This window comes from Engystomops pustulosus, chromosome 8 (assembly GCF_040894005.1).
Source record: "Engystomops pustulosus chromosome 8, aEngPut4.maternal, whole genome shotgun sequence".
Classification (NCBI taxonomy): Eukaryota; Metazoa; Chordata; class Amphibia; order Anura; family Leptodactylidae; genus Engystomops; species Engystomops pustulosus.
Genome location: NC_092418.1, coordinates 51,765,305 through 52,342,020, shown reverse-complemented (window position 1 = coordinate 52,342,020; position 576,716 = coordinate 51,765,305). Strand labels below are relative to the sequence as shown.

The window sequence follows — 576,716 nt, the reverse complement described above, 5'->3', positions numbered from 1 at the left end:
CTGTGTGACTGCTTATTTTCTGCGTAACAAATTACACTTCAAAATGGTGGTATTTAGTATTCCGTGCCGTGTACTGGGAAGCGGGAAAAAAAATTCCAAATGCAGTGAAATTGGTAAAAAAACGCATTTGTGCCGTATTCTTGTGGGCTTGCATTTTACGGATTTCACTGTACGCCCCAAATGACAGGTCTACTTTATTCTTTGAGTCGGTACGATTACGGGGATACCAAATTTATATAGGCTTTATAATGTTTTAATACATTTAAAAAAATTAACCTCCTGTACAAAAAACTTTTTTATACTTTGTTGTATGGAGCTTTGAGTGGTGCAGTTTTTTGCGTATTTTAATGACGTTTACAATGTTAGCATTTTTAGGACTGTACGACCTTTTGATCACTTTTTATAGAATTTTTTATTTTAAAATGGCAAAAAAATGCCATTTTCGACTTTGGGCGCGATTTTCTGTTATGGGGTTAAACGCAGTGAAAAAACTTTATCATATTTTGATAGATCGGGCATTTTCGGACACAGCGATACCTGATGTGTTTATGATTTTTACTATTTATATTTATATCAGTTCTAGGGAAAGGGGGGTGATTCGAATTTTTAGGTTTTTTTTGTTATCATTTTTTTTTTTTACTATTTTTCAGACTCCCTAGGGTACTTTAACCCTAGGGTGTCTGTACGATCCTATCATATACTGCCATACTACAGTATGGCAGTATATGGGGATTTTACTACTCATACATTACAATGTGCTGATAGCACATTGTAATGAATGGGTTAAGCCATAGTAGCTACGGCTCTTTGAGAGACCCGACGCTACCATGGCGAAGGATCGCCGCTCTCCGATGACGTCTCGATCGCCGGTGTTACCGGTATGCCTTTGCTGCAAAGACTTACCGGCTATGGAGAGGGCTAGGCCCGCGAGCCTTCTCCATGCACCGGGACCCGGCATGTGACGTACTATTACGTCACATGTCCGTAAGGGGTTAATGAAAACATGTAATCTATTATAATAAAAAATCTTTATTTATATAGCTCTCACGACTGTTACCGTATTAACCTGTTGATGCTCAGCGTCCGATATACCGGACGCTGAGAGCGGTGACTTGGTGCTCAGCGTCCGATATATTTGACGCTGAGCCGAATCGGCTCAGATGATTGCTTGTTCGTGTCCCATGGTGGAAGTAGTCAAAAAAGTTAAAAAAAAAGTTTTTCTATAAAAAATAAAGTAATAAATCACTAAAAATGCCCATAAGACCCATAACATATAAAGATACATATAATGCTAAAAAAATCTAACTCCTAACACAAACCGCACATATATAGTATCACCGCGTCCGTAACAACCCGTAGAATAAAACCAATTATTGAACCCACACGTTGAACGCCGTTAAAAACCTGCCAAAAATTATATTATTTTATATATTATTTTATATATTATTTTTACCAATTGAATCCCACAAAAAATGCAATATAAAGTGTTTAAAAAAACATATATACATATATATCCAGAATGATACTGGTGAAAAATACAACATCTCCTGCAAAAAAACAAGCCATCAACCAGCTCCGTACCCAAAAAAGGAAAAATGTTATGCCACTTGGAAGAGGGCAATGCAAAAATGATTTTTCCCACATTTAGGGTTTTATTTAGCAAATTTAGTAAAACGTAAGAAAATATATTCATGTATGGTATCCCCGTAATTGTATCGACCCATAGAACAAAAATAATCTGATTATTAGGTGCACATAGTTTGAGGGGTGCACATTTGAAAATGGGTTGATACATAGGGGGTTTTTGATGCTAAATATGTAAAATTTCATTCAAAACAGGATTTATCCCCAAAATAGTCAATTCTGAAAATACAGAAAATCGCTATTCGATTTGTAAGTCGCGTGACATCAAAATCAATTATCCAGACATGATAATGATTTTGAATTTCAACCATGGCAAATTTACCACTAAAATGAAGTACCACATGTGGGGGAAAAAAACAATCTCTGAATCTTGGAATCTGAATCTCTGAATTTCGGAACAGAGTAACAGAGTTCAAAAGTTATAACCATATAAAGCGACGTAAGTCAGAATCCAAAAAATCGGACTGAGCCTTAAGCTTTAAACTGGCTACGTCCTTAAGGAGTTAATGTGATATAACAGCTTGTGCACCTGTGCGTGCATCACAATACTATGACAGATTTCTATCCACTGATAATACACAATGAAACTACCTATAGAATAACCGCAAGCAGAGATTTAGAAAGCAGTCAAGAATTGATAAAGTACAGTACAAAAGTTTGGACACCCCTCATTCAAAGAGTTTTCTGTACTTTCATGACTAAAAAATTGTAGATTCTAGGTTCTTCAAAGTAGCCACCTGATTACACCTTTGATAACTGCTTTGCACGCTCTTGGCATTCTGTGGATGAGCCTCAAGGGGTAGTCACCACAACGTGTTTTCACATCACAGTTGTGCCCTGTCAGATTTAAAAAGTGTGATTTCTTTCCGTATAAATGGGGTTGGGATCATCATTTGTGTTGTGCAGTAGTCAGGTGGATACACCATTTGTATGATGGCAAAATAAAAGCAGCTAAGTAAAGAAAAACGAGTGGCTATTAGAGATGAGCGAACATACTCGTCCGAGCATTAGCGTACTCGAAACTGCTCGTTGCTCGGACGAGTATTTCGCCAGCTCGAGAAAATGGCATCTCCCGCCGTTTTGCTTTTTGGCGGCCAGAAAGAGCCAATCACAAGCCAGGAGACTCTGCACTCCACCCAGCATGACGTGGTACCCTTACACGTCGATAGCAGTGGTTGGCTGGCCAGATCAGGTGACCCTGGAATAGACCAGCCCCTGCCCACGCTGCTCGCGTCATTCTCTTCTTCTTTTATTTTCCTTTTTTTTGGTTTGCTTGTGGCTGGGCTTGCTGCTATTAGTAGTGCAGCTAGTACCATATTGTGAGTAATTTGCAGGGAGACTTGTGTTTAGCTCTTAGTGACACACACATCCACCTCAAACACCGAAGTTGGAAAATTTATTAGGGGTTTGATTTGAATTAGGCAGAGTCTGCTGATTTATTTATTTTTTACGTTTATTTCTCTTATAACTCAAAGTAATCTGGCACAGCACAAAATCCAGTTGTGTGCTGTCAGTGTAGGTTAGAAACTAGCCATAGCAATAGGATAGCATCGTTTTGTTTAAAAAAAAAAAACTCAAAAAAAAAAAATTTGAAGTTTACACTTTAATTTTGAAAATGTTTAACCCGAGGGCTAGGGGTAGAGGGCGTGGACGTGGGCGGGGTGAGACACCACCTGCTGATGAGGGAGCAGGGGAACGCCGCAGAGCTACACTCCCTAGGTTCATCATGTCTCAAGTTACTGGGACTCGTGGTAGAGCACTGTTGAGGCCAGAACAGTACGAAGAGGTGATGTCGTGGATTGCGGACAATGCTTCTAGCCATTTGTCCACCAGTCAGTCTTCCACGCAGTCCACCCATGTCACTGAAATCAGCACTCCTCCAGCTCCTCCACCTCAGCCTCCTTCCCCCCAGTCTGCCCCCTCCCAGCAAAATTTGGCATTTGAACCGGCATACTCTGAGGAACTGTTTTCTGGACCCTTCCCACAGTCACAAACCACTTGTCCGGTTGCTGCTGAGCAATTTTCCGATGCCCAGGTTTTCCACCGGTCGCAGTCTGTGGGTGATGATGACATTATTGACGTAGTGGAAGAAGGGTGTAAAGAGGTGTCGGACGATGAGAAGACACGGTTGTCAGACAGTGGTGAAGTTGTCAGGGCAGGAAGTCCGAGGGGGGAGCAGACTGAGGGATCGGAGGATGATGAGGTGACAGACCCAAGCTGGGTTGATAGGCTACGACTAAGGACTAGGTATAGTCCGAAACGCGTCAGATCCCTTTTCTATTATGAGACGTCTCTATTGTTTTTAATTCCTTTTTGATTAATAAAGTGGAAATTTTATGATTCAACACAAAAAATATTTTTCTTTGCCTGGACGCTGGACAAATACCCTTTTCCTTGGATCCATGCATGCTGCCCCTGCTGTTTCCTGCCCATTTCCGTGGTGTTTCCATCCTTTTCTGAGGTTCCCAGGTGTTTGGCCAAGCTTCCCTGTGCTCATCTCTAGTGGCTATCATTAAGGTCAGTCAGTCCAAAAATTGTGAAAACTTTGAAAGTGTCCGTAAGTGCAGTTGCAAAAACCATCAAGCACTACAAAATAACTCGCATTAAAAAAAAAATTGCCTCCCTTTTTTCCGGATACTGCAACACAATTTTTTACTACAAAATAACTGGCTCACATGAGAAGACCAAGAGTCACATCAGCTGCAGAGGAAAAGTTCATCCGAGTCACCAGCCTCAGAAATACGCAGGTTAACAGCTGCTCAGATTAGAGCCCAGGTCAATGCCACATAGAGTTCTAGCAGCAGACACAGCTCTACAACAACAGTTAAGAGGAGACGGTGCAGCAGCCCTTCATGGTACAATAGTTGCAAGGAAACCACTGATAGACAGGCAACAAGCAGAAGAGACTCGTTTAGGCTAAAGAACACAAGGAATGGACATTAGACTAGTAGAATTCTGTGTTTTGGCCCAAGTATGAGTTCCAATTACTGTGTCTTTGTGCAACGCAGAAAAAGGTGAACAAATGGACTCTACATGCTTGGTTCTCACCATGAAACATGGAGGAGGTGTGATGGAGTGTGGGTGATTTACTGGTGACACTGTTGAGGCTTTATTCAAAATTTAAGGTATACTGAACGAGCATGGTTACCACAGCATCCTGCAGTGGCATGCTATTCCATGTGGTTTGCGTTTAGTTGGACAATCATTTATTTTTCAACAGAACAATGATCCAAAACACACCTCCAGGACCAAGAAGGAGAGTGATGGGGTGCTACACCAGATGACCTGGCTCCACAGTAACCAGACCTGAACCCGATGGAGATGGTTTGTGGTGAGCCGGACCGTAGAGTTAAACCAAAAGGCCAGCAAGTTCTAGGCATCTCTGGGAACTCCTTCAAGACTGTTGGAAGACCATATTTGGTGACTACCTATCGCCCCCCGTAGTTTATCTTCTTTCTTTAGCAATGCCGCGACTCCGTGTCCCTGTGCGTTGCTGTCGCACGCACCATGATGTCAGCAAGTGGCCAACAGGGACACGGGGCTGGAATACTCAGCTTAGTATATAATATATATACAGGCGGTCCCCTACTTAAGAACACCTGACTTAGATATGACCCCTAGCTACAAACGGGCCTCTGGATGTGTGCAATTTACTGTACTTTAGCCCTAGGCTACAATAAACAGCTATAACAGTTATCACAAGCGTCTGTAATGAAGCTTTGGTGTTAATCCTGGTTCTAATGACAATTTGGCTGGGGGTTACAATGATAAAGTATACAGTTCCGACTTACATACAAATTCAACTTAAGAACAAACCTACATTCCTTATCTTGTATGTAACCCGGGGACTGCCTGTACTAATATATACAATAATTGAGATTTGCTGCATTAAAAGGCAATTTCAGATCTCATTATACAAAACAGCTTAAGAATGATCCATTTAATGGAGGAGGAGCGCGGTACGTGCGGCGTGCTGCGGAATTTACATTTACTATTTAAATTTTTAAATTGTAAGAAATAAATTTATCGCTCTGTTTGAGCTAACTCCATCGGATCCGTTAGGATTTTCTGAGCGCCGATACTCCTGTCTTCCTTTGGGTTTTGCACATCTGGAGTGAGAGAAACCCAGGTAAGAGAGCCTTCACATGGTACTCTAAGTCACACGAGGAAATAAGACAGGGAATGAGCTAATAGAGGGGATAACATTTGGAGCTAGGGGTTTGTCAGATCATTCTCCTGTTTACTTTTGCACTAAAAAGGGCAAAATTGTCAGGTATTGGGGCACATTTACTTACCCGGTCCAGTCGCGATCCAGCGGCGCGTTCTCTGCACTGGATTCGGGTCCGGCCGGGATTTAATAAGGTAGTTCCTCCACCGTCCACCAGGTGGCGCTGCTGCGCTGAAAAGCATTTTAACGCGCCGGAATTCACCGAGGCCGTCTGAGTGAAGGTAAGCGGGTCCCGAGCGACACATTTTCGTTTCTTAAATGCGGCGGTTTTTCCGAATACGTTGGGTTTTCGTTCGGCCACGCCCCCCGATTTCCGTCGCGCGCATGCCGGCGCCGATGCGCCACAATCCGATCGCGTGCGCCAAAATCCCGGCGCAATTCAGGTACAATCGGCGCAAATCGGAAATATTCGGGTAACACGTCGGGAAAACGCGAATCGGGCGCTTAGTAAATGACCCCCATTGTCTTTTAAGAGATCAAGCCATTTTGGTTTGACCTGGTAAAGAACAAGGCGGACATAAAGGGAGAAATCCAATTCTTTATTGATGGAAATATGGAGGAGATGGACATTCGGGTGGTGTGGGATGCACTAAAGGCGTACCTGAGAGGAGTAATAAGAGATCAGATCATCTATGGGAAAAAGGAGAAGAGAGTGTTATACCAACGCCTGAAGGAGAAGGTAACAAATCTGGAGGGTCAATTTGTGGTAAACCCAAATGAGGAGAATAGGCGGGTTTGGGTAGAAGTACAGGAGGAACTAAGGAGATACGGTTTGGAAAAAGCCACTCTAGAGAGTAAATATCAGGCAAATAGATCAATACTGGGTCAGTATACATCTATGGAAAAATTGGCAAATTTATTAAAAAATAGCAATGATAAGAATAAAATAACTGCAGTCAGGAATAGACACGGCCAGATAGTGACTGGACAGGATGAGATAAGAGAGGAGTTTCGGCATCATTTTGAAAAACTATATCAGACGGAAAAAATAGTGGGAGAAGAAAAGATGAAGGAGGTGTTGGCTGCAGTGCCCATTATTCGGTTATCCCCAGAAGAGAAGGACTATTTGGAGAGCTCTTTGAGTTTGGTAGAACTAGCAGAATCTCTAAGAAATTTGCCCAAAGGAAAAGCGGTGGACTCGGATGGTATCCCACTGGAGGTAATGCTACAATATGAGGAAATACTGCTCCCGGTTTTGTTGAAAGTTTACAATCACTCACTGTCTGAAGGTTTGTTGCCCCAGTCTCTTAGCCCTTCCAGGACCTGGCCCTTTTTTGTTTTTACATTTTCATTTTTCACTCCCCATGATCAAAAAAACATAACTTTTTTATTTTTCCATGTACAGAGCTGTGTGACAACTTGTTTTCTTCGTAACAAATTAAACTTCATAGTGATGGTATTTATTATTCCATGCCGTGTACTGGGAAGCGGGAAAAAAATTCCAAATGCAGTGAAATTGGTAAAAAAACGCATTTGTGCCGTTTTCTTGTGGGCTTGGATCTTACGGATTTCACTGTGCGCCCCAAATGACATGTCTACTTTATTCTTTGGGTCGGTGCGGGGATACCAAATTTATATAGGTTTTATAATGTTTTCATACATTTAAAAAAATTAAAACCTCCTGTACAAAATTTTTTTGGGGGATTTTGCCATCTTCTGGCGCTAATAACTTTTTTATACTTTGGTGTACAGAGCTGTGGGTGGTGTCGTTTTTTGCGGATTTTGATGACGTTTACAATGTTATCAATTTTAGGACTGTTCGACCTTGTGATCACTTTTTATAGAATTTTTTTTTAAATTAATGGCAAAAAAGTGCCATTTTCGACTTTGGGCGCGATTTTCCGTTACGGGATTAGACGCAGTGAAAAAATTTTATCATATTTTGATAGATCGGGCATTTTCGGACGCGGCGATACCTAATGTGTTTATGATTTTTACTGTTTATTTATATTTATATCAGTTCTAGGGAAAGTGGAGTGATTTGAGTTTTTAGGGTTTTTTATCATAATTTTTTTTTAACTTTTTTTTATTTTTATTTTTACTATTTTTCAGACTCCCTAGGGTACTTTAACCCTAGGTTGTCTGTACGATCCTATCATAAACTGCCATACTACAGTATGGCAGTATATGGGAATTTTACTCCTCATACATTACAATGTGCTGATAGTCTTCCTGAGACCCGAGGCTACCATGGCGACGGATCGCCACTCCTCGATGACGTCACGCGTGAGCCCCCTCCATGCACCCGCGGCCGACCCGTGACGTGCTATTACATCACGGGTCGTGAAAGGGTTAGGGAGGCGATTATTAATTTGATTCTAAAAGAGGGGAAATGTTCGTACCGGCCGATCTCCCTACTGAACACCGATTACAAATTATTAGCTAGTTCTGGCAACTAGATTGCAAAGAGTGGTAAGATCTGTGGTTCATAGGGACCAGTCGGGTTTTATGCCGGGGAGATCGGTCAGATACAATATTATGCGTATGTGGGGCTATCTACTGTCCCCCTGTGAGGCTATGGGGACTAGGGCGGTGGTCTCCCTTGACGCGGTCAAGGCTTTTGACCGCGTCGAGTGGGACTACATTTGGACGGTTTTAGAAAAGATGGGATTTGGACCCCAATTTGTTAGATTGGTGAAGCTACTTTATAATAAAGCCTCGGCCAGGATCAGTATAAATGGAAGAGCCTCTGCAGGTTGGCAGCTTTATATAGGAACCAGACAGGGGTGCCCCCTGTCACCGTTATTATTTGCAGTAGCTCTGGAGCCATTGGCATGTAGTATTAGAGTGTCTGAGAGTATAAAAGGATTTGTCTGGGGACAGAGGGAGATAAAACTTCTACTTTATGCCGACGATATGCTGTTGTTCCTGGACAAATCAGAACAGGGGATAAAGGCAGTAATTGAGATGATTGAAAAGATCGGCAGATTCTCGGGCATAAAAATAAACTGGGGAAAGTCCTCTTACCTGCCAATGGATGGAGATTAGAGATGAGCGAGCACTAAAATGCTCGGGTACTCGTTATTCGAGACGAACTTTTCCCGATGCTCGAGTGCTCGTTTCGAGTAACGAGCCCCATTGAAGTCAATGGGAGACTCGAGCATTTTTCAAGGGGACCAAGGCTCTGCACAGGGAAGCTTGGCCAAACACCTGGGAACCTCAGAAAAGGATGGAAACACCACGGAAATGGACAGGAAACAGCAGGGGCAGCATGCATGGATGCCTCTGAGGCTGCTTAAATGCACCATTATGCCAAAATTATGGGCAACAGCATGGCCATGACAGAGTGACAGAAGGAAGCTAGATAGCATCTAAAACATCCAATAATTGACCCTGACACTATAGGGGACGGCATGCAGAGGCAGCGGCAGCAGCGGAAGGCTAGAGAGTGGCATGGCGACATACCCTAAATGGACTCAGGCTTCAAACCAATGGGTAGCAGAGAGGAACCAAAGGAGGTGAGCAAGAAGCGCTCAAATAATATCGGTACATGATAAAAGTTTGCCAGTATATTTTGTGGATTACACAGCAGGGTGGCGACAAAGTTCATAGTATCATAGTATCATAGTATATAAGGCTGGAAGGAGACGCAAGTCCATCAAGTCCAACCTTCAAGAATTAAATAAATGTTTTATCCCCATAACCCGTGATATTTTTTCTCTCCAGAAAGTCATCCAGGCCTCTCTTGAACATGTACATAGAGTCGGCCATAACAACCTCCTGCGGCAGAGAGTTCCATAGTCTCACTGCTCTTACAGTAAAGAACCTTTGTCTATGGTGATGGTAAAATCGCCTCTCCTCTAGGCGTAGAGGATGCCCCCTTGTCCTGGTCACAGGCCGAGGTATAAAAAGATCTTTGGAGAGATCCTTGTACTGTCCGTTCAGGTATTTGTACATTGTAATGAGGTCTCCCCTCAGTCGTCTTTTTTCTAAACTGAATAATCCTAAATTTTGTAATCTGTCAGTGTATTCTAATCCCCCCATTCCCCTAATAATCCTGGTTGCTCTCCTTTGCACCCGTTCCAGCTCTATTATATCCTTTTTATACACTGGTGCCCAAAACTGTACACAATATTCCATGTGTGGTCTGACCAGGGATTTGTATAAGGGCAAAACTATGTCTTTATCATGAGAATCTATTCCTCTCTTGATACATCCCATTATTTTATTTGCTTTAGCAGCAGCCGCCTGGCTCTGGTCACTAAAATTAAGTTTACCATCCACCAATACGCCCAAGTCCTTTTCAGCTTCAGTTTTACTAAGTAATTGACCGTTTAGAACATAATTATACTTTTTGTTTCCATGGCCCAAGTGCATAACTTTACATTTATCTACATTAAACCTCATCAACCATTTCTCTGCCCATCCCTCAAGCTTCCACAAATCCTTCTGTAATGCTAAACTATCGACCTCAGTATTTATTACTTTACACAGCTTAGTATCATCTGCAAATATTGAAACTTGACTGTGTAAACCCACTACAAGGTCATTAATAAAAATATTAAAAAGAAGTGGCCCCAATACTGACCCCTGTGGCACTCCACTGGTAACATCAACCCAATCTGAGAATGTGCCATTAATGACCACCCTCTGTTTTCTATCACTAAGCCAATTACTTACCCAGATACACAGATTTTCTCCTATTCCCAGCAGTCTCATTTTATATACCAACCTTTTATGTGGCACGGTGTCAAATGCCTTTGAAAAGTCCAGATATACAACATCCACAGCGTCCCCCAGATCCAGTCTTGAACTTACCTCCTCGTAGAAACCAATCAGATTAGTCTGACAGGACCGATCTCTCATAAACCCATGCTGACGCTGGGTTATAAGGTTGTGCACAGTGAGATACTCCAGGATAGCATCTCTAATAAACCCCTCAAATATTTTCCCCACCACAGCAGTTAGACTTACGGGTCTGTAGTTTCCAGGATCGCTATTTGATCCTTTTTTGTATATTGGTACCACATTTGCTATGCGCCAGTCCTGTGGAACATAACCAGTCCTCAGTGAATCTTCAAATATTAAAAATAACGGTCTGTCTATCACGGTACATAATTCATGCAGAACCCGGGGGTGTATGCCATCTGGCCCCGGTGATTTATCTATCTTAGTGGTTGCGAGGCGGCGCCGTACCTCTTCCTGGGTTAAACTGTTGACATTATAAAAAGAATTAACATTATTCCTCATTGTGTCTTCCACCAGGGGATTTTCCTGGGTAAAGACAGTTGAGAAGGCGACATTCAGTAGATTGGCCCTTTCCTCATCTCCTTCCACCATGACCCCCATGTTATTTCTAAGGGGACCCACACTCTCTGTTTTTAGTTTCTTATCATTTATATACTTGAAAAATAATTTGGGATTATTTTTGCTCTCCCTGGCAATATTTCTCTCAGTCTCTATTTTTGCGGCCTTTATCTGCTTTTTACAGGATTTATTTTTCTCTCTATAATCCTGTAATGCCTCATCACTACCTTCACGTTTTAGCACCTTAAATGCTTTATCTTTCTCGCTTATTGCTTTCCTTACAAGACTAGTTAGCCACATAGGGTTTTTCTTGTTCCTTTTATGCTTTTTCCCATAAGGTATGTGTTTCTCACAGGACTTTTTCAGAATATATGAGAAAAAGTCCCATTTTTGGGTGGGGCTTTTGTCCTTGAGAGCATTATCCCAGTCTATGCCTTTAAGGTCTTCCCTTAGTTGCTGAAAATTTGCCCTCCTGAAGTTTAGAGTGTTGGTTGCCCCTTCACTAACGCTCTTAGTAAAGCGTAATACAAAATCAATGATATTATGATCACTATTCCCCAGGTTCCCCCCAACCTGTAGTTTTGATATCCTATCAGGTCTGTTGGTAAGGATAAGGTCCAGCAGTGCCCCCCCTCTTGTTGGCTCCAGGACTAGTTGCGACAGGTAATTGTCTTTTGTTGTTGACAAGAACCTGCTACCTTTGAAGGACCTGCAGGTTTCTGCCCCCCAGTCAATATCTGGGTAATTGAAGTCCCCCATGATAAGTACTTCACCATGCTTTGAAGCCGCATCCATTTCACTTATCAGCATTTCCTCTGCTGCCTCCATTATATTTGGAGCCTTATAACAAACCCCTAGTAATATTTTATTATTCTTTTTCCCTCCCCTTATCTCCACCCATAGGGACTCCACATTTGCGTTACTGATGTCATCTCGCAGGACGGGCTTGAGGCAAGAATTCACATATAAACAAACCCCTCCCCCTTTTTTATTTATCCGATCCTTTCTAAAAAGACTATAACCATCTATAGTAACAGCCCAGTCATAGCTACTGTCCAGCCATGTCTCGCTGATACCCACTATATCATATTTCCGTTCCAACATCAAGAGTTCCAGTTCCTCCATTTTGTTTGTGAGGCTTCTGGCATTTGTGTACATACACTTTATATGGTTTTCCCTGTCCGTATTCCTTTTGTCCTTATTCCCCAATCTCATTCCAGCCCCCCTTCCTCCCCCATGGACTATGACCCTTCCCAGCTCTCTATGTACACCGTCTATTTGCCCTGCACAAGTGTAATTGCCCTCCCCCCAGGTCTCTAGTTTAAACACTCCTCCAACCTTCTAGCAATTTTTTCCCCTAAAACAGCGGCCCCCTCCCCATTGAGGTGCAGCCCATCCCTACTGTAGAGCTTGTAGCCGACAGAAAAGTCATCCCAGTTCTCCATGAACCCAAACCCCTCCTTCCTACACCAACTTTTGAGCCACTTATTTACCTCCTTGATCTCCCGCTGCCTTTCTGGTGTGGCACGTGGTACAGGCAGTATTTCGGAGAAAATTACCTTTGAGGTCCTTGCCCTGAGCTTATGGCCTAAATCTCTGAAATCATTTTTAAGGACCTTCCACCTACCTGTTACTTTGTCATTAGTGCCAATGTGGACCATGACCGCTGGTTCCTCACCAGCCCCTCCCAGTAATCCGTCAACCCGATCCGCAACATGCCGAACCCGAGCACCCGGCAAACAACACACTGTTCGGTATGCACGGTCTTTGTGACAGATTGCCCTGTGTGTTCCCCTAATAATGGAATCTCCCACTACCAGCACCTGTCTGACTTTGCCTTTGCTCCCATTACCCTTCTTACTGGAGCAGACATTCCCCTGGTTGCTAGCGGCCACGTCTTTCTGCAGCATTGCTACCCCAGAGCTGATATCCCCCTCATCCGCCAGCCTGGCAAACTTATTGGGGTGCACCAGATCAGGACTAGACTCTCTACAACTCTTCCCTCTACCCCGCCTTCTACATGTTACCCAACTAGCTGCCCCCTCACTCTGCACCTCCATACTTCCCTCCCCACAACCATCTTCCCCAGAGAGTTTGTGCTCCAGGAGCAGCAAACTTCGTTCCATATTATCAATTGCCCGCAGCCTTGAAACTTGCTCATTTAGATCCACAATCTGGGCTTCCAGATGAGCAATTTTCACACACCCCACACAGCAGTATTCCCCCTCGAACGGCTGTTCAAGGAAAGCATACATGGCACAGGATGTACACCGTGTAGCAAGTTAACATGGAAGCCATGAAAACAATCCAAAATTCTGCCTGACACAGCTCGTTTGATAAGGGGACCATGTATGGAGGCAGTGAACTAGTAGTAGATTAAAGGTGCTGCAGTTAAAACTATGTTAGTTGTTTCTTGGCATGGAGCTGGCGCTCCGCTGCCAGGCGAGCTTTCGCCAATCCAAGCCCCTGTCTCTAGGCTACTCCCCAAACAGCACTTCTAAGAACCTTTTGTATAAGATCAAGTGTAGTAGCGTTCTTATAAGTTTAGGATATGGCGGGTGAGGGGAATGTAAACAGATGCGCAAGAAGCGCTGAAATAATATCCGTAAATGGTAAAAGTTTGCCAGTATATTTTGTGGATTACACAGCAGGGTGGCGACAAAGTTAACAAGTTTGTTGTGGAAGCCATGAAAACAACCCAAAATTCTGCCTGACACAGCACGTTTGATAAGGCGGGCATGTATGGAGGCAGTGAACTAGTAGTAGATTAAAGGTGCTGCAGTTAAAACTATGTTAGTTGGTTCTTGGCATGGAGCTGGCGCTCCGCTGCCAGGCGAGCTTTCGCCAATCCAAGCCCCTGTCTCTAGGCTACTCCCCAAACAGCACTTCTAAGAACCTTTTGTATAAGATCAAGTGTAGTAGCGTTCTTATAAGTTTGGGATATGGCGGGTGAGGGGAATGTAAACAGATGCGCAAGAAGCGCTGAAATAATATCCGTAAATGGTAAAAGTTTGCCAGTGTATTTTGTGGATAACACAGCAGGGTGGCGACAAAGTTAACAACTTTGATGTGGAATCCATGAAAACAACCCAAATTTCGGCCTGACAAACCTCGTTTGATAAAGGGACGATGTATGGAGGCAGCTATATGGACGACTTTTGGAGGTAGCTATGGAGACAACGTGTGGAGGCTGCTATGGAGACAATTCAATTTGGATAGTGCCTGTATGTGGCAGTCCAAAAAATTTTTCAAACCAGAGGAGCAGGTAGGTGGCCCTCCAGAAAAATGGAATAGATTGAGTGCCTGTATGTGGCAGTCCAAAAAAGTTTTTAAACCAGAGGAGCAGGTAGGTGGCCCTCCAGAAAAATGGAATAGATTGAGTGCCTGTATGTGGCAGTCCAAAAAAGTTTTTAAACCAGAGGAGCAGGTAGGTGGCCCTCCAGAAAAATGGAATAGATTGAGTGCCTGTATGTGGCAGTCCAAAAAAGTTTTTAAACCAGAGGAGCAGGTAGGTGGCCCTCCAGAAAAATGGAATAGATTGAGTGCCTGTATGTGGCAGTCCAAAAAATTTTTCAAACCAGAGGAGCAGGTAGGTGGAGCTCCAGAAAAATTGAATAGATTGAGTGCCTGTATGTGGCACTCCCAAAAATTGTTTAAAACAGAGGACCGGGTCGGTGGCCCTCCAGAAAAATTAAATGCATAAAGTACTATAGGTAGAGCCAGTGGGCCCTGTCAAAAAATAGCCAGTTTCCTCTGCTTTACTGTACAAAGAGCAGGAGAAGGAGGAAAATGAGGAGGAGGAGGAGGAGTGGATAAATTATTCAGGTTGAGCTTCCTTCACCTGCTGGAGATTGGAAATTAGGAGAAATCCATGCTTTATTCATCTTGATAAGCGTCAGCCTGTCAGCGCTGTCAGTCGACAGGCGTGTACGCTTATCGGTGATGATGCCACCAGCTGCACTGAAAACCCGCTCGGACAAGACGCTAGCGGCAGGGCAGGCAAGAACCTCCAAGGCGTACAGCGCCAGTTCGTGCCACATGTCCAGCTTTGAAACCCAGTAGTTGTAGGGAGCTGTGTGATCATTTAGGACGATGGTATGGTCAGCTATGTACTCCCTCACCATCTTTCTGTAAAGATCAGCCCTACTCTGCCGAGACTGGGGACAGGTGACAGTGTCTTGCTGGGGTGACATAAAGCTGGCAAAAGCCTTGTAAAGCGTACCCTTGCCAGTGCTGGACAAGCTGCCTGCTCGCCTACTCTCCCTCGCTACTTGTCCCGCAGAACTACGCACTCTGCCGCTAGCGCTGTCAGAAGGGAAATACTGTTTCAGCTTGTGCACCAGGGCCTGCTGGTATTCATGCATTCTCACACTCCTTTCCTCTCCAGGGATGAGAGTGGAAAGATTTTGCTTGTACCGTGGGTCCAGGAGAGTGAACACCCAGTAATCGGTGCTGGAATAAATTCTTTGAACGCGAGGGTCACGGGATAGGCAGCCTAGCATGAAATCTGCCATATGCGCCAGAGTACCAACGCGTAAGAATTCGCTCCCCTCACTGGCCTGACTGTCCATTTCCTCCTCCTCCAACTCCTCCAATTCCTCTTCTTCTGCCCATACACGCTCAACAGTGAAGGACTCAACAATGGTCCCCTCTTGTGTCTCGCCAACATTCTCCTCCTCTTCCTCCTCATCCTCCTCCACCTCCACCTCCTCCGATATGCGCTGAGAAACAGACCTAAGGGTGCTTTGGCTATCAACAAGGGAATCTTCTTCCCCCGTCTCTTGTGAGGAGCGCAAAGCTTCCGACTTCATGCTGACCAGAGAGTTTTTCAACAGGCCAAGCAGCGGGATGGTGAGGCTGATGATGGCGGCATCGCCACTGACCATCTGTGTTGACTCCTCAAAGTTACTCAGCACCTGACAGATATCAGACATCCACGTCCACTCCTCATTGTAGACTTGAGGAAGCTGACTGACCTGACTACCAGTTCTGGTGGAAGTTGACATCTGGCAGTCTACAATCGCTCGGCGCTGCTGGTAAACTCTGGATAACATGGTCAGTGTTGAATTCCACCTCGTGGGCACGTCGCACAACAGTCGGTGAGCGGGCAGTTGGAGGCGGCGCTGCGCTGCCCTGAGAGTGGCAGCATCTGTGCTGGACTTCCTGCATAGTAGGCCTCAAACACCTGGACCGAGGTAGGCCCCGCAATCCTCGGCGTCGGCAGTATATGACCAGCCGCAGGGTCACACTCGGTCCCAGCCTCCACCAAGTTAACCCAATGTGCCGTCAGAGATATATAGTGGCCCTGCCCGGCAGCACTCTTCCACGTGTCGGTGGTCAGGTGGACCTTGTCAGAAACGGCGTTGGTCAGGGCACGGATTATGTTGTCTGACACGTGCTGGTGCAGGGCTGGGACGGCACATCGGGAAAAGTAGTGGCGGCTGGGGACCGAATACCGAGGGGCGGCCGCCGCCATGAGGCTGCGAAAGGCCTCGGTCTCTACTAGCCTATAGGGCAGCATCTCCAGGCTTAGCAATCTGGAGATGTGCACATTAAGGGCTTGGGCGTGCGGGTGGGTTGCACTATATTTGCGTTTCCGCTCCAGCGTCTGGGGTATGGAGAGCTGAACGCTGGTGGATGCTGTGGAGGATCGTGGAGGCGACGATGGGGTTTTTGTGGCAGGGTCCTGGGCAGGGGGCTGACTATCAGCTGACACAGGGGAAGGAGCAGTGGTGTGCACGGCCGGAGGTGAACGCGCTTGTTGCCACTGAGTGGGGTGTTTAGCATTCATATGCCTGCGCATACTGGTGGTAGTTAAGCTAGTAGTGGTGGAACCCCTGCTGATCCTGGTTTGGCAAATGTGGCACACCACAGTCCGTCGGTCATCCGGTGTTTCCTTAAAGAACCTCCAGACTTCTGAAAATCTAGCCCTCACCGCAGGAGCCCTCGCCACGGGAGCTTCACTAGTTGACACATTTGGCGCTGTTGCACCAGCTCTGGCCCTGCCTCTCCGTCTGGCCCCACCACTGCCTCTTCCAACCTGTTCTGGTCGAGGACTCTCCTCCGTCTCAGAAGCACTGTGTTCACCCGGCCTCTCAACCCAGCTTGGGTCTGTCACCTCATCATCCTCCGATCCCTCAGTCTGCTCCCCCCTCGGACTTCCTGCCCTGACAACAACTTCCCCACTGTCTGACAACCGTGTCTCCTCATCGTCGGACACCTCTTTACACACTTCTTCCAGTACGTCAACAAGGTCATCATCACCCACAGACTGCGACTGGTGGAAAACCTGGGCATCGGAAAATTGCTCATCAGCAACCGGACAAGTGGTTTGTGACTGTGGGAAGGGTCCAGAAAACAGTTCCTCAGAGTATGCCGGTTCAAATGGCAAATTTTGCTGGGAGGGGGCAGACTGGGGGGGAGGAGGCTGAGGTGCAGGAGCTGGAGGAGTGCCGATTTCGGTGACATGGGTGGACTGCGTGGAAGACTGACTGGTGGACAAATTGCTCGAAGCATTGTCGGCAATCCACGACATCACCTGTTCGCACTGTTCTGGCCTCAACAGTGCTCTACCACGAGTCCCAGTAACTTCAGACATGAACCTAGGGAGTGTAGCTCTGCGGCGTTCCCCTGCTCCCTCATAAGCAGGTGGTGTCTCACCCCGCCCAGGACCACGGCCTCTGACCCCTGCAGTAGTTGGACGCCCACGTCCCCGCCCTCGTCCTCTACCCCTAGCCCTCGGGTTAAACATTTTGAAAATGAGAGTTATAACTTGAATTTTTTTTTTAACTTTTTTTTTTTGTTTTGTTTTTTTTTTGTGTTTTTTAGTTTTTAAAACCAAACGATGCTATCCTATTGCTATGGCTATTTTATAGCCAAGTATGAAAGCACACTGCTATGCCAGATGAGATGACGCTGAGTTATGAAAAAAATAAACGTAAAATAAAAAAGGAAATGGCAGACTGTGCCTAATTGAAATACAACCCCGGGCCCTAATAAATTTTCCCACTTCGGTCTTTGCGATGGATATGTGCGTCACTAAGCGCAAAACACAGTGGTCGCAAGTCTGACTCCAAATTGCTCACAATTTGCTAGTAGATGCACTGCAACAACTACAGCCACCAGCAGATCAACCAGAAATCAAATATATATAACGCTACTGTAGGCGTAATTAAGCCGTTTGTATTCTCCTATGGCTATTTTCTAGCCAAGTATTACAGCACACTACTATGCCAGATGAGATGACGCTGAGTTATGAAAAAAATAAACGTAAAATAAAAAAGGAAATGGCAGACTGTGCCTAATTGAAATACAACCCCGGGCCCTAATAAATTTTCCCACTTCGGTCTTTGCGATGGATATGTGCGTCACTAAGCGCAAAACACAGTGGTCGCAAGTCTGACTCCAAATTGCTCACAATTTGCTAGTAGATGCACTGCAACAACTACAGCCACCAGCAGATCAACCAGAAATCAAATATATATAACGCTACTGTAGGCGTAATTAAGCCGTTTGTATTCTCCTATGGCTATTTTCTAGCCAAGTATTACAGCACACTACTATGCCAGATGAGATGACGCTGAGTTATGAAAAAAATAAACGTAAAATAAAAAAGGAAATGGCAGACTGTGCCTAATTGAAATACAACCCCGGGCCCTAATAAATTTTCCCACTTCGGTCTTTGCGATGGATATGTGCGTCACTAAAACACAGTGGTCGCAAGTCTGACTCCAAATTGCTCACAATTTACTAGTAGATGCACTGCAACAACTACAGCCACCAGCAGATCAACCAGAAATCAAATATATATAACGCTACTGTAGGCGTAATTAAGCCGTTTGTATTCTCCTATGGCTATTTTCTAGCCAAGTATTACAGCACACTACTATGCAAGATGAGATGACACTGAGTTATTAAAACAATAAACGTAAAATAAAAAGAAACTGGCAGACTGTGCCTAATTCTACTCAAACCCCTAATAAATTTTCCCACTTTGGTGTTTGAGGTGGATATGTGTGTCACTAAGAGCTAAACACAACGGTAGCAAGTCCCCCTGCAAATTCCTCACAATATGGTACTAGCTGCAAATAAAAAAAAAAAAAAAATTATAACGTTATTGTAGCCCTAAGAAGGGCTGTTGGGTTCTTTTAGAATCACTCCTGCCTAACAGTAAGCTAATAGAACACCCTAACGCTTTCCCTGACCAGCAGCAGCTCTCTCCCTAGCGGCATCCAGACAGAGAATGATCCGAGCAGCGCGGGCAGCGGCTAGTCTATCCCAGGGTCACCTGATCTGGCCAGCCAACCACTGCTATCGACGTGTAAGGGTACCACGTCATGCTGGGTGGAGTGCAGAGTCTCCTGGCTTGTGATTGGCTCTGTTCCAAAAAGCAAAACGACGGGAGCTGCCATTTTCTCGAGCGGGCGAAATACTCGTCCGAGCAACGAGCAGTTACGAGTACGCTAATGCTCGATCGAGCATCAAGCTCGGACGAGTATGTTCGCTCATCTCTAATGGAGATCCGTCTGTATACCCATCAGATAAATTGATGACGGTAGAGAAGATGCGATATCTGGGGATTGTTGTTAGTAAAGAACCCAGAGAGTATATAGAGTTAAATGTGAAGCCCCTTATACAAAAGGTCAGGGGGAAAATGGAAGTTTGGAAAAGAATGAACCTGTCACTGGCCGCAAGGATAGTAGTTTTCAAGATGATGCTGTTACCCCAGATCTTGTTCGTCTTTCAGAACAGCTCAGTAATTTTTCAAAAAAGATTTTTTTTTTTATTCTAGACTCTATGTTAAGGGATTTTATATGGAACGGGAAAAGGGAACGTATAAAATTAGAAAAAATGTACTCACAGGTAGAGAAGGGAAGATTAGCCATCCCAGATTTTTTTTGTTATTTTTTAGCTTCACAGTGGCAGAACATCTTTGACACAGATAGAGAGATGGTGAATTATATAATAGGGAAAAAACACAAGTGTTTGACAGTGTATGATATTTGGAGTTTATTGGAAACAGGGTTTTTTTCAAAAATAGAATATAAAGCACAATTCCCCATGCTTGCTTTGATACAATGGGTTTGGGAAAGGATTAAAAATAAATTAGGCTTAATTTAGGATCTCACCAATATGGGGATTTAATAAATGGGCTTTGGCCCCATCTGGTCACTCAAGGCCCCTACAGGGCAAATGAATTTTCTTTATCCAACAGGTATTGGAACTAGAGAATCTAAAATCTTATGAAGAACTGTCGGCCGATTTCCATCTCAGTATGAGTGACTGGTTTTTTTATGCTCAGCTCAGGTACGCCATGTGCATCCGTCAAAGGGAGGAGGATTTTAAGGAACAGGTCCATCCATTAGAGGCATATTTTACTCCACAGGTAGATAAAAGAGCTATGACCTCTAGGGTTTATGGGACTTTACAAAAAAGCAATGAGTTTCCTCCTGTTAAGGAATGTTTCGAAAAATGGAGAAAGGATGTGCCAGATCTAAAGATGGAGGAGTGGGCAGACTCATTGCATATGATCAAAAAAACACTAAAAATATGTCATACATTGTAACTCAATTATTTATAATACAGAGGGTACATTATACACCTAAGCATCTAAATTATTTTTGGAAAAAAAATGAGGAAAAATGTCCTAGATGTGATTTGCTGGATGCGGACTTGATTCATATGCTCTGGAGATGCCCAAAACTCCATCGCTACTGGAGGGAGGTTGTGGACAAACTGCAACTGATATTTGACTCGAATATTCCGTTAAGTGTACAGGTGTGTATTCTAGGTACAAGAATGGGTATAGGGGGGAACTGTAAAAAATATTATCTATATACTGAAAGGTCTCTTAACAGCAAGGAAATTAATTCTCTACCATTGGAAAGATAGTGAGCCACCTAAGACGATGGAATGGGAAGCTAGGTTTGACCTTGTGTGTCATGCAGACAGACAGGAGGCACTAGAAAAAGGTTACACAGCAGAAAGGGTTTGGGAAGTGTGGTTAAATAGGATGCATCAGAAATAACTAAGGATATAGGTCCCTGGCAATATGGAATATTCAATCTGTCTAGTCACTGAAGCTCACCTAAGGTTGCCGTCAACCGCTGGGGGAGGGGGGGGGGGAGGGTAGGGTTATATATTACAAATTTACATCTTTTTAATGTGATAATATCTGTCTTGTTATGTGTCATTTATGCGGCGCTTTTGCTGATTTGAGAATTAATGACACTGTATTGTTGTTTGTATAAATAAATTTATAATAAAAAAAGAATGATCCATTTATTGTCTAACAAGAAATATTATATATGCTGCACCTTTCAAGGCACACAGGTGCTTTTATCAGGGAAGGTGACAAATGAAATACTCAGCAAAAAGCATAACATTTGAGAGACATTAGATAATTAGTAGATGTGGTGATACATCATTAACACCTTTCCGACCGAGGACGAACTATATCGTCCTCGCGCGGCAAGGGGTGTATGGAGAGAGCTCACGAGCTGAGCTCTCTCCATACACAGCGGGTAACGGCTGTATAAAACAGCCAACACCCGCCTGTCACTGCCGTGGTCGGTGCTGGCACCGATCGCGGCAGTTAACCTGTTATGTGCCGCGGTCGAACCCGACCGCGGCACATAACATACTGTTTTATGGGCGCTGCCATCTTGGATGGACGATCACCGCCCCCTGTGTCATCGGAGGGCGGCGATCGGTTGCTATGGCAGCCTAGAGTCTCATTGAAACTCGTAGGCTTGCCATGTGCAATGATTTATAGTAGCCAGCAGAGGGCAGGCTATTAAAAATCATTGTAAAATTGCTATATACAGGCGGTCCCCTACTTAAGAACACTCGACTTACATACGACCCATAGTTACAAACGGACCTCTGGATATTGGTAATTTATTGTACTTTAGTCCTAGGCTACAATGATCATCTCTAACAGTTATCACAGGTGTCTGCAATGAAGCTTTAGTGTTAATATTGATTCTTATGACAACCCAACATTTTTAAAATCCAATTGTCACAGAGACCAAAAACGTTCTGGCTGGGATTACAATGATAAAATATACAGTTCCGACTTACATACAAACTCAACTTAAGAACAAACCTACAGACCCTATCTTGTATGTAACCCGGGGACTGCCTGTATTGCAATACAGTAGTATTGCAGTATATAGTATTAAAGCAATCGGACCCTGCAGGGTTAAATTACCCTGGAGGATCTTAAATAATGGTAAAAAATTTTTTTAAAAAAATATGAAAAAATTGTAAAAAAAAGTAAAAGTTTAAATCACCCCCCTTTCCCTAGAACTGATATAAATATAAATAAACTGTAAAAATCATAAACACTTTAGGTATCATCGCGTCCCAAAATGTCTGATCTATCAAAATATATTAGCGAATTTTTCCGGCGTTTAACCCCGTAACGGAAATTGGTGCCCAAAGTCAAAAATGCCACTTTTTTGCCATTTTGAAAAATATAAAAAATTCTATAAAAAGTGATCAAAAGGCCATACAGTCCTCAAAATGATAGCATTAAAAACGTCATCAAAAGTCGCAAAAAATGACACCACCAACAGCTCCATGCACTGAAGTATGAAAAAGTTATTAGTGCCAGAACATGGCAAAATGAAGAATTTTTTTTTTGTACAGAAGGTTTTAATTTTTTTAAATGTATGAAAACATTATAAAACCTGTACAAATTTGGTATTCTCGTGATCATACCGAACCAAAGAATAAAATAGACATGTGATTTGGGGCGCTCAGTGTAAGCTGTAAAATCCAAGCCCACAAGAAAACGCTGCAAATGTGTTTTTTCATCATTTTCACTTCATTCTGAATTTTTTTCCCGCTTCCTAGTACACGGCATGGAATAATAAATACCATCACTATGAAGTGCAATTTGTTACGCAGAAAACAAGCCCAAACAGAGCTTTTTACATGGAGAAATAAAAAAGTTACAGATTTTTGAAGGTGGGGAGTGAAAAATTAAAATGCAAAAACGAAAAAGGGCCACGTACCTAAGGGGTTACAGGGGTTGTTCACTTTCAGCAAATAAATTATATTGTTTGTGAAAGGAAAAGTTATATAATTTTTCAATATACAGTACAGAGCAAAAGTTTGGATAGGCCTTCTCATTCAAAGAGATTTCTCTATTTTCATGACCATAAAAATTCACTCTAGTAAAGCACATGACCATAATAGTGGTTGGGGTTTAAACTGCTTCAGGTTAGAAGGTCAGCTGGAATCTTATGACAGGGACATATATACAAGTCCTCTTTCAATTGTTCTTTAGTCTTCCAACTCTGAGGCCCCTTCTACACTAGCGAGTGTGATGCGATGAACTCGCATCACACTCGCAACGCAAGCTGCCGGGAACGCACGGCCCGAACCCTGCACCGCGGGAGTGAACTGACATGCTGAGTTCACTCCCGCGGTGCAGGGTTCGGGCCGTGCGTTCCCGGCAGCTTGCGTTGCGAGTGTGATGCAAGTTCATCGCATCACACTCGCTAGTGTAGAAGGGGCCTGAAGCGTCCTTAATTGACAATTTACTGGATCTCTAGGCAGAAATGTCTAAAACTACAACAGACGTTAGTTTCTGGAAAAAAGATAAGCATAAAAATCAACCATGGGGCCTAAGCAGCATAAAGATTATGGTCCCACCATCAATTTTTGAGTTTTACATAGGGGTTTCCTTTATGAAGGAGAATAGCGGATACCAGCAGTAAATGGAAGATCTGGAAGGTTCCCCTCCATCAGGCCTCATTTATTAACAGCTGTAAAAATAATGTAAGCTGGTCATGCTAACATTACTGTGACTTCAAGTCTATGGAAAATGGTGGTAAGCGGGCTTCCATTTATCGCTAGTCTGTTGGTCTTCTTAAGTGGCTAAATGCAGACAGCTGTATGAAGGTAGCTTGAGCTCTTCAGCCTCATTTACATAATTTTATCAACTTAATTCCTACATAATAAAAATTGGTTGGAAAAGATGAAAAAGGCTGCCATCCACCCTAGAGGTAGGGAGTAAGTATGTAAGGACAGTCTACCATCAGATTCCTTTTAATAGCATATGCGTTTTTATTAACTGGAATAGTACATGAACAGCTGGTGTCCTAAACAGAGGCAGCAATTAGAGATGGGCAAACTTTTCAAAAATTTGCTTTGCCTAGTTCACCGAATTCTCCATCAAAATTTGTTTCAAATCGAATCATGGCGAATCACATTAAAAAACAGGTAATTCTTGGCTGCAGAGAGCCTGTAGGGTGTACATTGTTCTATGCTCAAATATGAATAGGGAGTATGCTTTGGTCTTCAAACAATGCTGTGTTTTAGTATGACACACACATGACAGCCGCCGCTCTTAGAATCGCTTCACTCAATTCCATGGGGACTTACAGGGGCCAACTTGACCAAATAAGTGAAGCGGGAACGCAGCCTGACAAGGTAACGTCTGTGCCAGCTCGAAAGGACTGAACTAAGGGCCAAGATCCCATTATAACATCAGTGCACTCTTTTTACACTGACATCAGATAATTCAATAGATTACGACAGAACCTGTTCAGTTAAATGCTGGTACATGTAGAAACCCCCCCTCCATCAGTATTCCTAAAGCCAAAAACAAACAGGAAGTGATCTAAAATGGAGATGACCAGTAAAAGGGATATTTGCATATCCTCTGTGTTCTGTATCCACTCCTGCTTTTGGCTATCAATCCTGAAGCTTTTCATTCCTTCTGACAGATGAAATGAAGGGGAAAACCAAACATAGTGGCAACGTTATAGAGGGGTGGAGGGTGAAAACAGCATTATGGAAATCACAGGGTGTCCCAGGTAGACAGTGGTCAGTTGGCAGCAGCATGAGTAGGCTGCAGAGTGGCACAATGATAAATTCTGGTGGTGACAGCAACATGGTAGGCCACAGTGTGGCACAATGACAGAACGCGGAGGTGACGTCAGCAACATGAGATCAGAGAGTGGCACAATGACAACTTCTGGAGGTGGCAGAAACATGGTAGGCCACAGTGTGGCACAATGACAGAGTGTGGATATGGCGGCAGCAGCAGGTCAGAGAGTGGCACAATAATAGTGTGTGTAGGTCGGCGGCAGCAGTAGCAGCAGCATGAGGCCAGAGAGTGGCACAATGACAAATTTTGGTAGTGGCAGCAACATTGTAGGCCACAGTGTGGCACAATGACAAAGTGTGGATATGGTGGCAGCAGCAGGTCAGAGAGTGGCACAATCACAGTGTGTGTAGGTGAGCGGCAGCAGTAGCAGCAGCATGAGGCCAGAGAGTGCACAATGACAAATTCTGGTCGTGGCAGCAACATCATAGGCCACAGTGTGGAGTGTTGAGGAGCCAGCAGCAGGAGGTCAGAAAGTGGCACAATGACAGAGTGTGCTGACACCAAAAACTGATACCCTGGACTTTGAGAAAAAATAACTCCATCAATTATGTTAATTTGACATGGATTTCTTGATCAACTTTAGCACAAAAAAGAATTGAAATTTGGGGAATACAGAACCCAAAAAACTGACACCCTGGACTTTGAGCAAAAATCACTCCATCAGCTACTGAGTACAAGTAGCTAGATGCTAGAGACAGCACAAGCAGTGTGAAATGATGTCATATGGCCGTCTGCTTTTATAGGGCTTTGACATCACATAAGACTGCCGGTTGCTGATTGGCTTACATGTCTGCACATGTGATCAAGCATGTTCCTTTCTTCTTCCCAGAGTTCTCTGCCCCATATAACACATTGTGCTTGCGGACATTTTGCTAATAAAGGGGAAAAAAATTAGTTCCCACAAATCACCGTAAACTTCTGATTCATGCCGAGCCAAAGTTTTCCTGAAATTCCAAACTAATTACACTTCTTTAGAATCGTTGTCTTTTTGAACATTTTTTTGCTTTTTTATAATTTTTTTATATTATAATCATTACATTCAGCTTATCTGGTTCCCTGGTTCCACTACCCCTGAATCCTGACAGCAACACCCGGCCATGGATCCTGCCAAGGTTCTGCTACAAGAAGTGGGCAATCTCACCACCATTGTGGCCCAGCAGTCCCTGCAGATTGCCGTACAGGGTCAGCAACTTAACCAGCTGACCGCCATTATGCAGCAGTTACTGGCCTTACAGCAGCAGCAGCTTCGGTTCCTGCGGCACCTCCGGCTACAGCAGCCTCAACATCTTCTGCAGAACCCCAAGTGCAATTATCAATGCCCTCCAAGTATGACAGAGATACCAAGTTGTGCAGGGGCCTTATAACACAGTGCTTTCTCGGGGCCGTAGTCTTGGCATGAGAGCAGACTAAACGTGCTTACCTGAGCTGATCCGCAATGGGCGACATAAAGCGGCAGCCTACCAGACACCCCTCTGAGCCCATCGGCCATCCCATGTCGAAGGGGAAAGCACAGAAGGTAGCATAAAACCACCTACTGAACTTGGATCTAGCTTAAATCTTACATAGTACCGAATTTTGCATATATATACCCAAGTCATTTTTCAGCAGCTCACCCCCTCTGATAGTTTGGCAGAAACCACTCAAGTAACTTGTTGTTACGTCAACAGGGGTGAAGGGATCATAGACATGCACAGTCACTGCTTTCTCGTGAATAGAGATCTTACCCTTAAGCCGCTCATCATGGGATTTGAAGCAAAGGACATCAACCTTTGGTAAGCATCCAAACAGATTCCCTCCTAATAGAAGGTTACGTCGTGCCTTCCTTGGTTCCGGTAAGAATTTAAGCTGTGTATATGCTCTCATATAATGTCTCTCACCAGATAATGGTAGTCATTCCTTGCAGAATCATCAGGATTAACTTTCAGACTGATTGTATTTCTTCTTCCTTCCATATCTTCTCCAGATAAAGACCGCTGCCAACCACACAGGTCACAGAAAAAGGATTCCTTCGCTCAAGGAAAAGGCCTCCGGGAATGTCCTTCCAGATGACGCCAGAGATGATCTTCATGGCTGAACATATCGCCTTCCACCGGTCATAATTCCACCCCTGGAAGTCTGGGGCACCTGCACCAGGGAGAGGCTCTGCCAGTAACTGAGGGAGAGAGACTCTGTTCCAACACATCTGCAGACACGGAAGTAGATCTTTGTTCGATGCCGAAGGGAGTTGATCCTCCCAGGTTGAACATTTTGCCTTCCACCGGTCATAATTCCACACCTGGAAGTCTGGGGCACCTTCACCAGGGCGAGGCTCTGTTCCAACACATCTGCAGACACAGGAGTGGAGCTTTATTCCACGCCAAAAGGAGTTGAACCTCCCAGGCTGTACATATCCCCTTCCACCGGTCATGATTCCACCACTGGAAGCCTGGGGCATTTGCACCAGGGAGAGGCTCTGCCAGTAACTGAGGGAGAGAGACTCTGTTCCAACACATCTGCAGACACGGGAGTGGAGCTTTGTTCCATGCCAAAGGGAGTTGATCCTCCCCGGCTGAACATATCGCCTTCCACCAGTCATAATTCCACACCTGGAAGTCTGGGGCACCTTCACCAGGGTGAGGCTCTGTTCCAACACATCTGCAGACACGGGAGTTGATCCTCCCAGGCAGAACATATTGCCTTCCACCGGTCATGATTCCACCACTGGAAGCCTGGTGCATTTGCACCAGGGAGAGGCTCTGCCAGTAACTGAGGGAGAGAGAGACTGTTCCAACACATCTGCAGACACAGGAGTGGAGCTTTGTTCCATGCCGAAGGGAGTTGATCCTCCCAGGCTAAATATTTTGCTTTCCAACGGTCATAATTTGCACACCTGGAAGTCTGGAGCACCTCCATCAGGGCGAGGCTCTCTTCCAACACATCTGCATTGAGTACTTCCCCCTGTGTGAGATTACGGTAGGCAGATAGAGGGGGAAGTGCTGAGCGAGCAGGGGAGGGAGAGGCTTGCGCCTGCACAGTGTAACAACCTGTGAATACAGAGCATGGAGAGCACTGGTAAAAGCCCCACAGCCCTTCTTGCTCTTTAGTATCATTTTTAAAGTTGATTTTAGAAGGAATGAGGCAATGGATATTTATTTATACATTGATGAGAAATGATCTTCAACCAGGTTATTGTTTTTTAATAACATCTAATTGAAGAATATATATATATATATATATATATATATATATATATATATATATATATATATATATATATATATATATATATATATTATATATATGTATACACTCACCGGCCACTTTATTAGGTACAGCATGCTAGTAACGGGTTGGACCCCCTTTTGCCTTCAGAACTGCCTCAATTCTTCGTGGCATAGATACAAAAAGGTGCTGGAAGCATTCCTCAGAGATTTTGGTCCATATTGACATGATGGCATCACACAGTTGCCCGCAGATTTGTCGGCTGCACATCCATGATGCGAATCTCCCGTTCCACCACATCCCAAAGATGCTCTATTGGATTGAGATCTGGTGACTGTGGAGGCCATTTGAGTACAGTGACCTCATTGTCATGTTCAAGAAACCAGTCTGAGATGATTCCAGCTTTATGACATGGCGCATTATCCTGCTGAAAGTAGCCATCAGATGTTAAATAAATTGCTCACCTGGAAGCCCAGATTCTGGATCTAAATGAGCAAGTTTCAAGGCTGCGGGCAATTGATAATATGGAACGAAGTTTGCTGCTCCTGGAGCACAAACTCTCTGGGGAAGATGGGTGTGCGGAGGGTAGTATGGAGGTGCAGAGTGAGGGGGCAGCTAGTTGGGTAACATGTAGAAGGCGGGGTAGAGGGAAGAGTTGTAGGGAGTCTAGTCCTGATCTGGTGCACCCCAATAAGTTTGCCAGGCTGGCAGATGAGGGGGATATCAGCTCTGCGGTAGGAATGCTGCAGAAAGACGTGGCTGCTAGCAACCAGGGGAATGTCTGCTCCAGTAAGAAGGGTAATGGGAGCACAGGCAAGGTCAGACAGGTGCTGGTAGTGGGAGATTCGATTATTAGGGGAACAATCTGTCACAAAGACCGTGCATACCGAACAGTGTGTTGTTTGCCGATTGCGTGGGTTCAGCATGTTGCGAATCGGGTTGACGGATTACTGGGAGGGGCTGGTGAGGAACCAGCGGTCATGGTCCACATTGGCACTAATGACAAAGTAACAGGTAGGTGGAAGGTCCTTAAAAATGATTTCAGAGATTTAGGCCATAAGCTCAGGGCAAGGACCTCAAAGGTAATTTTCTCCGAAATACTGCCTGTACCACGTGCCACACCAGAAAGGCAGCGGGAGATCAAGGAGGTAAATAAGTGGCTCAAAAGTTGGTGTAGGAAGGAGGGTTTGGGGTTCATGGAGAACTGGACTGACTTTTCTGTCGGCTACAGGCTCTACAGTAGGGATGGGCTGCACCTCAATGGGGAGGGGGCCGCTGTTTTAGGGGAAAAAATGGCTAGAAGGTTGGAGGAGTGTTTAAACTAGAGACCTGGGGGGAGGGCAACTACACTTGTGCAGGGCAAATAGACAGTGTACATAGAGAGCTGGGAAGAGTCATAGTCCATGGGGGAGGAAGGGGGGCTGGAATGAGATTGGGGAATAAGGACAAAAGGAATACGGACAGGGAAAACCATATAAAGTGTATGTACACAAATGCCAGAAGCCTCACAAACAAAATGGAGGAACTGGAACTCTTGATGTTGGAGCAGAAATATGATATAGTGGGTATCAGCGAGACATGGCTGGACAGTAGCTATGACTGGGCTGTTACTATAGATGGTTATAGTCTTTTTAGAAAGGATCGTATAAATAAAAAAGGGGGAGGGGTTTGTTTATATGTGAATTCTTGCCTCAAGCCCCTCCTGAGAGATGACATCAGTAACGCAAATGTGAAGTCCCTATGGGTGGAGATAAGAGGAGGGAAAAAGAATAATAAAATATTACTAGGGGTTTGTTATAAGGCTCCAAATATAATGGAGGCAGCAGAGGAAATGCTGATAAGTGAAATGGATGCGGCTTCAAAGCAAGGTGAAGTACTTATCATGGGAGACTTCAATTACCCATATATATCGACTGGGGGGCAGAAACCTGCAGGTCCTTCAAAGGCAGCAGGTTCTTGTCAACAACAAAAGACAATTACCTGTCGCAACTAGTCCTGGAGCCAACAAGAGGGGGGGCACTGCTGGACCTTATCCTTACCAACAGACCTGATAGGGTATCAAAACTACAGGTTGCGGGGAACCTGGGGAATAGTGATCATAATATCATTGATTTTGTATTACGCTTTACTAAGAGCGTTAGTGAAGGGGCAACCAACACTCTAAACTTCAGGAGGGCAAATTTTCAGCAACTAAGGGAAGACCTTAAAGGCATAGACTGGGATAATGTTCTCAAAGACAAAAGCCCCCCCAAAAATGGGACTTTTTCTCATATATTCTGAAAAAGTCCTGTGAGAAACACATACCTTATGGGAAAAAGCATAAAAGGAACAAGAAAAACCCTATGTGGCTAACTAGTCTTGTAAGGAAAGCAATAAGCGAGAAAGATAAAGCGTTTAAGGTGCTAAAACGTGAGGGTAGCGATGAGGCATTACAGGATTATAGAGAGAAAAATAAATCCTGTAAAAAGCAGATAAAGGCCGCAAAAATAGAGACTGAGAGAAATATTGCCAGGGAGAGCAAAAATAATCCCAAATTATTTTTCAAGTATATAAATGATAAGAAACTAAAAACAGAGAGCGTGGGTCCCCTTAGAAATAACATGGGGGTCATGGTGGAAGGAGATGAGGAAAGGGCCAATCTACTGAATGTCACCTTATCAACTGTCTTTACCTAGGAAAATTCCCTGGTGGAAGACACAATGAGGAATAATGTTAATTCTTTTTATAATGTCAACAGTTTCACCCAGGAAGAGGTACGGCGCCGCCTCGCAACCACTAAGGTAGATAAATCACCTGGGCCAGATGGCATACACCCCCGGGTTCTGCATGAATTATGTACGGTGATAGACAAACCGTTATTTTTAATATTTGAAGATTCACTGAGGACTGGTTATGTTCCACAGGAATGGCGCATAGCAAATGTGGTACCAATATACAAAAAAGGATCAAATAGCGATCCTGGAAACTACAGACCCATGAGTCTAACTGCTGTGGTGGGGAAAATATTTGAGGGGTTTATTAGAGATGCTATCCTGGAGTATCTCACTGTGCACAACCTTATAACCCAGCGTCAGCATGGGTTTATGAGAGATCGGTCCTGTCAGACTAATCTGATTGGTTTCTACGAGGAGGTAAGTTCAAGACTGGATCTGGGGGACGCTGTGGATGTTGTATATCTGGACCCTTCAAAGGCATTTGACACCGTGCCACATAAAAGGTTGGTATATAAAATGAGACTGCTGGGAATAGGAGAAAATCTGTGTATTTGGGTAAGTAATTGGCTTAGTGATAGAAAACAGAGGGTGGTCATTAATGGCACATTCTCAGATTGGGTTGATGTTACCAGTGGAGTACCACAGGGGTCAGTATTGGGGCCACTTCTTTTTAATATTTTTATTAATGACCTTGTAGTGGGTTTACACAGTCAAGTTTCAATATTTGCAGATGATACTAAGCTGTGTAAAGTAATAAATACTGAGGTCGATAGTTTAGCATTACAGAGGGATTTGTGGAAGCTTGAGGAGTGGGCAGAGAAATGGTTGATGAGGTTTAATGTAGATAAATGTAAAGTTATGCACTTGGGCCATGGAAACAAAAAGTATAATTATGTTCTAAACGGTCAATTACTTAGTAAAACTGAAGCTGAAAAGGACTTGGGGGTATTGGTGGATGGTAAACTTAATTTTAGTGACCAGAGCCAGGCGGCTGCTGCTAAAGCAAATAAAATAATGGGATGTATCAAGAGAGGAATAGATTCTCATGATAAAGACATAGTTTTGCCCTTATACAAATCCCTGGTCAGACCACACATGGAATATTGTGTACAGTTTTGGGCACCAGTATATAAAAAGGACATAGTAGAGCTGGAACGGGTGCAGAGGAGAGCAACCAGGATTATTAGGGGAATGGGGGAACTAGAATACACTGACAGATTAAAACATTTGGGATTATTCAGTTTAGAAAAAAGACGACTGAGGGGAGACCTCATTACAATGTACAAATACCTGAACGGACAGTACAAGGATCTCTCCAAAGATCTTTTTATACCTCGGCTTGTGACCAGGACAAGGGGGCATCCTCTACGCCTAAAGGAGAGGCGATTTTACCATCACCATAGACAAAGGTTCTTTACTGTAAGAGCAGTGAGACTGTGGAACTCTCTGCCGCAGGAGGTTGTTATGGCGGACTCTATGTACATGTTCAAGAAAGGCCTGGATGCCTTTCTGGAGAGAAAAAATATCACGGGTTATGGGGATAAAACATTTATTTAATTCTTAAAGGTTGGACTTGATATACTATGATACTATGATACTATGTTGGGTACATTGTGATCATAAAGGGATGGACATGGTCAGCAACAATACTCCGGTAGGCGGTGGCGTTGCAACGATGCTCAATTGGTGCCAAGGGGCCCAAAGAGTGCCAAGAAAATATTCCCTACACCATGATACCACCACCACCAGCCTGAACCGTTGATACAAGGCAGGATGGATCCATGCTTTCATGTTGTTGACGCCAAATTCTGATCCTACCATCCGAATGTCGCAGCAGAAATCGAGACTCATCAGACCAGGCAACGTTTTTCCAATCTTCTACTGTCCAATTTCTATGAGCTTGTGCAAATTCATAGTATCATAGTATCATAGTATATAAGGCTGGAAGGAGACGCAAGTCCATCAAGTCCAACCTTCAAGAATTAAATAAATGTTTTTTTCCCCATAACCCGTGATATTTTTTCTCTCCAGAAAGTCATCCAGGCCTCTCTTGAACATGTACATAGAGTCCGCCATAACAACCTCCTGCGGCAGAGAGTTCCATAGTCTCACTGCTCTTACAGTAAAGAACCTTTGTCTATGGTGATGGTAAAATCGCCTCTCCTTTAGGCGTAGAGGATGCCCCCTTGTCCTGGTCACAAGCCGAGGTATAAAAAGATCTTTGGAGAGATCCTTGTACTGTCCGTTCAGGTATTTGTACATTGTAATGAGGTCTCCCCTCAGTCGTCTTTTTTCTAAACTGAATAATCCCAAATGTTTTAATCTGTCAGTGTATTCTAGTTCCCCCATTCCCCTAATAATCCTGGTTGCTCTCCTCTGCACCCGTTCCAGCTCTACTATATCCTTTTTATATACTGGTGCCCAAAACTGTACACAATATTCCATGTGTGGTCTGACCAGGGATTTGTATAAGGGCAAAACTATGTCTTTATCATGAGAATCTATTCCTCTCTTGATACATCCCATTATTTTATTTGCTTTAGCAGCAGCCGCCTGGCTCTGGTCACTAAAACTAAGTTTACCATCCACCAATACGCCCAAGTCCTTTTCAGCTTCAGTTTTACTAAGTAATTGACCGTTTAGAACATAATTATACTTTTTGTTTCCATGGCCCAAGTGCATAACTTTACATTTATCTACATTAAACCTCATCAACCATTTCTCTGCCCATCCCTCAAGCTTCCACAAATCCCTCTGTAATGCTAAACTATCGACCTCAGTATTTATTACTTTACACAGCTTAGTATCATCTGCAAATATTGAAACTTGACTGTGTAAACCCACTACAAGGTCATTAATAAAAATATTAAAAAGAAGTGGCCCCAATACTGACCCCTGTGGCACTCCACTGGTAACATCAACCCAATCTGAGAATGTGCCATTAATGACCACCCTCTGTTTTCTATCACTAAGCCAATTACTTACCCAGATACACAGATTTTCTCCTATTCCCAGCAGTCTCATTTTATATACCAACCTTTTATGTGGCACGGTGTCAAATGCCTTTGAAAAGTCCAGATATACAATTGTAGCCTCAGTTTCCTGTTCTTAGCTGAAAGGAGTGGCACCCGGTGTGGTCTTCTGCTGCTGTAGCCCATCTGCCTCAAAGTTGTACGTACTGTGTGTTCAGAGATGCTCTTCTGCCTACCTTGGTTGTAACGGGTGGCGATTTAAGTCACTGTTGCCTTTCTATCAGCTCGAACCAGTCTGCCCATTCTCCTCTGACCTTTGGCATCAACAAGGAATTTCCGCCCACAGAACTGCTGCTCACTGGATGTTTTTTCTTTTTCGGACCATTCTCTGTAAACCCTAGAGATGGTTGTGCGTGAAAATCCCAGTAGATCAGCAGTTTCTGAAATACTCAGACCAGCCCTTCTGGCACCAACAACCATGCCATGTTCAAAGGCACTCAAATCACCTTTCTTCCCCATACTGATGCTCGGTTTGAACTGCAGGAGATTGTCTTGACCATGTCTACATGCCTAAATGCACTGAGTTGCCGCCATGTGATTGGCTGATTAGAAATTAAGTGTTAACGAGCAGTTGGACAGGTGTACCTAATAAAGTGGCCGGTGAGTGTATATGTATGTATATATATATATATATATATATATATATATATATATATATATATATATATATACGCTAGTAACGGGTTGGACCCCCTTTTGCCTTCAGAACTGCCTCAATTCTTCGTGCCATAGATTCAACAAGGTGCTGGAAGCATTCCTCAGAGATTTTGGTCCATATTGACATGATGGCATCACACAGTTGCCCCAGATTTGTCAGCTGCACATCCATGATGCAAATCTCCTGTTTCACCACATCCCAAAGATGCTCTATTGGATTGAGATCTGGTGACTGTGGAGGCCATTTGAGTACAGTGAACTCATTGTCATGTTCAAGAAACCAGTCTGAGATGATTCCAGCTTTATGACATGGCGCATTATCCTGCTGAAAGTAGCCATCAGATGTTGGGTACATTGTGGTCATAAAGGGATGGACATGGTCAGCAACAATACTCAGGTAGGTTGTGGTGTTGCAACGATGCTCAATTGGTACCTAGGGGCCCAAAGAGTGCCAAGAAAATATTCCCCACACCATGACACCACCACCACCAGCCTGAACCGTTGATACAAGGCAGGATGGATCCATGCTTTCATGTTGTTGATGCCAAATTCTGACCCTACCATCCGAATGTCGCAGCAGAAATCGAGACTCATCAGACCAGGCAACGTTTTTCCAATCTTCTACTGTCCAATTTCGATGAGCTTGTGCAAATTGAAGCCTCAGTTTCCTGTTCTTAGCTGAAAGGTGTGGCACCCGGTGTGGTCTTCTGCTGCTGTAGCCCATCTGCCTCAAAGTTCGACGTACTGTGCGTTCAGAGATGCTCTTCTGCCTACCTTGGTTGTAACGGGTGGCAATTTGAGTCACTGTTGCCTTTCTATCAGCTCGAACCAGTCTGCCCATTCTCCTCTGACCTCTGGCACCAACAAGGCATTTCCGCCCACAGAACTGCCACTCACTGGATGTTTTTTCTTTTTCGGACCATTCTCTGTAAACCCTAGAGATGGTTGTGCGGGAAAATCCCAGTAGATCAGCAGTTTCTGAAAGACTCAGACCAGCCCTTCTGGCACCAACAACCATGCCACGTTCAAAGGCACTCAAATCATATCTTCCCCATACTGATGCTCGGTTTGAACTGCAGGAGATTGTCTTGACCATGTCTACATGCCTAAATGCACTGAGTTGCCGCTATGTGATTGGCTGATTAGAAATTAAGTGTTAAGGAGCAGTTGGACAGGTGTACCTAATAAAGTGGCCGGTGAGTGTATATGGCAAATTAATCAAACTGAATGCCCAGACAAGAATACCCCTTTAACTACTACTACTACATCACGTGGTTAATTTATCAGACTTGCTGTAGATAATTACATACCACGTTATGTAGATATATGGAATCTTTGTCTACTTGCAGTGTGTTCTTTTAATGTCACAGTTCAAATAAAAATAGTTAGAGATTCTCCAGTACTTGAAATTAAAATGAGAGCACACTTCTTTATATGTACCAGCAGTGCATTCTGGATCAGTTTCAATTTCCACAGGTAAGAAGGGCTTGCAATTGCAGTTTCTCTGTTGGGATAACTTACTTGGGCTACAATGAGCCTTAAAGGAAACTTACCATTTCAAATGGTAGATGTAAGCTGTGAGTAACGAGTAAGTACCGAGCACCAGCTCAGGGTGAGCTGGTGCCGGAGCTTACTTTCGTCAGTGTTATTAACCGCTGTATCACGGTTTTAACACTTTTTAAAGTTTATAGCAGAAGCTGCTTTGACGCTGTGTGCGCGCGCAACGTCTCCGGCACCTTCTATGTAGGCGCACGCGTTTTTATAGTAAAACTGACTTTTTCCGAAAAAAATTTAGATCAAAGTTTACCCTTCTGCATTCAGAGCAGTGACCCTCTATGCAGAGCTATGTGGATGAGGGTGATTATTTTGATCCCTTCCCGCCAATGCCTTTTTTCGTTTTTGCGTTTTCATTTTTCACTCTCCACCTTCCACATTCCCTGTGTCCCTGGAGCAGGGTCTGCAGCCTCACTTAATTTCCCTCGCTCCAGCGCCGATAATAGGAGCTGGCCAGCCACCTGCCTTGATAAATTGCCAGCCCCTTTCTGTATCCCCTGCCGGATCTTTGTGCCTGGTGCCTCTGAGAATGCTTCCCTTGTGGCAAACCTGCGATTATTGTGATTTCCCGTTATGACCTCGATTCCTGTTCCTGACTCCGATTCTCTACCATCTGCCCTGACCTTCTGCCTTGCTCCCAACTCTGATCCTGTGCCGCATGTCCTGACCTCCTATCTGACCATGACTCTGTCTCTTACTTACTATTCTCTACCTCCCCTTGGCCACAACCCCAAGCAAAGTGGTGCCAGTGGAGCAAGTTCAACCCACTTTGCGATAAGTTTTAGCATATATTCAAACATTTTCCCTATTAAATGTACAAAGTTAGTGTAATCTAACTGTCACGGTGGGCTGTGACGTATGCTTGATATGTGTCACTATATGGGGTTGTGTAGTGTGTTACATTTGTATTATTTTATAATCATTCATATGTAATCATTTATATTCTCTGGAATGTTCTACTCACCTGCAGAAGTCTTTGTGACCCCACAGCTCCAGTGGGGTGGATTTGGACATGGGGCTATTGTTTGGTAATAAATCCCCACTACTAGGTGTAGCAGAGAAGGTGGGGGTGGAGTTGGGTGTGGGGCTATTGTTTGTAACTGGTTAGAGGCAGTTGTTGATGAACCTCTGTCTGGAGAGCAAGCTGCGGCGCTCTGCCTGAGGACATGGCTGATATATAACTTGTTGTTTTACTGGAATAAACCCGGAAGAAATACAGCTCAGTGCTGGTCTTCTCTGATCACGAGGGCCGTTCGAGACACTAACAGTTTTAACTTTGCACTTATTGCAGGGGTGCACCTAGCCTTTCTGCTGCCTGAGGCGAACTATAGAAAAACGCCCCCCCCCCCCCTCTATACATGTAAAATATCAAGGAGTGTCAGGACCAGACCCAATAATTTAGGTTAAATGTGAAAATAAAGCACCCCAAAATACATAGAGCGTGCCCCCATATACCATATAATACATACAGCGTGCCCCCATATACCATATAATACATACAGTGTGCCCCTATATACCATATAATACATACAGCGTGCCCCCATATACCATATAATACATACAGTGTGCCGCCATATACCATATAATACATACAGCGTGCCCCCATATACCATATAATACATACAGTGTGCCCCCATATACCATATAATACATACAGGGTGCCGCCATATACCATATAATCCATACAGTGTGCCTCCATATACCATATAATACATACAGCGTGCCCCCATATACCATATAATACATACAGTGTGCCCCCATATACCATATAATACATACAGGGTGCCGCCATATACCATATAATACATACAGCATGCCGCCATATACCATATAATACATACAGCGTGCCCCCATATACCATATAATACATACAGCGTGCCCCATATACCATATAATACATACAGTGTGCCGCCATATACCATATAATACATACAGTGTGCCGCCATATACCATATAATACATACAGCGTGCCCCCATATACCATATAATACATACAGCGTGCCCCATATACCATATAATACATACAGTGTGCCCCCATATACCATATAATACATACAGTGTGCCCCCATATACCATATAATACATACAGGGTGCCGCCATATACCATATAATCCATACAGCGTGCCCCCATATACCATATAATACATACAGCGTGCCCCCATATACCATATAATACATACAGCGTGCCCCCATATACCATATAATACATACAGTGTGCCCCCATATACCATATAATACATACAGGGTGCCGCCATATACCATATAATCCATACAGTGTGCCTCCATATACCATATAATACATACAGCGTGCCCCCATATACCATATAATACATACAGCGTGCCCCATATACCATATAATACATACAGTGTGCCGCCATATACCATATAATACATACAGCGTGCCCCCATATACCATATAATACATACAGTGTGCCCCTATATACCATATAATACATACAGTGTGCCCCCATATACCATATAATACATACAGCGTGCCTCCATATACCATATAATACATACAGCGTGCCTCCATATACCATATAATACATACAGCGTGCCCCCATATACCATATAATACATACAGCGTGCCCCCATATACCATATAATACATACAGCGTGCCCCCATATACCATATAATACATACAGCGTGCCCCCATATACCATATAATACATACAGCGTGCCCCCATATACCATATAATACATACAGTGTGCCCCCATATACCATATAATACATACAGTGTGCCCCCATATACCATATAATACATACAGTGTGCCTCCATATACCATATAATACATACAGCATGCCGCCATATACCATATAATACATACAGCGTGCCCCCATATACCATATAATACATACAGCGTGCAGCCATATACCATATAATACATACAGCGTGCCACCATATACCATATAATACATACAGCGTGCCCCCATATACCATATAATACATACAGTGTGCCCCTATATACCATATAATACATACAGTGTGCCCCCATATACCATATAATACATACAGTGTGCCCCCATATACCATATAATACATACAGTGTGCCGCCATATACCATATAATACATACAGCGTGCCCCCATATACCATATAATACATACAGTGTGCCCCTATATACCATATAATACATACAGTGTGCCCCCATATACCATATAATACATACAGCGTGCCTCCATATACCATATAATACATACAGCGTGCCCCCATATACCATATAATACATACAGCGTGCCCCCATATACCATATAATACATACAGCGTGCCCCCATATACCATATAATACATACAGCGTGCCCCCATATACCATATAATACATACAGCGTGCCCCCATATACCATATAATACATACAGCGTGCCCCCATATACCATATAATACATACAGTGTGCCCCTATATACCATATAATACATACAGCGTGCCCCCATATACCATATAATACATACAGTGTGCCCCTATATACCATATAATACATACAGTGTGCCCCCATATACCATATAATACATACAGCATGCCGCCATATACCATATAATACATACAGCGTGCCCCTATATACCATATAATACATACAGTGTGCCCCCATATACCATATAATACATACAGCGTGCCCCCATATACCATATAATACATACAGCGTGCCCCCATATACCATATAATACATACAGCGTGCAGCCATATACCATATAATACATACAGCGTGCCACCATATACCATATAATACATACAGCGTGCCCCCATATACCATATAATACATACAGCATACCTCCCAACCGTCCCGTTTTGGGCGGGACAGTCCCGTTTTTTAACCCTTGTCCCGCCTGCACGGACCGTTAAGTGAAAGTCCCGGTTTTTTTGCGGTTTCACGGATTTTTCCGTTTTGTCCCGCCCCCGAGTCCCGCCCCCGAGTCCCGCCCCCGTCCTGCTCAGGATACAGAGAAGCCAGGGGGCGGGGTACAGCGTCCTCCTCCTCTCCAGCTCCCGGGCTGTCTGCTGCAGAGCCGGCACCTCCCCCATCCCCTCCCCTGGGAGGCAGAGCCCTCCCTGTCCTCAGGCTGCCACTTGCAGGCACATGGATGGATGGATGGATGGAGCAGTGCAGAGTGTCATATTCTCTGCACTGCCCCTGCACAGCAGCCCCAGGGGATCATCCTCCGTGCAGGCAGGAACTCTCCAGCACTGCTACATCAATGGCTCCCTGCCCCCACCTCCTCCTGCTCCTCACTGAAGTTCGTCTGATGAAGCAGAGCCGAGTGTGTGCAGCTGCTGCAGTGTGATAACAGGTACTCTACAGTGACTGCAGGCAGCAGCTAAAGGGTTAAACACTTTCCTCCATAGACCCCCTGCCCCCATCCCTAACCCCCCCAGTGCCCTTCTATTCTGCTTTTATTGTACCATATACTTAATCCCTTAACCCCTTAAGGACGCAGGGTTTTTCTCTCATTTCTCGCTCTCCAACTTCAAAAATCCATAACTTTTTCATTTTTCCGTGTACAGAGCTGTGTGAGGGCTTATTTTGTGCGTAACAAATTTTACTTTCCCGTAATGTTATTTATTTTAACATGCCGTGTACTGCGAAGCTGCAAAAAATTCCAAATGTGGAAAAAATTTTTTAAAAAACCGCACATGTCACGTTCTTGTGGGCTCAGTTTTTTCGACTTTGACTGTGCACTCAAAATAACACCTCAGCTTTATTCTTTGGTTTGGTGCGATCGCGGTGATACCGGATTTATAGGTTTTATTGTGTTTTAATACATTTTCAAAAATTAAACGCATGTGTGCAAAAAAAAAAAAAAAAAAATTTTTGCCATCTTCTGACGCTAATAACTTTTTCATATTTCGGTGCACGGAGCTGGGGGTGGGGTCATTTTTGGCGAAATGAGCCGACGTTTTCATTGCTACCATTTTGAGGTCTGTGCGACATTTTGATCATTTTTAATTTCATTTTTTATGTGATGTAAAAAGGTGTAAAAGTCGCATTTCGGACATTTGGGCGCCATTTCCCGCCTCGGAGGTCACCGCCGCCCGTAACCGTTTTTATATTTTGATAGATCGGGCATTTTGGGACGCGGCGATACCTAATATGTCTGTGATCTTTACTGTTTATTATGTTTTATATCCGTTCTAGGGAAAGGGAGGTGATTAGAATTTTTAATATTTTATAAATTTTTTTTATTTTTAAAACCTGTTTTTTCTTTTTTTTCCACTATTTCTTAGACCATCTACGGTACATTAACCCTAGATGGTCAGATCGCTCCTACCATATACTGCAATACTTCTGGCTCATTGTAACGAACCTGCAGAAGCCATGTAGCCTCGTGTCAAAAGAAGACCCGAGGCTACCACGGCAAACGATCGCCGCCCCCGATGACGTTCGGGGGCACAGCGATCGTAAAAAAGACTTTGCCGGCGACAATGACCGACTGCGGTTATTAGCGGTGGGGGTTTTCTGCAACATGCAAAACCCCCCACCTTGTATGAAGAAGACTCAGCCCGTGAGCCCTCTTCATACACTCCTTATACTCTCTGCGTCGTAGAGCTACGGCGCAGAGCGTTAAGGGGTTAAAGGGGTTTTCCCACAAATACAAGTTAGGCCCTATCCATAGGACAGGGCTTAACCTGCTGATGTGTGGGGGTTTCAGTGATGTGACCCCCATAGATCATGAAAACAAGGGGTCTGTTGGGGTCCACATAAGGTCCATGTCATCGCTCTATGACAGTAATGGAGCAGAATGGTCATACACGGCCGCCTGCTCCATTACTCTGACGGAACAATTTTTGCGTTTCCATATTTCACTCCCCACTTTCAAAAATCAATAACTTTTTTATTTTTCCACGTACAGAGCTGTGTGCGGCCTGTTTCTGCGTAACAAATTATACTTCCTAGTGACAGTATTAAATATTCCAGGCCCTGTACTGGGAAGCGGGAAGGAAAATATCAAATGTGTTTTTTATGGCTTTCACTGCGCGCTCAATAGGACTCCTCCCCTTTACTGCGCTCCATAGGACCCCTCCCCTTTACTGCGCTCCATAGGACCCCTCCCCTTTACTGCGCTCCATAGGACCCCTCCCCTTTACTGCGCTCCATAGGACCCCTCCCCTTTACTGCGCTCCATAGGACCCCTCCCCTTTACTGCGACAACGAGCATGTCCCCCCCCTAGACAACGAGGATTTCCCCCCCTAGACAACGAGCATTTCCCCCTGCTAGACAACGAGCATGTCTCCCCCTGACCCCTAGACAACGAGCATGTCCCCCCCCAAGACAACGAGCATGCCCCCCCCCTAGACAACGAGCATGTCCCCCCCCCCAGACAACGAGCATTCCCCCCCCTAGACAACGAGCATGTCTCCCCCCGACTCCTAGACAACGAGCATGTCCCCCCCCTAGACAACTAGCATTCCCCCCCCCCCTAGACAACGAGCATGTCTACCCCTGACCCCTAGACAACGAGCATGCCCCCCCCCTAGACAACTAGCATTCCCCCCCCCCCCCTAGACAACGAGCATGTCTACCCCTGACCCCTAGACAACGAGCATGTCCTCCCCTGTGGCTGCGTGCCCTTTTTTGTGTGTTTGTGTTATTTTTGTCTTCCAGGACCGTGCCTGCTGTGGACTGCTTCGGATTCGAAGGATTACGTCTATGACCGACATTTCTAACAAATAAAATGGTCAACGAGGGTGTGTCTGCGTCTTTTGTTCAATAAAATTTTCTGAAAACGGTGTGATTATTTATTTTTTTGCGACACTCTTCATAGTTTGCCGTAGTAGTGGTGCCGGCTAGGTGACGGTGCTCATTACTAAGGGCTGGCCTTAGTGTTTGCCTTAATTTTTTTGGCAAATTTACACTAACGCCCATACCATTACCCCGGTACCCACCGCCACCAGGGGTGCCGGGAAGAGCCGGGTACAAACCAGTACCTGACCGTCTATAGATGGTCAGGTGTTGGGGCGGCTGCAGGCTGTTATTGTTGCGCTGGGATAGCCCCCTAACAGTGGCCTATCCCAGCTCAGTAATAGCAGGCTTCTGCTGCTTTTTTGTATCTGGCTGATTTGAACAATAGGGGGCACCCCATGCCGTTTTTCCCCCCCATTTTTTTGTAAAAATGGGGGAAACAGCCTGGGAGCCCCCTTTAAAGGGGGGACCCCACGCATATTTTTGTCAAAAATTTGAAGAAAAAACGGCATGGGGTGCCCCTATTTTTCAAATCAGCCTGATACAAAAAAGCAGCAGCAGCCTGCCATTACTGAGCTGGGATAGGCCACTGTTAGGGGGCTATTCCAGCGCAACAATAACAGCCTGCAGCCGCCCCACTACCTGACCATCTATAGACGGTCAGGTACTGGTTTGTACCCGGCTCTTCCCGGCACCCCTGGTGGCGGTGGGTACCGGGGTAATGGTATGGGCGTTAGTGTGAATTTGCCAAAAAAATTAAGGCAAACACTAAGGCCAGCCCTTAGTAATGAGCACCGTCATCTAGCCGGCACCACTACTACGGCAAACTATGAAGAGTGTCGCAAAAAAATAAATAATCACACCGTTTTCAGAAAATTTTATTGAACAAAAAACGCAGACACACCCTCGTTAACCATTTTATTTGTTAGAAATGTCGGTCATCGATGTAATCCTTCGAATCGGAAGCAGTCCACAGCAGGCACGGTCCTGGAAGACAAAAATAACACAAACACACAAAAAAGGGCACGCAGCCACAGGGGGGGACAGGCTCGTTGTCTAGGTGGGGGACATGCTCGTTGTCTAGGGGGGGGGACATGCTCGTTGTCTAGGGGGGGACATGGTCGTTGTCTAGGTGGGGGTACATTCTCGTTGTCTAGGTGGGGGTACATGCTCGTTGTCTAGGGGGGGGTACATGCTCGTTGTCTAGGGGGGGGCATGCTCGTTGTCTAGGGGACATGCTCGTTGTCTAGGGGGGGCATGCTTGTTGTCTAGGGGGGGCATGCTCGTTGTCTGGGGGGGACATGCTCGTTGTCTAGGGGGGGGCATGCTCGTTGTCTGGGGGCGGACATGCCCGTTGTCTGGGGGGGACATGCTCGTTGTCTGGGGGGGACATGCTCGTTGTCTAGGGGGGGGCATGCTCGTTGTCTGGGGGCGGACATGCCCGTTGTCTGGGGGGGACATGCTCGTTGTCTAGGGGGGGACATGCTCGTTGTCTAGGGGAGGACATGCTCGTTGTCTGGGGGGGGCATGCTCGTTGTCTAGGGGAGGACATGCTCGTTGTCTAGGAGGGCATGCTCGTTGTCTAGGGGGAGTGGAATATGCCCCCCAATTATATACATAAATATACATTGGTGCCAGTGGATGCGTTGAAGGTATGAGCAGTGGCGTGGCCAGGGGGTGTGGTTAGGGGGCGTGGCTAGGGTGTGGCTTCTGTGGGTAAAAAAATCGCCGCGGCGCGCTTCGCGCGCCGCCATTTTGTCCCTCTTTCTCCTCCACAAAAGTTGGGAGGTATGCATACAGCGTGCCCCCATATACCATATAATACATATAGTGTACCGCCATATACCATATAATACATACAGTGTGCCCCCATATACCATATAATACATATAGTGTACCGCCATATAGTATATTTTACATGTTGGCACGCTGAATGTACACACACACATACAGATTATATATATATATAAACAGTATATACAGCAAATATACAGACATACATATATACATATATACGCATACAAATACACACAGACACATTTATACATACACACACATATACATACATACATACATAGAAGTTACCTTCACTGTTTTCTTCTTTTCTCTTGTCCATTGTCCTCTGGTGGGGGGGGGGGGTGTTGGCGGGGATGTCGGAGCGGGTAGGGGGGGGGGGGTTCTTTGAGGCAGTGACGGACCGAGGGGGGTGCGAAAACTGAGCATGAGGGCGGAATCGCAGCGGTGGGGACCAGCGCGGACATTGGGCTGAGGCGGGGAGTGGTAGCCTTGCCGGGCCGGTGGATGAGATAGGCGGGCTGCGGGGTGGGGGTGGGGGGGTGGGGGGTTTGCGCATTGCTGGAGTAAGTGTCAGCAGGCGCGCAGGGGGAAGTGTAGAGCGGCGCGCAGGGGGAAGTGTAGAGCGGCGCGCAGGGGGAAGTTTCTGTGGGCGCGCAGGTACATGTGCCGGCCGCGCGCGTTGTTGAATGGATGGGCGGGCTGTGGGGGGAAGTGTCGGCCCGCGCGCAGGTACAGGTGCCGGCCGCGGGCGGGCGGGTGGATGGATGTGATGGGCGGCGGAATGTGGGTGGGTCGGAGAGATGTACCGGCCGGAACACATGCCGGCGTGCGGGAGCCCAACGCCGCCCCCTAGTGTAGCAGGGAGCGCGCCGCCTGAGGCGAGAATCTCAACTCGCCTCATGGCAGGTGCGCCCCTGACTTATTGAGCCCAACAACTGCAATGTGGTTTCTGCTCTGGGTGGCCATGTTCTACTATAAACCGAGGCAAACTGTAATGCACAAAAGGCACAATTTCAACTCATGCTTAAATTCTAAATAATCAAAGTGCCCATGAGAAGGCATCATGAAATAAAAAAGAATCCCTCATTGAGGGTAAATGCCACCTATTTGTGAAAATTGAGGAATTAAACCACAAAGTAAACTAGAAAGTTGAGAACTCAACAAAAAAATTTGGTTTCTATTTTAAAACATAAGCAGTTAAGCACATCCAGTCAATCATGGAGTAATTGCTATTGTAGTATTATTAGATCAGCTAACCATTCAAGTGAATGAAGTTTCCTTTCTTCATACATCCCCGCCCTGCCAAGTACTTATAAAGAATTTATGTTGTAATATTCTGTGACAGTCTGTACGTGGTTCAAAAAAGGGTGTGATCCCTGCAGAGTAAAAACAACTTTTTCTATACAGTTATCATAGATGAAAATAATGTAGAAAGCTTATATTATGTAATATTATTACATTTATATAGCAATTTTTATATAAGCTGTGGACGTAGAATTACAGTCATATATATTATATATACAATGATCAAAAAATAAAAGAATAACTGTTATAGCTGTTTATTGTAGCCTAGGGCTAAAGTACAGTAAATTACCAATTACCAGAGAGCCGTTTGTACCTAGGGGTCGGCTGTAAGTCGGTTGTTCTTAAGTAGGGCACCGCCTGTAACACATCCTAGATATGAATGAATTAAATATTATCATTAAATACTTTGTTTTGTACATGGTTGAATATCCTGACAACAAAATCATATAAAAATTATCAATGGAAATCAAATATATTAACCAATGGAGGCCTGGATAAGTGTAGCTTATCCAGTATGGCACATCAATGCGAGCTGGGGCAGGAAGGTTTGTGCAACATCCCCAATCGGGGCTAAGTCTTTTCTTGGTGCCTGGAAGCAGCCAGGGTCCAGAATATTGGAGTGCCTGGCGGTTGCTGCCTAGGCAAGCTGATGTCACGGTGCTTGGTATGGGGACTGGAGGGCTGTCCTACAGTCTGGCAGGTCACCAGCAGGTGGTGCATGCAAGAAAGATGAAGGGAGAGGCAGATGTACTGAATCTCCCTGAGGCAACCAGTTTTGTGTCTGTAGCATCAGTCCCTGGGTAATGGATACAATGACTGTATTACCCTAAAAGTGAGTTGATCTGACTCCTCTGAAGGGATCCTACAGGTAGAGGGCCTTATTTGCAAGCACTCCCTTGCCTATATGTCGGCAGGGGTGTTGCATGCCCCCTAGGTAATTGAAAGGGGTTACCAACGCTGACCAGCGGCAGATGGCTTCCAGATGGTCCATGCACAAGACAGCATGTAGGGGTATGGATAGCAAAGGTGGCACTTACTAGAAAGTATTGGCTATGTGCAGTGCCGGGGACAAACCGCCCATGGTTCTGGAGACAGGCACCGGGGTTGGTGTCGGACTGGGTATACAAAAATACAAAGAATGTAATACAGTTAGTAGCTAACATCCTTTAACCTACTGTTGTGAGGGAAAGGTGTTGTGTCATGTCCTGTAATCCACGCCTTGCACCAAGGCCTGACAATTTGTTCGCAAACACTTTGTCCTTGGTGACAATATAATAAACCTTAAAGGTATATGTAGTGGATACAATACATTTTACCTGCCTGCCTACCTGACAGTCTTACCCTGGGTGTATGGCATCTAGGTGCTTCTAGGTCAGTGGTGGCGAACCTATGGCACGGGTGCCAGAGGCGGCACTCAGAGCCCTTTTTGTGGGCACTCGGGCCATCAGCACACCAGACAGGACTCAAAGAATCTTCCACCAGTTCCAAGCAACTTAAAGGATGCTGCTTTCAGTCATATATTAAAGTGATACTGACTTTGCTACTTGGGAATGTAGGCAGAAGAATGAGTAGACAAGGCCGAATTATCTTTGGAGGATCTTCTGCTGGCCCCACGATTCTCAGAGTACAGAGGGACACTGGAAAAAAGCTAAAATGTTGCAAATTTTCCATCTTGTCCTGAGGAGGCCAATATGATGTAATGTTGTTGAGGAACACCTCGCAATAAATAAGGGAGGTTTCGGGTTGGAGTCTGGGCGCTCAGCAGCTAAAAGGTTCGCCATCACTGTTCTAGGTGAACACCCCTGATCCTCTAAGGACCTGCAGTTTACAGAGACCACACTATGACTGAGCTCAGGTTCTAGGTGTAAGCCTGCGGTCAGGATTTACATACAAAGGACGGTCCGACACAGCCTTGACTACAATCCTGCAAAGCCTATGAAAAGTGTTATATTCAAACTTACTGGTATGACAGTTGTGCAAACATGAGAAACTCACATTGGCTTTGACAGCCTAATGGGTAAATGACTTTAAACATTACAAACGTTACTTAGAATGGCTACTCAGGGTAGCAAGGCGACAAAATGCAAAATGTCCATTTCCTCATTGATACCATCCGGGGCACGCATGTTCAGTTCGTCTGAGTAATTCGGGAGTTACATCTCCCCCCCGAATGTTTGTGGGCACCAAATCCAACCCCACAACTTTGAGGCCCCCAGTTTTTCCTGCATGAAAATTGCGGAAATGTGCCGCTACTGTTGAGAGTGCCTTACCTTGGCAAAAATGTGATCCCGCGTTGGAGATGCTGGAAAGGTGCTGCTGTATCCGTTTTCTAAGTTCCTGCGTGGTTTGCCCCACGTAGATCTTCCGACATGGGCATAAGAGGGCGTAGATGACATTCCTAGTTCTACAGTTCACGTAATTCCGCAAGGTATGGATCTGTGAAGAAATAGGGTGTACAAATTTTCGAGTAGCCGGCATCATGGGGCAAACCGAACAATTCCCACATGCAAAAGAACCTGTAAGTCTGATACCTCGTCCCAAGGGGAGAGTTGGTCGAATGAAGTGGCTATTGGACAGGTTGTCCTTAAGATTTTTGGCCCGTCTCGCTATGAGTGTCGGCTTCTCTGAGATCAGGGATCGTATGCGGGGCTCTGCTCGAAGAATGTTCCAATTTTTAGACAAAATTGTCCGAATGTTAGACCACTGGTTATTATAAGTGGTAACCACCCCTAGACGAAATTCGGTTGTGTTTTTCTTTTTGGTCAGTAGGTCTCCCCTGTCAGCATCTCGGGCTCAAAGATAAGCCTTGGAGATGGTCTTCTTGGGGTAACCCCTGTTCAGAAATCTTCCAGTTAGTTCTTGTGCATTTCTTTGGAAGTCACTTTGTAAGGAGCAGTTTCTTTTAACACGTATAAATTGTCCCACTGGTATGCCAGTTTTCAGATGATGTGGGTTATGGTGGAGTATGCTATTTGTTGAGGTCTTCTTACGGAACAAATCTGTAGTCAGTCCACCGTTACTTTTTGTTATTTTCAGATCCAAAAAGTTGACTGTCACCTGCGAGAAATGGGCGGTTAGTATTATGTTCCAGGGGTTGGTATTCAATTCAGAAATGAATGCCTGACAAAGATCTAAAGGTCCTTCCCATAACAACAAAATCTGTGCCAACTCCTAACATGTCTTTGGAATTTGTCGGATGGGTACACGTGCTCGCCCTCCCACCACCCCAAAAAGAGGTTGGCATAGGAGGGCGTGCACCGTGCACCCATCGCCGTCCCGGACACTTGTTTGTAAAATTTATGATCGAAGATGAAGTAATTGTGTCTCAGTATGAATTCCAATAGATCAAGGACAAAGGAGTCATGTCTTCGGTCCCCTGTACTGGTCTTATCCAAAAAGTAGGCCACTGCTGATATCCCATCACTATGTGCTATATTAGTATACAGGGACTCAACATCTAGTGTTACCAACCACGTACTCACCGACGTCTGCGTGTGTTGGATTTTCTGGATGAGATCTGTAGAGTCCCGTATATACGAAGGTAGTGCCAACACCAGGGTCTGTAAAAAGAAATCGACGTAACTACATGCTCCCTCGCAAAGGCCCCCTATTCCAGACATGATAGGTCATCCCGGTGGACGTGTCAAGGATTTGTGGACCTTCGGGAGCATGTAGAAAGTAGGTGTTTTAGGATGTAGAGGCATCAAAAAGTCGTATTCTTTTTTAGAGATGATGCCATATTGGAAGGCAGAATCAAGGAGGCGTTTTAGTTTACTCTGGAAAACTGTAGTGGGATTCGAGGGTAATGTCTGGTAGTACTGGGCATTCATCAATTGTCGGTCAGCTTCCATCAGATATAGATCAATGGGCCAAAGTACAATATTCCCTCCCTTGTCCGCCTCCTTGATTAGAAACTCTGAGTTGGACTTCAATGATCTTATGGCAAGCCTTTCTTCTCTGGTCAGATTTTCTCCACTATGATGATTAGTCGAAAGTGAGTTGATATCTTGGGACATACTGCTATAAAATAGCTGTATAGCAGGTATTAGTGTCAAATTGGGAGTGGCCTGGGATGGTAGGCGTAAGGGGCAAGTTCGCCTACCTGTATTCGCCGGTGCCTCGTTTTCTCTTAGGAGATCCAATAAGTCTCGAAAAGTCTGGCGGTCGGTTTCTGGTACTTCGTCCAATAGAGATGGTTGTTGATAGAGCACCTTAAAAGCCAGCTGTCGGCAAAACAAGAAAACATCTTTGATTAAATCAAATTTGTTCAATTGGTGCATGGGCGAAAAAGTTAATCCCTTACTTAAAACTTTTTGTTCAGCAGAAGAAAGTGTGTAATTTGAAAGATTGATGATCTGTAAGTCGTTTGTATTGGGGAGGTTGTTTTCTGTAGGATTGATTGTTAGTTCTTGTTCCTCCGTTTGTCCCGTTTGTATGAGGGGTACGGTCCCCCATAACGGCGGGTTCTTTTCCTTTGATTTATTGGATCTCTGTTTGCCCCTTCGGATCTTGTGTCTCCTTCGCTTGAGTCTGTAGCTAAAAAATCCTCGCTGGAGGACTGTTCAGTCAATTTATCAGTGGTAGTCACCCTGCTAGTGGTGAATCTACGATTCCCCTTGTGTGTCCATTTAAAGGCCCTATCCTTCTCAAAATCCAATTTGTCCCTGCGCATCCTATTTTTTTTTCCTTGGAGAGTATCCTTCTCCATCCTCTCTATCATCTCCTCCAGTTGGGCTTGGAACGGCAGTACTAACGTTGTTTTGTCAAATGTATTCAGCCTGTTCTCTAGTTCTTTAATTTTGTCCCTAGTGCGTGCCAGTGCCACTTTATCATGGGTAATTAGCAGATGTATTAATATACTGGAGCACTGTAACAGACCCTTTTCCCACATGATCTTAAATTCCTCATCCGGTTCCCAGGATGGGAAAATTTGTACCCTGAGGCCACGAGGGACTATATTGAGCTGTAAATATTCCTCCAAGCTCCTGATGTTCCAATAAATTCTAGTTTGAGTCTTATGTTCCTCCATAAGTTTGGAAACTGATTTAAAGTCACCATCCACAGGTGTCTCAGTATTAGGATCAAGGTCAAAGACTGACCCTCCCTGGCTGGACCACAGAGACTTGAGGTATTTCAAATCCATAATAAATAGTATTTGTGTGCCAGTGGCACTAACAGGCGTGCAATAATAGGTCCAAAGAAAAAGGCTCACATGGACAGGGAGAGCCCCTAACAACAATTGGCAAACACAAACAGTGACCTAGCACAACCTAATCAAATGTAGCTATTGCCGACACACTAATAACCAATTGATACATATGCCAAGAAAAAAGCCAGTGTGTCATCAGGCAAAGTATAATACAATAATGAAAAAATCTTTATTAATCTTAGGTTACATACAAGACATACAAGGAAGGCTCAAAGTTAAAATCACTTAAAACGTACCAAGTACATATAAGATGCAATGTTGGATACACATGTTAGTATAAACCAACCACACCCCCTCACACATAGGATAAAGTACTACTGAAGTAATCTGTAAACATCTGACTGTGTGTGCTAGTTAAGCCGAAGTATAAAGAATGAAGTCAAGGTGCCTATAACAAAGAAGTCAGTAAATCTAGCTTAAATACATTACGCTACACACTGTACCACAGTGTTCCGGTCAGGAAGTAAAGGGTCAATCTGTTTAGTAGCGAAGTTGTGGTGGAGGGTGAGATGAGCCTTAAGGGTTTGTAATTCAGACAAACCCTCCAAGGCTTGAGAGCATAGTGTGGCTTGATGAGGGACAAAGAGAGCTCATGGGAACAAGTTGCATTGGGGCGATTAATCAGGACGGAAGGCCACCAGTGTTAGGGAGTCCTCTTGTGCCGGTGTTTGTGTAAGGGGGAGGACTGGAGAATGGATGGTAGGTATGGGAGATGTTGAGGCAGAGGATCTGCTCTGCCAGGGATCCCCCATCTGGCCAAGTAGTATTCTGTGAGTGGGAGGGGTAGTAGTCCTCAGACACGAACATTTTTCGCACACAGGGTGGTCAACCGGTGTTGGAGTTCCTCTCCTGCTGGTGTCAGCATATGCTCTTGGAGATGGCTGTGGCTTCACTAGTTGTGGGTCCCCTATGAGGCCCAGGGAAGGGGCTCCAGTTCGACCAGGCAAGCTCCCAGTGGATATCGGGGCATTGCCAGCCTGAAACCACCCTCCAGGTGGGCAGAAGATGTTGGAGGTGCAGTCACCGGATGGGCCATGCCAGGCTCAAATCCTCCCCCAGGGGCCAATCGCTGGTCGGCACATCCAGATTCTGCCTTTGTGAGCTCAGAGGCTCAGGAGTATATGCACCACTCCAGAGTGCTACACCGGTCACCGCGACCGCGTGGGGATAGGGCCCTGACAGCTGGAGCCAGTGGAGCAGGTGAAGCCAAGGGACTCATACCTGGATCCTCTACAGGGAGTCTGGGCTCCTCGTGCACCACTGGTGTCAGTGTCGGCCTCGGGTTTGGCCTGTGGACAGGCTGGCTCCGTCTATCCCCTTTAGCTCCTCCGTGGCTGCGCTTTGCATCGCAGGTGGTGCGGCTCCCGCACAGAGCCGTGAATTCATCGGGGGATGGGGAAGCATCAGGGAGGCCACATCCTTCGGTACAGCAGACGCGATCTGTGACTAGGTCGTCTGCAGGGCTCCTCTCTGTCTGTGTGTCACAAGGTTGACAGTGTATCTCGGCTGTCACCTGGATTCTTTTTGCCGAGGGTCCGGGTGGTGCAATGTTTTTACTGTTTTAAAATGATAATATGTCTATTCTTAAAAAGAAACTACTCCAACATGAAGTTTAATGGATTACTAGATTAGACACCTTATATCCACAGGGTCTCAATGAGTAATGCAATTTTAATGTTTTTCTGTAAAAACTTTTCTAAAAATGTTCATTTGCTGTTTAAATGGTTGGTAGTAGACCAGGCTATGAGATAGGTTTAGGAAGAAATAAATGTATTAGTAGGTTAGAGGTACATAGGTGAAAGGTATTTAAAGAGTATCCTAGCCGGCACCATGCATGTCTGGGGAAGGAGGAGCCTGCTCCAAAACGTCATACAGAATGGGCGTTTGTTCTCTCTGTGACACCCTTGAAAGCTTAGCGTGGATTATGTTTTACATATGGACTATGGCATATTCATCCGAAGTATTTGTGCCTTTTATGTCTTTGAAATATTTATATACAAAAATGAAAGATTACGATTTGGATGTTCCTTTTTCTGAATTAATCACAAAGAGATAGCAAGGAGTGAGAGCCTTGTGGAATAGACCAGTATTCACACTAAGTGCTACTGTGGAGCAGTTTTGTAGATATTTTTGAATTTTTAGAATGTGCCATAAACTGAGGCTGTTAGTTCCTCTATGAGCATTATGTCACTGACCTGTGAGAGCCAGAGCAGACACAGAGGGAGAATGCATTAGACGGCACAGAAGTGAAATACATGAACGTGCAGCCATTATAAGGAAACAAAGAAGGGAAGGTTTGTACACTTGGAAGGAAATCTTGCTGTGCTGAATGAGGAAAAGGAATACGTCATGAGGCAAAGTGTAATCAACAATCTGCCTAATAGCGGATCATACAGCATCCCAGAAGGATGTCAGCTTTGGGCAGGACCAAAAGATGTGGAGGAACTTACCCTCCCCAGTTCACACCTCCAACAAATCGGGTCGGCTTCAGGGAATATAGAATGGAGCTGGATTGGGATCTGATACCACCTTGACAGCAATTTATAATTACTTTCCTGAAAGCAGGAACTGATATACGATTTGTGAGCTAAGGAGAAGATTCGCTCCCTTTCCTCTGGTGTGAACGTCACCTGGAGGTCAAGTTCCCACTGCAAGTTGAACCGAGGAGGGGGTTAATTCTCTGGGCTTTGTATAACCTTCTAAATAATGGAGATGCTGTGTTGTAGAGGTGCAGAGTCTGAGCATAACGATTCGAATGAGGAAGGGTTCGTCAAAAGAATCAGGAGGTGGTAGAGTTTGCAGGAATGTCCACACCGCAAAGGAGCTCCAGGGGCTCAAAGCCGAGACCCCGAGTCTGACATGTTGGGGAGAAATCTCCAGGAAGTTCCTGATTGGAAATGAGATACATTGTATATGCCTGCTGTCCTCCAGTTACAAAAGATGGGTTCTTCTAGACAGTGCAGAAAGTTAGGATGTCCCAGCATAGGGGACATGGCCGAGTCAGAGGAAAGGAGAGAACCCTTCACAGCATCTGAGTGGCAGATCTTCAGGATGGGCCATATGGTCGGGTGGTTATGCAGTCCTAGTGTTAAGGATTTGTCAAGCCAAGGGGAGACGGACAGAGGCACATGAGAAAAGTGCTGTTCGAGTGGCACCCAGGGCTTATTTTTAGAGTGGCAGAACCAATTTACCACCTTCATGAAATGAGTTGCTCTATAGGAGGATCTGATGTCAGAAAAGGTGTCCCTGTCTTTGGATCTATAGATGACCTCCCTTTATAATATTGCCGGGTCACCTACCCAAATGAACAAGTGTTGTATTGCTTGTATTGCACAGAAAAAAGGTGATGAAAGAGAAATGAGAAGCGCATGAAAAAGAAAAAGCATAAGAGGGCGGACGTTCATTTTGAAGATTGTACAATGACTTAGCCATGTATAGGTGTCTCTGCCCCAGGAGTGAGGTACGAAAAGGTAGCCCCCCTCCAACATATTTCACCACATATTGTGTCGTCCTCAGGGGTACTGGGGCTATAATGCAGCACACCAAAAGGAACGGAGTCTTTTATAAACTTCAACTCTGACGTGGTAAGTAGGGGACCGATTCCAGCATCCAACCACTGAGTTGGAGTCTCGATCTTATTATCCAATCAATGAGTGAGAAGATCCGTTAGGTCATCATTGGGGTCGCAGGCTGAGCGTGTCAATTTTTCATAGTGCCAATTTATGTTAGCTCAATGTGCATGACGGAGGACTTTGATAAAAATGGTCCATCGTGCATAATAGTTTGCTTAGGCTCCACTTTTTTTCACAAAGTTGAGGTAGTTCGCATGGCTATGGACTTCATCACTGGTAAGTTTCAAAGGTTTCATAAGGTTCATGCACATGACGGCGGACTTAGTCTGTATATCACATCCATTATTTCCATCGCACATGGCAGGAGTCTTAGACTTGTTCCCTTAGATTAAGAATATGTATGACATTGGTCTTCATTGATATTGATATAGTGCACATATTTAATATTAAAAACGTTGTTAAGATTACATGGAAAAAATTGGACACCTGTCCAACTGCTCGTTAACACTTAATTTCTAATCAGCCAATCACATGGCGGCAACTCAGTGCATTTAGGCATGTAGACATGGTCAAGACAATCTCCTGCAGTTCAAACCGAGCATCAGTATGTGGAAGAAAGGTGATTTGAGTGCCTTTGAACGTGGCATGGTTGTTGGTGCCAGAAGGGCTGGTCTGAGTATTTCAGAAACTGCTGATCTACTGGGATTTTCACGCACAACCATCTCTAGGGTTTACAGAGAATGGTCTGAAAAAGAAAAAACATCCAGTGAGCGGCAGTTCTGTGGGCGGAAATGCCTTGTTGGCGCCAGAGGTCAGAGGAGAATGGGCAGACTGGTTCGAGCTGATAGAAAGGCAACAGTGACTCAAATTGCCACCCGTTACAACCAAGGTAGGCAGAAGAGCATCTGTGAACGCACAGTACGTCGAACTTTGAGGCAGATGGGCTACAGCAGCAGAAGACCACACCGGGTGCCACTCCTTTCAGCTAAGAACAGGAAACTGAGGCTACAATTTGCATAAGTTTATTGAAATTGGACAGTAGAAGATTGGAAAAATGTTGCCTGGTCTGATGAGTCTCGATTTCTGCTGCGACATTCGGATGGTAGGGTCAGAATTTGGCGTCAACAACATGAAAGCATGGATCCATCCTGCCTTGTATCAACGGTTCAGGCTGGTGGTGGTGGTGTCATGGTGTGGGGAATATTTTCTTGGCACTCTTTGGGCCCCTTGGCACCAATTGAGCATCGTTGCAACGCCACAGCCTACCTGAGTATTGTTGCTGACCATGTCCATCCCTTTATGACCACAATGTACCCAACATCTGATGGCTACTTTCAGCAGGATAATGCGCCATGTCATAAAGCTGGAATCATCTCAGACTGGTTTCTTGAACATGACAACGAGTTCACTGTACTCAAATGGCCTCCACAGTCACCAGATCTCAATCCAATAGAGCATCTTTGGGATGTGGTGGAATGGGAGATTCGCATCATGGATGTGCAGCCAACAAATCTGCGGCAACTGTGTGATGCCATCATGTCAATATGGACCAAAATCTCTGAGGAATGCTTCCAGCACCTTGTTGAATCTATGCCACAAAGAATTGAGGCAGTTCTGAAGGCAAAAGGGGGTCCACCCGTTACTAGCATGGTGTACCTAATAAAGTGGCCGGTGAGTGTAAATACAATGCTAGGACCAGTACATAGATAAAAAAAATAAATGGATAAAAATGAACATGATCTAAAAACATGCATGATGAATAAATATAGTAAAGATATAGAACAAGAAAATCTGGATACAAATAAATATATAATATGGGTAAATGGTACCCAAATATCTTTTTAGAATGTACTATTGGACCTGATGAAGGGAACAGTCCTTTCCCAAAAGCGTAGTCCACTTTGCATATGAACTCTAAATAAAATATTGTGTCCTCCAAGCAGCGCATTGCAGACCCCCTTTTTTTCATTTCTCCAGTGAACTCACCAAGCCGTCACCTGCCAGTTTCGGATACTAGGTCTCATGCAGCAGCACTGTGAAGGCATGCCGCCCTAGCTTTATTCTAATAATTTATTAATCAATTATTCTTCCATATTCATATGTAGAAGACCCTATCCATCTATTCTGATATTTATATCCAAAAAGCAGATATGTTCATGTTGTATTTCTGACGTGAAGTGCATTCCAATCATATTGTCATTTAGACAACTGACAAATACTTTGAAGATGTCTCTGTCACCCTCCCACAGGATCAGGACATCATTGATGTACCTTCCCCAGTAAAATACATGTTTTGTGAACTGTGCTATGTCTTCTGAAAAAACTATAGTAGATTCCCACCACCCTAGAAAAATATTTACGTATGTGGCTGCACAGATGGTCCACACAGCAGTGCCATTCACCTGATGGTAAAAAAGGCACTGCCGAAGAGGAAATAATTGTGAGTTAGAAGAAATTGAAGTAGTGAAACCAAAAAAGTGTTATGTTTTCTGTACTGTAATTATTTTTTGTGCTCAAAAAATAAGTTACTGCTTTCAGTCCCAGTAACTGCTGTATATTGCTATACAGGACCTCTACATCTAAGCTTGCCAGATAGGTGTCCCATGTCACCATTATGTAATTTAGTGATAACATAATTTTTATCTCATAGGTATGATGGCAACGAAGTAACAAATGGGCGTAGCAATTTGTCAATATATTAGCTTATTCTTTGAGTGAGGCTGTCCGTTCCCGAGACAATCAGTCTCCCGGGGATGAGTTTAGTCTGTTTATGCACTTTTGGTAAATCATAGATTGCTGGTATCATTTGCTTTTTGGTAAATAAGTACTTAAACTTGTCTTTCGAGATCATACTCTCCTCCAGAGCCCCCATTAGTAGCGCCGATAGATCCTGTACAAACCTAATGGTTGGATCTCTCTCCAATAGTTTGCAGGTGTTTCTTTTGGCCAATAGGCGCTTGGCCATATTGACAAAGTTGTCTCTGTCCATCATCACCGTGTTCCCACTGTTATACTAGGGTTTAAACACTACCTCATCCAGGGCTACCAGTTCATCCAATGCTTTCCTTTCCTCACTGTTTAGATTGGAGGCTATCAGTTTTTTATTTGGTTTTATTTTTTCAAGTTCCCCCGATACCATTTTGATAAAAACTTTGATGATTAACTACTGTGAGAACAGAGGTGCACTTTTGCATTTTGGCTTTAAATTAGGTAATGGTGGAGCAACGTCGGTAGGTTTTACTTGGTTTTCCTGCACCAATTCTGAAAGGAGTTGTTCCAACCCCTCATTGTTTACAGTTGGTTCTGTCCCTAAATGTGTATGGTGTTTATGTAATGCTACCTTTCGGGCATCTTTTATCCAAGAAAACCTATTGAAACTAGGTACTGGGATAAACGGTAGAATAGTGAGGATCTCCTCACTCATGGATTGGATTGTAAGATCGAGCCTCCAACCCTGTGGTTGGATGCTGGAATCTGGCCCCCACTTACCACGTCAGAGTAGAAGTTTATAAAAGGCACCGCTCCGTTTGGCGTGCTGCATTATAGCCCCAGTACCCGTGAGGACGCCACGATATGTGGTGAAACATGTGGGGGGGAGGGGCTACTGTGTTAATGTTTTTAGATCAGCAGTGTTGACAATTTGCTCTATTAGAGAATAAGAAGAATTGTTGTGAATTTAGTGAGTGGTGGAATAAAAATCTATAAGCTAGAATATTGTGTGTAGTAGTCCTACTCCCTCAAAACGCCGAGGGTGGACGAGAGGGAGAATATTAAATTACTTGTTTCACATACGCAACATCATTGTGGAGACCAGGATCATTAGGGAGAGCAGTGTACCCTTTGATGAACTTGTGAAATCGATTAATTGGGTAGATGTGAAATGATTTCACACATGGAATAAATACTAGTACCACACACAATCACACTCTAATACTCGGTAGCTATACCTTACTCGATCCTTGACATGGAATAGAGGCAAAAAAAAAGTGTGTCTATGCTTATAGTGACCATTTTGTTCAAATTGTGAATTAGGAAAGATATAAATCTCTCTCCTGTGATTAGGGAAATAGAGACGAGACATCTAGTGACCACTAGACATCACAATGATAATATTATGATAGCACCAAGTATATATGTAAAAAAATAATCACTGACTATATTATTTAAGACTACCCCTCTCTGTAATCTAGAAGATGCAACCAAAAGATATCCATCTTTTACATGTACTAATAAAAGTTATATTTTAGGGACAAATGGTTATAGATGTCCTAATTGGACAATGTTCTTTTCTCTCATCAAACCATAATGCAGAACTTAAACCAGTTCATTTTTATTTAAGAATCCAAACATAAAATTCAAATCCAGTGGTAACACGTTTCAGGATTAACCCTTCATCAGACCATAACTGAAGATAGATAATAATAAAAAGTACAACTGTGTAAATATATGAAAATACAAATAAAAATGATATTAATAAAAGAAAATAAAACAAAATAAAACAAAATAAAAGTACCAAAATACATAAACACAAAAATACAAGTAAAAAGTAGGGACCATGATAGTGAGGAAACATGATGTAATGATATCTACCATATTTCTAAAATAGCCACCACATTTAGTTAATATAAATAGTCATGTTGTTGGAATATGTATATTTACAGTATCCACCACATTTGATTGATACAAATAATCTGATCATTACGCTATGGCAGAAAATAGCAGATTGTTGGAAATGAACATCATCACTCAACCATATATAGCTAATCCATTACTAAATAAATAAATTAGAATAGATAAATAAATAAATCGATACAAATATAAATAAAGATAGTGTTTCGGGTGCTCCTGCGACCCACATCTCAGGTCACAGGCGTACGCTTGCCCCTCTCTGTGGCGGCATCCCGGCCTTGCTTACCTCTCTACGCTCCTGCTCCTGTCCCGGTGTCCTAGCACGCACGTCCCCACTCCCTAGGGTGCAAGTGTGAGGGCACTCACAAATTTAACGGGCGCTGGCCACTTCCTAGTATTGTTGAAAACCCGGCTTCTCCCAGCATCCCCCGCCGGATCTTTGCGCTCAATGCCTCAGAGAAAGCTATTTCCTGTGACTTATATATATCTTTCGTAATTCACAATTTGATAAAAATGGTCACTATAAGCACAGACACACTTTTTTTTTGCCTCTATTCCATCTCTGGTGAAAGCCAGGTGCCACTAAGATTCCGGTCCCAGGTGTCAGTTTGTGTCATCATCTGCGGTGGTCCAGGAGTCCACTACCCCAGAAGCCTGACATATAGATTTCCAATCGGGATAATAATTAGATGTCGTCACTAGAATATGGAACTATATGGAACCGTATGGAACCATGGAGAGGGCTCACGAACCGCATGCAAAGCAAAGACTTACAAAGATTGAGGGTGTTATCCGCCAGCTGTCTCATTTTAACCCATTCATTAGAATGTGCGATTTGCACATTTTAATGAATGAGGTGGAAAATCCCAATGTACTGCCATACTGCAGTATGGCAGTATATGGTAGGAACAATCAGACAACACAGGGTTAAAGTACCCTGTGGAGTCTGAAAAATAGTAAAAATTTCTAAAAAGTAAAAAAAATAAAATAAAAAACATAAAATATAAATAAACAGTGAAAATCATAAACACATTATGTATTGCTGTGTCCAAAAATTCCTGATCTATCGAGAACGGTTTTTCACTACGTTTAACTCCTCAATTAAAAATAGCATCCAAAATCGAAAATGGCACTTTTTTGCCATTTTGAAAAATATTAAAAATTCTATAAAAAGTGATCAAAAGGTTGTGCAGTCTTACAAATGGTAGCTTTTAAAACACCATCAAAAGTCACACAAAATGACACCACCCACAGCTCCATACACAGAAGCATGAAAAAGTTATTAATGGCAGAAGATATTTTTTGTACAGGTGGTATTAACTTTTGTAAATGTATGAAAACATTATAAAACCTATACAAATATTCGTATCCCCATGATTGTACCGACCCAAAGAATTAAGTAGACATGTCATTTAGGGCTCACAGTGAAAACCGAATAATCCAAGCCCGCAAATGCGTTTTTACACCATTTTTACTGCAATTGGAAATTTTTCCCCGTTTTCCAGTACACAGCATGGAATATTCAATACCATTACTATGAAGTGCAATTTGTTATGCAGAAAACAAGCCATCACAGAGCTCTCAACGTGTAAAAAGTAAAAAGATTTTTCAAGATTTTTCAAGGTGGGGAGTGAAAAATGGAAATGAAAAAACAAAAAAGGGCCAGGTCGTTAAAGGACACCTGTCATCAGGTCTCTGCCACTAGTCCTGTCACCTCTACCTGTTGGAGCAGCTCACAACGATCCATCACAGCCTTTATCTAGTTATTGCATACATGAATCATTGTAAAATCATCTTTTCTTTATTATGTAAATGAGGCTGGTCACATGGTCAGAGGCAGTGATGTCACTCCTGTTCCCCCTCCCCTCTCCTCCCCCTGCTCAGGTCTGTGTGTAATGTATAGCAAAGCATTGCTGGTGTCTGTGCTGCATCTGCTGACATGCTCTCCCTCCTAATACACAGAGACACAGATATCATCTACACAAGTACCTGACATGTTCTGCTATACACATGTGTGAGACACAGACATCAGCTACACAAGTACCTGACATGTTCTGCTATAACATGGCTGCCTGGAGCTGTTGTATATCTCCCATACACACACAGGCTGCAGGGGGCGTGGCCAGAGGCACACCATTGTACAGCCTCACATCATTATACAGGCTGTCAGTCATGCACTGGGGGTGTGGCTGTACCTCCCACTCATGAATAAGCTGGACTGCATGAATATGATAATGACTCATTGGACATTTCACAGGTCATTTGCATACCTCATTACTTAGGTTTACAGGCATGTAGAGGGACAATGAAGGGATAGAGGCAATGCTTTCTAATGGCAGTTTATGAAAATCTATTTAGATTAGGGGGGTTATTTTGCATGACGGGTTCTCTTTAAGGGGTTATATTAATGGGAGACTCAATATTAATGTTTAGTGGATACATAATAAATTATATTTATAACATGAGGAAGGAGAGAGGGCCAAGTGTAGAGGTCTGGTACTTACATTGGAGAGCAGGAAGGGACAGGCGCCGGCACCGCACAGTAGGACAGGGAGAGCGGCGTCTGCGCACAAGCATTTTCTAAGGCACGATACTCAAAGATCCGGCGGGGCATGAAGGAAGAGGCTGGCAAATTATTAGATTGCCAGATGGCCAGCACCAATTAGTGGACACTGGCCCTTTAAATCTTTAGAACTAAGAGCGTGCCCTAGGAGGTGGGGACATGGGCGCCGGGTCACAGGAGACAGCGCTGGAACATGGACAGGTGAGTGAGCCTGCCCAAAGCAGATTGTTACATGTACCTGTACAGAACCAGGTGAAGCGCTCAGACAGAGCAAGTTGTTGTGCCGCTTTATACACATAAAGAATTTTGAATTGTGGCAATAAAAAACCCTATTACTCTAATTTTCAAATTCCTTGAGTTCATGTGTCCTGAGATGTAAAACCCAAATTGGAGAAGTGCTGTGCTTCACTTAAGTTTATGATTGGAAGTTGTTGGTGTGACCAGGGGGAGGGGGAGCCTTTTCCTACACCACCTCCCCCCAGCCTCAGCTTAATTGGCCTAACTGAGCTAGGCTGTGTACAATCCCACAGGTTGTGTCCGTACTTCAATGGAACACTGCAGACAGATCGACTCAAGGCATCCCCCCCCCCCACACACACACAAACTCTATACAGACAAAGGGCCATAAACTCCAAAGTTGAATAGGGACAGTTATGAAGTTATGGTCCATCTCCCCAGAAGAATAAATACATTTATGGTTTGGGGATATTCTGGTGATCAAGGAGGTGAGATTTGCGGGGCTCAGGCACCTACAAGCAGAGTAGGATCTTAAGGTGTGGGTTCCATTAGCCAACACACACATGGGTAAAAAACTTGCTGAACTGCTGTAACTTGTAGTGCTACCTTGTAGTTTGTACTCTGTGTTATGGTATATATCCCAACTGTATGGATTGTTTACTGCCTTGACCAGTTTACAGGCGGGGAATCATGCTGCATACAAGACCCTCATGGCTGCTGCAAAAAGGTGAGAGCGGGCAGAGGCTGCAGAACGGAGGGAGCAAGCCCAGCTGCAGATGATCCAGCTACGACGTTCTGCTCCTGCTAGTCCAGTTATGCTGGAGAACCTGAGGACTGAGGACTTTCCCCTTCTGGATAAAGGTACTGACTTGGACACCTTTTTGCTAGATTTTGAAAAATCTTGTCAACAGCACCATGTGCCTGCAGACCAATGGGTTTAGTACCTTACCCCTCGTCTCAGAGGGAAGGCCCTGGAGATATTTGGCTATTTGTCTAGTGAGACCACCCTGACCTATGAGGACATCAAACAGGCTCTGGTACTTCAGTACAACTTGACCCCTTAGACCTACTGGAAGAAGCTCGAGAGTTTGCAGCGGGGGTCTGCTGACAGCTGGACTAACCACACAAGGGCTCTTCTCCGAGCAGTGGACCAGTGGACCTCAGAACTGGGACTTTCCAGATTCCAGCAGCTGAAGGAGCAAATCGCCATCGAGCAGTTTTTTGTGGAATTGCCCAGAGGAATTACAGCAGCACCTTTGTAACCTGAAACCCAAAGAGGCTTTGGAAACAGCTGGCCTGGCAGACGAGTACAGCAACAATCGGACTCTGGAAGCCAGGAGACCTGCAGGTTGGACAGGGAGTAAGACGAACATCATCCCTGTTACCCCTACCCTTGCAACCAAGGAGGCAGCTGCACATGCTACCCTCTCCACATCAGTGGGTGAAAACCATCTGTGTCATTTTTGCAGACAGCCAGGACACTTCAAGGCCATGTGTTCACAGCGCCAGAGAGGCTCAGGACCGTCCATGACACCATCTCGTGTTTTTTTTGTGGGTGGGGGTGGTGGGAGGTCCCATGATAATTTGCAGCTCGTCACCATAGGCCAGGCCATGGGACTGAGAAACTCTGGGGCTGGGTTAACCCTTGTACATCTTGAACTGGTGTCCCCACAGGATTTGATACCCGGGAAAACCCTTACTGTTTCTGGAATTAGAGGAACAGAAACGACACTGCCTATTGCCAAGGTGTATTTGGACTGGGGTGCGGGCATGAGTGTGCGTGTCACCTGACCTTCCTGTGAGTGTTCTGCTGCGAATGGACTTGGGCCAACTAGTGTCACAGTATGTGACCCCAGAATCATCAGGGACTGATCGCTCAGAGAGCAATATCAAGCCTGCCGCTGTAGCTGACGCTGTGATTGATCGTTATGACGTTGATATTGTCAACCGGCAGAAGACGTGGGTTTTTTTTCTATTCTGACCATGTCGAGTCAGGGGGTTCAGGTAAGAGGGCCTGCAGGTGAGGAAGGGAAGGGTCTTCCCAGCAAGGACCCCCTGCAGGGCCCATTACCAGCTGGACTGTCTCAAGACACAGAAGACAGGGGATAGTGTGCCCTGAGCTTGCTCTAACATCTGTCCCTTCCTATAGCCCCCCCCACGCTAAACCGTGGGTAGACTACTTGAAGACTCAGAATACACTAGATAAGTACGGGAAGGAAACAACACTTAAAAATCACTTTAAATCACTTCCTGCGCCTCTCAGAACCCATGCGTTCTGGGAGTGTCTATAAAAGGATAACTAAGTGACCATACGTACCCTTTAGGGGTCCGGAACATTGCGGTTTCCTTCACAGTTGGCATTTAGCTTCATGCACCATCTATAACCCATCACCTTGCAATTATATACCAAGACATGAATGGGGAAGAACTGGAGTCACTGATGCAAACAGAACCCAAGGTGGAGAGAGAGGTCTCATCTTGATGAGCAGTCCTTCTACTACTCTAAATGAGCAAACCTACTACTACCCTAAATTAGCAAACATAGTAGCAAGATTAATTTTTCCTCAAGTCCATGGATAACCTTATAAAACTGAACGTGTCTACAGAGACATATCTATATGCTTACTGAAAAACCTCTATCCAATAATTGATACCAATTTTCAGCCATGAGAATTTGTCTATCTATTTGTACATATCTACAAGATTAGAATATACCATTAAACAATATACCATTAAAAGTGTAGGCAGTAAACAAAAAAAAATGTCAGATGTTAAGAAGTGTAAAAACCAATTTGAATAAAGAGGAAATATTTTATTCTGTAAACAAAAGATTATAAAAAGTGAAAAAAACATTGTTTATAACAGTAATAAAAGTAAAGATTTTAAAACTAAAAATATGCCTACATTTTGTGCAAATACATATACGGGCACATTTACTTACCCTTCCCGTTGACGCCGCCAATCCGGAATGTCCCACGAGGATTCGGAGCTGCCGTGATTTACTAAGATCTTGTGTCCAGTTTCCTGCATGTGTTGCTTCCCCACCTAGGTCCACCGGAGTTCACCATATTCTGCCCGATGCATGGAAGTGCTGATCTTGCGACACAATTTTGAAAGCTAAATTTCACGGTTTGTCTGAATCAGTCGGGTTGTCCGACAGCCAAGGCCCCGTTTTGTCGCATGATTGCGTGCGCCAAAAAAAAGAGAGAACATACAGTTGTAAAAAAACAGGTGAGGATACACTGGGGCTCATTTACTAAGGGTCCGAATGCCACACTTTTGTCGGGTTTCCCGAAAATTTCTACTTTGCGCCGAATTGCCCTGGGATTTTGGCGCACGCAAAAGAATTTTTGCGCATCGGCGCCGGCTTGCATGCGACAGAAATCGGGGGGCCGGCCGTCAGACAACCCGACGGATTCGGACAAACCGCGGAATTTAAAAAAGGATTTGTGTCACAAGATCAAGCACTCGCATGCACCAGGAATAAGTGGGTGAACTCCGGCGGACCTCGGGGCAGAAGCAACGGATGCAGGAACTTGGACGCACAGTGTTAGTGAATCGCGCCCCAATATGCACTGCACACGTTCACGGACACAATACTAACGTGCCATAAAACTCGGGCAGACACTTTCTAAATACATGTGTAAACAGTTTGCACATGCTTTTCAGTGCAAAGTCAGAAAGAAAACTGGCACAAAAACTTTAATAAGTGTGATCCATAATAAGGTTTTAGCTACAATAAACTGCCACCAGAGGCGTCGCTGAGTCAAAAGATCAGGGGCCTGTGCCCTGGATCTTTTGACTGGAGCCCCAAATGTCTCCGGGTCAGCAGGACACTTGCCCCGCTGTTCGGGAACATTTCCTGACCCTCATCACAATCTGCGCCCTCGGGATGCAAATAGTGATCAGTCAGCTCTATTTATCACTACGCATAGCAGGAGTGACTGACGCAACCACACAGTTTCTCTTGTACCAAGTAGCTCCTGGCGGGAGCAGGAGGTGCTAGGTGATGACATTACCGTGCCTCAGTCCTCCAGTACACATCAAGAAGACAGAGGCAAACATGACTGTTTTTTTTTCTTCTTTTAATTATGCAGTGGAAGATTTAGGGGACATTGCGGGATACTGTAAGACCATTATTGAGGGCTGCAGGGAAAATTACTGGAGGCTGTTGGAGACATAATTTAGTGAGGCTGTGAAGACATTACTGGTTGAGCTGTGGGGGGCATTATGAGGCTGTGGTGGACATAACTTACTGTGGGGTACACTACATGCTGTAGGTATTATTAGGTGAGGGGCTTCTTCAGGTGGATGTGATTAGGTGGAGAATTATTTAGTGTGGCCACATTGAGTGGGAATTAGTGGGGGGCCACAGGTGTTAAGTTTGGATTGCATTTTTACTTGTTAGGCCACACTTGTTAGGGAACATTATTAGGTGCGTCGAACCATGAGGGAGGTGTAATGTTAAAGGCGATTTTCCACAAAACAAGTTAGGCCCTACAGGATAGGGCCTAATTTGCTGGTTGATGGTGGTCTCAGTGATAAGAATCACACAGATCATGAGAATGAGGTTTCCGGAGCAAGGCTCATGTCCGTGCACCTCTATTCATCTGTTTGAGTTAAGTATGGGGTCATATACTGTGGTAGGGCAGTGATTATCAGGTTTGTTATAAAGTGTGGGGGTCAGAATGAGGACCATGTACTGTGTGTAAACCAGTGTACATTGTGTGTATATATAATAGTAAAGGATTAGGTTCAGGATTGTTGTCTCCTGGTGTAGGAGGGCAAAATTCACCAGCACACAAACAATTCACAGTCCACACTGTGCAATTCGATTACAACTAACCTCTGACAGTTTTATTTGGCAGTGATACAAAATAAACAAAACATCAAAATAAAGCCTATGCCTCTCTGGCACTAACTAGAAACAGAGGTTCCCTACCTCACCAGGTGCTGCCCTACAGACAGGTGCCCCAAAACTCACTGTATTTCAGATCACTGCCACAACTCCACCGCCCTTTGGCATGGCCTGTCTCTTCTGCAGGGTGTCTAATTAAACTCAGACAAACCCAACTTTCCCAGGTCTGTCTTCTATTCGTTTTTCTTTTAGGCAAAATATAAATTTCAAGATGGTAGTTACTCTCCACACATCTACTGTTCTGCTGGACACACTTCTCATTGTAAGAAGGTTTTAACAGTCTAGGAAAACTATGCTTTATCACCTGAAGATTATCACTTTTCTTTTTACATCTTGTAGACCGAGAGGATTTTGAACTTCTATCTTGAAAATTGGATTGCAGACTTCTCTATGGTTTCCCCAAACCATTTTTCCTCTCTTTGTAGTTCACATTAATTTTCAATTTCTTCTTCATGAGCGGTGCACACACTGGATCCATTCTCCATGATGGCTCTTTGGTTGACAGGACATTTAGTTTAGGCCGTGTTTCCATCCCCCCACTTTTAACTTGAAGTGCCTGGTAATTCTCTGTCAGAGGTTATGTGTGACCCAACAGATTCTTCGCTTCTGATATACATTTAATGGCCATATTCTCATCATACAAATGAAGCTCACCTTCAAGTAACAGGTACCTGCAGAAACTGGAGATTTTCTAGATCAGTCCATTGTTCCTAAATATTTGGAACAATATTCGGCACCTCACCCACTTCACAAACACCTTCTGGTGACCATAGTAGGTGTTTCAAGATGATGTTGCTTCCTCATATCGCTTTGTAAACCATCGCACAAGTCACCCACATCTGTCCGACTCTGAATAACACAGCTGTCTTCTCACCATCTACTTGTAGTGATTTGTATTTAATCCTCTCAATACTGAGAGTTTGGGGTGTACACTTGCCCCTGTACCTGGGCCATGCACTGGGTTACCAGCAACAGTGCTTTGATATTTCCAACAGCTTACCTCTAGGTTTATTCAAAGGAAGTTTGGAGTCGGTGGCTGTTCATGTTTACTCACATACTACTGTTGTCTCCACTTTTGGCTCACTCTAGTGCTTCCATTCTATCCATACACAAATTCAGACTTCATGTGATCTTGCATCATTTGAGGTTTATAGACACAATCACACTGGTCAGTTTTCAGCCTGGTTACATTTTTGGGAAACGTTTGGTACAGCACAATTGTTTTACACTCATGGAAGCAAACACCACATTTTCGGTGCTTCCAGTCTTGTCCTTTAAACTTACATACGTGAACATCTTATTCACTTTTCTTTGTAACAAATGTTTACATCAAAGGATAAACAGATATCAATCTTCACCCCATGCTTCTGCAATATGTGTTTTTTCACAACATCTTTTTTTGAAAAACACATGAGAAATACAGCATTCATATAGCTTTTTACCTAAACCAGTTATCATATGACCTAAATTTTTGTGGACCGCTCTTCTGACATTGTTCACACTTGTATTCTTTGAACAAGCCTCCTCATAAGCCTCAGGTATAGCAGATGTCTGGTCTCCAGCAGTCTTTTCTTACTTGAGACTCCTAAATCAGAGACTGACATGAGCTATACATACATCCTACAGATTCTTCGAGAGGAAGTCATTTAGAGAAACATATGTCAGTAGGCAAAAATATATTATCGGTCTGTTCATAGACTTCATCACTAGAGATGAGTGAACTTCGAGCATTAGCGTACAACTGCTCGTTGCTCGGACGAATACTTTGCCCGCTCGATAAAATGGCATCTCCCGCCGTTGTGATTTTTGGCGGCCAGAAACAATAAACACAAAAAAAAATTTTAAGTTTACACTTTAATATGGAAACCCGAGGGCTAGGGGTAGAGGACGAGGGCGTGGACGTGGGCGTCCAACTACAGCAGGGGTCAGAGGCCATGGTCCTGGGCGGGGAGAGACACCACCTGCTGATGAGGGAGCAGGGGAATGCCGCAGAGCTACACTCCCCAGGTTCATCATGTCTCAAGTTACTGGGACTCGTGGTAGAGCACTGTTGAGGCCAGAACAGTGCGAAGAGGTGATGATGTGGATTGCGGACAATGCTTCTAGCCATTTGTCCACCAGTCAGTCTTCCACGCAGTCCACCCATGTCACCGAAATCAGCACTCCTCCAGCTCCTCCACTTCAGCCTCGTTCCCCCCAGTCTGCCCCCTCCCATACTCTGAGGAACTGTTTTCTGGACCCTTCCCACAGTCACAAACCACTTGCTGCTGAGCTATTTTCCGATGCCCAGGTTTTCCACCGGTCGCAGTCTGTGGGTGATGATGACATTATTGACGTAGTGGAAGAAGTGTGTAAAGAGGTGTCGGACGATGAGGAGACATGGTTGTCAGACAGTGGTGAAGTTGTTGTCAGGGCAGGAAGTCCGAGGGGGGAGCAGACTGAGGGATCGGAGGATGATGAGGTGACAGACCCAAGCTGGGTTGATAGGCCGGGTGAACACAGTGTTTCTGAGACGGAGGCGAGTCCTATAGCAGAACAGGTTGGAAGAGGCAGTGGTGGGGCCAGACGGAGAGGCAGGGCCAGAGCTGGTGCATCAGCGCCAAATGTTTCACATAGTCAAGCTCCCGTGGCTCGGGCTAGATTTTCAGAAGTCTGGAGGTTCCTTAAAGAAACACTGGATGACCGACGGACTGTGGTGTGCAACCTGTGCCAAACCAGGATCAGCAGGGGTTCCACCACTACTAGCTTAACTACCACCAGTATGCGCAGGCATATGAATGCTAAACACCCCACTCAATGGCACCAAGCCCGTTCACCTCCGGCCGGGCACACCACTGCTCCTTCCCCTGTGTCATCTGCTAGTCAGCCCCCTGCCCAGGACCCCTGCCCAAACACCTCCCGTGCGAAAACCCCATCTTCGCCTCCACGATCCTCCACAGCATCCACCAGTGTTCAGCTCTTCATACCCCAGACGCTGGAGCGCAAAAGGAAGTATAGTGCAACCCACCCACACGCCCAAGCCCTCAACGTCCACATCTCCAAACTGCTTAGCCTGGAGATGTTGCCCTATAGGCTGGTAGAGACCGAGGCCTTTCGAAACCTCATGGCGGCGGCCGCCCCTCAGTATTCGGTCCCCAGCCGCCACTACTTTCCCCGATGTGACGTCCCAGCCCTGCACAAGCACAGAGTCAGAGAACATCATCCGTGCCCTGACCAACGCCGTTTCTGACAAGGTCCACCTGACCACGGACACGGGGACGAGTGCTGCTGGGCAGGGCCACTATATATCGCTGACGGCACATTGGGTTATCTTGGTGGAGGCTGGGACCGAGTCTGACCCTGGGGCTGGTCATATACTGCCTATGCCGAGGATTGCGGGGCCTACCTTGGTCCAGGTCTCAAAGGCCTACTATGCCTCCTCCTCCTCCCACCCCTCCTCCACCTCCTCCTCTGAATTACCATCCATGGGCATGGTGCCATCAGTCGGTAGCTCTAGGCACAGCAGCAGTGCCATCGCTAAGCAACAGCAGGCGGTGCTCAAACTGCTGAGCCTAGGCGATAAAAGGCACACCGCCCAAGAGCTATCACGGCGCAGACTGATCTGTGGCTGGCACCGCTGAACCTGAAGCAAGGCATGGTTGTGTGTGACAACGGCCGTAACCTGGTGGCGGCTCTGCAACTCTGCAGACTGACACATGTGCCATGCCTGGCCCATGTGTTAAATCTCATAGTTCAGCGTTTCCTCAAGACATACCCCAATCTGTCTGATTTGCTCACGAAGGTGCACCGCATCTGTGCGCATTTCAGGAAGTCCAGCACAGATGCTGCCACTCTCAGGGCAGCGCAGCGCCGCCTCCAACTGCCGCTCACCGACTGTTGTGCGACGTGCCCACGAGATGGAATTCAACATTAACCATGTTATGCAGAGTTTACCAGCAGCGCAGAGCAATTGCAGACTGCCAGATGTCAACTTCCACCAGAACTGGTAGTCAGGTCAGTCAGCTTCCTCAAGTCTACAATGAGGAGTGGACGTGGATGTCTGATATCTGTCAGGTGCTGAGTAACTTTGAGGAGTCAACACAGATGGTCAGTGGCGATGCCGCCATCATCAGCCTCCCCATCCCGCTGCTTGGCCTGTTGAAAAACTCTCTGGTCAGCATGAAGTCGGAAGCTTTGCGCTCGTCACAAGAGACGGGGGAAGAAGATTCCCTTGTTGATAGCCAAAGCACCCTTAGGTCTGTTTCTCAGCGCATATCAGAGGAGGTGGAGGAGGATGAGGAGGAAGAGGAGGAGAATGTTGGCGAGACAGAAGAGGGGACCATTGTTCAGTCCTTCACTGTTCAGCGTGTATGGGCAGAAGAAGAGGAGTTGGAGGAGGAGGAAATGGAGAGTCAGGCCAGTGAGGGGAGTGAATTCTTGCGCGTATGGCAGATTTCATGCTAGGCTGCCTATCCCGTGACCCTCGCGTTCAAAGAATTTATTCCAGCACCGATTACTGGGTATTCACTCTCTTGGACCCACGGTACAAGCAAAATCTTTCCACTCTCATCCCTGGAGAGGAAAGGAGTGTGAGAATGCATGAATACCGGCAGGCCCTGGTGCACAAGCTGAAACAGTATTTCCCTTCTGACAGCGCTAGCGGCAGAGGGCGTACTTCTGCGGGACAAGTAGCGAGGGGGAGTAGGCGAGCAGGCAGCTTGTCCAGCACTGGCAGGGGTACGCTTTACAAGGCCTTTGCCAGTTTTATGTCACCCCAGCAAGACACTGTCACCTGTCCCCAGTCTCGGCAGAGTAGGGCTGATCTTTACAGAAAGATGGTGAGGGAGTACGTAGATGACCATACCATCGTCCTAAATGATCACACAGCTCCCTACAACTACTGGGTTTCAAAGCTGGACATGTGGCACGAACTGGCGCTGTACGCCTTGGAGATTCTTGCCTGCCCTGCCGCTAGCGTGTTGTCCGAGCGGGTTTTTAGTGCAGCTGGTGGCATCATCACCGATAAACGTACACGCCTGTCGACTGACAGCGCTGACAGGCTGACACTTATGAATAAAGCCTGGATTTCTCCGGATTTTCATTCTCCACCAGGTGAAAGAAGCTCAACCTGAATAATGTATGCACTTCTCCTCCTCATTGTCCTCCTTCTCCTTCTCTTTGTACACTAAAACAGAGGAAACTGGCTATTTTTTGCCAGGGCCAACTGGCTCTAGCTATAGTACTCTATGTATTTAATTTTTCTGGAGGGCCACCTACCCGGTCCTCTGTTTTAAACAATTTTTGGGAAAGCCACATACAGGCACTCAATCTATTAAATTTTTCTGGAGGACCACCTACCTGCTCCTCTAGTTTGAAAACATACATATACACATACAGGCACTATCCAAATTAAAATGTCTCCATAGCAGCCTCCACAGCGTCGTCTTTTTAGCCGTCTCCACACGTTGTCTCCTTATCAAACGAACTGTGTCAGGCAGAATTTTGGGTTGTTTTCATGGCTTCCACATCAAACTTGTTAACTTTGTCGCCACCCTGTTGTGTAATCCACAAAATATACTGGCAAACTTTTATCATTTACCGATATTTCAGCGCTTCTTGCACATCTGTTTACATTCCCCTCACCCGCCATAACCCAAAATTATAAGAACACTACTACACTTGATCTTATACAAAAGGTTCTTAGAAGTGCTGTTTGGGGAGTAGCCTAGAGACAGGGGCTTGGATAGGCGAAAGCTCGCCTGGCAGCGGAGCGCCAGCTCCATCCCAAGATCCAACTAACATAGTTTTAACTGCAGCACCTTTAATCTACTACTAGTTCACTGCCTCCATACATCGTCCCCTTATCAAACTAGCTGTGTCAGGCAGAATTTTCCGGTGTTTCACCAGATACATAGTGGAACTTGGCCCATCTGTCGCCGCCATGCTGGAGACCTGAAGTTGCAATCATAGCAGCGCAATATGGATGCCCCATACTGTCGCTCTTAATCATGGAACCATTTCCGTAAAATAAATTAAAAATAGAACCACTATGCTATTCCATTATTCCTAGGTGAAATATTCAAACGACCCGGCCTGCTTTGAAAAAATTATAAATTTTCAAAGTAAACGCTTCTGGCCCCCAGGCCCATTTTGGGTGAGGAGGAGCCGAGAGATAGGGGCTTGGACAGGCGAAAGCTCGCCTGGCAGTGGACCGCCAGCTCCATCCCAAGATTAGGCAGCCTCAGAGGCATCCATGCATGCTGCCCCTGCTGTTTCTTGTCCATTTTGCCTCCACGATCCTTCACAACGTCCACCAATGTCTCCATGCGCAACTTTCAACTCTCTATACCCCAGACGCTGGAGCACGAGAGGATATGCAGCACATCATCCCCTTATCAAACGAGCTGTGTCAGGCAGAATTTTCAGGTGTTTCACCAGATACATAGTGGAACTCGGCCCATCTGTCGCCGCCATGCTGGAGACCTGAAGTTGCAATCATAGCAGCGCAATATGAATGCCCCATACTGTTGCTCTTAATCATTGAAGTCGTCTCCATGGCTGCCTCCACATGTCGTCCCCTTATCAAAAGAGCTGTGTCAGGCTCATTTTTCGGGTGTTTCACCAGATACGTTATGGAACTTGGTCACTATGTCCCCACCATGCTGTGTTATTGACTAAATATACCGTCAACCTTTTGTTCACATAGGAAATCATTTCAGCGCTTCTTGCTCACCTCCTTTGGTGAAGCCTGAGTCCATTTAGGGTATGTCGCCATGACACTCTCTAGCCTGCCACTGCTGCCGCTGCCTCTGCATGCCGTCCCCTATAGTGTCAGGGTCAATTATTGCATGTTTTAGATGCTATCTAGCCTCATTCGGTCACTCTGTCATGGCCATGCATAATTTTGGCATAATGGTACGATTTAGCAGCCTCAGAGGCATCCATGCATGCTGCCCCTGCTGTTTCCTGTCCATTTCCGTGGTGTTTCCATCCTTTTCTGAGGTTCCCAGGTGTTTGGCCAAGCTTCCCTGTGCAGAGCCTTGGTCCCCTTGAAAAATGCTCGAGTCTCCCATTGACTTCAATGGGGCTCGTTATTCGAGACGAGCACTCGAGCATCGGGAAAAGTTCGTCTCGAATAACGAGTACCCGAGCATTTTAGTGCTCGCTCATCTCTATTCATCACCATTAGCAACCTAGTCTACAATCTTTGTACTTGCAACCACCTGATTAGGGCTAAGTATACATTCAGGCCGCTCAGTGTCATCAGCGCTCTCTTTACTCCAAGCTGGATGGGAACCATGGTCAATATCAGTAACGTTTGTATCACAGGAAATTGTCCGAGCAACATTCCTATCTGGGTTGCACATAGTTAGACCATACACATACACCTCAATTACAACCTTTAGGGGCAAACTTGAGCTAATCCCCTATCACATGTAACTGCACTTGTAGCAGCCTGTCCACACTCTGCATTTACCTGAATTGGCAGTATGATACAATCATCACAGGATATTCACAAAACATTACATTACAGTGTCAATTTCAGTACAAGTTATTGCATGTGATTCATTGTTATCACACAGTCCATTAGACTCTACAAGTCCCAGCTGTACAGTGTCAACCCATCTTGCTCGCAGTTTAGACTGTCAAAGAGGGAGACTCCACCCACCATCATCTCAGGGAGTGTTGTTTGCAACTTCTCTTTTAGACTGTTGTGCAGAACATTGTGCAGGAGGCGTTTCCCAGAAAAAGAACCTTTCACCATCACTTGCACATACAACTGCCAGAAAAGAGGAAAGTCTATGCCTCTCATCCGTCCCATATTACTGTTCCCACAAATTACTATTACCCCCTCTCCTCCATTGTCCGTTTTCCCTTCTCCCCACAAACACACGTTTAAGACTGATATTAGTAGGAGGTAGTCAGTGTAGAGTAGTAGTCGTGCAAAGGTAGAATAGTAGTCGTGTGGAGGAGTAGTCTTGTGGAGGATTAGTAGTCGTATGGAAGAGGAACAATAGTTGTGTGGAGGAGCCGTAGTCATGGGAAAAGTAGAAGTCGTGTGGAGGAGGAGTAGTAGGCATGTGGAAGAGTAGTGGTTGTGTGGAGGAGGAAGTGTAGTTGTGTGGAGGAGGATTAGCAATTGTGTGGAAGTGTAGTAGTCCTGTGGAGGAGGAGTAGTAATCGTGTAGAGGAGGAGTAGTAGTTGTGCGGAGGAGGAGTAGTCCTGTGGAGGAGGAGTAGTTGTCATGTGGAGGAGTAGTCGTGTGGAGGGGGAGTAGTAGTCGTGCGGAGTAGGAGTAGTAGTCGTGCAGGGAGGAGTAGTTAGTAGTTGCGGAGGAGGAGTAGTTGGCATGTGGAGGAGTAGTAGTTGTAGGAGTAGTTCTCTAAAGATCATGGGACCATAAAGTATATACTGAAGAAACATTGGCACATACTACACAATGATCAAAATTTGAAATCTATTTTCCCCAAAACACCTAGAATTACATTCAGATGAGCTCCAACAATAGAAAACATGATAGCAAACATGATAGCACCTAGTCGCCTAAAAAGACAAAAAAAAGAAACAGATAATGGAGGAGGAAAGAGCAAAGGCAGTTCAAAATGTAAATACCCAAAGTACCTAGGCTGTTCACAACCACTAGAGAATATACATCACAATGTACTGAAGATATGTTTGAAATCAAATATAATCTGAACTGCCATAGAAATTATTCGATCTCTGTAATTGCGGCAAGTAATATGTTGGGCAAACAGTTCAAAGCCTACATAACAGAAAGAACCAACACAGATTTCATATAAAACATGAAAAAAGAAATCATGGATTATCCAGGCACTGCACAGTACATCATACACCAAACAACAGAAAAATTAAGGTTATCCCAATAGATCATGTGAACAATAGTCTCCAGAAAACATTTGAAGTCCTGAAGAAAAGAGAAATCTACCTGATATTTAAACTTTGTACTCTAAACCTAAACAAACTAAATGAGGTAACAGAAACTATACTATAACTATCATTCCTAAAACAACGTCCATAAAATAAAACATGAGCCAAAAATTACGTGAGAAAAACATCATAAGGTAACCCCCAGTAATACACTTAGAAGCCTATAAAATAAAGGCTGAGTACAAGCCTCCTTATAAGCCTCAAAGTGTCAAAGTAAACAGAAGAATCTTCCGTTAATTTGATATATGGATTTTGTACAGATGCATTACAGAGCCAGAGATTTCCACCCTTAAATTTGTATTAAAAAAGTTGACTTTAATGTACAGCTTTCTATTGCCAATTGTAACTTTAAGAGTGGAGATCTCAGATTCTATTAAGCCTCCATACACAATCCATGTATCATATTGAAGGGGAAACTCTTCTGTTTAATATGACACCAGAATTTTGGTTCAAAGGTTCAGGAGATTGATACGGGGACCCTCTCCAGCCAGCCAGCTGTAAGCAGAATATAGAAGGAGCTACAGGAAACACTTTCACTTTTCATGCAATGCTGCAATAGCTGCTAGCCGCTCAGCATCAACTTCAGCATCAGAACGGCTCCTGCAGTGTCTACTGCTACCCCGGCTAGCCTTCCTGCCGCTGAACCCAGACTACGACTGTCAATTCCTGACAAATATAATGGGGACACCAAGCTGTGCAGAGGCTTTATTACCCACTGCTCCCTGCACATTGAACTTATGCCATCTCAATTTGTCACGGAGTGATCCAAGGTGGCATTTATCATCAGTCTCCTCTCCGCGAAGGCCCTGGCCTGGGCTACTGCTCTTTGCGACAAAGACGACCTGGCTACTCATGCAGCATTTCTGGCAGAATTCCGGTCCGTGTTTGAAGAACCTGCTCGATCCTTCTCTTCTGAGACTGTGCTGCTGAATCTTCATCAGAGGAACTCTTCCATGGGAGAATATGATTTCCAGTTCCGGACCCTGGCCTAGGAGCTCTCCTGGAACGATGCAGCCCTGTCCGCAACCTCCTCAAGTCAAGGACGCATCGCCTGCTCGCGAGCTGCCCTCCACCCTGAGTGGTCTCATCACCTTGGCTGCTCGGATCTACATGCGGTTTAAACAGCGTACCAGGGCGGTATGTCATGAGCAACCCCAAGTCAGTCCACCTCGCTTGGCTCCTGCTTTCCAAAGGCCGCTCCAGCCTCCGGCCGTACCATCTGCAGAGAAGCCTATGCAGATGAACAGAGCTTGGCTGTCTTCCCAGGAACGATCTAGGCGGCTTCAGGAGAACCTCCGTCTCTACTGTGTCAGCCCGGAGCACTTCCTTCGGACCTGTCCACTCCGTCATCAGCGTCCGGGAAATGCACGGACCTAGGGTTGTTGGAAGGAGCGTCCTTAGGTGAGAACAAAGTTTCTCTACGTCTGAGCATACCTGTCCTACTCAGCTCCGGGATGGGTGATCCGTTTCCAGCCTCTGCCTACCTGGATTCCGGCTCGGCAGGAAACTTTGTGGATGTTGCCTTGGTCTCTCAGTACCATCTTTCTGTGGTTCATCTCGAGAAGCCGCTGGTCATCTAGTTAGTCACTGAGCAGATTCTCCAGGATCCTGGAGTGCCTACAAGTAGGGGTCTCCCACAAGGAGAGACTTTCCATTTAAGTGTTAACCCAATGCACGTCTTCAGTTCTTCTGGGCCTTCCGTGGTTTCAGCGCCATGCACTGAACTGGCAGATGGATAAAGTTCTCCACTGGGGACCGGAGTGTCTGTCACGTTGTCTGGAGCCACCTTGTCCCATCTCAGCCGTTTCACTTCCAGAGTCTTCAAAGTCTCTGCCGGGTCTCCCTGCTCCATATGCAGCCTTTGCAGATGTTTTTTTTAGAAAAGCAAGCAGAGACTCTGCCGCCACACCGACCCTATGACTGTCCCATAGTCTTGGTGCCAGGTGCAACTCCTCCACAGGGTCGAGTGTACCCCCTCTCTGTTCGTGAAACCGCGGCCATGTCAGCCTATTTAAAGGAGAACCTGCAGAAGGGCTTTATATGCAAGTCTTTGTCTCCTGCTGGAGCAGGAATCTTCTTTGTGGCCAAGAAGGATGGTTCTCTCCCGCCATGCATTGTTTACCGCGGCCTCAATAAGGTCACGGATAAAAAACGCTACCCACTTTCCCTAATCACTGAACTGTTTGATCGTCTTCATGGTGCCAAAGTTTTCACCAAGTTGGACTTGCAAGGGGCAAGTCCAGGGCACGTGCGCGACACCTTCTGTTAATTTAAAGGGCCAGCGCGCCGTTAATTGGCGCTGGCCAATTTCAGGAAAATTACTTAAGCCTGCCTCTTTCTGCCGGATCTATGTGCCTACGCCTTAGAGAAAGCTCCCCTGCGATACTCCTGCGTTCCTGTGTGTTACCGTGTATCCTGCATTCCTACTCCCGTGTGGTCCTGCTCTTGAGTTCCTGTGTCCTGCGTTCCTGTGTCCTGTGTGCCTGACCATCTGCCGTGATGTTGCATCTCTGCCGCCTGCCCTGACTCTGTGCCTGTACCTGACCACGAGACTGTCTTTCACTAAGGTACCTCGACCTCAGCTGCCACCGCAGGCTAGTCGCACCTGTGGAAGACCTGGTGGTAGCCTGCCACAGCAAGTCCATCCCGCTTTGCGGAGGGCTCTGATGAAGACCAGGTGCCACTTAGATTACGGTCCCAGGTGTTGGCTAGTACCACCTCCTGCGGTGGTCCAGAGGATCCACTGATCCCGAACCCTGAGTGTGGAGGTGGTGGCAGAAGCAGCAGCTCCAAAAATGCCTGGTCTATCAAAATATAATAACAGTTTATCACTGTGTTTAACCCCATAATGGCAAAGTCAAAAATGGCACTTTTTTCCCATTTTAAAAAATATAAAAATTTGATAAGTGATCAAAAGGTTGTACAGTCCCAAAAATGATAGCATTGGAAACATCATCAAAAGTCAAAAAAGACACCACCCACAGCTCTGTATACCAAAGTAATTAGCGCCAGGCGATGGCAAAATCTAAAAAAAAATTTTGCACAGGAGGTTTTCATTTTTGGAAATATATGAAAACATATGAAAATTTATGAAAACATTATAAAACTCCTCTGAACCACCGTGGACCATGACACAAGCCAACAGAAGCCGCTGCAAAGGGTGTGTCGGGTCTAGTGAGAACAGGAGCCGTGGCAAAGGCGGACTTTAACTTTGAGAAGGCTTCTTCAGCTGCCAAAGGCCAGAGGCGTGGATTAGTGCTCTTCTTGGTGAGTACCACAATGGGAGACACTAGAGTAGTAGAAATGTAGGATAAACTGCCAATAATAGTTTCCGAAGCCTAGGAACCTCTGGATGGCACGCAGACCTTCAGGACGAGGACACTGCAGAACTGCCGACAGTTAGGCTGGATCCATCTGGAGACCTATGTCGGAGATTATATAGCTTAGGAAGGCTTCGTTGGTGGAACTGACACTTCTCGAGCTAGGCGGCCAAGTACGTGAGACTGGTGGGTCTCAAGGTCTAGGGAGAAGACCAAAATGTCGTCTAGGTAGACCACGACACACGTATACAGCAAATCTCGGAAGATGTAATTGACAAATTCCTGGGAGACAGCTGGAGCATTACAAAGTCCAAAAAGTACCCATCTCGGGTGTTAAATGCTGTCTTTCATTTGTCACCCTCGCAGATCTGGATGAGGTTGTAGGTCCAGCGTGGAGAAAATCTTGGAACCGCGCAGGCAGTCAAAGAGCTCTGTGATCAACGGCAGAGGGTAGCGGTTCTAAACCGCGATCCTATGAAGTCTGCTATATATCAATGCAGCAGCCGGACAGGAGGATTTACGTATAAACCCTCTCTGCAGATTCTCTTTGATATCTCACGACATGGATGCAGTCCAGGAATCAAAAGGGCAGTTGGGGGGACGGTGGCAAAGTCTCTGTCTGCTTTTTGGAGAACACGTCAGCGAAATCCCGGTAACACATTGGTAGGCCTTCCAAGGGCTTGGGAGACACAGAGGAGGCCAAGATAGGTACCGGTAGAGGCGTCCCCATACAGCGGGCACACTGAAACCCAATGAAGAACTACCCCGTCCTCCAGTTGAGGACAAGTGCATGGAACTTCAGCCATGGAAGGCACAACAGGAGGAACGAGGTATGGCAGCACGAAGGACAGTCTCTCCACCGACTTGAATGAAAATTGGCTCAGTGCAGTACCGGATAATCTGAGGGGTATAGCAAAGAAACTTCTGGATATAGTTAACACAGATAATAGGGAAAGTTGATTTTAGTAAGATAAGAAGTGACCACTGTGGAGAGAGACTGTATGAAATGCGAGGGGAGTACAGGTAGTGGGGCAAGCAGACGAGATGAGCCTAGACACCTCTTCCTCGGTTATAATTTGAGAACTTTTTTTCATGGGCAAACTACTCTAAAGAACATCTATAAACTGGGATGTAAGAAAACTTTATAGATGTTCTTTAGAGTAGTTTGCCCATGAAAAAAAGTTCTCAAATTATAACCGAGAAAGAGGTGTCTAGGCTCATCTCATCTGCTTGCTACCACTACCTGCACAAGTGACCCCCATCCCCTCGCATTTCATATAGTCTCTCTCCACAGTGGTCACTTCTTATCTTACAAAAATCTTCAACCTCTCTCTCACTTCAGGTTTCTTTGCATCTTCCTTCAAGCATGCTGTTGTCCACCCATTACTACAGAAGGCTTCCCTGGATCCATCCAGTGCTGCTCACTACTGACCAGTCTCTAATCTCCCTTTCATCTCCAAACTCCCTCCTTGACCCCCTAGAATCTGGTTTACGCTCTATGCATTCCACCGAAACTGCTCTTTCTAAAGTCTCCACCGATCTTCTCAATGCTAAATACAAAGGGCACTATTCTCTCCTCGTTCTAATGGATCTCTCCATTAGAGAGCGTGAGATTAGATCAGCGTTCGATACTGTAGACCACCAGCTTCTCCACAGGAAGCTTCGCTACATTGGCCTGAAAGACACTGCACTCTAATGGTTTTCTTCCTATCTCTCTGACCCCACCTTCAGTGTCTCCTTTTCTGGATCTTTCTCTTCTCCTCTTCCTTTCACTGTGAGGGTTCCTCAGGGCTCAGTCCTAGGTTCGCTTCTCTTTTCCCTCTATACTGCCCCCATTGGACAAACCATCAGTAGATTTGGTTTTCAGTATCATCATTATGGTGATGATACCCAGCTATATACTTCTGCATTTGAACAATATAATTAAGAGAGATCTGGAGGGCACTATCCTTCACGTGGACAAGTCGGAGGCCAGGATTCACGGTATAGGTCAATGTAGTGGTGCTCAGTCAGCAAACACGATAGTCCATAGTAGAAATTGAGAGAATAGTAACAGCACTCACCGACTTGATCAAGAAGTGAAATTGTCCATTATTGCAAGTGAGAACCATCTAAAGGGGGAGCAAACCTTGGCAACGGGGCCGTTTCACGCTCAGTAGCGCTTTCTCAAACTAATGGCACCACCCACAATTTATACAATGTATACTTTGTCTTGCAACATTTCAAAGTCATAACATCCAATAAAAACATAACAATGTACAGAGAGTTGGAAAACAATTAGTATGTGCTAACATAATGTAATGCAGTACAAGGAACCCAAAGTATATATGCAGTGAACATTATAAATCCCACAAAGGAAATTCATAAAATGCATCCACATTATCATCCTGTGACTATGTCCTAAGCAAAAAAGAAGGGAGCGTGGGTAAAGAGGGAAGGAGGCTTATTAGGGTTTGTGACAATAAACACAGCTGTATGAATTACATCAATATATTGATAATAGTTGTGACTATATAGGCAACATATACAGATGGGAAGCATAGATATAGTAACCTAGAGGAATATACATATTGTTGTAGACTAAGATAGAGATCTAAAATGGTAAGACAACATAGATAAAGTGTGCCAGATCTAGAGGAATACCCCAAGCTCTTTCTGATCATTTAGTCCCAAAGGTCCCAATGCTCCAAATTTTATGATATATTTGCTCTCTCGCTGTAAGATAAGTTGGGAACGGTCTATTCCTGCAGTGGAGCAGTTAACCCTCTCAATACAGCAGAATTTAAACACCCCAGGACTGCCATTCCCCTTTGTAATGGAACTTTGATGCTCCCTAAAATGGGTAAACATTTTCCTGATCGTTTTGCCGATATAGAAAATCCTGCATGGGTAATATATCACGTAGACCACGTAAAGCACCTAACGGCATGTCTAACTCCCCCCAAAAAACCTTCAATTGGCCATTCAGGGTGCAGTAGTTAAAATGACCACACCTATGGTTTCCAATAGGGGCACATCCGTGAAGCCAAGTAGCGCCCATGGGTGAAAACTTACTGTGTACCAGCCTGTCCTTAATGGTTGCACTTCTCCTAAAGGTGATTAAAGGCCTATTAGGTGTAATAATTCATAGGTCCGGGTTATAAAATGTGCCAATTTTTATCACGTTCTCACAGGAGCTGTAATTGAAAGAGAAAGCAAATCTACTACTTTTATTTTCGGCCCTATCTCCCCCTTTTCTTCTGCTCTTGTTTGTTAGCAATTCTTTACGTGGTATACTCCTGGCTTTCCCCCGTGCAGCATCCAATAAATTCAACGAGTAGCCTTGTTCTATCAGTCTATTTTTTAATTCATTAGTCATTATTCATTGTATCAAAAACTGATTCTCGTCACTATTGATCCTCCTCAAACGTAAAAACTGGCTGTAGGGATAGCTACTTTTTGTATGTTGTGGGTGGCAGCTACTAGAGTGCAGGATGGAATTGGTAGCTGTAGGCTTATGGAAGGCTTTGGTAGATAGGTTACTAGCACATCCAAAATCTCCAGGCTTTTTTTTTGCCGAAATCCACTGTGAACCACTTGTCCATGTCATTAGTGGTATTTAGATACTGCACAAACACTATGAAGTCGGGCTGAGAGTCCTCCCAAACCATAAAGACATCATCCACATATCGATGGTATGTCTTCACATTCGATGCGTACGCAGTGGCATAACAACCACCATAGCAGATGTAGCAGCTGCTACGGGGCCCAGACGCATGGGGGGCCAGTGATGGACAGGCAGGAACTCTAGTATAGGGAGCTGAGCTCGGTACCGACATCCGAATTATAATTTGTTATGGATGTGTCCCCCGGGCCCATCCCACTACCTCCACTGCCATGCATGCAGCATATGAGGTGGGCAGAGAGGTAGTGGGACGGGCTCGGGGGACACATCATTAACAAATTATAATTCGGATGTCCGTCCCAGGTTCGGGAGCAGTCCCACTACCGCTGCTGCAGAACCTGGTGCCTGCCCTGCCCACCGGACATCTGGCACGCCCAGCTCCCTACCGGTCCGTACCGCCCTCCACACATGCGGCTCTCCACCGGCCCGCCCGCTCGCCTCTTCTGTGGCCTTCCTGCCTTCATGCTTCACCCGAGAACCGCCCACCTCACCCGCGGTCCGCCCACCTCATCTGCTCGTGACCCCGCCACCGCGTCCCGACCCCACGTTCCAGCTGCGACGCGATGATCGTGGGTAAGTATGAGTAATACATATGTAAACTGTAAATTCATGTAAATGTGTTTGTGTGTATGTACGTTGTATATGTATGTGTATATTGCATATACTGATTGGATGTGTGTGTATATATATATATATATATATATATATATATATATATATATATATATATATACACACTATATATCTGTGTGTATGTTGTATGTACTGGATGTGTTCTATATACTGGATGTGTGTGTGAATATTTGTTTGTAAGTGCTGTATATACTGGATGTGTGTGTTTATATGCTGTTTATGTGTATGTATGTTGTATATACTGGATGTGTGTGTATATACGCTGTATATCTGTGTGTATGTGTTGCATATACTGGATGTGTGTGTATATACGCTGTATATCTGTGTGTATGTGTTGCATATACTGGATGTGTGTGTATATACGCTGTATATCTGTGTGTATGTGTTGTATATACTGGATGTGTGTGTATATACGCTGTATATCTGTGTGTATGTGTTGTATATACTGGATGTGTGTGTATATGCTGTATATCTGTGTGTATGTGTTGTATATACTGGATGTGTGTGTATATGATGTATATCTGTGTGTATGTGTTGTATATACTGGATGTGTGTGTGTATGTGTGTGTATATACGCTGTATATCTGTGTGTATGTGTTGTATATACTGGATACGTGTGTATATATGTGTGTATGTGTTGTATATATACTGGTTGTGTGTATATGCTGGATATCTGTGTGTATGTGCTGTATATACTGGATGTGTGTGTATATATGTAAATTTGATGTCTATATACTATATGTGTGTATAAATGTATGAATGTGTAAACGTGTGTAAAAATGATTTTGCTTGTGTAAATGTGTGTGTATAAATATGTATGGGGAAGAGAAGGGGGCCCCAATCAAAGATCTGCTATGGGGCCCGGCCTCTGCTTGTTACGCCCCTGTGCGTACGGGTTGTCCAAAGATAAAAAGATAAAATATAACGACTTTGAGAACGTGATACGTTCTGATGTGAGAACGTGATATATTGGGATATCCAGAAAAATTGTCACATTTTAGACCTATCAATAATTACATCCAATAGAACTTTGGCCACCTTTAGGAGAAGTGCAACCATTAAGGACAGGCTGGTACACAGTAGGTTTTCACCCATAGGTGCTACTTGGCTTCCTGGATGTGCTCCTATTCGCAACCATAGGTGTGGTCATTGTAACTACTGCACCCTGAATGGCCAATTGAAGGTTATTATTTTTGGGGGAGTTCGACATGCCGTTAGGTCCTTTATGACTTGCCATTCCGATTTCGTGGTCTACGTGATATATTGCCCATGCTGGAGGTTCTATTTTGGCAAAACGATCAGGAACATGGTTAACGTATTACAAAGGGGAATGGCAAACCCCGCATTGTGGAGCATGTACACAAGGAGCATGGAGGCGAACCTGGGGTGTTGAAATTCTCCAGTATTGAGAGGATTAACTGCCCGACTGCAGGAGGAGACCGTTCCCAACTGCGAGAGAGCAAATATATCATAAAATTTGGAGCATTGGGACCTTTGGGACTAAATGATCGGAACGAGCTTGAGGTATTCCTCTAGATCTGGCCCGCTTTATTTATGTTATCTTACCGTTTTAGATCTCTATCTTAGTCTACAACAATATGGATATTCCTCTAGTCTATTAAATCTATGCTGAAAGGTGAGGAAGTATTCCAGCACTCGCAAAATCTTCTAAAATCATAGCATTTTATTCTTCACATTTAAAATGTACAGCCATGGCTTGTGTGACCACCAGTAAACGATCTACTTTTTTCGGACTAAATTATTCAGTCCTTAGTCATGATCATAACTAGGACTGAATAAGGACTGAATAATTTAGTCCGAAACGCGTAAATCGTGTACCGGTGGTCACACAAGCCATGGCTGTATGTTTTTAAATGTGAAGAATAAAATGCTATTTTGCGAGTTCTGGAATACTTCCTCACCTATATATGTTCCGGTCAGCCGACAGGACTGCCTAATTCCCTGCACCGGGGGCTGTATGAGAAACTGTGATTCCCTACAGGCTGCAAACAACAACATGAGTGAGCGGATATTTCCCTTTCTTTTTCTTTTTTCTGTTTTTATATCAAGTCTACTAAATCTATGCTTCCTGTCTGTATATGTTGCCTATATAGTCCCGACTATTAGCAATATATTGACATTATTCATACCGCTATGTTTATTGTCATATGCCCCCCCTTCCCTTCTTTATTGTTTAGAACATAGTGACAGGATGATAATTTGGATGCATTTTATGTATTTCCTATGTGGGATTTATAATGTTCATTGCATATATACTTCGGGCTCCTTGCACTGCATTATGTGGCTGCATGAGCCATATGTGTGTCCTTTTGTTTGTTTTTAATTTTGGGATCGGACCCCACGTCCCTATTGAGAACCATGTGTGAGGCATAGGCTTTTCAATGCACAACCAGGCTTTGCTTGATGAAAATAATCCAAAGGAGTTTATTTTGAAAAGTCCATATATAACATAATAGGTTCAATAAACACCAGGCTCTTGTAGTTCCACAGACCAGCAGAAGGCAAAACACAAATCTCTACAATCATAATCCCCCAGATTGCTGGTCACTGACACCTTTTATACAATTGCAATTCTCTGCAGCTTCCCCTATGAAACACCAGAGCTGCTGCTGGCCTGCCTCTTATAAGGTCAGAGCAGACCCACCATGCTGCAGGTAAGTAGAACATAACATATATTACATAGTTTTACATTGTAACAGCACATTCCCTGGTTTTGGTACATGGCTCCCAGGTGGTGATACTAGACAGAAGAGAATAGAGCATTAGGTGGCCGGCCTAATGAGAGAAGTAGAATAAGAAGTCATTCACACTCATTCACACAGAAGTTTACCAAACCAGGAAACTAATGTACCACAACCAGAGTTACAGAAAACCATTTTTCAATACTATAAAAAAAACATATGTCTTCTTCACATACCTCCCTCCTCAAGAGGAAGCTTGTCCTTCCTCAGACATCTTCACTTCAGCACCAAACCTTGATAAATGATTTGCATTTTGGTGCCTCTTCCCTGATCGATGTTCTATCTTAAACTTAAACGGCTGCAATGCTAAATACCACCTTGTTATTCTAGCATTTTTGTCTTTCATTGTGTGGATCCAGGTAGGCGGATGATCAGTTACTAAAGTAGACTCTCTCCCTAGTAAATAATAGCATAATTCTTCCAAAGCCCATTTAATCACTAGCCCTTCTTTCTCAATAGTTGAGTACCTTTGTTCTCGTGGAAAGAGTTTCCTACTTAAATAGAGAATCGGGTGCTCCTCACCATTAATCTCTTGGCTTAGGACTGCACCAAGTCCAACCTCTGATGCATCTGTCTATACAGTGATTGGTTTGGAAAAGTCTGGGCTCTGCAAGACTGGCTCTTTACACAAAATTTCCTTTATTTGCGTAAAAGCCCGGTCACACTCATCTGTCCACACCACTGCCTCTCTCTTGTTCTTTTTGGTCAAATCCATTAAGGGAGCAACTATGGAAGCAAATTCGGGGATAAACCGTGTATATAATAACCGGTACTGTGGTACTTCGGCAAGACCTATAAAGGATCTGACTTCTTTTTTTGTGGTTGGTACACTAGCTGATTGAATGGCTTGGACTTTTGAGATTTCGGCCTGTACCTTCCCATTACCAACAATAAATCCAAGGTAATTTGTTTCCTGAAATCCCAAAGAATATTTACGTGGATTAATTGTAAAGCCTGCATTCTTAATTTCAGCTGTGAGGTCCTAAAGCTGTATGCAAATGACCTGTGAAATGTCCAATGAAGCATTAGCATATTCAAGCTGTCCACTCTATTCATGAGTGGGAGGCACAGCCACACCCCCAGTGCTTGACTGACAGCCTGTATAATGATGTGAGGCTGTATAATGATGTACTTCCTGGTGCTGGTGGCCACTCCCCCTGCAGCCTGTGCATGTGTGTGTGTTTAGGAGAGATACAGCAGCTCCAGGCAGCCATGTTACAGCAGAACATGTCAGATTCATGTGTAGCTGTCTGTGTCTCTCACATGTGTATTAGGAGGATGCAGCGTGTCAGCAGATGCAGCACTCACACTAGCCATGCTTTACTATACATTACACACAGACATGAGCAGGGGGAGGAGAGGGGAGGGGTAACAGGGGTGACATCACTGCCTCTGACCATGTGACCAGCCTCATTTACAGGATAAAAAATAGATGATTTTACAATGATTAATGTATGAAATAACTAGATAAAGACTGGGATGGGATCCTTGTGAGCTGCTCCAACAGGAAGAGGTGACAGGACAAGTGACACAGACCTGATGACAGGTGTCCTTTAATGTCCCATCTTTTTTCTCAACCATCACTACAGATGAAGACCAAGGATTTTTGAATGGTTCAATAACTCCTAGTTTTAGCATTTCCTGCACTTCATTTGCTGCCTTGTACTTAAATTTTTCTGGTAGCCTGTAAGGCTTCTGTCTGACTGGAGCATGGTCCCCAGTGTTTATTTCATGATGAACAAAGGACACATAGCCATGCTTACTTCCAAACGCATGTGAACTCGACCTAATAAGGTTTCTCAAGCCACATTGTTGCTCCTTAGATAACTCTGGATTCAAAGTTACCTTTGACCAATCTGCACAATTTTTAAACCAATCATATACCTTTTCAGACATATTCTGTGAAGACTCTGTAACAATGTTACAAGCAGCGTTAGCTTCTGGATCATTCTCTGGTTCTAGCCACTGTTTCAGTAAGTTGACATGGTAAACCTTACTTCTGTGTTTTTTATCTGGGTTTCCATTTCAAAATCAACTGGACATGTCTGTCTGATAACTCTGTATGGCCCTTGCCATCGTGCCAACAACTTATTTTCACTGCTAGGAAGCAATAGAAGAACCTTATCACAAACCCTAATTGACTTATTTCTGGAATGTTGATCATACCATTTCTTTTGATAGCTTTTGGCTTTGTGTACATTATCATGGGCTACATTCATCAATTGTTGCAGCCTCTCTCTCGTTTGTAAAACATATTCAATAACATTTTTCTGATAACCAGGGTTACCTTCCCAAACCTCTTTGATAACATCCAAGAGTCCCCTTTGTCGTCTCCCATATAACAATTCAAATGGGCTAAACCCAGTGGACTCTTGTGGTACTTCACGAGGTTTTGTTATACCGCTCAGTCAGCCCATCTGTCTGTGGATGGTAAGGAGTAGTTCTGAGAAGCTGAATACCAAGAAGTTGATATACTTCAGACACCAAAGAAATGGTAAAATTACTACCCTGATCAGTCAGAATACACTTAGGTAAACCAACCCTGCTAAAGACATTCAGAATTTCTTCAGCAACCCTCTTAGCAGTTACTGTACACATAGGAATGGTTTCAGGGTACTTGGTACTGTAATCTACAATGGTAAGAATAAAGCGGTTACCTTTGGAACTCTTCTCTAATGGACCAATAATATCCATGCCAACTGTATTAAATGGTTCATCAACTACTGGCAATGGTATAATCTGTGCTTTAGGAGGGACAGAAGCAATGTATTGGCATACAGGGCACTTACGACAATAATCAGATATTGCATCATAAACACCAGGCCAATAAAATCGATAAAGTACCCTGGACAATGTCTTCTTATAACCCATGTGACCAGCAAAAGGAACGTTATTGTGCCAGGTTCAAAATACGTGATCTGAATCTTTCTGGCACAACCAACCAACATAACATATTACATAGTTTTACATTGTAACAGCACATTCCTTGGTTTTGGTACACAGCTCCCAGGTGGTAATACTAGACAGAAGAGAATAGAGCATTAGGTGGCCGGCCTAATGAGAGAAGTAGAATAAGAAGTCATTCACACTCATTCACACAGAATTTACCAAACCAGGAAACTAATGTACCACAACCAGAGCTACATAAAAACAGTTTTCAATACTATAAAAAAAACATATGTTTTTTTCACACTAGGCATGCTTTGTGAGAACTGGGCATGCTTGGTCCTCCCAGAACGATTTTAAATACTGACCTGTTTGCACATACTAATTGTTTTCCATCTCAGTATCAGTATTCAATGTCAGTATCAAACAGCATAGCCTAGCGGTACACAATCTTCTTTGTGGGGGGGGGGAGGTTAGAAACACCACATCCCCTAATGGCAAGTAGCATCAGCTTAAACCACATGTGCCATATTGGGAGTGATCCAGACATCGACTTTCGCCAGCGGCAAGATTGAAGCATGTATCCGCAGGTAAGCTGAACTACACTTGATATATAATTTTGCCCTCCATTGATTGGCAGTTTAAAGGGTGTGCAAAGTGAAGGACGGGTTATCAAACCAATTACTTTTAACCAAATGAACCAGTCAGGTCCCGACTGTTATAGGGGAGGTCCCGTTTGTGGGATTATAAATCATGCTGGGGCATGTGGTTCAAAGTAAACTGAATGAAGCACTGTGAGTGTGAAATGGCTGTTGTTTCACTTGTCCTATCATAACTTCCTGTCATCCCTCCATTGAGGATTTTATTGCTATCATAAAGTGAGCACCAATAAAAAATAAGAATAACCTGGATGGGGGTGCCAGTCTACTATTTTTTTTCTTTCACATTTTTGCATAATATGTATGTAATGGGGCACATCCTTTATTCTTTAATGTGGCAGTTTCCACTGTTGTCACCAGACAAGCCTTTGATGGTGATAATGGCGTTAGTGTGTGGGCAGGTATGTCTAGTCAATAAAAAAACTCAAATGAAGTGGCAGGTACTTTCTCCAGACATGAATCCTATTAAAAACCTATGGGATCAGTTGACTCACAGAATTTTATCAAATTTTTAGCTTATGGTTTCATGTTTTTGAAATGGTTCAATTTGCAACTTCGTAAAAATAATAATTTTTGCACAAACACTGGAGAATATTTTTTTTATTACTAAACCTGTTCATGTATAAAACAAACTAAATACATCATACATCAGACGAGTTTAAAACTGTCTGTTAACATTTTTGATTGTAGCCCAGTATTCATACAAAAAAAGTCAAGTAAAATAACATCACAAGTCTACAAAACTACTATTTACTAAAGCTACATCACTCGTTAAAACTACTTAATGAACTGTCTGGATGACTCACAACACGCAAAAATAAGCAGGCAAACTTGCAGCAAATTGAATTACAATAAGATATTATAAATACTTAAAGGACATCTAATAAAGGTAATGTTTGCCAACAGTTTACTATGCGCAACTTGATATCTGAAAATGATGTTTGCCACCATGTATAACAGGATCAAGCAAGGTCAATGAATTGAGAAAAGAAAAAAAAACAATTGAGCATATTTTTAATAACGCAGCATGCCAAACCATTATGTCAACTAGTGAATGCTTTTGCTGGTTACATACTAGATCACTACACTAGATGATTTGTCCTTAAAAGCTGATGTTCACAATATCATCCATATTCACGGTGTGGTGTTCACCTTTCTTGTCAGTCTTGTTTGTGTATTGTAAACTTCAGGTTATAGCTGGGCCAGCCCAGCTCGTAACGCCTAACCTTTACCTAAGAACACCTGCTCTCAGGAGGATTCTGTGAGAGGAACCATCTTTACATTTGTGTCAATTCCAACAGCTTACAAAGAAGGGACAGTTGGAACTTTATTGTTTAAACAGTTAAAATGGCCTAACTTGCTGTACTCTCTTCTTCTAGAAAGAGCCAGAGCCAAAGATTTGCGCACTCAATATTAAAGATTCTGCAGATTTTTGGTTTAATATTTATTAATCCCAAAGATTCTGACACCATGAAGCTGCGGTAATTTGGGAATTAGTACACTAAGAAGGGAAGCTGTATTAATTAAGAAATGCGTTGGATCATACTTTGTGTAGAAACTTGTCAGGAAGTACCTATTAAAAGAAAAGAAACAAAAATGTCTTTAATGTGAATTACATCAAACTGTATTGATATTATATATGCCTCCACTGTTATCCAAGTTTTTTTTAGTGCAACTACCCAGCACGTTATGATTTAAAGAAAGTACTTAAAGTGGTTATCGAGAGGTTAAACAAACCAGTGCCACACCTGACCTTGGATAGTGCTGCTATTGCAGCTCAGATGTATAGTAGTGAATGGAGCTTAGTTACAACACTTCCCATGGTCAGGAGAGGAGATGTTTTTGGATGAAAGCAGCCACTGCATAACCCCTTTAAGACTTATATATCAATCATCTTACCTGGAGAGCCAGGTAGGTTGATATATAAGTTTGCTGATTATATAGGCACCAACATGAAAATATTGACTACTAAGGATTAGTAAAAGGATTTTTTTTAACACTAAAACACATTTCTAATCTCTATAGTCTGTCAAGTGGAGGTTATGACCTTTATAAATAAGGGACAGAAAACATGACCCTCTAGCATAATACCAACAGTTTAAAGGGAACCTCTCATGAGGATTTAAGACCAAAAACTGCCACCAATCCATAATCCAAGATGGAGACATAATCATAATATATTCCATATTCTTAGAGAATAAGAACTTTGAAAACATTAATAGAATGACCAGTAAGTAGTCACCGTAGCGGAAAGGGAGTCATGCTTGAGTGTATCTTTCTGGTTAAATTGAGATCCCATAGTCCTGATACATCATCACATCTGGGTTGCAGGTGCTGAAGACAGGTTATGTTTATGTACTTTTCTTCTGATGACTCCCTAGGTCATTCCTATAATGCGTTCAACATTCTTTCTCTGCATAGCAGTGAGTCCCCCAAAATATAGAAGGGTGTCATTGGGATCATGTCACTGTGCTGCATAACACTTAAATTACAGCTTGTACCCCTAATTCCTCAAGAAAGGTTTCCTTTAAGGGTTACCGACAGAATAAAATGTCAGGATATTAATTTTAAACTTCTGGCCCTATTCACTGTTCTTATGGAGGGAAATTTATCAATACATGTGCAGAGGAATTCTGGTCATTTTCAAATTTTAGTGTGATGTTTTATGTTGCGTGCTTTTTAGAAAGTGAATTTGTCTTAGAATGTATAAAAATGTTGCAAATGCACACTAGCTTCATACCTGCCATCTCAAATGAGTTAATTCTAATGCAACTATTTTTGCAATATCTTGACAATATTTGCAGTTTTCTTGGCAACCTTAAAAGGCAAAGCCTTTCTAAGTGTTTATTTTATATTTTCAAGGGTTAGGGCTAGTGGAGTTAGGGTTAGGGGTTAGTGAAAAATCAAAAAGAACCACAATACAGAAAACAAACAGTGTAGTAAAGCTTATTGTGTCAAACAATAAGTGACACAAAAAAGGCACTTGAGGCATTGAAATATGATGCAGAGATTATTATAGTGAGGACTGGCAACCAATTTATGATATCACAGACCAGAACACTGCAAGCACAGACACCATCCACAACTGCAACTTTCATACACTACCCCCTCCCAGCAACCCCAACGATTACAGTGATACTTCATTTATATAGTTTTTCATTTATTTTTACAATTTTACTGGAAAAGAACTAATATACAGGAAATCTCATTTGTTTTTGCATCGCCATCTTTTTGGAGACGTAACTTTAATATTTTTTGATTGACAGAGCTAGTTTAGGGCTCATTTTTTACATGTTGAGTTGTCCTTTTCAGTGGTACCATTTTTGTGAAGAGCTTTTATGAAAAATGTACATTTTTGGCGATCACGGGTGTTAAAGGCGGGTGTCGGCTATAATATACAACCGCAGCTTCTGGCGCCGGCTCCGTTCAGGGGCTTGACGTAATTGTACTGCAAAATTCAGGAACGCACGTCCCGCCACGCAGTACTATTACGTCAAATGTCGGTAAGGGGTTAAACTAGTCCCAGACTGCCCACTGACAAAAGACGTCTTTAGGCACTTTCTTCTGCTGGGCCTAAGAAGTAGGCAACATCAGCGCTTGCACAGCGCTGATGTTGCCTACTTCTTAGGCCCAGCAGAAGAAAGTGCCTAAAGACGTAGCACAGCCAGCACTGCCACCGGCTCTTTAGACCCAGCAGTCATGGGACCCCTGGGTCCATAGGGGTTAATCAGTGCTGCTGGGTCTGATCAGACCCAGTCCAGCTCTGATGAAACATCTCACATTTGTGAGGGTTGTTTCCCTCTGTAACTGTTACAGGTCAAAGAATTACAGGTTCTAGTTTCCCACAGCAGCAGATCAGAGCTCCGCTTTCATTTTCCCACAGAGGTCTACAAAATTAAAGCTGAGCTCTGAACAGTTCTGCTCTCAGAACTGAAAAATCTCCCTCATAGTGTGAAGGCTGAATAGCACCATGAATTATATAACTTTTCATTATACAAAGCATACAAATTATTCACTGAAAGTGAACAGCTTTTACTTTAGCAGCGGCTCCAGCAGTCACCTCCCCCACATGTAGCACAGGCCTCCGTGCACAGACAATCTGCTTTCTACACTGTGGCCCACATTTACTAAGGGCCGCTAGTTTTCTGTCAGACTTTGCCTGTACTTTTCAGTACAAACTTCTTGCACAGGTATCTAAGTGTCTGAGACACATTTCTGGCACACGCAACACTTTATGTCGCACCCTGCATACACAGGCAAACACACTTTTAGTGCAGATTACTACTTAGTACTACTGTTAGTAAATGTGAAACTGTGTGTGCAAATGGTCAGTGCCCCCCTACTAATATTATTGTGCAGCCTTGTCTTCCTCACCTCCCTATCCCCCACACTATACCATGCAGGGGCCACTGTGGAGGCAATAAGCTGTGTAGGAACCAATAAGAGGCGTTATCCTGGATGGGGGACTCTTTGGGATATTTAAATCATGACTGAATTGAGTTTTTCTTTTTTAAGAAAATGCTTGTTTACAAAAATGTGATCCATAATGTATACCAAGTACTTTTATTACATACAGATATAACTTACAGAATAATTGGAGAGATTGTGAAGAATTTTCTTGATGCAGTGAACTGCACTCCATAATCTAGCTGTTCCCAATGTGTTAGATGCCGTGCTTTTCCCTGGTCTGGTGTTTCAAACGGTGTGCCTTTTACTGCATGTAAAAAGACATACATTCCCTGAAATAAAAAATAACCTTGTAATGCTTATCCATTTAACGGAATAAATAAATATAAAATTTCAGTGTGTATAGCAGATGAACAAGACTGAATATATTATATAAGCTTTTTTTAATGGTATGGTAAGATATCTTGGTCTTCTTCGGGGAATCTTTAAGAACTGATGCTGGAACCTAGGAGTAGTTGTGTATCTCGGGTAAATCTTTTCACTGGAAGAAATTGCCAGGGTAGCGAAAGCTTTAAGTTTCTTTAAAAAAATTAGCAAATGTAAAGTGAGAGGCCAGAATGACACAAATCTTCAATGAAGGAATTAAATAGCAAGAATAATCCCGATATATAAGGCACCTCTACCAGAGGGCAGAGAACACACATTCACCACATACACAACACAAACATAAGAAAGCCCTTCATCCTCTGCATTCGAAACAGTCTTGGCAGTCAACCATACATTCCAAATCAAAGTGAATCTATCCAGGGTGCCTCTGGCAGCATAAATTAGTTTATAAAAAGGAATCTGCATATATATCAACAAGATCCATTTACCAAGTGTGGGAAGCTTAGGAGGCTCCCAATTTAGTAAAATCCCTCTTCTACTGTAGAACATTAATAAACAAAAAAGAGCACTCACAAATTTGGCCTATAGAACACAGGCCGAGAAGACACAACTGAAGGAAGGAGACCTCAGGAAGGCCCAGATGCTCATTAATTTAGGAATGAATATCCATCAATAGTGCAGAATGGATAGGCATTCCCAAACCATGTGGAAAAAGGTACCCGTACCCCCAACATCTTGTAAATTGATCAGAGGAAAGTTTGTGCATCTGATGCAAATGCAAAGTTGTCATATATATTCGGTGTAGCCATTTGACCAGTATCAGCTGGTCCCGAGCACTGACAACCGTCGACTACCAGTTATGTGTAATTTCTTTAAGGTGACGGTCCTCTAGCTCAGTAAATATCCCTCTGCCAGATAAAAAAGCTTCTCTCAGAGGTTGAAGGTAGAGTGTCCATTAACTGTTTATAGAAGGAGGATGTAGGTTTTGTGAGATTTTAAGTCCTGGCAAAGGCTTTAAAGGACTGTGCTCAATCTTCAGGCCCATCCCTCTAAACTGCACCCCCAGAGCGTGATGTAATTACCTACAGAAGGCGTGGGAGCCAGCGAAATCTCTTGACTAAGAGTCCTTAAGAGTTCCATTCTGATACAATTGGTATTTAACTCCTTTACGTGTCCAAAAAAGAACCTTAGAAATAAAGCACATAAAGTCCCGCCCACCAACACAAGATCACCTGTGTATGGTCTCCTAGTGTTGGTGCACTAGAAGGGATCCTACTCCGTTCATAAAATAAAGTAATTCTAGGCTCTCTTTAAGTGAAAAATTGCTTGTTTATTTGTGTGGCCAGAAAATCTTGTAATGTTTTGGCAAAATTCTTTGCCTTTGTCAAACTCTAAGAAAATACATGCAGTGTGAGTGTATTTGGAAAAAATGTATACAATATATACATGGCAAAGGATAGATAGAATTGATGTCAATAGAAAGATGATAAGCAACATTGGGGATCACAAATCATGCCCATATGATAAAGCTTGAGAGGCCTGGGAGATGTGTTATTAATAACATAGTATACATATAACAGCTAGGTATCATCATGGTCGGCTAATGTGTGAACAAGAGTTAGGGAAATACATTGAACAAGTTATGTTGAAAACAGTCTGCTACCGACAACATACATTGTGTAAGTGCAAGGATAAGCTTACCAAGGGCCGCTGAAGAGAAAAAGAGGAAAGCTGGATCTTTAATTCGTTATGTTATTTACAAAAAAAGGTCTGAACAACCTCACAGAGAACCATTGGTTAAAATTAAAATAAAACATCACTTTTATTAATTATTTTAAAAAAAACAGTGCTTCTTATCATGTAACATGTGGGAGGACATTTTTTTCTACGCACACTTAAAAATTATGTAGTCTGTCATGGGATTGTTCGTTTTTGAAGTTGTATGCAATAGATAGCATTTTAGCAGTGAAATAGTTGATTCTATGAGTGTGTGGCACATTAAATGTTAACAACGTCTACTTTCTACCAGTGGATGCAACTGTATATTATCCCAAGAATGCTCAACTAAGTACTCACATACACACAAATTTCAACGGCTATGCTATCTATTTGTGTCCGATTGGAGCATTTTCCCCTTAAATCATTTTATACTAGCTTGCATACACTGACTGCCAGTAGTAAAGCGTCCATACCTTATGTCAAACCGCCCACTTCCTGAAAGTGACAGGTACCACGCCCCCTTTGATTCAGAAGTACATGCCCATTTTGATCTAGTCCTATTTCTCTCCCTTTTTTATGGGGTTCTGTAAGGTGAGGGTGCAGGGTTGTTGTAATGTGTGGGTACCTGGAGGCTGTGCAGAGTGAACCCCATTTTATGTGAACTGTAGCAGATTCATATTATATTGGATGTCACACATAGTTTAACTTTAATTGTATATTTATTTAATGCAGTGTTCTTGTTAGGATCAGTGGATCCTCTGGACCACCGCGGGAGATGTAACTAGCCAACACCCGGAACCGGAGCCTAGCGGCACCTGGTTTTCACCAGAGCCCGCCGCAAAGCGGGTTGGACTTGCTGCGGCAGGATACCACTAGGTCGTTCCCAGGTGTGACTAGCCCACGGTGGCAGCCGAGGTCGAGGTACCTTAGCGGATGACAATCTCGTAGACAGGTCCAGGCACAGGCATAGAGGTGATTGGCACGAAGTCGACCCAGAACTTGTCGTACGTGTGCCTGGTGGGACTCAAGGTCTGGAGAGTACACCAAGATGTCATCGAGGTAGACCACGACACAAGTATAAAGAAGGTCCCGAAAAATGTCGTTCACAAACTCCTGAAAAACAGCAGGGGCAATACACAGTCCAAAGGGCATTACTAGATACTCAAAGTGCCCGTCACGGGTGTTAAACGCCGTCTTCCACTCATCACCTTTGCGGATCCGGATGAGATTGTAAGCACCACGGAGGTCCAGCTTGGAGAACACCTTGGAACCACGTAGGCGATCAAAGAGTTCTGTAATCAACGGCAGGGGGTAACGGTTTTTTACCGTGATCTTATTCAGCCCACGATAGTCTATACAGGGACGTAGGGAACCGTCCTTCTTGGTAACAAAGAAGAAACCTGCGCCAGCCGGAGAGGAGGACTTGCGTATAAAACCCCTCTGCAGATTCTCCTTGATGTAGTCGGACATGGCTAGAGACTCAGGTACAGAAAGAGGATAGACACTACCTCTGGGAGGAGTGGCGCCAGGAAGAAGATCCACAGGGCAATCATAGGGACGATGTGGTGGTAGAATCTCCGCCTGCTTCTTGGAGAAAACATCCGAAAAGTCCCGATAACAAGCTGGCAGACCCTCCAGAGACTTGGGAGCCAGAGTCGAAGTCCTCACAGGTAGCGGACGGGGAATCTGCATACAACGTGAAGCACAGTTCGGTCCCCAACGGAGGATATGCCCGGAGGACCAGTCCAGTACAGGGGCATGAAGCTGCAACCAGGGAAGACCCAGCAGTAGAGCAGATGTACTGTGGGGCAGCACAAAAAAAGAAAGTCTCTCTTGATGTAGGGCACCAACTTGCAGAAGCAGGGGCTCTGTGCGAAACCAGATGGGCACAGAGAGAATCTGACCATTGACCGAGGCAATAGACAATGGCTTCTCGAGACGAACCACCGGGAAGTGATGCCGAGAGACCAAGGCTGCATCCACGAAGTTCGCTGTAGAGCCCGAGTCCAGGAAGGCAGTAACCTGGATCTGGGTACCGGTGCCAACGCTGAGGAGCACGGGAAGAGTCAGACGTGGAGAAGCTGTACTTACACCTATGGACGCTTCTCCCAAGAAGCCTAGGTGCTGGCGTTTCCCGGACGTTGAGGACGGACAGGACAGGAACCGATGAAGTGCTCTGGGCTGGCACAGTACAGACAGAGGTTCTCCTGTCGGCGTCTTGAACGCTCTTGTAGAGTGAGCCGGGTTCGGTCAACCTGAATGGGTTCCACAGCAGAAGATTCAGGCGGGACCTGGAGCGGCCTTTGGAAGACTGGCACCAGGCGAGGAATGCGTCTAACACGGCCTTGGTGATACTCGGAGCGTAGTTCCTCAGCTCGCTCCTTAAACCAAACATCAATTCGAGTGGCCAAGGTGATGAGGTCACTCAGAGTAGATGGAAGATCCCGAGCTGCCAGTGCGTCCTTGACCTGCGCAGAGAGCCCTTTCTTAAATGTAGCGATGAGGGCTGCATCGTTCCACGCAAGGTCAGAAGCCAGGGTGCGGAATTGAACTGCGTACACTCCCACCGATGAGTTGCCCTGACGCAAGTTCAACAATGCAGACTCCGCAGAGGAGGCTCGGGCTGGTTCCTCGAAGACTGACCGGAACTCTGACAGAAACGCAGTGAGGCTAGACACAACCGGGTCATCTCTGTCCCAAAGCGGAGTAGCCCAGGCCAGGGCTTTCCCGGAAAGAAGGCTGAGGACAAATGCCACCTTGGACCGCTCTGTGGCAAATTGCGACGGCATGAGTTCTATGTGCAAGGAGCACTGGGTTATGAAGCCCCTGCACATCTTTGGATCTCCATCATACTTGCCGGGCAAAGAGAGGCGTAGCCTGGGTTCAGCAGCAGGAAGATAAGCCGGGTTAGCAGGGGTCGCAGCGGCCGCTTCAGGAGACTGTTGCTGATGTTGGGTAGCAAGTAGTTGTTGTAGCATGGCGGTGACTTGCTCTAGCTGATTCCGCTGTGCTGCAATCTGCCGGGACTGGTGGATCACGATTGTGGCGAGATCAGGCTGACTGGGAGAAGGAGCCTCGGCGGGATCCATCGCCGGATCTTACTGTTAGGATCAGTGGATCTTCTGGACCACCGCGGGAGATGTAACTAGCCAACACCCGGAACCGGAGCCTAGCAGCACCTGGTTTTCACCAGAGCCCGCCGCAAAGCGAGTTGGACTTGCTGCGGCAGGATACCACTAGGTCGTGACTAGCCCACGGTGGCAGCCGAGGTCGAGGTACCTTAGCGGATGACAAACTTGTAGTCGGGTCCAGGCACAGGGTCAGGGCAGGCGGCAGAGATGCAACGTCAGGTTCAAGTCCGGGGTCAGCAACAGGAGGTCCAGGCAGGTGGGAACGGGAACACAGGCACACAGCAACAGGGAGGAACACAGGTAACACGGCAACACAGGACTCAGGAACGGGAACACACATTAATACACTGGAACGCAGGAATACAGGAATACGCAGGAATACAGGAATACACAGGAACACAGCAATACTCGCTAGGAAGCTTTCTCTAAGGCTAACAGGCACAAAGATCCGGCAGGGAATAATGGGAAACAAAGGGTTATATACAAAACAGGAAATGACCAATACTAATCACCTGTGCGCTGGCCCTTTAAATTTTGAGACAGTGCGAGACCTAGTCCCGACGGGAGCGGGAGCCAGGAGAGGTGAGTGCAGCGGAGCGGGACCGGGGCAGCGGAGGGAGGCACGGGTGCACCCGCGATCCGCGATATGGATCGCAGGGGTGCCCGCAACGGAGGCAAGGGTGCACCCGCGATCCGTGGTATGGATCGCGGTGGTGCGCGTGACAGTTCTTAATTGAAGTAGAAATTGAAACCCCCTTTGATTCTGTCCTATTTCCCTTTCTCCCTTTTTATGGGGTGCCCTGTATGTAGTGTGTGGCATTGTATGGCATGTGTAATGTGTGGGTGCAGTGTGAAACCCCCCCCCCCCCCCTTTTATCCAATAGGATGTAATGTGTGGATGCCTGGAGGCTGTGCAGAGTGAAACCCTTTTTATCTAATGCAGTGTTCTTAACTGAAGTATAAATTGAATTCAAGTATAAATTTAAATGAAATTGTGTGTGATCTCGGTTTATATTATCTAGGTTGTAATTAGAGATGAGCGAACACACTCGTCCGAGCTTGATGCTCATTCAAGCATTAGCGTACTTGTAACTGCTCGTTGCTCGGACGAATACTTCGCCAGCTCGAGAAAATAGCATCTCCCGCCGTTGTGATTTTTGGCGGCCAGAAACAGAGCCAATCACAAGCCAGGAGATTCTGCACTCCGCCCAGCATGACGTGGTACCCTTACACGTCAATAGCAGTGGTTGGCTGGCCTGATCAGGTGACCCTGGAATAGACTAGCCCCTGCCCGCGCTGCTGGCATCATTCTCTGTCTGGATGCCGTTAGGGAGAGAGCTGCTGCAGGGATAGCGTTAGGCTGTTATATTAGCTTACTGTTAGGAAGGAGTGAGTCTACAAGAACCCAACAGCCCTTGTTAGGGCTAGAATAGCGTTATATATATATATATTTTTTTTTTTTTTGCTTGTGGCTGGGCTTGCTGGTACTAGTAGTGCAGCTAGTACCATATTGTGAGGAATTTGCAGGGAGACTTGGGAACGTTCTATTTAGCTCTTAGAGACACACATATCCATCTCAAACACCTAAGTGGGACAATTTATTAGGGGTTTGATTGAATTAGGCACAGTCTGACGATTTTTTTTTTTTTTTCAAAACTTTAAGTGACTTAAAATCCAGTTCTTGTGTGCTGTTAGAAACTAGGCATACAAGAACCCAACCGACAGTCTGACGATTTTTTTTTTTACTTTTATTTTTTTTTTTATAACTCAAAGTCATCAGGCACAGCACAAAATCCAGTTGTGTGCTGTCAGTGTAGGTTAAAAACTAGCCATAGCAATAGGATAGCATCGTTTTGTAAAAAAAAAAAAAACACACACAAAAAACACAAATAAAAACAAAAAAAAAATCCCCAAAATTTTAAAGTTTACACTTTAATTTTGGGAATGTTGAACCCGAGGGCTAGGGGTAGAGGACGAGGGCGTGGACGTGGGCGACCAACTACTGCAGGGGTCAGAGGCCATGGTCCTGGGCAGGGTGAGACACCACCTGCTGATGAGGGAGCAGGGGAACGCCGCAGAGCTACACTCCCTAGGTTCATGTCTCAAGTTACTGGGACTCGTGGTAGAGCACAGTTGAGGCCAGAACAATGCGAACAGGTGATATCGTGGATTGCGGACAATGCTTCTAGCCATTTGTCCACTAGTAAGTCTTCCACGCAGTCCACCCATGTCACCGAAATCAGCACTCCTCCAGCTCCTCCACCTCAGCCTCCTTCCCCCCAATCTGCCCCCTCCCAGGAAAATTTGGCATTTGAACCGGCATACTCTGAGGAACTGTTTTCTGGACCCTTCCCAGAGTCACAAACCACTTGTCCGGTTGCTGCTGAGCTCTTTTCCGATGCCCAGGTTTTCCACCGGTCGCAGTCTGTGGGTGATGATGACATTGTTGATGTTGTGGAAGAAGTGTGTAAAGAGGTGTCGGATGATGAGGAGACACGGTTGTCAGACAGTGGTGAAGTTGTTGTCAGGGCAGGAAGTCCGAGGGGGGAGCAGATTGAGGGATCGGAGGATGATGAGGTGACAGACCCAAGCTGGGTTGATAGGCCGGGTGAACACAGTGCTTCTGAGACGGAGGCGAGTCCTCGACGAGAACAGGTTGGAAGAGGCAGTGAAGGGCCAGAGCTGGTGCATCAGCGCCAAATGTTTCACGTAGTCAAGCTCCCGTGGCGAGGGCTAGATTTTCGGAAGTCTGGAGGTTCTTTAAAGAAACACCAGATGACCGAAGGACTGTGGTGTGCAACCTGTGCCACACCAAGATCAGCAGGGGTTCCACCACTACTAGCTTAACTACCACCAGTGTGCGCAGGCATATGAATGCTAAACACCCCACTCAATGGCACCAAGCCCGTTCACCTCCGGCCGGGCACACCACTGCTCCTTCTCCTGTGTCATCTGCTAGTCAGCCCCCTGGCCAGGACCCTGGCCCAAACACCTCCCATGCGAAAACCACACCTTCGCCTCCACGATCCTCCACAGCATCCACCAATGTCACCATGCGCAGCATTCAGCTCTCCATACCCCAGACGCTGGAGCGAAAAAGGAAGTATAGTGCAACCCACCCACACGCCCAAGCCCTCAACGTCCACATCTCCAGATTACTTAGCCTGGAGATGCTGCCCTATAGGCTGGTAGAGACCGAGGCCTTTCGCAACCTCATGGCGGCGGCCACCCCTCAGTATTCGGTCCCCAGCCGCCACTACTTTCCCCGATGTGCCGTCCCAGCCCTGCACAAGCACGTGTCAGAGAACATCATCCATGCCCTGACTAACGCCGTTTCTGACAAGGTCCACCTGACCACGGACACGTGGACGAGTGCTGCCGGGCAGGGCCACTATATATCGCTGACGGCACATTGGGTTAACTTGGTGGAGGCTGGGGCCGAGTCCGACCCTGGGGCTGGTCATATACTGCCGACGCCGAGGATTGCGGGGCCTACCTCGGTCATGATCTTTCAGGCCTACTATGCCTCCTCCTCCCACCCCTCCTCCACCTCCTCCTCTGAATTACCATCCGTGTGCATGGCACCATCAGTCGGTAGCTCTAGGCACAGCAGTAGTGCCATCGCTAAGCGACAGCAGGCGGTGCTCAAACTGCTGAGCCTAGGCGATAAAAGGCACACCGCCCAAGAGCTATTACAGGGCATCATGGCGCAGACTGCTCTGTGGCTGGCACCGCTGAACCTGAAGCCAGGCATGGTTGTGTGTGACAATGGCCGTAACCTGGTGGCGGCTCTGCAACTCGGCAGACTGACACATGTGCCATGCCTGGCCCATGTGTTAAATCTCATAGTTCAGCGTTTCCTCAAGACATACCCCAATCTGTCTGATTTGCTCACGAAGGTGCGCCACATCTGTGCGCATTTCAGGAAGTCCAGCACAGATGCTGCCACTCTCAGGGCAGCGCAGCGCCGCCTCCAACTGCCCGCTCACCGATTGTTGTGCGACGTGCCCACGAGGTGTAATTCAACATTAACCATGTTATCCAGAGTTTACCAGCAGCGCAGAGCTATTGTAGACTTGCAGATGTCAACTTCCGCCAGAACTGGTAGTCAGGTCAGTCAGCTTCCTCAAGTCTACAATGAGGAGTGGACGTGGATGTCTGATATCTGTCAGGTGCAGAGTAACTTTGAGGAGTCAACACAGATGGTCAGTGGCGAAGCCGCCATCATCAGCCTCACCATCCCGCTACTTGGCCTGTTGAAAAACTCTCTGGTCAGCATGAAGTCGGAAGCTTTGCGCTCGTCACAAGAGACGTGGGAAGAAGATTCCCTTGTTGATTGCCAAAGCACCCTCAGGTCTGTTTCTCAGCGCATATCGGAGGTGGTGGAGGAGGATGAGGAGAATGTTGGCGAGACAGAAGAGGGGAGCATTGTTCAGTCCTTCACTGTTCAGCGTGTATGGGCAGAAGAAGAGGAGTTGGAGGAAATGGAGAGTCAGGCCAGTGAGGGGAGTGAATTCTTGCGCGTTGGTACTCTGGCGCATATGGCAGATTTCATGCTAGGCTGCCTATCCCGTAACCCTCGCGTTCAAAGAATTTATTCCAGCACGGATTACTGGGTATTCACTCTCCTGGACCCAAGGTACAAGCAAAATCTTTCCACTCTCATCCCTGGAGAGGAAAGGAGTGTGAGAATGCATGAATACCAGCAGGCCCTGGTGCACAAGCTGAAACAGTATTTCCCTTCTGACAGCGCTAGCGGCAGAGGGCGTACTTGTGCGGGACAAGTAGTGAGGGAGAGTAGGCGAGCAGGCAGCTTGTCCAGCACTGTAGAGGTACGCTTTACAAGGCCTTTGCCAGATTTATGTCACCCCAGCAAGACACTGTCACCTGTCCCCAGTCCCGGCAGAGTAGGGCTGATCTTTACAGAAAGATGGTGTGGGAGTACATAGCTGACCATACCATCATCCTAAATGATCACACAGCTCCCTACAACTACTGGGTTTCAAAGCTGGACATGTGGCACGAACTGGCGCTGTACGCCTCGGAGGTTCTTGCCTGCCCTGCCACTAGCGTGTTGTCTGAGCGGGTTTTCAGTGAAGCTGGTGGCATCATCACTGGAAAGCGTACACGCTTGTTGACTGACAGCGCTGACAGGCTGACGCTTATCAAGATGAATAAAGCCTGGATTTCTCAGGATTTCCATTCTCCACCAGGTGAAGGAAGCTCAACCTGAATAATTTATGCACTCCTCCTCCTCATTTTCCTCTTTCCTTTTTGTACCCTAAAGCAGAGGAAACTGGCTATTTTTTGCCAGGGCCAACTGGCTCTAGCTATAGTACTCTATGTACTATGTACACGTCGTCTTTTTAGCTGCCTCCACACGTTGTCTCCATTGCTACCTCCACACGTCATCTCCATAGCTGCCTCCAAATTTCGTCCATATAGCTGCCTCCATACATCGTCCCCTTATCAAACGAGCTGTGTCAGGCAGAATTTTGGGTTGTTTGCATGGCTTCCACATCAAACTTGTTAACTTTGTCGCCACCCTGCTGTGTTATCCACAAAACATACTAGCAAACTTTTATCATTTACCGATATTATTTCAGCGCTTCTTGCGCATCTGTTTACATTCCCCTCACCCGCCATAACCCAAACTTATAAGAACACTACTACACTTGATCTTACACAAAAGGTTCTTAGAAGTGCTGTTTGGGGAGGAGCCGAGAGACAGGGATTTGGACAGGCGAAAGCTCGTCTGGCAGCGGAGCACCAGCTCCATCCCAAGATTAGGCAGCCTCAGAGGCATCCATGCATACTGCCCCTGCTGTTTCCTGTCCATTTTGCTTCCACGATCCTCCACAGCGTCCACCAATGTCTCCATGCACAACTTTCAACTCTCTATACCCCAGACGCTGGAGCACGAGAGGATATACAGCACATCATCCCCTTATCAAACGAGCTGTGTCAGGCAGATTTTTCAGGTGTTTCACCAGATACATAATGGAACTCGGCCCATCTGTCGCCGCCATGCTGGAGACCTGAAGTTTCAATCATAGAAGCAATATGGATGCCCCATACTGTCGCTCTTAATCATGGAAGTCGTCTCCATGGCTGCCTCCACGTGTCGTTCCCTTATCAAACGAGCTGTGTCAGGCTCATTTTTCGGGTGTTTCACCAGATACGTTATGGAACTTGGTCACTATGTCGCCACCATGCTGTGTTATAGACTAAATATACCGTCAACCTTTTGTTGACATAGGAAATCATTTCAGCGCTTCTTGCTCACCTCCTTTGGTTCCTCTCTGCCACTCATTGGTTTGAAGCCTGAGTCCATTTAGTGTATGTCGCCATGACTCTCTAGCCTGCCGCTGCCGATGCCTCTGCATACCATCCCCTATAGTGTCAGGGTCAATTATTGGATGTTTTAGATGCTATCTAGCCTCATTCGGTCACTCTGTCATGGCCATGCTGTTGCCCATAATTTTGGAATAATGGTGCGATAAAGCAGCCTCAGAGGCATCCATGCATACTGCCCCTGCTGTTTCCTGTCCATTTCCGTGGTGTTTCGATCATTTTCTGAGGTTTCCAGGTGTTTGGCCAAGCTTCCCTGTGCAGACCCTTGGTCCCCTTGAAAAATGCTCGAGTCTCCCATTGACTTCAATGGGGCTCGTTATTCGAGACGAGCACTCGAGCATCTGGAAAAGTTCGTCTTGAATAACGAGCACCCGAGCATTTTAGTGCTCGCTCATCTCTAGTTGTAACACATAGTTTAATATGACTTTAATTGTGCGTGTATAACATTTATACTGGCGGTCCCCTACTTAAGAACACTCGACTTACATACGACCCCTAGTTACAAACGGAACTCTGGATATTGGTAATTTATTGTGCTTTAGTCCTAGGCCACAATGATCAGCTGGAACAGTTATCACTGGTGTCTGTAATGAAGCTTTATTGTTAATCCTGATTCTTATGACAACCCAACATTTTTAAAATACAATTGTTACAGAGACCAAAAAAGTTCTGGCTGGGATTACAATGATAAAATATACAGTTCCGACTTACATACAAATTCAACTTAAGAACAAACCTACAGACCCTATCTTTTATGTAACCCGGAGACTGCCTGTATATAATGTTTAATCATAGATAAAATGACAAAAATGAAACAGAAGCCTCAAAGTTTAAAATGTATAAATTCAGACAATTGCATTAATCTGATACAAAAACAATATCCCAGATAAAAAATAAATATTACTATGTTGTAACACAGAGTTTAATATAACTTTAATACAGAGTTTAATTATTGAGCAATATACAGCAAAGAATAATACAATTTTGTATGTATTCTGTAGAAGGTTTGGACAAGAGCCTGTGAGAGGCTCAATAAGTTTAGAATCTAAGGATCGCTTTGTCCTTATATTCTGTTTTCAGCTGATAAGATCATTAGCACACTGCCCCTACATTAATTACACTGACTACCCCGCAATATGATGCACCAGCAGAGAAAAAACAGATGTTATGTGAATGTTAAGTGATAAGATCTGTCAGGAAGTGCCTGACAGGATATACTTTTCACACAAAAAAAACAGAAGTTTAAATACACTTAGCCAATATGCTACATCAGCATGTATAAAACTAGTAGGAACAATTGCATTACAGAGTTAGCCACGCAGTTTGTAATAGGGGAGCCCCTTTTCTTTGGGAGTAAACTTCCCTGTGTTATCCCCGTTGGGGTTGATGAAATAGACAGGCCACTGCGTATAGGAGTGAATGATCCGGATGGTTCAATCAGTGCCTTTTTACTTCTTCCAGATTCTCTCGTGTAGTTGAATTATCCGCAACTGTAGATAGTTCAGCCATGGCCTGCAGAAATATGTTTTTTTTTTTGTTTTTTTAGCAGGCTATGACTGAGTCGTATTGCGTATCAGATCTCTCAAAATGCTGTACCCTGCATATCTGGAAAGGGCATCAATTACAGTTAAAATATATTTCAGACATCATTTTCTTACACCAAGTCCACTGACTGTGATACAAAACTTTAATAGGTTGTGGGAGATTTGGCCCAGTAGAGTCTGAGGTAGCGGGGTTTTGTGATGCAGTTCAAGACACCGACACCAAGGTACAGTCCAAAACAGGTCTCGCCTGCGTTTATTGCAGCAGCAAAATAAAACAGCCTTTACATTCAGGCATTAAACAAACAAAAATCCTACCCGTCAGGGTGCTAACTAAACAAAGTTTCTCTAACTCACCACTAGTACATAAAATAAGGCGCTGCTCCAGGCACAGAGGTCAGGGCTGTGTGCTCTCCAGCCTCCTTTCAGAGAGACAACGCTCTCAGCTCTGCTCAGCAGCTTTATGCAGACTGATTAGGCTGCTCCCAATACATGTGTCCAAGGTGCTGGACAACACAACCTCAGCATTAGGGCCTTGCATAGTATGAAAACCTAGGGGAAACATACCGCCCATCCACAGTTAACCCCTTCAGTGTCTTACATACCCTCCCCCTCTGTTTGACCCTGTGGGCGCAAACACTTTTGGCCATCAGACAGTGGGTACGAGATAAGGCATCTGCATTCCCATGCTGCTTTCCTGTTCGATGTTCTACCGTGAACTTGACATTTTGTAACATTAGGAACCACCTTGTGACCCTGGCGTTCCTCTCTTTAGCCTGACTCATCTAGGTGAGGGGAGAGTGATCAGTTACTAGTGTAAACTGTCGCCCTATCAAGTAATATCTCAGGGATTCCAGGGCCCATTTGATCGCTAAGCACTCCCTCTCAACTATACTATAGTTTTGCTCAGGGGGTGTGAGCTTGCGGCTCAGGAATGTCATGGGATGTTCCTCACCCTTCACTACTTGGGACAGGACAGCCCCTAAGCCCACATCAGAAGCGTCAGTCTGTACAATAAAGGTTTTGGTGAAGTTAGGGGTGATCAGTACCGGTCCCTCGCACAAAACCATCTTAAGTCGCTGAAACGCCCCCTCAGCCTCTTCACTCCTCTTTACCATTACCCGCTACCCTTGGTCAGGTCAGTCAGGGGTGCCGCTATTGTCGCAAAATCGGGAATAAATCTGCGATAATAGCCCACTATGCCTAGGAAGGCCCTCACTTGCTTCTTGCTCACAAGTCGTGGCCACTGCTGTATCGCCTCCACTTTATTTACTTGGGGTTTGATGACACCTCGTCCAATACGGTACCCCAGGTAACGAGCCTCTTCCAGACTAAGTGCACATTTTTGGGGGTTCTCTGTCAACCCTGCTGCCCTCAAGGAGTCTACCACTGCTTGTACCTTGGCTAGAGGACTCACCCAATCGTTACTATAGACTATGATGTCATCCAGGTAGGCCGAAGCATATCTCCGGTGAGGTTTTAGCACGAGATCCATTAACCTCTGGAATGTGGCGGGAGCCCCATGTAGCCAAAGGGGAGTACCACATACTGAAATAACCCATCAGGAGTAACAAAAGCTGTCTTCTCTTTAGCCCTGTCAGTAAGGGGTACCTGCCAATACCCTTTCGTCAGGTCAAGGGTGGAGAAGAATCTAGCCTGTCCAAGTCGTTCTATCAACTCGTCAACTCTGGGCATAGGGTAAGAATCAAATTTGTATACCTCCTTCAACTTCCTAAAGTCATTGCAGAACCGTAGGGAACCATCAGGCTTGGGAATCAACACAATAGGACTCGACCACTTTTAGACTCCTCGATAACCCCCAGGTCTAACATCTGCCTGACTTCTTCGGATATGGCTTGCCGGCACGCTTCAGGGACCCGGTAGGGTTTTTGGTGTACTCGGATGTGGGGTTCGGTTATGATGTCATGCTTGATGACTGAAGTACGACCCGGTAACTTAGAGAACACATCAATGTTTCGGAGCACAAATTCCTTCGCTTCCTGAATCTGGGCCCTGGAGAGGGACTCCGAGATCCGTACTTCAGGCACCTTGGCATTGGGTACACCTACCTCAGGTGTCACCTTCTTGAGGACAGACGCTTTTTCTACTCCCACGGCTATCAGGGACTCGCTTTCCCTCCATGGCTTTAGGAGGTTCACGTGGTATATCTGTTTGGGTTTCCTCCTCCCCGGCTGATATACCTTGTAGTTAACCTCCCCCACTTTCTCCATGACCTCATATGTGTTAGGATCAGTGGATCCTCTGGACCACCGCGGGAGATGTAACTAGCCAACACCCGGAACCGGAGCCCAGCGGCACCTGGTATTCACCAGAGCCTGCCGCAAAGCGGGTTGGACTTGCTGCGGCAGGATACCACTAGGTTGTTCCCAGGTGTGACTAGCCCACGGTGGCAGCCGAGGTCGCGGTACCTTAGCGGATGACAATCTCGTAGACAGGTCCAGGCACAGGGTCAGGGCAGGCGGCAGAGATGCAACGTCAGGTCCAAGTCCGGGGTCAGCAACGGGAGGTCCAGGCAGGTGGGAACGGGAACACAGGCACACAGAACACAGCAACACGGAGGAACTCAGGTAACACAGGACTCAGGAGCGGGAACACACAGGAACGCAGGAATACACGGGAACGCAGGAATACTCGCTTGGAAGCTTTCTCTAAGGCTATGAGGCACAAAGATCCGGCAAGGAACACAGGAAGAGGCAGATTCTTAAAGGTGAGGTGTTCAGCCAGTGCACCAATTAGCGGTGCGCTGGCCCTTTAAATTTTCGGCAGGAGCCGCGCGCGCGCCCTAGGAGGTGGGGACGCGCGCGCACGGCAGTCCGAGGAAGTGCAGGAGCAGGGAGAGGTAAGAGACACCGGGCAGCAGCGGGGGCACATGAAGGAGCACCCGTGACAGTACCCCCCCCCCTTCGGCCTCCCTCTCTTCTTGGGCCTGATGAAACGTTGGAGCAGGCTCTTGTCCAGGATGTTATCCTCTGGCTCCCAGGATCTCTCCTCAGGACCAAATCCTTTCCAGTCTACCAGAAACAACCATCTACCTCTCACAGTCTTAGTATCCAGGATCTCTTTCACCTCGAAGACATCGGTGGAATCAGCTTGTGGTACCGGAGGAGGAGTAATTTGTCAGTTGAAGTGGTTGAAGATGACTGGCTTAAGGAGAGAAACGTGGAAAGAATTAGGAATGCGCATGCTGGGAGGCAGACGCAACTTGTAAGCCACCGGGTTGATGGGGCCGAGAATTTCAAAATGGACCCAAGAACCGAGGTCCCAATTTATAGCTCGGGATCTTCAGCCGAACATACTTGGCGGACAGCCAAACCTTGTCACCAGGAGCTAAAACAGGGAATGGTCGGCGTCTTTTGTCTGCTTGACGCTTGGTCTGGGCTGTAGCTCGGAGCAATGAGGTGTGGACTTGCTCCCAGATGGCTTTCAGATCACGTACCAGGTCCTCCACAGCAGGAACATCTGCAGACGTAGGTAACGGAAGAGGAGGCCGAGGATGCAGTCCATAGTTAATAAAAAAGGGAGCAGAACCGGCAGAAGTGGAGTCCAGGGAATTGTAAGAGAACTCCGCCCATGGTAGAAGAGATGCCCAGTCGTCCTGACGGGCAGAGACGAAATGGTGGAGATAGCAACCTAAAGTCTGATTCACCCTCTCCACTTGGCCGTTGGACTGTGGGTGATAGGCAGAAGAGAAGTCACCTGCAACTGGTTGCACAAAGATCTCCAGAATTTGGACACAAACTGAACTCCTCGATCCGAGACGATGTGCTGAGGGAGACCATGAAGCCGGTAAATATGCTGGAAGAAGAGGCTGGCGAGACGTGGAGCAGAAGGCAAACCTGGTAGAGGGACAAAGTGAGACATCTTCGAAAAGCGGTCAGTCACCACCCAGATAACGGTGTTGCCAGAAGATGGCGGTAGATCCGTAACAAAGTCCATAGCCACATGAGACCATGGGCTGGTAGGCACAGGTAACGGCAACAGAAGACCAGCAGGTTTAAGTCGTGAAGGCTTGTTGCGGGCACAAGAGGCACAGGAACCCACAAAATCCCGAACGTCCTTGACCAAATCAGGCCACCAGTAGAATCGGGAAATTAAGGCCACAGAGCGCTGCACCCCAGGGTGCCCAGCCACACGAGAAGAATGTCCCCAGGTCAGAATCCTCTTTCGGAGACCAGGTCGCACATAAGTCTTGCCGGGAGGCAGCTGCCGGAGGTCCACCGGCGCGGCAAGCACAAGTCTCTCTGGAGGAACAATATGCCTCGGAGCAGAGTCCTCCCCCATAACATCAGAAGCACGGGACAAGGCGTCAGCCTTGATGTTTTTCTCTGCAGGGCGAAAATGGATTCAGAAGTCAAAGCGAGAAAAGAAGAGGGACCACCGGGCTTGACGTGGATTCAAACGCTGAGCCGTCTGAAGGTACTGAAAGTTTTTGTGGTCTGTGAAAATGCTGACTGGAAATCGGGCTCCCTCCAGCAGATGACGCCACTCTTCCAAAGCCAGCTTGATGGCTAGAAGCTCCCGATCTCCAATGGAATAATTTCTCTCCGTGGAGGAGAAGGTTTTGGAGAAGAAACCACAAGTGAGTGTTCGTCCCCTGGGACCCTTCTGGGTAAGGACTGCCCCAGCACCCACGGAGGAGCCATCAACCTCCACCAGGAACAGCTTTTCAGTATCCGGTCGGGTAAGGACTGAAGCGGAGGAAAAAGCAGTTTTTAATTTTGTGAAGGCTTCTTCTGCTGCTGGTGGCCAGACACGAGGATTAGCACCCTTTTTCGTAAGCGCCACCATCGGCGCGACCAAAGATGAGAAGTGTGGGATAAATTGCCTATAATAGTTTACAAAGCCCAGAAATCATTGTATAGCTCGCAGTCCCACTGGGCGTGGCCACTGAAGAACCGCAGATAACTTGGCAGGATCCATCTGCAAACCCCTATCAGAAATTATGTAGCCGAGGAATGGAAGGCTCCTCTGATGAAAGTGGCACTTCTCCAGCTTGGCATAGAGGTGGTTTGTCCTGAGGCGGCTGAGAACCTCCCGTACATGAGACTGGTGGGACTCCAGATTGGCAGAATACACAAGGATGTCGTCCAGGTACACCACGACACAACTGTACAATAAGTCCCGGAAAATATCATTTACAAACTCCTGGAAAACGGCTGGCGCATTACAAAGTCCGAAGGGCATGACTAGATATTCAAAATGCCCATCACGGGTGTTAAAGGCGGTCTTCCACTCGTCACCCTTCCTGATGCTGATGAGGTTGTAGGCCCCACGAAGATCCAATTTGGAAAAAATTCTTGCACCCCGCAGACGATCAAATAGCTCCGTGATAAGCGGCAGAGGATAGCGGTTCTTAACGGTGACCTTGTTAAGACCGCGATAGTCTATACAGGGGCGGAGAGAGCCATCCTTTTTTGTGACAAAAAAGAAACCAGCGCAGCGCACCTCTTTGCAGATTTTCCTTAACATATTCCGACATAGCGGCAGTCTCAGGAACAGAGAGCGGATACACCCGACCCCGTGGTGGAGAAGATCCAGGCAGCAGATCAATGGGGCAATCATAGGGACGATGTGGAGGAGGGATCTCGGCTTATTTTTTAGAAAACAATTCTGCAAAGTCCCGGTACGGAGCTGGAAGTCCCTCCAGAGGCTTGGGAGACAAGGTAGCAGTCCTGACAGGAAGCGGATGTGGAACCGTCATGCAGCGTGAGGGGCAATACGGACCCCAACGGAGAATCTCCCCAGAAGACCAGTCCAGAACGGGGGCATGATGCTGCAACCAGGGGAGACCCAGCAGGAGAGTGGAAGTGCATTGTGGCAGCACAAAAAAGGAGAGTCTCTCTTTATGCAATGCACCAACTTGAAGGAGCAGGGGTTCAGTGCGAAACCAGATAGGCACGGAGAGAATCTGGCCACTGACTGAGGCAATGGACAAGGGCTTCTCAAGACGAACCACCGGGAAGTGATGCAGGGCGACCAGTGCAGCATCTACAAAGTTCACTGTGGAGCCCGAATCCAGGAAAGCGGAAACCTGGACCGGAGTACCGGTGCCAATGCTGAGGAGTACAGGGAGAATCAAGCGTGGAGAAGCTTTATTCACACCTAGGGACGCTTCTCCTGAGAAGCCTAGGTGCTGGCGTTTCCCGGGCGTTGGGGACGTACAGGGCAAGTCCCGACGAAGTGCTGTGGGCTGGCACAATACATGCACAAGTTCTCCTGACGTCGTCTGGAACGCTCTTGTAGAGTGAGCCGGGATCGGTCAACCTGCATGGGTTCCTCAACAGAAGATTCAGGCGGGACCTGGAGTGGCCTTTGGAAGACTGGCGCCAGGCGAGGAATGCGTCTAGCACGGCCTTGGGGATACTCGGAGCGTAGTTCCTCAGCTCGCTCCTTAAACCGAACATCAATTCGAGTGGCCAAGGTGATGAGGTCACTCAGAGTAGATGGAAGATCCCGAGCTGCCAGTGCGTCCTTGACCTGCGCAGAGAGCCCTTTCTTAAATGTAGCGATGAGGGCTGCATCGTTCCAAGCAAGTTCAGAAGCCAGGGTGCGGAATTGAACTGCGTACTCTCCCACCGATGAGTTGCCCTGACGCAAGTTCAACAATGCAGACTCCGCAGAGGAGGCTCGTGCTGGTTCCTCGAAGACTGACCGGAACTCTGACAGAAACGCAGTGAGGCTAGACACAACCGGGTCATCTCTGTCCCAAAGCGGAGTAGCCCAGGCCAGGGCTTTCCCGGAAAGAAGGCTGAGGACAAATGCCACCTTGGACCGCTCTGTGGCAAATTGCGACGGCATGAGGTCTATGTGCAAGGAGCACTGGGTTATGAAGCCCCTGCACATCTTGGGATCTCCATCATACTTGCCGGGCAAAGAGAGGCGTAGCCTGGGTTCAGCAGCAGGAAGATAAGCCGGGGTAGCAGGGGTCGCAGCGGCCGCTTCAGGAGACTGTTGCTGATGTTGGGTAGCAAGTAGTTGTTGTAGCATGGCGGTGACTTGCTCTAGCTGATTCCGCTGTGCTGCAATCTGCCGGGACTGGTGGATCACGATGGTGGCGAGATCAGGCTGACTGGGAGAAGGAGCCTCGGCGGGATCCATGGCCGGATCTTACTGTTAGGATCAGTGGATCCTCTGGACCACCGCGGGAGATGTAACTAGCCAACACCCGGAACCGGAGCCCAGCGGCACCTGGTATTCACCAGAGCCTGCCGCAAAGCGGGTTGGACTTACTGCGGCAGGATACCACTAGGTCGTTCCCAGGTGTGACTAGCCCACGGTGGCAGCCGAGGTCGAGGTACCTTAGCGGATGACAATCTCGTAGACAGGTCCAGGCACAGGGTCAGGGCAGGCGGCAGAGATGCAACGTCAGGTCCAAGTCCGAGGTCAGCAACGGGAGGTCCAGGCAGGTGGGAACGGGAACACAGGCACACGGAACACAGCAACACGGAGGAACTCAGGTAACACAGGACTCAGGAGCGGGAACACACAGGAATACACAGGAACGCAGGAATACACGGGATACGCAGGAATACTCGCTTGGAAGCTTTCTCTAAGGCTATGAGGCACAAAGATCCGGCAAGGAACACAGGAAGAGGCAGATTCTTAAAGGTGAGGTGTTCAGCCAGTGCACCAATTAGCGGTGCGCTGGCCCTTTAAATTTTCGGCCGGCCCCGCGCGCACGCCCTAGGAGGCGGGGACGCGCGCGCACGGCAGTCCGAGGAAGTGCAGGAGCCGGGAGAGGTAAGAGACACCGGGCAGCAGCGGGGGCACATGAAGGAGCACGGATGTGCCCGGGATCCGTGACAGGGATCGCGGGAGCACCCGTGGCAATATGGACCTTGCCATTCCGCCAAGAACTTACTCTCAACAGTGGGCACCAGAACTAACACTCTGTCACCTGGGTTAAAGGTCCTGTGTATGGCTGATCTATCGTAGACCCTACACTGGGCCTCTTGTGCCCTTGCCATGTGCTCCTTTACAAGGGGCATTACTGCCGCTATGCGGTCCTGCATAAGGGAGACGTGTTCAATCACATTACGGTGGGGGGTCCTTTCCTGTTCCCAGGTCTCGTTAGCTACATCCAAAAGCCCATGTGGGGAACGGCCATATAACAGCTCAAAGGGTGAGAAACCCGTGGAGGACTGGGGAACTTCACGTATGGCAAACATCAGATAAGGCAACATACAGTCCCAGTCCTTCCCATCTTTGCTGACCACCCTCTTTAGCATCCCCTTTAAGGTCTTGTTAAACCTCTCGACCAGGTCATCTGTCTGAGGATGATATACAGAGGTGCGGAGCTGTTTAACCTGCAGTAATTTACACATCTCCTTCATTACTCTAGACATGAACGGGGTCCCCTGGTCAGTCAATATTTCCTTGGGGAGGCCTGTGCGGGAGAATACCTGGAACAGCTCCCTAGCAATGTTTTTGGAGGAGGTGTTCCTTAACGGAATTTCCTCTGGATACCGCGTAGCGTAGTCCAGGATAACCAGGATGTACTGATGCTCCCTTGTGGACTTGACTATGGGGCCAACCAAATCCATTGCAATCCGTTCAAACGGCACCTCTATGATTGGTAACGGGACCAGAGGACTCCTGAAGTGGGACACTGGGGCAGTAAGTTGACGCTCAGTGCAGGAGCTACAATACCCGTTTACCTCCTCCCACACCCTGGGCCAGAAAAATCTCTGCAGGATCCTCTCTCGGGTCTTCTCAGCACCTAAGTGCCCTCCCAGCACATGTTTATGTGCCAAATTTAGCACCAGCCTACGGTGAGATTGGGGTACTACAAGTTGCTCAACCTCCTCACCCCATATCTGGTCAACCCTGTACAACAGTTCCCCAACAATCACCATTCGGGGATATATTTTGTCAGCCCCTGGTATTTGGAGTACCCAATTTATCACTTTAACATTCTCCCGTGCTTTAAATAAGGTAGGGTCCTGTAGCTGTGCAGCCCCAAAATTTACACGGGAAATCTCAAGGTCCGGCATGTCGGGCACCTCCTTGTGACCCTCGACCTCACCAGCTAGGACCTCTAGGGGAGAGAATTCTTCACCTGGGGTCACCCCTACTGCTGGAGTGGGTACATTGGCATCAAAGGGTTCAGGGGCCAAGGCCGAACCTATCTGATGTCCATCATCTGCAATGGCACCTGAGGTGGGTCTTCTTCTCCAGAGGTCCCAAAACAGCGGTAAGTCTCTGCCGATAATAGCCTCATGAAACAGGGTCCCCACCACCCCCACTTCATGGGTAATAGTACCACAAGGTGTATGTAGGTTGATGATGGCAGTGGGATATTCGCGAGTGTCCCCATGTATACACAACACTCCCACTTTACGGCCACTGTATAGTCCAGGATCAACCAAAGTTCCCCGCACCAGGGTGACCAGACTCCCTGAGTCTAGCAAGGCTTCCACCGTGTGACCCCCGATTGTGACCATACACACTTGGGGTTCTGCATACGGCTGCCAGAACCGGCCGGGCAAACAGTGACACTCGCCGGGTCTGGTTGCAGTCCATTGGCTCCACTGACAGGGGACAGTTGGCAGCAATATGGCCCATTTCATGGCATCGCCAGCACTGGATATGGCTATGACCTCTGTCACGAGCCTCATTGGGTTTCTGTGTATATGAGCCCCCAATGAACCCCCTCCCAACCTGACCTGTCTCCCCTTTTCTGCAGTAGCAGTCTTACCAGATGGTTTGGTGACCCTGTCACTGGCACTGCTTCAGGCGGGAGAGATAAGTAGGTAGAAGATCCTCCGTGGCCCGATATCTCTCTACTAGGCACACGAGTTCCCCAGCATTGGTTGGACCGGCCTGTCCAACCCATCGCTGGAGCCGAGAGGGCAGAGAACGGATGAACTTGTCAAGAACAACTCTCTCGACCATTTGTGCTGGGGTGCAGTCCTCTGGTTGTAGCCACTTCCGGACAAGATGGATCAGGTCATGCATTTGGGAGCGCGGGGGTAGTTTTTCTGAGTACGCCCACTGGTGGACCCGGGTGGAACGAACTTGTATGGTGACCCCAAGACGAGCCAGAATCTCCGCCTTTAGCTGGGGGTACTCACGGGCCTCCGTTTCACTCAGGTCGTAGTAGACCTTCTGCGATTCACCTGTCAGGAACGGTGCCAGGACATCTGCCCACTGCTCAGCTGGTAACTCCTCTCGCTCAGCTACTCGCTCGAACACAGTGAGATACGCCTCCACGTCGTCGGTCGCCGTCATCTTTTGTAAGGCCTTCTGCACTGCAGCCCGTGCGGAATGCCGGACAACCGGGTACCCTTGCAAACCAGTATGGGACCCCTCAGTCAGTGGCGTACCGATCGCGGTCGCAGGGGTCGCGACTGAGACCGGGCCCGTTGCCAGTCAGAGGCCTGCACCTGACCCCTGCGCTGCGCTGATAACTCGGTGCAGCACAGCGGGCAGATGTTTTAAATTGAGAGAGCCGCGGGTCTTCCCGTTACAGCGCATGGACTGTTCTGCATCTGGTACGTGCACTGGGTCAGGGGGGCCCGAAGCTGTCACAATTCAAAATTTGAACGGGCCCCCGATCCGCCCACCATCCCACCCACCTCATCGGCCATCCCCGCACATCGCATCGATCAATGCCGACACAGGCTTAAATGACGCGCCTGCCTGCGCCGGGTCTGCTGAGGTCTATGACCCGGCACCTGACCTGGCAGACGCATCATCAGCCGTCGCCAGCGCCGATCTTTAGAAGAGAGAGCGCGAAGAGGAGCGGAATAACCAGGTAAGAGTTTTATTTTGCTTAAATATATGGGGCCCTATTTCTATTTGGGTGGGGGGAGGCATAGGTGAAAGTTAGGAAATGGCTATTTGGGGGGATAATACCTATGGGGGACATTAATCATGGCTACTGCTGGGGGTGGGGACATTGATTATAGCTACTGCTGGGGTGGACATTGATTATGGCTACAGGTTGGGGGGCATTAATCATGGCTACTGTTGAGGGGGGGGCATTAATCATGGCTACTGTTGAGGGGGGGGGCATTAATTATGGCTACTGGTGAGGGGTGGCATTAATTATGGCTACTGGTGAGGGGGGAGGACATTAATTATGGCTACTGGTGAGGGGGGGACGACATTAATTATAGCTACTGGTGAGGGGGGGACAATAATTATGGCTACTGGTGAGGGGAGACAATAATTATGGCTACTGGTGAGGGGAGACAATAATTATGGCTACTGGTTGGGGGGGCATTAATTATGGCTACTGGTGAGGGGGGGACATTAATTATGGCTACTGGTGAGGAGGGGACATTAATTATGGCTACTGGTGAGGGGGGACATTAATTATGGCTACTGGTGGATGGTGTTCAATGTTTTTATGCATACGGGGGGGGGCCCTGACGGGAATTTTGCCCTGGGGCCCAGAGGACTCTAGTTACGCCAGTGCCCTCAGTAGTCGTCGCTCGCGGTGCTGCCATAATGCCAGAAAACTTTTCCATCATCAGCTGGAACATGGCTCGGGATTCTTCCCGAGCATGGCTTGCTGCAGCTGCCGATTAGCCTGGGACTCTTCCTGCTGCTGGCGGGACCTCTCCTCCTGCTGCTGGAGCATGGCCTGCTGCTGCTGCCGATTAGCTCTGGCCTCCTCTTGCAGGTATTTAATAAAGTTCTCCATCTTGGCTTTATCCTGCAATTTGCCTGCTGCTTTCATCCAGGCCATGCAATGTTGCAGGATGTAGCGAGCCTTTCAGGTGTGTGTCTTTTGAACTGCCCGCATCCGAAGCACCATATGTGGGAGATTTGGCCCAGTAGAGTCTGAGGTAGCGGGGTTTTGTGATGCAGTTCAAGACAGTGACACCAAGGTACAGTCCAAAACAGGTCTCGCCTGCGTTTATTGCAGCAGCAAAATAAAACAGCCTTTACATTCAGGCATTAAACAAACAAAAATCCTACCCGTCAGGGTGCTAACTAAACAAAGTTTCTCTAACTCACCACTAGTACATAAAATAAGTCACTGCTCCAGGCAGAGAGGTCAGGGCTGTGTGCTCTCCAGCCTCCTTTCAGAGAGACAACGCTCTCAGCTCTGCTCAGCATCTTTATGCAGACTGATTAGGCTGCTCCCATCACCTGTGTCTAAGGTGCTGGACAACACAAACTCAGCACTCAGGCCTTGCATAGTATGAAAACCTAGGGGAAACATACCGCCCATTCACAGTTAACCCCTTCAGTGTCTCACAAGGTATATTCAAATATTTCTCAAATTCTTCAACAAAATCACTAGGATGGGTGCCCTATCTTTTAAAAAGAAATGTTTTGCCGTAGTTTAACTCGTAGTCATATGTAGTAGTAAATTATGTATGTCCCACCCCCCCCCCCCCCCAGCTAACTTTTTATACTCAGCAAGTAGCTCTTGATAATTTTTTTTCTGTAGGGCAGATTTGTCCTCTATTTCATTGCAAGGCAATGTCCTAAGATCCAGCTGTAAATACCTATTCATACAAGATTTTATTGATTGCGTATATGTCAGAAAAGAATATGAAGGCTGTCAAACGGCTTACACATTTATACATTTCTACAGAGCCACTGAGTTTTTCTGTAGATAATTTTTGCAAACCCAAACATTGTTTGGGTCTATAAAGTGTGGCTTACCATCAGTATCTTTGTAAGCTTTATTTTCATCTGCTTCAGGGATTGCAGGTAATGATGGCAATCTTTTAGAGTTTTCTGTTGTTTCATCACATCTTTTGCGGCAGGTTCAGCCTTGCTAAGTTGCATATTTTCTTTAAAGTCCAGTTTTAGGTTTCAATTTCCTGGATCGCACTGAAAATATAGTTATAGACACGTTTAATGATCATAGATACTATTACATTAGCTATACATTTTCACATCTAAAAAGTTTTATGTATCTATAATACTTTTTCTACCTGTGCCGCTCTACTTTTTTTTTTCTTGACATCAGAAGTATGGGTGTCATCTATTACAACAACCTTTCTTTCAATACGAAAAAAATGTATATTTAATAATAGTTTTGTGCATAATTATTAAAATATAACTGCTAAATTATATAAGCACTAACTAGAGATGAGCGAACATAGTCGTCCGAACTTGATGCTCGTTCCAGCATTAGCGTACTCGCAACTGCTCGTTGCTCGGACAAATAATTCGCCAGCTCGAGAAAATGGCATCTCCCGCCATGTTTTGATTTTTGGCGCCCAGAAACAGAGCCAATCACAAGCCAGGTGACTCTGCAGTAGACCCAGCATCACGTGGTACACTTACAGGTGGATAGCAGTGGTTGGCTGGCCTGATCAGGTGACCCTGGAATATACTAGTCACTGCCCAGCTGGTGTTCTATTAGATTAGTGTTAGGCAGCAGTGTTTCTACAAGAACCCAACAGCCCTTGTTAGGCCTACAATAGCGTTATTTTTTTTTCTTAATTTGCTTGTGGCTGGGCTTGCTGGCACTAGTAGTGCAGCTACTACCATATTGTGACGAATATGCAGGGAGACTTGCGAACGTTATTTTTGGCTCTTAGTGACACACATATCCATTTCAAACAGCTAAGTGGGACAATTTATTGGGGATTTGATTGAATTAGGCACAGTCTGACGTTTTTTGTTTTTTTTTGCAAAAGTGAAAGTGAAAGTCACAGCACAAAATCCTTTTGTGTGCTGTCAGTGGTGCAAGTGCAATTTCATCTATCTTAGTCTGCCTGCTACTGTTTGGCAAGCTAGTCTCCAGAAATCCCAATCCACATGTCACCCAAGTGAGCACTCCTCCAGCTCCTCCACCTCAACCTCCTTCCCCTCAGTCTGCCCCCTCCCAGGAAAATTTGGAATTTGATCCGGCATAGGATTTTTTATAATTGGTTTGAAGCCTGAGTCCATTTGGGGTACGTCGCCATGCCACTCTCTAGCCTGCCGCTGTTGCCGCTGCCTCCGCTTGGCGTCCCCTATAGTGTCAGGGTCATTTATTGGGCGTTTTAGATGCTATCTCGCCTCACTCGGTCACTCTGTCATGTTGCCCATAATTTTGGCATAATGGTGTGATTAGGCAGCCTCTGAGGCATCCATGCATGCTGCCCCTACTGTTTCCTGTCCATTTCCGTGGTGTTTCCATCATTATCTGAGATTTCCAGGTTTTTGGCCAAGCTTCCCTGTGCAGAGCCTTGGTCCCCTTGAAAAATGCTCGAGTCTCCCATTGTTTTCAATGGGGTTCGTTATTTGAGACGAGCACTTGAGTATCGGAAAAAGTTTGACTTGAATAACGAGCACTCGAAAATTTTAGTGCTCGCTCATCTCTAGCACTAACCATTAATGAGCCTCTCCATAGCAAAATCTAAATTCGCTTTTGCGGCTGACTGTTCATAATTCACTGGCACAAAACACCCTTGAGCCGGTGGCTGATCACAATGTAACAACACCATAAATGTGTCACCAATTTCTGCATTCAAAAATTCCACTTAAACAAGGACATACCCAGCAATCAATTATAGAAAATATCAAAGGCGACTTGATGGGAAAAAGTTAAAATTATATAAATAAATAAAGATTCTGTTTACCTAATTGAGTATCTGTGATATTATCAGATAGGGACAATGCAATATTATCCTGATTCTCCATCTAAAAATAACTTTACATTAAAAATATACACAGGCACAATTCACACTGTATTATAACAAATAATAAAAAATGTAACTACAACTTACTTTTTTGATGTATTCTGTAGGATGTCTTGACAAGTTATGTCTAAATAAGCTTAGGGATGCTTAGAAAGGATACCTCTGCTTTGAGTGTGTGGCCTTATATCCTGTTTTTTCAGCTGATAAGAGGTCGGGGGTTGGAGTGAAGCGTCTGTTAATAACATGTCAGTAATTGCATGTCAGAAGCATTATTTGATATAATCATAAACTATACTGAATTATATGTAACAGGGATATACAACCATATAGCAGGTGATTTATTGCTTTCACTGGAAATATGTTGAACATGTGCTATGACAATACAAAAATATGGCGCTACTTCACACAACGCAATACATTTAGGTATGTAGATATTTTACTGGTATACAGATCATAAATATATTCAATATTAAAGGACACCTGTCATCAGGTCTGTGTCACTAGTCCTGTCACTACTACCTGTTGGAGCAGCTCACAAGGATCCCATCCCAGCCTTTATCTAGTTATTTCATACATTAATCATTGTAAAATCATCTATTTTTTATCATGTAAATGAGGCTGGTCACATGGTCAGAGGCAGTGATGTCACCCCTGTTACCCCTCCCCTCTCCTCCCCCTGCTCAGGTCTGTGTGTAATGTATAGTAAAGCATGGCTAGTGTGTGTATGTCATCTGCTGACATGCTGCATCCTCCTAATACACAGGTGAGAGACACAGACATCAGCTACACATGAATCTGACATGTTCTGCTGTAACATGGCTGCCTGGAGCTGCTGTATCTCTCCTAAACACACACACATGCACACAAAGGCTGCAGGGGGCGTGGCCACCAGCACCAGGAAGCACATCATTATACAGGCTGTCAGTCATGCACTGGGGGTGTGGCTGTGCCTCCCATTAATGAATAGAGTGGACAGCTTGAATATGCTAATGCTTCATTGGACATTTCACAGGTCATTTGCATACAGCTTTAGGACCTCATTGCTTAGGTTTACAGGCATGTAGAGGGACAATGAAGGGATAGAGGCAATTCTCTCTAATGGCGGTTTATGAAAATATATTTAGTTTAGGGGGGTTATTTTGCATGACGGGTTCTCTTTAAATTGATTCTCATGTGAGTGGATATATTGGTAAGTCTTCATTATTTATATCAGGTACTTATTGATGTTTAGTAATTAATTATATAATGTTACTACACATATTATATATTGTTAAAATACAAATAGTGAAATTAAAATAAGTAAGCAAATAACTAACACCAAAGTGACATTCAGGATCAAGAACAGGGACATTAAGGCATAGATATTTCTAGTGATAATGCAACATTGTTTCGTTTCTCATTCCTGGAGGTAATTTAGTATTTAGCTGCATTATCCAGTAGGCATTGCGATCGAATATAAGACTCCTCAAATCTTCACCTCTTTAAGGTAAGGAAATATTACTGGAAATGAATTGTAATGCATGAAGTATGTAATATAATAGATGGGCTAGATACAGTGGATGCTGACAATACAAGCTGAAAAAGCAGTATAACTCTACTATTCTCACCACGTAGAGCCAATATGATATAAATCTCTAACAACTTTATACTGCATGCTAGGGAAACTGCCAACTGTCTCCATGTCTAGTCATTGTGAGCCATGATGATAAGGAATTATTGGCTTTAGAAAAAGTTAGAAAATTAAGAACAAGATCATAGGAATGAACAAACACCTTCTGTGTCTACTGTGTGCACAGTTTGTCTTAGGGCATTCAGACTTTGAGTATTTACAGTGAATAACTGTGCTAAATCTAGTTTGAAATCAGTCTGGAAAATGATCTCATTCTACCTTCACAAGTAGAAAAAGATCAAATGTGAACCTCTGAATTCTGCCATGGATTCTTAAATAAAAATGTATATCTGCTGTGAAATCCTTAACATGTGTCCTTAGACTCACAGCCATGTCTAAAATATCTAACTAATACAGATGAGCGAACACACTCGTCCAAGCTTGATGCTCATTTGAGCATTAGCGTACTCACAACTGCTCGAATATTTCGGCAGCTCGAGAAAATGGCATCTCCCGCCGTTTTGATTTTTCGCGGCCAGAAACAGAGCCGATCACAAGCCAGGAGACTCTGCACTCCACCCAGCATGACGTGGTACACTTACACGTCGATAGCAGTGGTTAGCTGGCCTGATCAGGTGACCCTGGAATAGACTAGCCCCTGCCCGCGCTGCTCGTATCATTCTCTGTCTGGATGCCGTTAGGGAGAGAGCTGCTGCTGCCGCAGGGATAGCGTTAGGGTGTTATATTAGCTTACTGTTAGGCAGGAGTGAGTCTACAAGAACCCAACAGCCCTAGGGCTAGAATATTTTTTTTTTCTTTGCTTGTGGCTGGGCTTGCTGGCATTAGTAGTGCAGCTAGTACCATATTGTGACGAATTTGCAGGGAGACTTGCGAACGTTCTGTTTAGTTCTTAGTGACACGCATATCCATCTCAAACACCTAAATGGGACAATTTATTAGGGGTTTGATTGAATAAGGCACAGTCTGCTTTTTCTTTTCTTTTTTTTTTCAAAACTAAAAGTCATCAGGCACAGCACAAAATCCTGTTGTGTGCTGTCAGTGTAGGTTAGAAACTAGCCATAGCAATAGCATAGCATAGTTTTGTTAAAAAAACAAAAACACAAAAAAAATTTACAGTTTACACTTTAATTTTGAAAATGTTGAACCCGAAGGCTAGGGGTAGGGGTAGAAGACGAGGGCGTGGGCGTCCAACTACTGCAGGGGTCAGAGGCCGTGGTCCTGGGCGGGGTGAGACACTACCTACTGATGTGGGAGCAGGGGAAGGCTGCAGAGCTACACTCCCTAGGTTCATGTCTCAAGTTACTGGGACTCGTGGTAAAGCACTGTTGAGGCCAGAACAGTGCGAACAGGTGATGTTTTGGATTGCGGACAATGCTTCTAGCCATTTGTCCACCAGTCAGTCGTCCACGCAGTCCACCCATGTCAGCACTCCTCCAGCTCCTTCACCTAAGCCTCCTTCCCCTCAGTCTGCCCCCTCCCAGGAAAATTTGGCATTTGAACCGGCATACTCTGTGGAACTGTTTTCTGGACCCTTCCCAGAGTCACAAACCACTTGTCCGGTTGCTGCTGAGCTCTTTTCCGATGCCCAGATTTTCCACCGGTCGCAGTCTGTGGGTGATGATGACATTGTTGACGTAGTGGAAGAAGTGTGTAAAGAGGTGTCGGACGACGATGGTTGTCAGACAGTGGTGAAGTTGTTGTCAGGGCAGGAAGTCCGAGGGGGGAGCAGACTGAGGGATCGGAGGATGATGAGGTGACAGACCCAAGCTGGGTTGATAGGCCGGGTGAACACAGTGCTTCTGAGACGGAGGCGAGTCCTCGATGAGAACAGGTTGGAAGCGGCAGTGGTGGGGCAAGACTGAGAGGCAGGGCCAGAGCTGGCGCCAAATGTTTCACGTAGTGAAGCTCCCGTGGCGAGGGCTAGATTTCCGTCTGGAGTCTGGAGGTTCTTTAAAGAAACAAAGCAACCTGTGCCACACCAGGATTAGCAGGGGTTCCACAACTACCAGCTTAACCACCACCAGTATGCGCAGGCATATGAATGCTAAACACCCCACTCAACGGAACCAAGGCCGTTCACCTCCGGCCGGGCACACCACTGCTCTTTCCCCTGTGTCATCTGCTGCCTCTGCTAGTCAGCCCCCTGCCCAGGACCCCGGCCCAAACACCTCCCGTGCGAAAACCACACCTTCGCCTCCACGATCCTCCACAGCATCCACCAATGTCTCCATGCGCAGCGTTCAGCTCTCCATACCCCAGACGCTGGAGCGCAAGAGGAAGTACAGTGCAACCCACCCACACGGCCAAGCCCTCAACGTCCACATCTCCAAATTATTTGGCCTGGAGATGCTGCCCTATAGGCTAATAGAGACCGAGGCCTTTCACAACTCCATGGCGGCAGCCGCCCCTCGGTATTCACTCCCCAGCCGCCACTACTTTTCCCGATGTGCCGTCCCAGCCCTGCACCAGCACGTGTCAGACAACATCATCAGTGCCCTGACCAACGCAGTTTCTGACAAGGTCCACCTGACCACGGAAACGTGGACGAGTGCTGCCGGGCAGGGCCACTATATATATCGCTTACGGCACATTGGGTTAACTTGGTGGAGGCTGGGACTGAGTCTGGTAGTCAGGTCAGTCAGCTTCCTCAAGTCTACAATGAGGAGTGGATGTGGATGTCTGATATCTGTCAGGTGCTGAGTAACTTTGAGGAGTCAACGCAGATGGTCAGTGGCGATGCTGCCATCATCAGCCTCACCATCCCGCTGCTTGGCCTGTTGAAAATCTCTCTGGTCAGCATGAAGTCGGAAGCTTTGCGCTCGTCACAAGAGACGGGGGAAGAAGATTCCCTTGTTGATAGCCAAAGCACCCTCAGGTCTGTTTCTCAGCGCATATCGGAGGAGGTGGAGGAGGATGAGGAGGAAGAGGAGGAGAATGTTGGCGAGACAGAAGAGGGGAGCATTGCTCAGTCCTTCACTGTTCAGCGTGTATGGGCAGAAGAAGAGGAGTTGGAGGAGGAGGAAATGGACTGTCAGGCCAGTGAGGGGAGTGAATTCTTTCTAGGCTGCCTATCCCGTGACCCTCGCGTTCAAAGAATTTATTCCAGCACGGATTACTGGATATTCACTCTCCTGGACCCACGGTACAAGCAAAATCTTTCCACTCTCATCCCTGGAGAGGAAAGGAGTGTGAGAATGCATGAATACCAGCAGGCCCTGGTGCACAAGCTGAAACAGTATTTTCCTTCTGACAGCACTAGCGGCAGAGGGCGTACTTGTGCGGGACAAGTAGCGAGGGAGAGTAGGCGAGCAGGCACTTGTCCAGCACTGGCAGGGGTACGCTTTACAAGGCCTTTGCCAGATTTATGTCACCCCAGCAAGACACTGTCACCTGTCCCCAGTTGCGGCAGAGTAGAGCTGATGTTCACCATCACAGAAAGATGGTGACGGAGTACGTAGCTGACCATACCATCGTCCTAAATGATCACACAGCTCCCTACTACTACTGGGTTTCAAAGCTGGACATGTGGCACGAACTGCCGCTGTACGCCATGGAGGTTCTTGCCTGCCCTGCCACTAGCGTGTTGTCTGAGCGGGTTTTCAGTGCAGCTGGTGGCATCATCACCGATAAGCGTACAGGCCTGTCGACTGACAGCGCTGACAGGCTGACGCTTATCAAGATGAATAATGCCTGGATTTCTCAGGATTTCCATTCTCCACCAGATGACAGAAGCTCAACCTGAATAATGTATGCACTCCTCCTACTCATTTTCCTCTTTCCTATTTGTACCCTAAAGCAGAGGAAACTGGCTATTTTTTGCCAGGGCCGACTGGCTCTAGCTATAGTACTCTATTTATTTAATTTTTCTGGAGGACCACCTACCTGCTCCTCTGGTTTGAAAACTTTTTTGGACTGCCACATACAGGCACTATCCAAATTTAATTGTCTCCATAGCAGCCTCCACACGTAGTCTTTATAGCTGCCTCCACTGCTACCTCCACACGTCATCTCCATAGCTGCCTCCCCAAGTGGTCCATTTAGCTGCCTCCATACATCGTCCCCTTAGCAAACGAGCTGTGTCAGGCAGAATTTTGGGTTGTTTTCATGGCTTCCACATCAAACTTGTTAACTTTATCGCCACCCTGCTGTGTTATCCACAAAATATACTGGCAAACTTTTATCATTTACCGATAATATTTCAGCGCTTCTTGCGCATCTGTTTACATTCCACTCATCCGCCATAACCAAGCCAATTACTTATAAGAACAGTACTACACTTGATCTTATACAAAAGGTTCTTAAAAGTGCTGTTTGTAGCCCCCGCCTGCTTTGAAAATTATAATTTTTTCAAAGTAAACGCTTCTGGCCCCCAGGCCCATTTTGGGTTGGGAGGAGCCGAGAGGCAGGGGCTTGGACAGGAGAAAGCTCGCCTGGCAGCGGACCGCCAGCTCCATCCCAAGATCCAACTAACATAGTTTTAACTGCAGCACCTTTATCTACTACTACTTTAATGCCTCCATACATCTTCCCCTTATCAAACGAGCTGTGTCAGGCAGAATTTTCGGGTGTTTCACCAGATACATAATGGAACTCGGCCCATCTGTCGCCGCCATGCTGGAGACCTGAAGTTGCAATCATAGCAGCGTAATATACTGTCGCTCTTAATCATGGAACCATTTCCGAAAAAAACAATTAAAAATAGAACTGCTATGCTATTCCATTATTCCTAGATGCAATATTCAAACGACCCCGCCTGCTTTGAACATTATAATTTTTTTTTAAAGTAAATGCTTCTGGCCCCCAGGCCCATTTTGGGTGGGGAGGAGCCGAGAGACAGGGCCTCAGAGGCATCCATGCATACTGCCCCTGCTGTTTCCTGTCCATTTTGCATCCACGATCCTCCACAGTGTCCACCAAAGTCTCCATGCGCAACTTTCAACTGTCTATACCCCAGATGCTGGAGTGCGAGAGGAAATACAGCACATCATCCCCTTATCAAACAAGCTGTGTCAAGCAGAATTTTGGGGTGTTTCACCAGATACATAATGGAACTTTGCCCATCTCTCGCCGCCATGCTGGAGACCTGAAGTTTCAATCATAGCAGTGCAATATGGATGCCCCATACTGTCACTCTTAATCATGGAAGTCGTCTCCATGGCTGCCTCCACATGTCGTCCCCTTATCAAACAAGCTGTGTCAGGCTAATTTTTTGCTCATTTTTTTTTGTTATCAACTAAATATACCGTCAACCTTTTCTTCACATAGGAAATCATTTCAGCGCTTCTTGCTCACCTCCTTTGGTTCCTCTCTGCCGCCTTAACCAGGCAAAATACTGATACATACAGTGCTACACGTTATCCTCGCCAAAAGGAATTTTTTAAATTGGTTTGAAGTTTGAGTCCATTTGGGGTATGTCGCCATGCCACTCTCTAGCCTGCCGCTGCCTCTGCATGCCGTCCCCTATAGTGTCAGGGTCAATTATTGGATGTTTTAGATGCGATCTAGCCTCATTCGGTCACTCTGTCAGACCATGCTGTTGCCCATAATTTTGGCATAATGGTGCGATTAAGCAGCCTCCGAGGCATCCATGCATGCTGCCCCTGCTGTTTCCTGTCCATTTCCGTGGTGTTTCCATCATTTTCTGAGGTTTCCAGGTGTTTGGCCAAACTTCCCTGTGCAGACCCTTGGTCCCCTTGAAAAATGCTTGAGTCTCCCATTGACTTCAATGGGGTTCGTTATTCGAGACGAGCATCGGGCATCGAGCATCGGGAAAAGTTTGTCTCGAATAACGAGCACCCAAGCTTTTTAGTGCTCGCTCATCTCTAGTAACTAACTAAATTATGAAATGTTCTCTGCCACTTTAGTGACACAAAGTGTGAATAATGGCGGGTTAGACAGAGCATTGTTCAGCTGGGATATAATCCTCAGCCAGCGTATGACCTCACATTCCAGAATTTCATGCTACTAAGATGGTACAACAGTCTCAGGAAACCCCTGGATAAAATGTACAACTTTAATGTTACACTCCTTCATGGGCGACAACCTTCCCTGGATTAAGTAATGTTTCCAAAGAATGGCCTTTCTTTGCTTATAGAATGCCTTGTATGTAAGGGAAAAGCATAGCAAGAGACATTTCATGTAGACAATCATAAAGCAACCTGGGAACCTAAAATGTTCTAAATGCGATTGAGACAATGGTTTTCAACCAAATACGATAAATTTATTGATTTCCAAAATTTGGAAATTCGATTTCAATCATAATCATAAAAGTATGGAAATCTAAATAAATTATTGGCAGACCTCAGAGGCCCATTAGCACACTGTACCCATATTAATTACTCTAAGGCAAAACAGAAGTTAGGAAATGGCGGAGTGATAAGATAAAGGAAGATCTGTCAGGAAGTACCTGTCAGGAAATACAATTTTACACATCCACACAGTAATGCTGAAGTGATAAGGGAAAATTAGAAAACACTACCTTTACACAACCCCAAGAGCACACTAGAATCATGGAAACATGATTACAATCTTGTATAAGGTACTGTATGGGGCTTTATTGTCTAGGATTGTTGTGACAGATTCTCTTTAACCCCTACAGGACTCAGCCTCTTTTGGCCTTAAGGATGCAGCACCATTTTTCAAATCTGCCCTGTGTCACTATAAGTGGTTATAGCTTTGCAACGCTATGAGATATCCAATCTTTTGCGTTTAGTTATGCAAAAAAAACAAAATTTGGCATAAATTTGGAAATATTCTTTATTTTCAACGTTCTAAATTCTCTACTTGTGATGCAGATAGTTATAGCATCCAAATAAATTCATAACTTACATTTCCCAAATGCCTGCTTTATGTTGGCATGGTTTTTTAAGATTCCACATATTTTACTAGAATGTTATGAGGCTCAGAATTTAGGTATAATTTTTCACATTTTTTGTAAAATCACCAAAACCTGTATTTAGATGGACCTGCTCAAATTCTAATTGACACTGAGAGGCCTAAATAATAGCGAGACTCGTAAATTACCCCATTATGGAAACTGCACCCCTCATCGTATGCAAAACCACTTTTAAGAAGTTTGTTAACCCTTTAGGTGTTTTATAGGGGTTAAAAAAAATTGTAATATTTTTTCACAATACACTCATTTTGGGTGGAAAATTAAACATTTACAATGGATTAAATGAAAAAAGGCTCCACAAAGTTTGATACCCAATTTCTTCCAAGTACACTGATACCCTATATGTGGTGGTAACCTGCTGTATGGGCGCACGTCCGGGCATAGAAGAGAAGGTGGCGCATTACAGATCAGATTTGCTATGTCACATTGTACAGCTAATTGGTGAGATTTTATTAACTCTTTGTTGGTGGAGGAAATGAAAATCATCAATTTTTAGGAAAATTTTTATGGGTTTTTTTTGGTCGTTAACCATACCATAAAAATAGTATATTGTTTTTATTCTATGGGTCGCCACGATTACGAAAAGACCTCATTTATAAAGATTTTTTATTTTTTCCCATTTTTACTGAATAAAAAGTAATTTGGCAAAAATGTTGTTAATTTTAGCATCACCGTCTTTCATATGCATAACTTTTTTATTTTTCGCCTCACCAATCTGTTTAACGGCTTATCTGTTTAAGGATTGTTCTTTTTAGAAAAAGTGCATAACATTTTTTAAATCACTTTTTAGAGCATTTTTTTTATAGGGTATTAATTGAAAATGATCTTTTTTTGGAGCTTTTGTGGTTTTTTCTTACGGGGTTCACTTTGCGGTTCTAATAATGATTCTGTTTTATTATGCAGATTGTTACGGACGCAGGGATACCAAATATGTGGGGGGTTTGTGTATTTTATTCAATTGTACTGAATAAAAACTAATTTGGAGAAAATCTTGTTCATTTTAGCATCACCATCTTTCATATGCATAAATTTTTTATTTTTCGGCGGACAAATCTGGTTAAGGGCTTATTTTTTGCGAGAAGAGTTGCTCTTTTGAGCGGACTTATTTTAGAGTGCATTTTAGAGTGCATAACATTTTTTAAATAACGTTTTAGAGCATTTTTTATAGGGTATTAATTAAAAATTATCTTTTTTCAGAACGTTTTTGCGTTTTTTTCCTCCGGCGTTTACTGTGCGGGTCCAGTAACGATTCTGTTTTATTATACAGATTGTTATGGACACGGCAATACCAAATATGCAAGGTGTTTTTGTGTTTTTTATACTTTATTAAGTGTTTTTATGGGAAAGGGACATTTTAGGGGCTTATATTTTAATGTATTTGTTTTTTATTTATTCTAATGTGTAGTGTTCAGTGTTTTTCCCTTTTTTTACTTGAACTTGAACCAGCGATGCTCTGAATACACTGCTCTACAATACTATTTTATTGTAGAGCAGTGTAATCTGTCTGGCATGCTCGCTTCCGGGTCATACTGCCATGGAGACCGGGCAGCTCCGGGGCACATGCCAGTCCTCGGAGCTGCCCAGAAGTTGATCGGATCCCCCCGGTAAGCAGCACGGGGGATGCGATCCTTAGCGCAAACAGCCTTGACCGTGGCGTGTAAGTGGTTAACAACCGCGATCGGAGTCGTCTCCGTGCTAGCGCAGGCTGTCAGTTGTGATAGACAGCTGACAACCGCTGCCTCTGGTGCCGGCTCAGTTTGTGAGCCGGTGCCAGAAGCAGGGCATTATAGCACGTCCCCGTGCGCTTAGCATGTAGCCCCGGGGACGTACTATAACGTACTGGTGCGCCTAGGGGTTAAGCAAAGACAAATCACCTGTTTCACAAAGTCTTATATCATATGAAATCTAAATAATATCTAGTTTAGATAAAAATGTATATGCCTCATACCAATATTTACATATATGTGGTATCTTCAGGTCACATAGATCTACTGAATTTTCAGCACTTTTTATAAAGAGGACAAATGTTTTTAAATTAAATTTTTTCATACAAGAAGCAATATTATTGATGTGAAAACATAGAGTTATTTAATTTCTGCCAATAATTTGTTTAGATTTTCATACTTTTATGATAAAGTTTTGGAAATTAATGAATTTATTGTATTTGGTTGAAAACAATTGTGTCAATTGCAATTTTCAGTTCTAATAACCCCTGAACATTTAGGTTCCCAGGTTGCTTCATGATTGTCTACATGAAATGTCTCTTGCTATGCTTTTCCCTTAAATACAAGGCACTCTATAAGCAAAGAAAGGCCATTCTTTGGGAACCTTACTTAATCCAGGGAAGGTTGTCGCCCATGAAGGAGTTTAACATTAAAGTTGTACATTTTATCCAGGGGTTTCCTGCTCCTGCGTAGTACAGAGACTGTTGTACCGTCTTAGCCCGCCATTATTCACACTTTGTGTCACTAAAGTGGCATAGAACATTTCATATTTTAGTTAGATTAGACATGGCTGGGAGTCTAAGGACACCTGTTAAGGATTTCACAGAAGATATACATTTTTATTTAAAAATCCATGGCAGAATTAAGAGGTTCACATTTGATCTTTTTCTACTTGTGAATGAAACTTCAGAAACCCTCTTTATATTTGAGGGAGGTAGAATAAGATCATTTTCCAGATTGATTTCAACCTAGATTTAGCACAGATATTCATTGCAAATACTCAACGTTTGAATGCCCTAAGACAAACCGTGCACACAGTAGACACAGAAGGTGTTTGTTCATTCCTATGATCTTGTTCTTAATTTTCTAACCTTTTCTAAAGCCAATAATTCCTTCTCATTATGGCCCATGTTGAGATGTGGGGTCTTATGGCCATTAAAAAAAAAGAAATCTTTACTCAGGCTTCAGGTCCAAAGAAAAGGCTTGCATTTATTTGCACAAAAATAAAATGAACAGAACAAAAATGCAGATAATCCAGGGGTCAGGTTGCAGCTACCTTGGAACAAGCATCTCCCCTGTGGTCAGATCAGACACTTTGACCTAGAGATCATCCATGTACACACAGGCATCATTAACCCCTACGGGACTCAGCCTCTTTTGGCCTTAAGGACGCGGCCCCATTCTTCAAATCTGCCCTGTGTCACTATAAGTGGTTATAGCTTTGGAACGCTAGGAGATATTCAGGGGATTTTGAGATTGTTTTCTCGTGACACATTGTACTTCAAATAAAGTTTAAAAATTTGGATGACATTTTTTGCGTTTAGTTATGAAAAAAACTAAATTTGGAAACATTTTTTATTTTCAACATTCTAAATTCTCTACTTATGATGCAGATAGTCATAGCTCCCAAATAAATTCATAACTTACATTTCCCAAATGTCTGCTTTATGTTGGCATGGTTTTTTAAGATTCCACATATTTTACTAGAATGTTATGAGGCTCAGAATTTAGGTATCATTTTCACATTTTTTGTAAAATCACCAAAACCTGTATTTAGATGGACCTGCTCAACTTCTACTTGACACTGAGAGGCCACTGAGAAAAACCACTTTTAAGAAGTTTGTTAATCCTTTACGTGTTTTTTAGGGGTTAAAACAAAATGGAGGTGCAGTCTGCAAATTGTAATATTTTTTCACAATACACCCATTTTGGGTGGAAAATTAAACATGGATTAAATGAATAAAGGCTCCACAAAGTTTGTTACCCAATTTCTCCCGAGTACACGGATACCCCATATGTGGTGGTAACCTGTTGTTTGGGCGCACGGCCGGGCATAGAAGGGAAGGAGGCGCCATCCAGATCAGATTTGCTATGTCACATTGTACAGGCTATAATTTTTTTCTTTTTTTTAATGTGGACCTATAGGGGCTTATTTCTTTTGCCACATGAGATGCACTTTTCTGGTACATAATTTGGGGGAATCTATAGGCTAATTGGTGAGATTTTATTAACTCTTTGTTGGTGGAGGAAATGAAAATCATCACTTTTCAGGAAGATTTTTATGGGGTTTTTTTTGGCCGTTTACCATACCATAAAAATAGCATATTATTTTTATTCTATGGGTCACCACGATTACAAAAAGACCTCATTTATATAGATTTTTAATTTTTTCCCCATTTTTACTGAATAAAAAGTAATTTGGCAAAAATGTTGTTAATTTTAGCATCACCGTCTTTCATATGCATAACTTTTTTATATTTCGCCTCACAAATCTGTTTAATGGTTTATTTTTTGCGAGAAGGATTGTTCTTTTTAGTGGTCTTACTTTAGAGTGCATAACATTTTTTAGATCACTTTTTAGAGCATTTTTATAGGGTATTAATTGAAAATGATCTTTTTTCTGGAGCTTTTTTTTTTTTTTACGGGGTTCACTTTGCGGATCTAATAACGATTCTGTTTTATTATGCAGATTGTTACGGACGCAGGGATACCAAATATGTGGGGGTTTTGTGTATTTTATTCAATTGTACTAAATAAAAACCAATTTGGAGAAAATCTTGTTCATTTTAGCATCACCATCTTTTCATATGCATAACTTTTTTATTTTTCGGCTGACAAATCTGGTTAGGGGCTTATTTTTTGCAAGAAGAGTTGTTCTTCTTTAGTGGGCTTATTTTGGAGTGCATAACATTTTTTAAATTACTTTTTAGAGCATTTTTTTATAGGGTATTAATTAAAAATGATCTTTTTTCGCAACGTTTTTGCGCTTTTTTTCTACGGCGTTTACCGTGCGGGTCCAGTAACGATTCTGTTTTATTATACAGATTGTTACGGACGCGGCAATATGAAATATGCGGGGGGGTTTTGTGTTTTTTATACTTTATTAAGTGTTTTTATAGGAAAGTGACATTTTAGGGGCTTATATTTTAATGCATTTATTTTTTTATTTATTCTAATATATTAACTTTAGTGTTTTTTACTTTTTTTAATTATACATACTTGAACTTGAAGCAGTGATACTCTGATCACTGGTTCAAGTTCAATACACTGCTCTACAATACTATTTTATTGTAGAGCAGTGTAAACTGTCTGAGCAAGTTTGCGCATGCTCAGACAGTTTGCAGTCAGACCCGGAAGGGGTCTGACTGCCAGGGAGACCGGGCAGCTCCGGGGCACATGCCAGTCCTCGGAGCTGCCCAGAAGTGGATCGGATCCCCCGGTAAGCGGCAAGGGGGATCCGATCCACAGCGCAAACGCCGCATGCATGACCGCGGCGTGTAAGGGGTTAACACCCACGATCAGAGCCGGCTCCGATCGCGGGTGTTAGCGCAGGCTGTCAGCTGTACTAGACAGCTGACAGCCGCTGCTTCTCGTACCGGCTCCGTCCGTGAGCCGGTGCCAGAAGCAGGACGTTATAGAACGTCCCCGTGCGCTAAGTATCTAGCCCTGGGGACGTACTATAACGTCCTGGTGCGCCTAGGGGTTAAATACCCAACTATTTCCCTTGAGTCTTAAAGGGATACACCTCAGGGTTGCACCTTTAACAACAAACATCACAAGATACATTTCTTAAATAAATAATATATAAAACATCACAATACAATATAATACACAATATAAATATAAAGGGGAGTTTACAATATACACAAAGTATCCAAAGTAAGAAATACAAACACATATCTCATGGCTTCAGCTCTGCATCACCTGGCAGTAATCAGGTGCAGCTATTTAACCCCAGCTCACCCTCTGCTCAGGTTTTGCACACACACAAGTAAGATCAGGTAATGCTGAGGGGTGACTACTGAACTGGTTTGTTTATTGAAACAATAGTGGACAGAGACAAAGGTTTGCTGGCCAGCAGGAAGAGAAAAAGAATAAAAGATACAAACACAAAGACAGACAAACAGTTCACCATTCACCCCTCAACAGCCCACAATGACTAGACATGGAGGCAGCCGGCAGTTTACCTAGCATGCAGTATATTCTGCATTACTGAATTGGAACAAGGCTAAATTAAAAGTTGTTAGAGATTAATATCATGTTGGCTCTACTTGGTGAAATAGTAGAGTGATACTGCTTTTGCAGCTCAAATTGTCAGCATCCACTGTATCTAGTCCATCTATTATATTGCATACTTCATGAATTACATTTCATTTCCAGTAATATTTCCATACCTTAAAGAGGTGAAGATATGAGGAGTTTTATATTCGATCGCAATGCCTACTGGATAATGCAGCTAAATACCAAATTCCCTCCAGGAATGGGAAACGAAACAATGTTGCATTATCATTAGAAATATCCATGCCTTAATGTCCCTGTTCTTGTTCCTGAATGTCACTTTGGTGTTGGTTATTTGCTTACTTGTTTTAAATTCACTATTTGTATTTGTTATAACATTTTAACAATATATAATATGTGTAGTAACATTATATAATTAATTACTAAACATCAATATGCGCCTGTGATTTGTTTTGTTTTTTTTATCACATAATGAAGACTTTCTCATATGAGTGGATATATTGGTATCGATTTAATATTGAATATATTTATGATCTCTATACCATATCCGGTAAAATATCTACATACCTAAATGTATTGCGTTGTGTGAAGTAGCGCCATATTTTTGTATGGTCTTAGCACATGTTCAACATATTTCCAGTGAAAGCAATAAATCACCTGCTATATGGATATCACTGTTACACCTTCTATACAAGGCTTTATATAATATGATATAATTCAGTATAGTATAGGATTATATCAAATAATGCCTCTAACATGCAATTACTGACATGTTATTAACAGACGCTTCAATCCAACCCCCGACCTCTGCTGAAAAAACAGGATATAAAGCCACACACTCAAAGCAGAGGTATCCTTTCTAAGCATCCTAAGTAGAGATGGGAAAATTGATTCTAAAGATTCTAACTTCGGTTAGAATTATAGGAAAAATTTAAATCGTCACGAAACCGAAGTTTATGCTGATTCGTGGGAACGAAGTTGTTTTTTTCCCCTCTTTTTTCAGCTAAATGGGCGCAAGAACAACGTGTTACATGGGGCAGAGAACTTTGGGAAGGAGAAAGGAACACCCCCGATGACATCTGCAGACCTGTAAGCCAATCAGCAGGAAAATGTGATGTCACACAGCCCTATAAAACCCAGCCATTTTACATCTCGGCACTTCACACTTCATGTGCTGCCTGTAGCGTCTAGTTGCTGCTACTGTTCTGTGTAGCGATTCTTGCTGCAATCCCTGGTTGTTCTTTAAGGGGGATCTGAATACCCCAAATAGCAGTTCTATTTAGTGACAAAATCGAATAGCAACAAATTAACAAATTATTATGTCAAACAGAAAGGTGACGCAGGCAGAGGTGGCAGGACAGTAAGGGGACGTCGCAGCAGGGGTGACTCTGTGAGGCCAGAACTGCCGTTGTCATCTAGTGGCAGTGTGTTGATCAACAACCCAAAGGTTGTTGAATGGTTGACTAGGTCATCTAATTCCTCAAATATAACATCTGACAACCCCATCCAGGGTTCCTCAGATACAACAATTAGTTGGCATGGCCCAGGAGCAGGTCAGAGGTCCTCACCTGTCCTCAACCAGCCTCTGTCCTGTTCCTTTCCGCAGCCAGAGAGCTGCTAGGTGGTCTGGGCTCAGCGCCACTATTCAGCAAGGACGAAGTGTTTGAGGACAGTCAGCAGCTGCTTGGCAGGGAAGAGGTGGGGCAGACTTTTGCGGATTCCTGCAGCAGGCAGGCTGTGCAAACTGACACCGGTGAGGAGAGTAGCAGTGACCGGGAAACACAAATTGACAATAATGTAGCTGATCGCACTTGGGAGCTGCGTATAGCAGGGGATTCACCATCATCAGGCGAAGTGTGTCAGCTTGCAGGTCAGGCAACAGAGCAGACAGCAAGTTGCTACTGTGGCAGTCAGTCACAGGGTGGCAGTAGTGTAAGAACTGGAGCCAAATGTCCGCAGGGTACAAATCCCAACTCGCAGGTCCAAGTAAGCAGTGGCACAGGGGTTCAGCGAGGCAGCAGCGGTAGTAGTCCCTCACTGCAAAATTACGACCTCGGCGTTGTAGCAATTTTTTGTAAAGACACCAGAGGAGCCGAGCCTGGGTATATGTCGTATCTGCGGGAAGAAAGTGAAGCATGGCCAGGGAGCTAACCTTGGCACCACGGCCCAGCGCCAACACATGCAGCGTCACCATCCAATGGCTTGGGAGAAACAGGTGTCAGATGTGGTCCATCCTGCAGGCGAAGCAACAGCAGCAGCAGCACCTAGTGGGACACATGCTGTTTAAGCAAGTCAAGGCTCCAGCACCTCTGCCGAAGGGAGCTGTTTGTCTTTGACATCATCTCCAGATCCAGATGCTCCTGCTCCTCGCTATGCATGGCGCCAGAGTTGTTGAGCAAGGCGATTACAAAGAGACAACTCTATGCATCCAGCCATCCTAAGGTGCAGAAGCTGACCATGCTCTTGTCGAAGTTGTTGGTACTGCAGTCTCTCCCTTTCCAAGTCGTGGACTCTGTACCCTTCAGAGAACTAATGGCTTGTGCCAAACCGAGGTGGAGAGTTCCAAGCTGCAATTTTTTTTCCCAAAAGGCACTGCCAGCCATTATGTACAACAGAAGGTGGGCCAGTCCTTGAGCTCATCAGTTTCTTCCAAGGTACACGGCAGCGCGGACATGTGGAGCTGTAACTATGGTCCGGGCCAGTACATGTCCTTTACAGCCCACTGGGTTAATGTGCTTCCCTCCCAGCTACACCAACAACTTCCACAAGAGACGGTGCTTTCTCCTCCACGTTGTCAAACTGCTGCTCCTGCACCAGTGTCGGCCGCCTCCTCCTCCTTCTCCACCACCACCTCAGCCTCCACAAGTGCTGTAGGACACAGCTGTGTCACATAGTTCTACACCTGGTTTGCCTGGGCGAACAAAGTAACACAGGGGAGGAACTGCTCCGTGTCATGCAACAAGAAATCAATGTGTGGAGTTATCTACGACAACTAAAAATCAAAACCATGGTGACAGACAATGGAAGGAACATGGTGTCCGCGCTGCACCAAGGAGGGATGGTCCATGGCGCACGTGTTCAATCTGGTAGTCAACAAGTTCCTGAAGTCTTCCACCCATCTGCAAGATATTCTAAAAATGGCCAGAACACTTCACTTCCAGAGCACTTCAGCCATTCTTCCAAAGCCAAGCACACCCTCCTCGAGTTGCAGCGTCAGAACGGCCTACCCCAACATATGCGATGTTTCCACCCATTGGAATTCTAGGTCACGTTATTTGTCAGTCGCCAGGTCTGCGGGATGAATAACATCATTCCACTGCTTCATTTCCTGGAACTCATGCTGCAAAATCTGTCTGCTCAGGGCCCTGGAGAAGTGGAGACTAAATCTCATGGCCACATGAGTCCGGTGGGGGCTGAACTGGGGGAGGATGAGGAGGAGGACATTGGAGCACAGGCAGAGTCTGGTGAAATCAGTGGTTTTTCCACTCAGGTGAGTGGAAGTGAAAGAGAAGAGGATCAGGTGCATCCGGAGGAGGTAGAAGATGAGGCAGATGACCCAGAAGCACCGTGGCAGTATACTGTGGAGATGGAGGCCGGGAATCCCTCTGAGTCACTTGCGCAGATGGCCCGCAGCATGCTACTTTGCCTAACTATTGACAGCCGAATAGTCAACATCGGACATAGGGATGACTTTTTGCTCTCCACCCTCTTGGACCCTTGCTACCGGGCAAAAATGGGTGACTTTTTTCCAGCTGCTGAGAGGGAGAAACAACTGGCATACTATGGAGAAATACTGTGCACAGAGTTGGCCACTGCCTATGTGCGACAATGGCCATCCTTTGTGAGGTCTGACCGAGGGATTCCTGGCAGTCATCGCTCGTGTACTACTGCCATGTCTGCTGTGGGGAGCTGGAGGGGGGGGGGGGGTGTCAGTGTAAAAAGAGTGTACTTTTTAAGGTTACAGTGGGGTCTTGGCCCTCAGCTCGGTCCTTTCGAGCTGGCACAGACGTTACCTTGTCAGGCTGCGTTCCCGCTTCGCTTATTTGGTGCAGTTGGCCTATGTAAGTGCACATGGAAGTGAAGAGTGAAGCGATTCTAAGAGCGGTGGCTGTCATGTGTGTGTCATACTAAAACACAGCATTGTTTGAAGACCAAACCATGCTCCCTATGCATATTTAAGCATGGCACAACCTTCTACAACATCATACAGGCTCTATGCAGCCAGGAAATACCTGTTTTTTAACGTGATTCGTCCTGATTAGATTCGGACCGAATTAGCCCATCTCTAATCCTAAACTTATTTAAACTCTTGTCTTTAGATAACTTGTCAAGACCTCCTACAGAATACATCCAAAAAGTAAGTTGTAGTTAAATTTTTTATTACTTGTTATATTACAGTGTAAATTGTGCCTGTGTATATTTTTAATGTAAAGTTATTATTTTTAGATGGAGAATCAGGTTAATATTGCATTGTCCCTATCCGATAATAACACAGATACTCAATTAGGTAAAGAGAATTGTTATTTATTTATTTCATTTTTACGTCAAGTCGCCTTTGATATTTTCTATAATTGATTGCTGGGTATCTCCTTGTTTAAGTGGAATTTCTGAATACCGAAATTGGTGACGCATTTATGGTGTCATTACATTGTGATCAGCCACCGGCTCAAGAGTGTTTTGTGCCAGTGAATTATGAACAGTCAGCCGCAGAAGCCAATTTAGATTCTGCTATGGAGCGGCTCATTAATGGTTAGTGCTTATATAATTTAGCAGTTATATTTTGATCATTGTGCGCAAAACTTATTAAATATACAAATTTTTTTTTGTGTAGAAAGAAAGGTTGTTGTAATAGATGACACCCATACTTCTGATGACAAGAAGAAAAAAAGCAGAACGGCGCAGGTAGAAAAAGTAAAATAGATACATAAAACTTTTTTGGATGCGAAAATGTATAGTAAATGTAATAGTATCTATGATCATTAAACGTGTCTATAACTATATTTTCAGTGCGATCCAGGAAATTGAAAACTGAAACTGGACTTTAAAGAAAATATGCAACTTAGCAAGGCTGAACCTGCCGCAAAAGATGTGAAGAAACGACAGAAAACTCTAAAAGATTGCCATCATTACCTGCAATCCCTGAAGCAGATGAAAATAAAGCTTACAAAGATACTGATGGTAAGCCACACTTTATAGACCCAAACGATGTTTGGGGTTGCAAAAATAAACAAACACATCTCACATACACAGATAGATCAGTTATCTACAGAAAAACTACGGCGCTCTTTAGAAATGTATAAATGTGTAAGCCGTTTGACAGCCTTCATATACGCTTCTGACAGAATACGCAATTAATAAAATCTTGTATGAATAGGTATTTACAGCTGGATCCTAGGACATTCCCTTGCAATGAAGAACAAATCAGCCCTACAGAAAAAATTGTCAAGAGCTACTTGCTGAGCATAAAAAGTTAGCTTGGGGGGGGGGGGGGGGGACATAATTTATTACTATGTATGACTCATAGGTGTCTGAACAGAGTTAACCGGTTAAGGACCGGGCCATTTCCCGTTTTTTCATTTCCATTTTTCACTCCCCACCTTCAAAAATCTATAACTTTTTTATTTTTACACGTACAAAGCTGTGTGACAGCTCATTTTTTGCGTAACAAATTGCACTTCATAGTGATTGCATTAAATATTCCATGCCATGTACTGGGAAGCGGGAAAAAAATTCCAAATGCAGTGAAAATGGTGAAAAAACGCATTTGTGTCGTATTCTTGTGGGCTTGGATATTACGGCTTTCACTGAGCGCCACAAATGATGCATCTAATTTATTCTTTGGGTCGGTATGATCACAGGGATACCAAATTTGTATAGGTTTTATAATGTTTTCATACATTTACAAAAATTAAAACCTCATGAACAAAAAAATTTTTTTTATTTTGCCATCTTCTTGTGCTTATAACTTTTCCATACTTCGTTGTATGCAGTTGAGGGTGGTGTCATCTTTTGTGATTTTTGATGATGTTTTCAATGATATTATTTTTAGGACTGTATGACCTTTTGATCACTTTTTATAGAATTTTTAATTTTTTTTTAAATGGCAAAAAAGTGCCAGTTTTGACTTTGGACGCGATTTTCCGTTACGGGGTTAAACGCATTGAAAAACCATTATCATATTTTGATAGATCGGGCATTTTCGGACGCGGCGATACCTAATGTGTTTATGATTTTTACTGTTTATTTATATTTATATCAGTTCTAGGGAAAGGGGGGTGATTTGAATTTTTAGGTTTTTTTATTATATATTTTTTTTTTTAACTTTTTTTTTATTTTAATTTTTACCATTTTTCAGACTCCCTAGGGTACTTTAACCCTAGGTTGTCTGATCGATCTTACCATATACTTCCATACTACAGTATGGCAGTATATGGGGATTTTACTCCTCATACATTACAATGTGCTGATAGCACATTGTAATGAATGGGTTAACCCGAAGTAGCTTCGGGTCTTCGTGAGACCCGAAGCTACCATGGCGACGGATCGCTGCTCCCCGATGACGTCACGGGGAGCGGTGATCCTCGGGAAGATGGCGGCGCCCATGCGCCGCCGTCTGTTTGAAGCCGCTGGCAGCTTTGCCGGCGGCAATCAGCAAGAAAACACCCGCGATCGGTGCCGGCACCGATCGCGGGTGTTACCGGTAAGCCTTTGCTGCAATATGCAGCAGAGACTTACCGGCTATGGAGAGGGCTCGGCCCGCGAGCCCTCTCCATGCATCGGAACGCGACCGCCGCCGTGAATACACGGCGGGCGGTCGCAAACCGGTTAAACTACGGCAAAACATTTCTTTTTAGATATGGCACCCATCCTAGCTATTTTGTTGAAGAATTTGAGAAATATTTGAATATACCTATTAAAATTTTGTATCACAGTCAGTGGACTTGGTGTAAGAAAATTATGTCCTGTAATATATTTTAACTGTAATTGATGTCCTTTCCAGATATGCATGCTACAGCATTTTTAGAGATCTGATACGCAATACGACTCAGTCACAGCCTGCTAAAAAACAAAAAAAAAAACATATTTCTGCAGGCCATGGCTGAACTAAATATCCCCTCTACAGTTGCAGGTAATTCAACTACACAAGAGAATCTGGAAGAAATAAAAAGGCACTGATTGAACCATCCGGATCATTCACTCCTATACGCAGTGGTCTGTCTATTTCATCAACCCCAACGGGGATAACACAGGGAAGTTTACTCCCAAAGAAAAGGGGCTCCCAATAAAACATTAAACTTTGAGGCTTCTGTTTCATTTGTGTCATTTTATCTATGATTAAACATTATATATAAATGGTATAAACGCCTGCCCTGACCCCGAGCCTGGACCTGTCTACGAGACTGTCTTCTGCTAAGGTACCTCGACCTCGGCTGCCACTGCTGGTCGCGCCTGGGAACGACCTGGTGGTATCCTGCGGCAGCAAGTCCAACCCGCTTTGCGGCGGGCTCTGGTGAAAACCAGGTGCCACTTGGATTCCGGTCCCAGGTGTCGGCTAATTCCATCTCCCGCGGTGGTCCAGAGGATCCACTGATCCTGACATATGTGAACACACTACATATGTCACTACATGTCCTCCATGGAGGCTGCTGTGATTTCATGAGTTCACATACATGGTGTACAGTTTGCAGGTCCTTCAGCCTTCTAATAATAGCAATGATGTCACTCTGGTCACATGCCATGAATGTATGTAAATAGAGCTTTAAATGCCTGTACTTGATTATTAGGGGTTGGTCCCAAAGTACAAGGAGGCAGGGCAGTTATTTAAAGAGACACAGAGCTGTTAGTCACAATAATGGGGCATGGTTGACTTCCAGCCTGAGACAGAGAAGAGTCAAAAACACCAGACATGAGTCAGAAAAGCTAATTTTCATATCAGCAAAACATCTGTGATTAAGGTACAGTGCCCCACTGACAGCTAATTTTAGGTGATATGGGGAGGACTATGAAGAATACATGGATCATTTAGTTCGTGGATGCCCGGGATCTATTATGTTAAAGCTCATGAATTATAAACTGGACTGATGTGATCATATTTCTATTAACATCAATTCAATGTACCGTTTACTTTGTATTATGTATATTGTTTTATAAATACACTCACACTGTATATATTTTGTTGTAGTTTGACAAAGGCGAAGAATTTTGCCGAAATGTTACAAGATTTTCTGGCCGCACAAATAAACAAGCAATTTTTCACTTAAAAAGTGGCTAGAATTACTTTATGCACCTACACAAGATGGTACCTTTACTGAAAATTTACTTTCTTAGCCCTGGTACTCACTGAAATCACTGCCCCCATCTATACTTTACTCATTAAATTATTAATGAGAATGCAAATAGGCGCCTGTCTACAGAAATCCCTCAACAATTTGGTACCCCAGTTTACACAATACCAGTTAGCTATAGGATTACTTAATAATTTGTGCATTTAATTTCTTTAACCCTTAAGGATGTGTAACATATAAGTACAGCACACGTCAGCTGCGTTTGTATGGAGAGGGCTCATGTGCTGGGTGTGTGTTACATCAAACACCCACCGGTAACACCCACGATCGGTGCTCTCTGCCGGAAAAGCATTTGAAAGCCAGTGCTGCTATATTGGTTTAGATTATCACTCCCCTTGACATCATTTTGATTTGTTACCATGACTGCCTCGGGTCATACAAAGATCAAGGCTGTCAGATTTTAGCCTATTACAATGTGCAATTTGGTAAATCCCTATATATCAATCATACAATCAATCAGACAACTCAAAGGGATCTGAAAAATAGTTGAAAATAAATTAAAATCACTCAAACTGATACAAATATAAATAAACAGTAAAAATCATAAACTTGTTAAGTATTGCCTAAAATGTCCTATCAATCAAAATAATAAGAACGGTTATTCCTGTTGTTTAACCATATAATGAAAAATTAAAAAAAATTGCATTTTTTTTACCCTTTTGCAACATATAAAAAAGGTAATAAAAAGTGATCAAAAAGGCCCTATTGTTCACAGCGGTTAGTAACAGAATAAGTTTACTGATGTTGTTTGAAAGGATAGAGGCAACCAGGACAGACACCTTACCTCTATTTGAAGGCATTTGGAACCCACAGATCACAGCACAAGGTTCACCAACCCTTGAGAGGGCACATAAAAGACGTAAAATCCAAGCCCACAAAAAAAAAAAATGCATTTTTACCAATTCCACTGCGTTTGGAATTTTCTTTCCGCTTCCCAGAACACAGAATATTAAATACTGTCACTATTAATTGAAATTTGTTATGCAGAAAACAAGCCCTCGCAAAACTTTTCATAGAAAAACAAAGTTAGACATTTCATAAGACTTCATAAATTTTAAGGGTTTAATGTGCAGACATAAACATACAATCAGAGTAACAAGGAATATACACACAAATACATACATAAACAGTTATAAATAAAAAGGGAATAAGATGAAAAACCTTACTACAGAAATAGCAGACTAGGTAGTGTTATGGTTTTAAAGTGTGGTTCTGTGGTGACCGGTTTCCTTTAAGAAGCTTGTCTTCATGGGAATATCCCTTCAAAGGGAACCTATCATGGTTGATTTGGGACACTATACCACCCAGAGGTTGTTATGGTTGTTATTTCCCAAATTATAAAAAACATTTATACTTACCTGTGTCTGGAGCTCCCTGCTCGTTAAAGCTAGAAGAGCCAGTGAATGTGTTTATTTCCAACACACAATATACAGATCGATTTGTGACCGTAAGTGCTTTATAGTCCCAAATCGACTTGAAATGGATTCAACATAATCAAATGGATACTCAAAAGGATGCTTCTACTCAATACTGAGGAAAGGGTCTGGATACTTATGACCATGTGATATTTCAGTTCTTCTTGTTTAATAAAGTAGCAAAAATATCTACATTTTTTATCGTTCAAGATGGAATGCAGAGTGTGCATACAGAGTGTGCATACAGAGTGTGCATACAGAGTGTGCATACAGAGTGTGCATACAGAGTGTCCCTTAACGCCGAAGCCACTTTTCACCTTCCTGACACGGTCCATTTTTCCTAATCTGCCCTTTGTCACTATAAGTGGTTTAACTTTGGAACGCTTTAACATACAAGTGATTTTGAAATAGTTTTCTTGTGACACTTTGTACTTCATGTTAGTTGAAAAAATTTTGGTGGTATGTTTTGCATTTATTTATGAGAAAATCAGATATCTGGTGAAAATTTGGAAAAATTCTTGATTTTCGAACTTCAAAATGTTCTACTTTTTCCATACATAGTCATAACCGCAAAAATACTTAAGAACTAACATTCACTAAATGTCTTCTTTATGTGGACATGGTTTTTTTTGCATACTCTTATTTTTGTAGGACGTTATGGGGCTTTGAACATTTTCATAAAAAACGCAAAATCCTGCTATTGAGGGACCTGCTCCCGTTTCAAGTCACTTTGAGAGACCTAAATATAAGTAAAACCCCATAAATTACCCCATTATAGAAACTACACTCTTTAACGTACGTAAAACAACTTTTCTGAAGTTTGTTAACCCTTTAATTGTTTTACAGGGATTAAAACAATATCGGATGCAATTTTGAAAGTAAAATATTTTTGGCTAAATGAATGTTTTTTTCAAAAAACGTACAAATTCTCAGTGAATAAAATACCAAAACGCTCCACAAAATTTGATACCCAATCCCTCCCGCGCATAACAATATATGTGGTGGTAACCTGCTGTATGGGCACACGCCAGGGCATCGAAGGGAAGCTGCGCCATTCAGAGCTGATTATGCATTGTGACTTTTTATTGGCTATAAAATCATAATTTTTTTTGGCAATTTGGACATATAAGGGCTTTTTTGCGACATGAGATGCACTTTACAAATATTTCATTTTAGTGGGTCAATAGCTTATTGATGAGATTTTATTAACTCTTGTATTTTTTGGGGATCGTACACCGTAAACTGAAAATACTATTTTATCTTTATTCTATAGATCACTACGATTACAGTGATACCTCATTCATATAGATTTTCATATATTTTTACAATTTTACTGGAAAAAACTAATATAGAGGAAATCTCATTTGTTTTTGCATCACCACTTTTTTGGAGACGTAACTTTAATATTTTTACCACAGCCAACCACAGCCAAGGAAATTATGTTCTTAAGGGGGAGGTTCTGTGAATTCTGTAGAGACTTATATCAATCCCAGTTGAATATCCTGGGGGGTGCTGTGGAGGATGCGGATCGAGAGGATCTGCAAGGGCAAATTACAAGCTAGCTAATAATAAGGCATTGGGATCTGATGGATTGCCAGCTCAACTGTACAAATTGCATAAGGAGAGACTGCTCCCACTTTGCTCAAGGTGTTTCAGGAGATGTTGCTCTCCGGATGCCTTTGGTCAATGAGAGAGGTGGTGATAGTTATGCTACTAAAAACAGGGAAGTCTGTGAAGGACCCAAGTTTTCAACCAATTTCCATTCTGACAGGTTCTGACAAGGAGACCACTCACGGTCATTTCTAGGTTAATACATGAGGACCAGTCCAGGTTTATGCCGGATAGGTCAACAACTGTCAATATTCTATGTCTGTATCTGAACATACAGGGGGGCCTCTCCAGGGCTCCTTCTCCTGCTGTTGTCTCACTCGACGCTGCCAAGGCATTTGACAGCATTGGGTGGTAATATCTTTGGGCAGTTATGAGTAAAAATGGGGTTTGGGCCAACTTTCATGACTTGGATGACTCTTCTTTCACAGCATTGCGTTAGGATTAGAGTGAATGGGGGATTGATGGAGGTGTCTGTGTTGGGGTGGGCTGTCCCCTGTCTCCCCTCCTCTCTGCGATTGCTATAGAGTCCAAGTCTGGTGCCCTTCAGGCTATTCTATAGAGTACAGGGGTTATTTTGAGAACTGATATGGAAGAGGGAGCCCCCTACAGTGGGCCAAAACTGAGGGGGGACTAGCAATACTGAATCCATAGGTATATTTTCTGGAAGCCCAACGCAGGAGTTCAGGGGATGTGCACAGGTGGTTCCTAGCAGGCGCATAGTAATGGGAATGACGGGTATGCAGCCCCCTATAGTGGCAATTGAGGCGGGAATCAGGCCGATGCCCGACTTTGAATCTGATATCTAAAGTGTGGTCCAAAATGAAAGGAATGCTGGGTGTGGAGGGTCACAGTGTATACTTCCCTATCTGGCGTAATCCAAAGCTCTCCAAAAAGTTCCGGTTTGAGGGCTTTTCACATTTGGAGTACAGAAGAATACATTTTCTGGCCCAGTTGTTGGATGGAGAGAACTTTAAAGCGTAAATGTAAAGTTACTGGCAAAAAATAATTTTTGCACAGCTGAGAGAGCCTCTGAGAACAATTCCTGTATCATGCTGCTGGCTTCTTTCTATCCTGAGATATACTAATAGATGAGGCTATATGTAATATCCTCTCAGCTTCTCCTAAAGTAGGTGGGACTTCATGGTGGTGACATGACATCAGCTATGGGCAGTGATGCCAATAGCATTCAGGGCATTCACGTGAACAAACAGCTCAGCTAATCAAAATACAGAATCAGTGTAAGGCTACATTCACACTGACATATGGGGGACGTATATACGGCCGATATACGTCCCCCATAGACGGCAATGGGCGCACGGCGCCCTACGACATGTCCTATCTTTGTCCGTAGTATGGCGCCGTGCGCCATAACTTCCTATGGAGAGGGGCGGGGTGAGCTGCGCTCACCTCCTCCTCCTCTCCCCGTGCACGGCCGTTGCCTGCTACGGTACGGTATGGGCGGGCAACGGCAGTGTGAGTGTAGCCTTACTGCTTGTACAGAGATCCAGTGCAAGAGCAAGGCAGGGGAGACACAGAGCACTGGAGCTCTTGATCATACAGTAATTTACTACATCACAAAGAAAAAGATATATTAACCCATTCATGATCTTCTGATGCAATGCCTTTCTATGGCAGCGCATCAGAAGAAGATTGTGGGACATTGGATCTCGCAGGTGTCGGGCTGTGATATCACAGCCTAGACCCGGCACTAAAACCCAGGATCGGAAAAACTCAGATCGCGGGTGTTTAACCTCTTACACGCCACGGTCAAGTAAGACCGCTGCGTGCAAGTATGTCCCCGTGGATCGGACCACCATGGGGTCCGGTGAGTTACTTACACTGTACACTGCAATACAAGTGTATTGCAGTGTAAGGGCTTGAACATGCCTTCGGATGAATGCTTGTTCAAGCCCAAGTCTGGAATATGTAAAAAAATGTAAAAAAAAAGGTTAAATCATTTTATAATAATAATTAAATAAATACAATAAAAGTCCCATAATTTCCCCAGTTACAAATACAAATAAAGTATACAGTATAAAACACAAAAACACTAAAAAAAACTTACATGGTATCTTTTGGTATCACCACATCCGTATTAATCTGTACAATAAATCTAAATCAATATTGAACCTGCTCGGTGAACGACGTAAAAAAAATAAAGCTGGAAAAACTTCCCGTAATATACAATTTTTCATCAAACACCATCAGAAAAAAGTGAACAAAAAAAAGTTACAACTATTTTCGCAAAAAATAAGCCCTCAACCATGGCCCTGAAAAGTTGTTGATAGTAAAAAATACTGCAATTTATTCCAATATTGGTTTTGCTCAGTAAAATTGAGCAAAGTTAGGAAAAACTATATAAATGAGGTATCACCGTAATCGTAGTGAACCAGAGAATAAAACACAAAATATTATTTTTACATAACGGAAAGCGGGTGGGGGGTGGTTGGTGAGTGCTTAAAATCCGAAATAAAAATTGATGATTTTGTTTGTGCCCTCCTTGAAATAGTTAATAAAGTCTCATGAATAAGCTGTAGACCCCCGAAAATAAGACAGTTTCTTATATTAATTTTTGCTCCTAAAGGTCTTATTTTAAGGGGATGTCTTATTTTGTGATGTACAAGAATTGAAATTTATTGTTGGACAAAAAAACTAACTCTTTATTTCCATGTACAACAATATATGGTACATTTGCATATCCCAGTATTTTAAGACAGTTATATCATCACCTTCGGGAACCTCATCATAACTCTCCAAAACCTAAAGCTCATGCTGAATTTGTTGTGATTCCATTTCTTTTAGAATCATTTGCCAAAATCAATAAAGCAATAGCACTTTTATTGTCTTGGTAGCCTACTCTTAATGCATTTACAACATCTTGCAGTATCTAAATGATCTACCAATCCTAATGTGTGGTGTGTGGGGAGCTGTAGTAATGGCTGCGACTAGGTCTTATTTTTAGGGGAGGCCTTATATTCATAAGTGTGAAAAAAAATTGTACTAGGTCTTATTTTTGGGGGGATGTCTTATTTTTAGGGAAACAGGGTAATAAGCCCTCATATGTTTGCATTACTAAAAAAATATATATTTATAGCTTGTACAATGTGATAATACAAATCTGCTGTGCATAGCGCTGCCTTCATTCTATGCCCGGCCATGCACCCATACAGAAGTTTACCACCACATGTGGGGCATCAGTACACTCGGGAGAAATCGGGCATCAAACGTTACAGAGCATTTCATTTTGAAACAGTTTTGGCCTAAATGAATGTATTTTCACAAAACATTCTAAAGTTCGCAGGTCCATATTGTTTTAACCCGTGTGAAACACTTAAAGGGTTAATAGACTTAATAGACGTTGTTTTATATATGTTGAGGGGTTTAGTTTCAATAGTGGGGTAATTTATGGGGTTTTACTATTATTTAGGCCTCTCAAAGTCACTTGAAAGCTGAGTTGTCACTCAAAATGTGAGTTTTGGCGATTTTCATGAAAATGAGAAAAATCGCACCTAAAATTCTGCGCCTCATAACATCCTAGAAAAATGAGAGGACGCATAAAATATCATCTCAACATAAAGCAGACATTCGTAAATGTTAATTATCAATCTTTTTGGGTAGTTTTACTTCCTGTCTAGAAATCAAAAAATTTCAAACTTTGAAAATGAAGAATTTTTACAATTGAAACACAAAATCTATCACTTATCATCATCAGCTGGATATGTTAAAGCGTTCCGAAGTTATAACCAATTATCAAGACACATGTCAGATTTGAAAAATCGAGTCTGGTCATTAAGCTAAAAACTATTCACATGTCGCAGTAACACATGCGTTTTCAAAGCAACCCTAATAGGAGAAAACGCACTTGAAGAATAGTTACCATATCTAATAGAAGCAGATAAACGTCATGTTAATCCCTGCGGAAATCTGGTTTTCAATGCGAAGATCCAGAATGTTTCCCTACTAAGCAGTTTGCGTTTGTGATCTACTCCACGGTTTCGAAACTTTTTCTATAATACAGAGTGAAAATGAATTTGTGTCTCTCTGATGTATTTCTTTAAAGTGTTTGGGGTCAGACAGTAGGTGTTCTCCTTTAGGAGACAATGCCAATTAAGGCCACCTTAAAGGCGTGTGGAGACTTAAAGCCATAGATGCTCCACTAGGGAATTTTGGGAAGAATGCAAATAAGTTTTCCAAGGTGTTAAATGGAAAACAATACCTCCTTTTGCTACCTTGACATCAAGTATGACCTACAAGAAGTCTTAAAGCATGATGTGTTTGGACACTCCAGAAATATTAACCGCAGACATTTTGTAGCTTAAGGCTCAGTACCATTTTTTGTATTCTGACTTGCATTGCCTTATATGGTTATAACTTTTGAACACTGTTACTTATCAAAGCAATTCTGAGATAATTTTTTCCTCACAGGTTGTACTTCACTTTAGTGGCAAATTTTGGCAGATAACTTTTTTTTTTTTTATAAATAAACCCAAAACTTAAAAACTTAAAAATTTTGTATTTTCAAAACTCTAAATCATCGTATTTTCAGGGAGATAGATTTACCATCTAAATAAGTTGCCAAAGAAAAATTTCCCATATGCCTGCTTTACATTTCATAATTTTTGAAATGTCTGGATCATTTATTTTGACGCCAAGCGGCTTACAAATCGAATATCAGTTTTCTGTATTTTCAGAATTGACTATTTTGGGGATAATTTCTGTGTTTTTTTAAAATCAAAATGGAGGTGAAATTTAGAATGGTCAAATTTTGTCGTTTATACGATCATTTAGCCCTAAAATGTACACATTTTTAAATGATAAAAAGAGGAAATCCATCTTAAAATTTGTTATGCAATTTCTCCCGAGTACAGAGAGGCCTTTACTTGGTTTATTGGCGCACAGCGAGGCACAGATGGGAAGGAGTGCCCTGCAGCTGCCAGGATTTTTGTTTCCTCATTGGCCCCTTTTGTAAGCTATAAAATTGTAGCTTTTTTGTTATTGAGGCCATGTGACTGCATTTTTTTGCGGGATGACATGCATTTTGGGGTTGGTATCACCTATTGTTGAAAATTTATGAACTGCCACTGGCCATTTACCAGAAATCTATTTAAACCTGCCTCTCCCTCCACATCCTACCAGATCTTCGTGCCTTGTGCCTTAGAGAAAGCTTTGTCTGATGCCCTGCGCTGTTATTGTGATTACCAGTTGTGACCGCGGTTCCGTTCCTGACTACGATTCTTCGCTACCTGCCTTGACTGCCTGCTAGGCTGTGCTGCCCGTTGTGACCTCCCTCCTGTTCCCAACTACGAAATTGCTTGCCGTTCCTGTACCTCGACCTTGGCTGCCACCGCGGACAAGTCACGCCTGTGGAAAGACCTAGTGGTACCACGGCTGCAACAAGACCATCCTGCTTTGTGGCGGGCTCTGGTGAAGACCAGGTGCAACTTAGACTGCGGTCCCAGGTGTTGGCTTGTGTCATTGTCCGTGGTGGTTCAGAGGATCCACGACCTCCGATCCTGACTTTTTGCATCGCCGTCTTCCAAATGGTATTCCATTTTTACTTTTTTGGCTACAGAGCTGCTTGATGGCTTGTTTTTTTTTATGTTGTACTTTACAACAGTACCATTCTGGAGTACATATGTTTCTTTGATCATTTTTTTATTGCATTCTTTGGATGATGAAATAGGTTAATATCATAATTTTTGTTGCGTTTTTAAAGGGTTTTTTTTTCTACGGTGTTCATCAAGCTGGTTAAATAATGATCTTTTTTAATTCTACAGGTCGTTAAGTACATGGTGATACCATAAATGTTGGGTTTGTCTTATGGTTTAGAATTTTTGCGTCCTATGTCTCTTTATATGTTTATGGGGCGTATGGGCATTTTAATTATTTTTTTTTTAATTTATTTTTAATAAAGAATTTTTTTTACACTTATTACTAGTTCCACCATGGGACATGAACAATCATCTAATTGCATGTTCGTGATAATATTCTGCAATACTGATGTATTGCAGGGTATTGGCTTTGCCAACCTATGCACATGCTTATTTACGAATGGTCCACGGTTGCACTTTCGTCAGACTTCAGGTTTTGCACAGCTGTGACAGGTATTTAACATGCTTTCATGCGACAGAAGTCGGGGAGGGGGGGGTTGCCGTCGGACGATCCGCCTGATTTGCACTGAGCGCAGGATTTAACTTTCAAATTGTGTCGCAACATCAAGCACTTACATGCACCAGGAAGAAGGTGAACTCCGGCTGACCTGGCGCTAAGTGAATCTTAGCAGAGTGCATTCTTGTCGGACAATGCTTTTTCGGTGAACTCCTCTGGACGGGTAAGTAAATGTGCCTCTGTGCCTTTTAGATGACGTCACAGACGCCATCTTACAGGCACTGCCTGCAGACATCTGTGGGGTGCTTGATCGGTGCCCCCCAAAGACGGTTGATCGTGGGGCAGAGACCCATCAGGCGAGATAAATGTTGTGGTGCGACTGCGTGGGATGTCAGCTAATGGCTACAGCTGACATCCAGTGTATCCCGATGCCAGCTCGCTTCCGATCTCGAACTGAGCCGGCAACAGCTCTGCATCCGATATATAGGACGCTGAGAGCAAAGTCACTGCACTTATTGTCCAATATATCGGACGCAGACTGTTAAGCGGTTAAAGGGTTAGTAGTGTAAACAAGAGATGAGCGAACATACTCATCCGTGTATATTTCGCCAGCTCGAGAAAATGGCATCTCCCGCCGTTTAGATTTTTGGCGGCCAAAAACATAGCCAATCACAAGCCAGGAGACTCTGCACTCCACCCAGCATCACGTGGTACACTTACATGTCGATAGCAGTGGTTGGCTGGCCTGATCAGGTGACCCTGAAATAGACTAAACCCTGCCCGCATCATTCTCTGTCTGGATGCCGATAGGGAGAGAGCTGCTGCTGCTGCAGGGATAGCGTTAGCTTAACTCCTGCCTAACAGTAAGCTAATATAACAATATGTGATTTCTTCAGATCGTTTTGTTAAAAAAAAAAAAAAAAAAACGCACAAAAAAAAATGTACAGTTTACACTAATTTTGAAAATGTTGAACCCGAGGGCTAGGGGTAGGGGTAGAGGACGAGGGCGTCGAAATACTACAGGGGTCAGAGGCCGTGGTCCTGGGCGGGGTGAGACACCACCTGCTGATGAGGGAGCAGGGGAACGCCGCAGAGATACACTCCCTAGGTTCATGTCTAAAGTTACTGGGACTCGTGGTAGAGCACTGTTGAGGCCAGAACAGTGTGAACACGTGATGTCGTGGATTGCGGACAATGCTTCTAGCCATTTGTCCACCAGTCAGTCTTCCACGCAGTCCACCCATGTCACCGAAATCAGCACTCCTCCAGCTCCTCCACCTCAGCCTCCTTCCCCCCAGTCTGCCCCCTCCCAGGAAAATTTGGCATTTGTACCGGCATACTCTGAGGAACTGTTTTCTGGACCCTTCCCAGAGTCACAAACCACTTGTCCGTTTGCTGCTGGTGGATAAATGGCTAGAAGCATTGTCCGCAATCCATGGCATCACCTGTTCACACTGTTCTGGCCTCAACAGTGCTCTACCACGAGTCCCAGTAACTTGAGACATGAACCTTCCCGATGCCCAGGTTTTCCACCGGTCACAGTCTGTGGGTGATGATGACATTGTTGACGTAGTGCAAGAGAACCTGGAGCGAGTGGTGGACCGGCGCCGGTATCACTCGTGAGGCATGGATGTGCCAGAAGGTTTTTTCTTTATTGAATGATACACAGCTACGCGTTTCGGCTCCGTACCGGAGCCTTCGTCAGGCTTATCATAAAATTACATGACCAAACAATGCAGTGATACATATACTTATACACACCCGGAAATGACGAGGATTACCGGAGGTTAAAGGTCGAACGGGTTCCGTTCGTAAGTACAACAATCATAAAAAAGAACTATAAAAAAAAGGTTATATATCGTAAAACATAACAAATATGGATTAAAACAATGTCAGTTGCATAGAACATCAAAAATGTAAACATAATAAGGTCTATTTATAGCAGCTGATGTCCGACAAGAGAATTGTTTGAACTGTGTCCTGTGATGGATTGTGCTATGAAAAAGAATGTAATGACTTACAAGCATAATCAGAAGAATGAATGGAAGATTAAATAAATATATAATAAAATGTTTAAAATTAAAATTAAAAGATTGAATAGACCTTGGATGAAAGCAAAGACCTGCGGATCGTGATGTCACGACGAGGTAGCTACGGATCGCGAGTAGGATCAAAAAGGATGGACTGTCAGAGTTGATGCCAGAGGTGAGTCCGTATTTCGAGAGAGTATGATAAAGAAGATGCGGCTGAGGATGACGGAAGTGTAATGGTAGGATATGATCCGAGGATAATGTGGATTGGGCTTTTAGATGGATTCTATGACTTCGTTCAAACCGTTCGGACATAAGGTGTTTAATTTATATATCCAATAGGATTCTCTGCGATTTAGCATTTTGACGCGGTCTGGTATAATCTCAGATATTCGTTCTATGGGCGTCACACGGACACAGTTGAAGTTGCTCTCATGTTTGAGGAAAAGATGTTTTGAGAGACTTTGTTTAAGGAAACCAATTCTTGTTTTGTGTCGGTGTCCATTGAGCCTCATTTTGAGTGATTGTACTGTGCGACCGACATATTGCTGGCCGCAAGAGCAATCTATCAGATATACTACAAAGTCTGATGAACAGGAAAGAGTGTTCTTGATTTTGAAGGTCTCTCCAGTACTTTTAGATGTAAAAGTGCTGGTACCATCATTGATGCTCTCACAGTATAGACATAGTCTGTGCCCACATTTTTTGACCCCACTTGTGTCTTTAAGTTTTGTGCTTGTGGTCGTGTTGGATCTCAGACGGCTGGGGGCTAGCAGGTTTTTGATAGTTGTGGCTTTTCGAAAAGTGATCACTGGTTGTCTTGGGAGTATCCCACAGAGAAGAGGATCCTTTCTTAAGATGTCCCAGTTTTTACAGAGTATGGATCTGATTTTATTGTTGCCCCTGTCATATGTGGTAATAAAGTTAAAGGGGCGGTTGGATTCACCTTTAGTTTCTTTTATTTTCTTGTTAGTTGACAAACAATCATTTTGAGTTTTTTCGGCATATTTATGATATGCTCTTTCAATTAAATCTCGGGGGTATTTCTTTTCCCGGAATCTTCTCTTTAGAAGAAGAGGTTCAGGGGATGCAGAGGAGGGAGAAAACAAAACAAAAAAAGACAAAAGATTAAGAATATCAGAACCAGTAAAGTCCATACACTAATGGAAACTAATGAGACAGTCAAAATATTCAACCTCTCGAGCCATTGTCTTTCTCACGATGAAGGACTACTGCTCTCTAGAGGTTTGAATTTTTGCCCCAACAAGACGACCGACGATTTCCAATTATTTATTGATCTCAATGCTTTTGTCAAAAAATTGACACAACAAAGGTTTTTTCTAAATCTTAAAGCCAAGAAAACCCCAGCCATCAGCGACTCTGAAGCTGATCCATACACACACCAGAATGTTTGCAGAAAGTCAACGTTCAACCCCATTTCACAGAGAGGCCACTTTATTGAGACTTTCTTCTCACTAGTGGCCAGTGAATTCAAGAACATTAAATCCTTCCAGGGACCAGGCAATAACCTAACCAAAGGAGAACTCGACGCCCTGAAGAATCTCAGTTCTAATCCTGAGATAATAATAAGAGCAGCGGACAAAGGAGGAGGGATAGTCATCCAAGATCGTAATGACTACCTAACCGAAGCCTCAAACATACTGGGTGACCGCTCCTACTACAAACTTTTAAAAAAAGACCCCACTGTGTCCTTCCAAAACACATACAATCTATTTATCAAAGAAGCATTCGAAAAAAGAATGATAAATAAAAAAGAGAAAGGTTTCCTTATAAGCCCACACCCACCATTGCCAATTTTTTATCATCTCCCAAAGATACATAAGGACCTAAAAAAACCTCCAGGCCGTCCAATCATTTCTGGTATAGGTTCCTTAACGTGCAACTTATCACATTATATTGATCTCTATCTTCAACCGCTGGTTACGCTACTCCCTTCTTACCTCAAAGACTCCAGCAGCCTAATTACAGATCTCGACAATTTCGAATGGGAGACCGACTATCTGTTTTTAACACTGGACATTTCTTCATTATATTCCAACATCCCCCATGAACGGGGCTTGGAAGCAGTGCACTGGCATCTAACGCAATACACCACTTTACCTGACCCACAAATCGAATTTCTCACTCAAGGAATGGAATTCGTACTTAAACATAATTTCTTTGGGTTCCAAGGACAGATCTACCATCAGATCCGGGGAACGGCTATGGGGACTCGAGCCGCCCCCAGCTATGCCACTCTGTTCATGGGGCGGTTCGAGTCCCTATTCATCTATAATTCACCCCTCTGGCAGAAGAGCATCGTGTATTTTAAAAGATACATCGATGATTTGTTTTTCATCTGGCATGGCAATGAACATGAAGCCAAGGAATTTGTGGAAATGCTCAATAATAACGATTGGGGCATCAAGTTCACCATGAACCTTGACAGAAAAGCGATCATCTTCCTGGATCTCGAAATAACGAACACTGGGAGAAAAATCATCACTACTACACATTTTAAGACTGTCGATAGTAATAGCTTTTTGGAATATGGGAGTGCACATTATCCTAAATGGTTGAAAAATGTACCATTTAGCCAGTTTCATAGAATCAGGAAAAACTGTACACACAAAGAAGATTACACTAAACAAGCATTGATTCTAAAGAGAAGATTCCGGGAAAAGAAATACCCCCGAGATTTAATTGAAAGAGCATATCATAAATATGCCGAAAAAACTCAAAATGATTGTTTGTCAACTAACAAGAAAATAAAAGAAACTAAAGGTGAATCCAACCGCCCCTTTAACTTTATTACCACATATGACAGGGGCAACAATAAAATCAGATCCATACTCTGTAAAAACTGGGACATCTTAAGAAAGGATCCTCTTCTCTGTGGGATACTCCCAAGACAACCAGTGATCACTTTTCGAAAAGCCACAACTATCAAAAACCTGCTAGCCCCCAGCCGTCTGAGATCCAACACGACCACAAGCACAAAACTTAAAGACACAAGTGGGGTCAAAAAATGTGGGCACAGACTATGTCTATACTGTGAGAGCATCAATGATGGTACCAGCACTTTTACATCTAAAAGTACTGGAGAGACCTTCAAAATCAAGAACACTCTTTCCTGTTCATCAGACTTTGTAGTATATCTGATAGATTGCTCTTGCGGCCAGCAATATGTCGGTCGCACAGTACAATCACTCAAAATGAGGCTCAATGGACACCGACACAAAACAAGAATTGGTTTCCTTAAACAAAGTCTTTAAAAACATCTTTTCCTCAAACATGAGAGCAACTTCAACTGTGTCCGTGTGACGCCCATAGAACGAATATCTGAGATTATACCAGACCGCGTCAAAATGCTAAATCGCAGAGAATCCTATTGGATATATAAATTAAACACCTTATGTCCGAACGGTTTGAACGAAGTCATAGAATCCATCTAAAAGCCCAATCCACATTATCCTCTGATCATATCCTACCATTACACTTCCGTCATCCTCAGCCGCATCTTCTTTATCATACTCTCTCGAAATACGGACTCACCTCTGGCATCAACTCTGACAGTCCATCCTTTTTGATCCTACTCGCGATCCGTCGTGACATCACGATCCGCAGGTCTTTGCTTTCATCCAAGGTCTATTCAATCTTTTAATTTTAATTTTAAACATTTTATTATATATTTATTTAATCTTCCATTCATTCTTCTGATTATGCTTGTAAGTCATTACATTCTTTTTCATAGCACAATCCATCACAGGACACAGTTCAAACAATTCTCTTGTCGGACATCAGCTGCTATAAATAGACCTTATTATGTTTACATTTTTGATGTTCTATGCAACTGACATTGTTTTAATCCATATTTGTTATGTTTTACGATATATAACCTTTTTTTTATAGTTCTTTTTTATGATTGTTGTACTTACGAACGGAACCCGTTCGACCTTTAACCTCCGGTAATCCTCGTCATTTCCGGGTGTGTATAAGTATATGTATCACTGCATTGTTTGGTCATGTAATTTTATGATAAGCCTGACGAAGGCTCCGGTACGGAGCCGAAACGCGTAGCTGTGTATCATTCAATAAAGAAAAAACCTTCTGGCACATCCATGCCTCACGAGTGATAACGGCGCCGGTCCACCACTCGCTCCAGGTTCTCTTGCAAGCCGCTCCCACGACACCGCACCTCTGGTCCTCGGATGTACGTGAGCATCTTCGACTGCCTGCCATACTCGTATTCATCTGATAAGCGCAATATCACATACCCCAGGTGAGAGTCTCCCCACCATCACCTGCCAACCTATCTTATACCATCCCCAACAATATCACACGAGGTGTGCGCTCTCTCTCTTTTTTGTGCTATCCTATCCTTTTTGGGGGTTTTTGAGTGGCCACTCTACCCCCCCTCCCAGGTCCTTCTGTTCATTGTTGACGTAGTGGAAGAAGTGTGTAAAGAGGTGTCGGATGATGAGGAGACACGGTTGTCAGACAGTGGTGAAGTTGTTGTCAGGGCAGGAAGTCCGAGGGGGGAGCAGATTGAGGGATCGGAGGATGATGAGGTGACAGACCCAAGCTGGGTTGATAGGCCAGGTGAACACTGTGCTTCTGAGACGGAGGCGAGTCCTCGACGAGAACAGGTTGGAAGAGGCAGTGGTGGGGCCAGACGGAGAGGCAGGGCCAGAGCTGGTGCATCAGTGCCAAATGTTTCACGTAGTGAAGCTCCCGTGGCGAGGGCTAGATTTTCGGAAGTCTGGAGGTTCTTTAAAGAAACACCGGATGACCGACAGACTGTGGTGTGCAAGCTGTGCCACACCAAGATCAGCAGGGGTTCCACCACTACTAGCTTAACCACCACCAGTATGCGCAGGCATATGAATGCTAAACACCCCACTCAATGGAACCGAGGTCGTTCACCTCCGGCCGGGCACACCACTGCTCCTTCCCATGTGTCATTTGCTGCCTCTGCTAATCAGCCCCCTGCCCAGGACCCCGACCCAAACACCTCCCGTGCGAAAACCACACCTTCGCCTCCACGATCCTCCACAGCATCCACCAATGTCTCCATGCGCAGCCTTTCGCAACATCATGGTGGCGGCCACCCCTCGGTATTCAGTCCCCAGCCACCACTACTTTTCCCGTTGTGCCGTCCCAGGCCTGCACCAGCGCGTGTCAGACAACATCATCCGTGCCCTGACCAACGCCGTTTCCGACAAGGTCCACCTGACCACGGATACGTGGACGAGTGCTGCCGGGCAGGGCCACTATATATCGCTGATGGCACATTGGGTTAACTTGGTGGATGCTGGGACTGAGTCTGACCCTAGGGTTGGTCATATACTGCCGACGCCGAGGATTGCAGGGCCTACCTCGGTCCAGGTCTCTCAGGCCTACTATGCCTCCTCCTCCTCCCACCCCTCCTCCTCCACCTCCTCCTCCGAATTACCATCCGTGGGCATGGCGCCATCAGTCGGTAGCTCTAGGCACAGCAGCAGTGCCGTCGCTAAGCGACAGCAGGCGGTGCTCAAACTGCTGAGCCTAGGCCATAAAAGGCACACCGCCCAAGAGCTATTACAGGGCATCACGACGCAGACTGATCTGTGGCTGGCACCGCTGAACCCGAAGCCAGACATGGCTGTTTGTGACAACGGCCATAACCTGGTGGCGGCTCTGCAACTCTGCAGACTGACACATGTGCCATGCCTGGCCCATGTGTTAAATCTCATAGTTCAGCGGTTCCTCAAGACATACCCCAATCTGTCTGATTTGCTCAGTCCTTCACTGTTCAGCGTGTATGGGCAGAAGAAGAGGAGTTGGAGGAGGAGGAAATGGAGAGTCAGGCCAGTGGGGGGAGTGAATTCTTGAGCGGTGGGACTCCGGCGCATATGGTAGATTTCATGCTAGGCTGCCTATCCCATGACCCTCGAGTTCAAAGAATTTATTCCAGTACCGATTACTGGGTATTCACTCTCCTGGACCCACGGTACAAGCAAAATCTTTCCACTCTCATCCATGGAGAGGAAAGGAGTGTGAGAATGCATGAATACCAGCAGGCCCTGGTGCACAAGCTGAAACAGTATTTCCCTTCTGACAGCGCTAGCGGCAGAGGGCGTACTTCTGCGGGACAAGTAGCGAGGGAGAGTAGGCGAGCAGGCAGCTTGTCCAGCACTGGCAGGGGTACGCTTTACAAGGCCTTTGCCAGTTTTATGTCACCCCAGCAAGACACTGTCACCTGTCCCCAGTCTCGGCAGAGTAGGGCTGATCTTTACAGAACGATGGTGAGGGAGTACGTAGCTGACCATACCATCGTCCTAAATGATCACACAGCTCCCTACAACTACTGGGTTTCAAAGCTGGACATGTGGCACGAACTGGCGCTGTACACCTTGGAGGTTCTTGCCTGCCCTGCCGCTAGCGTGTTGTCTGAGCGGGTTTTCAGTGCAGCTGGTGGCATCATCACCGATAAGCGTACACGCCTGTCCACTGACAGCGCTGACAGGCTGGCGCTTATCAAGATGAATAAAGCCTGGATCTCTCAGGATTTCCATTCTCCACAAGGTGAAAGAAGCTCAACCTGAATAACCGCCGTAACCAAGCCAATTACTTATGAGAACAGTACTACACAGAACAGTACTACACTTGATCTTATATAAAAGGTTCTTAGAAGCAGCCCCTGCCTGCTTTGAAAATTATAATTTTTTCAAAGTAAACGCTTCTGGCCCCCAGGCCCACTTTGGGTGGGGAGGAGCCGAGAGGCAGGGGCTTGGACAGGAGAAAGCTCGCCTAGCATCGGACAGCCAGCTCCATCCCAAGATCCAACTAACATAGCACCTTTACTCTACTACTACTTTACAGCCTCCAAACATCGTCCCCTTATCAAACGAGCTGTGTCAGGCAGAATTTTCGGGTGTTTCACCAGATACATAATGGAACTCAGCCCATCTGTCGCCGCCATGCTGGAGACCTGAAGTTGCAATCATAGCAGCGCAATATGGATGCCCCATACTGTCGCTCTTAATCATGGAAGTCTTCTCCATGGCTGCCTCCACATGTCGTCCCCTTATCAAACGAGCGGTGTCAGGCTCATTTTTCGGGTGTTTCACCAGATACGTTATCGCCACCATGTCGCCACCATGCTGTGTTATCGACTAAATATACCGTCAACCATTTGTTCACATAGGAAATCATTTCAGCGCTTCTTGCTCACCTCCTTTGGTTCCTCTCTGCCGCCTTAACCAGGCAAAATACTGATACATACAGTGCTACACGTTATCCTCGCCAAAAGGAATTTTTTAAATTGGTTTGAAGCCTGAGTCCATTTGGGGTATGTCGCCATGCCACTCTCTAGCCTGTCGCTGCCTCTGCATGCCGTCTTCTATAGTGTCAGCATCTAAAACATCCAATAATTGACCCTATCTAGCCTCATTCGGTCACTCTGTCATGGCCATGCTGTTGCCCATAATTTTGGCATAATGGTGCGATTAAGCAGCCTCAGAGGCATCCATGCATGCTGCCCCTGCTGTTTCCTGTCCATTTCCGTGGTTTTTCCATCCTTTTCTGAGGTTCCCAGGTGTTTGGCCAAGCTTCCCTGTGCAGACTCTTGGTCCCCTTGAAAAATGCTCGAGTCTCCCATTGACTTCAATGGGGCTCGTTATTCGAGACGAGCACTCAAGCATCGGGAAAAGTTCGTCTCGAATAACGAGCACCCGAGCATTTTAGTGCTCGCTCATCTCTAGAGCAAACTATATATCGTGTTTTACAGGTGTACATGTGCGTTTTTTTTCCTATTAGGGTTGTTTTTTTAAATTAACTCCTTAAGGACAAAGGGGTTTTTCGCTTATTTCTCACTCACCACCTTCAAAAATCCATAACTTTTTCAGTTTTCTGTGTACAGAGCTGTGTAAGGGCTTATTTTGTGCGTAACAAATGTAGCTTTTCAGTGATATTATTTATATTTCCATGCCATGTACTGGGAAGCAGAAAAAAAAATCTAAATGTGGAAAAATTTTATAAAAACGCATGTGCGTCACATTCTTGTGGGCTCAGGTTTTTACGACCTTCACTGTGCGCTCCATATATACCCATGTTTTATTCTCTGGTTCGGTACAATCACGGTGATGCCAAATTTATACAGGTCTCATTGCGGATTAAAACATTTTCAAAAATTAAACGAATGTGTACAAAAAAGAAAAAAAAAATGTTGCCATCTTCTGATGCTAGTAACTTTTTCATACTTTGGTGTACAGAGCTGTGGGTGGTGTAATTTTTTGCAAAAGGAGCCAACATTTTCAATGCTACCATTTTGAGGACTTTGGGACATTTTTTTTTTTTTTACAATTGAATATTACATTTATTTCTATATTTCCAAATCTCTTTATTTTTTTTTTTAATCATTCTTTATTGAACAATTGTAATATTAACATAAAACAGATTAGCATCACTTGCAATCGAGGGACACGCAGGTCCAGACAATATAAAGTATTAGTTAAGTACAATATATATAATGGCATAAATATATATAGATGTATACGTATATTAGGGTACAGACCTCAATAACTATCAGTTTGCCAAAACATCATAGGCGTACTGAGGTCGATAGTGAATCATATATATATGTAACAAATTATTAAAATTAACACTTCCCAAGAATGTTAGATACATTACTAGCAGATGATTGAGCTAATATGAAGCACAAAGTACAAAAAGAAGAGGGAGGGAGGGGTGAGGGGTAAGAAACCAGTCATCAACTAGAGCAATCCAGATATAAATGGGATGAAGGAGCATTTTTACATAAAAGTATTAAACTCAGGTGATTGTCTAAAAGTGAGCCAGGGGCCCCAAATGGTTGTGTTGTCGGTACTGATATTATGCTTGGCAGCAGTTAATTCTTCCATCCGATGCAGCACGGTTATCTCACCAAACCAATCTGAAACTTGTGGGACTCTGGTAGTCTTCCACAGCCTGGGGATGAGGGACCTCGCAGCAATTAGCATGAATCCCATTAATGATTTTTTGGCTTTGGTGATTGAAGTAGGTATAATTAAGAGAAGCAGGATCGAGGGGTCGTCCTCCAGCTGGTGACCCGTCAACTTATTAATAAGCTTACGCACCTGTGACCAGAAGGGGCGGAGCAACCAGCATCCCCACCACACATGGGTCATGGTGCCAGGGGCTTGATGACATCTCCAACAGAGATCTGAACAGGTCGGATAGATGGACCTTAATTTAGTGGGCACCCAGTACCAGCGTGACAAAATTTTGTAATTAGTCTCATGGGCTTTGCAGGAAATTGACAATTTATGACATAGTTCGAACGCTTTTGCCCATTCATCTTGTGAAAAGGACTTGTCTAGTTCCCTTTCCCATGCCCTGACGTATGGGATCTCCACCTTGCCCCAGTTGTCCAGCAACAACCCATATACTTGTGAGATTGTGTGCGAAATTGCACCTTTATTGATACACAATAACTCAAAGGGCGTTAATTCTCTGTGTAAATTTGTCCTCGATTTAATGGCACGATAGAAGTGCGCTAATTGGTTGTATTCCCACTGGGAGCGGGGGGTTCGAAGATCATTAGTGAGCAGCTCCTCGTACGGAGTGAGAGAACCGTTTTTGGTGACTGACTGAAATCGAAGGGGGCTCTGATCGCGTATAGCTCCTAAGAAATCCCCAGACATTCCCGGCGGAAACTCTGGATTGTCAGATATGGGTGTTAAGGGGCCATCAGTGGTGAATAGGCGTGTGGGACCCGAGGAACGTTTCATTGTTCTCATCACTTGGGCGGCAATAAGTGGAAGCTCATGTAGTGAGTGTGGTGACGCCTGATATCTGCTAGACCAAGGGAGTGTTGTGAGGGGAATTTTAATCAACTTTTCCTCTAAACGGACCCAAAGCTTATGTTCCCTATTGTGGAACCAATCCAGTATTCTTGCTAGGGATGAGGCAAGAAAATAGCCCCTAAAGTCTGGCAGCCCTAAACCTCCCTGCTGCTTCCTACATATCAAGGTTGCTCTAGCTATACGGGGATGGGAAGAAGCCCAAAGAAAGCGGTTGAGGATACTGGTGAGTTTATTAAAAAATGCTTTTGGGATGGACAGTGGAATAGTCTGAAATAGATAAAGAAGTCTGGGAAGAACTGTCATTTTAATACAGCCCACCCTACCCATCCATGAAATTTTTTTATTGGTCCATTTGGCGAGGTCCGTTTTGAGCGATTCCAAAATTGATCCATAATTAAGTGAGTAGGTTTGGGCCAGATCTGATGGTATTCGAATCCCCAAGTAGGTTATCGCCTCTTTTTTCCAGGTGAATGTGTATTGACTACTTAGGGTCTGCATGGTCACTGGGTCAGTTCCTACTCCCATTGCAACACACTTTGAGAGATTAATTTTGTGGTTGCTAAAAAAACCAAACAAGGTCAGCGTTTTTCATTACTGCCGGAAGGGAGGATAAGGGGTCCGTGAGGTAGAGTAAAACATCATCCGCAAAAGCGGAGCATTTGTGCATGGTCCCCCCAATTCTCAATCCTTGTATGGACGGGTTGTTCCGAATTGCTATAAGCAGGTGTTCAATTACCAATGCATATAGTAGTGGGGAAAGCGGGCATCCCTGTCTTGTGCCATTGTTTATTATGAAAGGATCGGACAGAGAGCCATTCACTCTAATTTGAGCTCTAGGGGAATCGTATAAAGATTTAATGCGTGCCATCATCAATGTGCCTAGACCAATCTGCCTCAGTGTCGCCTCAAGGAATCCCCAGTCCACCCTATCAAATGCCTTTTCGGCGTCAAGTGAAAGCGCCAAAAATGGTGCTGAAGATCGTTTTGCATGATGGATCAGAGAGAATGTCTTAAGGGTGTTGTCCCTAGCCTCTCTAGAGGGTATAAACCCTACCTGATCGAGGTGGACTAGGGAACCCACAAAGCGAGACAATCGGGCAGCAATCATTTTGGCGTAAATTTTAGCATCGGAGTTAATTAGCGAAATTGGCCTGTAACTAGGGCACAGCTGGGGGTCTTTTCCCTCTTTTGGAATCACCGTAATATGAGCATGCAAAAAAGAGGGAGGAAGAGGCGTCTTAGGGTCGATAGAGTTGAAAACCTTTAGTAATGCAGGGGATAGTTCAGTAAGTAGGGATTTATAGAAGATAGCCGTAAACCCGTCGGGGCCAGGGCTTTTACCTGAAGGCAGTGATTTCACCACGCATTGAAGCTCCTCTGGAGAGAATGGGGTCTCCAGCTGCTCTATTCCTAGGTCAGGAATGGTAGGCAAAGCTGTGTCCCTTATGTATTGCTCGAGTGTCTGCATAGATCTAGGTGGAGGGAAAGCGGTAGAGGGGGGGGGGGAGGTTGTACAGGGAGTGGTAATATGACGTGAAAGCCTCCGCTATGTCTTCAGTTGTATGCACCTTATTCCCCACTTGATTTCTAATTGAAGGTATGTAGGTAGAGGCCTGTCTATCCCTTAATGCCCTAGCTAAGAGTCTGCCCGGTTTGTTTCCCCATTCATAGAAAGAACGGGAGCATAAGAGCCTCAGTTTTTGTTGTTTCGCTTCTAAGAGGGAATTAAGCTCATGTCGTATTGAGATAAGCTGTCGCAGTGTGGACTCTTGTAAGGATTGTTTGTGTTGGGCCTCGAGGCGTTGTAGGGTAGCGAAAAGGGAAGCGATTTTAAACCCTGATTCTCTCTTGAGCCTAGACCCATGCTTAATGAGTATGCCCCTTAGGTTGGTTTTTAGCATCTCCCATTTTATAGCTTCCGAGGTGCTATCAGTTAGATGATTAGAGCAAAACTCTGATGTGTATTTTTTCAGCTCCTCTATGCATAGGGAATCGTTTAGTAAAGATTCATTTAGTCTCCAATTGAATGTGCGTTTTTTAGTCGGAGACAGAGATAAGGTGCAAAAAATAGGGGCATGGTCTGATAGTAGAATAGACCCAATATCCGTCTGCATTGCTGTAGACAAGAGACCATGCTGGAGGAGGACATAATCAATCCTACTATATGAATTATGGACTTGCGAAAAGAAGGAGTAGTCGCGTGCATCAGGATGTTGAATTCTCCAAGCATCACACAATTGCAGGGAGTGTAAGCTTTTCCTAAGCCTATTAATCCTACTGTACGGGATGGAAGACCTGCCTGTGGAAGAATCCAATAGGGGATTAAGTACCATATTAAAATCCCCACACAGGACCATGGAGCCCCTTGCAAATGTACACAAATGGTCTAATGCTTTTATCAAGAAATTAGTTTGGCCTGTGTTGGGTGCGTAGACGTTGGCAATTGTAAAGACAGAACCTTGAATGTCGCATTTCAAAAACACATACCTAGCGTCCTGATCTATCACACTATCCAGTATTTTACATTGGATGTTCTTATGTATAAAAATAGAAACCCCTTTAGATTTCCCATTAGGATTAGTGCTATGAAGGCAGGTGGGGTAGTACTTATTGTTGATATTTGGCACATGTCCTGTCTTGAAGTGGGACTCCTGTATACAGAGTATGTGGGCTCTGCGTTTATGAAATGAGTACAATACCTGCGACCTCTTTTCAGGGGAATTGAGGCCTTTCGCATTGAAGGAGACTATATTTAGTACAGACATGACCTTAGCAAGAGGATATGAGCTCTAGTAAGTAATGAAAGGGACTCTTACAGGGGATTGGGAATGGGGAAGGGAGAGTAGAACAGCCGATCCCACAACAATATAGGGGATCGGGGCTACACTAAGTAACAAGGTTGCAATTAAGCAAACAAAGAACTGTGATGTCTTATCGCAGTTCCACCTATTGGGGGGAGTTTAGGCAAAACCACGAATGGCAAAACAAATTACTCTTATTCCAGGATCAGAGAGGTATGATCCGGGCCATGTAAATGCCAAATTACAAACAGCAGAGTATATCTAAACGGGACTCATGTATTGCATTGAATGTGAAGATCATGGTCCTATCTATAACACTCATGCCCACTACCCTACCAACCCAGCAGTTGCGTAAACAGAGCCATATGGGCCCTCATAACCCTGCCTGAGCTGCGGGCAACGGGAACGAGTGCAGAGACAAGAATACAACACTTAAAGTCAGAAGATCAACAACACAATTTCAAAAACAAAGTAAGGGCGACACATACGTAGCTCTATGTGAACTTCTCCCCTCAGTCTTCTTGGGACTGTTCCTCAGTAGGATTTCCTCGGTATCTCTGTCTCTGAGGCCGCGATGTGGCAATGAACGGAGAAGCTTCCACATTCCACTGTGAATGCCTTTTCTGTGGCGGTTGGTTCTCTAGTGACGGGGCATTCCAATCTGGGAGACGTAAATCAGGCAAATCCAATGCCTGCAAAAATGACTTGAGCTCTTCATGTTGGGCTAGAGACACCGTTTTTGTCCCCGAGCGCGCATGAAGTGCAAACGGGAATCCCCATCTGTACGGTATATTTCTATCTTGCAGTAGGGACAACAGTGGGCGAAGAGTAGCTCTTTGGCGAAGTGTCCTCCTGGACAAGTCGGGGAAGAGTGTGATCGTAGCGCCGTCAAAATCAAAGTCTCCTTTTATCCTTGCTTTTTGTAGGATCTGTTCCTTGATGGTGAAATGATGTATTCTGCAGATAATATCTCTTGGGCGAGATGGATCAGAACTCTTTGCTCGTAACGCTCTATGGGCTCTGTCCATTTCAATAGGCGTGTCAACCGGACGATTTAGTAGAGTATTAAATATTCCCGTTAGTGTCGGGATTATATCTTGAGATTGTGTGGCCTCCGGCAAGCCCCTGACGCGTATGTTGTTACGCCTGTTTCTGTTCTCCAGATCGTCCATCTGTAACATAAGCTGGCGTTGCTGAGATATAGTAGTTGTCATTTGTTCCCGCATGTCTGTAAGCGAGGAGGAGACCTCAGCCTTAAATGTTTCCAGCTCATCCACTCTCTCTTGCAAATCCGAGATCTCATCCTGCACTTTCTGCAGGTCATGGCGCCATGCACCTTTAAGGTCAGCGGCAAGCACATCCATATCCCTTTTAGAGGGGAGAAGGGCCAGTAGAGCCTGCAGCTCAGGGTGACCCTTTAGAGTATGAGCAGCAACCTCAGGTGGAGGTAGATCTGAATGAAGAGGAATATCTTCAGCTAAGGCAGTGGAATCTGATGGCAGGGAGCTAGTCCCCTGTGTGGAGACCTTGGCAGGGGTTTGTGTGATAGAAGCTGCATCCCTAGTTGTATCAGGAGATGGAGAAGCAGGGGGGTTGAATAAAGACCTTTTAGATGGTGGGCTACCTCTGGAGGTATTCTGTGCCCCCTTCCTGGTGGAGTTAGGCAAGGGACTAGCATGTGGGGCATCCTGTGCCCTGTCCCTTACCTTCTGCGGAGGTGCCATGTGTGCTGCAGTAGCAGGTGGTCTTTGAGACCCAGTGGAGCCAGCAGAAGACAGCGGAGCCCGGGATGTTGCAGGTGTCGGGGATGGTAGCAGACCGCTCCGTGTGAGCGCTGGTAGCTGTGCCCGATGATCAGGGCAATCGGCGCGTGAGCGGCGTCCTCCGGTGCCTCTTGCAGCAGGTGTCCGCGGAGTCACTGCCGGCACAGCCGCGACACGCTCCGCGCGGCAAGATGGCGGCGCCCGGGGTCTGAGGTGGCGGGAAGCGCTGCCGGAGGAAGGTGATCGCTGCTGCAGGGGCTGGAAATAGTTGAAAATCGGGGTAGCCGGAGCTAACCCCTCTCGCTGGACTTTAGAGGGCCTCCGGTGACCAGATCTCCCCATGAAAGGCTAGAGGCTAGTCCCTAAAGCTGGGCCCGGAGCGGAGCTCTCCTTAGACGCGTCCGGCCAGTTGCATGGTTAGCCACGCCCCCGACTTTGGGACATTTTGATCACTTTTTATACATTTTTATATGTCATGTAAAATGGTGAAAAGTCACGCTTCAGACATTTGGACGCCATTTTCTGTTATGGGCTCATGGCAATAACAGTTTTTATATTTTGATAGATCGGGAATTTTGGGATGCAGCGATATCTAATGTGTTTGTTATTTTTACTGTTTATTACGTTTTATATCAGTTCTTGGGAAAGGGGGGGTGATTTGAATTTTTAATACTTTATACATTTTTTACAAATTTTCCCTTTTTCTTAGACCATCTAGGGTACTTTAACCCTAGATGGTCAGATCGTTCCTACCATGTACTGCAATGCTACTGTATTGCAGTATATGGTGTTTTGCATAGGATTCATTACAATGATCCACTGGCTCATTGTAACAAATCTTGGGAAACCATGCAGCCTCGGGTCTGACGAAGACCCGAGACTGACATGGCAACCTATCGCTGCCCCCAATGACGTTCGGGGTAGCGACGATCTCAATAAAGATTGCGGCGCCCATGCGGCCGGTGTCTCTTCTAGCGGCAGACAAGAGGTTAACACTCACGATCGGTGCAAGCACCGACTGTGGTTGTTAGCGATGGGTCTTTGCTGCAATATGCAGCAAAGCCCATCTCTATATGAAGAGGGCTCAGCCGTTGAGCCCTCTTCATACACCCTTCAAAGCTCTGCAGCGGATATATCCGTCGCAAAGCGTAAGGGGCTAGGCTAGTATTTCTTTACGTAGAGCTAGAAATTAAAGTGTGAATATAAAGGTTGTAGGGGTTCAGCTCAAATGTGGGGGTCGGCAATGACAAAGCTCTCATGAAAAGCAGGATTCAAGATGAAAACTGTGCATTTATTCCAAAACAACAGCAGTATCAAACAAAACATCAAACAAAATCCTTGCCTGTCTGGCACTATCTAAACACTTGGCGGCCCTCACTAACCACTGGAGGGCTTCTCCCTGCCAGCATGGAAAATATATTCAGTAACCCTGTGTCACTCACAGCCAGTCCTCCAGGTAGAGAGCCCCTTCTGACTGCTCCACACTCTTCTTTAAGGGATTGCACACCTGGTGCATTGTTAGACCCATTAGAATCTGGAAGCTTTGGGCTAGAGCAGTGATCGCACTTCTGTCTCCACTCCAGCAATTAGAGTCCAGTACCAGGTCTTCCAAGATACAAACACATGGAAAACAGCTTCCAGTGTGACCCAATGTACATTTGGTTGTTGTAATACACATAAACACTCATTTTCTTTACAATTCAATAGTGACCTTGTTACAAGGTATATTTAGAAATACTTTACTAGTACTGCCATCTGCTGGCTACTAGAGATCATTACACATGGCAAGCCTGCAATGCTCAATTTAATTTAATGTGTAATTTAATACTTAAAATGTAATAATTAAACGCAATTTAATACAAAGTAATTTAGATACATTAGAAATACTAAAGTGTAAATATATCACCCTCTCCAAAACAGCTTGTGTGGTTGATCCGCCAGGATTGGTGGAACGCATGGGGCAGGGAGTTTAAAGACTGGCCGGTAGCAAAGCATACCAAGCCATGAGTATGATGTTTTATCAAAACGAAGAAGAAAAATAAAGCTGGAGGATTTTTATTTTTATCATCCTGTTTTTTAAGCTGGAGTTCCTTTTTCATTCCTCTTGACTGCCTGCAACACCTCATCTGCCTCTCGTGCTAGTGAAACAGCATCCATTGAAAATAGGTCAGCTAACCTTCAGTAGTATGGTGCACAGGGAGGTGATCTGTGTTTGCAAGTAAGCTGTGGGGGGGCTATGTTTACTTGTGGGATATGGGGTAGAGTGGTGATCTATGTTTGCCGCTGGGGTGGGGGGGTTACGGGAGAGATGTTCTTCGGCTGTCAATAAGGGGGGGGGGGGGGGTGTTCTGTGTTTGCTTGTGTGGGGATGATTTACATGGGTGTGCCTGTGGGTCGTAACTGGTAGCTAGTGTTATAGTAATTACAGTTAGTTTTTTTTTAATTAAAATTTTTTTCAATAAACTTGTGCTAGAAGGAGGAAGGTCTAATACTAACCCCTGTTACCGTCACAGACACAGAGCAAGCCCGCTGCAGGACACCACCTCCTCCCAACTGGTATAGAGAGCAGTCGAATTGTTACTAAATCACGACTCGTATGTCTGAAATGTGGCCCACAATCTGCTAACCCTCCTTTTTAATTTTTTTTTCTTTGGAAGGTTTAATTGAGAATTCCAGCTCAATAAAAATAAACATGAATTTCCCTAAAATAATGTGTAAACTTGAAATATTGTATTGTAAATTTTTAAGGGTTGACCAGGAATAACTATTGCTGCCTATCCTTTTAATATGAATGGATTCTACAATAATTGTTACATGTAAATTTTGACTATGGTAATTTATGGTTATAAACCTGCTTTTATTAAAATGTTTATACATCCAACTTAAAAGTTTCATAGTTTTTTTGTTGTTTTTTTTAAACACAGGACACATTTACATTCACACAGCTCAGATACTGAGCACACGGGATATATACAAATGGATCCATTGATTACGTCTTGTATACCACAACTTCCTGTGGGCGTGTAGCCTAACACAGTGCCTATGATGGGACTCTGAGCATTTCAATGGTATATATTATGCAAGAAGTCCCTGCACTCTTGTAAAATTTGTAATCACGGTTGTACTTTACCATTGTTACTGAGGAAACAAGCTATAAAGCTTGAAGTCCAGCCACTGAATGGTTTGGGATTCGCAATCTGAACATATCTAGCTGATTTAAGCTTTAAAAGGGGTTGTCCAGCTATAATGATTTATTATTTTTTTTTTTTTAAATGTGGCGGGGGGGTTTAAATAAAAATTAAGAACATAAACTTACTTCTCCTGGCACCACCTTGCACTATGTTGATTACATTTGGTTGAATAGTCCAATATACAGTATTTCATATCATTGTCTCTGTTTTGGACTAGCTGGATCTTCTGGCAGCTTATATTTTCAAATGTCCAGAATAAAGATACTATCATCAGAATGTGAGCCCATACAGCATATTTCACCTTTGAGCTAGCTAAAATATATGGATTGCAGAAAGCACTTCTTAGAAATGCTAAGACAGAGAGGGCAGGACCTACCCGGAGCCCATACATTCTAAGGAGTTCTTATAGTGAAAATACTAGAATGCATGGGCAGGAGGCAGGACCTACACGGAGCCCATACATTCTAGGGTAAACCATTAGCAAATTGTACCCATGCACATATCTGACCACAAAAAAAAAATCACAGCATGCCTGCATAGGCTTCTACTTCTCCCCATGCAGACTGCGGTGACAAATATATATATATTTTAATTTTTTTACATCAATGCAAAAAAAAAAAAAAAAAAAAAAAAGGGGTCAGAACAGGTTGGACCCCTTTATTCTGAAAATGGGGCATCGGTGACTGGAGACCAAGAGAAGGCGGAGATACTTAATAGGTTTTTTAGCTCCGTTTATACAATAGAAGAGAGAACTTCTGACTTGGGTGGTGCCAGTGCGGGTCATGCACCCTGTAATATAGTAGACTGGCTGATGTAGACATGATCCAATCTAAGCTCAATAAAATCAATGTGTACAAAGCTCCTGGACCACATTGGTTACACCCCAGAGTTCGTAAAGAACTCAGTTCTGTTATTGCTGTACCACTGTCTAAAATCTTCACAATATATTCTTCTTGTCCATGTTATTTGCGCAGTCAAGGAGGCGGGACAGCTTTCCGAGCCACTCAAACTCTGCCCACCTGCTCATGGCTGCTCTTGCTTGAACCCAGGAATCAAAACACTGCCCCCAGCTCTACGTCACTACACTCAGTTTCAAACTTCCACACATGCGCAGTCCGCCTGTTAGTCTGGAATCTGCGTGCACGTCCACGGCTGGGCCTACAGGTGCACCACGCATGCGTCTGTAATGTGCATTGGGGTTGGTGAGCCATCCATGCACTGGCACATGTGCTGTGCACCTGTAGGGCCAGCTGCGGACGTGCATGCCGATATCAGACTATGTTGCTGGCTGTGCATGCGGGGAAGTTTTAAGTGTAGTGACGTAGAGCTTGGGGGCAGTGTTTTGATTTGTGGGTTCAAGCGAGAGCAGCTGTGAGGAGGCAGGCAGAGCTTGAGTGGCTCAGAAATCTGTCCCGCCTCCTTGACTGCACATAACAGGTCCTTTAGCAAACTGTATGCTAAGTGTATGTGTGTGTATATGTGTGTGTATATATATACACACATATATACACACACACATACACACGGCCCCCTTCTTAAGGACACCCGACTTACAGACAACCCATAGTTAAAGACGGACCCCTCTGCCCCCTGTGACCACTGGTGAAGCTCTCTGGATGCTTTCATTTACTCCCAGACTGCAATGATCAGCTGTAAAGTGTCTATAATGAAGCTTTATTGATCATCCTTGCTCCAACTACAGCAAAAAATTTTGAAACTCACTTTTGAATTGTCACTGGGGCAAAAAAAAAAAAAAATTGTCTGGATCTACAATTATAAAATATACATTTTCGACTTACATACAAATTCGACTTAAGAACAAACTTATGGGCCCTATCTAGTATGTAACCCGGGGACTGTGTGTATATATATGTGTTTTGGACACGTGTGAATAAACTAGTTCACTTTTTTTCTTATTCAAGTCTCGGTGTGCTGCCATTTTTTTTTCTTATCTATACGTGGATGGACCGTGGTCTAGGTCCTGGGATGTGCAAATAATCCCCCTTTCCCTAGAATTAATATTTAACTAAAACAATAAAATGTCAGATATCACCACGTCCCAAAAGTCCCAATCCATTTAATGTAAAAATGGTTATTCTCAGTGGTGAACCCCCTTAATGGAAAATGGCCAAAACGCTACGTAATTTTGCAACTCATAAAAATTTTAATTAAAAGCGGTCAAAAGGTCTTACAGTCTCACAAATGATATCACTGTAAATAGTATCACATCCTGCAAAAAGTGACACCTTACACAGATACATACACCAAAAGTATAAAAAAGTTATTAGTGTCAGAATATGGTATAATATATATATATATATATATATATATATATATATATATATATATATATATATATATTCAAAAGGTTTTAAAGTAAACCCACCATTTGATTTGACGCATTATGAAGCAAAGATACCTTGAGAATGGTGTTGCTACACGGATGCAGGATCATATCTTGGTTAATCCCTGAGCTGAGTGGTTTTGCTAAAAAAACAATTATACCATTCAGGACCGTGGAAAAGCTGGTACAGACTGGCTTACACATTACACAGGAGCTTGGAATTTCAAATGGCTGCTAAGTAAAGCATGACTAGTCAAGCACTAATCAACATGAACTGGATTACTCAAACATCAGCTGTCTGGCAGGAAGAGTACTGCAGGAGATGATAATACAATCAGAGAGAAACTCTGCTGAGAGAAGTGGAAAAGCAAGGGCTGGCGCAGTCACAGAAGCCACAAAGCTTCATTACCATAATGCAGTGATGGTGAACCTTTTAGCGGCCAAGTGCCCAAAAAGACACCCCAAACCCCCCTTTATTTATTGCGAGGTGCCAACCATAAATTAAAGCAGTAACTTACTGCTCCCTGTTCTTCAACAATCATATTGGCCTCCTGAGGACAGCAACACAGTAGAAAGATAGAAAATTTATATTATTTTAGCTTCTTTCCAGTGTCCCTCTGTAGACCTGTAGGGGCCAGCATGAGGTCCGCCAAAGATAATTCGGCCCTGTCTATTCATTTTCCCTCTTCCTACAGTCCCAAGTAGCGAAGTAAGTATCAAAACATGACTGAAAGCAGCATCTTTTAAGTTGCTTGGAACTGCAGGAAAATTCTTTGAGTCCTGTCTGGTGTGCTGGGGCGATGGTCCAGGTGCCCACAGAAAGGGCTCTGAGTGCCACCTCTGGCACCCGTGCCATAGGTTCGCCACCACTACCATAATGTTATATCTGTTTTATCAGCAAAACCACTCAGCACATGGATTAACCAAGATATGATCCTGCATCAGTGTAGCTACAGCATCCCCAAGGTATGTTTGCTTCATACTGCATCAAATCAAATGGTAGGTTTCCTTTAAACTTCCAACAGAAATCTATCTACTAAGATTCTAGGCTGCATTCACACAGTGTGCTCGCCTGGATGAAGGGGTCTATGGGGTTTATGATTTTTATTGTTTATTTTTATTTTATATCAGTTATATGAACTTTGAGGGGCAGATTTATCAAGGCTTGCATTCCTGAAAACAAGCATACATGTCATGATTTAGTTGAAATTCCTAGGAATTGTGATTTCTCTGCCCTTTTTACCAGTTGTGCAGGGAGGTGACGAGCCATGCAGTGGGCCAGTGTGGTGCATTCCTGCCCCGCACCAGAGCACTACCTATAAACTGCACCCACATTGTCACAAGCCAAGGTGTAAATCTTCACCTGGTCAAATCTGACGTAGCAGTGTCCCATTGGCAGAGCACAATGCAGATGCCTTCCTGGATTTATCAGGAGGCCGAGATTGGTGCCAGCATCATGGGTGTTAATGTTAGGTGTTTGCCCCAATATGCTGTATGTAGATTGTTTGGCCCTCTCCATACACCCTTGGCAAGGGGTTAGTAAATGACTTATAGCCACTATATATATTAATTGTTTGCACACAGTTCATTGGAAATCAGCTGCTGCACAGTCCACCAATGCCAGACTCTATTTATACACTTCTATTTGCATGGTTTGAGACAAACAGTGCACCGCCAGCCTTTTTACACTAAGAAAGACCAACAGTGCACCGGCAACCTACTAACAGAGAGCTGACAGAGATGGGCAGCACATTTTATAGGAAACACACTGCAAAGTTCTACAGTACAACTCAATGTGACATACAAAAGCTTATTATGCTTTTTAAATAAAGGGGCACATTGACTTACCTGTCCAGAGGAGTTCCCGAAAGTGCACAAGTGCATTGTGTGACAACAATGCACTCTGCCGCGATTCCCTAAGATCATGCACCCGATTACCCTGCATCAGTCGCTTCCCCGCACAGGTCCGTAGGAGTTCACCATCTTTTTCCCAGTGTATTCAAGTGCATTGGTTGCAGCACAATTTTAATCTTAAATTCCGCACTCAGTCCAAATCAGTCGGATCGCTTGAAAGCCGGCGCCGCTGAGCCAAAATCCGATCGTGTGCGACACAATCCCCTTCTAAATACCTGTCCCAGCAGCGCAAATCCCGAATATCAGGAACAATCCAACAGAAATGCGAACCGGGGACCCTTAGTAAATAAGCCCCAATGTGTCTAAATTGATCACTTTATATGTGCAAACATTTGCACACACATAGGGTGCATATTGTAACACAAAAATTCCACTTTAAAAACTAGAGCTTTAGTTTGTTACATAGGAATAATGGGTGATAACACCCCGCACCGGACCACTCCCGGCCAGCAGCACCCTCCACTCGGCCGGCCGCGCCCCACCCCCTTTCCTGCCCCACTGGCGTGAAGGTGACGGTATAGGGCAAGTAATCACAAGTGCAGACAAGGCGCAAAAGCCCTGATAAATATGGCCCAATATATACATTACTGGGATCACAACTGTTATATACATTGAACCAAGTTATAAGATTTCTATTGGTATCAGATGTGTGCAAATGATTAACATATACAGTGGCTAAGTAATTTACTAATTATTGCCTTTAGATAAGAAGTCTGTAAAAATTGTTATGCCATGTAAAGTGGATGCAAAAATATCACTGTTTAAAAAAAAGAGCGAAACCAAACTGCAAAAATGAACCTGGACATTCAGGCACCAATGACCATTCACCGTTCACGAGGGTGGTTAAAACCTTTGGATACATCAGTAAAAAGGTCAATTAAAAAGTTAATTAGTAAGAAAAGCTGTCTGACGACTAAAAACCTTAATTGAGAAGAGAATATTGACACTGTACACAAGACTGCATTAAGAACTTACCAAGTTGTGAATGACATTTGTCAAAGTCCAAGCTACAGGAACACTAAAGAAGGGAATGCTTAAGAGGACGATATGTAGCATTCCAACTCCCAAGGCATATGTCAGCCACATTCCACGACTGTTCATTACTCTCGTATTTGGGTTGACTTCACTGTGTGCTACTCCCACATTCATTTTTGTCCTGTGAAACAGGAAGTAATTACTTTTTATATCCTTGTCATAATATACAAACACAATGTCCTCATTTTAATTCATAAGAAACTCTGACACTGCATGGAAAGTATCCCCTACCGCCACACACCAAAAAAAAAAAGTGCATAGGATGGCAAGGCACGCATAGCAGGCTGGGACGAAAGGTAGGTATTCGCCTAGTGTGCCACCTATGCTCTGACTTGGGGAATGCTTTGACTTGATTTGTGGAAAAAAAAAAAATAAATCATTGCCCGATCCGTGATGCCCCCCCCCCCCCCCATACTTTCAGACTTGTCAGTGCTGCATGTTTTACCAACAGGAGGGCTGAGGCAGTTGCATGATGATATTATGATTCTGAGTGCTATGACAGCCTGCTCTGGCATCCTGCCTCCATTGCATGTCATTTAGTATAAATCAATGTGCTACAGTTGGTAAAATATAAAAGCAAAAGAAAATTGCTGCAGAGGGGGCAGGAGGCGAGGCCAGGGCTGGGCAGTTGTCAATGGACCCATGTCCATGGAAGGAAAACTAGTGTAGGACACAAGAATCGCTAATGGCAGTGCTGGCTGAGGAGCTGCTGCTATCAAAAGTCAAAAGCCACTTACTCAGCCAAACCAGTTCCCTACGCTCTACTTAAGAGGTCCAACCAGGTAGAAGCAGTGCTGTTTACAGTTGGGAATCTGTGCCTTCCTGAATAGATATACTGGTTTGGTTTTAATTCTGCATCAGGTCATAAGGCTTCATGTAAGTCATGCTCAATGTCAAGGGAGCTACCTTACAAGGTTGCTTAAAGAGGGATGGTTTTCCTTATCTGGAAAACGTATTTGCATATTTTCCAAGAGCTGTTTTCTTGTTCTTGTCGTCCATAAACCCCTCAAGACTGCCATATGGCTATATCCGTCCTATTTGCACATGCCCGTGCAGAGAGGACGTCTATAAACCTCTTAACAGTGACCAATTTAAAATGGCCATAGAATTGTGTTTCTATGTGAAGGGTTCAGGAGATAAAGAGGTTTGAATAAGCCCCCTCCAGCCTGTCAGCTGAAAGCAAAACATGCACCCTCTGCATCTGTAGCTCACCCTTGGAAAGGGTGCTGTACATATTTGTAACAAATTTTGGTAAAAGTTAATCCTTATTCGAAAATCTTTAATAGCTTTTCACATTTGTAGTCAATTATTGGTATGTTTTATATCAAGTTAAAATCTTACATGTCATAAAAAAAGTAAACATTGTTATGATATGTAAAGATTTTTCAGAGATATCTTCATTTAAAGAGAACCTGTCATCAGGGACCTCAGAAGACAGGTTGCAGAAGCTCATCACACCTGCAGTGCAAAAATGCCTCTCTGCCCTTTATAAGAATTTGCATTACAATATAATTGTGTGTTATAACTTATAACCTGGGGTTGGCCTTTGGTTTGGATGCATTTCAAAAAGCAACATGTGACTGGTCTTTTTTTTTTTCCACTGTAAAACTTTGTAAACTTTTATCCTTTATTTCTCTGTCTAAATCTTCTTTTTTTAGTATTCGTATTAGTATTCCTCTTAGCACTTAACATTTCTCCATAGGAGATATTATTATTGACATGTTTCAGATGACTGGATGTGGCCAACAGAATGGAGTTACCAGCAATTTCTTTCCTGTACAGGATGGTAATAATTCTATCGTATTTCCCTCGTAATTTAACATCCAGAAATACTATTTCCAACCCCCCAAACATATGTGTAAACTTAAAGTTCATATGATTGGGGAATCTTCAAATACATTTGATTCGGTTTTTAAATGGGTTGGAGGGTGAAAAAACAAAAAGTTTCTCCCACTGTGTCAGGTAAATATTTGCAAGTGAGGGGGAAAATTTAGCGCCCATTGGGGCCCCCCTCACTTGCAAATAGTATGTGCCATCGAAAATAAAGAAATAGTTGTTTAACCCCTTAACGCTCTGCGCCGTAGCTGTACTGCGCTGAGTCCCGCGAATAGCGCTCAGCGCAGTACAGCTACTGCGCAGAGACGATGCCGATTTAGCGCTGCATAGCAGCCGAACCGGCATCGTTAGCCGCAGGATTTCAACGGTAATCTACCGTTGACATCCCCGGCTAACACCCGCGGTCGGAGTGGGCTCCGATCGCGGGCGTTTAACCCGTTAAATGCCGCAGTCAACGCGACCGCGGGATTTAACATGCCTTCCGGGGGTCTACCCCACGATCGCGTCGGTGCCTTTAAGATGGCGTCTGCATAGGCTGGCACTGCTAATACCCTGCAATACATGAGTATTGCAGAGTATTATAATGAACAAGCAATCAGATGATTGCTTGTTCATATCCCATGGTGGATCAAGTAAAAAATGTAAAAAAAAATGTTTTTCAATAAAAAATAACTTTATAAAATCACTAAAAATGCCCATAAGCCCCAAAACATATAAAGAGACATATAACGCTCAAAAAAGTCTAAATCATAACACAAACCTCACATATATAGTATCACCGCGTCCGTAACAATCCATAGAATAAAACTAAATAACTATTGAACCCATATGATGAACGCTGTAAAAAAAAAAAACGTTAAAAACCCGCCAAAAATTATGATTTTTACCTATTATATCCCACTAAAAATGCAATAAAAAGTGATCAAGAAAACATATGTACTCCAGAATGATAATGTTGCAAAGAACAACATGTCCCGCAAAAAACAAGCCATCAACCAGCTCTGTAGCCAAAAACGTAACAATGTTATGCCACTTGGAAGACGGCGATGCAAAAATGATAGATTTTTCCCCACATTAGGGTTTTATTTGGCAAATTTAGTAAAACATAAGAAAAAATATTCATGTCTGGTATCCCCGTAATCGTACCGACCCATAGAATAAAGATAACAGGACTATTAGGATATACGGTGAACACGAAAAAAAAAAAAAAAAGTAAAAAATCCAGTACAGAATTGATGCTTTTCTACTCATGACCTCAAAAAAGTTCCTAAATTTTCAACAATAGGTGATACCAACCCCAAAATGGTAACACTGGAAAAAGCATCTCATCGCGCAAAAAAAATGCCGTCACATGGCCCAAATAACGGAAAAGCAAAAATTTTATAGCCTTCAAAAGGGGGCAACGAGAAAACTAAAATCCTGGCAGCTGCAGGGTGCTCCTTCCCTTCTGCGCCTCGCTGTGCCCCCATAACACAAGTAATGTCCACATGTGGGGGGGGGGGGTCGCTGCACTCCGGAGAAATTGAAGAACAAATTTTATGGTGGGTTTTCTCGTTTTATCTTTCGGAAATGTGTAAATTTTAGGGCTAAATGAACGTATAACCGACAAAATTTGACCATTCTAAATTTCACCGCCATTTTGATTCAATTACTATGAAGATCTCAAGGGGTTAATAATCTTTGTAAATGCTGTTTATGATTTTCTAAAAGTTCATCATTTTTTTCCTTTTTTTGTAAATAAACGCAAAACTTATCAGCCAAAATTTGCCACTAAAATGAAGTACAACATGTGGGGAAAAAAACAGTCGCAGAATCGCTTTGATAAATAAAAGTGTTCAAAAGTTATAACCATATAAAGAGACGCAGGTCAGAATCCAAAAAATGGGACTGAGCCTTAAGCTGTAAAATGGCTGTGTCCTTAAGGGGTTAAAAGAACTTGACTTACTGTTATGATACATTCTTTTAATTCTGGGCTATAGGTACTATACATGTTAAGATGTCTTCCTAGAAACGGTATGCCCATATCGTGTGGGATGGATGGATATAATGCTATAACATCACAAGTGGCTAGGCTATAGTTTTTATTCCTCTCAACTTTTTCCATAATTTGTAATAAATGCTTTATGTCCCTTAAGTAGCTAGGGGTAATGCGCATCCAGCCATTTGACCAGACGTACCCCCAAGCTTCCTATACCTGCCATGATAGGGCACATGGGGGGAGGGAAAATGTTTTTATGCACTTTTGGTAATGAGTGGAATATAGGTGTTGTAGGGTGTTCCACATATAGATATTCCTGCATCCTATCACTCAACATTCCCATGTAAAGTCCTTCCTTGAGGAGTTTATTTTGTACAGATATACATTCATTTAGCCAAAATGAAACATTCAGTAATAGTTAGTTATCAAATTATTTCGGAGTTATGACTACCTGTAATAAAAGTAGAACATTTTGAATTTCAAAAGTGGAGAATTTTTCCAAATTTTAATCAAATGTCCATTTTTTACATAAATAAACGCAAACCATACCATCCAAATAACCGATAACCACATAAAGTGACAAATCCAAAATGTGCCATGTCAAGAAAGTACAAAATGGCCATGTGATTTAGGGTATACACAGGATCAGCATACTAAAGCCGGTGAAAGGAAATATGAAACTTTAGATCACCATACCACAAGACTTAACACACAACACCCACCCACCACACAAACAAACTTTCTCTCTCCTTCTCCAACCCGCCCACCCAGCAGAATGTATTTTTCAGAAGCTTTCCACACTTTAAAACAGGAGGATAATGTTCTTGTTATCATGACCACCATGCAGGCGTAGTCTCTCCAGCACAGGAGGACCATATCAAAGGGCCAACTACTACGGGATTATTGGAACTCAATACTTGCCACTCAAAATCAAATGATGAAAAGAGCTTTATTGTTATTCTCTCCCAGATTTAGATTTTTAAAGGTAATACATTTTTTAAAGTAGTAAAAAACAAACAAACAGTCTGTATCCTAGGGGACGCTGGGGGATCTCTGCTGGAAGTGCGTCAATGGAATGCATATCCTGGAACATAAAGGTAAATATGGTGAAATAAGAAAATACCGTATATACTGGCATATAAGCAGAGTTTTTCAGCACAAAAAACTCAGCTTATACTAGAGTCTATAAAAAAAATAGACACTGTGTACTCTGGGTACTCTTTGCGATGCCAGCAGTGAAAAACGACGACAATGTCGGCAAGCGGCTGACATCATTGTGTGTGCTGACCATGCGCGGGTACCCGAAGACAGAGCTGGAGCACCCGCAGCAAGAAGGACCTGCAGGTGACGTCAGAAAGGCGAGTACAGTGTTGATTATTTTTTAAAGGCTTCCCATACTCGGAGCAGGGGCTGGCCAGCTATATATAGGGGGGAGGGGCTGGCATTCTATATACTTGGGGGGATGGGCTGGCTATATACTGCGGGGGCAGGGGCTGAAAGGCTATATACTGGGGGGGCAGGGGCTTAGGTACCTAAGCTTATACTTGGGTCAGCTTATTCTCGAGTACATACGGTATGTAGAAAAGAAGAGATGAGTAATAAAAGAGTAATAGACGAGAAGTTGGTTGGAAATGGAAAATCTAAGATGTTAGTAATAAATGTGGTGTAAATGAAGCTATGGTACATGCAAGTGATGTGTATATGACAAATCTGTGTCAGTGATGTAGCGTCTTCACAGATGGGAATAATGGGGGTCATTTACTAAGGGCCCGATTTGCGGTTTCCCAACGTGTTACCTGAATATTTCCGATTTGCGCCGATTTTCCCTGTATTGCCCCGGGATTTTGGCGCACGCGATTGGATTGTGGCGCATTGGCGCTGACATGCACGCGACGGAAATCGGGGGCCGTGGCCGAACTAAAACCCAATGGATTCGGAAAAACCGCCGCATTTAAAAGAAAAAAAAAAAAGAAGTGTCACTGGACTCGCGCTTACCTTCACCCACGATGGATCGGTGAACTCCAGTGCGTTCCGATGCTCTTCAGCGCAGCAGCGACACCTGGTGGACGTCGGAGGAACTACCTTAGTGAATCCCGGCCGGACCCGAATCCACCGCAGAGAACGCGCCGCTGGATCGCGAATGGACCGGGTAAGTAAATCTGCTCCATTGTATAATATGAGTGATGGACAAATGTAAAGTGTATGTGAGCAAAAAGGATAGCAATGATAAAATGATTGTAATGGTACAAATGAACTTCGTGATGTGACGTATGTAGTAGGGATGCCATTTGTGATATTGGCATAGTAATGATATCATAGTAATGATGTGGGTGCTATGATTGACAGCTGTAGATGATATGGTTGGGTTGTGTGGTCAAAAAGGAATAATAATTTTTATTTATATAGCATCATCATATTCTGCACTTTACAAATCATAGGGGACATACACAAATAACTAACAGTCATATGGAACAATAGGAGTGAGGGCCCGGCTTGTAAGAGCTTACAGACTATGAGGGTGAAGAGAGTGACACAAAAGGTAAAGGGCTTGTATAAAGGTCCAACCGTTCTTTATAAGGGAACAGAATAAACAATATGCTGCTGCTGCTTGAATCAGCCATCAACTGCCATCTAATGTACAAAGTTCAGAGAAGTCTGTAGCTTGATATCTGCTGCTTGCTGAATAGATGGGAGAAGTACCCAGGATGGGTTAGTAAATAGAAAACTGAAATTTCATGCAGTTTGTCATCCACAGTTAATTCCTATACTTCTTTTCCCTGAGTGTATGCTCCGGTGGTAGGTGATGGTGGAGGTGCTGTGTACCCACATGGCTGGATTAAAGGAGGGGCTCCTGGGGCTCTAGCCCTGGGGCCCCCACCACTTTCACTTTTAAAGGGGCCCCCACCAGTTTCAGCCGGGTTGCTGACTTTCTTTGTGTGCGATGCGCAGCAGCTGGTCGCTGCCTGCATTGCACATAAGGGTCTAGGATGTCAGCTGTGTCAGTGAGATACAGCTGCCATTTCTGGCGGAGTTCACCAGTGCACTGTTTTGGCGGCAGCAGGTTGTGATAAGACGCCGGCGGCGAGTGATGACGTCACCCTGTCGGTATCCGATCACTGCATGCTGCTGCCAAAACATTGAATCTGCGATCTCCCCCAGCAATGGCAGCTGTGTCTTCAATGGCCGGCAGCTGCCTGAAGAGCAAGGAAGAGCCTGCAGCGTCGTGGGATCACTGGAAGGGAAGGTGAGGTAAGTATGAAGTTTATTATTTTGTGGCCATTTTCTACAGGGGACTAGCGGCTGTATACTACAGGGGGCTGGTGGCTGTATACTACAGGGGGCTGCAGGCTATATATTGCAGGGGCTGGCAAACTACATGCTACAGGGGGCTGGAAGGCTACATACTACATGGGGCTTGCTGGCTATATACTTCCAAAAACATTGTTGGAAGGGCCCCCACCAGTTTGAAGCCAGGTGCCCCCACCACCCTTAATCCGGCCCTGTGTACCTATCTGAGAAGCGGTTAAAAAAAAATGTATTAAAAGGGGTTATCCGGGTTTAAAAAATTTCTTATGGCCGGGCTGGGGAGGGCTATTTAAACACAATAAACATGTACTTACCTCCTCCGGTGCTGCCGATGTCCCGCGGCCCGTCTTCTCCATGCGCCGGTTTCAGTACAAGGCGCACATGCGCACCATCTCCCAGCGCTTACAACGCTGAGAAATAGGGACGGGTGGGAGGAGCCGTCCACATCGCGGACCGGAAGCTCCCAGTTCGCGGTTTCCGTGCCCCTGTAAACAAACAGGGGCACGGATTGAAGGGACCGCGGCGCGGGACATCGGCTCCGCCAGAGGTGGTAAGTACATGTTTATTATGTTTAAATAGCCCTCATAAAACATTTTTTAAACCCGGATAACCCCTTTAAGACCCTCAATCTTGTCTATCCAATCTTTACTTTGCTTGAGTTTTTCCTGCGTGCCACTAATTTTTTTAATACCTGTCCAGACCTTCTTTGTGTTGTTAGTGGCCAGTTTGGCCTCAAGTTTCTTTCCATAGTCAGCCTTGCACTTGCGTATTTTACTTTTAAGCTTGGATTGTTTTATTTTAATGGCAGATTTGTCCCTGCATCTGAAAGCAGCCTTTTTCATGTTCAGTAGAATCTTAAGATCCTTAGCTACCGAAGGTTTATTGTTTGGGAGGCAGTGAATTATTTCCCCAGGGATGACAGAGTCCATGCAAAACTTCAAGCATTCAGTGGTGCTGTCTGTCCATTAATTTATATCCACCGTTTGAAACACACTCCAGTCAGTCGTGCTGAGGTTTGCTCTGAGTTCATCAATTTGATCATCAGATCATCTGCTTATTATCTTAGATTTTGTGGGTAGTCTCTTAACTAGTTGTTTATAGATAGGTTTCCCAACGATGATCAAGAAGTGTGGGCGTTTGTTGAGTAATTCACTGACACGGTCGCTTAGGATTTCATATGCGGAGTTTGCATCTGCAGAGGGGGGTATGTAAATATCTCCTGCAATGATTAAGGCAAACTCTCTTGGTAAATAGTACGGACAAATTCCAACTAGTAGCATTTCAATGTTTGGGCAACATTGTCGTTTTTGGAACGGGATGGGTTGCACAATCTTTCAGAGATGTATAAGATTTACCCCCCGAACCCCCCCCCCCCACACCTTTTACTAAGTAGGGTCGATAGAGATAGGGCTCCCAGTAGAAAAGGAAAAGTCCCAGGATATTTACTATTGTCACGGCGAGGATGCTGTTACCTCATCACATGACTTGGAATGCAACTGTACAGGTTAATTTAGCCTCACCTTTCACGAAGGACAAAATTGAGCAGAAATCACACCTCATACAGCTCCAGCATTTATACCGGGACCAAAAAGTATCCCATTCTACATCCTCTCTTGCAGTCACCTTGTTACACTACTAAACATGCACACTCAGCTCTCTAGCAGTCACACAACTAACAACACTTTATAAGACTGAGTTCGCAGAGCATACAGGGACCAAAATTAAAGTAAAAACTTTGATTACAAAAAGGTGTACAGTGCATAAAAAAAAGGATTAAAAACAAAAGAATTACAAAATAAAATGACAAACAACACGGCAAAATAGTTATACAAAAGGGAGAAAAATAACAGAAACGTAGAAGTTAAATAAATTCCTTATTCTCTGGAGGTGGGAGAAATATGGAACACACTCAGCTTGTCAAGCAGCCCACAAAGAGCTAACACTATTTCCTGTATTTCATATTGTTTTAGAAGATCTCCGTTTCGTTCAGGTTAATTAGCCCACAGGGTCATTCAGGATTTGACAAAGGGTTAATGAGGAGGAGAGTCCAGGAATGTTTTAAAAGTTCCTTGTTTCCAAGTCCTTATGAAGGAGGGGGGGGGGGGGTGTCAGCATCCTTTGCAGTCTGCACAGATCAGTCTCCATGTCAGAGTTTCAGGCTGCAAAAACTCCAAACTACCTGGACACTTCAAAAAATGCCAATTGTCATATATTTCAAGAATTCTGCACACTGAATAAAAGTCCTTCCATGACAACTCTGGAGTCATAAATCCCTTCCTGTAGCATAGTTTAAGTGAAAGCAAGGAAGCAGCTGTTATTGTAGTCCCTGTAATAAGTACACAGGGTTGTAAGCTTGTCCATTTTGTTGTCGATAAACCTCACATTCCCCGTGAAAAAGTCTCCCCTGATCTTTTGCCTCTAGCTTTCTTCTTGAATTCGAGAGGTATAGGTACTTTGGTAACCATACCTTTAAAATCAGGTAAAGTCTGTGTTACACTTTTAGATGGTGACACATAGTCTGAACTGCACTATGCTGGTAGGCAGTGATCTGGATGGAGTTAGGGACGTACGGAACCCTATTTTGCCATTGTGTGTCAAGGTTGGAGAACCTTGTAGTCCAAGATATGGTTCGGATAATGTTATAATCGAGGAGGAGAGAGTTATTCTTGATGTGTGCAGCGTGGTGGCTATAGTCTGTGGTGGGAAGCATTGGTACCAGGTTGGTGTCATTTGGCCTGTTTGTCGTCTTGTGTATATACAGAACGGTTCTAACACTCTCATTTTCTGCCAGAGGTGCAGGTAAAACCACAGGGCGTGGATTGCCCCTGATGTGCAGCTGGAGGGACCGCAAGCCTGGAGGTGCCGGATAGCTGCGGGTGTGGAGCTTGGTGCCTGGTGGTGCTGGGAAGCCGTGGTTGTGAAGCTGGGTACCTGGTGGTGCTGGGTAACCGCTGGTGAACTGGTTAGCCGAGAGTGTGGATCTTGGTACCTGGGGGTTCTGGGTAGGAACTGCTGTGGAGCTGGGTACCTGCTGGTGCTGGGTAGCTGCTGGTTTGGAGCCGGGTACCTGGTGGTGCTGGGAAGCCGCTGGTGCGGAGCTGGGTGCCTGGAGATGCTGGGGTAGCCGCTGATGTGGAGCTGAGTACCTGCTGGCGTGGAGCTGGGTTTCTGGTGTAGCTAGTGCTGCTGATGAGGTGATTCTGGCTGACCTGGTACTGGAGGGTGGTGCTGGTGGGTCCTCCGATGAGTCGCAGGTGCTGCTGTGGCAGCTGGTTCCTTTGATGATGTCCAGGTTGATGTGCAGGTCTCTGTGTGCGCCCCCATAACACTGCACTCCCCAAAAAATCATCTACTCAAGAGGTCACTTACTAAAACTTTGTTCTGTTAACATGGGCTGCGCTGCTGCATGGCCATGTCAGGACCAGCTGTGTTCCCCACTCTGCAGGCTGCACTTGATGTATTTTCATCACTCCCATTATGTTCTTTTCTCATTTAGTTCCATTTTCACTTCATTATTCCTCACTTATAGGTCCCTGGTCTGGGGCTCTGGGTACATTACCCTCCATCCATTCCCATGTGATATTATATTGATGTCTGCATACTGTTATCCGCAACCATCATGTCCAATTGCCTTTCGTCCTGTTGATCCGGTCCTCCTTGGCACTTGGCAGAAGAAGGAACTTATTGATTGATCTATTATTCTTAATCGGATTAAGTGTCTGTTTACATTTTTTATCAATTATTTCCTGTGCCGCTATGTATGTGTGGTTTGGGTGTCTGTGCATGGGCCCATGCGTGCATGTGTTGGGTGTGAATGGGGATGCGTGTATTATTGTAGTACATATATACACTCACCGGCCACTTTATTAGGTACACCTGTCCAACTGCTCGTTAACAATTAATTTCTAATCAGCCAATATTCTCCGTCCTCTACTCATTGAACTTGTCATCAGTATAAAAGACACAAAACATGAAAGCAAATGGGGGTCAAAACAAAATTAGCACATCTTAGAAACAAACTTCTAAACTCAGAAAGGAAAGGAAAGCAGATGTGATGTCAGAATCATAAATCTTTATTGAGTACACAAATGCATGTTAAAACCAATTAAAAATCCCAAATGGAAAGGGCAAGAACAAAAGATCCCCCTAGGCCCGGTAATTCTGATAAAGATAAATCATCCAGATATAGGAAGCAACAAATGAGACTAACTAAATATAGGGTATAATGCTATAAGTGGTCAGTTCACACAAGAAGAGAAATCAAGGGCGTAAAAAAATAAATTGTCTACATTACCAATGGGAGTCAGACCTGGGAGGACGGGAGATCACAAAAGCCCCAGGCGTATCGCTGGTGAGTCAAGCTCACCTGCTTAAATACATGTGTCTGCTCTGACAGGGCATGAACGCCGAACTCAAAATCCTCCCACTACCGGTATGAAGGTCAGAAGTGACATCAACATGGCACATGATGCGTGTCAAACAGATTGAAATGCAAACAATAGTCCCATGGAACATTGTTTAAGGGTTGCTTGTCATTGGGATGTAAGTACATAATAATAGCCTGAACCACAAACATGGTTTGTCATTTGCAGCTCAGGCAGTCGGCTCATAAACAGGGCTGTGAAATTCACAGCCATGTGCATGAGCCCATAGAAGTGAATGAGTACATATACAACAATCCTGCAGAAAACAGGCCTCAGACCCCCTGCACACTTTTTTTTTTTTGATGAGTTTTAACTGCATTGGAAACCGCAAAAGGGAGGGCATGGTCTTTCTACTGAAACACTTTTGTTCTGGGATGAACCCCTCCCTGTTGGGTTTTTAAATGGAATTAAAACAGATCAAGAACTGCAACATGTGAATGGGGCTTGAGGCTTGTTATCTGCCGGACAGTTTAATTTCCTGGAATCAGTATTTAACCTCTTAAAGGACATCTATCACCAGATCAAGGATTGTAAACCAAACATGCATACATACTGGTGTGTGCCCCCTCTGTGACCTCTGGTGAAGCTCTCTGGATGCTTTACCATAGTCCTAGATTATCAGCTGTAAGGCATCTGTAATGAAGCTTTATTGATAATCCTTGGTTTCATTACAGCAAAAAATTTACAAAAACTTATCGTCAGCGGGACAAAATTTTTTTTTGTTTGGATCTACAATTATAAAATATACAATTCTGACATACAAATTAAACTTCGGTACAACCCCTAAGGAACCGATCTTGTAAATAACCCAGGGACTGACTGTGTATGAAGAAGGTTCACAGGCCGAGTCCTCTTCATACACACCAGGGGGATGTATGAAGAATTTGCGATTATAAAAGCAACTATGCCACCTCCATGACAGCTGGGCGTGAAGGGGTGTAGGTTGGACACGGGGCGTGCCCGAATTATTTTGAAAAACCTGCAAATTTTTGTTTGCGGTTTTACACAAAAACTACACCAGGATGGAGTACATCAAGAGGCCTCAGGGTGCTGTTAGGGTTTTGATTCCGATTTGTAACGGATCCAAAACGCACTAGGGCATTTTGCAGTCAATTATGCAGTCAATTGCATACTTGTTTGTGTAGAAACAGATGTGATCGGCAATCAGGGCCGTTGTCTTGTATTGTGCAAGACACCGTGTGCGGATTGTCAATCGCATGTGTTTTGCCTGCTGCCCAACCCAGTGCATTTTGAATGAGTTACAAAACACAATTAAAATGCTAACATGTGACAATACCCCAAGTCTCTCCAGGTATCCGTCAGGACATGGGGGCATGGCTGATAAATATCCCCCTATATGGATTGTTGGTACAAATCACAGGTATTAACCTACAAAATGCCACTGTGAGCATTTAAAGGGCATCTACCACCAGGATGAAGGACTGTAAGCAAATAAGCCAAAGGGGCTTCAGTCTTCAGTAACACCTGTGGAGGATCCTGGAGCCCCTCAGGCTCATTTGCATAGAAGCTTTCATCCTGGTGGCCACATATTGCAATGCAGCTATATTGCAGTAAATGGTAGGAACAAGAAGCCCTTACAGTCTGCAAATACAGTAAAAAGAGGTCGGTCAGACCCCTCGTTTTCGCAATCTGCAATTGATCAATAAGTTAGGGCCTAACTTGACTTCATGGGAAAACCCCTTTAAGCCTTTTTTTTTTTGTACCAAAGGTTTTAATTTTTTATATAAAAATTGAATAAAAGCTTTGTGAATTTCGTGTCCTCGTGATCACACTTACCCAAGGAATTAAGGGGAGGTTTGATTTAGTGCATACAGTGAAAGCCATACATACGTAGCCCACAAGAAAATGGAATAAGTACTTTTTTTGTCAATTTTACTGCATTAGGATTTTTTTCCCGCCTTCCAGTACACGGCATAGAAAATTAAATACCATCACTAGGAAGTACAATTTGTTATGCAGAAAACAAGCCTCATACAGCTTTGTACATGGAAAGAACACAGTTATGGGAGGTAAAAATGGAAAAATCAAAGATGAAAATGGTCTGGTCTTCAACCCTTTAAGGGTTAATATTCCCTAAAAAGCTGACGTTTTCAGTGATATCAGTTTGTGTAGTGAAGAACCTTTTCATCACTTTTTATCTAAATGTTTTATGCATCGAAATGGTGATGCATCCGCAATTTGGACACCATGACCGGAGGTGGGGTTCTTTGGTAATACTGAGGATGCGGTCACACATAACGTAGGGTATGATGGTAATAGGGAGGCTGCGGTCACACGTCACACGGGGTATGCTGGTAATAGTGAGGCTGCGGTCACACGCTGGTAATACTGAGGCTGCGGTCACACGTAACGCGGGGTATGCTGGTAATACTGAGGCTGCGGTCACACGTAAAGCGGGGGATGCTGGTAATACTGAGGCTGCGGTCACACGTTGGTAATACGGAGGCTGCGATCACACATAACGCGGGGTACGCTTGTAATTGTGCGGCTGCGGTCCCACGTCACACGCTGGTAATACTGAGGCTGCAGTCACACGTAACGCAGGGTATTCTGGTAATACTGAGGCTGCGATCACACGTAACACGGGGTATGCTGGTAATACTGAGGGTGCGGTCACACATAACGCGGGGTACGCTGGTAATACTGAGGGTGCGGTCACACAACGCGGGGTATGCTGGTAATACTGAGGGTGCGGTCACATGTAACGAGGGGTGTACTGAGGCTACGGTCACACATAACACGGGGTATGCTGGTAATACTGAGGGTGCGGTCACACGTAACGCGGGGTACGCTGGTAATACTGAGGCTGTGGTCAGACGTAATGAGGGGTATGCTGATAATACTGAGGCTGTGGTCACAAATAACGCAGGGTATGCTGGTAATACCGAGGCTGCTGTCACACGTAACGCGGGGTGTACTGGTAACACTGAGGTGGTGGTCACAAGTAACGCTTTGATTCCTCCAACCCTTGTATTTGGAGAATAGAAGACACCAGGTGCGGATTACCCATCGCATGCAGTTGCATAGAAACGCATCCTGCCGTTTCGCGCTTAATGGCACTTTCTCAAGCCCCTTGATAAAGCGACATTGAGCGCGAAACGGCCCTGTTGCCATGGCTTGCTTCTCCCTGCATGTGTTTTTACACTTCTTCAACTGATTAAAGGACATTACAAGCAAGGAATCTGAGGAAGCGCCAAGTTCTAGCACAAAACGAGTTATTCCAATTAATTGTAAGAACCTTTTACTGTTTTATCGCCATTTATGGCTTAAATAAAAAAAAGCCTTTAAGGAAAAGCTACCGAGTAAGTCAGCGCCTGTCTCATGTCCCAAAACTTGAGGAGAACATCAACGCACCCAATTAGGATGCTCTTGAATACTGTGTACTGTTTACAGGAGAGCTAACAGCGGGACCGGGCAGCGGCTTAGAGCATTGTTACAGGCATCAAAAGGAGTTGTGCCCTTGATGCACAACTGTCAGAGGTTAGTGGAATACCACAACACTGATATCCATATTATCAAGGGTAATACACCATAGGAGCGCTCTCTGTCTCCTCTGGTCTCTCCACCTCGTTCCTATATTACACTTTTCTATCAAGTGGGTGAGTGCCGTTACTTCTATGTGTTGCTTCTGCAATAGGTAAATATGCAAAGTTTTCCAGGATGGGATAAAGAAAATCATGCCTCTTTTAGCTACCTTGTAAGGCAGCTCCCTTGACATCAAGCATGCCTACAACAGGCCTTATGAGATGATGCGGGATTAAAACCAAACCAGTATATCTATACCAGAAGGAACAAACTCACAACTGTAGATAGCACTGTTTTGACCTGATTGGGTCTCCTCAGTACAGCATAGGGAACTGGTTTGAGAGGCTTGTGATTATGTCGGGAAGGAAGAGTTCTCCTTATAGAGACTGCCAATTAAGGTCACCGTGTAGGCATGTGGAGTCTTATAGCCATGGATGCTCCACTAGGGGGATTCTGGGAAAATATGCTAAGTTTTCCAGGATGGGATAAGGAAAACTATGCCTCTTTTAGCTAAACCGCATCATGTCATAAGGCTTCTTGTAGGTCAGGCTTGATGTCAAGGGAGCTGCCTTACAAGGTAGCTAAAACAGGCATGGTTTTCTTTATCCCATCCTGGAAAACTTTGCAAATTTTCCCAGAATCCCCCAAGCGGAGCATCCATGGCTATAAGACTCCCCACGCTTACAGGGTGGTCTGCAATAGGTAAGTGGTTTGATGTGAAAAAAAAATCAACTGTGGGAGCAATACTTAGAAAATTGAAGACATACAAGACCACTGATAATTTCCCTCAATCTCCCACAACATAACAAAGGCTACAGTCAGTAACACACTAAGCTCTCTGGTGATTAAACCTTGGTTTTCTCCAGACGGAGACAGTGCCCCTTGTCTTTTGATTTGATTTAACGTAGAACAACTTATCACCATATTTTTTGTATGGATCATTCATATATTTGTATAAATTAATCATATCCCCTCTTAGTTGTCTCTTTTCCAGACTAAATAAATCTAGTTGTTTTAATCTTTCCTCATAACGGAAACCCTCCATACCTCTTATCATTATTGTGCCTCTTCGTTGAACCCTCTCCAACTCCAGGGCCTTCTTTTTTATGGACTGGTGCCAAGAACTGGATGGTATATTCCAGGTGAGGCCGAACCAATGCCTTGTACAATGGTAATATCAAATCCCTATCTCAAGAGTCCATACCACTTTTGAGACATGAGGTTTTTGAGGTAGCTTATTGACATTGCAAGCTGTTATTTAATCTATGGTCCACTATTACACCTAGGTCCTTCTCAACAAGAGTCAAAAATGTCAGTGCTCTACTCCATATTAAAACCACAACTGTATATGTAGATGAACTGTCTCACCACTTACTTTTGGAAGGAAATGGAAGATCTTCCTAGGTTCTCTCTCGCATCTTTCCGTTCCCCTCTCCGGGGCCGGAAGAAGCCCCAGGAAGTGAAACCTAGGTTGGGCGAGGTGTTTGGTGTTTTTAACATTGACACACACGTTTTATACCTTTCTTTGTGAGTATATGAAATCACAAAGCATCACCTCTTGTGGGATCATCTACAAGCTGCACCATCAAATTATCCTGCAAAAAGTTGATATAATGTCTCCCACTCTCAGATGAAGAAAATCCCTGACCTCAATTTATATTTAGAAAGTTAAAGTCTCCCAAGATTACTAGCACCCTCTATTTTCTCAGAGCTATTGGGCGGTTCTATAAATGACACGAAATAATAATAATAAATTTTTTCAAAGATCTCCCTGCTTTGAATCTCAAGCAACAAAGTTTTAGCCTCCTCACACTCTTCATTGACCTCTGTCTCATTCACAATCGCTTTTAAATCTCTTCTGACACACATACAAACACCACCTCTTCTCCTATTTGCCCTGTCTTTCCGAAAGTGTAAAACCTTGAATATTAACAACCCAATCATGTGATGCATAAAGCCATGTCTCCACTACACCAACTATCTCTAACTGTTCCTTTAATACCAGGGCTTCAAGCACACCCATTTTGCTTGCAATACTCCAGGCGTTTGTGAACATACACTTTTGTTTTTCACAGTTATTTATATGATTGATAGCAATTTTACTGGCACATATCCTTACTATTGTATTTGCAACTTTTGGATCTCCATATCCACTGCAATACTCCCCCATTCACTGCCCACTTTGCCACCCAACACAGGCTCCCCCCTCTCTGACCTATCTACCCCTTTAGTTTCTTACTTTTCGTTCTTCCCCCAATCCTAGTTTAAATACTCCGCCACTCCTGCTAGGATATTTTCCCCCAGCATAGCAGCCCCCTTTCCATTTAGGTGCAAGTTATCTGTGGAAAACAGTGCTCTAGGAACCCAGTGCTCAAAGTCAGCCCAGTGCTCTAGGAACCCAAATCACTCTACTCAACACTAAGATCTGAGCCATGCATTTAACTCTCTGAGCTCCCACTGTCTTCTGTGTAGGGCATGGCACAGGTAGTATTCAAAAAAATGCCTTCGAAGTGCTTCCCTTAAGCTTTGAACCTAATTTTTAAAAATAATTTTTCAGGATCCTCCACCTGCCATATATTCTGTCATTGGTTCTAACATGGACCAAGACAGCGGTTTCATCCTTAGCCCTTTTCAGTAATTTATCCACCTTTTCCACCACATGCACCCTGACACCAGGGATACAGCAAACCATTCAGTTGAAGGGGTCTTGGCGACAAATTATTCTATTCGTCTTCCTGATTATAGAGTCCCCTACAACCACTGGCTGTCTTGTTTTACCTGCACAACCCCCCCCCCCCTGCTACTAGCTGGGCTGCTGTTAGGAAGAGGAGGATCCGCTAGGGTTGCCATTTCTTCCATTAACATCCTTACATCATTCCACAATTTTTGTTTGGGCGTTTATAGTCAAAATTAGCCTTCCTTTTCTTGGACCCCTTTCTACTCCCTCTATCTACAGTAACCTAGCTACCTACACGGTCCTTCTGGCTTTCTTCTCCACACTCACTTCCATCCCACTTATTGTATGCAAAGGGAGCAGAATACTCCTCTCAAGATTGTCGATTGCTCACAGATGTGCTATACCTTCCTCCAGATCTCTAACACGAGCTTCCAGATGAAAAATATGGGCACATTTATTGCAGTGGTATTCACCCTGGAACTTCTACAGCAATGTATACATATGGCAGAGTGTGTGCTGGAGCATACCACCAATCTTGGTAGCCATATCGTAATTACAAAAAAGGTTTAGAGTATTAAATCAAGAGATATAAAAATCTAGATTAATTACGTCTCTGTGAACTCCTCCTTTTTGGAAATCTGCTTGTTTAAACTCCACTTATTACCACAAGCCACTTAAAAGTTAATTTAAATTTGTAAATAAACTCTTAAAATGTAAAAACAAAATGCAGAAAATCACATTGAGAGACAGAAAAAAAAAAATCAGACATAGTTGAGGACTACCCTGAATTAATTAGCCTTATGGTTTTCCAGGTAAATTTCTATGCTGTACAATTCATTGCACAAAACCCTTCTTGTTCGGCTCAGAGGTTGTGGATCATCTGAACTACTGCAGACAATGACACGAGCCACTACCTGGGACCGGAGTCTAAGTGGCACACGGTTTTCACCAGAGTTTTCCAAAAAGCGGATTGGACTTGCTGTGGCGTGGTACCACCAGGTCATTCCACAGGCGTGATTTGTCCGCAGTGGCAGCCATGGTCGAGGTACAGAGACGGCAGGGTAGTCAGGGTCAGGTAGAAGGTCAGGACGGGCAGCACAGGATCATAGTCAGAGTCATAACAACAGGTCAGGGCAGGCGGCAAAGGAGCAAAGTCAGAAACTGAACCAGGGTCACAACGAAAATTCTCAAACTGCGCAAGGCATGAAAACAGCTTTCCCCAAGGATCAAGGCACAAAGATCTGGCAAAGCAGGAAGGGAGGTCCTGGATTTTTAAAGGTGGAGGTGTTCAGCCAGCGCACCAATCAGCAGTACGCTGGCCCTTTAAATTTCCTGAAGATGCTGCGCGCTTGGCTGTGGATACAGAACGGGGAGAGGCGAGTTGCGCTGTTGCCGCGCCTGCAAGCCCTGAGGGACACGAGTGAGCCAGCGACCTGTGATATGGGTCACGGGAACACCCGTGACAGTACCCTCTCCCATCGGCTTCCCCCTCTTCTTGGGTCGGAGAAACCTTTGCAGGAAGTTACGGTCCGGGATATTCTCCTCAGGCTCCCAAGCCTTCCTTTTACCTGTAAGACATCCGTGGAGTCAGTCTCTGGTACAGGAGGAGATTACCGAGAGAAGCGGTTCAGGATGACAGGTTTCAGAAGGTAGACATGGAAGTAGTTCGGGATGCACATAGTGGGAGGAAGGCGAAGCTTATACATCACAGGATTTATGCGCTTCAACACCTCGAATGGACCAAGAAACAGTGGGCCAAGCTTGTAACTGGAGATCTTCAATCTGACATACTTTGAAGAAAACCAGACCTTGTTGCCCGGAGAGAAGACAGGAGGAGCCCTACGTCTCTTATCAGCCTGGGACTTGGTGCAGGTAGAGGCCTGAAGAAGAGACTGGCAGGTCTGTTCCCAGACAGATTTGAGGTCTTGTATCAAATCTTCCACTGCCGGGACTTCAGAGGGAACAAATAGAGGAAGAGGTGGGCGAGGAATTCGACCATAGACATCGAAGAAAGGCTTTGGAAGCCTCAGAGAATTATAGGAGAACTCTGCCCACTGCAACAGACTGGATCAATCATCCTGACGAGTAGAAACTAAATGGCGGAGATAACAGCTCAGAGTTTGGTTCACCCTCTCTACTTGGCCATTTGACTGAGGATGGTATGCAGATGAGAAGTCCAATGTCACTTGCAGCGGATTGCACAAGGCCCGCCAGAATTTGGACACAAACTGAACTCCTCGGTCAGACACATTGGGGCAAATTTATCAGGTGTCTGAAAGTCAGAATATTTCCAGTTGCCCATGGCAACTAATCACAGCTCAGCTTTCATTTTACCAGTGCTCATGAATATTTTAAAGGGGAGCTGTGATTGGTTGCCATGGGCAACTGGAAATATTCTGACTTTCAGACACCTGATAAATTTTCCATGACCATGCAGCCTGAAGCTGGAAAAACAAGTTGGCAAGACTTGGGGCAGAGGGAAGACCTGGAAGGGAAACAAAAATCTGACATCTTTGAAAACTGGTCCGTCACCACCCAGATAACGGTATTGCCAGACGAAGGTGGAAGGTCCATAGCCACACGCGACGGCATCGGAAGAAAGAGGCCAGCCGGTTTCAGACGGGAAGGCTTATTATGGGCACAGGTAGAGCAGGATTCCACAAAGTCCCGAACATCTTTTGCCAAGTCAGGCCTCCAGTAGTAGCGGGAGATGAGGGCCATGGAGCATTGCACCCCAGGGTACCCAGCCAGATGTGAAGAAGGTCCCCAAGATAAAATTTTCTTCCGCAGAGCAGGTCAGACATAGGTCTTGCCAGGAGGAAGTTGCCAAAGATCCACTGGGCAGCAACAACCAGTTGCTTGGGAGGAATAATATGCCAAGGAGCCGGTGAGATCTCCAATGACATCGGAGGCAGGAGTAGTTTCTCTCTGCATGGGAAAAAGTTTTAGAAAAGAATACGCAAGGGAACGGCATTTGGGCCCACCCCAGCTCCTACTGAGGAGGCATCTAACTTCCAGATGGAAAGGCTTCTCTATATTAGGCAGTGTGAGAACTGGGGATGAGGCAAAGGCAGACTTCAATTTAGAGAAGGCTTCCTCAGTCGCCGAGGGCCAAAGACGGGGATTAGCGTCCTTCTTTGTGAGCGCTATAATAGGAGACACTACAGAGGAAAAAACGCAGGATAAATTGTCAATAGTAATTTGTGAAACCCAGGAACCTCTGGATAGCACGTAAACCTACTGGGTGCGGCCATTGAAGGACCGCAGACAACTTGGCTGGATCCATCTGTAGACTCCTGTCAGAGATAATGTAGCCTAGGAAGGGGAGACTCCTCTGATGGAACTGGCACTTTTTCAGTTTGGCGTAGAGGCGATTGGCTCTTAGACTGCTAAGGACTTGACGTACGTGGGACCGATGGGATTCAATGTCCGCAGAGAACACCAGTATATCGTTGAGATAAACCACGACACAGGTATATAGCAATTCCCTGAGGATGTCGTTGACGAACTCCTGAAAGATGGCTGATGCGTTGCAGAGTCCAAACGGCATAACCGAATACTCAAAGTGCCCATCACAGGTTTTAAAGGCAGTCTTCCACTCGTCACCCTTGCGGATACGGATAAGGTTGTAAGCCCCATGGAGATCCAATTTGGAGAAGATCTTGGCTCCACGTAGGTGGTCGAAACAACAAGGATAACAGTGCTCAACGGTGATCTTGTTAAGCCTGCGGTAGTCGATTCAGGGACGGAGTGACCCATTCTTTTTAATCACGAAAAAGAATCCTGCACCAGCTGAAGAGGAGGACTAACAAATAAATCCCCTCTGCAGGTTCTCTTTGAGAATACATCAGCAAAGTCTTGGTAGCACGCTGGAAGACCCTCCCGAGACTTGTCAGCCATGGAAGCGAGCATGACAGACACAGGATGAGGAACTTCCAAGCAACGAGACTGGCAGTCAGGACCCCAATGGAGAATCTCCCCATTCTTCCAATTAAGGACAGGTACATGGAGCCGCAACCAGGGAAGACCTAGCAAGAGGGAAGAGGTAGAGAGAGGCAGAACAAAGAAGGTCATACTCTCCTTATGCAAAGCACAGACTTGCATGGATATCGGCTCAGCGAGGAGATAACCAGAGGCTTGTCGAGTAGGACCACCGGGATGGGATACTGGGAAACCAGTGCGGCATCCATGAAGTTCCCTGCGGAGCTGGAGTCCAAGAAGGCAGAGACCTGGGTCTGGGTGCCAATGCTGAGAAGCAACGGAATCAACAGGCGTGGAGAAGCTTTGCTTACACCTAGGAACGCTTCTCCCAAGGACCCTAGGTTGCTGGCATTTACCGGACACTTAGGACGGATAGGACAAGACCAAAAAAAGTTCTCAGGAATGGCACAATAAAGGAATAGGTTTCCCTGACTTCTTCTGATATGCCACTGGGGAGACAGTCTGGCTCTGTCCACCTCCATAGGCTCCTCTGCAGATGGCACGACTGGAGCGGTTTTTGGAAAACCGAAGCCAGGCGAGGAAGACGTCTCGGGTAAACTTGGGGTTGTTCGAGGCGCAACTCATCGAAAAGCTCCCTAAACCGCACATCAATCCAGGTGGCTAGGGTGATGAGGCCACTCAAAGTAGATGGTAGATCACGGGCGGCCAGAGCATCCTTAACGCAAGAGTAAAGTCCCTTTCTGAAAGCTGTGGACAAAGCCGCATCATTCCAAGCAAGTTCCGAGGCCAGGGTACGAAACTGGACTGCATACTCTCCCACGGAGGAATTCCCCTGCCGCAGATTCAACAGTGCACTCTCAGCAGAGAAGGCCCATGCCGGTTCTTCAAACACTGACCGGAACTCCGAAGTGTAGCCGTAACCGGGTCATCTCTGTCCCAAAGAGGGGTAGCCCAGGCCAGGGCTTTCCCGGAGAGGAGGCTGAGGATAAATGCCACCTTGGATCGCTCCGTGACAAATTGCGATGGCATTAGTTCGATGTGCAGAGTGCACATATATAAAGCCCCTGCAGAACTTGGGATCCCAGTCATACTTGCCATGCATTGAGAGACGTAGCCTGGGTTCAGCGGCAGGAAGACCAGCTGGGGTAGCAGAAGTCACAGGAGCAGCCTCAGGAACCTGTTGCTGATGCTGGGGGTCTAGCAGCTGTTGCAGCATGGTGGTGACTCGCTCCAGAAGACCGCGATGTGCGTCAATCTCCCGGGATTGATGGATCACGATGGTGGCAAGATCGGGCCGACTGGAAGGAGGAACCATGGCGGGATCCATGGCCGGATCTTACTGTTAGGCTGTGGATCCCCCGAACCACTGCGGACGATGACAAAAGCCACTACCTGGGACCGGAGTCTAAGTGGCACCCGGTTTTTATCAGAGCATGCCTCAAAGCGGGTTGGATTTGCTGCGGCATGGTACCACCAGGTCGCTCCACAGGCGTGACTTGTTCGCAGTGGCAGACAAGGTCGAGGTACAGAAACGGCAGGCAATCTCGTAGTCGGGGACAGGCAGAAGGTCAGGACGGGCAGCACAGGATCGGAGTCAGAGTCACAGCAACAGGTAAGGGCAGGCGGCAAAGGAGCAAAGTCAGAAACTGAACCAGAGTCATAACGGAAATTCTCTGAAACAGCGTAAAGGCATCAAAACAGCTTTCTCCAAGGCTCAAGGCACAAAGATCTGGCGAAGCAGGAAGGGAGGTGCTCAGCCAGCGCACCAATCAGCGGTGCACTGGCCCTTTAAATTTCCTGAAGATGCCTTATGCACGCCCAAGGAGACGGGGACGCGGAGCTCGGCCGTGGATCCAGAATGGGGAGAGGTGACACGAGTGAGCGCGCGATCCGCAAAATGGGTCGCAGGACCACCTGTGACACTTCTGTATTCCATTCACAACCCTAGCGGTGGACCAGTCACTGCAGAGATGGAAAAACATTGGAGATAATGAATATTAGAAAAATAATATTTAGCGATAATGAGATAATAAAGAAGCCATCAATCAGAGGAAAGACATTTTGTACCTGATGTTTCACATGGCCATGAGCGGGATGCCCTTTGAATCCTAATTCTTTTATACTATGTAGAAAAAACACAGGGGCAGATTTATCAAGCTGTCTGAAAGTCAGAATATTTCTAGTTGCCCAAGGCAACCAATCACAGCTCCCTTGGTAAAATGAAAGCTGAACTGTGATTGGTTGCCATGGGCAACTAGAAGTATTCTGACTTTCAGACAGCTTGATAAATCTGCCACACAGTGCCCATCCCGAGATGACCCCATCTATGATTGTTTATTAAAGATAAAGGCCCATCCTAAACTATTTGAGAGCCAGGTTTGTGCAGGCATATACCCCCAAGAAGTACCTTTCTATTGACAAGTCACTGGGATATTTTAAAGAGAGAGTTAATGGACAGGTTCAGGCAGAAATTAAGAGGACAAGCTATGGCATAAAGATATATAAGCTACACCTACAAATTCAAGATATACGAATGGAAGGACTCCAGAATAAGCTCCAGAATGCCCCATTCCCCACTTCCTGGGAAATACTAAAAAAAAAAAAAAAATAGTGTGGGATTTGGCGCAGCTATTGGATGGCGTATCACCATATAGGCTGTATGGGCAGGTGCCCAGGGTCTAGGCTCCTGGGGGGCCATGTATGTCCACAACGCCGACCAAGGTAATGTCTATGTGCCACTATCACTGCGCCAGGTTCGGCTGCTGTGTAAGCAGGGAAACGGAGTGATTACGGATGAGAGCTATCCATGCAACAGTGCTGCACAATGTACGCATGATGCTCTGCGCTGAACCTGTCAGCCACACCTCAAGCTCCTCGACCACAGTGTGGAATGTGTGCTGGCCCGATGTATGGAGGCTCAGGGAGATAGCGGGGTACTAGTCATCAGGCCGTCCAAGCATTATATTAAGTCTAGCTCTAGGAGAGTTTTGACAGTAATAGGCAAAGCAGTTGCCCACCTTTCATGTATCTTTTCTGCTCCCTCCCATCCCTTAGGTGTGTACATTTTGTTTACTACTTTTCAGCTTAAATATCTTTTATATTTTATTCTTACTATTATTTCAGACACCCGAGGGTTCTTTAATCCTGGGGGTCTGATCGCTCATACAATATACTGCAATACTACTATATGGCAATTCTACTGCTCATCTCTAACAGCCTGCCATTGGGGGGGGGGGGGGGGGGGGGGCAATGATGGCGAGAAGAGCTGTTAGATGCCATGCCCATGTTTGTCCACAGCACTTAGCAGGTTAACCGCTGCGATCGGTGCAGGCACCAACCGTGGCAGTAACAGGCAGGTGTCAGCTGTGTTATACACAGATTATGATCTCTCTCCATACTGCCCTTGCAGCACCAGGACTTAGTACGTCATATGCCCCGCAAAACCTGGCCTATACATGAAGGAATGTTTTAGACTCTACCATACATCCTTGCATATTTCATTAGATGATGTACTCGATACTCTGCACAACGTATACATAATGGCATAACCTCCTTTCTGAGCCCTGCCAAGTGCCCAGCATGTAGATTATTGCCATATATGGGGTATTGAAGTACCCGGGAGAACCTGCATAATCATTTTTGGAGTATCTGTGTCTAGTTGCATGAGCTGGGAACACGATATCTTTAAGAAAAATGCAATTTTTTTTACTATACACTATGCAGGGCTGCAACCAAGCAAAATTGGGCCACCCATCCTCCCCCCTGAGGGAGAAAATGACATGAACCCCAATTAGAAAAAAAAAATCATAAGAATGAAATCTATCAACTCTTATGGAATCATCTATAACAAGGCACACCAGCAGTAAATATAGCAAAAATAGAAAAATATATGTCCTTACAGCAAAAACACAAAGCTGTATACCTGAAATGTACAGTCATGGCCATAAGTTTTGAGAATGATACAAATGTTAATTTTTACAAAGTCTACTGCATCAGGTTTTATAATGGCAATTTGCATATACTCCAGAATGTTATAAAGAGTGATCAGCTTAACAGCAATTAATTGCAAAGTCAATATTTGCCTAGCAAATTAACTTTTTCCCCCAAAACACATTTCAACTTCATTGCAGGCCTGCCATAAAAGGAGCAGCTAACATTGTTTCAGTGATTGCTCCATCAACACAGGTGTAGGTGTTGATGAGGACAGGGATGGAGATCAATCAGTCATGATTAAAGGAAACCTACCACCACAAATCTACCTATAAAGGTAGATCGGGTGGTAGGTGAATCAATGGGACGTGAGGATAGCCCTTTTAAGGGCTAATCCTCACGTCCCCGCACTGTTTTATAAACTTTTATTACTTATATATGTTAATTTACTTATGCGGCTACCGGGGCGTGGAGTAGCCGCATCTGAGGTTACACGAGGCGGCTACTCCACGCCCCGGTAGCCACATTACCCCTCCTACTCACCATGTTCGGCGCGCAGCTGCTCGTAGCTGCGCGCCCTCGTCCGCCGATCCTGCCGTCTGCGCATGCGCAGAACAGCAGGCCCGCGCCTGCGCGGTCACTGCTCTGAAGCCGGGGCTGCGCAGGCGCGGGCCTGCTGTTCTGCGCATGCGCAGACGGCAGGATCGGCGGACGAGGGCGCGCAGCTACGAGCAGCTGCGCGCCGAACATGGTGAGTAGGAGGGGTAATGTGGCTACCGGGGCGTGGAGTAGCCGCCTCGTGTAACCTCAGATGCGGCTACTCCACACCCCGGTAGCCGCATAAGTAAATTAACATATATAAGTAATAAAAGTTTATAAAACAGTGCGGGGACGTGAGGATTAGCCCTTAAAAGGGCTATCCTCACGTCCCATTGATTCACCTACCACCCGATCTACCTTTATAGGTAGATTTGTGGTGGTAGGTGCCCTTTAAGTAAGAATCACACCCCTGGCCCCTTTAAAGGAGACTGGTGCTTGGCATCATTGTTTCTCTTCTGTTAACCATGGTTATCTCTAAAGAAGATCATCATTGCACTGCACAAAACTGTCCCAACAGGGAAAAGTATCACAGCTAGAAAGATTGCACCTCAGTCGACAATCTATCGCATCATCAAGGAATTCAAGGAGAGAGGTTTCATTGTTGCCAAAAAAGGCTCCAGAGCGCTTCAAGAAGGACCAGCAAGCGTCAGAACCGTCTGTTAAAAGTGTTTCAGCTCCGGGATCGGGCTACCAGCAGTGCAGAGCTTGCTCAGGAATGGCAGCAGGCAGGTGTGAGTAAATCTGCACACACTGTGAGGCGGAGACTCTTGGAGCAAGGACTGGTGTCAAGGAGGGCAGCAAAGAAGCCACTTCTCTCCAGAAAAAACATCAGAGACAGACTGATATTCTGCAAAGGGTACAGGGAATGGACTGCTGAGGACTGGGGTAAAGTAATTTTCTCTGATGAATCCCCTTTCCCATTGTATGGAACATCTGGAAAACAGCTTCTTCATGCCAACTGTAAAGCATCCTGCAACCATTCATGTGTGGGGTTGCTTCTCAGCCAAGGGAATCGGCTCTCTCACAGAGTTGCCTAAAAACACATCCATGAATAACGAAAGAATGGTACCAGAATGTCCTCCAAGAGCAACTTCTCCCAACCATCCAAGAGCAGTCTGGTGATCAACAATGCCTTTTCCAGCGTGATGGAGCACCTTGCCATAAAGCAAAGGTGATAACTAAATGGTTCAGGGAACAAAACAGATATTTTGGGTCCATGGCCTGGAAACTTCCCAGATCTTAATCCCATTGAGAACTTGTGGTCAATCATCAAGAGACAGGTGGACAAACAAAAACCAACAAATTGTGACAAAATGCAAGCATTGATTGTGCAAGAATGGACTGCTATCAGTCAGGATTTGGTCCAGAAGTTGATTGAGAGCATGCCAGGGAGAATTGCAGAGGTCCTGAAGAAGAAGGGTCAACACTGCAAATAACTGCTGCAGTAACTCATTCTAACTGTCAATAAACACTTTTGTTATACATAATTTGATTGGTCTTGCATTTGTGTGTGATAAAAACATCTAACAAACACATATAAAAACCAGAGGGCAACAGATCATGTGAAAATATAATATTTGTGTCATTCGCAAAACTTTTGGCCATGGCTGTAAAATATATATATATATATATATATATATATATATATATATATATATATATATATATATATATACACACACACACACACATAGTACAGACCAAAAGCTTGGACACACTTTCTCATTCAAAGAGTTTTCTGTATTTTCATGACTATAAAAATTGTTGCTTCATACTGATGGCATAAAAAACTATGAATTAACACATGTGGAATTATATACTTAACCCCTTAATGACCTGGCCTTTTTGGTCTTTTCATTTCCATTTTTCACTCCCCACGTTCAAAAAACTGTAACTTTTTTTTATTTTTACACGTAAAGAGCTCTGTGATGGCTTGTTTTCTGTGTAACAAATTGCACTTCATAGTGATACTGGGAACCAGGGGAAAAAAAATTCCAAATGCAGTGAAAATGGTGAAAAAACGCATTTGCACCGGTTTCTTGTGGGCTTGGATTTTACAGCTTTCATTGTGCGGTTCAAATGACATTTCTACTTTATTCTTTGGGTCAGTACGATTACGGGGATACCAAATTTGTATAGGTTTTATAATGTTTTCATACATTTACAAAATTTAAAACTTCCTGTACAAAAATTTTATTTTTTGATTTTGCCATTTTCTGGCACCAATAACTTTTTCATACTGTGCTTTACAGAGCTGTGGGTGGTGTCATTTTTTGTGACTTTTGATGACGTTTTCATTACTATCATTTTTAGGTCACTTTTGATCACTTTTTATAGATTTTTTAATGTTTTTCAAAATTGCAAAAAAGTGCCATTTTTGACTTTGGGCGCTATTTTCCGTTACAGGGTTAAACACAGTGAAAACCCCGTTATTATATTTTGATAGATCAGACATTTTCGGACGTGGTGATATCTAAGGAGTTTAGGATTTTTACTGTGTTTATAGCATGGCACGCATCGTTAAGGGGTTAACAAAAAAAGTGAATCAACTGAAAATATGTCTTATAGTGATGGCGAACTTTTTGGAGACAGAGTGCCCAAGCTACAACCAAAACCCATTTATATGTCACAAAGTGCCAACGTGACAATTTAAGTAGTAACTTATTGATCCCTGCTGTATTACATGTTTTAATTGTATTGGTGTCATGAGTTCACCAATACAATAGAAAGATGGGGAAAATTGGATTGAAGCTTTACTCCAGGGTCCCCTGAAGAGGAAGAATAAGGGGACCCAGAACAGGAGCTCCAATGACAATCCATCTCTATCCACCCCTTCCCGCTCCTCCTATTGTCCTGGCAGCCAAGGATGTTGCTTTAAAATGGCGCTGAGCATGGCGCATCCTGGGCTCCATTGGACCACAGGAGAAAGCCTTGAGTCCCATCTGGTAAACTCTGTACTGGGGTGATGGCCTGGATACCCACAGAAAGGGCTCAGAGTGCCACCTCTGGCACCAGTGCCGTAGGTTCGCCGCCACTGGTCTAGGTTATTCAAAGTTCCCAGCTTTTGCTTTAATTACAGCTTTGCACACTTTTGGCATTCTCTTCATGAGCTTTAAGAGGTTGTCACCAGAAAAGTTTTTCACATCACAAGTGTTCCCTATGAGGTTTAATAAGTGGAAATGCTTGCCTTATAAATGGGGTTGGGATCATAAGTTGTGCATAAGTCAGGTGGATACACAGATATCCATAGTCCTACTGAATAGACTGTTAGAATTTGTATTATGGCTAGAAAATAGCAGCTAAGTGAAGAACGAGCGGCCATCATTACGAAAAATTTCAGACGAGTCAGTCCGAAAAATTGTGAAAACTTTGAAAGTGTCCCCAAAGCAGTTGCAAAAACCATCAATCACTACAAAAAAACTGTCTCACATCATGAGAACTGCCCCAGGACAGGAAGACCAAGAGTCCCCTCTGCTGTGGAAGATAAGTTTATCCATGTCACCAGCCTCAGAAATCGCAGGTTAGCAGCAGCTCTGTTTAGAGACCAGGTCAATGCCACACAGAGTTTTAGCAGCAGACACATCTCTACAACAACTGTTAAAGGTAGATTGTGTGTAGCAGCCTTCATGGTAAAATAGCTGCTACCACTGCTTAGGCCAGGCAACAAGGTGAAGAGACTAAAGAACACAAGGAATGGAGATTAGACCAGTGGAAATCTGTGCTTTGTAGATAGCAACCTGATATTTCCACAATCGCGCAGACTCGAGCGCTCAAGGATCTTCTGGACACCCGATATTTTGATATCAGCAAATATTTATTATATAAAATAATAAAATGCACTGTTGCGACGCGTTTCGGTCCGGTACCCGGACCTTCTTCAGGCAGTCAGGTCATCTGGCGTAGCACCACATCATCCTCCTACACTGCCTGAAGAAGGTCCGGGTACCGGACCGAAGCGCGTCGCATTTTATTATTTTATATAATAAATATTTGCTGATATCAAAATATCGGGTGTCTAGAAGATCCTTGAGTGCTCGAGTCTGCGCGATTATGGAAATATCAGGTTGCTATCTACATTGGAAATACCATCCCCGGTGACCCTGGAACACGGAGGACGGGCTTCAATCCACTATCGAGCTGCCAGGACACACAGGACCATAAGGATGATGTTATTGATCACGAAATAGGTGAGAGTCCATTCGGACAAACTTTTTATTCACACGTGCTTGCCGATGATAATACACTAGGAGAGCGCTCCTGTCTTCTTCTCTCTTGTTCTCTCTCCTATTCTCTTGGAGGGAGATTGCATTGTGTGCATGATCCACTCTGCTCCCAGGTTTTTTACAAATCTGTGCTTTGGTCTGAGGAGTACAAAATTTCAGATCTTTGGTTCCAACCGCCGCGTCTTTGTGCGATGCAGAAAAGGTGAACGAAAATACTGTACATGCTTGCTTCCCACTGTGAAGCATGGAGGAGGAGGTGTGATGGTGTGGGGGTGTTTTACTGGTGACACTTGAGGATTTATTCAAAATTGAAGGTATACTGAACCAGCATGGTTACCACAGAATCTTGCAGCAGCATGCTATTTCATCCGGCTTGTGTTTAGTTGGACCATCATTTATTTTTCAACAGGACAATGACCCCCAAACACACCCCTAGGCAGTGCAAGGGCGACATGACCAAGAAGGAGGGTGATGTGGTGCTACGCCAGATGACCTGGCTTCCATAGTCACCAGACCTGAACCCAATTGAGATGGTTTGGGGTGAGCTCGACCGAAGAGTAAAACAAAATGGCCAACATGTGCTAAGCATACCTCGAACTCCTTCAAGACTGTTGGATGACCATATCAGGTAACTGCCTCTTGAAGCTCATCAAGAGAATGCCAAGAGTGTACAAAGCAGTAATCAAAGTAAAAGGTCTTATAGAATATTTTCAGTTGTTTCACACTTTTTTGTATATAATTTCACATGTGTTAATTCATAAAAATATCCTGCACATATAAATATTTACCAAAAATGAATATACTGCACGCATAAATATATATGAGAAGTAAATAAGCACACATAAATTAAATGTACGCAACATCTGGGCTGCATTCAGGCAGCCACAGACATCACTTAATGATCAAATGTCTGTGTTGGCCTGATCCATCCTGATCTTCTTTTTGGCAGTCTATTCATAGTTGGGAATCCTTCTCCTTACGGCCATGACTTATTGTCACAGGTGGTCCCCTGCTCCACTGTCTCAGCTGGCGCAACGCCTGTGTGTCTCACTTGTCCCGGCTCCTGTTCTGACTACCTTTGCCATGCACGCATATTCCCGATCCCAGGTCATGCGAGCCGGCTTCACTGACTTTAAAGGGCCAGAACGCGGTTAATTGGCGTGGGCCATTTTCAGAAGATATACAAGTCTGCCTTTTCTTGCACACCCTGCACTTTGAGCCTATACTATAGAGAAAGCTCCCCTGCGATATCCCCGAGTATCCCTGCGTTTCAGTTGCAGTGTTCCTGCTTCCTGTTCCACGTGCTCCTGTGTGTTCCTGCTCCCGTGCTCCTGTGTGTTCCAGTCTGTTCCTGTGTTCCCACTTCCCTTCTGCCTGGACCTCCCATTGCTGACCCCGGATTGGACTTGACCTTGCATCTCTGCCGCCTGCCCGGCCCTGTGCCTGAACTTGACCACGAGACTGTCTCCTGTAAAGTTACCTCGACCTTGGCTGCCACCGCGGGAAAGTCGCACCTGAGGAACGACCCGGTTGTACCTGGACGCAGCAAGACCATCCCGCTCTGTGGCGGGTCGGCTAGTACCTTGTTGATTCGAGAGGTCAGAGGCGAATGGGCAGACTGGTTCAAGCTGATAGAAAAGCAACAGTGACTCAAATCGCCACCCGTTACAACCAAGGTAGGCAGAAGAGCATCTCTGAACGCACAGTACGTCGAACTTTGAGGCAGATGGGCTACAGCAGCAGAAGACCACACCGGGTGCCACTCCTTTATGCTAAGAACAGGAAACTGAGGCTACAATTTGCACAAGCTCATCGAAATTGGACAGTAGAAGATTGGAAAAACGTTGCCTGGTCTGATGAGTCTCGATTTCTGCTGCGACATTCGGATGGTAGGGTCAGAATTTGGCGTCAACAACATGAAAGCATGGATCCATCCTGCCTTGTATCAACGGTTCAGGCTGGTGGTGGTGGTGGTATCATGGTGTGGGGAATATTTTCTTGGCACTCTTTGGGCCCCTTGGTACCAATTGAGCATCGTTGCAACGCCACAGCCTACCTGAGTATTGTTGCTGACCATGTCCATCCCTTTATGACCACAATGTACCCAGCATCTGATGGCTACTTTCAGCAGGATAATGCGCCATGTCATAAAGCTGGAATCATCCCAGACTGGTTTCTTGAACATGACAATGAGTTCACTGTACTCAAATGGCCTCCACAGTCTCCAGATCTCAATCCAATAGAGCATCTTTGGGATGTGTTGGAACGGGAGATTCGCATCATGGATGTGCAGCCGACAAATCTGCTGCAACTGTGTGATGCCATCAAGTCAATATGGACCAAAATCTCTGAGGAATGCTTCCAGCACCTTGTTGAATCTATGCCACGAAGAATTGAGGCACTTCTGAAGGCAAAAGGGGGTCCAACCGGTTACTAGCATGGTGTACCTAATAAAGTGGCCGGTGAGTGTATGTATTTAGCGTTCTTTCAGTATCGTGCTGCACTCTTCACTTTGAAATCTCAGAGCTAAACAATGGTCCAGGACCGATCCAGAAGTCCCAATGTTAAAAACACATAAAGATAAATTATATAACAATTTTCTTATATGACCGGAGCTCCGAAGGTTCTTTATAATTTTACTTCCTTTTCCAAATGTTTAAGATGGTTGCCTTCATTTGTCCTTCATTTCGCTCACTGGCACAAATCCGCAGATCCTCCAGATAAGAATAGCCCACCGTTCAGACCGGCACGAATGCCGTTTGGTTCCTCCTATTGCTTCCACCGTTCAACACAGCGGACTACCATCGGTGTTTTGAGATCAGGCACACCTACTATCAGTGGGAGTTGCAACTTCACTTATGGAGTTGCTCTACTGCTTGACACACTTAATATGATGTATATGAAAACTTAAAATATATGTCATAGTGTGTCAAGAGGTAGAGCAACTCCATAAGTAAAGTTGGAAATCCCACTGATAGTAGGTGTGCCTGATCGCAGAACACCGATAGTGGTCCGCTGTGTTGAACGGTGGAATCAATAGGAGGAACCAAACCGCATTCGTGCCAGTCTGAACGCCAGTGGAGGATCTGGGGATTTGTGCCAGTGAGCGAAATGAAGGACAAGTGAAGGCAACCATCTTAAACATTTGGAAAAGGAAGTAAAATCATAAAGAACATTCGGAGCTCCGGTCAGATAAGAAAATAGTTATATAATTGTTATAATTTTTTATCTTTAAGTATATATGTATCCCATACCAGCACCTGTCTCCAGTATATAGGTAGTCCCCACATATGCCCCACAGTAGAAAGGTAAAGCCCAGCACATATCCCCAGTATATATTTAGCACAGAAAAAAAATACTTACCTACCTACACTCCCTGGAGCTTACCCCTCCTCGCTCCCGTGCTTCTGGTTTGCACAAAGACGCAGGCAGCGGTAACATCGCTACTTGTGTCCCGTAATCAACGTTGTGGGCGCCTTACAGATGCACATAGCGTGAGCTATATTGAAGTCTAGGATGCGCTACCATGGTGAAAGGTGAGGTTGGCACCCTAGGCAATCACATACCCCTCATCCTGGCCCTGGCACTATCCTTTATGTGTTATCTTTGTACCTGTTAGGTTGAAATTCTCACAGGTGGGTTACAGCTTCCAATATAGGGTCAGTTCTCAGGGGTTTTTTACTGCACTGATTCATCTACAAATACATACATATTATATTATATATATACACATACATTAATTATAATAATAATAATAATAATAATAATAATAATAATAATAATAATATGTAAAATGTTCGTGCTCTAAATGCCAGTTCTTCCCAACTGAGCCCAGCTCTGTCCCCAGACTATAGATAATTGCCAGGTATGGGGTGTTACGATACCCAGGAAAACATGCACAATAAACGACCCTAGATAAATTCTTTGAGGGTGCATTTCCAAAATAGGGTAACTTCTCATGGCTTTCTATTGTGCTGGTACCTCAGGGGCTCTGATGAAGCAACATGGAACCCAAAGACTGATCTTGTGAAAATGATGCAGCAAAAGCTAAATTTAGGTCCTTACCTTCTGCGGCTTGCCACATATGGGTATTACCATAGATGGAAGAACCCTCATGATGATTTCTGGGCTGTTTGACTACAGTGGCAGACGCTTGGTAAAATATATTTGGCCCTAAAATGCTCACTAAACCAATAAAAAGTTCTATAAGAGGTGTAGTTTCCAAAATGGGGTCATGTTCTGGGGTTTTATATGGTGTTGGTACCATAGGGACTCAGTTGGTACCTGAAAACATTTGTAGCTAAAGCTCACCACCAAAAACTCAATTCCCTTAAGCACATCGCTCTGCGCCGTAACAGCAGTTGACATCCACATATGAGGTACTGCCGTAATCGGGAGAAACAACTATTTTTTTCACATCTGTACATTCGAGGGCTAAATAATAATAATATTTATTTATATAGTGCCATCAAATTCCACAGCATTTTACAAATCATAGGGGACATATATAAATATAATATTACATTACAGAGAACGAACAGTCATATGGAACAATAGGCTAAAGAGTTTATTCTATTAAAAAAAATGAAATGTTAAAATTCCAACTCCCTTTTATTTGATTCCTGTGAAACAATCAAAGGGTTAAACAGGCTTGTTGTTGATTTGAAAAGTTAGAGATTTTAATTATTGAGGTGTTTTCTACATGAGCCTCTCAAAGTAAACTTCTCAAACTAAAATTGGTCACAGAAAACATAGGGGGAGATATACCAATCTGTTAACGCAGGAATAATGGAGTAATTTGCACCTGTAATGCTGTGCCTCAGATTCACTGTCACATGTAGCACTTTGACCACGTTTAGATACCGAATCAAAGCGCACAGGGGCGTGCCTGGCCCATTCGCATATGGAAACACATACGATCGGTAACCAGCACCTGGTGTTTTGCTATTAGACAATACAAGACACTGGGTGCTTGTTACCAATTACATGTGTTTCCATTGAAACACATATGCAATCACACAGTGGCACACCTCTGTACACTTTGTTACCGTTTCTAAGGGCGTGTTCACACGTTGCGTTTTGGTTGCGTTTTCATTGCGTTTGAAACGCATATACAACAGCTGATGTGAGGTAATTTGCCTAATTACATTACCGTTTACGTTTGTAAACGCAATGTTAACGCTTTGTTAATGCATGTGTTAACATCGCGTTTGCGATGCGTTTTGTAAACGGAAAAGTTTACAGTGATGTAATTAGGCAAATCACCTCTCCTCAGCTGTTGTATATGCGTTTCAAACGCAATGAAAACGCAGGTCAAAACGCAACGTGTGAACGCGCCCTAAACAGAGTCAAAGTGCTATGTGTGACAGCACCCTCAAGGTTTTAGACCATTTTTAGGCTGTTTTCGGACTCCTCTAAAAAAAAGACTGTGTCCTCAGTAACAAGGCGGTGCGAACGGACAGAAAATAGCATATGTGCCAGAATATTCAATATTGTGGTACAGCAAATTCGACCAACTAATAGGAGGTGCAAAGCACAACTCACCAGTGTTTCTGTGCTGTATGAGTCCGTATATACGTAACGTTTTTGATATGTGCATGTATGCCACTGTATCTGTACCGTACCCGTATAATATTCAAGGGGCTGCCAAATGATGGCTGGCTGACAGAATGCACCTCCCATTTGTTCTATTCCCCTTGAATACTACACCTCTATATAACAGCACACGGTGCAGAACCCTATATAACACATATTGTAAACATTCCCATTGGCCTCTATGGGGCACATGGAATGAAAAAAACTAAAGAAAAAAACTAAAGAAAAAAGGACATATTTATTTGTTATGCCTCTCTCACAGTATGGTACGGCTGACAATACAGCCATGTAAATTGAGTGCCCTATTGTCCATTGAAATGAATGTGGCCATATGTTACCTGTATTAATATAAGTTTAACCTTTAAAATAAGTTTTAACAGAGTTTTGAACGGTAGTGTGAACTTAACCTAACACACAAAAAAGTTGCAGGATACGTTCATCCATTGTGCTATCGCACTAGATTTACAGTCCACATCTGATCAGTGACATCACACCTGAAGAATGCTTGTCAAGACCTGGAGCTGTGTAGTAAACAAGCTCAACATCTGTTTACATGATTCGACTGATTTACTGCATTCCGGACACCAGTAGATTATGCAGTGACATGCACATTACCCTCGGGATTTAAACCATCCACCTCTGTCAGCCATCAATATAGCATTGGCCATTTTGTTAGCAGGGGGCTACGTACATAATGTTTTTCCTCACCTATTATAATCTATGTACGTTCCCGTCAGCAGTTGGCGGTTAGCTCGTTTATTGCTCCGAATTGCGTTCTGTTAGAGTTGGACTCCAACGATTTTCTACCAAAGGCACTAGAACTATAGACGCTATCCCAATGGAATGCACAGTAGAAGAAGCGAAGCGGCTGATTGACACAAGCTTCATCCACTGAGGCTGTGAGGAAGTCCTTCTTACGTCATGTGGGCGGATCTTCCGCTTTAGTGTAATAACAGTAAGTGGCTGGACGGGAAACGCGTGTACGGCAAAGGCATTCGTGCAGGTAGATGTCATTTGGAACTGCTTATAACGGTTGCATTTAATGGTAACAAATGATTCAGTGTACACAAGTGAAAACATTAGAGCCTCTGGGGCATGGATACTTTTCTAGTTTAAGGCCCGCTTGTATAAGCTGAGAACCATTGTAAAGATATGATGTTGTTAAGGGAAAACAAAACCTCGACAAGTAGGAGTACTATATTAAAATGCAAATGGTCCAATTTCTCGGCAATTCAGCGCTTAAAATAGTTTGTTTGGCTGCAGCTTGAGGGCAATAATCTGACTATAAAGAAAATAACGTAGGGTAACAGACACGGTGGAATATGAAGCTAGGAAAATCTGCATCAGAATCTGGATGTAGGTTTGCAATCTCATGCTCTATGGCAGTGGTGGCGAACCTATGGCACGAGTGCCAGAGGTGGCACTCAGAGCCCTTTCTGTGGGCACTCACGCCATCACCAGAGATGACTCCAGGTATCTTCCTGCAGTCCCAGACAGCCCAGGACTTGCTGCGCACAGAGATATTTTAAAGTGACAGGACTACCTGGGACTACTGGAGGGGTGGGAAGGTGTGGACAGATCTGGATTATCATTGTAGCTCCTACTCCGGCCCTGACAATTCTTCCTGTTTATGGGACCCTGGAGAGAAGCTACAATGATCATCCAAATTTCTTCTATTTTCTGCTATATTGGTCCCCTCAGGGTGCTGGTATAAATGAAAGCTGTGACAGAGCAAGGAGTATAAATCACAAATTAAATTTCTGTGTTGGCACTTTGCAATAAATAAGTGGGTCTTGGTTGTAGTTTGGGCACTCGGTCTCTAAAAGGTTCGCCATCACTGCTCTATGGCTTGAAACAGACGTACAAGCCGTGATTTAGTTGTAATTGCGACTTCTCTACCCTTCTCCTCCTGTTTGGGTGGTAAAAGGGCCCACTTGGTTGGGCAGTGGGTTTATGCGGGGCATTACCTATAGCCTATTCCGGAATCTGTGTGGGCATCTCCCCTGCAGAGTTTATCGCTGAATCCAGTAAATTGGTCCAGCAGTGACCTGCCCCTGGACGATATGTGGCCCCAGACTCATTGGAGCATATAAAACCCATTTCAGTTAGATAACCTCTTTAATCTCTAATGGTCTGTTCTATTCTTAATTTGCAGCTGCTTCTTTCTCTCTCTTTGCTAGCCTAGTTATCCTAGTGGACTTCTCACAGACTGCAGTTTTTCTCCATCAGCTAATAGAACGTCATGAAATCTTCTCCTGCAGAATTTGCCGGAGCATTTTTCCACACTGGGAATAAAATACCACAGTCGCCTACAGTGATAACAACTACATTATACTAGGGTTGCACCGATTCCAGAATTTTGAGTGCGATACCCAGAGAAGTACAATACCGATACAATACTTTGAAGAAAATATCTGAATTCAACGTTAAAAGGGTTTTCCCATGAAGACTGTTATTAACAAAAATGAAGCATTTCACATACATAAGTCCAACCTGTCTCTATCAGTCCTGGTGTACACAGTTTCAGTTGCCCCTAGACAGGACCCTGTAACTTCTGACTTTGGGTCTGGCTGCCATCGTGGATTTATTTGTGATATCATGCAGCCAAGATTTCTGTCTGTCTCTGCTGTGTGTCTGTGGCCACGCCCCCTGCATGGAGCTCAGAGACTCTCACTGATCACTTCCTGCCAGGAGAGCAGAAAAAGACAGGGTGCAAACTACAAGGAGATCAGTGATCCGGGGGAAGGGGGAGGCAGGCACATATCTGTGAGATGTAGCAGCGCTGACAATGTCTGTCAGCTTCTGTGTAATAGGCATCATGCATCTCTGGTCTGTCTCATCTCTCCTTCTATGTGTCAGTGTGTTTGTACAATGTCACAAACCGAATTGAAGTGTATTTACACCTGTACCCTCATAATCTAACCACATTGTCATCCCACAGAACTAGATCGATGATAATGTGTCTTCCTAGAGAGACCCTGCCCACACCCGGGGGTTTTGCACTGAGCAGCCAAGGGAATGATGGGAGCTTAAATAGCAATTACACTGATTAACATTGTAAAGCAAGGGGTTAAAAGGATCTTTATTGTGTAAACATCACTAGGGGATTGAGATGTGAGAAAACCCCTTTAAGGGTCCAGTCACATAAGGGCGTTTACATTGTGTATAGAAACACAATGGAAACGCCTGGGGGCGTAGCGCTGCCCAATAGCGAATGCATTTCCATTAAAACGCATGCGTTCAGTAACATTCAACCAGCGTTTTAGTTTTTAGCCCCTTAAGGACGCAGGGTTTTTTCGCTCATTTCTCACTCTCCACCTTCAGAAATCCATAATTTTTTCATGTACAGAGCTGTGTGAGGGCTTATTTTGTGCGTAACAAATTTTACTTTCCCGTGATGTTATTTATTATTCCTTGCCGTGTACTGGGAAGCAGAAAAAAATCTAAATGTGGAAATTGAAAACAAATGCATGTGCGTCGTGTTCTTGTGGACTCAGTTTTTACGACTTTCACTTTGCGCTCCAAATAAAACCTCTACTTTATTCTTTGTTTCGGTACGATTGCGGTGATACCAAATTTATAAATAAATTTTGTATTGCGTTTTAATACATTTTCAAAAATTAAATGAATGTGTACGAAAAAGAAAAAAAATGCCATCTTCTGAGGCTAATAACTTTTTCATACTTTGGTATACGGAGCTGTGTGATATGTAATTTTTGTGAAATTAGCCAACGTTTTCATTTCTACCATTTTGAGGACTGTGCGACATTTTGATCACTTTTTATTAAATTTTTATGTCATGTAAAAAGGTGTAAAAGCCGCATTTCGGACATTTGGACAGTGACCATTTGGAGGTCACTGTCGGCAATAACCGTTTTTATATTTTGATAGATTGGGAAAAAACTGGGAAAACCTATTGACTTGAGTGTAAGCCTAGGGTGTTAATTGCATTGGTCACAGCCAGTATATTGCTAGTCATTTCCCTTCCCCCTAGTATATAGCTTGCCCCTGTAAATAACAAGCCAGCATTCCCCCAATATAGCCAGCCCCCTGCCCAGAAATATTGCCATCCCCAGTTTGCCCAATTCATAAAAAAAAGAAAGTTAATACTCACCTTTCCGACACCCCCAACAGGTATTGAACCTTATACGACAACTGACCACCCTTTTCCAACCACATTTCAATGTATTTTGATATGTGCCATATTAACACTCCCTACCTTCGAAAATGTAAAACTTATTATTATTTTTTTTTTAATGTAAAGAGCTCTGTGACAACTTGTTTTGTGCGTGACAAATTGCAGTTCATATTGATGGTATTGAATATTCCATGCCATGTACTGGGAACGGGGAAAAAATTGTGAAAAACTTGTGGGCTTGGATTTTACGGCTTTCACTGTGTGCCCTGAATGACATATCTACGTTATTCTTTGGGTCGGTACTATCACTGGGAATCCAAATTTGTATGGGTTTTAGAATGTTATTATACATTTGCAAAAATTAAAACTTCCGGTACAAAATTTTACATTTTTTTTTATTTTGCGCTTTTCATACTTGCTGTACGGAGCTGTGGGTGGTGTCTGTTTGTGGGACTTTTTATGACGTTTTCAATGATATAATTTTTAGGACTGTATGGCACTTTTTATTGAATTTTATTTTTCAGCTGGTCTGTGTGTCTTTCTCTTAAAGTTCCAGCAAGGGATTGTGTTCAACTTCCTACCTACCTGTCCTGCAGCCCCTGGTGGGGAAAATAAAGGAAACTCTATATGTCTGTAATTAACCGGTTAAGGACCGGGCCCTTTCCTGTTTTTTCATGTCCATTTTTCACTCCCCACCTTCAAAAATCTATAACTTTTTTATTTTTACACGTAAAGAGCTGTGTGACGGCTTGTTTTCTGCGTAACAAATTGCACTTCATAATGATGGTATTAAATATGCCATGTACTCGGAAGCGGGAAAAAAATTCCAAATGCAATGAAAATGGTGAAAAAAACCATTTGCGCCATTTTCTTGTGGGCTTGGATATTACATCTTTCACTGAGAGCCCCAAATGACATGTCTACTTTATTCTTTGGGTCGGTACGATTAAGGGGATACCAAATTTGTATAGGTTTTATAATGTTTTCATACATTTACAAAAATTAAAACCTCCTGTACAAAAATAATTTTTTTGACTTCTGGCGCTAATAACTTTTTTATACTATGGTGTACGGAGCTGTGGGTGGTGTCATTTTTTTGAGAAATTTGATAATATGTTCAATGATATCATTTTTAGGACTGTACGACCTTTTGATCACTTTTTATAGATTTTTTTAGATTTTTCAAAATGGCAAAAAATTGCCATTTTCGACTTTGGGCGCTATTTTCCGTTACAGGGTTAAACGCATTGAAAAACCGTTATCATATTTTGATAGATCGGGCATTTTCGGACGCGTCGATACCTGATGTGTTTATGATTTTTACTGTTTATTTATATTTATGTCAGTTCTAGGGAAAGTGGGGTGATTTGAAATTTTAGGTTTTTTTATTATAATTTTTTTTTTTTTTTTAACTTTTTTTTATTTTTATTTATACTATTTTTCAGACTCCCTAGGGTACTTTAACCCTAGGTTGTCTGATCGATCCTATCATATACTGCCATACTACAGGATTTTCTTCCTCATTCATTACAATGTGCACAATGTAATGAAGGGGTTAAAACGAAATAGCCTCTGGTCTTCGGAAGACCCGAGGCTACCATGGAGACGGATGACATCACGGGGAGCGGCGATCCCAGGTAAGATGGCGGCGCCCATGCGCCGCTATCTGTTTGAGGCTGCCGGCAGCTTTGCCGGCAGCCCATGCTGTTAAAACACCCGCGATCGGTGCTAGCAATATGCAGCAAAGACTTACCGGCTATGGAGAGGGCTCAGCCCGTGAGCCCTCTCCATGCAGCGCGAACCGGTTAAATATATGCATACAGTCCCTAGGTACCAGTTTCATAAGGTAGTGTGTTCTCTAGCAGTAACACCTTTCAATTAGGACTAAGGAGGCAGGGCAGTGCAGTTATATAACCGACCCCATTACTATCATTGGACTCATATCAGGTGAGTTGCATATAAGTTTACAAACTGATTTTTTTTAACATTGCAGCCTTGAAAATAAACCATTTAGGGATAATTGTAATGGATTTTTTATATTTTTATTTTTTTCTCCTCATAAACATACTTTTTACAACACACTGGGCTTGCAGCTCCCTACACAAACAATACACATACAAAAAAATTTTCTGATATCTTGTCATCGTCATAATAACGTACTATTATTCTATCCATGGTGCATAATCATGGAAAGCAAGTAGTAATGCCAAGAAAAGCCCAACATTATGAATGTAACATATCCTACATTTTTCAAGATACAACATGGCAATGCTTTTTAATCATATGTTAATTTGCATGGCAAATTAAGCAGCTAAAAACTCAAAAAACATTCACCCCGACATACCACGAATAAGTACAGCTTGTCCTGCAAAAAATAAGCTCTCAAACAGCTCTGTAAACAAAACAATATAAATGTTATGCCCATTGTTACATGGCAATGCAAAAACAAACAAATTTCATACAAAATGAGTTCTATATTCTGCAAAACAAGTTAGCTATAAAAAGCCATATAAATTGGGGTATAACCATAATTGTGATGACCCATAGAATAAAGATAACACATTATTTTTATGGTATAATGAACGTCCGGGGGAAAAAATGCTAAAAGCCATAAACAAGAAAGAGTTAATACAATCTGATTAGCAGATATTAAACCCCTCTGCAAATGATGTACCTGAAAAGTGGATCTCATCCACAAAAAAATACTCCTTCCATTCTATTCCCACCGTGTGCCCATACAGCAGTCACCACCACATATGGGGCATCCTCATACTCGAGAAAAATTGAGTATCAAACTTTAATTTGATACTTGATTCGGCATTTGCAGTAATACTTTGTGACGGTTTAATTTTTGGTCAAAATTAATACATTGTCTTTAAAATTACAGCATGTAAATTACACCTCCATTTTGTTTTAACCCCTGTGAAGCATCTAAAGGGTTAACACACTTCTTAAAGTTGTTAAAGCTGTAGTTTCTAAAATGGCATGATTTATAGGGTTTTACTGCTATTTAGGCCTCTCAAAGTCACTTAAACATAAAGTTTTGGCGACCATGATAAAAATTAGAAAAATTGCACCGACAATTCGGAACCTAAAAAAGAGAATGCATAAAAAGCCACGCCGTTTATAAAGTAGACATTTGGGAAATGTTAGTTATAAAGTTACTTGGGTGCTATGACTATCTTCCTGAAAAGCAGAAAATTTTGAACTTAAAAACTTTTGCCAAATTTCAATTTTTTTCATAACTAAACACAAAAGATATTGTCAATTTTTCTATTACTTTGTTTTGTCGTCACACATTGTACTTCAATCTCAAAATCCCCTGGATATGTTAAAGCGTTACGAGGGTATAACCTCCAATAATTACACAGGGCAAATTTTAAAAATCAGGACTGAAAATGGCTTAGACACAAATGTTAATACAATAAATCATTAATATATTACTTTTTCCCTTGTTTTCATTATGTATAGTCCCCCATATCTGTCAATAGTTGGACCATATCAAGTTGTAGACAGTAGTGAGTTTTTAATGCAGATTTCATGTGGATTTGTCTATGTAGTGTTTCGTTTTTTATGCAGTGTTTTTATGCAATGTTTTTTCCCCCTTTTTCTTTTTACCATCCCTTTAGGCTGAGGTAATTATGCATGAAAACTGCAAGTTGATACAGATTTTAACTTTCCCATTGACTTTAATGTAAAACAAAGCGTGCAAAAAATCTCTAAGGATGCATAAGAAAAGTAACATGATCATTATTTTCCGCACTGAGCAGCATTTTCCACACTGGAAAAAATGCATTGTCTACATTACTTTTTCCAAATTAAATTTTATTTAATGTTACTATATTTAATATGCTACAATTTCCTGCACCAAAAATCTGCATGCAGGTAGCTTAAAGGGAACCTGTAGCCACATTATTCTCAAATACAGCTAGTGGTAGGTTCCAATAGAGCCCTAGAACTTAACTGACAACCTTCTTTTAGCTAAAAAAAACTGTTTGCCTTAGATTTCCATAAATTCAACGTTATAATTTTACCTGGTATCCAGGGCTGTCTATAGCAAGTCAAGGTGGGCGTGGCCTCCTCGGGCTGAATCCAGTATCTCCTACCCATGCTCTCTCTGCATGCAGCAGTAATGTCATGTGACCAGGGATCCTCACAGGTAATTTAGAAAACTGTACGCCGAGCATATATCTCATAAAATCACAGCAGCCTGCAGGGAGAAGAATAGAAGTCCATGCAGGCATGCTATGATTTTTTTATGTGGTCAGATATGTGCATGGTGTACAGTTTTCTAATGGTTGACCATAGAATGTATAGGCTCCTGGTAGGTTCTACCATGTGCCAATACATTCTAGCATTTTCAGTATATGAAAAGCCTAGAATGTATGGTCTCCTGGTAGTTTCTAGAAAGTATGGGCTCAGGGTAGGTCCTGTGTCCTGTCCATAAATTCTAGTATTTTCACTATAAGAAATCCCATTGCAGGTCCTTTAGCCTTCTAACATTAGAAAACTGTAAACCAAGCATTTATCTCATGAAAGCAGAGCAAATTGCATCACATGAAATCACAGCAGAATGCATGGAGAGGAGTAGAAGTCCAAGCAGGCAAGCTGATTTTTTTATGTGGTCAGATAAGTGTATGGGGTACAGTTTGCTAATGTTTAGAAGCTAAAAGACCTGTGATGGTGTCACCCTGGTCACATGACATTAGGCCACGTTCCTTGACTCGCTCTTAAGATGCAAAGTTACCAGGCAAATTTATAGCTTTGATTTTGTGGGGACCTGAGGGAAACATTTTTTAGCTAAAAGAAGGGGGAGGCAGATAGTTACTAGGGCTCTATGGGAACCTGCCACTTTTTTGTTTTTGCAAAAAATGTGGTGTTTCTGCGTAATCTGTGTGCGCTATATAAATAAAGAATTATTTATTTATTTTAATGCTACTCTATTATGCTTCAGTTTTGCTCTACCAAAATCTGCACGGAATGCGCAACATGGGAAGATAGCGAGAAGTGTAACTATAGATTTGTGTGTGTTTTGTGTGAAACTCAGAAAAATGCATTTCTGTTCCAGGGTTGTAGCTGGTCTTGGAGCACTCTGTTGGAAAGCTGTGCACCCCTTCTTCTGAGTAATTGTTGTGGTATTCAAACATAAGCCTTCTCCAGTAGTGAAACACAGAAGAAGGAAGAAGCTGTGTTATGTTCAGTGACAAAATCTCACAAAGGCGTGTAATTCTGGAATTTAAATGCATTTTTACCGTTCTGCTTCTACTAATAACATACACAAAGGTATGGTTACACAGATATCTCCAAGGCTGTTAACTAACACTGTAGCTTTGTATGGTGAGCCCCTTGTTACAGGGATTTTCCCAGGAATACAAGTTAGGCCCTATCCACAGGTGATGAGACCCCCACAGATCACGAAAATGAGGGGTCCGATGGGGTCCCACGTACCTCAGTCGGACCCCTTCGACGCTCCGACTAAGGCATCCCTGAGACCCCCACCGATCAGCCAGTTAGGTCCTAACTTGAGTTTGTGGGAAAACCTGTTTAACCCTTCAGTGCCGCTCCACGTAAATGTACGGCAGCTTTTACTGTGTCACATTGCAGAAAGGACGTTTCAACTTCAACCGGCTATATCTCCTGAACCATGGCATCTAGAAACACAATTCTGGTGTCAAATTAAACACCAGGAGATATATGGATTGTGTATAGATGCTTCACTGAGCCAGAGATATCCACTCTTAACGTTGCCCTAAAAGAGTAGATTTTTTATGTACACCTTTTTGATGCCGATTGTAAATTTAAGTGGATATCAACAGTTCTGTTGAGCATCTGTACACAATCCTATATCACATTTATCATATAAAAGGGGAAACTCTCCTGTTTAATATGACATCGTAACTTTGTTTCTAGGTGCAAGGGTTCAGGAGATATAGGCGTTTGAAGTGTGCTCCCCTCCAGACAGTCAGCAGAAGGCAGAATATAGGAAACACTTTCACTTTTCATTATTCCCGAAGTACTGTACATGCACCTTCTGTAGCTGAACCTGGGAAAGGGTGATGGAGTAATTCTGTGCATACTTATAACCTACTTTAATTAAAGTTACTACTTTTTCAAAAACATTTTAATTGGAAAAATGACAAAATTTTTTTTTATTTTTTTCACATTTGTAGTCAATTATTGGCAAATTTTAAATATGTAATTAAAACTATTGTATCAAGATAAAGTCTCACATGTCTTGAAAAGAAAAGACAAGTTAAATTAGTTATGATATGTACTGCATTTCCATCATGATTTAGTCATTTAAAGAAATGCATAGCAGATCCTCAGAAATTGACCTGGTCTTTCTGGCACCAATGACCATCGGTGCTGAAAGGGTTAAAGGGCATCTACCACCAGATTACCATTAGTAGACTGTCCTATTAAAGCCCGTTCCACACTTGCGACTGTGATGCAATGAACTCGCATCACACTCGCAACGCATACTGCCGGGATCGCACGGCCCGAACGCTGCACACCGGAAGTGAACTGACATGCTGAGGTCAGTCCCGGTGTGCAGCATTCGGGCCGTGCGATCCCGGCAGCACGCGTTGCGAGTGTGATGCGAGTTCATCACATCACACTCGCGAGTGTGGAACGGGCCTAAGGCTGCTCATTGTCTCTAGGGGCTGTTTTCACTAAATCATGACCTTCTGCTGTTGTGAAAAAAGTCTATTCAGATTTGTTAATTAGCCTGAAGCGCTCCTCTGTAATTATACACCCCCCCCTGCCTATTCGTATTCACTTCTAAGTCCGTCCGTATTCACTTCTACAGCCGGTGACATCAGCCGTCTGTCTGCAAATCTTGTGAATGCGCAACAACTTTCTCCTTGCACAGTCACAGCCTAATGAGTTCTCGCATATGCGCAAGCTTTGCAGACAGCCGACTGTTGTCACCGGCTGTCTGCGGAGACAAGTGAGGGACGGAGAAGTGAATACGAATAGGCGGAGGGTATGCATAATTACAGAGCCATGAGTCGCTCAGGTGTCGCGTACCTGAGCGCCTTGGGCTAGTATACATATTTAAATAAACTTCTTTTTTCCCAACACCGGAGGATCAGAATTCAGTGAAAAGATGTCCCATCACCCCCTAGAGCAGTGGTGGCTAACCTATGCCACGCGTGTGGCCACGCGCACCATTTCCACTGCCGTCTCTATATAAATCATTGGAACACTGGCCAGGCAGGAAATGCTGCCGCTCGCCGAGAGCTCCAGTGAACTGTGGTCACTAGTGTTGCCTTAGAGACACGGCAGCAGGTCAGTGCCCGTCCCTCCACTCCCTCGCCCCTGCAGCTCAGGAACACAAGGAGAATGAAGCAGAACTGCAGGATCATACAGCAGCCAATACAGATAAGTGCAGGAGGAGGGCAGGAGCTGCTCTGTGTGTATTTCAAAGGCAGCAGTCAGGTGGCTTTGGGACCCTAAACAACTATAGGTCCTTATTGTTTAGTGTGCCAAATTGCCCTGTATGACAGCTATCCATGGCCTCATATATACTACCCTTCCCATGTGTATTTTTTTATATATGTATACGTGTGCGTGTGGCCACAGACGACTGTCATATGTGGTGATTTGATCGAAAATTCACCTGCCTGATTCCCTGTAACTTTGCTGTTCTGTGCTCCCACCCTCCACCCTACAACATACACTTTGCGCTACAAACCCCCTGCTTCCTATTTCCCCTGATACTTCCTTTTAATATGTAATGTAGTATACCACCCCATTAATAAATAGGTAACACATACGTGCATAACCCAAGGACTGCAGCCAGTAAAAAAGTACAATTAATACTTACCTTCTCACAGAAATGCAAAAGGTTGAATGTGTACAGCAAAATATTGCTCTGGGGAGCACTAGGATTTACGAACCAGTCCCTCTTTGATTCGCACACACAGACAATCAGTTTGGATCAAAGGCTGCAAACCACAGGATTGTATCACCAAGCAAGCTTTACTTCTAATGGTGAGGTCACACGTTAATGTTAGTGCAATGTTATTGCTCTGGAGCGTGCTTTTGCCCGATGCATAAGTGTTTCCATGGAAATGCATGCGATCAGTAACCAGCACCCAAGGGGGCTTATTTACTAAGGGTCCCGCAGCTGCATTTCTGTTGGGTTTTCCGACTTTTTCGGGGATCGCGCTGCCAGGACAGGGATTTAGAAGGGCATTGTGTTGCACATGATCAGATTTTGGCGCAATCGGGCAGGCTCTCATGCAACACAAATTTGGAGGAAGGGGCGAGCGAGCCGCCGGACGATCTGATGGATTCGGACAAACCGGGGGACTTAAATTTCAAATAGTGTCACAATCCAAGCACCTACATGCATTGGGAAGTAGATGGTGAACTCCGGTGTACCTGAGCGGGGAGCGTCACATGCAGGATATCGGGCGAACGATGTAAGTAAATCACGGCACAGTGCATTCTCTTCGGACACTCCGGATCGGGGAACGTGCAGGACCAGGTAAGTAAATGTGCCCCCATGTCTTGCATTGTAGGGGCATGTCTAATGCACAAGTCCTTCACACTTTCAAGTTCCATCTCAACCATGTTAACAAAATATGTATGAACCATGTATATAAAATAAAGTTGCAAGATCATATAATTTTATTATTGCTGTGATTATTCAGTTTTTATTATTTACTGTATATACTGGCGTATAAGACTACTTTTTAACCCCTTAAAATAATGGCTACAGTGGGGGGTCGTCTTATACGCCGGATATACGGGGGCCGCACTGTGTGAGGTGTTTTTTTTCCCCGTCAGCGCGTAGAGAGCCGCTTCCTGGGACCGCCGCGCATGCGCGGCAGTCCGCCTCTCACAGTCATTAGAAGAGGCTTAGTACGCGCTGACGGGGCGGCGCGCTGTATACTAATGCAGCCGCCCTGTCACAGCGGTCGGCGTCACAGAGCTGGGGGTCACAGGCGGCACTTACAGAAGCATGTCGGATCTTCATTAATATCGCAGCTTACAGTTATGATCACCAGGCACTTGCTCTCTTGTTTGTTTTGCAAAGTTTTAAGCAGACTTTTTTTCATTTGGGAGAGGGGTAGTCTTATACAGTGAGTATATACCAAATTCTATATTTTTAGGGCAGAAGTTGGGGGTCGTCTTATACGCCCAGTCGTCTTATACGCCGGCATATACGGTAATTTATTATCTCTTTTCTGTCATTAAGACACTGGGAAAAATGTATGAAGTTTTCAGAGTTCTGGTGTAATTTGCGCCAGAAGATGCTTTCTGCCTCATTTATCAAGGCTTTTAACACGAAGGGTGATGTCAGACATGGTGTTTTTGGTCCGTTTTTAAACATCCGTTTTCAGTCCGTTTTTGGCAGTTTACCATGCATTTGGCTGCTTACAACCTGTTTATCTATTAAGATAATTGGGAAAAACAGACTAAAATTGGACCAAAAACACCATGTGTGGCATCACCCTAAGGGGGCATAGTCTTTAGAAAAGGGGTGTGTTTTCCACAAAGCGGTGGACAGATAAAACAACTCTGTGAAGGTGTAAAGTAGAACACAAAAGTTTTAAACTGCGCAATAATTTTGTTTTGAATTTCTAATTACACAGTTAGAAAAGGACTTATATTTTGATTGTTATTAATATTCTTTTCCCTCTTTCTGTATTAAAATAGATGTACCCTATCAACATCTTTTAAAGTGAACTTATCACCTGGAATGTTCCATTAAGGCTCATTCACATGGCCGTCTGCGGAGACGTACATGCGGCCGCATGTACGTCCCCATAGACGGCAATAGCGCCACGGTGCAGATACGGTGCCGATCACGATCCGGGCCACTCACCGGTATGTCCACACGACAGGCATACCGCGTATGAATGTACCCTTAAGATGGTGATAGTTTCCAAAACTTTATGCTATGTTGATTTTATTTTTTTTTTTTAATCAGATCTTTTTTATTAACCTCCATGAACACTTTTTCCATTTACAACACTAAGTGTTTTTGATTGCTTTCCTTTTTTTATGTACCCCCTTTTCTAATCTGATGTTCAGGCATTCTTTCAGTTCTTTAATAATAGGGGGTATTGGCTGAATCCATTTGGTTGCTATTAGCTAGCGGGCCTAGTAATGTATACGAGACATGCCTATGATGTTAGGTGTTACAGTGTTATCCAGCAACCCCAACATACAGATCCTTGGGGATGCTTCTGAGTGTATTGAAAACAATGCTAATAGCACATTGTAATGAATGAGGAGGAAAATCCCCATATACTGCCATACTGTAGTTAAAGTACCCTAGGGAGTCTGAAAAAATAGTAAAAATAAAAAGAAAAAAAAGTAAAAAAAAATAAATAAATAAAAAAACCTAAAAATTCAAATCACCCCCCCTTTCCCTAGAACTGACATAAATATAAATAAACAGTAAAAATTATAAACACATTAGGTATCGACGTGTCCGAAAATGCCCGATCTATCAAAATATATAAACGTTTTTTCACTGCGTTTAACCTCGTAACGGAAAATAGCGCCCAAAGTCGAAAATGCCACTTTTTTGCCATTTTGAAAAATATAAAAAAAATCTATAAAAAGTGATCAAAAGGTTGTACAGTACTAGAAATGATATCATTGAAAATATTATCAAATGACACCACCCACATCTCCGTAAAACAAAGTATAAAAAAGTTATTAGCGCCAGAAGATGGCAAAATTAAAAAAAAAAAATTTGTACAGGAGGTTTTAATTTTTGTAGATGCATGAAAACATTATAAAACCTATACAAATTTGGTATCCCCCTAATCGTACCAACCCAAAGAATAAAGTAGGCATGTCATTTGGGGTGCTCAGTGAAAGCTGTAGTATCCAAGCCCACAAGAAAATGGCGCAACTGTGTTTTTTCACCATTTTCACTGCATTTGGATTTTTTTTTTTCCCGCTTCCCAGTACACGGCATGGAATATTCAATACCATCACTATGAAGTGCAATTTGTTACGCAGAAAACAAGCCATCCCACAGTAAAAATAAAAAAGTTAGAGTTTTTTGAACGTGGGGAGTGAAAAATGGAAATGAAAAAACGGGAAAGGGCCAGGTCATTAACCGGTTAAAGTGGTAACACCCATCAGTGTCTCCCACTCTGTACAACCTCCTCCCTGTTCTGCATGACCTGGCCCCTGTCCTTCAGCTCCTTACATGCTGCATTGCTTTTATGGGTTGGCATCTAATAGTTAACCCTTTAGTGTAAACCCCCCCCCCCCCCCAAGTAAGTTAATGGGCCATATTTATAAAGCAGTCTGCACCAGAATACATGTGCAAGTATAGAAGGATTTCTGCTGCACACTGGTTAAGTGGAATGTCAAAGGTGCCCTAGAGAGGTTCCCACTCCCTTAATGTATATGAAATTTCTGAACTCTAGTTACACTGCTTGTGTTGCACAATGTGATTTCTATTAGATAATAAAAATCATATTTTGCAACACAAGCAGTATGACTGGAGTTCAGAAATTTCAGAATACACGTGCAGATTGGTTGCACATGTATTTATGAAGTATTTGTGCTAGTACTGTGTCGCAGCTGCATTGTGGCGCACACCCATTAAACTGAGTGCACCAGAAAAAAACCCTTCTTCATGAATCGGGAGCACTCTGCATGATATTAGTAAATGTGTGTCAATGTGTGCACAACTTGACAGTTAGTTTTATCATTTTCAGGAGTAGCAGGGTTTAATTTGCTGCATGGAGAGTAAGGTTGCATTCACACACAGCGTCTAAATTGCGTTTTAAGGGGTTTCTACTGAAACGCTTGTGATCACCAACAACCCTCACCTGTTTGCTATTAGAAACCCAGTAAGAAAATAGCACAGCTGTGTTCTTTGTCAATTATATCACATTCCCAATATATGGCACAGAGTATTATATGTACCATTAGGAAGTACAATCTGCCCTGCGGATATCAAGTATGCGGATACAGCGCTGTACACAATCAAATTTGGCTCTAATCTGCACAGAGGGCTGTCAGCAGGATCAGGCTGTCACAGTGACAGCAAATCCAAAGCAAATTTATTTGCTGTGGATTCTAGGGTGATTTTTTTTTTTTTTTTTTCCTTTCAATTTTTTTTTTGTTGTTTTGGCCATAATGATTGTCTTGTTTTAATTATTTATTTGCTTTAGTTTAAATATAATGCGTCCCCTCAACAAAAATTCTTACAAATGGTAAGAGGCGTATTATTACTCGTCCCAAGAAAAAATACAGTGTGACCTCTGACTGGGAGGCTGTATATACAGTGGGGGGAAAAAAGAACACGTACCCCATGACGGCCACCTGAAGGATGCCCTTTATAAACCTCTGTTAGGACAGGAGGCAGAAGAGAAGTTAATAGTATCCTCTGCACTTCCTCCCACCAGTGTTCTTCATGTCCTTACAGTGGATGGGCAGAAGATATTGTTCTCTCTCCTCCAGGAAGGGGGGGACGCTCACGTTGCTATAGGTGGACATTGTACTACATATTGATGTGGCATTCTCTCCGTGACTTCCAACTTCCCAGATATTAAGAGTTAATTTTGTATGACCTGTGCCTAGTCAGTTTCCACTGACTTTAAAAAAAAACTTTAAAAACCGCTGAAAAATACAGCAGAAGCTGCACATGCATGTTTTTTTTTTAAAGATTTCTGACTAAAAAATAGTTTGCAAGTACTGTATAGGTAATTTGATTATATAATACAAAACATCATTCATCCTATGGATGAATAAAAAGCCTTTAGTGAGGACAAAGTAGTGTCTTGCCCCACAGGGAGACTGCTTGGAGACTGTTCACCTGGACTCTGAATCAGATGCAGAGGCTGAAACTTGGTCATGTTCCCAATAGGAGAGTGAACAGGGCAATCTTCAGGACCAACCAGTAGAGTCTAAGTCTAAGTTTTTATTTTTTATTGAAAACTTGGAAAAACCCCTGAAGGCTGTTCTGGAAACACCTTAATGCAGAAGAAGTTCCCACTAACTTGGTAGAAGAGGAATTATTTGGGGGTCTCAAAACCAAAAAAAACAAGAACCTGAAAGAACTTATCTCATGTGAGTGGCAATATCCAGAGAAGAAAATCTCAATCCCCAAAACGTTTAGGAAGAGACCTCTCTTTGATCCGGAAGAAACAAAACTCTGAAATTCTTTCAGGTGGCCATCAACAGGGATGCTTTGAAGATTGAGACTTAGTTTCCTTTAGTCCACCATGACGGCCTAGGTATTACTTCCCTTGATTTTCTTGCGTTCGTAGTATGTGATTTAACATATTAATAAACATTCCTTTTGGATCCATCCTGGTGTGGTTATTTGTTGGGAGGGTACCTTTAACCTCTCTTCTGCTTCTTGTCCCTACAGAGATTCAAAGGGCATCCTTCAGGTGGCTGTCATGGTGGACTAATGGAAACTGAATTATTGTCGCTTTGTCAATTTAGTCAGCCACTTATTGTGCAAGTTCTCCCACTTAAAAAGATGAGAGGCCTGTAATTGATATCACAGGTAGGCTTCCACTATGAGAGACCAAATGATATAAATCCAGAAGTCTGAATTGGCAAGAAGCTTGGTGTGAAGAAATCAACTGTGTGAGCAGTAATTAAAAAATTGAAGAAATACAAAACTTCTGATAATCTCCCTCAATCAGGGGCTCCACACAAGATCTCACCCCTGTGGGGTCAAAATGATTGAGTGGTGAGCAAAAATCCCAGAACCACACGGGGAACATAGTGAATGACATGCAGAAATCTGGGATCAATGTCACAAAGGCTACCATCAGTAACACACTACGCTGCCAGTTCCTGCAGTGACAGACATGTTCCCCGTCTTAAGCCAGTACATATCTGGGTCCGTCTGAAGGGTGCATTTGGATGTTCCAGAAGAGTATAAGAGGAGAATGTCATATGGTAAGATGAAACCAAAGTGGACTTGTTTGGTAGAAACACAGCTTGTCTTTTTTGTAGAAGAGTGAATGCTGATTTGCATCCAAAGAACACCATACCTAATGTATGGGGGTGGCAAAATCATGCGTTGGGGATGTTTCTCTGCAAAGGGACCACGGCAATTGATCCGTGTACATGACGGAATGAATGGGGCCATGTATCGTGCGCACACCTCTTTCCATCAGCAAGGGCTTGGAAGCTGAAACATGGCTTGGTCTTTCAGCATAAAAATGATCCCTAGCACACCGCAATGACAACGAAGGAGTGGCTTTGTAAGAAGCAATTCAAGGTCCTGGAGTGACCTTGCCAGTCTCCAGATCACAACCCCATGGAAAACCTTTGTAGGGAATTGAAAGTCTGTGTTCCCCAGCAACAGCCTCAAAACATCACTGCTCTAGAGCAGATCTGCATGGAGGAATGGGCAAACATACCAGCAACATTGTAACTTTTGTTATTGCCCAAAAACTTATTTTTCACCATAATTTGCATATAATTTCTTAAAAAATTAGTCAATGTGATTTGTTTTCTCATTTTGTCTCTCATAGTTGAGGTCTACCTATTATGGAAATTACAGGCCTCTCTTGTCTTTTTATGTGGAAGAACTTATATATTACTGGGTGCTGAATATATTTATTGCTAGCAACGTTTACTTTATTGAAAAAAAATTTGGGAGAGGGCCAGAACCAGTTTGTGCCCAGTGGCCTCCACTACTCTTAATCTGGCCCTGACAGCACCCCCCCAGTAATGCAGATATGTATACAGCAGTAAAAGAACTGCATCTCAGTCTAGATCAGTGTTCTCATGCAGCTTTGTTGATCCAATGCATGAAGATCATTACTGATTTTGATCTCCAGTGCCCTGGTATGTTGTATGTCTAGCTTGAGTCACATTAGATTTGTACCAGTGTGTTGTTATTAGTGCACTACATAACGGGTTGTTCGAGAGCATGAAAAAACGAATAGTGGCTGGGAGGGGGCTGGTTACAAAAAAATAAACACTTATCGCCACGGACCTTACCGGTGTCCCGGGCTGCCATCACTCTGGTCCTGCACAGTGTTCAACTTCCGGCCGTCTGATACAGTGCTGGGAATAGGGATGTGTTAGCGTGGCCAGCCAACTTGGCTGGCCGCAAGCTGAACGCACCCCAGTTTGTTTACATGTGGCATGGACCAGAGAGACAGCAGCATATGATGGACCGCGGAGGTAAGTGTTTAACCCCTTAACGCTCTGCGCCGTAGCCGTGCCGGGCTCATGGGCTGAGTCCTCTTCTTACAAAAGTGGGGGTTTTTGCATTTTGCAGAAAACCCCCACCGCTAATAACCGCGGTCGGTGCTTGCACCGTTCGCGGCCATTAACCATGTGATTGCCGAACGTCATCGGGAGGCGGCGATAGGTTGCCATGGTAGCCTCGGGTCTTCTTTTGACACAAGGCTACATGGCTTCTGCAGTTTCATTACAATGAGCCAGTGGCTCATTGCAATGAATGTGCTGCAAAAATGCCATATATTGCAATACAGAAGTATTGCAGTATATGGTAGGAGCGATCTGACCATCTAGGGTTAATGTACCCTAGATGGTCTAAAAAATAGTGAAAAAAAAAATAAAAAAAAAGTTTAAAAAATAAAAAAAATTAATAAAATATTAAAAATTCAAATCACCCCCTTTCCCTAGAACGGATATAAAACATAATAAACAGTAAAAATCACAAACATATTAGGTATCACCGCGTCCCAAAATGCCCGATCTATCAAAATATAAAAACGGTTACGGGCGGCGGAGACGGGAAATGGCGCCCAAATGTCTGAAATGCGACTTTTACACCTTTTTACATAACATAAAAAATGAAATAAAAAATGATCAAAATGTCGAAAAAGACCTCAAAATGGTAGCAATGAAAACATCGCCTCATTTCGCAAAAAATGACCCCTCGCACATCTCCGTGCACCAAAGTATGAAAAAGTTATTAGCGTCAGAAGATGGCAAAAATTTTTTTTTCTTTTTTGTACACATTCGTTTAATTTTTGAAAATGTATTAAAACACAATAAAACCTATATAAATTTGGTATCACCGTGATTGCACCGAACCAAAGAATAAAGTAGGCATGTTATTTGGAGCGAAGAGTGAAAGTCGTAAAAACTGAGCCCACAAGAACGTGACGGTTTTTTTTTCAATTTTTCCACATTTGGAATTTTTTTTCCGCTTCGCAGTACACGGCATGTTAAAATAAATAACATTACGGGAAAGTAAAATTTGTTACGCACAAAATAAGCCCTCACACAGTTCTGTACACGTAAAAATGAAAAAGTTATGGATTTTTGAAGTTGGAGAGCGAGAAATGAGCTGAAAAACCCTGTGTCCTTAAGGGGTTAATGTATTGGACACCTCTGTTGACATTTTGATTAAATTTATTGCTGAATTTTCCCTAACTATAGCTCTCAGCACTTTGGTTTGTTATCCCTGCAAGTGTAAATATTAATTAATTAATTTTTTGTTATATGTATTGTTAAATGTAATTTGATACAGATACGTTATGGTGTCCAACAGATTCTTCCCAAAATACGTCCCTTAGGTCAGGGTCGGACTGTGGTGCCTGAGGGCCACCAGTGAAATTGATTTTGGGGGCTCACCTACAATTACATAGAAGTATTCTGGGATAAGGGGATTTCTAAGCACTAGTGGGGACAGTGAAGTAAAGGATAAGCTAAGCCCTTCCTCTCTCCCTCTCTGCTCGGCTCTTAGTTTGTGTACAGGGGCTGCAGCGGTGACATTATCTCTGGGCTTTAATGCTAGGAATAGTAGAAGAGTTACCCTTGGTTTCCCTGGCTTTCTGCTGGTGGCTGGGATGTGGTTAGGGATGTAAGTGTTCGCACTGCACACCAACCTTCCAATAAGGAAATGTTGAAAACCTTTATAAGAACTGATCTGGCGTCCCTGCACCACATAGACAAGTCACCCCTGTTTGCTGACCCTATAGAGATAACAGTACATAAGCTGAGAGCTCTCTCGCACTAGAAAGTTAGTCAGGGACTACAAAACTGATCTGACACAGGAAGAAGTAGGATTTAGTACCTCACAGGTGATATGTCTTCTCCTTCACATGTAGAATTATCGTAAAATCTGGTTGCAGAATTTTCTGGCAGATGTGATCAGCTCTGGGAAACAGATCCCCCTCAATGCGCCCCTAAAAATACAAGAGTTACTTACAGTATAATGTCACCTGTATAAAACAATGTCATACACACTGCCACCCCCCCTCCATATTTAATTAAGGTCCCCGCTCCATATTTTATTAAGGTCCCCACCCCATACACATTGCCATCTCCCCCCCTCCGTATTTTATTGAGGCCCCCACCTCATACACATTGCCTTCCCTCCCTCCCCTCCATATTTTATTAAGGCCTCCCTCATACACACTGCCACTCCCCTTCCATATTTTATTTAGGCCCCCGCCCCATACACATTGCCGCCCCCCCTTCCCTTCATGTTTTATTTAGGCCCCCTCCCTCCACTCCATATTTTATTAAGGCCCCCTCCCTTCCTCCATATTTTATTAAGGCCCCCTCCCTTCCTCCATATTTTATTAAGGCCCCTCCATCCCCTCCATATTTTTTTAAGGCCCCTCCCTCCCCACCATATTTTATTAAGGCCCGTTTGCCAACAGCAAATAAACCCCAAAACTTACTCACCTCATCCTTTATTGGTGCCGCGCAATAATGTCTCATTATTTTGGCTGCAGTCAGTGATAGTACTCGACCGTTTCCGACCGCATCGAGTGCTATTGCAGTCACTGTCAGGGGCCTCCTATGGATCCGATCGGAGGTCCCTGCCATAGTGACAGGAGTCGGGGCCCACCGGGGGATTCACTGCCCCCCCCCCCCCAGTGGGCCAAACTGAGCCTGACTCAGGTGACACTAGAAGGACTCGGGGTAATTTGTATAAAAAGTGTCCTTTATTGCCCTCATCCAGGTTACAGGATACAAAATCCATGCATTGGGGCATATTTATCGGGACCTCTGTGCAACACCAGAGGCGCAGAGGCCCTGAAATAATCGCAAATGCTAGCTTATTGCTAGCTTTTGCGATTATTTGCCCCGATCCGCCACCTTCACGCCGGACGGGAGTCACTGTCCCCGCGCCTGCGCACTCACTGCTGCCGGCGACTTTTCATACTTGAAAAGTCGCCGGCTGCGGCAGGGCCTGGCGTAGGATAGACGCTGTGCTGCCGGCAGCCCCGATATATCAAGAGGAGGAAGGCTCTTGATGTATCGGGCTGCGAACTTGCGGCGGCGGGGCTATCATACGCGGGATATCATACGTTATAATACATTGTTCCAGTCACGTGTCCATGTCAGTCAGTCTTTCCTTGAGATTATGTTCTGGCGGTGGTCAGGAGATTTCTATCATCTCCAAGAGCTCTTCATATGTCTTTATCCATCTGTTTTGTGTGCGTCCTCCATTTCTGTGAAAGCCATCCGAGACCTGAGAGCATATCATAGTATATCAGGCTGGAAAAAGACGCAACAATTAACCGTGATATTTTTTCTCTCCAGAAAAGTATTCAGGCCTATCTTGAACATGTACATAGAGTCCGCCATAACAACCTCCTGCGGCAGCAAGTTCCATAGTCTCACTACTCGTACAGTAAAGAACCTTTGTCTATGTTGATGGTAAAATCGCCTCTCCTCTAGGCATAGAGGATGCCCCCTTGTCCTGGTCACAGGCCTAGGTATAAAAAGATCTTTGGAGAGATCCTTGTACTGTCCGTTCAGGTATTTGTACATTGTAATGAGGTCTCCCCTCAGTCGTCTTTTTTCTAAACTGAATAATCCCAAATTTTGTAATCTGTCTGTGTATTCTAATCCCCCCATTCCCCTAATTATCCTGGTTGCTCTCCTCTGCACCTGTTCCAGCTCTACTATGTCCTTTTTATACACTGGTGCCCAAAACTGTACACAATATTCCATGTGTGGTCTGACCAGGGATTTGTATAAGGGCAAAATCTATTCCTCTCTTGATACATCCCATAATTTTATTTGCTTTGGCAGCAGCCGCCTGGCTCTGGTCACTAAAATTAAGTTTACCATCCACCAATACCCCCAAGTCCTTTTCAGCTCCAGTTTTACTAAGTAATTTACCGTTTAGAACATAATTATACTTTTTGTTTCCATGGCCCAAGTGCATAACTTTACATTTATCTACATTAAACCTCATCAACCATTTCTCTGCCCACTCCTCAAGCTTCCACAAATCCCTCTGTAATGCTAAGCTACCTACCTCAGTATTTATTACTTTATACAGCTTAGTATCATCTGCAAATATTGAAACTTGACTGTGTAAACCCACTTCAATGTCATTAATAAAAATATTAAAAAGAAGTGGCCCCAATACTGACCCCTGTGGCACTCCACTGGTAACGTCAACCCAATCTGAGAATGTGCCATTAATCACCACCCTCTGTTTTCTATCACTAAGCCAATTACTTACCCAAATACACAGATTTTCTCCTATTCCCAGCAGTCTCATTTTATATACCAACCTTTTATGTGGCACGGTGTCAAATGCCTTTGAAAAGTCCAGATATACGACATCCACAGCGTCCCCCAGATCCAGTCTTGAACTTACCTCCTCGTAGAAACCAATCAGATTAGTCTGACAGGACCGATCTCTCATAAACCCATGCTGACGCTGGGTTATAAGGTTGTGCACAGTGAGATACTCCAGGATAGCATCTCTAATAAACCCCTCAAATATTTTCCCCACCACAGCAGTTAGACTCACGGGTCTGTAGTTTCCAGGTTCGCTATTTGATCCTTTTTTGTATATTGGTACCACATTTGCTATGCGCCAGTCCTGTGGAACATAACCAGTCCTCAGTGAATCTTCAAATATTAAGAATAACGGTCTATCACGGTACATAGTTCATGCAGAACCCGGGGGTGTATGCCATCTGGCCCCGTTGATTTATCTATCTTAGTGGTTGCGAGGCGGCGCCGTACCTCTTCCTGGGTTAAACTGTTGACATTCCAAAAATAATTTACATTATTCCTCATTGTGTCTTCCACTAGGGGATTTTCCTGGGTAAAGACAGTTAAAAAGGCGACATTCAGTAGACTGGCCCTTTCCTCATCTCCTTCTACCATGACCCCCATGTTATTTCTAAGGGGACCCACACTCTCTGTTTTTAGTTTCTTATCATTTATATACTTGAAAAATAATTTTGGATTATTTTTGCTCTCCCTGGCAATATTTCTCTCAGTCTCTATTTTTGCGGCCTTTATCTGCTTTTTACAGGATTTTTCTCGCTTATTGCTTTCCTTACAAGACTAGTTAGCCACATAGGCTTTTTTCCTGTTCCTCTTATGCTTTTTCCCATAAGGTATGTGTTTCTCACAGGACTTTTTCAGAATATATGAGAAAAAGTCCTATTTTTTGGGGGGGCTTTTGTCTTTGAGAACATTATCCCAGTCTATGCCTTTAAGGTCTTCCCTTAGTTGCTGAAAGTTTGCCTTCCTGAAGTTTAGAGTGTTGGTTGCCCCTTCCCTAACGTTCTTAGTAAATCGTAATACAAAATCAATGATATTATGATCACTATTCCCCAGGTTCCCCCCAACCTGTAGTTTTGATACCCTATCAGGTATGTTGGTTAGGATAAGGTCCAGCAGTGCCCCCCCCCCCCTCTAGTTGGCTCCAGGATTAGCTGCAACAGATAATTGTCTTTTGTTGTTGACAAGAACCTGATGCCTTTGAAGGATCTGCAGGTTTCTGCCCCCCAGTCAATATCTGGGTAATTGAAGTCCCCCATGATAAGTACTTCACCATGCTTTGAAGCCGCATCCATTTCACTTATCAGCATTTCCTCTGCTGCCTCCATTATATTTGGAGCCTTATAACAAACCCCTAGTAATATTTTATTATTCTTTTTCCCTCCCCTTATCTCCACCCATAGGGACTCCACATTTGCAGTTGCGTCACTGATGTCGTTTCGCAGGATGGGCTTGAGGCAAGAATTCACATATAAACAAACCCCTCCCCCTTTTTTATTTACACGATCCTTTCTAAAAAGACTATAACCATCTATAGTAACAGCCCAGTCATAGCTACTGTCCAGCCATGTCTCGCTGATACCCACTATATCATATTTCCGCTCCAACATCAAGAGTTCCAGTTCCTCCATTTTGTTTGTGAGGCTTCTGGCATTTGTGTACATACACTTTATATTGTTTTCCCTGTCCGTATTCCTTTTGTTCTTATTACCCAATCTCATTCCGCCCCCCCTCCCTACCCCATGGACTATGACTCTTCCCAGCTCTCTATCTACACTGTCTATTTGCCCTGCACAAGTGTAGTTGCCCTCCCCCCAGATCTCTAGTTTAAACACTACTCCAACCTTCTAGCCTTTTTTCCCCCAAAACAGCTGCACCCTCCCCATTGAGGTGCAGCCCATCTCTACTGTAGAGCCTGTAGCCGACAGAGAAGTCAGCCCAGTTTTCATGAACCCAAAACCCCCCTTCCTACACCAACTTTTGAGCCACTTATTTACCTCCCTGATCTCCCGCTGCCTTTCTGGTGTGGCACGTGGTACAGGCAGTATTTTGGAGAAAACTACCTTTGAGGTCCTTGCCCTGGCCTTAATCCCTGAAATCATTTTTAAGGACCTTCCACCTACCTCTTACTTTGTCATTAGTGCCAATGTGGACCATGACCGCTGGTTCCTCACCAGCCCCTCCCAGTAATCTGTCAACCCGATCCGCAACATGCCGAACCCCCGCACCCGGCAAACAACACACTGTTTGGTATGCACGGTCTTTGTGACAGATTGCTTTGTGTGTTCCCCTAATAATCGAATCTCTCACTACCAGCACCTGTCTGACCTTGCCTTTGCTCCCATTACCCTTCTTACTGGAGCAGACAGTCCCCTGGTTGCTAGAGGCCACGTCTTGCTGCAGCATTGCTACCCCAGAGCTGATATCCCCCTCATCTGCCAGCCTGGCAAACTTATTGGGGTGCACCAGATCAGGACTAGACTCCCTACAACTCTTCCCTCTACCCCGCCTTCTACATGTTACCCAACTAGCTGCCCCCTCACTCTGCACCTCCATACTTCCCTCCCCACACCCATCTTCCCCAGAGAGTTTGTGCTCCAGGAGCAGCAAACTTTGCTCCATATTGTCAATTGCCCGCAGCTCTGAAAATTGCTCATTTAGTTCCAGAATCTGGGCTTCCAGCTGTTCAAGGAAAGCATACATGGCACAGGATGTACACTGTGTAGCAATGCCACTTATGGAGTCCATCGTGCTAATGGGGAATACAAGAGAAATATGCACAGAAAGAAGAATTTACAGTCAAAGTAACACAAAATACAGCAGTTACCTGCTAAAGCCCTCAAACTTAAGTCCCTTAAACGTAAGTCACACTTAAGACACTGCACACACTTCGGATCAATGCACATTCGCCACCAAGCTCCCACACTCGCTTTTCTGATGCTTTTTTTAAAGGTTATGTGCCACAAAAATCTGATGAGCTCACTGCAACAAGATCTGGCTGCAAATATCAGTCCCAGCAGCGTGTGACGTCCAGCTGACCCACCCGACTGCCCCCATGACATTGTCATATAGAGTAACCCTAGAGGTGTGTCTTGGCACTTTTTGTTACTCGAGTATAAGCCGAGTTTTTCAGCAGAAAAAAAAAAACCCAAACTCGAAATATACACTAGTAAAAAAAAAAAAAAAAAAAAAAAATAGGGCAATGCTCACCTTTCCAAGCCCCCCCTCCTCGCAGTTATTTTCTGCAATCTGTATGGCAGCGGCAGGTCCGTGTTATTTACTGGGGCAGGGGGCTTCCTATATAATAGGGTAATGCTGGCTGGCTATATACTGGGGTAATGCTGGCTGGCCATGTACTGGGGTAATGCTGGCTGGCCATATACCGGGGTAGTGCTGGCTGGCCATATATATACTGGGGTAGTGCTGGCTGGCCATATATATACTGGGGTAGTGCTGGCTGGCCATATATATACCGGGGTAGTGCTGGCTGGCCATATATATACCGGGGTAGTTCTGGCTGGCCATATATATACCGGGGTAGTGCTGGCTGGCCATATATATACCGGGGTAGTGCTGGCTGGCCATATATATACCGGGGTAGTGCTGGCTGGCCATATATATACCGGGGTAGTGCTGGCTGGCCTTATATATACCGGGGTAGTGCTGGCTGGCCATATATATACCGGGGTAGTGCTGGCTGGCCATATATATACCGGGGTAGTGCTGGCTGGCCATATATATACCGGGGTAGTGCTGGCTGGCCATATATATACCGGGGTAGTGCTGGCTGGCCATATATATACCGGGGTAGTGCTGGCTGGCCATATATATACCGGGGTAGTGCTGGCTGGCCATATACATACCGGGGTAGTGCTGGCTGGCCATATACATACCGGGGTAGTGCTGGCTGGCCATATACATACCGGGGTAGTGCTGGCTGGCCATATACATACCGGGGTAGTGCTGGCTGGCCATATACATACCGGGGTAGTGCTGGCTGGCCATATACATACCGGGGTAGTGCTGGCTGGCCATATACATACCGGGGTAGTGCTGGCTGGCCATATACATACCGGGGTAGTGCTGGCTGGCCATATACATACCGGGGTAGTGCTGGCTGGCCATATACTGGTAGAAAGGGGCTGAATAGCTATATACTGGGGGGTGGCTGTGACCAATGCACCCTAGGCTTATAATGATGTAGAAATATATACCTGTGCATTAAGCTGCCGTTTTCCCCTGGCCCCAAAGCGTGTTTCACTTAAAGCTTCTTCAGGAGGCGTCAATAGGTTTTCCCTGTTTCTTTGTGGTAAAATTAGGATCCTCGGCTTATATTCAGGTCAGCTTATACTCGAGTATATACTGTATGTTGTATTTGCAAATGCCTCGTGCATATGGCACGAATATATAGGTGATGGAGCCATCAAATTATAAACTATCATATCCCCAGCACATGGCACCTGGAAACACATTTCTGGCAGCTTATTAACCCCTTCCCGCCCGCAGCCCTTTTTTTGTTTTTTGCGTTTTCATTTAGTCCCCACCTTCAAAAATCTATAACTTTTTCATTTTTCCTTGTACAGAGCTGTGTGATGGCTTGTTTTCTGCGTAACACATTGCACTTCAAAATGGTGGTATGTAGTATTCCATACTGTGTACTGGGCAGAGGGAAAAAAATTCCAATTGCAGTGAAAATGGTTAAAAAACGCATTTGCGTTGTATTCTTGTGGGCTTGGATTTTACGGCTTTCACTCTGCACCCTAAATCTACTTTATTCTCTGGGTTGTTATGATCGCAGGGATACCAAATTTGTATAGGTTTTATGTTTTCATACATTACAAAAATCAAAACCTCCTGTACAAAAAAAATATTATTTTTTTTTTCTATGGCGCTAATAACTTTTTATACTTTGGTGTACGGTGCTGTGGGTGGTGTCATTTTTTGCGACTTTTTTTTTTTTTTCCATAATACATTTTTGAGTTTTTTCATCTACATTGCATAGCATAAACATAGTCACATACATCTATACATTAGTATTTGTCATATGCAATCCAGTAGAATTTCCTTAATATAATCTGCTTGTTTCTGCTTGTTATAATCTAAATATAATATCTACTTGTTTTAACACTACAACAATAAAACAACAAAACAATTTCAGGCCTGACATTCATTATTTCATATCAGTGACTTGTTGTCCTTCAGTTTGTTAATCTTATCTAATTAAGACAGTTAGTGATTGTTCTATAATCTGGTCATAAGGGTTTGTGCTTTGGTAATCTACTTCCTCTATTATGTCTTTTCTATTCTATTATTCGCTCAACCCTCCTATCTAGTGGTGACAAGTTCGGGTGGTTTGTGATCCATGGATCCCACATAGCATGGAAGGAAGATGCTTTATTATTCCTTAATGCAATCAATCTTTCAAATGCACAATGTTCAGCTAAGAGGTCTCTCATGGATTTCATGTTGGGAGGGGAAGTAGACTTCCATAATCTGGTGATTAGGAGTTTTGTGGACATAAGAACATGACCTATGAGTCTCCTACTATTTAAGGGGATTTTGTGGATCTCCAGTCCTAGTATTGCTAACGCTGGACTTATCGGTACCTGCGTGGAGGCCATTTTTTAGCACAGTTTAAAGACCTCTGACCAGAATTTTTTTAGCTCTAAACATGACCAGAATATGTGAAAGATTGTTCCCTTTTCCCTGCGACATCTCCAACACCTATCTGATGAATCTGGATATATTTGTGCCAGTCTGGCCGGGGTGAGGTACCACCTAGTAACACACTTCAAGTGCACTTCCATCATGTTAGCATTTGCTGTGGCTTTTCTAACCCATATGCACGCCAGCTTCCAATCCCCACACTGGACCTGTCTTCCCAGATCCTCCTGCCACTTAATCACTGGTTTAGATATTGGATCACATACTTCCTTCTCGAAAATCTTGTAGAAGGTTCGCGTTTCAAATTTAGGCTTAGGCTTAGGCTTATCTGGTAGTAAGAGATTTGCCAATCCGGCTGGTATTTCTACTGTATTTTTATCAAGGCTTTTTTTTGCTTTTTTTATTAAAGGACTTAATCCCCTCTGGACTATATAAGTCCTCGATATGGACTATTCTTCTTTCTACCAAATTTTTTAAGGAGATATTTGGGATCATGAATTCCATAACCCTTAATGGTAACTTAATTTCTTTGCTAGGGAGTTCTTTCTGCATTGCTTCAACTAAAACTTCCACAGAAGATTTGATTGACGGAGTCCAGTTCCCAATAGGGATGTTGCTTATCCCCTGCCATATGGGATTCTATAGTAGGCCAACTTGAGTTGTGCTCTGGTATACAGCACTTCTTCAGTTGTTGTGTCACTATTGCTCTATGGTAGTTCTTTATGTTGGGAACACCCAGACCTACCCTCTCTTTAGACACGTATAATGTAGAGGCTGCCACTCTTGGTTTTCGATTATTCCATATGAAATTTAATAGCTGTTTTTGTAAAGTATCAAATATCCTTTTAGGAATCACTAAAGTATGTAAGTAGTATAGAATTTTGGGAAGTATTAACATTTTATATAGCACCATCGCCCCAACCACAATATTTCTTGTTTTGCTAGAGTGTCTAGTTCACCTTGAAGTTCCCCAATTAGGGGGTTAAAGTTTATTGACGCCAGGGTTTTAATAGGACTGCAAAGCTTTATCCCTAAATATGGGATGTAATCCTTAACCCATTGGAATGGGATCTCCTTTTTTAATTCGGACTGTAATTGGAGTGGGATATGAATACCTAGAATTTGGGATTTACCCTCGTTCACCTTGTAGTATGATACTTGGCTGAAAGCCTATAAGGCTTCTTGTGGTACTCTAAGTGACTCTGTGACTGATGTTAAGGTCAAGATCAGGTCATCAGCGAAAAGACACATTTTATGCGGTCTTAATCCCACTGATATCCCTTTTATATTGGGATCACAACGAATCCACTCCGCCAGGGGTTTCAATACCATTACAAACAATTTGTAATTTTAAAGGGGACTGACGTTACCGAATTAGTCATGACTTTTTCAGAAGGGAAAGAGTATAAGGCTTGGATGGCTTTCATAATAGGACCCTCAAATCCCAGTTTATAAAGGACTGTAAAGGCATAAGTCCAATGGATCCTATCGAACGCCTTCTCCGCGTCCAGTGTAAGGACCAGAGAAGGCGTCCGAGAGTCCTCAATGACTTTCATGTCTATGATTCTCCTAGTTCCATCAGGTGCTTGCCTACCCTTAGTAAATTCTACCTGATCGTTGTGAATCAGATAAAGGTAAAACCCGTAATAGCCTATTAGCTATTATTTTTGCATGTTCGGTAATTTAGTGTCGCTGTTCAATAGTGAAATATGTCTGAAGTTGTGTGGAACCGTTGGAAGTTTCCCCGGTTTAGGTAAAGTGATGATTGTGGCCTCTAACATTTTTGGGGTAAAGAGCCTTCAGTCATTGCTATGTTAAATATAAACATGAGATATGGAGTAAGAAGGTTTCCAAAAGTCATATAATTTTCGTTTGAAAACCCATCAGGGCCAAGGGCTTTGTGTTTTTTAAGTTGTTTTATAGATGAGGTAATCTCTTCAGCTGTTATAGGTCTATTAAGGGACTCTTTTTGTATTGTTTTTAGTTCCGTAAGATTGATCTTTGCTAGAAATGTATTAATTGCATCTTGGGAAGGTTGGGGAGTTTGACTATCATCTCTCAGGTTATATAAAGACAAGTAATACTCACTGAACAGCCCTTAAGGCTTGCCTAGTTTCTGTAAGCTTATTATTGTTATCAGGGTTATGATCTGTTTTTAATTCATCCTCTATTTTTGTAAATTCTTTTACTTTCCTATTCTTTTTTTTTTTTGCTGAAATTGAAAGCCCATCTGCATGAGAGCTCCTCTTACTGCAACTTTATGAGCTAGCCATAGGTTATACATACTTACTCTTAATTCCACATTATGTTGAAAATAATCCAGTATGGCCTGGGTTATTTTCTCTTTATAGGTAGGCAGAGAGTATATGAATGGTGTGTTCCTTCAATACCATTGGGAAGGGAGGTTGTTAGAGAATGACAATTTAACATAGATAGGCGAATGATTTGACCATATTGTAATACCTATATTTGAATCGGTGATATGTGTTAATGCTCTAATATCTGCCAGACATAAATCAATTCTTGTAAATGACCTGTGCGAGTAGAATGAGTATTCCCTAGATGAAGCATTTAAACATCTATACGTATCATACAGAACCTTCTTACGAAACCATGTAGTAAGCGAGATGGAGGGGGGGGGGAATCCTGCATCTTGCTGTTGTATTCATATTGGGATCAGGAATTACATTGAAGTCACCAAATAATAACAGATTGCCTTTTGCGTCTCCTGCAGGCATATTATATATGCCCTCGCGTCCTTCCATACAGATGCCCTCTTAAAAGGGGAATTCAGCCCCTTTACATTCATACTCATTATCTTAACTGCCATATTTTGTATTTTTAATAGCTTTTCCTATCCTCAAGGTTGTCAAATCAATTGTATATACATGAATATTGGCCTGGATAACCATGTGACACTTGTAACTTTTCAAAGAAATGAATAAAATTACTCTTTCGGTGGAAGCCGGGAAATGTGGCTCCTGCTGCTTCCACCACAGAATACAACTACATGTAGTAGAAAGTTGTAAAACTAACAGCTGTGAGACCTTTGCAGGAGATGTTCTAGCCTGCATCATATTGGGGGTATTACAGTTCACCTGGTGCACCTCTTGGCCTGTGAATAAAGCTTAATTTTCTGGACATCTTAAATCTGTTGCCAGTCCTTCTCAACTAGTAATGGATAATTTGGGCTTGTGTTTTGCAGGGTTTCTCCTATTTTTAGTCCCCATGAGGCCCTTTTCTGGGCAGCTCAGCATGTGTGTGTGGTTCCTTCTCTGCAAGTTAGAAGTTTGGTGGGGAAAACCCATTTATACAAAATCTTGTTATTACAAAGGGTAATGGTTGTAGGGAGCTTGTGACAGGTCAGTAAAAATCTTTACATTTTCATATGGCTCCTGAAGGTGAGTGACTTTCCTAGCATATAGCATTACCGCCTCCTTTACGTGGAAGTAATGGATATGTGTGATAACATCTCTTGGGAGATTATCTGGCACCCCTTTTGGTTTGGGAAGCCTATGTGCTCTGTCTATAAGACACTCTGCGACTGGTACTGTGGGGAGGACATTTTTAATGAGGGATATGACATATTCTCTCAGTTCTGAGGGACCTACCGACTCGGTTATTTTGACGTCCTATATCCCCCATATCTGCCATTTTACCCCTTATGGCTTGTACTTCCTCCTCCAAGGCGTAGAATGCTTCAATCAGCTCATTGTGTGAGTTGGTAACCTCTTCCATCTTATTTTCTAGGTGATCTACTCTCTCACCTAGATCCTCTATATTGGCCTGGGTTTTTGCCAATTTAGATGAGAAATCCTTCTGTAATGAGTTTATAAAGCATCATTTGCTTCATGACTGTCTCTGAGGCTGTTTGTTCTTAGGAGGAAAACTCCAATAGTGGGTCAGGGTCCTCATCTATTCCTCCCTCTGCCTCTGGCTCACTCAATTCTGCAGCTTGGGACATACGTGCTCTGTGTTTGTCTGGGCTACTGCGTGGTGACTCAACCTGCCTTGCGGTGACGGACGCCAACTTTCTGTCGAGTTTCTTGGCAGCTGATCTTTCCTCTGTAGAGCCGAGTCATCGCTGGCTCCATCTTGAGTGGCTTCTTTTCTGACCGCTCGGGCCGAAAAGAAGTCCGTTAATCTCTTCGGACCCCCTTTAGCTGACCTCTTTCTGGTCATCATGGTAAGGTGAGATGTTAGAGCCCGATATTGCTCTAATTTGATGTCCGGTGACGTTGTTATTTCCGTAGCTTTTAGGCCCTAGAGACGGAGCTCCGCACAGCACGTCTGTCCTGTAGCACATCCAGGCCACACCCCCATTTTTTTTGCGACTTTTTCCATTGCTATCATTTTAAAGATTGTAAGACCTTTTGATCACTTTTCATTGAATTTTTTTTAATATTTTTTTCGAATTTGGGAGCTATTTTCCGTTACGGGGTTAAACGGGGTTGACACCAGAATTGTGTTTCTATGTGCAAAGGTTCAGGATATAGGATATAGGCGTTTTGAATTTTTTCCCCCCCTCCAGCCGGTCAACTGAAGGCAGAACATAGAAGAAGCTGCAGGAGACTTTCACTTTGTACATGCACCCTCTGCATCTGTGGCTGAACATGGGAAAGGGTGATGGATTAATGCTGTACATATTTATAACATATTTTGGAAAAGTTACTAATTTATTTTAAAAAAATTATTTGGAAAAATGACAAAGTTTATTTTTTTACTTTTGTAGTCAACTATTGGCAAATTTAACAAAGAAAAAAATATTTTAATAAAAAGTAATTTATTAAACTATCCTATCAAGCTTAAGTCTCACAAGCTTCGTCATGAAAAAAACAAAGTACAAATTCTTATGATATGTAAAGCTTTTCCAGATATATTATCATTTGAAGAAGCGCATAGCAGAACATCAAAAATTTAGCTGGATTAATTACCAGCGGTCACGAAGGGGTTAAACAAAACTGGTGATGTCTGTTAAGTCACTATTGTGTGTGAATACACACCAAATAAACCTGCTGAAAACTCCAGGTGCACGGTCCTCTGAGAGTACTTCTCTTCTCCCAAGCAAACATAAACTTCAGAACAGATGAGGTCGGCACTTTTTGTTTCACCGGAAATCTTGAATACTTTATTCAAACATGGTGACACAGCAAGTTACAGGTATTAACACATAAGTGCAGAATGAAACGCGTAAGAAGATGCTTTTTTCTGAAAATTAGATTTTTTTAACTATAGCTTCATTCTCAATTCCCAATTGTAAATGTAAGAGCTGATATCTCCAGTTTTGTTTTACCTAGAAACACAAGACTCTCCCCTAACAGGAAACCAGCATTGTGTTTCTATTGTAAAAGAGATATGACTTCAGCTGAAGACAGAAAGCATAAGGCGATGCAGAAGACATTTTGCAAAAGTACATGCACCCTCTACCTCTGTCTCTGAACCTTGAAAACGGTGATGTATTTGATGTATTGACACTGTACATATGTATTATATATTTTAGTATAGTTTATACCGCCAGCCAGCTCCCTGTAGTATACAGCCAGCCTGCTCCCTATAATATATAGCTAGCCCACCCAGCACCCAAAACTGACGTGGGCATGACTTCCTGGTTGTGACATCAGCTATGGGCAATAATGCCAATAGCACTCAGGGCATACACATGAACGTTCACAAACCACTCAGCGGGCAACAGGTGAGTACAGAGTTTTTATTTTTATGTGCTGGGCAGGGGGCTGGCTATATATAGGGAACTGGCTGACTATATATTCGAGAAGGGGGCTATATACTGGAGGCTGGATAGCTTTATGTTGGGGGGGGGGGCTGTAACCAATGCATTTTTGACCCAAAGCTTATAATTGAGTCCATAGGTTTTCATTTTTTTATACTTCAAATTTTACTATTATCAATGATTGCTTCCTATGCTTCAGTTACAGCATTGCAGACCTTTGACATTCTAACTATTAATTTGCTGAGGTAATCTAGAGAAATTTCACCCCATGCTTCCAGAAGCCCCTCCCACAAGTTGGATTGGCTTGATGGGCACTTTTTTGTTCCCAAGATGTTCCCACAATAGCTCAATGGGGTTGAGATCTGGTGACTGGGCTGGCCACTCCTTTAGAGAGAGAATACCAGCTGCTGCTTATTCCCTAAATAGTGCATACATAATTTGGAGGTGTGCTTTAGGTCATTGTCATGCTGTAGGATGAAAATGGCTCCAATCATGCGCCATCCACGGCATATGGCATTGCATTGCAAAATGGAGTAATAGTCTTACTTATTCAAAATCCTTTTTGACCAAATCTCCTACTTTACCAGCACCAAAGCAACTCCAGATCATCACATTACCTCCACCATGGTGCATCAGGCACTCCTCCGGCATCTTTTCTGTTGTTCTGCATGTCATGTCTCACAAATGTTCTTCTGTGTGATTCCAACACCTCATTCTTAGATTCGTCCATCCATAACACTTTTTTTCAAATCTTTCTCTGTCCAATATCTGTGTTCTTCTGCCCATTATAATCTTTTTAGGCAGTCTCAGATATGGCTTTTTCTTGGCCACACTGCCCTGAAGGCCAGCATCCTGAAGTCGCCTCTTCACTGTATAGCTTGACACTGGTGTTTGGCGGGTACTATTTTTAATGAAGCTGGCAGTTGAGGACCTGTGAGGCGTTGGTTTCTCAAACTAGGGACTTTGTAGCTTAGTTGTGCAGCGTGGCCTCCCATATTTCTTTCTGCTCTCCTCTGAAGGGAGTAGTACACACCGTTGTAGGAAATCTTCAATTTCTTTCCAATTTTTCACGTGGAATGGCCTTCATTTCTAAGAACATAAATAGATTGAGAGAACTAGACCAACTCTGAGAGGATCAACTTTCTAAAAGACAGTTGTTTTTTGTTTTTTTTTATTCAATCACTTTCTTTTTTTATTTGCCATTCTATTTGAATGGAAGTTTCTTCCCATCTGTAGACTTCCCCGTTCCTGTGCAAAGAGATATGCTCAAAGAGGGTACACTGTATTTACACTCTGCTGTGTGTGCAAGACCTGCTTCATTAGAACTCATAGCGAGAATGATCTCTGTCTTGTTTTTGTGACTGTACAATGTCTTGAGATTGAGGTAAAAATTAGGGGATTTCTTGAGCCAGGCGCCAAAGAAGTGTGTGCACAACCAAAGGAGAGGAGTTTCTTAGAGGGTGATGTAAAGGAGTTGCAGCTTCAGGCCTAGAATATGAAGGTCAAAGCAGAAACAAACGGGGTCAAATAGCACTACATCCAAATAAGAGTGATAATGGTTTTTATTGGTAGTGTGACAACGCGTTTTGACACCGTAACGGCATCTTCATCAGGTCTAAAAACTATGTGAATTACATGACAAGATACAAAGGCAAAAGCAAAACAAAATACAACATAATTAGTATAATTGGTAGGATTAGTATAAAAAACATATGAGCAAGATAGGACATATCAGCATGATTAGTATAGGCTAAAAGTGTGTGCGTGTATGTATGTGTATATATATATATATGTATATATGTATATATATATTTGTACACACACATACGCACACATAAAAATGTATGCAAGATGTATGAGTAGATGAATTGATTGAGTGGTTGAGGGCAGTAATGGGATACATAAATCGATGCATAAAATATAAATAAATATATAAATATAAATACATAAATCGTTGCATAAATATAAATAAATGAATACATGAGGATAAGTCAATTGAACAATTAATAAAGGAATAAATGGTATGTAGAATGATGGAGATGAAACTGTAGTGTAATTTGATATACAGTATGTCATGGGATAGAGTGAGTGGCAGAACTATGCTGCCTGGTGTCCAGCCTGGAGGAGGATGAAGAAATAGGTGTTAGAAGAAGGTATGGGGTAAGGGGAGAGAAGGGAGGGTTTATTTTGTGTGGGACGGGAGGGGACTCACCGTGGCGTCCAGGTGCCGTGAGACGGGCTGCGTGCTGGCAAGGGCGTGGGAGGACAGAGCGCGCGCCAAGGAAGACGCGGTATTTATTGACAGTGGGGGAAGATGTGCAGGAGGCAGTACGCAGGCGCTGGCCTCGGGGAAGGGCGGGGGAGAAGATTGGCGATATCGAGATAGTGTGCAGTGATATGCAATGAAGGAGGAATGATATGCATTCATGATTATTTTGTTATGTGGAATATGTAGTGAATGCATAATTATGTAGATTTGTAGGAGAATTAGATGAATGAATCGATAAATACTTAAATGGAGTTGTTTAACCCCTTATCACCGACACTAGTTTTCAGCTCAATGACCAGACTCGATTTTTCAAATCTGCCCTGTCTCACGATAATTGGTTATAACTTCGGAACGCTTTAACATATCCTGGTGATTTTGAGAATGTTTTCTCTTGACACATTGTACTTCATGTTATAAAATTTAAGTGATAAGTTTTGCGTTTCATTCTGAAAAAAAGTGAAAATTTGGCAAAAGTTTGTAAAAATTCTTCATTTTCCAAGTTTGAAATGTTCTGGTTTCCAGACAAGATGTAAAACTACCCAAAAAGTTTGATAATTAACATTTACAGAATATCTGCTGTATGTTGGGATGATATTTTATGCTTCCGGTCATTTTTCTAGGATGTTATGAGGGGCAGTACTTTAGGTGCGATTTTTCTCATTTTCATGAAAATTGCCAAAACTCACATTTTGAGGGACAACTCGGCTTTCAAGTGACTTTGAGAGGCCTAAATAATAGTAAAACCCCCATAAATTACCCCACTATAGAAAGTTCACCCCTCAACATATGTAAAACAACTTCTATTAAGTCTATTAACCCTTTAAGTGTTTCACATGGGTTAAAAAATATGGACCTGCGATTTAGAAACTATAGAATTTTTTTGGAAAATACATTCATTTAGGCCAAAACTGACATTTTCAGAATAAATTAAATGATGAAACGCACTGCAATGCTTGATGCCCAATTCCTCCTGAGTTTACTGATACCCCATATGTGGTGGTGACTGCTGTACGGGCGCACGGCCGAGTATAGAATGAATGGAGGCGCCATTCACAGCAGATTTGTATTATCACATTGTACGACCTATAAATTTTTTTTTTTTTTTTGGTAATGCGAACATATGAGGGCTTATTTTTTATGGGATGAGATACAATGTATAGATAATTTATTTTGGGAGTCTAAAGCTTATTCTTGAGATTTTATTAACTATTTCAAGGGGGACACAAACAAAATCATCAATTTTTATTTTGGATTGTTAGCATTTTTTTCCCCCCCGCTCACCGTAATGTAAAAATAATATTTTATCTTTATTCTCTGGTTCACTACGATTGCGGTGCTACCTCATTTATATAGTTTTTCTTATTTTTGCTTAATTTTCCTGAGCAAAACCAATATTGGAGAAAATCGCATTGTTTTTACTATTGACAACTTTTCAGGGCCACAACTTCTGTATTTTTCTGTATTTGTCAGATCTGGTTGAGGGCTTATTTTTTGCGAAAACAGTTGTTCTTTTCAGTCGTATCATATTAGGGAACGTAACTTTTTGATCACTTTTTAGAACATTTTTTGTGATGGTGTTTGATGAAAAATTTTTTACGTAGTTCACCGAGCGGGTTCAATATTGATTGAGAATTATTGTACAGATTAATACCAAATATGTACATGTTTTTGTGTTTTATTTACTTTATTTGCATTTTATGTGTTACAGGGGAGATTATGGGACTTTATTTATTTAATTATATTATAAAAAGATTAAATTTTTTTTTAAACTTTTTTACATTTTCTACTTCTTGGCTTGAATAAGCGACCATCCGATCGCTTATTCAAGCCTTAACAGTGCAATACACTTGTATTGCAGTGTATAGTATAAGTAACTGAGCATGCCGCACATGCTCAGTTACTTACAGCCGGGTCCTGCCAGGAGGTGGAACCCGGCACAGAGAGGAGCCGACAGCCTCGGGTCACTCGTCGGGACCCGGGGCAGCGGCAGGAGGGATCGGATCCCCCGGTAAGCACACCGGGGGGGGGGGGGGGGGATACACGGGGGATACACTTGCACGCCGCGGTCATGCTTGACCGCGGCCTGTAAGGGGTTAAACACCTGGGATCGGAGTTTTTCCGATCCCGGGTGTTAGTGCCGGGTCTGGGCTGTGATATCACAGCCCGACACCGGCACCAGCGAGACCCGGTGTCCCGAAATCTTCTTCTGACGTGCTGCCGTAGAAAGGCGTCGCATCAGAAGAAGTACCTTTAATGACCGCCGTAGAAAGCCAATACGGCGGTCTTTAAGGGGTTAAAGGAATAATTAAATAAATAAATAAATAAAGATACATAAGTGCATACATATATAAAAGTGCATACAGATATGGCTGCCTAACTGTAACAGATGCACATGTAGGATGGAACAATGATGAATGAAATGGAATAGTTAATAGTTGAAATAATTAATAAAATAGTAATAAGATAAAAAAAAATTAATTCATTCATTAAAAACATGAAATGCATAGAATCATATAATATGCATAGATTATGCATATTACATATAGGCCATATACATATACCAATGGTGTGTAAATACATGGATAAATCCAGCAGACTGTCATCCAGTTGATGGAAGGGTCGGGATGAGTCCCCAATGGAATCCGAGGGTACTGGAGTGGAATCGGAGTTTGAAGGATCATAGTATCATAGTATATAAGGCTGGGAAAAGACACAAGTCCATCAAGTTCAACCTTTAAGAATTAAATAAATGTTTTATCCCCATAACCCGTGATATTTTTTCTCTCCAGAAAGGCATCCAGGCCTCTCTTGAACATGTACATAGAGTCCGCCATAACAACCTCCTGTGGCAGAGAGTTCCACAGTCTCACTGCTCTTACAGTAAAGAACCTTTGTCTATGTTGATGGTAGAATCGCCTCTCCTCTAGGCGCAGAGGATGCCACCTTGTCCTGGTCACAGGCCTAGGTATAAAAAGATCTTTCGAGAGATCCTTGTACTGTCCGTTCAGGTATTTGTACATTGTAATGAGGTCTCCCCTCAGTCGTCTTTTTTCTAAACTGAATAATCCCAAATGTTGTAATCTGACAGTGTATTTTAATCCACCCATTCCCCTAATAATCCTGGTGGCACCCGTTCCAGCTCTACTATATCCTTTTTATACACTGGTGCCCAAAACTGTACACAATATTCCATGTGTGGTCTGACCAGGAATTTGTATAAGGGCAAAACTATGTCTTTATCATGAGAATCTATTCCTCTCTTGATACATCCCATAATTTTATTTGCTTTAGCAGCAGCTGCCTGTCTCTGGTCACTAAAACTAAGTTTACCATCCACCAATACCCCCTAGTCCAGTGATGGCGAACCTTTTAGATACAGGGTGCCCAAACTACAACCAAAACCCACTTTTATGTCGCAAAGTGCCAACATGACAATAGGAGCAGTAACCTATTGATCGCTGCTGTATCACAAGTTTAAATCGTATTGGCGTCCTGAGGACACCAATACAATAGAAAGCAAGAGATATTTGGATTGTAGCTTCCTTCCAGGGTACCCTGAAGAGGAAGAATCAGGGGACCAAAAGCAGGAGCTCCAAAGATAATCCATCCCTGTCCACACCGTCTGGCTCCTCCTGTAGTCCTGTAAGCCAAGTAAGCCACTTTAAAATAGCACAGAGCGTGGCTTGTCCTGGGCTGTCTTGGACTGCAGGAGGAAGCTTTGAGTCCTATCTGGTAAATTCTGTGCTGGGTGCCCACAAAAAGGGTTCAGAGTGCCACCTCTGGCACCCGTGCCATAGGTTCGCCACCACTGCCCTAGTCCTTTTCAGCTCCAGTTTTACCAAGTAATTGACTGTTTAGAACATAATTATACTTTTTGTTTCCATGGCCCAAGTGCATAACTTTACATTTATCTACATTAAACCTCATCAACCATTTCTCTGCTCACTCCTCAAGCTTCCACTAATCCCTCTGTAATGCTAAGCTACCTACCTCAGTATTTATTACTTTACACAGCTTAGTATCATCTGCAAATATTGAAACTTGACTGTGTAAACTGACCCCTGTGGGACTCCACTCCTAATGTCAACCCAATCTTTTCTATCAGTAAGCCAATTACTTACCCAAATACACAGATTTTCCCCTATTCCCAGCAGTCTCATTTTATATACCAACCTTTTATGTGGCACGGTGTCAAATGCCTTTGAAAAGTCCAGATATACAACATCCACAGCGTCCCCCAGATCCAATCTTGAACTTACCTCCTCGTAGAAACCAATCATATTAGTCTGATAGGACTGATCTCTCATAAACCCATGCTGACGCTGGGTTATAAGGTTGTGCACAGTGAGATACTCCAGGATAGCATCTCTAACAAACCCCTCAAATATTTTCCCCACCACAGCAGTTAGACTCACGGGTCTGTAGTTTCCATGATTGCTTTTTGATCCATTTTTGTATTTTGGTACCACATTTGCTATGCGCCAGTCCTGTGGAACATAACCAGTCCTCAGTGAATCTTCAAATATTAAAAATAACGGTCTGTCTGTCACAGTACATAGTTCATGCAGAACCCGGGGGTGTATGCCATCTGGCCCCGGTGATTTATCTATCTTAGTGGTTGCGAGGCGGCGCGGTACCTCTTCCTGGGTTAAACTGTTGACATTCCAAAAAGAATTTACATTATTCCTTATTGTGTCTTTCACCAGGGGATTATCCTGGGTAAAGACAGTTGAGAAGGCGACATTCAGTAGATTGGCCCTTTCCTCATCTCCTTCCACCATGACCCCCATGTTATTTCTAAGGGGACCCACACTCTCTGTACTTGAAAAATAATTTTGCCTGGTAATATTTCTCTCAGTCTCTATTTTTGCGGCCTTTATCTGCTTTTTACAGGATTTATTTTTCTCTCTATAATCCTGTAATGCCTCATCGCTACCTTTACGTTTTAGCACCTTAAAAGCTTTATCTTTCTCGCTTATTGCTTTCCTTACAGTTAGCCACATTGGCTTTTTCTTGTTCCTCTTATGCTTTTTCCCATAAGGTATGTGTTTCTCACAGGACTTTTTCAGAATATATGAGAAAAAGTCCCATTTTTGGGGGGGGGGCTTTTGTCTTTGAGAACATTATCCCAGTCTATGCCTTTAAGGTCTTCCCTTAGTTGCTGAAAATTTGCCCTCCTGAGTGTCGGTTGCCCCTCCCCTAATGCTCTCAGTAAAGCGTAATACAAAATCAATGATATTATGATCACTATTACCCAGGTTCCCCCCAACCTGTAGTTTTGATACCCTATCAGGTCTGTTGGTTAGGATAAGGTCCAGCAGTGCCCCCTCCCCCTCTTGTTGGCTCCAGGACTAGTTAAGACAGGTAATTGTCTTTTGTTGTTGAAAGTCCCCCATGATAAGTACTTCACCATGCTTTGAAGCCGCATCCATTTCACTTATCAGCATTTCCTCTGCTGCCTCCATTATATTTGGAGCCTTATAACAAACCCCTAGTAATATTTTATTATTCTTTTTCCCTCCCCTTATCTCCACCCTTAGGGACTCCACATTTGCATTTGCGTCAACGATGTAATCTCGCAGGACAGGTTTGAGGCAAGAATCCACATATAAACAAACCCCTCCCCCTTTTTTATTTACACGATCCTTTCTAAATAGACTATAACCATCTATAGTAACAGCCCAGTCATAGCTACTGTCCAGCCATGTCTTGCTGATACCCACTATATCATATTTCCGCTCCAACATCAAGAGTTCCAGTTCCTCCATTTTGTTTGTGAGGCTTCTGGCATTTGTGTACATACACTTTATATGGTTTTCCCTATCTTTATTCATTTTGTTCTTATTCCCCAATCTCATTCCAGCCCCCCTTTCTCCCCCATGGACTATGATGCTTCCCAGCTCTCTATCTACACTGTCTATTTGCCCTGCACAAGTGTAGTTGCCCTCCCCCCAGGTCTCTAGTTTAAACACTACTCCAACCTTCTAGCCATTTTTTCCCCCAAAACAGCTGCACCCTCCCCATTGAGGTGCAGCCCATCTCTACTGTAGAGCCTGTAGCCGACAGAGAAGTCAGGCCAGTTCTCCATGACCCAAAACCCTCCTTCCTACACCAACTTTTGAGCCACTTATTTACCTCCCTGATCTCCCGCTGCCTTTCTGGTGTGGTACAGGCAGTATTTCGGAGAAAACTACCTTTGAGGTCCTTGCCCTGAGCTTATGGCCTTAATCCCTGAAATCATTTTTGAAGACCTTCCACCTACCTCTTACTTTGTCATTATTGCCAATGTGGAGCAAGACCGCTGGTTCCTCACCAGCCCCTCCCAGTAATCTGTCAACCTGATCCAGCAAACAAAAGCAAAGCTGTTTAGATAGATACGAAAACATGAATTTTTATTATAGAAATCCACACCTAAACACAGACAATACCATAAAAACAATTAAAAATACCCTGTTTCCCCTAAAATAAGACATCCCCCGAAAATAAGACCTAGTACAATTTTGTTCAGGCTTAGAAATATAAGGCCTTCACTGAAAATAAGACCTAGCGGCCGCCATAGCGGCAGCTCCCCCCGCGCCGTACATTAGTATTAGGAAATCTTGTAGATGCTGCAGAAGGTTGTGACATGGGGAAGAATTCATGGAATTAAATCACAGGCTGTTGTGCTGCAAATTTGAGAACAGCAGCCACCAGGATAAGAAGGGTCATTGATGGAAAGTGCTTTTATCCAAACATGAGAGACTGGGGCCAATGATTCTAATGGAATCACAAGAAATACAGCATGAAATTCAGAGTTTGGAGAGTTATAAGGATGTTGGAGAAGTTGATTTTTTGTTCAATAATTAATGTAAATTCTTGTTCATGGAAAAATAAGACAACCCCTGAAAATAAGACCTAGTGCCTCTTTAGGAGCAAAAATTAATATAAGACACTGGTACTGTACTGTTTCCCCGAAAATAAGACAAAGTACATACAGTACAAATCCGTGTTATTGATACTCTGGTAAGTACAACAACAAACCCCTCCTGATTGGGTAGCGTAAACCAAGATCAACCCTGTAAAAATGTAAACAAGTTGAAAGTGCTTGTGCATATAATCAGCTAACATAAAGGTACTAAGTACGTAGACTGGTGTCTAAAAGGAATGTTCCTCACAAGTTAATAGAGTAAGTACAAGGCAAATCTCCAGTATACATTACACGTTATCTGGCATTAGGCCAGGTAGCACGGTGGATACATTACAGTGGCGGGTTGATACAAAAGTCAGGAGGTGCGGGCTCCCCACGCATTCCGTCTCTCATTGGAGACTTCCTCAAGGGTAAAGATGCCCTCTTTGTTGCCAGGCTCCCCTTATATACTCCCTCAACACCCACCATCAGCTGTTTGCATCGGCGATCTATCAATCTGCCCCGAACCTATAGTTTGTCCTCAGGTACGTAAGTAGGTAAAGCACTCTATTTGTAAACGAAATCGCACGTTTTAACACATACAAAAAGAAAGAAAAAAAAAAAAAGGTGAAAATACTTCATGTGCCAAAGAATTAAAATAAATTAATGGATTTATTACAGAGACCACTAATGGTCTCATCCCGTTCTTACACAGAAAAAGTGATCCCCTGCGCATGAGGGCACTTAAGTAGCAAGAGTAAATGGTAAGACAACTACAATAACATTATACCCAATATACATATACACACTGTTAACAGTCAACCCGATCTGCAACATGCCAAACCCGAGCACCCGGCAAACAACACACTGTTCGGTATGCACTTTGTGACAGATTGCCCTGTCTGTCCCCCTAATAATCGAATCTCCCACTACCAGCACCTGTCTGACCTTGCCTGTGCTCCCATTACCCTTCTTACTGGAGCAGACAGTCCCCTGGTTGCTAGCAGCATTGCTGGTCTTGCTGCAGCATTGCTACCCCAGAGCTGATATCCCCCTCATCCGCCAGCCTGGCAAACTTATTGGGGTGCACCAGATCGGGACTAGACTCCCTACAACTCTTCCCTCTACCCTGCCTTCTACATGTTACCCAACTAGCTGCCCCCTTACTCTGCACCTCCATACTTTCCTCCCCACACCCATCTTCCCCAGAGAGTTTGTGCTCCAGGAGCAGCAAACTTTGCTCCATATTTTCTATTGCCCTCAGCCTTGAAACTTGCTCATTTAGATCCAGAATCTGGGCTTCCAGATGAGCAATTTTCACACATCCCACACAGCAGTATTCCCCCTCGAACGGCTGTTCAAGGAAAGCATACATGGCACAGGATGTACATTGTGTAGCAATGCCACTTATGGAGTCCATTGTTCTAATGGGGATTACAATAGAAATATGCACGAAAAGTAACACAAAATACAGCAGTTACCTGCTAAAGTCCCTCAAACTTAAGTTCCTTAAATGTAAGTCCCACCTAGGACACTCCCCACCAAGCTCCCACACTCGCTTTTCTGATGCTTTTTAAAAGGTTATGTGCCACAAAAATCTGCTGAGCTCACTGCAACAAGATCTGGCTGCAAACCACCAAACAAACTGACCACAGAAGTATGTAAAGGCTGCTAATTAGATAGCCACGTCCCACTATTAATTAGGCAGCACCTGTGACTATACTGTCTAGATAAGCAAGGTGAATGCCTCCTTATACCCCCCTCACAATGTACAGATGCAAGTAAAATACCTTCAGATCTACTTGGTTGCAATAAAACTCACACAATGAATATCAGAAAATAAACATGTAGATGCACTTATCTATTTGTTGCTGGATCCAAAAAGTACTCCTTCCCTTAAACGCAAGTCCCACTTAGGACACTGCTCACACTTAGGATCAATGCACACTCGCCACCAAGCTCCCACACTCGCTTTTCTGATGCTTTTTAAAAAGGTTAAGTGCCACTAAAATCTGCTGAGCTCACTGCAACAAGATCTGGCTGAAATCATTTTTAAGGACAATCCACCTACCTCTTACTTTGTTATTAGTGCCAATGTGGACCAAGACCGCTGGATGTTTCGACTATGTTGTTCAAACCTGCAGGTGAGAGGCAATAAAGACACAGCAACTGAATTTATTGCCTATTTGAACAACAACAGGATGGGCCTCAGCTTTACCCACAACTATTCCACCACACAAATTGACTTCTTGGACCTCTCAATTCATCTCAACCATACAGGGACCGTATCCACCAGTACACATTTCAAATCCGTAGACATCAACAGTTATTTGGACTTTCGCAGCGCACATCATACCCCATGGCTCCGCAATATCCCTTACGGCCAATTTAAACAAATCAGAAAGAACTGCTCAGACACCACCACCTTCATCACGCAATCCAAGGTCCTGAAACAATGCTTCAAGGGCAAGCACTACCCCCAAAAAACTGGAACAAGACGCCTTCACCAAAACACTATCCCTTACCCAGGACCAATGTTTCCAACCGAGCAAACAAACATCGCACCAGCACCAAACCCCCCCCCCCACTCTGTTTCATAACCACATACAGCACCAGTCATAGTAACATAAAACAAATCATGATAAAACACTGGCCCATCCTACTGAGCGACCGACACCTCAAACTTGCCCTACCCAACCGACCGTCTGTCACTTTCAACAAAAAGCTAGAACCCTCCGTAATATATTCGCCCCCAGTAAACTTAAAGTAACAAACAGAACCCAACCATCCACTTTCCTAACCCTGAAGGGATCTTTCAAGTGTGGCTCCACCAGATGCCTATGCTGTGCAAACATCCAACATAAAAGAAAATCTTTCAGTTCCACTACCACTGGCGAGAACTTTGAAATTCTCTCCTTCCTCAACTGCCACTCATCCTTCATTATCTATCTCCTAGAATGCCCACTCAACCTACAATATATAGGCAGAACAACCCAAGAACTCCACATTAGAATGAACAACCACAGATCCAATGTTCCTAACGGCTTTCTCAAACATAGTGTCTCAAGCCATTTTGCACTAAAACACGATAAGGATTTCAGTAACATCAGGATTACTCCGATTGAACAAATACCCACCACAACCATCAACAGGTTTCAGAAACTGCGCCAACGAGAATCTTATTGGATCTACAGACTGGATACCCTCTCACCTGCAGATTTGAACGACATGGTCGAAACATCCTTCTAACTCCGATTCCACTCCAGTACCCTCGGATTCCATTGGGGACTCATTTTTATCCATGTATTTACACACCATTGGTATATGTATATGGCCTATATGTCCTATGCATAATATATGCATATTATATGATTCTATGCATTTCATGTTTTTAATGAATTAATTAGTTGATTGATTTTTTTTTTTATCTTATGACTATTTTATTCATTATTTCAACTATTAACTATTCCATTTCATTCATCATTGTTCCATTCATTTAATTATTCCTTTAAACACCTCGATTTAAGTATTTATCGATTCATTCATCTAATTCTCCTACAAATCTACATAATTATGCATCCACTACATATTCCACATAACAAATTAATCATGAATGCATATCATTCCTCCTTCATTGCATATCGCTATACACCATCTCGATATCGCCAATCTTCTCCCCCGCCCTTCCCCGAGGCCAGCGCCTGCGTACTGCCTCCTGCACATCTTCCCCCACTGTCAATAAACACCGCGTCTTCCTTGGCGCGCGCTCTGTCCTCCCACGCCCTTGCCAGCACGCAGCCCGTCTCACGGCACCTGGACGCCACGGTGAGTCCCCTCCCGTCCCACACAAAATAAACGCCCTCCCTTCTCTCCTCCTCCCCCATACCCCCTTCTAACACCTATTTCTTCATCCTCCTCCAGGCTGGACACCAGCCAGCATAGTTCTGCCACTCACCCGGCAGGAGAATACCCCCTGCAGGTACCCACCATCACTCTATCACATGACATACTGTATATCAAATTAGACTACAGTTTCATCTCCATTCTACATACCATGTATTCCTCTATTAATTTATTCATTTATTTATATTTATACATCGATTTATGTATTTATATTTATTTATGTTTATGCATCGATTTACGTATCCCATTACTGCCCTCAACCACTCAATCAATTCATCTACTCATACATCTTACATACATTTTTATGTGTGTGTGTGTGTATAATTACACTCACCGGCCACTTTATTAGGTACACCATGCTAGTAACGGGTTGGACCCCCTTTTGCCTTCAGATCTGCCTCAATTCTTCGTGGCATAGATTCAACAAGGTGCTGGAAGCATTCCTCAGAGATTTTGGTCCATATTGACATGATGGCATCACACAGTTGCCGCAGATTTGTCGGCTGCACATCCATGATGCGAATCTCCCGTTCCACCACATCCCAAAGTTGCTCTATTGGATTGAGATCTGGTGACTGTGGAGGCCATTTGAGTGCAGTGAACTCATTGTCATGTTCAAGAAACCAGTCTGAGATGATTCCAGCTTTATGACATGGCATTATCCTGCTGAAAGTAGCCATCAGATGTTGGGTACATTGTGGTCATAAAGGGATGGACATGGTCAGCAAAAATACTCAGGTAGGATGTGGCGTTGCAACGATGCTCAATTGGTACCAAGGGCCCAAAGAGTGCCAAGAAAATATTCCCCACACCATGACACCACCACCACCAGCCTGAACGTTGATATAAGGCAGGATGGATCCATGCTTTCCTGTTGTTGACGCCAAATTCTGACCCTACCATCCGAATGTCACAGCAGAAATCGAGACTCATCAGACCAGGCAACGTTTTTCCAATCTTCTACTGTCCAATTTCGATGAGCTTGTGCAAATTGTAGCCTCAGTTTTCTGTTCTTAGCTGAAAGGAGTGGCACCCGGTGTGGTCTTCTGCTGCTATAGCCCATATGCCTCAAAGTTCGATGTACTGTGCGTTCAGAGATGCTCTTCTGCCTACCTTGGTTGTAACGGGTGGCGATTTGAGTCACTGTTGCCTTTCTTTCAGCTCGAACCAGTCTGCCCATTCTCCTCTGACCTCTGGCATCAACAAGGCATTTCCGCCCACAGAACTGCCGCTCACTGGATGTTTTTTCTTTTTCGGGTTTTCTCTGTAAACCCTAGAGATGGTTGTGCGTGAATATCACAGTAGATCAGCAGTTTCTGAAATACTCAGACCAGCCCTTCTGGATCCAACAGCCATGCCACGTTCAAAGGCACTCAAATCACCTTTCTTCCCCATACTGATGCTCGGTTTGAACTGCAGGAGATTGTCTTGACCATGTCTACATGCCTAAATGCACTGAGTTGCCGCCATGTGATTGGCTGATTAGAAATTAAGTGTTAACTAGCAGTTGGACAGGTGTACCTAATAAAGTGGCCGTTGAGTGTATATGTATGTGTGTATATATGTATATACTTTTAGCCTATACTAATCATGCTCATATGTCATATCTTGCTCATATATGTTTTTATACTAATCCTACCAATTATACTAATTATGTTGTGTTATGTTTTGTTTTGCTTTTGTCTTTGTCTCTTGCCATGTAATTCACATAGTTTTTAGACCTGATGAAGACGACGTTACGGTGTCGAAACGCGTTGTCACACTACCAATAAAAACCATTATCATTCTTATTTGGATGCGCGTCCATCCATTTGACCCAATTTTTTCTGCTTTGACCTTCATACAATGTGTCTTAACTTACATGTACTGTTTGTTTTTATTATCAATTTTGTTTTTCAATTAAAATAAAAAACAAGTTTTTTTTTTTAATAATTAAAAAATATTATTGATGTACTGTATATAGTCGATTATAAGCAGACTTTTTCAGCCACTCAGTTTATACTTGAGTATATAAAAAATAAAGTTGTTACTTACCCTCCAGGGCTGTTCCCCGGCGTCCTCTTCTCCCCGTGTTGTCTTAGTTTCTCTGCCGGGAGATTGCATAGAAATGCATCTGCCAGCCCGGGAACTTAAAGACCTGCTATGGGGATAAGAGGCTGCCAGGGGACAGCGCCGGAGGATGAGTACTACCTTTTTTATCGGGTTCTCTACTGTGGATGTAACTTTAAGGGGCCACTCTGCTGTGAACACAACATAAGGGACCACTCTGCTGTGGACACAACATAAGGGGCCACTCTGCTGTGGACACAACATAAGGGGCCACTCTGCTGTGGACACAACATAAGGGGCCACTCTGCTGTGGACACAACATAAGGGGCCACTCTGCTGTGGTCACAACATAAGGGGCCACTCTGCTGTGGACACAACATAAGGGGCCACTCTGCTGTGGACATTTTATAAAAGGGCTGAATTTCCCACCCCAGGCTTATACTCGAGTCAATACGTTTTCCCAGTTTTTTAGTTGTAAAATTAGGTACCTCAGCTTATACTCGGGTCCATTTATACTTGAGTATATATGGTAATTGACTGAGAGTTTTTTTTTTTTTATAAGATGAAAGTACTTTTTGATTCTGAATCCAAAATGTATTTTGATTCCATTTAGAGTGCCTAAAGCACCTTTCCTGGATTGGAATGAAAAGCAAACAAACCCTGGCATGTTATATCTTATCATTTTAACCTTAACCCCTTCCCTCTCTGTGGTAGATATATCCGCCGCTGAGAGTAGTGACTTGGCGCTCAGCGGCGGATATACACGCCCCGGTGTCGACATCCCAGTTTAACACCCGCGGTTGGAGTGGGCTCAGATCACGGGTGTTTAACCCGTTAAATGGCGCGGTCAGCGCGACCGCGGCATTTAACATACCTTCCTGGGGGTCTTTCCCCCACGAAGGCACCCCCCTCCCCGCGCAGTCTTCGGGGGCACCGATCATTGCTATGGCAGCCCTGGGATCCGATCAGGACCCCAGGGCTGCCTGCTGGCACTACCTGAAAGATGCCGTCTGTGACATCATCTTAAAGGCACAGTGTCAGCCTGTGCATAGACGGACACTGCTAATGCCCTGCAATACATCATAATAGCCAGTATAGCAGCTCATTTCCCTAGTATATAGCCAGCTCCTGCCCCCTAGTATAATGCTAGTATCGCCCCTACCCCCAGTATATAGCCAGTGCCTGGCCCACCAGTGTATAGCCAGTGCCTGCCCACCAGTGTATAGCCAGTTCCTGCCCCCTTGTATATAGCCAGTGCCTGCCCCCTTGTATATAGCCAGTGCCTGCCCCCTTGTATATAGCCAGTGCCTGCCCCCTTGTATATAGCCAGTGCCTGCCCCCTTGTATATAGCCAGTGCCTGCCCCCTTGTATATAGCCAGTGCCTGCCCCCTTGTATATAGCCAGTGCCTGCCCTCTTGTATATAGCCAGTGCCTGCCCCCTTGTATATAGCCAGCAGCCAAAACTCCGCTTGTACTCGAATATATACGGTATATAGGGGGTTACAAAATTTCTATATATATACTTGAAATTTCATTAAAAACAGTAATTATCTCCAAAAAAGTCAATTCTGAAATCTCTTTGAAAATACGGAAAACTGTTGTTTGATTTGTAGGCCCTGTGTCATCAAAATAAATTATCCAGACATTTCAAAAATTATGAAAGCCTAATGTAGACATATGGGATCTAGATTTCAAGCAGGTAGTTAAATTTGTTGCTGAATAACCTTTTTATTTGGAAATTTTTTTTTTTTTTTATTTATTTTATTGTTAGTTTATTTTGCTTAAGTTTAGCTGTTTTTAAATAAATAATCAGCCAAAATTTACCACTATAATTAAGTACAAATTGTGATGAAAAAACAAGCTCAAAATTGTTTCAATAAGTAACAGTGTTCAAAAGTTATAACCATATGAAGCAACATTTGTCAGAATATAATAAATGACCTAAGCCTTAAGCTACATATAGGCTATGTCCTGAAGGGGTAAAAGGCTATTTCCCTATATATTTTGCAGGTCCCCATTTGATTTACACTGGCCCTTATAGCGAGAAGTACCTCTGTTTTTAATTAAAAAAAAAAAAAAAAAAACTAAGTTGCTTTGGAACAGATGTGCAGACTATCTAAAATGCCACCTTGGAACATAATTTTGCCATAAAAAGTGGAAAAATATACTATGACATTTAAATGCTCTATGGAAAGAGGAGGGTCGAGCAGCAATCGCTTCCCCTCTTCTCCAGCTCTCCCAACGTGTGCCCGTACAGCTACAGCTGTGCTTGCACACGTGTGCATGGACCCTTATGCTTTATCTTGCATGTTTGTTTGGCAAATATTGCCTATACTTGACTATTCCCGTGAAGTAATTGGGGGACAAAGGAGGCTGTGGGAAACCAGTTACTTTCAGGGGGAGGTAAAACTGGATTTATGGCCCTCCTAACCCTGCAAGGAGGTTCTTCATTATCAGAGGAGGAAGAAGAGCAGGACATAACAAATTCTGAGCCTTCCTCACTCTCTGATTCTGTGTCTCGGGCTTACATGGCATATGCCTCTTGGGCACTATATGTTCTTTATAAACATGTTGTACGGCTCTCGCAGAATAATATTTTAAAATATGTGGTGCTTATGGCTCTCTCAGCCAAAAAGGTTCCTGACCTGTTATGTCAAGGTGCGTGAAGGGGTTAAGCCTTAACCAGGAATGGTCCAAAACCTGTAATAAATGTCGATCTTTCCATTATACCTTTTCCATTTTTCGTTTTGGCTTAAAAATACGGATTCAAAATCCTGATGAAATCCTGACCATGTGCAGATACCCTAAATAATTTGGTTTACATTACATGTTTTTAATTTTGCAGTTCTCCTGCTAAAGATGCATCAGCTGTCCTCCTCCACAGTCCGTCTGCTGTCCAGCTCCCAAGTGATAACGTCAGTGATCAGTGTTGTAAAAGAACTTATAGAGAATGCTTTAGATGCACAAGCTACAAATATTTCAGTGAAACTGGTATGTCTTTTAATTTATGCCTTCTTATGTTTGACTCCTTATTGACCAGTCACATTTGCACTTTTATGGTTTTTTTTTTTTTTTCAATTTTCCCTTGTCGCATGCCAAACTCTTTTATTTTTCAATGAATGCAGCCATAATAGCGCTTATTTTTTGATCATTTGTAGACTTTTATGGCACCATTGTGGGTATATGAAATTAAATTTGTTTACTCATTCTGGCGGAAAGCTATATTAACCCCTTAACGCTCTGCGCCGTAGCTCTATGGCGCAGAGGTATGAGGAGTGTATGAAGAGGGCTCACGGGCTGAGTCCTCTTCATACAAAGGTGGGGGTTTTTGCGTATTGCAGAAAACCCCCATCGCTAATAACCGCGGCTATTAACCCCTCCGTTGCCGCCGGCAAAGACGCCATCTTTGTTACGATCGCCGTGCCCCCGAACGTCATCGGGGGGCGGCGATCGGTTGCCATGGTAGCCTCGGGTCTTCGTTTGACCCGAGGATACATGGCTTCTGCATATCCATTACAATGAGCCTGTGGCTCATTGTAATGTATAGTGTGCAGAAATGCCATATACTGCGATTACAGAAGTATTGCAGTATATGGTAGGAACGATCTGACCATCTAGGGTCAATGTACCCTAGATGGTCTAAAAAATAGTGGGAAAAAAAATAAAAAAAAATTAATAAAATATAAAAAATTCAAATCACCCCCCTTTCCCTAGAACTGATATAAAACATAATAAACAGTAAAAATCACAGACACATTAGGGGCCCAAATGTCCGAAATGCGACCGTTACACCTTTTTACATCACATAAAAAATGGAATAAAAAATGATCAAAATGTTGCAAAGACCTCAAAATGGTAGCAATGAAAAAGTCGCATCATTTCATCTCCGTGCACCAAAGTATGAAAAAGTTATTAGCGTCAGAAGATGGCAACATTTTTTTTTTTCTTTTTTGTACACATTCGTTTAATTTTTGAAAATGTATTAAAACACAATAAAACCTATATAAATTTGGTATCACCGCGATCGCACTGAACCAAAGAATAAAGCCAAGGTGTTATTTTGAGTGCACAGTCAAAGTCGAAAAAACTGAGCCCACAAGGATGTGGCGTTTTTTTTTTCAGTTTTTCGCAGTACACGGCATGTTAAAATAAATAACATTACGGGAAAGTAAAATTTGTTACGCACAAAATAAGCCCTCACACAGGTCTGTACACGTAAAAATGAAAAAGTTATGGATTTTTGAAGTTGGAGAGCGAGAAATGAGCGGAAAAACCCTGCGTCCTCAAGGGGTTAAAAAGTAACTTTTATTCAAATCAATAAAATCCAGGAAACAGTATGGATGATCAGTGGATCAATGAAAACCGACAAAAGCAGGGCTGAGGTAGCGCACCCAGTGGGATGTGTGGGGCAGGGCGTCCGTATCGGACCCTAGCGGGGCAGTGTCATGACCTGATATACCCTGCCAAAGTACCTCAACTCGGGACCGCAGCCCTAAGCGACTGCCACCCTGACTAGAACCTTACCCTGTGCTCGATCTCCTTACCCTACAATGGACGGGAAGGGATGCCGAAGGTGAGGTATGTGCCTGGGCACGTAAGAGAGAACCTTGCGTCAAGTGCCGTGGTAGCTGCCAAGGTCTTAATGGTGTGCCCACAAAGAGAGTCGTGTCCTAAACAGTCACAGGACGGTAGTAGAAACAGTTCCATACAAGTCCGTGGAAATACAGTACTAGTCCAGATACCCGAATGAAGAGAATAATGTTAGTAGGTCAATTATTCCCCAAAACAGTATAAATTATATTCTTGCAGGTCAGGATTCCCTACATGCCATGTTTCGCCTATATGACATAGGCTCCTCAGGGGAAATGCGACCTGTTAAGAAAATCAAGTGCCGCATCAGTATATAGGTGCAGATTGGATGCGGTAAATATCAAATCTATAGGTGATGCGGGAAGAGCTTACCAAGATTAATGATGGTTGTCGGGAAAAAGCAATATGGGTATCTGGGGTGTGCATGTGTGCACCAGTGATCAAGTATCTGTGGGTGAAGAGAAGGCACAGTCAGTGGCCAGGATGAGAGCTCAATGGAGATATCTGGGCATTCTTGCCTTACTTGAAAATGCAGGCCAAAGGTAGAGCCAGTATAGGTGAAAAGACGCAGGTTACATGCCGCGGCGGCACAGTGATGCCGGGCTGGAAACGTCCGGGTACGGAGTGCCAGTGGAGCTGCTCACTTGTGCTGGGGGATGTTGGTGTGAATGCCGCAATGAATGTGCGTCATCGCCCCTCCCCAGGGTCGGCCATGGGCGGGGAGATGGTGTCGGCGCACAGATCAAACGGACCGCAGCGGGGGACATCAGCAGCGCCGGAGGGGGTAAGTACATGTTTATTATTTTTAATTAGCATGCCCCAGCCTAGCCCTAAGTTACTACTAAACTCTGATAACCCCTTTAAGTGTCTCTAACTAATCCCACCATAAACGTTCTCTTTTTAAACTCTTCTAGGAAAACTTTGGCTTTGATAAGATTGAAGTTCGTGATAATGGGCTTGGCATTAAAGCAGCAGACACATCTGTTATGGCTTTAAAGCATTATACCTCTAAAATATCCTGCCATGAAGATTTAGAAACATTACAAACATATGGTTTTCGTGGAGAAGCCCTAGGCTCTATTTGCTCTATTGCTGAGGTAAGCTATGGAAATTTTTTGTTTAAAAGGTACCGATTAACCTTTAATGGACTCGGCCCTTTACATAATTTTGCTTTTCCATATTCTACTCCCCATTTTTCAAAAGCCATACCTTATTTATTTTCCCTTTTCTAGAGATATATCTGTGTATGTATGAACATAATATTCTGTGTTATACACAGGGAAGTTGGAAGCAAAATCTAAATGAGGTAAAATTGACAAGGAAAGGCAGTACAGGCTTTGTTTTTTTCTAATTTCACTTGGGTCACTTTGCTTATGGAGATAGCATATTTATATAGCTACAGTTGAGAGCGTGGGAGATGGAGGTGGCAAGGGTGCACATAATTATTAGCCTGGATCGCCAAACATCTTGAGCTCTGTGCTGCGAATTATAACTTTCTTTTCTGCGTAATCCTGGTGGGGCAAGATTAGCAACGGACAGAGCCAGGAAGTGAAGAGGAGCAGGGGTGAGTATCAATAGGTTTTTTAGGTTCCTTTAAACCTTGGGCACAAATTTGTCTCCCAGATGGACAATGACCTGAACCATAGTACTAAACTGGTTTCAAAGTGGCTTAACCCGTTAACGCTGAAGCCACTTTTCACCTTCCTGACACGGCCCATTTTTTAAGTGGTTATAACTTTGGAACGCTTTAACATATCCAAGTGATTTTGAAATTGTTTTCTCGTGACACATTGTACTTCATGTTAGTTACTAAATTTTGGTGGTATGTTTTGCATTTATTTATGAGAAAATCAGATATTTGGTTAAAATTTGGAAAAATTCTCAATTTTTGAAATTCAAAATGTTCTACTTTTTCCACACATGAGTCATAACACCAGAAATTGTAATAACTAACATTCACCAAATGTCTACTTTATGCCTCCATGGTTTTTTATACATACTATCATTTTTGTAAGCTGTTAGGGGGCTTTGAACGTTAGGTGCAATTTTTCACATTTTCATAAAAAAAGCAAAATCCTGCTATTGAGGGACACTCTCTGGTTTGAAGTCACTTTGAGAGGCCTAAATAAAAGTAAAACCCCATAAATTACCCCGTTATAGAAACTACACCCCTCAACGTATGTAAAACAACTTTTATGAAGTTTGTTAACCCTTTAATTGGTTTACAGGGGTTAAAACAAAATCGGATGCAATTTTGAAATTTTTTTTTTTTTTTACTAAATTAATGTGTTTTTCATAAAATGTACAAATTCTCAGTGGATAAAATACCAAAACGCTCCACAAAATTTGATACCCAATTCCTCCTGTGTATAACCATACCCCATATGTGGTGGTAACCTGCTGTATGGGCACACGCCAGGGCATGGAGGGGAGCTGCGCCATTCAGAGCAGATTATGCATTGTCACTTTATAATGGCTATACAATCTTTATTTTTTTTGGCAATTTGGACATATAAGGGCTTATTTTTTGCGACATGAGATGCACTTTACAAATACTTCATTTTAGTGGGCCTGTAGCTTTTTGATGAGATTTTATTAACTCTTTAATGTATGGAGGAAAAGAAAATTGTCAATTTTGGGTTCTTTTTTTTTTGTATATTTTGGTGATCGTACACCCTACACTAAAAATACTATAATATTTTTATTCTCTAGATCACTACAATTATGGTGATACCTCATTTGTATAGTTTTTTTATATATTTTACAGGAAAAAAGCGAATATAAAGAAAATCTCATTTGTTTTTGCATCGCCATCTTTTCGGAGATATAACTTTAATATTTTTTGGTTGACAGTGCTAGTTTAGAGCTTATTTTTTACGTGTTGAGTTGTTCTTTTCAGTGGTACCATTTTGGTGCACATAACTTTTTTTTTTTATCACTTTTTGGAACATTTTTGTGAAGGGATTTTCTGAAAATTTAAATTTTTTTGCGTTTAGTTTTTACGGCGTTCACCGTAAGGGTCCAATAATGTTTCTGACTTATTGTACAGATTGTTATGGACGCGGCGATACCAAATATGTGGGGTATTTTGGTTTTTTTCACTTTATTAGATGTGTATAGGGAATGTTTGTGTTTAGGGGGACTTTAACTTTATTTAATTAATTCTTTTTATTCAAAAGTGTGTTATTAGTGTTTTTTACTTTTTTTCTTTACTTTTACAGGTTAGCTTGAACAAGTGATCAACTGATCACTTGTTCAAGCTATTCTTCACCTAATACAGTGTAATACAGATGTATTACACTGTATTATGTGACACACTGAGCATGCTGCGCATGCTCAGTGTGTCACAGCCGGGTCCTGCCAGAAGGCACGGACCCGGCTCCCGGAAGAAGAATCGCGCAGCCCCGGGCACCGACAGTCCCGGGGCTGCGATCAGAGCAGCGGGCCCCCCCCCGGTAAGCGCCGCGGGGGGGGGGTGTGTGTATCTGATTCCAGCAGCTTCTGGCGCCGGCTCCGTTCAGGAGCCTGCGCCAGAAGCTTGACGTACTATTACTGCATTTTACGGGAACGCACCTCCCGCCATGCAGTAATAGTACGTCAAATGTCGGGAAGGGGTTAAGGATAACAAAGTCAAAGTTTTGCCCACCACAAGGCCCTAACCTCAATCCTATTTAAAATTATTGGCAAAGCTGATAAGGTAGGTGTGAGCATGGCGGCTACAAACATGGCTCAATTACATTTCTGTCGGGAGATATGGGCCCAAATTCCTACTGTGAGACTTAGGCTTTTCAATGAACAACCAGACTTTGCTTGATGAAAATAATCCAAAGGAGTTTATTTTGAAAAGTCCACATATAACATAAAACAGGGGTAGGGAACCTACGGCTCGGGAGCCAGATACGGCTCTTTTGTTGGCTGCATCTGGCTCTCAGACAGATCTTAATAAATAGTGATGGCTTCTGTGTGTCTCTTAGACTGATCACTGGACACAGGCAGTGATGTTACCGCTGCCTATGTCCTTTGTTAGACCCAGGTGCCCTCGCCGCCATTGTCTAAGCCTGGGTCAAAGAGAAGAGCGTGGGAGCGATGAGGAGCTGGCACCAGGGAGCGCTAGTAAGTAAATACTTTTTTTTTTTTGCTATGACTACCTATCTATCTTCTTGAGGGCATGTGCTGTGACTACCTATCTGCTGGGAGTATGTGCTGTGGCTACCTATCTGCTGGGAGTATGTGCTGTGACTACCTATCTGCTGGGAGTATGTGCTGTGGCTACCTATCTACTTGGAGGCATATGCTGCGGCTACCTATGTACTCAGGGACATGTTCCGTGACTTCCTATTTACTGGGAGTATGTGCTGTGACTACCTATATAGTAGGGGCCATGTGCTGTGGCTACCTATCTACTTGGAGGCATATGCTGTGGCTACCTATCTACTTGGAGGCATATGCTGCGGCTACCTATATACTCAGGGACATGTTCCGTGACTTCCTATTTACTGGGAGTATGTGCTGTGACTACCTATATAGTAGGGGCCATGTGCTGTGGCTACCTATCTACTTGGAGGCATATGCTGCGGCTACCCATCTACTGGGAGGCATGTGCTGTGGCTACCCATCTACTTGGAGGCATGTGCTGTAGCTACCTATCTACGGGAGTATGTGCTGTGACTACCTATCTACTGGGAGTATGTGCTGTGACTACCTATATAGTAGGGGCCATGTGCTGTGGCTACCTATCTACTTGGAGGCATATGCTGCGGCTACCCATCTACTGGGAGGCATGTGCTGTGGCTACCCATCTACTTGGAGGCATGTGCTGTAGCTACCTATCTACGGGAGTATGTGCTGTGACTACCTATCTACTGGGAGGCATGTGGTGGGTGTCAGGATTTGGAGTAGTGAACTCCTTGGACCATGGTGGACGATGATGTAAGCAGACACCTTGGACAGGAATCTAAGTGGCATCCAGTCTTCACCAGAGCCCGCCGTGAAGCAGGATGGTCTTGCTACAGTGTGGTACAAGCAGGTCATTCCACAGGCGCGACTTGTCCATAGTGCTTCCAAGGTCGAGGTACAGGATCACTAGGCAGTCTTGTGTCCAGGAACAGGCAGACCGTCAAGGCAGGCGCCAGTGATGCATGGTCGGGGATGGAGCAAGAGATCAGGGCTGGCAAAGCAAAGGAGCAGAATCAGGAACAGGTCCGGGGTCACAATGGGAGGTCAAGGGAAGGAAACACTGTGGAAAGCTTCCTCATAAGCATGAAGTACTAAGATCCGACAGGGAATGGTGGGAGCCGCCGGTCTTTATTGGAACCCAGGAAGTGGGCGGCGCCAATCGGCGGTCCACTGTCCCTTTAAATCTGCAAGTGCCGGCCAGCCGGGACAGGAGCAGGAACGTGGAGAGGTGAGTGAGCTCGGAAAAGGGCGCTGCCACGGAGAGGAGCACGGGTGTGTCTGCGGTCCGAGACCTAGATCATCGGGGCACCCATGACAATGAGACTATCTACTGGATATGCATATGGTACGGCTCTTACGGAATAACATTTTAAAATATGTGGCGTTCATGGCTCTCTCAGCCACAAAGGTTCCTGACCCCTGACATAAAAGATTCAATAAACACCAGGCTCTTGTAGTCCCACAGACCAGCAGAAGGCAAAACAAAAAATCTCCACAATCAAATTCCCACAGATTGCTGGTCAGAGACACATTTCATACAATTAAAAATCCCAATTATCCGCAGCTTCCCCTATGAAACACCAGAGCTGCTGCTGGCCTGTCTCTTAAAAGCGCAGAGCAGACACACCATGCTGCAGGTAAGGAGAACATAACATATTAAATTGTTTTAAATTGTAATAGAACATTCTCCCATATGGTAATACCAGACACAAGAGAATAGAGCAGTAGGTGGTCGGTCTAAGGAGAGAAATAGAATAACAAATCTTAGTAGTTATACGGTTGAAAAAAAGACACATGTCCATCAAGTTCAAACAAGAAAGGGAAGGTCTAAGATGAGGAAGGGATTTAGGGGAAACAATTCTATATACAGGCATTCTCCGGGTTACGTACAAGATAGGGTCCAGAGGTTTGTTCTTAAGTTAAATTTGTATGCAAGTTGAAACTGTATATTTTAGAATTGTAGATCCAGACCAAATCTTTTTTTTTTTTAAATTTGAATTTAAAAGATTTTGGAATTTAAAATTTATTTTGCTGTAATGGGACCAAGGATTATCAATAAAGCTTTATTACAGACACCTTACAGCTGATTATTGCAATTTGGGACTATAGTAAAGCATTCAGAAAGCTTCACCAGAGGGGTCTGTCTGTAACTATGGGTTGTCTGTAAGTCGGGTGTCCTTAAGTAGGGGACCTCCTGTAATATAACCATCAATGTTATTTAGGAGTAAAAAGGCATCCAGACCCTTCTTGAAGCTCTCTGCTGTCCCTGCTGTGACCAGCGCCTGAGGCAGGCTATTCCACAGATTGACAGTAGAGATGGGCGAATCGATTCTAATGATTCTAAGTTCGGTTAGAATTTCAGGAAAAATTCGATTCGCCACAAAGCCGAAGTTTATGCTGATTCGCGGGAATGAAGTTGTTTTTTTCCCCTCTTGTTTCTGCTAAATGGGCGCGAGAACAACGTGTTACATGGGGCAGAGAACTCTGGGAAGGAGAAAGGAACACCCCTGATGACATCTGCAGACCTGTAAGCCAATCAGCGACTGGCACACAGCCCTATAAAACCCAGCCATTTTCTATCTCAGCACTTCACACTTCATGTTGTAGCATCCAGCTGCTGCTATTGTGCTGTGTGATTCTTGCTGCAATCCCTCGCTGTTCTCTAAGGAGGATCTGTATACCCCAAATAGCAGTTCTATTTAGTGACAAAATCGAATAGGAAGAAATCTGTTTGACTTTCATGCATCTGCAGTAGTGAGCTGTCAGTTGTGGGGTATCTGTATAACGCACATTGCAATACCTTTTGGGGGCTCTAGTTTACAGCCAGATTTACGTGTCAAATCCACATAGTTTATACAGTGATTTTTGCTGAAATGACACTCTCAGTTGTGGGGTATCTGTATAACGCACATTGCAATACCTTTTTGGGGGCTCTAGTTTACAGCCAGATTTGCGTGTCAAATCCACATAGTTTATAAACCACTATGTCAGACAGAAAGGTGGCAGGTGGAGCAGGCAGAGGTGGCAGCACAGTAAGGGGATGTCGCAGCAGGGGTGACTCTGTGAGGCCAGAACTGCCATTGTCATGGTAGTGGCAGTTTGTTGATCAACAACCCAAAGGTTGTTGAATGGTTGACTAGGTCATCCAATTCCTCAAATATAACATCTGACAATCCCAGCCAAGAGTCCTTAGGTTCCTCTGATACAACAATTAGTTGGCATGGCCCAGGAGCAGGTCAGCAGCCCTCATCTGTCCTCAACCAGGCTCTGTCCTGTTCCTTTCCCGTAGCCAGAGAGCTACTAGGTGGTCTGGGCTCAGCGCCACTATTCAGCGAGGACGAAGTGTTTGAGGACAGTCAGCAGCTGCTTTGCAGTGAAGAGGTGGGGCAGACTTCCGCTGCTTCCTGCAGTAGGCAGGCTGTGCATAGTGACATGGGTGAGGGGAGTAGCAGTGACCGGGAAACGCAAATTGACGATGATGTAGCCGATCGCACTTGGGAGCCGGGTGTAGCAGGGGATTCATCATCATCGGGCGAGGAGAGTGTCAGTTTGCGGAGCAGGCAACAAGTCGCTACTGTGGCTGTGAGTCAGCAGGGTGGCAGCAGTGCGAGGACGGGAGCCAAACGTCAGCGGGGTACAAATACCGATTCGCAAGCCCAAATAAGCAGTGGCACAGGGGCTCAGCGAGGCAGCGGCGGTAGTAGTCGCTCAGTGCAGAGTGTTGTCGGTAAAATTACCACCTCAGCGGTGTAGTAGTTTTTTGTAAAGACACCAGAGGAGCCGAGCCTGGGTATATGTCGTATCTGCGGGCAGAGAGTGAAGCGTGGCCAGGAAGCTAACCTTGGCACCACGGCCCTGCGCCAACACATGCAGCGTCACCATCCAGTGGCCTGGGAGAAACGGGTGTCGGATGCGGTCCATCCTGCAGGCGCAGCAGCAGCACCCAGTGGCACACGTGCTGTTTCAGCAAGTCAAGGCTCCAGCACCTCTGCCGAAGGGAGCTGTTTGTCTTTGACATCATCTCCCGGTCCAGATGCTCCTGCTCCTCGCTACGCATCAGCAGTCGTTGAGCGAAGCGATTACAAAAAGACAACTCTATGCGTCCAGCCATCCTAAGTTGCAGAAGCTGACCGTGCTCTTGTCGAAGTTGTTGGTACTGCAGTCTCTCCCTTTCCAAGTTGTGGATTCTGAACCCTTCAGAGAACTATTAGCTTGTGCCGAACCGAGGTAGAGAGTTCCAAGCCGCAATTTATTTTCCAAAAAGGCTGTGCCAGCCCTTCACCAATATGTACAACAGAAGGTGGACCAGTCCTTGAGCTTATCACTTTCTTCCAAGGTGCATGGCAGCGCGGACGTGTGGAGCTGTAATTATGGTCAGGGCCAGTATATATCCTTTACGGCCCACTGGGTGAATGTGCTTCCGCCCAGCCACACCAACAACTTCCACAAGAGACGGCTTTCTCCTCCACGTTGTCAAACTGCTGCTCCTGCAGCAGTGTCATGCAGTTCTACACATGGTTTGCCTGGGCGAACTAAGTCACACAGGGGAGGAACTGCTCCGCTTCATGCAACAAGAAATAAATGTGTGGCTTTCTCCGCGACAACCAAAAAACTGAACCATGGTGACAGACAATGGGAGGAACATGGTGTCCGCGCTAGTCAGAGGAGGGATGGTCCATGCGCCCTGCATGGCGCACATGTTCAATCTGGTAGTCAACAAGTTCCTGAATTCTTACACTCTGCAAGACATTCTAAAAATGGCCAGGACACTGTGCACGCACTTGAGCCATTCTTACAAAGCCAAGCACACCCTCCTCGAGTTGCAGCACCAGAATGGCCTACCGCAACATAGTCTGATATGCGATATTTCCACCCGTTGGAATTCCAGCCTCCATATGTTAGACGGCCTGTATGAACAGAGAAAAGCCATTAATGATTTTTTGATGATGCAAGCGGACCGTAGTACTCCCCTGTGTAACTTTGATCAGTCACTGGCAGCTCATGTGTGACACCTGCCATCTGCTCAGGCCTTTTGAAGAGGCCACGTTATTTGTCAGTCGCCAGGATTGCGGCATGAATAACGTCATTCCACTGCTTCATGTCCTGGAACTCATGCTGCAAAATCTGTCTGGTCAGGGCACTGGAGAAGTGAAGACTACATCCGATGGCCACATGAGTCCGGTGGTTGCTGAACTGGAGGAGGAGGAGGACATTGGAGCACAAGCAGAGTCTGGTGCAATTTGTGGTTTTTCTACTCAGGTGACAGGAAAGGAGGAGCAGGAGCTTCCGGAGGAGGTAGAAGATGAGGCAGATGACCCAGAAGCACCGTGGCAGTATACTGTGGATATGGAGATCGGGAGTTCCTCAGAGTCACTTGCGCAGATGGCCCGCAGCATGCTGCTTTGCCTAACTAGTGACAGCCGAATAGTCAACATCCGGCATAGGGATGACTTTTGGCTGTCCACCCTCTTGGACCCTCGCTACCGGTCCAAAATGGGTGAATTTTTTCCTGCTGCTGTGAGGAAGGAACAACTGCCATACTATAGAGAAATACTGAGCACACAGTTGGCCACTGCCTATGTGCGCCATTGTCCATCCTCTGTCAGGTCTGACCGGGGGATTCCTGGCAGCCATTGCTCACGTACTACCACGGCTGCTGTGGGGAGCTGGGGGGGGGGGTAGGAGCAGTAGCAGTTCCAGTAGCAGTAGTAACAATCGCTTAAGTCTGGATTCCTAATGAGCAATTTCCTTCACCCGCCTAGTGAGGAGGGTAGCCGCCACCAGCAACAGCAGAAGGACATGAAGCAGACCCTGCACCAGCAGGTGGTGGCCTACTTGGACAGCACTTTACCACCTGTGGTAGAGGATCCCATGGACTACTGGGCAGCCAAACTTGATGCGTGGCCGCAACTTGCGGAGTTTGCAGTAGAGAAGCTGTCTTTCCCGGCCAGTAGTGTGGCATCACTAGAACCCGCTTGTCCATCCATAATGTGGAGAGACTGACCTTTGTCAAGATGAATCAGGCTTGGATTGGCCAGGATTTCAACTCACCAATGCCTAATGCGTCAGATTAGATCTGCCATGACGCCTCCTCCAAACATTGAGAAATGAGTCAGGGTTCTAACTACCTGCCTCAGCTACTATTCTGATGCTGCCACCCGCCTGATGCCACACATCTGCTGCTAGTTGCACCATCTGCCTCATACCATCTTTACCAGGGACTGGAATTGTCCGCCACCTCCACACTATATCATGGTGCCACTCTGCAGGCTAGTGTTAAGATGGCATCAGAAGCAGCAGGCTTCTGATGCCATCTTCACACTATATGATTGTGCCACTCTGCGGGCTCCTGCTGGTGCTGCTTCTGATGCCGCCTTCACACTATACCATTGTGCCACTCTGCGGCCTTCTGCTGCTGCTTCTGATGTCACCAACACACTATATCATTGTGCCACTGTGCCACTCTTGCTGCTTCTGATGCTACCTTCGCACTATATCATTGTGCCACTCTGCGGGCTCCTGCTGCTTCTGATGCCACCAACACACTATATCATTGTGCCACTCTGTGGGCTCCTCCTGCTGCTGCTACTCATGCCACCTTCACACTATATCATTGTGCCACTCTGCGGGCTCCTGCTGCCGCTACTGATGAAACCGACGCACTATATCATTGTGCCACTCTGCAGGCTCCTGCTGCTTCTGATGCCACCTTCACACTATATCATTGTGCCACTCTGCAGGCTCCTGCTGCTTCTGATGCCACCTTCACACTATATCATTGTGCCACTCTTCAGACTCCTGCTGCTACTGATGCCACCTTCACACTCACTCTGCGGGCTCCTGCTGCTTCTGATGCCACCTTCACACTATACCATTGTGCCACTCTGCAGGCTCCTGCTGCTTCTGATGCCACCAACACACTATATCATTGTGCCACTCTGTGGGCTCCTCCTGCTGCTACTGATGCCACCTTCACACTATATCATTGTGCCACTCTGCGGGCTTCTGCTGCTGTTGCTTTTGATGCCACCAACACACTATATCATCGTGCCACTCTGCCACTCTTGCTGCTTCTGATGCCACCTTCACACTATATCATTGTGCCACTCTGCGGGCTCCTGCTGCTGCTCCTGATGCCACCTTCACACTATATCATTTTGCCAGTCTGCGGGCTCCTGCTGCTGTTGCTTTTGATGCCACCAACACACTATATCATTGTGCTACTCTGCCGCTCTTGCTGCTTCTGATGCCACCCAACACACTATATCATTGTGCCACTCTGTGGGCTCCTCCTGCTGCTGCTGCTACTGATGCCACTTTCACACTATATCATTGTGCCACTCTGCGGGCTCCTGCTGCTACTGATGCCACCTTCACACTATATCATTGTGCCACTCTACGGGCTCCTGCTGCTTCCACCAACACACTATATCATTGTGCCACTATGCCGCTCTTGCTGCTACTGATGCCACCTTCACACTATATCATTGTGCCAATCTGTGGGCTCCTCCTGCTGCTGCTGCTCCTGATGCCACCTTCACACTATATCATTGTGCTACTCTGCGGGCTCCTGCTGCTACTGATGCCACCTTCACACTATATCATTGTGCCACTCTGCGGGCTCCTGCTGCTTCTGATGCCACCTTCACACTATATCATTGTGCCACTCTGCTGGCTACTGATGCCACCTTCAGACTATATCATTGTGCCACTCTGCGGGCTCCTGCTGCTGCTTTTGATGCCACCAACACACTATATCATTGTGCCACACTGCCGCTCTTGCTGCTTCTGATGCCACCTTCACACTATATCATTGTGCCACTCAGTGTAAAAAGAGTGCACTCTTTGATGTTATAGTGGGATCTTGGCCCTCAGCTCAGTCCTTTCGAGCTGGCACAGACGTTACCTTGTCAGGCTGCGTTCCCGCTTCGCTTATTTGGCGAAGTTGGCCTATGTAAATGCACATGGAAGTGAAGCGATTCTAAGAGCCGCGGCTGTCATGTGCGTGTCATACTAAAACACAGCATTGTTTGAAGACCAAACCACGCTCCCTATGCATATTTAAGCATGGCACAACGTTCTACAACACCCTACAGGCTCTCTGCAGCCAGGAAATGCCTGTTTTTTAATGTGATTCGTTTTGATTCGATTCGGGTCGAATCAAATTTTTTCGAAAAATTCGGGGAATCGGGACGAAACGAATTTTTAACAAATTCGGCCATCTCTAATTGACAGTTCTCATAGTAAGAAAGCCCTGTCGCCTCTAGTGATTAAACCCTGATTTCTCCAGACAGAGACAGTGCCCCATAGTCTTCGATTTGATTTAATCTGAAACAACTTACCACCATATTTTTTGTATGGACCATTCATATATTTATGTAAATTAATCATGTCCCCTCGTAGTCGTCTTTTCCAGACTAAATAAATCTAGTTGTTTTAATCTTTCCTCATAACGAACACCGTCCATACCCCATATCATTTTCGTGGCTCCAAGTTGAACCCTCTCCAGTTCCAGGGTATCCTTTTTATGGACTTTTGCCCAGAACTGGACAGCATATTCCAGGTGAGGCCGAACCAATGCCTTCTACAGTGGTAATATTACATCCCTATCCCGAGAGTCCATACCACTTTTGATACATGACAAGATCCTGCTGGCTTTAGAGGCATTGCATGCTGTTATTCATTTTATGATCTACTAGTACCCCAGGTCCTTCTCAACAAGGGACTCTCTCCGATTTACTCCCCCAAGGACAGTAAATCATTGGATTATTAGCCCACAGGTGCATAACCTTACATTTATCCACATTGAACCTCATTTGCCAAGTGGATGACCAAACACTCAGTTTGTCCAAGTCACCCTGCAGCCTATGAACATCCTCCATAGAATGTATTACACTACACAGCTTGGTGTCATCTGCAAAAATACAGTGCTATTAATTCCTACCTCCTATATCATTAATAAATATAATAAATAGTAGTGGGACAAGCACTGAACCCTGGGGTACACCACTTATAACTGGTGACCATTCTGAGTAGGAATCATTGACCACAACTCTCTGGATACAATCCTTCAACCTGTTTTCAATCCAATTGATATTGATTCCTGACAAATCAATAAAGCTTATTTTACCCATTAGTCCTCTATAAGGGACAGTGTCAAATGCCTTTGCAAAGTTCAAGATCACAATTTCCACAGCAGCTCCTCCATCCAGACATCTGCTCACCTCTTCATAGAAGCAGATCAGGTTAGTCTGACAACTTCTATTCTTGGTAAACCCATGCTGGCTGCACTATTTGATGTCACATACTCCAGTATGTAATCTTTTACTAATCCTTCCAATATTTTCCAGACAATGGAAGTTAAGCTTACAGGCCTGTAATTGCCTGGCAAATTTCTAGAGCCCTTTTTGTATACTGGCCCCACATTTGCCTTGCACCAGTCACTTGGCACCACACCAGACATTACGGATCCCTGAAGATTTTAGACAGCAGTACAGCATTAACAGAACTGAGTTCTTTAAGGACTCTGGGGTGTAACCCATCTAGTCCAGGAGCCTTGTACACATTGATTTTATTGATATTAGATTGGCTCATGTCTACATCAGCCAGTCTAGTATATTACAGTATGCATGATCCGCACGGGCACCACCGACAGCAGAAGTTCTTTCTTCTATCATATAAATGGAGCTAAAAAAAAAATTAAGTATCTCCGTCTTCTCTTAGTCTCCAGTCACCGATGCCCCATTTTCAGAATAAAGGGGTCCAACTTGCCCTGATCCATTTTTTTTGCATTTATTTATTTAAAACATTTCTTGGGATTTGTTTTGTTATCTTTAGCCACCTGTCTTTCATTTTGTAATTTGGCTGATTTGATTTCCTTTTTGCAGATTTCCTTTTCATCATTACCATATATACTCGTGTATAAGCCGAGTTTTTTAGCACAAAAAATGTGCTGAAAAACTCACCTCGCCTCATAAACGAGTCAAGTAAAAAATAAAAAACGTAATACTCACCCTCCGGTGTCCGGATCGTTGGTGCGGGTCCCCCGAGGCTCCCGATCTTCGGCGCGGGTCCCGGAAGCTCCTCTTCTCTCACTGGCAGAGTCACGGCCATGCGATTTGCCGGTGGGCGCACATTATGATGCGGCAGTGTCGCCGCAGATGACGTCATCAGCAGCGACACCGCCGCATCATAGTGTGCGAAAGATGAGAGAAGAGAGAAAAAGAGCCGCCGGGACCCACACCAACGATTCAGATACCGAAGGGGGAGTATTAAGTTTTAGATTTTTTTTTTTGGCAGGGGGCTGGCTGTATACTACATGGGAGCTGGCTGTATACTACATGGGGCCTGGCTGTATACTACATGGGGCCTGGCTGTATACTACATGGGGCCTGGCGGCATACTACAGGGGGGCTGGCTGTAAACTACATGGGGGCTGGCTGTAAACTACATGGGGCCTGGCTGTATACTACAGCGGGGCTGGCTGTATACTACAGGGGACTGGCTGACTGTATACTACATGGGGGATGGCTAGCTGTATACTACCCCCTCGGTTTATATTCGAGTCAATAGGTTTTCCCAGTTTTTGGTGGTAAAATTTGGGATCTCGGCTTATTCTCAGCTCGGCTTTTTCTCGAGTATATACGGTAATTGCCCTTTTAACTGTAGCTATGATCCACACGGGGGGAAATCTAGCCCATCTATACCTATTGGAATAAATTTAGATGTATAATGAGCAAGGATAGATTTAAAATTCTCCCATTTAACATTAGTATCATCACATGACAGTATTTGATCCCAGACTATATCCTGTTGTGCAATACCAATAGAAGTATATAGGATCCAAAAATAAATCGTAATGCTCACTTCAATATAATCAATATACAAACTTTATTAATTGACCATCAAAAAAGAAAATATTAAAAACACACATTAAAAACCACAAGACAACAGGTGTGGCGATGGTCAACAGTATTACAGTACATGATAGACACTATGCAAGTATCAAACAAATCACAATATATCCAATTTTGGCTGTAACCAGTTATATTACCCACCCGGGTGTTGCATGATACCAAAAATTGTTTAGACCAATGGTAGATGCCCAATATATATACCTGATATCACAGATATCAGAAATGATATTGGCCTAAAAATGGACGAAAATAAACCCTGACATAATTTGCAATACCCCCCAAGTATTTTGTTGCATAACTCTGCATAAAGTGACATGTATAAGTACAGTGTGGTATAAAATGAACTTCTCTTCATAACCTATAAGGTGCAACAGTATAAAAGTCACTTAATAATAAAGTCAATAGGGAGCCTACACGAGGGAATTAATCATAAATGTACCCAGTGGTGTAGTGAATATTGGACTGATGTGCATTTTCAACACACTAAAAGTGACAGGTGCAATTTGAGCATGTGTGCTAATGATTGTAAAGTGCTAGTGCTTGTATATAACTGGCAAAATTCATTGGATTATAGAATAGGCCCTATGTGTATGAAGTGCATATGTTGTAAAAAAAAAGAGTATATAATTATAAAGTGAGATATCTACTACATTGTGTGATGAGTAAAGTGCTTAGTGCGAAACAAAGGACAAAAGGAAAACTTGTGCTAAAATGCAATAATCAAAACCATGTGAACACAAAACACACAATTATGATACACCAAAGAGTGTGTCATTTACTATATTTGACACATAAAGTGCATATATATATATATATAGTCCAAAAAAAAATATTATTAAAGTGCATATGATAACCAGGATGTGTAACTGGAACTCACACATTTCATCGTGGGTGCTAGTCCTGATACTTAATAACTAAAAGTAAGGTGCAAAGAATAATAGGCACCTATTATATCAAGAGCATATGGACTAACATCCACCAAGTAAAATAGATATATGACACCCCAGGGAAGGAAGTGGGTCAAAATATGAGAGTATCGATCCTATTTTATAGCCCCTCCAGAAACCATATCCATATTACAACCATCTGGGAGGCAAAATGCCAGACCAATAACTCATTACTATACAGCCCAAACCTATAAATACGTGCTTTACTACAAAAGGCAATAGGATAAGACATGGGCATCCAAACACTTTAAAATATATCAAAACAAAACCGGTAAAGACAATATTTAAAAACACGACTCGGAGCTGGATTTATATATACGGGGAGAAAAAGTTTTTCGTTCAGTCCATGAGGAGATGTTGTAGCCAGTTTGACTATCCACTTGAGTTCTATCGTTTCCAATTTCTTGAAGGTATTTCTTCCACGACCTCCCAAAATGATTTTATCTATGCCATATGCCTGTAGGTCCTGCTACCTACAGTCCTGGCATTCCAAAAAATGTTTGGGTATTGGTTTCGGCTTCATTATTTGTTCATGGTCCGTGGGAAGGAGTTTGGCAGCCGCTCTTATATCTTTCATGTGTTCCTGGATACGAGTCCTTCGTTCCCGTGTAGTTATACCCACCTACTTCAATCCGCAAGACGATGTAGATTACATCCGGGGTACTGCAATTTATAAAATGCACAATATTAAGATTGCGTCGACCCTCAGAATCCTGGAACGTCTTTGTTTTCACCATTTGAGGGCATACATTGCAGTGTCCGCAGGGATAGGATCCCCAATCAGGACCTTTTGATCCAAAAATATAATATATGTGATATATATGTGATGATCCTTACCTTATTCTCTTTTGGACTTCTCGGTTGTTGAGTGAGTAGGGATCTTCGATCCAATGATTTGGCACGTAAGTATCCCTTCTGTATATCCGAGTCACGGTAGCCCCTTTATTTAAAACGAGTCTATATCCTGTTGTGCAGCCCTGAATTTCTGGAAATTAGCCCTCTTAAAATTCAGTGTTTTCCCACCTGTTTTTGCTTTTTACAGTTCAAGAGGAAAATAATTATATTATGATCGCTGTTCCCAAGGGTTTCCTGGACACTGACATTTTTGGACAATCTCTGCATTGTTAGAAATCACAAGGTCCAACAATGCATCACCTCTTGTTGGATCTTCTACAAGCTGCACCATAAAATTATCCTGCAGAAAGTTGATAAAATGTCTCCCATTCACAGATGAAGAAGAGCCCTGAACCTAATTTATATTTGGAAAGTTAAAGTTTCCCATTATCACTACTGTCCCCTCCTGTGCAGCCCGCTCTATCTGTTTATATAGGTGACCCTCTATTCCCTCAGAGATGTTAGGGGGTCTATAAATTACACCAAAAATAATTTTCTCAAAGCTCTTCTGGCTTTGATTTTCAACCAACAAAGTTTCAACCTCCTCACACATTTATGAGACCACTGTCTCATTCAAAATCGCTTTTAAGTCTCTTCTGCCATACAGACATATACCACCTCCCCTCCTATTAGTCCTGTCTTTCCAAAAGAGTGTAAAACCTTGACTTTTAACACCCTAATCATGCGATGCATCGAGCCATGTCTCCGCTACACCAACAACATCTAACTGTTCCTCTAATACCAGAGCCTCAAGCTCACCCATTTTGCCTGTGATACTTCTGGCATTTGTGAACATACACTTGATTTTCCACAGTTATTTATCTGATTTAGACTGCATTCACACACATGTATGGGGGACGTATATACGGCCGACGTATATATGGCCGATATACGCCCCCCCATACACTTCTATGGGCTGACGGCATTGTACAGGAGCGGTACGGTGCAGCACACGTACGGCATCGTACTGCTCCGTAGCCCGGGAAAAGTTAGGACATGTCCTACCTTTTCCCATATTACGGCGCCGTGGCCCATATGTTCCTATGGAGAGGGGCGGGGGTGAGCAGCACTCACCTCCTCCTCCTCTCCCCGTGCGCCCGCCGTGCTACGGTGCGGCGGGCCATGGCAGTGTGCATGTAGCCTTAAAGTAATTTTCCTGGCACATATATCCGCACTATTGTTTTTTAACTTGTGGATCTCCTTATCCACTGTCTTAGCCCCCAATACACTGCCCACCTCACCAACCACCAACATAATCTGCCCCCTCTCTAACCTGTCTACCCCTTTTTGTGTCTTCCTTTTCCTCCTCCCCTGATCCTAGTTTAAATACTCCACCATGCCCAGCACAGCAGCCCCCCCTTCCATTTAGGTGCAGGTTATCTGCGGAAAACAGCTTGTACCCCAATGAAAACTCAGCCCAGTGCTCTAAGGACCCAAATCCCTCTGCTCTACACCAGGATCTAAGCCATACATTTAACTCCCTGAGCTACCGCTGTCTTCTCTGTGTAGCGCATGGCACAGGTAGAATTCCGGAGAATACTACCTTGGAGGTCCTTCCCTTAAGCTTTGAACTTAATTCTTTAAAATCATTCTTCTGGCTCATAAAAAAAAAAACAATAAGTCATACATTAATTAGTACTCCAGGTAATCCGACAGTAATATATACCAGAAAAGCCAAAAACCTCTCTAAGAAATCTCTAAAAAAAAAATGCTTTTTGCCATATTATAACTGTCCCTGTCATTTTGTATTATCTATTATCTATTATCTGTATTACTCTCCTTATACATTACTTATTTAGGACCTATTACCTGCATGCATTGTGTATATCACCCTCTGATGCACTCATATTTTATATATATATTTTATGCTTTCTATGTGTAATAAAGATTACTATTTTTCATTAATTATTGTTTAGCCTTGTTTTCTTCCTCTTTTTTCATTTTTTTTTAATTTTTTTTTTTGGTATTCTTCAGGCTACTCCACCTACCATCTATTCTGTCATTGGTACCAACATGGACCACGACTGCTGGGTCATCCCCAGCCCCTCCCAGTAATTTATCCACCCTTTCCACCAAATGCCGAACCCTGGCACCGGGGAGACGGTAAACCATTCGGGTGAGGCGGTTTTGGCGACAAGTTATTCTATCCGTCTTCCTGATTATAGAGTACCCCACAACCACTAGCTCCCTTGGCTTACCTGCACTCCCATCCACCCTACTACTAGCTGGTCTGCTCCCCCGGCTGTTAGGGAGAGCAGGATCCGCTAGGACTGCCATTTCTGAATCTGACATCCTTACACAATTTTGCAATTTTGCTTGGATGTTCAGAGTGGCCTTCCTTTTCTTGGACCCCTTTGTACCCCCTCTATTTACAGTAACCCAGCTATCCACCTGGCCCTCCTGGCTTACCTCTCCACCCTCCACTTCTATCCCGCATATTGCTTGCTCAGTGAGCAGCATACTACTCTCAAGATTGTCGATTGCTCGCAGCCGTGCAATATCTTCCTCCAGATCTCTAACTCGAGCTTCCAGTAAAAAAATATGGGCACATCTGTTCCAGCAGTGTATACATACGGCAGAGTGTGCACTGGAGCATACCACCAATCTTGCTAGCCATATCCTAGTTACAAAACTGGGATGAGTGTATAAGTGAAGATATATAAAATGAGGATTACTTTCAGTTCTGTGGACTCCTTTTTTTCAAACTCCGCTTGTTTTAACTGCCACTCATGTTCACAAGCCAGTTAGAAACACAAGCCAAAATGAGCAAGCTCAAAACTGAGTTTCTAAGAAAATGCCCTTGCTATCACTTGTATACTCAATCCACATTCGCCAAAGATTCAATCTTAGCACACACAAAAATCTGCTTGTTTTAACTCGCACTTATGTTAACAAGCCATTTAAAAACACAAGCCAAAATGAGTAAGATATTCAACTCCTATCTTTTCCCCAGGAACGGTACGGTCCCTGCACGTGTGCTGCACTGTACCGCTCCATACGGCACCGTGCGCCCATTGCTGGCCTGTGGGGGAAGTGTATCCAACGTATATACGTCAGCCGTATATACATCCCCCAACGGCCTTATGCAGCCTTAGTGCAATGATACCAATTTACTAATGAAATGTGTATAAACTTTTGACTTTGCAGAAAATAATAAAAATATCTTAAAAAATTCTCTCTCTCATTCTGGCATTTGGCAAATATGAATAATTTTGGTAATCCTAATCGACTTAAATTGGGAAATCATTATTTTGGTTTCTTATCAGATAGTGAGAAAAAATGCATGTGGTCTTTTTTCTAGTGTATGTAAACCGCTGGTTTCAATATTTTAATACATTAAAACAAATGAATTTTTCAGAAAAAACTGTAATTCCCTTTTTGGAACTAGCTAATTGATACTATTAGAAATTGTACAACTGTATGATCATTATTATAAAAAAAATCTACAAGGGGAGAAAAAAAGCACTGATTTGAGTTTTTTTTGTCCATTAGGCTCCATTCATATAACCGGGGGATGTGATCTGGCTGCACACATTGCAGCTATTACACCCAGGTGATCACACCGCAAAATAAAGAGCAGGTTCTATTTTTGCCCTTATTTGCGCCATTCAGCTTCCTACAGAGAGGGAATGTGCTTTCTTCGCCCCATGTAACTTCCGTGCCAGCATCATCTTCTGTCCTCAGAATGTGGATTAGGATGTGTTACATTTCTTTTTTGTTTTACATCCTTAGTGTGAACTGTGCTTTCTGTGGTTGAGACTTATTGCACCAGTTCCAGTCTCCCTGCAGCTCTGCTCTGGTCCAGCAATAGTTGCTGTGATGGACAGCACCCTTCTCCAGTCAGCTGGGCCTGAGACTCTCTGGTTTCATATTATATCACCGTTTATATTCTCTACTAGTTTAATAGCTCACATTTACTCCTGCTATTTCTCTGAATTTCTGGTTTTCTGATTTTGTGCTGTTATCTAGTGTGTTTGTGAGTCTTAGGGTGAGAACGGCTTCTAGTTATCCCGTATCATCTTGGGATACGCAGAGGCAAATACGCAGGTTACAGTTTTAGGGCTCACTGTCCTTTCTGTCCTCCCTGTCAGGGTTGAAGGTGGTGGACCAACTGAACCACCGTGAATGATGATGTAAGCCTACACCTGGGAGAGGAGTCCAAATGTCACCCGGCATTCACCAGTACCAGCCGCATAGCGGGTTGGACTTGCTGCGGCAGAATACCACCAGGCCCTTGAGTGGCGCAATTTTGCTTGCGATAGTGGCCAAGGCGAGGTACAGAATCGGCAGAATCAGAGTCATGGACAGGCAGGAGGACAAGACAGGTGGCACAGGATCGGAGTCGGGGACATAGCTGAAGGTCAAGACAGGCGGCAGAGAATCAATGTTAGGAACAGAAACATAGGTCACAACGGATAATCACATGAGTCACAATATAACGCTTTCTCTAAGGCAATGAGCCACAAAAGATCCGGCAGGGATTATAGGAAAAAGCCGGCTATTTAACAGATCAGCAGCCAGCCAGTGGCAATGAGTGGTAATCTGGCCTTTTAAGGGGGGTCAAGCGCGCCAGACCACAGGGGATGCCGCTGGAGCGTGGAGAGGTAAGACTTGTGGGAAGCCACTACACGGGGGCTCACGGGGGTGTCTGTAACTCATGACAGTAACCCCTCTCCCTTCGGCTTCCCCCTTTTTCTTGGCCTGAAGGAACCTTTGAAGGACATTGTGGTCGAGAATGTTGTCTTCAGGTTCCCAAGATCTCTCCTCTGGCCCGAATCCACTCCAGTCGATAAGAACTGTCCCCTCTCACCGTCTTCATATCCAGTGTAGAAAGGCACAAGGTGTTGTGGTGGATGGTAGATACGTGTCACCGTGGTGCCTGGCCTCGGTGAAGTAAAAACCAGTATTGCTGGTATCAGCAGCGTTTGGCCACTGACACGCTTTTGTTATTTTAGCAATGCAGCTGATCCGGGACAGGAGCAGTCACAGTGCTGGGTGGGATGGCTGCTCCCACGTTCCAGGCCACGGCTTGCAGCCCTGTGTAAAGCCACCTGTGTCAGGAGAAAGGTGGGTGGTTCCCTACCTGGGTGTAGCTGAGTGGAACACAGGAAATAGCAGAGCCAGAGCTGGGCCTTGCTGTGTGAAGAAGTCTGAGGACTGGAAAGGTGCTCCTAACCCAGGAGGGTGAAATACGATATGATAACATGGACTGAGATTTATCATATGGACTATGCATTTTGTTTTGCCCGCTGGAGCAAGCCCGTTTGCCTGTTATTTTTATGTCTAAAATAAAGACACCTGTTTTGTTCACCTGAAAGACTGCTGCCGGCGCTTCTCTAAAGACTACCATTTGAGTTGAACCCCTACACCAGGTTCTCCTTTACTTCACAGACATTGGTGGAATCGGCCTCAGGAGCAGGAGGAGCTACTTGCCAGGTGAAGCGATTAAGGATGACTGGCTTTAGAAGGGAGAGGTGGAAGGAGTTCGGGATGCGCGTGGATGGAGGAAGACAAAGCTTCTAAGCTGCGATGTTAATGCCCTTCAGCACCTCGAATGGACCCAGGAAACGGGATTGAATTTGTAGCTGGGAATCTTCAGCCAGACATATCTGGAGGACAGCCACACTTTATCACCCAGAGAGAAGACTGGAGGAGACAGTTTGTCGGCATGGGTTTTGGTGCGGACGCAGTAGAGACAGACGAGTTTGCTCCCAGATGGAGCTAAGGTCTTGTACCAATTCTTCCACGGCAGGAATATCAGAAGCCATGGAAAGCGGAAGAGGTAGCTGTGGATGTCGTCCATAGACAATAAAGAAGGGAGCGTCACCGGTAAATTCAGAGTTCATAGAATAATAGGAGAATTCCGCCCAGGTAACAGAGTGGACCAGTCGTCTCGTCAAGCAGAAACAAAGTGCCATAGTTAACAGCTTAGAGTGTGATTGATTCTATCCACTTGCCCATTTGACTGCGGCTGAGTGGAGATATCCATTTTTACTTGAAGTTGGTTGCACAAGGAACGCCAGAACTTGGAAACAAACTGGACTCATTGGTCTGAGACAATGGGGCACATTTACTTACCTGGCCTGCGCGATCCTCGAAAGTGCAATGTCTGACCGGAATGCACATCTGCAGTGATTCACAAAGATTGTGCGCCCGATATCCTGCATCTGTTGTTTCCCTGCTAAGGTTCGCCGGAGTTCAGCTTCTTCCTGGTGTATATAAGTGCATTGTTTTGCGACACAAATTGAATGTTAAATCGTGCGCTCAGTCCGAATCAGTCGGATCGTCAGACAGTCCGCCCCCCCGCCCTGATTCCTGTTGCATAAAATCCGGCGCTGCTGCGCCAAAATCCGATCGCGCGTGAAACAATCCCCTGCTAAATCCCTGTCACAGCAGCACAAATCCTGAAAATGTCAGGAAGTCCGACAGAAATGCGATCTGCGGACCCTTAGTAAATAAGCCCAAGACCAGAAAGGCGGAAGATGTGGAGAATGAACAAGATCCATAATAGAGTCCATGGCCAGGTGAGTCCACAGGCAACTGGGTACAGGCAGTGTCAGGAGCAGACCTGCTGGCTTGAGACGTGATGACTTATTTCAGGAACTCACAAAGTCTTGTACATCCTTGACCAGACCTGGCCACCATTAAAAACGAGAGATGCACCAGGGTGCTCAGTCACACAAGAGTCATAGGTCTTGCCAGGAGGAATTTGCTGTAGATCCACATGAGCGGCAACAACAAACTGTTCAGGAGGAATTCTCCACATTACGGAGCTTATGAATTATATAGGGGTATGTCCCCTCATATACGTCTACCCCAATTATTAATAAAAAATAATCACTGTGCATGTCACAAAACTGTGATCTATTACTATTTTATATATACAGTGATATATATTATATATTGTGAGACACTGAAGGGGTTAACTGTGGATGGGCGATATGTTTCCCCTGGGTTTTTCATACTATGCAAGGCCCTAATGCTGAGGTTGTGTTGTCCAGCACCTTGGACACAGGTGGTGGGCGCAGCCTAATCAGGCTGCATAAAGCTGCTGAGCGGAGCTGAGAGCATTGGCTCTGAAAGGAGGCTAGAGAGCGCACCGCCCTGACTGTGCTGGGAGCAGCGACGTCTTTTATGTTGTAATGGTGAGTTAGAATAACTCTGTTTAGTTAGCACCCAGCCGGGTAGGATTTTTGTTTATGTTTTATGCCTGAATGTGAAGGCTGTTTTATGGTTCTGCTGTGCAGGCTATCTGCCCTTTAGTACCAATTGATTATTATTACAAAACATGCACTTTGCACAGAGACTCATCTGATCTGCTGATCGGCAGTGTGAACAGATGCCTGTTGTGCTGGCTGTCTGCCCTTTAGAACAATATTAAGAACATCAAGTGTGATGTCTGATATAGAGAGCCTGTATACCAGCATTGGGCATGCAACAGGGTGCCAAGCTGTACAATCTTTTCTCTCTAGATATGGGGATAAGAATCCAGCACGACAGACATTTATTGTTAATGTCCTCCTCTTCATTCTGAGCCAAAATTATTTCTCGTTTGATGCCCATTTCTTCCTCCAGACCCAGGGAACGGCAATGGGGGCAGTCTGTGCAGCCACATTCGCCAATCTGTTCCTTGGGTGGTGGTAGGGGCAGAGGGTATTCAGAGGTGCTTACGATCTGTACACAAGATCTATATTTACCTGGAAAAGGTATATAGATGATTTTGTGTTTATATGGAACGGTAAAGAGGAGGATTTGATTAAATTCATTTAAATTCTAAATCATTATGAGGTTAACATTGAATCAACACTTCTGTACAGTAAGATATCTGTACCATTTCTGGATATTAAAATTGAGGTTACCCCAGAAGGTAGAATTGAAACCAACCTCTTTCGTAAAGAGACTGCGACCAATAGTCTTCTTCATTCTGAGAGTGCACATCATAAACGTACGATCCAAGGCATTCTCAAAGGGGAATTTCTTAGACTTTGCAGAAACTACTCTACCTTGGATATGTTTAGGAGAGGGACGATATTGCTTAAAGTGTCTTAGGCAGCGTCACCACTCAAGGAGAAAGATAAATTGAGTGTATAATCAGGCACTCCATAATGACAAATCTACTCTTCTCCAGGTAAAATAATCAATGAAGATTAACGAAATTATATCTAAGTACTGGCCTATACTTTAAAGGGCACCTACCACCACGATTCTGACTATAAAGGTAGAACGGGTGGTAGGTGGATGAATGGGAAGTGAGGATAGCCCTTTTTTGGGCTAATCCTCACCTCCCGGCTATCCTTTAGTAAACTTTAATGCATTTATATGCAAATTTTTTTAAGCGGCTACAGGGGCGTGGAGTAGCCGGACATGAGACTGCTAGTCGCATCTACTCAATGCCCCAGTAGCCTCGTTCCTCCGCTACCATGTAATCTTTGGCACGCAGGCCTACAGGTGCGCGGCCGTAGCTCCGGGGCCGGCGCTACTGCGCAAGCGCAGAACACCGAGTACTCGGACGAGGGCGCGCAGCTCCTTGCAGATTACATGGTAGGCGGAGGAACAAGGCTACTGGGGCATAGAGTAGCCGCGACTAGTAGCCTCATGTCCGGCTACTCCCTGCCCCAGTAGCGGTTTAAAAAAATTCGCATATACAGGCATTAAAGTTTACTAAAGGATAGCCGGGACGTGAGGATTAGCCCAAAAAAGGGCTATCCTCGCGTCCCATTCAACCACCTACCACCCGTTCTACCTTTTATAGGTAGAATCGTGGTGGTAGGTCCCCTTTTAAACGGATCTGGATTTGATGAAAGTCTTAGAGGACAGGGCCACTAGTGGATACAGGAGAGGTTATATTATTAATAATGCATTAGTGAAAAGTCATTTCTCCAATGCCAATAAGAAACCAACTTTATATCCAGTTTTTTTTTTTACCTGTGGCCCTACAGCATGCCAAGTCCTCAAAAAGAAGACTTTCCAAGATAGTGCAGGTTGTATATACAAGATTAAGGAACACATCTTTTGTACATCATGTGGAGTGATTTACTTTCTACAATGTACATGTAATTTGTAATATGTGGATAAGACAATATGTGACCTTAGAGCGAGTATCAGAGAGCATATGCTGAACATTAAGAAGTATGAGCAGATGGCATATGAATCCAAAAAACAAAACAAGACATTTAATCCTACAACCATAGCGGAAAATTTATTCCAAAAGCATCATTCACGAGTGAGAGCCTTTACAGGTTGGGCTGTTCAACAGATAACCCTGGAAATTAGGAAGGTGAGCTAGAGATTTTACCACTACGCTCTAACAGTGAAACGGTTTTCAAACTAAAAACCATCAAACCACGAGGTCTAAAAGTTATTGCCATCATCTCCTCGGCCTCTTTGGTCACTTGACCCCTCTTTTCAAATTTGAAAAATGATATTGGAATTGGTCATAAATGCCATTTATTGCTGTCATTTAGAATTTGAACATTATCTTACTTTCTCATTCATGTGACTATGGGGGACTTTTTTGAAATCCCCCTTTCAACTGCCGAACTGTGACATAACAACAAGAACTGGAGTTCATACTTTGTCTCATATTTTCACTAAAACATTACTGTTTGAAGCAGGGGTGCTGCTAGTGTGGTAAACGATTCATTAATACCCACTCCTGTACATAGTCCCTTCACATTTGGTTGTGCCAATAACAACTTTACTGAGGGTCTATACAGATACAGAAACCCCTTCTTGTTACATTCAGTGACTGCAGGTGACGTGTCCACTTCACTATGAGGGTGCGTTCACATGATGCGTTGTGTTTTTGACGCATTCCAAAGGCTTCCGCCTTGATCACATGCTGAGGTTACATTGCGTTTTAGCAGATGCAGTGGAAATGCAATGTAACCTTAGAATGTAATCAAGGCTGAATGCATCAAAAACGTGGCGCAACGCATTGTGTGAAAGTGCCCGCCATCACCACGTCTCCTCTTTAGCCACGTTTCCATCCTGAGGTGTTCACCACACGGACATCTTATGTCCTTCACTGTCCAAAATCTTGGTTCTCTGAAGGCTAGTTCACATGTTACAACTCCCCAGTAATTTCCTCACCCCCCCCAGTAATGTCCCCCACAAATCCCCCCCAGTAATGCCCCCCACACAGTCGTCCAGTAATGTCCCCCACACACAGCCCCCAGTAATGTCCCCCAAACACAGCCCCCCTGTAATGTCCCCCAGTGATTTCCCCCACTCACAGCTCTACTGTAATTTCCCTCAGTAACGTCCTCCACACACAGACCCCTGTAGTGTCCTCAGTAATGTTTCCACACACAGCCCTCCTGTAAAGTCCATCAGTAATTTCCCACACACAGCCCCCCTGTAATGTCCTCTTGTAATGTCCCCACACACAGCCTCCCTGTAATATTCCTTAGTAATGTCCCCCACACACAGCCCCCTGTAATTTCCTTCAGTAATGTCCCACACACACAGCCCTCTGTAATGTCCCTCAGTAATGTCCTCACACACAGCCCCCCTGTAATTTTCCTCAGTAATGTCCCCCACAGACAGCCCCTCTGTAATGTCCCTCAGTAATGTCCCCACACACAGCTCCCCTGTAATGTCTCACAGTAATGTCTTCACACACAGCCCCCTGTATTGTCCCTCAGTAATGTCCCCACACACAGCCCCCCTGTAATGTCCCTCAATAATGTCCCCACACACAGCCCCCCTGTAATGACCCCCTGTAATGTCCCTCAATAATGTCCCCACACACAGCCCCCCTGTAATGTCCCCTGGCACAGCCCCCCTGTAATGTCCCACAGTAATGTCTTCACACACAGCCCCCCTGTAATGTCCCTTAATAATGTCCCCACACACAGCTTCCCTGTAATGTCCCCTGGCACAGCCCCCCTCTAATGTCCCCAGCAGTATCCCCACACACAGCCCCCCTGTACTGTTCCCACACACAGCCCCCATCTAATGTCCTCCTGTAATGTCCCCACACACAGCTCCCCTGTAATGTCCCTCAGTAATGTTCCCCACACACAGCCCCCTTGTAATGTCCCTCAGTAATGTCCCACACACAGCCCCCTGTAATTTCCTTCAGTAATGTCCCCTACACACAGCCCCCTGTAATGTCCCTCAGTAATTTCCCCTACACACAGCCCCCTGTAATTTCCTTCATTAATGCCCCCCACACAGTCCTCCAGTAATGTCCCCCACACACAGCTCTACTGTAATTTCCCTCAGTAACGTCCCACACACACAGACCCCTGTAGTGTCCTCAGTAATGTTTCCACACACAGCCTCCCTGTAAAGTCCCCGCACACAGCCCTCCTGTAAAGTCCCTCAGTAATTTCCCACACACAGCCCCCTGTAATTTTCTTCAGTAATGTCCCACACACACAGCCCCCTGTAATGGCCCCACACACAGCCCCTCTGTAATGTCCCTCAGTAATGTCCTCACACACAGCCCCCCTGTAATTTTCCTCAGTAATGTCCCCCACAGACAATCCCTCTGTAATGTCCCTCAGTAATGTCCCCACACACAGCCCCCCTGTAATGTCTCACAGTAATGTCTTCACACACAGCCCCCCTGTAATGACCCCCTGTTGTTGCTTGGGTTAATGTTATCCTGAAAGGTGATAGCGGTGTTTCAGATAATTGTTGTTGTGCCAGTGTTCTTGTTCATAGTTGCACTTCTTGTAGCAATTTTGGGTCTGCACTGGATATTTAGTTGGTGTGGGAACGTTGCATTGGTATGAATGGTAATTGTATTGTGGTCTTGGTTGATAATAAGTGTGATAGACCTTTTGTAGTACAGGCAGTTCCCGGGTTACATACAAGATAGGGTCTGGAGGTTTGTTCTTAAGTTGAATTTGTATGTAAGTCGAAACTGTAAATTTTATAATTGTAGATCCAGACCAAACAAATTTTGTCCCCAGTGACAATTAGAGTTTAAACATTTTTTGCTGTAATGGGACCAAGGATTATCAATAAAGCTTCATTGCAGACACCTTACATCTGATTATTGCAATCTAGGACTACAGTAAAGCATTCAGAAAGCTTCACCAGAGGTCAGAGGGGTCTGTCTGTAACTATGGGTTGTCTGTAAGTCGGGTGTCCTTAAGTAGGGGACCGCCTGTATATACACAGGCTCAAAATTTGGAAACAAAATAAAGAAGAAAAAAACATTTCGCTCAACAATAAGTAATACTTGGTTAACCTTTAAGTGATTCTACAAGTGTGGGACATGTTTGAATTGATTTCTAACCCCCCCAACCCCCCCCCCCCCTTTCCCCCCGCCACCAAACTCAAGCCCGCTGTGAATAGATATGAATATGAAGTCACAGAATTTCTGACCTGGAACAAAATAGCAGTTATATATTTGACTCCATGCCCCTGCGGTAGTACATAGGTAGAACCTATAGAAGTCTCAAAGAGAGGCTTTGAGAACATGTGAGAAACCTTAAATCCGGTTTCCCTAATCATTCTCTGTCATTAAATTATAAAAAGAAATAGAACTGTGACCCAAAATCATTCATATTTTTTGCAATACATTCCAAAGATTGGTGGGGAAAGGGGTGGGCTGGCTAGGTGTCAAAAGTGTCTGGGATGGAGACCAAAAAGGTTTTTGAATTGGAAACCTTGATGCCTCCTTTACAATAGAATTCCAACCGGCATTTGCTCTCCTTCGCCCTATGTTGCGCCAGCAGAAAGCTGTGCATGTGTGTTGAAAAGACATCGCTCCCCACATATTGTGCAGACACATGTAAGTTTCTATCTATGAGTATTACATACATTGTTGGGGAGAACTGTATACTCTAACACCCTGCTATAACATTTGGAAACAGATCAAGTTTACCAGTGGTGAAATATCTTGTTATATATGCCATAATTTTATACAATAAAAAGAAGTGTGCTATACATTAACAAAAATGGTCATCAAAGGAACAACCTTTATTTCTATCAAGAACAGTGACAAAACACATATACAGGCGGTCCCCTACTTAAGGACACCTGACTTACAGACAACCCAAAGTTTCAGACAGACCCCTCTGACTTCTGGGGAAGCTCTCTGGATGCTTTACTATAGTCCCAGGCTGCAATGATCAGCTGTAAAGTGTCTGCAATGAAGCTTTATTAATAATCCTTGGTCCCATTACAGCAAAAAATGTTTAAACAACAATTGTCACTGGGGCCAACATTTTTTTTGTCTGGATCTACATCTATAAAGTATACAGTTTCAACTTACATACAAATTCAACTTAAGAACAAACCTCCGGACCCTATCTTGTATGTAACCTGGGACTGCCTGTACATATAAATTCTAAAAGCAATTCAAAAGTACAAATATGCACCCAACAAAAATAGAAAACATGGGTGTGCTAGCACCACTGAATCTGGTAGTTGCAGACAAGTATATCACAATGAATAAGCACCAACACCGTAAAATATTGTAAAGGATGTTTTTGTCATTGAAATGCAGCAAAAAGATCACCTTTTAAATAAGTAGTCACATGAGCTATTCTCAAGAGAACTGTTACAATTCAATCAAGAACCAAACATAAAATGTGATAACAGATAAAATTCCTGCATAGGGTGTAACCTGTGCAAGTCTCAGGAGACCTGTCAAGCATATATATGTCAAGCATATAGACAGATATAGATACCAGGGACCAAGTGAATAATCAATGAAAAAGACCTAACAAGGCAGACAACTGATCCAAACCCTGACTTGGGTGGTATGCTTCCGAATCGTATCGTTGCGCAAGCGCTTTTCTCAGGGGGTATGAAGCCTTTCAAAAATTGATTTACCTTTTATGTCTCCCCATCTGCCCAGCAACCACAGCTGCAAAATCAAAATAGACGGTATAAGAATAGTTTCACAGGTAACACAGGTTTGCAATAAGTCACATGTGAGCACCAACATGGTGACAAACAGGAAGTAGCACAATAACTCAAAGTAAATCGCACACAGAAAAATGGTGCCGAACAGGTACAATGTAATAAGACTAATGGAGCACCAACAATGGTGCCAGGACTTACAATAGAAATAAGTGAGGTAACAGATAACTGGTGCCAGATGTACATAACAGTGAAATTAATCTATTATGTGGGACGCCCAGATTGTCCCAATGTCAACAAGCAGCTCTTGCTCATTGGTTATCATAACTGTATGCATAAGTTACAAAACAAATCAAATTAGACATCTTGAAAAGTGAGTGGTCGGTAAGAGAACAGGGGGAGAGAGAACACCAAGGTAAAAAAAATATCAATGATACATATGTATCTGTATCTCATGATGGGAAAATATTTCTATCATAATATAATCAGTATTAGACATTGTTGTTAATTAAGTCATCACGCAATGTGGCTAAATAGGTAAGTAAATATAAAAGGGTCTTTCATAATTTCCTAATAGAACCCAAACTCCTCAGAAGCCATTTAAAACGGGCCAGCCTGACAGTCAAGTAAGGTGTCCATTAAAGTATATGATGAAAAATTGTAAAAAAGGCACAAGATGATCACTTGCACCTCACAGGCAGCAGTGTGTCCCAAGATCTCCTTCACTTCCATGATATCAATCTCCAGTAGAAGAACATAGATAATTTTCCATTCTTCATGCTTTTAATGCATTCAACTGCTTGTGGAATGTGTGGAGATCTTCAAATTCTCCACAATTTCGGTCAGGTATATGAATTTATATGTCACAGAGAGGAACGACTCTGAAGTGCTGGTGGGTAACCCATCAGGGTGCACATGGTGACTGTTGCAGTAAGATGTGCAAAGTTGGTAAATGTTGACATTTTCTGCCTGAATTTGTATACGCCACGTCTATTGTACCAGCATTAAAACTGCAATTGCAATGTAACCTGTGGTATTAGAGTTGCTAACATACAGATTGGGAGAAAAAACATTTCCCTATGTGGGTGCCCTCTTAGCTTCGAATATGACGCCATTCTGTAGGATTTCTTCAATGACTATATTTTGACTTAAATTATGTTTAATAATGTCTATTATTTTATTATAATTGTTACTAAACACAACCGGCAACACATCTAGTCACTCATGTGTCTTGTGTGTGTGAAAATTGCCTAATATTATGCTAGAATTTAAAAATAAAATGTTTGTTTCATTGTTATATTAGGTACACATTGCAACAAAGACAGCCACTGACCCAGTTAGCACTCAGTATTTTTTGGATAACAATGGACATGTTGTTTCGCAGAAACTAACACATCTTGGACAAGGTAATTGCTACTGGTTATGTTGAACTTCTTTAAGTCCAAGGTCATTGGGGACAATACTTTTCAGCTGTTTTTACTTAAAGGGAACCTGTTAGCAAGGTTAGACATGCTGCTGTAGGAGACATTATGCAATACACATATATGATGTCTGCGGCCTCTATTCAACTTCCTGAGCCCAAGTCATATGGGTGTGTTTTTAATGCTACTGCTAGAGACTCCCCCACATGACTCAGGTTCCAGAAATTGAATAGAGAAGGGTACCATTTCTGAATGTGATTTTTAAAAAACAAACTTGCAGATCTCAGTCAAATGCATGTTTGTGTTTTGTATAATGGGACCTGCAGCAGCATGGTAATAAACTCATATGTGTGACAGGTTTGCTTTAACTCTGCCACAGAACTTTGACCACAACATATAAAGAGTTCAGTGCCAGCTCATCTACAGGTGCATCTCAATAAATAAGAATATCAACTAAAAGTTTCAATTCCAAAAGTGAAACTCATATATTTTATAGATTTATTACAAACAAAGTGTTTTTAAGTGTTTATTTATGTGAATATTGAGTATTATGGCTTATAGCTAAGGAAACCCTAAGCACCACTACAATGACGCCACAGGTGTTGCAATTGGCCATCCAAAATGGTGGCGCCTGTGAAATGCTACGTTAGGTGCCGCGGTCGGGATCAAATTGCCGGATAACAGGTGGGAAGAGACTTAGTAAAGAGAGTTAACATTTCATGCAGTTAGCAGGGACCTTTTTAATTATTTACGTTTCTCTACTAAGTGTAAACATTGAAGGAATTATCCTCATAGACTGTAAGCTCCCTCATGCCTATTGTTCCATATGACTGTTTGTACTCTGTAATGTAGTATTTTATTTGTATATGTTCCCTATGATTTGTAAAGCACTAGGGAATATGATGGCACTATATAAATAAAGATTATATGCCAAAGCTATGTGATTTCTATTACAATGGCCACTAAATGTGCATAATGAATGCTCTTCTGATATCCGCACTAGATGGCGATATTCACTAATGAAACATACTGTGAATTTTGCTCAGAATGCTATAGACATTTGGCCACTTTCTGAGGTTTTTAGAGGTGCATGAAAGAAATGTAGAGGTAGCAAAATATAATATACTTATCAATAAGAATCATATATTGTATAATAAGTGATCATAGAATAAATGTATAGTAATTTTTCACTATATCAGTTCTAGCAGTGGGATAAAATGTGTGCTCTAGACCAGAGGTCCTCAATCCTTTTTTGCACCAGGGACCGGCTTTAAGCTGCCCCCATGGCCAGGTGGGGTGGGGTTATGGAGGGGTGGAGCTTATAATATAAGATATCAGGGAGTGTCCGGACCAGATCCATCATATCGGTTTGGTGTCAAAATAAAGCAATGCAAAATGCATACAGCGTATCGCCATGTAGTATAAAATGCATACAGCGCATCGCCATGTAGTATAAAATGCATACAGCGTGTCGCCATGTAGTATAAAATGCATACAGCGTGTCGCCATGTAGTATAAAATGCATACAGCGTATCGCCATGTAGTATAAAATGCATACAGCGTGTCGCCATGTAGTATAAAATGCATACAGCGTGTCGCCATGTAGTATAAAATGCATACAGCGTGTCGCCATGTAGTATAAAATGCATACAGCGTGTCGCCATGTAGTATAAAATGCATACAGCGTGTCGCCATGTAGTATAAAATGCATACAGCGTGTCGCCATGTAGTATAAAATGCATACAGCGTGTCGCCATGTAGTATAAAATGCATACAGCGTGTCGCCATGTAGTATAAAATGCATACAGCGTGTCGCCATGTAGTATAAAATGCATACAGCGTGTCGCCATGTAGTATAAAATGCATACAGCGTGTCGCCATGTAGTATAAAATGCATACAGCGTGTCGCCATGTAGTATAAAATGCATACAGCGTGTCGCCATGTAGTATAAAATGCATACAGCGTGTCGCCATGTAGTATAAAATGCATACAGCGTGTCGCCATGTAGTATAAAATGCATACCGAGTACTGCCATGTAGTACAAAATAGAAGCCCTGATAAATATCACAAATGCTGCATATACATACAGCATATATACACATAAACAAACAGTAGATACAGCATATACACACACACATATACATATATACAAACACATATATATATATATACACACACATATTACATATATTTACACATATATACACACATTACACATATATACACATATTACACATATATATGCAAAGATAAAGTAACCTTACCTCTCTATTGTGTTCCTGGAAATTTCGATGCCTTGTCCTGCAGCGGTGGTGGCGCGGTGAGGTAGCCAGGTGCGGGTAGGTCGTGAGAGCCGGGAGGCTAGGGAGCCTGGAGCTTAAGCGGGGGCAGGGGGAGCAGGGAGCCGGGAACCGAGAGCCTGGAGGGGACGTTAGTGGAGCCGGGTTGAGATGGGAGTGGAAGGGGAGCCGAGAGCCGGAAGCGGGTAGGTCAAGAACCGAGAGCGGGGGGCAGAGGGAGCGGAGGGAGCGGTTGGGGAGCGTGGAGCTTGAGCAGGGGCAGGGAGCCGAGAGCCGGGAGCGGGGGGTGGAGGGAGCGGAGAGCTCGCGGCAGTAGCGGCACCGCACAGCGGGCACGTCACGTCTTGTACCCGGGGGAGGCAGCAGTTCCCCCGCGGGCGCTCCCGGGGCCCCGTGTGTTGTGTGAGCTGCGGAGATGAACCGCAGGACCTTGGCCTTCAGAGGCGGCGGAGGCCTGGCCGCGGTGTCGGGGGGCCCCCGTGAACAATAACAACAACAATGGCGTCAGCTCGGGGCTGCTCTCTGTGGACAAGGCCTCGGCTCTGTGAGAAAATTAACCAGACCTTCATCGACATTCTGAGGACTCTGACCCTGCGAAAAGGGCTGACTAACCGAAGCTTCCACCGGAGCCGGTGTATCTGTACAACAACACCACCCATTGCTCCACCGGATACACCCCATACTACCTTATGTTCGGGAGACATGGCCATCTTTCCACCGATATGGCATTGGACATGGAATCCCCTGACTCCCAATCTCTGCTCCCCCAGACTGTTTTGTCCAGGAACACCAGAGGAGCCTGGCAGATGCCAGGGAAATTGTGGATCTACGTGTAGAGGAGGCCCGAGACAAATAAAAGAGAAACTTTGACCGCCATGCCTGTGCAGAGCCTCTTGTCCCCAGGGAATGAGTGTCACTACGGAACAACCATCCCACCAGTAAATTAGATGGGAGTTGGGAGTGTGAGCAAAACCTTTTAGGGACAGTCTCTCCCCTGAAGTCTACAAGATTTCAAGAGGAGACCGTCAAATATTCCGGGTACACAGGAACTGGCTAAAGAGATGTCTTCAATCCTTCACCCCTGTGTCAAGTCCTCTAACCCCAACAACCAGTCCAAGAGACCCTCTGTGTTGGTCAACCCTCAGTTTCATTGACCTCATGACTGTACCTCACTTGTGTCTGATTGTCTCTACCCCAGTGCGAGCTACTCCAGAGAGGCCGCCATCCCTGCAGCAGTCCCTGATAGTGCTGCCCTTGGAGGATGACGTGGTTCCTGAGCCTGTTGCCCCCATCACACCTGAGGTACCTGCGACTCCAGCTCCAGTGCCTGACTCGGAGGACGATGACGACGAGACCGCGATCTTTTCCCAACAAGTACTCCGGATATCTCAACGGGAGACAATAAGGGGAAGACTCCTGCATACCTGCAGAAGTACCAGCTTTCCCAGTGCAAGGGTCGTAACCCCAAACAGGTACATTTCTCAGACCCTGAGGTCCTCACACCTGTTGCTGACTCAGGCAGTAAGTATTTCCCCAATGGGCTGGAGCCCATTAACTACCTTTTACCTTTGGTAAATTTAAAGGGCCAGCACGCCACTAATTGGCGCTGACCATTTTCGCTAAACTATTTAAACCTGCCTCTTTCTGTGTCTCTTGCCGGATTTTTGTGCCTCATAGCCTGAGAGAAAGCTATTCTGCTGTCTGCCTGCGATTCCTGTGTTCCTGTGTCTTCTGCGTTCCTGTGTCTCCTGCGTTCCTGAGTCCCTCAGTGTAACAGTGTTACCTGAGCTCCTCCGTGTTCCTGTGTTCCAGTGTTCCTCCTGTTGCTGACCCCGGACCGGACTCTGAAGTTGCATCTCTGACGCCTGCCCTGACCTTCTGCCTGGACTTTGACCACGAGATTGTCTGCCGTCACTGTACTACCACCTTGGCCGCCACTGCAGACAAGTCACGCCTGAGGAACGACCTGGTGGTACCACGCCGCAGCTCGTCTAACCCGCCTTGCGGCGGGCTCTGACGAAGGCCGGGTTCCACTTAGACTCCGGTCCCAGGTAGTGGCTTGTGTCATCGCCTGCAGTGGTCCAGAGGATCCACACCTGCAAAGCTGACATCTTTCTAGGAAATGGACATTCTGTATGCATTTCCTTCTAGGAAATGGACATTGCTATTGTGCTACTCAAGGTTGCCATCAGGTTACGTTATGTAACGTTTCAAGCCATGTAACCATTGGGCTGTTTAAGACAATGCGATTAATGATGTTCGCACAACAGTCTTTGTATTTGTCAAATCCTGACCGCAGATTTCGCCTCAAATCGGAGCTCCTTAATTGTGTACACCAAGGGTCTTTAGGGGACCAGGGGTGTTTAAATAGTGACACCTAGACGACATACACTAGAGTAAGACCATCAGACGGCAGGTACTATATATATCATTTATGTTTATGATTCTGCCACCTAGGTGACATGTCTTCAGACAAATTTGCAGGCTTTGGGGCTAGGAGTGTATTAAAGGACATGACACCACACCTTTCCCGTAGCAAACAGTTGGCTTAAGGGCATTAGCTACCTACTGTACAGTCCTCATTTATGTACCCAGTCCAACACCATCCCCGTTGCCTGTAGCTGGGACCATGGGCGGGTTGTCCCCATGCACTGCACTTATCCAACACTGACCCTAAAGTGCACTTTACCACCTGCACCTGCAGGACATATGCTGCTGGCGAGCTTTTGGTCCATAGCTGAGCCGTAGGCAACACCCCTGCCAATATATAGGCAGGCTGGTATTTGCGAATAGCGGCCTCTCCAGGTTAAGGAGCTGTCAGAGGGAGTCATGAACCCTCTAGTAAGTTTGTAGCATAAGAGATTATGTAATTGCAGCTGTAGATTCTGCCTGGAAAGGAAGGAGTTAAATGGGTGTAAAATGTTATCCAATTATGTGGCTGTAAACTGGAGTTTGATTGGAGAGTGCTACCACCTGACCAGGGGGAGTATAAAACCCCTGTGCAGTGGGAGCACATGGTCTTAGTCTACAGAGTCTTAGCTGGTCTGTCTGACGTCATGGTCTTTGCCTGTCAGCAGTCCAGACCACATGGTCTGAGTGAAGAGAGAGAGAGAGAGAGAGAGAGAGAGAGAGAGAGAGTGTAGAGCACACCTTCAGTGCTACCACAGAAACCAATTCCAGGAACTGGGTCAGGAGACTCTAACCAGAGCTTCAGCTTCCACAGTTTGGACACAGCTCCATCTAAATTCTCCCAGCCTGCATCTACCAGTAGGCTGGTGCCTTATTCCTGCGGACCCCTCTCCACCACCACTCCAGTATCAGAAATTCGAATTTGCTATTTGACCGTTCTGACCCATTGCCTGATACCTTTTGTTCAATAAGGAACTATAAATTGATTTGCACAACGTTGCCTCGTCTGATCCCTGGATATGGCTGTCTAGCACCACGTGCATCCACATCCATTACCCAGGGACCTATCTTACAGACACTCAGGGGTTGCCCCAGGGAGAAACAAGTGCTTCAGCCTCTCCCTCCATTTTTCTTGCACACACTACCTGCTGGAGTGCCAGACTGTAGGACAGCCCACCGGTCCCCATACCAAGCACCGTGCCCAAGGCCACAATCGCCAGCCACTCCGATATTCTGTGCCCCGGCTGTCTCCAGGCCCCAAGAAATCGTTAGGCCCCGGTGGGGGATGTTGCACACTGCCTTCCTTTCAAAGTTTCCTGTACACCAGACCCATTTTATCCAGCTCTGCAGAAAACTGCAACATGGTCCCATTACATAGACGAAGCTATGGTGCAATCCCCTATGCAACAGGTGGTATGTAACTGTGTAGAAAAAAAAAAATAATAATTGCAGCTGTAAGTAGTGGAGCTCCTCATTCTTTACCAGTCCAAACCTGATGTTGTTTTCGAGTGAAGTCTCTATACTGTACAAATGTTGGATATACTTTTTACATGATTATGGCAAACATTTCACATACATATGAATGTAGTGTAAACAGCACAGTTATTAGTTGTGAGTATAAAAATAAAAAATAATAGCGATACATTGGGGGGGGGGGGCGCATAAGAAAATAAACATGTACTTACTTCCTTGGTACCTCCCGTGGTCCCGCAGCATGGTATCTCTGTGCCGTGCCCCTGTTAGTTTACAGGGGTATGGAAGGGGGCACGCCAACCCATCACATACAGCTTCTGTGCAGCTTCTCTGCCCCTGTAAACAAATAGCGGCATGGTGCCTGACACCGGAGGGGACTGAGGAGAAAAGTACATGTTTATTTTTTTATGCAGCCCCCACCCTCCAGCCACATTTTTTTTTTTTCAAACTCTTGGATTGAAACTCTTGGATGACAGTATTTACGGCATTTCTTCACTTTCTTTAAAGGGGTTTTTAAAGAAAGTGAAGAAATGCCGTAAATACTTTCATAATAGCTTTTGTACATCTCACTTTATATTCTGTTTGTTGCTCTTTTAGGTACTACAGTGTCGGTAATGAAACTATTTAAAAATCTGCCTGTTCGAAAGCAGTATTATTCCAATGCAAAGAAATGCAAAGAAGAGCTCAAGAAAATTCAGGATCTGCTTATTTCCTATGGGCTTATTAAACCAGATGTTAGGATTGTACTTGTGCACAATAAGGTAATTTTGCTTATTATGTTCTTAATATATTTAACCAACAATATTTTTTTCTGCATAAAAAAAATATTTGTAATTAAAAAAAGGATACTGATTGAATCCCAGAGAGAAGTACAAAACTTTTCTAGGCATGAGTGTATGAACATCTATTTAGACCAGTTTCCTCTTATTTAGCTTTTAGGTGGATATTCTTATAATTGCCACTATTTTGGCTATAAATGAAATATATCACTGATGAACATTGAGATTTCACAATATAAAGGGAATCTGTCACCATATAAATGCATTGCTATCAATGGGAGGTGTTATATAGTTACGGGACTGAGCAGATGTGATCCCAGGCCAAATTTTCAAGACTGTAATTTTCATTATTGGTATACTACAACTGTGAGGGACTGAATCAGAAAGTCACATTGTATGATATTTAAATAGTATTTTATTGCATGATATAAGTATTTGATCTCATAGAAAAACAGAACATAATATTTGGTACAGAAACAAATTACAGAGGTGAGACGTTTCCTTTATTTCTTGACCAAGTTTGCACACTGTACTCCGTACAGATCTTCTACATAGGTTTCAGGTTTTGAGGCTGTTGCTGGACAACATTAAGTTTCATCTCCATCTAAAAATTTTTAATTGGGTTCAGTTCTGGAGACTGGCTAAACCACTGCAGGACCTGGAAATGCTTTATGCAGATACTCACCTTAGTTGCACTGTCTCTGTGTTTTGGGTTATTGCCATACTGGAAGACCCAACCACGACCCACCTTCAATGCTCTTACTGAATGCTCTTTAATGCTTTTATCTTCAATCCTTCAAAATCTTGTGATACATGGCCACATCCATCCTCCCTTTAATAGGGATCCTTTCCCAAATTGCAGAAAACCACCCCAACACCACTGTTGACGTTTGGGACTGTCTTCTTAGGGTTGTATCCACCTTCCTTCTTCCTCCAAACTCAGCAATTGGAGTTGATACTAAAAAAAAAAGTTCTGTTTCAGTCTCATCTGACTACATGACCTTCTCCTATACCTCCACTGGGTCATCCAGATGGTTACTGTGGAACTTCAAACAGGCCTGGACATGTGTTGGCCTGGTTCCCCCCTACGTTCCAAGCCCTGCATGATTTTAATCCTTGGCAGCGTAGTGTGTTACTAATGGTAATCTTTCATAATAGGCACAATTATCAATATGAATACAGAGAATAGCACTGCATCCAGTCAGGTATGTACCCTGTGTCCTTCACGTGAGAAAGACTCAAGTACTGGGTCAAAACATGTTGTATAGTAAGCCAAGCCAGTAACCTTTAAAAAATACATGAATGGATGTAAATATTTACGCTCCATATTCATAGTGATAGTTGTGCTTGTTTTGAAATACAGCAAAAACATGTACCTGGGTTTTCACACAGCTGCAGACGGAGATTATGGCTGGCAGCATACCAGACAATTTGGTGTAAAGAACCCTTGTTATGCTCATATGGTAAGAGTCTGTACTTATACCTGGAATATGATTTGAAGAGTATGCTACTATTGAATCTAGTGTGCTTTCTTTGTCTCCCTTTCTTCCCTATCGTCTTCTGGGAATCTCCATATGACAAGGAAAACCAGTTCATATAATGGTAATCTTTGAGACTGTGTTCCCAGTTTGCTTCAGGTCATTGGCCAGGTCCTGCTGTGTATTGCTGGACTCATTCCTGATCTTTCTCAGAATCATCCTTAACCCATTAGTTGAGATCTTGCATGAAAGCCCAGACCAAGGAAGACTGACGGTCATCATTAAAAAGGTTTTCCCACATAGACAAGATTCTTAAATGTACTCAAGATAACATCTAGTGTTTCTTCCATTTTCTAATAATTATGCAAAGAGTTGTCTTCTCTCCAAGCTGCTTGCCTATTGTTCTGTAACCTTGTGCAGGTCTACAAGTTTGTCCTTGATGTCCTTAGACAGTTCTTGCCCATTGAAGCATCTTTATAAGCACGATACATGATCCATTTGAATCTTTTCTAGGAGAGATTCAAATAGAAAACTTCTGGATGGTGAAGCAGGAGGCAAATTAAAGAATTGTAAAAATATAGTAACCTTTCTGTAGCTTCCCATTTCCACATGATGTTGGTAGTCACATGTCGCAGCCAATTAGTGCGACTTAACGACTTGGCCTTTTTTAGTTTTTTCACTTCCATTTTTCACTCCCCACCTTCAAAAATCTATAACTTTTTTATTTTTCCACATAAAGAGCTCTGTTATGGCTTATTTTCTGCGTAACAAATTGCACTTCGTAGTGACGGTATTCAATATTCCATGGCGCGTACTGGGAAGCGGGAAAAAAATTCCAAATGCAGTGAAAATGGTGAAAAAACACATTTGCAACACTTTCTTGTGGGCTTGGATTTTAAAGCTTTCACTGTGTGCCACAAATGACATGTCTAATTTATTCTTTGGGTCGGTACGATCACGTGGATACCAAATTTGTATAGGTTTTATAATGTTTTCATACATTTAAAAAAATTAAAACCTCCTGTACAAAATTTTTTTTTTTTGATTTTGCCATCTTCTGGAATAACCTTTTCATACTTTGGTGTACGGAGCTGTGGGTGGTGTCATTTTTTGCGACTTTTGATGGCGTTTTCATTGCTATCATTTTTAGGACTGTGCGACCTTTTGATCACTTTTTATTAATTTTTTTATATTTTCCAAAAAAATTTCATTTTTTACTTTGGACGCTATTTTCCGTTACGAGGTTAAACGCAGTGAAAAACCGTAATTATATTTTGATAGATCGGACATTTTCGGACGCGACGATACCTAATGTGGTTATGATTTTTACTGTTTATTAATATTAATATCAGTTTTAGGGAAAGGGGGGTGATTTGAATTTTTAGGTTTTTTTATTATAATTTTTTTTTTTTTAACTTTTACTTTTACTATTTTTCAGACTCCCTAGGGTACTTTAACCCTAGGTTGTCTGATCGATCCTACCATATACTGCCATACTGCAATATGGCAGTATATGGGGATTTTACTCCTCATTCATTACAATGTGATGGTAGCACATTGTAATGAATGGGTTAAAACGAGACTGCTTCGGGCCTTCGTGAGACCCAAAGCTGTCATGGCAACGGATCACCGCTCCCCGTGACGTCACCTCCAAATGGATGGTCTTAATGAGCATATAGTGTATATCTGCTTCATCTGACTTCCCTACACACGGGACGCCATGTGACACCGCATATATCTACAGATTTAATGCAATGTTCTGTCATTACTTTGTGTCATTACATCAAAATTCCTGTTTTCAGCATGTTCTGCTTCTGTCACTGCGCCTGCGCCTTCAAACAAGTTTTGGTACTGTCCGTGTTGTCTTTTCTGGGGGACGGGTCCTGCTGCTGTTGTGCTCCTGGGATGTCCCTGATCTTGAATATCCTTATACTCATAATACTGAGCCGCATCTTGTGTTTCAGTGATAAATATGCTTGCCAGCCATACCGCAATCTTATTTCTCTTATTCTTTTTTGATATCTGCCTTAATGATGATACGAGGACTTAACCTTTAAACAGATGGGCGGAGCTAGTGACACGGCTCCTTGGATCCAATGAGCTGGCGGTCCAGTTTCTGTGAACTCCCAGTCTTATATTGAATTGGACGGAGTGGCTTTTGAGACCGAGGCGACACCCCATTGGTTACACCCCTCTGTGATGGGCGGAGCTTAGTTTTTAAATACCATGTTTGTGCACGAGGGAGGCGCGGCCATAACAGTGCCACACACAGGACTCCCACTTGATCCCTGGATCTATAATCTGCAGAAGAGTCTTTTCTCATGCTATGCTTTAGACATCTGTCTTGTCAACCCTGAGAGCAGACTCGGGTTATATAGGAAAGAACTCATGGGTCAGTGTTCTGACTGTAGAGCGAAGTGGGAGACAAAATATTTCCACACCTCCCTTGTAAGTACCATAGGAGCCAGCAGTGAGTAGGATGGGATGTTGGGAGTTGTAGTCCAGAGGAATGCATTAGACTGGACTGGGGCGCTCCACAACTTCTCTATCTCCATCCTTCTAGTATATGCATACAGGGTAGACCAGGTTGGGATTCCTCTCAGATCTCATTCTCATGTACGTCCCCATAGACGGCAATAGCGGCACGGCGCAGATACGGTGCCACACATGTGTGGCACCGTTCCAGGCCGCACACCGCATAATGATAGAGCATGCTCTATCTTTCAGCGTGTGTGCGGCTGTGCGCCGCTATTCTCTATGGAGGGAGGAGGGGTCACCTTCTCCTCTTCTCCAGCACACGGTGCTGCACGGTGGGCATACCGCGTGTGAATGTACCCTCAGATGAGTCGCCCAGTAATACTTCAATATGTCCGGTACTGCCAGGCCTCCTCTATCTCAAGGCAATGTCAGTATTTGTCGTGATAGTCAATGTTTTTTATTTGCACAGATAAATTTCCTTATGGCGGCCATGAAGGCTCCTTAGTACTTTTAGCGGGATCAGGACAGGGAGGGTTTCAAAGTGGAATAAAAGCTTTGGCAGAATTGTCATTTTAACTGCTGCAATCCTTCCAAAGAATGAGATTGGGACACTATTCCACACGTTCATTAACAATGACATAAAAAGGGCTGGAAACTTCTGTGAAAAAAGAGACTCATATGATGAGGTGATATTAACTCCCAGATATTTCAGAGCCTTCGTCTGCCTTTTGAAATAGTGGTTTGAGTGAAGCAATGTCATCTGCTGAATCCTGATAAGATGCCTTAGCGGTCCAGCAGTCTATGGAGGTTCGGGAGAGTGATATAGGGATGAGTGAGAGTCAGTAGGACATTTAAATTCCTGTTCCCTTACCTGCATCCCCCTTATATCTTTAGATAGACGGAAGCCAGCTGCTAGGGGCTCAGGGTATAGCACAAGCAGTAGTGGGTAGAATGGGCAGCCCTGCCTTCTGCCATTCCTGATCAGTAAATGCTCGGAGTGAGCATGGGGTAATTTAATCGAAGCTGAAGGGTTAGAATAGAAACTCAATAGAAGATTGCTGCAAAGAAGGGGCCCCGAAATCCAAATGTCTCCAAGTTTCGAAAAAGAAATGGCCATCCTAGGGGGTCGAAGGGCTTTTCCGGATCCGGACTTAGTAAATTTATAGTTCGCCTAGTGTGACCGCCTCCCTGTCTTCCCGTTACAAACCTACTTGGTCCTTGTGGATCAATTGTGGGAGCCACAGCTTTAGGCTATTAGCTAATATTTTAGTAAATAGTTTATAATCTGCATTAAGTAGCGTTATGGGCCTGTAATTTCAGCAATCCAGTGGGTCTTTCCTAGACTTAGGGAAGAGAGTGATCCATGAATTGGACATATTGCATGGGACAGGTCTCCCCTCTTGGAAGCTATTATATAGATCTACTAACTACGGGGCAAGTTGGTATGTTTGATAGTAGAGGTATGTCAGGCCAACAGGCGTTTCCTGTAAGAGGGTCCTTTAAAAGGATGTTCCCTTAAACGCAAGTTAGGCCCTATCCATGGGATAGGGCCTAACTTACTGATCAGTGGGGATCGTGGTGCTGAGACGCCCACAGATCACAAAAACGGAGGGGACCATAGGACCCCTCGTTGCACCGCCAGACTATTTTTGGAGCAGACAGCCGCGCGTGACCATTCTGCTCCATTAATCTCTATGGAGCTGACAGAGATCGATGAGTCAGCGGTTGGCAGAATGGCCATATGCGGCAGTCTGCTCCATTAGTCTGAGGGAGCGACTAGGGATCTAACGGAGGTACGTGGGACCCCATCGGACCCCTCGTTTTTGTGGTCTGTGGGGGTCCCGTGGATAGGGCCTAACTTGCATTCGTGGGAAAACCCCTTTAATGTTTTAGTAAACTCATCTGCAGTAATCGGGTCTTTAAGAGTCTCTATTGCGTCTAACGGGAGTCTGGGCAACCAACATTATGTTAAGATAGCGTCTAACTGAGCATTTCTCTATTCTGGGTCATAGGGCAGAGTAGAGTGTAGGTTGTAAAGTTGAGAGAAGTATATGAGGTAGATTTTAGATATTTCTCTTGGGTCATGGTTATAGTATTTTTGACTGGAATAGAGTAGAAGTTTCTCAGTGTGGAACATCCTCAGCTCCCTCAACTTAGCTTTGGTCTCAATCACCTTCTTGAGCAGCGCCTGAGAGGGGCTGGAGGCCAGTGAAAATTATAGGGTATTCAATCTAACCTTCAGTAGAGTCTTCTGCAACCGTCATTCCTTCTTAAGTCCTGAAGCTACCGATATGCAGGGGCTTCGGACCATCATTTTGTGAGCTTCCCACAAAGCTGGAAGGGACACCTGTCTCTCCGTATCCCGGAAGAAGTCCTTTATAGCTTTAGCCAAGGCATCTTTCTCTTCTGGTTTCTGAATGAGTCTCTCATTAAGCCTCCAGTGACACATCTTCACTTAGGCAAAACTGTTTCTCAGTGTGAGGGTTAGCATGCATGGTCCGACCAGGTAATGGGGCCCAAGTCTGACTTTTGCGTCATCCATAGGGACTGAATGGTGCCAAGAAATATGCGTTTTATGTGGGGCAGAGTAGAATGAAAACAAGCAATTTTTGGAATTATCTATCCTCCATAGGTCATAAATATGATGCTGTCGTATAACTTTGCGAAAGTCTCTCGTCAGTCGAATGAGTAGAGGTGGGGAGGATTTCTTTGTACCGTCATCCTATCAGTGTATGCTGTGAAAGGCATATTAAAGTCACCCCAGATAGATTAGCTAGTTTACTAAACGCTTGTCTCAGAAACCTAATCTGTCCAGAGTTTGGAGCATAAACATTGCATAAAGTGAGAGGGGTGTCATGTAGGGTACCATGCAATATAACATATCTTCCACCTGAGATTACTTCTGACACTTGAAGGGGGCAGGATGCGGCAATGAGTGTCACTACCCTACAACTTCTCCTTTCCTCCATGGCATGGTAAGAAGTGGGATTTCTTCCTTTGGCATAGTTACAGGAACAGAAGGAGTCAAAATGGGTCTATTGCAGGAATACTATCTCAGACTAGCCTTCTCTTGGAGGGGGGATTCAGGCCTTTCACATTTAATGTTAAAAATGTTTATTGCCAGTGAATTCTCTTACCCCATCCAAGAACAAAGAACACCCTTTCCAGGGAGCCAATGAGGTGGCAAACAGCGGGAGACAGAGGCCGGCATTGAGTCATCAGAGGTCTTCATCTGAAAAGAAACATCGTTTGGGGAAGGGAGGGGGTGACAAGACAAAGAAAGAGACAAATTTGTACTAAAAACATGCAGCAGTTGATCTAACATTTTCAGATAAGTAAGGGTGACGGTGTTGCAATTGAACGCACCATCAAGTTTTAAGCACATTAGGTAACCAACTTGTTGTAGTGCACACTTAGGTGTCGTCTCTGTAAACTGCAGTGTCAGAAAGAGGGGGAAGCCAGGCACCCAGCAACGAAATACTACATATCCCGCTCCCCCTCCCGGACACTGTGGGCTCAAGTCCCAAATCAGCCTGGGCTGGTTAATTATCAAGTGGTTTGCATAACCCTGGCATCTCAATCTGATGCGTATGATAACCTCGTGAATTTCTGCTTTGTCACTTCTTATCTGGAACTTTTTGCCATGGAGGTAAGGGTGTGATTGTAGAGAGAAGGTCTGAATATTACGACTAGTCATCAGAGCAAATGGACAGCCCCACCCTTAGTCGGGTTAGGAGAGGCTTCAGCTGGCGTGGTTTTTAAGTGTTATCCATGACAGATCTGCGAATTTCTGTATGTTTGTGCCATTTTCTCCTAACAAGGCTTCTTTTCTTGCTCCCATCATTATGTGCTCCCTCAGCTCATAGTACGCTAGGCGCCAGATGATATCTCTGGACTTTGACAATGTGGCACATAGGCCAAGGGCTCTGTGAGCTCTGTCGAACCTGATTTTGTGGGTTTCTGGTTCACCCACATTTTATTAAAATAGTGATTCCAGGAGCGCCTTGACATTTTCTGGGTGGCCCTTTGCTTCTGGAACTACCCGAACCCTGATATTGTTTCTCTTCCCTCGATTGTCCATGTCTTCAAGATGGTGGCTTATGTCCCGTAGCAGATGTGCCTGTGGCTTCACGTTATCTTTGAGTTGGGCCACATACGTTCTAGTATTGTTGTGGGCTGTCTCCAGGTCATCCACTCTGTCTACCCGGAAGCACATGTCATCTCTGATGAAGCTAATTTCTATTCTGAAGGTTTCATTGACTTCCACCATGACTTAGTAGACAGGCTTTTGAGAATAAGCTGCAGTTCAGAGCACGCCTTGAAAGATTCACTAGGTATTGATAGTTCTGAAGAGAATGAGGCAGCCGGGGAGTGCCAGGGGTTGCTTTGCTGTAGTACATTTGGAAATGAAGGAGTAGCACTTAGGTCTTCAACCGTTAGGGCAGGCCAATCCGGCAAGGACAAAGCAGGGATCAGCCACACATTGTTCCCTGCAGCTTTGCTGTGCCTTTGTGGTAGGGATGATGCGTTTCTGAGCTGGGTTGCTGGTGGTGTGGCTCTTGTCCCCTGCATTGGCCCCTAGTCCTACATGGCCCACTCAAGAGCCACACCACCTGGGCATCACTGAGGCCCAGTACCACTGCCCCCACTCTCTGATGACTGTGTAAGGGGGGCCTGTGTCGAGAGGCTCTCTACTATGGCTGTTCTTGGAGGGGTTAGAGGCTGACTATTCTCTCTCTCCAGCTCATTCTGAGACTGGTCTCTCTTTTGACCCTGCCTCTGAGTAGGAGATCAGTTTGCAGCTTCCAGAGGACAGCCCGTCATGTCACCTCCACCCTCCTGATGGTGGTGTAAGGGGGGACAGACCTAGGTGCCCAGAGGGTGTAAGGGTCTGCTCACTGAGGCTCACTGGGCCCTGGCCTGCCTTTAACCAAGCGGTAGGCTGTTACTGCAGATTCCCGCTGTCTGCTTTCTGCTCCTCTTGCTGCCGGAGCAGGGGTACTCACTGTGGGTTCCTTGTTTTGTGCCGGCTGCAGGTGGAGGCTTCGGTCTGCACTTGCTCCCACTGCCACCCCCGCATAGCTGGAGGGTTTTAATTCTCTGTGTGAAAGTCGGGAAGCTCTTCATCCCCAATACTTTAGATGTGGTGGTTTAGATTAGGTAGGTTGGACCCCTTCTTGGGACTTTTTTTTTGGCCGGATAGCTAGGGTTTTTCTTATATTGTAGCTTATAATTAGTGCCAGGAACAGGAGTTACAGAAAAAGCGTCCTACTGAATGCTGCGCTTGGACACGCCCCTCAACCTACTCATTTCCAATGCAACAGTGAATGATTTTATCCCATAATTTCTTCACCCATGTCATAACCTCCTGCAGTATCTAAACGATCTACCAATACTACTGTATGGTGTGGGAGGGGGAGCAGTAGCGTTGACTGCTGCTAGGTCTTATTTTCCAGGGAGGGAAGTATGAAAAAAATTGCACTTGATCTTATTTTTTGGGGGGTGTCTTTTCAGGGAAACAGGGTATTTACCAGACGTTTATAGCAACATTTCTATGTGCCCCTGAACAAAGTGCAATTAATAAGAAATCTAACAAAAACTTTTAATACAGTTTTTAAATGTTAAAGCTGTAATAACTTTTATGTTATCTGAATATTCTTTTCTGCATGACTCAATAGGTTAGGATGATATTTGATATCAATGTTATTTTTATTCCTTATAGTACAAAAATATTCTTACAGATGCAAGTGTGAAAAAGAATAACAGAAAAATCTGTTATGTGTATGTTGGCCAAAGTATGCAGGATGGATAGGATATTAGTCATATAAATCATATGATAACTTAAGGCAGTGGTGTAAATGGAGCTGCTGTGTAGGATAATTGTGCCAGCTCGCTGATTGAGCACAAAGTTCATCAGCAGGTTCCAATTCCATCTGTGGCATAGGAATCTTGATTGAGAAGTTGGCAGCCCTGTATCAGGTCAGCATTTGCTTCAAGATTGAATATGGTGTCAACAGGTCATAGCTCCAGAGATTAGCTGCGCTAGATTTATGTAAGTTAGGGTTGTGGCTTTGGAGTACAGATATGTAAGTTCACTGAACATGTGAACTGAAAAGTTGATTGGATAATTGTTTAACAGCTTTTATTATGGAATTTAACAGGGAATGTCCAACACAAAATAAAGTACACCTTCTAAATGATTAGAAACCTATTTTGAGTTTCTTATCTAACTGTGTTGATGAGTGGCTGATTGTTTTCAAAAACAGCCAATGGCCATACATTTAAGCCTATCAGGCTGTAATTTTAACTTAAAGAACAGTGTTGTGCAAGAATATTTATTGTTCAAATAGTACATTATGTATTATATAGGCAAACAATTCTAAATGGCAAACATGACATATTTTCTTCAGTAAAACAATAAAAGATTAAGGAAATTTCAAATAAAAAATGTTTTCTTAAAAAAAAAATTATATTGCATTTATTTTTAATAATATGACATTTTTAACCATAAGATTTTATTTGTGCTTTTTTATCAGTAGTAGAAATGGTAAAGCAAGAAACCCCAGTGCCATCAGATAAACAAGCAGTTTGAAATTAACCCCTTCGCGACTTGCGTCGTACTAGTACGGCGGGCGCCGGGTCCCTGGGCATTGGAGAGGGCTTGAGGGCTCCATAGCCGGTAAGTCTTTGCGGCATATTGCAGCAAAGGCTTAGCGGTAACACCCGTGATCAGTGCTAGCACCCATCGTGGGTGTCTGCCCACCGATCGCTGCTGGTGATGCTGCCGGAGGCTTCAAAAAGATGCCGCCGATCGTTGCTCCCCATGATCTGTTGCCATGACAGCCTCGGATCTTCCAAAGACCCAGGGCTGTCTCGTTTTAACCCATTCATTACAATGTGCTTAGTCATGGCCATGACTAAGGAGAGGTTTCACTGAAACGCGTAGGCTATTACCTGTCTCCTCACTACCCTGAAGTGTACTGCCGTGTATATAGGCTGTTTGCCTCTACTATGTTCCTGTTTTAACGCTCTTTAAAAAAAGGTAACAGTTTTTAACCTCACGTGGATACCGTTTGAAGCTGGAATTTGTTTTCCATTGGACATTTTCTGTACTAAAGAGCCGAAGGTTCCGTGCTCACGAGACGCCACGTCTGCACATGCTTTCATCCGTCCAGGTGAGCTGACCTATCTTCTCTTTTCTATTTTTGTTCTTATTGTTCTGGTTAAGGTATTGGGCAAAGGATCTGAACCCTTCCTCGTCTCCCCTCCAAATCCACACCAGGTCATCGATATATCTTTCCATCCAGTGTGGATTCAGAGGGGAGAAGACAAAGAGCTCCTCCCACTTGTCATAAAGATATTCTCAAGGGAGGGGGAAAATTTAGCCCCCATGGGTGCCCACTCTACTTGAAGAAATTATTTTTCAACAAATATATGGTGGCCATGATGAGTTAATCACTAACGTGCTATACTTCTGTAAATTCCTACTCAGATATTTTATGCCTAATTCATGCGGTATTGAAAAGTAAAGGGCTGTAACATCACTATTAGTTCAACCATAGCCATCTTTCCACTTTACATTACCGATTTTCTGTAATAGGTATTTAGTATCCTGCAGGAAACTGGGCGAGACCCTTGTTAACCCCTTAACGCTCTGCGCCATAGCTCTACGGCGCAGAGGTATAAGGAGTGTATGAAGAGGGCTCACGGGCTGAGTCCTCTTCATACAAAGGTGGGGGTTTTTGCATTTTGCAGAAAACCCCCACCGCTAATAACCGCGGTCGGTGCTTGCAGTGATCGCAGCTATTAACCCTCTCAACGCTGCCGGCAAAGTCGCCGGCGGCGTCTAAAAGACGCCGGCGCACGGGCGGCGCCATCTTTATTACGATCGCCGCGCCCCCAAACGTCATCGGGGGGCGGCTATCGGTTACCATGGTAGTCGGGTCTTCTTTTGACACGAGGCTACATGGCTTATGCAGGTTCGTTACAATGAGCCAGTGGCTCATTGTAACGTATGACCTGCAAAAATGCCATATATTGCAATACAAAAGTATTGCAGTATATGGTAGGAGCGATCTGACCATCCAGGGTTAATGTACCCTAGATGGTCTAAAAAATAGTGGAAAAAAAAAGTTTAAAAAATAAAAAAAAATTAATAAAATATTAAAAGTTCAAATCACCCCCCTTTCCCTAGAACGGATATAAAACATAATAAACAGTAAAAATCACAAACATATTAGGTATCGCTGCGTCCCAAAATGCCCGATCTATCAAAATATAAAAACGGTTATGGGCGGCGGTGACCTCTGAGGCGGGAAATGGCGCCCAAATGTCCGAAATGCGACTTTTATACCTTTTTACATAACATAAAAAATGAAATAAAAAATGATCAAAATGTCGCACAGACCTCAAAATGGTAGCAATGAAAACGTCGCCTCATTTCGCAAAAAATGACCCCTCACACATCTCCGTGCGCAAAAGTATGAAAAAGTTATTAGCGTCAGAAGATGGCAAAAATTTTTTTTTCTTTTTTGTACACATTCGTTTAATTTTTGAAAATGTATTAAAACACAATAAAACCTATATCAATTTGGTATCACCGCGATCGCACCGAACCAAAGAATAAAGTAGGCGTGTTATTTGGAGCGAGGAGTGAAAGTCGTAAAAACTGAGCCCACAAGAACGTGACGCACGTGCGGTTTTTTTCAATTTTCCCACATTTGGAATTTTTTTTCAGCTTCGCAGTACACGGCATGTTAAAATAAATAACATTACGGGAAAGTAAAATTTGTTACGCACAAAATAAGCCCTCACACAGGTCTGTACACGTAAAAATGAAAAAGTTATGGATTTTTGAAGTTGGAGAGCGAGAAATGAGCCGAAAAACCCTGCGTCCTTAAGGGGTTAAGGGTTGTAAATAATGGTCAACCCACTCCCACAGTCATTCTCCTAAACTCCCCATACCCGCTACAATAGGTCTGGGTGGAAGGGGGGGGGTGCATTTCTATGCACTTCGGCAAAGAGTGGAAGATGTCAATGGTGGGATACTGGACATGTATATAGTCTTTCATTTAAGTAGTGAGTACTCCCATAGTACTATCTTCCTCTAGTAGTTTAGATACCTTTTGACATGTTTGGGGTTTTTTTTGTCACACAACACGTGACAGGTAATATTCCCTATGGGTAAATAGTCAGACTTAGATGTAATTGCAATAATTGCAGAAATCAACTAATAAATAGATTGAAACAAAGAGAGTACAGAATGACTGTGCACTCTATACGTCTCATATAATTACAACTATCATTGTTCTAATATATTTGTTTTCCTCTGGAATTAATAGGATTGTTGTATTTGTGGGTTATTTACCTTCAAAATTTTCTGTTTTTATATGTGTGTGTATATATATATATATATATATATATAATATATATATACATTCCATTCAATACGCTATTTTAATACTTACTCCGGTTTGGGGGCGTGGGCTATTTTCTTCCATCTTAGTCGTGTGACTTGGTAGGAGGTTCTTATTGTCACGTGACTCTGGGCAGTTTGTTTTAAATGGCATGTGTTTGATACAAAGTGAAAGGAATGAATAAGGCTTAATTTCCGAAACGCATAGGTCCTTTTTTGGTCTCTTTTGGATGCATGCTCTGTTTTTACACATTGTTTCAATGAAGAAGATTTTATCCAGCAACGCTTTCTCTGTGTATAAGTGCCGAGATCATCTACCAAAACAAAAGGACACTTCTAAAATGACGCCAACACAAAGCTGAAATATGGTAAATGTTAATTTAGTAACTAATTTGGGTAGTAAGAATATTAATTTGAAAAACAGAAAATTTTGAAGTTTGAAAATAGCAATAGCAAAAGATTTTATCAAGCAACGCTTTCTCTATGTGCGTATAAATGCCAAGATCTTCTACCTTCCATGTTCGTTTGATGCAATATTTCCTTTTTATGGATCTCCGAGCACCGGCATGCAATTGAAGGTTACAGTGGCTAGAACGGTGAGCTGGATGCGCAGATAGTGCGGTGTTCTGTTTCTGTGCCCCCCTTATAGTCACATTTGTTGGATATAAAGAGCACGAGTTATCTGTCATAGAGTTCAACGTAGCGCCCAACGGATAACAGTGATTATAGCAGTTTAATATGTGAGTGCTGTAACAGAAAAGAAGAAGCTGCAAAGATTTTGAATTCTGATCGGGTAGAAGGGGAGCCTTTGTCCAGATTTGTACAGTGGGAACACCTTTTTAAACTTCTGTAGAAGGAGATGAAAGTGTGGTGGGAAGCAGAGACTTTGAGCTTTTATTGTGTTAAAAAATTATCCTGTGAGGGTTAAGAATTAAAAAAATGTCCCACCTCTGTGTTCTCAGAAGGTTTTCAAGTCAAATGGAACAATATTTTATCTGATTGTTCACACAATCTTATGAGTTTAATTATTTAAGAAGAGAAAACAATCCTCAACAATTTAGAGGAAGAAATTAAATCTTCAAAAGAAACTATTCGAACTAACGCAATGTGTGTACCAGGATCATATCAGCAATTATGAAATGAAAATTAAAGTAATGGAGGATTCCATAGTTACTATGAAAACGAAAAAGTTTTAGCGTGACACCTACAAATTTAACCAAGTTTACACGTGGAGCCGTAACCGACTTAGTATTGATAGGATCCTATCCTCAAAAACAAAAGACCTAATTATAAATCTCCGGATAGGAATAAGCAGGTCAGTTTTTCAGAGACTGAAGATTCGGCAGGGATTTCAACTGCGTATTCATAGAGATGAGAGACCTGAGAGATCCACAGCAACTAGGAAAAAGGATTCTACTAATTCAAAAAAGACAACGCAAGGTTCTAAACCACCATCAAAAAAACGGTCAAGAAGGGCCAGTATCAGACATAGACGCTCCCACAGGAATGAAGACACGGCGAAAGAAGGATGCGTAACTGAAAAAACAGTGTTAAACTTGTCAAATTACACACTGTCTAAAGATCAGATATCCCTTTTACGAAAAGGACTTAATTTTTCACCATCATGTGACAATTTATTCAATACATTGTTGGACGTGATAAGATTTATTAGATCCATAACAGTCAAAAAACATTTCTCTACATTAGGAGAGACATTGGAGCCCAGCAACATGGACTTGGTTTTAGACAACAGTGACAATGTCATTGAGAATCAATATATGAAAGAACTGTTTGCACTAGATGTGACCAATAATGATTTCTTAGATCAGATGAATGTTCTATCATTAAGGGCTTTATCCTGTGAATCAGCCAATACTAAAGATTTTGTTGGCACTAAATTCCAAAAAATCTGAGATTTTACCCTGTTTCATCTAGAACCCCTGCCATGGATAGGTTCCAAGACTATGTAGAGAGAACACTCACACAGCTCAAAAACACCACCACACAGAGTCAGGAAAGACGGTGTAATTTAACTACAGGTTAGGTACGGGCTCAAGAACAACTGAAGGTGCACCCTGATATAGTAGTCAGGAAGGCGGACAAAAGGGGGGCCAGTGGTGATGATGAATGCATCCTTATATAAAAAAGGTAGTACTATGGGAGTGCTCACTACTAAAATGAAAGAATATCTATATGTCCAGGATCCCACCATTGCCATCTTCCACTCTTTGCAGAAAGTTCATTAAAATGTTCCGCCCCCTTCCCCCTAGACCTATTGTAGCGGGTATTTGGAGTTTAGGAGAAAGACAGGGGGAGTGGGATTGACCATTTATAGAGTGGTAATATAGAGTGGAAAGATGGCTATGGTTGGGCTACTAGTGACGTTACAGCCCTTTACTATTCAATACCGCATGAATTAGGCTTACAATATCTGAGTAGGCATTTGCAGAAGTATAGCACCTTTAGTGATCAACTCAAAGAATTTCTCATCATGGCCACTGAATTTTTGTTGAAAAGTAATTTCTTTATGTTCGACTATTGTTTTTATTTACAAGTGGTGGGGACCCCATAGGGGATAAATTTTCCCCCAGCCTCGCGAATATCTTTATGACACAGTGAGAGGAGCTCTTCGTCTTCTCCCCTCTGGGAGTCACACTGGGAGTCGATAGGGAGTCGATAGCCTGGATGGGCAGATGACCTGGTGTGGATTTGTAGGGGAGACGAAGAAGAGTTTGTATCCTTTGCCCAATACCTTAACCAGAACAATATGTATCCCTTTTCTTAATGTGGTCCTTATAGGAAATGTGAGTGGCATTATTACAGTCCCATATAGTAAAGAACTGGCTGGGAATTCAGTTTTGTTGGCCACATCATGCCACCAGACACATGTGACAGGTAACATCCCCGATGGGGAAATGGTCAGACTTGGACACCAACGATCAGGACTTTGTAACAGACAGAAATCAACTAATAAATAGATTGAAACAAAGAAAGTACAGAATGAAAGACATTAATAAGGCTAAAGAAAGGATTAGAGAAGTAACTCAACATTCTTTACTTCATAGCACACATCATAGAGTTTCAAACAGTGACAATACTGTTGTCTTCTCCACCGCATACAGCAAACCGTTTGGTCAAATTGCTAATTGCTAAGTCATTCCTCCCCGCTGCCATCAGGCTGTTCAACAAACAAGGCCCAAACAGAAGTAACCTGCGCCCCCCACCTAACCAGTCCCTGCAGGTCCCATCCACAGACTAAACATCAAACGGTCTCTTTTTTGTCTTTTTATCCCCCTTTTCTTTTTGTTCATTTATCCCTAATATTATTGTTGTCATATTTTGTACTTTGTACTTCACTCTCTGTACCCTCTCTGCTGCTGTAACGCTGTGAATTTCCCCACTGTGGGACTAATAAAGGATTATCTTATCTTATCTTAATATAATTAAACTTAGTATTTCCATCTTACAGCAAGATCAGCAGTTAAAGCCTATTCTTTCAAAGGGGGTGAAGGTGGTTTCCAAAAAAGCACCCTTGTTGGTCTCAAAGTCTTCGGTACAGCCTACTTGGTTGAACTATCTGGGTTGTTACAAGTGTTGGCACTCCAGGTGTATTGCATGTGCACACATTATGGTGGGCAAAAGTTTCACATATTCCACTACTCTAAAGACATACAATATTAAATCTTATGTCAATTGTAACACTGGCAATATTATATACATTGTGGAGTGCACCAGTTGTAATAAACCATATTTGGGTCATGCATCTGAGTTAGAATTTGTAGGCATTTATCGGATATCTCGAACTCTGCAGTTAATATCTCAGCCGGGTCCCGGCATTTTAGAGAGACACTTAAGGGTTCATGTAGGGTTCAAGTGGAAAGGAATAGAAAAGGTCTTCAAACAAACACGAGGAGGAGACATTAAGAGGAGGCTTTACAATAGGGAAAGTTATTGGATGTTTGTTCTAGGCAGCCGGCAACAGCAAGGTCTGAACATCCGACAGGACCTGATCCTAACCGTTTTCTTGTATGTATGTGTATGTAGTTTTCTTGTATGTATGTGTATATATGTATATATTGTGGGGAATTGCTCTGGTAGTTGACTGGTAGCAGTGAAGGAAGCAGGGACACACGCAGGTTTAAAGTCCAACTTAAGTGTTTTATTCACACTTGCAAAACAAGAACACAAATTCAGCCTTGGCTTAGGCACATGCAAAAACGTTACAAAAGTAATTCCTGCCCGGCTAGGCGCTGTCTAACACATTTGACGGACCCTAGCTATCCGGGTACCAGGCTGCCTGGCACACACTCTTGGCCAGCAGCAAGACAGGAGGCCCTCAGTTACCTTTGCTGTCAGAATGCAATCTCGCTTTCAGCTCTCCAGGTAGGGCCTCTCCTACTGCTTCTGGCCTGCAGACTAAATCGGGCCCTAACGAGACCTGTGACCCGCACCTGTGGACTATACAAAAGGCCAGGACCGAAGCCTGGGTGGAGTAGGAGTCCCACTAGCAGCCTACCCCTACTCCATAATAAGCAGGCCCAGTACGGACATTACCAATGTGTCCATGTTAGAAAGGCCAACACAGACAAAACAGACTATTCCTGCTTATCACATGTCTGCATTAACCCTTGGGTTACTGCAGACAAACCCAGGGCTTTTACCACATGCATTTCATCTGCCTGTAAGACAGATAGCGGTTTTCCCACACAACACCTCTCACTTTCTCACAATATATATATTGCCCGCTGGGTGCTCAAAGAAAAGGGAGGGAGACTGAAGGTTTGTGGATCTAACTAGTTAACAGCCGGATCGGAACAGACTGTTAGAGTAGGGTCCCGGCTGTCATAAAAGAGCCGGTACACTGCTCTTCCCTGCATTGGGGGGGGGGGGCTGTGGAGACCTTAGGTTAGGCCGACTGAAAAACCCTTCAACTCTTCGGTTGCCAATATTAATTTTTGCCCTCTGTGATACATTGATACATGTGATGAGTTGCCTGTTTGGTCTCACTTTTGAAACTTTTTGTGGTGTGGGTATAGCATGCTTTGTTTTGGGACTTATTAGGTGCAAGAAAATAGACAATGTGAGAGCCCAAAAGTCACACAAGTTGAACAAACATGTGGGATACAATGATAAATGCTGCACCCTGCATTAAATCTTTGAGGAAGCTAACTTTGGTACGTTGCTTGATTCTGGACCTAAAAAGTCTAAGAAAGCAATAGGAGGGATACATGTCCCCCTATGAGTCCTAAAGCAATCTTTTCTGCATTGTCATACTATTCATCATCATTTTCTTTAATAGCCACCCTAGAAGCACCAACTTTAACACTATCATATGATTTCTCTTTATTTCAGTGTTTTATGTATATTTGACGTTTTTCATCTGTTTGTTCACTGGTGTCACTGTATTCGTACTGCATCAGTATAAAATATGGAGGTCTGGTGTCTTATGGATGGCTGACTTTTGGCTAGCTGACAGAATGCACCTTCCACTGGTTCTGGTCTCTCTTGATATGAAGGCACAATCTTATGCAAATCATATTTTAACTGTTCCTATATGGGGCAAACGGAATGGAAATACTGGAATAGGACATGCTCTGTATTTATTTTCCGTCTTTCTAACAGTACAGTTTGGTAGACAACACAGCCATGTTAACATAGCCGTATTACCTATTGAAATGAATGTGGTGGTATGCTATCCGTATGAAAACGGAATGGTATAGCTGTTTTCATACGTTCTTGTGAAAGAGGCCTAAAGTGTAAATACCACAGTACAGCTTAAGAAGTGTCAAAATGAACTCCTTTGAACCCCTTACCAACACCTGACGTAAAAGTACTGCATTATGCAGTACTATTACTTCCAACTTCTGGCAACGGCTACTAAATGTACAGCTGACACCCATCACTAGCGACCGGAGGGTTTAAATACCTTACATAACGTGGTCATGCTTGTTTGCGACATTGAAGGGTATTCGAATGTGTATCATACCACCCTTTGGCGTTTACCCAGGGGGTGGGGGTGGGAGTGTCTGTTGCTCCGGTGGAAGCCCTGCATCTGGCCAGCTATGTTCCCGGGAGCCATCCCTTCTCCTGAGCATTCTTAGTGTATTACATCAATGTATTTTACAAATTTGCCACTAGCAAACTAGTTTACCCATATCCGGACACAAAAATTATATAGTTAAAACATAACTTTTATTTTATGTATTATAATATAAGCAATACTTATAACAATTCGTATTGCTTAGTGCTCTAACTAGTGTTGTAATTAAAAACACAGTGCCATGCACTATCCTAGTCATAGATAGCCAGGCTAAATTTACGGATTTTGTGCAAACAGAGGTTATGCGTGAGTAAGTTGTGTGTTGGTCACACTTGTGACCGTACTGAATAGGTGGTCGCAGAATGTCTCTCGCGATTATTGTCACCCGCTGCTATATAGATGTAGGTGCCATTCAGATAACCAAGGGCACAGCGTTCTCAGTGGAGCCAAAAATCTATATGGATTTGGAGAGCAGCGGCTATATCAACACACATATAGGGGGTATTGCAGTCTACTGCCTCAAGTGGCCACTTCACTGGCTCGGGTTGCTCCCTCAGACTATATATGCTGTATACTCACTAGAGGCTACTCATTATGCTAAACTACTAGCGTGGTTAGGGTCACAGCTGCAGACTGCCCCTAAATTTCGCATCATTCACACGCTAGCCCTGAAGTAGGCAAATCAGAATAGCACTATCTGACCTTATATGTCAAGTACAACACACTTCACAGCTCACATTATTAAATTTCTGTAACTCTGTTGCACACATTAGTCTCAGTTTTGGTCACTGTATATAGTTAGAGCGCTGGCTGACTAGGCAGCAATTCACTGCTAATTAAAATACTGAATTAGCCCCCCAACATGTTTCGCCAGATGCAAAGGCTTCATCAGGGGTCTGGGCTAATGTATATTACATAGCACATTGTGTAATACATCTGTATTGCACTGTGTTGAGTGAATAACAGCTTGAACAAGCCATCAGGGGATTGTATGTTCCAGCTATATATGAAAAAAATAAACTCCTTAAGGAAGCAACCAGTTTGCACGTTAAGGCTCAGACCATTTTTTTTTTTAAATCTGACTGTCTTTGTGTCGTAATAACCTTTAACAATTTAACTTATCTTACTGATTTTGAGATTTTTGGGTGACACATTGTAGTTTATGTGAGTAGTATAATTTTTCTTATTGGTTGTGATTTTTGGGGGTAAAAATTCTACATTTAGGAAAAATTTGCAAAAAATTACAATTTTCTAACTTTTAAATGTTTTATTTTTTTGTCAATTAGTCATACCACAATTTTTTGGTAGAAAACTTTTGCCATTTATCTTCTATCACCATAATTTTTTTTTTTACGTTTGCTTATTTTTTATGAATTTTAGAAGGTTTCTAGTTTTAGTAGCAAGTTCTCAAATGCACTAATACATCCTCCACACATGGCATACACTACTACATCCTTCACACACCACGTGCACTACTACAACCTCCGCATACGGCGTGCATTACTACATCCTCCACAAACCACGTGCACTACTTTTACTATCACAATGCACTTACAAGACATACGCAGATGAAGCAGTGCCGGCCACAAGGTCCCCGCATTCATCTGCGCATGCGCCACACTATGCTGACAACTCACCCTAGGTAGTGTGGCGCATGCGCAGATGAATGCGGGGACCTTGCGGCCGTCACTGCTTCATCTGCGCATGTCTGTGCGCACAGCACAAGCGATGCTGACCTCGCAGGCACGAGAATGCCAGACGCGGTCAACGAGAGTTGCGGCAAGCAGGCGGGACGTGAGCAGGTGACGTCAACAGTAGGGCCGAGCAAGGGGACGTTCAAATGAAGACGAAGGGCAGATGAGGGGCGGTAATATTGATTTGAAAATGAGACACTGAGGAGACGTTTCCCAAGGGTGGGGGGAAATATACTCCTCTTCAACCCCGCCCATTGGGCGACTGGAGTAGTCACACTGCACAGGTCTTTCAAAGGTAAAAGGGGCGTGGCCGAACGAAAACCCGGCGGATTCGGAAAAACCGCCGCATTTAAAAAAAAAAAATCTGTTGCGGAGCTTGCACTTACCTTCACTCTGCCCGGCTCGGTGAACTCCAGTGCGTTCCGATGCTTTTTTAGCGCAGCAGCGCCACCTGGTGGACAGCGGAGGAACTACCTTCATAAATCCCGGCCGGACCCGAATCCAGCGCAGAGAACGTGCCGCTGGATCGCGAATGGACCGGGTAAGTAAATCTGCCCCTATATGGTGTTTTTTTGCCCTATGTAGATACCATACATACTGATTTAACCTGCTGTTGGTGCACAAGGCAGGCACAGAAGGGAAGGAGTTCATTAATACCTGAGGATTGCTGATTAATTAAATAATAGGAGCAAGTGAGCAAAGATATTTACAGACATTTTTAGATTTTATAATATTTTTGCTAAATATACACTTATCATTCTTATTGTGTAAGTTATATAGTTGCTCTGCAATCAGCTCTTTCTGCAAAGATTTTATCTCATTTTTTACTGTCCCTGTGTCGTAATTTTCAAATTCTTGGCAAGATTTTGAGCAGGCATGCTGAATAGCAATAACTTACCATGTAGATTTGTCATGGAAATTTGTAGTGGATTCCACATTGTATTCTTAATAAAAATGTTCAGTTCATGACAAAGTCAAAGGTCATCTTTGCATGTACAAAAGACACCTGCCTCTTGCTGGGATAGGAAGTAACGCTCATATTTTATTTAATTCAGAGTTGGGTGTAATTGCTTTAATTGTACATTTTGGCTCCTCTGTCTATTTATATAAATATGTGTGTGTTTTCCATTACTGCTTGTATCCGGTTATATATTTTCTTAAAGTATACATTTTTTTAACCCCTTCATGACGTATGCCATATGCTTTATATGTTATATTTGCACATACCGTGTGCAGAAAGAACTTCTATCATTGTCATGACAGTGGCCCACTTATAACAGCTACCGTATATGCTTGAGTATAAGCCGATCCAAGTATAAGCCAAGGTACCTAATTTTAACACAAAAAACTGGGAAAACCTATTGAGACGAGTATAAGCCTAGGGTGGATGCCACGAACCCCACTCCCCAGAGTTCAAACACAGGGTGCACCTACGCTATAGGTAGGTGTAGCCCTTAAGCTCTGCCCACTTCAACAAAATGGCATCCTAACACTAATTTTACTTAACCCCTTCATGCTCTGTGACGGATATATCCGCCACAGAGCTATGAAAGGTGAGCTATAAAAGCGGCTCATTGTAATGAATCATGTGCAAAAATTCCATATACTGTAGTATTGCAGTATATGGTAGGAACGATCGGACCATCTAGGGTTAATGTACCTTAATTGTTGGCTAACTATGGCCCTATAATAACTTTTCAGGTTAGGAACTCCCATAACTCCTCTCTCTCACGGCTGACAAGATGCTGGCTGCTACTCTGTTTTTTTTGCAGTTCCATATGAAGTCTCATAGCATCTTTTGTAGTCCAAAGAGAATACTAGGCAGAAGTGCACCATCATTTTGGAAAGTACCTTTCGGCCCAACCACGAAGGCTCCTGTATGGCAAATGTTTCTAGCTCTTCATGTAGAGTTTACAGGATGAAAATGTATCTTTGTGATAAGATCTAAGTGGGCTGCATAGTTTTATCCCCAAGTACGATATTTAATTGTCCCGTTGAAAGGGAAACTCTTAATACTTTCTTTTACTGGTTGGTAGCAATTTATTCTTGAAATCCTGAAAGCCTGTGAGCCCTCTCCATGCACCCGCCTCCGGCATGTGAAGAAAGTATTAGTCGGTAATGGGTTATTGACCATTTTACTATTGAGAAATTAAAAAAAAAAAATTCAAACCTTTATTTAACACTTATACAATCACATATTAACCCTTTACAACATTTAATTAATAGTACTGCATGGTGAGAGGCCTATTCTATTTTTGGTGCAGCTTCTGGCACCAAAAGCTGCAGGTGTTGGCTGTATATTACAGCCGACACCTGCCTCTAACACCTTCAATCAGAGAACTAATTAAATGTCCCCTAAACACAAACATTCCCTATACACATTTAGTAAATTAAAAACAAAAACACAAAATCACAAAAAAAACTACATATTTGTTATCGCTGCGTCTGTGACAATCTGTACAATAACTCAGAGACATTATAGGACCTGCTCGGTGAATGCAGTAACCCAACAAAACCCAAAAAACTCGCCAAAAATTTAAATTTTCTATAAAATCCCTTCACAAAAAGCTATCAAAAAATGGTACCACTGAAATGGACAACTCAACACATAAAAAATAAGCCCTAAACCAGCTGTCAACCAAAAAAATATTAAAGTTATTTCTTTGAAAAGATGGAAATACGAAAACAAATGGGATTTTCTCTATATTCTTTTTTCTCCAGTAAAATTGTGAAAATATATAAATAATGATATAAATTAGGTATCACTGTAATCATAGTGTTCTATAGAATAAAGATAATATATTATTTTTTTGGTTCAGTGTACGGCCTTAAAAAATACAAGAAGATAGAAAACCAGAATTTATGAATAAAATCTCATTAATAAGCTAATGAACCAGTAAAACGAAGTATTTGTAAAGTGCATCCAATTTTGCAGAAAAAAGCCCTTATATGTCCAATTTGCAAATAAATAAAATTTGTATAGCCAATAAAAAGTGACATCATGGTAAAGGTGATTTTATGATAAACACATTCATTTAGCCCAAAAAAATGTTAATTGCAAAATTGATTTTGTTTTAACCCCTGTAAAACAATTACAGGATTCCCCGGGTTACGTACAAGATAGGGTCCGGAGGTTTGTTCTTAAGTTGAATTTGTATGCAAGTCGAAACTGTATATTTTATAATTGTAGATCCAGACAAAAAAAAATTTCCCCCAGTGACAATTGGAGTTTAAACATTTTTTGCTGTAATGGGACCAAGGATTATCAATAAAGCTTCATTACAGACACCTTATAGCTGATCATTAAAGCCTGGGACTATAGTAAAGCATTCAGAAAGCTTCACCAGAGGTCAGAGGGGTCTGTCTGTAACTATGGGTTGTCTGTAAGTCTTTAAGTAGGGGACTGTCTGTAATGGGTTTACAAATTCATAAAAGTATAAAAATATATAATTATAATTATATACTTTATGATGTAGGGTTTTACTTTTATTTAGGCATCCCAAAAGTAGTTGAAACCTGAGCAGCATTTTGCGTTTTTTATGAAAATGTGAAAATTGCACCTAAAGTTCAAAGCCCCATAACCTCCTACAAAAATAAGAGTATGCATAAAAAAACATGTCAACGTAAAGCAGACTTTTGGTGAATATTAGTTATTAAGTTTTTTTGCTGTTATTACTCTGTGTAAAAAAATTGCAAATTTTTCCAAATTTTCCCTAAATAACTGATGTTCTCATAAATAAACGCCAAGCACACAACCAAAATTTTTCAATAAGTGGTATTTATTAAATTATGAAGATCTTGACAATGTATTTTGGCCTACTGATATCTGTTCCACTAAATGCCTTCCTACCACAGAATCTGTGGGGCATGAGAATAGCCAGTGTCAGTCACTGGTTGAGTAGTTTCCTGGAGGTGTTGGTCACATGTCAAATAACGGTCAGATGTCTACTACACCTAAGGCTTATGAAGTGGTCTGTTTGAAGAATACAAGTGTGAGCAATGGCAAAAGAGGCTTCCACAAAATAAGACACCATGTCATTACTGGGTCAGGTAAAAAGCTACATGTATGCTGTATTTGTCATGCGTTTTTTACAAAAAGAGATACAGTGGAAAAACATATACTCGAGTATAAGCCAAGTTTTTCAGCACAAATAATGTGCTAAAAAACCTCACCTCAGCTTATACTTGAGTCAAGAAAAAAAAAACAGTTTACTCACCAGGCTTTATTCTGGGGCTATAGGCTATATACTACAGGGGCTGGCAGGTTATATACTACTGGGGCTGACGGCTATATACTACTGGGGCTGGTGGCTATATACTACAGGGAGTGGCTGGCTATATACTAGAGGGGCTAGAAGGCAATATTTTAGAGGGGCTGGCAGGCAACAAATTACACGTGTCCGACATGCTATATACTACAAGGGGCTGGCAGGCTATATACTACAGGGGGCTTGCTGGCTATATACTGGGGAGGCTGTGACCAATGCATTTCCCACCCTCTGCTTATACACAAGTTTATACTCGAGTATATAAGGTATATTAGAAGCCTGAGGTGAAGATATATTTTTATATACACTCACCGGCCACTTTATTAGGTACACCTGTCCAACTGCTCGTTAACACTTAATTTCTAATCAGCCAATCACATGGCAGCAACTCACATGGACGCACCACACGTCCTTACTCATGGCCCTGAGTAAGTACGTGGCCATGAGTAAGGATGTGTGGTGCGTCCGAAATGCGTAGGCTATACTGCCTCACATTTTCCTTGGTACCTTTTTTTTGTCAATCAGAATGCATAACTACAGCTTTTTTTCACATGTTTATTACCATTACTATTTTTATCTGAAAAATTGGAATTAAAGAGTAACGTATTTATCTACGTCTGGTGCGGCATGCGTTTTCTTCTGTCTCGAATTTGTCCGATGCTCGTGGTCCCCGAGTAGCAGCCAGCACAGAGACTGACATTTGGAGGTGAGCGGTTAACTATATATTTTTGTACTTATGGTCAAGACAATCTCCTGCAGTTCAAACCGAGCATCAGTGTGGGGAAGAAAGGTGATTTGAGTGCCTTTGAACGTGTCATGGTTGTTGGTGCCAGAAGGGCCGGTCTGAGTATTTCAGAAACTGCTGATCTACTGGGATTTTCACGCACAACCATCTCTAGGGTTTACAGAGAATGGTCCGAAAAAGAAAAAACATCCAGTGAGCGGCAGTTCTGTGGTACGTCGAACTCTGAGGCAGATGGGCTACAGCAGCAGAAGACCACACTGGGTGCCACTCCTTTCAGCTAAGAACAGGAAACTGAGGCTACAATTTGCACAAGCTCATCGAAATTGGACAGTAGAAGATTGGAAAAACGTTGCCTGGTCTGATGAGTCTCGATTTCTGCTGCAACATTCGGATGGTAGGGTCAGAATTTGGCGTCAACAACATGAAAACATGGATCCATCCTGCCTTGTATCAACGGATCAGGCTGGTGGTGGTGGTGTCATGGTGTGGGGAATATTTTCTTGGCACTCTTTGGGCCCCTTGGTACCAATTGAGCATCGTTGCAACGCCACAGTATTGTTGCTGACCATGTTCATCCCTTTATGCCCACAATGTACCCAACATCTGATGGCTACTTTCAGCAGGATAATGCACCATGTCATAAAGCTGGAATCATCTCAGACTGGTTTCTTGAACATGACAAAGAGTTCACTGTACTCAAATGGCCTCCATAGTCACCAGATCTCAATCCAATAGAGCATCTTTGGGATGTGGTGGAACGGGAGATTCGCATCATGGATGTGCAGCCGAAAAATCTGCGGCAACTGTGTGATGCCATCATGTCAATATGGACCAAAATCTCTGAGGAATGCTTCCAACACCTTGTTGAATCTATGCCACGAAGAATTGAGGCAGTTCTGAAGGCAAAAGGGGGTCCAACCCGTTACTAGCATGGTGTACCTAATAAAGTGGCCGGTGAGTGTATATATTTGGTATTGTTCATCCTGTGATAAATGTATTAAAAAGAAAAGAGAATAGGATGCTCACATTTGTAAGTTTCAAGGGAAAGACAGGAAGTGCCAAGACTATGGGGGTCATTTACTAAGGGCCCGATTCGCATTTTCCCGACGTGTTACCCGAATATTTCCGATTTGCGCCGATTTCCCCTGAAATGGCCGAACGAAAACCGCATTTTTAAAAAAAATCTGTCACGGAGCTTGCACTTACCTTCACTCAGCCCGGCTCGGTGAACTCCAGCGGGTTCCAATGCTTTTCAGAGCAGCATCGCCACCTGGTGGACGGCGGAGGAACTACCTTAATAAATCCCGGCCGGACCCGAATCCAGCACAGAGAATGCGCCGCTGGATCACGAATGGACCGGGTAAGTAAATCTGCCCCTATGTCTTCCATGTTGTTCTACAGTTGTGCTGCACCAGAAGTCTCGCAAAAATGTGGCCAGGCTGAAGCCTGTCAGTAAACTGACATGACGCAAGCTTGTATCAAATCTGAATTGGTGTAGGAGAGCTACTCTAAGTCATGCAGATACTGATGAGAAGCCTGATGGTACAGAGGGAGAAGAGGAAGAAAAGAATGAACTAAAAGTGGAGACAACAGTAGTCTGTGTGATGGAACTTGAACAACCACTGATGAAACTACACTCTGTTCTATCTAATAAACCCAGAACTTAACAATTGGATGACACTAATCTGCCAAACCTCACTGTTGCTTGAAACCTAGTGTATGATCCAGGTACGGGGACAAATCCAAACTACACTCCAAACTTCAGAAGACAGGAGGATGAAATGCCACTCAACTGCAAGCAGATGGTGAGAAATATGATGATTGTGATTGTTATGTCTGACAGATGTGAGTGACCTGTGTGATGGTTTAAATAGTAATATGAAGAAGCAACATTATCCCAAAAAACCTAAAATAGAAACTGTGGTCATGGGTGGTGTAATTGACCATGAAGATGATTGCGAAGTGAGTGTTGTGCTTATAAGAAACTTTCAAATTCCAAGTATGAAGAAACAGTTGACTAATCTGAAATATCAATTTCTATTACTTGTGGGGGTGAGTTTCATCCATTTGAGGAGATTATGTCCGGAGAAGGTGTGATAGCAAGAGAGGCCATAACGGATGCCTGTTTAAGAGGATTGCCAGGCCCTTTAATTGGAAAGTAAAGATGAACTAGAAACACTGGATAAAGTCCCGCCAACAAATAAGCCACCATTGAAAAAAGATCCAAACTGTGCCACATCTATGAAGAAATTGAAAATTAATTTTAGATACGGAGAGAGGAAACATGGTTGTAGGATATGTTTGATAAGTCTGTTCACAAAACATCAAGATGGAAGTAAAAAATATGCTTGACCTACAACATTTAATGGAAAAAGTGACACACTGCAGGTGGCAAGGTGTAGTTGTCCTAGAGATTTAAAACTTTCTCACTATGGGAAATAGAGGAGTATTGCAGAAGGGACAGTCTAAACCATTGATTGTGTGGGCAGCACTTTTGCCTTGCAGAGCTGGGGTCCTGGGTTCAAATCCCACCCAGTGCAAATAGTTTGTATGTTCTCTCCGTGTTTGTGTGGGTTTCCTCTGGGTCCTCCGGTTTCCTCCCACACTCCAGAAAAAAATTCAGTTAGGTTGTTTAGACTGTGAGCCCCATGGGACAGGTACTGATTTGTCATGCTTTGTGGAGTGTTACTACCATCTGATGCATACTGTAGGCAGAACTATCGGTGTTATACCCCAATGTAGGAGCTTTGGCCCCGGAGGGAGGGTTGCTCTTGGTGAAAAGTCCTATGGTCTTCATCAAGAAGGGGGGGATATTTGGCATGGTGGCTGCCACTGTAGCAGAAATGTGTACTTTGCCAAAGGAAAAGCCGAGCGGAAGTCCTGGGAAAATTGGGTCTATTTGTTTTTGGACTTAATTATCTGCAAGCTGTAACTGCTGCATAACTGGCTGGTGCAGACTTCCCACAATGGCTCCACCCTGGGGGAAGAAACAGATCATGCCAAAGGGCCTGTGGAGCTGTGGTAGCAGTGATCTTTTCGTTTTTTGGGTGTCTAGCAGTAGGCTAGCACCTGACGAGTTAGGGAACCTGTATGTATAGTAAGTGCAGAGAGGCATTAGAGCTGATTTATCAGAGCTTCTATGCCAAAGTTGCATCAAAATCGTACAGTTTGGACTGTGAATTGCTTGTGTTCTGGTGAATAGTGGCCATCTAGCCCAGGAGAAGACGATCCCGGACCTAATCCCTTACAATATATACACACACCGGCCACTTTATTAGGTACACCATGCTAGTAACGGGTTGGACCCCCTTTTGCCTTCAGAACTGCCTCAATTCTTCGTGGCATAGATTCAACAAGGTGCTGGAAGCATTCCTCAGAGATTTTGGTCCATATTGACATGATGGCATCACACAGTTGCCGCAGAATTGTCGGCTGCACATCCATGATGCGAATCTCCCGTTCCACCACATCCCAAAGATGCTCTATTGGATTGAGATCTGGTGACTATGGAGGCCATTTGAGTACAGTGAATTCTTTGTCATGTTCAAGAAACCAGTCTTAGATGATTCCAGCTTTATGACATGGTGCATTATCCTGCTGAAAGTAGCCATCAGATGTTGGGTACACTGTGATCATAAAGGGATGGACATGGTCAGCAACAATACTCAGGTAGGCTGTGGCGTTGCAACGATGCTCAATTGGTACCAAGGGGCCCAAAGAGTGCCAAGAAAATATTCCCCACACCATGACACCACCACCACCAGCCTGAACCGTTGATACAAGGCAGGATGGATCCATGCTTTCATGTTGTTGACGCCAAATTCTGACCCTACCATCCGAATGTCGCAGCACAAATCGAGACTCTTAAGACCAGGCAGCGTTTTTCCAATCTTCTACTGTCCACTTTCGATGAGCTTGTGCAAATTGTAGCCTCCGTTTCCTGTTCTTAGCTGAAAGGAGTGATACCCGGTGTGATCTTCTGCTGTTGTAGCCCATCTGCCTCAAAGGTCGACGTACTGTGCGTTCAGAGATGCTCTTCTGCCTACCTTGGTTGTAACGGGTGGCAATTTGAGTCACTGTTGCCTTTCTATCAGCTCGAACCAGTCTGCCCATTCTCCTCTGACCTCTGGCATCAACAAGGCATTTCCGCCCACAGAACTGCCGCTCACTGGATGTTTTTTCTTTTTCGGACCATTCTCTGTAAACCCTAGAGATGGTTGTGCGCAGAGGTCACACTAACATTTTTCTCAAAGGGTAAAAATACTCCTCTTACTATTTTTGAGTAGTATTTTTAGCCGAGGAGGAGTATGAAAATTTCGGTAATGCATATAACTAAATAATATATAATAGCCGTACATAATGTTAATAGACGCTATATATATATATATATATATATATATTCATCAGTCTCTGCACGCACACACTCGCCCAGCACACACTCGCCCAGCGCACAGCACACACTCACACAGCGCATAGCAAACACACTCACACAGCGCATAGCAAACACACTCACCACATACTCACACAGCACACATACACAGAGTGTAGTGTATCCCCGGCCGCGGCTCACACTCACCCGGCACTTCTCTCAGGTCCCGCCGGGATCACATAATCACTGGCCGCTGCTGCGGGCATTGAGAGCCGGAGCAGCAGCATCGCGGCCCACATGTCTCCCCAGGGGTCGGCGCTCACAAATCCCACACATCTCCGCATCCTGCTGAGCGGTCCAGCGCGCGCTGCGATCGCGCTACTGACATTTCCCTCCTTTGCAGCGCGCGCTGGGCCGCTCTGCCTGCGCGCTACACGGAAAAATTGCCAATCGTATCTTTACGCATGGCAATTATTTTGTGGGGTAATGGCACCTCATCACGCGTCTATGACGCGTGGTGAGGCGTTAATGCGACCTCTGGTTTTGCGTGAAAATCCCAGTAGATCAGCAGTTTCTGAAATACTCAGACAAGCCCTTCTGGCACCAACAACCATGACACATTCAAAGGCACTCAAATCACCTTTCTTCCCCATACTGATGCTCGGTTTGAACTGCAGGAGATTGTCTTGACCATGTCTGCATGCCTAAATGCACTGAGTTGTCGCCATGTGATTGGCTGATTAGAAATTAAGTGTTCACAAGCAGTTGGACAGGTGTACCTAATAAAGTGGCTGGTGAGTGTGTATTGAACTAATATACTAATGCCTATAAAGTAGTTTGAGTAGGTGGAGTGAACTTGAAGAGCACACCACTTTTTAAAAACTTTAAAACCACAGTTCATTAATTTAACCCCTAGGCGCAGCAGGACGTTATAGTAAGTCTCTGCGACTAGATACTAAGCGCACGGGGAAGTGCTATAACGTCCTGCTTCTGGCATCGTCTCACGAACGGAGTCAGCACCAGAAGCAGCGGCTGTCAGCTGTCTATCACAGCTGACACCGCGCGTTAAAACCCACGATCGGAGCCGACTCTGATCACGGGTGTTAACCCCATACACACCGCGGTCAAGTATGACCGTGGCATGTAAGGGTGTTCCCGCTATGGATCGGATTCCCCGTGCCGCTTACCGAGGGATCCGATCCTCTTCTTGGCAGCCCCCAAGTCTGCTGAGTTCTCCGGGGCTGCCCGATCTTCTGAGCAGTCAGACCCCTTCCGCGTCTAACTGTAAGCTGTCTGTGCATGCTCTGCATGCTTAGACAGTTTACACTGCTCTACAATGAAAAAGTATTGTAGAGAAGGGTATTGAACTTGAACCAGCAAACAGAGCATCGCTGGTTCAAGTATGTATAAGTAAAAACATGTAAAAACACAAAAGTTTACACATTAGAACAAATACAAAACAAATGCATAAAAATATAAGCCCATAAAATTTCACTTTCCCATAAAAACACTTAATAAAGTAATAATAAAACGGAATCGTTACTGGACCCACACGGTAAACGCCAGAGAAAAAAAAAAACAAACATTCAGATAAAAACACCATTTAAAATAAGCCCACTAAAATGAACAACTTTTCTCACAAAAAATAAGCCCCTAACCAGTTATGCATATGAAAAGATGGTGATGCTAAAATGAACAAGATTTTCTCCAAATTAGTTTTTATTCAGTACAATTAAATAAAACACACAAAACCCCCACATATTTGGTACTGCTGCGTCCGTATCAATCTGCATAATAAAACAGAATTGTTATTAGATCCGCAAAGTGAACCCCATAATAAAACAAAAAAACACGCTCCAAAAAATTATCATTTTTAATTAATACCCTAGAAAAAATGCTCTAAAAAGTGATAAAAATGAACTCTAAAATAAGAACACTGAAAAGAACAATCCTTCTTGCAAGAAATAAGCCCTTAAACAGATTTCTGAGGCGAAGGATAAAAAAGTTATGCATATGAAAGACGGTGATGCTAAAATTAACAACATTTTTCCAAATTACTTTTTATTCAGTAAAAATGGGGAAAAAATATATAAATAAGGTATTTTCATAATCGTGGCGACCCATAGAATAAAAAATAATTTACTATTTTTATGGTATGCTTAATAAGTCCCTATAGGTCCACATTCCAAAAAGAAAAAAAATTATAACCTGTACAATTTGACAATGCAAATCTGCTTTGGATGGCGCCTCCTTTCATTCTATGCCCAGCCGTGCACCCACCAGGATACCACCACATATATGGTATCGGTGTACTCAGGAGAAATTGGGTATCAAACTTTGTGGAGCCTTTTTTCATTTAATCCATTGCAAATGTTTAATTTTCCACCCAAAATGAGTGTATTGTGAAAAAATATTACAATTTGTAGACTGAAACTCCATTTTGTTTTAACCCCTATAAAACACCTAAAGGGTTAAAAAACTTCTTAAAAGCGGTTTTGCATATGTTGAGGGGTATACTTTCCATAATGTGGTAATTTACGAGTCTCGCTATTATTTAGGCCTCTCACACTCAATTAGAAGTTGAGCAGGTCCATCTAAATACGGGTTTTGGTGATTTTACAAAAGATGTGAAAAATGGCACCTAAATTCCGAGCCTCATAACATTCTAGTAAAATATGTGGAATCTAACAAAAAAAAAATATGCCAACATAAAGAAGACATTTGGGAAATGTACGTTATGAATTTATTTTGGTGCTATGACTATCTGCATCAAAAGTAGAGAATTTAGAAAGCTGAAAATAAAGAATTTTGCTAAATTTTTGCTAATTTAGATTTTTTTCATAACTAAAAACAAAAGATATCATCCAAATTTTTAAACTTTTTTGAAGTACAATATGTCACGAGAAAACATTCTCAAAATCCCCTGGATATCTTAAAGCGTTCCAAAGTTATAACCACTTACAGTGACATAGGGCAGATTTGAAAAATGGGGCTGTGTCCCAAAGGCCAAAATAGGCCTGTAGGGGTTAACAAGTACAATCCTATCAGACATATATTAATAGCAAGCAATAACTTGCCTACATACTAATACTGCATACTACATACTATAAGCCATGTTAATAAGCACAAAAAATTAGTTGAAAACCCCAAACTCGGCTTCTACTCATATACCCATACTGTGTGAGTGGCTGCCAGCACACACAATTTAATGGCAGCATCGGCTGATGTTAGAGCCTGTGTGCCTCTACGTCGCACGGACCTGCCGTTGCCAAACGTAAGTCCATTTTTATGTGCTGTGCATACTGAGGCTGGTTATATACTGGTCAGGCTGGCTGGCTGGCTATATGTTGGGGGCCTGCTATACACTTGGGGCTGGATGGATATTTACTGTGGCAGAGGCAGGCTATGTACTGGGTTTTTGGGGGTTGTTACATACTGGGGCTGGCTGTCTATATATTGGGGGCGTGCTATATATTTGGGTCTGGTTGGCTATATACTGGGGTTAAGACTAGCTATATACTGTGGGACAGGGGGCTGGCTAGCTATATACTAGGGCTGGATGACTTTATACTGAGGGCTTTCTATATACATGGGGCTGGCTATATACTGGGGGCTAGCTGTCTATATACTGGGGGCTGGCTAGCTATTGACATGGGGCAGGAGGTTGGCTGACTGTATACTGGGGCTAGGGGGCTGGCTATACAGTGGGGGGCAGGGGTCTGCCCGGCTATATTCTGGTGCGCAGGGGGCTGAATAGCTATATACTGGGGGGAGGCTGTGACCAATACGTATCCCACCCTAGACTTAAGAAGGAGTGTCACTCACCAAATAAAGTGAAAAAAGTCTTCTTTATTCAAATTACACAGGGCGACACACAGAGCCGAAAATTCGATGAGCCGTTTTGCACCGCTCGGCGCTTTCTCAAGGCTAGGCTTGTACTCAAGTCAATAGGTTTTCCCAGTTTTTTGTGGTATAATTAGGAGCTTTGGCTTATATTTGAGTGGGCTTATACTCGGAAATATACAGCCTACAGCCTTTCAGAATAGCTTCATTTTTCAATTCGTCATTTCACATTTTTGCTGCTTTCCTACCACAAGTGGACCATGCCATACTTTACATTGAGCTGTAACAGTTAAAGGGGTTATGCCACGAAACAATTGACTGCAAAAAGCTGTCAAAGAGGTTAAAATATTTCAAAAATCTATTTGTAATGGTTACCTGGAATTAAAGATACCTATCTATTTGTTATTATGATGCTTGTTCAGCCTCTATTCTGCTCCACACAGAAGCAGATGTGGGAGGGGCCTAGCCAGGCACATGCACAGCACTGACAGCGGGAGTTAGTGCACAACTCAGTACTACAGATTGCTCAGCCTTCAGAGTCTCCTTCCACCTGCTGTGCTCAAATAGTCCCTGCATTTACTGATCCAATACAAGTCCAATAGAAATGTGTCACATGCCCCATGTTAAAAGTGCACCAAAAAAAGTTGGTGCAGTCTGTCAAAGTAGTGCAGGGGGCACCAGATTCATGAAGAACGTGCACCAGAAATCCTGAATCTGGCGCCCCCTGCACACTACACAGGACACTGCACATAGTACACATGTACTATCTATTCTCACAGCATCATGGTCGGTCAGGCTAACATGCATGGCGGAAGTCTAGGTGGAGGCAAACCCCACGTGTATCGTCACTCCAAAGTGACACTTACCCCTGAGACCTAGCATGATGCTGTGAGAATACATTGAATTGCAACTAAATCACTATAGATATTTATGAGATAGATAGATAGATATAAGATAGATATGAGATGGATAGATAGATGACAGATGATAGATAATAGGACTTGGATAGACAAATAGGTGACAGCGTCTCACATGTTACTGATCTTTAGCCCTGTCATGACAGCAAAGTACAGGATCAGGTTACTGTAGAGGTTGGATACACGGAATGGAAAGGTAATAACAAGCAGAAATAGGGAATAGGTATGAGGAGACTAGTAATACCAGCAAGGAAGGTGTAATAGAACTTGGTAGGTATATAAAGGAGTTTCTATATGCCGCCCCCAGCAACTGACTATGTGTCCTTGGGAATCATTCCACAAAGTATTTTGCCTCCTGGTCCTCATTTAGTATCTCTTTTGGCCAATAGCAACCATGGTTTCCAGCTCTCAAAAAAACTACAGTCAACAAGATGGAGGGGCAGAGCCTGCCTCCATTCACCTCATCACAAGCACCTGCTGCTGACCAATGACACCATAGCTATCTTATATCTATCTAATTAACTATCTATCAATCTATCTATCTGTCTTTTTATCTGTCTGTCTATCTATCTGTCTATCTAAGTAACACTCCAGCGCAGCACATGAGGGGGCAGCACATGAGGGCACAGCTTGCAGACTTGGAGTGAGTCTCCTGCCACTTCCTTGTGTGAGGTTATGGGGGGAAGTGTGGCTGCAGTTTCTGTCTGTGTCCACACAGACTTCCCCTAGATGGCAGTGACTGCTCAGATAGCTGTTACTATATGTTACTATAAGTATTATTTTGTTAATACAAGTGTAGGGAAAGCTGAGGAGAGATAAGAATGTAGGTACTTGGTCACTACATTAGTGAGGGCTTCTTCCTGCACATGACTGAGTGCTGCAGACATGAGGTGATCAGCTGTATGCAGGGAGGGGGGTGGGGCGTGTCTCCTGTTCCGTAGTCTCAGCTTCTTTGTGAAGACGGAATGTCCATAGTAACAGCTATCTGAGCAGTCACTGCCATCTAGGGGAAGTCTGCAGAATACAAGAGGAAGGAGCAAGATTCGGGTAACTAATCCAATTGCAAAAGTGCTTAAAATTACCTGCCCTACAACATATCAAAGGTTTTTTGAAATGACGGTTATACTTTAAGGCTCAGCCCCATTTTTTGTATTCTGAATTGCGTCTCTTTATATGGTTATAACTTTTAAACACTGTTACTTATCAAAACGATTCTGAGATTTTTTTTTCCCCACATTTTGTACTTCATTTTAGTGGTACATTTTGGCTGATATGATTTGCATTTGTTTACAAAAAAAAAGGAAAAATGTTAAAGTTTTTGGAAAAATTTGCCATTTTCGATATTCAAAATCATCGCATTTTCAGGCAGATAGATTTACCACCTAAATAAGTTGCTGAATAACATTTCCCATATGTCTACTTTACATTTTCATAATTTTAGAAATTTCCGGATAATTTATTTTGATGTCACACAGCTTACAAATGGAATATCAGTTTTCCGTATTTTCAGAATTGACGATTTTGAGGAGAAATACTGTTTTGAATGAAATTTGACACATTTAACATCAAAATTCCCCTATATAATCAACCCATTTTCAAATCTTCACCACTCAATCTATCAGAAACTGCTTTTAGGAAGATTGTTAACCCCTTGAGATTTTCATAGTAATTGAATTAAAATGGAGGTGAAATTTAAAATGGTCAAATTTTGTCGGTTATACGTTCATTAAGCCCTAAAATGTACACATTTCCAAAAGATAAAAAGAGAAAACACATCTTACCATTTGTTATGCAATTTCTCCCGAGTACAGAGACCTCCCACATGTGGCCATTACTTGTTTTATGGGCACTCAGCGAGGCGCAGAAGGGAAGGAGCGTCCTGCAGCTGACAGGATTTTAGTTTTCTCATTGGCCCCTTTTGTAGGCTATAAAATTTTAGCTTTCTTGTTTTTGGGGCCATGTGACGGCATTTTTTTTTGCAGGATGAGATGCTTTTCCCAGTGTAACCATTTTGGGGTTGGTATCCCCTATTGTTGAAAATGTAGGTACTTTTTTTTGAGGGCAGGAATAGAAAAGCATCAATTCTGTACTGGATTTTTTTTACATTTTGCGGGGGGGGGGGTTCACCTTATAGCCTAATAATCATGATCTTTTTCATGATCATCATCTTTTTTCTATGGGTCGAAAGGATTACGGGTATACCATACCTGAATATTTTTTTCTTACGTTTTACTAAATTTGCCAAATAAAGCACTAATGTGGGGAAAAATCTATCATTTTTGCATTTTCATCTTCCAAGTGGCATAACATTTTTACTTTTTTGGCTATGGAGCTGGTTGATGGCTTGTTTTTTGCGGGACATGTTTAACTTTGCAACAGTATTATTTTGGAGTACATATGATTTGTTTGTTCACTTTTTATTGCATTTATTGTGAGTTTCAATAGGTAAAAAGCTAAATTTTTGGCAGATCGTTTACCTTCTTTTTTTTCTTTAGCGGTGTTCAATAATTATAAACTTTTATTCTACGGGTTGTTACGGACGCGCTGATACTATATATGTGGGGTTTGTGTTATGATTGTTGTTTTGCGTTATATGTCTCTTTATATGTTTTGGGGATTATGGGCATTTTTATTGAAAAACATTTTTTAAAAACTTTTTTTTTACCATTTCCACTATGGGACATGAACAAGCAATCATCTGATTTCTTGCTCATGATAATACTCTGCAATACTGATGTATTGCAGGGTATTAGCAGTGTCAGCCTATGCACATGCATAGAAATATGTGTCCAGGGTTGTTTTAGGCATGGGAAGAGGTTGGAGGAGTTTCTCTGGTACCTTTCCGGGCACCTTAGACCTGGCACATTCTCGACTTGCTGTAACAAACTCTTAAACTTCACATGACCACTATACCAGGGTGTCCAGTCAACACATGACAATGGAACTCTTGGGGGTGGGAAGGTGGGTACAAACTGTTTACCTAGCTCACATCATGGCCATACAGGCAGATGTACTAAATAATGCTTTAATGCAAATAGAAGACCAAGAAAATAGGAGTCGGAGGAAGAATGAAAGAATTCTTTCACGTTGTCTGTGGCCTGCTGAGCTACAAAGACACTGCAGCCATCTGTGGAGACAATTATAGCTTCTACAACTATTATACAGGGATAAGAGTGACATCTGTTTCTACAAGAAACACACTTGAGAAACATTTGCACAGCACCATTTTCTCAAAGCAGATACACTTAGTTTATCATAAAGCGAAAAGAGGGGTGGGCATAATAATCTCACGTACAGTTCCATTCAAACACAGTCTTACGTGAATAGATACCGTAGGGCGAATACTTTTAGTCAAAGAGAAAATAGGACACATGACAGTGACTCTGGTATGTACCCTCTGTCAGGATTCGGGATGCGTGGATCCACTGGCCCACTGCGGGAGGTGGTACTAGCCGACGCGTGGGACCGGAGTCTAAGTGATACCTGGTCTTCACCAGAGCCTGCCGCAAAGCGGCAAAGGGATTAATGTTTGTTTGTTTGTTTAGCAAACAAACCCCCAAAAGACATTGAATTAGCAGAAAAATAATCCAATGATAGAGCAAAGCTGAAGCAACTGCTTGGCCTTAGAAAAGAGCTCCTAGACCTGCTGAACTCATGGTCAGCCAGACTATATCAATATGCAGAGTTTGCACAATACGCACTTGGGGACAAAGGAAACAAATTAATGTCCCTAATAAAAAAGAAAGAGAACATGCCTTTTGTAGAAACAACTGTGTTACAAAATGGAAGAAAATGATCTAATACTACTAATATCGAAGAGGCCTTTCACTAGTTCTACTAGGACTTGTATAACATAGACAACAAAGGTTCATCAATAGCTCTAGATAAACGGGATCTCATAGACAAATTCATAAACAAATTATCCCTCCTATCCCTTAACACAACAGCACAATCGTAACTCATCAAACCAAAAGGAGATTTAATTTCATCCCTCTTCCTAAAGAAAAGCCTGGGATACTATAAAAAATCCTAACACCACATCTTACAGACTGGTGTAACGCAATGTTGGAAGAAGCCCCACTACCAAAACACACTCTATCTGCAATGATCACAGTCTTACACAAACCAGGAAAGAATCCAGAAAGTTGCGGTAGCTACCACCCTATTTCTCTAATTAAATTCAGATATCAAGATATGGGCAAAACTACTATCCAAACAGCTATCTTCCAGAATTTATTAACAAAGAACAAACTGGGTTTGTACCTGGTAGGGAGGGTAACCACAATGCCACCAGAGTTATACACTCTATCCATTACGCCACCACTAGAAACATATCCCTGGTCCTTCTCGGCACAGATGCTAAAAATCATTGATCTCTTCCAGGAATTCAGGACCATATAAACTTTGAAAATCAACTTTAGGAAATCAGAAGCGCTTAACATCTCCACACCAATAGCAACAATAGCCTTAACAAAAGGAATTTTACAGAAATTTTAACACAAATTTATTGTAGGGGAAAATCATAGAATTCCACTATTTTACACTTTACCAAAAGTGCATAAAAATTACAGAAATCCACCAGGGAGACCTATCGTCTCTGGATCAGGATCACTTACCGCCAATATGTCACAATATATGGTAAAAATTATACCGCGTTACATTAAAGACAGTACCCAAATAATCTCTGTTCTTGAGAATATAGAGTGGCAACTCAATTAGATGTTAGCCACTTTATATACATCTTTATATACATGCATTCGTCATGAACAGGGAATACAAGCAGTACCTTTCTTTTTGTCACATAATCCAGAAACGAGGAAAGAACAAGCTTTCTTCATTATAGAGGGAATAAATGTTATTTTAAATCACAATTACTTTATGTTTGAAAGTTCCTTCTATCACCAGACTACAGGTACCGCCATGAGCACCAGGCTCGCACCGATTTATGCCAATCTTTTTTTGGCATATTGGGAATTGCAAAACATCCAGCCCAAACTCTGTTGCGGATGCACCAATGACTATAACCTAACATTTACCCCACAGATTGGCACTGAAAAAATAGAGTGTTTAGATCTCCTTATTTCAAACGAAGAACACAAACTATCTTGTTCCACCCATAGAAAACCAATAGCCAGAAATAGCTATATCCTTCAAGATAGTTGTCATTTACCAAGATGGCTTTCAAATGTACCATATACACAGTTTCGCCATTACCCAGACGAACGGTTAAACACAGCTCACGACAAAGTAAAATCCTTAAATAGAAACACCTTCTCTTCTTTGAAGACAAAAAACAACAACCGCACCAAACAGGGAAAAAAATATTTTATTACCATTTAACTCCAATTACCCCAATATTGAGAAAGTTTTAAAAAAGCACTGGTATCTTCTTAAAAGAGACAAAACTTTAGGTAATATATTACCAGAGAGACCCCCTGTAGTGTACACTAAAGCACAGAACCTGAGCAATAAAATAGCATGCACTATCAAAATAAAGAGTAAACCAATAGATAATGATATATAATGGCTCACATTTAAGGGCTATTACCGTTCTGGTACCTGTTTAGGATGCAAAACTACATCATTTATGAAAAAGACAACCAGTGTAAAATCTACAACAAATGTCTTTGAAGTAGAAATACAATTCCTGACCTGCAACACAAAGGGCACCACTATATACCTCCTAGAATGCCCATGTCAATTGCCGGATATAGGCAGAACATATAGATCGTTAAAGGAGAGAAAAAAGAACACATTAGGAAGTTTTATCAACCACTCTCTATCTCTGCATTATTGAAAATATCACAACAAGGACCCAAAAATTTGGTGCACTTCACACGGTGTCTAAAGATTGGCCGGGGGGGGGGGGGGGGGATTATGTCGCAAAAATAATAATAAACAAATTATTATCCACCGACGGAGGAAAAGAAAGTTGTCACAAAAGGCCATAGAGACACATTTTAAATACATTACAAAAATACCACAGACATACAACATATATTGAATAAAAACTACTAAAATATACACAATAAGAAACAAACTCAAAGTTTACTGATCTAAAAGAGACCCGGAAATTATTCGCCACTCGAAGCTATCTTCGCCCCCTTATTCGTATTAAAGAGATGGATAGAACTCGGCACAAATTATTTTTTATATCTTCACCTGATTTCTTTTAGTCTGCCGCTAAAACTGCTTCGTTGCCCTTCAAGTAGGTTAAATGAAGGATGTGAAGAATCTGACAATATTCTAGCCAGTTTTTTGAGCATGCAACGACCCAGTACCACAGACTCGAAAAAAGTGATCAAAAGATGGGTGTTCGCGGAAAAGGCTCTAAGCGACCTCAGGAAGAACAACTTACTAGTCGGCTTCCTGTAAACGTAGTCGGTCTGAGTTTTCCACTTTAATTTATCATCAATCATTATACCCAGGTATTTATTTGTAATTCCCCTACACGTTCAATTTCAACCCCTCCGATGTTCAGTGGTTCGAACGAGGAATTCCTTTTTCTTGAAAAATCAACTATAATCTCTTTGGTTTTTGACAGATTGCACTGCAGGCTATTTATAGTACAACAGTCACAGAATTCGGACACACTTGTCCTGTATCCCCCATCCTCTCAGTCTTTTATCAGTCCTACCAAGATTGTGTCGTCTGAGTATTTCTGGATGAAGCACTCTTGGTCGTTCCTTCGGAAATCCGCAGTATAAACCGAAAAATAAAAAAGGCGACAAAACGGTCCCTTGGGGGACTCCTATGCTAGACAGAGCTTCCTCCGACCAATAATTTACAATTCTTACCCTTTGCGGTCTATTTAACAAGTAATTTAAAATCCAGTTTCCAGTTTTCTTATCCACAGATAATTTTAGTAGTTTCTCAACTAAACACTCTGGCACAATACGATTAAAAGCACTACTAAACTCAAAAAACGTCAGGCGTACCGTGTTCCCTACATTGTCCAGATGTGAGTACACCCTTTCCAGCAAATATATCAACGCGTCATCAGTACCTAGTCCAGGCCGATACGCAAACTGTAAAGGATCCAGAAGTGGGGAAACAACAGCACTCAGTCTATATAACACTAGTCGTTCAAAGACTTTCATGATCAGGGCTGTTAGTGCAATCGGTCTGTAGTCATTCAAATTTATCGGCCTACTAACTTTAGCTAATGGGACTATCGTAGATGTCTTCCAGAGTTTTGGCACATAAGCAGAGTCTAGACTGCTGTTAAATATTCTAGCATACACCATACTTAACTCCTGACTACATTCCCTTAGGACCCTAGCTTGAATATTGTCAGGACCCGGGGCCTTTCTCAGTTTTAATTTACTTAGTTCCTTTTGGACCTCCCACACCTCTATGTTTCTGATTACCATATTCTGCGGTTCGCACGATTTGGGAACCGCACTACTTATTTCGTAATTTCCTTCAGCTTCTGCTGTGAATCTGTTGAAGAACCTATTTAGTTCCTCGACTAATTCACCACATTCTTCCACATGGCTTACCTTACCAGGCAATCCCGTGATGGTTCTTAAGCCCCTCCATACCTCCCTTGGGTCTCCCACAGATAACTTCTTCTCCAGTTTATCCCTGTACTGCTTCTTGCAGTCTTTAATTTTTGACTTGACCTCCTTAGACAACGTGTGGAAGAGCACATTGTCCTTACTACGGAACGTATGACAGCGCTTTCTGAATAACTCTCTTAATTCAGTGTTAACCCAGGGTTTATTATTACGATGTAGTCTCACAACTTTCTCGGGAACAATTGATTTTACACAAAAATGTATGTAGTCAGTGATAGTATCCACGCAAGCGTCCATGTTCTCAACGCAGCCATCTAAAAAATAAGTCCCAGTCTGTTGTGTCAAAGCAGAGCCTCAGTTCCTCGATTGCGGAGTCAGTCCACTGACACACAGCCTTAACGGTGGCCGGACACTGCAACCTTACTGGACCGTACGTGGGGCGTAGGTATATCAGGTTGTGATCGGAGTGACCCAAAGGTGGCATCAGAACCGGTCTAAAAGCGTTTGTAACATTTGCGAAAAAGAGGTCTAACACAGTTTCGCCACGCATTGGCATAGTTATGTATTGCACAAGTAAAATCACCCAGAGCCTCTGGGTATCTGTTCTGTAACACACCTAACTCTGCTGATAACAACTCTTTTGCGGTGGCCCCATTCCCTGATGGCGGGATATACATCACTACCACAATCACCGCCTGAAATTCTCTAGGCAGATAACCCGGCCTGAGGGCTAGTGCCAACAATTCTAGGTCGGGCAGACATATTTTGCTTCGTACTGTAATATGGTTACTGCGGCACAACTTGATATTTACATAGATAATCAAACCCCTGCCTTTTTTCTTGCCGCTTGAACTAACCCTATCCGCCCGTACTGCAGTGAAATCTGGTAAGGATACCACATTATCATTAATGTTATCACATAGCCATGTTTCTGTAAAACATAATAGACAGCAAGTCGCTAAAAGTCCTTTGTCAGTCACAATTGCATGTAGTTCGTCCATTTTGTTAGTGATTGACCGCACATTCCCTGTTAACACAGAGGGTACAAACGGTCTCATCCCTCTCCTTGATAATTTCCTCCTGAACCCAGCCCTGCATCCTCTATAGCATTTACGTACACACGCTGGGACCCAGTATGAGTTTAACATAGCTTTTGGCATAGATGACTTAATTCCTAATAATGAGTCTTTCCTATAGATGATGATTTCTTTACATTCCGCGGACAACAAACCAACGTGATTAGTTCCAGCACGGTTAGTAAAAGTGTTAGTATTGTTATGGGTGATAACAGACAGTTCAGTTTGATGTGAATGCTCTGACTTGAGTATGCATGAGTAGACTAAAGGAGCCTCAGCAGCAAGAGCCGAGTCAGTCAGTTTGATACATGATGGCCTGAACCCACATGTGCAGTTTGGATGAAATTCCGCGGAATCTACGTTGCTGGGAAGGTCTCACATGGGTCTGGCAAAGACACACACACAGGCATATCGGGAAGGTCCAAAACGCCCAAGTCCCGGGACGCACCACACAGCACATCGGAGACCGGAGGAACCCCCACGTAATAACCTGTTGCGTGACGAGGGGCGCCCCGCAGACACCGGAGATAGGTGGACCCTCCGCCTGCGGGCCCCATGCCAGAGACACCTTCAACAGTGTCCTCCAAATGAGCCAGACAGGACAATCCCACCGAGGCGTCACCCCTGCTCTAGTGAAGAAAAATAGAGCCAACTTTGTACCTACTTGACCGACCCTGCTGCATCCCTGTTGCCGTTTCTGCTGCGTCCTTCACTGCACGTTCAAACAATGTTCTCCACACTCCACTCACGGCAGAGACCCTGACTTTTTAACCCGCAGTTACACTCCCAGCTTCTCCACAACCAACGCTCCAATTTCTTTCCTCGCGTCCGGCACTCCGTGATCCCGGTGATTCCCGCGGCGTTCCACTCCCGAGTCCCAGACGCTCTCCCTCGGCGTTCAGCTCCCGGATCTCAGAAAATCTCCCTCAGCGCTCTGCTCCCGGACACACACATGGACACACACAAGGTACGGACACGGAACACAGCCGGATGTGATGTGCAGCCAAGCACTGGCGCACACAGGAAGCACTCCCCAGCACACAGGAAGTACTGAAAATGTCCAGGACTAAATCTAAAATAAATTTTGAATTGCAGACAATTATCCTGAAAGGTCTTAATGCTGAGATGGAGGTGTTTGGATTTCTGTGAGCCTTCTATGGGATCTGCAAAATGCCGTGGGAGAGCTGACTGGGAGTATGCATCCGCGCGCAGACTCTCACTCCGCTTGTCTCGCTTCGTCTACCATATAATCATGATTATTTAACAATATATTATTATGGATAGTAATAAATTAAATATTAAAGAAGATCCCGGCACTCGTCAGCTGAATGCAAACAGATTTTATTGTAAGTACAACTTACAACATGCTGGGCAGGGTGACCAATCAATGGGAACGCGTTTTCGGCTCCACACACGAGCCTTTATCAACCAGGTTGATAAAGGCTCGTGTGTGGAGCCGAAAACGCGTTCCCATTGATTGGTCACCCTGCCCAGCATGTTGTAAGTTGTACTTACAATAAAATCTGTTTGCATTCAGCTGACGAGTGCCGGGATCTTCTTTAATACTTATCTAGGCACAAGCCCTACCCGGAGCACCGTCCCTATACGGAGTGCCGTCCATCTGCTATCTTACTTAGTAATAAATTAAATGTCTGGGATTGTCTTCATATATTTTCGAATAATTCCAGATTTATAAAAATATTGTGAGAGATCTTCAGAGCATCTGCACCACTTTCTGTGACCAATTTCAGCTTGCATTTTTGATTTACAAAACGTATTGTATATTTGTAGGTTCGTAATGTATTTACTTATTAATTGATTTGTTACACACTGATATGATGAATATGTGTGATAGATCAATATTAACACAGTGGATATAAACAAATGCAAACCCACAAGGGATTGAACATATGCAAGGTTAGATATGGAAATGAAAACTAAAAACTCCAATACGGGTTTTCCTTCTCACTAAATATCTTCCCTCCGGCTGGAAGTATAAAGAGATGAGGCAGACTCCAAACAGTAGCTTTACCTTGGCAAAAAAAGTATTGGTGGTGGAATTTGTAATAGACGTCCATTTCATATATATAGTTCTATTGAGAAATGAGGGAGAACCTCCGAAACGTGTATAACTCGTTCACTAAATTGGACTGCATCTCTACAGAGGAACTATATACCGTATATACTCGTGTATAAGCTGAGTTTTTCAGCACAAAAAATGTCAGCTAATACACGAGTCAATACTTAATATATATACTTAAAAAATATTTTAAAAATAATAAACTTATATACTCACCCTCCGGTGGCCCCGACGTCCGCGGGAGAACAATGGCGGCGCCCGGCACGAGGTAAGAGAAGCAAGAAGACGTGCGCGGAAGCCAGAAGAGGACCCGCGTGGATATCAGGGGAGCAGTGCTGCACGTCGGGGCCACTTGAGGGTGAGTATATAAGTTTATTATTTTTTTTAACGCTGGCCAGGCTGTATACTACTGTGGGCAAGCTGTATACTACTGGGGGCAGGCTGGGCTGTGCTGTATACTACTGGGGGCTGTGCTGTATACTACTGGGGGCAGTGCTGTATACTACTGGGGGCAGTGCTGTATACTACTGGGGGCAGTGCTGTATACTACTGGGGGCTGTGCTGTATACTACTGGGGGCTGTGCTGTATACTACTGGGGTCAGTGCTGTATACTACTGGGGTCAGTGCTGTATACTACTGGGGGCTGTGCTGTATACTATTGGGGGCAGGCTGGCTACATACTGGGGGGGGGGTCTGTGACCAATGCATTTCCCTACCTCGGCTTATACTCGAGTCAATAGGTTTTCCCAGTTTTTGATGGTAAAATTAGGGGTCTCGGCTTATACTCGAGTATATACGGTATATGAAATGGATGTCTATTACAAATTCCACCACCAATACTTTTTTTGCCAAGGTAAAGATCTCCTTATTTCAAAAGAATGAGAGAGTACATGGACAAAATGGGAGCAAAAATACAATCCAGAGGGGCGTGGCTAGCCATGAGCCGGACCGGACGCGTGTGAGAGAAGCTCCGCTCCGGGCCTAGCATTTTAGGACGAAAGCACCTACCTTAATGGGGAGATCGGGACACCGAAGGACTTCTAAGCGTATGCAGGAGGGCACCGCTCCGGTCACGCCGATCTCCAACTTCTTTTACCCCCTGCAGCAGCGCTCACCCTCATCGGGAAGCACTTCCCGCGAACTGAGATCGCGGGCGACGCCATCTTGCCGTGCGCCACGAGGAGCGGCTGCACCAGCATCGCGGCCATCGGCAGCTGACCGCGGGGGATCCGGCAGCCAGCGATCTGGGAGAGCTCCGCTGTCGGAGCAAAAGCGGAGTGAACTGCTCCCTATACCGCCAACCACCGCACCACGGCAAGAGATCTCACCCACCCGAGGCGCATCTGCAGTCTCTCCAAGCCTGCCAGAGACGGAGCCGGAGGGAACTGGGAGAACCAGCCACTGCAGCAAGGGCACGGTCCAGCCAGCCTCGCAGCTACCTTCACCGGTAAGGACGATTTCAGCCCACTCAGCCCAAGCATCACAACGGGTGAACTCCCAGAAAGGATCTATCGGGTCCCACCATAAGCCAGCTGCATTAGCTACAATGGCTCCCCCACAGAAGACAAGGGTTGTGCAGCTGAGCACCTCACAAACAAGCCTCACATCTGCACCCCCTAAAGTAGGGGATAAAAATAAACCCACGCACAGTCCACCTTCTAAAAAGTTATTGTACCCACCTGCAATGCCTGTATCCCCAGCCTCACCGGGCGAATCAACCCTTACCAACCAGTCCCCAAGGGCACAGGGCGCTACTATTCTACAAATAGAACCCACTTCTGTGAATGAGAACGCTACTTATCATTCTGACTTACCTCCTCCCGAGGTTGCAGCTCATACTCTGAAGGGTCACCCAGAACTGCAGGCCCTGTTAGCCCTCTTGCCTTCTAAAAGGGATATGGATGTGCTTGCTGCTGACCTAAAGGGTGCTTGGCGCCAGGACCTCCAACACGTGCAGGAAGAAGTATCTGAGCTGCAGGAGAGAGTGGATGATTTGGAAATGTTTAAATCAGAAATGTCTGCCACAATAACAGATATTCGTGAGCAAGTATCAACAAGTATCTCTCAGCAGCGCCAGCTTATGCTCCAGATGGATGACCTGGAAAATCGGAACAGGCGCAATAATATTCGCATTAGGGGCCTACCTGAGGCCACTCAGTCATCAGACATAATTCCGACGCTAACGGGTATATTCAACAGTCTGCTGAACCGTGCTGTGGACACCCCCATTGAAATGGACAGAGCGCATAGAGCGTTGCGAGCTAAAAGCTCGGATCCAACACGCCCAAGAGACATCATATGCAGAATTCATCACTTTAATATTAAAGAGCAGATTATGCAGAAAGCAAGAATGAAAGGGGCATTTGACTTTGATGGTGCCTCGATCACACTATTTCCTGATCTATCTAGGAGGACGCTGAGACAGAGAGCGGCACTGCTATCCCTGTTGCAAAGCAGAAATATAGCATATAGGTGGGGATTCCCATTTGCATTACATGCTCGCGTAGGCACCAAAACAGTGACTCTTACACAGCATGAGGAACTCCAGTCCTTCTTACAGCAATTGGATCTGCCGGACGTGCGGCTTCCGGATTGGAATGCTCCTCTGCTAGATAACCAAGTACCACAAAAAAGGCAATCGCAATGGAACGTGGATGCAACCCCATTTGTTGCTTCACCAAGACCACAGAGACAAAGAGCCAGAAGAAACCCATCAGAAGAGCGCCTACAGGAGGACTGATGTTGAAAAGTTGCCCCTGTGAAGCTTAGGTGATGTTATTATTAAAATGTCTGTTGTTAACTTTTAGTTTAACAATGCTACCCCCCTTGAAGTACACCCAACTCTCTTGCTTGCTCTGATGGCTCACTGAAGCAATGAGACATTCTATATAAGCCTGACTGCCACTTGTATACATAGGATATTAATCAGCAAGTTATACATGTGGTAGTAGGGATCAATCGATCTCCCCTTATAGCTGAACACAAAAGTCCTATTGTGTTGTACACTTTTCTAAACCTTTTTTTTCCATATGGCCCGGATCTTTATTACGAATCCAGGCTATTAGTAATTGTTGTATCTCTTATCTGGTAAAACCACCTTCCCCACAATAGGTGGAACTACGATAAGACATCATAGTTCCTTTTTGCTTAGCTGCATTCAAGTTTTCTAGTTAAGCTCCGACCTCTTGACTTTCCCTCAGGTCGGATAGTTCGTTCCCCTTCACCCCTACACTCCCCTCCCATTTATCTATACAGAGCAGTCACCCCCTTTTCCCGATATGTCTACCTTGAACATTGCATCCTTTAATGCGAAGGGCCTCAACCTCCCAGAAAAGAGGTCGCAAGTTCTATATACATTTCACAAATGAAAGGTCCATGTGTTGTGTGTACAAGAGACACACTTTAAGAGAGGACACGAACCAAAAATCAATAGCAGGTATTACCCCATCCACTACCACAGCACCAACCCAGACAGTAAATCCAAGGTAGTATCCATTTTTATACACAAAAATATACAATGTAGGATTCTTGACAGTGTTGTGGACCCAGAGGCCAGATACATATTCCTGAAATGTGATATACAGAGTTCCATATATACCATAGCCAATGTCTATGCACCAAACTCAGGTCAGACTAATTTCCTGCTCAGAGCACTGGACCACTTATGTTCATTTGCCAGGGGGTCTTTGATTTTATGCGGGGATTTTAATATGGCTCTCAACCCCCTACTTGACTCTTCTTCAAACCGGACCTCCATCCCATACAGCAAAATTAACAGGCTTAGAAAAAGTCTGCACTCCTTGCAATTATGCGATGCATGGAGAACTCAACACCCAGACGATCGTGACTATACATTTTATTCTCCGGTACATAACATGTATAGTAGGATAGACTATATCCTCCTCCAACATGGTCTCCTGTCAACCACTATTCACACTGAGATTGGTCTAATCTATCTATCAGACCATGCCCCAGTTTTTTGTTCTTTAGCACTGTCCCCGCCTAAACGGAGTACATTTAATTGGAGGCTTAACGAGTCACTTCTAAGCGACTCCCTCTGTAATAAGGAACTTAAAAATTATGTTCAGGAGTTTAGAACAGATCACCACACAGACTCTACCCCGGAAACCACAAAATGGGAAATGTTAAAGACAAACTTAAGGGGGATTCTCATCAAACATGGTTCTAGAATTAAAAGAGAATCAGGATTCAAAATTACCTCCCTGTTTTCTTCACTACACTCATTAGAGGCACAGCATAAACAATCTGGGCAGGAGTCTACTCTTAGGCAGCTTACTTCAGTAAGACATGAACTCAATTCTTTATTAGAAGCCAAACAACAAAAGCTGCGGTTATTATGCTCCCGCTCTTTTTACGAGTGGGGTAACAAGCCGGGTAGATTGTTGGCTAGGGCCCTAAGAGACAGGCAAGCATCCACTTACATACCCTCCATTAAAAATCATTTGGGGTCAACGGTACACAAAACTGAAGAGATTGCAGAAGCCTTTACGGCATATTATCACTCTCTATATAATCTCCCTGCCCCCTCCACATCCTTTCCTCCCCCTAGACCCATGCAAACTTTGGAACAGTATATTTTTGGCACGGCGCTCCCTACCATACCCGATTTGGGAGTTGAGCAACTTGAGGCTCCTTTCTCTACAGAAGAATTGCAACAGGTGGTAAAATCCCTTCCAGCGGGTAAAAGTCCGGGCCCTGATGGTTTCACAGCAGCCTTCTATAAAGCCTTACTGACAGAACTCTCCCCTCCCCTACTGAATGTTTTCAATTCAATATCCTCTTCCACACCTCTCCCCTCATCATTTCTACATGCACACATCACAGTACTTCCAAAGGAGGGAAAAGATCCACAATTATGCCCCAGCTACAGACCGATATCCTTAATAAATTCTGATGCCAAGATCTATGCCAAACTAATAGCGTCACGCATCTCTCGACTGGCAGGTTCCCTAGTCCACCCGGATCAGGTTGGGTTTATACCCTCTAGAGAGACAAGGGATAACACCCTTAAAACGTTTTCGCTGATACATAATGCAAAAAAATCATTTGCGCCTTTCCTGGCACTTTCACTTGACGCTGAAAAGGCGTTTGATCGGGTGGACTGGGGATTCCTAGATGCGACACTAAGGCAGATAGGACTGGGTCCACTAATGATGGCACGCATTAAATCTCTATACAGTACCCCGAAGGCTCAAGTCAGAGTAAATGGCTCACTTTCTACCCCCTTCATGATAGCTAACGGAACTAGGCAGGGTTGCCCATTATCCCCATTGATATATGCTCTTGTGATAGAACACTTACTCATAGCCATACGCAAAAACCCGAATATCAAAGGGCTAAGAGTCGGGGAAAATACACACAAATGCTCTGCCTTTGCGGACGATGTCCTTCTTTACTTATCTGACCCCAAATCCTCCCTTCCTGCAGTAATGGAGACACTAAACACGTTTGGTTTCTTTAGCAACCATAAAATTAACCTGTCAAAGTGTGTGGCAATGGGGGTTGGACTTGACCCTGTGACCACCCAGACTCTGAGCAGCCAGTACCCATTTACTTGGAGGAAGGAGGCAATACCCTATCTTGGGATTAGGATCCCGTCAGACCTCTCCCAAACGTATCAACTAAACTATGGCCCATTCTTAGAAACACTCAAAACAGATCTAGCAAAGTGGACTACCAAGAAAATCTCATGGGTGGGTAGGGTGAGCTGTGTCAAAATGACAATACTCCCCCGACTTCTATACTTGTTCCAGACTATCCCTTTATCAGTCCCAAAACTTTTTTTCAGTAAGCTCAATAGCACTCTCAACCGCTTTCTCTGGGCGGCCTCTCACCCTCGAATCTCCAGAAATACTCTAATTTGTAGAAAACAGCAAGGGGGCTTGGGATTGCCGGATTTTAAAGGATATTTTCTTGCCTCTTCATTAACGAGAGTACTGGACTGGTTTCACAATAGGAAACATAAGCTTTGGGTCCAAATAGAAGAACAGCTGTCAGAATCCCCCCTCACGACCCTACCGTGGTCTAGTAAGTACACTACACCTTCAGGCCCTCTGACAAACCTGCCATACATAGCCACACAGGTTATGAGAACAATAAAACGCTCCTTTGGTTCCACAGTACTATTCACACCAGATGGCCCTCTGACCCCGATAACCGGGAATCCAGAGTTCCCGCCAGGGATGTCGACAAGCTATCTAGCCCCATTACGAAGTCAGGGCCCACTGCGATTCCAATCAGTTACTGAAAACAATGCAATTAAGCCTTATGAAGAAATATTTTCTAGTGACCAGCGATCTGCACGCCTGTTATGGGAATACAATCAATTGGTACATTTTTATAGAGTGATCAAACCTACAATAGGCCTACACAGGGACCTAACTCCGTTTGAGTCCTTGTGTACAGCAAAGAACCCGATCCCACATTCAATTTCACAGATATACGGGCTGCTATTGGATAATTGGAGCAAGCGAGATATCCCTTTTGTTAAAGCGTGGGAGGGGGAACTTGGTAAGTCCTACCCGCCTGAAGACTGGTCTAAAGCATTCGAACTATGCCATAAACTATCCATTTCCTGTAAATCGTAAGAGACTAACTACAAAATCTTGTCACGTTGGTATTGGGTGCCTTCCAGACTTCGGTCTATATATCCTAATTGTTCAGATCGTTGCTGGAGATGTCTTCAGGCACCAGGCACAATGACGCATATATGGTGGGGGTGTCACCTGCTCCGTCCATTTTGGTCTCAGGTGCGTAAACTAATCAATAAGTTGACGGGAATCCAGTTGGAGGACGACCCCTCAGCTCTACTTTTGTCGATTTTTCCCACATCAAACTCCAAAGCCAAAAAATCACTGATGGGATTTATGTTAATAGCAGCCAGAGCTCTCATCCCAAGATTGTGGAAAACCACCCGAATCCCCCGAATGTCGGACTGGTTCGGAGAGATTAATCTGCTACATAGCCTAGAAGAACTGACTGCATCAAATCACAACACTCAAGAAACTAACACAACTCTTTGGGGCCCCTGGCTCACTTTTAGACAATCCTCGGAATTTAACACCTTTACTTAACTTGTGACTGTGTATTACCTTCAACTAGACTGCTCTGTTAGATCCCCCCATGCTTCCCGTATACTCCCCCCCCTCCTCCCCCCAACTTACCCAATTAGCTTCCCCCATGGATATGTTATTTGGTTCACTAAGTTAACTGCCCTCTAATAATAGGCTATTCCAATGGACTCCGATTCACATATATCACACGGTATGGTCAGCGAAAATAGGAGCTCCTATTAAGGCTCTTACCACATAGATGTTTTAAGAATCTGATTGAGCTTTGCTGAAGTGTTGTAAAATGTGGGCTTATTGTTTTTCCTTACACTATGGTAACATTTTGTTGTTCATGTTACATTGTCAGGACCTGCGAGTCCTATATCCTAAATCTATGCTTATTGCTATTTTGTTGCATTTAAATGCTAAAATAAAATAAAGAATGATAAAAAAAAAAAAAAAAAAATACAATCCAGTTGTATTTTGGAGTATACAACTGATTACAACTATAGAGAGAGCTGCGGAACACTAAGTGCACATTAATTTTGACGCTGAAGAGGTATACATTCAAGCGGTATCAAAGAGAGATTTTTTTAAAATAAGATTTTATTTTTATTCTATAAGAAAAAGCAGTAACATGTAGTGTCAACACATGATAATAATACATTGCAAATGCATTTATCCAATACAGCAGGAAGGTTACTCCCTTATTTAGTATAATCACCCTGTATAAGACACACTTAAATCAAATACTTATCCCAATCTTCCCCCCCTTCCCTCCACCCTGGCCGAATACGCTCAGAAAAAAAGAAAAAAAAAGGACTTTCTAAATGAGAACCAACCACCCTCGAGATCTCCCCCTCTCAGACCTTACATTCTTTCCATATTCAGCCTCTTTACTATCAATTCTAATACTAGATACGTACCTACTAACTTTTCCCACTAGGTTCCGCCATTTGTTCACCACCAGCTTTTCCACCCTATTCCATTGTTTAATGATAATCAAATGACCCAGGAATAGCAATTTCGATACTAAAATTCTTTCGACTTTTCGTCGTGGCTAATTCTGAAGTACAGTTAGGGCCAGAAATATTTGGAGAGTGACACAATTTTCGCGAGTTGGGCTCTGCATGCCACCACATTGTATTTGAAATGAAACCTCTACAACAGAATTCAAGTGCAGATTGTAACGTTTCATTTGAAGGGTTGAACAAAAATATGTGATAGAAAATGTAGGAATTGTGCACATTTCTTTACAAACACTCCACATTTTAGGAGCTCAAAAGTAATTGGACAAATAAACATAACCCAAACAAAATATTTTTATTTTCAATATTTTGTTGCGAATCCTTTGGAGCCAATCACTGCCTTAAGTCTGGAACCCATGGACATCACCAAACGCTGGATTTCCTCCTTCTTAATGCTTTGCCCGGCCTTTACAGCCGCAGCCTTCAGGTCTTGCTTGTTTGTGGGTCTTTCCGTCTTAAGTCTGGATTTGAGCAAGTGAAATGCATGCTCAATTGGGTTAAGATCTGGTGATTGACTTGGCCATTGCAGAATGTACCACTTTTTTGCACTCATGAACTCCTGGGTAGCTTTGGCTGTATGCTTGGGGTCATTGTCCATCTGTACTATGAAGCGCCGTCCGATCAACTTTGCAGCATTTGGCTGAATCTGGGCTGAAAGTATATCCTGGTACACTTCAGAATTTATCCAGCTACTCTTGTCTGCTGTTATGTCATCAATAAACACAAGTGACCCAGTGCCATGGAAAGCCATGCATGCCCATGCCATCACGTTGCCTCCACCATATTTTACAGAGGATGTGGTGTGCCTTGGATCATGTGTCGTTCCCTTTCTTCTCCAAACTTTTTTCTTCCCATCATTCTGGTACAGGTTGATCTTTGTCTCATCTGTCCATAGAATACTTTTCCAGAACTGAGCTGGCTTCTTGAGGTGTTTTTCGGCAAATTTAACTCTGGCCTGTCTATTTTTGGAATTGATGAATGGTTTGCATCTAGATGTGAACCCTTTGTATTTACTTTCATGGAGTCTTATCTTTACTGTTGACTTAGAGACAGATACACCTACTTCACTGTGACTTCAGTTGATGTTGTGAAGGGGAAAGTATGCGGCGATCATCCACCAATGTTGTCATCCGTGGACGCCCAGGCCTTTTTGAGTTCCCAAGCTCACTAGTCAATTCCTTTTTTCTCAGAATGTACCCGACTGTTGATTTTGCTACTCCAAGCATGTCTGCTATCTCTTGGATTTTTTCTTTTTTTTCAGCCTCGGGATGTTCTGCTTCACCTCAATTGAGAGTTCCTTTGACCGCATGTTGTCTGTTCACAGCAACAGCTTCCAAATGCAAAACCACACACCTGGAATCAACCCCAGACCTTTTAACTACTTCATTGATTATAGGTTAACGAGGGAGACGCCTTCAGAGTTAATTGCAGCCCTTAGAGTCCATTGTCCAATTACTTTTGGTCCCTTGAAAAAGAGGAGGCTATGCATTACAGAGCTATGATTCCTAAACCCTTTCTCCGATTTGGATGTGGAAACTCTCATATTGCAACTGGGAGTGTGCACTTTCAGCCCATATGATATATATAATTGTATTTCTGATCATGTTTTTGTAAACAGCTAAAATAACACTGTCCAAATATTTCTGGCCCTAAGGCCCCTTCCACACTAGCGAGTGTGATGCGATGAACTTGCATCACACTCGCAACGCAAGCTGCCGGGAACGCACGGCCCGAACGCTGCACCGCGGGAGTGAACTCAGCATGTCAGTTCACTCCCGAGGTGCGGCGTTCGGGCCGTGCGTTCCCGGCAGCTTGCGTTGCGAGTGTGATGCGAGTTCATCGCATCACACTCGCTAGTGTGGAAGGGGCCTTACTGTATATCCCAGGATTCCCAGCATGGGTTCAAAAGGCAGGGCAAGGTCCAGAGTTATGGGACTTTTATTTCATTTATTTATTTAATTATTGTTATAAAATGATTTAATCTTTTTTTTTTTACTTTTTTACATTTAACTTTTTTTTACTTTTTTTTAAAACTTTTTTACATTTTAGGTCATACTGTCCTAAAACTGATAACATTGTAAACGTCATAAAAATCCGCAAAAAAAAGACACCTCCCAAAGCTCTATACACCAAAGTATTAAAAAGTTATTAGCGCTAGAAGACGGCAAAATTCCCCAAAAAATTTTTGTGCAGGAGGTTTTAATTTTTTTAAAATGTATGAAAACTGTATAAAACCTATACAAATTTGGTATCCCCGTAATCATACCGACCCAAAGAATAAAGTAGACATGTCATTTGGGGCATACAGTGAAATCCGTAAAATCCAAGCCACAAGAATACGGCTTAAATGCGTTTTTTTTACCAATTTCACTGCATTTGGAATTTTTTTTACCACTTCCCAGTACACGGCATGAAATATTAATTACCACCAATTTGAAGTGCAATTTGTTACGCAGAAAATAAGCCATCACACAGCTCTGTACATGGAAAAATATAAAAGTTATAGATTTTTGAAGGTGGGGAGTGAAAAATGAAAATGCAAAAACGAAAAAGGGCTGCGGCGGGAAGGGGTTAAAGTAGTATTCTTTGGTCTGAGGATAATTTTGAAGGCATTTTTGCTGGACTGCTATATGGGGGATAGAACTCTGAGGGGAGATCCACTGGTTATTATGTGACAATAAGCCAGTAAGAGAGAGGGTTGCACTTAAATCTTTCCCTGATTGTTCAGACCAAACCTGGTAGGGATCGGTAGTGATTATTGGTAGTGGTAATGGATATTATATAAATTATGTTTGTAGTGTTTGTGGTGGTGCTCTGTGCAGATAAGCTATTAACCCTTAGTGCTCACACAGCACAGGCTATGGACTTAAAGGGGTATTCCCATCTGGGCATTCACATTTAATTTGTTTGCCATATGTAAACCTTTATTCAATTAGATGTTAGAATATTATTTCACCCAGGTAATTTAAAAAAAAAAAAAAAAAATCTAATTGAAGAAATGTTTACATATGGTAGATTAATTAAATTGAATGTAATTGCCCAGACGAGAATACCCCTTTAATGTACTAATGATTTCTACCACTTATTACATGTTTTCTGCTCCTCCATGTGATAGAAGCTGCCAGGCTGGTCACCATATGCATCTTGTATGTGTACTGTGCAGTGTTCAGTGGATTTAAATGTAGGAAACTAAATGGATTTAATGCTAAATTACATTGATAAAGAACACAAGGCATCATGGGATCTGTGGGCAAGCTAACTGGCATCAGCCTGAGGGCATAGACTAACAGAGTGGACTCCGCCCACTTTCAAACACTTTCAGAACAGAAAATGCCATAACTTTGGAAAGAAAAGGGCAAGCAGCACAATATAGGCATCGTATTTTTTTGTTTTCAAAAGGGGAATCACTATAGCTTTACAGTTAAGCTTTAATGTACCTTTACTAATGTACAGGCGGTCCCCTACTTAAGAACACTCAACTTACATGCGACCCCTAGTTACAAAAGGACCACTGGATATTGATAATTTATTGTACTTTAGTCCTAGGCTACAATAAACAGCTGTAACAGTTATCAAAGGTGTCTGTAATGAGGCTTTATTGTTAATCATGGTTCTTATGACAACCCAACATTTTTAAAATCAAATTGTCACAGAGACCAAAAAAGTTCTATCTGGGATTACAATGATAAAGTATACAGTTGCGACTTACATACAAATTCAACTTAAGAACCATCCTACAGACCCTATCTTGTATGTAACCCGGGGACTGCCTGTACTTCATTTGTTTCGTCTTGGGTTTATCTTTCAATGTCTGGTTCTTTTATAGATGCGCATGCTTTGTTCGAATGTTTCCGAGCGCATGTGTTAATTGCCTTGATTCCTGAGGGTGGTGACACACATGGTGTTTTTAGGCTGTTTTTAGTTTGACCTATTATCTTAGTTCAAACTGGTCAAAAACGCATGCATTTTCAAAAAACACATGCATTTTTTACGATCTGAAAACGAACTAACTTAAAACGGCCCAAAAACGGCCTAAAAACGCCATGTGTGTCACCACCCTTACATCTGTTGCATTTCCTTTTTAAATGTGCTTTGTGTTTGTAGCGTGTAGACCATGACTAAGAACAGAATATGAATGTTCGAATCTCATAGGTCTTCTACAGAAACATGCATAATGTAACATTTTTTAACTTGCATGAAATAAATGTAAAATTTTCAATGAAGAATTTTTTTATGAGTGCTGGATCCGAATTCACCTGTTTCTTTGTATACTTCACAAATATTTCATTTTAGCGGGTCATTTGCTTATTGATGAACCGATTGTGAATTGCGATTTCCTTTCTTTTTGCATTGTTTTGGGGTCATACACTGTACCATAAAAATAATAAATTATCTTTATTCTGTATTTCACTATGATTACGATAATACCTCATTTATGTAGTTTTCAAAATATATTTTTACAATTTTTCTGAAGAAAAACCAATATAGAGAAAATTATTTATTTTTTATTATCTTTTTGACAACATAACTTTAACATTTTTTGGTTGACAGCTAGTTTAGGGCTTTTTTTTACTTTAAATTTTTCAAAAATTTTTTTACACAATATAATACAGCGGGTAGTGCATGCACTATTTGTTGATTCGTATATCGAACTACGGTTATGGTTAACATAATGCTGTACAACATTTAAGTCGATTTTCAAGTTAAAGTATCCGGAGCAAAGGACATCATTACAATGCAATGTACCGTAAATCTGCATCTTTTTTTTTTTTTTTTTTAATCAAATAAAATTTTTATTGAAAACCAAAAAATTGTTTTCCATTTTTTTTCCATTTGAACAGCATAAACAGTAAGCCATAGACCTCCCAACCCCCTCCCTTTCCCTGCTTGTTGGGTGAAATGTCCATATAGCATACATTTGCATAGGGCTCATGACTGAAGTCCTTCGTTTGGGAGTATAGGTTTCGAGAGAAAGTCCACTCAGGATATCCTTAGTTCTGGTATGTCCCATATTTCACACCATATATCTTAGAGCAAACAATAATATACATTGACACAAAAAAACAAAAAGTGTTGGTAGAAGAACAGTTGCTAATAGTCTGTGAGTCATAGACCTTTGCATATATTATCCATCATATTGTCTTTTAATATGATGGTGATGACAATCACCTTACGGTGCCTCTAATTATTCTGTAAGAGTAAGAGTTAAAGGAGCTAATCCTGGGGCATCAAGCCATGGACCCCACATGACATCAAATTTTTTCAGTGAGCTTTGTTTTTGGTAAACAAACTCATCTAGTCGTAGAAAAAGATTGGCCCTAGAAATAAATTCAGAAACTTGTGGGGGCTCAGTATCTTTCCAATGGAAAGCAATAAGTTTCTTGGCTATATACAGCAGTCGCAGCACTGACAATCTATGACTCTCAGACAACTGCGTAAATCTGCATCTTTTTAGTTAAACTGAATTAAGCTGTTATGACATACAATTGATCCATAATGTTTCTCCAAATGGACCATTGCTACAATACCCATGAAATAAATAACCAATATAACATACTAGACAAGACAAAATAGGGGAGTTAAGACCTGAGGAGATGGAACCAAAACTGCAGTGCAAACAGCATTACTGGGGTGTATTAGTCAAGACCAGGGTGGTCCTACTGCACCTGCACATAAGTGCACAAAAGGAATTCCAGGGTTCCCATATCTTCTGGTAGGCATCAAATGTATTGTTAAGGGAAGCAGTTAGTTTTACCAGTGAGAATGTTTCTTTCTAACAGGCGAATAGTTTGGATTCCTTAGGAGGTGCACTCTGCTTCCCTGCCCTTGCTATTAAACATTTGGAAGCTGTACAAAGACTCGTCGGACCCCGGTCCTCCTGGTAAGGGGTTAACACCCACGATCGGAGTAATCTCCAATCGGGTATGTTACAGGTGGGTGTCAGCTGTGATATACAGCAATTGGCAGGCGCTTCTTGCACTGGCTCCGTTCAGCAGCCGGTGCCAGAAGCAGGACGTAGTAGTACGTCACGTTGAAGGAAGCATGCACTCAAGCTACATGGTGGATGCTTGAAACCAGGGCATCAAAAATAGATAGTACTAGCTGTAGCTCCCAGCGTTGCCCGGGATAGTAAATAACTCCTCTGAGCTACAACAAAATACAATGGGTTAACAAAAAATGTTTTTTATGTATCTATATACTGTTTCAGACAGTCTCTGACCATCTCTGTCACTGACACTACAGAGCTTCACTGTATGCCCCAAATGACAGGACAAGTGAGTAGAGGATGTCATGGCAACGTATCGCCGCTCCCTGATGACGTCACGGGGAGCGACGATCGTAGCCAAGATAGAGGCAACCACGGGGCGATCAAAGGGTTAACACCCTCAATTGGCGCTAGCACCGATCGCGGGTGTTAGCGACGGGCGTTGTGCAGCAAATGCCCAGTGGGTATAAAGAGGGCTCAGCCCGTGAGCCCACTTCATACTCCCCCATGTGCAACAAGACATAAGGACGCATCCACTTTATAGCTTAAGGCTAAGTCCCATTTTTTGGATTCTGTCTGACTTGGGTCGCTTTATATGGTTATAACTTTTGAACACTGTTACTTATCAAAGCAATTCTAAGATAGTTTTTTCCTCACATGTTGTACTTCATTTCAGTGGTAGATGTTGGCTGATAAGTTTTTCATTTATTTACAAAAAAAAGAATGATAATTAAAAAAAAAATTGCCATTTTCGATCAAAATCATTGTATTTTCAGTCACATAGATTTACCACATAAATAAGTTGCCGAATAACATTTCCCATATGTCTACTTTACATTTTCATGATTTCTGCAATGTCTGGAAAATTTATTTTGATGTCACGCGGCCTACAAATCGCATATTGGTTTTCCTTATTTTCAGAATTGACTATTTTGGGGATAATTACTGTTTTGAATAAAATTTTAAATATTTAGCATTAAAACCCCCTATATAAACTTCCCATTTTAAAATCTGCACCCCTCATACTATCAGAAACTGCTTTTAGGAATATTGTTAACCCCTTGAGAACTTCATAGTAATTGAATCAAAATGGAGGTAAAATTTAGAATTGTCAAATTGTGTGGGTTATACGTTCATTTAGCCCTAAAATTTACACATTACCAAAAGATAAAAAGAGAAAACCCATCTTACAATTTGTTATGCAATTTCTCCCGAGTACAGAGACCCCCCACATGTGGCCGTTTCTTGTTTTATGGGCGCACAGCAAGATCCAAAAGGGATGGAGGGCCCTGGAGCTGCCAGGATTTTAGTTTGCTCATTGGCCCCTTTTTTACAAAATTTTTGCTTTTTCGTTATTGGGCCATGTGGTGGCATTTTTATTGCGGGATGAGTTACTTTTTCCAGTGTTACCATTTTGGGGTTGGCATCCCCTATTGTTGAAAATTTAGGGAGTTTTTTTGAGGTCAGGAGTAGAAAAGCATCAATTCTGTACTGGATGTTTTCCTTTTTTTTTTTGGTGTTCACCGTATAGCCTAATAATCATGTTAACTTTATTCTATGGGTTGATACGATTTTTTGCGGAACGTGGTGTTTTTTGGAACTGTATCGTTCTGTGAAACATATGATTTTTTATTCATGTTTAATTGCATTTTATGTGGGATTACATAGTTAAAAAAATAACTTTTTGGCTGTTTTTTTACATTATTTTTTTACGACATATATCGTACGGTTCAATAATTATTTAGTTTTATTCTACAGGTTGTTAAATACGTGGTTATACTATATATGTGGAGTTTGTGTTATTTAGACATTTTTGTGCATTATATGTCTCTTTATAGGTTATGGGGCTTATGGGAATTTTTATTGATTTTATTAGTGTATTTTTTATTGAATAACTTTTTTTTTTTTTTTTTTTTTTACTTTTTTATTGCTTCTACCATGGGACATGAACAAGCAATCATCTGATTGCTTGTTCATGATAAAACTCTGCAATAATGATGTATTGCAGGGTATTAGCAGTGTCAGTCTATGCACATGCATAGGCTGACACTGTGCCTTTAAGATGATGTCACTGCAGGCAGCTCTGGGGTCCTGATCGGCGTCCCCCGAAAACGGCGGGGGGGGCTTGTTGTGGGGCAAAGACCCCCAAAAGCAATTTAAATACTACTGGTACGAGGCAGAGCGCTAAGGGGTTAAATGGATACTTCTGTTTAAAAACGCATTGCAATAGCGAAAGAGTGATTTGCCAAATGAAACAGCTGTTAACACTAGTGTTTACAAACACAAATGTTAACTATTGCGTTAACGCATGTGCTAACATCACGTTACCAAACACATGTGTTAACGGTGGTGTTAACACATGTGTTAACAGTGGTGTTAACAGAGGTGTTAACATGTGTTAACAGTGGTGTTAACCTGTGTTAACAATGTGTTTACTGTTGTGTTTTGTAAACACACGTGTTAACAGGTGTTTAATTAGGCAAATCACTTTTTAGCTATTGTAATGCGTTTTTAAACGCATGCATTAAACGCGACTTGTGACCGCACCCGAACGCTTTTCTAAGCTTGAAATGTCACCTGTTACACTAGATGTATTTTTTGCCAATATGTTTTCTGGGCTACTTCATGTTTGATAATTTTTTTATTTATTTGGCATCTGATGAACAAAGATCACATCACCAAATCCTTTTGATAAACTTACACATGCCACTTTTTGAAAAAACAACCTAACCATTTTACCACATTTTTGCACATATTTTCTAAATCATGCTGTGAGAGTATCCTATGAGATGCAACATGTAAAATATCCACATTTGTCTGAACATTGCCTAACTCAAGTTTTTTTTATTTCCAAATTAAAGATGGTTTCACATTTAGTCAACCATTGCTTTCTTAAAGGGGTTTCCCATTACTGCAAATTTATATTATTGTTTGCATTTTAAAAACAAATGTTCCAATATACCGTATATACTCGAGTATAAGCCGACCCAAGTATAAGCCGAGGCCCCTAATTTTACCACAAAAACCTGGTAAAACCTATATTTTATTTACTCGAGTATAAGCCGAGTTTGGTTTTTCAGCACATTTTTTTTGTGCTGAAAAACTAGGCTTATACTCGAGTATATATGGTACTTTGTTTCAATTCATCACCATTTTCTAGATCTCTGCTTGTTGTCATTCTATGGAAAGCTTCTAGGTGCACCTGTGTGACCATGGTCACACAGGTGCACGGCTCTTTGTATAACAGTAACCAGAGTTTTGTGTTAAAACGAGCAGCCCACCTGTGTGACCATGGTCAGATTTCTGTCCACTGGTAGTAAACATAGAAGCTTTCTATAGAATGACAGCACGCAGAAATTTAGAAAACTGTGAGTAATTGATATAGAAAGTATATTGGAAACGTTTAATTTTTATAATAAAAACAATAACATTAATTTGTTGAAATAGGAATAACCCTTTAAGGTAAAAAAATTATTATTCTTTATAATTCGATGTATGCAATGATGTGTATCCTTCAAAATGGACAGTATTATAGAAAATAGCTAGACAGCAGAGGGAATGTGTGATTTATACATTGATAAATTGGCATTGTAAATTCTAAAAGATGTTCTCTCCTGGGAGAATACCCTGTAGCTGTTTTGGAGTTCACTTTAAGCCAGAGAGATTAGCTGCGTTATGCTTATCTCTGCTTCCTGTGGATAAAGAGCTACTTCTTGGGAATGTAAATTTTGTCACTTAAAAGCTGTTGTGCTTTCTTACAAATAGCACAGTGTTTGCCATTAAGTTGTAACAGGAAAACTGCAGCTGCGCTGCAGCTGCCTCTTAATTTTATTTCTAAAAGTTAGGAAAAGGTGTTACTTTTCACCCTTTTATTTCAGATTGAAAAGTAGTTTTCAAAATCGATGGCCTTAGGTAGACTATGCCCAAAAAAAAATTTTTTTTGCTTATAAATCAATTCACTTCTGAGTTATGGAATTGTTAGAACACAAAAAGGTTCTTATTAAATTAAGTTTTAATATAAAAAGGGGTTGTCAATCAAAAAGCGTGACAAAGTAAAAAAAAAAAGCAAAATAATAAGGGTGACAAAAAAATGCAAAAATAACAGTTTGATAAAATAAAACAGTTTTAAAAAAATGATTGTATTCTGATTTTACTTTTGGATCTGTTCTGTGATGTGAATGTAAATGATGGTCTTAACCTCTCCGCAGACTAGGACGTAATAGTACGTCCTTGTGGGAAGAAACTGGTACAGGTTCACATGCAAAGACGGCACCAGAAGCAACGGCTGTCGGCTCTATATTACTGCTGTCAGCGCGCTAACATTCGCGATAAGAGATGGCAGCGATCGCGAGTGTTAACCCCTTACACACCACGGTCATGCATAACTGTAACCTGTAAGGGTCTTTCCTGTGTAGATCGGATCCCCTGTGCCGCTTAATGGTAGATCCAATCCTCTTCTGGGCAACCTTGAGATCTTCCAAGTGCCCCGGGGCTGGCCGTCAGATCCTTTCTGGGTCTAACTCCAAAACTTGTATGGATTCACGCTAGTGGCTTATAGATCAATAAATTGAACGATTGATCTATAAGCCACTAGCGTGAATCCATACAAGCTTATTCTAGTTTTACGAACTAAAAATTGTACACCTATGTGATACATATCATAAGAGTATATGTTTATATTGCAATTTACTAGGGTTTTTATTTTTAAGTTTTTTTAGGTTGACTTATTATTTGTATTTGTGCGGGGTGTGCTGAATACAGGGGTGGACTGGCAATTCAACCACCCGGGGTCGTTCCCGGTGGGCCGACAGGTCAGGGGTCGATCTGGGGTCGGTCTAAGACTGGTCGGGCCGACTGCAGGTGAGGCAGCGCTGGTGCTACGCGGCTGCTGATCAGTGCCGGGCCGACAAGTGTACACAGTACACTGAACACTGTGACGTCACTTCTCTAAGGTCGGCTGCTTCACACTCTGCTGCTGTATAGCGCAGGCTGCTCAGCAGCGTGCGGAGCATGAAGCAGTCCCGTGCTTGCATGCACAGACGTCATCCTACCTGTGCTGTGCTGCGCTCCGAGAGCTTTCTCCTTACAAGGAGCGGCCTGAAAAAGCAGAGTGAGAGCTTGGGCCAGCTAGGCGAGGCACGGGCCCTGGATCCTTTTGCCTGGGCCCTTGGCAGCATCACTTGATATCGGAGCTGAGGGCTCCATGCACTGCTACAAGGGCCATGCAGAGGCTGTGAGCTCAGTAGTAAGGGGCCTCCACAACACTGCAGGATCCTGCTGCTCCTGCTGTGGGTGGTGGTGAGGAGAGAGGTGTGTGCTTACAGCTGGCCCCGCCCCCACTTCGGAGTCTGGGTCAACTGACAGTAGGGAACTACAGCCCTGGAGGAGAAGAACGGGGGAATCAGAAGATGTCCCTACCGGAAGTAGTGGGTGGAGCTAATAATAAGAGTCAGCACATGAGTGACACCTGGACAGCTGATACCAAAGAGGGTTCAAATGGGTCAGGAGGGTGTTAGCGGAGGGGTCAGGTGTGAGCAAAGGTGTGAACAGTAGGTGTTAGAGGTGTGAGCATAGGGGTCAGGTGTGAGCAGATGGTTCAGGAGGTGTTTGGAGAGGGGTCAGGTGTGAGCAAAGGGGTGAGCAGTGTTAGAGGTGTGATCAGATGGTCAGTAGTAAGGCTATCTGCACAAATTGCGGATTCCCTGCAGATTTTACACACAGATTTCGGTGTGGAAAATCTGCAGCGTAATAGAGTAGGAGTAAAGCGAATGTAATTTTGAAAAAGTAATGTAGATGAAGCGTTCTTTCCTGTATGTTCTCACAGATGTGTGCATGAAATTTGCATGAAAGATTTGCATAAAAATCACACATATCAGATGTGAATTTTCTGCATGACAATCCACACCATGTGCAGATAGCCTTAAAGGGGTATTCTCATGAACAAAAGTTAAGCCCTATCCACAGATAGAGATTAATGGAGCAGAACGGCCGTCTGCTCCATAAGTCTAACAGAGCCCTCATTTTTGTGATCTGTGGGGCTCTCAGCACTGAGAACCCCACTGATCAGCAAGTTCATGAGAAACCCCCTTTAAGGTGTGGGATTTGTTCCCTATTTGTGTCTATGGGAGTGCTAAAAATCACAGTCTATACCCATAGACTTTCCATTCTGCACAACAGCGAGAAAGGGAAAAGTGGGGGCTCTCTTTTTCATGATAGGTACAGGGCCTTCCTATGACCCTGTGGAAAGATTACATGTGCATGAGAATACTCCATTAATTGTTGGGGCACTAAAATGGGTAAAATGGGGGTAGAGCTTGTAGATTAGAGTTCAATACTGAGAATTTGGTAGTTTTACATTGGGGCCTGTGCCCCGAATATTTTACGAAGCTAGCAACGCCCCTGGGCTTTGGACTGATGGGCACTGGCGCACTGTACAGATTAGGAGTATATTGGGGGGGTGGATTGGGACGGATGGGCACTGCACAGATTATAAGTATACAGGTGGTCCCCTACTTAACCCTTTATCTCCGACACTAGTTTTCAGCTCAATGACCAGACTCGATTTTTCAAATCTGACATGTCTCACGATAATTGGTTATAACTTCGGAACGCTTTAACATATCCAGGTGATTTTGAGAATGTTTTCTCGTGACACATTGTACTTCATGTTAGTTATAAAATTTTCCAAGTTTGAAATGTTCTGGTTTCCAGACAAGATGTAAAGCTACCCAAAAAGTTTGATAATTAACAAATTCCGGAATATCTGCTTTATGTTGGGATATTTTATGCTTCCGGTCATTTTTCTAGGATGTTATGAGGTGCAGAACTTTAGGTGCGATTTTTCTTATTTTCATGAAAATTGCCAAAACTCACATTTTGAGGGACAACTCAGCTTCCAAGTGACTTTGAGAGGCCTAAATAATAGTAAAACCCCATAAATTACCCCACTATAGAAAGTTCACCCCTCAACATATGTAAAACAACTTCTATTAAGTCTATTAACCCTTTAAGTGTTTCACATGGGTTAAAAAATATGGACTTGCGATTTAGAAACTATAGAATTTTTTTGGAAAATACATTCATTTAGGCCAAAACTGACATTTTCAGAATAAATTAAATGATTAAACGCACTGCAACGCTTGATGCCCAATTCCTCCCGAGTGTACTGATACCCTATATGTGGTGGTAAACTGCTGTACGGGCGCACGACCAAGTATAGAATGAATGGAGGCGCAATTCACAGCAGATTTGTATTGTCACATTGTACCTATAAATTTTTATTTTTTTTGGTAATGCGAACATATGAAGGCTTATTATTTAAGGGATGATATACAATGTATAGATAATTCATTTTGGGAGTCTAAAGCTTATTCATGAGATTTTATTAACTATTTCAAGGGGGACACAAACAAAATCATCAATTTTTATTTTGGATTGTTAGCATTTTTTTCCCCCGCTCACCGTAACGTAAAAATAATATTTTATCTTTATTCTCTGGTTCACTACGATTGCGGTGATACCTCATTTATATAGATATAGAGAGAGTACAGTGTCCCGGCACCAAACGAACCTGCACTCCCAGTCCGGTATCCACGGGTATAAGTCCTGGCTGGTACAATAAGCCTAATAGCACGGTCTATTCGGTGGTGCTCAGCTAGGAGCAAAACAGCAACCCAAATAAATAGTAAGAAGAAAGCGGAGCGGCACTCACCGGTTGCGTGCAGAAGAACTTTTATTGGTGGTGTGTACAGAGGCAGAACGGGGCCAGGCGACGGGCCGTTTCGCGCTGTTCTAGCGCATCATCAAGCCAAATGACGTCACCTCTATGCGCCGCGCACGTTATATGCGTCCGGGCAGAGAGGCGGCGTCATGGCAACAAGAACAATACAATAAAAACGTGACAGTGCAGTTAAAACACTACCTAATACATTTAAAAACATAGGCAGGATCTGCCAAGTCAAGGAAATACTTAAATGAAACGAATAATATCTTGTTTGCATACCGGGGTAAGTAAGTAATAATGGACGGGAGGTATAAGTGCGGTCACGGGACAGCTGGCAAAGGGGATAGATGACTGTGAAGTAGACCGAGTGTAAGGGGGTAGCGATTTATAGGAAGACACTCAGGTCGTTCCTATCGTTCAACCCCAAAACACCGGTGGCGTCAAACTGGATTATGTATTTTGACTCCTGCATAAGCAATAGTTTACCCCTGTCGCCCCCCACTGGACTCGCCTTAACATGCTCGATCCCAGCAAACATCAACACTCCAGGGTCTCCCCCATGCTGTTGTCTTACATGATCAATGAGTCGGGGGCACCCCTCCCCTGTGCTGATCGATTTGTAATGTTCCCTAAACCTCACGTATAATTTGCGTATAGTCTTCCCAATATAAAAGAATTTACAGGGGCAAAAGATAATGTAAACTACAAATGTGGATTTGCAAGAGATAAAGGTTCTTACTTTATGTGAGACCCCACCAAGACAAATAACCTTAAGTTGGCTATTGTGGTTGCAGAATCTGCAGGAACCACATCTGAAGTTCCCAACCGGGACACTCTTCTCTAGCCAAGTCTGATCATGAGAAGAAAATTGACTGTGTACAAGTGTCTTACGTATGGTGGGGCAGCGTCTAAAGGCAACAACCGGACGTTGGTGGGTAACCTCCTCGAGATGGGGGTCCTGTTTAAGGATGCCCCAATTCTTAGTGATAGCCTGGCGTATCGCTGCTTCACATGGGCTAAACTCAAAGGAGAAGGTAAATTTTTTACCTCCATTAGCCTCACCTCCGTCTCTATAGCCCCTAGCACTCCGCTTGGTCCTCTTCCTAGTGTTGTCACCTAGCAACTCTTTTTGGGATAACGTCAAAACCTTTCCGTAAGCTTCAGAGACAATGGCATTAGGGTAACCTCTGGCCACTAATCTGTCCCCTAATTCTCTAGCTTGCTGATGAAATCGATTATCATCACTATTAATACGCCTAAGCCGTAAGAATTGTGCATAGGGCAGTCCCTTTTTTGTGTGGAATGGGTGATAGCTATTAAAGTGAAGGAGAGAGTTAGTAGCTGTCTCCTTCCTGAAGGCCGAGGTGTGTAGCTCACCTTGCGTCTCAAAAACCTTGACATCTAAAAATTCGAGGGCTTTCTCACCGTAGACTGCGGTGAAGTGCATATTCATCTGGTTATTGACGTTCAGATAATCCACGAACTCAAAGAACATAGACCTCGTACCTTCCCAGACGATAAAAATGTCGTCCACATAATGCATTCCATCGTTATGTGGACGACATTTTTATCGTCTGGGAAGGTACGAGGTCTATGTTCTTTGAGTTCGTGGATTATCTGAACGTCAATAACCAGATGAATATGCACTTCACCGCAGTCTACGGTGAGAAAGCCCTCGAATTTTTAGATGTCAAGGTTTTTGAGACGCAAGGTGAGCTACACACCTCGGCCTTCAGGAAGGAGACAGCTACTAACTCTCTCCTTCACTTTAATAGCTATCACCCATTCCACACAAAAAAGGGACTGCCCTATGCACAATTCTTACGGCTTAGGCGTATTAATAGTGATGATAATCGATTTCATCAGCAAGCTAGAGAATTAGGGGACAGATTAGTGGCCAGAGGTTACCCTAATGCCATTGTCTCTGAAGCTTACGGAAAGGTTTTGACGTTATCCCAAAAAGAGTTGCTAGGTGACAACACTAGGAAGAGGACCAAGCGGAGTGCTAGGGGCTATAGAGACGGAGGTGAGGCTAATGGAGGTAAAAAATTTACCTTCTCCTTTGAGTTTAGCCCATGTGAAGCAGCGATACGCCAGGCTATCACTAAGAATTGGGGCATCCTTAAACAGGACCCCCATCTCGAGGAGGTTACCCACCAACGTCCGGTTGTTGCCTTTAGACGCTGCCCCACCATACGTAAGACACTTGTACACAGTCAATTTTCTTCTCATGATCAGACTTGGCTAGAGAAGAGTGTCCCGGTTGGGAACTTCAGATGTGGTTCCTGCAGATTCTGCAACCACAATAGCCAACTTAAGGTTATTTGTCTTGGTGGGGTCTCACATAAAGTAAGAACCTTTATCTCTTGCAAATCCACATTTGTAGTTTACATTATCTTTTGCCCCTGTAAATTCTTTTATATTGGGAAGACTATACGCAAATTATACGTGAGGTTTAGGGAACATTACAAATCGATCAGCACAGGGGAGGGGTGCCCCCGACTCATTGATCATGTAAGGCAACAGCATGGGGGAGACCCTGGAGTGTTGATGTTTGCTGGGATCGAGCATGTTAAGGCGAGTCCAGTGGGGGGCGACAGGGGTAAACTATTGCTTATGCAGGAGTCAAAATACATAATCCAGTTTGACGCCACCGGTGTTTTGGGGTTGAACGATAGGAACGACCTGAGTGTCTTCCTATAAATCGCTACCCCCTTACACTCGGTCTACTTCACAGTCATCTATCCCCTTTGCCAGCTGTCCCGTGACCGCACTTATACCTCCCGTCCATTATTACTTACTTACCCCGGTATGCAAACAAGATATTATTCGTTTCATTTAAGTATTTCCTTGACTTGGCAGATCCTGCCTATGTTTTTAAATGTATTAGGTAGTGTTTTAACTGCACTGTCACGTTTTTATTGTATTGTTCTTGTTGCCATGACGCCGCCTCTCTGCCCGGACGCATATAACGTGCGCGGCGCATAGAGGTGACGTCATTTGGCTTGATGATGCGCTAGAACAGCGCGAAACGGCCCGTCGCCTGGCCCCGTTCTGCCTCTGTACACACCTGCCTCATTTATATAGGTTTTCTTATTTTTGCTCAATTTTTCTGAGCAAAACCAATATAGGAGAAAATCGCATTGTTGTTACTATTGACAACTTTTCAGGGCCATAACTTCTGTATTTTTTTGTTGTCAGATCTGGTTGTGGGCTTATTTTTTGCGAAAACAGTTGTTCTTTTCAGTCGTATCATATTAGGGAACGTAACTTTTTTTGATCACTTTTTAGAACATTTTTTGTGATGGTGTTTGATGAAAAATTGTATATTATGGGAAGTTTTTCGAGTTTTTTTTTATGTAGTTCACCGAGCGGGTTCAATATTGATTTAGATTTATTGTACAGATTAATACGGACGCGGTAATAACAAATATGTACGTGTTTTTGTGTTTTATTTACTTTATTTGCATTTTATGTGTTACTGGGGAGATTATGGGACTTTTATTTTATTTATTTAATTATATTATAAAAAGATTTAATTTTTTTAAAAAACTTTTTTACATTATCTACTTCTTGGCTTGAATAAGCGATCATCCGATCGCTTATTCAAGCCTTCACACTGTATTGCAGTGTATAGTGTAAGTAACTGAGCATGTCGCGCATGCTCAGTTACTTACAGCTGGGTCCTGCCAGGAAGGCAGAACCCGGCGGGGAGAGAAGCCTGCATCCTCGGGTCACTCGTCGGGACCCGGGGCAGCGGAAGGAGGGATCGGATCCCCCGGTAAGCACTCGGAGTTTTTCTGATCCCGGGTGTTAGTGTCGGGTCTGGGCTGTGATATCACAGCCCGACGACGGCACCAGCAAGACCCGGTATCCCGAAATCTTCTTCTGATGTGCCGCCGTAGAAAGGCGTACACGTCAGAAGAAGTACCCTTAATGACCGTTGTAAAAAGCCGATAGGGCGGTCATTAAGGGCTTAAGGACACCCAATGTACAGACAACCCCTAGTTAAAGATGGACCCCTCTGCCCACTGTGACCTCTGGTGACCTCTCTGGATATTACTTTAGTCCCAGGCTGCAATGATCAGCTGTAAGGTTTCTGTTATGAAGCTTTATTGATAATCCTTGGTCCAATTACAGCAAAAGATTTTGAAACTCCAATTGTCACAGGCCCAAAAAAAATGTTTTCTGGCTCTACAATTATAAAATAATTTTGACTTGCATACAAATTCAACTTAAGAACAAACCTAAAGAACCTACAGTATCTTCTATGTAACCCGGGGACTTCCTGTATCTCATTAAGGCAATGATGTCTAAGCGATGATGTTGTCATCCAGTTTTTATCATAATTGAGGGAAATTTTACTTACTGGTATTTTGCTAATCTTCCACCAATGACTTTTTGACCCTGCCCACCTGTGTCGACCACACCCAGCTAGGCTGGCCCCGCCTAAAATATAGGGCCACTTTTAAAAAATTTCCAGGGCCAATTTTTTTCCCATTCCGCCCCTGGCTGAATACTGGTGCTTTGGATACTTTAGACATAATCACTATATACAGCCCCCAGTAATCACTACATACAGCCCCCCAGTAATCACTACATACAGCCCCCCAGCAATCACTATATACAGCCCCCCAGCAATCACTATATACAGCCCCCCAGCAATCACTATATACAGTCCCCCAGCAATCACTATATACAGTCCCCCAGCAATCACTGTATTCAGCCCCCCAGAAATCACTATATACAGCCCCCCAGCAATCACTATATACAGTCCCCCCAGCAATCAGTATATACAGCTCCCCCAGCAATCAGTATATACAGCTCCCCCAGCAATCAGTATATACAGCTCCCCCAGCAATCAGTATATACAGCTCCCCCAGCAATCACTATATACAGTCCCCAGCAATCACTATATAATGCCCCCAGCAATTACTATTTACTGCCCAGCAATCACTATATACTGCCCCCCAGCAATCACTATATACTGCCTCCTGCAATCAGTATATACAGCTCCCCCAGCAATCACTATATACAGAGCCCACTATATACAGCCCCCCAACAATCACTATATACTGCCTCCAGCAATCACTACATACAGCCCCCCAGCAATAAATACATACAGCCCCCAGCAATCACTATATTCACCCCCTAGAAATCACTATATACAGCCCCTCCACCCCCAGCAATCACTTTATACAGCCACCAAAAGGTTTTTAACATCAAGAAAAGTGAATAAAAAGTTTTAAATTTTAAAAAATCTTTAAAAATTTTAAAACACAAAAAAGTTAAATTTCAAAGGGAGGTGTAATATGGAGTGCAAAGTGATAGCTGTAAAAACAAATGTTTTTTTTTGTCTATTTCACTGCATGTGGAATTTGCCCAGTACATGGCCTGGAGTATTAGCTAGGAAATACAATGTGTTGACCCCTTCCCGCCGCAGCCCTTCTTCGTTTTTGCGTTTTCATTTTTCACTCCCCACATTCAAAAATCTGTAACTTTTTTATTTTTCCATGTACAGAGCTGTCTAATGGCTTATTTTCTGTGTAACAAATTACACTTCAAAATGGTGGTATTTAATATTCCATGCCGTGTACTGGGAAGCGGGAAAAAATTCCAAATGCAGTGAAATTGGTAAAAAAAATGCATTTGTGCCGTATTCGTGTGGGCTTGGATTTTACGGATTTCACTGTACGCCCCAAATGACAGGTCTACTTTATTCTTTGGGTCGGTACGATTACGGGGATAGCAAATTTATATAGGTTTTATAATGTTTTCATGCATTCTGGTGCTAATAACTTTTTTATAGTTTGGTGTATGGAGCTGTGGGTGGTGCCGTTTTTTGCGATTTTGATGACGTTTACAATGTTATCATTTTTAGGACTGTACGACCTTTTGATCACCTTTTATATCATTTTTAATTTTTTTAAAAAATGGCAAAAAAGTGCCATTTTTGACTTTGGGTGCGATTTTCCGTTACGGGGTTAAACTCAGTTAAAAACCGTTATCATATTTTGATCGGGCATTTTCGGACTTATTTACTGTTTATTTATATTTATATCAGTTATAGGGAAAGGGGGGTGATTTAGAATTTTTAGGTTTTTTTATTATAATTTTTTTTAAACTTTTTTATTATTATTATTTGTACTATTTTTCAGACTCCCTAGGGTACTTTAACCCCCAGGGTGTCTGTACTACAGTATGGCAGTATATGGGGATTTTACTCCTCATACATTACAATGTATTACATTGTAATGAATGGGTTAACCCGAAGTAGCTTCGGGTCTTCGTGAGACCCGACGCTACCATGGCGACAGATCGCCGCTCCCCGATGATGTCACAGGGAGCGACGATCCTCCGAAGCCGCCAGCAGCTTTGCGACGATCCTTTTTGAAGCCGCCAGCAGCTTTGCCGGTGGCGATCAGCAGGAAAACACCCGCGATCGGTGCCGGCACCGATCGCGGGTGTTAACGGTAAGCCTTTGCTGCAAAGACTTGCAGCAAAGACGTACTGGCTATGAAGAGAGCAGGGCTCGGCCCGCGAGCCCTCTCCATGCATTGTAATGTACTAATACGTCACATGTCGGTAAGGGGTTAAGCAAAAAAACAAAGTCCTTATACAGCTCTGTACATGGATAAATAAAAAATGTATGGATTTTTGAAAAGATGGAAACACAGATACAAAAAGGGCCTGGGGTTGACGAAGGCTCAATCCGAGCTGAAAATCGTGTTGGGGCTGCCGTCATCGCGGACAGAGGAGGACTTCACTTTTCTCATTGGTAAGGTTTTATAATCTACATTGGGTGACCATATATGGTCCAGTATAGGATCAAGTTGTTAGCTCTCCTATACTATACACACGTTAAGTAATGCATCATATTTGATCTCCCTTGCCATCAGTATTTGAATACTTCCTGACTTCCTCCAATCCTGTCCGGGTTGACGGCTTTTCTCTCTGTGCCACCGTCATTTGTACTGCATAATGCTTTAGAACCTTATGTGGGGTGTTAACAAGTGTTTTTAGATTACCATGTTTTACTATTAAATGGATTAAATGGATTAAATGTTTTGGTTTAGTTTCATTATTTAGTCTTGTCCTCTTTCCCCTCATGTTAAGGGGTACCATTGACCCAGCAGATCTCTGCTGGAAGTAGAATGGAGCCAGAAGAAAGGAAGATTATGGCACTTTCTTGCAGGCTGGTTCCTCCTCTCTACTGTTCCCTTCATCTCCCTCCTAACTTCATTATTAGCTCTTCTGAATTAGCTGCTCTGTACTGTGATCCATCTCAGCTGCCCACTATGTTTGAACCCCTTCTGCTTTTACTCCCATGTTTTGCCCCCCCCCCCCAATATTTTCAGTCTTATCGTCTGACCACCCCCAGCAGCCTTTTTGCCCCCTCCAAGCCCCAGCTGCAGATCTAATATCTTTGCCTTAAAGGGGTATTCCCATCTGGGCATTCAAATTTTATAAAATTAATGTGCCATATGTAATCATTTCTTCAATTGGATGCTATTAACCCCTTCACGCTCTGTGATGGATATATCCGCCACAGAACTATGAATGGTGTATGCAGAGGGCTCATGGGCTGAGCTTTCTTCATACAGATATGGGCTTTGCTGACCCATCTTAAAGCATGGCTGCGCATGTTTCTTCCGATCGTCTCTCCCCCAAACGATCGGTTGCCATGACAGCCTCGCGTCTTCGTCAAACCCGAGGCTGCATGGTTACTGCAGATTCGTTACAATGAGCCAGGGGCTCATTGTAATGAATCATAATGAAAAATGCCATAGACTGTAATGCAGTATATGGTAGGAACCATCAGACCATCTAGGGTTAATGTACTCTAGAGGGTCTAAGAAATAGTAAAAAAAAAAAGTTTAAAAATGTAAAAAATTAATAAAATATTAAAAATGCAAATTACCCCGTTTCCCTAGAACTGATATAAAACATAATAAGCAGTAAAAATCACAAACACATTAGGTATCGCCGCGTCCCAAAATGCCCGATCTATCAAAATATAAAAACGGTTATTGACGCCGGTGACCTCCAAAACGGGAAATGGCGTAAATTCCGTATCACCACGATCGTACCGAACCACAGAATAAAGTAGAGGTGTTAATTGGAGCGCAGAGTGAAAGTCGTAAAAACGGAGCCCACAAGAACGTGACGCACATGCCCTTTTTTTTCCCCTGCTTCCCAGTACACGTCATGGAATAATAAATAACATCACGGGAAAGTAAAATCACAAACACATTGGGTATCGCCGCATCCCAAAATGCCCGATCTATCAAAATATAAAAACTGTTATTGACGGCGGTGACCTCCAAAACGGGAAATGGCGCCCAAATGTTCAAAACTCGACTTTTACACTTTTTTACATGACATAAAAAATGTAATAAAAAGTGATCAAAATGCCGCACAGTCCTCGAAATGGTAGAAATGAAAACGTCAGCTCATTTCACAAAAATGACACCTCCCCCAGCTCTTTACAATAAAGTATGAAAAAGTTATCAGTGTCAGAAGAAGGCAATTATTTTTTCTTTTTCATACACATTCATTTAATTTTTGAAAATGTATTAAAAGGAAATAAAACCTACATAAATTTCATATCACCACGATCGTACCGAACCACAGAATAAAGTAGAGGTGTTGATTGGAGCGCAAAGTGAAAGTCGTAAAAACGGAGCCCACAAGAACGTGACGCACATGCCCTTTTTTTCCCCCCTGCTTCCCAGTACACGTCATGGAATAATAAATAACATCACGGGAAAGTAAAATTTGTTACGCACAAAATAAGCCCTCACACAGCTCTGTAGACGTCAAAATGAAAAAGTTATTGAAGATTTTTGAAGGTGGGGAACGAGAAATGAGCGGAAAAACCCTGCGTCCTTAAGGGGTTAAAAAAATGTTCCTGTGTGAAGTTAACTTCTCTTAAATGTAGTCATGTTGTCCCTTAGAAACGAGATAGCTTCCTTGGATACGACCACCTCACATTTTGGCAGCAGTGGCCAGAAATGCACTATTGAGTCCTGCCTGACCTCCAGGATTCAGCAATCAAATGCTTACGTATGAGGGTGCGGTCACACCTTGCGTTCTTGGTGTGTTTTTTAATACATTGAAAATGCATGCGTGATTGCATGTTTACCATGCGTTTGACTGGTTTCAATATTTTTTTTATTTTTTTCATTTCTGAAAGTGTAAGCAGTTGTGAAAATGTTACACAGCTGTTTACATCTCCAACAATGAAGAAAACGCTTCCAGTGTAGCCAAGTGCATTATAACATTTAAAAATGAATGCGTTCTGACACATGATTTTTGACCCATCCAAAACGCAATGTGTGAATGCACCCTCAAGCTGTGGTTTTGAAATACATTACAAGAGCTGAGTAGAGGTGATTTGCCCAATTACATTGCTGTTAACATTTATGTTTAACAAAATGCAATATAAACTTGATGTTAATGCATATGTGTTAACATATGTGTTTTGTTACCACGTTAATATAAGTGTTAAAAGCTTGTTTATGTTGCACTTTGTAAACAAAAATGTTAAAAGTAATTTAATCGGGCAACTCAGTTGTAATGTGTGTGAAAACACAACCAAATCGCAATGTGTGACAGCACCCTCAGGGCACTATTCCAAAGGGTTGCGTTTTTGGTTGGGTTTTCAATGCATTTTGAAATGCAATACAACAGCTGAGGAGAGGTGATATGCCTAATTACATTACTATTATTGTGTTAACATTGCATTAAAATAGTGTTTTGTTAACAGAAATGTAAATAGGCAAATCACCTCTCCTCTGCTGTTGAATTGCATTTTAAGGGTGCGACCACATGTTTTTCAGATGCAGTTTTTATGCCCAAACCAGGAATGGAGTAAAAGTAGGAGCAGCACCTTTCAATAATTTGTCTCACCCATTATGCCCCACAACTGCTTTTGGCTTCAAAAACTCCATCTGAAAAACTGAACATGTGGGCGCACCCTAAACGTGGTTTAAAGCAATGTGTGAATGCAACCTAAGGGGAAAAAAATAAACCAAGATTGTTGAAACAGAAGGTGGACCCATAGACTCAGTTACTCTGGTGAGCCATCTACACCACATCTAACACTGAGTTTATTGTACACAGAAAATGTGCAATATACATTAAAACAAAATTCGACAGGTGCAAAAGTATTGGCACCTCAACAGAAAAGTGACATTAATATTTAGTAGATCCTCCTTTTGCAAAAATAACAACCCCTAGTCGCTTCCTATAGCTTTTAATGAGTTCCTGGATCCTGGATGAAGGTATTTTTGACCATTCCTCTACAAAACAATTTCAGTTCACTTAAGTTTGATGGTCGCCGAGCATGGACAGCCTGCTTCAAATCATTCCACAGATGTTCAATGATATTTAGGTCTGGGGACTGGGATGGCCATTCCAGAACATTGTAACCATTCCTCTGCATGAATGCCTGGGTAGATTTGGAGCAGTGTTTTGGAGTAACTATCCCCGGAGTAACTTCAACTTCATCACTCATTCTTGAACATTATTCTCAAGAATCTGCTGTGATTGAGAGGAATCCATGCGACCCTCAACTTTAACAAGATTCCCGGTGCCGGCATTGGCTACACAGCCCCAAAGCATGATGGAACCTCCACCAAATTGTACAGTGGGTAGAAAGTGTTTTTTGGCCGGGATGCATAACACCTTTTTGTATGACCAAACAACTCAATCTTTGTTTCATCAGACCTTCTTCCAAAATGAAACTGGCATGTCCAAATGTTCTTTTTGCATACCTCTGGTGACTCTGTTTGTGGCGTGCTTGCAGAAATGGCTTCTTTCACATCACTCTCCCATACAGCTTCTCCTTGTGCAAAGTGCGCTTGTTTTGTTGACCGATGCACAGTGACACCATCTGCAGCAAGATGATGCTGCAGGTCTTTGGAGGTGGTCTGTGGATTGTCCTTGACTGTTCTCGCCATTTTTCTTCAATGCCTCTCTGACATTTTTCTTAGCTTCCCACATCTGAGCTTAACAAGAACTGTCCCTGTGGTCTTCCATTTCCTTACTATGTTCCTCACAGTGAAAACTGACAGGTTAAATCTCTGAAACAATGTTTTGTACCCTTCCCCTGAACAACTATGTTGAGCAATCTTTGTTTTCAGATCATTTGAGAGTTGTTTTCAGGAGCCTGTGATGCCACTCCACAGATGAGATTCAAATAGGAGAACAACTTGCCTGTGGCCTCCTTAAATACCTTTTGTCATGATTGGATACATCTGGCTATGAAGTTCAAAGTTCAATGAGGTTACCAAACCAATTTGGTGCTAAAGTAAGTCAGTAAATAGTAGTTAGCACATTTTTTGTAAGTACAATAAACCTCATTTCAATCCTGAAATATTACTGTGTCCATCAGTTATTAGATATATCAAACCGAAATAGCTGTTGCAAAAACCCAAATTTTGATAACTAAAAATTATTAATATGGGTGCCCAAACTTTTTCATATGACTGTACATATATTATACACATATTATACCTATATATACACCTTTTATATTTTATACCTCTATATACACACACATAACACCTATATATACATCTATTACATGTTATACCTATATAACAGTGATGGCAAACCTATGGCACGGGTGCCAGCAGTGGCACTCTGAGCCATTTCTGTGGGCACTCAGACCATTGCCCCAATTCACCAAATATGACCAAATCCACCAAATCTTCCTGCAGTCCCAGGCAACTAAAGAGAAGCTGCTCTCAGCACTCACAATGACACTTCATTGGCTGTTTGGAACTGCAGGGAAAGTGAGAAGGTGTTGACAGAACTGCAATCTCTTTGGAGGTCTTCCTGCTGGACCAACCATTCTTCCTCTACAGAGAGACCCTGGAGAGAAGCCACAATGAGAGTATGAATTTGCCCACCTTCTTTCAATTGTATTGGTGGCCTCAGGGGGCTGATATGATTGAAAGATGTGGAAGAACAGGTAGCAATATGTTACTGCTTAAAAAGCCATGTAGGCACTTCACTGAAAATAAGTGGAATTAGCTTGTAGTTTGGGCACTCGGTCTCTAAAAGGTTCGCCATCACTGCTATATAACATGCATGCTCTGCAGGGGCTTTATTACACACACATTATTTCTATATTTACACCTAGTACATGTTATACCTTTACATAAACACACATTATACCTATATATACACTTATTACATGTTACACCTGTACACACACAATACACCTACAGTATATTTACACCTATTACATGTTATACCTGTATATACACACAAATTACATTTATATTTACACCTATTACATGGTATACCTATATATACACCTATTACAAGTTATACCTCTATGTACATCACATATTACACCATGCCTCAGATCACAGGCACACCCTTGCCCCTCTCGCTGGCACTTCCATGTTTCCCATAAAGGCTGGCTGCTCCCATCAACCCCCTCCGCATCTTTGAGGTATTGTGATAAAAGAAAGCTTCCAAGCGTTGTTCCCTCCCTTGTTCCTGTTTCCCTTCCTGCTCCGCTTGATCTCCTTTTGTTGAACCCAGACCTCTGACCTCGGCATCTCTGCCGCCTGCCCTGACTGCCTACTTATGCCTGACTCCGAGACTGCTCACTGCACTTCGACATTGGCTGCCACAGTGGGCTAGTCCTACCTGTGGAATGACCTGGTGACACCATGCCGCAGCAAGATCATCCAGCTTTGCGGCGGGCTCTGGTGAAGATCGGGGGCCACTTAGTTGCCGGTCCCAGGTGTCGGCTAGTACCATCTCCTGTGGTGGTCCAAGGGGTAAGATTCTGACAGTAAGATCCGGCCATGGACCCCGCCAAGGTGCCACTTCCGATACTGGCTGATCTTACCAGCATTGTTGCCCAGCAGCCCCAGAATATTGCTTCTCAAGGAGAGCTGCTTGGCCAAATCAACACCACGCTGCAACAGCTGCTCACTACTCAGAAACCTGTCTACCGGCAGCTGAACCAAGGCTCAGACTCTCAATGCCCGACAAGTATGATGGGGACCCCAGGCTCTGCAAGGGCATTATTACTCAGTGCCTGTTTATTACTTTATAACTCACTGCTTGTTGCACATAGAACTGATGCCTTCCCAGTTTGTCACCCAATGCTCCAAGATGGCTTTCATCCTCTGCATCCTTTCCGGGAAAGCCCTGGCCTGGGCTGCCCCTCTATGGGATATGAGGCAATCTAGTTACGGCTACCCATACTACATTCCTGGCGGAATTCTGGTCCATGTTTGAGGAACCCGCATGAGCCTTCTCAGCTCAAACGGCGCTGCTGAACTTATGAGAAGGGGACTCGTCCATAGGCTAGTATGCTGTCCATTTCCATATCATGGTTTCCGCGCGCTCATGGAATGATGCGGCCCTGTCTGCAACATTTAAAAAAGGACTGTCCTCTCAAGTCAAAGATGCATTGGCTGCCCGTTACCTCTCAGCTACTCTTCGTGGTCTCATCACCCTGGCCACTCAGATTGACATGCGGTTCATGCAACCACAAATCCGGCTTCGGCATTTACCTTGTTTGGTTCCTGCTTTCCAAAGGCCGCTCCAGCTTCCTGCCGCAAAAAACAAGCAGAGTCTTTGCCACCGCATCGTCCCTATGATTGCCCTGCCGTGTGCCTCTCCTCCTAGAGGTCATGTCTACCCTCTTTCAGTTCCAGAGACAGCTTCCATGTCCAAGTATGTATAAGTATGTAACTCTTCTCCGGCTGGGGCAGGTTTCTTTTTCGTGACCAAAAAGGACGGTTACCTCCGTCGTTGTATTGATTATCTCGGCCTGAACAAGGTCACAGTTAAAAACTTCTAACCCCTGCAGCCCCTCCAACCCCTGAACTTTTTGACCACCTGTGCAGCTCCAAGGTTTTTTCCAAGCTGGACCTTTGAGGGGCCTACAACCTCATCTCGATTCGCAAGAGAGACAAATGGAAAACAGCATTTAACATCCGTGATGGACATTTTGAATACTTAGTGATGCCTTTTGGACTCCAGCTGTCTTCCAGGAGTTCATGAATGACATTTTTTAGGGATCTGCTGTATGGTATACGTGTGTCGTGGTCTACTTTGACGACATCTTGGTGTATTCTGCAAACCTTGTGACCCATCTGTCACATGTACGTCAAGTTCTTGGCCAGCTACAGGCTTACCATCTCTACGCCAAAATTGAAAAGTGTCTGTTTTACCAAGGGAGCCTTCTTTTCGTTGGTTACATTATTTCCGACAAAGGTTTTCAGATGGATCCAGCCAAACTTTCCTCGGTTCTTCAGTGGCCATGCCCAGGAAGTCTATGAGCCGTACAAAGGTTCCTGGGTTGCGAACTATTACCGCCAGTTTATCCCGCATATCTCCACTCTGCTGTCTCCCGTCATGACGCTGACCAAGAAGGGCGCCAATCCTTGCCTCTGGCCCTCGGGGGCTGAAGAGGCCTTGTCAAGGTTTAAGTGTCCGCTTTTGCCTCAGCTCCGTTTCTCAAAAGGGCCTAAGGCCCAAACGCGGTTTCTTTTCCAGGACGTTGTCAGAGTGAGGACGCCGCTGCCTCGTCTTGTGACGTGGGTTGCACCTGTACAGGTTAATTTAGCCTACTCAAACTTGCGCTCACCTTTCACTGAGCACTGAGGACACAAATTGAGCATAAATCACACCTCATACAGCTCCAGCACCAGATCCGCTGCCACCACTTATTGCATTTGTACTGGGACCAATAAGTATCCCACTCTACATTCACTCCTGCTTCTCAAGCAGTTACCTTGTCACACCCTTAGACATGCACACTCGGCACTCTAGCAGTCGCACAGCCAACCACACTTTAATAGGCTATGAGTTCGTAGAGCATTCAGGGACCAAAATTAAAGTGAAAAGCTTTAATTACAAAAAGTTGTTCAGTGCATAAAAAAGGTCTTAAAAACAAAAGAATTACAAAATAAAATGACACAACACGGCAAAACAGTTATAAAATAAAAAGGAAGAAAAATAACAAACTTACAACTTAAAGTACAACTTAAAGTAAACTTAAAGTAAATCTTGATTCCCTGGAGGTGGGAGAAATAAGGAACACACTCAGCTTGTCTAGCAGCCCCCAAAATGTGAACACCATCTTTTCCAAGATGCCCCATTTTGTTCCCCTTCCAGGTCTTCCATCTTCTCCATGGCTTGCCAGTTTGTTCTTCCAGCATATCTTCTGGCTGCATGGACTTTCGCAACACATCGTGTCCGAATGAGGGGTCCAGTTTGTGTCCAAGTTCTGGGGTTCCTTGTGTAACCAGCTGCATGTAAATCTGGACTTTTCTTCTGCTTACAACACTCAGTCGAATGGTCAAGTAGAGAGGGTGAATCAAACTTTGGGTTGTTACCTCCGATCTTCCTTGCAGTAGAGGATCTGGTGCAGGAGCTCAATTCCTCCACTTGCACAAAAGCCCAGGCTGATAAGAAGCTTAGGACTCCTCCTGTCTGCTCTCCAGGCGACAAGGTGTGGTTATCCTCCGGAAACGTTCGTCTGAAGATACCTAGCTACAAGATTGGTCTCTGCTTCCTCGGTCCTTTTGAGGTAATTCAATGCATAAATCCAGTGGACTACAAATTCGGCTTCTTCCATCTATGCGCATCCCGTACTCCTTCCATGTCTCCCTCCTGAAGCCTGTAATCTTGAACCGCTTCTCTCAGCAATCTCCTTCTCCTGAGGCTGACTCCACTGATATCTACGGTTAAAGAGGTGTTGGACATAAAGACCGTGAGAGGTTAGCGGTTCTTCCTTGTTGACTGGAAGGGGTTTGGGCCTGAGGAGAGATCCTGGGAGCCTGAAGAGAATATCCTGGACCAAAGTCTCCTCCAAAGATTCCTTCAGACCAAGAGGAGGGGGAGTACTGTCACGGCTGTCCCTGAGATCCATTCCTCGGATCGTAGCCACACTCGTGCCCCTCTCTGTGGCGCTGACCTTTCCCCTGGCCCACACTCACCTCTCCACACTCCTGCTCCTGTCCCAGGTAGGCAGCCCATGCGTCCCCGCTCCCTAGGGGGCGTGCAGATTTAAAGGGCCAGCACACCTCTGATTGGCTTTCGTGTTTCCCATAAAGACCGGCTGCTCCCATAAAACCCGGCTGGATCTTTGAGCTCATGTGATAAGAGAAAGCTTCCAAGAGTTGTTCCTGTTCTTGTTTCCCTTTTTGCTCAGCTTGATCTCCTGTTCTGACCCAGAACCCGACCTCTGACCTCCTTATCTCTGCCGTCTACCCTGACTGCCTGCTTGCGCCCGTGTGCTTGTATGAAACTGCTTGCTGATTCTGCACTTCGACCTTGGCTGCCACCGTGGGCTATTTGCGCATGTGGAACGATAGCTTTGCGGAGAGCTCTGGTGAAGACCGGGTGGTGAAGTACCAGGTTTCGGCTACTACCATCTCCCGCGGTGGTCCACGGGATCATTGACCCCAAGCCCTGACACACCCATTACATTTTGTACACATGTATACATGACAAAGCACATATACACAGGGAAGACACACACATATAGACTTACCTGATATCCAGCACAGGCAGGGAATCCATAATGGCAGCCAATGGAGCAGTCATCCTCTCTGCAGAAGGGCGGGGTTTCTCCTGTCAGCTCTGAGAGAAACTCCCTGTGTGGCAGAGTTTTTAAATGTGGCGCCCGGGCTGCTTCGGCAGGCGCTGTATAGGACGTCCTGTGTGGCGGTGTCAGCAATTGTACTTACGTCTGAAATATGCAAGTACTATTGATTGTAGTAGCAGAGAAGCCAGGGAGGATGTGCTGGGTGCCTTCTCCGCTAACCTCCTATTCTCTGTGGGACAAACGCCCACACTGCAAACCACCATTGGTGGGGGCCCCTCATAGAGGCAAAGTGGTGGGGGCCCCGGGGCCACTTTTTACCTTCCTGACACGGACCATTTTTTAAAAATCTGACATGTCACTATAAGTGGTTTTAACTTTGGAACGCTTCAACATATCAAAGTAATTTTGAAACTATTTTCTCGTGACACTTTGCAATTCCTGTCGGTTGAAAAATTTTGCTGGTATGTTTTGCATTGATTTATGAAGAAACAGATATTTGGTGTAAATTTGCGAAAATCTGCAATTTTCGAAATTCAAAATGTTCTACTCATTACAGTCGTAACAGCAAAAATATTTGATAACTAACATTAACAGAATGTCTGCTTTATGTTGACATGGTTTTTTACACATCCTCTATTTTTTAGGAGATTATGGGGCTTTGAACTTTAGGTGCAATTTTTCATATTTTCATAAAAATTGCAAAATCATTCCATTGAGGGACCTTTCTCAGCGTATGTAAAACAAATTTTATGAAGTCTGTTAACCCTTTAATTGTTTTACAGGGGTTAAAACAAAATTGTGTGCAATTTTAAAACTTCCATTTTTTTGGTTAAATGAATGTGTTTTTCAAAAAATTTACAAATTCTCAGTGGATAAAATACAAAAACTCTCCACAAAGTTTGATACCCAATCTCTCCTGAGTATAACAATACCCCATATGTGGTGGCAAACTGCTGTATGGGCACACGCCAGGGCATTCAAGTGAAGCTGCGCCATTCAGAGCAGATTATGCATTGTCACTTTTTAATGGCTGTACAATCTTTTATTTTTTTGGCAATTTGGACAAATAAGGGCTTATTTTCTGCGACATGAGATGCACTTTACAAATACTGCATTTTAGTAGGTCATTAGCTTATTTATCAGATTTTATTAACTGTTGAATGTATGGAGAAAAAGAAAATTGACAATTTTGGTCTCCTTTCTTTTTGTATATTTTGGGGGCCGTACACTAAAAATACTATATTAACTTTATTCTATAGATCACTACAATTACGGTGATAACTCATTCATATCGTTTTTTTTTATTTTTACAATTTTACTCATTTATTTTCGTATTGCCATCTTTTCAGACATAACTTTCATATTTTTTGGTGGACAAAGCTGGCTAAGGGCTTTTTTTACGTGTTAAGTTGTCCTTTTCAGTGGTACTATTAGGCTCATATAACTTTTTTTTGATCACTTATTGGAACATTTATGTGAAGGGATTTTATGAAAATTGTACATTTTTGAAAAGTTTTTTTTGTTTTGTTTTTACTGCGTTCACTGAGCAGGTCCAATAATGTTACTTGTAAATGAGTACTTGTAAAGATTATTATGGATTTGGCAACACTAAATATGTGGGTTTTTTTGAAAAATTTTGTGTTTTTTATACTTAACTATCATATTTTTCAGACTATAAGTCGCACTTTTTAGCATGAAAAAAATCTTGGCTTGAACAAGTGTTCTGATCGCTAGTTCAAGCTCTTATTTTTACAACACCGTGTAATACAGATGCTCAGTGTTTTACAGCTAGGTCCTGCTGGGTGGCAGGACCAGGCTCCTGGAGAATATTGCGCAGCCCCGGGGCACTGACAGACCCCAGGGCTGCCATCCGAGCATCGGACCTGCCCCCCTCCCCCCGGGGGGGGGGGTCCAGATTCCTATACATGGCCGTTACATGCTGTGGTCATTCATAAGCGCGGCTTGCGAGGGGTTAACACCTGCGTTCAAAGGAATCTCCGATTGTGGGTGTTAGCAGTACATTACTGAAATATGTGTATATTAATACAATGTTTGGCGTTACGCTGTTTTTACTTTTGTCAGAAACTTCACTTATTATATAGTCTTAATTATAGACTGGATCTGCGTTGATTGTAGGTATACTGTGCTGCCCTAAATTTATAATATAGAAAATATTCTTAGCAAAGCCCGGGTTGTCTAGAAATAAAGTATTAGTCATTGAGGGGGATGTTTTAAACCCATATGTATTGTCTTCCATCTTTGGAAGACATGATTGGCTGGGCCAGACCTGTATGAATTAGGATCAGAGATAATAAATATAACAAGATTACCACAGTCACTGTGCCAAGATCTAAGTGGAATAAGTGACCCTAGTTTATCATGCTTGAAATTTGATGGTAGATTTTCTTTTAATTCCATTTTGCTGTCTTAGTAGCGGTTTGGGCTTTTTACTTATATATTATTTTGTCCTGATGTACCGTATATACTTGTGTATAAGCCGAGTTTTTCAGCACAAGGAGTTTTTTTTTTTATGTGCTTGGCGAATGGGGCTGGCAGTATACTAAAGGCTGGCCGGCTGTATACTTAAGGGGCCGGCAGGCTGTATACTTAAATTGGTTGTCCGAGTTCTGAAAATAAACTAAAGGTGGCTGGGAGAGGGCTGCTTAAAAAAATAAGTCCTACTTACCTTCCGGTGTCCTCCGGTATCCAGCGCTGCTGTCACTCCGGTCCCGGGCGCCATGTAAACAAACATTCTACTTCCAGCCTTCCGCGGCCGGGCACACCTACCCGTTGTGAATATGGGCCGGAAGGTTGTCGGTTGAGTCCGGATACTGGAGGGCACCGGAAGGTAAGTTGGACTTTATTTTTTTAAGCAGCCCCCTGGCAGGCTGTATACTTAAGGGGGCTGGCAGGCTGTATACTTAAGGGGGTTGGCAGGCTGTCCACTTAATGGGGCTGGCAGGCTGTATACTTAAGGGGGCTGGCAGGCTGTATACTTCAGGGGAGCTGGCTGGCTATATACTGGGAGGCTGAGACCAATGCATTTTCCACCCTCGGCTTATACTCGAGTCAATAGGTTTTTCCTAGTTTTTGGTGGTAAAATTAGGGGCCTAAACTTATACTCGGGTTGCCTTATACTCAAGTATATACGGTATTTTGGTTCATAACAATACAAACCGCCTGAGAGTGAAGAGTTCTGCTATATATTAATCCCATTGTTGCTATTGTGTGTGTTGCATTTTTTTCTCCAGCATGCTGGTAATTAAAATGTATGCTTTTCTATCCTCTAAACTCACTTTACACCTCTAATACACTTTAAGAGCTCAGTTACCATATAGAGGTAAAAAATTGTTTATTAAGGAACATGTTTGAAAATTATTACCAGTATCATCTATCACAAAGTATGCATTTAATATGTCCTCATGTTACACCACTTTCCGAAAAGCTGTTTGCTAAACTGATCTCTTTACAGTTATGTATATCTCCTACTCAGGAGGTCAAGCTGTGTAATAACATCCTTGCATTAATCAGCAACCCAGATTTATTACTGTACCTGTACTCCAGCTCTAACGTACTCCTTAAAAAAAAAAACCCTCATGTTTATCAAGTTGTTATATGAGAGGGTAATATGCAAGTAATGACTGCATGGAAACAATGTAGATTAAACTTAAATTAATAAATTAAATAAATTTTTTATTGTAGGAAATATAATCAGATTTATGGCTGCAGTAATTACAATGTAAATTGTTTTATTTTCATATATAATTTTTGCATATCAGAATCCCGTTTTGACACTTGTTCAGGAATTCAACACATTTTGTTATTCTGTAAAATAATGAGTTTATGGTCTCCTTAAACTTCAAAACTGATAGCCCCCTCTGGTTCAGCTTACACATACGCATATGTTTTTGTGAGATATACCTCATGCAGCTGCCACATTTCCCAGTATGCAGTATCAAGCATAGGACCTTGTCACCCCTTCACGGAAAGGGTGTCATACATAAAATCATGGTGCTATAAAATGATGCATCTGCTTATGTATAATCCACTTTTCTAATGTTACTTTTTTGCAAATCCTCTTTTATTGTACTGTATGAAAAGGGGGCAAGTGTTTATATTGAGTATGCTTTAAAAGAATGTTAGTTTATTGATCTGTTAGTATATTTGTGCTGGGTTTGTTGCTGTAATTTCTGCAACTTAAAATGTGTGAAGAGAGCTGATGCTGCAGAAAATTTTTAAAGATGTCCTTTAAATTGTTGTATAACTGTTTATAGATCGGCAAACATAAGTACATACTGCATGGTCCTCCATTGATGAACCACAGGTTGGGACTTTTTATTGATGTCAAATGTATGATGAAATGAAAAATGGGAGGGGTTAATCCAGTTTTAAGATCACAAGCAATAGACAATTTAGTAACCATATGCCACACTTATTTTGCTTGTTACCTGACTGCTCTTAAGCTCAGCTTTATTGTAGTGATCAATGACTTTTCTTTAGCTTCAGTAAGTTCAAGGAATCTCAAACAACTAGGAGCCATATTTGTTAAAAAAGCCATTGGGGGAGATTTATTACGGCTTGTATGCCAATTTCCTGGACAAGTGCCAGGAATTACAATAAAAAAAAATAGCTCTACTCACTCCTTTTGGGCTCCCTGTTTGGCTATGCTATGTTGCTGGTTGTATGAGCTGGTGTCACAAACCAGAGCAGAGTAGCATCAGAAGAGGGTTTGTGAGCAGTGACTGCATCCAGGGCCACATCTGCCATGAGCCAAAATTTGCTGCCCCAATGTGGACGATTCGGGCGCCAGTTACTGCCCGAATCGGCCACCATATAAATAAATCACATCTGTATCTTTAAAACACAGGTGCGATCTACAGGCGAATCGATGCAGCGCCTCTCCAGCTGCCTGCATCAGTCCGTACTATGCAGGGACACAGGCGGTGTGTGATGATGTCATGTATTCTGTGTCTTTGCGTCTGACAGAAGAGCCGCAAGAAGAAGGGAGACGTACGGCGTGGGAGCACACTGCCTGCAGGTGAGTATAAGTTTTATTATTTTTAATAGCCAATAACAGGCTGTCCCCGGGTTACGTTTAAGATAGGTTCTGTAGGTTTGTTCTTAAGTTGAATTTATATGTAAGTCGAAACTGTATATTTTATCATTGTAACCCCATCCAGAATTTTTTTGGTCTCTGTGACAATTGTTTTTTTAAATGTTGGGTTGTCATAAGAACCAAGATTAACAATGAAGCTTAATTGTAGACCTCTTTGATAACTCTTACAGCTGATCATTGTAGCCTAGGGCTAAAGTACGGTTAATTACCAATATCCAGAAGTCCATTTGTAACTAGGGGTCATCTGTAATTCGGGTGTTCCACAGATTGACAGTTCTAAAGGAGGATGTATTAAATTCAGAATATAATAAAACTAGTGGGTGGCTGTATATGAGGTACGGTATACAACTAAGGGGTGCTGTATATATTGATTGGTCAGGGTGGCACTGTATATAAAATGATTAGGAGCAGTATATAAATATATATGTGTGTGTTTATGGGGTGTGTCATATATGTGGGAGAGTGAGGTCAGTTGTGTTGTGAGGGGTATATAATATTTAGGAGCACAGTGTTATTATAAGTGACTGTAAGTGACTGTGGTATTTTTAGTGACTTAACCGAGGGTTTGAATTGCATATAGACTTCAACCGATTTGAAAGAAGGATAGTCAGAATTAGTTAACCATATAGTATCAAGCAACTTGGGCTGATTGAGGCACTACATTCTAGAGGAAACATAGGGTATACATTATAAGAAAGAAGAAGAGTGTGTGGTAAGAGAGTGAAGCAGACGGTCTTTTGAGGAATGGAGACAGGCAGCATAGTTAAAAATGGATTGGAGTAGGTTTTGGGCCACAATATATAGAATGGGTCAAACTACTTTACACCTCTCCAAGAGCGAGAATAAGGGTGAATGGCCTGGTTTCGGATGCATTTCAATTAGAGAGGGGGACACGGCAGGGCTGTCCCCTCTCCCCCTACTTATTTGCAATAGCAATAGAGCCGCTGGCGGCTTTGCTTAGATCTACCCCGGACTTGCAGGGATTCAAGGGGGGAGAAAGGGAGGAGAGGGTCTCTCTTTATGCTGACGATCTTTTAGTATATTTGGGCGACACAGACAGTTCTCTAACTGGGGTAATGAGTATCCTTGGGGATTTTGGACAATACTCAGGGTTCCACATCAACTGGGACAAGTCAGTGTTACTACCTCTGGATCCTGTTCCGGGTGACCTCCAAACCATAGGTCCTATAAAGGTGGCATCAAAAATTAAATATCTGGGAGTGGTGGTAACAAGCCAACCGAAGGACTACATAAAAGATAACCTGGAACCCTTACTCTCCCACTCACTGGCCAAAATTAACACATGGTGTAAGCTCCCTTTGTCACCGATAGGGAGAGGAAACCTGATTAAGATGGTTCTGATGCCGCATCTCTTGTATGTCCTACATAACGCTCCAATATGGATAGCACAGACCTACTTTCATAGGATACAAGGGATGTTTTGCAAGCTAATATTGTAGAGTCAACAAGCACGTATCAGTTTGGAAACGCTACAAAGAGGCAAAATGGAAGGGGGCCTAGCGATCCCTAATCCCTGGTTATACTTTTTGGCTTCTCAGGCCAGCATTTTGTAGGGTGGGGTAAGAAAGAGGAGGTTAACGCTGCAGGCAGTCTAATTAAAGGATGGATGGGGTTCCCAACCCCTGTACATGCCTTGGAAGCTGGAGGGGGACCACTTAGTAGGAAACCAACAATGTTACTTATGTGGAAGGTATGGTGTAAGGTGAAGGACATTTTGGGTACAGCCAAATTCACTCCTTATAGTCCTTTATGGAGAAACCCGGCTTTGCCAGAGATTTTTAGATTGGAAGGCTTCTCGCCCTGGGAGGAAAAGGGGATCCTTACTTTGGAGGATTTATGCACCGATGGGGTGTGCAAAACATTTGAGGACCTTAGTACCACCTATGAGCTCCCCCGCTACTGGTTTTTTTCAATATCTGAAACTGAGACATGCCTATGACACCCAACACAGATTGACGCCAATTACGGTAGGACCCTGTGGCGCTCTGAATAGGGCTTTGTTATCTACTTCTACTAAAGGGTTAATTTCCTTCTATAACACAGTATTATTAAACAAAAAATTGGAAAATATTCCAGTGAAATGCCGGGCTAAGTGGGAGAGAGATATTGGACCTATTCTAGATGAACAGTGGTCTGACTGCCTGGAGATTGTACTAACTCTGTCTCCAAGTGAGCCTTACAGAATGTCCCATTTACTCATCGCCACAATTGTTATGTAAAATAGGCGTCCGTGTGGACTCCTCCTGCCCCAGGTGCGGGATTGAAGAGGCGGGTATTCTACACATGATCTGGGAGTGCGGGGAATTAGAAGGACTCTGGAAGGAGGTGCTAGAACTCCTGGGTAAGGTGTATTCTGTTGTCATACCAGCAACTCCCCTTGCTTGTTTATTAGGAATCCTTGATATCAATAATGTCTCGTCATCCAATATTATAGGGATCCAACGGGCTCTATACCAGGTTAGGAAGCTAATTGATGCTCATTGGATAAAGCCATGTCACGGGTGGTCCCGCAGTCCCCCGCCAGCGCGCCGCAAGCGCCACTCACGGGTCCCGGCTCCTGTCCCGCCGGCAACGGCTCCGTCCGCGGCTGCTCCGTCCCCTTTGGCTGTGCGTGCGCGCCCCCGACAGCTAGGGCGCGCGCAGCAGGTTCTGCAAATTTAAAAGGCCAGGGCGCCACTAATTGGAGCTGGTCTTTCCCCCTTAAACTATTTAACCCTGCCTCTTCCTGTTACCCTTGCCGGATCTTTGTGCCTTGCGCCCTAGAGAAAGCTGTATTTGATGCCTTGTGCTGTTCTTGAGATTTCCTGTTGTGACCCCGGTTCCGTTTCTGACTACGCTCCTTTGCCGCCTGTCCTGACCTGTTGCTACGACTCTGACTACGAACCTGTGCTGCCCGTCCTGACCTCCTGCCTGACCCCGACTACGAGATTGCCTACCGATTCTGTACCTCGACCTTGGCTGCCACTGCGGACAAGTCACGCCTGTGGAACGACCTGGTGGTACCACGCCGCAGCAAGTCCAACCCGCTTTGCGGCGGGCTCTGGTGAAAACCGGGTGCCACTTAGACTCCGGTCCCAGGTAGTGGCTTGTGCCATCGTCCGCAGTGGTTCAGAGTATCCACAACCTCTAAGCCTGACAAGCCAAGGCCTCCGGCACTAAGGGAATATATGGATAGGGTCAACAACGTTATCAGGCTGGAATACGGAACATATTTGAAGAGAAATTCTATAGCCAAATTTGAAAAAATATGGGGGAAATGGATGGATGTACCAGGATTGCCATCACGATCTTTGCTCCAACTCAGAGCGAGTCTGCAATACCAACTGTCTTTAGCCACATAAGTGGGAACTTGGAACGAAGTGCCTCTGGGCATATTAGCCTAGTCCTCGGGAGCTGACTCTGGGGTGGGAGGGGGGGTTGGGGGTTCTTGGTCATTGTGATTCCTTGTAAAACATTGATCCAAAATACTGTCAGATTTTTCTTGATACAGTTTTTATTGAAAATTGATTAAGGTTGTTTGTAAAACAGTGTTATACTATTTCCTACATGTAACATACCTTGTCAATAGAGCTGTAATGCGTGACCACTTGTTTATTTGTGTTTATAAGAATCAAATAAAAATTATCTGATTTAAAAAAAAATGGATTGGAGGGGTGAAGAGTTATCTGATAGACCACAAAAAAGAATATTACATTGTTCCAAGCAGGAGATGATGAGGGCATCAACTAGCATTATCAGCCTGCATGAAGAGGAGTAGAAGTCCATGCTGGCATGTTGTGAATTTTTTTTGTGATCACATATGTGCATTGGGTACAGTTTGCTAATAATAAGAGGCTAAAGGACCTGTGATGATGTCACCCTGACATTAGGGTCATTAGATCCCTAAATACCAGGCAATCTTTTAGCTATAAGAAGGGGTCAGATAGTTACAAGGGTTCTATAGTAACCTGCCAGTAGCTCGTCTGCCCGATTTCCTGAATGTGTTGATTCCCCACTCAGGTCCACCGGAGTTCACCATTTTCCTCCCAGTGTACATAAGTGCATGTCTTGCGATACAATTTTTAAGTTAAATCCTGCGGTTTGTCTGTATCCGTTGGATCGTCTGACTGTCCGGCGCCCAATTTGTGTTGCATGAAAGCCGGCGCTATTGCGGCAAAATCCGATCGTGTGCGACACAATCGCCTGCTAAATACCTGTCCCAGCGGCGTGTCCCCGAAAATGTTGGAAAACCCGACGGAAATGCAATCCGCGTACCCTTAGTAAATAAGCCCCATTATGTACTCCTATAGCAAAACCTGCAGGAGTTGTAACATGAACATAAGATAAAAATCTTATCTGAGAGTAGTAGCTCTACTGTTCTCAGGAACTGCCGACAGGAAGTGACTGTGTGTGTCTGTGTTAGCTCGTCTTGGAATGCAACAGTGGGGACTAGAGGCAGAGAGGAGCTCAGTTAACATCAGAACGAATAAAAGCAGATTGGTCCTTTCAGTTTTAGTGATTTTATGATGATTTATTTATGTGAACATATGTCTATGAGATCTACACATATACATCTATTACATTTAGCAGGTGTGAAACTACCGTATATATATAAACTACCGTATATGTATACTCGAGTATAAGCCGAGTTTTTCAGGACAAAAATGTGCTGAAAAACTTTACCCGGCTTATACTTGAGTCATGAAAAAAAACACTGCACTCACCTTCTGACAGCAGGTCCTCTTCTACATTGGAATGCTTCGTTGTCGGCTCTGTGTCCCAGAACTGTCCGTGACAGGGATCGTGACTTCAGCCGCTCGGCACACACTGATGACAGCGAGCGGCTGACATCACGATCCCTGCGACGGACCGCATGGGGACCCAGAGCCGTAGAGAAGAGGGCCCACCGGGTGGGGGGGGGGGGGGGGGGCGTCGGAAGGTGAGTACAGTGCTTGTTTTTTTTTCCTAAATGAATTGTACTACGGCAGGAGCTGGACATCCTGTATACTACTGGGAATGGCTGTATACTGGGAGGCTGTGACCAGTGCATTTCCCACCCACATCTTATACTGAAGTCAATAGGTTTTTCCATTTTTTTGTGTTAAAATTAGGGGTCTGGGCTTATAAACTCATTATTGCAGTTTTGAAAATTGAACAGGCTTCAGAAAATATGTTTTTTTTTAGTTGTTTTATAAGTTTTTGTATAATTGTATGTGTGTCATTTTGGTTTTATTAGTACGTGTCAAAATTGAATTGGTGAGGTTAGAGATAAGGTGCTAAGGAATTGGGTAAAACACACAAGTAGTGACTTGTGAGCCTTACAGCATGGAGGGAACAATTTAATCCGTAAGGGTACAGAAGTTAGTTGAATGGGAGGTGCACTGAACCATCCATCAGCCGCCATCTTGCTTCTGGGGTTGATTGCAAGGCTTAAAAGTTAAAACTTTTCCTGATGAGGGAGCTTCACCAGCAGGTTTGTCTGTAACTAGGGGTCTGCTGTAAGTCAGGTGTCCTTAAGTGGTGGGGGGGGGGAGTCTGTAAAATAGTAAAAGTAAAAATAAAAAAAAGTTAAAAAAAAATTATAATATAAAAAACAAAAATTTCAAATCACCCCCTTTCCCTAGAACTGATATAAATATTAATAAACAGTAAAAATCATAAACACATAACAGTTTTTCACTGCGTTTAACCCTGAAACGGAAAATAGCACCCAAATTCGAAAATGGCACTTTTTCGCCATTTTGAAAAATATAAAAAAATTAATAAAAAGTGATCAAAAGGTCGTACAGTCCTAAAAATTATAGCAATGAAAACACCATCTAAAGTCGCAAAAAATGACACCACCCAAAGCTCCGTCCACCAAAGTATGAAAAAGTTATTGGCGCCAGAAGATGACAAAATCCCCCCAAAAAAATTAGTACATGAGGTTTTAATTTTTGTAAATGTATGAAAACATTATAAAACCTATACAAATTTGTTATCCCCGTACTCGTACCGACCCAGAGAATAAAGTAGACATGTCATTTTTGGTGCACAGTGAAAGCTGTAAAATCCAAGGCCACAAGAAAACGTCGCAAATGTGTTTTTTCATCATTTTCACTGCATTTGGAATTTTTTTCCCACTTTCCAGTACACGGCAGGGAATATTCAATGTTGTCACTATGAAGTGCAATTTGTCATGCAGAAAATAAGCCATCACACAGCTCCTTATGTGGAAAAATAAAAAAAGCCATAGATTTTTGAAGATAGTGAGTGAAAAATGGAAGTGAAAAAAATAAAAAAAAGGCCAAGTCGTTAAGGGGTTAAAATACTACATAGAGCATATATGGTCCCCACTTGGGTCCATGTCAATGGCTGTTGAACCCGAGAGGTCACACCACAATGCTCCGCCTATCATATGTTGGTGGTCTTGCCTGATTGTTGTCCGCTATTGGAACAGTATTGGGCAGCTTCTGAGACAACTGACAGGTTGCATGGCCCTGCCTTTTGTTTATTGAGCGTTAAGCCTGAATATATCCCTTACACTAAGTTCAAATTGTGCCAATTTGTCCTCTCAGCAGCTAGCATTCACATTGCATCCCAGTGGCATAAAATGGAGTTGGTGCTTTCTAGAGTCATTAAGAGAATTAATAATATAATGCTGTGTGAAAAGCTTAAAGGGAACCTGTCACCAGGAGACCCCTTTTTAGCAACCCCCACATCCCCATAGAGCATTGCACATTCACAGCAAAACATTTTTTGCATTACGGCCCCTAATTTTACCGCCTGCCTCAGGGCTCGGGCATTTCCATCTCACCTCATGTTAGATGCAGCCCTATTGGTGGTATATGTGAGGGGAAATATAATATTTGAGTTTAGGTAATATAGGTATTCTTTGGTTGGGACCCACTCGGATTTTTGCCCCAACGCATTTTGCTGATCACCTAGGTACTCCTCTGCATGACAGTAAGAGATTTACATGTACGTAGCAAGTAAATACACTTTGTACATATAACTTTTAGTTGAAAATCACTTTAACAAAATGTTGATAAATTTATGAGACATTATACTTTAAAGAGATATATCTACTTGCATAGAAAATTCAAAATGCACCATAAAATCACAGCTAATAACACTTTGTGTCTTTGATTTAGGTAATTATCTGGCAAAAAAATAAGGAGGCTGACCATAAAATGGCCCTTACGTCAGTTTTGGGAACTACAGTCATGAATGCTATGGCACCATTTCAGCATCAAAATGAAAATCTAGAGGTATGCCTTCTATGAACAAATAAGCAAATTATTTTTTGTTTTTATATATCTTATTCAAATTAGAATTTCCTTGCATGTTACTTTGTAGTATTATTTTTAAATGTATGACTGTATGACTTCATCATAATTACAGTTCCACAAAAATAAGAAAGCATTTATTATAATTTAAATAACATTTTTAACAAGATAAGCCATTTTGACATGCACAAAAAATTATATCACTGACATTTGACATTTTGTTGCAGCATTTGTTATTTTTTTGTGAAATCATAATTATGTTTCTTTATACGTGCATTCTGGGGGGGGGGTGATTTTAATATTTACTTTTTTAAAATTTATTTTACAATTTTGTTAGGCTCCGAATGGTATTTATGCAATAATACTGAAACAATTTACTGCCATAAAAATGTATTGCAGTGTACTGATAATATACTACCTACATGTGATGTGATGTGATGTGATGTGTTGCTGCTGTTAAAGGAAAACTACCACTAGCAGAAGACATTTTTGAGCTGAGCTCAGTTACATAATGCTGGCTTATTCTGAAATCGGCTGTTATGTTCTTTGATCCAGAAACTGTGTAATTGCTAAGAAAATAAAAGTTATAAACAAATTCAAATTTGGGTCCGGTGCTCCAGGCTGTATGTATTAGGATGATTGACATCCATCCGACATAATTATACATGCCTCCTGTACGAATAATGCTGTCCTCCTCCCTCCCCCTTGCCAAAGTCTTCAGGGAGTGTTGATGGTATATTTCCTTTAAAAACATTTAGAGGGATTACATAATGATAAATTATTTTTGAAAGTTTTGAAATAATCACCCTCATCCACAAAGCTATGCACAATGCTGTACCTCCCTACTTCTCCTCTCTTATTATAGTCTACTTCTAATGTATCTCCCAACTCCCTTCTCATAGCTTTGTGGATGAGGAAGATTGTTTCAAAACTTTCAAAAATTATCATTACGTAATCTCTCAATGTTTTTAAAGGAAATATACCATCCACACTCACAGAAGACTTTGGCAAGGGGGAGGGAGGAAGACAGTTATTGTTAGTGGAGGCTTCTGTAATTATGTTTGGACGAAGCGTCAAGCATCTGAATATATATAGCCTGAAGCGCCGGACTCAAATTTGAATATTTTTATAACTTTTATTTTCTTAGCAATGGCACTCTTTCTGGTTCAAAGAAGATAACAGGCGATTTCAGAATGAAGCTGGTGTTATGTAAGAGAGCTCAGCTCAAAACTGTCATCTGCTAGTGGTAGATTTTTAAAGGAATGTGAATTATAGTACTGTAGAATTCACCTTCAGATGTTTTCATGTGCCATGCTATATGGAATATATACCCCGCACTACACAACTGACCTCCATTTCACATATCATATATTCCCCACACACCACAACCCAACCTCATAATGCCCCTTGAATGTATCACAAATACACTGTAAATACAAATATATACTTTGGCCACATCATTTATAAGTAGCGGTATATACACAGATTATCTCCTTCATTCATCATCCTAAATATAATTACACTGTAACTATATAACTTGATTACTTAGTCAATAAGGGTTCTACATGTTATGTAGAATAAACTAACATTTATTTCTTAAGTCATACTGAATATAATACTATAAGAAATGCTATAGGGATATGAAGCTCCAGAGGGAGCCAAAATGAGAGCTTTCTGAGATGGAACATGATATTATGTAATCAAAATAGTTCTAAATGGAGGTTCTCTTATTAAAGTAAAAATACAAACTAAAAATAAAATTGTGGGAACAATAAGCATGGATAATGACAACAGGGCTGACCATATGTTGTTTGCAGGGCCAGCGCTATGGGTAGGCAAAGTGGGAATTTGCCTAGATTTTAAATTGTGTGTCTAGGTGCCATGGATCCAGAGATATTCAGGTTTAAAGTGAGAATTATAGGTTCAATTTTTTTTATATAGAAATCAATCCTGACAGCATTTTAACAGTTAATACCGTATATACTCGTGTATAAGCCGAGTTTTTCAGCACAAAAATGTGCTGAAAATCCTCACTCGGATTATACACGAGTTAATACAGCCAGCCCAGCACTTAAAATAAATAAATAAAAAGTTTATACTCACCCTCCGGCGGCCCCCGATTACTATGCTGCTACCCCGACGTCAGCGCGGGTCCTCTTCTGGCTTCTGTCTTCTTCTGTCTTCAGTAACATCCTGCAGGGCGCCGCCATGTTTTTCTCCTGGCCGGCGCATAGTATGACATCAGCAGCGGCCGCCTCATACTATGCGCCTGCCTGCCGGGAAGAACATGGCCGCGCCCTGCAGGATGTTACCGAAGACTGGCGCGGAAGCCAGTAGAGGAGCAGCGCTACGCATCGGGGCCGCTGGAGGGTGAGTATATAAGTTTTTTTTTCTAGTGCTGGGCTCGCTGTATACTAATGGGGGCAGGCTGTATACTACAGGGGGCAGGCTGGGCTGGCTGTATACTGCAGGGGGCCAGCTGGGCTGGCTGTATACTACAGGGGGCAGGCTGTATACTAAAGGGGGCAGGCTGGGCAGGCTGTATACTACAGGGGGCAAGCTGGGCTGGCTGTATACCACAGGGGACAGGCTGGGCTGGCTGTATACTACTGGGGGCAGGCTGGGCTGGCTGTATACTACAGAAGGCAGGCTGGGCTCGCTGTATACTAATGGGGGCAGGCTGTATACTACAGGGGGCAGGCTGGGCTGGCTGTATACTACAGGGGGCAGGCTGGGCTGGCTGTATACTACTGGGGGCAGGCTGTGCTGGCTGTATACTACTGAAGTCAGGTTTGGCTGGCTGTATACTACTGGGGGCAGGCTGGACTGGCTATATACTACAGGGGGCAGGCTGTGCTGGCTGTATACTACAGGGGGCAGGCTGGGCTGTCTATATACTACAGGGGGCAGGCTGGGCTGTCTGTGTACTACTGGGGGCAGGCTGGCTATATACTACTGGGGGCTTGCTTTCTGTATACTACTGGGGGCTTGCTGGCTATATACTACTGGGGGCTTGCTGGCTATATACTGTGGGGGGGGATCAATGCATTTCCCACCCTGGGCTCATACTTGAGTCAATAGGTTTTCCCAATTTTTGGTGGCAAAATTAGGGGTCTCAACTTATACTCGGGTCACGTTATACTCGAGTATATAAGGTATCTCCATTTTCCTGACACTTAGAAACACAACACTAGATTCATGGAAAAAGAGAAGTGAGGTTCCATGTGTCACAGAGCCAGAAATATAGCCCACTGAATTGTGCCCCCCCCCCCCCCCTCCAGATTCCTAGCCATTAGGCTACAGGGAAAATTTGCTGCACACAGGAGCTGTTGCACCTCACAGATGATGGAAATATTCACTTTATATGTTACTACATTTTGATAAGGAATACTATCAACTAATAGTCACACTTTCTCTCTTATTGCCTTTTATTTCTTGATAGATTTTTTTTTGCGAAAATTGGCTGATACGATGAACATTCAATCCTCTTTGCCTAATGTGGCTACATATTAACACCGCAACCCAGAACGTATCCATAAAGTTATATGTTACACCAACAACACACACATGTTCTGGAATAAAGTTTTTATTTCACACCATCCTCCGTTATTTCCTCCATTATGACGATCGCACTCAAATTCTTAAGAAGCATGGAGGGTTCTGTTATCATGCGGTTAATACCATGGGCACATTTAAAAGTGACTTTTGCGATCTCATTAGCTCCGTTTATGGATACATAGTTATTTATTTGGGTTACCATTGTGTAATGGAGCATACAATGATAGATCTGTGAGAAGCTCACTGCAATTTTCTGCAAAAATAATGTGGTGTCCCCTGTGGATTTAACGTTTCCTTTGCTGTATATTTTGATGAATATACACATGTGGGGTATGTATGATCTCCTCCCATCTTACTGTTTTAGGAAAGTATGTTTTCCTTATACAAGTGTTCTGAACTTGTACATATTTTAGAGGAAATTTTGAATTTTCATGCAATTTTTGCATTTTATTGCCGTTTGCTGCAAAGTTGCATGAAGGTGGTTGTGTGTATGAATTTGTTGTGTGTAAGTTATTGTCACGGGTGACCCCGCAATCCATGTCTCGGATCGTGGGGCACTCGTGTCCCGCTGTGCTGCCGCTGCCCCCACTCCCCGAGGTCCATACTCACCTCACCTGGCTCCGGACTCCACGTCAATCCCATCCGGGTCCCACGCCGGCTTCCTCCGAGGCCGCGCTACGAGGCCGGAAGACTTCAGGAATTTAAAGGGTCAGCGTCCTCCGTATTGGTGCTGGCATCAAGGCTCTGCTGGCATCAAGGCCTGGCGACTCCCAGCATCCCCTGCTGGATCTTCATGTCCTCTTACTAAAGAGAAAGCCCTCCGTGTTCCCGAGCGTTTCCAGACGCCTCCGTGTATTCTGTGGTGTTCCCGTGTTCTGTGGTGTTCCCGTGGTCCTGTTATCCAGTGGGGTTCTGGTGTCCTGTGGCGGTCCTGGTGTCCTGTGGCTCTCCTGGTATCCTGTGATGTTCCTGGTATCCTGTGGTGGTGTGGTAATCCAGTAGCCTTCCGAGGTCTTGCCAGCAATCCGAGGTCCTGCCAGCAATCCAAGGTCCTGCCAGCCATCCGAGGTCCTGCCAGCCACCCGTAGTCCTGCCTTCCCCTGATCCCCGTGTCCCTACCTTGGCTGCCATCCGCGGACGACCTAGTGACTCCCCGCTGCAGCAAGACCATCCCGCTTTGCAGCGGGCTCTGGCGAAGACCAGGAGTTGACTTAGACTCCGCCCTCGGGTTGTGGCTAGTGTTATCCACCGACTATCCACTGACTATCCCCTGAGATTGTGACAGCTATGGACTCCGCCAAGGTCATGATCTCCGCAGCTTCCCAGACCTGCTCCAGTGGCTCCGCAGCTTCCCGCACCTGCTCCGGTGGCTCCGCAGCTTCCCGCAGCTGCTCCATTGGCTCCGCAGCTTTCCACAGCTGCTCCAGTGGCTCCGCAGCTTCCCGCAGCTGCTCCAGTGGCTCCGCAGCCTCCCGCTGCTGCTCCATTGGCTCCGCAGCTTTCCACAGCTGCTCCAGTGGCTCCGCAGCTTCCCGCAGCTGCTCCAGTGGCTCCGCAGCTTCCCGCAGCTGCTCCAGTGGCTCCGCAGCTTCTCGCAGCTGCTGCAGTGGCTCCGCAGCTTCGCCCTGCTCTTCCAGTAGCTCCGCAGCTTCCCGCAGCTGCTCCAGTGGCCCCGCAGCTTCCCGCAGCTGCTCCACTGGCTCTGCAGCTTTCAGCTGCTGCTCCACTGGCAGATCATCACCAAGAAGATTTGGAGGAGGCGAAGAAGGAAGGACAGCGGCCTGAAGAATAAGAGAAGAGGGGCCCTAATGGGGGGGGGGTACTGTCATGGGTAACCCCGCGATCCATGTTTCAGATCGCAGGGGCACCCATGCCCCGCTGTGCTGCCGTGGTCCCCACTCCCCGAGGTCCATACTCACCTCACCTGGCTCTGGACTCCACGTCGATCCCGTCCGGGTCCCACGCCGGCTTCCTCCGAGGCCACGCTCCTGCTTCCTCCTGAGGCTGCGTGCTCCTGATGCTAGGGCGCGCGTTCCCGGCTCTTCAGGAATTTAAAGGGCCAGCGTCCTCCGTATTGGTGCTGGCATCAAGGCACTGCTATATAGCCTGGCGACTCCCAGCATCCCCTGCCGGATCTTCATGTCCTCTTACTGAAGAGAAAGCCCTCCGTGTTCCCGAGCGTTTCCAGACGCCTCAGTGTATTCTGCGATTCCTGTGTTGCGTGGTGTTCCTGTGGTGGTCCTGGTATCTTGTGGCGGTCCTGGTTTCCTGTGGCGGTCCTGGCGTCCTGTGGCGGTCCTGGCATCCTGTGGCGTTCCAGGTATCCTGTGGCGTTCCTGGTATCCTGTGGTGGTCCGTTAATCTAGTAGCCTTCCGAGGTCCTGCCAGCCGAGGTCCTGCCTTCCCATGGTCCTGCCTTCCCTGTTCCCGTGTCCCTACCTTGGCTGCCACCGCAGGCCTAGTCGCACCCGCGGAGCGACCTGGTGACTCCTTGCCGCAGCAAGACCATCCCTCTTTGCGACGGGCTCTGGCGAAGACCAGGAGTTCACTTAGACTCCGCTCCCGGGTTGCGGCTAGTGTTGTTATCCCCCCGCGGTGGTCCAGGGAGTCCACTGACTATCCCCTGAGATTGTGACAGTTATTCTTGTTTAAATGGTGATTTCTGGAAAAATTTGATTTTGAAGGAATAGAAGCTTTTTATTTTGCGTGTGATATATTTTTAAACACATTTGTAGATAGCAACCAAATATGTCACGGTTTTTGTTTTAGCATTTTTGGAAATGTAAATTGTTGATGTTGTGTATTGTGGTATATGTAAATGTTCTCATTTTGTGTTATTATTTTTAAATCCCTATTTGTGCATGAACCTCCACTTGGATGTGAGTTTTATGTAAAAATGTAAGTTAATAAGGCAATTTTTAATGCACTTTTTGTTTAATGATTTGTGTTTGTCACAAAGTTACATGAGGGTGGTCAAATGTTAATTGCCAAATGCATCACCTGGTTGTCTGCTTTCAAAATTATATAGGTATTATGGGTGCCTTTACTTTTTAACCCCTACGGGACTCAGCCTATTTTGCCCTTTAGGAGGCGGTCCCATTTTTCAGATCTGCCGTGTGTCACTATAAGTGCTTATAGCTTTGGAACGCTATGAGATATCCAGGGGATTTTGAGATTTGTTTTCTAGTGACATATTGTACTTCAAATTAGTTTTTAAATTTGGATCATATCTTTTGTGTTTAGTTATGAAAAAAAAATGAAATTTGGCCAAAATTTGGGAAAATTCTTTTTTTTGAGAAAAGGATTGTTCTTTTTAGTGTTCTTATTTTAGAGCGCATAACATTTTTTAAATCACTTTTTATAGGGTATTTAATTTTTCTCTCTTTTCGGAGCCTTTTTTTTCGGGGTTCAATTTGATTTATTATGCAGATTTATACGGACGCAGCGATAACAAATATGTGTTGTGTTGGGGTTGTGTATTTTATTCAATTTTACTGAATAAAAGCTAATTTGGAGAAAACCTTGTCCATATTAGCATCACCATCTTTTCATATGCATAACTTTTTTATTTTTCAGCTGACAAATCTGGTTAGGGACTTATTTTTTGCCAGAAGAGTTGTTCTTTTTAGTGGGCTTATTTTAGAGGGTGGAACATTTTTTATCACTTTTGAGAGCATTTTTGCGTTATTATACAGATTGTTATGGACGCGGCAATACTAAATATGTGGGTGTTTTTTGTGTTTTTGCAATTTTTTACTTTATTAAGTGGTTTTATGGGAAAGTGACATTTTAGGGGCATTTTTATTTATTTATTTATATTAGTTTTTTAACTTTATTTTACTTATACATACTTGGCCTTGAACCAGCAATGCTCTGATCGCTATTTCAGGTCCAATACACTGCTTTACAATACTTTTTCATTGTATAGCAGTGTAAACTGTCTGAGCATGCAGACTTATGCGCAGACAGTTTACAGTCAGAATCGGAAAGGGTCTGACTGCTGCGAACATCGGGCAGCCCCGGGGCACTCGGCAGACCTTGGGGCTGCCCAGATGTGGATCGAATCCTCCGGTAAGTGGCATGGGGTATCCGATCCATAGAGGGAAGACCCTCAAGCATGACCGTGGTGTGTAAGAGGTTAAGACTTGTGATCGGAGTCGGCTCTGATCGAGAGTGTTAGAGTGCGGTGTCAGCTGTACTAGACAGCTGACAGACGCTGCTTCTGGTGCCGGCTCTGTTCATGAGCTGGTGCCAGAAGCAGGACGTTATAGCATGTCCCGGTGTGTGAAGTATCTACGTACTATGACGTCCTGGTGCACGTAGGAGTTAATCTTTTTTATTGATATATTTTGCAGGTTGTGACTGGCTTAAAATTTCTACCTGAAAAGCAGATTTTTAGTTCAGTTTAGTGATATTATGATGATTTATTTATGTGCACATATCAATTTGAGGCATTTGTGAACTCTACACATGTCCATCTCTTATATTTAGGAGATGTGAATGTGAATATTTTCTGTTTGGAGCACATTTTTTGCCATCAAATGTTTCCGTTTGAAGTAAAATTGCATGAAGGCACCTATGTTTATAAACACTTTAATGCAATTTTGAAAATGTGGCAAGTGTCTGCTTTCAGAAAATATGTGGTTTGCTGCGGTTTACTTTAATTCTTTTTGCTTTGACTTTGATTTTATTTGTAAACCGAAAAATTTGAAAAATTGCTCTGGCCAATAATGAGACAAAATATCCATCTTTCCTATTTATCTTCTATCATTATAATTATAATTGATAATTCCTTTAGCGCTCACAGATTACACAGCGCTGCACAGATCTTGCCAGATGGGTCCCTGTCCCCAATGGGGCTCATAATTTATTCAACCTACCAGTACGTTTTTGGAGTGTGAGAGGAAACCGGAGGACCCAGAGGAAACCCACACAAACAACGAGAGAACATACAAACTCTTTGCAGATGTTGCCCGGTACTGCAAGGCTGTAGTGCTAACCACTGAACCATTAACTCACTGCCCATCAATCTCCTATGGATCTCCCTATCATCTATCTATCTCCTATAAAATTCTCCCATATTACAGTTTGTTTTACCATACTAAATGGAACCTCTTACTGACTGTGACTGGTTGTAAAATAGTTTTATTTTGGGGCCCCACTTTTAGTTTTGCCCGGGGCCCCACTTTGTCTAGAACCGGCCCTGGTTGTGTGTTAAAGAATTAGCAAGTATGAGCAAAGTTCAACACCAAAGAGTGTACAACAATACTGGCAGGAAAGATGCTCGCTCTGACAGCTGAGCTATATAAAGGGAAGGAAACTCCCCAAGGGGAAAGGAGGACCTGAAGGGAGATTATGGTGCTTATTTACTTAGGGTCCATGGCCACTTTCGTCGGATTTTCCAACGTTTTCCGGATTTACACCACTGGAACAGGTGTAATTGTGGATTTTGGGGAAGCTGCGCTGGCTTTCATGCAACAGAGATTGGAGTGCCATCAAATGATCCGAGTGATTCGGACTGGGCGTGGGATTTAACTATTAAATTGTGTAGCAAAATCATGCACAAGAAGAAGGCGAACTTCGGTGCACCTGAGCGAGGAAGCGACACATGCAGGGTATCGGGTGCATGATCTTAGAGAATCACCGCAGAGTGCATTCCAGTCGGACAATGTACTTTCGGGGAACGCATCAGGACAGGTAAGTAAATGCGACCCTATGTGTAAGAATGTGTGTATTGCTGATTGTAGAAAGAGACTCGTGGTAGTGGCCAGAGTAGGTGGTCACTGCTGATGGGAAGCGGAGCTGGACCCTCATGTGGATATGCATGCACTGAGTAGCCAGAATGCTTAGAGTCAGCATCTGTATTGAAGTGCCAGCACTCTGTTCGTCCAGAAGATCATTGAGCAACAGCCCTACACATCATCTCCAGAGGAGTATAGTAACAATGGGTACAGTGTAGAGAAGGGATGTGTGTCAACAAACAGGGTATGGTGTTATTGGGTAAAGTGTGTAGAAATGGATGTGAGGATGGAATAGGAACAGTGAAAAAGAAATAAAGAAAAATGAGAGGGTAGGTAGGATTAAGAGGGGAGATGGGGGAAAGTACATAGGCACATCTTGGGCTGTATCTTACCCACTGAAGGATAGAAGGGAGGTTGACTGTTTCTAAATGGGAGGGAAAGAGAAAAAGGATTAAATAAGTTAAGAAAGTGCTATAAGGCTTAATTACAAGTAGTAATTAAAGATGGATGTTTAGCATTGTTATAGACATCATCCTGGACTACCTCCCATAATAATTATTAGATAAATACCATTAATACATTTCCAGAGCACAAATATCGCACCACAAAAATGCTCCTTTCATGAATATAGCACCGGAAGAATGTTCATACCTTGCATATAGCACCAGAGTCAAGCCTAGTATGTAAACTCTACTATATGTCTACGCTTCTTAGTTAGACCTTAAAATGTACCTAACTGATAGTAATATGGATCACTCATTAAGTGGTTGAAGTACAAGTGCGTAACTGCTTCCTGAGAGACAATCTAAGAAATTTTTGCTACCCTTAAGACACTCCTGGTACTCTGTTCTGAAGACCTATCACACGGGGAAAAAGATAGTAAAATGGAACAGACAAGTGTCATAATATATATGTATATCTATATCTATCGATCTATCTATCTATCTATCTATCTATCTATCTATATATATATACATATAATATATAGATATAGATATACATATAGATATAATATATAGATATATTTATATATCCAAGAATAGGCAGCAAGGAGGGGAGTTGGGAAGGGAAGGAGGGAGTATGTTATTGTTAATATGCCTACATGTTAATTCAGAATGTGAACATTGTATAGGAATAGAGCTACAATTGTAACTATTTTGAAATAGTTCTATGACCACAACTTCTTTCTGTAGCACTGTATAATATTAGAGCCTAATGCATTACTATGTACGTACTTCCCACCATGTTGTATTTGTTGGGTTTGTAAAAAATGTTCAATAAAAATATCTGATTAAAAGGCACCGATGGGCCCCTGGAGAAACTTTTTAGGTTTTTTTAATATAATTTTTTCTGAACTTTTTTTTTATTCTTACTTTTTTTCAGACCTCCTTGGGTACATTAACCCTAGGTTGTCTGATTGATCCTACCATATACTGCCATACTACAGTATGGCAGTTTATGCAGATTTTCCTTCTCTCATTGTAATGAAAGGGTAAAATTCAGACAGCCTCGTACTGCCCGGATTTAATTGCCTTCAGCAGCTTTGCCAGGGGCATTTACAGGGTTAACACCTACAATCTGTGCCAGCACCAACCGCGGGTGTACCGGTGGGTGTTTGTGAGCTCTCTCCATACATCTGCATCTGTCATGTGACGACGTATAACTACATCACATGTTGGTAAGGGGTTAAACGAAAACATAATGGCATCATTACAGTGAGTAGTAAGCCTTTGGATTTTTAATTTAGACTTAATTCCAATGGATTTGAACAGCGAGATTTGATTCATTTGCCTTTTTACCAAATTAAATAAATAATAAAGTCATTTATGTGCTTTATTTTATTTAGCATATAACATATGCATATAGACACAACACACAAAAATAGAAAGAAATAATAATGAAGTACAGTATCTTTTATTGCATTCAAAACATTCCTATATGAAGATATCATTCTGCATAGATTTAATATAGAAATTAAGTTCTGATATTCATTTTTATATAGAAATTTTACATCACATATAGTAAATCTAGATTGACTGTATACACATTCAAAGTTTAATTAAATTTTTATGCATTTTGTTTCTATTTCATAAAATAAATCAAAGACACTTTTATATATATATACTATTTTGAGACAAGATTCAGTCCAAGGCTCCATTGTCCACAATTTGGATCTCCCACACAAGCAAAAATGCAGGCCAAGGGAGCTCACCGCAACCCACGGCCCCATCCCCTACAGTGCACCGATCTACCCGGGAGGACAGAAAGCAGAATCTGAGGTACAGTTGCAGTCCCCAGCAATACCCCCAGTACTCCCCCCCCCCCCCCAGAAATTTTGTCAGGAAGGGGGGCTTCCCGCCTCTGCAGGCCCTTGACACACTCGACCAGGAGGCTGATGGAGCGACACAGACATCCCCATTCCAGGACTCAGGGATAGTAAGCCTGCACCCCAAGGCCTGGCCCATCTTTCTACCACTCTAGCTGGGCCCCCTGCAGTTCGCCTATTATTGCCACACCTGAGCAACTCGCCCCAGCTTCTTGTCAGCCCAGAAGTCTCCCCTGCACCATCTCTCGCCTGGTCAGCAGTCTACATCCACATCATCACCTCTGCTCAATCCTGACCAAAGGTGACATTGAGGCTATTCTTTTTGAACTGGAAGCCTTCACAAGCGAGACATGGATACCCTACGCCAAGATATACACCATGTGGGCGCCAGGGTGGAAGAGGTTAAGGAGGCCCAAGAACGCACCGTTAAAGTATTGGTGGAACATCACCAAGTGATCAAAGTCCGCTCCACACAGAAATTCCAAACAATGGTTCTCACCAGAACTTTTCAGGTTAGCAGTCTGAAGTGGTCTCCTCTCAGATCAGTACACACGCACAAGTTCTAGTTCCGGTAAAATATTCTGAAGTGGAGCCTGGGAGGGACATACCACTCTAGGATTCCAGGTAAAGGAACATAGAACCTACATAACTGGAACCAGATGCCTTCAATTAAACACTTTAGCTAGTGATTATTTAATATTTCTAAATATATATGTATTAGTTTTGGGAAATACTACTAAATACTACTAATACTATTTGTCATCCAAAAAATGGATGGATTATTTGTAGCTAGATACTCTGTACCTGTACTCAATTTTATAATAACCATCACTGAGTTATAAGAACTAAAACGGCAATTAAACTGAGTAAAATTGTAAAGTAAGGGGGTTAAAAATGATCTTTATTGTGCAAACATCACTAGGGTATTAACTCCTTAATGACACAGCCAGTTTATATCTTAAGGCTCAGTCCCATTTTTTGGATTCTGACTTGCGTCTCTTTATATGGTTATAACTTTTTAACACTGTTACTTATCAAAATGACTCTGAGATTGTTTTTTCCCCACATGTTGTACTTCATTTTAGTGGTAAATTTTGGCTGATGAGTTTTGCGTTTATCTACAAAAAATAAGGATTTTTTAAAAAAAATTAGCAATTTTTGAAATTCAAAATCATTGGGGCACATTTTCTTACCCGGTCCTGTCGCGATCCCCGATCCAGACGAAGATGGCGTGATTCACCGACATCTGCCTGAATCATGTGTTTTCAGGCTGTATTACAAAGAGGTAAATATCAAAAGATTATACTCACAACACTGTCAACTTTCATTGATGAGCTCCGGCACACAAAATCTTCACGGGCTTATCAACTTACAACTCTGTCCAGCATCATTGATGACCTTCCGGCAGGTAGGGGTCTTCACGGACTATCACCAAGCAGTAGAATGACAGGTATTGACAGGTAGCATCAGGTCTTGAGGCGTCCCACAAGTACCCAAGCAGTATAGCATCAGTCACTAGCTAGCTCTCAATTCTCTCGAATCTTCCGTGATAGTACGGAAGTTTTATACCCCATATCTGTGCGTCACCAAACTATATGGAAAAACATATTTATGCATATGTTTTCTCTCATTATTCTCCTAATGGTATAGTTTCCCATGAAAGTGGCCAGTTTTCATTGGAAAGCATCCCAGGAGATGAGCGCATCCCAGGAGATAGGCGCATCCCAGCAGGTGTGTAATGCCTAACAGAGTGCCAAATAAGGATAAGAATATGTCAAACTTAATGAGAATAAAAATGTCAAATATAATGAGGATCAAAATATGTTGATTTGGGTTCATTCACAGTTGAAATAAGGTTACATGAACTGTCTTTTATCTCAAGAGCAGCCATGTTGTATCTTCGACTCCATTTTGGTTTTCCATTACACAGGCAGATAGATTTACCTCCTGAATATGTTGCTGAATAACATTCCCCATATGTCTCCTTTACATTTTAATCATTTTTAAAATGTCTGGATAATTTATTTTGATGTCACGCGGCTTACAAATCGAATATCGGTTTTCCGTATTTTCAGAATTGACCATTTTGCGGATAAATACTGTTTTGAATGAAATTTTACATATTTTACATCAAAACTAGGGGGTTTTGATGTAAAATATGTAAAATTTCATTCAAAACATTCAACCCATTTTCAAATCTGCACCCCTCAAACTATCAGAAACAGCTTTTAGGAAGATTGTTAACCCCTTTAGATCTACATAGTAATTGCATCAAAATGGAAGTGAAATTTAGAATGGTCAAATTGTGTGGGTTATAGGTTCATTTAGCCCTAAATTTTACACTTTTCCAAAAGATAAAAAGAGAAAACTCATCTTACAATTTGATATACAATTTCTCCCGAGTACAGAGACCCCCCACACGTGGCCGTAACTTGTTTTATGGGCGCAGAGGATTTTAGTTTCCTCATTGGCCCCTTTTGTAGGCTATAACATTTTGGGTTTTTCGTTATTGGGGCCATGTGATGGCATTTTTTTTGCGGGATGAGATGCTTTTTCCAGTGTTACCATTTTGGGGTTGGTATCCTCTATTGTTGAAAATTCAGGAATATTTTTTTGAGTGCAGGAATAGAAAAGCATAAATTCTGTACTGGATTTTTCACTTTTTTTTTCGTGTTCACTGTATAGCCTAATAATCATGTTATCTTTATTCCATGGGTCGATACGATTACAGGGATACCATAAATGAATATTTTTTCTTACATTTTACTAAATTTGCCAAATAAAACCTAATGTGTGGAAAAAATCTATAATTTTTGCATTGCTGTCTTCCAAGTGGCATAACATTTTTACTTTTTTGGCTATGGAGCTGGTTGATGGCTTGTTTTTTGTGGGACATGTTGTACTTTGCAACAGTATCATTCTGGAGTACATCTTTTTTTCATCACTTTTTATTGCATTTTTTGTGGGATTCAATAGGTAAAAATGGGTTTTTAACAGTTTTTTTTTAAACGAAGTTCATCATACTATGTATGTGGGGTTTGTGTTATGATTTAGACTTTTTTAGCGTTATATGTCTCTTTATATGTTATGGGGATAATGGACATTTTTATTGATTTATTACTTTATTTTTTATTTAAGAACTTTTTTTTTTTTTTTAACTTTTTGACTATTCCCACCATGAAACATGAACAACCAATCATTTGATTGCTTGTTCATGATAATATCCTCCAATACTGGATTAGGATATAGGTTTGCCATAATAACGATCGGCTCCCCCCTCGAAAACGGCGCAGGGTGGGGCGATTGTGGGGGAAAGACCCCCCAAAGGCATGTTAAATACCCACGATTGGAACCCACTCCGACCGCGGGTGTTACACAGGTTCCTTTTTATTAGCTAGAAATTATTTAAATATAAGTTCCAGATTGTTAGCAGAGCACTAATAACACTGATCTCATGGTAACAGCACATTTAGTCACTATTTTTAGTAATCTGTGTATCCAGATAGACAGAGAAAATGCAATTTGTGCCTTCTGCGCACGTCTCTTACTTGCATCTGTATATTCTCAGATTTTTATACATTACTTAAGTGTTGTTTCAAAATAAATTCCATTATTATCAACTACATGTCTTAAACTTTTACCCTAACAGCAGATTTTTATGAATGGATACCTTCCAAGGCCAGAAGCAGACAGAACATTAACTTGTGTCCATGGACCAGAAAAGAGTTTTATCTTCATAAACCAGCGCCCTGTTCTTTACAAAGAGATATTAAAGGTAACATATAAATCTTCTTCTTAATTTTCTTATTAAATTAAACCCCCATAAACTACCATCTCCCCCAAGTATGATATATTATGTGTAGCATTACCTACATTAACTCCAATGTCATAATGCAAATAAGCAGAGAAGAGTCAAATTACAAATCAAGTAACTTTTAGAGGCTGAAGGAGTGTCCACTTATCTTGGCTTCTCTAGAACAATCTTTTGGTACCATTTTAAAATATAATATATATCACAGGTGTCACTGCGACCCACATCCCGGGTTGCAGGCACACTCATGTGCAGGCACACCTGTGCCTCGCTGCGGTCCCCAGCTCCCCTCTGTACTACCTGATCCGGATCCTGCAGCCCTGGCATGCGTGTCCCCGCCTCCTAGAGCGTCCACCCCTGCTCTCGAATATTGCTAATGGGTGCTGGCCATTTCCAGGAATTCTATGAAAGCCAGCCTCTCCCAGCATTCCCCGCCGGATCTTTGTGCTATACGCCTCAGAGAAAGCTTATTTCGTTGCCTAGTGCCTGTCAGCTGATTTCCCGTTGTGACCCCCGTTCCTTCCTGACTTTGACACTGTCCTGCCCATCCTTACCTCCAGCTTTGTTCCTGACATTGATCCTGTGCTGCCTGTCTTGACCTCCTGCCTGTCCCTGACCACGATTCTGCCCTGCAACTTTGTACCTGGCCTTGGCCACCACCACAAGCAATGTTGCGCCTGTGGAGCAACCTGGTGGTACCCTGCCGCAGCAAGTCTATCCCGCTTTGCTGCAGACTCTGGTGAAAACTCTGTGCCACTTAGACTCCTCTCCCAGGTGTTGGCTTACGCCATTACTCATGGTGGTACAGAGGATCCACTACCTCAGATCCTGTAAGTAAGATCCGGCCATGAATCCTGCCAAGGTTCCTTACCAGAACTGGCTGATCTCCCATTGTGACCACCATTGTGACCTGGCATTCCCAGCGGATTGCCATTAAAGGTCAGCAGCTAGGAAAAGCCAGCTATTGTCCTCCCAGCAACCACGTCAAGTTCCTGTGGTTCCACCTCCTAGTCCGGTTTGACTACTTTCCACAGAACCTAGGCTGAGACTCTCTATGCCTTCCAAATATGATGGGGATGCAAAGTTGTGCAGAGGCTTTATTACCCAGTGCTCCTTGCATATTGAACTAATACCTTCACAATTCGTAACAGGACGGTAGAGAGTGGCTTTCGTGATCAGTCTTCTCTCCAGGAAAGCCTTGGCATGGACCTCTCCCCCATGGGACAAGGGAGATCCAGTTACAGCAGACATCATCACTTTCTTTGCTGAACTCCGGACCATCTTCTAAGAACCAGCCCAGGCATCTTCTGCGGAGACTGCCCTTTTTTTTTCCCGAGGCGACTCCTTTGTGGGTGACTATGCATTGAAATTCAGTACTCTGGCTTCTGAACTTTCCTGGAATGAAGCAGCCTTGGTCGCCCCCTTTAAAAAGGGACTCTCTAGTCAGATCAAAGACGCCTTGTCTGCATGGGACGAGCCATCTACCCCGAATGGTCTAATCTTCTTGGCCACTCGGATAGACATCAGCTTCTCTGAATGCAAGAAAGAGCAGCCGGTTGAACTAGCGCAACCCAGAGTCTGATTCTTTTCCCGACTGGCTCCAGTTTTCCAATGATCAACTCTACCGTCTCTTCCGTCTGCTACCGAAAAGCTCATGCAGGTGCTTTTCCGGCTTTTCCGGTAACATCCGGCCGGTGCTTTTAGGAAGTCATTCACACCTAGGGTTTCTAGGAGGAGCATCCCTAGGTGCATGTTCAAGTCTCGGCCTTCTGAAACTCCGGTTCTGCAGGGAATTTTGTGGATGTTGCTTTGGTCTCCCGGGAAAATTTTCCTGTGGTTTATCTTATGAAGCCACTAATCATTACATCTGTCAGTGGGCAGATTCTCTGTGACCCAGTCCAGTATTGCACCGAACCACTATACCTGCAAGTTGATGCCTTGCATAAAGAGAGACTGTTTTTCTATGTGCTTCTCCAAGCTGGATCTGCGGGGGAGGGACATATAATCTCATCCGCGTCTGGGAAGGTGATGAGTGCAAGACCGCCATCCATACTCGTGACGGGCACTTTGAATACCTGGTCATGCCCTTTGGACTGTGCAGTGCACCTGCAGTGTTTCAGGAATTTGTCAATGACATTTTCAGAGACTTGCTTTACACCTGTGTCGTAGTCTACCTGGACAATATCTTGGTGTTTTCTTCTGACCTGGAGTCTCATCAAGTCCACATACGACAAGTTCTTAGGGCCAATCGTCTCTATGGGAAACTGGAAAAGTTCCAGTTCCATCAGAACAGTCTTCCGTTTTTCGTATACATCATCTCCGTTGAGGGCCCTATAGGTGGATCCAACCAAGTTATCTATGGTACTTCAGTGACCTCGCCCAGTAGGACTTCGTGCCATACAGAGATTCCTGGGTTTCGCCAATTACTACCAGCAGTTTATATCGCATCTTTCCTCACTTGTGTCTCCCATTGTGGCGTCAACAAAAAAGATACTGGTACTCACTGGTACTAAACTCTGGCCTCCGTCTGCCGAAGAAGCATTTTCCAAGCTTAAATTTGCCTTTGCTCCTAATCCTGTCCTTACACGGCCTGACACTGAAAAACCATTCCAACTTGAGGTGGATACTTCCTCTGTAGGGGCTGAAGCTTTCTGAAGCAGAAAGGGCCCAAAGGTTGAACACTCACTTGTGGGTTTTTCTCTAAAACCTTCTCCGCTGCTGAGAGGAATTACTCCATTGGAGATCATGAACTTCTGGCTATTAAACTTGCCTTGGAAGAATGGCGCTATCTTTTGGAGGGAGCTCGTCATCCGGTCTGTGTATATACGGACCACGAGAATCTTCTGTACATACAAACTGATCAGCGCCTCAACCCACGACAGGCTCGCTGGTCCCTTTTCATTTCATGCTTCAATTTCCTGATTCACTTCCGCCCTGCTGAGAAGAATGTCAAGGCCAATGCTCTCTCTCGTGTCTCAGATGTTGTCGGGAAGAACCGGCTCCGCTGCATTTTATCCTTCCTGAAAGACTGATTCTTGCTGCTCCAGTGGATCATACACACCTTCTGGAAAGAGAAGCTTCAGTTGAAAGTGATTCTACTTTCTTTATAATTGGATATATGGATATAGATTATATTATTCTCCTAAAATGCTTAGTAAATTGAGAAAAGCGAAGGAGGTTCAATGTCGCAAATGCCATGAAATAAATGTTAATTTCTTGCAAAGGAATTGTAGGACTATTGCTTATTTTTAGGAACAAGTTGATGTTGAGATATGTAGACGATCACAGACTGATATCCCCCTTCTGCATATACTGTGCCTTGCAAAAGTATTTGGCCCCCTTGAACTTTTCTACCTTTAGACACATTTCAGGCTTCAAACATAAAGATATAAAATTTGAATTTTTTGGTGAAGAAACAACAAGTGGGACACAATTGTGAAGTGGAACAAATTGGATATTTTTAACTTTTGTAAAAAAATAATAAACAGAAAAAAAGGCGTATGCACTATAATTTGCTCCCTTTAAATTAGTACTTTGTAGTGCTTCCTTTAGCTGCGATTACAGCTGCAAGTCGCTTGGGGTATGTCTCTATCAGTTTTGCAAATTGAGAGACTGAAACTCTTGCCCCTTCTTCCTTGGAAAACAATTGGAGCTCAGTGAGGTTTGATGAAGAGCGTTTTTGAACAGCGGTTTTCACCACAGATTCTCAATTTGATTTAGGTCTGGACTTTGACTTGACCATTCTAACACCTGGATATATTTATTTGAACCATTCCATTGTAGATTTTGCTTTATGTTTGGGATCATTGGGGCTTATTTACTAAGGGTCCACGGACGCACATTTGTTGGGTTTTCCAACGTTTTCGGCAATTGCGCCGCTGCGACAGGTATTTAACTGGGAATTGTGTTGCACGCGATTGGATTGTGGTGAGTTTGCTTTCATGCAACAGAAATGGGGGGGGGGGGGCGTGTCGTCAGACGATCCTACGGATTCGGACTGAGCACGGGGTTTAACTTTCAAACTGTGTCGCAAGATCAATCACTTACATGCATTGGAATTGGAAAGAAGAAGGTGACCTCCGGCGGACCTGTGCGGGGAAGCGATAAACGCAGGGTATCGGGCGCATGATCGTAGTGAATTGCGGCACAGTGCATTATGGTCGGACAATGCACTTTCATGGAACGCGACAGGACGGTTAAGTAAATGTGCCCCATTGTCTTCTTTTTGGAAGATAGATCTCTCGACTCAACAGGTTCTTTTCCAGAATGGTCCTGAATTTAGCTCCTTCCATCTTCCCATCAATTTTAGCCATCTTCCCTATCCCTGCTGTAGAAAAGTAGGCCCAAACCATGATGCTGCCACCACCATGTTTGACAGGGGGGATGGTGTATTCAGCATGATGAGCTGTGTTTTTGTTTTGCATTGCGACCAAAAGGTTTGAGTTTGGTGTCATCTGAGCAGAGCACCTTCTTCCACATATTTGTTGTGTCTTGCAGGTGGCTTGTGGCAAACTTTAAACAATAGTTTTCATACATCTCTTTGATAAATGGCTTCTTACCACTCTCCCATAAATGCCAGATTTGTGAGGTGTAGATCTCTGCAGTTCATCCAGATTGATCATGGGCCTCTTGGCTGCATCTCTGAACAGTCTTCTCCTTGTTTTATATGAAAGTATAGAGCAGTGGTGGCGAATGTATGGCACGCGTGCCACGGAGGGCACGCAGAACCCTCTCTGAGGGCATGCGCACCATCTTCCCTGCCGTCTATATATTAATCAATGAAGCTCAGAACACGCAGGAAAAGCTGCCGATCGCAGAGAGCTCCGGTGATCTCTCTCACTGTAGGCTGCTCTGTGCTGTCTTACACTCTCTCATTCCCTCCCCCTCCTCCCCTGCAGCCCGGGAAGACGCTGGACAATGAGGCAGAACGGCCAGAACTCACAGTACAGATAAGTGAAGGGGGAAGGCAGGAGCTGCTCTGTGTGTATTACACATGCAGCAGTCAGGCAGCTTTGTGGCACTAAACAAGGTGCCAATTGTTTAGTGTCCCAAACTGCCCTGTATGACATCTTTTCATGGCCACATATCTACTGCCCTTGGCCCAGATCTCTTGTTGCTTTGCCATGCTGTCAGTGAACCCGGGTTGCACTACACTGCCCTGACTGACAGAATGGCACAGGTGCCCAGAGCTCCGGACCAAGGGCAGTATCTATATATATAGCATGACAGCATGGCACAGCAACATATGTGGCTGTCATATGGGGTCATTTGATCGAAAATTCACCTGCCTGATTCCATTTAACTGTAACTCACTACACCCACCCTCCTTTGTGGCGGTCGTTTCCCTCACTGTATGGCAGTAGTGTCTCTCACTGTATGGCAGTAGTGTCCCTCACTGTATGGCGGTAGTGTCCCTCACTGTATGGCGGTAGTGTCCCTCACTGTATGGCGGTAGTGTCCCTCGCTGTATGGGGGTAGTGTCCCTCGCTGTATGGGGGTATTGTTCCTCGCTGTATTGAGGTAGTTTTCCTCACTGTACGGGGGTAGTGTTCCTCGCTGTATGGGGGTAGTGTTCCTCGCTGTATGGGGTAGTGTTCCTCATTGTATGAAGGTAGTGTTCCTCGCTGTGTGGCGGAAGTGTTCCTCGCTGTGTGGCGGTAGTGTTCCTCGCTGTGTGGCGGTAGTGTTCCTCGCTGTGTGGCGGTAGTGTCCCTCACTGTATAGGGGTAGTGTCCCTCACTGTATGGCGGTAGTGTCCCTCACTGTATGGGGGTAGTGTCCCTGACTGTATGGGGGTAGTGTCCCTCGCTGTATGGGGGTAGTGTTCCTTGCTGTATGGGGGTAGTGTTCCTTGCTGTATTTTCTTCTGCTTTGTGATATAATTGCTGATGTTGGTCTTTCTTTAGTGGTCTGTTTATTATCAGGATTATAGAGAGAAAAATAAATCCTGTAAAAAGCAGATAAAGGCTGCAAAAATAGAGACTGAGAGAAATATTGCCAGGGAGAGCAAAAATAATCCCAAATTATTTTTCAAGTATATAAATGATAAGAAACTAAAAACAGAGAGTGTGGGTCCCCTTAGAAATAACATGGGGGTCATGGTGGAAGGAGATGAGGAAAGGGCCAATCAGGAAAATCCCCTGGTGGAAGACACAATGAGGAATAATGTTAATTCTTTTTATAATGTCAACAGTTTAACCCAGGAAGAGGTACGGCGCTGCCTCCCAACCACTAAGATAGATAAATCACCTGGGCCAGATGGCATACACCCCCGGGTTCTGCATGAACTATGTACGGTGATAGACAGACCGTTATTTTTAATATTTGAAGATTCACTGAGGACTGGTTATGTTCCACAGGAATGGCGCATAGCAAATGTGGTACCAATATACAAAAAAGGATCAAATAGCGATCCTGGAAACTACAGACCCGTGAGTCTAACTGCTGAGGTGGGGAAAATATTTGAGGGGTTTATTAGAGATGCTATCCTGGAGTATCTCACTGAGCACAACCTTATAACCCAGCGTCAGCATGGGTTTATGAGAGATCGGTCCTGTCAGACAAATCTGATTGGGTTCTACGAGGAGGTATATTTGGACTTTTCAAAGGCATTTGACACCGTGCCACATAAAAGGTTGGTATATAAAATGAGACTGCTGGGAATAGGAGAAAATCTGTGTATTTGGGTAAGTAATTGGCTTAGTGATAGAAAACAGAGAGTGGTCATTAATGGCACATTCTCAGATTGGGTTGATGTTACCAGTGGAGTGCCACAGGGGTCAGTATTGGGGCCACTTCTTTTTAATATTTTTAATAATGACCTTGTAGTGGGTTTACACAGTCAAGTTTCAATATTTGCAGATGATACTAAGCTGTGTAAAGTAATAAATACTGAGGTCGATAGTTTAGCATTACAGAGGGATTTGTGGAAGCTTGAGGGATGGGCAGAGAAATGGTTGATGAGGTTTAATGTAGATAAATGTAAAGTTATGCACTTGGGCCATGGAAACAAAAAGTATAATTATGTTCTAAACGGTCAATTACTTAGTAAAACTGAAGCTGAAAAGGACTTGGGGGTATTGGTGGATGGTAAACTTAATTTTAGTGACCAGAGCCAGGCGGCTGCTGCTAAAGCAAATAAAATAATGGGATGTATCAAGAGAGGAATAGATTCTCATGATAAAGACATAGTTTTGCCCTTATACAAATCCCTGGTCAGACCACACATGGAATATTGTGTACAGTTTTGGGCACCAGTGTATAAAAAGGATATAGTAGAGCTGGAACGGGTGCAGAGGAGAGCAACCAGGATTATTAGGGGAATGGGGGAACTAGAATACAGATTACAAAATTTGGGATTATTAAGTTTAGAAAAAAGACGACTGAGGGGAGACCTCATTACCTCCAAATCATCTCATCTCTCCAAAGATCTTTTTATACCTCGGCCTGTGACCAGGACAAGGGGGCATCCTCTACGCCTAGAGGAGAGGCGATTTTGCCATCAACATAGACAAAGGTTCTTTACTGTAAGAGCAGTGAGACTGTGGAACTCTCTGCCGCAGGAGATTGTTATGGCGGACTCTATGTACATGTTCAAGAGAGGCCTGGATGACTTTCTGGAGAGAAAAAATATCACGGGTTATGGGGATAAAACATTTATTTAATTCTTAAAGGTTGGACTTGATGGACTTGCGTCTCCTTCCAGCCTTATATACTATGATACTATGATACTATGAGTATGGTGGTATTTATCTTGTAATGGTCATCATGTGGCAGTATTATATGTCCCTTATAGAGTGGTATTGTCTGTAATTTTAGGCTCAATAGCCTGGTTGGCACTTTGCGATGATAACGTAGACTCTGGAGCCAATGCAGGTGGATAGAGTTTGTCTGTCTTCTCAAGAATGGTCCAGACGAAGACAAGAGAATCTCTGTCTCTATTGTGCCAGCCCGGAGCTTCAGCTTTCCTGGATTCCAAGAAACTTCGTGGATGCTGCCCTGATCTCCCAGCATCATTTTCCTGTGGTTTGTCTAGAGAAGCCGCTGGTCATTTCTTCTATCAGTGGGCAGATCCTCTGGGATTCAGTCCAAAACAACACTGAGCCCCTGTGCCTGCAAGTTGGCGCTTTTCACAAAGAGAGACTGTTGTTCTGTGTTCTACCGTGATCCATGTCTTTTGTTCCACTGGTTCTCCCTTGATTGCAATGACATGCTCCTGTACTGGCGTACCTGTGAGGTTCTTTGCTGGGGACCAGATTGCCAGTCTTACTGTTTAGTGACACCACATCCCATATCCACCACAGTTTCTCCGGTGTCCACCAAGCCACTGGAGGGTGTCCCCACTTCATACATTGATTTTGCAGACCTCTTTCCCAAAGAAGCAAGCAGAGACTCTGTGGCCACACCGGCCTTATGACTGCCATATAGTCTTGATGCTGGGCACACCTCCGCCACGGGGCTGGGTGTATCCACTATCTGTACCTGAAACCGTGGCTATGTCAGCCTATGTGAATGAGAATCTACAGGGGTTTATACGAAATTCCTCCTCATCTGCCGCTGCCGGATTCTTCTTTGTGGCCAAAAAGGATGACATTCTACATCCATGCATAGAATATCACGGTCTTAATAAAGTTACAGTGAAGAACAGCTACCCACTTCCTCTGATCATGGTACTTTTTGATCATCTATGTGGTGCCAAAGTTTTCATACAGTTGGGGCTACAGCATATAATCTCATCCTCATCTGTGAAGGTGATTGGAAGACCGCCTTTAATACTCAAGATGGACACTTCAAGTACCTTGTTATTCCTTTAGGACTCTGTAATGCACCAGCAGTCTTCCACCAACATTTTTAGAGACTTACTTTTTACCTGTGTTGTGGTCTATCTAGATGATTTCCTGCTGTTCACCACGGACCTTGAGTACCATCAGGCCCTACGGCAAGTTCTCAGGTGCCTACGGGCTAATCACTTATAAGCCAATCTTGAGAATTGCCAATTACATCAAAAGAGTCTTACTTTCCTCGGATACATCTCTGACAAGGGACTATAGATGGATCCTGCCAAATTGTCTGCTGCAGCAGCGCTTAAATTCCCTGGCTCCAGTGGCTGTCCCCTCGCTCCAGCGCATGTGTGCTGGCTTTCTATGATTTGAAGTGCCAGCATGCCTTCCCATTTAAATTCCGGGCAATACATTCCTGTAACAATAAAGACATATAGATTAGCTGGAGAAGGGGAATCTCCCTACAATCTACAACATATGAGGAAAGGAGGGTTTAGACAAGGAACTACAAATAACAACAGTCTCCCACATATCAGCCTCATTTAGGAGATGCCCATGACATTGTAATCCATATTTAAGCCATTGGCTGAAGAGCATTGAGGAAATGTGCCATGTGATCAATCAGGGTAAAATGCAATTGGGATTCCTTATGTCCCATTTCTGAGAAATATCTGCTTACTGGTAAGTCAAGTTTATTCTTTCGAATGGCTAAATTTGACTTGCCAGTAAGCAGACATTTCTCCAAATGGGACATAAGGAATCCCAACCTAGAACCGTTAATTTTATGTAATATCTACCGCACCCAAATGGAAAAACTAGAGAGGGTGAAAAAAATTAAATATAGTGATATGGAAAAAGTAACTATGTGGAATCAATGTCAAATTTTTCTTGTTGAAATTTTTCTTTTTGCCAAAAGTGTACATTTTTTATCAATTCATTTTACAAAATATGTTCTGAAAAGTGATCATAAAAAGTTACAAGCACAAAAATGGTACCACTGAAAAGAATAACTTGGCACGCAACAAATAAGCCCACAACCAGCTCCGTCAACCAAAGAATACTAAAGTAGCAAAAATGGCAGTAATAAAACAAATGCAGTTTTTTCTATTCTAGTTTTTCTTCAATAAAATTGGACAAATATGAATAACTTTATATAAATGAGGTATCACGATAATTATCCATAAAATAAAAGTAATACATTATTTTTATGCTAGAGTGAACCCCCCCCCCCAAAAAAAAATGCTTAGAATACGAAACAAGAATTGATTATTTAATTTTTCTCCACACATAAAAAGTTAATAAAAACTCATCAATAAGCTAAAGACCCTCTAAAATGATTTTTTTTCTTTACAGTGCATCTTGTCTTGCAAAAAATACACCCTTATTTGTCCAAAGTGCCCAAAAAAATAATGATTGTAAAGCTTATAAACCTCTTCCCGACACGTGCTGTAAGAAAACAGTGCGGAGGGAAATGACTTGCCAACACAGTACAGACACAGTGATCGGGGCAAGATGGTGGCTGTTCCTCACGGTAATAGCAGCAATTTTCCTTATGATGTCAGTAATACCTATCACCATGTCTGTAGACACGGTGATCAGAACAAGATGGCGGCTGTTCCTGACAGCCATTGATTTTGTCTCGTGGTCCAGAGGGGTTTCGATGCCCCCCTCTGTCCATGTTTGCTGCTATTGGGTGGTTGATCCTCACTACAGCAGCTGTGTGGATATGACACAGATTTCCTCCTAGTCACTTCAGTAACAAAAAAGAAATGCTATTTGGGGTATACAGATACCCCTAAACATACAACATTGGAGAGGGGAAGAAATCACTACAGCAGCTGTGTGGATATGAAACAGATTTCTTCCTAGTCGCTTCAGTAACAAAAAAGAACTGCTATTTGGGGTATAAAGATCCCCCTAAACGCACACCCTGGGATTGGAGCAGATTTTTCACGTGACACAAATTTCATCACTGAAATCGGCATTCCGGTGCACAGTTGGGCCATGCAAAGTGTAACAAAAGTGTGATGCCCTCTCTTTGTTAAAGGGGGCAGGGAGCGACAGATTGCTGAAGAACCGGCACCACAATTCAACTTCTTTAGTTTTGTTATGTACTTCTTGTACATTGGTGCCTGAAACTGTGCACAATGGAGCAGATGAAACCCTTTCCCACATCACAACATAACTGTACAGTATGGTGCTGTCTATGGAGAGGGCTCAGAACAGGAGTCTGCTAAAAGTCTGCTAAAGCTAACACCAATACAGTAGTACAACGCCATCGTATTCCCTAGTGCTTTACAAATCATAGGGGACATATACAAATATAATACAACATTACAGTGTACAAAGAGTTATATGGAACAATAGGAGAGAGGTCAATGCTCGAAAGAGCTTACATTCTATGAGGATGAATGGGGTGACACAAGGTATAATAATCCAGCCATTGTTTAGAAGGGAACAGTATAAAATAATTTAATAAATAAATATTCTGCTGCTTGAACCAGCCATCGGCTGCCATGTTATATACAAATTCCATGGTGAAAGTGACTGCAGAGAAGCCTGGAGCTTGGTATAAATCTTGTGTTTGCCGGATAACCGACAGGAAGATGACGAGCAGGTCCCTCTATATGTAGGTTTTAGTGATTTTCATAAAAATGTGAAAAATTGCACACAAAATTCTAAGCCTCATGACAATGAAGAAGAATGAGAGGATACATAAAAAAACATTCCAACATAAGCAGACATTTGGGAAATGTTAGTTATGATGGTGGTATGACTATCTGCCTGAAAAGGATAGAATTAATAACTTCGTAAATGGAGAATTTTTAAAAGATTTTTGCAAAACTTGTTTTTGTTTCTTATAACTAAATGCAAAATATATCATCCAAATTTTTCAACTAAACAACAGTGCAAACAGTGCGCAAGCACCTTAGTAAATGTGGGCCAATGTGTGACAAGAAAATCTCAAAATCCCCTGGATATGTTAAAATGTCCCAAAGTTAGAACCACTTACAGTGACACAGGGCAGATTTAAAGGCAATGGCATAATTGCTTTTTTGTCAATTGTACTGCATTTGCATTTTTTTCTAGCCTTCTGGAACTTTGTATGGAATATTAAATACTGACACTAGCAAGAAGAATTTTTTGCTCTTCTTTAATAATCCTTGATTGTCGCACATTTTGACTATTGAATGTTGTTTAAAAATACCCAAACTTTTATTTACATGTTATTTCTTACAAACTATATAGATGGTCCGGCTACATTATATTCAAAACCAGGATTCCTCCCGCTGCTATCCAATTTTCTTCATGAATATTGTCGTCCCAGCTTCATCTGTTGATGTGAACTTAACACCAGATAAAACTCAAGTGTTGCTACAAAATAAGGTACATAATTATTTTCCTACAGCAGATAATTGGCCTATTTGTAAAGACATTATAGAATTACTTTGTTTTGCTGACATTTTGTGAAATTAGTTGCAACCTACTAATAAGTATTCCAATAAGCCATTAAAAACCTGTTAGATGAACTAACCCACACCACTTAAACCCAAATTCTCTTCAGTGAGTCACAGTCCCTGTTTCCTGAAAGAAGGGGAATGAGCTGGAGGAAAGGCATTAGCATGCTGAACTCAGTTTTGAGGAAAGACCGATATTGAACTCATATAGGGTTATTCGCTTAGATGGTAAATTAGCTTTTTGAACTGACTGAGGAAATATATATTACAAAAGAAAAGGTATGCTTACCGAACCCCTGCGTTTCCATGCATATCTTGTTTCCTTCCAGTCTGTGAATGTTGCCCTGGATCCTGAAGGGAGGTGTTCTTTGTTGACCAAGACTAAGGAAAAATATTAAAGACTGTTTTATATACTTGAAGATGATTGCTGGATCACCAATCTTTTGCTTTGCAACTGAGAAAATGTATAGTCATGGAGAGAGAACAATATAGAGAAAGATGTACTGCAGTTTTCAAATATATTTTTAGTTGGTGTTGGTTAGATTATCTGGTTCCCTTTATAATATACAAAGTATAAGTATATATTAAAGTATTATGCATTTCGTTATTATTTTAACCCCTTCCCGCCGCAGCCCTTTTTCGATTTTGCGTTTTCATTTTTCTTTTTTATTTTTCCATGTACAGAGCTGTGTGATGGCTTATTTTCTGCGTAACAAATTACACTTCAAAATGGTGGTATTTAATATTCCATGCCGTGTACTGGGAAGCGGGAAAAAAAATTCCAAATGCAGTGAAATTGGTTAAAAAAACGCATTTGTGCCGTATTCTTGTGGGCTTGGATTTTACGGATTTCACTGCGCACCCCAAATGACATGTGTACTTTATTCTTTGGTTCGGTACGATTACGGGGATACCAAATTTGTATAGGTTTTATAATGTTTTCATACATTTAAAAAAATGAAAACCTGTACAAAATTTTTTGGGGGGATTTTGCCATCTTCTGGGGCTAATTACTTTTTCATACTTTGGTGTATGGAGCTGTGGGTGGTGGTGTTTTTTGCGGATTTTGATGATGTTTACAATGTTATCATCTTTAGGACTGTACGACCTTTTGATCACTTTTTATAGAATTTAAAATTTTTTTTTAAATGGCAAAAAAGTGCCATTTTCGACTTTGGGCGCGATTTTCAGTTACGGGGTTAAACGCAGTGAAAAACCGTTATCATATTTTGATAGATCGGGCATTTTTGGACGCGGCAATACCTAATGTGTTTATGATTTTTACTGTTTATTTATATTTATATCAATTCTAGGGAAAGGGGGTGATTTGAATTTTTAGGTTTTTTTATTATAATTTTTTTATTTTAACTTTTTTTTTAATTTTTATTTTTACAATTTTCAGACTCCCTAGGGTACTTTAACCCTAGGGTGTCTGTACGATCCTATCATATATTGCCATACTACAGTATGGCAGTATATGGGGATTTTACTACTCCTACATTACCATGTGCTGACAGCACATGGTAATGAATGGGTTAACCCGAAGTAGCTTCGGGTCTTCGTGAGACCCGAAGCTACCATGGCGACGGATCGCCGCTCCCCGATGACGTCACGGGGAGCGACGATCCACGGAAAGATGGCGGCGGCGATCAGCGGTAAAACACCGATGCAATATGCAGCAAAGACTTACCGGCTATGGAGAGGGCTCGGCCCGCAGGCCCTCTCCATGTACCGGGACCCGACATGTGACGTACTATTACATCACATGTCGGTAAGGGGTTAAATTCTGTTTAGCAGAAAAATGTTGTGGACGTATACAATGTTGATGTAAAAATTAGCCAGATGTCCTTGGGATAAGAAGTGCGGCTGACCTGCTCCTCCTAAAACAAGCAGCAGACAGCACCCGGTTCAGGGAGCCTCCCCAGACTGTTTGTTCAAGTCAGCTCCCTATACCTAGGATGATTTTTTTTTTTTATCTGGAAGATGGTGCTGGCTATACACAACAGAGCCCACTGCCTTCCTTTCCCAAAGCTCTCCATTTGGCAGTGTTCGGAGAGTAGCGCATCCAGGGACCTCCAGATGCTGTTCACCATGACGTGGCTCTGAATCAGGCTTGAGAGATATCTCTGGGAATAAACAGACCCCACAGCCTCCTGTTATAAAGGGGCACATTAAGGTACAACCACTTCTTATTGATCTGCCCACCCCAGCAGGGCTGGTGAACCTAATCACTAAATACTTGTAATCTGGGAACCCACAATATTATCCCAATCAGGGTCGGCGTCAGGGGCGCAAACTGGGCATTTGCTTAGGGCCCTCCATCCTCAAGGGGCTCACTGCATGTGGACTTTTGTGTGTAGAGGATGTATTGCTCCTTTAATTTCCCTTGTTTGAATACCCAGTATCATATACCACCTGTCTATATACACTACTGCTCAAAAGTTTTGGTTTACTTAGAAATGTCCTTATTTTTTAAAGAAAAGCACATTTTCTTTCAATAAGGCTAACAATCATTAATCATGCTCTATAAATTGTTAATGTGGTAAATGACTATTCTAGATGCAAACGTCTGGTTTTTAATGTGATATCTACATGCATGTATATAGGCCCACTTCAAACAACCACCACTCCATTGGTACATTGGAGCTTATTTAATTAGGGCCCCACCCTTGATCAAGTATGTTAGCACAGCTGAAAACAGTTTAGCTCATTAGAAAAGCTATAAAACTGACCTTGCTTTGAGCTGGTTAAGAATCTGAAGCATCACATTTGTTCTACGAAACTCTCACAATGGCCAGAAAAAAAAGAGCACTTGAGACAGGCCACCCCTGTGACAAATAGCCAACAAACTGAAAATTTACAATGGTGTATACTACTCCCTTCCGAGAAATAAGCAACAAGACAAGTACGTTAGAGTCTAGTATAAGAAACCGATGTCTGGGAGGTTCTCTACTACCGGCTTCATTAAACAGCACTCGACAAATGTCAGTGTGATCCTCTACAGTGAAGAGTCGTCCCATGATGCTGGCCCTTAGGGCAGAGTGGCAAAGAAAAAGCCATATGTGAGACTTGATAATACTAGAAAAAATATCAATATTGGCAGAAAAACACAGACATTGGAATTATTGGAAAAAAAGTGTTGTGGACAGCCAAATCTAAGTTTGAGGTGTTTGGATCACATAGAAGAACATTTGTAAGATGCAGAACAACTGAAAAGATGCTGGAAGATGCCTGACGCCATCTGTCAAGCATGATTGTGATAATATGATGGTCTAGGGTTACCTTGGTGCTGGTAAAGTGGGAGATTTGTACAAGGTCAAAGGGATTTTGAATAAGGAAGGCCATCACTCAATTTTGCAATGGACTCCAATTCTGCATACCCTGTGGACAGCGCTTGAATGAAGCCAATTTCGTCCTACAACAGGACAGTGAACCTTAGGACACCTCCAAATTATGCATGCGCTATTTAGGGAAGAAGCAGCAGCTGGTATTCTATTTCTAATGCAGTGGCCAGCCCAGTTACCAGATCTCAACATCATTGAGCTGTTGTGGGAGCATCTTGACCGTATGGTATGCAAAAAGTGCCGATCAAGCCAATCCAATTTGTGGGAGGGGCTTCTGGAAGCATGGGGGAACATTTTTCCAGATTACCTCAACAAATTAAAAGCTAGAATGCCAATGGTCTTTCATAATAAAAGGTATGAGTTTTCAGGGAAAACTCAAAATTGTCTGGGTGACCCCAAACTTTTAAGCGGTAGTGTATCTATCATCTAGCAGTCTAGTTATCTATCAACTATAATTTTCTATTTCATATCTACTATGTACCTATATCAATCAATAGATATTCCATCTTTCTTCTACTGTATCTATCTGTCATATATATATATATATATATATATATATATATATATATATATATATCTATTTAGCTATCTAGATACATTGCTCAAAAAATAAAGAGAATACTCAAATAACACATCCTAGATTTGAATGAATTAAATATTCTCATTCAATACTTTGTTCTGGAAATAATGGAAATAATAATAATTACACATCCTGGGAAACATATATAAGAAAAAAAGACATTAAAGAGTAATAACAGTAATGGAACAATAGGAGTGAGGGCCCTGCTCGCAAGAGCTTATAGTCTATGAGTATGAGGGGTGACACAAGAGGTATAAGAGCTTGTATAATGGTCCAGCCATTTTTATATGGGAATGGAGTAAAAAATAATTTAATAAATAAAAATGCTGCTGCTCAAACTGGCCATCAGCAGCCATCTTATATACAAAGTCCTAATAAATTGGGAAACGGAAGAGTTAGGTGTGTGTTTTAAAACATAACTTTTAATATTGAATTAAAATATACCATATTTTTCAGACTATAAGGTGCACTTTTTTACATCCAGCACTGCCAGACCCTCCTGACCACTGTAATGGAGATCAGGTGACACGCTGACATCTCTGCTCCTGATCTCCTAGAGAGGAGAGCCTCTGCATTGCTCTCTCCCTCTGTCCTCTCCTGGGTGTTCTGACATTGCTACTTACTGCCTACAGGCTTCCTACATCACCACAAGTCCTGCTACTGCTGAGAATGGGGACATGCTGCATTGGGACAGGGTAAGAAGAAGAAGAGGGGAGGGCGGGGGTGAGGTTCTGTGTGTTTATTCATGTGTACAGTAATTTCCAGTGTGTTCCTTGTGTGTGCATAGCAGGGCTGTGTGTATTCATGTGTACAGAAGTTCCCAGTGTGTTCCTTATATGTGTATAGCAAAGCTGTATGTGCATTCATGTGTACAGTAGTTCCCTGTGTGTTCCTTATGTGTGTATAGTACAGATGTGTGTGTCTTTATGTCTATAGTAGTGCCCGGTCAGAGTGTGTGTATTTGTGTATGTAGTAGTGCCCACTGTGTATAGCAGTGCAAAGTAGTAGCAGTGATGAGTGTTTTCCTATTTCTGTTTGTGTGTATAGCTGATCTGTGTGTGTAAATGGATGGGTGTAGCAGCGCTATGTGTGTAAATGTATGGATGAAATAGAGCTGTGTGTGTACATGTATGGATGAAGCAGAGCTGTATGTGTTAAATATATATTTTTTCTTTTTTGGAAGACTAAATCTGGGGTGCATCTTATAGTCCGAAAAATACGGTACTGTGCTGTGTATACACTTGGAACATTTTTCAGAATGCTGTTAGCATGTGTTCATTGGACATCTAGTCTAATCTAATAGTTCTGTAGGGATATGTCCCCAATTAATAGTTCCTAGTTCAGTTCAGTTCTAGTGCACATACAGTGATAGGTGAAAAATGCCTCAATTAGCGCTTATGATAATAGGCAGACTGTGCAGACAGACCTTAGGGTACAACGTGTGGCCTGGATGTAGCCACCCCGTAATCTGCTAGTTAACCGCTAATGTCACTAACAGCTGACATGAACACTGCCGGTCTGCCTATACAGGCGCAGGCCGGCACTATGAAGCTGCACTATGAATTGGTAAGGGGTCAGACCATACTGCAGAAGATGTCGGCCATGGATCAGAATGCCGTCTTCTGTTGATATTAGGGTAGACAGCGGATCTAAACCCTAAATATGAGTGGATAAATACTGGCTGTCTAAATATTGCATGTCTGCAGGATTAGCAGAGCAAGGTAACACACAGGTCTAACCAGTTGGTTAGATGCCTGTTAAAATGTGAGCCTGGTGAGCAGCTGTCTTATTCCAGTCTGGGATTTATGATCCAGGTTTATGATCCAAATGTTTGCTTTTGATACTTTGTCTACAGTTGTAATTGAAAGAGTTGGGGGGTCATTTATCTTTATTTTTCTTCCTGATTTTTCTGTCACATTTTTTGGCGCAATGCAATTTTTGTGACTTTTTGGGGACATGTTTGCCGGACATTTGTTTTACATCAGTAAGAGACATTTATCTTCTATTCCAGATGTACCAAATGTTGCAAATGACATTTATCATTTCAAATTGTATAAAATTTGCAACATTTTTGGCGCAAAAAAACTGCAGACCAAACCATACTTAAAGGGCATTCTCATTTCGGGAAATTAATGGTATTGTTTGTATAAGGAAAAAGTTATATTGTAGAATTTTATAACTCTTCATTATATAAACAATAATGTTTATTTGCTGAAATGGGAATACCCCTTTAAGGAAAACAAATGTCTTGAAAAGTGATCAGAAAATTTTTTTTAAGGTATATCCGGCAAGAACAAGCAACAGATTGAATATGCAAAGAAGTCATCATAGTCTAGCACAACCCCAAGACAGTGGGCCTGCTGCCTCAGTATTATAATGAGATCACAGACAGAAATGGAGAGATCAGGGTTAGTTTGGTTTGCAGATGGCGGAAAGACAAGAACTTCCGTTTTGGAAGGATTACGTTTGAAGAAGAGAGAGGACATGATGTTAATGACAGCAGGAGTATTCTGCAGTAAGTAGGAGTGATATTATTTGAAGAAGTATATAGCTGGGAATCATCAGCATAGAGATGATACTGAAAACCAAATCTGTTGATGGTTTGTGCAATGAGGGCAGTATGGAGGGAAAAGAGAACAGGGCCTAAGACTGAGCCCTGAGGAACCCCAACAGTGAGAGGAAGAGGAGAAGAGAGAGATCTAGAGAAGGAGACATTGAAGGTGTGATCAGAGAGATGGGGGGAAAAAAACAGCAGATTTCCTTCAGGCCAGTGGAGCAAAGCTTCCTGAGGAGGAGCTGGTGGTCCACAGTTTCAAATGCTGCCAAGAGATCCAGAAGAACCAGGAGAGAATAGTGCCCTTTGGATTTAGCAGAGAGGAGATCATTGGAGACTTTAGAAAGAGCAGTTTCAGTGGAATGCATAAAGTGGAAACCAGATTGTAAGGGATCAAGGAGGGAGTTAGCTGAGAGAGTGGGTAGGTTAAGAATAGACCAGACGTTCCAGGAGTTTGGAGATGAAAGGGAGATTAGAGACTTTTTTTGTAATGGGGTGACAACAGGAAGAGAGAGAGACACCAGAGTGAGAATGGTTGAAGATTTTAGTGAGGAGAGAACTGATCACTGGAGAAAGAGACTGTATGAGATGTATGGGGATGGGGTCACTAGAGCAGGTAGTAAGGCGAGCAGAGAAGAGGAGCCTGGACACTTCATACTCTGTGAATGAGTTAGTTGATTGGGATAATATTTCCTGGCGAATGCAGTCAATTTTATCTTTAAAGTAGGTGGCCAGATCTTCTGGTGCATGGTTTGTAACATGGTTTGTGACGTTAGTGAGGAATGAAGAGTAGGGAAGAGCCTTTTAGGATTATTAGAGAGAATATTAGGTTAGTGGAATATACCTGTGGGCGAGATGTAGAGATTATAAGCATATACTTGAAGAACAGAACGTCTGCAGATGAGCATGGTTTTCTCCTGGAGCACTGTGTGCCAAGGTTGCCAACTACTGTGTTGAAATATTCTGACTTGGAGGTGCCACCTCATCCAGGGCACTCTTATGGTTTTAATTAAAATGGTTAATAGCCAATTTAGGACAGGAAAGAGAGGATATAGGGGACAGTGATGACCGCAAAGTTTATGTGAGAAAGTCAGTATTAAAACACCGTAGGGGAGGAGAAGAACTATTGACAGTTAAAGAGAGAAGGTTATGGTCTGAAAGTGGAAAGGCCGTATTAGTGAAGTCAAAGACTGAAGAGGGTTGAGCAAAGACCAGATCTATAGGATGTTTCCCACCGGTGATAAGGAGTTGTGCAAGTTCTAAAGAGAAAGTTAGTGATAAAAGTTGAGAGGCTGAAGGGGAGAAGGGTGTGTTAATAGGAATGTTAAAGTCTTCTATGATATGTGTTGGAATATTAGAGGATATAAAATGAGTAAGCTAAATTAAATTCAAATTTATTAAGCAATGGAGGCCTGGATTTTGAGTCACCCCCAAAATTAAGCTGAAAAAACACACTACAGGCTGATCCAACTCTGATTTAATGACTGTGAAACAAGATGAGGCTCAGTATTGTGTGTGGCCTCCTACAATACCTCAGCATGCCCCTGATGAGGTCGCAGATGGTCTCCTGAGGGATCTCCTCCCAGACCTGGACTAAAACATCACCAACTCCGGGACCGTCTCTGGTGCAATGTGACATTGGTGGATGGAGCGAGACATGACGTTTCAGATGTGCTCAATCAGATTCAGGTGTGAGCAGGCCAGTCCAGAGTTTCAATGCCTTTATGTCGGAACTGCCGACATACTCTAGGCACATAAGGTCTAGAATTGTCCTGCACTGTCCTAAGGTTAACAAGCAAAGTGTGGAGGGAAACAAAATCACAACTAGACCAAAGAAATATACAGATATAAAAGATAAATGTTTGTTGACAAATGCACATAATCTAACAAATAGTGGAATAAAGGCAATTCCCTTAGTGATGGAAAACAAATGGTCCTCATCAATGGCACATTGTAAGATTGGGTTGACTTTACCAGTGGAGCGCCACAGGGTGTGAGGGGTAGTGGACCCACTGGACCACCACAGGATCAAAGTCCTTAACGGAACCAAGGACACAACAGGAAATCACAATAACAGCACAATGCATAGGAACAAAGCTTTCTCTAGGGCACAAGGCACGAAGATCCAGCAGGGGTAACAGGAAGAGGCAGGGCATTTATAGAATAGCGGATGGCCAGAGTAAATTATCGGTGCGCTGGCCCTTTAAATTTCCAAGTGCCAACACACCCGCACCCTAGGAGGCAAGAACGCACAAGCCGGAACTCAGGAGGCATCGCATGACCGTGGAGAGTTCACAGACAGAGAGAAAGGTGGACGAGGATGCAGTCCATAGGCAATGAAGAAGGCGGCGGAGTCGGCAGTTTCGGAATCCAAGTGGACCAGTCGTCTTGACAAGCAGAAACAAAATGACGGAGGTAACATCCCAGAGTCTGGTTAACTCTCTCTACTTATCCATTGGACTGAAAGTGGTACGCAGAGGAGAAATCCAACTTTACTTGAAGTTGACTGCAGAGAGAAGGTGGGAAACAAACTGGACCCCCTAGTCAGAAACAATGTGCACAGGAAGTCCATGTAGCCGGAAGATGTGGGTGAAGAACAGACTGGCAAGGTGAGGATCTGATGGCAGACCCGGCAGAGGCACAAAATGGGACATCTTTGAGAACCGGTCAGTTACCAGGAAGATGGAAGATCCGTGATAAAGTCCATGGCCACATGAGTCCACGGGCAACTGGGTATCGGTAACGGCAGTAGGAGACTAGCTGGTTTGAGGCGAGATAGTGCAGGCTCTCACAAAATCTTGTACATATTTGAACAGATAACGCCACCAATAGAAACGGGAAATGAAGGCTACAGAGTGTTGCACCCCAGGGTGCCCAGGCACATGAGAGCAATGTCCCCAAATCAATATCCTCTTTAGAAGTGCAGGTCGGATGTAGGTTTTGCCAGAAGGAAGCTGCAGAAGATCCATTGGAGCAGCAACAACCAATTGTTCAGGAGGAATAATATGCCGAGGAGCTGGTTCTTCCCCAATGATATCAGAGGCAAGAAAGAGGGCATCAGCCTTCACATTCTTCTCAGAAGGACGGAAATTAATCAACAAGTTAAAACGTGAAAAGAAGAGCGACCAGCGGGTTTGCCGTGGGTTGAGATGTTAAGCAGTCTGGAGATAAAGGAGATTCTTATCATCTGTATACACACAGACCAGATGCTGAGATGCTCCCTCTATAAGATAACACCAGTTTAATGACCAGTAGTTCCCTGTCTCCTATGGAGTAATTTCTCTCAGCAGCAGAGAAGGTCTTGGAAAAACCCACAGGTGAGAGTTTGATATTTGGGCCCTTTCTAGGTAAGCACAGCTCAAACTCCCACTTAGGAGGCATCAACCTCCATCTGGAATGGATTTTCTTTATCAGGCCATGTTAGAGCAGGGGCAGAGGCGAAGGCAGACTTAAGGTGGGAGAACTCTTCTTCCTACACCGGAGGACCGACAACTTGGTAGGATCCATCTTTAGTCCTTTGTCAGAATTAATGTATCCCGGGAACTGAAATTGGCATTTCTCGAGCTTGGCATATAAGTGATTGGCCCTTAGGCGCCTGAGAACTTGGCGGATGTGGACCTGATGAGTCTATCTGGAATACACCAGAATATCGTCCAAGTAGACAACGACACTAGTGTAGAGCAAGTCTCTGAAGATATCGTTGACAAATTCCTGGAACACTGCTGGAGCATTGCAGAGTCCAAACGGCATTAAAAGGTACTCAAAAGTACCTTGAGTATTGAAGTCTGTCTTCCATTCATCGCCTTCATGGATATGCCCCCCGCAGATCCAGCTTTGTGAAAACCTTAGCACCCTATAGGCAATCAAAAAGTTCATTGATGAGAGGCAAAGGGTATCAGTTTTTCACCGTGACTTTGAGACTGTGGTCAATAAATGCACGGACAGAGGGAACCATCCTTCTTGGCCACAAAGAAGAATCCCTTCTGCAAATTCTCCTTGATGTAGGCCGACATGGCCATGGTTTCTGAAACAGATAGGGGATACATTCGACCCTGTCGAGGAGATGCGCCCGGCCTCGAGTCTATTGAACAGTCCTAGGGTCAATGTGGCGGCAGAGCAAGAAAGTGTTTGCTTTTCAGAAAAGACATCAGCAAAGTTTTTGTAACAAGCTGAGAGACCCACCAGTGGCTGAAGAAACTGTGGAGGGCACAGGATGAGGAACCACCATACAACGAGACTGGCACTCTGGTCCCCAACAAGGAATCTCCCCCGTCTTCCAGTTAAGCACGGGTTTGTGGAGCTGCAACCACGGAAGTCCCAACAGGTGATGTCGATCGGGGTAGAACATACAAAGACAGTCTCTCCTTATGTAGCACTCCGACTTGCAGGAACAGAGGTTTGGTGCGGTACCAGAACAGTGCAGAGAGGATTTGGCCACTGACAGAGGATATGGCCTGTGGCTTCTTGAGACGGACCACAGGGAAATGATGCTGGGAGACCATAGCAGCATCCACAAAGTTTCCTGCAGAGCCAGAATCAAAAAAGGCAGAAATCTGGAACTGGCTACCTTTGCCAGAGCTAAGCAGAACAGGAATATTCAGACGTTGAGATACTTTGCTCTCACCTAGGAACGCTTCCCCCAAGAACCCTAGGTACGTGCATTTTCTGGATGCTGAAGACAGACAGGAAAGGTCTTAAGAAAGTGCTACCGGGCTTGCACAATATAGACAGAGGTTCTCCTGTCTTCATCTGGAACGCTCTTGGGGGTTCAGACAAGCTCTATCCACCTACATCAGTTCCTCTGTAGCAGAAACGGCACATGGCAGACATGGTCTTTGGAAGACAGGAGCCAGGAGGGGCATACGTCGGGTTCTGACTTGCAGTTGTTCCAGACCTTGCTCCTCTGGACGCTCAGCAAACCAGATGTCAATTTTAGTGACCCGAGAGATGAGACCACTCAGAGTAGATGGCAGGCCATATGCAGACAGCGCGTCTATTACTTGTCCCAAAAGTCCCTGCTTAAAGGTTGCAATCAGGACTCCTTCTTTTCTGGCTAGTTTAGAGGCCAGAGTATGGTATCGAACCGCGTAATCACCAACAGATGAGTCCCCTTGACGCAGGTTCAGCAGTGCTGTCTCAGCAGAAGACGCACGTGCAGGATCCTCAAAGACGGACCGAACCCAGAAAAGAAAGATGTAATAGTAGCTGTGACCGGGTCTTTTCTGTCCCAGAGGGTATTAGCCCAAGCCAGGACCTTCCCGGAGAGGAGGCTGATGATGAAGACCACCTTAGACCGTTCTGTAATAAACTGTGTCGGCATAAGTTCAATGTGCAAGTAGCACTGAGTGATAAAGCCCCTGCACAACTTGGGGTCCCCATAATACTTGGACAGCATGGAAAGTCTCAGCTTAGGTCCATTGGAGGGTAGGCCGACCAGAGAAGTGGGAGGATCTTCAGGAACTAGACACTGCTGCTGAGTAGCCATCAATTGCTGTAACATGGCGGTGACTTGTCCAGGCTGTTCACCCTGCGTGGCAATCTGCTGGGACTGCTGGACCACGACGGTGGTAAGATCAGCCTCTTCAGGTAGCAAAACCTTGGCAAATCCATGACTGGATCTTACTGTCAGGCTCCAGGGATAGTGGACCCACTTTCCCTGCTTTGGGATGGTTTTTGCCTTCTTCTGGATCAACACAATATAATGGTTGTGTCACGACTGGTAGTCTGTGGACCCTCTGGACCACCACGGGAGGTGGTACTAGCCGACCTGGGACCGGAGCCTAAGTGGAACCCGGTGTTCACCAGCGCCCGCCGCAAAGCAGGATGGACTTGCTGCAGCAAGTAACCACCAGGTCGTTCCACAGGTGCGACTAGCCCGCGGTGGCTGCCAAGGTAGTAACACAGGAGACAGTATGTACCCGGAGTGACGGCAGGAGAACAGCACAGGAAGGCACACCAGACTCGCATCAGGAATCGCAGGAGCTGGCACGGAGGTATGGAGGACCACAGGAATGTACTGGCACACAGGAGCGCAGGACACAGGAACAGACTGGCACACAGGAACACAGGACCACTGGAACGGACTGACACACAGGAATGCAGGACCACAGGAACGAACTGGCACACAGGAACGCAGGACTACAGGAACGGACTGGCACACAGGAACACAGGAACGGGCTGGCACACAGGAATCACAGGAACGCAGGAATCACAGGAATGCAGGAATCACAGGAGCTTTCTCTTCAGGGAAGTTTGAAGATCTGGCAAGAACAATAGGAAGGGGCTGGAATTTAAATCAGACCAGCGCCAATTATTGGCACGCTGGCCCTTTAAATCTTAACGAGCCGGCGCGCGCGCCCTAGGAGACGGAGACGCTCGCGCCGAGCCATGGAAGCTGTGGAGGACGCTGCTGGAGCCGGGGAAGGTGAGAGGAGCCGGGGACCGGACCTTGAGGTGGCACGGGTGCTACCGAGATCCGAGACAGGGATCGCGGGAGCACCTGTGACAGTACCGCCCCCCCCATCGGCCTTCCCCTCTTCTTCTTGGTCCCAAGAAATCTCTGGAGGAGAGTCCGATCCAAAATATTCTCTTTGGGCTCCCAAGATCTCCCCTCAGGCCCGATCCCCTTCCAGTCTACAAGAAAGAACCGCTTACCCCTTATGGTCTTCATGTCCAGAACCTCCTTAACTTCATAGACATCTGGGGAATCCACTTCAGGAGCAGGAGGAGGGGATTGTTGAGAGAAGTGGTTCAGGATGACTGGCTTCAGGTGGGAGACATGGAAGGAGTTCGGGATGCGCATAGATGGAGGAAGGCGGAGTTTGTAGGCTACTTGATTGATGCGCTTGATTATCTCAAAGGGACCAAGGAACCGAGGACCAAGTTTGTAGCTGGGTATCTTAAGCCGGACGTATTTGGAGGATGACCATACTTTATCACCAGGAGAGAAGACTGGAGGAAGTTGATGTTTCTTATCAGCCTGGATCTTGGTACGGTCTGTAGCTCGTAGAAGAGACTGGCGGGTCTGATCCCAAACAGACTTGAGGTCCTGCACCAAATCTTCTACTGCAGGGACATCAGAGGGAGTAGACAACGGGAAAGGCGGGCGGGGAATACAACCCTAGACCACAAAGAACGCAGCTGAGCCGGTGGACCCAGAGTCCAGGGAATTGTAGGAGAACTCCGCCCAAGATAGAAGGTCAGCCCAATTGTCCAGACGGGCTGAAACGAAGTGACGGATGTAACAGCCCAAAGTCTGGTTCACCCTTTCCACTTGACCATTAGACTGCGGATGGTAGGCAGAAGAAAAATCAAGGTTGACCTGCAGTTGATTACATAAGGAGCGCCAGAATTTTGATACAAACTGGACTCCTCGATCGGACATGATGTGTAGCGGAAGACCATGCAGTCAGAAGATGTGTTTGAAGAATAGACTGGCAAGCTGTGGAGAAAACGGAAGACCTGGAAGGGGAATAAAATGGGACATCTTTGAAAACCGGTTTGTCACTACCCAGATGACAGTACTGCCCGAGGAGACAGGCAGATCGGGGACAAAGTCCATTGCCAAATGGGACCATGGGCGACTGGGTATCGGCAACGGTAGTAACAGTCCAGCCGGTTTAAGACGGGAGACTTTGTTACAGGCACAGGAGGAGCAGGATCCCACAAACTCCCGAACATCTTGGACCAGATCTAGCCACCAATAGTAGCGGGAGATGAGGGCCACGGTGCGTTGCACCCCAGGATGCCCAGCCACGCGGGAAGAATGTCCCCAAGATAAAATCCTCTTCCGGAGAGCGGGTCTAACATACCTCTTGCCGGTAGGTAGCTGCCAAAGATCCACTGGAGCTGCAACAACAAGCTGGTCCGGAGAAATTATGTGTTGAGGAGCCGGTTCTTCTCTGACAACATCCGAAGCCCGGGACAGGCCATCAGCCTTGACATTCTTGTCCGCCGGACAAAAATGGATCAGTAGGTCGAAACGGGAAAAGAACAAAGACCACCGGGCCTGCCTGGGATCAGGCGCTGGGCTGTCTGGAGGTTTAACAAGTTTTTGTGATCAATGTACACACTCACAGGATTCAGAGCACCTTCGAGAAGATAGCGCCATTGTTCTAGCGCAAGCTTGATGGCTAACAGCTCCCTGTCTCCAATCGAATAATTCGGCCATTCGAATAAGTTCGGCCCTTAGGCCCTTTCTGGGAGAGCACTGCTCCAGCTCCTACGGAGGATGCATCCACCTCAAGATAAAAAGGCTTGTTGGTATCAGGCCTAGAGAGGACTGGTGCCGAGGCAAATGCGGACTTCAACTTGGAAAAGGCTTCTTCAGCAGTAGGAGACCAGGCACGTGGATTGGCACCCTTCTTAGTGAGCGCCACGATAGGGGCCACGACAGTTGAGAAGTGGGGAATGAACTGTCGATAATAATTTGCAAACCCCGGGAATCTCTGTATGGCTCGGAGACCTTCTGGGCGTGGCCATTGAAGAACAGCAGACAGTTTTGCCGGATCCATCTGAAGGCCTCTATCGGAAATTATGTAACCCAGGAATGGAAGTCTTTGCTGGTGAAACTGGACATTTCTCCAGTTTGGCGTACAGATGATTGGCACGAAGTCGACCAAGAACTTGACGTACGTGTCTCTGATGGGATTCAAGGTCTGGAGAGTATACCAAAATGTCATCCAGGTAGACCACGACACACATATAGAGAAGATCCCGGAAAATGTCGTTCACAAATTCTTGAAAAACGGGAGGGGCATTACACAGTCCGAAGGGCATTACTAAGTATTCAAAATGCCCGTCACTGGTATTAAATGCCGTCTTCCCCTCGTCACCTTTGCGGATCTGGATGAGATTGTATGCACCCCGAAGATCCAGCTTGGAGAACACCCTGGAACCCCGTAGGCGATCAAAAAGTTCTGTAATTAACGGCAGAGGGTAGCGTTTTTTAACTGTGATCTTGTTCAGCCCTCGATAATCTATACAGGGACGTAAGGAGCAGTCTTTTTTGCTGACAAAGAAAAGACCTGCACCAGCCGGAGAGGAGGACTTGCATATGAATCCCCTCTGCAGGTTCTCCTTGATGTATTCAGACATGGCTGCGGTCTCTGGAACTGAAAGTGGATAGACTCGACCTCTGGGAGGGGTAGTGCCAGGCAGGAGATCCACTGGGCAATCATAGGGACGATGTGGTGGCAAGGTCTCCGCTTGCTTCTTAGAAAAAAACGTCAGAAAAGTCCCGGTAACAAGCTGGCAGACCCTCCAGAGAGTTGGAAGACACAGAAGAGGATAAGACACAGAAGTTGGATAGGACACCAACGCAGGATCTCACCAGTCTTCCAATTGAGAATCAGGGCATGTAGCTGAAGCCAGGGAAGACCCAGAAGAAGAGCTGATGTGGAGCGAGGCAAGACATAGAAGACCAAATCTTCTTGATGTAAGGCTCCAACCTGAAGTCGGATAGGTTCTGTGCGGTACCGGACCTGATCGGAAAGAAGCTGTCCACTTACAGAAGAAATTACGAGAGGAGACTTAAGAGGAACCACCGGAATATGATGCCGGGAAACGAGAGCTTCATCCACAAAGTTCCCTGCCGAACCGGAATCCAGGAATGCTGCAACTGGCACGGGAGCACCGGTGTCAATACTGAGAAGAACCGGAATAATCAGACGTGGAGAAGCTGAATTCACACTTAGGGACGCCTCTCCCAAAAGCCTTTGGGGACGCACTGGACAAGTCCCGATGAGGTGCTTGGGACTGGCACAGTATAGACATAGGCGTTCTTGGAAACGTCTGGATCGTTCCCCAGGTGTTAGTCTAGCTCTATCAACCTGCATAGGTTCACCAGCAGACGGAGTAACGGGAGGCTGGAATGGCTTTTGGAAAACCGGAGCCAAACGTGGCAGACGTAAGAACTGGACTAGAGATCGCTCGTTCCAGGAACCGCACATCAATCCGTGTGGCCAAGGTGATAAGACCAGAGTAGCCTAGGGAGTCTGAAAAATAGTAAAAAATAATAAAAAAAACTAAAAATTCAAATCACCCCCCTTTCCCTAGAATTGATATAAATAAACAGTAAAAATCATAAACACATTAGGTATTGCCGCATCCGAAAATGCCGGATCTATAAAAATAACGGTTTTTCACTGCGTTTAACCCCGTAACTGAAAATCGCGCCCAAAGTCGAAAATGGCACTTTTTTGCCATTTAAAAAAAAATTAAAAATTCTATAAAATTGATCAAAAGGTTGTACAGTCCTAAAAATGATAACATTGTAAACGTCATCAAAATCCGCAAAAAACTGCACCACCCACAGCTCCGTACACCAAAGTATGAAAAAGTTATTAGCCCCAGAAGATGGCAAAATCCCCCCAAAAAATTTTGTACAGGAGGTTTTATTTTTTTAAATGTATAAAAACATTAAAAAACCTATACAAATTTGGTATCCCTGTAATCGTACCGACCCAAAGAATAAAGTAGACATGTCATTTGGGATGCTTAGTGAAATCCGTAAAATCCAAGCCCACAACAATACGGCACAAATGCGTTTTTTTACCAATTTCGCTGCATTTGGAATTTTTTTCCCAATACACAGCACGGAATATTTAATACCACCATTTTGAAGTGTAATTTATTACGCAGAAAATAAGCCATCACACAGCTCTGTACATGGAAAAATAAAAAAGTTACAGATTTTTGAATGTGGGGAGTGAAAAATGAAAACGCAAAATCGAAAAAGGGCCGCGGCGGGAAGGGGTTAAGGACCTTCTACCTACCTCTTACTTGGTTATTGCTGCCAATTTGGACCATGACATCTGGTTCTCCACCATCCTCTCCCAGTCATTGGTTAACCCGATCCGCAACATGCCGAACCTGAGCACCCGGCAAACAACACACTGGTATGCACAGTTTGCCCTGTCTATTCCCCTAATAATAGAATCTCCCACTACCAGCACCTGTCTGATCCTGTTAGTGCCATTCCCCTTTCTTACTGGAGCAGACAGTCCTCTGGTTGCTAGAGGTCATGTCTTGCTGCAGCATTGCTGCCACCTTACTGATATTCTCCTTATCCGCTCTTCCCTCTACCACGCCTTCTACATGTTACCCCACTAGTTGCCCCTCACTCTGAATCGAAATGTTACTATCCCCACCCCATGAGTGTGTGCTCAAGGAGCAACAAACTCTGATCCATATTGTCAATTGCCCCCAGCCTTCAAACTTGCTAGATCCAGAATCTGGGCTTCCAGATAAGCAATTTTCACAAAACCCACACAGCAGTATGTCCCCTCAAATGTTTGTTCAAGCAAAGCATGCATGGCACAGAATGTACACTATATAGCATTGACACTTATGAAGTCCATTGTACTAATGGGAAATACAAGAGAAAATATGGAAGAAAAGCAGAATTCACAAAAAAAGAATACCACAAAAATACAGCAGTTACCTCCTAAACTCTCTCAAGCTTAAGTCCCTGAAAAGGGTATTACCACGAAGACAAGTTTCTTATATGTACTTAGAATAACAAAATAACACATTAAAAAAAATACAGCATTTCACAAATAGTCCAAGCCTGTCTCTATCAGTCCTTGTGTACACAATTTCAGTTGCCCCTCGACAAGACCCTGTAACTTCTGACTTAGGGTGAAGACACACATGGCGTTTTTGGGCCGTTTTTACTAAGTGCGTTTTCGGATCGTTAAAAACGCATGCGTTAAAAAACGCATTTGTTTTTTAAAAATGCATGCGTTTTTTGAAAACGCATACGTTTTTGTCCGTTTTCATTGCGCAATTTCGGAAAAACTGACAAAAACGCATGCGTTTTAAAAAACGCATGCGTTTTTAAAAAACGGATGCGTTTTTTAACGCATGCGTTTTTAACGATCTGAAAATGCACTTAGTAGAAACGGCCCAAAAACGCCATGTGTGTCTTCACCCTTAGGGTCGGGGAAGCCATCTTGGATTCCTGTGTGACAGGGGGGAACTGAGATTTCTGTGCCTTTCTGCTCTGAGCGTGTAGCCTTGCCCAGGGTTGGACTGGGATGCCTAGGGCCCACCAGTGAAATTAATTATGGGGGCCCACCTACTGCTACATGTAAATATTAGTCCATTTTTAGGCCTCTGCATATGGATATGTGGATTAGAGCGCATCTTAAAATTACAACTGTATTGGCCACTGCTGTATAGCAAAGTGCGCTTTTCTTTTATTTAGGTAATGCAAACATAGCATCTGGTAGAGAAATGTTAAAGGGGTATTCCCATTTCAGCAAATTAATTAAAGTTATACAATTTTTCAATATACTTTCTGTATCAATTCCTCACAGTTTTTTAGATCTCTGCTTGCTGTCATTCTATAGAAAGCTTCATTGTTTACTTTGAGTGGACAGAAATCTGATTCTGGTCACACAGGTGCACGGCTCGTTATATCACACATCTCTGATTACTAACAAGCCGTGCACCTGTGTGACTATGGTTAGATTTCTGTCCACTCAAAGTAAACAATGAAGCTTTCTATAGAATGACATCAAGCAGGAATTGATACAGAAAGTATATTGGAAAGTTGTATAACTTTTTACATACATACAATAACATTAATTTGCTGAAATGGGAATACCCCTTTAACCCCTTAGCGCTCTGCGCTCAGCTTCGCAGAGACGATGCCGGTTCAGCTCTGCACAGGAGCCGAACTGGCATCGGGGGTCGCGGGATGTCAGCGGTAATTGGAGTGGGCTCCGATCGCAGGTGTTTAACCCGTTAAATGCTGCGGTCTTTCCCCCACGATCGGTGCCCCCCACGCCGTTTTCGGGGGTGCTGATCGCTGCTATGGCATCTCTGGGGTCCGATCGGGACCCCAGAGATGCCTGAAGGCAGTGCATTTAAGATGGCGTCTGTGACCTCATCTTAAAGGCATAGTGTCAGCCTATGCATGTGCATAGGCTGACACTGCTAATACCCTGCAATACATTAGTATTGCAGAGTTTTTATCATGTGCCAAGGTGGATCAAGTAAAAAAAAATGTTTTTCAATAAAAAATAACTTTATCACTAAAAATGCCCATAAGCCCCAAAACATATAAAGAGACATAGAACGCTCAAAAAAGTCTAAATCATAACACAAACCCCACATATATAGTATCACCGCGTCCGTAACAATCCGTAGAATAAAACTAAATAACTATTGAACCCAGACAATGAATGCCGTAAAAGAAACTTTAAAAACCTGCCAAAAATTATGATTTTTACCTATTGAATCCCACAACAAAATGCAATAAAAATTATCAACAAAACATATGTACTCCAGAATGATACTGATGCAAAGTACAACATGCCCCGCAAAAAACAAGCCATCAACCAGCTCTGTAGCCAGAAATGTAACAAATGTTATGCCACTTGGAAGATGGCGATGCACAAATGATAGATTTTCCCCCACATTTAGGGTTTTATTTGGCAAATTTAGTAAAACATAAGAAAAAATATTCATGTTTGGTATCCCCGTAATCGTATCGACGCATAGAGTAAAGACAACATGATTATTAGGCTATACGGTGAACACGGAAAAAAAAAAAGTAAAATATCCAGTACAGCTTTTCTACTTGTGCCTCAAAATAAATTCCTAAATTTTCAACAATAGGGGATACCAACCCCAAAATGGTAAAACTGGAAAAAGCATCTCATCCCGCAAAAGAAATGCCATCACATGGCCCTAATAACGGAAAAGCAAAAATTTTATAGCCTTCAAAAGGGGCCAATGAGGAAACTAAAACTCTGGCAGCTGCAGAGCGCTCCTTCCCTTCTGCACCTCGCCGTGCGCCCATAAAACAAGTAACGTCCACATGTGGGGGGTCTCTGCACTCGGGAGAAATTGCTGAACAAATTGTATGGTGGATTTTATCTTTTTATCTTTTGGAAATGTGTAATTTTTAGGGCTAAATGAAAGTATAACCGACAAAATTTGACCATTCTAAATATCACCTCCATTTTGATTCAATTACTATGAAGATCTCAAGGGGTTAACAATCTTCCTAAAAGCTGTTTCTGATAGCTTGAGGGGGTGCAGATTTGAAAATGGGTTGATTATATAGGGGGTTTTAATACTAAATATGTAAAATTTAATTTCAAACAGTATTTGTCCCCAAAATAGTCAATTCTGAAAATACGGAAAATTGCTATTCGATTTGTAAGCCGCGTGACGTCAAAATAATTTATCCAGACATTTAAAAAATTATGAAAATGTAAAGTAGACAAATGGAAAATGTTATTCAGCAACTTATTTAGGTGGTAAATCTGCCTGAAAGCTCAAAGCTTATCAGCCAAAATTTACCACTAAAAGGAAGCACAACATGTGGGAAAAAAAACAATCTCAGAATCGTTTAGATAAGTAACAGAGTTTAAAAGTTATAACCATATAAAGAGACGCAGGTCAGAATCCAAAAAATGGGACTGAGCCTTAAAGGGAACCTACCACCACAAATCTACCTATAAAGGTAGATCGGGTGGTAGGTGGATCAATGCACTTTTTTAGTAACTTTTATTAGCCTTGTATGCAAATTTTGTGGAGCAAATTTTGTGGAGCAGCCCCGGCTTCGGAGCAGTGACCGCGCAGGCACGGGCCTGCTGTTCTGCGCATGCGCAGACAGCAGGATCGTCAGACGAGGGCGCGCAGCTACGAGGAGCTGCACGCCGAAGATGCTGAGTAGGAGGGGAAAAGAGACTGGGCGTGGAGTAGCCGCGTGGCCTAATGTCATGTGACCAGGGTGACATCATCAAAGGTCCTTGAGCTACTTAATATGAAAACTATACCCCATGTACATATCTGACCACATAAAATCACAGCAGCCTCCATGGACTTCTACTCCTCTCCATGCAGACTGCTGTGATTTCATGTGATAAAATATGCTGTGATTTCATGACATATATGCTTAGTTTACAGTTCCTAATGCTACAAAAGCTATAGGACCTGCGATGATGTCACCCTGGTCACATGGGGAGGAGCTGCTGGATTCAGCCTGAGGAGGCCACGCCCACCTGGACTCGCTGTAGCCATGCTTAGTTACCAGATAAAACTATAAAGTTGAATATATGGGAATATCAGGGGCATAATTTTTAGCTACAAGCAGGGTATCAGATAGTTACTAGAACTCTATAGGAACCTGTCACTACCTGTATTTGTGAAAATAGTGGTGACGGGTTCCCTTTAAGGGCTTAAAGACATGTCTACATTCTTCCAAAAACATCCTGGTATTATAACCAAGATTCATTTATTTCTATACGTCTGAACTGGACCTGTACAAACCATGGTCAGGTGTGGTGCTGTTTTTGGAAGAAGGAAGTCATGTTTCTGAAGTACCAGGCACCACTTTTAAGAATATTTATATTTATAGAGTCTGCCCAATGTTTACTGTATAGTTTAACATTTAAGATTACTGGGGGTAGTAGTAGTTGAACAGTTTAAATTACCCCTGTAAATAAAGCTTTGACACCAGGTCAACATCTGCAAAGAGCTTGTATGCTCTCTCCGTATTTGTGTGGGTTTCCTCCGGTTTCCTCCCACACCCCAAAACAAACTGGAAGATTGTGAGTCCCATTGGGGACAGGGACTGATTTGGCAAGCTCTGTGCAGCGCTGCGTAATCTGTGTGCGCTATATAAATAAAGGAATTATTAAATGTATCAGTGCTGCTCCATTAACTTTTAAAGGGGTTGGCCACTTTCAGCAAATAATTGATATGGTTTGTGTAAGGAAAAGTTATCCAAATTCCCAATATACCGTTTGTATCAATTGCTTGTGATTTTCTAAATCTTTTCTTGCTGTCATTCTATCTGTCCATGGTCTTGTGATGGTCATGCAGGTACATGGCCAATTATTATCACAGAGAGTAATTAGAGCCGTGTGATACTAATGGCTCATGCATCTGTGTGTCCATCGCAAGACCATGGACAGGTCTGTATTTTCTGGACGTAAACATAGAAGCTTTCTATAGGATGACAGCAAGCAGAGATCTAGAGAATTGTAAGGAATTGATACAGAAAGTATATTGGAAAATTGTATAACTTTTCCTTACACAAACAATATCATTTATTTACTGAGAGTGGATAACCCCTTTAAGCGACTGTTAAATTGACATTTGTATAGTCTGTGGGAATGTAAAAGCTATGGTTGCTACAAGGGTGTCGTTTAAAGTAATCTTGTGGTGCTTTAAGAAGTTGGGACTAGGTAGTGACATAATAATAATTCCTTTATTTATATAGCGCACACAGATTTTGCAGCGCTGCACAGAACTTGCCAAATCAGTCCCTGTCCCTAATGGGGCTCCCAATCTAATCAACCTACCAGTATGTTTTGTAGTATGGATGGAAACAGGAGGACCTGAAGGAAACCAATGCAAACACCGAGAGAACATGTAATGGCAACCTTGGTGACAACCTTACGTTTTTGGTGGCTCCGCAAAGATGGATGACACAGATTACACAGAGACTACATATGGATCAGAAACTGACTACTCTACGTTGACACATAGGCCTGGGACTATTATTCTGGCTGCACCAGTTTTCTGTTGACTTTGTACTAGAAAGAACATTTTGGAGCTTGCACAGGTATTTATAGTGTCTGCTCCAGATTTGTACCGCGGCTGCTCTGTGTTTTACACCTGAGGGCGCGTTCACAAGTTGCATTTTGGTTGGGTTTTCAGTGCGTTTGAAATGCATTACAACAGCTGAGGAAAGGTGATTTTCCTAATTAAATTACTGTTAACATTTCTGTTTAGAAGACGCATTGTAAATGCAATGTTAACACGTATGTTTTGTTAACACATGTGTTAATGTAAACAGTAATGTAATTAGGCAATTCACCTCTCATAAGTTGTTGTAATGCGTTTCAAACGCAATGAAAACACAACCAAAAGGCAACGTGTGAAGGCGCCCTCACTGAGCGAGTTACTGCTTAGTCAGAGTTACATTTATTACTGCAACTTGACAGAATTGTATCGCATGCTGTATGTTAAAGGTGCAACAAAAAAAGGATGGTGCCCACTTCCTTAGCAGTGCAGGGGGCGTTAGATTACTGCAGACCACCCGCCAGTATTCAGTCATCTGCCGCACATTGCCTCACTTCTGATAAATCTAGGCCATAGACGTGCAGTTACCATACATTAGCCGCATTTCTGTCAGTATATCCTATTCTGTGTCATATACTGGGAAGCAGGAAAAAAATCAGATGCGATAGAATAAAACACAGTCTATTGGTCAGAACGATCATAGAGATAAAACATGGTGATTTAAAAAAAAGGGTTTGTTTTTAATTTTCTGAAAGGTAATCAATAGAAAGTTGTGTTTTTTATACTCCGGTGAGGTAAGATGTCATTTTTTATGGGGTAAGCTGACGTTTGTATTGATAACATTTTGTGAAGAATATGCATTTTGGAAAATCTTGGTGGAGAGGGGGGGCACATGGGGCAAAGGGGGTTAAAGTAAACCTAATGAAAATTAAAGTGTAATGAAGAACTGCATCTTCAGCATCTCTTTCAGTTGCTGGGAGTTGTAGTTCTTAGATGGGAAGTTATTAATGTGACATGTAGTGCAGTGTATTGCTGTAAATACCTATATGTCTGTGCAGGAGGCCACCATGCAGATCTGAGGAAAGGGAACAGCTCTTGAGCACCCAGGTCCCACCAGTGCGCAGCTCAAGGTTAGGTGGGGCAGAGTGATGATGCCTCAGCTACAAGCTACCTTCTCATTGGTGGCCCCAGGTGTCTGTCAGGAGCAGGAGGAAGGCCCACTGTGCAATCTAGTGGGCCCATGTCTGCTCAGCAGCTGCAGTGCTGGCTGCTCCCTGCTTGGCTGCTCAGTGCAGCACTGGCAGTCCGATGAAGCCATTCTTTACTAGGAGTCTCTCATCTTCCCCCAGCACTCGGGCAGTGAGAGTCACTGTGAGCACAAAACACCTCACTGTCCGAGGTTTGTGTGAAGATGAAAGACTCCTCCACTCTCCAGCTGATTCTGCCCTCTGCTGCTCCCGGAGGTATGAAGCTGACACAGTCCTGATGGTATTGCTGAATGTGTTTGCTCTCAATCACAGTCCAGAACTAGCGACTGTGAGCAGACACACTCAGTGACACTGATACAGTGGTCTCACAGGTGCAGGAAGCACTGCATCCACATTCCCTCTCATCCATAGTATAGTGAGGGGGCGGAGCCAAGAGCAGTCGGGGCCCACTGGGGGTTTTCCCGGCTTCCCGGTGGCCCAGTCCGACACTGGCCTTGCCCTTCTGCAGTCCTAGCACGGAGCTCACACTGACCGCTTCCTGCCAGCACATCATGAGCTGAATTAAGCTGCAAACTACACGCAGATAAGTGATCCAGGGGAAGGGGGAGGCAGGCACATATCTGTGTGAACCGAGGTGTAGCAGTGCTGATAGTATAAAAGTCTGTCAGCCTCAGTCTGTCATGCCTCTATGTAATAAGCATCTTGTGCATCTGTCTCATCTTTCCTTCTATGTGTCAGTGTGTTTGTACAATGTCAGAAGCCAGATGAAACAGGGTACACCTGTACCCTGATAATTTAACCACATTGTCATCCCACACAACCAGATGGATCATGAAGTCTCTGCTTAGAGAGTTCCCGCTCACACCTTGGAATTATACACTAACCAGCCAAGGGAGTGATAGGAGCTGAAACAGCAATAAAACTGAGTCATATTATAAAGTAATGGGTTAAAATGATCTTTATTGTGTAAACATCACTAGGGGATTGAGATTTGAGAATTTCCTTTTGTGGGAAAACACATTTAATCCTAAGCCCCACTTTGGACACTGTAGGATCAATGCACACCTGCAGGGCAATAAAGGAGCATTTCAAGGTTGTGGAGTGGCCTAGCCAGTCTCCAGATCTCAACCCCATAGAAAACTTTTGGGGGGATTTGAAAGTCCATGCTGCCCAGTGACAGCTCCAAAACATCATTACTCTAGAGCAGTGGTGGCGAACCTATGGCACGGGTGCCAGAGGCGGCACTCCGAGCCCTTTCTGTGGGCACCCGGGCCATTGCCCTAGCACACCAGACAGGACTCAAATAATCTTCCTGCAGTTCCAAGCAACTTGGATGCAAAGATGCTGTTTTCTGTGATATTTTAACCCCTTAACGACTTGGCCTTTTTTATTTTTTTCACTTCCATTTTTCACTCACCAACTTCAAAAATCTATAACTTTTTTATTTTTCCACATAAAGAGCTGTGTTATGGCTTATTTTCTGCGTAACAAATTGCACTTCATAGTGACGGTATTTAATATTCTATGGCGTGTACTGGGAAGCGGGAAGAAAATTCCAAATGCAGTGAAAATGGTGAAAAACCACATTTGTGACGTTTTCTTGTGGGCTTGGATTTTACAGCTTTCACTCTGCGTCCCAAATGACATGTCTACTTTATTCTTTGGGTCGGTACGATCATGTGGATACCAAATTTGTATAGGTTTTATAATGTTTTCATACATTTAAAAAAATTAAAACCTCCTGTACAAAATATTTTTTTTTTATTTTGCCATCTTCTGGGGCCAATAACTTTTTCATACTTTGGTGTACGGAGCTGTGGATAGTGTCATTTTTTGCGAATTTTGATGGCGTTTTCATTACTATAATTTTTGGGACTGTGCGACCTTTTGATCACTTTTTATTAATTTTTTTATATTTTTCAAAATGGCAAAAAATGCCATTTTCGACTTTGGACGCTATTTTCCGTTACGGGGTTAAACGTAGTGAAAAAACATTATCATATTTTGATAGATCGGGCATTTTCGGACGCGGCGATACCTAATGTGTTTATGATCTTTACTGAAAGGGGGGTGATTTGAATTTTTAGGTTTTTTTATTATAATTTTTTTTTTTAAACTTTTTTTTATTTTTACTTTTACTATTTTTCAGACTCCCTAGGGTACTCTAACCCTAGGTAGTCTGATCGATCCTATCATATACTGCCATACTACAGTATGGCAGTATATGTGAATTTTACTCCCCATGCATTACAATGTGCAATTAGTACATTGTAAGGCATGGGTTAAAACGAAGTAGCCTCGGGTATTCGGAACACCCGAGGTTACCATGGCGACGGATCGCCGCTCCCCGTGACGTCATCGGGGAGCAGCGATCCACAACAAGATGGCGGCGCCCATGCGGCGCCATCTCTTTGAAGCTGCAATCGAGGTGAGAACACCCGCGATCGGTGCTAGCACCGATCGCGGGTGTTACCGGTAAGCCTTTACTGCAATATGCAGCAAAGACTTACCGGCTATGGAGAGGGCTTGGCCCGCGAGCCCTCTCCATGCACCGGGACCTGGCGCGCGCCGTACTAGTACGGCGCGCGTCGGGAAGGGGTTAAAATGACTTACTTGGGATTGTAGGAAGAGGGAGAATGTGTAGACAGGGCCTAATTATCTTTCCTGCTGCCCCACAATTCTCTGTGTACAGAGGGACACTGAAATTGAGCTAAAATGATGAAAATTTTCGCTACTTTCTACTGTGTTGATGTCCTCAGGAGGCCAGTTTGATTGAACATTGTTGAAGAACAGGCAACAATAAGTTACTGCTTTAATTTTCGATTGGCACCTCGCGGTAAATGCGGGTTTGGGGTTGCAGTTTGGGCACTTAGTCGCTAAAAGGTTCCCCATCACTGCTCTAGAGCAGATCTGGGTGGAGTAATGGGCCAACATACCAGCAACAGTGTGTGCAAATCTTGTGAAGACTTAAAGAAAATGTTTAACTTCGGTCATTACCAACAAAGGATCTATAACAAAGTTATTTACTAAATACTTATTTTCCACCTTTTTTGCAAATAAATACATGTAAAATACATTTATGAAAAAAAAGGATTTGTTTTATCATTTTGTCTCTCATACTTAAAGGTCTACCCAAAATGCCAATTGCAGGCCTCTCTCATCTTTTTTAACTTTTTTTTCCCACTGTATACCCTTTTACAAAGTACAAAAACACACTCGTGAAGTTGATATGTTTACGTTTCATTAAACTAAATGACTAAATACAAAAATTCTGCCTGACTAGAAACGTTTAAAAGACAATATAAATTTTATTATTTACTATTAAAAACGGATGGGACTAGTCCTATCGAGTACACATTGATACTTTTCAGGCATTGGCCAGCATTGGCGGACTAGTAGCAGGCCTTCTACAATGCCATGGGGGGAAATGCTAGGGATGTGATTCAATACCTAATATCATCATCCTCTTACAGTTTTTAAGCACCTCTGAGGACGTATCCCAATACAAAATAGGGGGATGCAGAAACGCGTTAGGTGTAACTAACAATGTTTATCTGAAATTAGGTCACTGGTAAACACCAGCACCTTCACACAGGCCTATCAAAGCTATCAATATAAGCACTTTATGATAGACCACTTGTGGCTCGCAAAACCGGGACAGTGCAATACAATTCCCTAAACAGGGCTGTCCTGGGGATAGGACCACTGCACTAGTCCGCCAATGCTGGCCAATGCCTGAAAAGTATCAATGTGTACTCGATAGGACTAGTCCCATCCGTTTTTAATAGTAAATAATAAAATTTATATTGTCTTTTAAACGTTTCTAGTCAGGCAGAATTTTTGTATATACCCTTTTACAAGAAGCCAGGCACACCACAGGATAATGCTGAAATAGCATATTTATTAAAAGAATATAATTTCACTCCACACCCCTATATTGTTTTTTATGCAAAACAACCTCTTTGGCTTACACCAATCAGAAGCCAGAGCAAGAAGTGGACCTGAAGGAAAGCAGTATTTTAAAGAGGACCTATCACCCATAATTTTGGCACTAGGAGCTGCTTACTAAAGTAAGCAGCTCCTAGTGCTCGAACAAACGCTGCAGTGTTAGAAGGATAGCGTTACAAACGGACCTGAAAGGAAACAATACAGCGGATTCGAGAGAGAAATTAAAACTCATCTAACATGTATTGTACATATTGGACCTGAACTTAACTTCTTGTCTGTACCACAAGAAACTTGAAAGAAAACTTTCACATTACAGGTCAGAAATTTCAGTTCTAGCATACTAACCAGTGCAATAACGGTGACATGATCAAGGTACAGTGAGATAGCCTAAGCCCAGTTGTTTCTTTTATCAAAACCACTCATTTTAGGGATTAAACAAGATATCTTTCTGCATCAGTGTAGTTACAGCATTATCAAGGTTTGTTTGGTTTATAATGCATAAAAGCAAATGGTAGATTTCCTTTAATGGTTAAAACCTCTGGTTCCTTATGCTTGCCACGGATCAGCAGGGTGTATAATTGCCCTGGGATGTAGGGGAGTTGTTTTGAGTAAGAAGGGTCCCCAATGGCACAGGATTTTGTTGAGGATGATTCAAATCTTGGTGGAGCTCAAGTTGACACGTTCAACCATGCATGCATGTATTTTTCAAATATAGTAAGTAATATAGTAAATAATGAGAAAATTAAATCAAATGCCGCCTTTTCAAATGTATTCACCAAAGAAAATCCCATGCCGGATGACTTAATCAGAAATAATTAGTTAGGGGAAGGGCTTAATAATAATTTTTGGTTGCCGGGGCAACCGAAATTGTATATACTAGGACTGATAGAGACAGGTTAGAATTATATCTGTGAAATTCTCACAAAAATCTGTATTTTTGTTGATAACAGTGAATTAGAGAATGCATTATTTTGTCATCTGGGAATATTTTTGAATTTTCTCTTAGTGAGAATAGCCCTTTACATTTATAAATATACGAAAGAACCTGAAGCACTTTTCCCCAGTTTGGGTTTTACCAAGTGGGTTACTTACGGGAAACACATAATATATAGTATAATAATTATTGCAATAACATAATATTATAATAATGAAAAACTTGACACGATTGGTTAAAAAAATAGGAAAAATGTTTATTCTTACTTAGCTTCAGATGAGTCTTGCCCACTGCATTGCGTGTTACATCTTGTGGACCAGGAAGAAGGAACAGCTTGTCTGGACACAGAGCTCATCAGTGGTGTGTTCCAGTAGAGGCTGGTTTATGACCAGAAACCGTAGTGGTTCTTATTCCCCATTTCTAGCTGGTGGGGCTTTCAGAACTGAGATCTGTGACTGACTATACATGGAAATATGGCTAGATCTACAGTATATGCAATTAAATTAAAGGAGACCTACCATTTGATGCATTATAAAGCAATCATACCTTGAGAATGCTGTGGCTACACTGATGCGGGATCATATCTTGGTTAATCCCTGTGCTGAGTGATTTTTCTGATAAAACAGATATATGAAAGGTTATGAACTTTAAAACAGAAATACACTATGGTAAATGTGTAATGTCCGCAAAACAATCCATCTAGTTACAATACAAAGAGCTTAAAGAGTAACTCTTTTTTTTTCACAAATCAATAGCTCTTGCTATATCCATCAGTTTCTTTGCTATACCCCTCCGATTACCTTAGTGCTGCAATGGCTGCTTCCTCTTTCATGCTGATAAGCCCTGGAGTCTCTAGTATAAGCAAACTGGATAATTTCATGGGAAGGGGGGGGGGGGGGGGGCTGCTGCTCCCTGCTCACAAGGGAGGAGGTCATGTGACAGAGCTCTCCCTGTATATGTTGCACAGCTGGATGTGTTCCTTACAGTGGATACAGATGTCTCCTGCACAGAATAGTGATGTACAAGATCACACCTGTTCCTTATCACTCCCTCCATCCCAGTCAGTGATTCTACAGAATTTATTCTGTCTATCTCTGCACCTCATGCTGCTCCCCTCCCCCACCTTGTCATTAGCACTCTGTGCACTGTGCAGATAAGCTATTAACCCTTAGTGCTCGCACAGCACAGGCTATTGACTTCTTGTTACTGGTTTACTTATGATTTCTTTCACTTATAACATGTTCTCTGCTCCGCCATGTGATGGTAACTGCTAGGCTAGACTAGTCACCATATACATCCTGTATGTGAACTTTGCAGTGTTCAGTGGATTTACTTGTGGGAAACTAAATACTTTGAGATAGAACACAAAGCATCATGGGATCTGTGGGCAAGCTAACTGGTCTCGGCTTTAATGCATAGACAGATAGACATTGGCCCCTTATTGAGATTTGATGTTGTAGTATGTCTCGGGCGACCGTGACATACTACTATGTCCTGCTTCTGGCAGCGGCTGCCGAATGGAGTTGGTGCCAGACGCTGCGGTTGTCAGCTCTATATTACAGTCATTATCATATTCAAGCTGACCAGCTTATTCATGAGTAAGTAGGGGGCACAGCCACACCTCCAGTGCTTGACTGACAGCCTGTATAATGGTGTAATGGCTCCTCCATGTTCTTCCTGGTGCTGGCACCCGCTGCAGCATGGGTGTGTGTATAGGAGAGATACAACAGCTCCAGGCAGCCATGTTATAGCAGGAATGTGTAGCTGATGCCTGTGCCTCTCACATGTGTATTAGGAGGACAGAGCATGTCAGCAGATAACGCACAGACACTAGCAATGCTTTACTATACATTACACACAGACGTGAGCAGGGGGAGGAGAGGGGAGGGGGGCAGAGGTGACATCACTGCCTCTGACCAGGTGACCAGCCTCATTTACATAATAAAGAAAAGATAATTTTGGAATGATTAATGTATGAATTGACTGGATAGCTGGGATGGAATCCTTGTGAGCTGCTCCAACAGGTAGTGGTGACAGGACTAGTGACAGAGACCTGATGACAGGTGTCCTTTAACTAAATAATGTAAAGTCCCCTAAACACCAACATTCCCTATACACGTTTAATAAAGTACAAAAAACACAAAATCACAAAAAAACCACATATTTGGTATTGCCATGTCTGTAACATTCTGTAAGATAATTGGACCCACTCAATGAACGTCGCAAAAACAATATAAAGCAGACATTCAGTTAATTATCAAGTTTTTTGCTGTTATGACTATGTGTTGAAAAAGTTGATAATTTTGAATTTAAAAAATCGAGAATTTTTAAAAATTTTCACCAAATATCTGTTTTTTTCATAAATAAATGCAAAACACTTTCAAGATCACTTGGCAAAGTTATAACCACTTATAGTGACCTATGTCAGATTTGATAAAATGGGCCCTGTCCAGAAGGTGGCTTCAGCGATAAGTGGTTAGTATTCACTCACTTCACCTCTGGTGAGAAAACGTTTTGTCAAATACTTTCGGAACAGAAACTTTGGAAAGAAACTTTGGAAAGAAAAGGGTGAGCAGCACAAAGTTGGCATTTTGCTTTTAATCCCTCAGTGACGCGGCCTGAAAAGGCTCTAGTGACTGGGTATTTTTCGGAGATTTTTGTAAGCGCCAGTTTAAGGGCCCTACTTTTTTTTTTTTTGCATGCAACCTTAAAGTTTTTGCGGGTTTCTTTTTTGCAGGACACATAGAGCTAGTTAAAATGTAATAAAAGTTTAATCTTTTTTTCCATTTTTATTTTGTAATTTATAGTACATATTTTTTTTAAATTTCAAATTAACTCAAAATGAACATAATGAATTCCTTATTTTGTTTTGGTCGTTTTGAAATATGATCTTTATAGTCTTTGGCAAACGGGGCGACTATGGCAATGTTTTTTGTAGTTTTTTATTATATGAGGAAATGCGAATGTATTTTTATGAAAATTTGTTAATAATATTTGTGCATGATAAAGGGGGGTTGGGGAATAGGGTTTCTGTTCAGTTCCTCTAGGCTACAGTGGTTCTGTCCAGCCCCTTAGTCTGTGCTATTTACCATAAGCCTCTATTCCAGTCCTTCATATATCACAGGAATAACATACAACCCTCGCAGATACTTATATACAAAAAGACTTTACTAACAACATACATGTGACAAAGTAACTACATAAAATACAATACAAAATACATAGAGAACACAACTACACACAAACCTTCTTCTCCTGACCCCTCCCGGACACAGTAATGTGTATGTATATACAATATATAGTTAACACTACAGAAGCTCCTGGATGTACCCTGAAACAGGAGTCACATCCAGTACCTGACCGTATACATGTACGTATAGAGACTCATGCACAATAGCATCTATATATCTACTCCTCCAATACACGTGCAGGGCACAGATCCACGTGTGAATGGGATACGGCTACAGGTTATACATATAGTTACGCTAATATATACACACTCACTGTAAACACTTAGCTATGTATATATATGGTAAAACACATAACACCTGGAATATCTATAGGTACACATATAAAGTCTACTATATTATAATAAGTACTATGTTATAATTACTCTTATAAAGTTATATACATACACAGAAAGCACACACAATATATGACCTGTTCCTTTGTTAAGTGCTGTAATTTTACTTTATTCTTTTCTTTTTCCAAGTTATTCCCTGTAACTGGGGCAACCATAAGAGTCCCAGTTACAGTGGAAAACGAACACCTGTGACTGGGGATTCTGATCAGAGCTGTACTGGGTATAGTTAGCTCTGGTTAGTCCCTTTAAACCCAGTAGTCACTCGACTGCCAAGTCTATAGAGCCGGTGGCAGCGAATTCTCTTTTCTGTGTATTGCGCTCCCAGCGCGATGATGTGAGGGACAGAGAAGGGAGGAGCAGTAATCAACCACATCTCCCTTCTCCCTAGGGTAGGCTACCGCAGGAGCAGTAGTAAACAGAACTGACATCTAAAGATTTTGCTGCTGACTCGGGGCCTGTGAGCCATCCAAAACAAGTTGAAGGGGGAATCGCATATAATAATTTTGATAAACTCAAAATAATTTTACAGTTACGCTTTAGTTATATAAATGGATATAAATCGATTTCTGACTTAAATAAGACATCAATCTAAACATCTCCTCACATTGGGCCAATTGGCATCAGCCTTGTAGGGTTTTTTTTTGTTTTCCTCCACATCAACACCGTATGATTTATAGGTTAGACTTGATGGACCTACAAAAGTCCCAAATTTCATAAATTTTACTATTAAGTAAATCATAGGATTCAAAGAGAGTGTACTTCCTTTTCTAATGGCTGTTAACTGTCACAAACAGAAAAGTATTATTTTAAAACCTGTACAGTTATGTAAATAATCATTGTAATTACCTTGCCCATTATTTAATATAAATAATTTTGTCGTTCCCACAGGAACTTGTACTTGAAGCTGTGGAGAATGTGTTAAAATCCATGTATCCTGACGTCGCAACTTTGTCAATTTGCAAACCAGAAGCACAGTGCAAAGATGTTAAAATGAGTGGCACTAAATCTCCATGTACAGATCATCATACAAAAATGTTTATTGGAAATGAAAGTATGCTGCTTGAAGATAAAAGTGAGAAAGAGATACATTCTTCTGTGCATTTAAAATGTCATTCATCTAACCGTGATCATTCACCCAAATCAGACCCGAAGAAGGTTTCTGGAGAAAATTTTAGTTTTTCATTAGACCAACGAAACCAGTGTAATGATACTTTAAATGGAAGCCAGAAAGATGCAGAAGTTAGTTGTTATTCTGTCACCAATACTCCAGAAGTACTGCGAAATACAGCTTCTGGTTATGATTTTCTAATAACTGATGATACTTGGAGCAAGGGCAATGCTTTAAGAAATTCCACAGGAGAAAATATACAACCAGTGATGGTTTTGTGCCCTGATGGTAGCAAAGAGTTAAGTGAAACTGCTTTGTGTACAAGTCAAATTGAAGATGCATACCAGGAGACAACAAATAAAATAAGAGAGAAATCCGGATCTGTTACAGCTTATGATCTTGTGAACAATCAGGTGATCAAAAAACCTGTGACTGCCATAGATATCTTTACTCAGGAACACAAAGCTAAGGTTCTCAATTATAATCCAAAGGTTCAATTTGATGAAGTTCCTTCAGTTATTTTGGAGTTATGGGAACAACTGAGTGAGGAAGATAAACTCAGGTAAGCTTTCTTTTTCAGCACAACAGGACCTCTGTGACAGATGACTGCAATTCTGCAGTTCATCATTAGGAAATATACACTTCCAGGGTTGACATTGCCAGGGGTTTTACTGGTGGGCTGGCTGCTACAGCTACTGATTAGAGGACCACTACATACAGGGTCGGATTAAAGGGAAAGCACATGTAAAAATGTTTTTGGGATTTATGGGGTTCCAAGAAACTTCATAATAGACCAATTTATAAACATTTTTTGTTATGGGGAGTAAAGCAGCAAAGAAACCAACCACTATACCAACACTATATATTTTATGGATGATTGTGCGTGTGTGTGTGTATATGTATATACAAAAAAGTTATGACGGTGGCATATTTTGCAAAGTATATGTTGAAAAACTAAAAATATATGTGTCAAATATTTTTAAATAATCTATCCAAAGCTACCAATCCCTGCCACAGACCAACCACCCCCTGCATTGTCCATGATCCTTTGTTGAAGATTATTGAGTGTTGTACTGTAGGCACAGGTTTTTAGATGACTTTAGAAGAAAAAGTCTAACAGCAACAAGTCAGGACAATGAGCTGACCAGTCAATTTCAGCTCTTCCTCCAATTTAACTGTTACAGCAAAGTGTAGCCCTGCATCTGCACAGGAGGAGGTGGTGTGTTGAATGTGGTAACATTGTATATCTTTTAGAAAAATATTGTACACGTCTATTTTCAGATTTTGTATTTGATGTTTATTTAATGTTTTACGTTTCATTTGTCACCAAAATTGTAAAAAGTGTAGATTGAGTCAATGTAATTTTCTCCTGGGAAATCCAGATCTGCAACAAAAATGTGGGTTCCCATTTGAAATTTTTAAAGTTGCCCCCACCCCAATCCACCCCCGGGGGCATCCAGCTCAAATGGTGGACTTTAGAGAATCATTTTTCTCTTATTTCAGATAAACAAAACAGTTGTTTTTGCTCCAGCAGGCAAAACAAAACATATAGGGGGAGATTTATCATTAGTTCTATGTAGCTTCTATATCTGTATAATTGTCGCAAATTTTGCGCAAACATTTTTGCATTTTTTTTTAGGGAGAAAAAAATCACTCAGTGGAGGAAAAAATACACCACAGAGAGTGCAACACCACATTTAGAATTTTCAAAAGAACACAAATTTAAACGCAAAACTACACCACATAGGAGGTGGTCTATGTGGGTCCATTGCTACTACAGGGGGAAGTTTTTGCTCAATTTAATATTTGAGGTATCTGAGACTTTTCTGTGCAAAAACATTGCAAAAAGGCAGAAATTGAGCAGATGTTAAAGATACATGTGACTGGTGCAGTCCATTCTCATAGAGCACACACAGCTGATAGTCACATCAGAAGGCATTTAACACTGCACATACACCAGACTATAAATCAGACTGTTGTAAATCTGCCAGTCTAACACATGCACAACTGCTCAAAATGCTGCCTAATGATAAATCTCCCCCATAGTACGTATGATAAATTATAGTCCTTATCATCAGACACAGTACATATTATCAGGCACAGTACCATTCCTCAGCCCCCACTAATCATCATGTACCATCCCGCCCAGCACTTTGACTGCTCCAGAAAAACCTCTCCCAGCTCAGCTCCATTGCATTTATACAAATATAACACATTTGAATGCTGCTGATGCTAGAGGCAGACAAGATTAATGGTTTTTACTTCACCAAGGCTAGGCACCTTGGTGACATGTATGTACAACACATTGTGCCTTCCTACATACTCCCCCCCCCCCCCCTGCCCAACAGAAGGGGTCTGGCCACCTTCAGCAGGGCACCTACAGAGGGGCATGATCTGATACCAGCCTTAATTTTTACCCACAAAGCAGTATTGGAATGAATCTAGCACCCACTTAATAGCCAGGCTTTCTCAATTAATTATTGAATACTTCTGTTCCACTGGGGTTAGCTTTCTGCTGAGGTAGCACACTGGATGTTCTTCCCCATTAACAATTTGTGACATTATAGTCCGTAGGTCTAACTCTTATGCACCTGATCTGTTTGCACCTCAAACTCGACTCACAAGAAAAATCAGGGCAATAAAATGCTGGTTGTTCACATAGGGCCACTTTAAGCTTCTGGAAAGCCCCATCAGCCTCTGGGGACCACTTGATCATGGCTGATATTGTTCCCTTTGTTAGATCTGTAAGGGGCATTCCATTTCAGCTAAGTTGTGGATAAATCTTCTATAATATCCCACAATACTGAGAAATTCCCTTGTTTCTTTGTACGTGGACTTGATAGATTATCCACATACACGTTGGATAAAAATAATTCTTAACTTATATAGCACACACAGATTATGCAGCGCTGCACAAAGTATGACAAATCGGTCCCTGTCCCCAAGGGGCTCACAATATAAACAACCTACCAGTATGTTTTTGGAGTGTGGGAGGAACACGCAGACACAGAAAGAACATACAAACTCAGATGTTGACCTGGGTGGGACTAGAACCCAGGACTCCAGCGCTGCAAGGCAGAAGTGCTACCCACTCAGCCACCGTGCTGCCCTATATTGGACAGTAGTATTGCAGTATATAGTATTAGCAATCGGACACTGCAGGGTTAAATTACCCTGGAGGATCTGAAAAAATGGTAAAAAAAAAAAGAAAAAATAGTAAAAAAAAGTATTAAGTTTAAATCACTCCCCTTTCCCTAGATCACATATAAAAGCAAATAAACAGTAAGAACCTCGTAACGGAAAATGGCGTCAAAAGTGACACTTTTTTGACATTTTGAAAAATATAAAAAATTCTATAATAAGTGATCAAAAGGCCGTACAGTCCTCAAAATGATAGGATTAAAAACATCAAAAAATGACACCAACCATAGCTCTGTACACTGAAGTATGAAAAAGTGCCAGAATATTACAAAATGAAGAATTATTTTTTGTACAGAAGGTTTAAATTTTTTTTAATGTATGAAAACATTGTAAAATCTATACAAATTTGGTATCCTCGTGATCGTACCGAACCAAAGAATAAAGTAGACGCATTTGGGGTGCTCAGTGAAAGATGTAAAATCCAAGCCCACAAGAATAAGGCACAAATGCATTTTTTCATCATTTTCACTGCATTCTGAATTTTTTTCCAACTTCCCAGTGCATGGCAATTTGTTACGCAGAAAACAAGCCCAAACACAGCTCTTTACATTAAAAAAATTAAAAAGTTACAGATTTTTGAATGTGGGGAGTGAAATGCAAAAACAAAAAAAGGGCCACGTCCTTAAGGGATTAAAGGTATTATAACATTACAAACCATAACAAACAGGATTTATGTGACAGAACTGAGCCAAAGAATAAAGGCAAGGTGTCAAGTGGATCGCACCATGAAAGCTAAAAACAAAACATGTGAAAAAATGGCAGAATGCAGCATTTGTGATTTCTTCTGTATTTGAATTTTTTCCCCCTTCACAGTCGTTGGCATTAAATATTAATTGGTGCCAGTAGAGAGCACAACCTGTCCCACAGATAACAACCCTCATACAGCTCTGTAAATGGCAAAATAAAAATAGTTATGGCCTTTGGAAAGTGAGGAGTAAAAAACAGAAAAGAGGCACAAGAACTGGAGTTTGTTGTATCCCAAATTACTTGAGCGGCAGGATAGGGGTGGGGTCGCCTTTCTATAGTTGAACTCAGGCAGCATAGAGGCTTGCTTCACCCCTGAATACATACATGGGGTAGACTTTGCAAATGTTATTGGGTGAAGGACCTTAGATGTCATTACTCTGGTCACATGACACAAAGTGCTAAATAGGTGAGAATGGGGCATTGGTAGGAGAAGAAATCAGGGAGGATGAGACGACAAACCACCTCTGACTTGCTCAGGATGTGGCTGATGCCAGGTAAGGAATTTTCAGCTTCATAAAAAGCACATTTCATACAAGCAGACCATAATTGCCATGAAAGGCCCTTGGGGTTTCAGGTGTGCTATATGCCCTTAATCATGGATAATTTTTATGTGGCAAAATCAAACATGCATATATCCATCATCCATATATGTCACAAATACTTATATGCTCAATATACTTAGAAAACTTGCAATCGTAGATCACCAAGTTTATTTGGATCTAACAGGTTTGGGAACCGCACATGGTTACATCAAAAGGGCTTTTAAAGGTGTGATTCATATCCATGTTAAACATGTAAGGGATGTTAAAAAAAAAAATTGGTCAAAATCTGACATCTCACAACAGCAGGAAGGTAATAGGCAGGATGTAACTACATGTGTAGCAGCTATAGAAACTGCGATGCAGAGCAGAGTGTCAGGGGCCCCCAAAATCTGACCTGACACACTAAAGAATAAAAGATTTGCACCATTATAAACATATTGTGGCAGATTTATCAAGCTGTCTAAAAGTGGAATATTCCTAATTGCTCATGGCAACCAATCACAGCTCCTCTTCATGAGCACTGGTAAAATGAAAGCTGAGCTGTAATTGGTTGCCATGGGCAGCTTGATAAATCTGCCCCATTATGCTGCACTTTGTATAGTATACAACTGTACAGTATACTACTGTAACTGTACACAGCTGAGCTCAGATAAATGTTGGGGAAGGGACATTAGGACGAGAGGACTAGATATCTCTAATCACTACTTCCCCCTAGTGATCAGCAGCTACTAGGCTGCATGAAATCATATATATAACAGCCCCTTGGGATAAGACGACTGCTTGACAGTGAGTATATACATCTGTATATGATTGTATAAATGTATGGATGTGTTCATGTGATGCATATATGCTATATGTGTGTCTATATGATGTATATGTGTGTTTATGTGATGTGTATATCCATTATATGTGTGTGCATGTATGCAGGAGGGTTTAACCCCTTAAGGACGCAGCCATTTTGTAGCCTAAGGGGTATTCCCATTTGGGCATTTACATTTAATTTAATTCATTTGCCATAAGTTAACATTTCTTCAATTGGATGTTATTTAAAAATAAGTAGTCATGTTGTCCTTTAGAAACGAGATGGCTTCCTCGGATACGACCACCTCACATTTTGGTAGCAGTGGGGAGACATGCACTATTGAACCCTGCCTGACCACCTGGATTCAGCGATCATTACCACAGGATGGCTGTGGAACACGCAGTTACTCTTAGAAATTTCATATACAAAATCCTTTTGTTTCTTTGTGCAATCACTCCAGCAGAAGTGGTCGTATCCAAGGAGTCAGTCAATATGAGAAATTATCTTCACACAAGTAATTTTTTTTAATAACATATAATTGAAGAAATGTTTATAAGTGGCAGATTAATGAAACTGAATGTGAATGCCCAGACGCGAATACCCCTTTAAGGCTCAGCCCCGTTTTTTGTATTCCAACTTTTTTCGCGTTATATGGTTATAACTAGAGATGAGCGAACATACTCGAAACTGCTCGTTGCTCGGACGAGTATTTCGCCAGCCGTTGTGATTTTTGGCGGCCAGAAACAGAGCCAATCAAAAGCCAGGAGACTCTGCACTCCACCCAGCATGACGTGGTACCCTTACACGCCGATAGCTGGTTGGCTGGCCTGATCAGGTGACCCTGGAATAGACTAGCCCCTGCCCGCGCTGCTCGGATCATTCTCTGTCTGGATGCCGCTAGGGAGAGAGCTGCTGCTGGTCAGGGAAAGCGTTAGGGTGTTCTATTAGAATAGTGTTAGGCAGGAGTGATTCTACAAGAACCCAACAGCCCTTCTTAGGCCTACAATAGCGTTATATTTTACTTTTTTTTGGTTTGCTTGTGGCTGGGCTTGCTGGCATTAGTAGTGCAGCTAGTACCATATTGTGAGGAATTTGCTGGGAGACTTGCGACCGTTGTGTTTAGCTCTTAGTGACACACATATCCACCTCAAACACCGAAGTGGAACAATTTATTAGGGGTTTGATTTGAATTAGGCACAGTCTTAGGATTTATTTATTTTTTTACGTTTATTTCTTTTTATAACTCAAAGTAATCTGGCAAAGCAGTGTGCTTTCAGTGTAGGCTAGAAAATAGCCATAGGAGAACCCCAATGGCATACTTAGGCCTACAATAGCGTTATATATATTTTTTTTTTTTGGTTTGCTTGTGGCTGGGCTTGCTGCCACTAGTAGTGCAGCTAGCACCATATTGTGAGGAATTTGCAGGGAGACTTGCGACCGTTGTGTTTAGCTCTTAGTGACACACATATCTACCTCAAACACCAAAGTGGGACAATTTATTAGGGGTTTGATTTAAATTAGGCACAGTCTGCTGATTTATTTTTTTTTATGTTTATTTACTTTTATAACTCAAAGTCATCAGGCACAGCACAAAATCCAGTTGTGTGCTGTTAGTGTAGGTTAGAAACTAGCCATAGCAATAGGATAGCATCGTTTTGTTTTTAAAAAAAAAAAAAAAATTAAAGTTTACACTTTAATTTTGAAAATGTTTAACCCGAGGGGTAGGGGCAGAGGATGAGGGCGTGGACGTCCAACTACTGCAGGGGTCAGAGGCCGTGGTCCTGGGCGGGGTGAGACACCACCTGCTGATGAGGGAGCAAGGGAACACCAGAGCTACACTCCCTAGGTTCATCATGTCTCAAGTTACTAGGACTCACGGTAGAGCACTGTTGAGGCCAGAACAGTGCGAAGAGGTGATGTCGTGGATTGCGGACAATGCTTATAGCCATTTGTCCACCAGTCAGTCTTCCACGCAGTCCACCCATGTCACCGAAATCAGCACTCCTCCAGCTCCTCCCCCCCCAGCCTCCTTCCCCCCAGTCTGCCCCCTCCCAGCAAAATTTGGCATTTGAACCGGCATACTCTTAGGAACTGTTTTCTGGACCCTTCCCACAGTCAGAAACCACTTGTCCGGTTGCTGCTGAGCTATTTTCCGATGCCCAGGTTTTCCACCGATCGCAGTCTGTGGGTGATGATGACATTATTGACGTAGTGGAAGAAGTGTGTAAAGAGGTGTCGGACGATGAGGAGACACGGTTGTCAGACAGTGGTGAAGTTGTTGTCAGGGCAGGAAGTCCGAGCGGGGAGCAGACTGAGGGATCGGAGGATGATGAGGTGACAGACCCAAGCTGAGTTGATAGGCCGGGTGAACACAGTGCTTCTGAGACGGAGGTGAGTCCTATAGCAGAACAGGTTGGAAGAGGCAGTGGTGGGGCCAGACGGAGAGGCAGGGCCAGAGCTGGTGCATCACCGCCAAATGTTTCCCGTAGTCAAGCTCCCGTGGCGAGGGCTAGATTTTCAGAAGTCTGGAGGTTCTTTAAAGAAACAACGGATGACCGACGGACTGTGGTGTGCAACCTGTGCCAAACCAGGATCAGCAGGGGTTCCACCACTACTAGCTTAACTACCACCAGTATGCGCAGGGATATGAATGCTAAACACCCCACTCAATTGCACCAAGCCCATTCACCTCCGGCTGGGCACACCACTGCTCCTTCCCCTGTGTCATCTGCTAGTCAGCCTTCTGCCCAGGACCCCGGCCCAAACACCTCCCGTGCGAAAACCCCATCTTCGCCTCCACGATCTTCCACAGCATCCAACAGCGTTCAGCTCTCCAGGCTGGTAGAGGCCTTTCGAAACCTCATGGCGGAGGCCGCCTCTTGGTATTTGGTCTCCAGCCGCCACTACTTTTCCTGATGTGCCATCCCAGCCCTGCACAAGCACGTGTCAGACAACATCATCCGTGCCCTGACCAACGCCGTTTCTGACAAGGTCCACCTGACCACGGACACGTGGACGAGTGCCGCCGGGCAGGGCCACTATATATCACTGACGGCACATTGGGTTAACTTGGTGGAGGCTGGGACCGAGTCTGACCCTGGGGCTTGTCATATACTGCCGACGCCGAGGATTGCGGGGCCTACCTCGGTCCATGTCTCAAAGGCCTACTATGCCATCTCCTCCCACCCCTCCTCCACCTCCTCTTCCAAATTACCATCCGTGGGCATGGTGCCATCAGTCGGTAGCTCTAGGCACAGCAGCAGTGCCATCGCTAAGCGACAGCAGGTGGTGCTCAAACTGCTGAGCCTAGGCGATAAAAGGCACACCGCCCAAGAGCAATTACAGGGCATCACGGCGCAGACTGATCTGTGGCTGGCACCGCTGAACCTGAAGCTAGGCATGGTTGTGTGTGACAACGGCCGTAACCTGGTGGCGGCTCTGCAACTCAGCAGACTGACACATGTGCCATGCCTGGCCCATGTGTTAAATCTCATAGTTCAGCGTTTCCTCAAGACATACCCCAATCTGTCTGATTTGCTCACGAAGGTGCGCCGCATCTGTGCGCATTTCAGGAAGTCCAGCACAGATGCTGCCACTCTCAGGGCAGCGCAGCGCCGCCTCCAACTGCCCGCTGACCGACTGTTGTGCGACGTGCCCACGAGGTGGAATTCAACATTAACCATGTTATCCAGAGTTTACCAGCAGCGCAGAGCGATTGTAGACTGCCAGATGTCAACTTCCACCAGAACTGGTAGTCAGGTCAGTCAGCTTCCTCAAGTCTACAATGAGGAGTGGATGTGGATGTCTTATATCTGTCAGGTGCTGAGTAACTTTGAGGAGTCAACACAGATGGTCAGTTGCGATGCCGCCATCATCAGCCTCACCATCCCGCTGCTGGGCCTGTTGAAAAACTCTCTGGTCAGCATGAAGTCGGAAGCTTTGCGCTCGTCACAAGAGACGGGGGAAGAAGATTCCCTTGTTGATAGCCACCTCAGGTCTGCTTCTCAGCGCATATTGGAGGAGGATTAGGAGGAAGAGGAGGAGAATGTTGGCGAGACAGAAGAGGGGACCATTGTTCAGTTCTTCACTGTTCAGCGTGTATGGGCAGAAGAAGAGGAGTTGGAGGGGGAGGAATTGGACAGTCAGGCCAGTGAGGGGAGTGAATTCTTGCGTGTTGGGACTCTGGCGCATATGGCAGATTTCATGCTAGGCTGCCTATCCCGTGACCCAATTTTTGGGAGTGCCACATACAGGCACTCAATCTATTTATTTTTTCTGGAGGATCACCTACCTGCTCCTCTGGTTTGAAAACTTTTTTGGACTGCCACATACAGACACTATCCAAATTAAATTGTCTCCATAGCAGCCTCCACATGTTGTCTTTTTAGCTGCCTCCACACGTTGTCTCCATTGCTACCTCCACACGTCATCGCCATAGCTGCCTCCAAAAGTCGTCCATATAGCTGCCTCCATACATGGTCCCCTTATCAAACGAGCTGTGTCAGGCAGAATTTTGGGTTGTTTTCATGGCTTCCACATCAAACTTGTTAACTTTGTCGCCACCCTGCTGTGTAATCCACAAAATATACTGGCAAACTTTTATCATTTACCGATATTATTTCAGCGCTTCTTGCGCATCTGTTTACATTCCCCTCACCCGCCATAATCCAAACTTATAAGAACACTACTACACTTGATCTTATACAAAAGGTTCTTAGAAGTGCTGTTTGGGGCGTAGCCGAGAGACAGGGGCTTGGATTGGCGAAAGCTCGCCTGGCAGCGGAGCGCCAGCTCCATCCCAAGATCCAACTAACATAGTCTTAACTGCAGCACCTTTAATCTACTACTACTTCACTGCCTCCATACATCGTCCCCTTATCAAACGAGCTGTGTCAGGCAGAATTTTCAGGTGTTTCACCAGATACGTAGTGGAACTCGGCCCATCTGTCGCCGCCATGCTGGAGACCTGAAGTTGCAATCATAGCAGCGCAATATGGATGCCCCATACTGTCGCTCTTAATCATGGAACCATTTCCGAAAAAAACAATTAAAAATAGAACCACTATGCTATTCCATTATTCCTAGGTGAAATATTCAAACGACCCCGCCTGCTTTGAAAATTATACGTTTTTCAAAGTAAACGCTTCTAGCCTTCTAGCATTTTGGTTTGGGAGGAGCCGAGAGACAGGGGCTTGGACAGGCAAAAGCTCACCTGGCAGCGGACCGCCACCACCATCCCAAGATTAGGCAGCCTCAGAGGCATCCATGCATGCTGCCCCTGCTGTTTCCTGTCCATTTTGCCTCCACGATCCTCCACAGCGTCCACCAATGTCTCCATGCGCAACTATCAACTCTCTATACCCCAGACGCTGGAGCACGAGAGGATATGCAGCACATCATCCCCTTATCAAACGAGCTGTGTCAGGCAGAATTTTCAGGTGTTTCACATAGTGGAACTCGGCCCATCTGTCGCCGCCCTGCTGGAGACCTGAAGTTGCAATCATAGCAGCGCAATATGAATGCCCCATACTGTCGCTCTTAATCATGGAAGTCGTCACCATGGCTGCCTCCACATGTCGTCCCCTTATCAAAAGAGCTGTGTCAGGCTCATTTTTCGGGTGTTTCACCAGATACGTTATGGAACTTGGTCACTATGTCGCCACCTGCTGTGTTATCGACTAAATATACCGTCAACCTTTTGTTCACATAGGAAATCATTTCAGCGCTTCTTGCTCACCTCCTTTGGTGAAGTCCATTTAGGGTATGTTGCCATGACACTCTCTAGCCTGCTGCTGCTGCCGCTGCCTCTGCATGCCGTCCCCTATAGTGTCAGGGTCAATTATTGCATGTTTTAGGTTCTATCTAGCCTCATTCGGTCACTCTGTCATGGCCATGCTGTTGCCCATAATTTTGACATAGTGGTACGATTAAGTAGCCTCAGAGGCATGCATGCATGCTGCCCCAGCTGTTTCCTATCCATTTCCGTGGTGTTTCCATCCTTTTCTGAGGTTCCCAGGTGTTTGGCCAAGCTTCCCTGTGCAGAGTCCCCTTGGTCCCCTTGAAAAATGCTCGAGTCTCCCATTGACTTCAATGGGGCTCGTTATTCGAGACGAGCACTCGAGCATTGGGAAAAGTTTGTCTCGAATAACGAGTACCCGAGCATTTTAGTGCTCGCTCATCTCTAGTTATAACTTTTGAACACTGTTACTTATCAAAACGATGCTGTAACGATTTTACGTATTTTCAGAATTTACTATTTTGGGGTTAATACTGTTGAAATTAAGAAATTTTACATATTTAACATCAAACACCCCCTATATAATCAACCCGTTTTCAAATCTCCATGCCTCAAACTATCAGAAACAGCTTTTAGGAAGATTGTTAATCCCTTGAGATCTTCATAGTAATTAAATCAAAATGGAGGTGAAATTTAGAATGTCCAATTTTGTCAGCTATATGTTCATTTAGCCCTAAAATTTACACATTCCCAAAAGATAAAAATAAAAAACCTGTCTTACAGTTTGTTAAGCAATTTCTCAGAAACCCCCCCACATGTGACCGTTACACAGAAGGGAAGGACCGCCCCTTTTTCCAGTGTTACTATTTTAGTGTTGGTATCACCTATTGTTGAAAATTTTTGAACTTTTTTTTTTAAGGGCATCACCATCTTCCAAGTGCCATAACATTTTAAGCTGGTTGATGGCTTGTTTTTTGCACTTTGCAACAGTCACATTCTGGAGTACATATGTTTTTTGATCACTTTTTATTGCATTTTTTGTGGGATTAAATTGGTAAAAAATCATAATTTTTGGCAGGTTTTTAATAGTTTTTTTTACAGTGTTCATCGTACAGTTCAATAATTATTTACTTTTATTTTATGGGTTGTTATGGAAGCGGTGATACTATATATGTGGGGTTTGTGTTATGATTTAGACTTTTTTGTGCATTTTATGTCTCTTTATATGTTATGGGGCTTAGGGGCATTTTTATTGATTTATTACTTTATTTTTTTATCACTTCCACCATGGGCCATGAACAAGCAATCATCTTATTGCTTGTTCATGATAATACTCTGCAATACTGATGTATTTGAGGGTATTAGCTGTGTCAGCCTGTTCACATGCATAGGCTGACACTGTGCCTTTAACCCCTTCCCGACTTGATGCATGGAGAGGGCTCGCGGGCCGAGCCCTCTCCATAGCCGGTAAGTCTTTGCTGCATATTCCATGGAATTCTGGATCCAACGGCACGCTATAAAACAATCAACCCATTGTTCAGAAGCTCTCTTTATCATAATTGTCAGCACAGACAATTTCATAGCCATAGACACAGAGAAAAAAATCATAACTTAATTCACAAATAATGACACATAAATCCATGCTTAAAATTCAGACACACTAGGAATCTTGAATTCGGGCCAATCTGTTCAATGGCCAAAATCTCTAGATGTCATTCATTAGCATGATGGAAATCAATAAAGTGGCAAGTAGCCATAGCAGACTTGGCCCCATAGCAGACTTCTGAATGGGGCCCCCTTTTCTTAAATAAAAATACAATCATATACATTTACAAACACACACATTTATACACTTATGAGCAAATATTTATGTACCTACATAGAAATGTATACACTTATACATAGTGTGTATACACATCTTATACAAATATATATCTAATACACACACATAGTATAGATACATGATTGTCACAAATATAGTATATACCAGTGATTTTCAACCTGTGTGCCGTGGCAATATACATAGTTGCCACCCAATCACGGGGTATGGCGTGCCGTTGCAGGGAAATTGTCTGAACCTGTACAAACAAAGTATTAGTACATTTTGGTGCAGTGATATACAAACCAGCACAATGTACAGTTACCAGGGGCGGAAGGGCCATATAACCCCCCGGGGGAAATCCCAGTGGGCCGGCCGGGCTGTGACTGGTGGGGCCAGTCTAAAAATAATAAAACAAGTACTCACCTTTTCAATGTTTCCCCGCAGCTATATTACTTGATGCAGTCTGGGCAGCAGTGACAGCTCTGTGCGTGCTGGCTGCGCACAGGCTATGATGTGCGACACATGGGCCTGTCATTTCCGGGGAGACTGCACCAAGTAGCGGAGCTACGGGAGAGCATTGGAGAGGTGAGTACATAGTTTATTATTTTTATGTGCTGGGCAGGGGACTGGCTGGCTTATATACTGGGGAGGGGGGGGGGCTGGCTGTATACTGGTGGGACCGGCTGGCTTCATATAAGGGGGTGCTGGCTATATACTGGGGGCAGTGGCTGGCTTTTTACTGGGGGGGCTGGCTCTATACTGTGGTGACTGACTGGCTATTTACTGGGGGCCGTGGCTGGTCCTATACTGGGGGTCTGTCTGGTTATATACAGGGGGATTGGCTGTATGCTGGAGGGATTGGCTGGTTATATACTGGGGGGCTAGCTGGCTATATACCGGGGGTCTGGCTGGCTGTATACTGGAGGGACTGGCTGGCTGTATACTGGGGGGCAGCCTGGCTATATACAGGGGCTGGCTGGCTATATACAGGGGCGCTGGCTATGTACTGTGGGGGCTGGCTATATACAGGGTACTGACTGGCTATATAAGGGGGACTGGCTGGCTGGCTATATACAGTGGCTTGGCTGGCTATATATACTGGGCCGACTACCTGGCTATATACTGGTGGGCCCACTGGCTATATCCTGGAGGGGGGGTATAATTGGGGGGGCCTGCTATATACAGGGGATTGACTGGTGATATATGGGGGGGCTGGCTATATACTGGGGGGTTTGCTATATACAGGGAGCGGGCTGCCTGTGTACTGGAGGGACTGGCTATATATTGGGGGGGCTGGCTGGCTATATACAGGGGACTGCCTGGCTATATACTGGGGAGATTTAGTGGCTCTATACTGGGGGGGGGGGGCTCGGTGGCTTTATAAATGGCTGGCTATATACTGGGGGGACTGGCTGGATATATACAGGAGACTGGCTGCTGTTGTTATATGGCATTGTAGTAGTAGTAATAGTAGTTATATTCCTGTACATAGGTGGCAGTATTATAGTATCTACATTCCCTTACCTAGGGGGCAGTATTTTAGTAGTTATGCAAACAAAGAGAAAACAAATTGTGTCAGCTCACCTAGTCTGTAGCTCCATAGTGCGGGGCCGTGCTCGATGGTTTAACCCGGTCCAATCCCGGGGACTAGCGGTAATGGCACACAAAAATCGGAAGGTCCATCAGCATCAGGCAAGGGGTTGGTAAAATCAGGAAAAAAATTTTATTGAAAAAACATCAAAGTTAAAAGTGATCACAGGGAAAAACACAGGTTACGCGTTTCAGACCCCATCCATGGGTCCTTAGTCATACCTCAAAGTTGAAAAATGTCAGGTATATAGAGGAAAAGGAAGCACGTGATCAGAAGGTGCTCCACCTCTACACACCAGCTGTCCACAGTGATAGCTAATGAGGAGCTGCAGAATAAGCAAAAAAAGAACAGGGTATACTAGTTGTTATGCAAAATACAAAATCACCTCAGATGACATATAATACAGCAGAAATATTAAACAGCAGGAGGGGGACAATGGCAGTTCAGGAACAATTGTCAATGCAAAGAAAACCTGTATAAAGAAATCAAATGCATAATTTGAATGAAAACACAAGGTAGGTGTGAACAGGGGTCAAGACCATGCATATGAAAAAGGGTAAAAGAATATATAAATGCAAAAGTTTGTGTCAGTAAATGTACAAAGGATCGCTTTTGTAATTTAAACCTAGCGGATGTCTAGTACAGAGAGTTAGAATCCACTTTGCTTCTTAAGTGTGCAATTCTTTAATTCTATCTCCACCTCTTTTGCTGGCGGGAATGTGATCTATTGCAGTAATTTTTAGGCTGGACATATTGCCGCCATGTAAATATGGAAGAAGCAAAAGGTTTTTTGGAGCTATGTGCAGGTGCGCTATTAACCAAAATTAGGAGTTGAAAAATAATAATAAGTAGGTAATGAATAGGTACCAACTGAAAGATGAGAAAAATGATGTGTAATTTTTATTTTTAATACAGCAGTGAGAAAGTCCAATCCCTTCGTCAGACCATAACTAGAATACATGATAAAAAATATTGAATAAATAAAATGAATAAAAAGTAAAAGTAAAATATAAATAGTAGAAAGAGCGTAATGATGGTATACATTATACTTGGTAGTAACACAAAGGTTTGCATAAATTGGAGTTCCATAATCGGACTAACTTAAACAAATGGGTATAGACACTTGACAAGGTTTTGAAGCACATAAAATACATATGAATAAAACCGTATATAACATGAATTTAAATGTGCCAATATTTAAAATACAGTAAAATGTCATATAGAATGCATAGGTGGACATTTGATCTGTTATTTTACATATAGTGACTACAGTGAATATAAACAAACTAAGATGTATTGGATGATAAATAAATAAATAATTAAATGATTAAATAAATAAATATCTATCTAATTTAAAGGAAGCATTGCTGATTAGCAACACAATGTAACACTGAGTACTCCAAAAATGCTCCACACTACCTCTGGGCTATTTGATGTGAGGTATAAGTACTTACATGGAGTGGGGGATCGGCGGTGCATGAATGCTGCTGATTTACCGGGGCCTCTGTGGGAACTGAATTTATCACGCCCGGAGACGCCGGCGCATGCGCAGTCCGGGAGAGAGACTGGCGCATGCGCAGTAGAGCGTAGTCGGTGGCTGGCAGTAGTAGAGATGATCGCTGCAGGGTGGTGAGAGATGCGCCTGCGCGCACCTGGAGAACAGGAGGAGGGTAAAGAAACCTGTCTGTGGATGAGTGTCATCTGGTGAGTGGGTGAAAATACATTAAAGGGAACCTACCACCACAAATCTACCTATAAAGCCCTTTTAAGGGCTAATCCTCACGTCCCTGCACTTTTTTGATAACTTTTATTAGATATATATTCAAATTTACTTATGCGGCTACTGGGGCGTGGAGTAGCTGCATCTGAGGTTACACGAGGCGGCTACTCCACGCCCCGGTAGCCTCTTTTCCCCTCCTACTCACCCATCTTCGCGGAGCTGCGCACCCATTTTCCATCGATCCTGCCGTTTGCGCATGCGCAGAAGAGCAGGCCCGTGCCTGTTTCGGAGCAGTGACCGCGCAGGCGCGGGCCTGCTCTTCTGCGCATGCGCAAACGGCAGGATCGCCGGAAAATGGGTGAGTAGGAGGGGAAAAGAGGCTACCGGGGCGTGGAGTAGCCGCCTCGTGTAACCTCATATGCAGCTACTCCACGCCCCAGTAGCGCATAAGTAAATTTGAATATATATCTAATAAAAGTTATCAAAAAAGTGCAGGGACGTGAGGATTAGCCCTCCCATTGATCCACCTACCATTTGATCTACCTTTATAGGTAGATTTGTGGTGGTAAGTGCCCTTTAAACTTTGCAGTTGCCAAGTGTCAGAGGTTTAGAGTAACGGCCACCAGAAGCTATGGGTTGTATAATAAAAAAGGCATGCACTCATGTAAAGGGTACCGATTAGGGCAGATGGGAGGACAAGTATATACCTGCATAATTAAATAAATGGTAGATAAAATAATTGATAAATGGAGGAATTAATACAATATTAAATAAAAAACTAATGGTGCATCGAGGAACAAGAAGATAAGTAAATGAATAATTACATCAATGTATAAATCAATGAATAATTACATCAATGTATAAATGGAACAATCATAATAAAGATAAAAAATGATGATAAAAGGTCATGATAAGAACAACAAGTGATCAATTTAAGTGCTATTATGTTTAATTGATTATCAGGTATCTGTGTGGTGAGTCTAGTTATAATGGTTAGAAGATATTTTCTAGAGATTCGTTAAGACCAGATGGTGCGAGAGTCTGGAGTTTGTAGATCCAGTACATTTCTCGTTTAGTGAGGTGGTTGAACCTCTGAGGAGTAGACGGAGGGATATATTCAATTGGAGTAATACTGAATTCTCTATAGTCACGTTTATGATGTTGGGCAGCATGTCTGGATACACTGTGTAGTGGAAAGCCATTACAGATGTTGCTTCGATGTTTATTTTGGCGCTCTCTCAGTGGTTGTATTGTACGTCCGATGTATTGTAGTTTGCAACTACATTCGATTAGGTAGATGACGTAATTTGAACTGCAGTTGAGGAAATGTTTAATCTGAAAAGACTCACCCGAGTTATTGGATGTAAATGCTGATTTTCTGTGACTGATTGTTTCGCAACATTTGCATAACTTATGGTCAAATTTGAAACTATCCAAAATTTTGGGAAAGAAAGAGGAGGATATGGTATTATTTTTGATGGTGCGCAAACAGCTGGGGGCTAATATATTTTTCAGGGTACGGGACCTTCTGAAGGTAATCTTTGGATTTCTTGGCAGGATGGTTTTGAGGTGAGGATCATGGAGAAGTAAACTCCAATGCTTCTTGAGTACTCTCCTGATTTCTCCGCCATCATCAGAAAAAGTGGTGATGAAATTAACATCATTGTTGGGGTCATCAGTAGATTTCTCTCTCGTTATCAGGCATTCTGTTTGGCTCAGGGTGCTGGCCTTGGCTTGTGCTGTTGAAATAAGGGGAGGGGGTAGCCTTTTGCCCTAAACCTATTACTCAAAATTTTACTTTGTGCTTCAAAGTCTTTATTTGTGGTGCAGTTACGCCAAATCCGTTTAAACTGGCCGTATGGGATGTTTGTTTTCCATTTTTTGAAGTGATTGCTACTGAAATCCAAGTAACTATTGCTGTCTACGGTCTTGAAATATGTCCTCGTATTGAAATAAACTAACGGTTGAAGCAGGCTATCCAACCAGGAGCTCATTCTTTCCGTTAAGGAGTTTGTGCATGAGACAATAGGACGGAAAGATGGAGGAATTTGCATTCTTATGCATCTTGGGTAGCATATAGAAATATGGACAAGAAAAATTATCTGGTAGAAGAAAGTCGGCCATCTGCTTGTTGAAAAAGCCCAAACGCAAGCCTTCAGAGATGAGATTCTCCATAGAGGATTTGATTTGTAATGTAGGATCAGATGATAAATGACGGTAAGTCATCATGCACAAACTCCTTAACGGAAAGAATGAGCTCCTGGTTGAATAGCCTGCTTCAACCGTTAGTCACCCGATTACCAGGCTACATCAAGGACACAAAATCTATTCTGTCTGTCACCGACCACCTCTCTTGGAGTGAATCGGACTCATGGCTTTCCTGCGATGTCACATCACGTTATACACGAGTATTCCTCACAGCCGAAGCTGTTGCACATCATCTGGAAAATTATAGCTCCTACAGCTCAGAACTTCAACTTTATATTGTACAAGTTCTCATGTTTTTATTGCAGAATATTTTTTTTGATGATCATTTTTACTTACAAGTTTCTGGCTGCCCTATGGGTGCACGGTTCTCTCCTTCCTTGGCCAATATATACATGGCGACTTGGGAGGAGAGATACCTGTATAACGTTAAAAATCCATTCACTCATTTCATCAAATGGTATGGCAGATATATTGATGACTGCCTCCTGGTTTGGTCTTGTCCCCAGGAGGCAGTCATCAATTTTGTTTCACTTTGAAGAGAAAAATTACCAGCTCACCTCTCCTTTGATAATGGGCACTTGAAGTTGGGTCGGCACGGACCTATGTTTGTCATGATTAAGAGCGGAGCTTCCGCTCGAAACGCGTAGACACCGAGACGCAATTTATGTATTGGAACCTTCTATGATGCGTGTAAAAAAAAGCTTTATTGAACTGGAGTTTTGGCTGGACCGTGACCTTTTTCGTATTTGGAATCAATTTCGTTTCACATATAAACCGCAATTCCCTCAATTTACGTTTTACTTTTGAATTTGGGGGCTCCACTATTTCGTTTCTTGATGATCATTTGGTTGGCGATACATCGCAAGGGGTTATTCATACCAGCCTATACCGCAAGCCCAATAGTGGCAACACCACGCTTAGGGCAGAGAGCTGTCATCCCCGCCACACAATCCGAAATTTGCCTATTGGCGAATTCATTCGGGCAAAAAGAGCCTCATCTACCGAAACTGTCTATCAGTCAGAATGCCACATTATGCCCTCACGTCTACATCAAAGAGGATACTCACCGGCAATATGCAATCGGGCCAAACGCATAGTTAATCTTAAGCCACGTTCACATTATCTTGCTGAACAAGCGCAAAATTCTGCTGCTTCTTATGCCAATCGACCTGTGTTCAGTACACAATTTTCTATGCAGTATCCACAGATAACAAACATCATAAAGAAAATTTTACCTATTTTAGCCACTGACACAGTAATAAAAAACATTCTATCTAATGGCATAACTTGTGTCTCGAGGCGAGCTCCTACTTTAGCTTCCTCTTTATCCCCTAATTTTTTCTCCAATAATACCTCTGCCACTACCTGGCTTATGTATAAAGGAAGTTTTTGCTGCGGCGGTTCCCGCTGCAACATTTGTAAATTTATGCACAAATCTTCTTCCTTTTATTCTACAGTTGCTAAAAAAGACTTCAAGCTCACCCGTCACCTGAATTGTGAAAGCACCTTTGTAGTTTACTTGGCTGAATGCACCACCTGCAGACTGCAGTATGTCGGGTGTACTTTCAGAAAGTTAAAGGATCGCATATCCGAGCACATTACGGGAGCCAATCCCAAGACAGTGGCTAGTACAGGCTTGTCAAAACATTTCAGGGATTCCCATGGCGGCAATATGTCCAGCCTAAAAATTACTGCAATAGATCACATTCCCGCCAGCAAAAGAGGTGGAGATAGAATTAAAGAATTGCACACTAAAGAAGCAAAGTGGATTCTAACTCTCTGTACTAGACATCCGCTAGGTTTAAATTACAAAAGCGATCAAAGTGTACATTTACTGACACAAACCTTTGCATTTATATATTCTTTTACCCTTTTTCATATGCATGGTCTTGACCCCTGTTCACACCTACCTTGTGTTTTCATTCAAATTATGCATTTGATTTCTTTATACAGGTTTTCTTTGCATTGACAATTTTTCCTGAACTGCCATTGTCCCCCTCCTGCTGTTTAATATTTCTGCTGTATTATATGTCATCTGAGGTGATTTTGTATTTTGCATAACAACTAGTATACCCTGTTCTTTTTTGCTTATTCTGCAGCACCTCATTAGCTATCACTGTGGACAGCTGGTGTGTAGAGGTGGAGCACCTTCTGATCACGTGATTCCTTTTCCTCTATATACCTGGTCTCCACATTTTTCAACTTTGAGGTATGACTTAGGACCCACGGATGGGGTCTGAAACGCGTAACCTGTGTTTTTCCCTGTGATCACTTTTAACTTTGATGTTTTTTCAATAAAATTTTTTTCCTGATTTTACCAACCCCTTGCCTGATGCTGATTTACCTTCCGATTTTTGTAGTTATATTCTTCTACACCGGGGCAATTTTTATTAGTAAAAAACAAACAAACATATAAAATAATATGTTCTGGTCAGAATGAACAAACAATACTTAACAGAAATCATACGTATCAGCAAATAATAAATTTATAATAAATTCCACTGGCAAAAATGGAAAAATGAAGCAATAAACAGAATTTCATGATACATAATCACTTTATGTTCCTCCATAACTGAACATTCTGAATTTTTTTCTTTAACTCTAAAGATCTGATCCACCTCCGCTCTGACTGTATCTGTGTGACTGTGGTCATTTGCTGGAAAGATTCACTATGGGCAATACTCTGGTCCTGGTGCCATTGATAGTACTTGGTCATGACAATGATCAGATACATGGTCCCCCTGTCTATGCCAGGAACTTGTGGTGTCAACCTATAGATTACATCAGGGTAGGTCAGAGACTGCAGTCTTGGTATTATCTGTCATATCTGTCTCCCCCCCAGGCACTCGGTAATAAAGGGCTGCATTGTATCCTCCTGTTGACATCCTAAGGGGCATATAGTATCTGAGACATTCAAAAACTTTAGATTGCCCCTAACAGAAAGCTTCCTGTGCAGAGAAAGCCAAGCGACATCAAAGAATTTTGGTAGGAGCCTTGGACTATTGAGGAACAGTATAATTTCCTGCAGGGTGGCTGTCATGCAGTCCCTCACAGCTGGTTGTAATATATAGAAGGTCCTGCAGACAGATGTCCTTTCTGGTCTTGCTCTCCAGATAGGTGTTCTCCATTCTCCACTTTTTCAAACACCTGAGACAATACTCCAGATACTGAGGGAGGTCACCAAGAGTCCATTGACCCCTCTTGAGACTGCCGCCTTGCATCCAAGACTTTGCAAATGGCAGTATCCAGTCCCTGACACTGTTTACCCAGAGGAGACCATTATTTGAGTCCAGGCTTCCAAACTTTACTTTCAGAAATATGGATTCAAAGAAAACCCTTGTATTTAACATAAATCCATCCTCTCTCCTTTGCAGGTAGGTTATTCCTCTTTTGACTGGGTTCAACCTGTTCCTCCATTAGGGTTGCACAATGCATCAAAATCATTGTACTTGTACAATACTTTCAAAGCCAGAACGGTTTAATACCAGGTTTCTGTTAGGTGTGGTACTGAATGCCTTACACAGACCCTACAGACTCCTTGTATCTGTGTGCAGAGCAGACATCGGACAGGGAATCCTTTTGAGAGATGTGTCGGGATAGCGGCAGAGCAGGGACAACGTCATCAGGGTAATATCATCATCTGTCCTTATATGGTGTCTACATCTCCTAAAGCTTCCCCAGAGCAGACATCAGGCAGGGAATCCTTTTAAGGGACGTGTCGGTTTAGCGTCAGAGCAGGGACCACTTCATCAGGGTAATATCAACCTGTGTCCATATATGGTGTCTACATCTCCTAGGGGTTCCCCAGAGCAGACATCGGGCAGGGAATCCTTTTGAGAGAAGTGTGGTTAGCGCAGAGCAGGGACCACGTAATCAGGGAGTCATCACCATATGTCCATATATGGTCTCCACATCTCCCAGGGCTTCCCCAGACACAAGGTCTCTATTTAATTCAATTTAATGAATTTTTGCCCAGCCACAGACGGAGCCTTTGGTCACTAGGCTATGGGCTTAGTGGTTGTCCTGAGACCTAGAGGCCTAGAGGCCTGAGGCTCAGGCTCAGATGTCACCACAGTCACATCATCTGCGTAAACAAATACCTTCAAAAGAAAGCAATGGGGGACTGGCACCCCCTGAAAATCACACCTCTGCAGTGATTGTAGAAACAAGTCTGTGGCAAACATACACAGCAGTGGACTCAGGGTGCAGCCTCGTCTCACCCCCGCCTCTACTTCAAAAGTGTCACCTTGCCAACCATTGATGAGGGGAAAGCTCTTCACCTCTCCATACAAATTTCTCAGCCAATCTATAAATAGTCCCGGAAAACCATACTTTGACAAAGTTGCCCATAGATAATCATTGTCAAACCTGGCTTTAGCCTGGTCTACACTCACAACATATCTCCCACACCTCAGGGCTTTACATCTCTAAAACATCTCTCTTATCAAGATAGTTGTTTCAGAGATGTTCACCCCTTTCACTGTGCCATGCTGACAGCCTGCCAACAGTGCCTGGGACAAACAGACTAACCTAGAAAACAGAATTTTTGCCAAAATCTTCCTGTCGACATTCAAGAGGGTGATCGGCCTCCAGCTCTTGATGTCGCTAGGCTCCTTACCTTTAGACAGCAGGATTAGGGAGCACACTCTCATGGATGGAGGCATCAGGTGATTTTCTAGACACTTAGTAAACACATCTACAAAGATCGGGGTTAAGAGGTCTCTAAATGTCCTATAAAATTCACGTTATACCATCAGGACCTGGTGCCTTCTTTAGACGTAACTTATCAAAGGCCTTGTTAACCTCCTCCTCTATAATTCCTGCTGTCAAAGGAGAAAAATCCAAATCTCTTGTGTCAATTGAGCAATTTTCTCTTCATCCAAAACCTTTTTCTGAAATAATTCAGCATAGGATCTCACCACCCCCAGGATAACCTCCTGAGATTCCTGTAAAACACCCTGAGAGTCAGTGAGACTCTCGATTTTTTAGCCACACGTTCCCGGAAAATGTTCATACTGATCAGGGATCCCTAAATTCCCATAATCCATCTCAACAGCCAGGGATGTGTAACGGCTGTACTTATACTGCTTTATTTCAGACTTCAGTAGGTCAATCTTTTATTTGTCATCTCCACCCACCGACTACAGTGACTCTAATTCTTTCCACAGCTCGAGAACATGTCATGTAATGTTTTCTACAAAAAAATCTAAATACGAACTGGGGTTTAAAAATGAAGAACCTAAGAATCGCTTTCTGTAAAGGTTTAATGCTGCATTTTCGAGCCACGCCTTTCACATGTAAGATTGGTAAAAGCCTCGTCTTAGTGTTAGTCCCCGACCATGCCCCTCTAAGTTTGTGATTGGCCACAACTGTTACCCTGACTACACACAGCTCCTTAAACAGAGTTTTCTGATGCAGCCTTAGCGGTAAGCTTTGGCCATTTATGTGCTGATTGGAGGAAAATCATATCACAGTTTTTCTTCAGGTCCGGCACGATATCTTGCATAAACAGAGGTGGGGCCAAGAATGGCTCCACCCCGTAGAGTGGTTTTAACCAATAGTATTATCTTTTAGGTTGGAGGTGTGTTCATGATGTATTAAGCATTTACATGGCGCCCCATTTAAAACAGGTGAAGACGCCAAGATGAATCGCTAGACAGCGCAAAACGATTCATCCCTCTTACTCTCTCTCTTGTTGTCGTACCTCTCCCTGTGCACCTAAAGATTTCTAAAGATGTAAAATACAGGATAAAGAATGTTTTAAGGAAAAATGGTGAGTGCCAACTGTTTTTCTCTTTTCTCTACCATTTGTGATTGAAGATAAATATTGACTATTTGAAGTTAGAGCACCACCTTTCAGGACACTGGTCACACTCTCCACCAATAGTGCTACTTTCATATTCTCCTTATAAAGGAGCTTTCTAACTTAAGATGTGATAAATAGGCCCCGGTTTCTGGTTTTCTACTTTATATGACTCTTAAAGATGTCCCCCACTGGCTATACTTACTCTTACCCTGCTTAACGGACAGTTTTTTTTTTTAAAGGGACCTGATGTCCTCCTTGACATCCTCCCACCAGTCAGATATGTTGTCCTAGTAGTCTACTCTCTTGAGCTGGTCCTTAAAAAGAGAGTGGACACAGTTCTGTAAATAGACATCATCCAGGATGCTGGAATTAAGCCTCCATAGCCTCAACCAATATCATAGTGGTTAAAGGCTCCCATGCAAAACAATAAGGCTTGATGGTCAGAATATGGGAAGACCTTTTCATTCATCCCACTAACAGTCTGTGACAGATTCATAAATGCCATGTCAATTCTACTTTTCCATGTGGGCCATGGATGGTAATCAGCCAGAGCCGCCCACCATGGATGGTCACTTCCAGCACCAGGCACCTCCGCATAGTGACGTCTGTGGTGTTTCACAGCCAGTGACCTGTAAGAAAGACCAGACAAACCACTCACGCTCAGCCTCATGGAGATGCCCTAAGGTGGTCAGACGCATCTCCTGCAGGAAGATGACATCACCATCCAGACATCTCAGGTGGTCATTCACAGGTTGTCTAGTTTTTCTCACTTAAATGCTGTTGACATTGCTAGAAGCAACTTTTAGAGAGAATTCTGCCATTACAATGAAAAAAAGCAGAGCAGTGACCCCCATCATCATATGTCCCCCTGTCTACCACCAGTCTCCATGTATAACTCCACAGAGGCCTCTACAGGAAGAGGCTTCTTTTTTATAATTCCTTTTTTATTAATAACAGACAGCAAAACAGATTATAAAAAAAAAAAAAAAAAATCACCGGATAGTGATATGTCAAGTACAAAAGAATGCAAAGTCTCAAAGCTGTATATTCACAATAGGCACTGTATTAACAGGGGACAGATAATTATTACATGTGGTTATGTAAACCAGTTTAAATAAATGAGTTCTGTATTCGCACCCATTCTGCATGTCTGTCTTTTAATATTTTTTAAACAATAAAGTTGGGTAACAAACCCTAATGGCCACGAATGGGCCTACTCAGGGTTTAGAGAAGTAATATGAGGGAAAAGAAAAAAGAATACAAGTAGAAGAGCGAATCTAAGAAAGAAGCAAGAGGCTTCCTTTTAGCTGGAGGATCCCTTGTGTCCAAATCATATTCTTTATCAATTCTTTCTAGTTCTTTTTCATAATCCCCATCTGATTCTGTCAGAGCATCAAACTGGTTAGAAAGAACCATGCCCCTGGCATCACCACTGTACTTCTTCTGTACTCCTCTGGCTTACGCAAGTATTCATCTTTTTTCTTTATTTTATTCTTTTTCACCTGCTCACATTCACTAGGTGCTACAGTGGTGGATGCCTGAAGCTGCTTCTGAGTTAAAACCTTCATACTCCCGTTAGCAGTATCTGACAAATGAGGAAAATTGGCTTGGAAATTGGGACAAATATAAACTTACTCTAGCCATCAGTGTCGTTGAATCGAGGGGAATTTATTCCAAAATCTATCCAGACTAGACATGAGCTTAAAGGTGACGTCATAGTCCTGTTTAGCTTGTAGGTTGATCACTACAAGGATGTCATCTGGTGAGAACCCAATCTGTTGGCACAGGAGATCCTGCACCATACACCACATATCTGAGAGATCTTCTCTGGCTCCTTGATTTTTAAAGCACAACACATTTCTCCTCTTAATTGCCTGCCTGGTGTTGTGTGTGCCAGAGGTGAAGGAGGGAGCCCTGCGGCTCCAGGCATTTTTGGTGGGTTCCTGATGGGGCTCACTACTCTGGTTACTAGGGGGAGGATATGATCTAGAGGGACCTGACTCATCTGGGGGGCTTGATTTTAAAGGGGGGGGTTACATCATCATTCCTTACAACCTTCTGCCCCCCATCCAACTCTATTTAATTATCAGATGGCTGTGCATCCCAGACAGACTAAGGGTCCCCTCTATCCCCCAACCTATCAGGTTCATCAGAGTGCCCACCAGTGTCCCCAGTCTATGTCTTAACAGCAGCACAGTTCTCCTGGGACAATACATCAGCCTGACACACAGAAAATGCATTGTCCTGCTGCTGCACAGTCTCTGTTTGGACTTGTTGTACCACAGCTCTATGCTCCTTCTCAGTGACTGCTGTGACTGATCCTGTGTCTGTCCCTTTTGGAAATAAAAACTTGCAGGTTTCAGTACTAGTGTTGACACATGGGGTGCATCTGGCATCCGGGGTCTAGGGTCACAGCTCTGCTTCGGTGAGAGGGGCTCTTTATTCCTATATGACCCAGCCAGAGGTCCCATCAATTCCAGAACACAGTCCATGTCCCTGACCATCATTGCCAGTTCTGTACTTAGTGAGTGCAGCTTAGAAACATACAGTTTGTTACTCTCTGCATGTATGGTTTTGAGGTTACAAAAACAGTCAATCTGAATCTGTAGCATTTCCTTATGGTGTTAGCCACCCCATCCTCCTTACCAGTGTCAACCTCAGCTCCCCTGCTGTGCTGGTCTGGGGTGCTGATCCTGGTGGTTTTGGAGCACCTGCCTTTTTTGCTACTCCAGCCTTTCTGCTTGTAGTAGCTGGGCCTGAGGCCAGTTCACACGGTTCAGGAACACTTTATGGCTTTGCTGCAGATCCTGCTGCTGAAGGTTTTCTTGCAGGGTTTTTCTCTCTAGTGATGTTCTCGGACTTAGCGCGGGATTTAACTTTCGAATTGTGTTGCAAGATCAAGCACTTACATGCAACAGGAAGAAGAAGGTGAACTCCGGCGGACCTGAGTGGGGATGTGACACATGCAGGATATCGGGCGCGTGATCGTAGTGAATCGTGGCAGAGTGCATAATCGTCGTACAATGCACTTTCTGTGAACTCCTCCGGATGGGTAAGTAAATGTGCCCCATATTCTTTTATATAGAGGGCAGTATTATAAAATGTATAGTCTTATACATAGAGGGCAGTATTATAGTAGTTATAGAAACAGACAATGGCAAAAAGCAAAGGAAGGGAATCCAGCATTCAACATCCGATAGATCCAAAGGAAAAAGACTCGCTGTTAAAACATGTCCAAAAATTTATTCTTCATATCCTTTAAAAAACAGAGGAAAAATTCCAATAGTAGAACAACATGGAAGTTACATGAATGGTAATCGCACAGGACCGACCAAAAAATACAGCGGTAACGCATTTCAGACTATAGTTTGTTAGTCCTTAATCATACCTAAGTTGCTGTGTCTCGCTCCAGACTTAAATGAGAGTGGATGCAGTATGCACAAGCGGCTTCCGGTGTGGGAGTGCCACACCCTGTAGGAGGTGTGCCCTTAACTCGTTAGTGTGGATGATAACAGGTGATGTTTACAAAAATGTTAACAGGTAATGTTAACGATTACATGCAAGTGTTTGTGCATTAGAAATGATTATGTCAATATATATATATATATATATATATATATATATATATATATATATATCAATCAAATCCTGTTTATGATTCAATCAGTGTGGATGGTAACAGGTAATGTTTACAAAAATGTTAACAGGTAATGTTAACGATTACATGCAAGTATTTGTGCGTTAGAAATGATTATGTCAACATATATATAACAAATCCTGTTTATGATTCAATCAGTGTGGATGGTAACAGGTAATGTTTACAAAAATGTTAACAGGTAATGTTAACGATTACATGCAAGTATTTGTGCGTTAGAAATGATTATGTCAACATATATATAACAAATCCTGTTTATGATTCAATCAGTGTGGATGGTAACAGGTAATGTTTACAAAAATGTTAACAGGTAATGTTAACGATTACATGCAAGTATTTGTGCATTAGAAATGATTATGTCAATATATATATAACAAATCCTGTTTATGATTCAATCCCTTGGGAAAGCGAGTGTCCAGATTTAGAATCCAGAAAGCTTCTCGCATTAATAGTAATTTTCTCCAGTTGCCTCCTCTATTTGGGCGTGTGACATGCTCAATGGCCGTCACTATCATTCCACTCATGACCCCGGCGTGTTTATCCTTATAATGTCTCGAGATACCAGACAGATTACGTGAGCTAGAGATAGTGGTAGGATTTGCTCCTGTTACATGCTCGCTGATACGGTCTTTTAATTTTCTGACCGTACAGCCCACATACTGGAGGGAACATTTGGTGCAGTGTATGAGATAGACTACATGCGACGTCTCACAATTCATATAAGTTTTGATCTGGTAGGAAATGTTAGTAGTTACAGAAACGAAAGAAGTTTTTTTAGGAATGAATTTGCAGATGTTGCATCTAGACCCGCCGCAACAGTAACTACCTTTTGTTTGTAGCCACGTTTTGGTTACGGTATTAGTGGAAAAGGTATTTGGGGACAAAATATTGCCCAATGTTCTGGCTCTGGACGAAACAAAGGCAACCCCTTCGGATAGCACTTCCCTGAGTATAGTATCATGTTCTAATATAGGTAGATGTCTCTTAAGGACTTTGATAATATCATAGAACTGTGTGCTATACTCCGTAGTGAAAGTGATTTTGGCTCTTTTCTGCGGTGTGGACCCTTTAGGTTGCAGAAAAGATGAGCGGGGTCTGCTTCTCACTATGTTAAATGCCCTGTTACAAATCTTTTTGGTGTATCCTCTAGCTTGTAAATGTGTGGTGATGGTGTGAGCTTCTTGTAAAAAGGTTTTTTCTGTGGTACAAGATCTCCTAGCCCGCACATATTCCCCTATGGGGAGATTTTTGATGGTGTGTGGAGCGTGGCAACTAGAAGAATATAGTATAGTGTTGCCAGATGTTTTTTTTGCGGTAGAGTGTGGTTTGGACCTTGCCACTTGTAATATCACCAATTAAGTTAATGTCAAGAAAAGAAATTTGGTTAGGTTGATATTCATAGGTAAATTTGAGATTATAGGAATTTTTGTTGATGTAACCGACAAACAGCCCGACCGTCTCCTGGTCCGAATTCCAGACCAGGAGACAGTCGTCTATATATCTGCCATACCAAACAATGCAGGGTAGAAAACGGTTAAGTGAAGTGAAAAGATAATGCTCTTCCCACACAGCCATATACAAATTCGCCAATGACGGCGAAAAACTGGCACCCATCGGGCATCCTAATTTCTGTATATAGAAGCTAGAATTGAATGTGAAAAAATTATTAGATAGTAGAAATAGCAAAACCATAAGCATAAAGTCTTGTAGCATGACGTCATAGTTACTAAATTTTCTTAGATGGTATTCCAGGGCTTCCGTCGCTCTTGAATGTGGAATTGAGGTGTAGAGTGCGGTGACATCGCACGTAAGCCATCCAGAAGTTTCCGTCCTCCATGGCTGTAAGTACTGATTTGGAATCTTGTAGAAAAACAGGTAGGCGAGATACTAACGGTTGAAGAAGTTTGTCAAGCCATATGCCCAATCTTTCATTTAGAGATCCTGTACTGGACACTATGGGCCTGAAAGGCGGTGGAAACATAGCTTTATGTGATTTAGGCAGGGCATAAAAGGAGGGAGTGACTGGATCTGGAGGTAAAAGGTACTCAGCTGTTTTTTTGTAAAATATACCTAATTTTAAGCCTTCATCCAATAATGCTTGTAAGTTATTTGAGATAGTGGACGTGGGATCCCCCGTGAGTTTACAATATACTGTGTCATCATTCAGCATCTTTTCCACTTCTTGTTGGTATAAGTCCTTTTCCAGGACAATCACCGAGCCTCCCTTGTCGGATGGGCGCACATAAATGTAAGGGTTGTTCTTTAGTTGAGAGATAGCTTTGTATTCTTGTTTCGTTAAATTGCTGGTATTAGATGTAGAATGCGTGTTGTTACAAAGAACTTTTAGGTCTTCCTCCACATTTTCTTGGAAAAGATCCATCTCTATAGACCTGGTGTTTATGGGGTAAAACGAAGGATTAGTGGTGGTTATCACATGTGACGTATTTAGGATGGTAGTAGATTTGGGTTCTTCCGTGTCCATTTCCAATAGGTTGGTGAGAGTGACCTGTTCTTGAAATGTGTTTTTGAGACTGAATCTTTCTCGTCCTCGTGAATTAACGCCCATAACAGTGTTAGAAGGGGTTGTGGATGTAACCGAGGCTTCTGATTGATGAAAGTGTTTTTTTACCGTAAGTAACCGTATGAACCTATTTACATCTTTAATGGTTTAGTAAAGATTCATGTTGTTCGTGGGAGAAAAACTCAGTCGCTTGTTAAGTACTCTTAGTTGATCTCGGGTGAGAATACAGGCCGATAAATTAATCACACTAGATGTATTGGAAAGTTGGCTTTGTGAAGACATGTCATCATGGAAGGAATAAAGTGAATTAGAGGCAGAGCGGTGGTTGTCGTACGGTGGAGAGGGACCTATTTCTTGTTCTGGCGAGTTGTATATGTTTTTGCTGGTATTTCTTTTGGAATGTTTCCTGCCCGCTCTTCTACATTTTTTAAAGGCTTTTTTGCCCTGACTTTGTCGTTTTTTGACGTTTTTTGACGTTTCTGCTGCATTGGAATTACGGTTGGTTTCTATGTCAGATATGTCAGTGTTTGGGTCTGATTCACATTCCGAGGAGGAGAAGGTAACCTTTGCCTTTGACTTCCTGCATTTGGGTTTGTGGCGTAGAATGGACTTATATCTGGACTGAGATGACTTTAAGTAAACTTGATTCGTGGCATAATCTTCAAGATCTCTGTTGAACTTGACTTTTTTGGTTTTAGTGATTTGAGTTTCAAGAGTGTCCAACTTAACTTTTAATTTCGATTGTGGCAAGGTATATTGGTCTGATCCCACAAAAGGTTGAAGTTGGTCATGGAGTTGGTTAATTTCAAGTTGTAGAGACTGTAGCTGTTCTTGTTCGTTTTGTATTATCAACTCCATTAATTTTAGAGAACAGGTTGAAAGAATTTTATTCCATTCAAGTTCAAACTCTTCCTTTTGGGTGGTGGAAGGAAATTTTTTAATTCGAAGCCCGCGTGGGATCATCTCCTTGGTGGTATAATTTTGTAAAGTGGTGCAGTCCCACCATATCCGTAGTTGGTTGATAGATAATTCTTCCAATTTGGAAAATAAGTTTTTTATCTGGAATTCCACATCATATCCTTTTTAAAGGATATGAAGAATACATTTTTGGACATGTTTTAACAGCGAGTCTTTTTCCTTTGGATCTATCGGATGTTGAATGCTGGATTCCCTTCCTTTGCTTTTTGCCATTGTCTGTTTCTATATACCTGACCCTGGATTTCCGGACCAGCGTCACAGGGATTCCCTTTGCACCCGGCCAGATTACTCCACTTGCAAGATTGAAACCAACTGTGGGTGAGCCGTTACCGTAAACTTTTTTTCTTTGATTTATTATAGTAGTTATATTCTTGTACAAAGGGGGGCAGTGTTGTAGTAGTTTATATTCTTGCACATGGAGGGCAGTATTATAAAAGTTCTATTCTTGTACACAGGGGGTAGTATTATAGTATTTATATTCTTGTACACAGGGCAGTATTATAGTACTTATATTCTTGTACACAGGGGCAGTATTATAATAGTTCTATTCTTTTACATAAGGGGCAGAATTATAGTAGTTATATTCTTGTACCCAGGGGGCAGTATTATAGTATTTATATTCTTGTACACAGGGGGTATTATAGTAGATATATTCTTGTACATAGGGGGCAGTATTATAGTAGCTATAATCTTGCTTATCGGAAAAGGTATTGTAGTAGTTTTTTATATATATATAAGGCAGTATTAAGTTGTGTTCTTTTAAAAAAGAAGCTGTATTCCTGTACAAGGGAGGCAGTATGAGTCTCTTTCTCTGCACTGTACATGTTGATTTAGACCATCTATCAACAGTTTGTGTGTCTACTTGTTTCTATCCCACCCACATAATGGGGCCACTTTTACAGTTTTTTTCCAGGGCCACTTTAAATTCCCAGTCTGCCCCTGACAGTTATGGAGTTGCAACAAATATTAAAAATAAAATAACCTACAATAAGGGGAACTCAAGAGTAATATGTTTAAATACAGTCTTAATTTTTATTTCATATATATTAAAACCAATACAGACATTAATTTATGCAAAAACTAAAAATGATCCCAAGATAATAGGGGAGACTTTAGCAGCCCATCTATAGCAAGCCAGTGTTACATTTTTTAACAGTACATCAGATAAAGAACATCTCTTTCTATAGTGAATAGTATACAGGTTATTACCTTCTTGCTATGGCTGTTGTCTGCCCTGCGCCCCGACGCGCGTTTGGCCTGTTGCTTCCTCAGGAGGCGCTTCCTGAGGAAGCAATAGGCGAAACGCCTGTTTATTATGGGAAAAATAAACTATGGGTTAAAAACTTTAAACATTTGCTTGTATTTTATTTAATCTGTACTTTATTTTAAATAAACTTAACATAACATATTTACATTCAGATATGAAGATAAAGCAACTAAGGACTTGCAGAGGTATAAGACACATGCTGCAAAAGCTTCAGAAGGAAAACGACAGGCCATAGATACTGGAAAAAAAATGAAACTAAAGCTGGAGAAATCCCCTGCTCAAAGGATAAAACTGAAAACACCAATGTCCAATCAACAAATTTTGGATACATTTTTTTATTCTCAAGCTGAACATAAAACTGTGGTGCCTACCATCAAAACAATCAAAGTTAATTTTAACTTAAACAATCTGAAGCATCAACTTCACAAGCTTGGAAGAAAAGAAAAGTTTGATTTTGGAGAACCTGTTTTAATAAGTAATCTGAAACGAACTGGTGCCTGGATTGTAGCATCAAAATGCAGTGTAGATTTACTGAACCCATACAGAGTGGAAGAAGCCTTAATGTATAAGCGCCTTGTGGAGACCCATAAATTTCCAGTGGAAAAGTTGGATTTACCAATTGTATTAAATGATAGGTAAGTTAATTAAGTTAAAAGGGTAGAAACCTGGATTGTTTTATTAAGATGCTCTTGACCATATTTTATTATATACAGACAGATTACTTATGGGTGGGATTCTCCCTACTTTGGGAGGAAGAAGTCTGTCCCATTGCACAATACCAGAGAAAAATGTACCTATTCTAATCATCAATTCTAATATTTAAAATGTAATTTATATTAACACACTATTAAAATCAACCTTATGATGAAACTATTTAATTAATGCGTTAACTCATATATAGACAAAGACAGCCCCTTTACCAACCCATAAATACAAAAATGTTTTTGTTAGCTGCATAGATCCAGAAGGAATAAAACATACAACACCAAAACCATGTTAAAAACAGCACCATAGCCAAGATCATGCCATAAATACCAGCCCCATAACCAAGTTCTATAAACATATAGCACCAGAACAAAGCCCAATACTTACAGTAAAAACTACACTAAAACCAAATGTGTACATATTTACAATTCCAGAACCAATTTCAGTACATAAAGAGACCCAGAGCGGAGATTAAAAGAAAAAATATAGCACCAAAACTGAGATCAGTAAATAAATTGTTAGGATCAGTGGATCCTCTGGACCACCGCGGGAGATGGAACTAGCCAACACCCGGAACCGGAGCCTAGCGGCACCTGGTATTCACCCGAGCCCGCCGCAAAGCGGGTTGGACTTGCTGCGGCAGGATACCACTAGGTCGCAGGTCCCAGGTGTGACTAGCCCACGGTGGCAGCCGAGGTCGAGGTACCTTAGCGGATGACAATCTCGTAGACAGGTCCAGGCACAGGGTCAGGGCAGGCGGCAGAGATGCAACGTCAACTCCAAGTCTGGGGTCAGCAACAGGAGGTCCAGGCAAGTGGGAACGGGAACACAGGCACACGGAACACAGCAACATGGAGGAACTCAGGTAACACGGCAACACAGGACTCAGGAGCGGGAACACACAGGAACGCAGGAATACACAGGAATGCAGGAATACTCGCTTGGAAGCTTTCTCTAAAGCTATGAGGCACAAAGATCCAGCAGGGGACACAGGAAGGGGCAGGATTCTTAAAGGTGAGGTGTTCAGCCAGTGCACCAATTAGCAGTGCGCTGGCCCTTTACATTTTCGGCAGGAGCCGCGCGCGCCCTAGGAGGCGGGGACGCGTGCGCACGGCAGTTCGGGGAAGAGCAGGAGCCGGGAGAGGGGAGTGAGGAGACCGGGCTGCAGCGGGGGCACACGGGGGAGCACGGATGCGCCCGCGATCCAAGACAGGGATCGCGGGAGCACCATTGACATAAATGCAGCACCAAAACCCAGCTCATAAGTGCATACGTACATAAGATATATTAAGTAACGAATAAATAATTGTGAACTCATGTGTAATGTCAGCACTTAGTGTAAATCCGATGATGTTTGAAAATTTAGGTTCCTCTCTCTGTCTTTATCTCCTCTATCTTCTCATCCCAAACTAATGTTCTGTTGTTCCCCTAGTGATCATTGTTTTGTCCACACAATAGTCTGCAGTCACAGTGTTGGTTCCCAATAGCCAGAAGTCACTGCGGTTCCCTTAGTTGCCAGAGTTATGTGCTCATAACTCATGCTTATTTGTTATGCAATTTCTCCCGTGTACAGAGACCCTCCACATGTGGCCGTTACTTGTTTTATGGGCACACAGCGAGGCGCAGAAGGGAAGGAGGGCCCTGCAGCTGCCAGGATTTTAGTTTCCTCGTTGACCCCTTTTGTAGGCTATAACATTTTCAGTGCTTTTTCCAGTGTTACCATTTTGGGGTTGGCATCCCCTATTGTTGAAAATTTAGAACCTTTTTTTTTTAGGGCAGGAGTAGAAAAGCATCAATTCTGTACTGGATTTTTTACTTTTTTGGGGGGGTTGTTCACTAATACACTAATAATCATGACTATGGGTTGATACGATTAAGTGGATACCAAACTTGAATATTTTTTTTTATGTTTCACTAAATTTGCCAAATAATATCCTAATTTGAGGAAAAATCTATTATTTGTTCATTGCCGTCTTCCAAGTGGCATAACATTTTTACTTTGATCTCACCCGAGGGCTGCTATAGCAACGATCGGCTCTCCCGCAGACGCGGGGGCCAATCATGGGGGAAAGACCTCCTGTAGGCAATTTAAATGCCGCAGTCACAATCCAGAGTACCTCTAGCCGTGTAAGTGAGTTTATAAATCGGAAGTTCCTTATTTATCAGAGAGATCCATTTGGCTACCATGGGGAGCTTAGGAGGCTTCCAATTCAGCAAAATAACCTTCCTATCATAGAACTTTAGCAGTCTGAACAAAACCCTCCCAAATTTAGCCTGAAGAAGGTCCCCCACCAGGCCCAGAAGACACACTCCAGAGGAACAGACACCAGAAAGACCCAGATGCTAGTTAATGTAGGAATGAATGTCCATCCTATAATCCTGAATGGATGGGCATTCCCATATAATGTGAAAGAAGGTAGCCGTACCCTCCCCGCACCTAGAACGCAAGTCTGAGGGGCGTCTAAGCATCTGACACAGATGCAAAGGGGTCAAGTACATTTGGTTTAGCCACTTTACTGGTATCAACTGATCTCGGGCATTAATAACTGTTGAGCGCCAGTTGTGTAATTTCCTTAAAGTGATGGTCCTCTAAATCAGGGATATCTCTCTGCCATGAATGTAAGCTTCTTGCAGTGGGTGAGGGCTGGGAATCCATCAATTGTTTATAAAAAGTGGATGTTTGTTTCCCAAGGTCTTTAGTTTTATTAGTCGCCTCCATGGAACTATGCTCAAACTTTAGTTCATCCCCCCCAAACTGGACCCCCAAGTGCATGGCGCAATTCCAGTCATCTCTAGAAGGCGGTAGAAGCTAGATCAAACTCTTGGCTAAGGGATGCACAGGTTTTGAGAATCCCATTCTGGTACAACTGAACCAGAACTCAAAGTCTGGCAAAGATTTCACCTCAGGTAGAAAGGGGTTACACCACAAGGGGCATCTTGTGAAAAGCCCCCAAACTCATCCATCACTGACAATAAGGCATCAAGGTAGCCAAGTAGACCAGCAGATCATCTATATAGAGAGACAATTTTTCAGTGATGATAGCAATACTCCAACCCTCAATTGTTGTGCTACTATTAATAAGGGCAGACAGAGGTTCCAGCACTAACACTAGTCCAAAAAAAAAGGGTAGAGAGCAGGCAACCTTGCCTAATCCCCCCCCCCCAGCTGGAAATATTCAGAGAGCTATCTATTAACCCATTCCTATCATTTGGGCCTGTCGTAGAGGAGCCGAGCCACTTGACAAACTCAAGTGGAAAGCCCTGTCTATCAAGCACTTCCCACATGAAATCCCACTCAACTGGGATTGCTTTTTCATTATCTAGGGAGGCAATAGCCCTCTGTCCTCTATTGTCGTGGGGTATATGAAGGTTGGTAAATAGTCTCCATAGGTTAATATCTGTACATTATCCAGGCATACAGCAGGACAGAAATAACTGATAGTATGACTGTGCTTAAGTGTATCGCTAGCACTTGTATCTTTGCGTCTAGATTTTTTAAAAAATTCTTTATTTATCTAACAGTTTTCAACAGTAAGTAAAGCATATCAAACAAATGCAAAAGACAAAAAAGCAAATAGGTGAAAGGACCGCAGAATCGATTTACCGTCGGCTGGATTGGGAGGCCAAACGTTCGCAGGTATGCTCAGAGTGGCCAAATACAGAGAGAAGAAGGGGCAAGGTGTTTTCTGTGGGATGAAAGAGAGGGAACGGGGGGGAAGGGGGAGGGGGAGAGAAAAGGAGAGGACAGAGGAGAAGGGGGAAAGAGAGAGAGAAGGAGAGAAAAAAAAGGGGGGGGGGAGCCCTGTCTCACACAGGGATGGGGGAGGCAGGAATCTCCAGACAGCCCGGGCGGCCATTGGAATGGTGCCTATGCTGGTAGGCGGACTATTCACCGGTGGCCAAAAGGGACCTGTATGCTGCTGGCCGCGTCTCAACTGTCCGTCGCCCGCGCACACTGTTTCAAAGGGGGTAGGAGTTTCGTCGTAGGAATCTGGGGGGGGGGGGGCAAAGTATGCAAGAAGGTCTGTAGTGCGAAGTTGCGCCAGGGGCTCAGAACCGAGACCCCTGAAGACTCCGCTACATTGAGCAGAGATCGCCAGGAGTTGTTTGCTCAGAAATGGGAGACGTTATATATGCCAGCTGCCCTCCAATTGCGGAAAACAGGATCTTCCAGTCCCGGTGCAAATTTAGGGTTCCCCAATATAGGGAACATAGTAGAGTGAGAGGAGATGAGAGGGCCTCTAACAACATCTGAGTGACATACCTTTAGAGTAGGCCGTACCGTTATGGAAGGGGAAGCTGTTTAAAAGACCCAGTTAACCCTATCAAGCGCCTTTTTGGCATCTGTAGACAATAATGCTAAGGCTTTAGAGTGCGTGTGGGCGTGATGTATTAGGTTAATGGTTATCGTGGTATTGTCCCTGGCCTTGCGACCAAGGAGGAATCCTGCTTAGTCAGGGTGTACAATTTTGACTACCAGAGGCATGAGACGGGTGACAAGTATCTTGGCAAATAGCTTAGTGTCTACATTAAGAAGAGTAATGGGCTTATAGCAGGCACACTGCGCGGGGTCCTTCCCAGGTTTTGGCAAGACTGTGATGTTGGCTCGCAAAGAATCTGTTTGAGGGGGGCGAGTTAAAAGCGGCAAGCATGTGGGAGGAAAGTTCTACAGTGAGGCGTTTGTAATAGATGAGTGAAAACCCGTCAGTTCCGGGGACTTTCCCGTTCGGGGAGTTCTTAATGGCAGCCGTCAGTTCTTCCGATGTTATTGGGGACTCTAAAGAAGTAAGTTAGTTTTCAGTGAGGGGAGCTCTGAGCTTGCAATGTAGGCTTGTACCTGAGTTCGGAAACCTGCCCGTGAGGTGTCTGGATTAGTGCTGTCTACCGAATATAACGCGGCATAGTAATCACGGAACTTGGCAGCGATTTCTTTGGGCAGGGAGACACGGTTACCAGAGGTTGAGATTGAGGGAACATAGGTTACCGATCTTTGCGCCCGTAGGGACCTCGCCAATCCCCTGCTACTTTTATTCCCAAATTCGTAGAAGAATCTATGACATTTTGAAAGAGTATTTTTTGCTTTATCAAGGAGAACGGTTTTCAGTTCGTCGCGAGTCTGTGTCAGTTGGGCACGCAATTCCGGATCCAACGGATGTTTGTGGCGCGTTCCCAGATCCCTGAGTCGCACCAGTAGAGATGATATTTTTGCTGCCTTCTCTTTTTTGAGCCTAGCCCCTTGACTCATGAACGGAACGGCTTACGGAGGCATAGGTGAGTTTCCTGTAAGAAAGCAACCTGCAATTTTATGATTATGGATTTGGGAAAGTTAAATACAGGAGCCCTCTTGATCTTACAATTCAGATCCAGGACATTCCAGGAGACTATTTGACATCCAGCCATAGTGTTTAACATTTTTATTGCTGAGGACAGTACAGCGCCCAACATCAAATCCCACATATGCAGCCTCATCCACACTTCATCCTTCCAATCACACATATCAGACACCAACCTCACACATACTTTATATACAACCTGAGTCCACAAAACTCCCTCTCTCCCACCCTGCCAAACCACCCCAACCTGGTCGGGCCTAGATCCCATGAACTAGAAATACATTTTATCATACGTATACAATATTCAAAAGAGAATAGCCTCTAGTAGCCCTGTCGCTAGATGTGTGTCTCTAAAGGCTATTACTCCCTACTAACAGATTTGGAAGAAAAAGCTCCAACTGAGCATATCTGCATCTTTTCCTGCTTTGGAAAAGGAATTGCTGTGGGAGAAGGTTCCTACAAACCCTAAACATGTAGGCTGTAACTGAAGTTAACAGGATTAACCCCCCCCCCCCTCCATTACCACCCGTCCGCAACACCACAAATCTGCCACAGGAAGAGAAGCATATCAAAACATACTAAAGGTAGAACATTGCTGTCGATGAGGCCACCGGGGACTCTGGTCCATCCAGTCTGCGGCTTCCTCAGGTGTGGTGAAGAAATAGACCTTGTCGCCATCTTGAACAAGGAGTCGGGTCGGGAACAGCATGGAGTTTTATAGCCCAAGGTCCCGGAGGCGACCATGGACAGCTGAAAAATGTCTCCTTTTACGTTGGACTTCAGCTGTATAATCTGGAAAGAAGGACAATCTGGTGTTCTCATACAGCACCTCTCCTTTGCAGCACGCTGCAGCAAGGATACCATCTCTGTCCTTATAGTTTAGTAGAGGTAGAGGCCGAGTGGGGATGCGATGAGCGGGCTCCACCGCAAAACATTGCAAGATGGATAACTGAGGAAACAAGTCGTTAATTAAATTCTACACAAAGACTTCTGGTTTAGTCCCTTCAGCTCTTTCAGTGAATCCCAGGATCTGAACGTTGGTCCTGCGATTATGATTCCCAGCATCTTCCACCCGCTCATGTAGGACTTTTTGCACCAAGGTCTGGACCATCTGCTCTCTGGAGTGTGCAGAGTCCTCCACGTCTCCCAAGCAGTGTTCAACCTCAGACATCCTATATCATATTTTGTCAATATCACACCTCAGGAGGTCGATATCCCCTTGAACATGCTCGATTTTCATAGTAAGCGAAGCCTGGCATGCAGCGATGGCCACCATGATGTTTTTGGTGTCGCAGACTGCCCCTTATGTTGTGGAGAGCGTGGCTTACTTATTGTGGAGCTGTTAGAGTTCCCAGACCCAACATTTTTGGGTGCAGATTTAGGACCCATACAGAAGGTCCACGTATCACAGCTCTACCACTCAGAATGTCCACACAGTGGGGGAGTGACCAATGCAGCATAGCTCAATGTAGCTTGAGTTCAATAAGTCACTATAACCATAGCTGGAGAGAGCTGCAGATGTAGCAGAGTTCACTGTGATACTATAGCAATGGTAGGCAGGGGTCGCGGATGTAGCAGACTTCACTGTGTCACTATAGCAATAGTTGGAGAGAGCTGTAGATGTAGCAGCGTTCACTGTGACACCATAGCAGAAGCTGGGGGTGAGCTATGGATGTAGCAGAGTTCACTGTCTCACTACCTCAGAGCCTCTATTGATCAGCAAAGGCAGCAGGGAGGTATGAACTGGAGGGGGAGTCTTGGTTGGGGAGAGCCCCTTTAATGCAGTCAAGACTCGGCAGATAGTGGCAAATGAGACCTTTATCTTGGGCACTTACCGGTCACGGCAGCAGAGAGGGGCGCAGATGCCTTATCACTCAGGCACTCACCAGCCGTTGATAAGAGCACATGCAGTGCTGGGCAGGTGGAGCAAGATGACGGCGCTCACCACTTGGCCACAGCCAAGCCGAGGATCTGGTGCTGGGATATCCCGGAGGCAGCCCCAGCAGGGGACTCAGTGATCTGTTAGGCAAAAGTTTTGCCTGGAGTAGCTGCTTAATAACACTCAGGCCTTGTATTCCTGGCCTGGGTGGAGCAAGATGGCACCCCCGGGATCCCCAGCAGTACATCAGGTGATTCGCCTAGAGCGGTAGACCGGCAGTGACCGAAGGGTCCCAGAGGGCCGCTGACGCCCAGGGGAGGTAAGCTGGCAGGCCACAGGAGAAGGGGGTAGGCTGATGGGCGGAGGGGAGGCCCAGGAGTGCATTGTAGCCAAACTGCAGCCAAATCACTGGGCAGTTGGGGGGGGGGTTAAAGCACACAGCAGAGATAGAGTAGGGGTATGATGACAGCAGGAAAGTCAGGATTTAGCTGGAGCTCACGCACTCCATGTCTCACTCCATTGGTAGCAGGCCACGTTCCCCCTTAGAAAAGATGACAGCGACTGATGGCATGGAGACGAATGGCGTGGGCGGATGTCGTGGCACCGTTCCTCACTGGTGAATCGCAGAAGGCCTACTACATCCTGAGTGAGACGGAGCTCATGAGGACTGCCGGCTAAGGGCAGAGATCCTGACCCGTCTTGGGGTCACCATGCAAGTCTGTGCCAGTTGAGTCCACCAGTGGGCTTACTCAGAAAAGTTGCCCCCGTGCTTCCAAATGCATGACCTGATACGGAAATGGCTACAACCAGAGGATTGCACCCCAGTGCAGATGTTTGATAGAGTCGTTCTTTATAAGTTCACCCGCTCTCTACCCCCGCAGATCCAGCAATGTGTTGGACAGGCTGGTTCCACTGATGCTGACGAACTAGTGACCCTTGTTGAGAGATATCGGACTACAGAAGATCATCTGCTTACCTCATCTGGACGAAGCAGTACCAGTGACAAGGTGACCAGACCATCTGGTAAGACTGCTACTGCAGAAAAAGGAAACAGGTTAGGTTCGGAAGATTTTCCGAGGGGTTACGGCCGTATCCAGTGCTGGCAATGCCGTGAAACAGGCCAACTGTCCCCTTAGAAAAGATGACAGCCAATGGACTGCAACCAAACCCGGCAAATGTCACTGTTTGCCCAGCTGCAGTAACAGATGCAGAACCCAAAGTGTGTGTGATCACAATCAGTGGTCACACTGTGGAAGCCTTGCTATAATCAGGGTGCCTGTTCACCCTGGTGTGGGGGACTTTGGGTGATCCTGGACTTTGCAGTGGGTGTAAAGTGGGAATGTTATGTATACACTGGAACACTCACGAATATCCCACTACATTTATCAACCTACATACACCTTGTGGTACTATCACCCATGAAGTGGGGGGTGGTGGGGACCTTGTTCCACAAGGATATTATCAGTGTTCTGGGACCTCTGGTGTAAGTCCGGCCTTGACCCCTGAACCCTTTGATGCCACATCAGCAGTAGGGGTGATCCCAGGTGATGAATTCTCTCCCCTAGAGGTCCTAGCTGGTGAGGCCTTAAGAGGGGGTGGCCAACATGCTGAACCTTTACATTTCCCATTTTAATTGTAGGGCTTCACAGGACCCCACCTTATAAAAGGCATGGGAGAATGTTAAAGTGATAAATGGGGTGCTCCTAATGCCAGGGTCTGACAAAATATTCCCCCGAATGCTGATGGGATGATGTTGGGAATGTGTTATACAGAGATCACCAGATACTAGGCCAAGGAGGTTGAACAATTTGTGGTCCCCCAATCTCACCGTAGGGTGGTACTGGACTTGGCACATGAACGTGCTAGGAGGTCACTTAGGTGCTGAGAAGACCCACAAGAGGATCCTGCAGAGATTTTACTGGCTCGAGGTGTGGGAGGGTGAAAACTGGAATTGTAGTTCCTGCCCTGAGTGTCAACTAACTGCCCCTGTGTCCCACTTCAGAAGTCCTTGGTCCCATTCAGAGAGGTGTCGTTTGAAGGGATCGCAATGGATTTGGTGGGCCCCATAGTAAAATACACACTTGTTATCCTAGACTACGCTACACGGTATCCAGAGGTGATTCCATTAAGAAATTCCCCCAAAAACATTGCTAGGGAGATATTCCAGGTTTTCTCCCACACAGGCCTCCCCAAGGAAATCTTGACTGACCAGGGTACCCCATGGTCATTACATGTCCAAAATAATGAAGGAGATGTGTAAATTACTGCAGGTTAAACAGCTTCGCGCTTCTGTATATCATCCCCAGACAGATGGCCTGGTCATGAGGTTCAACAAGACCTTGAAGACGATGCTAAAAAGGATCATAAGCAAAGATGGGAAGGACTGGGACTGTTTACTGCCCTGTCTGATCTTTGCCATTTGTGAGGTACACCAGCCCTCCACAGGTTTCTCACCATTTGAGCTGTTATATGGCCGTTCCCCATGTGGGCTCCAGGGGGGGACAAGAAAGGACCCCCCACCGTAGCGTCATTGAAAACTTCTCCCTTATGCAGGACCACATAGAGGTGGTGATGCCCCTTGCAAAGGAGCACATGACGAGGGCTCAAGAAGGCCCAGTGTAAGGTCTATAATAGATCAGCCAGACTCAAGACATTTAACCCCCGGCCACAGGGTAGTCCTTGTGCCCACCGTCGAGAGTAAGTATTTAGCAAAATGGCAAGGTTCTTATAAGGTCATGCAGAAAGTGGGGGAGGTTAACTACAAGCCAGGGGGGGAAAACCCAAACAGATATACCATGTGAACCTCCTAAATCCATGGAAGGAAAGAGAATCCCTGACAGCAGTGGGAGTAAAAAAAACGAGTGACCCCCAGGAATGTGACGCAGGAGGTAGGTGTACCGGTGCCAAGATGCCTGAAGTACGGATCTCAGACTCCCTCTCCAGGCCCCAGATTCAGGAAGCGGAGGAGTTTGTTCTCCGATACATCGAGTTGTTCTCCAAACTACCAGGTTGTACTACAGTCATCAAGCATGACATCATAACCGAACCCCATATCCGGGTACACTTAAAACCCTATCTGGTCCATGAAGCACGCAGACAGGCAATATCCAAAGAAGTCAGGCAGATGTTAGACCTAGGGGTGATCGGGGAGTCTAAATGTTGTCACGGCTCGGGCATCCGGTCTTCACCAGAGCCCACCACAAAGCAGAATGGTCTTGCTGCTGCGTGGTGCCACACAGGTGCAACTTGCCCACGGTGGCAGCCAAGGTCGAGGTACAGGAACGTTAGGCAAACTCGTGGTCAGAAGTAGGCAGATGTTCAGGGCAGGTGGCAGAGATGTAGAGTCTGGAACGGAGCAGGAGGTCACGGCTGCCAGAACAGGAGCAACATCAGGGTCAGGTCCGGGGTCACAACGGAAGATCAGAGCAGGCAAAAGCAACACAGGAGGAAGCCTTCTCATAGGCACGTAGCACTAAGATCCGGAGGCGGTTGATGGGAGCAGCCAGTTTAAGTAGGGAATCTGGAAGTGGGCAGCGCCAATCAGCGGTGCGTTGGCCCTTTAAATCTTCAAGAGTGGCATGCGCGCCATAGGGAGTGGGGACGTGTGCGCCAACTAGCCGGGAAGGAAGCAGGAGTGTGGAGAGGTAAATGAGGGTCTCGGAGGGCTCCACCATGGAGAGGGGCATGGCCAGCGCTATGGGTAGGCAAAGTGGGCAATTACCCAGGGAGAATCTCTTCTTTCAAACGAATCTTGAATTTTGTTTCTATTTGCCATGGATCCAAAGATTTTAAAGTGAGAATATCAGGTGCCATTTTTATACATAAAAATCACTCCCAACGGCAGTTTAAGAGCTTCATTTTCCTGACACTTAAAAACACAAATTTAGATTCTTATAAAAGAGGAGACTATCTTCTTTCATAGGAAAACATAAGTGAGGTTCTATGTGTCAAAGAGCCAAAGACACAGCTCTCTGAAGTGTACCCCACTCCTGATTCTAAGCCATCAGACTACAGGGAGAATTTGCTGCAAACAGGAGCCGCTGCACCTCACAGATAATGGAAATATTCATTTTATATGTTACTACTTTTTGAGAAGGGATAATATCAACTAATATTCATGTTTTAACCCTTCTCTATGCGGAACTATCTAAGAACACACTTTCTCTCTTATTGCCTTTTATTTTGTGATAGTTTTTTATTTTCGCAAATTGACTGATACGATGAACATTCGATCCTCTTCGCCTAATGTTGCTATTATATATTAACACCGCGACCCAGAACATGTCCATAAAGTTCTGGAATAAAGTTTTTATTGCACACCATCCTCCATTATTTACACCTATGTTATGACGTTCTCACTCAGATTCTTATGAAGCATGAAGGGTTCTGTTATTGTGTGGCTAATACAATGGCGTACATCTAAACTTAACTTTTATTATCTCATTAGCTTGGTTTATGGATATATAGTTATTTATTTGGGTTACCATTGTGTAAGGGAGCAAACAATGATAGATCTGTGTGAAGCTCAGTGCAATTTTCTCCAAAAATTGTTTGGTGTCCCCTGTGGATTTAACGTTCCTTTTGCTGCATATTTTGGTGAATATATTGGTTTGGTTCTATATGATCTCCTCACATCTGTCAGGCTTGCGGGTAGTGGATCCACTGGACCACTGCAGACGATGACTCAAGTCACTACCTGGGACCGGAGTCTAAGTGGTACCCGGTTTTCACCAGAGCCCGCCGCAAAGCGGGTTAGACAAGCTGCGGCATGGTACCACCAGGTCGTTCCACAGGCGTGACTTGTCTGCAGTGGCGGCTAAGGTTGAGGTACAAGAACGGCAGTCAATCTCGTGGTCAAATTCCAGGCACAGAGTCAGGGCAGGCGGCAGAGGTGCAACGTCAGGGTTCAATCCGGGGTCAGCAACAGGAGGTCCAAGCAGAGGGGTACGGGAACACAGAACAGCAGGACGGAGGAACACTGGTACACGGAAACACAGAGGAGCTCAGGTAACACAGGAACACGGAGGGACACAGGAACGCAGGCAAATTGCAGTAAAGCTTTCTCTCAGGCTGTGAGGCACAAAGATCCGGCAAGAGATACAGGAAGAGGCAGGCTTAAGTAGATTTGGTGAAAATGGCCAGCGCCAATTAGTCGCACACTGGCCCTTTAAATTTGCCAAAGGTGGCGCGCGCGCCCTAGGAGTCGGGGACGCGCGCGCCGTGCTGTCGGCGTGGGAACGGGACGGGGTAAGTAAGATGCCGGGGGACCGGGGCAGCCATGAACCGGGGCACGAGTGCCTCTGCGACCCGGGAGGGGGGTCACAGAGGCACCCGTGACAGTACCCCCCCCCCCTTCGGCCTCCCCCTCCTCTTGGACTGAAGGAACCTGTGGAGAAGAGCACGATCCAGTATGTTCTCTTCGGGTTCCCATGACCTCTCCTCTGGGCCGAACCCCCTCCAGTCGACAAGGTAGAATCGTCTCCCTCTGACTGTCTTCATATCAAGGACTTCTTTCACCTCAAAGACATCAGAAGTATCAGCTTCAGGACCAGGAGAAGGTACATGCCGAGAGCATTGATTCAGGACGACAGGTTTCAGCAGGGAGACATGAAAAAGAATTCGGGATGCGCATAGTGGAGGGAAGGCGGAGCTTATATGCCACTGGATTAATGCGCTGTAACACCTCGAACGGACCCAGGAAACGTGGACCCAGTTTGTAACTAGGGATATTCAACCGGACATATCTGGAGGAGAGCCACACTTTATCTCCAGGAGAGAAGATGGGAGGAGATCTGCGTCTTTTATCTGCCTGAGTCTTAGTGCGGGCAGACGCCTGAAGCAAAGACCGTCGAGTCTGTTCCCAGATGGATTTAAGGTCCACTACCAACTCTTCTACAGCAGGAACATCAGCAGACACGGAGAGAGGTAGGGTTGGACGTGGAAGTCTTCCATACACAACGAAGAATGGGGCGGAGCCGGCAGACTCCGAATCCAGGGAATTATAGGAAAATTCTGCCCTTGGGAGCAGAGCAGACCAGTCGTCCTGTCAGGCGGAAACAAAATGGCGAAGATAGCAGCCCAGGGTTTGATTAACCCTCTCAACTTGTCCGTTGGACTGAGGATGGTAAGCAGACGAGAAGTCCAGTTTCACTTGTAGTTGATGGCACAGGGACCGCCAGAAATGGGAAACAAACTGGACCCCTCGGTCCGAGACTATGTGCAGAGGTAGTCCATGTAGACGGAAGATGTGCTGAAAGAACAGGCTGGCAAGACGTGGGGCCGACGGCAGGCCTGGCAGGGGAACAAAATGGGCCATCTTGGAGAAGCGGTCGGTCACCACCCAGATAACGGTATTACCCACAGAGCATGGAAGATCGGTAATAAAGTCCATTGCCACGTGAGTGCACGGGCAGCTGGGTATCGGTAACGGCAAGAGAAGACCAGCTGGTTTAAGACTAGATGGCTTGTTTCGAGCGCAGGAGGTGCAGGCGCCCACAAAGTCCCGTACATCCTTGACCATATCTGGCCACCAGTAGTGTTGGGAAATGAAGGCGAGAGAGCGCTGCACCCCAGGATGCCCAGCCACACGGGAGCAATGTCCCCAAGTCAGTATCCTCCTCCGAAGGGCAGGTCGGACATATATCTTGCCTGGAGGAAGTTGCCGAAGATCCACAGGAGCAGCAAGAACCAAGCGTTCAGGAGGAACAATATGTCTAGGAGCAGGATCCTCCCCAATCACATCCGAGGCACGGGAGAGAGCATCGGCCCTCACATTCTTCTCTGCAGGACGAAAATGTATGAGAAAATTGAAACGGGAGAAGAAGAGAGACCAACGAGCCTGTCTTGGATTGAGACGCTGGGCAGTCTGAGGTACAGAAGGTTTTTATGATCGGTGTAGATATTAACTGGAAAACGAGCACCCTCCAGAAGATAACGCCATTCCTCCAAGGCCAGTTTTATTGCCAGAAGCTCTTGATCACCAATAGAGTAATTCTGTTCCGCAGCTGAAAAGGTCTTGGAGGAGAACCCACAAGTGAGAGTTCTGCCCTTAGGGCCCTTCTGTGTGAGTACGGCTCCAGCACCAACGGATGAGGCGTCAACCTCAAGCAGGAACGGCTTCTCAGAGTCAGGTCGAGTAAGAACGGGAGCAGATGAAAAAGCAGATTTTAACTTAGAGAAGGCGTCTTCTGCCGCCGGAGACCAGTGTCTAGGGTTGGCGTTCTTCTTTGTCAGGGCCACAATGGGAGACACCACGGAGGAAAAATGTGGGATGAACTGCTGGTAATAATTGGCGAATCCCAGGAATCTCTGGATAGCTCGCAGCGCCACTGGACTTGGCCAGTGAGGAACTGCAGACAATTTAGCAGGGTCCATCTGAAGTCCCTTGTCCGAAACAATATATCCAAGGAACGGAAGACTCTTCTGATTAAATAGACACTTCTCCAGCTTAGCGTAGAGGCGATTGGTCCTTAGGCGCCTGAGAACCTGCCGTACGTGGGCCTGATATGATGCAATGTCCGCAGAGAACACCAGAATGTCGTCCAAGTATACCACGACACAGGTATAGAGCAAGTCTCTGAAAATGTCGTTGACAAAGTCGTGAAATACCGCGGAGCATTACAGAGACCGAAAGGCATAACAAGGTACTCGAAGTGCCCATCTCAAGTATTGAAGGCGGTCTTCCACTCATCACCTTCACGTATGCGTATGAGATTATATGCCCCTCGCAGATCTAACTTGGCGAAGATCTTGGCACCCCGTAGACGGTCAAAAAGTTCGGTGATGAGAGGCAAAGGGTAACGGTTTTTCACTGTGACTTTGTTGAGTCCGCGGTAATCTATGCACGGACGAAGGGAACCATCCTTCTTCGCCACGAAGAAGAAGCCAGCACCGGCAGGTGAAGAAGACTTCCGGATGAATCCCTTCTGCAAATTTTCCTTAATATAGGCCGACATGGCCGCAGTTTCAGGCATGGACAGCGGGTAAACTCGACCTCGTGGCAGGGATGTTCCTGGCAGCAGTTCAATAGGACAATCGTACGGACGATGCGGTGGCAAGGTCTCCGCTTGCTTTTCAGATTAGAAAAGTCCTGCAAAGTCCAGGTGAGCAGCGGGAAGACCCTTCAAAGACTTGGGAGACAAGGTGGAAGGTATAGTAGAGGCTGGACGAAGAGCCCAGAGACAGCGGGACTGTCTGCAGTGGCGGCTAAGGTTGAGGTACAAGAACGGCAGTCAATCTCGTGGTCAGAGTCCAGGCACAGACTCAGGGCAGGCGGCAGAGATGCAACGTCAGGGTTCAATCCGGGATCAGCAACAGGAGGTCCAAGCAGAGGGGTACGGGAACACAGAACAGCAGGACGGAGGAACACTGGTACACGGAAACACAGAGGAGCTCAGGTAACACAGGAACACAGAGGGACACAGGAGACACAGGAACGCAGGATACACAGGAACGCAGGCAAATCGCAGTAAAGCTTTCTCTCAGGCTGTGAGGCACAAAGATCCGGCAAGAGATACAGGAAGAGGCAGGCTTAAGTAGATTTGGTGAAAATGGCCAGCGCCAATTAGTGGCGCACTGGCCCTTTAAATCTGCCAAAGGTGGCATGCGCGCGCCCTAGGAGGCGGGGACGCGCGCGCCGTGCTGCCGGAGTCGGCGTGGGAACGGGACGGGGTAAGTAAGATGCCAGGGGACCGGGGCAGCCATGAACCGCGGCACGGGTGCCCCTGCTTGCCAGATCACTTCCTGTCCCCATGGGGCTAACAATCTATTCAACCTACCAGTAATTTTTTGTAGTGTGGGAGGAGACCGGAGCACCCAGAGGAAACCCATGCAAAGCACTGCAAGGCTGTAGTGCTAACCTCTGAGCCACTGTGCTGCCCATCAATCTCCCTATCATCTATCTATCTCCTATAAAATTCTCCCATACTACAGTTTGTTTTACCATACTAAAGGGAGCCTCTTACTGACTATGACTGGTCATCAAATAGTTTTATTCTGGAGCCCCACTTTGTCTAGAACCGGCCCTGCATCCAGTGTAGTACATGTGACATTCAATAGGTATTTCAACTGAGGTGGGAAAAACCACAAACTGGGAAACTAACTGCCCTGGATCAGTCCCCATTTGCCCCTATTTGTCTACATTTGTAGAATATAGTCACCTCAGTCCCCATCAGTCTACATTTGTAGAAATCATCTTAGACTCCTTGACTTACTTTAATCGACATCCAGAGCTATGACTCTCCCAATCACAGGAGAAACAAGGGGCTTAGTTGTGGGGGTGCCCTTCAAGCCCTTCAATACTATTTGGTTGCATACACCACAGTTACCAGGATTTAAAAATAAACTGGGTGGGAGTAGAGGGGGCAGAGGTGGTAGGCTTACCTTCTGTCCAGTCATCTTTAGTAGGCCTCTGCAGGGCTGCTACTGGCTTGATAACATAAGTATCCGCTATCCATGTGGCCTTGCTGTTATCTTTAGGCTCTCGAGCCATTACAACTTGCTGCTCTGGGCTGAAGAATTTTGCACCCGGAGATGGGCAAACTCCACTTGGAACTCCCTCTTGGCTAGACGATCTGCAAATTCTTTTTTCCTCTGGGGTTGATGCTCTGCAAACTCTCGTTTCATCTAGGATTGACACTTTGCAATCTCTTACACCCTCTGGCCTTGAAGCTTTGCCAGCTCTTGCTCACTTTGAATTTGAAGCCCAGCCGACTCTTGATCCATCTGGGCTTCCCACTCCTCAAATTTTCGCTCAGCTTGACATTCTTGTAAAATACACCATAAATATGATTGTGGGTCAAACTCTCCCTGGAGGAGTAGTGCCCCCTAGTGTCTCTTCCATTCACCTTCTTATAAGTAGCTGCCATCTCAGTAGTTACTTGCCAAATGAAAGATAGAAAAGAAAAACAAAAGGGGAAGGGACTGTTTTGCAAGTGTGTCTTCCCACATAAGCACTGAGTTATTCCTGGGGTGCTCCTCACAAGGATTCCACCAATCTTTAAGTGGAAGGATTAATTACTTAAACCAAGCACTTTATTTTCTATTACAAATAAAAAGTAGCCCACCGATGCAAACCAATTTATCTTGAACCCCACACACTGGAGTATAAACACAGGGTGCTTATATTAGGTACATTAGGTAACCACACAAATTAGCCTTTAATTTACACTTATACAAAATGGTGTCCTTATGCTAATTCCTACTTCCAAGTGCTCAGAACACCCATTCAACTCAATTGTTCTGTCAGGGAAACCAAGTGCATCCAAATTCCAGACACTTCACTCACACACAGCCAAGGGGACGCATGACCACACTATGTACCCCCCAGTAGCGTAACAACAACCGCTACGGGGCCCGGTCGGCAAAGGGGCCGGATGAATACCAGAAACAAAATTTACAAATGCATACTGGGGCGATGGGTACAGAAATATGGGCCCCAGTGCCATGCCTCTGTCTGTGTCCGCCCACCTGGATCACTCCGTCTGCCCCCGCTTGGCCGGTCTAGTCCTTCTGCGGCCGTCCCACTCTGTACTCGGCCGGCCCACTCCGTCCTCGGCCGGCCTACTCCGTCTGCCCAGCCATCCCACTCCGTCCACGGACGGCCTACTCCGACCATGGCCACCCGGCCTAGTTCATCCGCCATCCGCGGCCGTACAGCCCCCCCATCCGCGTTCACACACCCTCATTCCCGGCCGTCCAGCAGGCTTACCGCATCCTCGGTCACGTGGCCAGCCTATTACTTCTGTGTGTTCCCGGGCACATAGGCCACCTGCCCTCCTGAAGAAACAGGCTCCCACAGCAGCCGGTCTGCAAGACGTGTAAGTCCCTTTATATGTATGTATAGTTAAATGTATGTATGCTGTATGTGTGTATTTGCTGTACAGTATATACTGTATGTATGTGTGTATGTGCTGTATGTATGTGTGTATATGCTGTACAGTATATACTGTATGTATGTGTGTATATGCTGTACAGTATATACTGTATGTATGTGTGTATGTGCTGTGCAGTATATACTGTATGTATGAGTGTATATGATGTACAGTATATACTGTATGTATGTGTTGTATGTTTATGTGTGTATTTGCTGTACAGTATATGCTGTATGTGTTGTACATTATATACTGTATGTATTTGTGTATGTGCTGTACAGTATATGCTGCATGTATTTGTGTATATGCTGTACAGTATATACTGTATGTATGTGTGTATATGCTGTATGTGTAAGTGTGTGTATATGCTGTATATACCATATGTATGTGTGTGCATATGCTGTATGTATGTGTGTATATGCTGTACAGTATATACTGTATGTATATGCTGTATGTGTGTATATGCTGTATGTGTATGTGTGCGTATATGCTGTATATACCATATGTATGAGTGTATATGCTGTATATACCATATGTATGAGTGTATATGCTGTATATACCATATGTATGTGTGTAAACACCGTATATATTCTGTGTATGTATGTAGACACATGCATATAAATATATATTTATATGCATATGGTGTATGTGTGTATCTGCTGTATATACTGTATGTATGTGTGTATATAATGTATGTATACTCACCGGCCACTTTATTAGGTACACCATGCTAGTAACGGGTTGGACCCCTTTTGCCTTCAGAACTGCCTCAATTCTTCGTGGCATAGATTCAACAAGGTGCTGCAGCGGTATGCAGCCAAACTTACGAAGTCGTACTGGCTAAATGAGTTATGCATATATTCTCGAGGACATTAAACTATGTGCCATATCATCTTTAGGGTATATAGCCTACGAAGTTTTAGAAATAGAGTGTTATGGCCAAATTGTTGGTCATAGTAGCCTCTAGAGAGGGCCTGCAAGGGAGGTTGTGCTGTCCACGTGCAGCGTGGTAAAGTACCAAATAAATATGTAAGATAATCCTAGAGGTATTGGTGATGGAACAAATATTTACAATAAAAAGTGCTTAACATCAAAGGGCTCATAGATATGCAGTGAAGGTAAACCCTTCATTGAGGCCCAAAGGGCTTAACGATTTAAGGCGATGGATCCACCTCGATTCCAGTTGTAGTAGTTTACGGTCGATGTTGCCTTTACGAGGTCCAGTTTTGACTTGATCGATCGCCCAAAATCTAAGGGTGCTTGCATTCCCTCCATGATGGAGTCTCACATGTCTAGAAATTGGGGTGTCTTTATTGGTCGTTATTGAACTGACATGGCTGGAGATTCTTCTCCGTAGTTGTTGTATAGTTTTTCCAACATATAGCCGTGGGTACGGACACTGTGCCACATAGACCACAGCAGTGCTTTTACAATTCAGAAAGTGTCTTATGGAAATATCTTCTCCATTCGCTGGGTTAGTGAAGGTTTTTGTTCTGGACATGAGAGGGCAGAAGGTACAGGAGCCACACAGATAGGATCCTGGGGTGGGACTTCTGACACTCCGAATGGATGTTGCAGTCTCCATAAAATGACTGTGTACCAATTGATTTCTCAAGTTGGGACCCCTATGGTAGGTGATAGTAGGTCTATAAGTCAATTTTTCTTTCAAGTCCGGATCTGCTGTGAGAATTGGCCAATATCTGGAGAAGATCTTCTTGATGGTATCTGCATAAGCGTCATAGGTACCAATGCATCTAATGACTTGCTGGGCTGATTGTTGGTTTTTCTGTTGAAAGAGGGTACTCCTATCCGTGTTTTTTGCTCTGGAGTAGGCCATGTATAGGCATTTTTTAGGGTATCCCCGATTCCTGAATCTCCTGTATAAATTATCACACTCTGTTTTGAAGGTAAACTCATCAGAGCAGTTTCTGCGGGCTCAGAGATACTGCCCGATGGGTATGCCAGATTTTAATGGCTGAGGATGCCAACTTTGCCAATCTAACAGCTTGTTGGTGGAAGTGGGTTTTCTGAAAATGTCTGTTTCCACTTCGTCCCCCATGACGGCCTAACCTGGAGGATGCCTCTTGACCTCTGCAGGGACAGGAAGAAGAGAGGTTAAATGCCCGCCCCCCCACCCCCCCGCATCCTCCCGCCAGTGTTCTTCCTGTCCCTGCTGATGCAGGACAAGAGAGGTGCCCTCTCTCCTCCAGGTGGGGGGGGGGAGAAGTTTTCTATAAAACTTATGGGTAGACCTGGCTGGCTAAATCCCGGCGGGCTGGGGCGTTCGGTCGGCTCTGTGCCTTCCCTGTCGCTGCCTTTCCAGTTCGTTTCCCCTGGCCGCCGCTCAGCGGTCCTAGGTGAGCGCGCGGCGGCCGAAGAAACGACATTTCCCGGCGTCCCTCGAGGTCCGATGACGACTTCCGGTCACGACCGGAAGTAGCGGTTCACAGGACCGCAATGCATTCCTGGGAACGGGAGCACGGCGTGGGGCCTCTACAGGGGGATGGACTCCCCATTAAGGTATTTAAGACACCTGGAGCGGGTTGGTCACCCTGATCTCAGGTCTAAGATCTGTGAGTGACACTGCATTGCTGTGCTGCTGTGCTCGTGTTTTCTGCTGAAAATTTTTCCTGTGTGCTTCCCTGGCTTTGTGATGGCTGATGATGCAGACCCGACCTTCCTGCATCCTCCGGTTTCTGTAAGTGGGGTCATTTGTGCAGGATTGGGCTTTTACTGTGTGTAAAGGTAGCGGGTCATTTATTATCCTCCACTTGCCTTTTCAGGAGAAAGACCAGGGGTCTAGGGGTAAAGGCAAGGAGCATAAAGGGGATAAGACAAGCAAGTCTGAAAAACCCGAAAAAAGTCGACTTAAGAAGTGTAACATGTGTTCTCACTCTATGTCCGACTCATACAAAAAACGATTTGCAAGTCATGCATCGACAATTTTATGAGAGAGGAAAAAACATCCTTCTTAGATGAATTAAAAGGGTTTTTTGAGGAGAAAATAAGTTCTTCAGTGGCCGCTGCTACATCCAGGCCCCCAGTAAGAAGCCTAGAGTAGAGCCGGATTCTTCTCTATCTCAGGGGAATTCGTATTTGGACCAGCACTGGATGCTATACTTGAGAGAGCATGAGATAAGAAGAAGGGCTTTCCTGAGAGATCGATACCCAAGAAACAGCCCTTGCGGGACTTTAAAAAGGATTCATACAAGGACAAAGGGAAAAGGGGACACTGGAGCTACCCGAAAGGAGGTAAAGGGAGAGGGTTTCTGTTCTCCACCTCAACAGACCCTAATAGAAACAAAAAACAATGATGCCATGGTAGGGGGAAGATTGCTAAGGTTCAGAGAAGAATGGACAGAGATCACTTCAAATCCCTGGGTCTTAGATATATTACTACATGGTTACAATATCGAATTCTACAAGCTTCCCCCTACAACATACATGCCACCTTCATCATCTATGTCACTTACATCCCACAACCTAATATGGCAAGAAGTAGCTTCCCTTTTGTCTTATGGAGTTGTTGTACCTGTTCCACAAGATCAGGAAAAATCGGGGTTTTACTCTTCTCTTTTTTTGGTGAAGAAACCGAATGGCACAAACCAGCTGATTATCAACCTGAGAGGTCTCAACGAATTTATTGTCTACCGAAAATTCAGGATGGAGCGTAGGTTGAAAGACTTGCAAACGTATGATCGTAAGCGTCTCTCGTGATTCGGTAGAATCAACGTCTTGAAAATGGACGTGCTTCCTCGCTTCTTGTACATATTTCAGGGCGTGCCGATCCTGTCCCCTATGGGCTTTTTCTGCACCTTGCGATCTGCTATGTTGCGATTTGTAAAATCTGCTTGGTTTTGGGGTGCCAGTTAATATTAAATTAACAACAATATTCAATGGATCTTTATAGGGGATTTATTAAGGGTACAATACAGGGGAATACACATAGAGGGTAAACTAAGGGACAGAGAGATAGTAGGGAAGGAAGTGCTCTAACTAAAGATCTGTATACCATCTTATATACACACACACACATAGCTCACACACATTGCCCATCATCCCACCTCCACCACTGTCTTGGCCAATCCAATGATGATGTAGAATCAATACATTCTTATCCCACAACCTTGCAGGACAAGTAACTTGAGTCTTTGTTTCCCATAGGATCTGGTAGAATCTCCAGGGGGCGATGGCCTCCAGGTGTAATAGCACAGTCCATTGTAATCACATGCAGCTGTCTCTACAATCTTTATTAGGGGCAATGTAGGCATTTATGGCTTAGTTCTTCCTCTGTCCACAAAGACCCTTAAACTTTCTCAAGCCACATCATGTAATATTTCCAACATTATGCCCCTTTGGGCCTGAAAGGCCCACACACCATTAGACCATATTTAGAACAGAAATACAATCCATTTCTCCTCCATTATCTTCTTTGGGTGTGGAAATGATCTTTCTTCTTCTGGCTTTTCCTCAAGACAAAGTAGTTGAAGGTTGTATGGGTAAGGATTAGGGCACCAATGGTCATCACACCATTCACTCACATTAATTCTCATATCCATTTCTTGAATAACATTTTTCATCTATACCATTTATCCAACAAATATAGATCTCCATATATGCTAGTAACTGTCATATTTACAATATGCAAATATAAATCCCACGTCATACAGAATGCAAGCTGGCAATAACATCTTAGATATCAACATAAGCTATAGATATGAAATTACATAAAAGGAAACCCAAACAGAACTATAAAACATTACCAATAGTAAATCAAAGGATTGATTTCAAGTAGAAGTTTGCAGGGTGGTTTATCTAAGGGTTTCCAGATTTACTTGACTTCAAATATGTTTAGTTTAAACATAAACTTTCATTTAGCTTTTTCCCATTACCAAATCTACTGTAAGTTTATATTTACACTCCATAGAAATGTTCACATCACACCTTATATATGTCTCCCATCGTCCTGACTTATAAATTAACCAAAAGTATATCAAGTGCATAAAACACATAGCAAAAAAAATTATAAGTCATTCCACTAATCAACCTTTAGAGTAGGTGTCCATCTAACCTCTTATATTGGTAATCTTACTTGTGCATTATACAATATACTATATAGTAACCGTATACTGAGCCATTAATTACTATATGTTTTACGCAACCTTGAAGACACACACATAGATTAAGAACATTAAAATTAAAAAATTCAAACCGAATGCTGCTTTTAATACCCTATGTTCTTCATTTAGATGCTTTACTGGTATAAAGGAGTGTGCAATTTGTTTGAGAAAATTAATATTAAGTTGCCAGCGAGACAAATGTATCAGAGAAAAACCTTAAAAAAAAAAAATAAATATTTATGTGAATTCACTATAGTCTGCCCCTTTGGCACTGCATTACTCTCTAAAACCATGCCCCTTTGGTACCACAAAATGGTACCAAACACTGTATAAAAAAATAATAATACTTGAATCAAGAAAAAAAAATGCTCCATTTAAAAAAAAATGGGGAAAAAAAAAAATCCAACAAATCCAACATTCCTGAGCATCAGGAACAAAAACAAAAAATGTGTATTGACACAGTTTACATACTACATTTAACAGAACACAAAACAGACAACATAAAACAATGAGAGCTAATTCAGCTTCTACACATCTTAGGGTGGGACAGCAGGCAGTTTCCAATCCTTCTTCTGTCAATGATTAAGTAAGATCATCTATGGGACAAGATAAAGAACAGACATAGCACAAAAAAAAACAAATACATTACACACAGGACCTACACATCACAATGGGATGTTACTTCATTTTTTTAATTGTTTGCAAACAATTAACCCTCATAAATTTTGAGCTCATTACACCACGTGGTTTTATTTGTATACATACTACTTTTTTTATGACCTGTAAACAAAAATGTCAATATTAATAACTTGTTTCTTCAGCCAACCACCTTGTTGCCTAAAACAAAAACACAATGACAGTTATCACACAAACAATACTTAAAACAGATATGTAAAACACGAGATCAAAGAATGGAACCTGTAGAAACAAAACAAAGTGTTAATTTCTTTGTCCTGGAGTCATGTGACAAAAGAAATCCAGTCTACAAGAGAAAGAAAACATAGTTAGAAACCTTGCAATTCATACCATCAACACAATTCCAAGTCTATTCATTCACAATGTGTATTGGTATATCCACACATTAACCCCTACGGGACACAGCATCTTTTGGCCTAAAGGACGCGGCCCCATTTTTCAAATCTGGCCTGTGTCACTATAAGTGGTTATAGCTTTGGAACGCTGTGAGATATCCAGGGGATTTTGAGATTGTTTTCTCGTGACACATTGTACTTCAAATTAGTTTAAAAATTTGGATGAAATCTTTTGCGTTTAGTTATGAAAAAAAACAAAATTTGGCAAAAATTTTGAAAAATTCTTTATTTTCAACGTTCTAAATTCTCTACTTTTGATTCAGAAAGTCATAGCACCCAAATAAATTCATAACTTACATTTCCCAAATGTCTGCTTTATGTTGGCATGGTTTTTTCAGATTCCACATATTTTACTAGAATGTTATGAAGCTCAGAATTTGGGTGCCATTTTTCACATTTTTTGTAAAATCGCCAAAACCTGTATTTAGATGGACCTGCTCAACTTCTAATTGACACTGAGAGGCCTAAATAATAGCGAGACTCGTAAATTACCCCATTGTGGAAACTACACCCCTCAACGTATGAAAAACCACTTTTAAGAAGTTTGTTAACCCTTTACGTGTTTTATAGGGGTTAAAACAAAATGGAGGTGGAGTCTGCAAATTGTAATATTTTTTCACAATACACTCATTTTGGGTGGAAAATTAAACATTTGTAATGGATAAAATGAAAAAAGGCTCCACAAAGTTTGATACGCAATTTCTCCCGAGTACACCGATACCCTACATGTGGTGGTAACCTGCTGTATGGGCGCACGGCCGGGCATAGAAGGGAAGGAGGCGCCATTCAAATCAGATTTGCTATGTCACATTGTACAGGCTATAATTTTTTTCTTTTTTTTATTGAGGACCTATAGGGGCTTATTTCTTTTGCCACATGAGATGCACTTTTCTAATACATAATTTTGGGGCATCTATAGCTTATTGGTGAGATTTAATTAACTCTTTGTTGGTGGAGGAAATGAAAATCATCAATTTTTAGGAAAATTTTTATGTGTTTTTTTTTTTGGCCGTTAACCATACCATGAAAATAGTATATTATTTTTATTCTTTGGGTCGCCACGTTTATGAAAATACTTCATTTATATATATTTTTTTATTTTTTCCCATTTTTACAGAATAAAAAGTAATTTGGCAAAATTGTTGTTAATTTTAGCATCACCGTCTTTCATATGCATAACTTTTTTATTTTTCACCTCAAAAATCTGTGTAAGGGCTTATTTTTTGCAAGAATGATAGCTCTTTTTAGTGGTCTTATTTTAGATTGCGTAACTTTTTAAAATCACTTTTTTAGAGCATTTTTAAAGGGCATTAATAAAAAATCATCTTTATCAGAGAGAGTTTTTTTAGGTTGTTTTTTACGGGGTTCACTTTGCGGATCTAATAACGATTCTGTTTTATTATACAGATTGTTACGGACGCAGGGATACCAAATATGTGGGGGTTTTGTGTATTTTATTCAATTGTACTGAATAAAAACTAATTTGGAGAAAATCTTATTCATTTTAGCATCACCATCTTTTTATATGCATAACTTTTTTATTTTTTGGCAGATAAATCTTGTTAGGGGCTTATTTTTTGCGAGAACAGTTGTTCTTTTTAGTGGGCTTATTTTGGAGTGCATAACATTTTTTAAATCACTTTTTAGAGCATTTTTTATAGGGTATTAATTAAAAATTATCTTTTTACGGAATGTTTTTTGCGTTTTTTTCCTCCGGCGTTTACCGTGCGGGTCCAGTAACAATTCTGTTTTATTATGCAGATTGTTACGGACGCGGCAATACCAAATATGCGGGGTTTTTTTGTGTTTTTATGTTTTTTATACTTTATTAAGTGTTTTTATGGGAAAGTGACATTTTAGGGGCTTATATTTTTATGTATTAATTTTTTATTTATTATAATGTGTAGTGTTAACTGTTTTTGCATATTTTTACTTATACATACTTGAACTTAAACCAGTGATGCTCTGATCACTGGTTTAAGTTCAATACACTGCTCTACAATACTATTTTATTGTAGAGCAGTGTAAACTGTCTGAGCAAGCTTGCGCATGCTCAGACAGTTTACAGCCAGACCCGGAAGGGGTCTGGCTGCCATGGAGACCGGGCAGCTCCGGGGCACATGCCAGTCCTCGGAGCTGCCCGGCAGAGGATCGGATCCCCCGGTAAGCGGCACGGGGGATCCGATCCACAGCGCTTACACCCTTACACGCCGCGGTCATGTTTGACCGCGGCGTGTAAGGGGTTAACACCCGCGATCGGAGCCGGCTCCGATCGCGGGTGTTAGCGCAGGCTGTCAGCTGTACTAGACAGCTGACAGCCGCTGCTTCTGGTACCGGCTCCGTTCGTGAGCCGGTGCCAGAAGCAGGACGTTATAGAACGTCCCCGTGCGCTAAGCATCTAGCCCCGGGGACGTACTATAACGTCCTGGTGCGCCTAGGGGTTAATAAGCCATGCTGCTGCTGTACTGTGCACTGTTTATTAGCAGGGGGAGGGCGATCTGTGACCAGCTCCAGAATAGCCAGAATGGCAGCCCTGCCCATGGATTGTACACTGGGACATTAGCACCTTCCTTGTGCTGTCTGCAGTGAGAGGGAGGCTGTTCTTTCTTATCCCTGTGTATATTGGGGCTCTTATTTGCATGTGATGTGTTCTCCTCACATGTCTCTGTATGGCTATTTTCAGGAGGTGCCAGGGTCTCCTCACATGTCTCTGTGTGGCTACTTCCAAAAGATGTCATGGCCTCCTCAATGGTCTCAGGCTCAATGACATCAATTTCTGCATGCAATGAATTATAATGTTTCCTATGGTTTGCATTATTTACATCACAGAAACGTTTAATATGTCCTGGCCTCCCACATCCATAGCAATACCTGACATATCTCGTCCTCCTAGCTCTGTACTCTGTAGATAGATTTCCTGATGGTTCATCCCTATAGTTAGACTCCTCACACCAGTCCCTGAGTATATTAATAAAGTTCTCTAGGGATGTGGCGTTCCTCAGGCCAATTTTTGTGGTGTAATCCACATTACACTGATTTGCCATTGAATAGAGGAAATCAGAGTCATCCTGAGACATATCCGGGCAGTTGTAAACACTCCTAAATAAGGTCAGGTACTTGTTACAGAAGATAAGGGGGTCATCACCTGTCCTGAACCTATATCTTCTCAGGGTATTCTCACCCCTTACATCTCTCCCTCCCATGATGCGCTGCAATTCCTTCCTTCTTAAGTCTGCACCACTATCATCATCTCCCATGTGTGTAGATGACAATTGTGTGGCCAGAGGCCCAGGAAGCCATGCTTGGAGCAGAGACCAGGCATCCTTATTACACAAGTTGTATTGCTTCACCACAGCTTCAAATTTATTGGATACAATTATTGGTGATTCATTTGTATCCCATTCTCCAATGACCTGACACAGATGTAGTCTATCCTGGATGGTGAGTGTTGGAGACTTATCTGCAGGTATTAGATTGTGTTCATCACTCCAACCCCCGGGTGTGACAATGCAGACATCTGCTGCTTTATGGCACGTCTGGTTTTGTACTTGGAGGGACCGGATCTGTTCTCCTTGTTTACACAGTTGGGCCATTGCTTCAGACAACTGACTCTTTAGTGACGTAATTAACACGTCCCTCTGATGGATCTCCCTTTCTAAGGACTGTATATGAGTTTCAGTAGATACAGAACTCAATCTACACTCATGTAGCTGCTTATCCAACTCATGATTTCTTATAGACAGCTCATCCACCTTTACTTGTAGATTATCCATCTCACTAGTTGTTTTAGCAGAAATTTCAATCACAGAGTCACTGATTCTGTCTATACTTTCCTTACATTGGAGCCTTTGTATGTACCAATTTACTTCCTTTACCTCAGCCAATTCTTTCATCTTGATTAACATCATAATTTCATTGCCCAACCTTTCTTTCTTCCCTCTCTTACTGAGCACTTTCCTATGTAACTTCTCATTATGGGCCTTACACTGCATCATCAGCTCCTTATATTGCTCCTCTAGTGAACCATCTGCACATGACTGGTATCTAGCAGAGGAATATTTTTTCACAAACTTTTGAACTAGTTCCATCTCTGTTACCACAAAACACTGACAAACACACAAATGACAAACTAAACAAACACAGTTTACCTACTATACTAACTTTCCTAAAGGCTACTTTACACACTGTTTAAGCCTTTATACTCATTCACTCTAGGAAAATGTACAACTATACCCAGGAACAAACTTTTTCCTACAACTTTACCTCTGTACACTAAAACACAATTGCTCACACTTAACGTTACCCTACAATCTCAACAAGCGACTTCCTATACATTCACACAAAACAACCTGGCTTATCAAAGATAGTAATGTAATATGAAAACTTGTTACTTACCAGGATTTCCTCTGTACCAAAGATCCAAATTCCGTTCACAGATTGAAGTAGCGCAGATATGTTGACGTGGATTCTCTGTAGAATTTAAATTACAGGTCCCATCTGGGGTGCCAAATGTAAAATCTGCTTGGTTTTGGGGTGCCAGTTAATATTAAATTAACAACAATATTCAATGGATCTTTATAGGGGATTTATTAAGGGTACAATACAGGGGAATACACATAGAGGGTAAACTAAGGGACAGAGAGATAGTAGGGAAGGAAGTGCTCTAACTAAAGATCTGTATACCATCTTATATACACACACACACATAGCTCACACACATTGCCCATCATCCCACCTCCACCACTGTCTTGGCCAATCCAATGATGATGTAGAATCAATACATTCTTATCCCACAACCTTGCAGGACAAGTAACTTGAGTCTTTGTTTCCCATAGGATCTGGTAGAATCTCCAGGGGGCGATGGCCTCCAGGTGTAATAGCACAGTCCATTGTAATCACATGCAGCTGTCTCTACAATCTTTATTAGGGGCAATGTAGGCATTTATGGCTTAGTTCTTCCTCTGTCCACAAAGACCCTTAAACTTTCTCAAGCCACATCATGTAATATTTCCAACACGATTCGTCTGGGGTTCCAAGCAACCTAGGATAGCTAGACCTCCCTGATCTTAGATTGTATCATCAGGCGTCTATACTTCTTAGATTGCTTGACTGGACATATAATTCGGTTTCCAAACAGTGGGTCGCGCTGGAACAGACGTACGCCTCATCACTTCTCAAACTGTTGCCGTGGGTTCCATCGGGGACCTTTCCTGCGCCTGCGCCCCAAGCGATACTCCTCAGGGACGCCTTACGCTTATGGAGATCCCCGATTGCTAAGAAGACCCTATCCCGGGAACTCAGTCCACTTACCCCGATATTTCGCAATCCGTGCTTTCCGCCGGGAATGGCCAGGTTGTCTTTTCTGGGCTGGGGGGTCCTGGAAGACCCACAGATGTATGATATTCTACAGGGATCCCCTCTACCTTTGTATGGGGATTTTAATCAACGTCAGGGAAGCACTGGTAATTTGTGGTTTGAGTATTCGCAACTGAGATCCTTCATAGTCAGGGCAGGGGACGTAGCAGCATTTGCCGGTTCCCTTACAGCATTTGAAGGGTTATTCCGACTAGATTCTACCCCTCCACATGCCATCTCTCAAATCTATTCTATTCTGACGGGTGACTCTGAGACATCAGGACTTCCATTTGTAAGAAGTTGGGAAAGAGAGTTAGGGGCCCCTCTGACGCAGGAAGACTGGGACAAATCCTTCCTCTTCACACACAAGATGTCTTCTGCCTGCTCGGCCCAGGAGAAGGGATATAAGATTATGTCAAGATGGTACCGGGTGCCGACAGTGTTGCATCTAGCCTTCCCTTCAGTCTCAGACTCTTGCTGGCGCTGTGGAACCAACAAGGGAGACATGCTGCATGTGTGGTGGAGTTGCGAGGCTCTTATGCCCTTTTGGAACCAGGTGTTCGAAACGTATCGCAGAATTTCAGGCAAACAGGTGGCTTCTAGCCCAGACGTGGCTCTCAGTTCTTCCCGGCCAGATTGGGACCCAAAAAAGACATATTTTGCGCTTTTGCTTAATCGCGGCCAGGGCGGTAATCCCACGCCACTGGCGCTCCACCACATGCCCGTCTATGGCCGAATGGGCCAACGAAATGTCTCACCTCTTCCGCATGGAGGAACTAGCTATTATAACCCCGGAGGCTCATGAAAGGTTTCTGCGTGTGTGTTCCCCATGGATGAGCTATAGGGACTCCCAGGATTTCAAAGCTCTTTTCGAAACCCAGGCCACCTGATGGGCTCCCTAGGTTCTCTTTTTAAGGGGTACTTATAACTCTATTATAGAGGTTGAAAATATCTGACCATTTCCTCACTTATCCCTTTTCATGATACGAAGGGTTAACACCCACTAGAACCCTCCTTCCACTGTGTTCTTCCCTAAATGTTGTCTATCTAATGTTGTGTGTTCTTGTCTTGTGTTCTTGGAGTTTGTCCTTCTTGGGCCATTTACTGGCACTTTATCCTCAGCGGACATATGGTTTCATACTATGCCCTAATATATACGTCAAGAGATAACAGGCCTCGAGGGGAAGAGGAAAGGGGGTTACTCGTATATCTTTAATGGTTTTATCTCCGAGTCTTGCCTCCCCATCACCTTGGAGGCATCTATACTTCCACAGGGCTTTGCTGAACAAGAAATGTATGATATGGATATATGTATGTTTCTTATTGCAAGTTATGTTTGTGTTTTTGGACTTGTGACTTTCATCGTTCAATAAACTTGATTCAACATAATGTGCACTATAGACTTAAAAGATGCATACTATCACATCCCTATACACCCGTTCTCACAGAGATTTCTAAGGGTTTCTGTCCTGTCTCCAGAGGGTTCTACACTACACTTTCAATTTTGTGCACTTCCCTTTGGAATATCATCTGCACCAAGAACCTTTACAAAGGTGATGGCAAAGGTTGTGGCGTCTCTCAGACTACAGGATGTACTGATCGTCCCGTACCTGGACGACCTGCTTATTATTGGCCAAGAAAGAGAGAGTTTACTCTTTTCAAGAGATCTCACCCTAAAGACCTGGTAAATTATCAGAAATCAGAACTTTCTCCAGCTACTGTGAGAAAATTCCTGGGAGTAAACTTGAACTCAGTTTACCAAATGCCGTTCCTTCCACAGGACAAGGGAGACCACATCAAGGATCAGATAACGAAGTTCAGGAAAAAATCGTGATCTCCATCAGAGAGGCAATGAAGAGCCTGGGTTCTCTAACAGCCTGCATCTCCTCAGTAGCCTTGTGCCAGGCTCACTCCAGAACTCTCCAGGGATGGATCTTAAGATCCTGGAACAGAAGACAGGAGGACCTGGACAGGAAAATTCCGATTCCTCCTGCTGTCAAGAAAGACCTGCTATGGTGGTTGGAAGACGGAAATCTGAGGAAGGGAATATTTTGGTCAAACAGTCCTTACATTCTGATCCAAACAGACGCGAGTCAGACGGGCTGGGGGGCAGTGATGCCTCAGCATTTTTCTCAGGGTACCTGCACAGAGGAAGTTACAAGAAGGTCCTCAAATTTCCGGGAGCTGCAAGCTGTATGGGAAACCCTCAGCGCACACACTTCTCTCCTTGCTCACCACCACCTTCTCATCTTGTCGGACAATACGACTACGGTCTCCTATATAAAAAGGCAAGGGGGAGGCAGGTCTCCTCTCCTGAGCGCCCTAGCTCGAAGAATATTTTTGTGGGCAGAACAAAACACTCTGTCAATATCTGCCACCCATCTAAAGGGCACGGAGAACTCAAGGGCAGACTTTCTAAGCAGAAGGAAAATCCTCCAAACGAATGGAGTCTCAAGGAAGAGATCTTCCAGGAGCTAACATCCTTGTGGGGCCATCCTCTAGTGGACTTGTTCGCAACAAGGGAGAATACCAAATGCCCTCGTTACTTTTCTCTAGAAAAAGGGCGAACAGGGAACAGCTGGACGCTTTCTCTCACTCCTGGGACATTCCAGTAGCCTACGCCTTCCCCCCTTTTCCCCTGATCGCCAGGGTCCTGAGAAAGATATTCCAGGAAAGCACCAGGATTATTTTCATCTGCCCAAACTGGCCGAAGAAAAGCTGGTATCCACTCTTGAGAAGAATGTCGCCACAGGATCCAGTCATTCTTCCACTGTCCGGGGACCTACTACATCAGGGTCCAATCCATCATCCGAATCCGGGAAGATTACAGTTGTCTGCCTGGATCCTGAATCCAGCTACCTAAGTTCTCAGGGACTTTCGTCTGAGGTTATCAAGACCCTGAAGGCAAGTAGGAAACCAGTCACTTTTGCCATCTACCATAACATATGGAAGAGGTTCTGTTCCTTCTGTAAGGACAGTCCACCTTCCCAGGCTAATCTTAATATTTTGCAGGTGCTCGAGTTTCTTCAAAGGGGTTTGGAGCTGGGGTTGTCTACCAGCACCCTGAAGGTCCAGGTGTCGGCGCTTAGTGCTTTCTTCGACCAACCCCTCATCGAACACAGGTGGGTCAAGAGGTTTATTAAAGCAGCTTCTATGTTAAAGCCCCAGACTGTTAAAAAATCGTCAGCATGGGACTTAACTCTAGTCTTGAATGCCTTAATGAAGGAACCATTCGAACCTATTGACTCCTCCAGTATAAAAAACATAACACTTAAGACGGTTTTCCTGATAGCCATCACTTATGCTAGAAGGTTAGGTGAACTTCAGGCTATATCGATTAGGGAACCCTACATGAAAATTCTAGATGATAGAATTGTACTGATGTTTGATCCAAATTTTGTTCCAAAGGTGGTTTCTGACTTCCACAGGAATCAGGAGATTATCCTGCCCTCCTTCTGTGAGAATCCTTCTTCGGCAAGGGAACAAGAATGGAATTCTTTGGATGTGAGACGTTCTGTCATAAAATACTTACAAATCACTGAGCCCTGGCGTATTGACTCTAATCTTTTCATCCAATTTCAGGGGGAAAACAAGGGGAGGAAGGCGTCTAAGGCGACTATCGCAAGATGGCTGAGACTGGCGATTGCTTCATGCTACGACCTACAGAAAATACCAATACCATCAGGAATCCGAGCTCATTCGACCAGGGCTACGTCCACATCCTGGGCGGAAAGAAGAGGAGCGTCACTGGATCAGATTTGCAGGGCTGCAACCTGGTCTTCATCCACTACGTTCTCTAAGCATTATAGACTGGACTTGCACTTATCAAAAGACTTATCATTTGGACCCAAGGTGTTACAGGCGGTAATCCCTCCCTAAAAGCTTACTAATTTTGTAAGTCTCCAGGTTGGGCCGTCATGGGGGACGAAGCGGAAATTGTGAATTAGATTACTCACCTGTAATTCTATTTCCGTTAGTCCACCATGACGGCCTATATATTTTCCCTCCCAGTTGGAAATTCCTCATTTCTGTATTTTGCTTTTCAGATGAGTTTTTGTATGTGGTGCAAACATACTAATAAATCTGGTTGTATCTTCCTCAGCATGGTTATTTTGTAATCACTGGTGGGAGGATGCGGGGGGGAGCATTTAACCTCTCTTCTTCCTGTCCCTGCAGAGGTCAAGGGGCATCCTCCAGGTTGGGCCGTCATGGTGGACTAATGGAAATAGAATTACCGGTGAGTAATCTAATTCACAATTTTCAAATGTCCCTGGGGGTCTATATGGATGGTCAGGTCTAGAAAGTTGATTTGAGTCTCATGAATCTCGGATGTGAATTTCATCCCAATATTGTTGTTGTTGAGTTTCTCAACAAATTCATGAAATCGTGCCTTAACACCCTCCCAGAGGATCAGCACATCATCTAAAAATCTGCCCCAATAGGCAACGTGACAGTTGTAAGCTGAAAATTTGTCAGAAAAAAACAGGGAGTCCTCCCACCAACCAAGAAAGAGGTTCGCATATGAGGGCGCACAAGTCGCCCCCATTGCGGTACCCCTGACCTGGTGGTAGAAGGACCCCCTGAACAGAAAATAATTCCTAGTGAGTATAAAGTTGAAAAGCTTCAACAGAAATTTATTATGTTCTCTGAACTGAATGCCTTTAGTGTTTAGAAAATACTCGACAGCTTTAAGGCCCAAAGAATGTTCAATATTGCTATACAAGGATTCTACGTCCAGGCTAGCTATCAATGTGTCCGATGTGAGTGTAAGATCTTGTATCTTCATGATGGTATCTTTAGTGTCCTGTAAGTAGGACGGGAGAGCACAGACAAAAGGCTGCAGCATTTTGTCAATGTAAATACTACAGGCTTGTGTCAAGCAGTCACAGCTGAGACAATTGGTCTACCCGGCATTGGTGTCCGACCTTTATGCACTTTGGGTAGTGCGTTAAAGGTGGCTATTGTAGGATGTTCATTAAACAGAACTTTGTATTCATCCAGGCTGAGTAGATTATCAGCCCTGGCCTCCGATAGGAGTTGTTCCAGTTGTTTAACATACTTCGGTGTTGGGTCAGTACAAAGTATTTCATAAGTGTTCCTATCAGAGAGGAGTCTCTGGACCATGGCAATATAGTCTGCGGTGTTCATGATCACTGTGTTTCCCCCCTTATCCGAGGGTTTCAGTGTTAAATCATGGTCCGAGCGTAATTCCTCCAGGGCTTTATCTTCCTCAGCCTTAAGGTTTTTGAATTTATGGTTCTTATCCATTTTCAGTTTTTCTATGTCGTTCGAGACGAGTTGTACAAATGTCTCAATATTTGAGTATTTCGAAAAAGTGGGTGTGTATTTAGAACAGGGTTTCATATCTGTAAGTGGTGCTTGGACATTAGATGGTCCTTTCATGTTCTCCTCCTCCAAAGAGAGTAACGCCTCTAGGGCCTGTGTTTCTCTTTGTTTGAGTTTTTTCTTGTCTGTTTCCTCTTCACTAAAGATACCATCATGAAGATACAAGATCTAACGCTCACATTGGACACATTGATAGCTAGCCTGGACATAGAATCCTTGTATAGCAATATTGAACATTCTTTGGGCCTTAAAGCTGTCGAGTATTTTCTAAACACTAAAGGCATTCACTTCAGAGAACATAATAAATTTCTGTTGAAGCTTTTAAACTTTATACTCACTAGGAATTATTTTCTGTTCAGGGGGTCCTTCTACCACCAGGTTAGGGGTACCGCAATGGGTGCGACTTGTGCGCCCTCATATGCGAACCTCTTTCTTGGTTGGTGGGAGGACTCCCTTGTTTTTTCCGACGAATTTTCAGCTTAGAACTGCCACATTGCCTATTGGGGCAGATTAATAGATGATGTGCTAATCCTCTGGGAGGGTGGTAAGGCACGATTTCATGAATTTGTTGAGAAACTCAACAACAACAATATTGGGATGAAATTCACATCCGAGATTCATGAGACTCAAATCAACTTTCTAGACCTGACCATCCATATAGTCCCCCAGGGACATTTGAAAACAGACATTTTCTGAAAACCCACTTCCACCAACAATCTGTTAGATTGGCAAAGTTGGCATCCTCAGTCATTAAGATCTGGCATACCCATCGGGCAGTATCTCTGAGCCCGCAGAAACTGCTCTGATGAGGTTACCTTCAAAACAGAGTGTGATAATTTATACAGGAGATTCAGGAATCGGGGATACCCTAAAAAATGCCTATACAGGTCCTACTCCAGAGCAAAAAACACGGATAGGAGTACCCTCTTTCAACAGAAAAACCAACAATCAGCCCAGCAAGTCATTAGATGCATTGGTACCTATGACGCTTATGCAGATACCATCAAGAAGATCTTCTCCAGATACTGGCCAATTCTCACAGCAGATCCGGACTTGAAAGAAAAATTGACTTTTAGACCTACTATCACCTACCGTAGGGGTCCCAACTTGAGAAATCACTTGGTACACAGTCATTTCATGGAGACTGCAACATCCATTCGGAGTGTGAGAAGTCCCACCCCAGGATCCTATCCGTGTGGCTTCTGTTCCTTCTGCCCTCTCATGTCCAGAACAAAAACCTTCACTAACCCAGCGAATGGAGATTATATATCTCCATAAGACACTTTCTGAATTGTAAAAGCACTGCAGTGGTCTATGTGGCACAGTGTCCGTGCCCACGGCTATATGTTGGAAAAACTATACAACAACTACGGAGAAGAATCTCCAGCCATGTCAGTTCAATAACGACCAATAAAGACACCCCAATTTCTAGACATGTGAGACTCCATCATGGAGGGAATGCAAGCACCCTTAGATTTTGGGCGATCGATCAAGTCAAAACTGGACCTCGTAAAGGCAACATCGACCGTAAACTACTACAACTGGAATCGAGGTGGATCCATCGCCTTAAATCATTAAGCGCTTTTGGCCTCAATGAAGGGTTTACCTTCACTGCATATCTATGAGCCCTTTGATGTTATGCACTTTTTATTGTAAATATTTATAAATATTTGTTCTATCACCAATACCTCTAGGATTATCTTACATATTTATTTGGTACTTTACCACGCTGCACGTGGACAGCACAACCTCCCTTGCAGGCCCTCTCTAGAGGCTACTATGACCAACAATTTGGCCATAACACTCTATTTCTAAAACGCATCCTGTGTCTTTTGGCCATTTTTTTCTAGCAATTTTTCCTACAGATGATAATGGTATCCTAGCGATATTCCAATAAGGCTTCGTAGGCTATATACCCTCAAGATGATATGGCACATAGTTTAATGTGCTCGAGAATATATGTATAACTCATTTAGCCAGTACGACTTCGTAAGATTGGCTGCATACCGCTAAATGTAGCCAATGTGACTCGCTATACCACTCATTTATCTTCTCCACACTTGCCCCAAGTAGGTTTCCTGGCCCAGCATATTACTGCAGGTCTCTGCAACTATTCACTGTATATCCTCATGGTGCACATCCAGCGTCTAATGCAATATAGCTATACATAAGATCTTCATGCTTTTCAAGTATCACACTAAGTAAGCTGTGTATAATATCTACTGATCAAGCTCTGATCTACTATTCTGTAAATATTGACCTACTGATCAAATTTTACATCCAGCCACAGCAAGATACTTACCATACATCATGCTGATTTCCACATCTCAAGGATGCAGTGGCGAAATTTGTCATGCGCACCTGTAGAGTACAGGGTTGTTTTCTGCACGAAGTCCGTGGTCATGCGCGGAGCTCCTTCGGGCCGACAGTCAGCTGATTCCCACGACTACTGGTAGGAGTCGTCATCTTCTTCTGCATACCTCATTGGTCACTCGTAATGCCCATCACTTTTGGCCCGATTGGGATGCATTCCCTCTTTGTGAGTAATCCACTCCTACAGGCCGAATCTGGTCCTGCTGGGAGAGGCTTTATTGTTATATATCCGTCGTGACAGCACCACGATTAGCAATTAGCCCAAACCCCTGATGAAGCCAGTTGTACTGGCGAAACATGTCGGGGGGGCTAATGTTTGGCAAATTTTAATCTGCAATGTGGCTTAGTCAGTAGCAGGCAGTGGCAACAATCATTCCTACATCAACTGTGATAGGGACATATAGATCCATTCCAGTCTTTCCAGCTTATGAATCGCTGACTATAGGGCTAGGATACCTAAGCAGTAAATACGAAAATATAGCCTTACTGCCATAGCGGCACCTGCTGGGGCAGTGGAGGCAACATTCTAGTCCACCTGGTCTAGGGCTTTAGTCTACACCAAAGCTGCATTACCCTAGCTCAGTGGTGGCGAACCTATGGCACGGGTGCCAAAGGTGGCACTCCGAGCCCTTTCTGTGGGCACCCGGCCATCACCCCAGCACACCAGATAGGATTTACAGAATTTTCCTGAAGTTCCAAGCAACTTGGAAGAAAAGATGCTGCTTTTAGTGATATTTTAAAGTGACTTACTGGGCTACTTGGGAATGTAGGAAGAGGGAGAATGTGTAGAAAGGGCCTAATTATCTTTGCAGGACCTCCTGCTAGCCCCATGATTCTCTTTGTACAGAGGGACACTGGAAAGAAGCTAAAATGATGCAAATTCTCCCCACTTCTTTCTACTGTGTTGGTGTCCTCAGGAGGCCAGTATGATTGAACATTGTTGTACAACAGGCAGCAATAAGTTTCAGCTTTAATTTTTGGTTGGCACCTCGTGATAAATGAGGGTTTGGGGTTGCAGTTTGGGCACTCGGTTGCTAAAAGGTTTGCCATCACTGTCCTAGCTGGTAGCGCTGCGTAGTATACTCCACGATATTTGGCCAATAGTGGACTTACAGCAGCCAATTTAGATGGGCATAGACCCAACATTGTGTCCACTATCTCATACATTTCATCATTGACTAGCTGCAACTGCCTGTGACCTAGTTCACATTGTGTTCTTAACTCACCTCTTGTCCCGTGCACCAAGTGGTTCATGCCATATCAGTTTGAAACTTAGTGTAATTATTTTTAATATCTCGAATAAAAGTGATGTTTTATTTTCTCACCTGTCCGGATATGTGTCAATTTTGACTGCCCAGAGGCAGTTTTTGTAAAAAAATCTTTCTGAGTTTAACCCCTGCCGTGACAGAAGGTCCATTTGTTTTGTAAAGTATGGAATGCTACTGCACAGAGCCACTCTGCACCCGATACAATCAAACTTCTAACAGCTGCCCCCACTTGTGATTACGGCTTATGAGATGCCCACACCAGCACTGCACACATATACTTAGATACACACTTTTTTAGGTGCCGTACAGTTCACCTGGACACACACTATCTATAGCTCCTGCTAGTATACAGACACACACAAGCAGGGGTGTAACTAGGAGAGGCTGGGCCCCATAGCAGATTTCTGTACAAATGTATATATTTATATACACACACAAAGTTCTACACTCATACATTCACTTTATTCGGACCCACATAAATATATGTATACACTTATACACACTAGTTTATGTACTCATATATACATTTATACACTAATACATTGAGTATATACAAACTCGCATTATATACACACATATATTAGACACATCAAATTTATACACATTGGGGCAGATTTATCAAACTGTCTGAAAGTCAGAATATTTCTAGTTGCCCATGGCAACCATTCACAGCTCAGCTTTCATTTTACCAGTGCTCATGAATATTTTAAAGGTGAGCTGTGATTGGTTGCCATGGGGAACTAGGAATATTCTGACTTTCGGACAGCTTGATAAATGTGCCCCATAGTGTATGTATATAGAGAAACCGGAAGCACTCCATTCAAGTGAAAAAAAGTGTATATTCCATCCTATGCAATGTTTCAGTGTTAGGGTAGGATTCAAGACATCCTCTTTTAGTGTGCGTTGGCTGCGTGTTTCTAATCAATAAGCATGTGTGCACATCATAAGAAATTAATTCAGACAAATTGCTGATTTAAATCTCACTCATGCGATCATTGCCATGGCAAATCTGCACTGATAGATTAAGTCACTGCCCTCAGACTGACCCTGCAGGTCCATAAGGGACTCTACACTGGATCACTGCCTGACTAGACTGACTCTCAGGTCACTGTCCTTAATCATACGAGACCGCTCAGACTCCCAAAGAAAGTCTGTGGGCAACCCTTAATGACAAAACTGTATCTGTATAAACGTTGTCATCTAGGTGCTTCTCTCTTCCAGAATCCTTTGGGATTCTCTACCTTTTCTTTATGTGTCTGATCAACCTTATCCCTCGGGATCACGAGGAAGGAATGCAGAAGTTTTATCGCAGTACACTCACCTTCCCAGCCTCTAGGCCTGGCCTGACTCTCCTATCCCCACAAATCCAGTACACATCAGACACTGCTAATACAGGGTTACCTGTGCTGTCAATGTTAAAGAAGGTCATTGTCTTGTTGCACCAACCGTAGGTAAAGTCTCCTACCCTGGGGGCATCCTGGTCACCCCTATAGATACTGTGATAGTCATGGTTGGGATGTCCCTGAGCATACAGTCAGTCAGAAGAGACCGGCTAGCAAGAAGAATAAGTAAGTTTGTAAATAGAAAGCGTGGAAGCGTGCTGACTTCCCTCTAGCTTCACAGTCGTGGCACTGGTCAGCAAGACTTGGAAAGGACTGTCGTAGCGAGGCTCCAGACTCTCTCTCTGGTGTGTCTTTACCACTATGTAGTCTCCAGGCTTCAGGTTATGCGCCCTGAGGTCTGTCTGGATCTGAAAAAGTAATCAGAAACACTTTTGCCGACCTTTTCCAACGCCTGGCTCAACTGTGTGGCATGTTCCACCTGGTTTCCTGCCATCAGCTATAAGGTCTATGGGAAGTAGAGGCCTAGCCTGGGTGCACAGCCAAAAAGTACTTCAAAGGGGGACAATCCCATCTTTCTGTTGGGGGTGGTCCTAACTGAATGGTGGGCAGCAGGAAAGCACTCACACCATGGTTTCCCTGTTACCTCAATGGCCTCCTGGATCTCTAACTTAAGGGTACCATTTAAAGTATCTCAAAAACCACCACCAACTTGGGAAGGGCAAGGGATGTGCAGGGCCTGTCCTACACCCAGGAGGGACAAGGCTTCAGGTCTTTACCTGTCCAGTGAAGTGGGTTCTGCGACCGGACTCTATGGTCTCTGGAAGTACAACCCTGCAGAAAAATCTCACTCACCAACTTCTTGGCTGCAGCTCTGGCAGTAGCCTTGGTCATGGGAGAAGCTTCTGGCCTCCCTGGAAAAAAATCAATGTACACAAGCAAGTATTCCTACGTACCACTTTTTGGTAGCTGGATAAAATACATCTGCAGTCTCTGGAAGGGATACAGCAGCTTGGGTGTCACCTTCTGTGGGGTCTTTACCACCTTACCCGGGTTGTGGCGGGCACAGACTATAAAGGCTTTCACTAGTCTAGTGACGGGGGAAGTAACGCCCGGGGCAAACCACTTGCGGTTTATGGGCACTAGCATGGCCATTTTGGATATGTGTGTGTGTGCCAGCTTAGGGCTATGGAATGCATCAATTGCCTCCTGACTTAGGGCAAATGGGGAAGAGGCAATGCAGTCATCAAGGGGCAACATCAGGCTAGAGGCAGCAGACCTTATCCCAGGCCTGCAGGAGCTGGCCAGTCCTAGAAACATGTGAAGAGGCTTAGGGCCTCAGGGCAGGGGCACATTCTGGACTGCCAGCTTTCGTTCCTCTGTCAGGTATTTGCCTGTGGCTGAGGAGCAGTGGCCTAGGAAGACCACCTTCTCCTGGCAATACTGGAGCTTATCTCTGGAAACTTTGCAACCCTTCTGGAACAGAAAACACATAAGGTCAATAAATGCATTCTGGCAAACAAAAACAGTAGGTCCTCCGCATACTGAAAAGGAGAACATCCAGTAAGGGGCTAGTCTGCCAGTCTACTCCCTGTAGGACCGTGTAGTTCTGGCTGGGTGAGTTTTACCCCCTTGTGGGAATCTACATCAGATATACTGGAATACTGAACTGGTAAAGGCAAATAGGTACAGTCAATCTTCATGTAGGGGCACAGAGAGGAAAACATTTGCCAAATCAATAACAGTGAATAATATGTCACTCTGTGGACTGCTGCCATTTTGGGCTAGGGACCACTGGGCTTCAGTACACTCATTGGCAGCTTGGAGGTCTTGGACCATCCTACATGCGTCCGGCTGTTCTTTCTGGGTCTTTTTCTTGACCGGGAATGGGTTAAAATCATCGGGCTAGCAGGGGAGAGTCACACATCAGTTCTACAATGAAAGGCACTAAACCTGTTTGGGGGGCGTTCAGAAGAGGGACTGTTCTCGCTAACATCCTTGTCCGTAAACCCCCCCCCCCCCTGTAGCCTTTGTCAAGCATTACTTACTTTTTTAATTTTTCTGGATAGATTGTGCTGCTCGACTTTAGTTTTTTAGTATTTTATATATATATATATATATATATATATCTATATATCTCCTATATTAAAAGTATGCACTCGCCATATATTCACATACAGCATTGCATGCTGTTTACTCAAACCTCATGCTAGTACATGCCCTAGTTGGCAATTGTTACCATTTTGGAATTACTAGTCCTCGCACACTGTATTGCATTGTATTGTGTTGTACCATATCTCTATATTTTTGCATTTTTGTAGTCCATTTCTGCGCATACTGGAGTACACTAGTGATTTATCAACATGACTTCAGTGATGTGCCCTAGGGGGTCTTGTCGCAGGTAGCTAGTCACTATCGTATGACTTCACCTGCCATGTTCTGTCACGAAAGCAGTTGACCTGCTTTTTTTCATGTTTTAATTGGTTTTATATTGTCTGTCCATTTGATTTTTCTATTTTTTGTATTTGAATAAAGTATTTACTATTTTCTGCAGCTACTTGACACATGTTTTTCTTCTTCCTGTTTTCTTAAAAGGAGCAGCTAACATTGTTTCAGTGATTGCTCCATTAACACAGGTATGGGTGTTGATGAGGAAAGAGCTGGAGATCAATCTGTCATGATTAAGTAAGAATCACACCACTGGACACTTTAAAAGGAGGCTGGTGCTTGGCATTATTGTTTCTCTTCTGTTAACCATGGTTATCTCTAAAGAAACATGTGCAGTCATCATTGCACTGCACAAAACTGGCCTAACAGGGAAGAGTATCGCAGCTAGAAAGATTGCACCTCAGTCAACAATCTATCGCATCATCAAGGAATTCAAGGAGAGAGGTTAAATTGTTGCCAAAAAGGCTCCAGGGCGCCCAAGAAGGACCAGCAAGCGCCAGGACCGTCTCTTTAAAGTGTTTCAGCTTTGGGATTAGGCTACCAGCAGTGCAGAGCTTGCTCAGGAATGGCAGCAGGCAGGTGTGAAGTGCATCTGCACGCACTGTGAGGCGGAGACTCTTGGAGCAAGGCCTGGTGTCAAGTAGGGCAGCAAAGAAGCCACTTCTCTCCAGTAAAAACATCAGGGACAGACTGATATTCTGCAAAAGGTACTGCTGAGGACTGGGGTAAAGTCATTTAACAAATCCAAGAATATCAAACACCATTATGAAATGTTGGCCCAATGGTGTAATAGCTATTTTCTTGGCCCCCCAACTCTGAAATCCTTGGTGCGCGACAACCCTGGATAAGCAGATGATACTGATTACAGATTTGTTGACAAGAAATTGAAATATTGAATTTATATTTTCATGTTCTTAAGTAACCATTTTAAGACACATGGCTGGCGCATATGGCCAGTTGAGCCACCAAGTCTGTATCAATTAAAAATTCAATTTAAGGGACACAGGAAACCAATTTACATTCTTATTGATGTGGACAGGAAAATCACAGAGGGGGTGGGAGAAGTTGGTCTACAGACCATGTTCTAATTACGTTATCTTAAAGGGCAATGGTAACTTTCCCTTAGTACATAACATAAGAAGCAGCCTTATAACTCATAATTTATAACATATATGTATATTTGTGTATATATACACTCGCAATGAGCATGTTCCTCTCCCACCTTGGCAATAATCATGTCCCCCATGTCCCCCCACATTTCCTTGGCAATCAGCATGTCCCAGGCCCCCCCCCCTGGCAATGAGCATGTCCTCACCACATCCCCTTGGCAATGAGCATGTCCCCCTCACTCCCTTGGCAACAAGCATCCCCCACCCAACCACACATCCCCCAGTACGTCACAGGATGCAGAGCGCTGCTGATAGCACACAATGGGTGTGCATAATTATGATAATAACTGAGCGCCCTGTGTTAAGAGCGTCAAAGGGTCATTAGCACAATTTATAAAATTATTTTTGAAACGAATAATTTCTTTCACTAACCAACAAACTAACCGAACCAAGACATGATCCTGCATCAGCTTAACTACACCTATTTAAAGGTAGGTTCCAATGAAAACCACTGTTTATTAAGTGGTAGATATCCTTTAAGGCATCTATGGAAACATCTGCCTCGGCAATCTGTCACAAACACTGTGCATACCAAAGAGTTTATTGTTTGCCTGGTGCTCGGGTATGTTGAAGATCAGGTAGACCGATTACTGGGAGAGGCTGGTTTTGATCCAGAGCTCATGGTCCACCCCAATGACAAAGTAAGAGGTAGGTGGAAAGTCCTTCAAAATTATTTCATGTATATAAGGACAGGGCAAGGACCTTAAAGATGGCTGCAACTGAAATATGTGCCAAGAGAAGAGGGGGAGGTAAATAAGTGGCTCAAAAGTTGGTGTGGGAAGTAACTATGTCAACTGCATGAATAGTTCTGGTGTCTTATTAAACATATTAAACAGAAAACACAGTTTACAAATACAGGTGATTTGGATCCATGCTGGTTACAAGCAGGGAGATAGATAGGATCGACAGGGCATGAGTTGGATCACCCACACTTCGGCGTTTCGGGCTCTCCAGTTAAAATGGCACTCTTGGCTGTCTGGGAAAGAAACAGGGCTCTGTTGTGCTCAGTCTGGTAACCCAGAGCTGCATAGTATTGGCATGGCTCTCAGTTGCGATTCTGAGCATGGCTTTGGAAGCGGGATGGGGTGTGCTCTTTTTAACTAACTTGTTGAGCCATAGTGCTTGGGGTGGCAGTAGTGCATGGCTCAATTGAAATCCGGTCCATGTTAGGGGCCAGGGGCAGTGCAGTGGGACCTAGATCTGAGCAACTGGATCAGATGCCATGTGCTGCCAGGTTCCGGGGCTCTGACCAACGCCCTGATATTACCCGGTGCTATCCACATGGACACCTGGCATCTATGTTTCTTCATCTGTGGTCTGTCAAGGTGGACTTTCCAGGCCTGTGGTTGATTTTGGCCAAATAAGTGGCAGTGATCAGGGTAGTTGTGCCACATGGGTGGTGGCTAATGATGGATTAGTGCAGACAGTGGAGACCTGTGGTGGGGTTAATTAAAACACATTAGGTAAATATTTTTACACCATAATAAATGCAGTGCTTTACAAAAAAAATTCTCAGTAGGTATACTTAGCCTTTCAAATGTTTTCAGTGTACAATAGCGTGTTATACTGTTCTGTTTCCTTTAAATGAGTTTTCAGATGCATGGCATGAATGTGAATTTGTGTGGCTGAATCATTAGGAAGGTGGTAGTCAATGCGGCGCACACTGGTAGTGAATGGAATCCGGAGTAATCTTCATAAGAAACTTTTTGCTTGTAGCTCAACAACACAACGCGATTCGGAATCTCAAAGGATTACTTTTTCAAGTGGGAACAAGCTAAAAAACACGTACATACACTCACCGGCCACTTTATTAGGTACACCATGCTAGCAACGGGTTGGACCCCCTTTTGCCTTCAGAACTGCCTCAATTCTTCGTGGCATACATTCAACAAGGTGCTGGAAGCATTCCCAGAGATTTTGGTCCATATTGACATGATGGCATCACACAGTTGCCGCAGATTTGTCAGCTGCACATCCATGATGCGAATCTCCCGTTCCACCACATCCCAAAGATGCTCTATTGGATTGAGATCTGGTGACTGTGGAGGCCATTTGAGTACAGTGAACTTATTGTCATGTTCAAGAAACCAGTCTGAGATGATTCCAGCTTTATGCCATGGCGCATTATCCTGCTGAAAGTAGCCATCAGATGTTGGGTACATTGTGGTCATAAAGGGATGGACATGGTCAGCAACAATACTCAGGTAGGCTGTGGCGTTGCAACGATGCTCAATTGGTACCAAGGGGCCCAAAGAGTGCCAAGAAAATATTCCCCACACCATGACACCACCACCACCAGCCTGAACCGTTGATACAAGGCAGGATGGATCCATGCTTTCATGTTGTTGACGCCAAATTCTGACCCTACCATCTGAATGTCGCAGCAGAAAACGAGACTCATCAGACCAGGCAACGTTTTTCCAATCTTCTACTGTCCAATTTCGATGAGCTTGTGCAAATTGTAGCCTCAGTTTCCTGTTCTTAGCTGAAAGGAGTGGCACCCGGTGTGGTCTTCTGCTGTTGTAGCCCATCTGCCTCAAAGTTCGACATACTGTGCGTTCAGAGATGCTCTTCTGCCTACCTTGGTTGTAACGGGTGGCGATTTGAGTCACTGTTGCCTTTCTATCAGCTCGAACCAGTCTGCCCATTCTCCTCTGACCTCTGGCATCAACAAGGCATTTCTGCCCACAGAACTGCCGCTCACTGGATGTGTTTTCTTTTTCGGACCATTCTCTGTAAACCCTAGAGATGGTTGTCCGTGAAAATCCCAGTAGATCAGCAATTTCTGCAATACTCAGACCAGCCCTTCTGGCACCAACAACCATGCCACGTTCAAAGGCACTCAAATCACCTTTCTTCCCCATACTGATGCTCGGTTTGAACTGCAGGAGATTGTCTTGACCATGTCTAAATGCACTGAGTTGCCGCCATGTGATTGGCTGATTAGAAATTAAGTGTTAACGAGCAGTTGGACAGGTGTACCTAATAAAGTGGCCGGTGAGTGTATATACACACATTAAGAGGCATATCTAAAAGTGACAACATCAAGAGATGGAAAGTATTGACATATACCATATTAGCACTGCACATAACTATATAGCGAAGGTGATTACAATGGATAAATAAATAAATGGATCAAATAAAAATAGATATACCGTATATACTCGTGTATAAGCCGAGTTTTTCAGCACAAAAAATGTGCTGAAAACGTCCCCTCGGGTAATACACGAGTCAATGTAAACTGTGTAAACTGTAAAAAATACTTAAAAAATAATAAACTTATATAATCACCTTCCGGTGGCCCCGACGTGCAGCGCTGCTCCCCCGATGTCCGTGCCGCTTGTCTTCAGGCTTCCGCGCCCGTCTTCTTTCTTCTGCTGGGCGCTGCCATGTCTTTCCCACTGGCGGCGCCTAGTATGACGTCAGCAGCGGCGCGTCATACTAGGCGCCGGCCGAGAGAGAGCAATGGCGGCGCCCGGCAGAAGAAAGAAGACGGGTGCGGAAGCCTGAAGACAAGCGGCGCGGACATCGGGGGAGCTGCGCTGTACGTCGGGGCCACCGGAGGTTGAGTATATACGTTTTTTTTTTATGCTGGGGGAAAGCTGTATACCACTGGGGGCAAGCTGTATACCACTGGGGGCAGTGCTGTATACTACTGGGGGAAGTGCTGTATACTACTGGGGGCAAGCTGTATACTACTGGGGGCTGTGCTGTATACTACTGGGGACTGGCTGTATACAAATGGGGGGCAGGCTGTATACTACTGGGGGCAGGCTGTATACTACTGAGGGCAGGCTGTATACTACTGGGGGCAAGCTGTATACTACTGGGGGCTGTGCTGTATACTACTGGGGGCAGGCTGTATACTACTGGGGGCAAGCTGTATACTACTGGGGGCAGGCTGTATACTACTGGGGGCAGGATGTATACTACTGGGGGGCAGGCTGTATACTACAGGGGGGCAGGCTGTATACTACTGGGGGCAGACTGGGCTGGCTGTATACTGTAGGGGGCTGGTTGGCTATATACTGGGGGGGTCTGTGACCAATGCATATCCAACCCTCGGCTTATACTCGAGTCAATAGTTTTTCCCAGTTTTTGGTGGTAAAATTAGGGGTCTCGGCTTATACTCAGGTCGGCTTATACTCGAGTATATACGGTATGTATGAGAATAAATAAATATGAATATAAATACATGAATGTAAAAATAGATAAGGCTCAAAGTATTAATTTGAATACATGGAATGACTATTGAATAAAATGAAAAGGAATAGTTGGATTACCAAATGATCAATAAGAGAGGTAAGTAAATAAATGCATAAACAGATAAATTTATAAATAGATAATTTCATTCAACAATAAATAAATACATACAAACGTCACTCAATGATAGTAATTAGATATTAGATATAACGCCATGGGGCACCAAAATATACATATAGAAATATTTATATATCCATATATAAGACACCATTAGCAATAAGATGCAAAGGAGAATATGTAATAATTAAAAAGTAGTAAGAAATGGGGAAAGATTTCCTTGTGGAGGGTTCATACCTGAGAGCTTAGGGGCTGTCTGACTTGCCAGAGCTGTCACTGGGTGCTTCTGGCGTTTGTCTCTTTAAGAGCAAGTGGGGGGGGGGGGCTCGCACCAGTCAAAGGTGTGCACATGCGCGGTTCACGCATGGAGCCAAAAAAATGTCTGTAGGTGGCGACAGGTAGGCAGAGTGAGCGCAGTGTGATGTGGTTGAATCATGTAATCTTGTGATTGCATTGTTAAATTAGCACTCCTAATTGCCTTTTCTAGATTTTTTAAATCGCCTTGTCTAAGAAAATGCTAGTAATTGGCCTTTTTGCTTAATTTTTCTTGATTTTGTTGTTGTATTCAGATTGTTTGGTGGACCAGAGTATTTCACAGCTCTGCTAAGTATGCAAAAGGATGAGCCAAGACCAAATGGGCATGTTAACTTCTCAGACGCAAGACTCATTTATAATGGATTTCAGATAAAAATGATACCAGGTATGTGATGCTTCTCTAAGAACACAATTAGTGTACTTATTTATGCATTGTAGCATGCCTGTGAACTTTAACTTACCAAAACGATTTTGAGATAATCTTTTTGTGACAAATTGCATGTTAGTGGTAAATTTTGGTTGGCATGTTTTGCATTTATTTATTAAAAAATTGTCATTTTATGTCATTTTAGTTGAAGTTTAAAATGTCAAATTTTGTCAGTAATACATACAGTGAGTCCTAAAGATTACACATTTTCAAAAGATGAAAAGAGAAAATCTTAAAATTTGTTATGCAAGTACAGAGACATGTGGACTTTACTTGTTGTAGGTGCGCATCGCAAGGGGCAGAGGTGAAGGAGGGCCATGTGCTTGTCCTGTAGAACTAAGTAGATTTATTATTCTTCATTGGGGCCCTTTTGTCAGCTATAAAAGTTTTGTTTTTCGTTATTGGGGGCCGTGTGATGGCATTTTATTTTTGCGGGATGAGATGCATTCCCCCCCTACCCCCCTGGAGACGGTGCGGGGGTGGGCGATCATGGTAGAGGTAATGTAAATGCCGTGGTCACGTTGGTATAACACTGGGGTGTCAGCTGTCAATTACAACTGACACCTGTGAACTGGCAAGAGGTTAACTGATAGCATAAAACCAGGCCCTGCAAATACCAATGTAAATTGAAATGTCTTAACTGTTTCACTTCCAGGGGTTTCCAAGTATTTGGTGCCTTCAATGGCCAGAACTATTGTAACCCCTTAATCCCTTGATGTAGAGTGACTCAGCACTCCATGCAGGACTAGTATGTCAAGGAGCCGATACAGAGCTGAACTGGCATCAGGAAACACGGTGTGTCAGCTGTAACATAAAGCCAACATCCCGTTGAGCAAGCGATGTAAACCCTTCAACTGCCACGGTCAATGTGACTGCGACATTTAAATATGCAACAAAATTTGAAAAGATAGCACTCCAATTAAAAAATAAAGATGTATGTCAACAAAAGTTAAAAATTCCATATCTATTGGTACCATGTTAAAGGGCTATTTCCACTAAGACAAGTTTCTTAATTGTACTCAGGATAGCAAAATAACACATTCTCTAATTCACTGTTATTAACAAAAATACAGCATTTCACAGATATAAGTCCAACCTGTCTCTACCAGTCCTGGTGTACACAGTTCCTGTTGCCCCAGGACACGACTCTGTAACTTCGGACTTAGGGTTGGGGAAATCATATTGGTTTTCTGTGTGACGGCCATGGAGCAGACATTTCTGTCTCTCTCTCTCTCTCTGCCCCCTGAACTCTAGCCCCTCTGATTCCAGGATGAAGCACACTGACACGGACACTGAGTTCCTGCGGGCAGCAGCCTGAGGAGTGTATAGGTAAGTTCTGGGGAGGAGGAAGGTACAGCAGATCCATGTGCTGTGGAATAGCAGAAATGTAGGGGAGCTAACTGTGTCATTGTGTGTAATAGGCATCTCATAGATCACATAATCTCTGATCTGTCTCATCTCTCTTTCTATGTGTCCGACGTAAGTCGTCACATGCAGGCAGCCCCGGACAATTGCCCGTGCCAACATAGTGGCATGGGAGCGGGATCAACAGTGGGTATTCTGCGAGGGGCACCCCAGGGACCAGGGTACCTCTGTTTCTCCTCCTCTCCAATGCGTTTGCTAAGGGAAGAGGCAGGTTCTTTAATTAACACACTGCCAGCACGAGGAAGTGGCCATCAATTGGAGCATCAGGGAAGGGGGCAGAGCAATCTGGAAGGCGTGGTTTCGCTGTCACATTCAAAGTTAAATGTTCCAAGTGAGCTTGCAGCATGGCTGCTCATAGTAGCTAGTCTTCTGCTAGTTGTGTTTGCTAGTCTCAAACTAGTTGTGTTTGCCGGAGAAGAGATATTGCTTCTTCCTCTCTGCTTTGCTGTTCTCTGCTCCTGCCTGACATGATAACAACACCCCATTCTGGAAAACCTGATGCACCTCAGCCTGTGAATCCTGCTGATCTCTATGGAAGGTCATGGGCAAAAATGTTTATGATCACAATTTTGATCATCTTGTTAGTTTTTTATATTGTAACTTATAGGCACCTAAGACTGATATGTTTTGTGTAATTAGCAAAAAAATCATTGTCTTCATCCTATTAAAAAAACTGCTATGCAAAAAAGTGAAAGAGAAAGGGATTAGAAGAAACCTCATCTTTACTATCCAGCTTTGAGACCTTGATTTAAAATGCTTACGAATGTGGTTGAGAAAAAACTAGCACCTGGTACTGAGCCCCAGCCACACCCTGCCAGTAACACCTACACCTCTAATTTGACATCCTATTGCCGAGGAAGAGGGTGAAATCTCTGATGTAGAAATGGACTATGTTTCTGGAAAGCCATTCTTTTCGTCAGATGATGCAGACTCTTTGCTTAGAGCCCTGATAGCAACCATTGAGCTAGAAGATGCAAAAGAAACCCTGTCTATCCAGGACCAGATGTTTCAGGGCCTAAGTGACAAAAAAACAGGGGTTTTGACATCCACAAAAACATAGAAGCATTAACTAAAAAGGAATGGAATGGAAAGACCTGGAAAAACGTACAGGAGAATCAAAAACTTTTTAAAAGGAAGTATTCTTTCTCTGAAGACGACTCTTTGTCGTCTTTTGTGGATGCTCCTATAGCAAAGGTTTTTAAGAAAACATCTCTACCCTTTGAGGATTTAGGGTTGCTCAAGGACCCTATGGACAAAAAAGTGGACAGCCTCCTGAAAAAGTCTTAGGAAAATTCAATGGCCATGTTATGTCTCAGCATAGCGGCCACATCTACAGCATGTACCTTGGGGGTCTGGCTTGGATAGCTGGAACATCCCTTGATTTTTGGCACACCAACAGAAGAGATCCTGGCATCAGTGTCAATTCTCAACAAGTAATACATTTTGTTGCAGATGCATCAGCAGACCTAATGGGGATGACAGCCAGATCAGCAGCTTTAGCAAATGCAGCTAGGAGGACAACTTGGCTGAAGCTATGCAGTGGTGATGCTGGGTCCAAAAATAAATTCATAATTTATGGGCTGTTCGGAAAAAGGTAAGATGACATTCTGGAAAAAGCGTCTGTTAAAAAGAAAGGTTTTCCCATGGAACCCAGGTATTTCCAGCACCGCCAGTCAGGAAAAGAAGGGCTTGTGGGGATTTACGAAAAAGGTGGACCAGAGAGATCTCAAAGTGCCAAAGGCTGAGGAAAAGTTTTCCTCTTCAAGGACGCACAGACCAGTGACGCCAGGGAAGGCCAAGGTGGTTCTACCCCGCCTTGGCCAGTCTATCACCTTCCCCATGGGTAAAGGCGTTGATTGAGGGGGGCTATCAGATTGCATTCAACTCCACTTCTCCCAGAAGGTTCCCCATTGTAAGATTGACTGAATTAGGCTATATTGGAATCATAAATATTGTCTCTGGTAGAGAAAGAAGTCCTAGTACCTGTCCCGTCCAGCCAACAGAGAAAAGGGTACTACTCCTCTAATTTTCTGGTAAGAAAACCAAAAGGCTTGTTCAAAAAGATTTAAATTATTTTCTGAAATACAGGAAATTCAAGATGGAGACAATACGGTCTACAGTACAGTTCTCTCTGGAAAAGGACCACTTCATGGCGACCCTGAACCTGAGCCATGCCTACTTTCATATTCTGATCCACAGGAACTCCCAAAGGTATCTGAGAGTTGCTCTTTACATAAAAGGGAACTACGTCATTTTCAATTTCAGGCATTACCATTTGGTGTTTCTTCTGGACCAAGGGTATTTACGAAGGTCATGGCTGAGGTAGTTGCAAGCCTGCATTTAAAAGGGATTCATATAGTCCCATAGCTGGACGACTTGCTTGTTTCCGCCCCTACAGAACAGTTACTCCAATAAAAAAAATTTGGGAGAAGTGGCAACAACACTTGGTCCTGTGCAGAATAGCCAAAGAATTGTTCAAATGGGCGGAGAAAAAACCTCAGTTCTATCACAGCACTACATTTGAAAGGCAAAGATAATTAGATAGAAGACTTTCTAACAGAAAAACTCGGCAGGAGGGAGAAAGGGCACTGAGGAAAGATGTCTTTTTGTCACTAACAGAGTTATGGAGAACTGTGCTTAGACTTATTTGCTTCCCGCAAATATCATTTAGTGCAAGCTTTTTTCTCCCTAGAAAAAACAAGTGCCTCATTTAGTACAGATGCTTTATGTCAACCCTGGCTCCAGGGTTTATTGTATGCCTTTCCCCCCTTTTATCTCCTCTCTAGGGTGATCACAAGGAGCTGGGCACAAGTGATCCTGATAGCTCCATATTGGCCAAAAAGGGTTTTGGTTCTCGCTGCTCTTGGAGATGGTCAAAGGGAACTTCTGAGAACTTTCACATCATCAGCACCTCCTAGTCCAGGACCCAGTGGTACATCCGACAGTGCAGAGCCTCCATCTAACAGCCTGGATGTTGAACGGGACTGCCTAAGTACTAGAGGTCTGTCAGACAAGGTAATATCTACTTTGCTGATGAGTAGAAAGGCTGTAACTTCAAGAATATATCATCAAATTTGGAGGGTTTTCCTGAATTTTACCAAGGGCAGGTGGGACCAATCATTTGCTCCAGATATTAGTTTAATTTTGGACTTTCTTAAAGGTAGACTAGACAAGGGGCTTAGTGTGTCTACCCTTAAAGTTCAGGTTGCATCCTTTAGTGTCTTTTTAGACTTCAGGATGGCAGAGTCTCCTTTAGTTAAGATATTCCTTAAAGGAGCCTCTAGGTTACATCCTCCTTGTTATCCTTCAGTTCCTCCTTAGGATATTAACCTTGTATTATCTGTTTTGACATGTCCTCCCTTTGAACCTCTCTAAGAGTCCCTTAAATCAATCTTTCTATTGGCTATTACTACAGCCCGTAGGGTGGGTGAAATACAAGCCTTCTCGTGTAAGCACCCATATTTTAGAATATTAAAAGACTGTATTGTATTAAAACATCAGCCCTCTCTTTTACCCAAGGTCTTCTTGGCTTTCCATTGTTAACAGGAGATCAGCCTCCCTTCTTTCTGGCCCAATCCTTCTACTGTAAAAGAGAGAGAGTTTCATTCCCTGGATGTACGTAGATGTATCTTCCATTACGTGCAGAAAACAAGTGAGTTTAGAACCACTAACCATCTTCTTGTCCAACTCTAGGGAAAGAACAAGGCTAAAGCTGCTAATAAGGTGACAATAGCTTGATGGATCAGAACTGCCATTGCTTCCTGTTATCAAATCAAAGAATTACCGGTTCCTTTAGGGCTCAAGGCCCATTCCACTCAGGCAGTCTCCACCTCCTGTACTGAAGGGGCTTCGGCTTCATTAGACCTGATATGTAGGGCTACCTGGGCTAATCCTTCTACCTTTTCTCGCCATTATAAGTTGGACATTTCATCTACTCATGACCCATCCTTTGGTCGATAGGTGTTGTCTGCTGTTGTTTCCCCCTAGAAAAATTTTTCTCTGTTATTACTCCTGTGGTGCCGCTGTGGAGGCGTAGGGGGAAGATGAAAATTACACCTACCGGTAATTGGATTTTCCCTCCACAGCAGCACGGTTATTTCCCTCCCTATGGTATACTATAAATATACAATATTTTCCTTTGTACTTGCAGTTGGAAGATAATTTTTTTGCTGATATGTATATATGAATATGTTCTAATAAATTGTATACAATTGTATTGTACAGGTCATTGCAGACTTAGTGATACTTTACATGTGGGTTCTGTATGATGTTTTTCACTTTTTTTATTTTATATCTAAGCGCCGATTGCAGTCTCCCTTGAAAGAGCTTCGGGGGTCGCCCATCGAGCAGGGAATCTCACCGCAGGCATTTAAATGCTGTGGTCATGTTGACCATGGCATTTAAAGGGACTCTAATGGGTATATGATGGTGGATGCTTCCAGAAAGAGCATTGGCTGGAAAACACAGAAGATCATTGAATTTAGCACTAGTACTAGAATTTTATGAATACAATAATACAAAATTAATAGAAACTTCTTCACCCTTCAGGGCTCACAATTAAATGCATGATTCCCTATATCAGGAGTGGGAGGTACATAACGTTCAACATTACAATGGACAATATGTTTACAAAACAGGAGTAAGAGTGTGAAACACACTCCAGCAAGATATGGCCTAAACTATTAACCACTGAGAAGGCAGTGGCACAGTCACAGTGTGTGTGATGCATCATATTATTTCAAGAGTAGAGAAAATGTGTCATATTCCGCTAAGGCAAAGTACACAGGTTTCTTTGCCACAAGAATTGTGGCAGTGAGCATTGGGTGAGATGGAAAAACAGATTAAGGCCGCAAAAATAGAGACTGAAAGAAATATTACCAAGGAAAGTAAAAATAATCCTAAATTTTTTATCAAGTATATAAATCAGTGATTTTCAACCTTTTTTGAGCCGTGGCACACTTTTTATACTTAGAAAATCCTGGGGCACACCACCAACCAAAATAGCACAAAATGACACTAAAACAGTCATAAAAGGCCTCCCTTTACTTATAAAAAACCCCTGGCGCCCTCCCTTTACTAATTAAAAGCCCCTAGCGGCCTCCCTTTACTAATTAAGAGCCCCTAGCGGCCTCCCTTTACTAATTAAGAGCCTCTAGCGGCCTCCCTTTACTAATTAAAAGACCCAAGCGGCCTTCCTTTACTAATTAAGAGCCTCTAGCGGCCTCCCTTTACTAATTAAAAGCCCCTAGCGGCCTCCCTTTACTAATTAAAAGCCCCTAGCGGCCTCTCTTTACTGATTAAGAGCCCCTAGTGGCCTCCCTTTACTAATTAAAAGCCCCTAGCGGCCTCCCTTTACTAATTAAGAGCCCCTAGCGGCCTCCCTTTACTAATTAAGAGCCTCTAGCGGCCTCCCTTTACTAATTAAAAGACCCAAGCGGCCTTCCTTTACTAATTAAGAGCGTCTAGCGGCCTCCCTTTACTAATTAAAAGACCCTAGCGGCCTCCCTTTACTAATTAAAAGACCCTAGCGGCCTCTCTTTACTGATTAAGAGCCCCTAGTGGCCTCCCTTTACTAATTAAGAGCCCCTAGCGGCCTCCCTTTACTAATTAAGAGCCCCTAGCGGCCTCCCTTTACTAATTAAAAGACCCTAGCGGCCTCCCTTTACTAATTAAGAGCCCCTAGAGGCCTCCCTTTACTAATTAAAAGGCCCTAGTGGCCTCCCTTTTGCTAATTAAAAGACCCTAGCGGCATCCGTTTACTAATCAAGAGCCCCTAGTGGCCTCCCTTTACTAATTAAGAGCCCCTAGCAGCCTCCCTTTACTAATTAAAAGGCCCTAGAGGCCCCCTTTACTAATTAAAAGGCCCTAGAGGCCCCCCTTTACTGATTAAAAGGCCCTAGAGGCCCCCCTTTACTAATTAAAAGGCCCTAGAAGCCCCCCTTTACTAATTAAAAGGCCCTAGAGGCCCCCCTTTACTAATTAAAAGGCCCTAGAGGCCCCCCTTTACTAATTAAAAGGCCCTAGAGGCCCCCCTTTACTAATAAAAAGCCCCAGCCTCCCTTTACTAATAAAAAAAAGACCCTAGCTTCCTTCCTTATACAAATAATAACATTATATACTTACCCTAGATGTCTTCTTCCGCGTAACTTCTCTCCTAATGGCGATCCGCTCATCTTCTGTAGCTCCTGCCCCGCACGGCCCATGTCACGTGACTTACGCGACCTGACGCGACTGTCACGTGACATGGGCCGCGCGGTGCAGGAGCTACTGAAGATGGACGGATTGCCGACGCGGGGCGTGTTGGTAAGTATGGGGGCCAAAACACGGGGGCACGGCGGCAACGCTACACAGGGGCTCCCCGCGGCACACTCAACCATGTGTGGCGGCACACAGGTTGAAAATCACTGATATAAATTATAAGAAACTCAAAACAGAGTGTGTGGACCCCTGAAGAATAACCTGGGGGTCATGGTGGAGGGAGATGAGGAAAGGGGCAATCTATTTATGTCACCTATTCCACTGTCTTCACCCAGGCATATCACATGGTAGAAGACATGACGAAGAATAATGTAAATTCTCTTTAGAATCTCAACAGTTTAAGGCTACATTCACACGAGGGCCGCCATATTAACGTCCCCCATAGGCCGGCAATGGTCAAACGGAGTGGTATGGTGTGGCACCGTACCACTCCGTACCCGGGGAAAGGATAAAACATGTCTTATCTTTCTATTACACCATTGTGTGCCATGTATCTCTATGGAGAGAGACTGGGACGGGCAGTGCTCACCCCCTCCTCCTCTCTTGTGTACCGACATGTGCCAACCGTGCTAACCCAGGAAGAGGTGCGGCGCCACCTCAACACCACTAAAATTGTCAAATCACCGGGTCGCAATGGCATATAACCCTAGGTACTGCATGAATTATGTTCTGTGGTGTCAAAATACAAAAAAAAGATCAAGCGATCCTGGAAACTACAGACCTGTGAGTTTAACTTCTGTTGTGGGGAAAAAATTTGAGGGGTTTGTTAGAGATGCTATCCTGGAGTATATCACTGTACCTAACCTTATAACCCAGAATCGGCATTGGTTTACTAGAGATCGCTCCTGTCAGACTAATCTGATTGACTTCTACGAGGAGAAAAGTTCTAGTTTGGACCTGGGAGAGGCTGTGGATGTTGGACTGGACTTTTCCAAGGCATTTGATACAGTGCCACATAAAAGGTTGGTGCATAAAATGAGACTGCTGGGACTAGAGGAAAATCTGTGCATTTGGGTAATGATAGAAAACAGAGTCATTAACCCCTAAGCGCTCCGTGCTGTAGTGCATAGGCTGAGATTGCTAATACCCTGCAATACATCAGTATTGCAGGATATTAATATGAACAAGCAATCAGATGTTTCCTGAACCCCAAAATGGTAACAATGGAAAAAGCATCTTTTCTCACTAAATAAAATTCAGTCACATGGCCCCAATAAAGAATTTTATAGCCTGTAAAATGGGCCAATGAGGAAACTAAAATCCTGGCAGCTGCAAGTCCCTCCTTCCCTTCTGTGTCTCGCTGTGCGCCCATAAAACAAGTAACGACCACAAGTGGGAGTTCTCTGTACCGGGAGCAATTGCATAACAAATTGTATGTTGGTTTCTCTTTCTATCTTTTGGAAATGTGTAAATTTTAGGGCTAAATGAACATATAAGTGACAAAATTTGACCATTCTAAATTTCACTTCCATTTTGATTCAATTATTATGAAGATCTAGAGGAGTTTGAGGGGGGCAGATATGAAAATGGGTTGGTTATATAGGGTGGTTTTAATGCTAAATATGTAAAATTTCATTCAAAACAGTAATTATCCTCAAAATAGTAAATTCTGAAAATACGGAAAATTGATAATCTAGTTGTAAACCGTGTGACATCAAAATAAATTATCCAGACATTTCAAAAATGATGAAAATGTAAAGTCGACATATGGGAAATGTTATTCGGCAAGTTATTTAGGTGGAATATTATGTACAGTTTTGGTCACCAGTATTTAAAAAGGACATTGTAGAACTAGAACAGGTACAGAGGAGAGCAACCAAAACCAAAATTATTAGGGGAATGGAGGGACTAGATTATGAGGACAGAATACAAAATCTGGGATTACTCAGTTTAGAAAAAGACGGCTGAACGGAGACCTCATTACAATATACAAATACCTAAACAGTCAGTAAAAGGATCTCTTCAAAGATCTTTTCATACTTAGGCCTATGACCAGGACAAGGGGGCATCCTCTACGACCTGGAGGAAAGGTGGTTCTAACATCGCCATAGACAGGGATTCTTTACTGTAAGAGCAGTGAGACTATGGAACTTTCTTCCACAGGAGGTTATTATGGCAGCTATTTTGTAAATGTTCAAGAAAGACCTGAATGCCTTTTTTCCCCAGGTTGTGGGGAAAAAACTTTTCCCAACCTTATATACTGTGATAACCAGCAAACTGTATTTCCATGTACAAGATTTTAGGCCACATTTACTTACCTGTCCTGACGCGATGCCTGACAGCTACAATGCACGAAGATCATAAGCCCGAAATCTATCTGTCGGTTCCCCTCTCAGGTCCGCTGGAATTCACCTTCTTCTTCCTGGTGTATGTAAGCGCTTGATCTTGCTACACAATTTGAAAGTTAAATCCCGAGCTCAGTCGGATCATCCGACGGCCCAAACCCTGATTTCTGACGCATGAAAGCCAGTGCAGCTGCACCACAATCCAATCGCTTGCTACACAATCCCCAGTTAAATACCTGTCCCAGCAGCACAAATCCTGAAAACGTTGGAAAAACTGACGAAAGTGCGATCTGCGGACCCTTAGTAAATATGCCCCTCTATTTTACATTTATTGATACTGGTAGTTAAACATTTTTTATTTAAAGACAGTTATGCCAACAATTTGTGTAATAAACTTATAACTCTCCAAACGCTGAATTCCATCAGGAATTTGTGAACAAAAAGTAAGATTTATTCAAAATCATATCATCATCTTATGAAACATCATTATAACTCTTGAAACCCTAATTTTCATGTTAAATTTCTTGTGACTACTATTTCTTTAGAATCATTGGCCCCAATCACTCATGTTTAGCATTTTCCTTAAATGAGCACTTATTGCCGTCCCTTCTTTAGGTTTGCAGTGCAACTGATTTTTTGCCATGGTTTCTTTACCCATGTATCAACCTCCTGCAGTATCTAAAAAAAAATCTACTAATACTAATGTATAGCGTGGGGGACGCTGTTGCAATGACTGTTTATAGGTCTTATTTTCAGGGGGGGAGCAGGAAAGGAAACAGTGTTCTTAGAGTAATCAGGTAAGCCTTTTATGAGCACATTATTTTTTCTGCCCCCAATTTTCCTGATGGCCCAGTTAATTGCTATAACTGTAACCTGGGAGTGATGACCTCTTGCTCCAACACAGTGTCATTTAAAAGAAATCTACCACCAGGATAAAGGATTGTAAACCAAGCACACTGACATACTGGTATGTGCCCTCCATGGCAGAAGCTGCTCTTCTTGTAAGCTTTGTATACCTTTGTTTTTAAGAGAAAGAGGTTTTAAAAATTATGCAGATGAGCTTTCAGGGCTCCAAGCTCCATGGACATCTATATAGTCTGGAGCCCCTGAGGCTCATTTACATAATTCGTGAAACCTTTTTAATGTAAAAACAAGTTCCTAAGAAGCTAAAAGAATAGCAAGCCTGTCAGAGGGGCACTCACCAGTATGTCAGTGTGCTTGGTTTACAATCCTTCATCCTGGTGGTAGATTAACTTTAAAGCAACTTTGATGTTCTTAGTGATGACGTTACGAGCCACAACATGTTGATGGGAGACCTCTAATCTATGGATATTTGGAACCATATCTTGGTGGGGAGTTCCTGGATAAGCTCTCTGAGGAGCTGAAACTTTGAGAGTAATACACTCTCTACTGATGTCCTGTGTGTCCTGTGAACCGTGGGTGCTGTAAAACTGATCCAAGCTTTGACCTGATGTTAGACGATGGTTCCTGGTCAGGGAATTCTGACAAGCACTCCTCTTATGCCTGTAAGTCATACTCGGGGGATGGTGAGTAAGGCTAGCGAATGGCGGCTGTTAGGACAGACAGGCAAAATTAAGTTTTCTGTTCTAGTGGCATGGTGTACCGCTTACAATAAAAACCTGTCAAATGTTGATCATTGGAGATTGAAAAAAATCAAGTTATCAACATTATTCTGTAATTTTAAGGGAATTTATGGCCATCTGAGTTGTGTCTCCCCATCCCTCCAGCCTCACGGCTAAGGCAGCATGCAAGCAGGGTTACAGTAGGCCCCTGGGCAACAGAGCCTCAGTAGGCCCCTGTGCAGTGGCAGCATTAAACATTCGGAAACTGAAATAGTCTCTTGTTCCCAAAAATATTCCCTCGTTTATCATACTAAACAGCCCCCAGATGGTTATTGTACATAAGCCCCTCTCACACCTTATGGACTCAGTAAATGCAGCCCCCATCACCCCGGTGGATTAATTAAATACGGCCTTATGTGGGCCCCCAGTAGCTGGTGCCGCCCCTGATTACTCCTTTGGCCTTCATCTAGACAACCAGCTGCAAGAGAGTTTCAATAACTTTGGAACGGCACACTACTTTTGCAAAGTCAGTGCACACTGACTTTAAATAGGATTTGTCGGATAGGGGCAATTTTCACACCAATAACTTGCAGTTATCTCATCTCAACAGTGTCTTTTTTTCAATTATCTGATTTTATTCTATGCTATAGAATATATACAATTTATGAAATAAGCTTAAAATACTGCTATTTTACTCATGTTAGGATATATTCACAGGACTACTGTTCCGGATGTCACTAGCAAAGACAAATGGCTCAGGCAACAGATTTATAGCCCATCCCACAGGGAAGATCACATGACCTCAGAAGGAAGTTATGAGATAAGACTGCAATGCGGAGAATCAGCTACCAGAGGGGGTACAGCGTTAATCCCTACACCAGCCACTAGAGGGAGTGCAGAATCGACAGCAAGTAATCTGCTACTAGCCAATAGAAGGATTCCGAGTCAGAATGCAGGAGTTCAGTGCAGAATCGTGACTACTACAGAATGACATTGACATTTAAGAAACTGTGTTCTTCTCACGGGGATGTTAATGATCACATGCTCCTGATGTTATCACAGATCTATTAGGGAAAAATAGTATCTACTTGTAGAGTCAATTTACTGAATTGAATGACGTGAATGACAGACCCTTTTTCAGCTTTCTGTAACTGGCAAAATGTAGTGGCTTTACAAGGTTGAGTTGCACTGTTAAAGTTTAATATTTAATATTTACAAGCTGCAGGCTTATCCTTCCATGTACTTTTCTTTATCATCCACAGAAGGTGTGCAGTGGGAGGTATGAGGAACAGAAGCACCAGTAATCTTCTCCACACTTTCTGTCAGTGGCTGCTCCTGCTTTTGCCAGTGGGCATTGAGAAAAGTTAAAGAGATGTGTCCAGTAATCTCTACCAATCATTCAGTCAGCAGCCACTCTTGCCCTCCTCCCCTCTGGCTGGAGAGTCAAGTCACGTGTATGTGCCAAACACTGGGAGCTGGCACTTCTGCAGTACGCTTCAACCATTGTTTCATGCATACACATGACTTGATTCTTCCGTGCTTTTTGGGAATGTAAACTCTATACAAGAGGAATAGTGTGGCATTACTTGAATTATTATCAGGGTCAGTATACTGAATGATGGGAAACTTCTCGAGTGCTCTAAATCCATAATTGACGTACTGAATAAGAGATCTTTTGGAAGTGTTCCTGGTCCTTTTCTGAAGTTCTTTTTGTGTGTGTGTGTGCGGGGGGGGGGGGTAATTAATTCCTAACCTTGTAGTCTTAGTGCAAGGTGCAGAAACCAAACTAATAACAAAATTCATTCAATTTAAGTTAAAAAAAAAAAAAAAAGGTAATCACAATAAAGTGACGGTAACTTTTAATTTCCTTTTTAGGGTCATCAGAATGTAATGTCCACGTTGAGGTTGCAGGTATAAATAGAAGCTTGCCTTTTTATGGAATATCTGACCTAAAGGAAATTTTAAGCTTTGCAATGAATGGAAATGCTAATGTATGTGAATGTAGGCCTCTGAAAGTACTGAATTATTTAGAGGTGAGTATATTTACAAAATATTATTATTACTAATGGACTGCATAAAACCAGTAAACTAAGGCACCTTTCTCATGAACATATGATTTCTCCAGTATGAATCCTGATATCTGTCCCAGAACGTCCATGTGAAAGTGGCCTTAGTCTGACTATGATACATTTTAATTTTTAAGAAACTGTGAAGTTGCACGTAGCCCCCATTTCCCTTAAAAATATATACATATTTGTACACATACACATTTGCATACTTATATAAACACATCCATAAACTTAAATACCTACACATAAAGTGGTACACTCATATACACACTCATATACGCACATTAATACACAAACATGTCTACAGACATATGCACACATTTTTGCTCTCATATATACACTTACACACTCATACATCTTATACATAGTCATACATCGAATACCCCTCTTAATTTATATGCAGCACCCTAATGATTTTATATACATCACCAGCCTGACTAATGAATATATATATATATATATATATATAGCACGTACCTAATGAACTTATAGATAGTTCCCCAATCTTAATAATCTACAGCCCACACAAATACATTTCTATATACCCCTCTATTTCATTTATATAATGTCTCCTTCAAATTTATTTATATTGCGAGAGATCAACTCAAATGGCAACTTCAGTAAAAGTTCAGGTAACTGTTTGATTTATTTGCAAAACAGTTTAACAAAACAAAATTGCCAGCATATAACAGAAAAACCACAGTCCACCTAAACTGGCTTGACTCACAGTCCTCTGTAGGTTGTGTATCCATCCAATAGCATGGGCAGTCAATGTCACTATTGCTGATCCTTTGCTGTGTAACACTTCCAGTTCTGCATGCATTATAGCAGACTCCCAAACTACAAAAACACACCGCACACAGCTCACCTGAGCGTCCTGGATTTATCTGATGGCACCCACACAGCTCTTTGACTACTCCAATAAAAGCTGGCCCGGATCAACTGCAAGTAGCAGCTATACTACATTAAACAATGTCAGAAACCTAAGGTTTTTGACCAAACATTAACTAGCTCACTTCACAGAGGGCACTTATCTACCATCAATAATGGCCCCTTTTTTAGGGCAACGTTGTGCAATTAACCCCTTAACGCTCTGCACCGTAGCTCTACGGCGCAGAGGTATAAGGAGTGTATGAAGAGGGCTCAAGGGCTGAGTCCTCTTCATACAAAGGTGGGGGTTTTTGCATATTGCAGAAAACCCCCACCGCTTGCACCGATCGCGGCTATTAACCCCTCCGTTGCCGCCGGCAAAGTTTCCGGCAGCATTTAAAAGACAGTGGCACGCGGGCGCCGCCATCTTTGTTACGATCGCCACGCCCCCAAACGTCATCAGGGGGCGGCGATCGGTTGCCATGGTAGCCTCGGGTCTTCGTTTGACCCGAGGATACATGGCTTCTGCATATCCATTACAATGAGCCTGTGGCTCATTGTAATGTATAGTGTGCAGAAATGCCATATACTGCGATACAGAAGTATTGCAGTATATGGTAGGAACGATCTGACTATCTACGGTTAATGTACCCTAGATGGTCTAAAAAATAGTGAAAAAAAAAATGAAAAAAAAAATTTTAAAAACAAAAAAATGTATAAAATATTAAAAATTCAAATCACCCCCCTTTCCCTAGAACTGATATAAAACATAATAAACAGTAAAAATCACAGGCACATTAGGTATCGCCGTGTCCGAAAATGCCCGATCTATCAAAATATAAAAACGGTTACGGCCGGCGGTGACCTCCGAGGCGGGAAATGGCGCCCAAATGTCCGAAATGCGACTTTTACACCTTTTACATCACATAAAAAATAGAATAAAAAATGATCAATATCTTGCACAGACCTCAAAATGGTAGCAATGAAAATGTCGGTTCATTTCGCAAAAAATTACACCTCATACAGTTCCGTGCGCCAAAGTATGAAAAAGTTATTAGCTTAAGAAGATGGCAAAATTTTTTTTTTTCTTTTTTGTACACATTCGTTTCATTTTTGAAAATGTATTAAAACACAATAAAACGTATATAAATTTGGTATCACCGCGATCGCATTTTTTTTCAGCTTCGCAGTACACGGCATGTTAAAATAAATAGCATTACAGGAAAGTAAAATTTGTTACGCACAAAATAAGCCCTCACACAGGTCTGTACACGTAAAAATTAAAACGTTATGGATTTTTGAAGGTGGAGAGCGAGAAATGAGCAAAAAAAACCTGCGTCCTTAAGGGGTTAATTAAAATTTGGTGCACACTGAGGTCTAGCAATCTGCCAGTGTTAACGATAGTCTCACATAACCATCTAGCTGTTCCAACTACATAATCGGAAGCTTCTCAACCATCGTGTGGTGTATACTTATGCAGTTTGTGTGCTGGGATAGGAGTGCTTACTATTGCATTCAATCAAAAGCAGGGGACAAGAAGGACACATTTGTGTAAACTTCTTTTGTGCAGTTTGCCTCACTCATGTGCAGGTTATGCCAGATAATTCAATAGTGGCGCATGATGTTGGAAAGTTTGAACACAGTTTTTTTTACCTTTTTCTTTTTGGTGCACTTTTATTTTGAAGCGTGCAAGAATTGTGTCAAGGCACAGTAATAAGTGTCCCATAAACTATGAACACACACCAACAGGTCCTGGACCAAGTACAGCTGTGACACAAAAGTGGTGCAAACATTTAATAAACACATGTGCAAGCTCCAAAGACATTCTTTTAGTGCAAAGATAGACAAAAAACTAGCGCAGACACAATGATAGATCTTGGCCATTGTCTGCAAAGGACGGGACATTGACGACAACAAAAGCAGTAGAAGTTAGTGTGTGCTGTCGTCCGTGACTGGGCTAACAGTGATGGTAAATAATGAACACCTAAACACTGAGCTGAACTGCAGCAACTCCTCCTATGCAGTAAAACCGGGTCAACCAGCACCACAGGCGAGCAGAAGACAGGACACCACTACCACTAAGAACCCACAAAGTCTTTATAATAGACTGTAAAGGGAAGTATTTGAACACAAGGTGAATCTTCCCCGAGAAAAAGGGTCAATAACATCTATAGTGAATACTTTTGAACAGGTGTCATGGACAGACCATATTTCACCTATGTTTCCAAAATGCATTATTATCCACACCGAAACCAACAACCTCCAGTACCGACACCAGCAAATAGCAAAACACCTGGCCCCGCTAGCTCAGACCTCAGAACAAAAGCTGCAAGATAATCCTAACCTCCATGCTCTCAAGAAAGGACGGCCTTGACCACACCATCAAGGAGATCAATATCCAGCTGGCAGACAAAATCATCACCATGCCACACATCAGTTTGGCTCAATACCCCCTCATTAACCATCACCACCTGTATGACAGCAAACACCTCAACAAACAAGGGGTCAGAATGCTTGTCAAAGAACTGAAAGATCTGGTACTGGACAGAGAGCTAAGGCTTGGACCTTACACCATGCCACTCCAAAATCCTACAGTGAGGTCACCAACAATAGAACCAACCAGTCCAAAATCCAAATTGGTCTAAACCGTAATGCTCATTACAATGTATTTGAACCATATCCCTTATTATTAGTGGCTGGAACATTCAGTGTCTCAACGGCTTGGCCTGTGGGTGTAAAATGTACAGACAGAGATTTCAAGAAAGTGTAAAATGTACAGACACAGATTTCAAGAAAAGACTAGAATATATAGACAAATATAGACAAATCATCCTAGAAACATGGACTAAGACAGAGCATGAACTCAGGTGTCCTGGAAAATGGCACCCGTGAAGAGAGGAGGCAGCCACAAATGGATAAGACCAGGCTGCTCCATCCTCAATCTCAAACTGACTTCTACCTCTGAGCAGCTACATAGCACTGCCAAAGTTCCCCTACTTCAATCCAGACTACTTCAATACCCTAAAGACAGAAGCAGCTACTTTCCAAGCTCTGTGCAAAGTTCTTATGTATGGAAACCTCAATGCCAGAACTGGGTGGGAGAATGTCTCCCTGACCATGGATGGAAACATCTACATCGTTGTAGCAGAGACTGGCTGTAGTAGTCCCATACACACATATAGAAACAGACTCCACATACTAAATGGATGCACAAAGGGAGGCTCTCTAGGAAGGTGCTCAATGACCTTTTAAGTACCCAGCAATGTAGTGGACTACGTCATCACTAATATGGACTCTGCAAACATTGGTGCCTTCATAGTCACCCAACAAAAACATAACTCTGAACACAACCAGATGCTTCTATACATCAAGTCTACCAATAAACTATCATCACAAAAACCTCAGCAGACCGGCCTCTTCAGTCTCTCAAAGTCAAGGAAAAGCTCCATAATTTCTACAAAACCTTGTATGAGACAAAACCATAGGGGTAAACCAAACCATGACAGACTTCTACCACATACTGTACAAAATGGCAAAAATGTTGGATGTAAGGAGACACAACCACAAGCCTGAACCACTGGTACGATGTAATGCCCTAGAGCAGTGGTGGCGAACCTATGGCACGGGTGCCAAAGGTGGCACTCTGAGCCCTCTCAGTGGGCACTCAGGCTGTTTCCCCAGCACAGAATTCATCAAACAGGACTTAAGAGATCCTCCTACAGGACCACTACGTGACACACTCAGCGTTATTTTAAAGTGAGACTACAGGAAGAATAGATGTGGACATGGTTAGATTTTCATTGGAGCCATTGAAGCTCCTGCTCTTGGCCCCACAATTCTTCCTCTTCAGTGGGTTGTCAAGGGAAGCTCCAATGGCAATCAGAATTTTCCCTCCTGTCAACGATATTGGTGTCCTCAGGACCGTTAAAAGCTGTGCTACAGCACGGAGCAAGAAGATTTTAATAAGTTAATGCTAGAATTGCTGTGTTGGCACTTTTTAAATAAATAAGTGGATAAGGGTTGCGGTTTGGGCACTCGGTCTCTAAAAGGTTCGCTAACTCTGCCCTAGAGGAACAAAACCAAGAGCATAAAAACCTTGGAGGAAAAATTCAGAGAATTCCCAAACCCTCTAGATGCCCCGATAACCCTGCAGGAGGTAATAGAGCATCTTTTTCATAAGATATAAAAAAGCTTGTGGCCCTGATGGCATCTTACCAGAGTTGATAAAACACAGCTCACCCGCAAAAACCAAAGCCTTCAACATCAAGTGACAGCTACTTTCCTAAATCCTAGAACCAAGGCTTCATAACCCCCAAACACAAGAGCAGGGACCAGTACAACCTTCCCAATTACCGATCTGTGCCATTAGTAACTGGGGAAAGCTGTTTAATAGCGTCTTGAACAGGAGGATCTCTAGCTTCCTTAATAAGGACAATGTCCTCATCAATAGCCAAACAGGGTTCATTCCAAACCATTGCACCACACCTATAAACCCTGCACAGCCAGAACCACATTCAGAAGGCAAAGTGGGGAAGGATATAAGCCTGTTTTGTGGACTTTATAAAGGCTCTTGCCCAGGTCTCTTGAAACTTATAGAAAGCAGAATAGGAGGAAAGATCTACAATGTCATCAAAAGCTCCTATAGCAAGAACACCTGCAGTGAAGGTAAGATGTGAAGGTAAATGGAAGGAGAATGGCCTATTTTCAGCAGAGCTAAGTGGTCAGCAAGATTCAAACCTGGAGTCCTGCTTCACACCAGAACTAATCCTCATGACACTGAGGGGACATTTCTCCTTTATGCACATGACCTTCTTCTGTTATCACCAAATGAGAGAGATCTCCAGGAAAACCTGGAAATCCTGGAGAAATTCAACTCCTCCTGTGCACTACCCATCAATCTGAAGAAGATTAATACCATGGTGTTAAAGAGGAGAAAAACAAGAGCTTCCCTCCTTCACACTCAACAGCTGCCCACTGACAGTGACTCCTGCCTCAGCATTCCAGATGCCTTCCACCATAGAGCCTGGCATCAGCAGGGGGACCCTGGCAACCTGGGAACCTAAATCCAGCCAGGCACAAACATGGAGCAAACACAGCTGACCAAAGCCAAACTCATGGCAATGATAAACAAATATATCACTGATTGGAAGACCACCATAAAATCATCCCAGAAACTGACATCTACCAGAGTTTACAGAGAGACTAAATTCAAATGAAAAACTTGGTCCTGAAGAGTAAGGAAAAGAGTAATGAATACGTTTTGCAATCCAAATGCATAGATAACATTTTGGTCATCTTGGGACCCTTACCAGACATGGAGTAATGCTACAGTAAGAAGAGTTTAAAAGGGGCACAGACATATATACAGACTGCACAGACAGACATGCATGCCAAGGTAGAGCAGACTGTGCCAACAGTGCCAGGACTAGGAGGCTACCAAGGATGAGGTCCAATGCTTGCTACACTGTTCCAAAATCAGAGTGGGACACTCACTTCAGGAGACTCTCAGATCTCCTCCTGGGCTTCAGATCCATGGAGGATTCAACGGCCATATCGGCACAATGGGGCACACACTAAGGGTCCGCAAACCACGATTCTTTGGGGTTTTCAGAATATTTCCTTTTTGCGATGAAATGCCCTGGGTTTTTGGCGCACGTGATCGGATTGTTGCGCATTGGCGCCGGCTTGCATGCGACACAAAGCGGGGGGCTGGCCATCGGACAACCCGACTGATTTGGACAAACTGCGGAAATTAAAAACCGAAATTGTGTCGCAAGATCAAGCACTCACATGCACTGGGAAGAAGAAGGTGAACTCCGGTGGACCTCAGTGGGGAAGCGACACATGCAGGAGATTGGGCGCACGACCTTAGTGAATCGCGGCAGACCCAAATCCTTGTCGGACACTGCACAGTGGGGATCATGACGGGACAGGTAAGTAAATGTGCCCCAATATGTCACTGCTTGCCATAGGCTCTGAGAAACGTGATATACCATGGACTGATATAACCCCCCCCCCCCTCTCTGAGTAGACACATTATGACCCATCTAGTTTTTTTTGGGGTGACAATGTGGTTACATCAGGGTACAGATGTTAACACACTTTCATCTGGCTTCTGACATTGTACTAACACACTGACACATAGAAAGATAGATGATACAGATCAGAGATGCATGAGATGATTACACAGAGGCTGATACTGTTACTGTGAGCTCTGCTACATCTCAAAGACATGTACCTGCCTCCCCCTTCCCCCGGGCCACTCATCTCCTTGTAGCTTGTAGTTTGCAGCCTCTCTCTCTGCTCACCATGTGCTGACAGGAAGTGATCAGTGAGTGTCTATGAGCTCCATGCAGGGGGCTGAGCTACAGCCACACCGCAGAGACAGACAGAAATCTCATCTGCACAATTTGTACAATGGCGGCCTGAGCCGAAGTCAGAAGTTACTGTCTAGGGCAGTGGTGGTGAACCTATGGCACGGGTGCCAAAGGTGGCACTCATAGCCCTCTCTATGGGCACCCTCGCCATCACCCCAGCGCAGAGTTTGCCAGACAGGACTCAAGGCCTCTTGCAGTCCCAGGCAGCCCAGGATCCTAGAACGAAGCTACAATGATAACCAAAGCTTTTTCTCCTTCTTTCTACTTTATTGGTGTCCTCAGGTGCCTATACAAAATAAACATGTGACAGAGCAGGGAGTAATAAGCTACTGTTTAAATTATCGCATCGGCACTTTGCGAAAAATATGTGGGTTTTGGATGTGGTTTGGGCACTCGGCGTCTATAAGGTTTGCCATCACTGGTCTAGGGGAAACTGAAAGTGTGTACACCAGGACTGATAGAGACAGGTTGGACTTTTATCTGTGAAATGCTGCATTTTTGTTAATAACAGTGATTTAGAGAATGTGTTATTTTGTTATCCTGAGTACATATAAGAAACTTGTCTTTGTAGGAATACTCTTTTAAGAGTGATGCTACAGATAGTCAAGCACGACCAAAAACTTTGCCTATATTGTAAAAGGTTAAAAATACAGCTATCATGTTAACAGTTTAACCGATTCCCGAACGCCCGCCGTGTGTTCGCAGTGCGCGTCAGGTCCCGGTGCATGGAGAGGGCTCACTGGGGATGGTCGCTCTCTGTGACATCATTGGCAATCCATCCCCATGACAGCCTCGGGTCTTCCGAAGACCCGGGGCTGTTTCGTTTTAACCCTTTCATTACAATGTGCTATCAGCACATTGTAATGCATGAGGAGGAAAATCCCCATATACTGCCATCCTTTAATATGGCAGTATATGATAGGATCGTAAAATAGTAAAAATAAAAATAAAAAAAAGTTTAAAAAAAAAATAAAAAAACCTAAAAATTTAAATCACAACCCCTTTCCCTAGAACTGATGTAAATATAAATAAACAGTAAAAATCATAAACACATTAGGTATCGATGCATCCAAAAATGCCCGATTTATCAAAATATAACGGTTTTTCACTGCATTTAACCCTGTAACCCAAAATGGTGCCCAAACTCAAAAGTGGCACTTTTTTTCTATTTTGAAAAATATTTAAAAAATCTATAAAAAGTGATCAAAAGGTCCTACAGTCCTAAAAATGACATCATTGAAAACATCAACAAAAGTTGCAAAAAATGACACCACCCACAGCTCCGAAGTACAACGGAGCATGAAAAAGTTATTAGCGCCAGAAGATGGCAAAATTTAATAAAAAATTAGTACAGGAGGTTTTAACTTTTGTAAATGTATGAAAACATTATAAAACTTACACAAATTTGGTATCCCCATAATCGTATCAACACAAAGAATAAAGTAGACATGTCCCCTGGGGCACACAGTGAAAGCCGTAAAATCCAAGCCCACAAGAATATGGCACAAATGCGGTTTTTCACCATTTTCACTGCATTTGGAATTATTTTTTTCCAGCTTCCCAGTACATGGCATGGAAAATTCAATACCATCACTATGAAGTACAATTTGTTATGCAGAAAACAAGGCATCACAGAGCTTGTTACATGTAAAAATAAAAAAGTTAATGATTTTTGAAAAATTGGGAGTGAAAAATGGAAATGAAAAAACAAGAAAGGGTCTGGTCCTTAACTGGTTAAGAAAAGACAGAATAACACTATCAATCACAAATGAAGTTTAATTAACTAATATATTGCAATAAAATACCTGCTTATATGAATTTTCTCCAACTTTGGATCCCTTAATATTTAAAGGGACAATATACACTGAAAATGCATTAGGGGTCAGAGTGTGTACTCTCTAGATGAAAATTTTACCTATACTCTGCCCTACAGGTTTTATTCTTTTTGTATCACAATAGACTATACACAATTGTCTAAATCTGATATTTTTAACAAAATTCGATAAAATTGGTCCAACCAGTATGGTAGCATGTAGCACCTTCCTAGCAAAGGCAAAAGCAACTCAAGAGAGGTAGTTAGTAGCCAGAAAAAAACACCTATACCAAAGCTAACCGTGCCCTATCATAACGTGCCATCAGGTAGTGTTGATTACATCTGGAATTCAAGATATAATTATAGCCCAAAATTTTTAAAATAATAATTAGAAAATACTATTTTTTCAAATATTATTTTCCAAATTAATTCTGTGTACAGCTATGAAGTTATATTGGCATATGGTCTGTGGAAAAGCCAACTGATGCATCGTACATATATGGGCATCACGGGCTAAACACCCTCTATGAGAGCCACACATGGTCTATTAGCCAACCTATTTTAGTCACTTTACCTATTCGCCCCCCTCCCATCCATGGTTTCTACCCACTGAATAACAAGGTTGAGTAAAGAGGTACCTGTGAGAATGTTAAAAATGTTGTGATGTTTCTGTTTTGCTTGGTTTATTCACAATCGCCTGAAATGACATGTGATACTGCAGGATTTGCTACTGCTAGCTGGCATGTGCCCCAACCACCATGAAAGTTATTTATGTAATTGTCATGAGTAAAGTTACTTTTCTGTACATATCTTCTGGTATCGCCTAGCACTCTGTCATATTTGTACCGCTGATGCTTTGTGTTACAATATTGTAAAATCATAATAAAAATGATTGAACCAAAAATAATATTTTGATTTTATGTTTTAGGGTGAAGCTGTAAGATTAGCTCGACAACTGCCTATAAACCTGTCAAAACTTGATGTTCATGACACTATACATCGTATGAGAATACAGCTCAGTGATGACCAAAAAAATTGTATTCATGGTCGACCCTTTTTTCATCACCTCTCAGACATTCCTGAATTAGATGGCTAACTTGTTATTTGTCCTTATTTTGTTCATTCCCCTTTCAGATTAAAAAAGCATTTAGCAATGGCATAGATATGTTATCTGTCCTAGGGAGTTGAACCATTTTTATTATATCCTGGAATGGCAATTTCTTCAGAAATTGACTTTATAAAATATGCAGATCAGACACTGAAGTGCCTCCTGGCTGCTTCAACTGTTAATTTATGCAATGGAAGGTGCAAAAATTAACCACCAGCATAGCCAAGAGGCTTGATGATGTAGACCGGAGCACCACTAGCTCATTTGCATATTTTTATAAACTAGCAGGACCTATGAAAAATTGATTTATAATAAAGGGGTGTAGAATTGCATGAGTGACCTCAATCTGCTGTGTTTTTAGATCTTTACATTTAAAACTTAAAACCCCCTCCCCTTTGGTGTAAGCTTGCTACTGTTTCTAGGAAGGCTTTGGAGCAGTTTACTGCACAATCCTGTAATGTAAATGTATTTTTCCCTGTCCACTTCTTCCTACCAGTGCAAACCAAAGTATTATCACATAGCTAAATGTGAATTCCATACCTATACAAACCATTTAACTGTCCGGTTTGAAAATTAATATAAAAATGTTGTACTATTTCACATTTTGTACTACTGCATTACACTTATTAAAGTAATAAACGTTAATATTTTCAGAATTTTTATTTTATGTTGTGCTATTATTCACTGCACAGTATTTTATTGTTTTGTTTGTATTCATGCTTGTCTTTGGCAAGATTCAAGGAAATCTACCATCAAAATCAAGCATGATAAAACAGGTGCACTTACTCTCTGATCCAATAATTGTGACTGTGGAAATTTTCTAGTAATTTGTTATAAATGCATCCTTACTTCAAAAATCAACAAATTATACTAATGAGCCAGAAGGGCTGTGAGGGATGTTACCAGAGCCCCTCTCTCTGTGCTGTAGCTTCATATTCCATTACAGTGTCTCATCATCCACCTGCTAAGTTAGTTAGCAGCAGTGTAACAGCCTGTGAAGCTACAGCATGGAGGGGCTCTGGTAACGCCCCCACAGAGTCCTTGTGGCCATCAGCAGAATTTAAATGGTTAATTTTAGAAGGAAGGAGGCCATGGATAACAAATAAAAGAAGATATCCACAATCACGGTGCTTGGATCTATTAGTGTCAATGAATTATCATGCTTGATTTTCCTGGTACGCTTCATTTAATTTTGCACAATATTCACAATATAGGAACTGCTGAAGAGCGAGACCGCATGTCACTGGAGGCAGATTCAATCTTTATGCTCATGTCTGTACTGGATTGGAAAAATTAATTGTAGATCTACAAAATATTCACTGGTTACAGCTGGATACATGAACATTAACTAAAAAAGTAAAATGCCCTTTTAAGCAGTATTACTTTTCAGAAATTTGTAATTTTAGGACAAATCTTTTATTACATTTTTTTGTAAAGTTCACATCAGGAAATTCCCATTTTAGCTTTTTTGTCCCCGACACGTCTTCAACTCACTTCATTGAAAACTCTTCTATTTGAGATGTATGAGTAATTCCATACAAAGCATTTCCCATAGTTAAACAGAATTATGTAAGCTAATTAATCGGGCAGAAAAAGTGTCCCAGATTTCATAATAATCATGTTGTCTTATGATGAGAAAGCCCCTTGGAAGTTAAATGAATTTAGAATCTACAGAGATGTGGGAAATGTTAAAAAATACAATAAATATTCATGTTTTGAATAACATGATGTAATGCAGGTCACTTCAGATTATGAGGTGTCCGTGTCGTTATGTATGTCTTTTAAAGTTATAATTTCCTTTCAGTCAAACAGTTGACATGTTGAATGCACCACATAAGTAGCATAGAGAATGTTTTATTTCTTTACAAAGGGTCTGTGTAGGGTGCTAACATCACACAGTTTGTGAACATTGTTCACCGATTATGTAATCTTCAGTACAGATTGTTGGGGTTTATTAATGTTTGCTTTTTTTTGTCTTGTTTTTAGCTGAAAGACTAATATTGCAGTCTTTAAGGCAACTAAGAAATAAATAATTAGGTCATCTATCCACATAAAGTTTGGCTGAAACTGGGTACAGAATATTTGAAAACAACAGGGAATTAGGGATAGTGGCCCACAGTTATTACCTCAACCTAATTGATTACTATATACTAAGGGGCATCGGTTGGGTATATAATAGGAGGCATGGGATAGCTGGCTATATACTGGGACAATAAAAGGCAGGCTATAAATTAGGGGACATGAGCTGGCAGGCTATATATGCTAGGGGGCATGAGCTGACACGCTATATACTGGGGCAAAGACAGGGTAAAGTACTGAATATTTCCATACTGGGTGCAGGCTGTGAGCAATACATTTCTCACCCTAGGCTTATACTGAAGTGCATAGGTTTTCCCAGTTTTTTGTGGTAAAATTAGGTACCTCGGCTTATGCTCAGTTCGGTTTATAATCGAATATATATCATAGGTTAGCATTTACAACACATGAAAAAGGAGCTTAATTTCCCAAGTAGTCACCACCTCTGTAGTCTATCTATAAACATACGATACAATACAGCTTTATTGATCCCCTTTTTTTGTACATAGTGTTCTGTCAATTGTTACACAGATACAGACTTTTTTTTTGTCGTCCTCACTGTTCTCAGTCTCATTTATCCTCAATGGGACTTCCACTAATATATATCCCCCTTCATACCCAGGCCAGACCACTCCCATCCTTTCCTCCCTTAACCGATAAAATCAGTAAGCCTCCCCTCTGTACAGGGACAGTGCGAACATTGTGCCCATCAGTAAAAAAGGAAAAAATTGGATTCAGCTCACCTCCCTTGGAAGCAGTGTGTCAGTCAAACGTAGCGGAAGACTTGTAAATCTTCATAGAAGAGGAAACTCCAGCATCCCAAACAGGTAATTGATTAAAAGTCCATTTTTTATTTCAAAAGGTTAAAAAATTCACAGCATAAGGTCACGATAACCGTCCTTAGACCTTATGCTGTGAATTTTTTAACCTTTTAAAATAAAAAATGGACTGAATTAGCTGTTTGGGATGCTGGAGTTTCCTCTTCTATGAAATTTACAATTGTGCCCCTCAGCTACGCACAGCAACATGTATAGCATAACCATTATTGTAGTCATAAATGAAAAAACAGGCAGCACCATAGATTGTAGTGAAAAATACCTTTGTGGATTTATTCCATGTGAAAGGGCAATGTTTTGGTTCAAAACAGTGAGCCTTTCTCAAGTTGAATACCCATGATTGTGTACAGATATATAAACAAAATGGAGGAGGTCATGTGATCATCATTAACCAATACAGACAAAGTGCAAAGTTGAAACAATGTGCAAAGTTCAAACAATCATAATGCTCATGAAATGTACTAAAATACAATATATCAAATAGATGCGTCATTAGATTAAAGTGCATGTTCATGTGTCTGAATCCAATTCGAGTTTGTCGTAAAGAAACCACTCAATACTAAATGTGTGCGAATGGATGGACTGCGTCTGATTCAGAAATGTATTCCCATCGGTAACTTCAAATGTGGGTCTTGCAATTTTTGTCGGTTTAATTTACAGAAAGACATGATCAAGCTTGGGGGAGCTAACCGCAAGGTTAATTCGTTTATCAATTGTCGAACCTCATTTGTAGTCTACACCATTCTTTACCCCTTTGGATTTTTCTATATCGGCAAAACTATTAGAAACCTTTTCACTAGATTCCGGGAGCATTACAACTCCTTTAACACTGGTAAAGGATGTCCCCGCCTCATTAACCATATTAGAGAGAGCCATGGAGGCGACCCAGACGTATTAAGATTTGCAGGTCTCGCAAAAGTGGAGATTGATTCTCATGGGGGAGCCCGGGCAAAAGATTTACTACGCCTCGA

At 43.4% G+C, this 576,716-nt stretch overlaps 3 protein-coding genes and 1 long non-coding RNA gene across 23 annotated transcripts; 1 reads left to right on the top strand and 3 right to left on the bottom strand.

The window, feature by feature from the left end:
- Window positions 1-48,094: 48,094 nt before the first annotated feature.
- Window positions 48,095-51,024, bottom strand: LOC140076248 (uncharacterized). Of its 2 annotated transcripts, XR_011849538.1 has the most exons (4): window positions 50,060-51,024; window positions 49,440-49,517; window positions 48,489-49,014; window positions 48,095-48,393 (listed from the first exon to the last, which is right to left on the bottom strand). It is a non-coding gene; the product is annotated as an uncharacterized lncRNA (long non-coding RNA). The 2 variants fall into 2 exon arrangements; XR_011849537.1 differs by having other exon boundaries at window positions 48,095-49,014.
- Window positions 51,025-90,520: 39,496 nt separating this feature from the next.
- Window positions 90,521-215,957, bottom strand: ORMDL1 (ORMDL sphingolipid biosynthesis regulator 1). Of its 2 annotated transcripts, XM_072120936.1 has the most exons (5): window positions 215,754-215,957; window positions 213,063-213,145; window positions 178,929-179,109; window positions 94,526-94,677; window positions 90,521-91,511 (listed from the first exon to the last, which is right to left on the bottom strand). In XM_072120936.1, exons 3-5 carry the CDS (start codon window positions 179,100-179,102, stop codon window positions 91,376-91,378), a joined length of 462 nt encoding a protein of 153 aa, XP_071977037.1. In that variant the 5' UTR covers window positions 179,103-179,109; window positions 213,063-213,145; window positions 215,754-215,957; the 3' UTR covers window positions 90,521-91,375. The 2 variants fall into 2 exon arrangements, with proteins under 2 accessions (XP_071977037.1, XP_071977036.1); XM_072120935.1 differs by lacking the exon at window positions 213,063-213,145 and having other exon boundaries at window positions 215,754-215,955.
- Window positions 215,606-573,492, top strand: PMS1 (PMS1 homolog 1, mismatch repair system component). 18 transcript variants are annotated; one of them, XM_072120924.1, is made up of 17 exons: window positions 215,619-216,048; window positions 224,252-224,466; window positions 268,014-268,159; window positions 270,673-270,855; window positions 301,822-301,924; window positions 308,720-308,883; window positions 405,473-405,589; window positions 418,883-418,963; window positions 420,882-421,007; window positions 433,073-433,210; window positions 466,869-467,650; window positions 499,838-500,320; window positions 548,873-549,003; window positions 551,923-552,064; window positions 553,257-553,485; window positions 554,017-554,122; window positions 557,565-557,661. In XM_072120924.1, the coding sequence occupies exons 2-17, from the start codon at window positions 224,424-224,426 to the stop codon at window positions 557,588-557,590; spliced, it is 3,000 nt and encodes a 999-aa protein (XP_071977025.1). In that variant the 5' UTR covers window positions 215,619-216,048; window positions 224,252-224,423; the 3' UTR covers window positions 557,591-557,661. The 18 variants fall into 18 exon arrangements, 17 of the variants coding, with proteins under 17 accessions (XP_071977032.1, XP_071977023.1, XP_071977018.1 ...); XM_072120925.1 differs by lacking the exon at window positions 557,565-557,661 and adding an exon at window positions 554,164-555,647 and having other exon boundaries at window positions 215,620-216,048; window positions 554,017-554,085; XM_072120923.1 differs by lacking the exon at window positions 557,565-557,661 and having other exon boundaries at window positions 554,017-555,647.
- LOC140075523 (posterior protein-like) lies at window positions 527,126-528,772 on the bottom strand. The gene has a single exon (XM_072121599.1). The coding sequence runs from the start codon at window positions 528,770-528,772 to the stop codon at window positions 527,126-527,128; it is 1,647 nt and encodes a 548-aa protein (XP_071977700.1).
- Window positions 573,493-576,716: the final 3,224 nt, after the last annotated feature.

Coding starts and splice junctions, on each gene's coding strand:
- ORMDL1 (XM_072120936.1), bottom strand. CDS start 179,102: ATGAATGTGGGAGTAGCACACAGTGAAGTCAACCCAAATACGAGAGTA. Junction 94,678..178,928: donor CAAATGTCATTCACAACTTG/GTAAGTTCTTAA, acceptor TTTTTATTTCAG/GGAATGTATGTCTTTTTACA. Junction 91,512..94,525: donor ACAATCTCTCCAATTATTCT/GTAAGTTATATC, acceptor TTCTTTTAATAG/GTACTTCCTGACAAGTTTCT.
- PMS1 (XM_072120917.1), top strand. CDS start 224,424: ATGCATTTTTACCGTTCTGCTTCTACTAATAACATACACAAAG. Junction 418,964..420,881: donor AGATAGGCGCATCCCAGCAG/GTGTGTAATGCC, acceptor TTACCCTAACAG/CAGATTTTTATGAATGGATA. Junction 549,004..551,922: donor TCAGATAAAAATGATACCAG/GTATGTGATGCT, acceptor ATTTTGTTGCAG/ATGCATCAGCAGACCTAATG.
- LOC140075523 (XM_072121599.1), bottom strand. CDS start 528,772: ATGGAACTAGTTCAAAAGTTTGTGAAAAAATATTCCTCTGCTAGATAC.